The sequence below is a fragment of the Cupressus sempervirens genome, chromosome 9 (assembly GCF_028749045.1).
Source record: "Cupressus sempervirens isolate cs-2001-9-10 chromosome 9, ASM2874904v1, whole genome shotgun sequence".
Classification (NCBI taxonomy): Eukaryota; Viridiplantae; Streptophyta; class Pinopsida; order Cupressales; family Cupressaceae; genus Cupressus; species Cupressus sempervirens.
This window is the reverse complement of record NC_143126.1, coordinates 386,416,023-386,992,738: the sequence shown is the minus strand read 5'-3', so window position 1 is coordinate 386,992,738 and position 576,716 is coordinate 386,416,023. Positions and strand designations below refer to the sequence as shown.

The 576,716-nt window shown below is 35.0% G+C and overlaps 1 protein-coding gene across 4 annotated transcripts; it reads left to right on the top strand.

Annotated features, from left to right (window-relative positions):
* Positions 1 to 121,453: 121,453 nt before the first annotated feature.
* Positions 121,454 to 414,879, top strand: LOC149538885 (integrin-linked protein kinase 1-like). 4 transcript variants are annotated; one of them, XM_089800261.1, is made up of 12 exons: positions 121,454 to 121,916; positions 122,066 to 122,140; positions 122,259 to 122,354; positions 140,557 to 140,642; positions 233,056 to 233,176; positions 263,220 to 263,299; positions 291,534 to 291,596; positions 291,740 to 291,861; positions 307,777 to 307,862; positions 325,933 to 326,057; positions 414,062 to 414,193; positions 414,484 to 414,879. In XM_089800261.1, exons 1-12 carry the CDS (start codon positions 121,539 to 121,541, stop codon positions 414,497 to 414,499), a joined length of 1,380 nt encoding a protein of 459 aa, XP_089656387.1. In that variant the 5' UTR covers positions 121,454 to 121,538; the 3' UTR covers positions 414,500 to 414,879. The 4 variants fall into 4 exon arrangements, with proteins under 4 accessions (XP_089656387.1, XP_089656388.1, XP_089656389.1 ...); XM_089800262.1 differs by having other exon boundaries at positions 414,472 to 414,879; XM_089800263.1 differs by lacking the exon at positions 291,534 to 291,596.
* Positions 414,880 to 576,716: the final 161,837 nt, after the last annotated feature.

The window sequence follows — 576,716 nt, the reverse complement described above, 5'->3', positions numbered from 1 at the left end:
AAATTAAATAGTGTGCCTTGTATTGTAGTAGATGTTGGTTATAAGATTGTGAAAAAGGATCACACATATGATCTTGTCGAGCTACAACTATAGTAGTTGATTGAAAACCTAGGAGCAATAAGGAAGACAAAGAGTGCTCAATGCAAATTTGGTTCTATTTTGATATGTATCTTATTTTATGTTCAAAACACATTTCCTAAATTTGGCACTATGGCATGGAAGACAAACATATCAGTAGCAGTAAAAATAGGAGAGTTCATTGAATAGCTAGGTGAGAATTTTGAGCTAGTAATGACTAGTTACTTTAAGGACTTTAAGTAATCTATGAAGAAAAGATTGAGAATTCTAGTATCTTTAGTGAAAAAACATTCTAATGATGTTTTTTTTCTAGATGATGATTACAAATTTGTTCAAGTAGCAAGTCCAAGGGTAAGATGGCTAAGGCCATTAGGATATGAAATAAAGGTAGATGAGGCCTCTATAGCAATAACTGTATTACTTATAGAAGAGATAGAAAAAAATGTCAAAGCATTTGATAATTATGAGATGGACAAATCTAAGATTACTATGGAACTAAAGACTATCTCTGATATAAAGAAGGAGAAGTTGGTAAAGAAATTAAAAGATAAATTTGGTGAAGGTGCCAAGTAGGAGGAGGATGAAGAGGAAGAAGATACCCAGACCCAAACACCACTTGCATTAACACAAGGACTGGGAGAAGATCAACAAGAGGAAGAGATAAAAATTGCAGAAGGTGTCGTGGGAGAAGAAGTTGATGAAGCACCTACTCCCACTAATCAAAAGAAGAGAAAGGCTAAGGCTCAACCAGTGACAAGATCAAGGAATACTATCAAACCAAGCCATCCCAAATCAATTGCACTAATTACAAGGGCTAGTGCACATGTCACTACACAAAAGGCAAAGGAGAAAGCCAAACTAGTAGAGCAAGAAGGAGAAGCTTAGAAAAATCCAAGGAGGAAATATATTGCACAAGCTAAATCTAATGAGGAGAGAACATAATCAGATGAAAATAGCCAATTCCAAGAGGTAAGCCACAATCCATTGTCAGATCTAGACAACCTATGTGAAAATGTTTACAATACTATAGATTTATCAAGATTTTCTCATATTCATTTTGATAGTCTTCATAAAGTTGAAAAGAACCAAGTGGAGGAGGCAATATATGCCATGATGGAAAATTTTAAGAAAGTCCCACTAGAGTTTGCAAAATTTGTGCCTAAAAGTTTATATGAAAGAGTGGAGAAAAAATGGCATTATTATTTGAACTTGGAAAGACAAATTAGGGAAACATCACTTGCTCAAGTCATGCCTAAACTTAGTAAGGCATAAATTGCTAAGGCTATGAAAAAATATGCAGTTAGATTTGTTCCAAAATATAGAGCCTTTAGCATATTGCAAAACAATATTGAAGATGTTGTGAAGAAATCTACACAAATGTCGAAAGTCACATATGGATTAGCTACAATAAAAGTAGGTGAACAAGAGCTTATAGAGGTCAAAGATGATGAAGAAGATGACAAAAATGAAGACACGGTTGAGCGAGGTACAAAAATGAATATAGATGACAAGGCAATAGCTGAGGTAGAGTAGCAAGAAGAACAAAGTGTATGAGATATGAAATTTCCAAATGTTAGCCCTCAACATATAACAATTGTAAATATTGAAATAGTAATAGTGAAGGATGTTTTTGATCTCACTACTCAAAACATCAATCCCCTTATAGAGGAAGATCTGAAAAAGATACTAGATCAATCTCTACTATAGGGAAAATTATGTGATAATCTTGTATTAGTGAGTGTAGATGAAATATAGAAATTAGTGACTAACACTACAAGAGAAGAGGTGAAAACACAATAACCACCTACTATTACCCCTCAAGTCAATCATGAACAACCTTTAAATAAAATACCAAAAATTACATCAGAAAATGTTGATACAGTTGGAAAGGACACAACGGAAACTTGGTTAGAAAGGACACAGTGGAAACTCAAGGCACCACTAAAGCACAGAGTGAAACAAGGTAGACAAATTTATCTACACCTCCAACACAAGTACAAGGTGCATCCCAAGGCATTGTGGAAAATAAGGACAAGCCTGAAGAGACCAAGTTGACACTAAAGTTGAAGGAGCAAACAGCCATTCAAGCATTGGTAGCTTTACCAGAATTTGGCACTCCTTCCAATCACACTCTTTAGAAGTTGAGCACAAATGTAACACCATTGCAAATCTTAGTTCTAAGTGCAAACTCATCAAAGGCAGAAGAGGTAATTACATATGGAGATGTAAGCCTTCATGAAGAGATTGTTTTACCAAAGTATGATTATGAGACAATGATAATAGAGCAGATAGGCATACTACAAGAAGCCTTGGCTAGAAAGATGCATCAAGAACTGCTCATAAGGGAGCATAGGTAGAAGCAAGCATTGTTGGATATTAAAGACATCTTAGATGCATTCAGTCTGCCTACTCTAGATGAAACCAAGCCACTGATTGAATAATTGACAAATATAGTGGAAAAGTTAAGTGATGCAGACCTTGATACAAATGCCAAATTATTAGAATGGTCTGAAAATAAATTTTAAAGCAAAGTGAATGAAAAAATATTGGTGATATAGCATTTACACAAGTTCCATTGGCAACTAAGGTAGAAAGTGTGAAGAAGGTACTTGAGAACATTTTCTCATCATACACCAAACTGTGTTCTCTTCAAACAAAAAACAAGGAGTTACATTTTGATTTTGGAAGTCAAGTTAATTAATTAGGTGCAAAATTGCCTATGAATCTAGTTCAAAGTGAAAAACATTTCAAAGCTTTATTGCAAGTATAGAGTTAGTTAGCAGCATTATCTGTAGATGAAGCTAACATAAGGGCCAAACTAATTAGCATACAAACAAAATTGACTCCTCACATGGAGATTTTGCACAAGGATTCAAGCTACACAAAAACTCTTATGAAGAAAGATCCCAATCTTTCTACATTAGATGGCCTAGTCCACCTTGCTGCCAAGCTGGCTATCCAAATTAAGTCTTTGGATATATCGTGTGAAAATTGGGATGCAACTCTCAAAATTATTTTTTGAGGTCCATAAATCTTTCTTGAATAAACACACTATTAGTGTATAGCCCATTGAAATCAATGTCAAAAAGGAGGAGATAGAGAAAAAAGGGGGAGAATAAGAAAAGGGGGAGAATGAGAGATGAGCTTAGCTAAGGGGGAGCAAGCAAAGAATAACAAGCAAGTCAAAGAGTATCAATTGAGACACATTTACTTAGCAGGAGTACAAAATTTTGAGTATAGAAAAGATCAATCAACTCAGGTGGAGTTATCAAATTTTGAGGTATAAGTTACAAAATTTTAAAATTTTGAAGTTTTTTACATAAGTCGAATAAGAGATATGTTATGCTCATAAGAATAAGGATATAAATGCATGACCAAGTTTTTTTGACACTCATGTCAAAGGGGGAGATTTTTTTATCTTAGATTAGTTTTGACAAGTGAGTGTTTACACACTTAAGTCATTTACTTAGTTCATGCTGAACAAGTATTATATGTCAAGCACAACATGTATAAAATAGAGCATGCCACACAGTGAATGTCAAGTCACTCATGTACTGAGTCACTCAAGTGTTGAGTAGATAGTATATGCCAAGCATCAGAGACTTTAGATTTCAAGTAACACAGTTTTGTCATAGTTGTTTGTAATAGCACAAACTACTATGTAAACCATTTTTAAGCTGACTTAAAGATTGAATTATAATATTTTGGAGATAAGCATGAATCTTAAGTTGAAATCCATATGAATTACATGCAATCAATCAAGAAAAGGTAAGGTTTAAGTGGCAAAATGGATGAATCACAATTTTTGGTTCATAAGTAATCCTAAGTCACTTATGTCTTCTTAAGGAGGACAAACCCTAAACTTCAAATTTGTGTGGAAGAAGCAAAGAGAAGTTTCCATGCACAAATAGAGCATTCATGGTGGCTAAGGTATTGTGAAATGAGATTTTATTGTAGAGTCAGTTAAAGAAGAATAGAGGAAGGGAATAACATACGACAGAGAGACATCTGATCAAGAAGGATAAATAATACATCAGTTTAGAGGTGATCTATCATCAAGAAACCAAGTGCTAACTGCAAGAACAATGCCAAGCCATTCTAACAGGTGAATTAGTTAAATCTCTTAATAGACTAGTCCTAACATGTTGTATTGAAATCCTCTAATAAGGTGCTTACTTAATTGTGAGTTGAAGTCCTTTAACAAGGCACACATCTAACAAGGTGTTGAAATCCTTTAATAGGGTGAGACCTTCCAGTCTTTGTAAGCCTTTAAAAGGGCAGACGTTTCACAAGGTAGATCATGTTTCATGATCAAACATTGTAACCTTCATTGTTACACCTTATTACTATAGCAATGAAGATTTGTGGGTGTCATCCCCACCCCATTTTTACCTTCTCATTGGAGGGTTTATGGGTAATCATATCTAGTGTCATACATGTGTGAATTTTTACTTGTTTACATGATTTAGATGTACATGCCTTACATGGTATTTTCAATTTACTTAGTGAATGTATGAGATGTATGTGTGGTGAATGTTTTATGGGACAAATTTTAAACTATTGATTCACCGCCACCACCACCCCCCCCCCCCCCCCCCCCCCCTCCCACCCACCCCCATCCCCAGAAGTTTACCTTTCCTATTGTAATTCCAACATCAAGACTTGAAAAATCTTTTAGGGAATCCAAAAGGGTGTTTGAATCTAGAGTTTTTTAACCAGGTTGTTTGGAGAGTTTTTGCAAGAAAGAGGAATTAGTGGATTACAAGGGCTAATTGGAACTAGGCCTAATTAGGCTTCTTTGAGACAAAAACTTGAAATTGTTAAGGAAGAGGTCTAAAGATCTTTCCAAATGGACGTAAATGGAAGAAAATGGAGTGATCTCATATGATGGATGACCCTGTAATGAAGAATGAAGTTAGAGAGAAAGTTGCACTTAGATCCCTCTAAGTGTGTCTAGAGAAGATTACTAAACTAGTGTGTTAGTCTTCTAAGGGTAAGCACAAAGGATCAAACTCTTGGAGAGGAGTTTGGATTGGTGTTAGTTAATCACCTAAACCCATCAGGGACCTAGGTGGACTAGGTGCTTGGAGGAGACAAGCTAGGTCTCTTGAGGAGCAATGCAAGCAACCCTTGGAACACTCACACCAAGTTGACCAATTCGATGATTTGTAACCTCAGAATGTCTTTCTATGAGATTCTAGCTAACTTAAATTGAATGGTTGATCAATTCAATGATCTATAATGGAGTCGCAATAAATGGGTCTCATTGTAGATACCATAACTTTACATTCCACCATTGGATTTTCCTATGTTTTTGGGTATGTTGTTGGGGGCTCATTTTGGCTCATTATGAGATTGTGGTTAATTTTGATTGAATGGTTGACCAATTTGGGAGTTTTTAACCTCAAAATGGCTTGATATAAGATTGTAGTTGATTTTGCATGAAGGATTGACTTATTCGGTGATCTACAACCTTAGAATAACTTGTTATGAAATTATGGTTGGTTTTGATTGAATAGTTGATTAATTTAATTATTTAGAACTACAAAATGGTTGGTTATGAGATTATAGTTGATTTTGAGTGAAGGTTTGATTGATTCAGTGATCTATAACCTTAGAATGGGTTATTATAAGATTGTAGGTTATTTTGATTGAATGGTTGAATGATTAAATGATCAGTAGCCTCATAATGGTTTGTTCTAGGATTATAGTTAATTCTGAGTGAAGGATTGACTTATTCAATGATCTATAACCTTAAAATGGCTTGTTATGAAATTGCAAATGATTCTGAGTGAAGAATTGACTGACTCCATGATTCATAGTGTCAAAATGTCTTCTTATACGATTATTGCTAATTCTAAGTGAAAGACTAATTGATTTGATGATCTATAATCTCATAATGACTTGTTATGAGATTGTAGCTTATTCAAAGTCATGATATGACCAATTTGGCAACCTATAACATTAGCCTGTCTTGAAATAACACTTTAGTTGATTTAGAGTTAAGGGATGAATAATTTGATGATATGTAACCTCAGAATGGCTTGTAATAAGTCTATAATTGAGTCTAACTAAATGGTTGACTAATTTGATGATCTGTAACTTTAGAGTGACTTGTTATGAGATATGGATGACTCTAATTGTATGGTTGGTTGATTTAGCAATTTGTAACCTAAGAATACCTTATTATGAGATTATAGCTCATTCTAAGTGAAGGGTTTACCAATTCAGTGATCTACAATCTTAGAATGGCTAGTTGTGAGATTTTAGTTGATTCTAAGTGAAGGGTTGACTAATTCAACAATCTGCAGCCTCAAAATGGTTGGTTATGAGATTGTGGTTCATTTTGATTGAATGGTTGATTGATTTGGAAATTTTTAAGCTCAGAATAGCTTGAAATAAGATTGTAGCCAATTTTGCATGGAGGGTTGACTTATTCAGTGTCCTATACTCTTAGAATGGCTTGTTATGAAATTGTGGTTGGTTTTGATTGAATGGTTGACTAGATCTGTAATTTGGAACCTATGTTTGGTTTGTTATGAGGTTAGAACTAATTCTAAGTGAAGTTTTGATTGATTCTCTTATCTATAACCTTAGAATGGCTTGTTAAGAGATTATAGTTTATCCTTAGTGAAGGGTTGACTAATTTGGTGATTTGTAAACTCAGAATGGCTTGTTATAAAATTGTAGCTGAGTTTGAGTGAATAGTTGATAAATTTAATGATTTGTAACCTTAGAATGACTTGTTATAAGATTGTAGCTAATTTTGAGTGAATGGTTGATTTATTCAATGATATGTAACCTTAGAATGACTTGTTATGAGATATGGATGACTCTAATTAAATGGTTGATCAATTCAACTATCTACAACCAAAGAATACCTTATTATGAGATTATAGTTCATTCTAAGTGAAGGGTTGACCAATTTAGTGATCTATAACCCTAGAATGAATTTTTATAATATTTAAGCTAATTCTAAGTGAAAGGTTGATTGATTCAACAATCTGCACCCTCAAAATTGCTCGTTATGAGATTGTGGTTTATTTTGATTGAATGGTTGATCGATTTGGCAATATGTAAGCTCATAATTACTTGGTGTAAGATTGTAGTTGATTCCAAGTGAAGGTTTGACCAATTTGGTGATTTATAACCTTATAACAACTTGTTAAGAGATTCTAGCCAACTCTGATCAAATAGTTGATCAATTCAGTGAGCTAAAATGGAGTCATAGAAAATTGGGTCTCAATGTAGAGATAATAACTTTGGATTCCACCATTTGATTTTCTTAAGTTTTGGGTATTCTGTTGGGGGCCTAGTTGTGCTCAAAATGCTTAGATTTAAGAAAAATATTCTTGTTCAAAAAATTTTAGTCTTTTTGCATAGGTATATCTAGAATGACATAATTTTAGACTATGTTTTTTTTCTAAAATAGAAAGGCTTGTTATGAGAGTCTAGTTGGTTCTAAGTGTAGGGTTGACTAATTTATGTAGGTTGCTTGATTCAATGATTTGTAACTTCAAATTGACATTTTATGAGATGTGAGCTAATCATGAGTGAAAGAATTACTTATTCAGTGATCTATAACCTCATAATGGTTTGTGATAAGATTGTAGCTAATTTTGATTGAACAGTTGAGAAATTCAATGATTTATAATGTCAAAATTACCTTTTATGATATGGTAGGTGATTCAAAGTCAGGGTTTGACCAATTTGGAAACCTATAACCTTAGAATGGCTTGTAATAATATTTTAATTTATTCTTAGTGAAGAGTTGATCGACTCAATGATATGTAACCTCAGAATGGCTTATTATAAGATTGTAGTTGAGTCAGAGTGAATGGTTAACTAATTCAATGATCTATAACCATAGAATGACTTGTCATGAGATATTGATGACTATGATTGAACGATTGATCATTTTGGCAAGTTGCAACCTAAGAATGCCTTATTATGAGATTATAGCTTATTCTAAGTGAAGGGTTGACCAATTCATTGATCTTCAACCTCAAAATGGCTTCTTATGAGATTTTAGCTTATTTTGAGTAAAGGGTTGGCAATGTGCACCCTCAAGATAGCTTGTTATGAGATTGTGGTTGATTATGATAGGATGGTTGACCAATTTTGAGATTTGTAGCTAATTTTGTGTGAAGGGTTGACTTATTCCGTGATCTACAACTTCAAAATGGCTTGTTATGAATTGTGGCTGATTTTGTGTGAATGGTTGATTGATTCGATGATTTCTAACCTCAGAATGACAAGTTATGAGTTTATAGCTGATTTTGAGTGAAGGTTTGACTACTTATATGATCTATAACCTCATAGTGGGTTGTTGTAAGCTTGTAGATGATTCTAATTCAATGATTCAATGATTTGTAACCTTAAAATGGCTTGTTATGAAATTATAGTTGATTTTGAGTGAAGGGTTGACTTATTTAGCGATCTATAACCTAAAAATGACGTGTTATGAAACTATAGTTGATTTTGAGTGAAGGGTTGACCAATTCAGTGATTTGTAACCTCATAATGTAAATGGAATTGATAAATAAGAAATATAATGAACTAATCCAAGAGAGTTATAAATGAAAATAAAGTTACCACAAATTCTTGAAGCTTAGTAGATCTTCCTAAAGATCAACACAAATGGAGACAAAGAGATTTTGAAAGGGGAAAGCAAAGAAAATCCCTTGTGTAATATTATGAATGAGGGAAAGGCCTATGAAGAGAGAGAGAGAGAGGGAGAGTGAGTGAGTGAATTATCTCATTACAATAACATCAAAGTGATGTGCAGAAGAGTTGGAGAATGAGAGAGAGGCGTCTTTTTTATAGATATGAGAATGGAGTTGCATGTGGTTGCATGTGTAATTCTTATTTCTATGAATGCTTCCATTCATAATAAGTGTGTGCAAAGTGTCAAGATCTTCTTAAGGAGGATATACTAATTTCCTTAAAAAGGAATTACAAAAAATGAGTTGTCCTCACACATGGACAATAGGACAAGAAGTGACATATCCTCACATGTGTACTAGAGAGAAAAAAAACATAAGGGATACCTTAATTTATCCCATTTAATAAATAAATACAACAAAAGAAAGATTACTAATTCTAACACCCCCTTTAACCTTTACTTGGAGAGATTGCATTAAAGGGTATCAAACCCAAATTCTTACAATGAAATTCAAATTTCTCTTTGGAAAGAGGCTTTTTCAAAATATCAACAACTTGATCTTCACCCTGCAATAGATGAGGGACACTTTCTTTTCTTCAATGTGCTCTCTAATGAAATGATGTAAGAGAGAGATATGCTTTGAGGTAGACCCAAATCTTTAAGTATTCTTCTAATCCATAGAACTTCTTTAGATGCATTAGTACAACTTGTAATCACCTAAAAATGGTCATCTAGACTATTAACCCCCTTCTCAGCATTTTGGCTAAATTAATTTAATCATTTACCTAGACCAAATTGCTAATAATCAATTTATTTAATTATAACCTATAGTTTGACTATGTTATCCTAATTACATTATTTGACTAAAAGAACATGTCCCCTTTTAATTAAATAAAAGACCCCATTCTTCTAACCCACTTAAAGTGCACACATAAAGTCCTTTTTCTATTTTACAATTGAAAGAAAAGGCTTGTGAGACTTTTGTCTTATATGACAAGTCAACTTATATTCTATTGGTTGACTTGTGTGTGCACATGGATCACACCTATTTTCGAATTCCACTGTTGATCATCCACCATCTTCATCTTGATCTCCACCGTCCGTACGACTTTAAAAGGGAGAGAGATTTCCCCCTCAAATCATCCATCCTCATTTTGATTATTGTTATGCTGCAGGTTTCTTTGGAGCTTTGTGGAGAACTTCTATTTCTTGTCTACATTCTCTCATCCATGGCATCATGGCATTCTAGCTTAGCTTAGCTTTCATTTTTACATGTAGCTTAATCTCACATAGCTTAATAATGGTATTGTAACACTCTCATACATGTTTTAGCATAGCTCCACTTTGCATCTCATTCTAGCTTAATCTTCATTTGCATTGCATTCTTGAGGAACTCCTTGGGACATTTGCATTCTTGCATCTTGTCTTTGGAACCTCCCATTGCATGGTTTACTAGCAAGAAGAGTATCTCTAAGGCTCATTTGAGAGCTTTCTTATTCTTAAAATATACTCTCTTGCACTCCGTGGATAGGGAGCTCTAAGCCGGCATCTAAGCATTCCAAACTCATGGAATCGTTTGGATAGAAGGGTTTACAGTGGGACATTTTCAAGTGTACATTTTTGGCGCCCATTATGGGGCTTGAATCAAGTTTCTAGCTCCATTTGCTTTTATTTTTCATCTCTAGTTTTTTTACAGCAGCATATTAGATCTAATTAAGTGCTTTTGTAGGATTATCACTTTGATTTTAAGGCCAACCCATAAGTAGATTGGTTTGAAGGCCAAAAATCTAGTTGGTTTAAAGATTTGAACTTATCTTTTAAACCGCTTGAATTTTGATTTTGAAATTTTTTTCGTAGGTTGGGTATGTATCCAAAAAAATTTAGTCCAATTTTTAGAGTATTTTGACATGATTTGCGAAAGTTATGATATTTTCTTTTTTTTCATAAAATGTCATTTCTGGTCGCACATCAGCATCTTTTTCAGAAAAACTTACATTTCTAGAAAGGGTTTTCAATTCTAATGGGGGTTGTTTCTTTGTGTTTTGAATTTTGAGGTTGTATTAAGGATCAAAAACTCAATTTGATAAATTTGGCCTATTTTGACAAAATCGATCTCTAGAGCGCAAATGAAGAAATTTTTTAAATTTTTTTACATTTTTGGAAAGCTCTCTAATTTTTAATAGGGGTCTCTTCTTTTCATTTTTATTTTTGGATCCAAAATAATAGCAAACAAGTCCAATCTTGTTGAATAGGTCAAAATCAAAGAGTAAAAATGAGAGATTTGTGATTAGTTTGCACTTTCTTTGCATACACTTGATTGGAAGATAACTTGGATATTTGAGGCAACTAACCACTTTTTATTGCAGTATTTTATGTTATTTCACACTAACTTGTCGTGCTAACAAGTTGTGATTGCAGGTTGCCATCCTTGTGAAAAATAATGAAACATTGCATAAAAAGAACGCACGTCAAAGCTTCAAATGCACAAGGGCTACTAACAATTGTTTGTAGGGCTGCCCAATGCATAAAAACCCAATTTTGCTTGTTCTTTACTTTTACATGTGCGGCATATACTATTTTTTTATTTTTAGGCACATTAAAACTTACAATTGAGATCTTTTGGTGATAGGAGAGTATGCTCTTCACCCTTGTGGTGAATCAAAAATCTTGACTTACCATTTGGTTTCAAGAGTAAAAAGCAACTGAATCTTCTTGACATGTTTGAGAGAAAATGATTGGAATAGGAGAGTATGCTCTTCACCTTTGTGGTGAATCAGAAATCTTGACTTCTAAAAGTTGATCCACTCTTTGTGTAGTTAGAATCCTTTAGAGGGCCTGCTCTCGGACAACCTGAGAGGAACGACCCAAGTGGGGACAAGAAAATTACCCAGCTCTTCCAACCCACTATAAACTCAAGGCTATCAATGACACAAAACTTTGGTAGACGTAGTGTTTATCTTCGCCTAGTGTGATCGCTTATGAGATTTCGACCATAGGGAGATCACTAGGCAAGAATGCTTAAGGTACTCTTGTGATCGCGAGATCGGTTACTCATCGCAAGGTGAGGTGTCCCGTAATTGGGAGCAAGAGGAACACTATGAACGGAAGCCCTATCTAAACACCCTAAGTTAGTAACTACCCTTTTTTAGCCACTCAACTTCTTGGTGCAAGGATCGATCCTAGTGGAATACCCGGATCACCCCAAGATTTACACTCACCATATGTGTTCCCTTGGTTGTGCTTATGGCACTTCTATGATAGCCAATATCTCTTGTGGGTAACCACTTGGTGTGAGGCAAAGGAGCATCAAGTGTGGGCCAATTTGTTGAGTAATGAACCATGTCCTTAAGGTAGATATTTCTTAATGTGTTCTCAAATGTGATATACCTGTGAAAATCTTTTGAACATACACATGACGATAATTCTAGAGATTTCTTTTGAGACCTCAGATATGCTTGTATCATGCAAGGTTGCTTTGTCCCTTGCTTGATTGTTTGAAGACTACTCCATGTGTTACTATCTTGCTTGGAAAGAAATTGCTTTTGAACATCAAACTTGCTATGCTATCAACTATTGTCAAACTTTGTCAACCAAGTCTTAACATTTTTCTTGTGTTGCTTGCTAAGGGGAGTCTCATCATTTGACTTTGATTTGCTATGTCTCTAGTTTTTGAACATGCTTAAAGTGGCTCTTTGGTCTTAGTGCTCTTGGTCTTTCTATCTTCATGGTCTATGTCCACTTGCTAGTTATTTTTTTTCTACAATGGTTGCCTTGATTTCTTGACTACACTCTTGAGTTGGAGAGTTGTTCACTTTTTGCCCTACTTGCTCTATCTATTTGGCTATTTGGGCATCTTGCCTAGCTATTGACTTGAGTCATTCATGTCGTAAGTTTCTTGGACATATTGTTTGACAAGTCACTTTAATCTCTCTCTACTATCTTGGCAAGTAAACACTCTACCTCCTATAGTTTCAACATCAAGTTATCTTCTAGGCTCTTTCATGCTTGGCTTTGCATCTACCACTATGGAATTCAAATCTTGTGCTACCAAACCTCAACCAAATCTAGATGATCATGATATCCTCCATATCACTAAAGAGTTTCAAGATCTATATGTGCAATACAAAGAACTAGAAGAGACAAATGATCTTTCTTACCTTCATTTCTCTAAGCGCATGACAAAAATGAAGTCTAAACTTGAGAAAAGGTTAGAGGAGAAGATTGCATCATTACATGAATCTTCCGTAAGGTCTTTACATGCATTTAAGTCACCTTCTTTGAGGTCATCCTCTTCTTCTAGGTCTACATGCTCTACTTCAAGACATCAAATGTCTTCATCTTCTAGATCTAAATACCTCTTTAGAGAACAAGCAAGTCATACCTTCTTTGAGCCTATGCCAAAATTTCATGATGGACCTATCTTTGATGAAGATAATGATGAAGACATGAATGCATTCTATTCACTTGAGAAACAACTAAAGGACTCTATAAATACTTTTGAGAGAAATTTTACTCCCTTGGGGAATTCTTATGATGACATTTTGAGAACACTTCTTGGCACCAAGCACATCATGTTGCCTAAGTCTAGCTCCTATGGAAATCCATTCTTGGATACCTATTGTGCCTATCATCGATCTAATGACCATGCTACTTCAGATTGCATTGAGCTAAAACATAAAATACAAGATCTTATTGATAATGGAATTATTGATACCTCTAATGATTCATGCGATGAGGATACTTTTCTTGAGCAAGATTACATTAATGAATCTATGTCTAGTAGCAGCTCTATTACATCTTCCACTTCTTCCAACACTCGTGCATCTCCCAACACTTCAAAGCTTTCCAACATGCCTCTATCAAAAAAGGAACCTAATGCTTTCCACATTGACTATGTGTATCCTCAAGGGCTATCTCTAAAAGAAACTCAAGCTAACCTTCACTTGGCTGCAAACCTTTTCCATGCTACTAATCCTAAACATCCTCAACCTTCATGCACTACTATGCCTAATCCAAACACTACTCCATTCACTCTTCATTCTCCCTTTTCCTTAGAAGTGGCTCCATGTCAAGAGGACTCTCAAAAAGAAAAAGCTATAAATGTCAAGAAAGATCAAGATCAAGCACCCTTTCATCTCTTTCAAGATTTTTCCCCTCCATATCCTATATCTTGTCCACCTCCTAAGTATGATGAAGATAGCACTTCCATTATCTCCCTTGAGCTTACTGAAAATTATGAGAAAAGTTCTCTTCCTATGCTATCCAAAGCTACTTGTCAAGATCAAAGCATCCCCTCATGTTCTACTTCTCCATATCCACTTCAAAATTTTACTCAAGCTTCAAGTGCTCCTATTAAAAATGCTGCTCCTGTCAAAGCTACTCATGAGTCTATTGATGGCTTTGACCATGTTGCTCACTCTAAAGATGTTGATATCCCTTTTCACTATCCATTTGCATCTTCTAAATCTATCCTTGGTCCTTATCCATATAAGCTAAAGCCTTCAAACCTTCCATCTATATTGGGACCTTATGTTTCGTCATCTCCTACATTTTCCACTCCTAGCTCTCTCGTCATACCTCAAGATCAACAAAGATGCTCATCCTTGATGAATTATCACCCATCTATCCATGTAAACCATTCATATCAGCTTTATTCATCCACAAATCCCAATTCCTTTGGAAGTGAGAACAAACATAAGAATCCATTGAAAAATGAAGATCACTATGTCCCATCTAATCGACATGTGAATGCTAAGAAGGAAAATGCACAAAAGAGACCACAAAGGTCCACTATTAAAAAAGCTAAATCAAAGAAAATATGGGTTCCTAAACCCATTATAGAAGAAATGTGTTTTGAAGTATCCAAAGGAAAATCTAAAGCTATATGGATTCCCAAGTCTCTTTTAGAAGACTTGAATATTGAAAATACTTCAAAGTTGACATTCAAGCTTCCAAAGGCTTCCATTCCATCTTCTTCCAAAAATCTTCCTAAAATTATTCCAAAGCCTTCCACTCCACTTTTTTCCAAATCTCTTCTACCACCTCATACATCTAAACCTCAAGCTACTTCATCCATGATTCCTCCATCATTCCAATACCCTTCAAGGTGTGTGTCAATGTTGATCTTGTACAATATTTCAACTACCCTCAAGAAATCCTCTAAATCTTACACTAACTTTCTATACATGAACTATTATCCTCCATATACTCTTCCTACTACCATTTCTCTTTCATCACCCTATCAACATCTTTGAGCATACCTTTCTATGGTCTTGGCTTATCATGACTTATCTTTTCTATAGGAACATTATCTACATTCAAATAGCTTCAGCTCTTTCTAAAAATTCGAAAAAAAAAAAAAAAAAACAAAATAGAAAAAATGAAAAAAATGAAAATGTGCCTTAGTGAAAACCACATCTTGTGGCACCTTGGTAGAAAAAGTAAAGAGAAATAAATTTATCCTATGGTGAAAACTACTTCTTGTGGCACCTTAGATAAGTACCATGATGAAAACCTAGCAAACAGGCATCATGTGTAATTCTTCCATCATCCATCTATCCCTTTTTCTCTCTTTGATCTTGACAATGTTGAGCTATCTTTGCATATTGGCTATCTTATACACCAGATTTTCTATTGTGCTCTCCCATTCACTCATAGCTTCTATCTTGAGCTTTATTCTTATTACTCTATCCCATCGCTATCCTATCTAGTTGACCCCTTGGTCTTGATCATAATAAGTGAAACATGGTTCTCATAGGTCTCTTGACATGGCTACTCTTTTGGACTACACACTTCATGCTATCTCACTTGTTGGCTTCATTGCTTATCCTACATGCTATCTTTCTCATTACTTCAATTGCTTATCCAAAATATGCTTCATATGACTAATTCACCTCTTTCCCTAGCTTGGGTACTCTTGAGGAGTCAGTCCTTGAGGATCACTTTCACTTGCTTCATACTCTTTTTTCATCCATTTTTGCTTATCCACTGGCTCGTTGCTCCATCATATCCTATACCTTGCTAGACATTGGGAGAAAATGATGTGATCTTGCTTGAGAACTAGTGATATCTAAAACCATCTAAAAATTTCCAAAAAAAATCATATATGATGCTGAAAAATCCTAAAAATAAAAAAATGTCTTGAAAAAAGATCATCTTAGTGAAAACCTAGCAATAGGCGCTTTGATGTATCACCAAAAAAAATTGAAAAATTGAAAAATACAAAAAAATTGAAAAAAGTCCTGAAAAAATCTGTCAAGTGGTGAAAACCTAGAAACAAGCACTACTTGAGACCCTTGCACCTATGTCTATCTGTCTCAATCATCCACTTCACTACACATTTCCTGGCTTGGAATTGTTTCTTTTCCTCGCCTTGGGGGCATAGCTACTTAGCCTTTTGAGGTATTCTTGTGCATTAGGGTTTCTTTGACAACTCACAAAACAATGTTTCTGAACACTACCCCCACCCACTTTGACATCAAGTGTTTTTCAACACTTTTCAGATAGTTTACCTACGGTCTTTGATGTCATGATATTTCTCACTATCAGAATCAAGTCTTGAAGAAATGGCCAAGTGACTTACACACACGCACTTTAACACTTAAACAACTAAGCTATGCTTATCTTTATCTACTTTGTGTGCTGTCTATGATGATTTATTTACTATATGTTCCATCCCTAATCGTCTTTCAAGGATGTCATTGACTAGAAGACTGGGGGCATGGGGCATGTTTTCTTGATTTCTGCTTGTGGGTATACTTTGTTTGTCTATAGTGTTGTAAGCATTTGTGCTTGTCCTATTCAACACTTTGACTTATAAATGTATCATCCTTGACTGTTTCACAAGACCACACTCAAGGTTTATCCTGACACTTATGCCTTGATACAGGTGTAATCTTTCTAAATTAAACTTAGGGAATCTAATCGTGTAGTTATCTTGACTTAAATGTCTCTAATGCTTAGATTGGATTTCCACATACCTATCTAATATCGATCATATTCATATCCTCATAGTTATAATAGTGATGGTTGTATGACCTCATGATGTCCCTAATAAATGCTCAATGATGAAATTAAGAGTCTAAATGTTATGCACTTCTTGCTGGTAAACCACTTTGCATATTAGCTTGCATTTTAGGTTCATTTTCTAGCTTAGACTTGCATTCTTGCATATGGGGAGAGCTCTCTCTTCATCTTTTTTGTGGACATATAAGCTAACTCCTTTCATATATTTCTTTACTTTCTTCTTGTTCATGTCTTTTCACCTTCTTAATCTTTCACTTCATCTCTTTTCTATCTTATCATCACGTTATGTAAAGTTTTGACCTCTTAAATAATTTCGACATCCTGGATTCATTTTTGGGATCGAAATCCAAATTCGAGTTCATCTTGATGGTCAAAATTGTCTTTTAAAAATTCTACTTTCTTCTGGGCAGTTAGCTGACCTTTTGAGGTCTAATCTTTGAATCATCACTGCGGCATCTTCATTTCTTCATGTCTTCATCATTTTCATACTTCATATCTACTTCAATTCACTATTTCATGTCTAAAATCACCTTTCTACTCGTTGCGACCTAATTTTTATGATATATCCTTCAAGGTCAACTCTAGTCAAACTGGGGCATTTTATCAGTTTTTTTATAGTCATTCTTGGGTTCTAATCATCTATCTATCATCTTGAACATTTTTATATTCTGATTTTCTCATATCTAGCTTGTTTCTATGTCCCCTTACCTCATTTCGATTTCGATCCCAAGGGGGCAGAAATACTCTATCACTGATTGCTACAACTATCTATTTCTTAGGAGCATTTGTTTGATCTTCTCACTTGCTCTCGGTCTATTCTCTTTGCTAGGTGTTAGATTTCTTTTTGGATCCTAACATCATCTTCCTAGTGTTCAGTACTACCATTATCAGGCTGTGCATTCAGGACTTGCCATCTATTTCTGCATTTCATTCTTTGAAATCAGATATCTATATCTATCACCACCTACTTGACTTCGATTTTCTTTGACATAATGTGTTCCCAGATCGATCACACATTAGTCAAAGAGGGGAAAATGTAATCACCTAAAAATGGTCATCTAGACTATTAGCACCCTTCTCAGCATTTTGGCTAAATTAATTTAATCATTTACCTAGACCAAACTGCTAATAATCAATTTATTTGATTATAACCTATAGTTTGACTATGCTATCCTAATTTCATTATTTGTTTAAAATAACATGTCCCCTTTTAATTAAATAAAAGACCCCATTCTTCTAACCCACTTAAAGTGCACACATAAAGTCCTTTTTCTATTTTACAATTAAAAGAAAAGGCTTGTGAGACTTTTGTCTTATATGAAAAGTCAACTTATATTCTATCGGTTGACTTGTGTGTGCACATGGATCACACCTATTTTCAAATTCCACCGTTGATCATCCACCATCTTCATCTTGATCTCCACCATCCGTACGACTTTAAAAGGGAGAGAGCTTTCCCCCTCAAATCATCCATCCTCATTTTGAATATTGTTATGCTGCAGGTTTCTTTGGAGCTTTGTGGAGAACTTCTATTTCTTGTCTACATTCTCTCATCCATGGCATCATGGAATTCTAGCTTAGCTTAGCTTTCATTTTTACATGTAGCTTAATCTCACATAGCTTAATAATGGTATTGTAACACTCTCATACATGTTTTAGCATAGCTCCACTTTGCATCTCATTCTAGCTTAATCTTCGTTTGCATTGCATTCTTGAGGAACTCTTTGGGACATTTGCATTCTTGCATCTTGTCTTTGGAACCTCCCATTGCATGGTTTACTAGCAAGAAGAGTATCTCTAAGGCTCATCTGAGAGCCTTCTTATTCTTGAAATATACTCTCTTGCACTCTGTGGATAGGAAGCTCTAAGCCGGCATCCAAGCATTCCAAACTCATGGAATCGTTTGGATAGAAGGGTTTAGAGTGGGACACTTTCGAGTGTACACAACTTATATATTTGACTTCCATAGAGCATAGAGAAATAGAGATGTCTTTCTTATTTTTCAAGGATATAGTACCTGAACCAACAAGGAAATAATAACCACATGTATAATTCCCATCATTGGGATCTCCACCTAAATCAAAATCAGTAAATCCTTGTAAATTAAAATTAGAATTTGTATCATAAAATAAACCAAGGTTAACAGTTCTTTTGATGTATCTTCATATTCTTCTAGCTACTTTAAAATGTGTTTGTTGGGGTTTGGACATAAATCTTGAAATTGAACCAACACTATATGCAATATTGTGTCTAGTAAGAGTGAGATAATTCAAAATTCCTACAAATTGTCTACAAGAAGTAGCATTAACAAAAGAAGTGTGTGTATCAACCTTCAAATCAGTTCCTAAATCACATGGAATAGAAACATGGTTAGAATCATTCATTTGCAACTTTTCCAAAATATCTTGAGCATACTTGCTTTGAGAAATAAAAATACCCTTAGGTGTTTTCCATATTTGCATTCCTAAGAAAGAGTGTAAAATTCCTAAATCAGTCATTTAAATTTTTTGATAAAGTTGAAACTTAATATCATAAATTAAAGTGTTAGAACTTGAAGTAAGAATCAAATCATCAATATGTTTGATATCAATAACAATATCATCTTGAATATGTATGATGTATAAGTTAGGATCATTTTTACTTCTATCAAAACCTTTAGAAATAAAGTAAGTGTTAATTTTGGAATACCACTCTCTAGGAAATTGCTTTAAACCATAAATAGATTTATTTAGTTTACATGCTAAATTTTCATTACCTTCTTTGATAAAACCAAATGGTTGAGCCATATAAATTTCTTCATATAAATTGTCATTTAAAAACACACTTATATCATCCATTTGATGAATAGGCCAATTCATTTTTGAAGCTAAAGAAAGCACAATCTTTATAGTAGGAATCTTAGAAATTGGATCAAAAGTTTCATTGTAATCTAAACCTTCAAATTGATAAAATCCTCTTGCTACTAGCCTAGCTTTAAACTTACTAATTTCATTATTGACATTGAGTTTAGTTTTATATAACAATTTGCATGAAACTAAACTCTTACCATGATGAAAAGGAACTAAATCCCAAGTTTGATTAGAAATTAAAGTATCATGTTCCTCTTTCATAGCATTTTTCCTATGAGGTTGAATCTTAGCTTGTCCAAAATTTTGAGGATAATTAGAATTCATAAGAGAAGATGTCAAGCCATAATTGAAATAATTAATTCTCCTAGGTTTAATGCTACCAAATCTAGTAAGATAATCATCACTTTCATTAAGTAAACCTTGAACCCATTTAGGTTTTCTCTTAGTAGTAATATATTTATCACTAGAAGATGAGTCATGATATATAAATGTATTATTATCAACATTATCATCATTACTAGAATTAGAAAAAATAGGAGGAATAAAATAAGATACTTGAGAATAATGGTTTAGAGAAGGAGGTCGGTCCTCCACTACCACAGTTTTACTTCCACAAAATTCATCATCTTGAACCTTGGAACAATCATGTACTTCATTTTCTACAGTAAAAATATCTCTTGCAATTTTCACTTTGTTAGTAAGAGGATTATAAACTCTATAAGGTTCTTTAGTACTTTCATCATACCCAACAAATATAAATGGAGAAGACTTAGCATCTAATTTATGCCTTTTTTGTTTAGGTGTATGAACATAAGCAATAGATTCAGATATCCTTAAGTGTTGTAAATTGGGCTTTCTACCTAACCAAGCTTCTTTGAGAGTCATAGCTCTCAAAGCCTCAATAGGAGTTCTATCAAGAATATAAGTGACATAAGCCATAGCTTCAGCCCAAAACTTTTAATCCATATTTTTATCATGTAACATGTATCTAGCCATTTCCATAATATTTCTATGCTTTTCTTTTTGCCACACCAATTTTTTGTGGTGTATAAAGAACACTAAGTTGATGTTTAATACCAAAAGATCTTAAGTAAGAACATAAAGTATCATTAACATATTTAATACCATTATCAGTTTGAATAATCTTTATCTTAGAATCACAAACATATCAAATTTAGAAAGTGTATCAAGTACTTCATCTTTACTATCTTAAAAATAGATCCAAACACTACTACATTTGGACTTGAATTGTGATGGCAAGTCATTGCAATTGTGATGGCCACCTATCACCCAAGAAATAGAAGCATGAATTTGTTATAGCTGTTAGACAATCATCAAACTTTTGCTAATGCAAATTATGACAATAAGGGCATCCATCACAATTGTGATGCATAAAATTGTCGTAACTTGGAAGAAGGAAGGGACAAGATTTCATCTTAAGCATCCAGGTGGTCTTCGTAATTGAAATGCCCTTGTGACATCTTCATTGTAGAAGTGATGTTGAGCCATCAAGACTAGTTGTCATAATTGTGATGCCCTTGTTGTACAAGTCACAACTAGCCATTAGAGCATTCTATCACAATTGTGATAGCTAGTCAAATTTTAATTTTTTTTAATGTTGCTAGAGGATATTTTAATATATATTTATATGTTATCGTTATAGTCATTAATCATACAATCTAATAGGTTTGTACCCATTTTTTTATGCCTATAATCATTTTAAAATTGTGAAAATAAATGATGTGTATCTAGAAAAAAAAATTAATTTTCCATATCACATCAAATGATGAAATTATATATGAAAAAAGAAACCAAATAATACAAAATTGATAAGTTGGCTCTTTTAGAGCCTCCTTCTACATTTCTTGAAATCAAGAGATTCACACAGCTAGTTGTCATGTAATCATAGGTTAATGTTGATCTTCACTTGGTTTTGAGAATAGTTTACTATTCTCTACTAATCAGGGCCAACCATGTGAAGGTGGAAGCTCATTTGGCCCCACCAACCCCCCCAACTAACATCTAAATTCTCTGTTAACATATAAAATCTTTAAGAAAGTATCAATATTTAAAGTACCTAGAAGGTGGGGTACCCTCACAAGAAGTACATCTTCATTTCTCACGAGCAATTCATCACAATTCTTTAGTATTCCTGTACATCTAACATGGGTACATCTAAGAATGTTTGCATTGCCTCCTGCACAAAATGAATACAATATTACAAAATGCCCCCTAAGAAATAATAGTTCAAGTGAAACAAACACATGAAAAATGAGAGAGAAAAAGAGGAATCTACTTGCCAATAGGTGTTGTCATTGCAAGGGAATAAGCCTCATGATTATGGAATTTTGGGAAGAAATACCAAAATCTATTTTGATATGGAATATATTATAAGATTTTTATTTCCCTAGCATCCACAATTTCAAAAAATTGATGACCATTATCTATATAGATTAGAAAAGTACCAAATACTACATACCTCACTTCATATTTTGATGCAATCTTAGTAAACTTCTTTGCATTCTATCTGGCAAGCACAATCCATTTGTCACCATTAGCAAACACTAGAGTAGAAAAATCTTATGCTAGAAAACTTCCATAATTAAAAATTTTGACATAAGTTCTAGAATATTTATACACTTCACCATTTCTTTCTCAAGTCATCCTTAAATTGGTCTCCATGTCTCCATATTGCAAACACAAAATGCCATAGAGTGTCTACAAGGTTGTATCAATAATACCATCTCCCCCATAGAGGAATCATTTTTCAAGTTGTAGGTGCCCACCTTACTTGTTAGATTATGAATTGAGAATGTATGTACAATTGCATTCTATATGCATGGACAATAGGTAGAGCTGAAAAAATGCACCACATTTACATTTATTTAATAGGTCTATCAAGTTTTTAAAATTATAGACCATCATGAACATTAGAACTCTAGTTACTATGGACAAGCAAGTCAACACGTAGAAAGTCTTGATTTTCTTACATGCTAAGGACATTACCCTTGCTTATAAGAGTCAAAGTGGTGCAAGGGCACCTAGGTGGGCTCATGATAGACATAGTGCTCCTATGTTTGTTTTGGCTTGTAGTGGTGCTAGCCACACCACTGGGATAATAAAGGGACTAGTCTAGTCCTAAGTTGAGTATATTAAGTGTAGGAAGCCTTATTAGGCCTTAGCTACTCCTAGTTGCCTGATTAGGTCAAATAGGGAATTTTTGTGATTTGAAGGGTAGAATGGCTAAATAAGTGATTTAAGGTCCTTTAATATTACTTACTAATCAGGGCCAACCATGTGAAGCTAGAAACTCATTTGGCCCCACGACCCCCCCCCCCCCCAACATCTAAATTCTCTGTTAACATCTAAGAATGGATCAATCATTAAAGTACCTAGAAGGTGGGCCACTATCACGGGAAGTCCATATTCATTTCTCATGAGCAATTCATCACAATTATTTAGTGTTATCATACATCTAACATGGGTACATCTAGAAATGTCTACATCACCTCCTGCATAAATGAATCCAATATTACAAAATGCCTCCTAAGAAATAATTATTTAAGTGAAATAAACACATGAAAAATGAGAGAGAGAAAGAGGAATATACTTACCAATAGGCATTATCATTTCAAGGGAATGAGCCTTGCTATTATGGAATTTTGGAAAGAAATACCAAAATCTATTTTGATATGGAATGTATTATGAGATTCTCATTTCCTTAGAATCCATAATTTCAAAAAATTGATGACCATTGTCTATATAGATTAGAAAAGTACCGAATACTATATACCACACTTCATATTTTGATGTAATTCTAGTAAACTTGTTTACATTCTATCTGGCAAGCAAAATCCTTTTGTCACCATCAGCAAGCACTAGAGTAGAAAAATATAATGTTAGAAAACTTCCCTAATAAAAAAATGTGACATAAGTTCTAGAAAATTTATACACTTAACCATTTATTTTTCAGGTCATCCTTAAACTAGTCTCCACATCTCCATATTGCAAAGAAAAAAGGCCATAGAGTGTCTACAAGGTTCTCCCTATAATACCATCTCCCCCATAGAGGAATCATCTGTCAAGTTACAAGTGCCCACCCTACTTGTTAGATTCTGAATCAAAAATGCATGTGCAATTGCATTCTATATGCATGGACAATAGGCATAGCTAAAAAAACTCACCACATTTACATTTATTTAAAAGGTCTATTAAGTTTTTAAAATTATAGACCATCATGAACATTAGAACTCTAGTTTCTATGGACAAGCAAGCCAACACATAGCAAGTCTTGATTTGCTTGCATGCCGAGGATATTACCCTTGCCTATAAGAGTCAAAGTGGTGCAGGGGCACCTAGGTGGGCTCATGATAGACCTAGGGATCCTATGTTTGTTTTGGATTGTAGTCGTGCTAGCCACACACTAGGATAATAAAGGGACTAGTCTAGTCCTAAGTTGAGTATGTTAAGTGTAGGAAGCCTTATTAAGCCTTCGTTTCTCTTAGTTGCCTTATTAGGTCAAATAGGGCATTTTTGTGATTTGAAGGGTATAATGGCCAAATAAGTGATTTAAGGTCATTTTTAAATTTTTTTAAGTCCATTTAGGGATTTTGGTGAAGTTTGGTAGCCTTTGGACAAATTTTAAGGGCCAAACTCAAAAAGATGTAAAAATTGCTCAAAAGTTGTTATTGTTGTCATTTACAACATTGACAAGATTTTGTTGCATACGAGAAACTTTGTGGATGGGGCTTGGTAACTGTCTAAAAAAATTAGTATTGGACTTTGGATGATTATTTAAGGTCATTCTCAACCTAGTGAAGAGGTTGGAAGATTTAGTTGATTTGTGTGTACGGATTGGACAACAAAGATATAGTTACAATTCATGTTTTCTAAGTCTTTTGGCATTTTTATGGATTGAAATTGGATTTTAAGTGTTAGGAAGTGTTAGAGGGATTCATTTAAAGATTTTTCATAATATTATTTTGTGATTTTGTAGGTTATTAGTTGGTTTATAAAATTGTTTCAGTTCTTTTCTGTCTATTGTCCTAAACCAAGCAATTGGTAAAGATGGAGTCATAGAGCCTCTTCCCACCATAAGATTTGTACGAGATTTTGGATTAGGAAAATGAATCCATGTACATATCATACAATGAAGGAGGGGACTTGGAAATCAAGGATAGAATTTTTAAAGTGATTCCCTAGGTGAGCCCTAGTTGCATGGCTAGGGATCACAGTGGATTGCAGAGGTGTTAAGAGGGATTGAATGCACAAATAGCTTAAATCAAGCTTGGTAAGGTAGTGCATGAGAGTAGAAGCCTCAAATTCAATGGTAGGTATTGGTGAAAGATTTTAGGAGCTGAAAGTCAAGTTATTCCTAGATAGGCTTTAAAAGCCTTAAAACCTTATTTTTAAGCACATTTATAGGTCGTACTATATGGATAGATTGGCAGTCAAAGACCTTAGAAATATTTTAGGTATCTAAAAATGGTGTCTTGATCAAGACTTAATTCCCCTCCTTACTAAGGAATTTTTCAAGTTATTCAAGGTTTTCATCAATAGTAGGGCTAATTTTTTGTAGTCCTATTTGGCTCTTTGTGAAGCATTTTTTGTGTTTTTATGAACTCGTCCAACATCCAAAGTGGTTTTAGATCTTGGAAGGTGTTGGAGTTTGAAAATGTTACCCATTTCCAATTACCCTGATGAGAACAAAGCACATCTAGGGGTAGCTAACTCCCATTTTCAACATGCCCATTCAGACACTAGGCCAACTATAAGGCTATACTCCTTCTGCACTTCAGGCTCTGCAAAACCTAGGTGGGTAAACCTATAGATTCCTTATATGGTACCAGTTGTCAAAGAAAACACTGAATCTAATGTAAAGTAGATAAAAACCCCTAAATCTTCTATACTTACCCAGGAATCACAAGCATGAAATAGCTAAGAACATACTTCATGAAACTGGCAAGCTAAGTGTGAGTTAACATTGAATAGCTTTCAACATAAAAGGAAAAATTGATTTAATATGTTGATATCAGCAAGACCCAAATATGAGCAACAAAATCTAGTGATCCTATTTCTAATCAGTGCCTTATCTATTGGGCAATTAAATGAATTATAACCATACATCTTTTGGAAATCTGAGACACATTACTAAATCCAGATTCCCTGATCTATCCTTCACCTTGTGAACAGACATCTGCTTCAGATTTGAATCTCATACTCAAAATATCCCATCATGAAATCTACAAAACCTTGTGATAAATACCAAGAAATTACATGGGTCTTTGATCCATATGCAAGACATTTTAACCACATACATTCCAAAATGAGATGCAACCTAATCTATGATCCTTTATCACAGACTAGAAAGATTATAGATCCACAAACCGGAGACAAGCCTCAAATTGAATTTGGAAACCTTTGTTGTATTTTATTCATTCTCCTTGAAAATGAATACATGAAAGACGTACAGAAAATAACTCATAGATCACCTAACACAAAAGAACTGTCTGCAATAAACATACATGCTGCTCAATACAACAGAGAAATGCTGAAGAAAAATGGTGTCACAGTCATGGAAACATGTCAAAATACTGGAACCAATGGTCTCACAGTGCAAAAACTGGAATCCCTAATGGTATCACAGCAATGAACTTCTTCTTCCCAAAAACTGGAACCCTCTAAATGACAGAAAGAAAGAATGATATAGAAGAGAAAGAATTTCTAGATCTGATCTTTTCTTGACAAGTGTCCACTAGAAATTCAATCTTCTAGAAACTGAAAACTTCGTCCTTCCTTCTCCATCTTGATCTGATTTGATTTCATCATGGCCTTGTAACTGATTTGCAAAATATCCCCTCTTGAATGATGAAATCCCTTATTTTCTAAATATCTTATTTGCATCAAAATGCTAATAAAACTTGCTTTAACTGACTCAGAGATGCCCCAACTTAATTCTCCTTGTCTTTTATGCATTTTCAAGCTATTAACTTGCCAAAAAATCACAACTAAACTTCCTGGTCTGAAAACATTTGCAATTCAAGTACCTGATAGAAAACCTCGTGTAGCTCAACAAGACTAATACCTATGCAAAAACTGACTCTAGAATCAGAAAGTTTGTCTTCTCCCAATTTCGGCGATATATAACATCGCCTATCTGGCCTCTCGAAAACCTTCTAAAAGTCATTTTGAAAATGACTCCTTTGCTAGAAAGTTCAGGCTTGCACTCAAGACATTTTCAAAAATTTAAAAGTTTCTAAAGTTTAAACTTTAGAAAAGAGCCTCATTTGAGTTTTAAAAAGATGCACGTCAAACTATTCTTTTATAAAAATAATAATAAAATATTATTATTTTTTATTCTTTAATATTGTCCTCTCCTTCAATTCGGGTCAACCTTCAGTTGACCAGCCTTTCTGCCACGTGGCAGCCTCTGATTGGACGATCGATGCCACATCAGCACCACAGGGACCTAGTGCCACATGTCGCAATCCCGCTTTCTTGCAATATTTAACTTGGGCACAACTTATTTTTGCCGAAAAGCGGGCACCGCATGATCCCAACACGTGTCAACATATGGAACAATCTCTGTTTTCTAGAGCCATGTCATCGTAGGTGCACTTTCGATTAAAAATTTACCTTGTCTTTCCCTTCGGATGACATCACTAGACCCCACGCGAGCCTCTCCAGCCTCAAAAGGTGTTTTCTTTCATTCACAATGTAAAACGTGTGATTTTCTATTTAAAAAGCTAAATATAACTTCACCCACCCAATGTGGGATATATGACTTTGAATGTTTTTTCTTTGTGCTCACTGGTATGCGCCTTGGTTTCTATTATGTGATGCGTGTTCTTCTCTTTTTATGCGTTGGGCTTTACTTTAATACTCTGTTTTGATGCGCCTCCTCTTTATTTGTGCCTTGGATCTACTTAGACAGGGATTGCTTGGATGCATGGAGTCATTTTTATGTGTTGCCTCCTTCCATTTGGCAGCTTCTCTTCAATTTTAAGACTGCGGCCATTTTGCCTCCTTGATCACATGAGTTGCATCATGGCAGCTCCTCTTTTCAATGCTACTACTAGCGGATTGGCGGCTTCTTGCTACTCACGTGACCTCCTCTACAACATAATTTGGTGGCTTCCTTTTTGAAATGCCTATGTTCATTGCTTCTAAACAGCGGCTTCTTCTTTGTAGTGGTGCTAAGACTGCTGCTCCCTTTCGTTTGATTGTGTTGACTGATCTCTGCTATCTCCATACACAGATATATGGAGGGCCCCTCTTCCTGTAACAAATGCAGACTATATGGTTTCCCCATGCTGTTGGATATCCCTTCAATGTTGTGAGAGCTTTATTTTATTAATGCTCTAAATCTAACATGTGTGAACACTCCCTCTACAACAGACATGGGCAAATTTTTCTATAGGAGGGACAATCAGCTATTCCACATGGCTCACAGCGGCTGAATAAAATTGATCATGGAGTTGACCAGCTTGTCTGCTCACGAGGCTGCCAACTTAACATGGGCATTTTCTTTCTCTACAGGCAGCTTTGACTTCCACCCCTGCTTCAATATGTGGGGTCTTTTACTTTTGAAACTGCAAGATCTCCTTCATTGCGTGGGTGACTTCTTCATCAGTCACTTATTCTTGTTGGTGCTTGCTATTTAATAGCATGAGCTACTCCTTTTCACACGTGGGTGTTGTTCTTCCTACGTTGGGCCTCTGGTCCTTTTCTAGTCCTTTTCTTCTAACGCTTGTTGCTCTACTTGGCGTCTCTTTTCATCCTTAGACGCTTATCTTTTTTATTGTATTAATAAAGGTCAGAAAGCATCAACTGTAGCTACATTTTGGCTTGGCATCACTTCAATGACATTGCCAGTTTAATATCAAATGTCTAAACATCCCAAGTTAAACTCAATATGTCGCACACCTCTTTCATAGTCCTCACCAGTCAAACGCTTGTTTTCTATCATACGTGCAAAGCAGTGAGATGGGGAAACACTATTAGACTTTCTGATGGTCTTGTTAGCATTATTTGTTGTTTCAATCATTGCACAAGCTCTTAAGCACTCCATCAACTTATCTTGAGTCCCTGACTCCTTATTGCTAGATGATTTATAGAGCAACTCAACATCTACATGGCTGTGGTATGTAATATAAAATTTAGGATCCAAAGCAATTGTCTCAATATCTGAAATGACCATCCCTTCTACATCGTCCTCAGATGTGCCTCCATAGATCCATCTGGTCTAGTATTCACAATTCTGATGAATTTAGCCAGGTCCCATAGTGGGTCTGGCTAAAAAAAAAATTTGTTTCCGGACAACTGATATTCCAAAATGATATAATGAACCTCCGATACTGATTCGAAGAAAATTCAATCAACAATCTATCATTAAAACCCATTTAATCACTTTCTGTCAACTATCAAATTAGTGCCAAAAGGTCCATTGATTGGCCTTAAAAACTGACCAAATCACCTGATTGGGCTTTGAAAACTGGCACACTGACTCTTTGCTCTACATTCTTCCACCCCGTCGAATCTCCTCTCATGTCGAATTCGGAGTCAGAAGATATTCGCTGACAGAGTTGACCACTTAAAAACACCTGCAGATAAACATGTCAGAAAACACTAAGCTGGGTTCGAAATTGGCAATATAAAACTGGGTTATTCATCACTTGGGGTTCTGAAAACTAGGATATAAGTTCTTTGCCATGAAGAGAATATAATTTCATGTTTTGGGCTCATGACGAATCACAGGGCACATTTGGCGAATTTCCAAAAATAGGTACTTGGAAATTTTAACTGGGAAATGTGTCAAAAAGTAATTTTTGGCAAATGTACGGACATATGAAAATATGCAAATGGATTTGTCATGACTTGGGAACTGGCATACTTCAAGGATTTTTAAGAGACAACACAATGATATAATCTATTTAGGCTCACCAATCACTGGATCAAATTTATAACTTGCTGAACAGGGGTACGGATCAATCAGGATACCTTGGCCGTAACAAAATAATATAAACTGGGTTTTTGATCACGTTAGCAAACTAATCAAAATGGATTTTTCATGACCTCAAAATTGGAAAATATGAAGTGTTTGACCCCTAGAATATAATGCAAAAAGAATTTTTTCATTTGGGTCAACTGGGTCAAAGCTATGATTGGTTGAACAGGGCTTCCCAGAATTGTGAACAACTAGTCAAATGCACAAAACAGTAAATGACCAACTTTGAGGGGTTCGAAACCTAGTCAAACAAATTTGAAATGACTTGAAAACTGAAACATAGGTTCTTTTTTATGCATACTAAACATCCCCAAAGTGGCTAGTCATGACACATTTTTGGGTGGAAGATATTCAGAGGCAAACACAGCCTCCTGTCACTGTTTGACACTTAGGTAAAATTGCAGATTTGACACTAGCTCAAAACAGGACTTCGCCAAATGACTCAAAAACTCAATTTAACTTCACGAAATGCTTAGGCATGCTAAATGAAAGGTGCTAGAAGCATTAAACACCTTAGGGATCTCAGATGGATAGCCGAGTACATAGGCATTAGAAGCGTTCATAGGGCTCAATTTTTTCAATGGTGCTCAAAATTGACCATGCAATTTTTAGCGCCAACAGTGGCTCTATCTAGGGATAAATGTCCCTTGCAGGCATGGCAAGATTTCAGATCTCTGGAAGAAGCAGACCACTCATCTGAACAGCAAAACTTTCTCGAACAGCTTTATTGAAAGCAGGGAAACTACACTATTATGTACACACGATGACCTGAGCCACCGAAAAGTTTTAGAACTCCTTACCTCTGTCAAAAACTTGATTCTCATTTACATCCTTCTGAGGTAAACTGAAATTCTCATTATCATTTGTTTCACCCAACGTATCAACATTTGCAATTAGCTCAATAGGCAAAACAAAACTATCATCATCTTCATAGTGCGTATAAAAATCAGACATACTTTCTTCATCTTGCCCACTATGAAAAAATGGATCAGCATGACTATAACAACTGATATCAAACTGAAACTGATCACTACTGATTGAATCATGGATTCTTTCAACTACAAACACAAAGTGCTCATATTCAACTTTATTCAACAAGTTATATGGAGCAGATTGTAACTCACCTTATGCCTTCGTAAATGAAGAGTATGTGAAATCTGATCGTTGCCTACTTGCAACCATGTTACTCATTGAATCAGATTTATCCTTTGCTGAAACCTCTTCACATTCAAATAACTGATTAGTCACCAAAATTGAAAACTCATTCTGACAATATTGATCGAAACTATGTTGATCACTATCATCTTCTTCATCAAACTGAATGTCGAAATACACTTTGAACTCATCTTTACAAGACTTATTAGCACATGAAGAAAATCTATAATCTGATTGACAACCTTCATTGTTTTCCACTTCATCATATGAAACACAAAACAATGTTCAGCAAGATCAACATGAAAAGAATCTGAAATAGCATTAAACTTCCCTTCATCAACATTCTCTACATCCAACAAATTGTCATGTGCAAAAACATTTGAGGTTTTGTTATATACACCTCCAAAGTCTAACAAAGATTGTTCGGATTCTACCTCTTTTTCCACATCAAACTTTGGGAAATTGACTTGACTAAATGAGAAAGTATTATGAGAGAAAATATGAAGATCCTTAGAGATGCTTACGTGTTTTTTAAACTCATGAGCCAACAAAATAGAGATTTCATCAGAACTCAAGAAGATTGCCTCACAAATCTTCTCCCAGCTGTGGTTATCATCTGGACAACATGAAGAACTTACAACAACAAGATCCTTAGTGTAACAATATGGAAAATCAGTATTATCACAACATTCATTTTTATCATAGCAATCACTACCCTTACTGTTGTTATGACTTTCTTCAACTTCATATTCACTGTAACAAAGTTTATCTTCTCTTTTATATCCATCTTTTTCATGCTGATTGCTATTACCTAATTCATTAACATTTGAATCCACCTCTTCACATTCGGAAGAAAGATTATCTTGTTCTACAGATTCATTGTATTCATTACTACCTTGACTTTCAGCACACTCATTATCATTAGAAGACATAACATGAAATCTATAATCGACACTTTCCATCTCCTCAATGAATCTTTCAATTTGTAAAAACCTTTGTAACCTTATAGGTGCTGGCCAATTGACTCAATCGGGTACTAGAACATCAAGGAAAGCACCAGGTAGGGAATATTCCTCAGGTATACAATGAAAAGGCATCTTACTGATTACTTATTTAAGCCTTAAATAACATTGTTTGACACTTAAACCTTTAGTATTTCCTACCTCAATTCTTATAAGACTGACAGTCCTTTTGTAGACCAGTCTATTCAACATAGCAATGTTATTACTCATAGTTTCTAAACTCTTAGAATTTGGCAGACTAATCTCAGATCTGAGATCTGACTCCATGATAGAACAAAATTTTGACCTCTTCCTTCTAGTGCTGAAAATCACTTGATAGAGGCACTGATTCTAACATTTGATTTCCATTAAAAGAAAACATGAAAACCAAAATACCTCAAGTGCTGATGCTGAACTTAGATCTGCTGATTTGGCATAGGTGTAAGATTGAAATTCTTCACACCACTGGTCAAAACTTTGTAGAGTCGCCACCTCTTTGCAAGAGGAATAAAATAACCACTCCTGAAATTGATTTTTTTTTTACATTTCAATTTCTTTATAGCAGCAGATTTCAAACAGCACTTTAAAACTTATCAAGAATTTAAAACTTCTTTTCCAAGATCTATCAACAATTTCAGATCTGCCCATACAACTGAAAGTCCTTAAAATTTTAGCAATGAAATCAACCAAGAACAAATGGTACAGAGATTTGAGAGTCACCACTCACACTTGGTGAGAAATAAAACATAATTTGTCACCTATAAAATCTAAACCAGACCTTCAATGTAGGAGAAACTTGCAGATCACTGACATCCTGAAAAGAATTTACACTTTATAAATTGATTCTTGACTTTGAACTTTCTCAACAGTACTTGCAAACTGAACTGATTGAAGATAGACCTATGACAGTCATAGAACACAATTTTCATCCAATTTTATAACCTACTGCTGATCATGAATAAAGCTTAACTGGGGAACATGAAACTTTAGCAAGGAAAAGGAACACATCTTGCTCTAGATTTGCTATATCCAATCTGTTCATGGCAGAGATTTTGGTTCTTTCTATATGCAACTCCCCAGCAGAGTCGCCATTTTGTTGGAGTTTGAAAATGTTACCCATTTCCAATTACCCTGATGAGAACAAAGCACATCTAGGGGCAGCTAACTCCCATTTTCAACATGCCCATTCAGACACCAGGCCAACTATAAGGCTATACTCCTTCTACACTTCAGGCTCTGCAAAACCTAGGTGGGTGAACCTATAGATTCCTTATATGGTACCAGTTGTCAAAGCATACACTGAATCTAATGTAAAGCAGATAAAAACCCCTAAATCTTCTATACTTACCCAAGAATCACAAGCATGAAATAGCTAAGAACATACTTCATGAAACTAGCAAGCTAAGTGTAGGTTAACATTGAATAGCTTTCAACATAAAAGGGAAAATTGATTTAATATGTTGATATCAGTAAGACCCAAATATGAGCAACAAAATCTAGTGATCTTATTTCTAATCAGTGCCTTATCTATTGGGCAATTAAATGAATTATAATCATACATCTTTTGAAAATTTGAGACACATTACTACATCCAGATCCTTGATCTATCCTTCACCTTGTGAACAGACATCTGCTTCAGATTTGAATCTCATACTCAAAATATCCCATCATGAAATCTGCAAAACCTTGTGATAAATACCAAGCAATTACATGGGTCTTTGATCCATATGCAAGACATTTTAACCACATACATTCCAAAACGAGATGCAACCTAATCTATGATCCTTTATCACAGACTATAAAGATTACAGATCCACAAACCGAAGACAAGACTCAAATTAAATTTGGAAATCTTTGTTGTATTTTATTCATTCTCCTCGAAAATGAATACATGAAAGACGTACAAAAAATAACTCATAGATCACCTAACACAGAAGAACTGTCTGCAATAAACATAAATGTTGCTCAATACAACAGAGAAATGCTAAAGAAAAATGGTGTCACAGTCATGGAAACATGTCAAAATACTGGAACCAATGGTCTCACAGTGCAAAAACTAGAATCCCTAATGGTATCACAGCAATGAACTTCTTCTTCCCAGAAACTGGAACCCTCTAATTGACAGAAAGAAAGAATGATATAGAAGAGAAAGAATTTCCAGATCTGATCTTTTCTTGACAAGTGTCCACTTGAAATTCAATCTTCTGCCAACTGAAAACTTTGTCCCTCCTTCTCCATCTTGATCTGATTTGATTTCATCATGGCCTTGTAACTGATTTGCAAAATATCCCCTCCTAAATGATGAAATCCCTTATTTGCTAAATATCTTATTTGCATCAAAATGCTGATAAAACTTGCTTTAACTGACTCAGAGATGCCCCCAACTTAATTCTCCTTTTCTTTTACACATTTTCAAGCTATTAACTTGCCAAAAATCACAACTAAACTTCCTGGTCTGAAAATCGTTGCAATTCAGGTACCTGATAGAAAACCTCATGTAGCTCAAACAGACTAATACTTGTGCAAAAATTGACTCCTGAATCAGAAAATTTGTCTTCTCCCGATTCCGACGATATATAACATTACGTATCTAGCCTCTCGAAAACCTTCTGAAAGTCATTTTGAAAATGACTCCTCTACTAGAAAGTTCAGGCTTGCACTCAAGACATTTTCAAAAATTTAAAAGTTTCTAAAGTTTAAGCTTTAGAAAAGAGCCTCATTTGAGTTTTAAAAAGATGCACGTCAAACTATTCTTTTATAAAAATAATAATAATTTTTTATTCTTTAATATTGCCCTCTCCTTCAATCTGGGTCAACCTTCAGTTGACCAGCCTTTCTGCCATGTGGCAGCCTCTGATTGGCTAAACGGTGCCACATCAGCGCTGCAAGGACCCAGTGCCACATGTCGCAATCCCCCTTTCCTGTAATATTTAACTTGGGCCAACTTATTTTTGCGGGAAAGCGGGCACCGCATGATCCCAACACGTGTCAACATATGGAACAATCTTTGTTTTCTAGTGCCATGTCATCGTAGGTGCACTTTCGATTAAAACTTTACCTTGTCTTTCCCTCTGGATGACATCACTAGACCCCACGCAAGCCTCTCCAGCCTCAAAAGGTGTTTTCCTTCATTCACAATGTAAAACGTGTGATTTTCTATTTAAAAAGCTAAATATAACTTCACCCACCCAATGTGGGATATATGACTTTGAGTGTTTTTTCTTTGTGCTCACTGGTATGCACCTTGGTTTCTATTATGTGTTGCGTGTTCTTCTCTTTTTATGCGTTGGGCTTTACTTTAATACTCTGTTTTGATGTGCCTCCTCTTTATTTGTGCCTTGGATCTGCTTAGATAGGCGTTGCTTGGATGCATGGAGTCATTTTTATGTGTTGCCTTCTTCCATTTGGCAGCTTCTCTTCAATTTTAAGACTGCGGCCATTTTGCCTCCTTGATCACATGAGTTGCATCATGGCAGCTCCTCTTTTTAATGCTACTACTAGCAGATTGGCGGCTTCTTGCTACTCACGTGACCTCCTCTACAACATAATTTGGTGGCTTCCTTTTTGAAATGCCTCTATTCATTGCTTCTAAACAGCGGCTTCTTCTTTGTATTGGTGCTAAGACTGCTGCTTCCTTTCGTTTGATTGCGTTGACTGATCTTTGCTATCTCCATATGTGGATATATGGAGGGCCCCTCTTCCTGTAACAAATGCAGACTATATGGTTTCCCCATGCTGATGGATATCCCTTCAATGTTGTGAGAGCTTTATTTTATTAATGCTCTAACTTTAACATGTGTGAACACTCCCTCTACAATAGACATGTGAAAATTTTTCTATAGGAGGGACAATCAGCTATTCCACATGGCTCACGGCGGCTGAATAAAATTGATCATGGATTTGACCGGCTTGTCTGCTCACGAGGCTGCCAACTTAACATGGGCATTTTCTTTCTCTGCAGGTGGTTTTGACTTCCACCCCTGCTTCAATATGTGGGGTCTTTTAACTTTTGAAACTGCAGGATCTCCTTCATTGCGTGGGTGACTTCTTCATCAGTCACTTATTCTTGTCGTTGCTTTCCATTTAATAGCATGAGCTACTCCTTTTCACACGTGGGTGTTGTTCTTCCTACGTTGGGCCTTTGGTCCTTTTCTGGTCCTTTTCTTCTAACGCTTGCTGCTACATCCCAAGTTAAACTCAATGTGTCGCACACCTCTTTCATAGTCCTCACCAGTCAAACGCTTATTTTCTATCATACGTGCAAAGCACTGAGATGGGGAAACACTATTAGACTTTCTGATGGTCTTGTTAGCATTATTTGTTGTTTCAATCATTGCACAAGATCTTAAGCACTCCATCAACTTATCTTGAGTCCCTGACTCCTTATTGCTAGATGATTTATAGAGCAACTCAACATCTACATGGCTGTGGTATGTAATATAAAATTTAGGATCCAAAGCAATTGTCTCAATATCTGAAATGACCATCCCTTCTACATCATTCTGAGATGTGCCTCCATAGATCCATCTGGTCTAGTATTCACAATTCTGATGAATTTAGCCAGGTCCCATAGTGGGTCCAGCTAAAAAAAAATTTTGTTTTCAGACAACTGATATTCCAAAATGATATAATGAACCTCCGATACTGATTCGAAGAAAATTCAATCAACAATCTATCATTAAAACCCATTTTATCACTTTCTGTCAACTGTCAAATTAGTGCCAAAAGGTCTGTTGACTGGCCTTAAAAATTGACCAAATCACTTGATTGGACTTTGAAAACTAGCACATTGACTCTCTGCTCTACATTCTTCCACCCCGTTGAATCTCCTCTCATCTTGAATTCGGAGTCAGAAGATATTCGCTGACAGAGTTGACCACTTAAAAACACCTGCAGATAAACATGTCAGAAAACACTAAGCTGGGTTCGAAATTGGCATTAAAAAACTGGGTTATTGATCACTTGGGGTAGGAGCAAGACTAGTTGTTACATCAGAGTGGTATCAGAGCAAGTTAAAAACTTGGGAATCTAATGTATGTTTGTAGCTACTATAGAGTTGGTGGGTGAGTCAAGCATGGTGACAAATGCAAAGCTAGACAAAGAGGTTTATGAGAAAAAGGATAAGAATAGACTCATTAAAGAAGCCTTAGAAGAGGTAAAGATAAATTCGGATGCATTTGTTGATGCAACCAAGAAAAAGGAAGAAGAAAGAAATGATAAAGGTAGGAGATAGCAGAGGAAGATTCTATCCCTAAACTAAACTCTATCTTTAATGAAGAGCCTTTTTTGAAATCCATAAAATCCCTAGGAGGGAAGGCCTTGGAAGGTGTGCCACTATTTAGTGGGAAGATGGACATTGATGCAGTGATGGATTGGGTAGATGGAATGGAGAACCACTTTAAATGTGAAGGAGTGATAGAAGAAAAAAATTTCAAAGTATCCAAGTCAAGACTCAGAGGTTTAGCATTAACATGGTGGAATTATGTCAAAGATGAGAGGATTAGAATGGGTAAGAATCCCGTAGCCGATTAGAATGCAATCATGACCAAACTGAGGGAGAATTTCCTACCAGAGGACTATGAGATTCAACTTCACAAAAGGAGACAAGGACTAAAATAGAAAGACATGGATGTGGCCTCTTATATAGAGGAGTTTTATAGATTATTTCTTAGATCCAAGAAGCAAGAGGAGGAGCCAATAAAAGTGGTTAAGTACTTGGGTGGTTTAAAATGAAATATCTAAGAGGAGCCCAGTTTGTGGACACCTACTATTGTTCAGAGGTGTCATCAACTAGTCCTAAAGGTGGAAGAAAAGAATAGGAAGAAGGGGGATTCTAACTTCAAAGACTCTACAAAGGAAGAAATTAGAGGGGACAAAGAAGAGGTTATCAAGGTAGTGGTAATGAGCAGAGGAATCAAGGTGAGACCAAAATCACTGAGAAAACAATTGAAAGCACTCCTAGAGGAGGTTATAGTAGAGAAAGGGGTAACCAAGGAGGCTCTAATAGGGGAAAAGGATTGGGAAAAAGTAACTCTTACTTTTCTAATATGAAGTGTTATAATTGTGGTCAACTAGGCCATCCAGCATATAGGTGCCCTAAAAAACCTTCTTCTTCAAACCTTGATAAAAGAGTGGCATATTCTTAAGAGGATAACTTTGGTGTCAAGGAACCTAAAGTGAATCACATAAAATCAATGAAAGGTGAAAATCTCATGTTTAGGAGGGTACTAATCAAAAAACTAGCTCCAAATAAACCTAAGAGTAGGAGGGCTTTGTTTAGGATCATATGTAAGATTCTTGGGAAGGTTTACAAGGTAGTAGTAGACTCTAGATCTACTGACAGCATCATATCAAAAGAGGCAGTCAAAGAGTTTAAACTAACCAAGATACTCCATGTGAATCACTATAATGTAACTTTGCTCAACAAGGGTCAAAGTATATTGGTAAATGAATAGACTTGGGTGGAGTTCTCCATAGCAGGGTACAAGGATATGTTGTTGTGTGACATCTTGCCCATGGATTCTTGTCATCTACTTTTAGGTAGACCATAGCAGTTTGATAGAGAAGTAGTGTATGATGGAAAGGCCAATTCCATATCATCTAAGAAGGGAGGCAAAACTTTTAAAATCCAATCTTTGTTGGAAGAAGATGAACCACAGTCCAAGGTGCCTAGTGTGTTTCCATGTAGTGGAAAAGAGTTTGTCAAGGATCTCAAGGATGAAGAGACCCAAAGTTATGTAGTTGTGTCGAAGTCCAAAGGAGAGGAGAAGACAGTCAAAGAGCCAATGCCAGTAGATGTACAAGCATTTCTTGAGAAGTATAAAAGCATTGTAAGTGATGGAACTTCTACAACTCCACCTCCTAGAAGGGTGATAAGCCATCAAATAGATTTTGTTCCTTGTGCATCTTTTCCAAACAAGGAATCATATAAGCTCACTCCTAACCAAAACATGGAAGTAGCAAGACAAGTGAATGAACTCTTGGATCAAGGCTTAATCAAGAAAAGTATAAGCCCATGTGCAATCCCTATTGTACTAGCATCTAAGAAGGGATGAAAATGGAGACTATGCATAGACTAGAGGGTTATAAATAGGATCACAATCAGGTATAGGTTTCCCATACCTAGGATTGAGGATCTCATGGATTATCTTGGAGGGGCAATTTACTTCACAAAGTTGGACTTGAAGAATGGATATCACCAAATCAAGATTAAGGAGGGAGATAAATGGAAGACAACATTTAAAAAATAGATGGGTTGTATAAGTTGCTTGTGATGCCATTTGGCCTCTCAAATGCTCCTAGTACATTCATGAGGCTCACCAATGAAGTGCTTAAAGACTTTACTGGTAGGTTTTTGGTCATGTATCTAGATGATATACTAATATTTAGAAAAACCAAGGAGGAGCACATTAAACATGTGGAAGATTAACTATAGAGGTTGCATGAGGAGAAGCTTGCTATCAAACTTGAGAAATGTGGATTTTTCAAATAAGAGCTTGTGTGTTTGGGTATTTTAGTATCAAAGGGGTCCTTGAAGATGGATCAAGAGAAGGTTGTAGCTATTCTCAACTAACCATCAGCTACCACATCTACTGAGGTAAAAAAAAAATCATGGTCTAGCTCAATTTTATAGAAAATTCAATAGGAATTTTAGTGGGATGTGTGCACCTTTGCTAGATACCATTAAGGGTAGGGTGAACTCTAAGTTAAAATGGACTTTAGAAGTAGAGAAATCCTTTGAGTTGCTAAAGAAACAAGTAGCTACCCAACCTATCTTGTAATTGCCTAGTCTTGAAAATCTCTTCACCATAGAATGTGATTCAAGTGGCTTGATAGTAGGAGGAGTGCTAAGTCAGGACAGTAGGCTAGCAAGCTTCTTCAATTAAAAAATAAATGAAGCCAAAAAGAAGTATTCTTCTTATGACCTAGGTCTCTATGCCTTAGTTTAGTCTCTTAGGAAGTGGAGACATTACTTGTTGCCCAAGGAATTTGTTGTATATATAGATAATTGTGTCCTAAGCTATATCAACACCCAAGAAAAGTTGATTAATAGGCATTTGAAATGGATGGAGTACTTACAAGCATTCACTTTCACAATCAAGCATAAGAAAGGGCATATAAATAAGGTAGTAGATGTATTAAGTAGGAGATTGTTAACTATCCAAGAAGTTTGGTTACATAACATTGTGATAGCGAGCTTCAAGAGTCTCTATAAGGAGGATGAAGACTTTGTAGAGGCTTACAAGGTATATTCTGACTTTGAGAACCATCTCCATAGCAAGTTCTCTAAATTTACCTTGCAGAGTAGGTTGTTATTTAAGGGAAAATAGTTGTGTGTATCAAGGGGATCAATAAAGGAAAACCTAATTTAGAAAAATCACAATGGGAGCCTAAGTGGTCACTTTGGTGTGAAAAAACCCCTAGAATTAGTCCAAAGATTCTACTATTGGCCAAAACTGGTCAGAGATGTGACTAAGTATATTGAGCAATACATGGTGTGTATGAAATCCAAAGATCGAATGAGTAATGCAGGTTTATATCAGCCCTTACTAGTCCCAAATAGGCCATGGGAGTGTGTGAGCATGGACTTCATAGTAGGTCTTCCCAAGAAAAAATAGAGATATGACAACATTTATGAAGTGGTTCATAGGTTTAGCAAAATGGGGCATTTCATCCCATGCAAGGCTACTAATGATGCTAGCCACATTGCACACCTATTCTTTAAGGAGGTTGTTGTTGGAAATATAAGAGGAGTAACTGAGAGGGGAGGGGTGAAATAGTTACTACAAAAATATTTCCCAGGTCCCTTAGCTGTCAATATAAATCAAACTTCTATGAAAATTGAATTCAGAAAACACAGAGACAAAATGTGTAACTTAGTAAACACTAAAATAGCTTGGAAAATGCTTAACATGAAAATCCTAAGATATTATCTGTGGCTAATATTAATTTAACTTAGTTGTATACACATAAAAGAAATAGCATAAATACAATTGACACCAAGATTTAATGTGGAAACCCAATTTGGGAAAAACCACCAATTGCAACTAGTTACTGATTTTGACTCTTTTGAAGTGAGCCTTATTAGGAGCCAACCCTATTAAAGATTACAAAACACACTATTAGGTGTGACCCTTTTAGAGGATGTAATCACCCTATTAGGAGTGGCCTTGTTAGGTCTTTAGACAATTCAATAGAAATGCCACCTTGTTAGAGGATTTACAAATAGTTGTTAAGCCAACTCTGTTAAGAGATTTAGATCACTGCTACAATGGTTAGAGAGTAACAATGAGATGGCCTCATTTCTAATGCAACTAAATTGTTGATTACAAATCTCAATTCTAGCTTGTATACTTGATCATTCTTGATTTAATGTGTCTTTTCATCTCAATAAGGATATTCTTCTTATCCTTCTAATTCACTTCCTCTTAGCATCATTAAATATTCAATTATGTTCGACACATTGAATCCTCAATTTGACCTTATATTTATATCTTACATATTGTCAAGTCAGCTTGAATACAACTTAGAATAATTAATATACATCTTCTCAATTTTCCAGAACAAACAGACAATTCAATTGAACTCAATATGCCAAAGCAAGAAAAACATTAGCTGACCTTGCTCGATAGGTACTAACTCAAAGTGATTTTCCTGTGTTAGCCAAGTGAACTTGGTTAACACTACATATTCACAAAGTTCCTTTGGTAATTAAGTGATCTCAATTCACATTGGTTCCATCCAACATTTCCTTTATTGACCGAGTGAGCTCGGTTAACACTCAACTTCCAAAAATTTTCCTTTGTCACCTAAGTGAACTTGGTAGACATTGTCTTATGAACTAGGCAAACTCTGGAAAGCTCGACAGACACAAAAAAATATCTTCAATGCCTGAGTGAGCTTGACATACACTAACTAGCAATGATAAGACATTTTGTATAACATCAAAGATAATACACAATTAACTAATTCTTTCCAACATTTATAAGGATTCATGAACTTCCATTGAGCATTGTTTTAGATAGATATGGCCAAACAGAGGTGGTTAACAGAGTGTTAGGTAATCTCTTGAGATGCCTAACTAAGGAATATGGGCAAACATGAGATGTCATTATTTCCCAAGTAGAGTATACATATAATGATAGTAAGAATAGAACCAGAAGAAAATTCCCATTTGAAATTGTTTATGGGATGCATCTAAGGGGTGTATGTGAATTGAGAGATCTTGGAGGCATGGAATATAGGAGTGGACCTACTAAGGATTTCACCCAAACTATGAAGGAAATCCAAGAGCAAGTAAAGAAGACCATCCACGATAGCACACAAAAGTTGAAAGCCAAGGTGGATGAAACGAGAAGAGACATTTAGTTCTTTATTGGATATTATGTCATGGTGCACTTGAAAAAAACTAGGTTACAGGAGGGTGTGCCAACTAAACTATAGATGAAAAGAGTGGGGCCCTGTAAAATCATAGACAAATATGGAGCCAATGCATATAAGGATGATTTTCCATCAGATTTGGGCATCTCTCATGTTTTCAATGTGCAAGACTTGGTTCAATTGAAAGGTCCATTGCCTAAGGTTTCTCACAATAGTTAGGGAGTTGGTATTGATCAACCTATAGTAGTGCCTTCACCAAGCAAGATGGAAGTTAAACAAGTGTTGGATTCAAGAGTCAAGAAGGCCACCAAGTACAAAGTGCACGTGGAACACCTCATCAAGTGGAGACACAAGCTAGATTCAAAGGCAACTTGGGTTGCTGAAGTAAACTTCAACAAAGTAGGCATTCCCCAAGACCTATTCTCCACATGAGTGACATAGTATTCTTTTGTGGGGGAGTATGGTGTAGGGGCACCTAGGTGGGCTCATGATAGTCCTAGGACTCCTATGTTTATTTTTGGATTTTAGTGGTGCTAGACACACCACTAGTATCATAAAGGGACTATTCTAGTCCTAAGTTGAGTATGTTAAGTGTAGGAAGCCTTATTAGGCCTTAATTGCTCTTAGTTGCCTAATTAGGTCAAATAGGGCTTTTTTGTGATTTGGAAGGTAGAATGGAAAAATAAGCAATTTAAGGTCCTTTTTGAATTTTTTAAGTCCATTTAGTGATTTTGGTGAAGTTTGGTAGCCTTTGGACCAAGTTTGAAGGCCAAACTCAAAAAGATGTAAAAATTGCTCAAAACTTTTCAATGTTGTCAATGACAATATTGACATTTTTTTGTTGCATACAAGCAACTTTATGGATGGGGCTTGGTAACTATCTAAAATAGTTAGTGTTGGGCATGGGATGAGTATTTAAGTACATTCTTGACCTAATGAAAAGGTTGGAAGTTTTAGTTGATTTGTGTGTACGGACTGGACAACAAGGATATAGTTACAGTTCATGTTTTATGAGTATTTTGGCATTTTTATGGATTGAAATTGGATTAGTAGTGTTTGGAAGTGTTAGAGGAATTCATTCTAAAATTTTATATAGTATTAGTTTGTGATTTTGTAGGTTATTAGTTGGTTAATAAAAGTGTTTTGGTTCTTGTATGTCTATTGTCTTGAACCAGGAAACTGGTAAAGATGGAATCATAGAGCCTCTTCCCACCATAGGATCTATACGAGATTTTAGGATTAGGAAAATGATACCATATACATATTGAATAGTGAATGAGGGCTCCTAGAATGCAATTATGGAATTTTTAAGGTGATGCCTGGGTGAGCCATAGTTGCATGGCTATGGATCATAGTGGATTGCAGAGGTGTTAGGATGGATTGAATGCACAAATAACTTCAATCAATCTTGGATGAAGATAGTAGCATGAGAGTAGAAGCCCAAAATTCAATGGGAGGTACTGGTGAAATATTTTAGGAGGTGAAAGTCAAATTATTGTTAGACATGCTTTAAAAGCCTTAAAACTTTATTTTTAGGCACATTTATAGGTCATACTATATGGATAGCTTGGGAGCCAAAGACAGAAATATTTTAAGTCTATAAAAATTGTGTTAGGATCAATACTTAGTTACCTTCCTCATTAAGGACTTTTTCAAGTTATTCAAGGTTTTCATCAATAGTAGGGCTAGTTGCTTATAGCCCTGTTTGGCTCTTTAGGAAGCAATTTTTGTGTTTTCGTGAACTTGAATAGGGTTCTAACCTCCAAATTGGTTTTAGATCTTGTAAGGGATGCATATGAATTTATAAATTTTTATGCCTATTGGTGGAGTGACTATTGACCATATGGAGGTAGGATGTGGAATTGGTAAAGAGGAAGCATTGGGGCTAGTACAAGCTTAGGAAGAAATGAATGCAGTTGTAGTTCTTTTCAAATTTATGTTCACTAGTTGAAGGTGGTAAGATCTCATATTAAAGATCCTAAGGGGAATAGGTTAGTGAATAACCCTATTAGGTTAAGAGAAGGACCTAATTAGACCCTAAACGAAGTTGGGGTAGGAGCAAGACTAGTTTTTACATCACAAAGGTACAACATTTGTCATGGTCTATATCTTAAAATACCTAATTAAGGAACTCTAACAAAAATACAAACTTGTTGCATTTTTTTAGCTCCACCTAATGTCGTATGCATATGAATTGAGATTGAATATTGAACTATGGCCTCCTTTTGCATTGTCTGAAACCAAGAGATTCACATAGTTAGTTGTCATGCAATTATAGGTTAATATTGAGCTTCACTTGGTTTTGAGAATAGCTTAATAGTCTCAACTAATCAGGGAAAACCACATGAAGGTGGAAGCTCATTTGCCCCCCCCCCCCCCCCGCCACTCCAACATCTAAATTTCTAGTTAACATCTAAAATTTTAAAGAAATGATTGATCTTTAAAGTACCATGAAGTTGGGCTACTCTCAGGGGAAATCCATCTTCATTGATCACAAGCAATTCATCACAATTCTTTAGTATTCTCATACATCTAACACAAGGTACATCCAAGAATGTCCTCATCACCTCCTGCATAAAATGAATCTAATATTAAAAAATTCCCCCTAAGAAATAATAGTACAAGTGAAATAAACACATGAAACATGAAAAAGAAAAAGAGGAATTTACTTACCAATAGGCGTTGTCATTGCATTTATGGCCATGCTACATGTTGACTAAGTTTTATTGTTTTATTAGATGGATTTTGGAATATGTATGCATTATGTGACAACCAATCTTATTTCTCCCCAAGCTCTCCCTTGGGGCCTCCTTAGGTCATACACTTGACCAAGAAGGTCTTTACTCACCTATGCTCTTTAGGACTCTAACCACATAGATCCTAAACTTTTCAATTGGTACACATCAACCAACTAGAACAATCTTGCTTGCTAACTCTCCCTTAACACAAATAACCCCAAATGATCATTAGACTCCCAAAATGGGTGAGTAGTCATCTAAAACTATATTTTGACTCCCCATAAGTTCCTAAGTCATAATCAACTAAGAAACCCTAATCAAGTTCCAACTCTAAAGCTAATATGTATTCAAATGCTTGAAATAGGGCTACAAGCATTAGCCCTTCAAATGTAGAAAAACCTAATTATCTTTCAAAACTTATTAACAACAAGTCCAAAAAACCACCAATCCAAGTACCATTTTAAGAGACCTTAAGGATTTTGGGGGTCTAGGGTTCCCAAATTGTTCATACTGTATGGGCACAAATTTAGCCTTAAAATAAGGGTTTCAAGGGTTTGGCATGTTGTATGATGGAAAGAGAGTTTTTCCTTCCTTAGGGATTTTTCCAAGGCTTCCCATTTGGTTTTGGGTTACTCCATAAAACCTTCTAACATAATACAATCTCAGGTTGAAGCATCAACAATGTCCAACCACTCTCATTCCACTTGCTTTGCTCTGTGATCCCTAACCAAGTAACTAGGACTTACCTAGGGAATCACTTCAAATATACCTCCTCAGATTTCTAGGGTCCCATCTCCATTTTACACAATGTACATGGAGTCATGTTCTAAATCTCAAAAGATTGTATAGGTACCATGGTGGGAAGTGTCCCTATGACCCCATTTGTGCAAGCAACCTAACTCAGAACAACAAACTGATAGAAAACTAAAGAATTTAACTAAGCACACAAAACCTTATTAAATGACCAAATGAAACTATATATAACCTTAAATCAACCTACTCTAATACTTCCAATTCAAAAATTCCCAAATCTAATCTATATTTTTGCCAAAAGAACTGAAATGCATAAAACTGCTACTCAAAATTTGTTGCACAGTCTGTATAGTTCAGTCACAAACTTCTCAAACCCCTTGAATAGGTTGAGAATGACCCCATATAGGCTTTCCAATCATGCTCTTAACTACTTAAGATATTTATAACACCTTCTAGACAAATTTTCTTGAAAGGCAAGAAAAGTTTTCAATGTTATCATTGACAACATTGAGAACAATTTAGCAACTTTTACATCTTATCAAGTTAAGTCCCCAAAAATGCTCCAAAAGTCATGAAACCTTGTATAATGTATGAATAGGACTCAAAAAACCTAAATATGGCCTTAGAACCTCAATTTGACCATTCTACCCTTCTAGGCCTCAAAACACCTTGTTTGGCCTAGTGAGCAACTTTGACCTATTAAGGATTGTCAAACCTAACACCTTACCTTCTTAGGACTACATGAGTCCTTTATTCACCTAGTGGTGTGGCTAGCACCACTATAAGAAAAAATCCCAAAGAGAGCCCTAGGCCTTCCTTATCCCACCTAGGTGCCTCTGTATCATACTCCCCCATGGAGAAAAGCTATGTCACTCCTGTGGACAATAGGTCTTTACTAATGCCTAGCTTGTTGAAATCTTCCTCAATAATCCATGTGACTTCTAAGTCTTCTTTTCCTTTCCACTTGAGAAGGTTCTTGTAACGCTCCGCCAAGGGATCCAAAAGAATTAACCTAAAGTTTCACTAAGTTTGCTAAACATTTTTTTTTTTTTTAAAGTAAGAATGTATAACATACACATCAAACACATAGTAGCGGAAGCAATAACATGTAATCATCGATAACCATACTTAGCAAGTTACATTTCTTAAGGATCCCAAGACGTTGAGTCACGTTTAAATTTAATTAATTCTAAGTCTAACAACTATCACATACATATGAAAGAATAAACAGAAAGTCTCATGTCCATAATATACATTTGTTCCGAATGCCTCTTGAAAAATTAATTCGGAATGCTCAATCATCCACTGTACAAGTCACAGGGTATGAAAGGCTTAAAAGAATATACATATGTAAAGATAAAGATACAACATCCTCAAATCCATGATACAAAGTACAGTAAAAATATATGAAACTATTCACCATACATGATACATCCATACATCCATAATGATAAAACATCTATCATAAAATCTAACCATCTATCATAATAATCCAAGAACATAGTGAAGGTAAATGCCAACCAAGAAAACTCCAGCCACGGTGACCACGGAACGGATCTCAATGGTAAGAGTAAAAGCACTACCACCCGACCGCGTGGAACCTAAATGGTCCACTCCCACCGCACCGAGGAGATAGTCTCAAGTCCCAAATAGGATAACAAAACCTATAATCATAAATACTCTCTAAGTCTAGGAAATCCTATAAGTTTGCTAACTCAAGGGTTCTTAAAAAGATCGACATCTAAACCTAGAGGTACCACAAGACACGTAGGAAACCTAATATGCAAGCGAGAAAGTGTCATCGCAAAATTCATGTAGAAGTTACCAGAGCAATCCCTTAGGAATCTCGGGTCCCTACTGATCCCTGCGGCCACTAGTATCCTCTCATACTGACGAGGCATACTATGGAGTGCAAGGTCATAACCAAGCGTTCTCTCTACCCCATCCTAGTCTGTACTAGCACTCAAGGCATGGGAGAGAACATACAATTATCTTGTTAGGTTCATTTTCCCTCATTTAGTGTAAATGTTTTCACTTATTAAAACAACTTACAATGGGTTACTCCAGGCAGCCTCTTAGGGCCCTGATCCCCATTGCAAGCCACTTCCTGACTCTACACATAGATAACCTACCTTAGGCTCATGAAATCACAAATCAAGGATCATAATAAAATCACCTTAGTCCTATACAAGCAACTGAAAAACATCATAAAAGATAAGCCACAAAATTACATCAGTTCTTCATGAGCAACAGATAAGCATCAAATAAATATCATATGATCACGACAGTTCTCTATCAGCAACTGAAGGCATCAATGATAAATCAAAAAATTCAATGGTTCTCCAATGAGCAACCAGTAAGTATCCCAATAGTAAATTAAACTACTGATCAAAGACTCCAAAATGGTCAAGTCAAAACATGACATCATCAAGAATATAACAAACACTTCAGTCCTCTCAAGCGACTGAAAAGCAATCCAAGTATAACTGATCGAGACTCAAAAATGGTTATCAAATATAACTGATCGAGACTCAAAAATGGTTAAGTTAGGTATCTCAAATACATACACCTCAGCTTCACACAAGGAACTAGAAAGTAATAACAAACAGTAAATACAATCATGCCATAGAGCACTTCATCACATTACCATGGTCGGGTTAAGAAAGATCGAGACCAAATCATCATGACATCACATTCACAACCCTGAGCCTCTGGTAACAACCTAAACTGGTCAACGCTAAACCAACCCCATAACACTCAAAGCACAAAGAAAACATCAAAGTCTCAGAGATTGGATTTGAAAGTATATTATTGAGTTAAGGTAAGGTTTATGTTTCAGATTAATGTCGAATTCAAGTAACTAGGTTTTCATAACTACCCCTTACGATTAACCCATTTCTATAATAACTTCCATTAAGTCAATATTCCAAATCTACCATTTAATCAATTAATATTCATTATTAATTAACTTTAATTAAACTAATTTTAGTTAAATTAATCAATAATCATTTGTTCTAATTACTTATTTAATCTATTTATTAATTGTTAATTTATTAATATTTAACCCAAATTATTAATAAATTAATATTTACAAACTATGTTAAATGTATTATTATTTAATTATTAAATATTAATAAAAATTAAAATATTTATTAATTAATATATATTAAAAATTTATTAATTAAAAATTTTAAATAATAATAAAATTTGTTTTTATAAATAATAAAAATTATATAAAAAAAAAACCAAAAGAAAACATGTTTTAAATATACGTTTATAGCCCGTCGGCTAAATAGACCTCTGCGGTCTGCCGCAGGCCTGCCGTCACAGGGCCTGCAGCGGCAAGTACTCTATACCTGCCGTCGCAGTACCTGCGACGCAGGTACTGTCGACTGTCGGCAGTGGGGGTGGGTACGGGGTGATTCCCTCCCCCCCACTTAAAACATTAATTTTATATATATTTGTTTTAAAAAAAAACAACGATTTGTTTTTAAATCGATTTCTATAAATTTTTTTTATTTTTTTATTTTTAAATGAAATTTAATTTTTTTTAAATATAAATATATATATATATATATTTATAAATAAACTAACTCAATTCCTCCTTAATATATAATATATAATTATATTAAAGAATTGCCTCTTTCATTAAATTGGTATAGAAATATAGTCAATCCGAACTTCTAATTTAGAATTTCGGTATTAGATTCAACCCTTTCCCATTTAAATCTCATGTATACAGAAGTTTATAGACAAGCATCTGATAAATTCCAATATTGTAATGTTAAACATTCATCACAGAGAATTCAGATTTACAAACCCCAGACACGAAGAAGACAGGAAAGGATAATTGCGTAATAAATCGATAATCAAAAACACAAGACCCTACCTGATCCTGATGCTATTATGCAATCTCCAGGAACTGTAAGAGAATTTGCTTCCCTTAATAACCTTCCTCTGGAAAACTTTCTTGGTCTCAGCCTTCTGAAATTTGCTTCCAAAAGTAGTCTCCCAAAAATTCTCGTCCAAATACGTGTCCCAAATCCTCCCCCTTTCAGGAATGAACCCCCAAAGTTGTGATAAGCAATTTTCTTCTCAAATCGGGGCACTAATTGTGCGTTCACCCGGGAAGACTCTTTGCACAACTGAGTTAACTCCAAATTAACCTTTCTTATCTTTTCTTTTAATTTGCATTCATCTTTTATGCATATTAAGTTGATTTATTAAATAACTTTATTTAATATTCTACTTGACTTCTATTTTAAATTAATTTATTACTTTAATCTCATGTGCACTTTATGAAATTAAAATAACATTATTAATTTCTATTACTTAATCTTTTAATTTATTACTCAAATTTAAACTCATGCTTAGATCATGCGATCTAAAATCCTTTAATAATTTAATGTCTTTCAACTTTTTAAATTACTTTTAGAAACTTAATTGATAACATATTTAATTAATTTAATTAACAATAATATTTAGCATTTATTTAAAAATGAGCTCCAATATATTATTATTAAATTAAATAAATATTATCCTGTTCTAAATTTATCTTTGAACTTTAATTTCCAAATTTAATTCTTTTATTTAATTAATTTTTCAATTAATTAAATATTAAAGATATCATATTAATTCTCTATTAAATTAAATCATTAATTAATCTTTTTAATTAGACTTAATTAATAGAAAATATATCAAGGACTCATATAACAACATACGAAACCCATCATAGGAAAACACATACTAAATCAAACAAAAATGGTTATAATCTTGAAATTACATCATTTGATGCATTCGGAGGGTACTTAACTCAGATACTTGTCCTAATTATCAATTAGGACAATTGGCTAAAGGGTTTAGGAATTGGACTTAAGAGTTTATCTCCCCTCTCTTACCATTGAGACAATGCGATAGGGTACGCTCATCCTGGCAATTCAAGGAAGTCGATACCCGGTACCTGCAACTTGCATAAAATCCACGCATGTACAAACACAATATTCTAAGCTAAACAGACAATGGCAGGAAGTGGTGCATCGTGTAGATCCCGACTAGCAGGTGACTACGACTCCCTTCCTTAACCACATCAGAAACACCATACATAAATAAAAACAAACACGCACACCATACACATGTAGTATGGGGTAAGTATCCATAAGAAAGCACGTGTGATAATAAACCATCTAGCTAATCATCATCGATAACTGAAAACATTGAATAATCATCATACATGCATGAAATATAGAGTACCAAGTAATCTCATCATTTAATAAACTGAGTGTAAAACAACATCTGATAATCTCTAAAATAATAATACTAATCATCAAACATAAATTGGCCTAAAAGAGTTTGGCAAGGATGACAGAAATGCGACTTAGGGGCAGGCACTACAGTTCTCCATGTACAACTTTTTTTTAGTGGCTTTCTTCACTCTAGAGTCTAACACCTTTTCAGAATCCAACTTGTTGGTGGGAGAGACTACTGCAAGTTCCAAGTCATTTGGAAGTCCTTGACTGATGGTAGTATTAGGAGGCAATGTTCCTTTAAATTAAACCGAGTTTTTCACGTTAAAAATTGGAGATATGCCCAAATATGATGGTAAATCCACCTTGTATGCATTTTCCCCATATTGTTCAAGGATCTTGCAAGGTCCTACTCTCTTCATATGAAACTTAGTAGGTGCACCTTTTTGCAATCTTAGCCTATTTAAGTGCACCATGACATAATCTTCAATGGAGAACTGAATTTCTTTTCTCCTTTCATCTACCTTGTCTTTTAGCTTTTGGGTATTGCCTTAAATAGTCTTTTGGACTTGTTCTTGTATCTCTTTTATGGTTTGGGAAAAATCTTCAGCATGTCCACTCTTCTGCCCCATTCCTCCAAGATCCCTTAGCTCACACACACCTCTAGGATGCATGCCAAAGACAATTTCAAAGGGGCTTCTACCTATGGTTCTATTCCTACTATCATTTTAGGCATACTCTACTTGAGGAATGATGACATCCCAAGTTTTCTCATACTCCTTTGTTAGGTATCTTAATAGATTATCTAGCACCTTGTTAACCACCTCAGTTTGACCATCAATTTGAGGATGGTATGTTGATCTAAATGAAAAATTTGTGCCAAGTTTTCCCCATAAATTCTTTCAAAAGTGACTCATTAATTTCACATCTCTATCTGAAACTATGCTTAATGAAAGGCCATGAATCTGCACAACCTCTTTGAAGAATAGATGGGCAATGTGGCTTACATCATTAGTAGCCTTGCATGGAATAAGGTGTCCTATCTTGTTGAACTTATCAACAACTACATTGATACTATCATAGCCCTATTTTGTCTTTGGGAGCCTCATAATGAAATCTATGTTTACACATTCCCATGGCCTATTTGGGATTGGTAAGGGTTGATAGAGACTTGAATTTCTCATCCCTCCTTTAGCTTTCATGCATACCATGCACTGTTCAACATACTTAGTCACGTCTCTGACTAGTTTTGGCCGATAATAGAATCTTTGGACCAATTCTAAGGTTTTACTAACCCTAAAATATCCACTTAGACTCCCATTGTCTTACTCCTGTATTAGGTTTTCTTTTATTGATCCCTTTGGCATACACAACTGATTACCCTTAAAGACTAACCCATTTTGTAAGGTAAACTCTGAATATATTCTATGAAATTGGTTCTCAAAATCTGAACATACCTTGTAGACTTCTCCAAATTCTTCATCATCCTTGTCAAGACTCTTAAAAGCTCTCTATTCCAATGCTATCTAGTTGAACTTCTTGAACTATCAACACCCTAATGTTCAATGCATCTACCACTTTATTCATTAGTCATTTCTTATACTTGATTATGAACATGAATGCCTAAAAGTACTCCATCTACTTCAAGTTCCTATTGCTCAACTTGTCTTGAATTTTGATGTATCTTAGGGCCTGATTATTAGTAAATACAATAAATTATTTGGGTAATAGGTAGTGCCTCCACTTCCTAAGGGAGTGAACTAAGGCTTAAAGTTCAAGGTCATAGGAAGAATATTTATTTTTGACCTCATTAATTTTTTCACTAAAGAAGGCTACTAGCCTACCTTCTTGACTCAAGACTCCCCCTACTACTAGGCCACTTGCATCACATTCTAGGGTGACGCATTTATTAAAACTAGGTAGTTACAAAATAGGTTCGGTAGATACTTGCTTCTTGAGCATTTCAAATGACTTTTCAGCTTCTAAGGTCCACCTAAATTTGGACTTGACTCCACCCTTTATGGTCTCTAGCAAAGGTGCACATATGCCACTAAATTTTCTAATAAACTTCCTATAGAATTGAGAAAGACCATGAAAATTTCTTACCTTAGTTGAAGTAATAGGTGGTGTTCATTTAAGGATTGCAAAAACCTTCTCTTCGTCCATCTTCAAGGTCCCCTTAGACACCACAGATCCTAGGTACACCAGCACTTGCTTAAAGAAGTCACACTCCTCAAGATTGATGGCAAGCTTCTCTTCATGCAACCTTTGCAATAATACCTCGACATGCTTGATGTGCTCCTCCTTAGTCTTGTTGAATATGAGTATATCATCTAGATACACAACTACAAATCTATAGATGAAGTCTTTAAGCACTTCATTCATGAGTCTCATGAATGTGCTAGGAGCATTTGAGAGACCAAATGACATCACTAGCCATTTATAGAGCCCATATGTGGTCTTGAATGTAGTTTTCCATCCATCTCCCTCCTTAATCTTGATTTGGCAGTATCCACTCTTCAAATCCAAATTGGTGAAATACATAGTTCCCCCAAGACAATCCATTAGATCCTCAATCCTACATATGGGAAACCTATACCATATTGTGATCTTATTTATATCCCTTGACTCTGTACATAGTCTCCATTTCCCCCCTTTCTTGGATTCCAATACCATAGGGACTACACATGGGCTTATGCTCTTTTAAATAAGGCCTTGGTCCATTAATTCTTGCACCTATCTTGCTACTTCCAAGTTTTGATCTGGAGTGAGCTTGTATGCTACCTTGTTAGGTAGGGATACACCAGGAACAAAGTCAATTTGGTGACTAATGACCCTTCTAGGTGGTAGGGTAGCAAGAGCTCCATCATTTACTATATCCTTGTATTTCTCAAGTAGTACTTGTACCTCCTTTGGTAATGGTTCCTTGATTGTATTCTACTCTCCTTTGGACTTCAATACTACTACATAACTCTGGCCCTCCTCATCCTTGAGGTCCTTGACAATTTCCTTACCACTACACAAAAAAACATTAGGTACCTTGGTCTGTGGCTCTTCTCCCTCCAACAAAGATTGGATTTTGAATGTCTTTTCTCCCTTCTTAAATGAGATTGAATTTTTCCTCCCATTATACAATGCTTCCCTATCAAATTGCCAAGGTTTGCCTAACAGTAGATGGCAAGTATCTGTGGGTAGGATGTCACACAACAATCTATCCTTATACCCTATTATAGAAAAATCTACCCATGTTGGCTCATTCACCAATATGCTCTATCCTTTGTTGAGTCAAGTCACCTTGTAGGGATTTGCATGTAGTACCTTAGGTAGTTTAAGCTTTTCCACTACTTCCTTCAATATTATATTGTCAGTAGATCCAGAATCTACTACTATTTTGCACACCTTTCCTATGATCTTACATCTAATCCTAAATAGAGCTCTTCTATGCTTAGCCTCATTAGGAGAAATTTTTTTAATCAAAACCCTTCTAAACATAAGATTCTCTTCCTTGTTTGACTCTATATGGTCTACTCTAGAATCCTTGTTGCAGTTGTCCTCTTGAACATATGCTATCCTCTTGTTAGGGTGTCTATATGTTGGATGGCCTAGTTGCCCATAATTATAGAGCTTCATAGTGTCAAAATAAGAACTACTCTTGCATACCCTCTACCTTTGTTTGAGCCTCATTGGTTACCTCTACCTCTGCCATAACCCGCTCTAGGATTTCCTTCATTGGTTTTCTCAGTGAGCTTGTTGTCATCTTGATTCTTCTGTTAAATGCCTCTACCTTGGTAGCCTCCTCTTTGTCCTCTCTGATTTTTTCCCTTACCTCTGTCTTTGAAGTTGAAATCCCCTTTCTTCTTATTCTTTCATCCACCTTTAAGGCTAGCTGATGACACCTTTGAATAGTGGTAGGTTCCCACAAACTAAGTTCCTCTTTGATGTTCCATTTCAGACCTCATAAGTATCTAGCCATCTTTATTAGCTCCTCTTCTTTTCTTTTTAGATCTAAGATAGAATCTTTGAAACTCCTCTGTATAAGATGTTACATCTAGATCTTTTTGCTTTAGTCCTTGTCTTCTTTTATGGAGCTGGATTTCAAAGTCTTCTAGTAGGGAGTTCTCCTTCAACTTAGTAACCATGCCATTCTAGTTGGCTATAAGATTCTTGCCCATGCTGATTTTCTCATCTTGTACATACTTCCACCATGTCAAGGCTAAGCCTTGAAGTCTTGACTTAGCCACTTTGACCTTATGTGCCTCTAATACCCCTTCTCACTCAAAATGGTTTTGCATGCCATCCAACCAATCCATCACTACATCAATATCCATTTTTCCATTAAATAGTGGAACACCTTCCAAAGCTTTCCCTCCTGGGGTTTTAATAGCCTTCAAGAAGGTCTCTTCATTCAACACAGGATCAAGTTCATGTACAACATCCTCTTCTGCTACCTCCTTACCCTTATCATTACCTTCTTCTTCCTTCCTCTTTGTTGCATTAGCAACTTCCTCTAATTTTACCTTCACCTCTTCCAAGACTACTTCAAGGATCCTATTTTTCTCCTTTTTCTCATCAACTTCTTTGGCTAGTTTTGCATTAGTCACCATACTGTACTTACCTACTGATTCCCCAGTAATTGTAGACATACACCACTTTCCCAAGTCTTTAACATACTCTAATACCACATTGATGTGACAACCAATCTTTCTTCTCCTCAATCTCTCCCTTAGGGTCTCCTTAGGACATACACTTGACCAATTAGGTCTTTACTCACCCTATTCTCTTTAGGACTCTAACCACATAGATCGTACTTTTCAATTGGTACACATCAACCAAGTAGAACAATCTTTCTTGGTAACTCTCCCTTAACACAAATAATCCCAAATGATCATTAGACTCCCCAAATGGGTGAATAGTCATCTAGGAATGTATTTGGACTCCTCATAAGTTCCTTGATTAGAATCAACTAAGAAACCTTAATCGAGTTCCAACTCTGAAGCCAATATGCATTCACATGCTTGAAATATGGCTACAAGGATTAGCCCTCCAAATGCAAAAAAACCTAATTATCTTGTAAAAATTCTTAACAAGGGGTCCAACAAGTCACCTTTCCAAGTTCCCTTTTTATATTCCTTAAGGATTTTGGGGGTCTAGGGTTTCCAAATTTTTTGTACTATATGAGCACAATTTTAGCCTTAAAACAAGGGTTTCAAGGGTTTGGCATGTTTTCTAATGGAAAGAGTGGTTTCCTTCCTTAGGGCTCCCACCAAGGCTTCCCATTTTGTTTGGGGTTACTCCACAACACCTTCTAACATAATCCAATCTCAAGTTGAAGTATCATCAATGTTCAACCACTCTCATTCCACTTGCTCTACTCTGTGATCCCTAACCAAGTAATCAAGACTTGCCTAGGGAATCACTTCAAATATACCTCCTTAGATTTTCAAGGCCCCATATACACTATACATAATGAATTCATGTTCCAAATCCCAAAAGATTATATAGGTACTATGATGGGAAGTGGCGGTATAACCCCATTTGTGCAAGCAGCTTGACTCATAATAACAAACTGATAGAAAATAAAAGAATTTAACTAAGCACACAAAACCTTATAAAATGACCAACTCAAATTGTAAAAAACCTTGAATAAACTTACTCTAACACTTCCAATTCAAAAAATCCCAAATCTAATCCCATTTTTTTCCAAAAGAACTCAAATGCATAAAATTGCTACGCAAAACTTGTTGCACAGTCCGTACAGCTTAGTCACAAACTTCTCCAACCCCTTGAATAGGTTGAGAATGACCTCATATAGGCTTTCCACTACTACTCCTAACTTCTTTAGATAGTTATAACACCCTCTAGCCAAAGTTTCTTGAAAGGCAAGAAAAGTTGTCAATGTTATCATTGACAACATTGAGAACAATTTAGTAACTTTTACATCTTATGGAGTTAAGTCCTCCAAAATGCTCCAAAAGTCATGAAACCTTGTATAATGTTTGAATAAGACTTAAAACACCTAAATATTTCCTTAGAACCTCTATTTTACCATTCTACCCTTCTAGGCCTCAAAACACCTAGTTTGGCCTAGTGAGCAACTTTGACCTATTAAGGATTGTCAAACCTAACACCTTACCTTCTTAGGATTACATGATTACCTTTATTCACCTAGTGGTGTGGCTAGAACCAGTACAAGAAAAAATCCCAAAGGGATCCCTAGGTCTTCCTTAGCCCACTTAGGTAGCCCTGCACCAATGCAGTTGGATCAATAAGCACCTTTAAAAAGATCACTCTATATATATCTACATACATACATACATACACACACATATCTATGTGTATGTATATATATACACACACATATATATACATATACATATGTATATATACATACATACAGACATATACAGATATCACAAGGGCACGATAATGAAATACAGAGATCACAAGGGCACAACAATGAGATGCAGTGATCACAAGGAAATGACAATGAATCCTAGATCTCCATTGATCTCCACCAACATTCAGAGCTCTCCACCCTTGTTTGGATCTCTCCATCTCTTTCACATGCAACTCTGCACAATTGATCAAAACAAATGGTGAATGATTAATGTCATGTTTTTTTGTTTGTTTTATAATTCATAATCCATGATCCATAGGATCTCTCAATATATATACATACATACATACATAGATGTGTGTGTGTGTATATATATATATACACATATGTATATATACATACATACATACATTTATACATACATAAAACATATACACATACATATATATGAACATACATATGTATATATGTATATACATATATACATACATACATGCATATTCACCTAGATATATACATACATATATAAATTGGAGGATGTGCTTCATGCTTGGCATGCAAGTGATGCATCTGCATATGCAATTTTATCACCTTGGAAAACTATATTTGATCCTACTAGTTGGGAATAACTAATTGTTCATTTTATTGTACCTAATTTGATGATAGTTCTACAGGAATTTTTAATCAACCAAGCTAATTAGAAACTAGACCAATTTAACTGGGTTATGGATTGTTTCTTTCTAAAACTATCTTCTATGATATGCTTTTGTAATATTTCTTGTGAACTCTACCAATTTTCATGGTCTACATTATTTTTGTGTAGGATCTTGACAAATTTTGAAAACTTGAATTATAAAATGAAAGCTATCAAGGAAATGATTGAAACATATACACAAGTACATGTCATCCAATTTTTCCCTAAAGTGGGATGCACACATGATGGTCTTCATGTTTATGGCTTTGGAACTATCGGTATCTATCTAGATTTTGTAAAGAACAAGTTCTTGCACAATCTAGAGATAGATGGGTGATTGCATTATTGGAGTAGCTAGCTGAGATGCATCATAATCGAATGAAAGAGAGTTCATGGTAATTTACCAAAAGGAGAAGGAGCAACTTTAGAAAGAGACTGCATAATAGAAACAACAGCTAGACAACATAGAGGATATTATGGGAACAGTGGATAGAATATAGGAAAGCATTACGATAGGTACTATGACATTGGAATCACTTACAAGTATCTTTGAGAATTTATAGTCCAAATATTAGGACTACAAGTTGTGCAATTTGTCATGTATTGCATCTACATTTGCTTTACCATTGCTTATAAGAGTGTTTCAAGGTTGGGAACCACTTCAACATCCTTTGCATGGTTTAGAGGTAATGCCATTGTGGTAGAGGCTTTTTCAAGGGAATGAGACTTGTGATTATGGCATTTACACAAAAAGCAAAACTTGCTTCTTCAACTCCTTACACTCAATTCTTCACTAGATTTATTCTTACAGTAGTGAGAATAGTTGTTATAAATTCTTGGGAGCCAAGGGACCCTAAACCTATGCTACATTTTCTAGAGACATGGGAGAAGTTACTACTAGCTTTAGTACTTCATAACATTCTGGATCATATAGTGATACCCAAATTAACAAGAGCATTAGATACTTGGGATCCTCGCAAGGAGACTACACCATACATACATGGTTACATCCTTGGCTTCCATTGTTGGGCCATTTTATGGAGCCTTTATATCCAATCATTCATTATAAATTGGGGAATGTGCTTCATGCCTAGCATGCAAGTGATGCATCCACATATGCAATTTTATCACCTTGGAAAACTGTATTTGATCCTATTAGTTGGGAACAACTAATTATTCATTTTATTGTACCTAATCTGATGAACATTCTACATGAATTTGTAATCAACCTAGCTAATCAACAACTAGACTAATTTAAATGGATTATGGCTTGTTTCTTTCTTTAAATATCTTCTATGATATGTTTTTGTAAAATTTAATGTAAACTCTGCCCATTTTTCCTGGTCTACATTATTTTTGTGCAAGATCTTGAGGTAAGTCACTTAGCATGGGTTGAGTAACTTTTATTGTTTTATTATTTGGATTCTGGAATATATATGCAGCTGTGTCAATTTTTATGTTGTGTTAAGATGTAATAAGCACCTTAAAATAATATCTCTGTATATATAAAAAGAGATACATACATAGACACACATGTATGTGTGTGTATGTATGTATGTATACACACACAGACACAGATATATATATATACACACACACACATACATACATACATATATAGACACATACATACATACATATATATACATATACACAAACATACATACATATCTACTACATCAACACAACTCCCATTTCATATTGATTACTTATTTGGACTATCTTTCTCCTACTGATAAGTTTTGATAGTGGCAAAGAACTAAGTATCTTAGTTGTTGATGAGAACCAATAGACATTATTGTCTAGCATAGGGACATAAAGATAAGATATGGGTGCAATGAAGGAAATGTCATAATTTTAGTTTCATTTATGCCTCTTCATTTTGATTTTGTTCAAGCAAAGCCCGTCAGTGCTAATGGAAAACAACAATGCACTTTCTAAGAGTTTACAATTGTTTAACAAAATTAATGTTTTACAAGAAAATGCACATGAAGAACTATTAGCTCAGAAGCAAGAACATGGTGTTGAAACAGTACAAAAAGTGCTTGACATGAGAGGTCTACAAGTGAGGGTGTTGACTAATCTTGAAAACTTGAATGCTGAAATGAAAGCTATCAAGGATCAAACACCTATGCCAAAGTTACAAACCAATGTGAAGTTGATTTTAGATATGGTAGAGGTAGATATTCAAAATTTTGATAATCAAAATTTAAGGCATGAGAGAGAGTCTATGGCAATATACCAGAAGGAGAAGGAGCAGCTTTAGAAAAAGACTACACAATCTACAGAAACAACAACTAGAAAACATAGAGGATATTATGGGAGTCACTAGATAGAATCTAGGAAAGTGTTGTAGTAGGTACTATGACATTGGAATCACTTGCAAGTGTCTTTGAGAATTTATCATCCAAATATCGTGGATAATTGCAAAAAATAAACATGAAAATCATCACAAATTACACCACTATCACAAATTGTCATCGCAATTTGACCCCAAATGTTGTAGTGAAATTATTCTAGTAAAATCATCAATAACAATAACAACATACTTTGAACCTTGAATGGAGATGTTCTCCATAGGTCCTAAGAGATTACTATGAATAAGTTGTAACTTATGAGATGCCCTCCATGATGAACCATGGGGAAAGGGCTCCTTGTGTATTTTTCCCTCATGCACCTAGTGCATACAATCTTAGATGGAACAATATGAAGCAATCCTTCAACCATATTATATTTTTGCATCAATAATATATAATCAAAATTCAATTGACCAAGTCTTTCATGCCACACATTAAAATCAATATTTTCTTGTAAAGAGTACCTTGAAGAGGTAAACTCATAAAATTTAAACAAGTTATCATGATCTAACTTAGCATTAGCAATAACTTGATTAGTATTAGGATCAATGACAAAACACATGTCCTTATGAAATTCAACCTTATAATCTTGACATAGCTTAGCAACTAAAAGAAGATTGGATTTCAAATCAGGAACATAAAGAACATCATGTAACTTTCCATTTGTAACACTAACATCACCAAATCCTTCAACTTTTCAACTATGATTATCAGCTAATTGAATTAGAATAATTGAAGGATTGGGTTGCAAAGAATCAAAAACTTCTCGATGAGATGCAACATGTTGAGAAGCACCACTATCAGCAAACTATTCTAAACGTTTATAAACATTGTAACTAATAGTAAAAGCATGATGAGATTGAATACCATGAGATTTGTAATTATGTTGATTTTTGTTATAGATGGGTTGCTTATCATTTTTCTTTTTAAAATAATTATCAGTTACATGATGATCTTTCTCCCAATAATTACAATGGGGTTTTTTATTAGGACTATTATATTCATTAGGATGGTTATTATTATGATTTGTATTTTGATTATTGTTGTTATTAAAAGAAGGCCTAGAACTAAATCGATTACTGTTATTAGGATTATTATTAAAGTTATGATTGTTATGATTATTATTGAAATTTTGATTATTATGATGATTGGGAGAATTATTATGATTAGATGATCTAAAATTCTAGTTTTGATTTTTAGACACAAAAGAACATTCATTAGATCTAAGAGTACCGAATTGCAACAACTTAGCTTCCTCTTGACACATCAAATTTTAAAACATACTATATGTTAATTGATTCAACAAAGTAGGAATAACAAGTTGAGAATGAACATTAGTGATAAATTGTTGAAACTGCCTAGGAAGAAATTTCTTTAAAATAATGGTAAGTAATCTAATATCAGTTAGAGTAACACCTAATCCAATCAATTGACTTTTAATGGAATCAAATTTAGTAAAAATTCATCCATAGAGTTAAAATATGTTTACCTTAATTCTTCCAAATTGTCTTTCAATTGAATCTTACATGATTCAAATGGTCTATTATGCATTTTCTTCAAAATATCCCAAGCTTCATGGGTAGTAGTGCAATGAGCAATTAAAACATGTAAATCAAGGATAAGTGAGATATCGATGAGGCCAAAAGCTTCCTCATTTTTTGTATTTTAAGTATCTTTTTCATCTTACGTAGCTGAAGCAGTGGGAACTGAAGAAGAGTTCATAGCAACATCTAAAATATGCTTAAATCAAAAAATTAATGAAATATGAGTTTTCCGAGCATGATAATTTGAATTATTTAATCTGATCTCCGGAACCAACGTAGACATGATTACAAAATGAATGTAAAAAAATTCCTCGACTAAATGAATTAGAGAATTAAATTATTTAAAGAGAAAAAATAAACCTCCTTTATAAAAAATTAATTTGAAATTTGATAAAAGACGAAAAATAACAATTTTTTTGCAATAAAAGAAATCTTCTTCTTTTACTAAAAGTAAAATTGATTTCTTTTGAAAAAAAAATGACTTCTTATGAAAAAATAAATATAAAACTTCAATGATACAAAAAAAACTTGTTTAAGAAAAAAATTAATTAAATATATTCCATATTATTAAAAAAAATTATTACAACTTTTCTATTTTTAATTTTTTTTTTAATAACAAATATAAAATTAAAACGATTAAAAAGTTTCCCAAAAAAATCATAAGTATTAAATCAAGGTAAATATTACTAACAAGTTTTTAATAATATAAAGGGTTTCAAAAAACTTCAAGTACTTTTATTTTAAATTTTTTTATTTTTTTCTCTCTTAAAACTTTTCCTTAAGAGGATTAACGTGGCTGAGATTTCAAGGAAAGAGAAACTTTTGTAAAAGTTTATATGCTTATTTAAAAGACAATATGTGGAGGACGATTAATAAGAGAGAATATAAACGATTTAATGAAAGGATAAACTATTTTCAGATTTGAAAGATAGAATAAAAAAATGATCAAAAACTAACACGTAGAGGATTATACTTTGTTGAAAATGTAATTGAAATGATTGTTGCAACTTTTAAAATAGTTATGTCAGCGAGTTGAAACATATACAAATTAAATCATTCAATATTATAGTACATTACTTTTACCAATAGAAACAAGAGCTTTGTTTGAACTTGAGTCCCTGCCTTCTATGGAAAGTGTGAAGTAGAGTTCTTATATGTTTCATTGGCTAGATGTTTACCTATCTATGCCATATATATGTTTGTGTACATGGAAATCTTGTCCATGCTTTCATGTATATGGTGTTATGGTAGTTTGACACATATGTGGTCAGCAAATAGAATGAAGCAAAGATTAAATTAGCTATATAAAATCATGCTTTGATAGACAATGCAACTAGTTGAGAAATCCTATGGACCCCCATATTGTTGTGCAACAGCGAAACAATACAACAAATCAGCTTTTGATTCTTCTTTGAAGCCTTTTCAGCAAGCCCATTTTGTATATATCTTGCAACAACCCATGAAACCACATTTTTTTGAGAAATTTGTTCAAAAACCTCATTTGTCTTGATTCCATTCATGTACAGGCTAGGAAAACACTAACATGGGTTGTATAATTTGGCTCTGCACCTACATATCGCATTTGTTTTTAGCAAATCCATTTTGTACATATAATGCAATCATAACATTAGATTCTCAGGCATTTTTGCAAATACTTCCCATGATATCATATCTGTGAGGCATTTAATCAAACATGGAACTTAGTAAATAATATCATACTTTGACAAAGATCATAAATGTAAGGGAGAAGAATTGGGGCAAGAAAGTAACCTGGCCCAGTTCTTAGCTAAACTTAGAATTATCCAATGTATTACCATCAAATAATTGTGCATACGACCTTCTTTTTCCCTAGCAAGATATACACTCCTAACTTACCTTTTCCAATAGGTTTCTCAATATCAAAATCATTGAGAGTCAACATTCTGTAATCCTTGTTGTTGTTGTTACTAAAAATGACAATATTCATTAAATAGAAAATAAAAATTGATATACCTATAGTAAAGATTTATTTTGATTAACTCTAAATAAAGCTTATTGATGGAATTAGGTTTCATCTACCTTATGGTGTATAAGTTCACTATAGTTCTAATGTACAATTGTTTGATTTGATTTAAAATAAAACTATAAACTATGTCCATTATTCCCAACTCAACTAAGTGTGATATTGGAATATGATACTTCGATGCAATTGTGTCCATCAAGTTCCCTTGGAAAGCTCCCCCACTACTTTATCATGTCACATGTCCTTGCCTAATAAAGGCCACTCAAATAGAAAATAAAATATACTTTATAATCTCTTTAACATTCCCTCTCAACCATTCCACACCCTTCAATTTAAACCAATAGTAGTTTAAGGCAGTGAATCTGCTTGCAATGCTTCTAGAAAACCCTAGGCGAAACCCCCATTCAGAAAACCACCACAGGCTACAACTATTTAACAATGAACAAGACACTGCAAGATTAATTGACCTTAAATTTTTTAAGTTCTCTCTCCCTTGTAACATATGGTCCTCATTATAGCCCAATTTGGCATATGGCTAAGAGGGGTTAACTAACATAATTTATTTTCTTAGTTTTGTACACGTCTACATAAATTTGTGGCTTTATGTCTCTCTTCATTGCTTATAGATCCTCAAAATGACTGCAAATCTTATGTATCTCATCCATTACGTCCATCTATTATTTGATTGTGAAAAATCCAGTCTAACAACTGAGGAAATTGGGGTTTAGCAAAGCCATCAATGACAAGTGCCCTTGATACCGCAGACTGTATCCTACAAATGATGCATGCGAAGGTTGGACTCTTTATCATACCACCACATTCATGTGCTAGGGTTGGAGGACAAATCTAGGAGTGCCACTTAATGGAAAGAGGTATTCCAGCGGATAATGGGCCTTACTACTGATTGATGCTACATGCTTTCTTGTTGTCTTCTGAAGCAAGATGCTTCTTCTATGTCTTTATAGCTTCCTTTGCTATTACTAAAGAGTTTTGTCACTTTTACCTTTTAGCTCCTTAAAAATTTCCCAAATTTTCCATCCAAAAATATTGGTGCCACAAATTGTGTTGCTCATAAGTGACAAAGGTTACGGTGTTCTTAGGACATAATTGATGTTGTTTTTGCACATATTCATGTGTGATTACAAGCAATACACAATCTACTTCTACACATATTTTCTTTCAGACCTGGATAACCAGGGGTGATTGCTTGACATGAAGGAACAGAACAAGGCTCTGGAATTTAATTTCTTCAAATTTTATCATCAAAAAATCAATTTTACCCCTAGGAAAATGGGGGCCAACCAATCAAAATAAAGAAATTAATATGTAAAAATTAATTTAACAATAAATCATTTTTGAACTTTAAGGATAAGGTGATTTGAGGTATAAAAATTAATTGGTAGACCATTACTGAAAACATTAGTTCCCTCCCGTATAGATAAGGCAGGGACTAATAATTATTTAAAAAGTTAATGTGTTGTTCCAAAAAAAATGCACAAGGTCAACTAAGGTTGCTAAAGAAATTAGAAGGAAAAAAGAATCTAAAATAACTACTCAAGCTATATTGAAATAATATTTTTTTAAACTATTATCGAAAGAGTAGATCAATGTGGAGGTTCTCAAAACTAGTAACTAAAGAACTTTGAATGTTGATTGTAGAGTATGAGGACTAAACAAAAAAAAATTAGAGTGATTGAATATAAAATGTAGGATTGGAATGACACTGAGTGAACTATGAAGCAAGAAAGAAGGAATCCATCTTCTCATACCAAGCTCGAGGGGCATGTTTGAGACCATATAAAGACCTCTAAAGTCAACATACTGATGAAGATTCCTCCACAAAACCATGAGGCTACTCCACGTAGATTTTCTCACGAAGGTCTCCATGCAAAAGGGCACTCTTCACATCCATCTAAAAAACTATCCATCCCTGTGAAGCTGCAAGAGAGAGTACAAGGCATATAGAATTCATCTTGGCAATAGGGGAAAAGGTCTTGAAGTAATCAATAACCTCAATCTATGAAAGACCATTCACAACAAGACGTTTCTTATACCTATTAATAGAACCATCTACAACATACTTGGTATGGTACACCCACTCGCACTAAACCAATTTTATTCCTTTCAAAAGAGGACAAAGATCCCATGTGTGGTTCTTCATCAAAGAAGAGTACTCCTCGTCCATAGCCCTATCCCACTCTAAGTGTCCTATCGCCTATGAAAAACTTTGTGGATCATCTAAAATGACATGACTCAAGAGGCCACTACCTACAATCTATACACGAGTGCAATGAGCATTAGTAGGATCACCTGCCAAAGGTTTGGTTGCATCAATAGTATCATGAGCCCACTTGGGCACTCACAAAACATCTGATGGAGGTGGTGAAGGGGGGTCAATGTCTAGATCTTCCTCAAAGGATGCATAATCCTATAGAGGAGTAGAGGAAGTACTAGGTAATGAGGAAAAAGCTAGAGATGGAGGATCCATCTAAGGATAACACTCATCAAACTGAACATCTCGCTGAAATAAGACATCTATGGAATCAAGATCAAACAACCTATATGCCTTCACATCCTTAAAGTAGCCAAAAAAAATGAGTGGTTGACTCTTCTTCTCCATGTCTTTCTACTGAGCATCTAGAATAAATGCCCAAGCGTCACTACCAAAAATGTGAAAAGTAGAAACATTGGACTTGACATGAGTCCAAGCCTCCTCAAAAGTCAAGTGTCACAATACCTTGTGAGGCATCTGATTCTTAATATAGTTGGTACAATTGATAGCTTCATCCTAGAATGAAGAACTCATAGCTCAAGATTGAATCATACAATTGGCCATCTCTTGTAATGTCTTGTTCTTTCTCTTTGCAACCTCATTCTGTCGAGGAGTGTAGGGAACTAAGAACTGATGTTGTAAACCATGCTCAATGCAAAAATCTTTGAAAGATTGATTTACATATTCCTCCCTCCCCCATTGTTAGTGCATAAATGCCTGATAGAAAGACCAGATTACTTCTCCACAAATTTCTTAAAGATTTGAAAGGAATCAAAGCTTCAAAAAGTACACCCATGTGCGTCTAGAGAAGTCATCTATGAAGGTGAGCACATATTGAGCACCTAAAAAAGACAGAGTGAGAAATGACATAAGATCACTGTATATCAACTCCAATGGTGCCTTAGCACATGTGGATCTACCTGTTGGAAAAGGATCTCTGTGATGTTTTCCAATTGCACAACCTTGACACATGTCATCAATATAAGAGATCTAAGGTGATCCAATCACTAGTTGCTACTCATTTGTTGTAAATATTTGTAGTTGACATGGCCAAAATGCTCATGCCAAAGTTTTCTCACTGTGTTTGCGTGAGCAATGAGAGAAACATTTGTAGAATTAGAGCTCTCAAAGCTATCGACCTGATGTAAGTGAGATTGAAGATCAACAGCCCCTATAGCAATAACCAACTTAGGATCATGGACGTCTCAAGTAACCACATCATGTGGTGAAAACTCAATAGTCCTTCTAGAGCCTAAATGACAAATCTGAAAGATAAACAGGAGGTTCAAATATATGACTAGAACCAAGAGAACATTCTATAATAAACCACCTTCTAAAGAGATAGTTCCTGAACCTATGACTCAAAGATGAGAAGAATCACCAACTGTAATCTATGTAGTACACTCTGAGCAAGTGAGGTAACCAAATCTAGTGAGCATGTTATATGAAGTGAAGCTCCAAAATCAAAAATTCAAGAAGTTGTAGAAGATAATGCTCATGTAGAAAGAGCATGTCCTTTACCTATAGGAGGAAGTGGAGGCTTCAGAGAAGTAATTGTAAGGACCCTCCTCGTATGTAACTATTAAATATGATTTTTTCTTGTTAAAACTACTATAGAAGACTGAAATGGATAAGATGTAATGTTTTATGTTGTGAATGCCCTAATGAGATTTAGATCTGTTAATTCATCCATGTTTTTAAATGCTTAGTGATTCAAGAACTACTACATTATCTTGATTGATAAAACATAAAAATTTCACTAACAATGATACGAAGCATTTCACCTGATGATAGGGATGTTGATTTGATACCTCGATGATTATTCTAGTATTTTAATCTGAATTAATGAATATGTTGTTTTATATAGAATATATGATTTCTGATGATTAAATGTGAGTCAAAATGAATTAAATAAGTTAATTACATGAAAGATTCATATTTTGATTTACATAACAATCCAGATAGGTTTTGAATATATGCATGTGATTTCTTAAACCTACTGATGTGCACAATGAGTATGTAGGATATTTAGCCAAAAAATCTAATGGAAAGACAAAACTAAAACCCCTTGTTAAATTGTGCTATCTTTGTATTGTAATTCTTGAAGGTTGTTATTGGTCTTACTATTCTCCTAGCTTTTAATTGTTCCTATTATGTCTTTAAGGCTTAAAAACATCAAATTTAAGTGCCCTAGGGGTAAGGGTATGGGTGGGGAGTACTTTCCACCCCCTTAGCCTCTTAGTTTGACTTTTAGGGTCACTCAAAAGCCCTATTTTTGATGGATTGCGAAAATTGATTATCATCTACATGAGTTGGTGACCCAAACTTCATCTTGGGTTACTTGTAGTCTAGTTGAGTTAAGGGATGATACTTAGAGGCATTTTGGAGTAGTTTTGGGGTTGTTACCCAATCTCTAGATTTGGAGAAAGTTGGAAGATTGAAGGAAGAAAGGGAAAAGCTCTTCTCAAACCACCATTTTTGCCATCACTCTTTTGGTAAAGGTAGGAGTTCTTCACTCTTTTGGTTTTGTTCTTCATGTTTTCATGCTTGAATCTTGCATAAGGCATTGTGTTATTTTTTTGTATTGCTTGCTTGTGTGTTGGGGATTGATTGGGAGGGATTTTAACTTGTTTTTTCTTTTGATGTTATTCTTATGCTTGCTTTGATGTTTTGTGTTTTGAGAGGATTTCATGGGGATTGTTTTGGCATCACTCACCCTCGGATAGGGAAGAAGTGGCCATGTACGGGGGTAAGGCCTTAGTTGGACCTCAATGGTGTAGAGTCTCCTCTTATGGTGAGAGGATGGAAAGAGGGTAGGGTGTATGGGCCCCTACTTGTCATCACATGCCTTGTTTGATATTGTGCATTCTTGAATATGGAAAGGAATGAAAATCTTTGTGGTATTAGCCTCGAAAGGGCCTTGTAGAAGAAGGGAAGTTCTTGAAGTTTTAGCCTCAAAAGGGCTATGTTATGGCATGGTGATTGACGTCTCCCATTGGAAAAATCCACCTCCCCCCTAGTCAGGTTCTATGTTTGGACCTATTGTGTAAAACCGGGTTTGGGTGTATGCTTGAGTTGCTCTTGATGTTGTGATGTTTCACCCCGGATCAGCTCTTGTCTTCTCCTTGTTTTCCTTGAAGAATTGAAGATATTGGAAGAAAGCACTTGTGAAGGTTTTAGAAGAGATTTCATTGGAATTGTAATATTATGTAAAATGTATTTGAATTTTGATGTATTGGCAAAGAGATCAAGTTTTCTTATTGGTGCTCTCCCGATGGAGCCTTGAACCAAGTTGATTAATAGAGAAAAAAGATTGTGAAAACCTTGCTTGTAAAGGTCCTTCCATTGTGAATTTTGATATGATGATTCTACCACCTTAGTTGCTTGCTTGATGCTTGTGTTGAGTGCAAGACTTAAGAGGAACATGGAAGGAAAATTTCATTGTTGTTGTTGTTGTTGTTGTTGTCATTACTTGATTTGAATGTATTGGAGGAAAGCAATTTTGTATCATGTTATACATTAGATGTATAATTGGAGGTTATCTTTTGTTATTCTTATTTCCACAAGCTTCATATGGATAAGTCAGAGGCATTGGAGTTTAAACTTGGATCATATCAAGAGTAGTCTATGCTGAATTGACAATGAATTTGTGATCATGATGGTAATATCAACAATAATATTGGAGCATTGAGGTTTTTAGATTTACATGTAAGTTGTGTAGTGTTACATATAAGACATATGTAATTTAAGTTTGAGAGTAAATAAGATAGTTGTCATGCACTAAATAGATTTCAATATGGAATAAACCATGAACATTCATATTGCAAAGATCAATTTAAAAAAAGAGAAAATTTAGAAAGAAACAAGGCAAATAAGTTCAACTTGAAAATGGGAGCCTGTAGATGCATATCTATTCTCTGTAAAATGTATGAGTAACATCAATTAATTGCCTTTGTTATTACAGTCCAATAAAATAATGTGCACTAAATAAAATATTATTATTTTGACTATCTAGAAGTAGAACTATACAATCTGAACAACCACCCCTATTTAAATGTGTCAGCATAAGTTATAATGTCAGCAGTTTATTACATGACCTTGGACAAATAATAATAATAATAACAATAAGCCTAGGCACTCAAATTCTTAGCTAGGGGAGTACCTTTGTTGGAGACCTTTTTAAAATTATATTGAAGAGAGAATTGAAATAGTAAAACAAACAAATTTTTTTTTAAAAATACCAATATAAACAAGTCAGCGGCCATCCTATACTAATAGAAAAGTCCTATTAGCAGCATAAAGGGATTTTAATGGTGAGGACCCCACCTGGGCATCGATGACATGAGAAATTTTCCCACTAGGCACATCAAATCAATGGAGATTTAAACCTACTGCAAATCAAAACAAGTCTAGGTCGATTTAATCTCTTGGGAAGGGTGAAGCAAGCTCCCTTGCGTGAGATTGGATTATGGGGCAGATCACTGTTCTGACATAAGTCAGGAAGTTCCCCATTTGGTGCCCACCTTTCTTGGGAAAGAATGAAGTTAAAACAAATACATAAACCTTTTTGTAATACCATCACATCACACATTGGAAGGAGCATCATACGCCTAGTTAATAGCACCATAGAAAGGTGCCAATTTTGAGGGGACCACCTTGGGATAGGAGAAACTCACCTAGGAGGAAGGGAGACAGATTTTGGGATTGCATGAATTAATATTGCCTTGGTTAAGACAAGTTTATTTATGGAAGTAGTTAGTAATTGCGTATTTAGAATTGATTTTAATTAAAGTCATTGACAACTATTGTTATTTGACATTTAGTAGTCTACTAGTTGATTTAGGTTAGTTTAAAATTTAACTTAGACTAGATTTGTTTCTTTGTTAAGTTTAAAGATTTTAGATTAGCTTTAGTCTATTTTTAAGTTTATAAATTTAGATTAGTATTTAAATCAGATTGACTTAAAAGTTATTTTATATTAAATAATAGTTTAAAGTTAATGATTTTAAGAATATTAGCTTAGTGGTAGTTAGGTTAGTTAGTTTATTTGAAATAAGTTTTAAATGTAGTTTTGTTGGATAAGTAGTATGTGTTAAGTAATTTTAATTTAAGTATATTTTTTTTTTAAATACTAGTAATTAATATGTTGTAAGATGTAATTGGAAATGAGTAGTTTATCTACTTATTTGTTTTAGATGCTAAAAGTTAAAATAGTGGTTAGTGGTGATATTGTTATCGGGATTTAACTATGTAATTTTGAGTCAAACTCATTGCCCCATGTTTCATGAGTTGTGATTCAACATGAATCCATCTCTCATGGGAATAAATGGAACACTTAGCACTCATTGGATCTAGGTGATATTGGTTAGTTGTTAGTTTGCTTAGGATCTACTTAAGTAGTATTAAATTTAGTAGAATGTATTTAGGATTTTTTTTAAGTTAGAATGTGTTAGATGATGGAAAGTAATAAGTTTTATTCTTTTGTTTAACAGCTTGAGTGGTTGTAGTACATATCATTTAGTTTAGATAAAGTTTATGTTATTATTGTCTTATATTATTCTTTTTGAATTATCTACGTGAAAGTACAGGATACTAAATTTGGTTTAAAATTAATGTTAAAATTTTAGAATATGTTTTGATTAACTAGATTGATCACTTAATTATAGTTTGGATCGAAAGGATGTTTTATAATAATAATAATTTTTAAAAAAAAAAAAAAATTTGTTGGTGTGTTCTGCCCCGTATTTTTTTTTTGGGCATGACAGTAATACCTGTATGTTGTATGGCCTCCTCTAAAGCCTCAAGACATTTCCAACACTTGGAAACTGGATGTCCTTCCTTGCCACAAAAATTGCAAGGATCACCTATGTATTTCTTAGTCTTGGAGGAAGACTCACCAGACTTAGAAGAATTACCCTTCTAAGAGGGCTTTCGAGCATCTAATTTGGGAGTAGGCTTGGAGGAACTCTCACTGCCTGTTGAATCTGACTTGCTTCAATTTCTACTTCGACTTTCCTATAGATGTTTGAGCTACCAATTCCTTTGTCTTTGAACCATTCATAGAATCCAACTATGTAAGAGTCAACTTCTCTCTAGTCAAGCGATCACAAAAGACCTCAAAAGTAAGCATAGAAAATTTTTAACCCAAAGCATCTTTGTTAGAATAGAAGGTAGAAGAAAAAATTTGAAAGTTCCCTCGAAGCTTAAAGAGAATCATATAAATACATTTAGTGTCAATCTTAGTCTTTTCACAACCCTATAATAAGGATCTCTATTGATTAAACTTCATCAAGAAGTCATCAATGATTGCAAAGGAATCTGATACAAGAGAGGTAAGCTCTACCTTAATCTGAAGTGCTTTGAACTCATTCATAGTGTCAAATAATCCTTGAAGCCTGGTGCACATAACTAGAGGGGCATTGCACTTGTCAAGATGAAACTGTAGACTATCGTATACCTATAAAGCAATCAACTATATTGCCTCATCCATCTTGTTCCTATGTTGCATGACCTCATAAGGCCTCTGAAAAAATGGTTGCACAACATCTAAACAAGACCACAACAGTTTTGACCAAAGAAGTTGAGTCATCAAGGTCTTCCAAGCGTGATAGTTATGAGGGGTCAAAAGTTCTAGACAAGAAGAGGTCTTGGCCATTATTTTAGAAGGTGTTGAATTGTTTTTTAATGTAGTTCTAGTATACAAAAGTAAATAACAAAAACAATAGGACAAAACACCTCCCACAATGCAAAAAATTGAAACCCAACTGCTAGAAGGAATGTGTAAATGAGATAAGAGCAAAAAATCTTCAGATATGAATCACAAATACTTTGTAAGAAATACTAGTGAAATGATAGAGAACTTGGAAAGTGCTCAAGAAGAGGTTTTTAAAGTTTTTTTGGATTAGAAAATGGAGCTATAATGAAGAAGTTATGCTCCCCCTGAAAGATAGCATTCATCAACGAACTTCAAGCACAAATATAGGTACCAACTAGATAAAAATCTAAAAAATACCTACTCCATCATCTCTATCTTGAAACCATCTTTCTTGCGCTTCTTGCGAATAGAAAAAAGACCTCATAAGCTCAAGATATCGCAAAAAAAAGACAGGGCCCTCTAGAAGCAATAAAAAAGAATTTATTTAAAATAAAATAAAAACCCCAACATAGAGCGGTAGATGTGTTCAGGTGAGAGGAGGGTGGCAGAGCCATGGTGGTGGAGGAAAGTAGGTGGTGTCACTGGTGGTGATGGTCGGTTGAGTGACTGGCAGTCACCAAGAGCCACAATAGTCACCAGGACCACTAGTGATTACTGTGACCGCTAGTGGTTTCGATGACCACTAGCAAATTTAGCTAACCACGTTGACCTACTATTTATTTATTTATTTGCAATCTTTTTATGATTTGAGTGCCTCGAATTGCATGTAGAGGTCGTATAGCCTTGTTCTACAATTTTTTTTTGCCTCCCAAATCAACATTGTCCAAAATTGACAAATTTTATATGAAAATGGGGGTTTTGACACCTTTAGAAACCACCATGAATTATGTTTGGCCTCAAAGTCCTCTAAAAATTAGAGACCCCATGTTTTCACAAAAAAAACTTGAAAAAGACAAGATCTATTATGTCAACCCTCATTCTTCTTTTTCTCCAAATACCAAACAAGCTACAACAGGTTTGGTTCTCATACCATGAAGGATTTGAGCAATACAAATCCACAAAGCTCAAAGAATATATGCACATAAAAACTTGTCACAGAGAAGAAAAAGACAAGAAGAGATAAGGGTTTGCTCTAAAAATATGCGAATTGTATTCTCAAAAATGAAAAAGATAAGAAATAATTACAAAAGATTTATCCTTATAGAAGGAGATCAAAACCCAAAAAAGGGTAACCTAAAAGGTAAAAGCCATTTAATAATTACTAATTAATTATTAAATATGAATGCAAAAGTTCATAAAGGTGAACTATTCAGAAGGGAGTACAGGTAATGTAATAAATTAAATTAAATTAATGCTTTGCTCTAACAAGGTATTCATAGGTTGTAAATTGTTGACTCAACCAATTGTTTAATCAAAGTCATCCATATCTTATAACAAGTCATTTTAAGGTTACAGTTCACCGAATATTTCAACCATTCACTTAGACTTAACCACAATCTTATAACAAGCCATTTTGAGATTACATATCATCGAATTAGTCAACCCTAAACTAAGAATAAACTAAAATGTTATTATAAGCCATTCTGAGATTACAAGTTGCCAAATTGGTCAAACCTTGAATTTGAATCAACTACAATCTCATAACAATTCACATTGAGGTTATATAATTCATAGAATTGGTCAACCGTTCAATAAGAATTAACTACAATCTTATAAAAAACTATTTTGAGGTTATAGATCACTGAACAAGTCAACCTTGTAAGAATTTGCCTTAGGGAAAAATCATCCAAGACCAAGGAACTCAAGCACAAGGACAAGAATAGACCAAAAGAGTATGATCAAAATAACAATATCAACTAAATTGATGTAATTGTATGTACATACACACTAGGAGTGCCTAAATATAAAGGCCTCTAGAATGCTTCTAAAATGCCTAGGAGTCAACACACTCATAAGTCTTACAACCAAGCACATGTCCACCAGGAGTGGATTATGCTCCATTAAGCATAGGAGTTAGTGTGATGATGAGAGGATAAGCCTACAAAGGTGTAGCCCATAAAATTATGTTGTAGACACAATGTGCTAAAATAAGAGTGTGAATAATTGTGTTGTCAACATGACAACTCAGTTAATTATGCAAACTCTAGTGTTATAGACACCATGTGCTGAATTAGAGTTGCTTACTTGTGTGTTATCAACAAGACAACCCATAAGAGTATGCAAACTCCTAGGTGTCAAACTAATAAATAATAAAATAATGCATTGACCTAAGTAAACTTAAGTAAAGTGTAAATTGTGAATACTTATTTACACCAACACCCCCCCTTAAGTGCAACTTAGGGGAATGCACTTAAAGCTTACGAAAGCTAGGACAAAAATGCATGATGGGTCTTGGCTACTAGGCCATGTTAGGTACCCATGTACATAATGCAATGCAATCTCTCTCATAAAGCGAAGAAAGAGGGAAAACCTCATGGGAAAAACCCTACCCCAACAAGAGAGACAAAAAAACAAGATGCATGGATGGATGGAGTAATCAAGACCACCCATTATGACATACATCAATAGTATACAATAGAGAAGAAGGAAAAAACCTCATAAGAGGAAAAAGTCCCTCCCATAAAAGAGAAGAAGAAGAAAGGAGACAAGGTAGTCCCCCCCCCCCCCCCACCCCAATGCCAAGCAGTGATAGCTGCACCAATGTAGAAGTTGGTCCATGACTGTTGAATAATGTTCCTCCCCTTTGGAAGAAACAATGATAGAGGTACATGTGAGATGCTTCCCCTATGTGTAGAAAGAATTCCAATGATGAATGGTGTCTCTAGAACCTGCTCAATTGTCCTTGTGTCGATGTTGAGGGTTGCCCCTTCCAACACTGTTGAAAAGAACATGTTCAGATCTAGCAAGGATGGATGTAGAACATATCCCAAAGAACCAAGTGTCTCCTTGAATGATAAAGAGATGTCCTACAATTGTTGTACATAAGGATCCACAATCATATCAACCTAGTAAGACTAGTCATGTAATGAATAGGAGAGTCAGAGTGAGCCCTCATGATAATTGAAGAAGGATCTTGTGCATCAAAGAGAATATGTATATCATCAATGATGTCTCCCAAATCTGTGATGTGGGACTCCACAAATAAACCTTCAATGTCAGTCAAGAAGTCATCTATTGATGCTCGAACTGGAAGACAAGGTGTACCCTATTGTGCTAAAGTACATGAACCTATCACTATGGAAATGGATGAATAATTCACCTCAAAAAAGAGAAGGCAAATGTCATCAATGATGTCTCCTACATATTCAATGTGAGACTCTATGAACAGCCTTATAATGTCTAGAAGGAAGTCATCACATGAAGCTAAAGTATGAAGACATAGTGTTTCCTGCTATACTGAATCAAAGGCATCTGTGGCTGGAACTGGATGAGTATTAGCAATAGGAGCATTAGGAAGTGTGATCTCATCTAGAGGTGTAGGGACCATGACTGGAATGACTGGTGATAGAATGTACTCTAAAAATGGAGGGATGTGTGGATCTCCATCTACTTCCCAAAGAGCCATCCAAACGTCATGAGGAAAACTTGCCATACTAAGAGGAGCAAAACATTCCTTACTCATACTATTATATAGAAAGTGAAGAAGTTTAAAAAGATATGCCCAATTAGGATTAGGAGGCAATATCTTTGAATAGAGATAAGGAAACACTTCCTGATGTTACTTATCATCAAATCGGTCAACCCTTCATTCAAAATCATCTAAAATGTTACTACAAGCCATTATGAGGTTACATGTTGCCAAATTGGTCAATTCTTTAATCAAAGTCAGCCAAAGTCTCATAGCAAGTCATTCTTAGGTTATAGATCAATGAATTGGTCACCCCTTCATTTTGAGTCAACTACATTCTCATAACAAACCATTATGAGTTTACAGATCACCTGATCAATCAACCATTCACTTAGAATTAGCTACAATCTCATAACAAGACATTACAATGCTATAAAACATGAAATCGGTCAAGTCTTTACTTAGAATCAACTACAATTTTGTAACAATATATTTTTAAGTTATAGATTATTGAATAAGTCAACCCTAAACTTAGAATTAACAATAATCTCATGACACACAATTCTTAGATTACAAATCATTAAATCATTCAACTGTTTAATCAGAAGTAGCTACAATCTTATAATAAACCAGTCTAAGGTTAGAGCTGAAAAAGTCAATTCTACACTTAGAAATAGCTCAAATCTCATTAAAAGTCATTTTGAAGTTACAAATCAATGAATCAGTCAACCCTACACTTAGAATAAACTAGAATCTTATAACAAGCCATTATAAGGTTAGAAAGAAAACATACTCTTAAATTTTGCCATTCTAGATAGACATGTACATAGGGACTTTAAAAAATTTAACCAAAACTTGTTTCTTAAATCTAACCATTGATTTTGGGCACAATTTGGCAGTCGACAACACACCCAATACTTAAGAAAATCCAACTATGGAATCTAAAATTATGTTCTCTATATTGGGACCCATTTTTTTGTGACTCCATTGTAGATTGATGAATCGATCAATAGTTCAATTAGATTCAGTCAGAATCTTATCACAAGTCATTCTGAGATTATAGATCGTCGAGTTGGTCAACCATTCACTCAAAATCAACTACAATCTCATAAGAAGCCATTCTAACTTTATCAATCATTAAATTGGGCAACACTTCACTGGAAATTGGCTATCATCTCATAACAAGGCATTCTGATGCTATAATTATCGAATGAGGCAACTTTTCATGTAGAATCAGCTATAGTTTTATAACAAGTCATTTTGAGGTTATCGATCATCAAATAAGTCAACCCTTCACTCAAAATCAATTATAATCTTATAAAAATTCATTCTATGGTTAGAGATCATTGAATCATTCAACTATTCAATTGGAATCAACTATAATCTTATAGTATCCCATTCTAAGGTTATAGATCACCAAATCAATCAAACCTTCACTCAAAATCAACTATAATCTCATAACAAGCCATTTTTGATGTTCCAAATTACCGAATTGATCAACCATTCAATCAAAATTAGCTAAAATTTCATAACAAGTCATTATGAGGTTGTAGATCATCGAATAAGTCAACCCTTCACGTAAAATTAGCTACAATCTTATACCAAGCCATTATGAGCTTAAAAATTGCCAAATTGGTCAAGTATTCAATTGGAATAAACTAAATCTAATGATGAGTCATGTTGAGGGTGTAGATTGTCGAATAAGTCAACCCTTGACTTAGAATCAACTAAAATATTATAACAAGCCATTCTGAGGTTGTAGATCACCAAATTAGTCAATCCTTCACTCAAAATTAGCTATAATCTTATAATAAGGTATTCTTAGGTTGTAGATCACCAAAAATGATCAACCATTCAATTAGTGTCATCAATATATCATAACAAGTCATTTTTAAGTTATAAATCAATGAATCAATCAACCATTATCTCAGACTCAACAACAATCTTATAACAAGTCATTCTGAAGCTACATATCATCAAATCGGTCAACCTTTCACATAGAATAAGCTTAGAAAGAAAATATAGTCTTAAATTCTACCATTCTAGATAGACTTGTACATAGGGACTCAAAACTTTTAACCAGAACTTGTTTCTTAAATCTAACCATTGATTTTGGGTGCAATTCGGCCCCCCAAAAACATAGCCAAAATTTAGAAAAACCCAACAGTGGAATCCAAAGTTATGGTCTTTAAACTGCGATTCATTTTTATGACTCTATTGTAGATCGTTGAATTGATCAACAATTCAATCACAATTATCTAGAATCTCATAGTAAGTCATTCTAAGGTTATGGATCACCAAATTGGTCAACCATTCACTTAGAATGAGCTACAATATCATAACAAGCCATTGCAAGGTTACATATTGTCAAATTAGCCAAACTTTCACTCAAAATCAACTAAAATATTATTACAAGCCATTATGAGATTACAAGTTGCCAAATTTGTCAAACCTTGACTTTGAATTAGTTGCAATCTCATAGTAAGTCATTATGAGGCTATATATCATTGAATTAGTCAACTTTACAATCAAAATTAGCTATAGTCTTATAAAAAACCATTATGAGGTTACAAATAACCAAATAAGTCAACCCTTCACTTAGAATTACCTTAAAGTTCTAACAAGTCATTCTAAAGTTACAAATCAATGAATTAGTCAAACCTACACTTAAAACCAACTAAAATCTCATTATAAGCCATTCTAAGGTTAGAAAGAAAACATAGTCTTAAATTCTTCCATTCTAGGTATACATGTACCAAGAGACTTACAACTTTTGAACTAGAACTTGTTTCTTAAATCTATCCATTAATTTTGGGTGCAATTTTGTCCCCAATAGCATAGCCAATACTTATGAAAGTATAATGGTGGAATCCAAATTTATGGTCTCTATATTAAGACCCATTAATCTATGACTACATTTTAGATCACTGAATTGATCAACCCTTCACTCAGAATGAGCTACAATCTCATAATAAGTCATTTTGAGGTTATATATCATTGAATCAATCAACCCTTCACTGATGATCAACTAAAATGTTATTACAAGCCATTCTAAGGTTATAGGTTGTCAAATTGTTATAAGGTATTCTTGGGATGCAAATCACTGAATTGATCAACCATTTTAATTAGAGTCATCCATATCTCATAGAAAGTCATTTTAAGATTACATATCACTGAATAAATCAACCATTCATACATACTCAACTACAATCTTATAACAAGCCATTTTGTGGTTACATATCATCAAATCAATCAACTCTTCAATCAGATTAAGCTTAGAAATAAAATGTAGTCTTAAATTTTTTCTTTCTAGATACACTTCTACACATAGACACAAAAAATTCAAACTAGAACTTGTTTCCCAAATATAACCATTAATTTTAGGTCTAATTTGACCCCCAACAACATACTACAAACTTAGGAAAATCCAAGGGTGGAATCCAAAGTTATGGTATCTACATTGAGATCTATTTTTCTATGACTCCATTGTAGATCATAGAATTGTGAAATCATTGAATCAAAGTCAGCCAGAATCTCATAGCAAGTCAATCTAAGGTTACAGATCATCGAATTAGTCAACCCTTGACTCAAAATCAACTACAATCTCATAACAAGCCATTCTAAGTTTACAAATCATTCAATCGGTCAACCCTTCACTCATAATTAGCTACAATATCATAACAAGGCATTTTGTGGATATAAATCATCGAATCTATCAACTTTTCACTTAGAATCAACTACAGTTTCACAACAAGCCATTTTGTGGTTATAGATCATTGAATCTTTCAATTAGAATCAAGTACAATTTTATACAAGCCTATTTTGAGGTTACAAATCACTGAATTGGTCAACACTTCACTCAGAATGAGCTACAATCTCATAATAAACCATGGGGTTACATATCATCGAATTGGTCAACCCTTCAATCAAACTTAACTAAAATGCTATTGCAAGCCATTTTGAGGTTACAGACCTTGCCAGATTGGTCAAACATTGACTCGAATTGGTTACAATCTCATAACAAGTCATTTTGAGGTTACATATCATCGAATAGGTCAACCGTTCAATTAGAATTAGCTACAATATTTAAAAATATCATAATGACATTACATATTACCAAATAAGTCAACCCTTCACTTAGGTTTAGATAAAATATCATAAAAAGTCATTTTAAAGTTATAAATTGTTGAATTAATCATCTTTACACTCATAGCCAACTAGAATCTCATAACAAGCCATTCTAAGGTTAGAAAGAAAATGTAGTCTTAAATTTTTCCATTCTATAGACTTATACATAGAGACTCAAAACTTTTGAACCAAAACTTGTTTTTTAAGTCTAACTATTGATTTCCAACAACATAACCAAAACTTAAGAAACTCCAATAGTGAAATCTAAAGTTATGGTCTTTACCCTAAGACCTATTTTTCTATGACTCCATTGTAAATCACTTAATTGATCATTCAATCAAAGTCGGCAAGAATATCATATAAAGTCATTCTAAAGTTACAAATCATCAAATAAGTCAACCCTTCTCTGAGAATTAGCTCAAATCTCATAATAAGTCATTCTAAGGTTACAGTCATTGAATCGTTCAATCATAATCAACCACAATCTTATAAAATGCCATTCAAAGGTTACATATCACCAAATAAGTTGAACCTTCACCATAATCAGCTATAATCTCATAACAAGTCATTTTGAGGTTCCAAATCACCGAATAGATCAACTATTCAATAAAAATCAGCCACAATTTCATTATAAGCCATTCTAGGGTTGTTGAACACCAAATAAGTCAACCCTTCATGAAAAATAAACTAGAATCTTATGTCAAACCATTTTGAGCTTACAAATAAGATATAATATTATATCAAGCCATTCTAAGCTTACAAATAGGCCACTTTGAGGGTTCAAATTATCAAATTAGTCAACTCTTCATGTAAAATCAGCAAAAATCTTATAATAAGCCATTTTGAGGTTGTAGATCACTAAATTAATCAAACCTTGACTTAGAAGAAGCTATATAATCTCATAATAAGGTATTATTAGGTTGCAGATCGTTGAATTGTTCAACCATTCAATCAAAGTCATCCATATCCTATAAAAAATCATTCTAAGGTTACAGATAACCAAATTAGTCAACCATTGACTTAAACTCAGCCACAATCTTATAACAAGCCATTTGTAGGTTACATATCATTGAATTAGTCAACCCTTTACTCAAAATTAACTAAAATATTGTTATACACTATTTTAAGATTATAGGCTTCCAAATTGGTCAAACCTTGACTCTGAATAAACTCCAATCTCATAACAAGTCATTCTAAGATTATAGATCATCAAATAGGTAAAATGTTCAATCAGAATTAGATAAACTTATACAAAGAGACTCAAAACTTATTTCTTAAATCTAACCATTGATTTTGGGCATAATTTGGCCCCCAACAACATACCTAAAACTTAAGAAAATCCAAAGGTGGAATCCAAAGTTATGGTCTCTACAATGAGACCCATTTTTCTGTGACTCAATTGTAGATCATTGAATTGATCAATTATTTAATCAAAGTCATCCATAATCTTATACCAAGTCATTGTGAGGTTTGACATCAATGAATCAATCAACCCTTCACTCAGAATCAACTATATTCTCATAACAAGTCACTCTAATGTTATAGATCATTGAATCATTCAACCATTCAATATGAATCAACTACAATCTTATAGCAACTGATTTCAAGGTTATAGATCACCAAATCAGTCAACACTTCACTTAGAATTAGCCAAAATCTCATACAAGGCATTCTAAAGGTATAAATCACTAAATTGATCAACCATTCAATCAAAATCAGCGACAATTTCATAACAAGCCTTTGTGAGATTGTAGATCACCGAATAAGTCAACCCTTCATGCACAATCAATTACAATCCTATATAAAGCCATTATGAGAATACAAAACACCACATTCGTCAACCATTTAATTAAAATCAACCACAATCTCATAACAAAGTATTTTGAGGGTACAAATTGTCAAATCAATCAAACCTTCACTTAAAATCAACTAAAGTCTCATAACAAGTCATTCTAAGATTGTAGATCACCAAATTGGTCAACCCTTCACTCAAATTAAGCTACAATATCATAATAAGCTCTTCTTAGGTTGGAGATCACCGAATCGATCAACCATTTAATCAAATTCATCCATATCTCATGATAAATCATTCTAAGGTTAAAAATCACCAAATCAGTGAGTCGTTCACTCAGACCTAACTACAATTTTATAACCATTATATGATTACAAATCATCAAATCAATCAACCCTTCACTTTGAATCAACTAAAATGTTATTACAAGTCATTTGGAGCTTACAGGTTGCCAAATTGGCCAAATGTTGACTCTAAATAAGCTACAATCTCATAACAAGTCATTCTAAAATTTTAGATCATCGAATCGATCAACCATTCGATCAAAAGTAGTTATAATCTTATAAAAAACCATTCTGAGGTTATAGATCATTGAATAAGTCAACTCTTTACTCAAAATTAGCTCAAATATCATTAAAAATCATTGTGAACTTACAAATTGTTGAATTAGTCAACCCTATAGTCAGAGCCTACTAGAATCTCATAACAAGTCATTTTAATTTTAGAAATAAAATATAGTCCTAAATTGTGCTATCTTAGGTAGAGACCTGTACAAAGAGACTCAAAATTTTTGAACCTGATTTTTTCCTTAAATCTAACCATTGATTTTTGGTGCAATTTGGCCCCTAACAAGATACCCAAAACTTAGAATAATCCAATGGTGGAATCCAAAGTTATGGTCTCTACACTAAGACCCATTTTTTTATGACTCCATTGAAGAGGGTTAAAAACTAGTTTTCACTAAAATTATTGTAACTTTTACAAAACTTTTTTAAACAAGGTACCAAACTAATTGAATTAGAAAGACAATTCATCGCTCTTTCTAGAAATATAAGGACCTTAAAATATATATTAAATAAACATATATATAACTTCAATATGACTCTTTTACAAGCCATTTACCAAATTGGTCAATCAATCACTCAGCCTAAGCTACAATCTCATTATAAGTCATTTTGACGTTACAAATTGTCAAATGAGTTTACAATCTCTTAACAAACCATTTTGATGTTACAAATCATTGAATTAGTCAACCCTTCACTCAAAATTAGCTATAATTTTATAACATGTCATTATGATGATATAAATTGTTAAATTAGTCAACTCTTCTATCAAAAATAGCTACAATCTCACAACAAGTCATTATGAAGTTACATAACTCTGAATTGGTCAACCATTATCAAAAGGAGTCACAATTCCATATCAATTCATTCTAAGATTATATAGTCAACTAGCCAATCAAAGTTAGCCAGAATGACATAGCAAGTCATTATGTTAGAATTAGTAATCATTCCTTGGTTTTATTTATTTATTAAATGGGATAAATCAAGGTATCCCTTATTTTTTTTGTCCTCTAGTACACATGTGAGGACATGTCACTTCTTGTCCTATTGTCCATGTGCAAGGACAACTCATATTTTGTAATTACTTTTAGAAGGAAATTATTTAATCCTTCTTAAGAAGATCTTAACACTTTTCACACACTTATTATGAATGGTGGCATTCATAGAAATGGGAGTTACACATGCAACCACATGCAACTTCGTTATCATCTCTATAGAAGAGATGTCTCTCTCCCATTCTTCAACTATTCTACTCATCACTTTGATGTTATTGTAATGAGATAACTCTCTCTCTCTCTCTCTCTCTCTCTCTCTCTCTCTCTCTCTCTCCATCCATAGGATTTTTCCTTTTTCATAATATTATGCAAGAGACTTTCTTTGCTTTCCCCCTTTCAAAATCTCTTTGTCTCCATTTGTGTTGATCTTTGGGAAGATATCTTAAGCTTCAAGAGTTTATGGTAACTTTATTTTCATTTAAAACTCTCTTGGATTAGTTCATTATATTTCTTATTTATCAATTCCTTTCATAGTATCAGAGCCTCCTAATCCTTGTTTTGAGTTTTTGTGAAGGTTCATTGGAGACTATTTGTTGAGAGGAGAAGAGAAACATTAGCTTCATTACATTCTTTTATTGTTACAATTTTTTCTAACTTTTTTTTTAGTTCTAACCCTCTTTGGAAGGTTTATCACCAAAGAGTTCTTTATTTTATCATTTATTTATTTTTTCTCTTGTTTTGGAAGGCTTGCCACCAAAACAAAGACAAAACTTGTTCTATTGTCTTTGATCTAACAATATTCTTGCATGTTTTCAATAAAGAAATGTAATCTATTTTTGTAGATTTAAAAAACTACTTCATTGGAATATTAATCTCTATTTCTTACTTATTTCTTTGAAGAAAAAAATACTTCAATCTATCTGTGAGAAGTCTAATATTTTTTTAGTTTTTTTTGATATTTTTTTCTATTCTTTATTATTTTTGTTTTTCAATTTAATCTAATATATCTCTTATGCATTATTCTTTGATAGTTGGTTATAATCTTAGAAATATAATATTTACAAAAGTTTTCTAAATAAGTTCTATTGTGTAGCATATTTATATTATTATAAAAACCTCTTATTCAATAATCTACTATTCACTCTTCTCAATGCACTTTTTTTCCAAACTGTTTATTCTCTAGGTCATTTCTCATTGTTACCACTTCCTTGATCGCATTAGATTTAGCATCTTATTTCTTTTGTAAGTAGCAATAGCATAGAATCTTTGAATTTCTTCCATCTTTGAAGCCCAATGCATGCCTTCCCTTCCCTATGCTAGTAGGAAGTATTTTATTTATTTCATAGGGTTGACTTAATGATAATCATGCATTATGTAGATGACCTCATCATTACTAGTAGCTCAATTTCCATGATACAGAGTGTTCAACAAGCCTTGAGAGAGTAGTTTGAGATGACAAACCTTGGAATTTTGTACTATTTTTTGGGCGTACAAGTTGTTTAGTCTTCAGATGGTATAGCCATATTCCAACAGAAGTATGCTTCATAGATTCAACATGCTTGATTACAAGCCTTCTCCCACACCTTTTTAGTTAGGTTTTGTTTTATCTACCACTTGCTCTAATCCTACAATGGATTCCACTCTATACAAATAGCTTGTGGGTAGTTTGTTGTACCTGACACACACACGTTTTGATATTTCCTTTGTGGTTGGATTTGTTTCTTGATTCTCCCATGATCCACGTGAGAGTCATTGGAAATCTTCCACATGTATCTTGAGGTACATTAGGGGTACAACATGTTATGGCATTCACTACACATCAAGGGATCCTCACATTGTTGGTTTCACAGATTCAGATTGGGCTGGTGATATTGATGATCGCAAGTCTACTTCTAGTTTTGTCTTTTGTCTTGGTCCTAGTCCTATCACATGGTCTTCCAAGAAGCAACATTCTCATGCATTATCATCTATAGAGGAAGAATACAAGGCAACTATATTGGCTAGTAATGAGGTTTTTTGACCTTTATGTGGTGTGATAATCAGAGTGCTATACACATTTCTTGCAACCCAGTTGAGCATCAGCAAACCAAGCACATTGAGCTTCACACTTCATCAAGCATCTGATTCAGGATGGTGCTTTGAGCTTGGAGTACATTTCTACTACTCAACAGGTTGCAGACATCTTCACTAAACCTTTTGCATCCTCGCAATATCTTGAATTGTGTTCTATGCTTGGGGTGAAGAAAGCTTTCCTTGGGGGGGTCTCAATGATGAGTCATTTCTTCCTTCTTTTTCTTGCTATCTCTTTTTGGATTTGAGTTTTTCCCATTGGCTTTTCTCTATTTCTCTGTTCATAGATATTTGGTTGTGATTGGGTACCTCATCAGGCCTTGTTGCCAGGACCCAAGTTTTCTTTTTACATTACATTATAGTTTTCTTTCTCTTTCTGCATTGTTTGTAGCTACATTGTTGCTCATGTTAAGGGTATATTAGAGTAAAGCGTTAATTTAAATTAATTTATTAAATTACCTTTACTCTCTTCTTAAGATTTCACTTTATGCACTTTTGCATTCACATTTAATAATTAATTAGTAACTAGTAAATGGCTTTTAACTTTTAGGTTACCCTTTTTCAGGTTTCAATCTCCTTTTATAAGGATAGATCGTTTGTAACTATCTCTTATCTTTTTCATTTTTAAGAATATAATTCACATATTTTTCAAAGAAAACCCTTGCCTCATCTTGTCTTTTTCTTCTTTGTGATAGGTTTTTACATGCAAGTATTCTTCAAGCTTTGTGGATTTGTATTGCTCAAATCCTCCATACCTTATTATGAGATCATAGCTTATTTTGAGTGAAGGATTGACCAATTCGGTGATCTACAAATCTCAAAATGGCTTGTTATGAGATGTTAGTTGATTCTAAGTGAAGGGTTGACTTATCCAATAATCTACACCCTCAAAATGGACCTTTTTATGATATTGTGGTTAATTCTAATTGAATGGTTGACTGATTTGGTAATTTGTTATCTCAGAATGTCTTAATATAAGTTTGTAGCTAATTTTGTGAGACAGGTTGGCTAATTTGGTGATTTGTAACCTTTGAATGGTTTTTTTATAATATTGTAACTAACTCTAATTGAATAGTTGACCAATTAAAAAATCTATAACCTTGGAATGACTTGTTATGAGATTATAGTTGATTCAGAGTCAAGGTTTGACCAATTTGGCAACCTATAACCTCAGAATAGCTTATAATAATATTTTAGTTGATTTTGAGTGAAGGGTTGATCAATTTAATAATATGTAACCCCAGAATGGCTTGTTATAAGATTGTGGCTAAGTCTGAATGAATGGTTGACTTATTTGGTGATATGTAGCCTTAGAATGACTTATTATTAGTGTAAGAATTTGGTACAGCTTTGATACCATGTAAGAATTTTCCTAAAGCAATAATTCAAAACCAAGATTAAGAAGCTCAATAGATAGCACAAGAGAGACTAATGATGATCAAATGAGAATCTCAATAATGATCAAAATGATAATGGATATCTCATGATTGGATGAATACATCATAGAAGTGCATGCATGGCATATGAAGGCAACTAGAATGACTAGGAGTTAGAAAAGAGATAAGGATTACAACTCAGCACATGTCCACCAAAGGTTGATTATCCTCCATTGAGCACAGGAATTTGTGTGATGATGAGAGGATAAGTTTACATAGGTGTATCTCATAAAGAGATGTTGTAGACACCATGTGCTCAAATAAGTTGTTAACTCATATATTGTCAACAAGACAACTCATATGTCTATGCATATTCCTAAGTAAACTTAAGTACAGTGAAATAATAATTAATCATTTAAACTAACACCCCCCCTTAAGTGCAACTTAGGGAATGCACTTAAGCTTACAAAGCTAAATGCAAGATGCAATGTGGGTCCCAACTATTAGGCCATGTTAGGTACCCATGTACAAATGCAATGCTCTACATACAATCCAATGCAATGCAATGCAGTGCAATCTCTCTAAAAATGGAGAAAGAGGGAAAACCTCATGGGAAAAACTCCTCCAAAAAGAGAGGTGAAGAAATACAAGATGCATGCAAGGATGGAGTAATCAAGACCCCCCCTGGTATGAAATACATCATGCATGTACAAGCATATATCCCCCATAAGAAAAAATACATGATGGTATCCCCCCATATTGAATAATCTCCTACAAGTATGTCATGAAGACAAAAAAGTATCCAATGCCTACAAATGACTTTTCTCCCTTTAGGAAGAAGATACACCAAGTATAGGTGCAAGTATAATTCCCATTATGGATAGGAAGATGGATGAGGAATTCATATGTAGTATGCTATGGATGTTGCCTCTAAAGTTTTCTCATATGTTTACAAGTCCTTGATGAATGTAGATGCCACAAGCTAATATGGTGGATGCCCAAAAGAAGGTGCCAAACAAGGTAGCATGTCCATGTATGAAAGTGAATCAAACTCCAAAGACAAGGAATCATCCTTATAGGAAGATATGGGAAGAGAAGCAATGTAGCCTCCCCTTAATGATGAATGCATGCCCATGAAAGAAGCTCCTTGATCATTGAAGAAGTTGCACCATGAAAATTGAATGATGTTCTTCCTTGTAGGAAGAAGTGGTGCCATAGGTGTAGTAGAGAATGCTCCCCATTTAGTAGGAAGAATCCTCAAAAGATATGATGTCTGAGGAAACTGGAACACAATCTCCAAAGATTTATATGTCTCCTTTGAAGTAAAAGATTCCTCCTCTAACTGTTGAAAAAAAGTGTCTACAATCATGTCAGTGTCAAAAGAAAGATCAAGTGGTTGAGGGTCAGAGTGTTCCCTTGCAACAAGTGAAGAAGAATTCTCCTCAACAAAGAGAAGATGGATGTCATCAATAATGTCTCCCACATCTTCAATGTAAGACTCCACAAACAACACTATAATGTCTAGAAGGAAGTCATCCCATGAAGCTAAAATAGGAAGACATGGTGTTTTGTACTACACTAAATCAAGAGCATCTATGGCTAGAACTAGATTAGTAGAAGAAATAGGAGCATCAAGAGGTATGATCTCAACTGGAGTTGCAGGTACCACAACTAGAGTGACTGGAAGTAGAATATCCTCTAGTAATGGAGGGACACGTGGATCTCCATATGCTTCCCAAAGACACATCCAAACGTCATGAGGACTACTTGCCTTACTAAAAGGAGTAAAAGATTCATTACTCATACTGTTATACATAAAGTGAAGAAGAAGAGAAAGATGTTCCCAATTAGTATTAGGTGGAAATATCTTCGAATATAGATAAGGAAACACTTCCTTATGTTCTCTTAGATGACCACTCATCAAAGCACTCCATTTCTGATAGCTCATTTTTATCAATTTGAATCTTAAACCAAAGTGACACTTTTGACATGACTCCATGAGATCAAATAATGTATGCACCCCAAAAATGAAAAGAAATAAAATCAAAGAAATCCCCCCTAATGCATGATTTGGCACTTTATTATTAGTGTAATTACAATGGCCACTTGCTATTAGGGCATAAGTGGACTTCTAATTTTGCTGGTTACAACAAAAAATATGAAGTTATATCAGACTTAACAAGATAAGACACAAGATCTCTCAAGGATCTAATTAATTACAAGTGCGAATAGGCCAAAATGTGACCAAAATTTGAAAGTACTATGTCTACTCAAAATTACTCCAAATTGATACCAGATTTGGAAAGTAGACAAAAAAATCATGCACTTTCAAAAAAAATAGAACCTGATTATGTGTCCATATGAGCCCAAACGAAGCCTCTGAAGTTGTAAAAATCAAGATTGGCAATTTCCAAAAAATTTCAAGAATAGAGATCACAAACAACCTCTGTAATTATTTTTCTTGAATCATCATTATCGTACCTCCAAAAATCAAATGACTAGATTTTACCTCAAATGTCCGATTTTGATGAAACAAAAGTCAATTTGGGGGTTTTTTGACCTTCTAAATGTGATACCAATATCTAATTTGCACCAAGAAGCTCCAATCTTGACTTGCAAAAAAAACCTCTCCAATAGCTATGCAATGAAGCTCTTCTAGCTTTGGTACCATGTAAAAATTTGGTATAGCTTTGATACCATGTAAGAATTTGCCTAAGGCAATAATTCAACACCACAATCAAGAAGCTCAATAAATAGAACAAGAGAGACTAATGATGATCAAATGACAATCTCAATAATGATCAAAATAATAATGGATATCTCATGATTGGATGAATACATCATATAAGTGCCTTGTATATAAAGACAACTAAGATGACAAGGAGTCAGCAAAGAGACAAGGATTACAACTTAGCACATGTCCACCAAAGGTGGATTATCCTCCATTGAGCGCAGGAGTTTGTGCAATGATGAGAGGATAAGTTTACATAGGTGTATCTCATAAAGAGATGTTGTAGACACCATGTGCTCAAATAGGTTACTAACTCATATGTTGTCAACAAGACAACTCATATGTCTATGCATATTCCTAAGTAAACTTAAGTAAACTTAAATAATAATTAATTATTTACACTAACAATTAGATATGGATGACACTGATTGAATGGTTGATCACTTTGGCAATCTGTAACCTAAGAATACGTTATTATGAGGTTATAGCATATTTTGAGTGAAGCTTCACCAATTCAATGATCTACAACCTCAAAATGACTTGTTATGAGATTGTAACTCATTTTAAGTGAAGGGTTTGTAAGGAAACTCAGGTGTAGAAACAACTTCCTACACTAATCTCATAAGGAAAGTATGATGCAAATCCTATTAAAATCTTCTACACTTACAGATTCAATATCATGTAAACAACAATATTGCAGCCAACCATGCATACAAAAAATAGAAAGAGAAAGGAACACATAACACAAGAATTTGCCAGTGGGGAAAAACCTTTCGGTAAAACAACCCCACCCCTTCAGAACCTGCACAATGTATTATCTTCAACACGAGGTTACAATACACTTTCAATGCAAGTTCAACATCAACAACAGAAGACTCCAGTAGCTACTTGCAGTACCAACAATACACCTTTTTCTCATCACTTATCTTCGCAACCCTAAAAATGTGTATAACATGTGCTTCACTTTAGGGCTACTCCCAAAGGTAAACCCTATTAGGGTTTTACCATTCTCTAAGAAAATAGGAACCCCAAAAAATTTTCCCACTATTGGGGTAGAGTGTACAGTACTCAAATATCTTAGTTGCCACATGTCTTCACCTGTCATTGAATCTTCCTAACATAGCTCTTACGTGTCATAGGAATCCATCATAACCATTTTAGTCATGATCTCCTTACACACAATTCAAGATTTCGACACATCAACATTATTTGCAAGAAATACATTTTACAAAACAAATAATAAGAATAGGAATTATACAAGGTTGAGACACCTTATTCCTAACAGGGTTGACCAATTCGGTGATTTGTGATCTTAGAATGACTCGCTATGAGATTTTAGCTTACTATGATTGAATAGTTGATCAATTCAACAATCTACAACATATTCACAAAAAAATGGGCCTTAGTGTAGAGACCATAACTTTTGATTCCATTTTTGGGTTTTCCTAAATTTTTGGTATGTTGTAGGGGGCTCAATTACATCCAAAATCAATGGTTGACTTCTTATGGGATTTGAGTTAGTTTTGAGTGAAGGGTTGACTTGTTCAATGATTTGTGACTTCAGAATAGTTTTTTATAACATTGTAGCTAATTTTGATTGAACAATTGACTGTTTCAATTGTTTATGACCTTAAAATGACTTGTTATGAGATTGTAGTTGATTTAGAATCAAGGTTTGATCACTTTGGCAAACTGTAACCTCATAATGGCTTGTAATAACATTTTAGCTAATTTTGAGTGAAGGGTTGACCAATTTAGTGATCTACAACCTCATAATGGCTCATTATGAAATTTTAGTTGACTTTAAGTGAAGGGTTGACTAATTCAGCAATTTGCACCCTCAAAATGGCTCATTATAAGGTACCTAATTCTGATTGAATAGTTGAATGATTTAGCAATTTGTAAACTTAGAATAGCTTGACTTAAGATTTTAGCTAATTTTGCATTAAGGGTTGACTTATTCAATGATCTACAACCTTAGAATGGCTTGTTATGAAATTGAGGCTAATTTTGATTGAATGGTTGATCGATTTGGTGACTTGATACCTCATAATGGCTTATTATGATATTATAGTTGATTTTGATTGAACGTTTGATTGATTTGATGATCTGCAACCTAAGAATGAGTTGTTATAGATTGTAGTTGATTCTTATTGAACAATTGAATGATTCATTGATATATAATCTTAGAATGGTCTACTTATGAGATTATAGTTGATTATGAGTGAAGGGATCTCTACCCTCAAAATTGCTCATTATGAAACTACAACTAATACTGAGTGAAGAATTGACATATTCAATTATTTATAGAGTTAGAATGCCTTTTTATGAGATTGTAGCTAATTCTAAGTGAAGGGTGACCAATTTGATGAGCTGTAAACTCATAATAGTGTGTTATGAGATTATAGTTGATTTTGAGTGAAGGGTTGACCAACTCGATGATTTATAACCTCAGAATGACTTTCTATGAGATTTTGCCTAACTCTGATTGAACGATTGATCAATTTAGCGATCTACAATAGAGTCACAAAAAAATGGGTCTCTTATAGAGACCATATTTTGGATTCCATTATTTAATTTTCCTAAGTTTTGGGTATGTTGTTAGGGCCAAATTACACCCAAAATTAACAAGTTAAATTTAACAAAAAAGCGTTGGTTCAAAAGTTTTGACTCTTTGTGTACATGTATATCGAGAATGGTAAAATTTAAGACTATGTTTTCTTTCTAACCTTAGAATGACTTGTTATGAGATTCTAGTTGGTTCTAAGTGTAGGGTTGAATGATTCAGCGATTTGTAACTTCAGAATGACTTGTTATTATATTTGAGTTAATTATGAATGAAAGGTTGACTTATTTGATGATCTATAACCTCATATTGGTTCATTTTAAGATTGTAACTAATTCTGATTAAATGGTGGACCGATTTGATGATCTATAACCCCATAATGACTTGTTATGAGATTATAGTTGATTCAGAGTCAAAAGTTTGACAAATTTGGCAACATGTAACCTCACAATGGCTTGTAATAACATTAGATGATTTTGAATGAAGGGTTGGCCAATTCGATGGCATGTAACTTGAACATGGCTTGTTACAATATTGTAGCTAAGTCAGAGTGAATGGTTCACTGATTCGGTGATTTGTAACCTTAGAGTGACACATTATGAAATATGGATGACTCTGATCAAATGGTTTACTTATTTGATGATCTGTAACCTAAGAATACCTTATTATGAGACTATAGCTTATTCTGAGTGAAAGGTTGACAAATTCGATGATCTACAACCTTAGAGTGGCTTGTTATAGGTTTTAGCTGATTCTAAGTGAAGGGTTGATTGATTTGACAATTTGCACCCTCAAAAGGGCTCATTTTGAGATTGTAGTTGATTATGATCAAATGATTAACCAATTTGGCAATTTGTAAACTTGGAATAGCTTGATATAAAATTGTAGACAATTTTGCATGGAGGGTTGACTTATTCAGTGATCTACAACTTTAAAATGGATTGTTATGAAATTAAGGCTAATTTTGATTGAATGGTTGATCAATTTCGTTATTTGGAACCTCAAAATGGCTTGTTATGAGATTATAGCTTATTCTACGTGAAGATTTGACTACTTTGGTGATTTGAAACTTTAGAATGTGTTGTTGTAAGATTGTAGTTGATTATGAATGAACAATTTAATGATTTGTAACCTCAAAATGGCTTATTATGAGATTATTTTAAAAAATTGAGAGAAGGCTTGACTTATTTGGTGACCTATAATCTCAAAATAGCTTGTTATGAAATTATAGCTAATTTTAAGTGAAGAGTTCATTGATTTGATGATTTATAGCATCAAAATGTCTTGTTATGAGATTGTTGCTAATTTTAAGTGAAGGGTTAACCGATTTGGTGGTCTATAATCTCATAATGTCTTGTTATGAGGTTGCAATTGATCCTGAGTGAAGGGTTGACCAATTCAATGATCTATAACCTTAGAATGACTTGCTATGAGATTCTAACTAACTCTAACTAAATGGTTGACAAATTCAGTGATCTACAATGGAGTCATAGAAAAATCGCTCTTAGTAGCGACCATAACTTTGGCTCCACCATTGGATTTTCCTAAGTTTTGGGTATGTTGTTGGGGGGAAACTTGCATCCAAAATCAATTGTTAGATTTAAGAAAAAAAATTGGTTCAAACATATTGAGACTCTATGTAAAGGTCTATCTAGAATGAAAAAAATTTAAGACTGGGTTTTCTTTCTAACCTCAAAATGACTTGTTATGAGATTCTAGTTGGTTCTAAGAGTAGGGTTGACTCATTCAACAAGTTGTAACTTTAGAATGACTTTCTATGAGATTTGAGCTAATTTTGAGTGAAGGGTTTACTTCTTCAATGATTTGTAATCTCATAATGGTTTATTATATAAGATTGTAGCTAATCATGATTAAATGATTGAATGATTTGATGATTTGTAACCTTGGAATGACTTGTTATAAGATTGTAGCTAATTTAGGTCAAGGTTTGACCAATTTGACAACTTGTAACTTCTGTTGGAAATGATTGAAAAAGATCATGAGGGAGATTGTTGGAAATTACTGAAGAGATTATACATAAAAATTAATGGAACTGGTAAAGAATGTTCTCAATCATTGTTTTGTCATTGATATCAAACTTGCTACTTGCAGGAATGACAATTGCTTTAATGATCCAAATACTATCAATTGGTTGATTGACAAGGAGGAGGCAATCAATAAGATGTAACTAGAGTACCTAGAGAAAGGTTGAAGTTATGATGTTGTAACGAAATACAAGGATCAGCTAAGCCATTGATGAAAAAGTGTATTGATAACATACTCTAAGACACAAAGAATGGGCACACTAAAACATATCAAAGATGTAAAGTTTTAGCTAAGTCATTTGTAAAGTATAACTAAGTTCATTAGAGAGAGAGAGAGTCGAGCAAGCAAGTCAGTGCTGAATAGATTCTTAGTTGAAGCCAAGCAGAAAGCAAGTGCTGAGTAAATATCAACTACCAAACAGAAAACAAGTGCCAAGTAAATATCAAGTGCCAAGTAGAAAACAAGTGCCAAGTAAACATCAAGTGTCGAGCATGAAACAGGTGCCGAGTAAAGATATAGATGCTGAGCAGGATACAAGTGTCGAGTAACACAGATCAAGCCGAGTATCAGTAAACCAATAATGCCGAGTTGCTGCATTATTTTGAAATCGAAGATTCGCTAGATTTGAGCCGACAAGGTTGTTACCTAGAAGTTTGTAAACTAGATAGAAGATAAGAGTGATGATCTGGTGGCACAGAACACCATGTAAAAAGGTTTTTAGTGAATACAACTGGATGCTAGACAAGGTTTCTAGATGAAGAAGAAATATGGGGTAGATAAATTGTATCCTACCTAATCCATTGAAACCCTAAAATTGGAGAGGGAGAATTGAGAGGGAAAGATATTTTAGATTTCTATTTAAGAAGTCATAAGGTTACAAAGCAAAAGAGTGGTGGTGAGAAAGTATGAAATCATGAGCTAATGAAGAAAAGTGCTAAGGAGTAAGAAAAGAAAGAATACTCTGTTTCGCTGGATGGCCATAGATATGATTGCATTGGTTTGATGAGTAAAGAAGACTCAAGGAAACAAAGCTTGAGAGGAAGACAAGCTAACAGAACTGAAGTGATTAAAAGCCAAGCAAAGGATTGAACTGAAGTGTGATCTGTAATCTGCAAGTTATGTTGTAAGTTGAATCAGATCAAAGCCATTGTTGTTACTTTCTAGCAATTGTAACAGTTAAGATAAAACCTATGGACTTAGGTTGGTTTAATAGCCATGTTGTAAATCCTTTAACAGGGTGATATTCCAAGTGAATGTTCCAAAGTCCTTTAACCAGGCCCATTCCTAACAATTTGGTTAAATCCTCTAACAAGGTCACATTCAACAATGTGTTGTAGCCTTTAACAGGGCAGGCTTTTCACAGGGTAGACCATTAGAAGTGGTTAAAATCAATTGCGCAGTTATTTTGTGGGTATCATCCCCACCCCAATTTTACCTTCTTATTCTTGGAGGGTTTCTAGGTTATCAAATTCTTAGTGTTATGGTGTGATGCATGTTTACTTTTCTTAGTTGTTTCAATATTTAAATTGCATGCATGATAAGTTCAATTATGCACCATTAAGGATTTGTAGAGAAAACAGAAAAAGTTTTATTATGGCATTTGGACCTTGAATAACTGATTCACCCTCCAACGCCCCCCTCCCCCCCCTCTCAGTTATTCTAAATAATTATAACAACTTCATAATGACTTGTAATAATATTTTAACTAATTTAAAGTGAAGAGTTGATCAAGTTGATGATGTGTAACCTCAAATGGCTTGTTATGAGATTGTACCTCATTTTGAGTGAAGGGTTTGCCAATTCAGTGATCTGTAACCTTAGAATGAATTGCTATGAGATTTTGGCTAACTCTTATTGAAAGGTTGATCAATTCAATGATCTATAATGGAGTAGCATAAAATAGGTCTCAATGTAGAGACCATAACCTTGGATTCCACCATTGGATTTTGCTAAGTTTTGGGTATGTTGTTGGGGGCCAAATTATGCCTAAAATAAATAGCTAGATTTAAGAAACAAATTTTGGTTCAAAAGTTTTGAGTCTCTGTGTACAATTCTATCTAGAATGGAAGAATTTAAGACTATGTTTGTTATGAGATTCGAATTGGTTTTAAGTGTAGGGTTGACTGATTTGGCAATTTTCAAATTTAGTGTAACTTTTTATGAGATTTGAGCTAATCTTGAGTGAAGAGTTGACTTGTTCAGTGATATGTAACCTCATAATAGTTTATCATAAGATTTTAGCTAATTTTTATTGAACAGTTGACCGATTTGATGATCTATAACCTCAAAATGATGTGTTATGAGATTTTAGATAGTTTTGTGTCAAGTTTTAACCAATTTGGCAACCTATAATCTCATAATGGCTTGTAATAACATTCTAGTTGATCCCGAGTGAAGTGTTTCCCGATTCAATGATATGTATTCTCTAGAATGGCTTGTTATAAGATTATAGTGGAGTATGAGTGAATGGTTGACTAATTTAGTGATTTATAACCTTATAATGACTTGTTATGAGATATGAATGACTCTGATTGAATAGTTTATCGATTTGGCAATATGCAAACTAAAAATACCAATAATGAGATTATAGCTTATTCTCAATGAAGGGTTGACCAATTTTGTGATCAACAACCTCAGAATGGCTTGTTATGAGATTTTAGTTGATTCTAAGTGAAGGGTTGACTAATTTGGCAATCTACACCCTCAAAATGACTCGTTATGAGATTGTGGTTGATTTTGATTGAATGGTTGATCAATTTGGAAAAATTTTAAGCTCAAAATAGTTTGATATAAGATTGTACTTGATTTTGTGTGAAGGGTTGACTTATTCAATGAATCTACAACCTCAAAATGGTTTGTTATGAAATTTTGGTTGATTTTGATTGAGTGGTTAATTAATTCAGTGATTTGGAACCTCAAAATGGCTAATTATGAGGTTATAGTTGATTCTGAGTGAACGTTTAACTGATTCAATGATCTGTAACCTCAAAATGAGTTATTTTAAGGTTGTAGTTGATTCTAATTGAACAATTGGATGATTTAATGATTTGTAACCTCAGAATGGCTTCTTATGAGATTATAGTTGATTTTGAGTAAATGGTTGACTTATTCGATGATCTATAACCTCAAAATGGCTTGTTATGAAACTGTAGCTAATTATGAGTGAAGACTTGAATGATTCAATAATTAATAGCATTTGAATGCCTTGTTATGACAGTGTAGCTAATTATGAGTGAAGGGTTGACTGATGATGATTTATAAACTCAGAATAGATTAACATGGGATTGTAGATGATTCTAAGTGAAGAGTTGACCAATTTGATAATCCATAACCTTAGAATAAATTGCTATGAGATTTTGGCTGACTTTAATTGAATAGATGATCAATTCAACAATCTATAATGCATTCACAAAAAATGGGTCCGAGTGTAGAGACCATAACTTTGGATTCCACCATTGGATTTTCCAAAGTTTTAGGTATGTTGTTGGGGGCCAAATTGTACCCAAAATCATTCGTTAGATTTAAGGAAAAAAAAATAGTTCAAAAGTTTTGAGTCTCTGTGTACAGGTCTATCTCAAATGGCAAAATTTAAGATTGTTTTCTTTCTAATCTTAGAATGGCTTTTTATGAGATTCTAGTTGGTTTTGAGTGAAGGGTTGACTTATTCATTGATTTGTAACCTTAGAATGGTTTTTTATAAGATTGTAGCTAATTATGTTTGAACAATTGATCGATTCAATGATCTATAACCTTAAAATGACTTGTTATGAGATTGTAACTGATTTAGAGTCATGATTTGACCAATTTGGCAATTTGTAACCTCATAATGGATTGCAATAACATTTTAGTTGATTTTAAGTGAAGGGTTGACCAATCGATGATATGTAACCTCAAAATGGCTTGTTATAAGATTGTAGCTAAGTCTAAATGAATGGTTGACTAATTTGGTGATTTGTAACCTTAGAATGACTTGTTATGAGATATGGATCACTCTGATTAAAGGATTGATCGATTCAGGTTGAAACATAAGAATATGCTATTATTAGAACATAGCTTATTCTAAGCAAAGGGTTGACCAACTCAATGATCTACAACCTTAGAATGGCTTATTATGAGATATTAGCTAATTCTAAGTGAATGGTTGACTTATTTGACAATCTGCAACCTTAAAATACCTCTTTATGAGATTGTGGTTAATTTTGATTGAATGGTTGACTGATTTGGCAATTTGTAAGCTTAGAATAGCTTGATGTAAGATTGTAGCTGATTTTGTGTGAATAGTTGGATAATTTAGTGATCTACAACCTCAAAAAGGATTGTTATGAAATTATGACTTATTTTGATTGAATGGTTGATCGATTCATTAATTTGGAACCTTAGAATGGCTTGTTATGAGATTATAGCTAATACAAAGTGAAGGTTTGACTAATTCAGTGATCTATCACCTCAAAATGGGTTATTATAAGTTTGTAGTTGATTCTATTTGAATAGTTGAACATATCAATGATTTGTAACCTTAGAATGGCTTATAGTTGATCCTAAGTGAAAGGTTGACTTATTTGATGATCGATAACCTTTAAATAACTTGTTATGAAACTATAGTTGATTCTAAGTGAAGAGTCAACCAATTCAATGATTTATAGCATCTGAATTCCTTGTTATGAGATTGTAGCTAATTTTGAGTGAAGGGTTCATCGATTCAATGATCATTAAATTTAGTTATTTGTAACCTCAAAAATAAGTTTCTATGAGATTTTGACTAACTTTGATTGAACCATTGATTAATACAATGATTTGCAATAGAATCGCATAAAAATAGGTCTTAGTGTAGAGACCATAACATTGGAATCTACTATTGGATTTTCCAAAGTTTTGGTTATGTTGTTGCTAAATTGTGCCCAAAATAATTGGTTAGATTGAAGAAAAAAGTTGTGCTTCAAAATTTTTCAATCTATGTGTACAAGTCTATCTAGAATCACATTATGGTTTGTTATGAGATTCTAGTTGATTTTGAGTGTAGGGTTGACTGATTCAATGATTTGAGTTGATTCTGAGTGAAGTGTTAACTTGTTCAGTAATCTATAACCTCAAAATGCTTTGTTATAAGATTGTAGCTAATTATGATTGAACAGTTGATCGATTTGATAATCTATAACCTCATAATGACTTTTTATGAGATTATAGTTGATTTAGAGTCAAGGTTTGACCAATTTGGCTACTTATAACCTCAGAATGACTTGTAATAAAATTTCAATTGATTCTGAGTGATTGGATGATATGTAACCTCAAAATAGCTTGTTATGAGATTGTAGCTCATTATGCATGAAAGGTTGACCAATTTAGTGATCTATAACCTTAGAATGACTTTCTATGAGATTTGTTCTAACTATGATTGAATGGTTGATCAATTTAGTGATCTACAATGGAGTTACAGAAAAATGGTTATTAGTGTAGAGACCATAACTTTGAATTCCACTGTTGGATTTTCCTAAGTTTGGGTATGTTGTTGGGGGACAAATTGTGCTAAAAATCAATAGTTAGATTTAAGAAACAAGTTTTGGTTCAAACTTTTTGAGTCTCTATATACAATTCTATCTAGGATGGCATAATTTAAGACTATGTCTTCTTTTTAACCTTAGAATGGCTTATTATGAGATTCTAGTTGGTCCTAACTATTATGTTGGCTAATTCGATGATTTGTAAGTTCAAAATGACTTATTATGATATTTGAGCTAATTTTGAGTGAAGAATTGACTTGTTTGGTGATTTGTAAGCTCGGAATGGTCTGTTAAAAGATTGTAGCTAATTCTGATTGAATGGTTGACCAATTTAATGATCTATGTACTCAAAATGGCTTATAATAACATTTTAGTTGATTCTGAGTAAAGGATTGACTGATTCAATGATGTGTAACCTCAGAATGGCTTGTTATAAAATTATATATGAATCTAAGTGAATGGTTGACTGATTTGTTCATGTGTAACCTTAGAATGACTTGTTATGAGATATGGATGACTCTGATTGAACAATTCATCGATTCGACAATCTATAACATAAGAATACCCTATTATGACATTATAACCTATTTTTTAGTGAAGGGTTGAAAATTCAATTATATATAACCATGAATTGACTCATTATGAGATTTTAGCATATTCTAAGAAAAGGGTTGTCTGATTTGACAATTTGCTCCCTCAAAACGGCTCATTTTGAAATTGTGGTTGATTTTGATTAAATGGTTTACTTATTTGGTAATTTGTAAGGTCAACATAACTTGATATAAGATTATAGTTGAGTTTGCATAAAAATTTGACTTAGTCAATGAACCTACAATGTCATAATGGCTTATTATAAAATTATAGTTGATTTTGATTGAATTGTTGATTGATTTGGTGATTTGGAACTTCAGAATGGCTTATTATGAGATTATAGTTGATTCTAAGTGAAGGTTTGATTGATTCAGTGATCTCTAACATCAAAATGGGCTATTATAAAATTGTATTTAATTATGACTAAACAATTCAATGATCTGTAACCTCATAATGACTTGTTATCAGATTGTAGTTGATTCTGAGTGAAGGGTTGACATATTCGGTGATCAATAACCTAAAAATGTCTTGTTATAAAATTATAGATGATTCTAAGTGAAAATTTGATTGATTCAATGATTTATAGCATCATTTTTCCTTATTATGAGATTATAGCTAATTTTGAGTGAAGGGTTAACCGATTCAGTGATCTGTAAACACCAAATGGCTTGTTATGAGATTGTAGCTAATTTTGAGTGAAGGGTTGACCAATTTGGTTATTTGTAACCTTAGAATGACTCATTATGAAATGTTAGATGACTTTGATTGAACAATTAATCAATTCAATGATCTATAATGGAGTCACAAAAAAATGGGTCTGAGTGTAGAGACCATAACTTTGGATTCCATCATTGTATTTTCCTAAGTTTTGGGTATGTTGTTGGGGGCCAAGTTATGCCCAAAATTAATTGTTAGATTTATGAAACAATTTTTGGTTCAAAAGTTTTGAGTCTCTGTAGATCATTGAATCACTCAATGGTTCAATCATAATTAGGTACAATCTTATAAAAAACCATTATGAGGTTACAGATGACCAAATAAGTCAACTATTTACTCCTAATCATCTCAAATCTCATAACAAGTCATTCTAAAGTTACAAACCATTGAATCAGTCAACCCTACACTCAAAACCAACTAGAATCTCATAACAAGTCATTCTAAGGGTAGAAAGAAAATATAGTCTTAAATTCTACCATTCTAAATAGACTTGTACACAAAAACTCAAACCTTTTGAACCAGGTTACCGAATAAGTCAACCCTTCACTTAAAATTTTCTCAAATCTCATAACAAGTCATTTTGAAATTTTTTTTTTTTGTATCAGTAATCCTACACTCATATCCAACTAGAATCTCATAACAAGCCATTCTAAGGTTAGAAAGAAAACATAGTCTTAAATTCTATGATTCTAGATAGACATATACACAGAGCTCAAAATGATTTTTTATGAGATTATAGCTGATTTAGAGTCAAGGTTTGACCAATTTGGCAACCTGTATCCTCAAAATAGCTTGTAATAACATTTTAGCTAACTTTGAGTGAAGGGTTGGCTAATTTGATGATATGTAACTTGAGAATGGCTTATTATAAGATTGTAGCTGAGTCTAAGTGAATGGTTGACTAATTTAGTAATCTGTAACCTTAAAATGACTTTTTGTGAGATATGGATGACTCTGATTAAACGATTGATCAATCAGGTGATCTGCAACCTACGAATATCTTATTATGAGATTATAACTTATTTTGAGTGAAGAGTTGACTGATTCAAATCTGAGTGAAGGGTTGACCAATTTAGTGATCTACAACTTTAGAATGGATTGTTATGAGATCTTATCTAATTTTAAGTGAAGGGTTGACTAATTCAATAATTTACACCCTCAAAATAGCTTGTTATGAGATTGTGGTTGATTCTAATTGAATGATTGACCCATTTAGCAATTTGTATGCTCAAAATGGTGTGTTATACAATTATGGCTGATTTTTATTGAATGGTTGATCAATTCAATGATTTAGAACCTTAGAGTGGCTTGTTATGAGATTATAGTTGATTTTGTGTGAAGGTTTTGGTTGATTCGCTAATTTATAACCTCAAAATGGGCAGTTATAAGATTGTAGCTTATTTTGATTGAATGGTTGAACGATTCAATGATCTACAACCTCATAATGGCTTGTTATGTGATTATAGATGATTTTGAGTGAAGGGTTGACTTATTTGGCGATCTATTACCTCAAAATGGCTTGTTATGAGATTATGGCTAAATTTGAGTGAAGGTGGACTGTTTCAGTTATCTTTAACCTTAGAATGACTTGCTATGAGATTCTAGTTGAGTGTGATTGAATGGTTGATCAATTCAATAATCTACAATAGAGTCAAAGAAAAGTGGCTCTCAATATAGAGACCATAAGTTTGTATTCCACCATTGGATTTTCTTAAGCTTTGGGTATGTTGTTGGGAGACAAATAGCTCCAAAAATCAATGGTTAGATTTAAGAAATAATTTCTAGTTTAAATTTTTTGAGTCTCTATATACAGGTATATCTAGAAACTAAAAATTTAAGACTGTGTTTTCTTTCTAACCTTACAATAGCTTGTTATGAGATTCTAGTTGGTTCTGAGTGTAGGGTTAGTTGATACAATGATTTGCATTTTTAGAGACTTGTTATGAGATTTGAGCTAATTCTAAGTGAAGGGTTGATTTATTTGGTGATCTTGTTCAAAAGTTTTGAATCTCTATGTACAGGTCTATTTAGAATGGCAAAATTTAAAACTGTTTTCTTTCTACCCTTAGAATGGGTGTTATGAGACTCTAGTTGGTTTTGAGTGTTGATTTGACTAATTCAATGATTTGTAACTTCAAGATGACTTGTTATGAGATTTGAGCTAATTCTGAGTGAACAATAGACTTATTTGGTCATTTATAACCTTAGAATAGTTTGTTATAAGGTTATAGCTAATTATGATTGAACTATTGACCGATTTGATGATCTATAACCTCAAAATGACTTGTTATGATATTATAGATAATTTAGAGTCAAGGTTTGACCAATTTGGAAACCTATAACCTCAAAATGGCTTGTAATAAAATTTTAGCTGATTGTGAGTGAAGGGTTGACCAATTTGATGATATTTAACCTTAGAATGGATTTTTATAAGATTGTAGTAGAGTTTGATTAAAGGGTTGGCTGATTTGGTGATCTGTAACTTTAGAATGACTTATTGTGAGATATGGATGACTCTTAGTGAAGGTTAATCGATTTGGCGATTTCAACCTAAGAATAACTGATTATGAGATTATAGCTTATTTTGAGTGAAGGGTTGACTAATTCAGTGATATACAACTTCAAAATGACTTATCATGAGATTTTAGCTAATTTTAGATAAAGGGTTGACCGATTCAATGATATGTAACCTCATAATGGGTTATAATAATATTGTAGCTGAGTGTTAGTAAATGGTTAACTAATTCAATAATTTGTAATCTTAGAATGTTTTGTTATGATATATGGATGACTATGATTGAATGGTTGATCAATTTGGTGATCTACAACCTAAGAATACCTTATTATAAGATTATAACTTATTTTGAGTGAAGGGTTGACCAATTCAGTGATCTACAACCTTAAAATAGCTTGTTATGAGATTTTAGTTGATTTTAAGTGAACGATCGACCAATTCGATAATCTGTACCTTCAACATGGCTCATTATTAAAAATTGGTTGATTCTAATTGAATGGTTGACCAATTTTGTAATACGTAAGCTCATAATGTCTTGGTATAAGATTGTAATTGATTTTGCATGAAGGGTTGACTTATTCAGTGATCTACAATCTAAGAATGGCTCGTTATGAAATTGTGGCTAATTTTTATTGAATGGTTGATTGATTCGATGATTTGGAACCTTAGAATGGCTTGTTATGAGAGTATAGTTAATTCTGAGTGAAGGTTTGACTGATTCGGTGATCTGTAACCTTACAATGAGATACTATAAGATTATATCTTATTCCAATTGAATGATTTAATGATTCAATGATTTGTAACCTCAGAATGGCTTATTATGAGATTATAAACGATTCTAAGTGAGGGGTTGACTTATTCGGTGATCTATAACCTCAAAATTGCTTGTTATGAAACTATAGCTAATTCTGAGTAAATATTTGACTGATTGGATGATTTATAGCATGAGAATGCCTTGTTGTAAGATTATAGCTATTTCTGAGTGAAGGGTTGACCGATTTGGTGATGTGTAACCTCAGAATAACTTGTTATAAGATTGTAGCTGAGTTTGAGAGAATGGTTAACAAATTTGGTGATATGTAACCTTATAATGACTTGTTATGAGAATTTAGTTTAGTTTAAGTGAATGGTTGACTGATTCAGTGGTTTCTAACCTTAGAATGAATTTTTTTGAGGTATGAATGACTCTGATTGAATGGTTGATTGATTCAACAATCTACAACTTAAGAATACCTTATTATAATTTTATGACTTATTCTGAGTGACGGGTTGACCAATATGGTGATCTACAACTTTAGAATGGCTTGTTATGACATTTTAGCTAATTCTAAGTGAAGGGTTGAGTGATTCATTAATCTGCACACTCAAAATAGCTCATTATGAGATTGTGGTTGATTATGATTGAATGGTTGATCGATTTGACAATTTGTAAGCTCAAAATGGCTTGATATAAGATTGTAGTTGATTTTGCATGAAGGGTTTGTATGTACCCTAAAATGGTCACCTAGACTATGGGCCCCCATTATTCAATTTATCAAATTTCCTGAATCAATAGTTTGCAATATTTTATTAAATCAATTTTCTTGATCAAATTCATTTTTTTATTATTTTTAAAGTTGATCATTTTATCCTAAGTCTTATTTAATTAAAAGAAAATCTCCCTTTTAATTAAATAAAATAAGTCCCCATTTAATTAAAAGAAAACCTCTCTTTTAATTAAATAATTCATCCACATTTAATTAATTAAGAGGAAAATCCTCTTTTAATTTAATTAAATATTTCCTATTTAATTAAAAGAACTTGCTCCCTTTTAATTAAATAAAAATCCCACTTAAATATCTCTTTTTGAATTTAAAAAAAAACAAATAAAACAAATAAAAAATTAAATAAACCTTTTTTTAACTTTCTAAGTGGGATTCCATTTAATTTTCCTCCTCTTTTCTCCCACATGAAAAATGAAATAAAACAAATAAAAAATTAAATAAATCTATTTTTTGTTTTCTCTACACTTAATGTGGGAGTTATCTTTTCCTCTTTCCACTTTCTTCTTCATTTAATTCTTTTCCTATTTTCTCATTGGTGGATCATTATTTCACAAAGATCATTCTTTCTCCACCCTTGATTAAATCTTTTTTTCTCTTAATCTTGATTATCCAATCTTCTTTATAAGGGAGAGCCCTCTCCTCATTTTAGACATCCATTATTATGCTATTGTTATGCTGCAGGTTTGGAGAGCAATTTTTGAAGGAGTTTGAATACTAAAGCTTTTTGTGGAGAACTTCTATCTTCTTGTCTTATTCTCTCTTGCATGCATGGCTTCCATCATCATGATCCATCTTTTAATTTTCATATTAGCTTAGATCTTGTATTGATAGATTGGATCTTACTTTCATAGATTAGATCTTGTTTACATAGATTAGATCTTGCATTGTTTTGCATTGTTATCATATAGATTAGTTTTCATCTCCACTTGCATGCATATTGGATCTTTGAACCTCTCGTTTCGTGGTGTACTTGCATGGGCATAAACTAGGTCAAACTAAGGGTCTCCATTACAAACCCTTGCACTCCATGAATAGAGAGCTATGAGCTGCCATTCGAGACCTCATTTTTGAGCAATCTTGAATATAATGACTCATAGAAGTGTGCCCACATTTTAGGCATATAGGGTTAACTTATTCAGTGATCTACAATCTCATAATGACTTATTCTCAAATTGTGGTTGATTCTAAGTGAATGGTTGATCAATTCAGTGATTTGCAACCTCAAAATGACTTATTATGAGATTATAGTTGATTTTGAGTGAAGGTTTAACTAATTTAATGATTTGTAACCTCATAATGGCTTCTTATAATATTATAATTGATTCTAAGTGAAGGGTTGACTTATTTAGTGATATATAACCTCAAGATGGCTTGTTATAAAATCGTAACTGATTTTGAGTTAAAAATTGACTGATTCAATGAAGCTTGACAAGCTTAGCAGAGGCAACATAAAAGCAAAGCTAGTCACCTACCTTCAAAACTATTTATAGCATTAGAATTCCTTATTATGAGATTGTAGCTAATTTTGAGTGAAGGGTTGACCGATCTAGTTGAGATTATAGTTGATTTTGAGTGAAGGTTTAACTAATTTAATGATTTGTAACCTCATAATGGCTTCTTATAATATTATAATTAATTCTAAGTGAAGGGTTGACTTATTTAGTGATATATAACCTCAAGATGACTTGTTATAAAATTGTAGCTGATTCTGAGTTAAAAATTGATCGATTCAATAAAGCTTGACAACCTTAGTAGAGGAAACATAAAAGCAAAGCTAGTTACCTACCTTCAAAACTATTTATAGCATTCGAATTCCTTATTATGAGATTGTAGCTAATTTTGAGTGAAGGGTTGACCGATCTAGTGATTTATAAACTTATAATGGCTTTTTATGAGATTGTAGTTGACTTTGAGTGAAGGGTTGACCAATTCAGTGATTTGTAACCTTAGAATGACTTGCTATGAGATTATGGCTTACTCTGATTGAAAGATTGATCAATTTAGTGATCTACAATAGAGTCACTGAAAAATGGGTCTTGGTGCAGAGACCATAACTTTAAATTCCACTGTTGGATTTTTCTAAGTTCTAGGTATGTTATTAGGGGTCAAATTACTCCCAAAATTAATGGTTAGATTTAAGAAACAATTTCTAGTTTAAATTTTTTGAGTCTTTATGTACAGGTCTATCTAGAATGGAAGAATTGAAGATTGTATTTTCTTTCTAACCTTAGAATGACTTGTTACGAGATTCTAGTTTGTTCTAATTGTACTGTTAGCTGATTCAACAATTTGTAACTTTAGAATGACTTATTATGAGATTTGAGCTAATTTTGAGAAAAGGGTTGACTTATTCAATGTTATGTAACCTCAGAATGGCTTGTAATAACATTTTAGTCAATTTTGAGTGAAGGGTTGATCGATTTGATGATATGTAACCTTAGAATTACTTGTTATGAGATGTAGCTAAGTCCAAGTGAATAGTTGACTGATTTGGTGATTTATAACCTTAAAATGACTTATTATGAGATATGGATAACTTTGATTGAATGGTTGATTTATTAGGTGATCTACAACCTAAGAATACCCCATTATGAGATCATAACTTATTCTGAGTGAACGGTTGACAAATTTAGTGATCTATAACCTCATTATGGCTTCTTATGAGGTTTTAGTTGATTCTAAGTGAAGGGTTGATTGATTTGACAATCTGCACCCTCAAAACAACTTGTTATGAGATTGTGGTTGATTTTGATTAACTAGTTAACTGATTCAAAAATTTGTAAGCACATAATGGCTTGATATAAGATAGTAGTTAATTTGAAGAATTGACTTATTCAATGATCTACAATCTCATAATGGCTTGTTATGAGATTTTAGTTGATTTTAAGTGAATGATTAACTAATTCAATAATATGTAACCTTAGAATGGGTTGTTATAAGAGTATAGTTGAGTGTGAGTGAATGATTGACTGATTTAATGATTTATAACCTTAGAATGACTTGTTATAAGATATGGATGAGTTTGATTGAATGGTTGATTGGTTTGGCAATCTGCAACCCAAGAATACCTTATTATGAGACTATAGCTCATTTAAAGTGAAGGTTTCACCAATTATATGATCTACAATCTCAACAGGGCTTGATATGAGATTAAAGTTGATTCTAAGTGAGGGGTCAATTGATTCGACAATTTGCACCCTCAACATGACTTTTTATTAGATTGTGGTTGATTGTGATTGAATAGTTGACCAATTTGGAAATTTGTAATCTTAGAATGGATTGGTATAAGATTGTAGTAGATTTTGCATGAATGGTTGACTTATTTGATGATCTACAACCTTAGAATGACCTTTTATGAAATTATGGCTGATTTTGTTTGAATGGTTGATTGATTCAATGATTCAGAACCTCAGAATGATTTATTATGAGATTATAGCTGATTCTAAGTGAAAGTTTGACTGGTTGGTGATTTGTGACCTCAGAATGAGTTGTTATAAGATTGCAGCTTATTCTAATTGAACAATTTTAATGATTTAAAACTTCATAATGGCTTGTTATGAGATTATAGTTTATTTTGGGTTGACTTATTCGATGATCTATAACCTCAAAATGGCTTGTTATGAAATTGTAGTTGATTATGAGTAAATACTTGACTGATTTGATGATTTATAGCATCAAAATATCTTGTTGTGACATTGTAGCTAATTTTGAGAGATGAATTGACCAATTCAATGATATGTAACCTTAGAATGGCTTGTTATAAGATTGTAGTTGAGTTTGAGTGAACAGTTGACTAATTTAGTGATTTGTAACCTTAGAATGACTTGTTATGAGATTTTAGTTAATTCTATGTGAAGGGTTGATTTATTCAACAATTTGCATCCTCATAACGACCTGTTATAATAATTTTGTTACCTCTAATTGAATATTTGACCAATTTGAAAATTTGTAAGCTCAGAATGGTTTGATATAATATTGTAGTTGATTTTGCATGAATGGCTAACTTATTTGGTGATCTACAACCTTATAATGGCTTCTTATGAAATTGTGATTGATTTTGATTGAATGGTTGATCAATTTGATGTTTTAGAACCTAAAAATGGCTTGTTATGAGATTATAGCACATTTTGAGCAAAGGTTTGACTAATTCAATGATTTGTAACCTCAAAATGGGTTGATTTTGCATGAATGGCTAACTTATTTGGTGATCTACAACCTTATAATGGCTTCTTATGAAATTGTGATTGATTTTGATTGAATGGTTGATCAATTTGATGTTTTAGAACTAAAAATGGCTTGTTATGAGATTATAGCATATTCTAAGCAAAGGTTTGACTAATTCAATGATTTGTAACCTCAAAATGGGTTGTTATAAGATTATAGTTGATCCTAATTGAATAGTTAAATGATTCAATGATTTGTGACCTCAAAATGGCTTGTTATGATATTATATTTGATTTTGAGTGAAGGGTCGACTTATTCAATGATCTGTAACCTCAAAATGAATTGTTATGAAATTGTAGCTAATTTTGAGTGAAGAGTTAACCAATTTGATGATTTATAGCATCATCATGCCTTGTTATGAGATTGTAGCTAATTTTGAGTGAAGGGTTGATCGATTCGATGATTTGTAACCTCAAAATGATTTACTATAAGACTATAATTGATTGTCAATGAAGGGTTGACCAATTCAGAGATCTATAACCTCATAATGACTTTCTATGAGATTTTGACTGACTTTGATGGAACGATCAATCAATTCAAAGAAAAATGGGTCGTAGTGTAGAGACCATAGCTTTGGATTTTCCTAAGTTTTGGGTATGTCATTGGGGACCGAATTGTGCCCAAAATCAATGATTAGATTTAAGAAACTAATTCTAGTTCATTTTTTTTTGTCTTTGTCTACAAGTCTATCTAGAATGGAAGAATTTAAGATTGTGTTTTCTTTCTAACCTTAGAATGGCTTGTTATGAGATTCTAGTTGGTTCTGAGTGTAGAGTTAACTGATTCAACGATTTGTAAATTTAGAATGACTTGTTATGAGATTTGAGATATTTCTAAGTGAAGGGTTGACTTATTTAGTGATCTCTAATCTCATAATAGTTTATTATAAGATTGTAACTAACTCTGATTGAACAATTGACTAATTTGATGATTTATAACCTCATAATTACTTGTGATTAGATTGTAGTTGATTTAGAGTCAAGGTTTGACCAATTTAACAACCTATAACAAGCTATTCTAATGTTGTAGATCAACAAATAAGTCAATCCTTCACAAAAATAGCTACAATCTTATATCAAGTCATTCTGAGCTTACAAATTGCCAAATTGGTCAATCATTCAATCAGGATCAACCACAATCTCATAATGAGTTGGTTTGAGGGTGCAAATTATCAAATTAGTCAACCCTTCACTTAAAATCAACTAAAATCTCATAACAAGCCAATAAGAGGTTGTAGATAACTAAATTTGTCAACCCTTTATTCAAAATAAGCTATAATCTCATAAGAGGGTATTATGAGGTTGCAGATTACTGAATCAATCAACTGTTTAATTAGAGTCATCCATATCTCATAATAAGCCATTCTAAGGTTACAGATAATTGAACTAGTCAACCATTCACCTAGACTTAGCTACAATCTTATAACAAGTAATTCTGAGGTTAAATATCATCAAATTGATCAACCCTTCACTTAGAATCAACTAAAATATTATTACAAGTCATTCTAAGGTTACAAATCATTGAATAAGTCAACACTTCACTTTGAATTATCTCAAATCTCATAAAAAGTCATTTTGAAGTTACAAATCATTGAATCACTTAACCCTACACTTAGAACCAACTAGAATCTCATAACAAGCCATTCTAATGTTAGAATGAAAATATTGTCTTAAATTCTATCATTCAAGATATACCTACACATAGAGACTCATAGTGTTTGAACCAGAACTTGTTTCTTAAATCTAACCATTGATATTGGGTGCAATTTGGCCCCCAATAATATACCCAAAACTTAGGAAAATCCAATGGTCCTATCCAAAATTATGGTCTCTACACTAAGATGCAATTTTTTGTAACTCCATTGTAGATTGATGAATTGACTAACTATTCAATCATACTCAACCTACACCGTAATAATACCTTATTATGAGATTATAGCTTATTCTAAGTGAAGGGTTGACTAGTTTGGTGATCTACAATATTAGAATGGCTTGTTATAAGATTATAGCCGATTCTAAGTGAAGGGTTGACTAATTAAAAAATATTCATCCTCAAAATGGCTCGTTTTGAGATTGTGGCTGATTTTGTTTGAATGGTTGATCGATTTGGCAATTTTTAAGTTTAAATAGCTTAATATAATATTGTAGTTGATTTTGTGTGAAGGGTTGACTTATTTGATGATATACAACCTCAGATAGACTTCTTCATAGTAGGTGAAGGTTTGACTAATTTGGTGATTTGTAACCTCAGAATGGGTTGTTATAAGACTGTAGTTGATTCTAAATCAATGGTTGAACGATTCAATGATTCACAACCTTAGAATGACTTTTATGATATTATAGTTGGTTTAGACTGAAGGGTAGACTTATCTAGTGATCTATAACCTTAAAATGGCTTGTCATGTGAAACTATAATTAATTCTAAGTGAAGACTTGACTGATTTGATGATTTATAGCATTATAATGCCTTGTTATGAGATTGTAGCTAATTTTGAGTGAAGGGTTGACCGATTTAGTGATTTATATAGTCAAAATGGTTTGTTATGAGATTATAGCTAATTCTAAGTGAAGAGTTGACCAATTTGGTGGTATATAACCTCAGAGTGACTTGCTATGAGATTCTAGATAACTCTAATTGGACGATTGATCAATTCAACAATCTACAATGGAGTCACCAAAAAATGGGTCTAAGTTTCGGGTATTGCTTGGGACCAAATTGTGCCCAAAATCCATAGTTAGATTTAAGAAACACATTTTGGTTTAGAATCTTTGAGTCTCTATGTATAGGTCTATCTAGAATTGCAGAATTTAAGACTATATTTTCCTTCTAACCTTAGAATGGCTTATTATGAGATTCTAGTTGGTTCTAAGTGTACGATTTTGTGATTTGTAACTTCATAATAACTTGTTATGAGATTTGAGATAAATTTGAGTGAAGGGATGACTTATTCGGTGATCTATAAACTCAAAATGGTTTATTATAAGCTTGCACCTAATTCTGATTGAACAGTTGACTAATTCAATGATGTTTAACCCTAAAATGACTTGTGATGAGATTGTAGTTGATTTAGAGTCAAGGTTCAACCAATTTGGCAACCTATAACCTCAGAATGATTTGTAATAACATTTTAGTTGATTCTGAGTGAAGGGTTGACCAATTTAATGATATGTAACCTCATAATGACTTGTTATGAGATTGTAGCTCTTTTTGAGTGGAGGCTTGACCAATTTGGTGATATGTAACCTCATAATGACTTGTTATGAGATTTTGTGTGACTTTGTTTAAACAGTTGATCAGTTCAGCAATCTACAATAGAGTTACAAAAATATGGGTCTTAGTGTAGAAACTATAACTTTGGATTCCATTGTTAGATTTTCCTAGTGTTTGGGTATGTTTTTGGGGGCTAACTTTCTTCAAAAATCAACAATTAGATTTAAGAAACAAGTTTTGGTTCAAAAAATTTGAGTCTCTATGTATACATCTATTTAGAATCGTAGAATTTAACATTGTTTTCTTTCTAACCTTAAAATGGCTTGTTATAAGAGTCTAGTTTGTACTGAGTGTAGGGTTGACTAATTTAGTGGTTTGTAACTTTAGAATGGCTTGTAATAAATTTTTAGTTGATTTCGAGTGAAGGTTTGACTGATTCAATGATATGTCAAAATGGCTTGTTATAAGATTGTAGATGAGTCTGAGTGTAATTTTCACTGATTTGGTGATATATAACCTTAGAATGACTTGTCATTACATATGTATGACTCTAATTGAATATTTGATCAATTCAATGACCTATAGCCTAATAATACCTTATTGTAAGATTATAGCTTATTCTAAGTGAAGGGTTGACCAATTTGGTAATCTACAACATTAGAATGGCCTCTTATGAGATTTTAGTTGATACTAAGTGAAGGGTTGACTAATTTGGCAATCTGCACCCTCAAAACGACTTGTTATGAGATTATGGTTGATTTTGATTGAATGGTTCACCAATTTGAAAATTTGTAGGCTCATAAAAGCTTGATATAAGATTATAGTTGATTTTGCATGAAGGATTGACTTATTCGATAATCTACAACCTCAAAATGGTGTGTTACATAATTATGATCGATTTTAATTGAATTGTTGCTCGATTCAGTGATTTCAAACTTTAGAATGATTTGTTATGAGATTATAGAAAATTTTGAGTTAAGGTTTGACTGATTCAGTGATCTATAACCTCAAAATGGACTGTTATAAGATTATAGCTAATTTTGATTGAACGGTTGAACAATTCAATGATTTGTAACCTCAAAATGGCTTGTTATGATATTATAGTTGATTTAGAGTGAAGGGTTGGCTCATTCAATGATCTATAACCTCAAAAATGGCTTGTTATGAAATTGTAGCTAGTTTTGAGTGAAGACTTGATTGATTCGATGATTTATAGTGTCAAAATGCCTTGGTACAAAACTATAGCTAATTTTGAGTGAAGGGTTAACTGATTCGGTGATCTATATACTCAAAATGGCTTGTTATGAGATTGTAGTTGATTCTAAGTGAAGGGTTGATCAATTCAATGATCTATAACCTTAGAATGACTTGTTATGAAATTCTAGCTAACTCTGATTAAACGGTTGATCAATTTAGCTTATTGGTTCTAAGTGTAGGGTTGATTGATTCAACAATTTGTAACTTTATAATGACTTGTAATAACATGTTAGCTGATTGTGAGTGAAGGGTCGATTGATTCAATGATATGTAACCTCAGAATGACTTGTTATAAGATTGCAGCTAAGTCTAAGTGAATTGTTCCTTAATTAAGTGATTTGTAACCTTGGAATGACTTGTTATGAGGTATGGATGACTCTGATTGAACAATTGATTGATTCAATGATCTACAACTTAAGAATACCTTTTATTTTGGGATTATAGCTTTTCTTGAGTGAAGGGTTGACCAATTTGACAACATGTACTCTAAAAATGACTCATTATGAGATTATGGTTGATTTTGATTGAATGGTTGACTGATTTGGCATTTTGTAAGCTCATAATAGTTTGATATAAGATTGTAGCTAATTTTGCATCCTCTAGAGATAGTGAGTGAGTACATATATTTGGGAATCAATTTTTAAAACAAACTCAATTAGGTAACATGTTAAACATAAAGAATTCAAGGGGATTGGATGACGATGTATTCTCTATATAATAAGTACAAGAATACAAAACTATGGGATTAGAAGACCAAGAAAATGTTGCTTGGTATGCTTGTCACCCCGGTGGTCTTTTACAAGTGTGAAATTTGGGGCAACAGTATGTCAGATAAAAAATGGAGACATGTTGAAAGAATACATAAATACTTTATCATCAATGACCTTACAATCAAAACCATAGTGCCTTATGAGATCTTATTGGTGGAAGTTGGTTCCTTCCCCTTAAAGTCATTGTAATGTTTTGACTGATATGCTACTTAAAGAAAACTTAGGGTATGTAAAGCCATAGTTGGCCTAAGTTAGTCACTGGGGAAAGGCTAGATAGGAGAAAAGTCATCTAGATGAAGCAAAATGACAAGTGGAAACAAAAATGAGATTATAATATTCATAGGTGTCCATTTAGTAATGAAGAAATAAAAAAGCTCATTTGTGAAAAAATTTCGTAGTAATAATGTACAATGGGTGGAAAAATCTTATTCCATCGAGGAATATAATCCCACTACAACTCATGAGGGAAAAGCGTACATATGAGAAAATACTAAATGGAGAGGAAAAATGCTTATAGCCTAGTTTAGAACCAACTTTCATCAATTGAGATGTGAAACATGTAGATGACTTGCACCAAAATAGGAATTGGAAAACATGATATGCTTATTCTATGACTTGGGGGCTACTGAGAGGTAGCATCATTTTATCATGGAGTACCTGACTGACAATGACATTAGATTTGGGCATGCAAAGATTGTAGAGAACAACTTGAACTAAATATTTGAGGAAAAATAATCGAGCAAACTGCAAACCTGATTATCTACATCCACTGATGAAGAAACAAGTTAGTCAATACATTACAACTTGCTTAGGTTCTCGTCTTTTTATCTAGAGGTGTATGTTAGCTTACGGATCCCATAGATTGCTAAGCCTAATGAGCACTGTTAAAATCTTTAACTTATTCATTCATTCACTCTTTCCTAAAGTTGTAAGTGGAATTTTGTAATGACCCCTACTAAGGGGCTATCAATAATCAAAGGATTTCATCCATTCTAATGCACACAACTTAATTGATTTAAGGTAATGACATATATCTTATAATGTCTTTAGTGATTAACATGTATTTAACCTTGATTCATACCCATCCTAAGTAGAGCATGATATTTACTTATCATAGGGCGTCCGACACAAGTATATGCTCTAGTTTTACTCTGCCTCTCCCTACATAACACCATGTATCAACTCCCAAGAGTATAGTGAGTGAATAAGAGAATTGGCTAAAACATCCTAATCCCTTTTATATTAAAATAATAAACTTCATAAATACAAATCTCTTTATATAGTAAATTAGACTCAAAATTGTGTCTGATAATGATTTAAGAGACAAAGCTATAATACGAGAATTATTCCAATTCTTGATACTAATACTATTTATATATTTGAATGCAAATATATTCTTCTAATATTACAAATTATATTTCAAGATAATATTAGAAATTGTTACTCACTATATAACATCTCATTTGACATTTAAAAGTGTCAATTATATATATCATTATACTAAGAACAATTATTACTAATTCCATTCTCCACTCCTATGAACATTTATTAATACTTACCTTTACAGATGATGTCATATTATCGATAAGGATGTCTTATTGCATTATATGTAATGGATAATTTGTACACAAATTCAAGAAGACTTGTAATAGTTGTTAGTTCCATGTTTATCATTCACTATTAATTCAAGTAATATAAATTCCCTTACGTACTTGTCAACATCAAGGATTGTCAATCCCTTATATATATATATATATATATATATATATATATATATATATATATATATATATATATATATATATATATATATATTTCCCACAGTATGTTCAATTGTTTAGACAAACAATATTCTTTACAAGATTGCTTGAATTTATTATTAAAATAATGTTGTGTCCTTTGCATATACCTTTCCACGCATTTTTCTAGTAAATGGTTATGTCATTTCACCTTCGATGGTAACCGTACTCCTCTCCTACAATTTTTCTTATCTCCTCTTTTTGACCACATTTGCAAATCCATTTACATTTATACATCACTTTCCATCCTTATCTCTTTGTGTCTTCATTATTTTGCACAACCACCAATAATTATGTCATGTGTATGGGTCAAGTTAGTATGAAAAGTTGGATGACCTTAGTTTAGTAAATATTATGGTTTAAACTTTAGCAATGTGGTAGTTATTAAACACCTTTCAAACATATCTAATTTATATTTGGTGGCTAAATCTTAACACTAGTAATTAGCATTATAAATTAATATCATTGATACTAGATTAATATTTCATAATTATGAATTGATAATATATTATAAGTTTATATTGACTAAGAAGATATTTGATTGATTTAAAACATTATTTAATTTAATGAAAAATGTGTGTGAATAGTGTTGGGTGAATATTTTGCAACCAACAATTTTGGGTAAAAATCTAGTCACAAAATATGATGACCATCCACAACGTGTGAGATAGAGTCTCTCCTACCTTAAAGAGAAGGCTCTCCCTTTTCACCATTCCTTGGATCAACTCAAGGTAAGCCAAAAGTCAAGAGATTTTATAAAACGAGTGTTACCAATATCCTTTCTTCTTATCTTTCAAGAAAGAATCCACTTACTCATGGAGCGAGTAATGGGCAGGGTGAATCTCTAACTACACTTCTATCAAGAGCAAAAAACTGTGATACTTATAAAACTTTACTAACTCAAGGGCTAGCTGAAAATGTACCGGTTTGGCTCTAAGTCTAGTCGTACTTCTATATGAGAAAACTTTACAATTAGGGTGCAAAGACTCCTAAAAGTAAAAATAACTTAACTATTTTGCGAATTAAGAAAGAAGTATAAGCTACAGACAAAGCTTCTAGCTATATATTTCCACAACCACTCCCAGTCAAAGCTTCAACTCTGATTGCTTCTTAAATCACTACGCTCTATTATTTAACACACAATACTAACATGAATTAAAGACAATAGGCACAAATTATAGTCAAAGCTTCTAATTTCTTCTATCATAATTGCTTCCAATCATAGCTTCAAATCCAATTGCTTCTTTTATTCACTTTTCTCCCAAATTCATACTACACAATCAAAGTTATACTTGCACAAATGTGGCAAAAATTTCTTGCATACAACAACAGATGATTTTTATAGTGAGAGGGCACTCCTTTATATAGGCACATGAGTTCAGAAAAAGGTGGAGGAACAAGTGAGAGCAACTCAACCAACTTTGACCTAGTCTAACTAGAAGAGAAAATATAGGGTTACATGCAACTGCATGTGCAACTCTCATTATATGTAATTACATACACATGTAACTTGCATTACATGTAATTACACATCTTCATGTAATACATCCTCTTCAATTACAAACATCAAAGAAGAAGAAGAAGAAGAAAGATAGAAGATAATTGAAATAATCATAGGGATTATTCTGAAGGGCCTTGTACTTGATGATGTAATCTTGAATGATCACATGATCAAAAGTTCTTGTACTTTGTACCACTACATTCACCTTGATAACCATGGCGTTGCATCTTTTGATAATCTCTAACTTTGACGAATTGTCCGTTGTCATGTGGAAACTTGATGTGGTCTAGCTTTCTCGCTCAAGTTGTCGTGAATTCTCCTTTATAGATTGACACATTCTAGATTCTCTGACACTTTGAAAACTTTCTTGATGGTGTCCAAATGTAAACTCAGAACAACTTTCCATCAACACCTTTACACCCCCCCTTTTTTGAAGTAAAGTGCTTGGCACATGGGAATGCATGCCAATGGAGATTGCTGATTTTAAAAATGTGATTTGGCTTTCAAGATATCATTGCACGAAAATGGATTACATGTATATGCAACATGTAATGAGGAATGGAAAGTGAGATTGATGAAATGAAAGTGAAAAATGGGATTACATGCATGTGCAGATGGTGAATGAGATGGAAAACATGTAATCACATTTGTCGAATGAGATGCGAAGTGTTGTGACATGGAAAATGGAAGCAAAATGTGATGACGCTTTCGCATGAACTTGTAACTTCTCCAAAGTGGAGAAAATTGGCAAGCAAACACAAAGCACAAAAATAAGCACAAAACAAACACATGCCTCATGCGAAAAACTCAAATATGTCAACAAGAAAGCCACTTCAACATGCAAATTCGAATTTGAAATTTGGAAAAATTCTGAAAGTGTGAAAATGAGAGTTTTTCACATTTTTAAAGGCGAAACACACTTTTCATGACATATATATGGACAAATGTGCAATTTCAAGCCAAAATATGTATGGAAATAGCAATATAAGCATGAAGATGAGCAAGTTTGAAAATTTCCACTTACTTGGAGGTTAAAGAGCCAAATAGCAAGTTTTATAGATTTGAAGACCCATTCTTTCTCAAATCCGAATTTTCAAACAATTTTTTTGACTTTTTCCGTAATTGCATTTAATAAAAATTAATGAGCAAGGAAGGGTCAAATTTGACATAAAAGTGCCAAACATATGGTTTCCAAAGACAATATCATGCATCTAGAACTAATAAACAATCCCTCTTGATCAAAGGTATGGGCTGGAAATGTATTTTCTTGAGTTTTTTGAACAAAAACATGACTTTTTTAATGCAAAAATTTGGGTCATTTTTGCAAAGAGATGGCCAAAAACTACATGTTTTTGAGTCATTTTTGACTTGGGAATGCAAAAAAAACTTTCCCAAATGCATATATGTGGATCACAATGTAAAAAAGTGGCTTCAAAACGCATAAAAGTGGATTAAAACCCCAATTTTTTGAGCATTTTAAGCAAAAATGTGATTCATAAAAGGCATGAAACAAAAATGTTTTTCCTTTTAAACACCAAAATATGTATCAATATGTAATGCAATCCTAAAAAGAAGCCAAATCGATTTTCTTTGGAGTCAAAACATGGAGCAAAAATGGATTTATTTGAAGATTTTTCCAAAAATGTGCCCTAGATGGGAGCTTGGAAAAATATTTTTTAGCAAGATAAACCCATTTTTGATGTTAGAAAATCCATTGCCAAGGAAAAACGACCCTATTGGAGAAAATCTCATGCAAAACCATCAAGTAAATCTCTCACAATCTCCAAAATTGTGTTCTTGGAGGGCAAAGACATGTTCTTTTTCAAAATCAAACTTTTTGGAGGTCATTGCGCAAATTAAAACATGTTTTTTGTTAAATTCAGACCTTTTTGGGTCAATTGCGTGTTTTAAAATGTGTAAGTCATCAAAATCTGACCTTTTGGGTGCTATTACATATTTTAAGTTACATCTTACATTTTAGATGCAAAGACATAAAAACTTATCTTTTGATGCAATGACATCAAAAAGATCCACTTACATGATAACCTTTTGATGCAATGACATCAAAAAGGTCAACTTTTGATAACAAGTTAAACTTTATATGTAGTGACATGTAAAATGTCAGCTTTTAATGGATTTTACATGTAATTGCATATAAATATCCACTTTTGATGACTTAAATATGCAGAGACATGAAAAAGGTCCACCTTTGATGGATTAATACTTTTAAGTTGAAAATTATATGCAATGACATGTAAAAAATCTATTTTTGATGAATTTTACATGTAATGACACATAAAATGTCCACTTTTGATGACTTAAGTGATTTAATTAGCACATATCAATTTAAATTCATTAAAATATTACTTAAGTGCGACATAAATTATATTTACATATCATATTAACAATATAATATGTAAATATCATTTAAAAAGTAATATTTACTAGAGTATTTGATTTAAATGCTAAAAATTAAATTGAACTATATAGTTAACATAGTCACTTAAGTGAAAAATAAAAAAGTAATTCCACTCAAAAATATAACATAAAGTGCACTATAGTTACTTTAAGTGAAAATTGAAATGATAAAATAACTTAAAAACATAACATAAAGTGATTTTAAGTTATATTTTTCAAAAAGTGAATATCAAATTAGAAATATAACATAATATTTTTGATTCGTACTGTTGCATCAAAAAGGTCTACTATTTGGGCACTAAAATGACCATATCTCTTGATTGACAATTCTGATTGACCTTTAGGTTAGACCGAATCGAAGGGGAAAAAATGAAAGGCATGACATGAGCGAAACCAAAGAATTAAAAACAAACAAATGTAAACTCAAAAGCAAAGAAAAGGATGATGAAAGCCTAAAAAATCAAATATAGACTTGACAGACAGAAAAATAAAAAAGACTTGACGAAAGCCTTCACTAAAAAATCCATTATATCAATTGGTGTCATTTGATTGATCAACACAAATTAATTAAATAATAAAATAAGTTTAATAAAATACAAAACTAATTTGAAAAAATTTCGTACTCTTACCTACATTTTGTAGTGACAAAATGCAAGACAACAAATACTATTTAAATAAATAATGTAATTTTAAATTTGTTTGTATCAATGAGGGGTCATGACAATTTCACAACTGAAATGTTTCCCACAATGGCATGACTCTTTATTTTGTTCTTTCGGAAGGATAAGATCTACCTCCCTTCACGGGTTAGTTTTTCTTTAGCGCATCAAGTGTCCCACCTCCACCGAGTGATCGAAAACGTGAAATGCCGTACCAATTAGAAGGATAGTCAGAGCACACTAACAATGGAGGTGGTAAGGAAGGCTAGCAGGCAGTGGTCGCTGGGGAGCAGGCAGGCAACGCTCTCGGGGAAATGGAAGCTGAGCTTTGGAAGGCAGTCGTCGCTGGATCCCAACAAGCAGAAACCCACTGTGGTTGTGGATTTGTGCGTTCCGGAGCAATTGGACGCGACGATGCAGATGCTGTTCCTCACTTGCAGAGGCGATGCCGAGGGCGTCGAAGCCCTTCTCGATCACCACCGCCCGCCACTCGATGTTAACAGCGCTGATTTTGACGACAGGACTGCGCTGCATATCGCTGCTTGCCAAGGCCACGCTCATCTTGTCCATCTCTTGATCTCTCGCGGCGCCAATGTCAATGCCAGAGATCGCTGGGGCAGCACGGTATCACTCCATTGCTTTCTCTTTTTTCTAAGCCTGGATTAAATTGAACATTCTTTTGTAAATATAGAAGTTGTTAGCATCACTAGAAATTAACAGTGTTTTATTCTTCTAACCAAGTTTCTTTTGTCCCTGATGAACGTTTGAAACAGCCACTAGCTGATGCAAAGTATTATGGCAACACTGAAATATTCAATATATTAAAATCAAATGGAGCCAAATCACCTGTATGATGCTTTCCTATTTGCTTTAGCCATAAAATCTAATTTGCATTTGGTTTGATGTCATTATCTTATAATTCAGTTATTAGTGAGGAATGTGACATGGATATATCTCAATTGCCAGAAAACACCAATGACTGTAGCGAATCCCCAGCATGTTCCTGAATATGAAGTAAACCCAGTACAATTATCGTTTCCACGTAATGCAGACACATCAAAGGTTTGTTGAATTTCACTCTCTGCTTTTGTGAATGCCACCCACCTTTTCTCATTAAAGTAATTATGGTGATATAATTCATATGGCTGGGTTGATTACTTTGGGTTGAAAGCTCCAAATAGGTCTACACGCATCGTAGGCATTTGACGTCAAAAAACTGGATCGACTTCTTCCATCAAAAGCTTTTTAATAATATTGATTGTGTGATCGCAATGAGCCTTAGTTTGTCATTATGATTACAGTCTCAAATGAAAGCAGTAAAGGTGAAATTTCTACATTGTTGGATTACAGTGAACTGCAATCTATTGTACCTGCACTAAGTTCTTGAAATATGAGTTATACCCTAATCCTTTTCTGATATTATTTGACTGGGTTGCCAGTAGATTTAATTCTTTCCTGTTCATTTTATAATTCCATTGCCTCTTGCATTCTATGTGAGCCTGACAGATGGCTAGAAATCAAATTGCAATGTCTGCCTATTACAATTCATGACAATCCTTTTAAATTAGCACACAAAGACTGTAGAAATAGTTGTATTTTCTATCCAAAAATCAGCAAGAATGTGCTTAAACAAATTGGACTTAACATCAGTATCCCGAGAATCCCACCTAATGAGAGAGAGGAGTAAAGATACATCTATAAATAACTCAAAGAATGCCCCTACAAAAGGTGGTGAATTGTTAAAACTGAAAAGACAACATTACGGTGAACCTGCCAGATGGAATTTAACCATATTAATTGAATACAATATCAAAAACTTTTGATGGGAGGCAGACCAATGGGGTCACAATCCTTGAGTAAAGAAGATTCCTGAATAAAAGCATGCTTCCACATGGTCCACCAGCACCCTATATTACTACAAATTTTACTAACAATCCCAAAAAGGTTCTTGATAGTCTATGGAATTTCAACGTGGGTAATAATGTAATATCCCAATTGGAATATATTTTGTATTATTTCACTAAATTAGATTTAATATACAAAATTCAAATGTTGAGGGCTGTTCGCATAGGTAATATTACATCTGTTTTCTAGTATTAAGAAGTTATATTAAATATTAAACATTAATTAGTTACTCCCATAACTAAAGGTATTGCTCTTTACAGATATGTTGGAATGATTAACTAGATGCTGCGATTACCAGGTTAAATACTACTACTTTTATAACTTGCTGCAACCACAGATATGGTGCTGTGACCCAGTTTCGAATATGAGCCATGATAACTAAGCCTTGCCTTGATAAGTGATATCAATTACCACTTTAAAGTTTTGTGACTAATTTTCCAATGCATTATTTTGGGAATTATTATTATTTTAGTGGCCAAATTATTATTAAATCATTAAATGGCTAATTATAAAGTTACAATTTTGAATTTAACTTAATATTCACTTTTAAGTTGAGGGTTGAGCCATCATTGGAAGAGCCTATTTATTTAATTAATTCATGGTTTTCTATGCCAAGGTATCAATTAAAAGGTACATCTAGTAATTATATTTCAAAATTCAATTATGCAACCAAAAAGCAAGGTTTGTATTTAACTGGAAGTGTATGGAAGAAGCTATTAGCTGTTGGTGTGTTGAAGAAGATTTTGTTTTTAATTGTTATAAAAGCAAGCCTATAGCTTTGATTTATTCATTCTATTGCTTATGATATTGTGACTTTGAAGACTTTCAAGGGTTTGAGGAGTTGTTGCTGGAGGAATTGTGAATTCTTCTCTGATCTGTGCACTTTGAGTTGGATATTAACGCCAATAAATTGTGTTTTACTTGATGGTCATGTAGCTGCAATCTGTATTGGGGTTTATAGGAACGATTCATGCTGAAGATTAAGCTAATTTTCTGAAACTGGTTGATTGCTGGGATGTCCGAAATCTCTGATCATTAAGAGGCTAATTGGACAGAGGTAATGACAGCCACATGGGGTTATGATTTTCTCAGATAGGTAGCGTAGGAATTTCTAGCAGGGGTGCCTCTTATTCATACAGGCTTTGTGCACTTGTAGGCTCTCAAGCCTTGATTCTATACCAATGATTGGTTTGTTCAAGAAGCTTTTGGCTTTAATTGTAAAGTGTATGGAAGAAGCTATTAGCCGTTGGTGTGTTGAAGAAGATTTTGGCTTCAATTGTTATAAAAGCAAGTCTCTAGCTTTGATATTTATTCTATTGCTTATGATTTTGTGAGTTTGAAGACTTCCAAGGGTTTAAGGAGTTGTTGCTGGAGGAATTGTGAATACCTTTCTGATCTGTGCACTTTGAGTTGGAAATTAATGCCAATGAATTGTTTTTTCTTAATGGTTATGTAGTTACAATTTGTATTGGGGTTTATAGGAATGATTCATGTTGAATACTAAGTGAATTTTCTGATAGTGGTTGAGTGCTGGGACGTCCAGAATTTCTGATCACTAAGAGGCTAAGTGACTGAGATAATGACAACCACATAGGGTTATAATTGTCTCAGATAGGCAGTGTGGTAATTTCTAGCAGGGCTGCATCTCATTCATACAGGCTGTATGCACTTTTAGGGGCTCAAATCTGGTTCTATTTGGCCTGTGATTCATACCAGCAGTTCATTTCAATCATTGGTTCGTGTTTGGGGTTGCTGTAGATCAACCTGAAGACTTCAATGCCTTTTGCATCATTTGGGTTTTTATATATGTTTCTGAAAATAACTATATGTTGCATCAGATACTGACACTGTGATTATTGCATTCATTTAATGGAGTTATAAGCTTCATGCATCATGTTATTGTAATGCTAGAGAAAGTATATAGCTTGCATAGTAAGTTTTGTGAAAATGACAGTTGGCTGTACGTGCACATTCTACATGTAGAATCTCCCATATATATATTTGAAAAGACCAAAAGAAGTTGTATTTGCACTTAGTTTGTCACTAAGCCATTGTAGAGTTAATTTCCAAACATTATAACATCATTTAAAACCATTTTGTAGCAAGCAAATATAAGTTGAAATAAAGGACAGCCAGATAGTGGTTTCATGCAAAGTGTTTGACAAAATGTTAAACCACTAGAATTGAAGGTAGAACTGATTGAGGTTCATTACATTCCAATACTTCAAATGATGATAAAATGTCAACCAAAGCAAACAACAGAGAACTCTGACAACAGCAATACAATAATAAAATTGCCCTCTAAGTTGTTAGTTTCTCAACTAGAAGGCTCTCCAATTTTGATACAAAAAATGGATATATTTTAAAGCAGTGTACTAGGCACAGCAATCAAATCATGGGCATTGCAATCATGAATTTTATGCATAACATTAATTGTTTTCTTGCAAATTATTGCTGTTGAGATTTGCATCCCTTAATCACATTTACAGCTGCCACAGATCAGCACTAAACAATAGAAAAATATGCTTTGGCCATTTTCATTAAAACTTAACCAAGAAATAATAATGATACAATACTTCTCAAATAAGCAAATAACATTGGTATGGACTGGTTATTGAGAGTAACGATCAGAGTAATACTAAATATATTTGTAATCTAAGAGGAGAATATTTTAATTAGAGATTGACTATTGATCAAATTCGCACAATGTTAATTTCCCATGTGAAAGTATTATGAAGTAATTGGTAAATATTTGCTTATTATTAACAAAGATTGAGAGGTCAATAAATACAAAAGAATAAAACGATAAAGAATAGAAACATTCTATTCTAGCTAAAAGAAAGCTAAAGAAAGCTAACAAATAACTATAGACTAACTAATATTAGAAACATTTTAATATTTACAATAGATTAGAAATAGATAACCATTAACTAATAATAGAAGTTTATCTATTATCGTAATACCCTCCCTGAATGGTTAATCTATTGACAACACCAAGCTGTCCTGTAAATTTAACAAACTTATCAGGACCAAGAGGCTTGGTGAGAATATCTACAATCTGATCCGTGGTAGGAACATACTGCAAGTCTATTATCTCGTCTTTAATCAGCTGTCATACATAGTGACAGTGAATATCTACATGCTTGGTTCATTCATGGAAGATTGAATTTCATGCTAACTTGATAACTCCTTCATTATCAACAAACAAAGTGGCCGGTCTTGTTGATGACATCTACATATTCCCAAGCATTTGATGAAGCCAAACAACTTCACAACCTGCCTTGACCGTCCCTCTGTATTCAGCCTTTGTAGAGGCGAGAAACTGCCTGCTGCTTCTTTTTGGTCCATGTGATGACACTGGATCCTAAACTGAACATATATCCAAAAGTTGATTTTTTATTGTTAACAAAGTCCGCCCAATCTAAATTTGTGAACCCATTGAGTCTAGGATTAGAACTTCGAGAGTAAAGAAGTCCAAATTCTGTTGTGCCCTTCACATAATGAAGCACACACTTTGCTGCCATTCAATGATCAACCTTAGGAGCTATAATAAAGTGTGAGATGTAGTTGATTGTGAAGGTGATATCTGGCCTAGTAGCGGAGATGTAGATGACACTGCCTAGTAATGTTGCCTATATGTAGTATCATCAACGGGAGGAGAATCAGACTTGGCAGATAACTTGAGACCTTTCTCCATAGGTGTAGATGCAAGCTTGCAATCCTGCATTCAGAATTTGTCTAACAAAGCCCTGGCATATTTGGACTGAGAGATGAATATACCAGAAGACTGTTGCCAAACCTCAACACCGAGGCAATAAAGCATGAGCCCAAGGTCAGGCATATCAAAAGACTGGCGTAAATCCTGTTTGATTCCCTAAATCAAAGATACTGAAATGCTAGTGATGATTAAATCATCCACATAAATAACCAGAAGGATGATGTCATTGGCAGTAGTCTTGATGTACAAATTTGAGTCTGAAGAACTCCTTTAGAAGCCTTGATCACTGAGGTACTTATCAATAATCATGTACCATGCCCTAGGAGCCTGCTTCAAGCCATAGAGATCTTTCACCAATTTGTGAACTTGATGTTCTTTAATGACAACCTTGAAACTGTTCTTTAATGGCAACTTTGAAACCAAGAGGTTGCGTCATGTAGACCTCTTCGTGAAGATCACCATTCAGGAAAGCACTCTTGACATCCATTTGATGGACCTTCCAGCCAAACTGTGCTGCCATGGCTAGGACTAATCTGATTGTGCTCATCTTTGCAGTAGGGGCTTTATACTTATCCAAAGTACCATCAAATTTGTATTTGATTTTGTACACCCATTTGTAGCCAATGGGTTTCTTCCCTGGTGGAAGATTAGAAAGGACTCAAGTGTTATTCTTTAGCAGGCTCTAGTGTTTAGATGTCATGGCTTGTTCTCACTCTGGAATTCCTTTAGCCCCAGAATATGTTTGAGGTTCAAACACACTATGAATGTTGGCCATGAGAGCAAAGTTAACAGGCTTTGTAGGTTTTCTCTTTTTTCAAGCAGTTCTCCCATTAATGAGCTCATCATCACAAAGATTAGCGAGTGTTTTAGCCCACCACTTAGGCTGGAGAGGAGATTGATCAACATTAGTATCAGGAGATGCTCTATGATTAGGTTCCTCATTTAAAGAAATTGGATTGAATTCAGGTGAAGCATCTACAGATCTGGATGATCTTGTAGGAGAAGTTGGAGGTGTTTGTATAGGGATCACTAGTATAACTAGAGCTGTAAGAGCTACTGGAGCCCTCCCATCAGGTGGATCTAATGGAAGTCTAACTCCCAATCATGAGCCTTCATAGGCTAATCTGTTGGACCAAGTGTTAAAGTTGTAGCTTCAGTTGGATAAATTCAATTTGAGATACATTGTTATTATTGGTAAATCGTCATTTTCTATATATATGCATATTCAAGTAATAATAATATATATTATTATATATAGTATATAATATACATATTATAGTATATAATATATATAGATTATATTATATATATATATATATATATATATATATATATACATATATTTACATATGCATATCCATATATACATATATATTATACTAATTATTATTATGAAATATATGTATTAATTAAATGATGATTAAACCCTGGAGACAGAAGAGACATATCTCCTCCCCATATATTTATATGAGATCTAAATCTGCATTTGGAACATATCTATAACAATTGCAATATAATTACATTTGCAGAAACGATCCATGTTACTTAACATGGTATTAGAACAAGGCTGCAAATGAATAGAAAAGAAATGAAAAGGCTTTCATAGATAGGAAGAAATAGTCGTGGAATAAATCTAACTCAGCAACATAAGAAGTCAAATGCTAGGGAGGGAATAAGGAAGCAAGATCATAATGTTGTTCGCGTGATGGAAAAGAACTCTAAGCACTCACCGAATTGGAAATTGGAGAACATGCTCTATCAACATATTTATACACCATTAGTAGGATTATCGAACCATATCATAAGAACAACATTACATAAGAAACTCCACCTTTCAATAAAAGTAGGAGTTACAGAATTCAGAGAAAGAAATAACATTCGAGAAAACTATGGCATTTTTTTTTGATATAATTTATCCAATTTGACCTCCCTGAATTTTGATCTTGATGACATCATGGGGTAAGGCATTTCACCAAACAGATGTTGTCTTCCTCTTTGTATTCAACTCATGTGATTCATCGGGCTTGCCTTTAGATTTTTCCTTATGCTTTTTGTATATGTAAACTGAAGAGAAGATGTGAGTTATGATCTAAAATATCGAACATACCCTTTTGCTGACATGTTCTAACTCTCTCATCAATCTGAACAATGGGTGCGTAACCAACACGAAGTACTTAATTGGCTCATTCACATGGAAAGTGTTATACAAATTGTACCATCTAGCTTCTTCCTTTACATTAATTGGTCCAATCGAGAGTATTTAAAAAAACATTTTATTAGCACCTCTTCTGCACAGCTAAATTAATAGGAAAATGGGGAGCTATGACTCCTTTTTGTGCGTCCATATGCAGTGCTTTGTCTGCGAGCATTTGTTAAATAACTTGCCTACACTATTCCCGTGCTTACACATATGTGCCATAGTGTTCTCTAAAGCACTCCACAAGCTTTTCACCTTGGTCGAACACCCTTGGCATTTTGTCAAATTGTTTACATGCTTTCTTGATAGGAACCAATCACATGGAATTGTGGCTCTATTCGGGGATCTTCGTGAGTCCACGTCTTATTCATCAAATTTCCTCTAGGATGACTGGGCATCACTAGTGCTAGATCTTGATAGGGGCTTCACATTCCATACATCAATTTTGATATTGCAACTAAGGCCATTGAATTTATACAAGAAAGCATTGGGCATTTTGTCAATTGATTGGTGCTCGGTTTTGCTCTTCACTATTGAAAGTCTCCTTTGCAAATGAACATTTGTTAATCATTCCATGCCTATTACTATCACGAACATTATGTTGAACAGTTGGCATGCACTGTCTATGCCTTCATGCACGAAACACGACACAATTATACTTTACCAACTTTGACATATTTGTTTTCATGAACCTTGTGCAGACCCGATGACAAACGTAGCCTATGTGTTAATTCTTCACATAGCCAGAGCATAAATCTCAGAATTCATCACTGAGTCTATGTAGTATTAGATATCAATCACATTCTTTACAATAGATCAGTGCTGAACATCACATATATGATTTGAGATGTATGAAATTCTTGAGACATAAGGTTCGTATGTCACGTTGAATAATAGTGGACCCACTACAAATTGATGTGATGATAACGGTACACATAAAAGGGCATAGCATACATCATGAATAATATGAGGTAATATATATAGTTTTACATGTCGATCAGCCACTAAGTTGGTCAAGAAAGTGAGATTGATTGAGATTTAGAGGGAGTAAACAATGTTGAGATGGATTCTCTAATGTTGATAGCATAATTCAGTTGAACAACGCTTTGTCAATAGGGGGAATAATAATAATAAAGGTCTCCACTATCTAACTAACTCATCAAGGTCTTCAACTCATTTTGGATAGCAAGGGCAATACAAATCAGATTGGATAAGTGGATCAAGCATTGTCTAAAATCATATCGAATAGACGACCCGACAGTTGAAGAGTGTCTTGGTTGGGAAGAAATCATTGGGCCACACATATCATGAGAGCACGGATATGGGTTGATTTAGATCTGATATGTGGATCGATTCTTTACTTGTAGAAGGGATAGATCTTAGATTTGGGGCAATCAACATGAGAGATGATGTAAAAGGAATCCATATTTGATTTGATGAAAAATTGTTCAACAAAATAGAATGAGTGGGAATTTTATGTTGTGGGGGGAATAATAGTCAATGTTCCATTCCCACTTGAACCTTCTTTATAGGGGAGATATTCCATTCTCAAATAATCTAAGAGGACAATTTTTGAATCTTCATGTGCAGATAAGTATTCTTATCTTTTACATTTATCTCTCTCTTATTTGTAATTCTATACATACTGTAAGGTTTATTTCCCTTGATTCTTTTCTTTATGTTTGAAGATTTTCTTATAGGAAAAGAAAGTTGTACTTTACATGCAGACTCAATCTAATGATAGTAGCTCCAAAGACCCTAATGATCAAGATGGATAATGTGAGGCTCTTGAAACAAATATCTTTAATGATTGAGATTATGAGATCCTTCTACATTTAGAGGGAGTATGACACTTCTTCTAAAGCAATGCAGGAGTTTAGAAGATTGATACTTAAAGGGAGTCTAGAAATATGTGTGTAATTGCATGATTTTGATGGGCTTACTCTTGAGTGCATCATGAGGAAGTATTGACTTATCACTAGAAAATTGAAAGATTGATATCAGATTTAGAGTGAGCTTGACAGGCATCCTTGGGTAAAGAGAGCTTTTGAGGAAGCAACTAGAGGCCTTGATTGCCTAGGATCATTGTTCAGAGGGAGAATTATTGAGATGCAATCCTTTGTGGATGATATCTTCTCTAAGAGGAGAAGTTCTAAGTGATATTCTTTATAATGTGTTCTCCTCTATGAGAGAGAGGTCTGAGGTGAAAACCCTTGTTCCACCCTGTAGCAGTTATGGGGGGTCCATCCTCTGACTTGGTTCATGGTGGATACCATGTGAGTTACTATATGATGCTGTTGTGATTATGTCATGAAAGGTGACAATCTTTCATTGATGTATATATTTAGAGGGGAGCTATTGAAAGGTGACGATCTTATCAACAGCTGGACCTGTTATCATAACAAACTACATTAAGCTGTTGTCCCAGAGTGCCGGAATTAGTGATAACAAATAGAAGGTAACTATTGTAAGGTGATGATCTTATCAATAGTTGACCTATCTCCTAACACCAAAATGTGTTGGAGCAAGTGTTATTTTGGTTCTTCGGGCCGGATTTTGCCGGACACCTTGATAACCAATTTATCATGGTTCTTCGGGTTGGATTCTGCTAGACACCTTGATTATCAACTCATCATGGTTCTTCGGGCCGGATTTTGCCGGACACCATGAAAACAATTTGCTATGGTTCTTCGGGCCGGATCTTGCCGGACACCATAACTTAAGTCTATCATAGACCACACTTAAGGTGGTATTCAAATCTTGTATTATAATTGCTAAAATTCTCCCCTTGCTAAAGAGGGAGTGTTGAGAAATTTAGCTTCATTAGCCTCATAGTGAATTGAAGCAAATTCCATATGTAATATATGTTAATATATATTTGTGTTGATATCCTTATATATGTCATTCTAGGATAATCATATTGAGTCGATATCTCTTCATATACTTGAGAGCATAAGGTGTTCTACAAATCCTCCCTAGCTAAGAGGGAGTGTTAAAATTGTAGCTTCAGTCGGATAAATTCGATTTGAGATACATAGTTATTATTAGTAAATCGTCATTTTCTATATATGCGTATTCAAGTAATAATAATATATATTATTATATATAGTATATAATATATATAGATTATATTATATCTAATACATATATATATTTTACATATACATATATATATATATATACACACACACACATATGCATATCCATATATACATATATATTATACTAATTATTATTATGGAATATATGTATTACTTAAATGATGATTAAACCTTGGAGGAGACATGTCTCTTATATTTATATGAGATCCAAATCTGCATTTGGAACATATCTATAACAATGGCAATATAATTACATTTGCAAAAACAATCCATGTTACTTAACACTAGGAACAGGAGAATCATGCATGAATGGTCCCTATTGCTCATCGAAGACTACATCACAATTCTATAGGAGACGAGATGTTTCAGTGTCGATCAAGCGACAGGCTTTGTGAAGACTATTGTATCCAGTAAGAATGAGTTTTTGACTCTTAACATCCAACTTGGTGCATGACACATCAGGGATCCCAACAAAAGAAAGAGAGCTAAAAACTTTTAGGTGACTGATTTTGGGCGTGCGACTTGACCAGGCCTCTTCTGGAGTCTTACCTTTGACCGCCATTGTGGGTGACCAGTTCAAAAGTTAAACTGCAGTGTTAATTGCTTCTGCCCAGAACTTCTTTGGAACATGTTTGTGTTTGAGCATGGATTGAGCCATCTTTGTGATTGTTTTGTTCCAATGTTCAACTACACTATTATGTTGTGGTGTGTGGGGTGTGGTTAACTGACGCTTAATGTCATGAGTATCATAGAAGCTAGAGAAGTCATTAGAACAAAATTCCCCCCCCATTGTCTGACCTAAGAGCAATAATAGATTTCCCAGATTCCTTTTCAACTAAAGGTTTAAACTTCTAAAATACAATAAATGTATCTTATTTCTTTTTAAGAAAATATAGCCACATTTTTCTAATGAAATCATCAACAAACAATAGAAAATACCTAGACCCAAGAATAGGAGTGCCAGAGGGCCACAAATGTCAGCATGAACAAGTTGAAGTACCTGAGAAGCTCACCATGAATCACCATTGGTGAAAGGTGTGCCATGTTGCTTCCCAGCCTGGCATGCATCACAAACTTCAAGTTGCTGAGTCCGAATCTCTAGCAAACCGAGAACAAGCTCTTCTCAAGCAAGTTGAGAGAGATAGTGCACATTTAAGTGCTCATGCGGCTGATGCCAAAGTGTGCTAATAGAAAACGACCAAGCAACCATAGCTAAGTCCCGAGAATCACCAGAATCAGTAAGTCGGAAAAGATCATGATCCTTAAGACCCACTGCAACAAAAGACTGAGTCGCCTTATTAGTGAGGGTACACTAATGTGAACAAAAGGTGACATCCAATTGTGGAGAATGTCGCAACAACTGACTGACTAAGAGTAGATTTAGTTCCACTCTTGGAACGTTGTACACATCAAGGAAAATGAGATTCCTCCTTGCAAACTGAATCTGAATGTTGCTTTTGCTGACGACAGTGTACTCTTCTCTGCCACCAAAAATAACAGAATTTGAGTAAGGCTAGTAGTTAGTGAACTAGTCTCAACAGTGGGTGAAATGACGAGAGACACCTGAATCAATGTACTAGGTAGACAACTTCACATGATCTATTGGTCTTTTAGCTATGAAGGCGTAAAAGATAGATTTTGTTTGCTCAATGTGCTCTACATTGTTCGCTTTGGGCTGCAAACCTGATTGCTTTTCCGACATTCAACTTTCATCTGACCAAACTTGTGGCAATAGTTGCATTGAATGTTCTTTTTCCGGGAACCATATGAAGCTAGAGCAAAGGACTCCTATTGAGAAGACTGCTGAGACTTGCCTTTATCCTTCTGAAAGGATTTAGCAGCAAAGGCTTGCTTTGAGGAGGTGGAGGTGGAACTACAACCGAATTGTTGTTTCCACCGATCTTGCTAAAGGAGTGTGCAAAGATCTGTGAATTTCAGATTAACACCAGAAGAAGTGATGTTGAGAGTCTCGATAAAATGCTCATAGGACTTGGGTAAACTCTTAAGAGTGATGACCACAATGTCCTCTTCCGACATTTTGCGACCAATGACAAATAATTGATCACGGATTCCCTGAATTCTATTCAGATGAGCCTGGAGTGATGTTCGCTCATCCATGATAATAGAAAACAGAGTGGTCTTTAAGAAGAAAGCTCTACTTTTGTCAGAAATCCCATGAAGATTTTTGAGATGTGCCCATATCTCGGCAGTTGTCTTGCCAGATGGAATCCGAGAGAGCTGATCATGAGCCATAGATAACTTGAGAAGCATCATCGCCTCCCGATTATATAGATCCCATGTATCCTAATCAATACCAAGGGTAGTCGGACATTGTGTAACACCCATAACAATTGATTAGTAATCCAATATTCAAAAATTGCTATTATCTGTTGCTTCCGAGTGCCATAATTTTGACCATTGAATTTTGAATTGCTCTCGAGTAGAATATTAGTCAAAGACGTCATAACATGTTTTTCAATGAAAAAGAGTGAAAATCTATGAAGGTACGTACTTTGAGGCAAAAGAAGACCCAAGAAATTTGAAGGGGTACCCAAAAGAGAGCTCGAAAAACCCAAAAAATATGTTGTTGATTTCTAGATTTGCTAAAAAATAGAGGCACAAAAATCAAGGCACCCAAAAAAAATTTGACGACAACCTAGTTGAGCGCTCAAAAAACCCATCAAGAATCTATAAAAAAACCACAAAAAATAGCAGAAATGTGCAGAAATGCAAATGAGAGTTGTAGAAAAATAGCCGTAAGAAGCTAAATCACATAAAATAATTTTAAAAAATATTGCTCCAATAATGTCGAACAGGACATTAGAATATTTTTCGGAAAAAGTCAAATAATTGGCTCTGATACCATATTATGAAGTAACTGGTAAACATTTGCTTGTTATTAATAGAGACCGAGAGATCAATATATACAAAAGACTAAAACAATGTTTCCTTAGGAAACGATCGTAAAGAATAGTAACATTCTATTCTAGCTAAAAGAAAGCTAAACAGATAACTACAAATTAACTAATATTAGAATAATTCTAATATTTACATAGATTACAAATAGATAACCATTAACTAATAATAAAAGCTTATCTATTATCTATTATTAAAAAAAAAAAAAAAAATTGAAAAAAAAAACAAAAGCATAGAAAAAAATGAAAAAAATTGAAGAAGTTATAATCACCGTACGGCTTCCCTCAGGAAGGTGAAAGTCACCGTACAGTACTTGGATTGCCATTACCGTACGGCGTTAGGCGTTAGGCTACTGTACGGTGAGGAGCATAGTGAAACCCGTACGACCCTTTTAAGTACCCCACCATAACCGTACGGCTAACAGGAGGAGTTGACAAAGAATAATATCATACGGATTCCTAGTGTTATCCTGCATGTGCACTACAGATTCAAGAAAGGGATATGTAGGCACCGTACAGAAGGGCGCAGGGGTAATATACCAATCACCGTACGGATGGGAGAAGTTAAAATACACCATCGTATGAGCATAACATTTGCTAAATGATAGGACATCAGTTTGAAACACCACCGTACGGCCTTGAAGGGCAAATGCGTCTAGAAGCAAGTTGCGGTCAACGGAGGAGAAAGTGAGGGAGGCCGTATGGCCCTACAACAATTAGAAACGTCCATACACAACACAGTAAAAAGCTACAACATAGGTGAATGATGCAGAGGATGTAGCCATACAGCAGAAAGAAATATAAGGAGTAAAAAAAAAAGAAAGATGACAAATAAAAAATGTTCAGAATGAATAACGCATGATGCCCAAGGGAAGGGAAAAACGTAAACAGGCAGAAAACACAAGTGGTTGGCTGAAAAAGTATGGGATTGAAGAAAATCACAAAAATGGTGTGTTCCATGCAGTTTTGTGAGGCTTTGAGAGTGCTACCCCAAGGGCCTGTAGGGGTAGACCCCGTTGGGGGCGTTGCCTCCTAGACCCCCAGTCGGTTCAGTTATCAGTCGCGGGAAGTATGACCAGTTGATGAGACTTGGAGCTACTGTAGGCATGGAGTGTCTGTGTACTAGAGGTGGAGGGAACAACAGAGCAAGCCTTTCAAGAGGGGTGATACACTTTGAGGCACTTGGAGTAGGTGTTGGACGTGAAGCTGTCTTGGATGCATAGAGAGCTCGAGGGGAGCTGATCATCCAGTTGAAGGTAGTACAACGACACTTTCTTCAGTGTATCCAGGAGTTGGAAGTAGAGAAAGTGGCACGGGTGGATATTTTGTAATTGTCGTCTGGGGACAACTTTTCTTTTTGGGGGGGATGATGTTGTCGGTAAAGTTATAAAATAGTCGACGGGTAGATTAGCATGTTGTCAGTAAAGTTATAAAATAGCTGACGGGTAGATTAGTATCCGAATGGGCGCGACAATTGAGTCACCCCTTCGAAATGGTATATGTACACCGTCCGGAATGGACTTTGGATCATAGTTGTAATCATCATTGGAAGCACTATGTAATCTCTTCAGCGTATGTGCGAATAGTAACAGGAGTACTGCTGTGTTGCATGTTCTTGTCTATTGTCTGTATGCATTAAACTATTTACCCTATACGGTAAACAAAGTTGCCTAACTATAAGGAGTTTAGGTTCATGATAATTGCAGGCATGGTAAGATTTTTCCCATGTGAGTTGTTGATTTTCCTGGATCTCTGCAGATGTAATAGCACTGCCATAATGTTTGGTATCTATGTTCCAAATGGCAGGGTCAAATAAACCCAGACCAATTAAAGGAGAAAGAAATGCACACAACCGCATTTGATGCTCTAGCCAACACCCTATCCTACTTTGAGTACACCAAGAGAAGAGACATGTCCCTTCATGAGACTTGTCTATTCATCAATATAATTAATATAATGACAAACTTAATTATATATATATATATATTTCTTCTTGATCTCACAGGTTTATCCTACTATAGCTACCAAAACATCAACACTCCCTCTTAGCTAGGGAGGATAAACACAAGACACGCAATACACCATTAGTAGTATTAGGTTATGACAAATTTAAAAGATATCTTTGGTCAAAAGATATCCACCATTTTGATATCACATATGATATCAAGAGTATTGGCCTTCAAAATATCAACATATGATATTCACCAAAACTCTAAGTAATGGTCTCCAGAATATCAACACTTGATATTTATCATGTACTCAATAAGGCAAGGGCCTCCATAATATCAATATATGATATTCACCATTTTGATATCACATTTGAGTATTGGTCTCCAGAATAACAATATATGATATTCACCAAATACTCTGAGTAATGGTCTTCAAAATGTTGAGATGCAAGATATTCACCAAGTACTGTGAGTAATGGTCTCTTGAACATCAAGTTGCATGATATTCACCAAGTACTCAGTGTAATGGCCTCCAAAACATCAATTTGCATTACATTCACCATGTACTCAAAAAATATTTGAGGTATGTGCAAGTGCATTCTCATAATGCGTACCATATTTATACATCCACCATGGAAAGTATAATCTATCATGATTTGCATAGAGAATGTAAGATATCCATCATAATATAAAATCAAATTATTGTAAGATCGTCACCTTTCAATAACTTCTGCAAATACAAGTGATAATCATTTGGAAGTTGTCACTTCCTCATGATGTACATAGGGGTCACTTCCTCATGATGTACATAGGGGTTAAGCTCATTAAATCATGCAGTCACACACATGATACCAAAAGTTTACATGAAGTTAGAACTCCCTTTGATTTTGATATGATCAAGATTTTCAAAGATCAGTTGAAGCATAGCCTCTATCCGCTCCTTTAGACAGATGTATTAGACTCCCTTTGAATATCAATCTTCTAAGCTCTTTTACCAAAGTTGCCTTTGAAGAAGTGTTAGACTCCCTCTGAATCTGATATCATCCTCTTCCTAGAAGAACACACTCAAATGAAAAGATCAAGGTAATTAGCTCTTATACTACGTAGTAAAATAAAATAAGAAAGAAACTAGTATAGTGCTCAAAGAATACTTATCTCTCTAAATATCCTTTAGAGGTAGTGTCTCTAGAAATGGTTTCTGTTCATGAGATTTGGATCATTCATACTAATTTTCACAATGTCTTTGTGTCCACCTGACTATATATGTTGTCACTCGAACAAATGACTATTGTATCAATTTCATATCTTGAAGTTTTGTACAAGACAAACTCATCTCACATCTGATCTGTATACTGTAGTATGCTCGTTTCTTTCATTTCAGAATACTTTTCGAATGCATCTATCTAGTATTATCCATTTTTATATTCTTGTATTACATCAGATTATTTTCACTGAGAATAAATATCTGTCACATATGCACTTCCTTTTAGACATCAGTATAGATTATATACTTATCACTCATCTTGAATATCCGCTGTAAGTCTGTTAAACTGCACAATTACCAGTGTGCTCGTTTATAACTTCATTTATTTCCTACCTACACTATCTTCTTGAGCTCTTCTTATATCTGTCTTCTTTATTCACTTCAAACATTGCACATACATCTTTGCAAATGACAATATATATATATATATATAGATTAAAGAGTTATGTCTTTTGATAAATGGAGTATCTCTTACAAACTTCATGCCGTTTCAATTTAGTTAATCATAATCACATAATATTTGATTAGTTAATTAGTTAATTTAATTTTATTACTCTACGAATTTCAGTCGCATTAGTCTCCAATATTATCGCAGACATATTTGTTTGGGCATATACGACTGATTTCACCATTACTCTTCATCGAGACTTTAAAGCTGCCTTTATATTCGCTTTTTTCGTAACAAATGAGATGTAAATTTATTCCATTTGAATGCTGAAAGGATTGTTGCATTGGCTGAGTACAGTTTTACGATTCTTATCTCCCTTCCTCCTTTGAAAATGGACAATAAAAAGTTGGATATATAATTAGTATAGTTAGTGGGTCGGATTCATTAAAGTTGCCGACATTCAATTACATAAAAACTGAAACTGATAGCCATTTGGGAGTACACGGTGTGACCGACAACCGTAAGGAGGCGGGAGTGACAGGTAATTGGTATAACCAGCAATACGACAGAATCAGAACAAAAATTGGTAAACCAATAATTTAAGAGAGAGGGTTCAAGTTGTTTGTAGGACATCTTGCACTGCCGTCAATGGATGCCTTCTTTTGTCAATGTCTACTTCAACCTCCCTTGCTCTTAACTGCGGATGATATTACAACCAATGAGTATTCGCTCTGCAACACTTGGAAATTTAATAATATTAATCGCAAAAATTACCAGTCCATAGACTGCAAAATGCAATCTGTGAAAGGAATAAACTTATAATTTCTCTACTAACATTAGGAAATGACATTAATATATCGCCTTTAAAGTTTAATGCAGGCATTAAATATATTCCAAACACTGTTCTCTGATCAGTATATTTCCCAGATATAGATCGGGCTGCTATAAAATATATAACCGGATATCATTGCCAATTGATGTCGAGCAGTAATTTTACTTTTCTCAATATTCACTATATTATTGTTACTGTCCCAAGTTCTCGATATCTTCATATGGATTCTCATGTCGCCAACAGAATAGTCACCTCAAGTATGTTCATGCTGCATATGGCAAAGGTAAATATAAGATAATATGGACATTCACTAATATTTTTCCTAGACTCACATTTTGTGTATCCCATTGACTGTTCTTGTTCTTTGAGCATTATCTTTGTATGTCCTCTCTTAGCTTTGGTGTATATCAATGCCCTTGTCTTTTGTCCCCACAGCTGCTCACTGTTTATTCTCAATTGTTTTCCACCATCTCCATTCATTGTCTCCATTTGATAGTTAAGAAAGTCCTGATATATTAGGCAGGGATTTCTTAAATTTGCAACCTGGCTCTGATACCATGCTGATTTTCCCGGATCGGTGCAGATGTAATAGTACTACCATAACTTCTGGTATGTACATTCCAAATGGCAGCGTCCTCTTGTATATGTACGAAGAATAAACCAATAGAAGAGACATGTCCCTTCATGAGACATGTCTATTCATCAATATAATTAATTTAATGACAAACTTAATTATATATATATCTTTGATCTCACAGGTCTATCCTACTAAAGCTACCAAAACATCAACAAGTTGGATGTTCCTTTGACAGTTTGAGTGTGGTCTGATATACTTTTGCTCAAAGTATATTTTGATATAATTTTTTTCTGTTACAGTTTGTTGTATTTATTTGGCTAGGATATTCTCTATACCATTCATGATCAGTCTAATATGGGTTAAGATTTAAACTATCTTAAGGAGCGAAAAAATTGACTTATTTGCAATATGCAAGCAGGATAGCTATCAGTTAGCAAAGTGGAATGGAACAAAAGTTGCCGTAAAGATTCTTGATAAGCATTATTGTTCCGACGCTGAAAGCATGTGAGTGTTGTTGAAATTAGCTGATATTTCATTATCTCAAATCTAGTAATATCTCTCTTTTTTGACTGATTATATGTTGGAAGTCAATTGGACAATAATGGGTGTGGACACAGATGCATAGAAGACTGTCATTTCCTCCGCACATAATCTATCAATGCCTGATGCTGTTGGTCACTTGATTTGGGAGAAGATTTTCACTTACATTGACTGATATTTGAGAAGTTTTTAGTTTTTATTGGATTTGGCCAATACAGATTTTCAGTCATCTCAAGATGACCACTGTGATTAGTTGTTTCCTCAAGTGCCATTTTATTTCCTCATGTATGTTGGTAATTCTAAGGAAAGGGTTTCCCACTTAGCCTACATTCATTATCAGGCATTTGTAGTTAAGGGGAGGAATGGTCAACATGACATGGGGTTTTAGATTTTCACTTGTTAGCTTCTATTCCTCAGTTGTTCAGCTTTTAGAGTATGTACTTCCTTAAGAGACATCATATACGAAGAAATACAATTGTTATCAGAGGAAATGCCGGCTCATAGGGATCATTGTCAGATGCCTTAACATTGACATGGATCAAAGCTCCAGAAAATAAAATTTTGAAAGATAAGGTTTTTTCCAGTGTTGCATTCAAGGACCAATCATATAATATTTTGAAACAGGCTCCATTTTTTACATTTAACAAATGCAATCAAAACTCTCAAGAGACTTAATTTGGCCTCATATATCCTGTTTTAATCAGTAGGTTGTTCAATATGGGGGTATGCTCTGTATGGTGTTCAGTAATTTTTTTGAGATTCCAGTAGGTACTTACCAAAATGTATTACAATTGTTAATGGCTTAAAACAAATGAATCATCTACTGCTCCTGAGTGTTTCTGTAATTAATTTTAACTTAATGTAGAGTCATGCCTAATTGCTATAGTGTTGGGAATAGATAAAGGATATAGAAATTAACTAAAAATTTGAAAAGACAAGGGAAAATACAGCAAGAACATCACCAGTGTCAAAATTTGCCATAGAAAACCCATTGATGGAAAAAGAATAGAAAAAGATGGCCCATGCTTCCTCTTTTTGTTTCCAGTCGTAAATTACATACAATATGTCAACAAACACTACTTTATAATTTGTTTTACTCTCTACAATTATTTATACAATTTTAAATGTCAATTACATAAAAGAAAACATGCATAATTATACATGCAAATGTAAACAGACCATCAAAATTGTGGAAGATGAAAGACAAAAATCCTAGCTGCTGATATTTATACATTTTACTTTTTCTTTATAAACATTCTTTGGTTATTTACAATCATAGCTGTAAGACTATTTATACATTTTATGATGTTTGTTTATTGCTAGAAAGCTGTAAGTTATGTTTTATGTTGACTGTCTCTGGTATTGTTTTTTCATGTTATTTCTATGTTTTAGGCATTTTCTATAGTAATTGTATTCATTATCTAAGATTACATTTTATGGTTTTCATTTATCTCTAGATAGCTGTAAGTTATGTGTTATGTTGATTGTTTCTGGTATTGTTTTTACAGGTTGTCTCTATGTTCTAGTCATTTTCTTTAGTTATTGTATTCATTTGCTAAGCTAGATTAGACTTCCCTTTTACTTTCCTCTTTGATTGCAGCTTGGTAAACAACATTTCACTTATCAGCTGCATTTTTTATGGCAATTTCTGAAGTTACATTTTGAAGACTTTTGTTTGTAACAGCTCTCATTGCCATAACCTCCATTTGTACTGGATCTAATAGTCATAATGTCAATTAGTAATAGTTCTGGATTTAGCAACTGCAATCTTAGTCTTCTCTAATGAACAATTTATAATGATAATACAAATGTTCTGCAATGGCATTAAATGGCTCTTGTGTGTTCAGTTTTTGGCCTGTGCGACAAGACAATCAATTCATATTGCGAATTCAAAACAACTGATATCAAAATCAGAGATTACTAAACTACTTCAATAATTAGTCAAAGTTTGTGAATCCTTTTTAATCTTTTTGGCATACTAATTCACACCTTTTAGTTTGACAAAAAATGGAAACTCTTTGTAAAACAAAAACTAACCTACTATGAGTAATATGTTCTTTCTATTCACAATCTTTACAATGGCTTTTAGATTAGTCTGCATTCACATTTATTCAAATTAAAAGTGTCCTTTTGGATTCATATAAGGCCCCAACCTAAACCACACAGACCATTAGCTAGGAAAACACAATTGTTTTGTAAACGATAGTATACAACATTTACAACACATTAGTGCAAATGTGCGCATTAAGATTACAACACAAGCATAAGACTTTTACACAACAAGATACCCTAACCTTCGAGGAAGATGACACCATACTCAATAGCAATGAAGGGTTTCAATTTTTTTAGGACGCTACAAGACTAGGAAAATGGTGTACAGCAGAAGAAAATACAATACTTTGGGACTCAAACTATTATCTTGCACCCAAAAAACAGTCAATTTATTTAATTTTACACGTCCAGATCTGTCTTTTGGAGCTTGCAGACTTACTATATATATATATATATATATATCTCAGTATGATCATCTGTGATCAGTATTTCATCGCAGAAACTTTGAATATGCTCTTTGAACCATTCTGCATCGTGTTTGCAATACGTACCTGCACAACTGACATGAATCCCCATTTCTCGAACAAGTATCTTAGTGATTGAAGCAGCATGAGTTGTATCACCAAAAACAACTGTTTCCTTACCCGTCAAATTCTGACAATCAATAGATCTTGAAAACCAAGCAGCTTGGGAAACAAATCGAGTTTGTCGATCGATGTAAGGTTCATAATCCACTCTGCCATATCTACAGCTCCATATATATATATATATATATATATATATATATATATATATATGAATGAGAATACAAAACATCCTAATCTACAAAATCTGCAACAAATTGCTAATATTACATAGTTACTAATTATCTAAAATCTTATCAAACTCCAACTAAGATAAAAACAGTTCAGTGAAATTTTCTTCTAGAAGGCTAATCTTGGACAGTAGTTTTTTGCTTTTACATTAGATTCCCAAGAAACAAAAGACTTTTTCATGGACTCTTGACCATGAGGTCCTCAATATTGATTCCATACTTGAATAGATCAAAAATTGTCATTAATGTGGAATCTTTAGGTGGGTGCCCCTCCCATTTGACCAAGTATTCCAGATATTCCTTACCTCTGGTCTTCATGATGACTTTCGTGTCCAAGATTGACTCGGGTTGCTTTGGTGTGGCTTTTGAAAAGTGCTGCTCCCATTGGATGACCTGTATAGGAGAAATCCCAACGCGGTTTGGAAGCTCAATCTCATATACATTGCTTGAGAACTTCTGTATAACTCGACAGGGACCAATTTTCTTTGCTTTCAACTTATTATATTCTCCTCTCGGGAATCTTGCTTTCCTAAGATGAGCTAGGACTTGATCTGAAACATTAAAAATTGATTTCTTTCCTTTTCATATCAGCTCCCCTTTTGTACTTAATGGTACTTTCCTCAAGTCCTCTTTTCACCTGGTCCTGCATTTCTTGGATTACATTGGCAAAATCCTCACTATCAACACTCCTTGTCTCAATTTTACCTAGATTTCTTAGCTCATACACTCATACAGGATGCATACCATACAAGATTTGAAAAGGACTCATACATGTACTTCTGTTAGGAGAATCATTATATTTAAACTCGACTTGTGCAAGCACCAAGTCCCATTATTTTGGATGCATACTCGCTAAGCTTTGCAAGATGTTTCCATGGCTTCTATTGACTAATTTTGCTTGACCATCAGTTTGGGGATGGTAAGATGAGCTGAAACTCAAAGTAGTGCCCAGTTTCTTCTATATAGTTCTTCAAAAGTGTCCTAAAAATTTAGTGTCTCGATCAAAGACAATACTCCTAGGAAGCCCATGTAGCCTAACTATCTACTTGAAGAACAAATTTGCAATATTAGTAGCATCACTTGTTTTTGTACATGGAGTGAAATGAGCCATTTTTGAAAACCTATCAACTACTACAAATATTGAATCATGTCCTTTATGCGTTCTTGGTTTAATTTTGGCATGCATTTAATTGATGATGATGAGAATGTGGATTTTTTTGAGAATCCTTTTGACTTTGAATGATTGAATTTGATTAGCGAATCTTGAGTCTTGACTCTTGATTGATTAACATCGAATCATGAACTAAGTTTTGATTTTGTAATTCAAATTGCATTGGAATCTTGAGCTTGAGTAATTTTGAATATATTAATTAGTTATTTCAATTTGCAAATTTATCACTTTGTGTTAGTGAAGTTTGAAGTTGAACAATCAATGGGTGAAGCATTATGCTATGGAATGGTTTATTTTTGTATATTTATTGCATTTCTTTGCATATATATATATATATTATTATGCACCCAAACAAATCCAAAATCCCTCCTAAAAAAAATTCGTGCATTCACGCATCAACACCCCACACCCGCATCGGCATCAAAACCAACATCGGTAACTTAGATCCAAGGTGTTGGTGACTTGTTTTTTCACTAATCATCCAATCTTGTTGTTGTGATATATATATATATATATATATATATATATATATATATATTATTATGCACCCAAACGAATCCAAAATCCCCCCCAAAAAAAATTCGTGCATTCATGCATCAACAACCCACACCTGCATCGGCATCAAAACCAACATCGGTAACTTAGATCCAAGGTGTTGGTGACTTGTTTTTGCACTAATCATCCAATCTTCTTGTTGTGAGACCCCAAAGTTGCGAAATAGAATGGATGAACCGGAGTAGAGGCTAGTCGAAGAACTGAAAAGGAGGTTTTTGCAAGAAACAAAATAAAAGCTGCTTGTAGAAGAAGGTGATAGCATTGAGTGATAGCTAAGAAGGTTGTCAAAGGAAGAAAGGAAAAGATGTAAGTTGATGCAACAACAATTGTAGAACTCTAGGGTTTGAATGACAACAAATTATTAAATGGAATACTTGAGAGTACAGCAATAGCTTGAATTAAAGCCTAAAAAACCATGCTAGGAAAGAGGGTGAAAGAAGAGATGGAGGGATAGAAAGGAGGTTGGTGAACGTGATGCAACTAGTATTGAGGGTATTATTCGTAGGATCACAAGGGATGACCATGATGGAAGACATAAACCGTTTTTTATAAGTCTCTGGATTGATATGGAGCCTTAATGATGGGGGGTGTAGACGCCTCTTCATTGAATAGAGAGGATGTGTGGACATTTTCTATTGAGGCCATGAGCAAGTTGATAGTTGGGAATGAAATGACAAACTCACTAGAAGCACATATAAAAGACATGGCAAAAGTAGAGAATGAGGTAGTAGTGGTAGTGGTCATGTATACTCTAACTATTTTACCTAAAGGAGAGATGCATGCGCATGCGAATGTGGTAAAGACAAGGGGCATGTAGATGCTAGAAGCCCAAGTCGCATGATTAGTGGGGAATGAATCCCAAAAACCATAGAAAGGATCTTTAAAAACAAGAGATTATTGACTAACTTAGAAATGAAAGTTAGAACTTTTGGTGAATTTGAAATAGGGTGGGGAGGATATAAAGAGAACCGAGGAAAATGTAGAGAAAGAGGCCAAATTCATTGTTGGTTAAGGTTGAAGATTGTTCTAATATCCCAAATGGAATATTTGCCCTAAATTTCTAAAACTATTTCTCAGAAATGCAAACAAATAATTTAATGCAATATATTTCAGATTTACCAACAAAAACTTGAGAAACAATATAAAACACCCAGAAACAATTTAAAATACCCAACAGAAATATGAACTTTGAAATAATATCTTATAAAATACTCTAGCAGAAATGAATTGTCAAAATAATATTGCATTGAATTTCTTCAGCAAAACAATCACGGATAGCAATCATAGTTACATAGTTATAACAAGACTGGATATCAAAAATATAAACCTAAAGCACTATGTGAAACTCCCGCATGATGTCTCCCTTTGACAATGTGTTTTTGTCCATTGTCTCCAAGCTCGAGAGTTTCCTTTCTCTCAACTACTGAAAGCTGAAGCTTTCCAAAAATCTCCAAGAGAGAAAATGAAATCCAAAATCATAAACCGAGTATGGAGCAAATGAGCTCTATAATGAACCCCAACTGTTTCTACTTTCAATGCTAGAATATCCCTTATCAATCTGATCACAATCTGTCATTATGAAGCTCAAGGAATATTATCAAACATTTAGCATATGATGTTTGAAACCGTTGTTATGAAATTTGTGTAACATCCGGATTTTCCAGGGTCTAAATTGACATCAATCATACTCAGATTACAATTTTAACTTCGACTTCATAAGAAGGCAGTTACATCATTGAAATACTTTTTAATGAAATTACTTTAGAAATTGAAATCACATACCTCAGAAAAATTGAGACTGAAATTCATCTAAGTATGCTTCTGCAACCACCCGGGTTAGTCCACAAATATACTATAACAATTTCTCAAATCGACTGCTATCTCAAAAATCATATGATGAATATCACTAAATACCATTATAACTTAAATTAGGGCATCACATATCATCTTACCAATTAGGGCATCAATTACCATCAGTTTATTTAGGGCTTTTGGTACTGCTTTACCACTTAGGGCTTCTGTGACCACGGATTCAATTTAGGGCTTCCGCGACAACGGATTTATCTAGGCTTTCCGCGACGACGGATTCAATTTAGGGCTTCTGTAACCATGGATTCAACTAGGGTTTCCGATACCACGGATTCAGTTAGGGCTTCCAATACCACCATATCAATTAAGGTTCCAGCTGTCGCACAATCAATTAGGGCTTCAAATTTCTTTTCCTTCTGCTTGCTTATCTGTGACAATTTCTCAAAATTAGATAATTACTTATATTCAATATTCATTTATATAAAGTAAAATGATGATAACAATGAAATACTTCAATTAAATCTTACCTTCTCATAAACAAAAATGATAATACCTGTTTCTGATAAACAATTGAATGCATGGCTTATCTCTCTCTGACGCATATCCGACATCTTGAGAGAGGTGACACATTGTCAGGGGCTTTAACCACCCAATCTCGGACCACAACAAATCCCCACACGATCTCTAACGAGAAAGGCCCTCCCTACCCAGAATAGACAAGGGTCATCTTACCATTCTTTGAGCATCAAGATATATATATCACACCATACGACTTGGCAGCAGGAGATCACCATAATAGGAAAATGCATGAGCTTCGTATTAAATGTTAATATTTTTAAATGTCATAACTAGTACTGGATTATATTAATGATGATTCCCTTTTCACACCTTGTCACCTATCTTCTCGGCTACACATCTGGATGAGTCCTCAGGTATCCAGAATTCTTAGAACAAATGGTTCTATTTATTCAAGAAGATTACATTCAATCATTATTTCACATTCTGTGATTATATCCTTGACAACATTCTTCCTGAGTGAAACTTGCATAAGCTATAGAAATGTTTGATGTGGCATTATATGAATACTGATGTAAAGTTCTTCACCTCCTCAACCTATTCAGTCCTCCAAACCGGTGAATTCCAGGTGCAAACAGATTAAAGATCACAAAGATACTTACAACTTCTTCGCCACATACATTCCTTGGTGTGGATTCATTTATCATCTCATTAAGAGAGAAAAGAATGAATTAGGTTCTGATCAAAATTGTTATTCAAGTTTATTGTAGCTTATTCAAGGTTATTACTCTAAGTTAAAAACAAAGATTATCAAGAGATATTAAATAAGAATCTTCTCTAATCGTTTCAGATTGAAAGGAAGAAGGTGGGTTCAGAATTTGTCTTTGACTTAGTACTTTCACAACTTGGGATTTAGTTATAATTTGACTCCAACATATATTTGCCAAATTGTGCAGCATGGTTTTCATTACTAGGATCAGAATACAAATGTATAAATATCTAACTTCATCTCACATTCCCTTGCATCTCAATGAAACTGTATAATAACAATATCCTTATCTTCTACTACTGTTGTTATAGAAAAGAAAAGCAAAACTAATCCTTTTTGAAAACAAGAGAATCAATGTAAAGCTTCACAAGATTATCCAGAAGAACGACTTCAACAAAAAAAATGGTTATCACATAACAAATGCTAATAGTGCGTCTTTAAAGGATTAGACATCTACATCACATACACATCACCTTTTGCAATCAGATCATATTTATAAAACAATTCACATGATAAAAACACACCAGATGTTATAACACTGAACAATTTTACAGAAACCGTCTCTGACCTGCTACTTGAATGATCTCACAATGAACCTAAAGAAAAATGTATTGAACTCTTGTCACTGTAATCTTCAGAAGTATGTACTGATCATACAGGACAAGCAACACGCTTAGCAACAAAAATATAAATATCACATAGATTAGAGATTATAGGCACGCAAAATGATCAAAAACTGATCATACATAGGATGCCTGAAGCGGATAAAACAAAAAGAACAGATATTGTGATGCATGAAGCAGACACGATAATCTCCCCCCCTTTGCCATGATAATGGCACACACACTTTGAATAATCAATGCACACTTCAGTCTTTCCTCTCCACGCAACACTGATTGCAAGGACGTTTAAATTCGTAAGAGAAAGAACCCCCCCCCCTTGCCAGCAGTCGAAAAGGAACTATTAAATAATAATAAAAAGACTGACTTCACGTCTTCCTACAGTTACAAGAAGAATCGAGTTTCTTTGGTTTCTGCCAGTTACTCAAAAGATTAATAAACTATTTGAATCCAAGATGTCCAAAGAAATTAAATTGACTATGAAAAGAGAAGGAAATAAAAAAGAAATGTTTTTAATGTCTGGAACTAATACAGAAGTCTCGAAATAAGCCAAAAGTTTGACCCTACGGCTTCCAAAACATAAAAGATGTAACACCATTTGAATTCCTAAGAAGTCTAAATGAATTAAAAACATAAACACTATTAATCATGCCAACAATAATCGGTTAAAAACAAGAATAACGAAAGGAAGAGAATAGAATTATAAAATTTAAAATTCGAAGATTATAATAATATAATTGTTAAAATCCAAACATTATTATAAAATACAACTTTCAAATTTATTAAACAAATATACTATGACAAAAGATATTTCTAAATTTTTTTAAAGATATGTTTTATAAATAATTTAATTATTTTAATTAAGTTATTTATTAAATAACACAATTATTATAATTAAACTATTTATTAAAATAACTCATGCAATTCCACAGATGTCTTCTGTTGCAATTCTGCCTGCCCAGTGATGGTGACACCCTGTCTAATTCTTTTCTGACAATGCTTCACCCCTTCGGCATGCTCCCTGCAAGAAATTTCTCTGTAATTAAATTATAAATTATATGATCATAAATAATCATAACAGTTAACCTTTCATCCTAATTTCATGAATTTGCGATTAACGATCAACTAACATGTCATCTGCACTTGAAATCATAACGACCAACTAACTTACCATTTTGCTAGATAATATCAAATTAAACTCCCAACTGACTTCATGTGACCTAAACGTCTATATTTCAAGCTAAGTCAAAAATTGGGATGTAACAATTTGTGGTTGTCTTCTTTAAGTTCATAGGCTGCAATTGAAGTTATTGAATGCTTCTAGCAATGCGAGGTTGTTAGAAAAATAATATACTAGCTGTTTCGGCCTTTGACAAACATATATGTGATTGGAATTAACTAGAACAGCTAGTAGACATAAAGACAAACACTTGCCACACATCTCAGTGCGCACCTGCAACCACTAGGCATTTCTACAAACACTTGGCATGCATACTAATAATTCAATATAATTGAAACACATAACTACAGCTTGGCATTTCATCAAATAGCTATTGTGCAACCTTGCAACTCCATATTTGAATTCCAAACTATTTTCTGTGAACAACTAAAAATGGCTGCAACTTGAATTTCAATTGCAATATAAGCAGTTGCAATTAGTAATTACAATGACCAATTTCAAACAGAAGGAAATTCTGGGAACTTGGTTATGATACCATACGAGACACCACCTTCCGTTTTTGCTTAATATGAACCAAGTAATCTCCAACGTGGCTAGGACTTGGAAACACCACCTCAAACTAGTGAACACAACCTTTGTAGTGCTGCTACAACACACTATGCTTGCTAGTAATCCAAACACAGGCCTTAGAAGGAGATCACAACTCTTCCTAGCTGCCCGAATAGTCGTTAGCACCCCTTAATTTGATGAAACAAACACCTTATGCTGCTTGAGAAATTGCAGCTATTAACTGTAGGAGTAAATGTCCAAACTAGTGATGAATTTCTTCACTTTTTCTTCAGCTGCAGAAGTGACGATTTCTCATACATATGGAACCCTCTTAGATGCCAATTATCAGGTTAAATATATATCAAATTGTCATACAACAATGGCAATTGATAGTTGATCAGAATTTAGAGATGAACTTCAGAATCTCAGACACAATTCACTATGTATTTCAATGGCTCAAAGTGCACCAACAAATTGAATAATCAGTCTTCATAGAAACTTGATGTAGAAACCCTCAGCAAATTCACAAAATGAATAAAAACCAATGTCATGGAATGAATTGCTTTCTCACAAAGCATTCTTTTATCAATAAAACATGACTTCTTCAAATTTCCAAAAGCCAATAGCTTCTCTCACACACTCTTCACTAAAGAGCTTTCATCAATACACTTTTCAATTACAAGCTTTCATTTAATAATCTTGAATAAATAACTCCAAAGCTAAAAGCTTCATGAAGACACTTTTCACTTAAAATGATTTCTCAACACACCTTTCACTTAAAAGCGACTTAGGATTATATTACATATGAAATATTAATTAATACATCCACTAGGTGTCCCAAAGCAATTTATAGAACTTAAAAACTCAATACACACTCCTAAAAATTCCAAATTGCCAATATCATCACTAACTGAATATAGCGCCTAGGCTTGCTAGAAATATAAAACCCCCATCATTGACTTGCTACAAATAGTAAGTCGATCACCATGGACCCTCTAAACATTGTACTAGACCACGAGGATCACAATGATGGAATGATCTCACTAACTACCTGACAACAACAAAAAATAGGAGGCATTAGAGTCCTCCCTCTCGCCAAAACCAAAGGCACATATCAATCCACTCGGATCCGAGGGGAAGGTGTGTGTAATGTCCATGACATCATCTAGAAACTCCTGTGACACTAACTCTAGCCAGAGAGCTATCTAGAACATACTATCACCATGCCAACGATGGTGATTGAACCAAATCGTAGTGCTAAGCTTGTCTCCACTTGCATCCTAGTAGAGATGTAACTCAAGTCTATCCATGACCAAAAAGAATGGATATCCAACACCAAGTGATAGATAAAATCTCCCTATAAACCCTACAAATCTTTTCTAAGGATGAAGCCCATCTCTACAACAGGGACAAGATCTCCCAAAAACAATTGCACCAGAACTCAGATATCCATCTTCTGCAAAACCATCATGGACATGCTAACTTTGCAAGTGCTCCCTCGCAAACTTGCAGTAACTAATTCCATTAACTACTGATGGAGCAAACCCATCCAATAATAGATGGTAAGAAAGTGGAGCCAACCCACATTGATGCAAAACCAAGTCCTCTACTCGTGGATCAAAAGAGAAATGATGAGCACCCCTTACTGTGTAGTTGTGGTAAAATACTCCAATTTTTGTCGGAGGCTCATTAGTACCAAACTAGGAATCAAGAGATGCCTCCAATCTCTGACTTCGAATAACTGGTCGTGCGGGATCCTAAGTAATCCTCTCAGCAAACCGAACCACAAAATCCTTGTGGGAAAGCACTGTACCCAAAGTCTCTACAATCTTTCCCACCAAATGTTAAATACCACGAGAATCTAGGATAAGAGTATACTCAGATTCTTTGCATGGTCCGTCGTACAATTCCAAACTCTTAAGTAGATACTCCATAAATGACTTTGTGCAGTAGAGATTATATGAAGAAGCATCGACCTACTCCCGCACTATCCACAACTGATCTCTCTGAAACTGTGGCACTACTGTCTATCACTATAAGTTGTATGAGATGAAGTAAAAGGATTGTTTCCAGAGGGAAACATCCCAACGTGAGAATCAACCTCCCAACTAGATGATACTCGACATGTGTCTAGTAAAGATGAGGGAGTGGTGTCGTGAATTATCAGACAAGTCACAACTGAAATCACCTCTACATCACAATGGCTATCAAAAATCTGCCCTGCATCACTTGTCAGTGGACTAACCTTTGGAGAACTTGATAGAACAACAAGCTGTCTATAATCCTTCATCGATGCATTCATCTCATCTGTAGCTAGTGCACTCATATCAAGGATGGATGTAACTGCATCCTGATCACATCCACCATCCATATCCGTGGAAGTCAACTCACCACCAACCACCACTATGTGTAGTTGAACTGGATTTGGGGTTGGCGTAGACTGAACATTTTCCAACTCCACAACTACCTCTCTCAACAACAACTTTGACTCATGGAGAGCCAACTGGGTGCTCTTGAACACTGCAAAAGTCGTCTTAAGCTCATGGAGCTCAACCACCTCTTTTCCTAACACTGCCTTATAACAAGTACTACCCCACTCAAGAAGGTAATTCCTGTCAGCTTCCAATTGTAAATAGTTTTCTTTAAGATCCTAACAAACTCATGAAGTGAATGAATCTCTACTATGGAAACACAACTACCATTGCGCTGATTTGACATAGGAACACACCAACCAAATACAACTAACATGCTGAATAGCATTGTAATGAGCAAGAGCTGAAGAAATTCACCATCACTTACCTTCAACTATTTAGACACAGGATATCTCTGCATACCTTGGCTCCTAAGTGAGCTCTCTGACTTACTAATTGTACTGTGATAGGAAACTGTATCCTCACTGTTTACCTCATGATCACTCTCCTCATGAGTGCTAGCAACTTTGCACATGTCCATCAACAAGGTGCTGCCACTGGGTATCTCGATAAATACCTCCTCTGAAGAAGTGGAAGCCACTGCTGTATCAAACTGCTCGCATGTCTCTACCTCCTCATCTGTACGTCCTTGTAAATCACAATCATAGGACCTTTCATCATCCAATAACCACTCCAATTCATCACCCACCATTTGATATGATATACTAGACTCATTGCAGCATAAAAATCAACACTATGACAGTTGCCATAAAAATCAGAGCTATTAGTGCTTGTATCCTCCTACAGTCTTCAAAAACAACTCATCAAGAGAGTCTAAACTAGTGGTGATATCAATTGCTTGTTCTACACTCACTCTATCAGCAACACTAGCAACATGATCAAATAAGAGTCTGCTGTCCTGAGAATCAGACCCTGTGTTGCTGACATTTTCATAACTACTAATTGGAGTGCAGCTGCCATCAATAGGTGTGAACATGTCATCATTATTTTCGTTTTCACTAACTTTGGTCTTATATAGATGCTGAGACTCGGTGTGACTGCCCCCCATAGCAAAAGGTCATATCTACGTGTCCCTGCAAAGAGTCACCAACATCATGTATTCAAGATGGACTAGTGGCTGCCTCGCTAAGCACATGATCATCTTCACCATGATTAGCAGCTACTGAAAACTTATGGTTAAGATTTCAGATTTAACCAAGAAAAATCCTAGAAACAATATGAAATACCCAATTTAAATATAAACTTTGAAATAGTTTTTATTCAAATCTCTAGTAGAAATGAATTTTCAAAATGATATTGCATTGAATTTCTATAAGAAAACAATCACATATAGCAATCGTAGTTGCATAATTATAACAAGATTGGATATAAAAATATAAACTTAAAGCACTATGTGAAACTCCTACATGATGTCTCCAACTGACAATGTGTTTCTGTAATGACCCTTACTATAAAGGCCACTGAAACCCTCAAATTGGACTTAGGAATTTTGTCAAACAATTAGTAATATTGCAGCCTTATTCGGTTACATGCCAACTGTTTGACAAAATTCCTAAGTCCAGTTTGAGGGTTTCAGTGGCCTTTATAGTAAGGGTCATTACAGTGGTATCAGAGCTATAAGTCCTGTCATCCTGTGGAGGTCTTATAGGGAATTTGGAACAGCTGGATAGGAGGTAAAGTGTTTGACGAAATGTCAAAACACTAAAATTAGAACATTTATGAGCATGCGACAGAGGCTTTATAATTTCCGCAATACCAAAGCAAGACAAGATAGGATTTCAGACCTGCAGAGCGAACAGTCTAGCTCATCTGTACAGGTGGATATAGAATCCAGTCATACAGACACAGGGGAGGTATTCTTTGATCAAGACTACGACTACAATATGGATAGAGGCGGGAATGCCGGTCCAGATCAGCAAGAGGAAAGATTTTTACAGTTATTAGACACCTTGGCACAGGGACAGCGATTAGCCAAACAAAGAGCACAGGAACAGAATCAGAGAATGGAGCTTATGATGCAGATGATGGCTCGTCAAATGGGGTTGAACGCTAACATAGGTGGAGGAAATAATCAGAATGGTAACAATTAGAATGGGAATAATCAGGATGGGATACATAATGGAGGCGAATAAATTGGGAACAATTTCGGTCATGCACCCCAGCAAGCTAGGACAGTGAGTTCGAGACCTATGATTCCCACGTTCCTTCCTAGAGCTCTAGAGCAGCCAGTACCAGAACCCCAGATCACTGACATACAGGATCAGCTGAGGAGAGATTGGGAAGCAGGAGGTCCAGATTTTACAGCTGCAATCACCTTTAGAGAGTATATGGATGTGCGGATGAAGCATATGCCCCATGGACATGACAGGACTCAGAGCTATGAGTTACGAAAGAAAGTAGGGAAACTTCAGTTACCATATTATGATGGCTCGGGGAAGTCTACAGCAAGAGCTTGGGTTCAAAAACTTGACACATACTTTCAATTGAACCCTATGTCTGAGGAAGAAGCTATTAAGTATGCAGCAATTCACCTGGATGGGTTAGCACACGAGTGGTGGCATCATGGTATGATCACTATGGGTCATGCACACATTACCTCATATGTGGAGTTTACGGAGAGACTGATTGAACATTTTGATAAGAAGGATCCAGAACTCCATTTCAAGGAGTTAGCTCAGCTTAAACAATGGGGATCATTGGAAACATACATTTCAGAGTTTCAGAAACTTGCAGTGTTAGTAACAGATGTATCTGAACGGAGGCTATTGGTTTTATTTATGGATGGGCTAGTTGATCCGTTGAGAGGGTGGATTAAAGCTCTCAACCCTCCCACTTTGCAGGAAGCCATTAAGAAAGCTCGTGACATGGATTCCTCTTCAGCTTCTAAAAATAAATTCCAGGCAAAGAGTTTCCCTTCAGGAAAAGATAGGGACAGGAAACCCTTTCATAGAGAGACACAGCTACCTAAGGAGGAAAGTAAGAGGTTGGACAAGGAGACACTTAATGACTTGCGTAGGAAGAAGCTATGCTTCTATTGCAAAGGCCCGTATGAGTATGGCCATGACTGTCCTATGAGGCCAAAAGGGAAGACCAACCGAGCAATGTGGGCTTATTACGAAGGTTCAGATTCAGATAGTTCAGAACATCATGATGAGGATCCTAATGAAGCAGAGGGAGAGCAGGAGATAGACAGTGCAGGGCAACAGCAGGGAACAGAGCTACATTTACAGGAAGCATGACTGTCTAGTATCCAGAGAGAGGGATCTTTCAGACTTCGGGGAGTTTTGGCTGGGCAGAAGGTTATTACATTATTGGACACAGGTGCCACACATAATTTCATTGATGCACGATTCGTGGAGAAGCGTGGACTCATTACTGAGGAGTTCGTGGGACTAAGAGTCAAGGTAGCTGATGGATACACTCTTCGTTGTGACAGGATGGTACGAGACCTACCTTTGCGCCTGAACAACTATGAGTTTAAGGCGGACTATCATGTGGTCAACATGGGTGACATGGATATAGTACTTGGAATGCAGTGGCTACATTCATTGAAGGTGGTTACCCTGAGACTAGAGGATATGGAGATACAATTCGAAGTGAATGGTAGGACTCATGTGCTTAAGGCTATCCGTAATGGAGACATTAGGACTATCTCATTTAGGCGGTTGGAGAGATTAACTAGGCATAATGATATAGAGTGGGCAGCAGTTTGTACTTTGACACCTACACAGGAGGAGCAACATAAGACGGAATATCATCCTGATATTCAGAAATTGAGGATTAAGTACGAAAAGGTATTCAGTGAGATTCCACCAGGCAGGCCACCGGACAGAGGCATTGAGCATGTTATTGAGCTGGAGGAAGGTGCTAAGCCTATCATGATCACACCATATCGACACCCAAAGCGACTCAAGGATGAGATCGAAAGGACCATCGAGGAGTTGCTAGCTATGGGGCACATCCGACCAAGTAAGTCACCTTTTGCATCTTTTGTTGTTTTGGTAAAAAAGAAGGATGGAACTCTTCGGATGTGTGTTGATTACAGGGAATTAAATAAGAGAACCATTAAGAACAGGTATCCCATTCCTCGCATTGATGAGTTGATAGATGAATTGCATGGGGCTTGTTATTTCACGAAAATTGATTTGAGAACAGGATATCACCAGATCAGAGTCCGTGAACAGGATATTGAAAAAACTGCTTTCAGATGTCATTGTGGGCAGTTTGAATTTGTAGTCATGCCTTTCGGTCTGACCAATGCACCTGCCACTTTCCAGTCCACTATGAACAGAGTTTTCCACCATCAGTTGAGGAAATTCGTGTTGGTGTTTTTTGATGACATTTTGATCTATAGCCGATCATGGCAGGAGCATCTAGAGCATTTGGAGACAGTGTTGAGGATTTTACAGGAGTCCTTGTATGCAAAAGAGACCAAATGTGACTTAGGGATGATCGAGCTGTTATATTTGGGACACATTATTAGTGCAGATGGATCCTGAAAAGATTCGCGCTATTGTTGATTGGCCTCCACCAGAGAACCTTACATAGTTGAGGGGGTTCCTTGGTTTATGTGGTTTCTATCGCAGGTTTGTCAGTGGCTACTCACGACATGCAGCTCCCATGACAGATCTACTGAAAAAAGGGGAATTTGTGTGGACTCAGAAGGCACAGGACTGTTTTATGAGATTTAAGGAGATAATGACTACGTGCCCAGTTCTAGCATTACCTGATTTCACGAAGCCATTTGAGCTTCAATGTGATGCATCTGGAGAGGGAGTAGGTGCTGTACTTATGCAGAATAAGCACCCCATAGCTTATGAGAGCAGGAAGCTCAGAGGCCCCGAGCGTTCATTCAGTATATATGATAAGGAGATGTTGGCCATCATGCATGCTTTGGCCAAATTCAGACAATATCTTGTGGGTAGCAAGTTTTGTATTAAAACTGATCATAACAGTTTGAGGCATTTCTTGGGACAGCGGGACCTGAATGATCGCCAACAAAAGTGGGTAAGTAAGTTGCAGGCATATGATTTTGACATCTCATATGTCAAGGGAACTTAGAATGTTGTTGCAGATGCTCTTTCTCGAAGGCCACACCTCACTCTTATGGTTCAGATATCAGAGGATTGGCGACACTTGATTATAGCAGAGTATGCTAGGGATACATGGGCCTCCGATATAGTGGAGGGAACAGTGATTGATACCAGATACACACTTGTAGATGATTTAATCATTTACAAGAACAGGATTTACCTAGTCCCAGGATCGAAGGTTAAGCAACTGATTTTGAGAGCATTTCACGACTCACCGACATCAGGCCATCCCGGGTACTTCAAGACTTACAGGTCAGTTCGAGAGCGGTTCACTTGGAAGGGGCTGAAAGCTGATGTTTTGCAGTACGTTCGAGAGTGTCTTGTTTGCCAGCAAAACAAACAAGAACACACCTATCCGGCAGGGTTCCTACAGCCACTTCCGATCCCTGACAGGAAGTGGGAGTGCATCTCCATGGACTTTATCACAGGTTTGCCCAAGCTACAAGGACGGGATTGTATTTATGTGGTGGTAGATAGATTAACAAAATATGCTCATTTCTTTCCTATCACTACTACCCACTCAGCAGCTTAGGTGGCAGAGGTTTTCTTTCGGGAGGTTTTCAGATTGCACGGATTGCCTCGGAACATTGTGAGTGACAGGGATAGCCGTTTCATGAGTCATTTTTGGCAGGAGGTATTCTGGTTATGTGGCACGGAGCTTACACCCAGCACTAGCTATCACCCACAAACCGATGGTCAGACGGAGATTGTGAACAAATGGGTGGAAGGGTATTTAAGGAATTATGTGGTAGCTCAGCAGCGAGCTTGGGTCAGATGGATTTATCTCTGCGAGTATTGTTACAATACTACATATCACATCACTATACAGATGACCCCCTTCATGGCACTTTACGGTTATGAAGCACCTGGTTTCTTGGATTTGTTGTTGGGCGACAGCCAGGTACCCAGTGCAGGAGAATTATTACAGGAGAGTAAGGATATAGTTGCTACTCTCAAAGATAATATTGCGAGAGCTCAGAACTAGCAGAAGCAGTATGCCGACCAGAAGAGGACTGAGCGTAGTTTTGAGGTGGATGATATGGTTTACCTCATGTTGCAGCCATACAAGCAATCTACTCTTAAGAAGAGTGGTGCAGAGAAACTCAAGCCACGCTATTACGGACCATTCAGGGTCATCAGGCGAGTTGGTGAGGTGGCTTATGAGTTGGAGCTTCCGGCAGACAGCAGGGTGCACAATGTGTTTCATGTGTCCCGCCTCAAGAAGGCGTTGGGTCAGAATTTGGTACCTTCTGCAGTATTACCTCCTTTAGACGATGAGGGAAAATTGATTTTAGTGCCAGAATCCATCCTGGAGAGCAGAGAAAAGCAGCTTCGCAGAAGAGTGATCAGAGAATACTTGGTTAAGTGGAAAGATCTACCTGTTGAGGATGCTACTTGGGAGGGGGAAGCTATTTTGCAGCACTCGGCGTTGAGATTGCTTGAGGCCAAGCAATTTCAGGAGGGGCGGACTGTAATGTCCCCTCTTTAGTTCGACATGACATTGATCATGGATTTTGCCTATTCCAGACTCTCGTAGGCAAATGGTGTGGAGAGAGAGTCAATTCTGCGGATCAGATGGTCATATCTTGCTCTTGAAGAAGTGTTAAGAGGTTATATTTTATTATTATGTGTTATTGGGGCCTACATGTTATAATTTTAAGTTGAGTTGCACTTTTTATTTTATAAAATTACTTTATTATAAAAAGTGCATTATAATGAGATTTTATAAAGGATGTTTCTAGAAGTTCTAGAAAAAGTGCATTATAATGAGATTTTATAAAAGATGTTTCTAGAAGTTCTAGCAACTTCTTAGAAAAGTGAATAAATAGAGGGCTGGGCCTCTCATTTTGGACATGCTTGGATTTGAGATTTCTTCTACTTCTTCCATTGTGGAGCAAATTTGTAGTCTCTTGGGTCTGCAAATTATTTGATCTTTGGGAACGAATCACTCCCTTGGATTGGCGACTTTGAGGGTGTGAAATATCACCTGAATTGTTGCATTTGAGGAGTTGGTAATTCAGCCATCTCATTTGGACTTCATTGAGATTCAGTTATAAGGGTTTACTTTGGTTGGAATAAGGGTTTCAGTTGTGCCCTAGCATTTGTGGATTGATTAATAGGGTTTGTAGACACAGTTGTGCATTATTTTCAGACTGCCAGTCCAGGGTTTGGACCCACGTTTTTGCTCATAACTCCTAATTGGCTTGACGGATGACTTTCATATTTTAGGGGGTTATTCAGCAACCCTAGGCGCCCAGATTTATTGCTTTTGGAGTGACAAAAAACGCTGCAATATTTTTATCTAGCAGCCGTACCAGGCCGTACCTGTACGGCCCTGTCAGTTAGGCAGCAGCAGCAATTTTGTGAGTTGGTTTGGGGCAGATTGTGAGGTCTTCGTGTGGCATTAATTTAGCATTCATATCCGGCAAAATTGGAGCTATTCCAGGTGCACAAACTGAAGTTTTGATTGCCAAAATATTGCATGTTCTGGATTAGAACAGTCAGCACTGTCATTGCATAAATAGTTATTTCCAGTCATTAATAACTGTTGTAAAAGTTTCGTCATTTGCATTCCAAATCTGAACTGGGTTATTGTTCATGTCATAACATTGCATTGTCAAGAGCTTGATGTGTTAGAAGTGCATAGTTGTGACAGTCTCTCATTGTAATCAGTTCTATTTGCTGTCATAAAATCAGAATTGCATTGGACTTCATATTTGAGTTTCATATTGTCATCTATCTCTTAGATTGGTAGTGTTATAATCTGGAATTATTGTTCATACATTATTGGCATAATATATTGAGGTTTTGTTGTACAACAATTAGTAATATTGCAGCCTTATTCGGTTACATGCCAACTGTTTGACAAAATTCCTAAGTCCAGTTTGAGGGTTTCAGTGGCCTTTATAGTAAGGGTCATTACAGTTTCTGTCCACTTTCTCCAAGCTTGAGAGTTTTCTCACCTGCTGAAAGCTGAAATATAAACTTTGAAATAATTTTTTATTCAAATCTCTAGCAGAAATGAATTTTCAAAATGATATTGCATTGAATTTCTTTAAGGAAACAATCACAGATAGCAATCGTAGTTACATAATTATAACAAGATTGGATATAAAAATATAAACCTAAAGCACTATGTGAAACTCCTACACGATGTCTCCAACCGACAATGTGTTTTTGTCCACTGTTTGCAAGCTTGAGAGTTTCTGTCCTCTCACCTATTGAAAGCTGAAGCTTTCCAGAACTCTCCAAGAGAGAAAATGAAATCCAAAATCACAAACCAAGTATGTAAGGAACCCCAACTAGTTCTACTTTCAATCCTAGAATATCCCTTCAAAATCTGACCACAATCTGTGGTTATGAAGTTCAAGGAATATTATCAAACATTCAGCATACGATGTTCGAAACCGTTGTCATGAATTTTGTGGTTGTAATTCCTTGTTTCAATTCCAAACTATTTTCAATGAATAACTAAGCAGTTGCAATTACAATGACCAATTTATTTAAACAAAATGAAATTCTGAGAAATGACCTATATAACACCACCTTCAGTTTTTGCTGAAAATGACCCAAATAATCTCCAATGTATCTGGGCCTTGGAAATGTCACCTCAAACTTGTGAACACAGCCTGTGTAAAGCTGCTACAACATGCTATGTCTGCTAGGAATCTCATGTAGAAACTGTCAACAAATTCATGAAATGAATAAAAACAAATGTCATGGAATGAATTGCTTTCTCACAAAGCATTGCTTTTATAATAATAAAAGATGACTTCTTCATGACACCAAAAGCAAGTAGCTTCTCTCACACAATTTTCACTTAAGAACCTTCATTGATACACTTTTCAATTAGAAGCTTTTATTTTAAGTAACTTTGAATAAAAAACTCCCAAGTTAAAAGCTTCATGAAGACACTTATTAATTAATAGGCTTCTTCAACACACCTTTCATGTAAAAGCATTGTTTTTCAGGCAATATTATATTCCTTGTGAAATATTGATTAATACCTCCACTAGGCACCCAAAATAAATTTATAAAACTTAATATATACTCTTGAAACTGACAATATCATCACTGACTAAATATAGCACTTAGGCCTACCAAAAATGGAAACCACCATCATTGACTTACTAAAAATAGTAAGTTGATCACCCTGGACCTTCTAAATATCCTGCCAGACCACAAGGATCAAAAATAATGGATTGACCTCATTGGCTACCTGCCAACTGTTAAAAATAGGGGACATTACGAGCTCACTTTCTTAAGGCCAACTTGGTGACTTCACTTTCCTTTCTTTGTTTCTTTATTTCCCTTTAGAATACCCTTTTCCCACTCAAGGGAATAAATTGCTCTTATATTCATAAATTGATATTAATTATATGAACTTATTTGTAATTGTCACTTTTTAATAAACTCATTTTGATCCTTGAGAAATCCCGGTTAGGCCATAGGACCATGGCAAAATGTGCAAATGACATAACAAAAATTAATGGCTTAGAAAAGGAGACATTATAGGCCTACCTTCTGTTGGTTCCCAAAACCGCAGATTGGAAATCCAAGAGCCTGCCACTTCTCCGATAGGACTTCACAATCAGTTCTGGCCAACGAATGGAAATCGCTTAGATTCCCCTGCACTTCGGGCTCCGCTACACCCAGGCGGGTAAACCTTCACCTTGAACACTGACTACACAATTCAAGGGTTTTCTATAGCGAATTTAAACTTTGTGAGTTCCTCGGCTGGCAAGGTCCTTGAACTCGATCATAATGAAACTGAAATGTTGGATAATGATTAAATGTTTTGAATAATTGAATAATAATAAATTTGATGTTTGCAGGAGGAATATATAGATTTTCTGACTTCAATAAAAAGACCAGTACCTTTGCTCATCCGGGCGATAGAGTCAACTTCAGAGAATTTTTACATACAACTTCATAATGTTTAATGCACTTGTATTGCCAATAATTTTGATAATCTAGATGCGACAAACCAATTATGATGCAATCTTAAATTAGTCCAGATTGAATTTTAACTCCACTGAGACAAACTGGACACAGCTGGGGAAACAATTAAATATTTCACAACCCCTGTGATGATCAAATTTAAAATGCTTAATTGACCATGTCCACTTATCTGATAACAAAATCATATACATAATTTTAAAATATAATTATGAAGGACGATTCGCCTGTAGTTTTAAATCTCTACGCCATTAACAACAAACAAAGAACATTTTTATTTTATTATTAAAATAAAATAATTTTATAATAATAAAATAATGGAACTTTATTATAAAATCACACTGAACCCTTATCCCTCCTTACAATAAATATAAAATGCCTCTTCTCAATAAGAATGTGTGTATGTTCGGATATCTTTTTTTTTTTTCCACTTTTTTCGGAATGTGTCTTCTATCATTATTTATATCTTTCTCTTTTGGAGATGTGACTATTGAAAGAGAAAAGTCGTCTCTTTTAATTTGAAACGCACTTCTTCAACATTAAATCACATATTAATTTAATTTATTTTATTTTATTTTAAAATAAACCTTCTTAACTATCGGGAGGACTTGTATTATTTGCACTCTCTAACACTACTGTTCCATTGGCAGAAAACGACTTCCCAATTAATTTCTTTGTGCCCCGAGAAAGGATTTATCATATCCAACTGCTGGCATCATACAAGAATGGTTGTCGTTAATCTATGTATCTGGGAGTTGTGCATCGAACAAGGTCTTTTATTTGCAATTTTTCTTCGCTGCGTTAATTCTTCATTGGCATGATAATTGTCGAGTGTGGCTTCCATATTCCATTCCAGCCCTGTCGGCTCTGCTCATCTGTGCTTCGTTCCAAGGTTGAATATCGTTGGGCACTAGGCATAACAAAGCTTCTTACGGCACCATTTAAAGAGTACATGAATTCTCCATTGCGGTGACTGTAGAACGTAATTGACATATTACATTAGACTCCCCTTTGACTTTCATTGGCTTTTATTACGTTTGGAACTCTGAGTAGGTTCATTTTGATACTGGGTGCATATAATTGTCTTTCCGCTCTGAATGACCATAACCTTGTCCTACATTGGAAACATCCATTGGCGTCTCCCATTTCTTTTTGTCGCTCTCACTTTCACCACAATAACTTTGGCATATTGAAACAGGGACTTGCAACCTTCTTATCCGTGTATGCTTCTACGGTGTAATCATGTTGAAAGGTTGATGCTTGTTGAAGGGGCATTCTTCACGGGAGATGGCTTTTTGCATTTTACAAATGAATGGAGTCTCATAGTTGCTGTGCAACTGTAAACATTGATTGTCAGTCACCGTTGTATATACTTCCGTCTTATATTGTTTATGTTTGGCATCGATACAATATGCATCGAGTTTGGCTTCTACCACTGTCACTGTGCAATGGTTTAAATCTAAACTGCTTGATCGGGTCCTTCACCCTTAGACATCACCACTTCAAACTAAACCATCACTGCCTGTTCATCATCGTTTGTGCTGCAGCCATATATACTTTAATTGATTTTTATCACTTCTTTCTATTATTAGAATTGCTGCCATTAAAATAGTGCTGATCTGCCATACCACACTGAAGCAAATAGAAACAATATTTTGTTTTTGACTCTGCTACTTTCTTCCACCATCATGATTTATTATTTGTAATCATTGTTATTGTTTTATATCTTCATTTGCAAATTTTATGAACTGTGGAAGTCTGATGCGAAGGTCCTTTTCACACCTTTATAAACTCATGAATTGATTCTAAGCTAATGTTCAAATTTCAATCATTATAGACACCTGACAGTGGTTTTGATTGCTGCACATATGATTTACCTCTGTAGATCTGGGAGTACTCATATTGTTCTGTATGTTGGTGTGATGCTTCAAGGTCTCCCTTAATTCACACATTTTAATTGCTGTTTCAAGTTCTTCAAATTTGAAGCCTTCTTGAGATCTCCAACTGATATTTATATCTGTAGTTTATATCAAAGCTATTTCATAATTTTGCCTTCAGCAATTAAACATATATCAAAAATATACATATTGATGATAAAATTATTATATCAATGTATATTCAATGGTGTATGCATTTCTTGCTATATCTTTGACTTTGGCATGAATGATTATTCCCTTTGTTAGTCTCCAACATCATAAATGGGACTTAAATTTTGCAAAAATTTTAGAGTTTCATCAGTGGCTCTTGCCGGGGACATATGCTCCATGTGAGCATAATGAGATCTCAGCTATCTCTGGAAGAGCAGACCAAGCATCCATACATAATGCATAATGAAAATTGGGTGGCGCCAGGCCTCCAAAAAATGAACATAAGTTCTTCCCTCTATCAAACACTTTATTCTGATCAAGTACCACTTTCAACCTGCTGAGTATGATATGCTTTCCCTTCATCATTCGTTTAGGATCAGAATTCACCCTTCCTTCATCAACAAGAGTATTTAAACATAGATAAACTTCTGAATCTTTCAACCCCAACATCCGAACCCTTGTTGAAGCTGATGTATTGTTTTAATGGACAACACTTAATGGATTTGTTTGATCAATACTATCTTTGGTATCTGTCTTATGTTTAGGTTTTGAGAGATCATCTGACGTACTGCAGCTTCTGCTCAATGGAAAATCTTTATATACACAATATGCTTTGTACCCATATCCCGGACATTGCTTATCCTCACAATAAGACATTGGAAATGGTTTATATTCAGAAAATGCTGTCTCTCTCTCATCAAGAACTCCATTAGATATGACACTTAGAAATTTTTCAGAGCTACCCTCCAACATATCCTTCCCATTATGCGTGACTGATTCCACTTCATCTTCACATGTTTGATGTACCTCCTGCTGATGGGATGAGCTGAAAGGTATCTCATCTTCTATATGCATATCATGAGTTTCATCAATTGCAAAATTAGACCTGATATCTTCATTATGATGCTGATGAGCTTGATCGCCCAAGAGATCCTCTTCAAACAATGGATTTGAAAACGCGGTAAACTCAGGCATATCTCCTTCTACTTGCTCCTCAAACAAAGGATTTATGAACATAGAGCATTCAAGCATGGCCTCAAAAGAGCTTTCACCCAAATCATCAAGTGTTTCATCAAATAGTGTACTAGCTTCATCACTTTGAGAATCATAATTTGCTTGACCAGCAAGGGGGATATCTTCATCAGCAATATACTCTAAAACTTCTTCTTGTTCATACATTGTGTACAATTCTATTTCATCTCCATAATATGATTCTTCAGAATGATCACATCTTTCATCCAACACCTCCTTAAAATGCATTGATTCATCAACTTGCTCATCATGGTGATTTGAGAAAAAATTTGGACCATTTTTCTCAACGTACTTCTGATATTCTAAATCTAACAAGGCTGAAATTTCTTCCACACTCAAAGAATCCTCTTCTTCATTTTCACATTCACTATTATCTGTAAGCATATAAGTATCATCACGAGCTGATTCTCCTTCAACATGTTCAAAAATTTCATCTCTACTTGAATCTGAAACTTCACTTGACCCATTTGTTATTTCAGTCATGCATTCATTATCTTCAACCAACTCTTTATCCATAAGTTCAAGGAAATTAAGAAACTGACGATCATATAAGAGGCCTAATTCTCGCATCCTGTAGAGAAGATTAGATGATGGAGGTTTATATTCTGAAGGTATTTCTTGATAAGCATAAAACATTCTTAGGAAGAATTCTGTTGCAGATTCATCTTCTTGCTTTTTTACATTCAAATATGCATCCAAAGGAGATATATATCTTGGACTTTCATCAATTATTTGGAAGAGAAGCATCAAATTAGGATCTTTTGGTGATATTCCCAACTCACAAAACTTTTGTATCAATTCCTTGTGTGAAGGCATGATATCTGAAGGTACTTTCCGAAAAATATCCACCATCCTTATAAATAAGTGTACCGATGTCTCGCCTTCATATCTTTCCAAATTGAAAAATGCATCCAGAGGGTGTATGTATTCTTCCTCCATAGTGTAACATAAATCCTCATCCTGATCATAGTACATATTGTCCATGTTAGATAATCAAATCATCTCCTTCTAAGTCCTCTCCCTCAGCAGAGTTACCAACTATAACTTTATTGAATAGAGTCGCCACCTCTTTCGAGGAATGTATTGATCTTCTAGGTTCTCACTTCCAACAGAGTACACTTCAAAACAAACTGATACAGCTTCTGATACTAATCTACGAACTTAGAAATCTTGGGTAACTTCGCAATATGTATTGCGAGCAACTCTCCCCAGCAGAGTTGCCAATCTGTTGGTTCCCAAAATCGCAGATTGGAAATCCAAGAGCCTGCCACTTCTCCGATAGGACTTCACAATCAGTTCTGGCCAACGAACGGAAATCGCTTAGATTCCCCTGCACTTCGGGCTCCGCTACACCTAGGCGGGTAAACCTTCACCTTGAACACTGACTACACAATTCAAGGGTTTTCTATAGCGAATTTAAACTTTGCGAGTTCCTCGGCTGGCAAGGTCCTTGAACTCGATCATAATGAAACTGAAATGTTGGATAATGATTAAATGTTTTGAATAATTGAATAATAATAAATTTGATGTTTGCAGGAGGAATATATAGATTTTCTGACTTCAATAAAAAGACCAGTGCCTTTGCTCATCTGGGCGATAGAGTCAACTTCAGAGAATTTTTACATACAACTTCATAATGTTTAATGCACTTGTATTGCCAATAATTTTGATAATCTAGATGCGACAGACCAATTATGATGCAATCTTAAATTAGTCTAGATTGAATTTTAACTCCACTGAGACAAACTGGACACAGCTGGGGAAACAATTAAATATTTCACAACACCTGTGATGATCAAATTTAAAATGCTTAATTGACCATGTCCACTTATCTGATAACAAAATCATATACAGAATTTTAAAATATAATTATGAAGGACGATTCGCCTGTAGTTTTAAATCTCTACGCCATTAACAACAAACAAAGAACATTTTTATTTTATTATTAAAATAAAATAATTTTATAATAATAAAATAATGGAACTTTATTATAAAATCACACTGAACCCTTATCCCTCCTTACAATAAATATAAAATGCCTCTTCTCAATAAGAATGTGTGCATGTTCGGATATCTTTTTTTTTTTTCCACTTTTTTCGGAATGTGTCTTCTATCATTATTTATATCTTTCTCTTTTGGAGATGTGACTATTGAAAGAGAAAAGTCGTCTCTTTTAATTTGAAACGCACTCCTTCAACATTAAATCACATATTAATATAATTTATTTTATTTTATTTTAAAATAAACCTTCTTAACTATCGGGAGGACTTGTATTATTTGCACTCTCTAACACTACTGCTCCATTGGCAGCAAACGACTTCCCAATTAATTTCTTTGTGCCCCGAGAAAGGATATATCATATCCAACTGCTGGCATCATACAAGAATGGTTGTCGTTAATCTATGTATCTGGGAGTTGTGCATCGAACAAGGTCTTTTATTTGCAATTTTTCTTTGCTGCGTTAATTCTTTATTGGCATGATAATTGTCGAGTGTGGCTTCCATATTCCATTACAGCCCTGTCGGCTCTGCTCATCTGTGCTTCGTTCCAAGGTTGAATATCATTGGGCTCTAGGCATAACAAAGCTTCTCACGGCACCATTTAAAGAGTACATGAATTCTCCATTGCGGTGACTGTAGAACGTAATTGACATATTACATTAGACTCCCCTTTGACTTTCATTGGCTTTTATTACGTTTGGAACTCTGAGTAGGTTCATTTTGATACTGGGCGCATATAATTGTCTTTCCGCTCTGAATGACCATAACCTTGTCCTACATTGGAAACATCCATTGGCATCTCCCATTTCTTTTTGTCGCCCTCACTTTCACCACAATAACTTTGGCATATTGAAACAGGGACTTGCAACCTTCTTATCCGCGTATGCTTCTACGGTGTAATCATGTTGAAAGGTTGATGCTTGTTGAAAGGGCATTCTTTACGGGAGATGGCTTTTTGCATTTTACAAATGAATGGAGTCTCATAGTTGCTGTGCAACTGTAAACATTGATTGTCAGTCACCGTTGTATATACTTCCGTCTTATATTGTTTATGTTTGGCATCGATACAATATGCATCGAGTTTGGCTTCTACCACTGTCACTGTGCAATGGTTTAAATCTAAACTGCTTGATCGGGTCCTTCACCCTTAGACATCACCACTTCAAACTAAACCATCACTGCCTGTTCATCATCGTTTGTGCTGCAGCCATATATACTTTAATTGATTTTTATCACTTCTTTCTATTATTAGAATTGCTGCCATTAAAATAGTGCTGATCTGCCATACCACACTGAAGCAAATAGAAACAATATTTTGTTTTTGACTCTGCTACTTTCTTCCACCATCATGATTTATTATATGTAATCATTGTTATTGTTTTATATCTTCATTTGCAGATTTTATGAACTGTGGAAGTCTGATACGAAGGTCCTTTTCACACCTTTATAAACTCATGAATTGATTCTAAGCTAATGTTCAAATTTCAATCATTATAGACACCTGACAGTGGTTTTGATTGCTGCACATATGATTTACCTTTGTAGATCTGGGAGTACTCATATTGTTCTGTATGCTGGTGTGATGCTTCAAGGTCTTCCTTAATTCACACATTTTAATTGCTGTTTCAAGTTCTTCAAATCTGAAGCCTTCTTGAGATCTCCAACTGATATTTATATCTGTAGTTTATATCAAAGCTATTTCATAATTTTGCCTTCAGCAATTAAACATATATCAAATATATTCATATTGATGATAAAATTATTATATCAATGTATATTCAATGGTGTATGCATTTCTTGCTATATCTTTGACTTTGGCATGAATGATTATTCCCTTTGTTAGTCTCCAACATCATAAATGGGACTTAAATTTTGCAAAAATTTTAGAGTTTCATCACCTTCTTAGAGATTATTTGTCCTTAAGCAATCTGCATTGATTTTCTGAAACCAAATGCGTGGATCCCATATTTTCCTTAAGATTGCTGCTTTGCCGATGTACTATGCTACAATGGTATATACATTTCCAACGTTGGAGTTGTGAAGCAACCAAACATGAACCAATGTACGAATCAATTGAATGCTAGGATCTCAAATCATCTCATATGCAAATTTAGTTAGGACAACCGACCATGCGCTGCAATCATAAAATAGAATTTTCTTTATCCAACTGAGAACCTCACTCCAATTGTAACCATATACACCTCTAGTGTCGAGTGGTGGTGGGAGCTCAACATTATGTCAACCTTTGTCAAGAAAAGAACGAAACAAATCTCTTCACTTAGCTCCCTGATTTATCAATGTTAAACTAATTTTCCATGTCCAATTGTGTATTGGAATAGGGACAACATTGTGGTCAAAGAGAAAATCCATCACAACAAGAATCTATGTAATTTGTAGGGACCATGAAACCTGAACCAAAATAAGCATCAACACTCACATTAGATGTGGAGTCGTCATCATTGGATGATTGGTCGACTTCTCACATGGGAGATCAACATGCCCGTCAAGAGCGCTAGTGTAAGCAGCCTTGTAGGATTCCTCTACCTTCAAACTACCTATCAATAAACCTGTGCAATCGTTAACATTTTTCCCATGATCATGTGAAGACTACAAATCACTGGTAGTTGGTTGCTCTTCTTTTTTCAGAACACTTGTAACATGTGTAGTACATCTCTCCTCATTGCCTTTCATAGCTCGTTCACTTGTGGGTTGGTTATTGACTGCTGAAAACTCCTCATACAAATTTCTGCACCTATCTTGTGCAAGTAGATCCCTAGCCAACGCACGGTACTGCTTCTTAGCCACAACATTCTTGTGTTGTAGCTTGGATGAAAGTCCCATGTAATCAATTAACGATAAATCTTTCTGAATCCATGGATGAAGTTTGTTATACTTATCATACATGTTGAGTATTTCTGTCCTTTTATTGGGTTGTAAATTTTTGGCTAACTGCTGCTGTATCTTAACAAGACCTTTCCTGACTTTTTCCAGCCCATGTATCTTTCCCATAGCTAGATACTACTCATCCCTTCCCTAAACTTATTAGGATAGTTGCTCTTTCAAAATTTAGAAGTCTGATGTAATAGGACCTTCAATAACAATGCTCAAATTTGACTGCATCTTTTCCCAAAATCTAAAACCAAACTGTTAAAGCTTGTTATGATAAGTTTGTATTTAGAGAAATAAGTTGGGTTTCAAGGTTTACTTGCAGCTTTTTAAAGTGTGGCACGAATGTATGGTTTTAATTTGTTTCGCAGATTTAGTAAGGTGAATGAAGCTAAAATAGCTCAGCCAATGAAAAGGAGAACAAGCTATGTCATAAATTATGATCATCAAGGAAGTATCCTTTTTCTTTCACCATTACACATTCAGCAATCTCCAATAATGTTTATACAGAATTTATGACCAAAGTATCTACAAATGTGTAATGTCCCCTTTTTTGGGACATTAGAAGATTTAAAGACATATTCATATAATATTAAAATTGACTATGAGAGCATGAATTAAAATTAAAAAGGGTCACTTTAATATTATAAGGTGGGCTAAAGGTGACATGGAGGGATAAGACGAAAAGACAAGAAGGGAGTTGAAGTTACAGTTTTGGGGATTAAAAAGGAGAGAAGCTCATTCATTCAGGTATGCTTGGTTTATGATTCAGATTTCAATTTCTCTTGTGAGAGTTATGTAGAAAGCTTCAGCTTTCAGCCAGTGTGAGGACGTAGCCCCTGGTGCCAATAGACAGTGGACACAAACCCATTGTCCATGGAGACGTCACATCAGGTGTCTCGTGTGTGCTTACAGGTTCTTTCTTTAGTATTCCAATCTGATTGTAAAACTGTGTTTAAGATTGGATTTTGCATGCTAGTTATTGTATTGCTGAGGTATAATGTAGTAACACATTTTTATGAGATTTTATGATAATTTACTGGTGTATATTGTTGGTTCGTAATGCATCTATCTATGTTTATGTTCTGAAAATCGTCATGAGTAGAAATCGGGTCAATATCTATTTGGGATATTTCAGCGGTATCAGAGTTGGTCTCCTTGCTAGCTTGTGAGGGATATCTGAGAATTATTTTAGAATTTTCCTATATGAATTAAGAGTATAACGATTTGTGAATATCAAAGATTTTGAAGTTATTGAGAAATTGAGTAAGCTTCAACTACCGGATATTCTCGCAGAAAAAATATATTTTGTGTGGGGCTTGCTTATTTTTGAAAGAAGCTATTTCATCCAACTCTTATTTTTTGTGATTGCCGTATAAGCGGTTCCCTTGATCAATTATCAATCGAGAAGACTATTTAATTTTACCCATGTCCCTTGGTATGATTAGAATATTGAACATCATCTCTTTGCAATCATTTATGGAAAAAAAAAGAATATTAAAGCCGTATGAGATCATATCTGATATTGTCGTGGTTGGCTCGAAAGGAAATATTTGGAGATTTTCCCTAATGTCTTGAACCAAAGAATATATATCAAGCCTTGACTGCTAATCGGTCATCAAGTTCGTTGAGTGGAGAAGATTTAAAATTTATGGTTATCTTGTATGTTTTTCATGAAATACCATAGCATCAAGGAGATGATTTTACAGAAGTACTGTCGTGTGTTTCTTGTGCTTATAGCGCATGTTCGGGATGCATATACGCAAGAGTGCATGATCGAATCATATACACATAGTCGGTATATGATCATAACAATCAATAACGACAATTTAGAAGGAAGGTGCGATTTTATTTTCTTGGTCTCTGTACAATCTGTTGAAGGTTGAGATGTAAAGTCTTCTTTCACATTTTGGAGTGTTCATGAACAATGATTGATGTTTAATTTGTGTCTTGCGCGTATTATTCTATCTCATGCTTATCATGGATGGAACATACATGTATGTTCTTCATTGCCATAGCACTGTGGTTACTCCGTCATTGAGGTGGCTCGCATGTGCTTACAACATGAGGAAGGGAGTATCCAAATATATGAGTGCGGACATTGATTAAGTGGCCAAGATACTGTTGCGGTCTTCCCATATTGAGATTGCGTCATGGTTGATAAGGCTTGGAGCAAAGACGGCTTCACTGATTGAGACGACAAGGGGGAAGCATATCCACGTATTCTTGAAAATTTTGTAGGTGCGTGTGAATAACTAAGGGGATTGTTGGAGATCAAACTGGGCGGATTCAACCCATCATATTCAGATGAAGGTCATTCTTTTGAATGAGAAATTAATGTTTGAATGCATTATTGTAGGCTATATTCAGTTTCTACTGCCCAGATTATCGGTGGGATCATCATATCGGGTTTGATTGGTGAAGAGACATTACAGGGAGTGACTTGTCACCTTAGTATTATCGTGACTGTTGGATACTATTGTGGGAAGCGGTGACTATTAAGTTTGGGCGGTTATCATTATTTACCATGATAGACGTTTTAGTTACCCAAAAAAACAATACATCATCACAAGCATCAGTTGGGTGGACGGTACAAGGTAGAGCTAACAGATTGTTTGGAGTTATTCACTGCAAGCATTACAACACTCCAGTTTCCTAATGTCGATCTCTGTCAGAAGGGCGTTACATTAATTCATTACCTATACACTGTCATTACAGCAGTTGGATATTCTATGTATCCATTTGTTTACTTATTTTAACAGGTATCCTGATAAACTGAAACATTCCATTCAAATAAATGACCTGTCTATTAACCATAAAAAATTTAACATTACCAGGTACAAATTGCAGATTTTTATGTAGTATCAATCAATACCTACTTTAGAGGTTAAATCAGCTAAGGGCAGTGTTATCTGTTATTCTGTACATTAGTTGGAAAGATGTGAGGATCAGTATCCTTCTCGTGTGTGAAGAGGGAAGAGTGCATTACTAGTTACAGTAGACGATAACAATAGTTTGTGGAATTACTCCTTGTGGTAGTGAGTGGCAACTGTATAGAAGACGGTAGTATTAGATAGGCCAAGGATGCATCCAAGGGAAGTCGGGTCATCTAACTCGGAGCACAATTGGGCTGATATGTCACCGAGCGTAGTGCAGTAGACATAAGGAGGTAGTAACAACCATTGGGAGCCTTGCTGTCATTATTCGAAAGGAAGCAGACCCAACAAACACTACAAGTAATTGACCACCACGAGCAAATAAGAACCTGAATAAGGAGTTCTCTCAGCTTGGGTCACGTGAGCAGTTGATGTTTCACAGCAGTGTCAAGTCACATATTATACTACATTGTTTTTCCATGTTAAACCTTGTGGCTAGTGTTCAAACATTAATCTAGTTTTTTGGATGAATGTATTAGGAAGGTATGAAGTTTTATGCAAATCTTCATGAATATTCACATTGCTCCATGTCGCCACTGACATAACATGAAAAAGTGAAAGTGTTGGATTAGAACGATCATCACCATCTCCCTTATTATTCTGAATTAGTACTTGTTGCTACACCTCCGGTTTGGGTTCTTGCAATGTAACATTGCCTTTTGCATATAGTGAATGGCTTTGGGATAAGCCATCCAAATCTTTGTACTTGTTTGAATTGAACAGTGATATACTTGTAAAAGAAATCAAACTGTTTGGCAAATCACTCCAGTATTGGTGGTTTGCAAAATTGGGTTCAAATCAAAGTGTTTTTAAGTGCATGGGAATTGCTTACAAGATGCCTAATTATAATACCATTAAAGGAGTTATGGGAAAGACACATGGTCTGGAAAAAGTTAGAAAAGATCTAGTTAGATTACAACCACAATTAATCCAAAATTCACAATTTGAGGTAAGAACGAAGGTACTTGATATGTATGGCTCAACAACAAATTCCCTCCACAGATTTAGAAAGAATTACCCTTCATTGACTACATGGATTTCCATCCAAAGCTACAAAACAAGACTAATATGGTAAAAAAGTACTATGAATTGGTCTAGGATCTTCTTGCAAAGGATAGGTGCAAAAAATTGCATGAGGAAGTTTCAGCAGTCAAAATCTAGGTTAAAAGCAGTTTGGAAAAAGAACAACCAACTACCAATTATTTACAACCTTCACATGATCATGGGATAGATGTTAATAATGGCATACGTTTTTATGTTGGTGATTTGGAGGTTAGCTTTGACAAACATGTTGATGAGGTTGGTTGTACTCGAAGTAATAGTATGTTGGAGTTTTTGTATGATGGACCATATGAACAATCCAATATGACATTGCAAGATGATGAGCTGCTTCAATATGATAATATTGAGATGCATGCCTTAAAGAATCAGCTGAAGTTTAGTGAAGACATGGTTGTGGCATCTTTGGAACGTTATGACAACACTCACAGGATAGTCGAGGATCTCCTTAGGAAGGCTCAAGGGGGAATGAAAGGAGATTTTTTTGTTGCTGATTTGCAGGTAGTCAAAATAGCCCTCAAATCTATGAAATTAGATTATTTATGTTTGGTTTCCGACAGGGATTATATTCTTAAGGTTGCTGGAATATATGTTGATCAGTTGAATAATGAAAGGAATGAGATTATGGAGCTCAACAGGGAGCTTAAGTATGCTCATGAAAAATTGGATGATACTTAGATTTCTTTTTAGGAAGCAAAAAATCAGGTTAGGATCACAAATCATTTTCGGGAGCATGAGGGTAAAGAGAGGTAAGTGTTTTTCCAAGAAGTAATTAATGAACTTGATATCATTCAGCAGACTTATGACTTGGATAGTTGTCCCAAAAGACCAAGTGCCAAAATTTCAGATCACATTCAGCTTCTAGACAACCCCATGTTTGAAGTAGATGCTGATTGGACTACCAATAATCCCCTTGTTGAGATAAACGATGGAATTCTTTTTGATTGTCATGAGGAGGATGATCTTCACTTCAGAATATTGGATCCAGGTACAATTCCTAGTAGTGAATCTTGGTCATAGGATTGGTGTGGTTAATTGACTACGGTCGCTCATCTTTTGATCAGCCCAAATATGGTTCCTGATTTCAGCCCCTATAGGAGTTGGATGGATTTCATACATCAGCCATTGAATAGATCTTGGTGGAGTATTGATGAGAGTTATGTTTCAATCATAGGGGATGGTTTTTCAGCTTCATTCTTACTCAGACCACCTATGTACTTAGGGTTTCTCTAGATTGATGACAACAATATGGTATTTGATGTTCCCATGGTGTTGTTTTTCAGATTTTGAGCAGCTTGTTTCTTACATCAACTATTTAGGATGGGTCATCACCATCTATTGGTTTATACATAGCTCCTTGATACATTTTTACCTCATCATATCAGCTGGTCATGACAACAGTGTTTGGGATCCAGGTGTTGACCGTATGTATCTATGGCATTTTGAGGATCTTGTTGTAGTTTTACACACTTTGAGACTGAAGGAAATTATGATCAAAATTGTACAACCTATAGATGCAACAATAATTCATAGATTATCATATTGATTTGCTTCCTTCTACCGAAAGTGCATCTGTTTCTTCATTTCATACAGTTGGTACCATTAGATAGATGGTAGTGCCACATTTTCAGAGAGATCATCTGTGGGTCGCAAGGGAGCAGGTTGATGCTTCCACATATAATTTCTACTATATAGAGTCCTTCATGGAGTATCTATTGGAGAGTTCAGATGTGAGGGAGGATTCATACAGAGTGTCTCAGGGTACTCTCATCCAAGGCTCTCATGCTATTCAGAGGTTGGTGGGAAAGATTGTAGGGATTCTGTCTACTATGCTTCCTTACAGGGATTTTGAGGTTGAGTTTGCTGAGAGGGTTGCCCAGGATCCTACCTGACCAATAGTTCAGACTTAGAGATTGGAGCCATCTTCTGATTCCTAGTTTGATGATGATGAGCCCTTGACAGAGATTGGGAGTTTTTATCGGCATTACAATGTGAGGAGTGCTCATCATTTTTCTTTTGACCTAGAAGTAGAGGACTTGGTTACACGTCGGTGTGGGTTGGCTCTAGTTTCATACCATCCATTACGGGATGGATTAGCACCATCTTTTGCAGATGGGATTGGCAGCTGCTTGTAGTATCTACACACCCTAGACATTTTGGCCAAGGTTGGAGTTGGTGTTAGTGATTCAGGTACCTATGGTTGTTACCATCTCCATAGTGCAGTTGGGTGTGATCATTAGTTTAATGGGAACTCAGGTGTGGACAGAGTTGGTATTTTAGTTGCGTTGAGTTTCGATGAGTTGTTGCCTTCATTAGCGCCTTGAGTCAGTTTTCAGATGATTTTGATGTTGATGTCCATTATTTGGGTGTTGGTGCTATAAGCATTGTTTGTACACAACAGGGATAGTATATAGTTCTACCTTTGGGATCCAGGTGGATTGTGATGCCCATTTTGCACCAGCATTGCTTGGGGACAAGCAATCTTAGGGATGGAGGATTGCAATGTCCCCATTTTTAGTAGGTTCCTAGAGTTGGCCAGGTCAGTTCACCATTGCAACCCTCGTGAGCTAACAATAAGATTTGAAGGTCTTAGTTGTGTGGTTATAGGCTTTCCAGTAGCCTATGGTGTGTTTTGGCTCCATTTGAGGGGCTTTCTATTTATAGTAAGTCAATCTATTGGTTTTGATGAGTTGAGTTGAGTCAGAGGAGTTGGAGGATGCTCTCAGTTTTTATTTTGGGCTTCCGGTTTGGGCTCCAAGAATCTTGGAGGGAGTGTCTATTTATAGTAAGTCATCTCGTCAGGTTCATTCATCATCTTTCATCATCGGGATCAATTTGGTGTTGTTAGATTTTGATTTTGATGCTTCTTCAGTTGTTTTCGCAAGACGGGTGAATTATTATTATTATTCATCTAAATACACTAAGGTTGCTATATTTGTTAGTGTTGTTGGTTGGTCACCTCAGTATCATAGCTTGTTGGAATTGGGACAAAAAGTTTTAAATTATGGGAACAAGAAACAGTGGCCTAACATGTCAGAATTTGAAGTTATGGTGGAAAGGGTCATTTTTGGAGCCAAAAGCAATTGATAAATTAGTCTATAATAGCATTTTATCATGTTTTAATGTTGTGTGTGGGAAGCTTTTTAAGTGAAGTTCATTTGGGAAACTTTGTGCCATTTGGAGATTACAAATATGAGCCCATTTGATGAGAAAAACATCCGATTGATTATTTTCTTTTGGTGCTTGCGAAGAGTTTCTGAGTTTGCCGATTTCTTTGCCCTTGCTGAAGTATAAGGGTTTGGAATTAAGAAGTGCCTGGTAATTCACAGCTGAGGTATTGTGAATTAATTCTAAGAATTGCCTTAATTAAAGTACAATATTTCTCGATTGTTATGTACTATACCTGGGAATTTCATTGTGGCTAGAGAATTTGTGATTTGGAACTCTATTATTGTCTACTGTTTAGCATGGTTAAAGAGGAATATATTGTGGCTGTCATCCCTGTAGTTGGTGGCAATTTCAGACTTTGTGGAAGGCTGCAATCAATTTATTGGAGGGCAGCAGTTAGGTTTTAGAGCACCTACGATTATAAGCAAGGAGCATGTATTACTGAACCTGCGAGTAAATTGGATTATTTCCTGAGAGCTGCAATCCATGTTTCATCTGATAGAAGTCAATTTCCAGGTTCATTATGGCATTCTTGTAAATTCCAAAAGTCAGTTTTTAAATTGGATGTTAGTAATATTGCCATCAATTATAGAATTACTTCTGAATTGTTTAGTGGGGTTCATTTGTCCAAATTGATAAAGACTTAATCTATTAAAATTGTGAGCAGCTCGCTGTGAATTTAAAGCATTATTTATTGAGTGATAATAATTTGCTTGCCAAATGTTTGACAAAATATTAAACTGTTGATTAGCAAAAGCAAATTGATGTTTGTTAAGGATATAGCCTATTGAGGGTTTTTACAAACTTGGACTTCATGCCACAAATAATCCTTCAACAATCTTTAATCTTGAGTTTGACTCAAAAATCATGCAGTTAAATCCTGATAGCAGTATCACAATTTGACTTGCTATGGAAATTATCTCCTACTTATCAATCTTTAATCTGTTACTGGATGTTTCTACGATCTCCTAGTTTTCTTGCACCATTAGTTCAGTAGAACACTGTACTTGGTAATGACTCATTTGCTTGGTGGTGGCAGTGGAAACGTTCAGAAATATCACTTTGCAATAGAATTGTATGGTTCTCCACAAGGCAGGTTCAACTTCCAACCCATTCCAGCAAAGTTTAGCTACGAAATAGCTAGAAAACCTTCTAAAGGTAACTTCTGACAATGATTTGATTTCCACAGGACTCGAGCAATATAGCTCACAATAAATTGTAATTTTAGAAATTTTAATTTCTTTAGTTGCTTATGCCTATTACAATGTTCGTCCCTGTTGTATCCATCTCAAACATCAAACTTTGGAACAAACTATGGTTGCTTGTGATGACTTTGAACATAGTGCCATGGAAAAGAAACGATCACACCAATGTAAATATCAATATATTTCACTGTATAAGTGCCCAATTTTATTCTCGTTACAGTCCATTAAGTTGGGAAGCAATCATTCTCAGTTGTCGTTCATATACAACTTAGCCTGTGCGAGGAATGTCCCAACTTTGATGGTATTATTTGTGAGTAGTGTGTAGTAGTTCCCCTTCAAACGACTATTCCATATTACATCCTTGTGTCAATCACCATGCTGGTGCAATCTTTACATCTTTGGAGTTTGCAAGCCAAAACTGATTTCTTCCTCAAGACCTTCGAACTATAACATCTAGCTTATAAAAATTCCAAGATAATTATCTAGTGCATGAACTCTGTATCAATAATTTCTTTGTCTCTCTTACCTTCAATATTCTCTTTATGTCACCCATAATAGTTTCTCCACAACAATATTTATTAAGTCTATCTCAAAACATTACGACAAAGACTTTAGAAGCTTCATCAAATATTTGAATCACACAAGGTCATAGTTTGTTGATAATACACCCAGTATTGTTTGTAATGTCTCCATTGTGAAGATAAATTTTACAATAATTAAAATAATAAATAATAAGAAAATAAATAAAATAAATAAAATAAACAAATAAAATATATGATGTGATATATTATTAATATAATAACATGTTGCTAAGATAATATTATAGTACTAATTAATAGTATCAATTTATATAAAGTCACTCATACTAACTAAATTACTAATTGGTAAATAATAAAGGATAGAATATAATTCATTATTATTTAAATATATTATTATATAAACATGTTCTAAATAATAATAATATAATTATAAGTTGTGAGAAATGAATTGAGTGAAGTAAATATAACATAAATACTAAATGAACCCTTTAAGGTTACTAACCAAGGATGGTAGTCAATGAGAGTTTATGTATTCAAATGAAGACAAATGTAATGAATCTCAAATATGAATTGACAGGGCACTAATTCTATCGACTTAAGGAAAAGCGTAGGTTGTTCACATGTCAACGAGAAGCATTTGCATATGGAGATAAGCCAAGTTACCAGTTCAAGTTCGATTTGAAATATGGGTTTGAAGAACCGGTTGGTTGGTGTGACAAAATTTTGGTAAGGGTTTTGGGTTCGTTTGGGTTTGTTTGTACAAAACCATGTAAACATTTTAAAAATTGCATATATACATATTTATGAAGCCTAGAAGCATAGAGTATCATAAAATCATATGATTTAATCATTTAAACAACAAAACACCATAGGCATAAACTTTAAACATATAAGTAGTAATCATAGCATCATGAATCAAAGATCATACCATCATATATTTCAATTTTCAAGTTCAACATCAAAGATTCAAAACATTAAAATTAAATCATGATCCATGAATCATAACAATAAGTTCAAGTATCATTGTTTCAAGTTCAAGTTTCAACTAATCATCATATATTAAATTTTAATATTCATCATATTCATGTTCGTCACCATCTTCTTCTCCTACTCCTTTTTCATTAGTTGACTTGGCAATAAAGCTAAGGCCAATGAGATCAGCATCAACAACAATAGAATGGGCATCAAAATCTTCAAAGTCTTCAATTGTAAGCTGAGAAGTAGAAACATCCAAGTCCTCAAACTCTGCATCTACATGCCACCTCTGTCTCCCCTTCTTTGTATTCTTTAGTCGTGTGCGAGAGAAGATGCAAGTTGTAACACACAAATACCAAGTTCTCTGCTCTTTTTGATTGCAACCTATTGCGCTTCACTGAGTGGATGAAAGAATATGTGCTCCAATTTCTTTTTGAAGCAGATGAACTAGCAATCTACGAAGACTATCCTTGCATCAAAAAACTATATGAACTCATTTGTAATCAAATCTCCCATTTCATTATCAGGAAAGAGTCTTTTAAATGCTGCCTTGTATCTATCAGACGCTTCTATATCTCTATAGGGTGGTAGCCTTCTTGGTAGATCAATATATTTGGTGCTATAGTATTTGGGTGTCAATGCATAGGTAAGCAAATGTAGAGGAGTGGTCATTTTGTTCCATCTTTCTACAATAATTTCTTGCAATTGTTTGAAGAAGATTGCTCCTTTTCATTTACAATTGCTTGTTCTTCTCAAGCATTGAGTCTATGCCATCATAGATCTCTCCAAGGCAAGGCCTATCCATGTCTATGTACCTAAGCATGATCATAATGGGCTCGGTGATCTTTATGAGATATTCCACACGTTCCCACCATTGGTCATCCAATATCCTCTTCTTTATTTTGGTTGCCCGCTCACTGATGCTTTGCCTCCATACAACCCAATTGTTGCTGATTACCATTTTGGTAAGTGTTTCTTTCACTTGCATAAGAGCTCAAGATGATTACATTTGATGCAAAATGTGTCTCAAAAATTTGTAACATAAAATAGAGTAAAACCAATACAATTATTAGATACATACTTGATAAAAGAATACACGTTACATAATAAAAAAATCAGAAATTGTAAGATTCTATTTAAAAAATAAATTAAATAACTAACTTGACTTCAAGTTTACTTACCTTCAGCAACTCCAAATGTGAGATCATTCTGAATAACCGTTCAGTCGTGTGGTGGTTTGCGATGATCATCTGGATATCACTAGCTTCTGCATATACCTCCTTGATCCACTGAATACTCTTCCCAATCTTTGTAGCATAAGATTGATTGAATGAACTGCACAAGGTGTCCAAAAAATATGTCAGTATCTCTCTTCAACCAACAAACCAGCAACTCTACAATTCTTTGTGTTTTCTGTTATGACTTGGACAACGTTTCTTGCACCCACTTGTTCAATGGCCTCAATTAAGATATTAGCAATAAATGACCCATCTTTTACTGCCCCTCACAATCCATCAGTTTCATAAACATTGCTCCTTTAGGGGACACTGCCAAAACATTGATCAATGGACGATTTCTACCATCTTTCCACCCATCTAAAACAATTTTTACCCTTGTCTCAATACATGAATCCTTGATGGGCTTTGATTTCTCCTCAATCAACTTGACCTCGTCATCCAACAATGTGATTCAAACTCTCTCAAAACTGGGACCTGAATACCCTGTAGGTGCTGCATTAGCACTTCTCAACATCTTCTTGAAATATGGAGAGCGAACAAGATTAAAAGACAACGTATTTGCATACAAGCATCTTGCCGCATCAATGTAGGCAATTTCCCTACTCTGATTTGAAATGGAGTTTCAAGTGGTCCTTTTCTTTTGTGTTGAATAGATGCTTCATGTTGAGAATCAGGGGCAGCTGAGGTAGTATAGAATTGGTGATTTTCTATCACAACAATTGGGGTGGATTTCATTACTTTTTCTGTTTTCTTATTTTTATTGCCATCGATGGCATTTTGTCTAAGTTCATCTCTCTTTTTCTCGCTTATGCTCTTCAATATATTTTAATACTAATGAATTTGACATAGGTGCATTTTTTTTCCGAGGATATTTCGTCACTCCTCTACCAGGGTATCCACACAAATGGCCCACCATATGATAATATGAACTGTTTCTTTCTACATTACAACTTCGACATTTCCAACGGAAACCACCACCTCCTGGAAGAGGATGTATAATATCCACATTCTTCCATGAAGGAGAATCAGATGGGGGTTCTATTCTTTGTGGGGTATTGGCATTGCCTATTGAGGAAGATGTAGATCCCTTTGAAGTTCCTTTTCCTATGATAAGAAATTGTATACATATTGACATACTTTTATTGAGAATAAAATTTTAGGGAATATAATAGCTAGATCTTATTGGCAATGAAAGATAATTGAAAAAAATAAAAAGCCTAAACAAAACATTGAAACGAAAGCAAAATAGAACAAGAACTTACCTCCTTCTGACATTGTAAGCTTGCAAAGATGTAGCAATGAGGCACAAGCACTTCAATATAGCTCATAATCCAATCTTCCAACTGCTCCTTGCCCAAACTTACTTTTGCTCAATCACCTATTTGCATACCACAAATGATGTTAGAAGCCAAAATAACCTATTTATATTCACTTTTTAAGGGCTGTGGAACTCAAAAAAATATCAAATATGTTCTAAAAAAAACACTTCAAAGCCGTCCGTTGCCGGATATTCGCCCAACTTCGATGCAATTGGAAATTGGCTCATCAAATTCACTTGGGTTTGAATCGCATACCTGCAGGTTCGAACCATCCCCAACAAAATGGAACCCTGTCCGAATTTTGGTCGAACCAGACCAGTATTTTGGACTGGATTGAACCCAGACATGGTTTTGAGGGCAAACCAGCAAACCCAGGTAACTAAGGAGATAAGTAATTCCCAAACCAATTAAAGGGTACCATAATAAACATTAGATCCATACTAATACTACCATTACAAATGTTAATAGCTATGTCAGATATGCACATTAATTAGGTTAAATCAAACATGGAATTAGAAAGGCATTGAGATTACTTAAGAAAAAGTCACAATGCATAAGACTGTCTTTTCATTAATGAAAGGTTATATATAAGATTGTCCATCGATAAAAAAGAAAAGGGATATACACCCCTGATTAAAGGAAGTTGAATGATAACAGTGGAGAAGACATGACAAAGGAAATAGCATCTATGAGAAGTGCCATTGGAAGAAATCTACAGAACAGAACATAAATACCATCAGCGCCAGGATTGATTTGATGGGAAGAATAGAGGGATTGTCTGAGAGCCATTAGATAGACAAGAAATCAGGAATGAAGAAAGAGACTGGTTTAGATGTATGAGCCACAATAAGAATTGAGTTCGAGAATGGATCATAGAAAGACTACAGTCAGCTCATAAAGAATGGATTCATGGGGATGGAACAGGGAGGATAGAAGACTAATCTTGGACAAACAAATCAGAACTAAATGCAGAACACACGGTACAACAAAGGATAATTTTAGAAAAGCTTTATACGATTGGCGGAGAAATAGAGATGCGACACCCTATGTTATATCTGCAGCTCCGTACAGGGGTACAAATCAACCATTCATTGGATCATTGATCAAGCACATAATACTTATTTTTCTAGATTAGTGATTTTGTAAACTACAAATTCATATTATCTGTCATGTGCGATAAATCTGATTCTATCTCCTTAAATCTCCATTGTCAAACATAGCGAATGAACATTGTGGATGGAATGGAGATGAATGTTGTTAATAATTCCATTAATCTTACATGGATAACAATGATGGTGATCGAAGACAATAGTGAGTAATGTGCAACATGGAGTTGGAAAAGGACAATGTGAGGGAGCCATTATAAATCCTACACAATATACAGTCAGTCTTCAATGCCCAAGGTAACAGACAATGAATAGTTGGCTGATCAAAATCTGGTCAGCAGTGACTTAGCAATGAAGAGAGATTGCAACTTCTTGCAATGGGATATATATATATATGGAATGCATATTTAAAGTAAGGAAAAGGTTATTGTAGAGTAAGACAGGAGGGAGGTAAGAGGAATAGATTTGGGAATTAATACTAGCATAAATACATAAACAGTTAAAATACTAGCACCAAAAACATATAAATCAGCAATAATAAGGGAGAAGAAAGAATTTCAATGGATAACGAGAAAACCAAACCATGATATTTTATATATTGAATTGAACACAAGACATCACTCATTATGAATGTAGTAGACCACAAATTTGATATAGTTCAATAGAAATAAGAGATCAAGCTGACTGATAGAAAGAAGAAGATTATTAGTCATTTATAAATACCATCAGCACCTGGGAAAGATTTGACATGAAGAGTAGAGGTATTGTCTGAGAGCCATTAGTTAGACAGAAAATCAGAAATGAAGAAAGAGACCAGTTTAGATGTATGAGCCACGATAAGAGTTGAGTTTGAGAATGGATCATAGAAAGACTACAGTCAGCTCATAAGGAATGGATTCTTGGGGATCGAACAGGGAGAATAGAAGACTAATCTTGGACAAACAAATCAGAAATAAATGCAGAACACACAGTACAATGGAGGATAATTTTAGAAAAGCATTATATGACTGGAGGAGAAATAGAGATGCGACACCCTATATTATATCTGCAGCTCCCTACAGCGATACAAATCAACCATTCATTGGATCATTGATCAAGCACATACTACCTCTTTTTCTAGCTTAGTGATTCTCTAAACTACAATTTCATATTATCTGTCCTGTGTAATAAATTTGATTCTGTCACCTAAAATCTCTGTGGTCAAACATAGCAAACAGACATTGTGGATGGAATGGAAATGAATGTTAGTAATAAATCCATTAATCTTACATGGATAACGGTGTTGGTGACAGAAGGCAATAGCGAGTAATGTGCAATATGGAGTTGGAAAAGGACAACTTGAGGGAGCCATTATAAACCCTACACAACATACAGTCAGTCTTCTGTGCCCAAGGTGACAGACAATGAATAGTTTACTGATCAAAATTCAGTCAGCAGTGACTTGGTAATGAGGAGAGATTGCACCTTCTCGCACTGGGATAGATCAGTATATATGTATGTATGTATGTATGTGGAATACGTATTTAAAATAAGGAAAGGGTTATTGTAGAGTAAGTCAGAAGGGAGGACAAGAGCAATAGATTTCGGAATTAACACTAACACATACATACATACATACATACATACATACATACATATATATATATATATATATATATATATATATAAACAGTTAAAATGTTAGCACTAAACACATCTAAATCAACAATAATAAGGGAGAAGAAAGAATTACAATGGATAACGAGGAAACCAAACCATGATATTCTATATATTGAATTGAACTCAAGATATCACTCATTATGAATGTGGTAGACCACAAATTTGATATAGTTCAATAGAAATAAGTGATCAAGATGACTGATAGAAACAAGAAGATTATTAGTCATTTATAACAAAAGATTTATTTTGTTAAAAGGGTATTTCAATCTTATACGTCAAGCCATCTTATAACTCATATTAAATTAAATTAATGATTCAAAAGACCAAATTAGAGAAAACCAACAAGGGACATTACAGTGGTATCAGAGCTTAATCCCGTCATCCTACGGAAAATGAAAATGTGAACTCATTTATGAAATAATAATTTGGAAAGATGAACCAAATGGTTAATGACACAATGAAGGCTTTAAAGATGTATGATAGCTAAAGCATATATTGTAAATTCAAATATAAGGAAATATAGTGTTTGTTTCAAATAAGAAGCATAAAGAGGATAATAATACTCATATAAAGAATACCACTTGGAAGTTGTTGATGAGCCATATAAGAGAATATCATTGTCCATAAAGGGAAATACTAAAGGGAATAAATGGTAACACAATTTTATGACATGAAAGTGGAATGACACTTACAAGAGAATTGTACGGTACTGAGTAACTATGAGACTTTGGAAGAGATAAAGTCTCTCCTAAGAATTATAGAGATGGATAATTCCAAAAGGATATCCATAGAGGCCTTAGGATAAGATAAAGTCTCTCCTAATGATTACAAAGAGGGATAATCCTAAAGGGTTATCTATAGAGGCCTTAATCCGAGATAAAGTCTCTCCTAAGGATCAAATAGAGAGGGATAATACTAAAGGGGCATTTTTAGGGACTTGGGATGAGATTAAATTTCTCCTAAGGATCACAGATATGAGTACAACCTAAAGGGATACTCATAGAGGCCTTAGGGTGAGATAAAGTCTCTTGTAAGGATTGTAGAGATGGATAGTCCTAAAGGGATATCCATAGAGGCCTCGGATGAGATAAAGTCTGTCCTAAGGATTAAATAGAGATGGATACTCCTAAAGGGATATCAGTAAAGGGCTAGGAAGAGATAAAGTCTCTCCTAAGGATTACAAAGAGGGATAGTCCTAAAGGGATATCCAAAGAGGCCTAGACTGGAATAAAGCCTTCCCCAAGTTTTACAAATGCATACTAAAAAGGGTATCCATAAGATTTTGGAAGAGATAGAGTCTGTACCAGAGGTTATAAGGATTATTCATCACGACTCATCACAAGTCAAGTCAATGCACAACCGGGAGAACAAAAGTGCTACAGGAAATCAAGATAAGTTTTATCTTTCGAGTTATTTTTAGTATTTTAATTTGAATAGTAATCTGATTGTCATATTTTAATACATTGTTAATGGTTTTAATCTCAAGTTGATTTTTTTGTTCAATATTATTCAAACTTGCAAGAGAAATGATATCTGAGTTGCATAGAAAATACCAAAGTTTTGAATTGCTTGAGGACAAACAATTTTCAGAAGGGTGGACTGTAAATTCTCCATTATAAAGATAAAATTTTACAATAATTAAAATAATAAATAATAAGAGAATAAACAAATAAGCAAATAAAATATATGACGTGATATATTATTAATACAATAATTGTTACTAAGATACTATTATAATACTAATTAATAATATCAATTTATATAAGTCACTCATTCTAACTAAATTAATAATTGGTAAATAATAAAGGACAAATATTATTCCTTATTAATTAAATATATTATTATATAAACATGTTCTAAATACTATTAATATAATTATAAGATGTGAGAAATGAACTCAGTGATTTAAATATAATATAAGTACTAAATGAACCCCTTAAGGTTACTAACCAAGGACAGTAGTCACTAAGAGTTTATGTATTCAAATAAAGACAAAAGTAATGAATCACAAATATGAACTGATATGGCACTAAGTCTGTCAACTTAAGAAGAAGCATTAGTTTTTCACATGTCGCATATGGAGATAAGCAATTCCTAAATTGATTAAGGGGGTACCATGATAAACATTAGATCCATACTAATACTAAAACAAATATTATTAACTACGCCAGATATGCACATTAATAGTCAATCAAATCAAACATGGAATTAGATAGGCATTGAGATTAATTAAGAAAAAAAACACAATGCATTAGACATGCCTTTTCATTCATGAAAGTTTCTATATAAGATTATCTATTGATAATAAAGAAAAGGGAAATACACCCCTGATTAAAGGAAGTTGAATGATATTAGTGGAGAAGACACGACAAAGAAAATAACATCTATGAGAAGTGCCATTAGAAGAAGAACAGAACCTAAATATAATAATTGTCTGGGATTGATGTGACGGGAAGAATAGAGGGATTGTTTGAGAGCCATTAAATAGGCAAAAAATGAGGAATGAAGAGAGAGACTGGTTTAGATGTATGAGCCACGATTAAAGTTGAGTCAAGAATGGAATGTAGAAAGATTACAGTCAGCTAATAAAGAATGGATTCATGGGGATTGAACAGGGAGAATAAAAGACTAATTCTTGGACAAACAAATTAGAAAAAAATGCAGAACACACAGTACAATGGAGGATAATTTTAGAAAAGCTTTATACAATTGGCGGAGAAATAGAGATGCGACACCCTTTGTTATAAATGCAGCTCCCTACAGGGATACAAATCAACCATTAATTGGATCATTAGTCAAGCACATAATACTTCTTTTCTAGATTAGTGGTTCTCTAAACTATAAATTCATATTATCTGTCATGTGCGATAAATCTGATTCTGTGACCTTAAATCTCTGTGTTCAAACATAGCGAATGGACATTGTGGATGGAATGGAAATGAATGTTTGTAATGTCCCCGTCATAAAATAAATATACTCATTTAATCTTTGTAACGGGTCGATTGATTTATTTTATCTCGGACCCATTTAAAAAAGTTTTTATAGTTTGTGTCACCGTCGGCTAACTTTGTACACCTTCGGAAAGCTTTTCACGATGGGTATTTAAGCGTGGCTTGTAGAAGTTTGTAGGCATGCTTTTGGATTATATCTTTTGCTTTGCGGATTCCTGTTGAAGTTCGACATTGTTCGCCATTTCAGAAGTGAAAGACCTTCCCTATTTGGCTTGCATGATTTCAGTGGGATTCAACCCTCACCCTATTCCGTTGTGTTCGTCTCAGTTTGTATCCGGCAAATTGAAGGTTTAATTGTATCTCAGTACCTGTTGGTGAATATCTTGGCTCTACATCTACAATCTGTGTTTGATTTGGATCTATTGTGTTGTGTGGTATATTTTTGTTTGGTTCTGGATGCTAATCTATTATGCTCATTCATCTTTCCTATCACTGTACGGCTTACTGCCGTATGGATTCCATCTATTTTGTACATTCTTCCAATAATACCATACAACTGCTTCCACTTCCATACGGACGGCCTATCTCACTCAAAGTCATTGTTATGTCATCTGTAATACTTGCGCGATTTTTTTTGGAAGACTAAATAGAGTTACCGTACGGCTTAGCTAGTGACCCCGTACGACCTGTTATTACCACTGTACGACCTGTTGTTGCTATCATATGGCTTGATCATTGCCACCGTACGACCTCAATATTGAGGTACGACATTTCACATCCATTCACTGAAGGCATCGTACGACATCTCATATATCTTGAGGCTTGTTCCCATTGTACGGACTCTCCCATCTGTTGACACCATACGTCACCCCCTCCATAACTCACTGTACGGCTAGTATTCATCCCGTAGGAATACTCTCATCTCTCCCAAATTGCTAGTTCACCTACGAAATCCGAATTAGGGCGTCCAAATCTCTGCTATGAGGACAGGAACACTACAGTGGTATCAGAGCCTTCGGTCTTGCCAGCCTGTGGATAGTGAATGAGAGTTTATAGTCGGAAGAGAAGGACACATTCTGTTGATCGAATGGCTGACAAATGAGAACCGACCGACGCCAAACTTGTGGCACTTCTGAGGGAACTTGCCCGAAATTAGGCTTAGATCACGGATACGCAGCGACTCATGGAGGAAACCCTCAAGAAGTTGGCGGAGAACAAAATGGGCACAGTGCGAACTCAGTATCGGGTAAACCACACCCTCAGCCAGCACGCTCACAACCTTCCATGCCAACTTTCCCACCACGAATGGAAGCACACCACAGGGAGAGACTACCAACTTTCAAAGAGATAAGAGAGGACTGGAGAAATGCAAACCTTGAAGAGGATATTTCCTACAAAGATTATGTAGATCTGAGGATGAGATACTCGGGAGGCAGAAACAGAGGAGGATATTTTAACGATGATCTTAGGAGAAAATTGAGTAAGGTGGATCTATCTCCATTTGATGGATTGGGCTCCATTTTAGCACAGGCGTGGGTGATGAAAGTCGATACCTACTTCCAGTTGAATCCTATGCCTGAAGAAGCTATCAAATTTGCCACATTGCACTTGGAGGGTGTTGCACACGAATGGTGGCACCACGACACTATCACACTAGGGCATGATCAAATAAAGACCTATGCGGAGTTTACGAAGAGATTAATAGAACGGTTTGATGGAAAAGACCCCGAGCTCAATTTCAAAGATTTGGTGCAACTGAGGCAAACTGGATCGGTAGATCAGTTCATTGCAGAATTTCAGAGACTTTCTGTGTTGGTCACGAACATCTCTAAAAGGAGGCGTGTCGTGCTCTTTATGGATGGGTTGGTAGAACCACTGAAGGGTTGGGTGAAGTGATTCAATCCGTCAACCCTATCGGAAGCGATCAGTAAGGCCTGAAGCATGGCATCGTTGTTGGCATCATCTTGGAGATACATCCGAAATCATTGACGTTTCTGAGGGACAAACCTCCACCCAAGAAGCTGTCATTGGATGAAGCATCCCAACAAGAACTCCGAAGGAAGAAGTTGTGTTTCAATTGCAAGGGGCCTTGGGAGCCTTGGCACAGATGCCTCGGGAAGGAGAAGATCCATTACATCGAGGTAATGTCCAATGAAGAGGACGAATAGGAACAAGAGGAAATGCCAATGGAAGATATGCAACCTAGCGTTGACACCAACATGGCCAATTTAAACAGAACGGAGAGGATTGTCGCTTTGGTACAGCGTGGGGGATCCATTGCTTTGGCGGGTAGTCCGAGGTGCACAATTTTCCATGTATGGGGTACCCTTCAAGGACAAGGGTCACGATAATGCTGGACAATGGAGCTACCTTGAACTTCATAAACTCATCCTTGGTAAAGTGCAGAAGTCTCCCTATGGAAGCACATGCAGGCTTTCAGGTCAAGGTTGCCGGAGGGACTTTCCTACCCTGTACGCACGTTACGGAGGACTTTTCCGACATGGAAGTCATTCTTGGCATACAATGGATGGAGATGCTTGATGAGTACACTCAGAGTTTCAAGCGAATGGACTTCACTTTTGTGGTTGATGGAAAGAAGGTTGTTCTCCGAGGGATGGCAAATGAAGGTCCGAAGGAAGTTTTCGCACATCGGATGGAGGCAGTCTTGTGGCACAATGATGTTGAGTGGGCTGCGCATTGTTTTATCTCGATGGAACTTATGAAGGGGCACCGAACTCCTACACAGGATGATGAGCTTCAAGATATTTTAAGTAGGCATGAAAAAGTTTTCATGGATATTCCACCTGGCATACCACCGCATCGGGGGTTTGAACACACAATAGAGTTGGAATCAAGGGCAAAACCAGTCATAACCACTCCGTACTGCCACCCCAAGAAATTCAAGGATGAGATCGAATGGATGATTCAGGAGTTGCTTGAGAAGGGATGGATCCGTTCCAGTTCCAGCCCGTTCGCATCATCCGCAGTGTTGGTCAAGAAGAAGGACGAAACGTTGCGCATGTGTGTGGACTATCACGCTCTGAACAAAAGGACAATAAAGAATAGGTACCCCATCCCGAGGATAGATGAACTGCTAGATGAACTACATGGCATGGTCTATTTTTCAAAAATAGATCTCCGTTCCAGATACCATCAGATCCGAATGAGGGAAGATGTGGAGAAAACAGCCTTCCGCTACCACTACAGACACTATGAGTTCCTGGTCATGCTGTTCGGTCTAACCAACGCACCTGCCACATTTCAGTCGTGCATGAACCACATCTTCAATAGACAGCTGCGTAAGTATCTATTGGTATTCTTTGATGATCTTCTTATTTATAGTAGGACATGGGAGGAGCATCTGAAGCATCTGAATGAAGTCCTGAGTATCATGGAGGAACAGTCCCTGTTCGCCAAACAGTCCAAATGTGAGTTTGGTATGACAGAGATATTGTACTTGGGGCATGTCGTCAGTCAATACGGGGTTCAAGTGCATCGGGAGAAGATTCAGGCTATCCTCAACTGGCCTCCCCCAAAATCACTCACGGATCTACGAGGTTTCTTCGGATTATGCAGTTACTACAGAGATTTGTCAAAGGTCTCTTAGCTCAACGCACCTTTAACGAATCTGACGAAGAAAGGGACTTTCTTGTGGAACGAAGAAACACAACTCACATTTGATAAACTAAAAGAGGCCATGAGCACTTGTCCGGTTCTGGCACTGCCTGATTTCACCCGATCGTTCATTTTGGAATTCAATGCGTCCAGGGAGGGCATTGGAGCGGTTCTGATGCAAGACATACACCCCATCGCCTATGAGAGTAGGAAGCTTACACCAGTAGAATGGCTGTATTCTATTTATGATAAAGAAATGTTGGCCATTGTACATGCACTGACCAAGTTCCGACAGTATCTGGTTGGTGCCAAGTTTGTTGTCCACATGGATCACAACAGTCTGAGGTATTTCCTGGAGCAGGGAGACTTGAACAAATGGCAACAAAAATGGGTAAGCAAAGTTCAATCTTTTGATTTCGACATTGAATATGTAAAGGGGAAAAACAATGTTGTTGCAGATGCCTTGTCCTGAAAACGCACCATCTGCTTGCTAGAACAGATCCTAGCTAATTGGAAGGCACAATTGTTGGTAGAATATTCCAAGAATACGTTTGCCTATGAGATAATGGATGGTCACATCCACGATGATCGGTACAGGGTGGTGAATGATATCATCTATTATAAAGATCGGATCTACCTAGTGCCAGAATCCAAACTGAAGCAGAAGATCCTGAAGGAAGTGCACGACTCCCCTCTGGCTAGACATCCCGACTTCCTTAAAACTTACAGAAGTATTCGGGAGAGATTTTCATGGAAGGGATTGAAAGGGGACATGTTGCAGCATGTGAGAGAATGTACTGTTTGCCAACAGAACAAATCCGAACACACTCTTCCTGCTGGACTGTTACAGCCTTTGGCGATTCTTGAACATAAGTGGGAAAGTATATCAATGGACTTCATAATAGGTCTTCCCAGGTGAATGGAAAGGACTGCATCTTCGTGGTGGTTGACAGATTGACAAAGTATGCTCACTTCTTCACCATCCCCTCGAACCTTCAGGTTGCACAGGTCACCAAATTGTTTTTCAAAGAAGTCTTTCACCTACACGGGTTACTTCGAAATATCATCAGTGATTGAGATGGTTGATTCGTCGAGATGGTCGATTCGTTAGTATCTTCTGGATAGAGCTATTTTGGATGACAGGGACAGAATTATCACCGAGCACGAGTTACCACCTGCAGATAGATGGCCAAACTGAAATTCTGAACAAATGGCTCAAAGGCTACCTACGGAACTATGTCTCGGCTCAACAACGCACGTGGGTAAAATGGATCCATCTCGGGGAGTATTGCTACAACACCATGTATCACATGTCATTCGGGATGGCGCCGTTCAAAGCTCTGTACGGGCACAAACCACTCTCCTACATCGACATAGTTCTAGGCGACAGTTGCGCTCCTAGGGCGAAGGATTGGCTTCAAGAGGGACAAGACATTCCGAGGAGCCTGAAAGAAAACCTGTAGCAGATACAAAACCGACAGAAGGTGTACGTTGACAGACATCAAATAGAGAGGAGCTTTGAAGTGGGGGATCGGGTCAATCTCCGAATTCAACCATATCGATAGTCTTCATTAAAGGGTACAGGGAAGGAGAAACTGAAGCCATGTTTTTATGGTCCCTATTGCGTGGTTCGTCACATTGGTGAAGTAGCGTACGAATAGGAACTTTCAGAGGGTAGCCGCATTCACAATGTTTTCCATGTTTCCTATTTGAAGAACGCTATCGAGCAAAACATCACAGTCACTACCGACCTTTCGCCACTCAATGAGGGGAAACTCATTCTAGAACCTGCGGAGATTCTCAAAGTGCTTGAGGTGGTCCTGTGGAACTGCACCGTGAGGGAGTACTTGGTACGTTGGCGACACTTACCACTGGACGACGCAACATAGGAAGGTGAACGCATTCTCCAGCACTCGGCACTGCACTTCCTTGAGGACAAGCAAATTTTGGGACAGGAGAACTGTAATGTCCCTATCATAAAATAAATGTACTCATTTAATCTTTGTAACGGGCCGATTGATTTATTTTATCTCGGACCCATTTTTTTTAGTTTTCGTAGTTTGTGTCGCTGTTGGCTAACTTTGTACACCCTCGGAAAGCTTTTCTCGATGGGTATTTAAGCGCTGCTTGCAGAAGTTTGTAGGCATGCTTTTGGATTATATCTTTTGCTCTGCGGATTCCTATTGGAGTTCGGCATTGTTCACCATTTCGGAAGTGAAAGACCTTCCCTATTTGGCTTGCGCGGTTTCGGTGCGATTCAACCCTCACCCTATTCCGTTGGTGTTTGTCTTGATCTGTATCCGGAAAATTGAAGGTTTAATTGTATCTTAGTACCTATTGGTGAATATCTTGGCTCTACGTCTGCAATCTGTGTTTGATCTGGATCTATTGTGTTGTGTGGTATATTTCTATTTGGTTTCAGATACTAATCTATTCTACTCATTCATCTTTCCTGTCACTGTATGGCTTACTACCGTACAGATTCCATCTCTTCTGTACGGTCTTCCAATAATACCATACAACTGCTTCCACTTTCCTACGGACGACCTATCTCACTCAAAGTCATTGTTATGTCATCTGTATTACTTGCACGAATTTTTTTGGAAGACTAAATAGAGTTACCGTACGGCTTAGCTAGTGACCCCGTACGGCCTGTTATTACCACCGTACGACCTATTGTTGCAACCGTATGGCTTGATCATTGCCACCGTACGGCCTCAATATTGAGGTACGACATTTCACATCCATTCACTGAAGGCACCGTACGACATCTCATATATCCTGAGGCTTGTTCCCACCGTACGGACTCTCCCATCTGCTGACACCGTACATCACCCCCTCAAAAACTCACCGTATGACCAATATTCATCTCGTACAAATACTCTCATCTCTCCCAAATTTCTAGTTCACTTGTGAAATCCAAATAAGGGCATCCAAATCTCTGCTACGGGGACAAGAACACTACAATGTCCATTAATCTTACATGGATGATGGTGACTGAAGACAATAGTGAGTAACCCCCAATATGGGGTTGGGAAATGACGACGTGAGGGAGCCATTAAAAATCATACACAACATACAATCACTCTTCTATTCCCAAGGCGACAACAATGAATAGTGGGCTGATCAAAATCCAGCCAGCAATGAATTAGCAATGAGGAGATTGCAAGTTCTTAGAATGGGATATATGTATATGTATATGGAATACATATTTAAAATAAGGTAAAGGTTACTCTCGAGTAAGTCAGAAGGGAGGATAAGCGGAATAGATTTGGGTATTAACACTAACACAGACACAAACACATGCGCACACCCACACACACATATATAAACTGTTAACCAGGACTAAAAGTATCTAAATCAACAATAGTAAGGGAGAAGAAAGAATTACAATGAATAATGAGAAAACCAAACCATGATATTTTATATATTGAATTGAAGACAAGATATCACTCATTATGAATGTGGTAGACCACAAATTTGATATAGTTCAATAGAAATAAGAGATCAAGATGATATATATATATCAGGAAAAAGTTATTGTAGAGTAAGTCAAAAGGGAGGATGAGAGGAGAAGATTTGGGAATTAACATATATATATACGGTTAAAATGCCAGCACTAAAAATAACCAAATCAGCAATACTAAGGGAGAAGAAAGACTATAATGAATAACAAGAAAACTAAACCATGATATTTTATATATTGAATTGAAGACAAGATATCACTCATTATGAATGTGGTAGACCACAAATTTGATATAGTTCAAAAGAAATAAGAGATCAAGATGACTGATAGAAAGAAGAAGATTATTAGCCATTTATAACAGAAGATTTATTTTGTTAAAAGGGTATTTAAATGTTATATGTCGAGCCATCTTATAGCTCCTATTCAATCAAACATATGATTGAAAAGACAAAATTAGGGAAAACCTAACAAGGGACATTATAGTGGTATTAGAGCTTAATCTTGCCATCCTATGAAAAATGAACATGTGAACTCATTTATGAAATAATAATGTGGAAAGATGAACCAAACGGTTAATGACACGATGAAGGTTTTAAAGATGTATGATAGCTAAAGCATATGTTGTAATTTTAAAATCTAAGGAAAGATAGTGTTTGTTTCAAATAAGAAGCATGAAGCGGATAACAATACTCATATAAAGAATAGCCATATAAGAGAGCATCATAGTCCAAAAAGGGAAATACCAAAGGGCATAAATGGTAACTTAATTTTATGACATGAAAGTGGGACAAGACTTCAATCGAATCGTATGGTGTTGAGTAACTATGAGACTTGGGAAGAGATAAAGTCTCTCCCAAAAATTATAGAGATGGATAATCCCAAAGGAATATCCATAGAGGCCTTAGGATGATATCTAGAGGGATAATTCTAAAGGGATATTCCTAGTGACATGGGACTAGATAAAGTCTGTCCTAAGGATTGTAAAGATGGATAGTTCTAAAGGGATATCCTTAGAGGCTTGGGATGAGATCAAGTCTCTCCTAAGGATTAAATAGAGATTGATACTCCTAAAGGGATATCCATTAAGCTCTGTGATGGGATAAAGTCTCTCCTAAGGATTACAAAGAGGGATAGTCCTAAAGGGATATCCAAAGAGGCCTAGACTAGAGTAAAGCCTTCCCCAAGTTTTACAAATGCATACTAAAAAGGGTTTCCATAAGTTTTGGGAAGATATAAAGTGTGTACCAGAGATTATGTAATGTCCCCAATGTTTAAAAAAATAATATTTTAATTAGGTTAATTAATTAAATGGTCCGAAAAATTAAATAATATCACAAGGACTTATTTAATTAATTGATCTAATTATTAATGGGGCCCAAATTTTATTAATTATTTGTAGGTGTTTGCCGTGTCGGCATGCTTTGTAAACCCTCGATAGTTTTGTCCGAAGGGGTATTTATGTGTGGTATGTAGTAAGTTGTTAGTATGTGATTTGGATTATTTCTTTGCATTTGCAAATTCTTGTTGGCATTTTGGATTGTTCGCCAGTTTGAAAGTGGAAGATCTTCCATACTCTATAATGTTCCAAAGGCAATCTCTGTCTAGAGGTAACCTTTGTCCGAAGGTGTTTCTATCGGGAGGTGTTTTCTGTCCAGAGGTAATTTTTGTCTGGAGATGATTCTGTCGTGCCGTGTGGTGTTCGTGTGGTGTGTTGTTGCCAGGCATGTGGTGTGGGGTTCGTACGGTGTGGTGTTCGTGTGGTGCGTTGTCTTTTGGCTTACGACGTGCGGCGTGCGATGAGGGTGGAGTATGGAGGGAGCTAGTACGATGGATGGAGGGAGGTGTTGCACAGAGATTGGAAAAGAGAATACAAATTTAAATGCAAATAATATTAGAACATCAAATCTATCAAATAAATGCCAAACATGAATAGATATTGCATACAGATAATCTCCAATTAATACTCGCATACAAAGATGGTGCTTTGATTTGCTAGATCCGAGCAAATTATTACAAACGACGGAATAGGGTGAGGGTTGAATCCCACCGAAACTGGAAAGCCAATTAGGGAAGATCTTATACTTTTGAAATGGCGAACAATCCAGAACTCCAATAGGAATTCGTAGATGCAAAGAAATAATCCAAATCACATACTAACAACTTACTACATGCCGGACATAAATACCCCATCGAACAAAACTCCTGAGGGTTTACAAAGTATGCCCACATGACAAACATCTACAAATAATTAATAAAATTTGGGCCCCATTATTAATTAAATAAGTCCTTGTGATATTATTTAATTTTTAGGACCATTTACTTAATTTACCTAATTAAAATGTTTTTTTAATAGATTAAGGATTACTCATTATGACTCTTCACGGACCAAGTGAATGCACGGCTAGGAGAACAAAAATTCTACAAGAAATCAAGATAAGTTTTATCTTTTGAATTATTCTTAGTATTTTAATTTTAATTGTAATATGATCCCCATATTTAATACATCTGTAATGGCTCTAATCTCAAGTGAAATTTTTTTGTTTTAGTATATTTAAACTCACAAGAAAAATGATATCTGAGTTGCATAGAAAATACCAAAGTTATGAATTGCTTAAGGACAAGCAATTTTAGGAAGTGTGATGTCTCCATTTTGAAGATAGAATTTTACAATAATTAAAATAATAAATAATAAGAAAATAAAAAAACAAATAAAATGTATGTTGTGATATATTATTAATATAATAATATGTTGTTATAATGACTGCCTATAGAAGAACAATAGAAGGATGATTGCAAATGGATTGGGCACTGCGTCTTCACTTGGGTAGGGTAGGCATGCCCTAGCCTGTTTCCTCTAGTTTCTGCTACGAATTTTCTCTACGAAGTTGTATTGGGAGAAGTTCTAACCACTGGCCTATTAAGCTATTTGTCACTTCTTTCAAGGTTACCAAAAACCCTTCCTTTAAATTCCTGTTGATGTGGTTAAGAGATCACTCTTTACGGGATCTTGTGACAGATTGGTGGTATGAGGGAATGCTTGCGCATGGTACTGCTATGTTCACTTTTGAGAAGAGGCTCAACATGTGAAATTTAGGCTTAATAGGTGGAACAAACAATGCTTTGGGAATCTGTCTATTCAAAAGATGGTGGCTCAGTCTAGGTTGGATAGTGTCTCTACGCAAATTTGAGGCCAAGGGATGACCTCTAACATGAGCACTGTTGAGGCTTCAACACTTAAGGAGTTAGAGGAATGGGAGTTACAAGAAGATAGTTTTTGGAAACTTGGGTGGACTGGCTATAGGAAGGAGATAGGAACACTGCATCTTTCCATAACCCGTTTAACGCCAGTTTTTGGAAACTTGGGTGGACTGGCTACAGGAAGGAGATAGGAACATTGCATTTTTCCATAACCCGTTTAACGCCCGTAGGTTTGGGAAGTCCATTTTGTCACGGCTACTGACACCCAACTTTCTTCCTAGGAAGATATCTCTAAGGAGGCTATCAGTTACTTCTTTAATGTTTTTTCCAAGGAGATTGTAAAATTTGATTTGATGGAAGTGTTCCAGGAATCCCATAGAAACAAGTAAATGCCTAAGTCATTGAATTCTACCTTTTTGGCACTTATACCCAAGAATGATGAGGCCAATAGGTTGGATCAATTCAAGTCCATTGCTTTATGTAATGTTACTTACTAAATCATCGCTAAATTAATTGTTGAAAGACTCAAGCCTCCTCTGGGTACTCTGATCTTTGAGGAGCAAGAAGGCATTGTTGGTGGTAAACAAATCCTTGATGGTGTTATTGCAATGGAAGCTATTCGCTCTATGACCACATCCAAGGAAAACACTATGTTTATCAAGTTGGACATGGCTAAAGCATACGACAGGGTAAGTTCAGATTTCCTTAATAGAATTATGATGCAGAGTGGGTGACCTGGTTTCTCAGTTGTGTGACTTCTCCCTCTATTTTTATTAATGGGGAACATATAGAGTTGTTTTTTGCTTCTTGGGGGCATCGACATGGGGATCCTTTGTCTCCTTATTTGTTTATTATTATGGCAGAGGGCCTTGGTAGATTTATTAAAATTCAGGTTGGCCAGGGGCTAATTTAAGGTTGGAAATGGAATAATAATCTTCCACTCTACTCTCATCTTCAATTTGTGGATGACACTGGATTAATGGGTATGGCTAGAATTAGTGAGGTTGTGAATTTTAGAAGGGCCTTAGCCACCTATTTGAAAGCTTTAGGGAAGAAAATCAAGGAAAACAAATCTTCGATTTATTTCTTCAATATTCCTCTTATTCAGAACAAGATTGCCAAGATTTTAAGACATCAAATTGGTTCTCTTCCTTTGATGTATCTGGGAAACCTCTTGGCTTTGGGAGTCCAACACAAGGATTATTGGCCATCTTGTTTAGAATAAGGTTAGCCATTGGACTTACATGTGGCTTTCTTCTATAGTGAGTGATTCTTCTTAAGACTGTGATACACGCTCTTCCTATATATAGGTGTTTTGTGCAGGTTCCTCCAACCTCTTTTATGAAAAAATTTGATAGTCACACAACCTTCTATCTTCTAAGTGTAGTATAGTTAATTGGGAAACAATTTGCAAGCCAAAGTTTGCTGGTGGTCTTGGTCTCAGGTGAATGGCTTTTGTCGGCTAGGCCCTGGCAGCTAAGTTATATTGGAGGTGGTGCAATAATTAGGATCAATACTGGGCCAGGATCCTTGTTCAAAAGTATTTTCTTGGGGTTGATTGTCAGGAGATCCCAAGACCGGCTCTTGTTAGCAAAGGTTCTTGCATTTGGGAAACTCTAAAAAAGGGAGCTCAACTTATTAAGGATGGCCTTTTTTGGATCTGTAATAAAGGGTCATGTGCTTTGTTTTGGTAGGATTCATGGGATGGATGGGAAACTCCAAAAAAGGGAGCTCAATGTATTAAGGATGGCCTTTTTTGGATATGTAATGAAGGGTCATGTGCTTTGTTCTAGCAAGATTCATGGGATGGATATCCCCCCATTCTTTCCAGTCATCCCTAGCTCCAAACTCTTACCCATATTTTCACAGATGCTGGGTGGACTAAGGTGGAGCACTTTAAGATTGTTAAACGTGTGGACTGGTGGAAGGACCCATATGAGTGGCCTCTAAGTGGCTCCATGGAGAGTCGGGCAGAGCTAGCTAGCATCCTTGAGGGAAGGTTCTGCAGTTCTACTAGGGATAGGGACATCCTTGCCTAGGGCCCTAGTCCAAAAGGAAAATTTATTGTTGTTGAGGGATATGTTTGGTTAGATAGACAATAGCATGGAATTGTTGAGGTGCCCTGGTGGAAGAAGGTTTGGAATAACTTTTTTCGGCCTAAATGCAATTTTTTTTCATGGTTGGTTGCTCAGAAGAAATGCCTTACATGGGAGAATCTTCAAAAGAGAGGATTTCAAGGGCCATCTCTATGCTTCCTCTATATGAATAATGAAGAGTGTGCCTCCCATTTTTCTTCCTTGCTCTTTTCTAGGGAAATATGGCATAGGTGGTGGGAGGCGTGGCACCATGGATGCATCTATGCTACTTAGTTGAATTATGGGAAAGCTTGGGTAGGCCTCCCGCTAGATTTCAGGGGCCCTCTCTATGCTTCCTCTATATGAATAATGAAGTGAGTCTCCCATTTTTCTTCCTTGCCCTTTTTCTAGGGAAATATGGCATAGGTGGTGTGAGGCGTGCAACCATGGATGCATCCATTCTACCTCAGTTGAATAATGGAAAAACCTGGGTAGGCCTCTCGCTACAACTACTTTCCTTTAGGTGGCTTGGGCTATTGGCCTATTTCCATTATATGGAATCTTTGGCTAGAACAAAGTCGTAGGATTTTCTCTTACTTCAAATTTGAACATGCCCAACTGTGGTAGAAGATTATGAGTAGGCTTTAGGAGGCTATCTATTCTAAGTGTGATATGTTTGGTGGACAATAGCTCAGATAATAGTGGTTGCAAGAGGTCTCATCAGGTCAATAGAAGGGTTTGTAGGACCGAGAGGTGGATGCATCGCCTAATTGGTATTCTGAAGATTAATTCTGATGGTTCTACTCGAGGGAATCCTGGGCATGTTGGCATTGGTGGAATAGGTAGAGGTAAGGATGGAGAGGTTATCTTTCTCTTTTCTATATACAAAGGTCAGCATTCTAACGACCTGATGGAAGCCCTTTCTATTATCACTACTGTTGAGAGGGGTGGTTCTTTAGGCTGGAAGAGGATTATATGTGAGTTAGATTGTCAGATTATTGTGGATACGTTAAATAACCAGAGGGTGGATGATGTTTACCTGGTTATTAGCTTCTGTAGTTAGAGAGATTTTGTATTTTTGCAGGTAAGTGGATGCCATCTCTTTTTGCTATATTCCTAGGGAATGGAATAGTGTGGTAGATGTCTTGGCTAAATGGGCGTCGGAGAACGATGATGGTTAGGATATTGCAGGAAGGGATAGGCTTCCTGCTGATTATCTTGGGATCTTGGAGTGATTATTGGGCGAGGATGGAATTGAGAAGTTTTGGTGGTGTTTTTTTTTGAGTTGTTCTGTCTTGTTGGGCCTGAGGTCTTTTGTACTTTCATTGCTTTGATTGAATAAATTTTTACCCCCTTTTTCAAATAAATAAATAAATTTAAAAATATGTTACTAAGATAATATTATAATAATAATGAATAATATCAATTTATACAAGATCACTCATACTAACTAAATTAATAATTGGTAAATAGTAAAGGAAAGAATATTATATATTATTTAATTAAATGTATTATTATATAAACACATTCTAAATAATATTAATATAATTATAAGATGTGAGAAATGAGCTGAGTGAAGTAAATATAATATAAATACTAAATGAACCCTTTAAGGTTACTAATGAATGGTAGTTAATGAGTGTATGTATTCAAATGAAGACAAAAGTAATGAATCACAAATATGAACTGACAGGACAACAAGTTTGTTAATTTAAGAAGCATAGGTTATTCACATGCCAATGAGAAGCATTCGCATATGGAGATAAGTAATTCCTAAATTGATTAAGGGGTACTATAATAAACATTAGATCGATGCTAATACTACCAATACAAATGTTAATAACTACATCAGATATGCAAGCAATACTCAGTCAAATTAAACATGGAATTAGATAACCATTGATATTAATTAAGGAAAATCTCACAATGCATTAGACATGTCTTTTCATTCATGAAAGGTTATATATAAGATTGCCTATCAATAACGTTGGGTGGATATTTTGCGACGGACAATTTGGGCAAGATTTAGTCACAAAATAGGTAGACCAGACACAGCATGTGAGATAGAGTCTCTCCTACCTTAAAAGGAAGGGTTAACTCAAGGTAAGAAAGAAGTTGAGAGATTTGAAATGGTATTACCAATATTTTTAACTTTCAGAAAAGAATCCACTTACCTGCAGAGCGAGTAATGGGAAAGATGAAACCTCCAACTACACTAATATCTAAAGTTGTAAATAGTGATACTAATAAACCAACACTAACTCAAATTCTAGCTGAAAGCGTGCCAGTTTGGCTCTAAGTCCGGTCTTATGTAAGGAATTGTAATGTGTTTATGTGGAGGGGAAATGATCATAACTTCTCCTTTCTTCTCATTAGTTTCTTCTCCAGATTCCTCCTCATTAAGTTCTTGAGCTTGCACAGGTGCTTGTGAAGATTCTTTAGGTGACTTAGGCCCCTTTTTGCCTTTCAACCTAAACTTGAGGGATTTAGCCAAAACGGGGGAAGATGCACCATCTTTGCTTGAAATCTCCAGTTGGGATCTCCTTCCAAGTGGTTCAAAACTACCACAGTCTACCCTGTGCTTAGGATTCTCCCTCTTTAGGCCTTGGATCTTTAACTATTTATTAATATTTGCCAAGATAGACTGAAATCTATGAAAGATAGATATGCCTTCTTTTTGTTGCTAATGTATGGGAAAAGGGCACTGGTTGTCAAAACCAGCACGATGGTATTCTTGATCAAGAATATTACCATCATCTTCAATTTGGAGATTGGATAGGATTTCAAGCACCTTAAGATCAATGATCTGCTGCAAAGTGAGTCTGCAGTAATCCATCTTCATGATGTCCAACTCTGTGCGCAAGTTAATCCATATGTCCTCTATGTGATGAACATGGGTGAATGCTCTTTTGATCATTGAGTGCTTTCGTTGATAATCAAAATTATACCTAGCCTTGAACTTCTTCAATATGATGCCAATAGCGGCATGTTGTGATGGTTAAGTTGTTGCGTTGTTATCCTTGTCATCAAGGTTCGGATCTAATGGGAATGAGGTCCCCCGTTTGTGGCCTCACTGGTTCATAGCTCCAGGTCAAAGCGTTTAACCCTCTTTTAAAAAAAAAATAAATTTCTTCAATATGATAAGCCAAAGTTCTACCTCCATATTTTTAACCTTTTAGATTGAATTGATCAGATACTGACCAATCACTAAGGGCTTGGAAGAAGTGATACAAAAACCTGGCCTATGTTGAGTATTCTGATATGACAACACTTCCATGAGTTGTATGGCTAATTCCATCATTATGATTTTATCGGTAGCATATCTCGATAGAGTATATGGTTCTCCTTTGAAATAGCCAACTCTCAAATAAGTGAAAATTGGAAACTGCAAATACATAGCACCAAATTAATTTACCCTATTCCAAGCTTCATTTGATACTCTCTTGATTTCTAGCTGTTTATTAAACCAACACCTGAAATGCACAAAAAATGCATCTTGGACTCTCCCATTCGCTATGCGACAAGGTGATTCGATCATAATATTCCCAAATATGAACTTGAAGCCAATCCCCTTTGGTTGTGTTGGTTATCAAAATCGTTGATTAGAAACAAACGAGCCTTGCCTGCTCGATGCTAGGATATCTAATCAATTTTGGCCAACTTGACAGGATCAATCAAATTGATTTAAATACTCCACGCTTTTGGCTCTACTAAACCAAGGCCTGTACACCTGATCCAGGATAGCAAAACTTGGATCCAAGATGTTTTATAGCGAATAGATATAATGTAAAGGCAATCTCCTCAAATGGCAAGATTCTAAGGAAAAGCTTCTGGATTACGAATGATGAATAATCTTCGAATTTTATTTACTTTAGCAGAGTTATGAATTACTAAAAGGAAAATTTAAAATGAATTACTAAAACAAATAAGTGTCAAACTCTTAAAGGAAAAGGACTAGATTATTGGCAGCATATGGATTGAGAGTTATGAGTAAATTAATGATCAGTGCCGAAGTTTAGATTGGCAATAGAGTCAAAAATATATGTTCTCACATACAACTTTATGATATTGGATATATCATGCTTATAAACGATTCAGTTATTACGATGCCTCAAATTGTTTCACTTTTACACGTATTTAGACCAGTCTATGATGTTTTAACCGTTATGTGGACAAAATATACGGATAAAGGAAACAATAATATTTTATAATATTTGTATTTATTAGATCTAAATAGCAACAAACAATTCGATCCTCCTATCGTAATAATGAATTGTAAATAAATAAAGAATAAAATAACCACAAAGGATGAATTATATAAATTTGAACTCTAGAACAAATAAAGCTCTTATTGATTATATTGTGGAAGAATTTGTATTGAAGACACTCAGATGTTGATGCTCTATTCAACACAACTTGATCTCAGACAATATCAAAGTTTATGCCTAATAATCTCAATTTCCACTTGCTTGGTTCAAACTTCAGTCCCTCCCTATGAAGAAATTTAATAATATGTATGCTTCAAAATATGCAGAATTCTTTTTTCCAAGCAATATGAATGGTGACCATTTGATTTTCTATTACACATTTATAGAGGACCAAACAGTATTGGTTACCTCCCAAACGTTGCATCTCTTCAAAATTAATAACTGACCATTTTGAAGAATAAAAATATGTTTTAATTAACTCCAAACACAACCGGGAGTTTTATTACTGTTGCTTTTCCTTTTCTATCGACGAGTGCCTATATCCCTAGTGTCCACGGCTTTGATACACATTGTATACATTTGAATTTCCTCATCTGCCCAACTCGAACATGATTCATAGGAGAAAGCAGATGTTTGTACACCTACGCACATCCATTCCAACCGGGCACCAGGAGACTGCTCTTTCTATCATAGCCGCTAATACGAACGCTCAGTACTTGTCTGCTTCGATTTCAATCATGAGGAAGCTTGAAAAATAATACAAACGGCAATCTCCTCCCGATACAGGATCATCGTGGCCCATTTTGATATGCACAATTCAATTTTCAGGAAGCACGACGAAGACTCGTCCACTCACATTCTCAGACTTCATTCATCCCTTTGCATTCATCGCCGTAGGTGGCCAATCAATCCATTCATTCCCTGCATCAAACACATAGAGCACTATAAGAAAGAGTACGAGTAATAATTTTGTGAGGAAAACCTACCAAAGGATCCTATAGAAGTCGCTGTCGCAGAGAGACAAAACTTAATTCAACAGAATGCACACTGACTCCCACATGCCTTCTAACATGATAAAGACATTCTGAAGCATTATCACCGGATTTGCAAACTCTTGACACACTCAACATTATAAGAATATCTATTCCCGTAAACGCACAAGGTAGTAGAAGCAACATTAATAGGTTAGGCTTCTGTTCAAGATAATCTTCTCTCACAAATTTATGTGCACATCTCCGAATATCATTCATTGAATACTATCAACTCCATCACATTTACAACAATCCTCTATGAGTTTTGCCACGAACAAGACCTCTGCACAACTTATTGATGAATGTGCCCAGGCTGGGCAAATGGTACTTCTTTTACTAAGTCAAGGCTCACTGGATTAAGCCTATTCCATCTCTTGTTCGTTCTCTAGCATCATGAAAGTCCTTCCTCTTTTGTTTGAATGCCTTGTTTCCTTATTCCTGCCTAATTGCTCATCATGACACATCCTTTGTATATCTCATATTGTAAGAGACTTTACAACAGATAGAAAACTTCCCCCTCAAAAAGATACTGCATAGTATGCTAGCAACACCCATCATTCACACATGCGCAAACATTCAGGGAGTTAATGATTTTCCTTGCTTATCTCTAGGCATTATGGATCTTAGGTTGGTGGTATATTTTCTCCATAAGAATTCCGCAATCATTTCCTCCAAGCATTCTCTAATTCATTAAATGTTGAGCATTGTGAAGCCATCATCGGACCCAGATTAATATTCCTTCAAAGCCAATGATATTCATAAATACAAAACTTTTCTTGCTTTCACCTTCTGCGATTTGGGAGTCTATTATACCTTGAGAAATTTCCTTGCAGAATTCATCAAGATTAAGTGCCAAGCCAGAATGCATATTATTGTTATTGAAAAGTGCTCCATTCTTGATATTTTGACTGTTAATCTTTGATTCCTTAAACCACTTTAATCTGATCCTAATTATAAATGCAATGATGCTTGATATCAATATGGCCTCAGCCATTATACGATTCTCATTTCTCACATGATCATATAATCCTATAACATTAATCTGATGCCTTTAAATGATTATATCTAAATAGAGAAAAGCCATAAACGGTTAAGAATAGGGAGGAAATATATAAACTCATAATATTGACAACCTGATTAGGTAATTAAAAGAGAAAACATGATTGAAAAAGGACATTAGTTAGGTAGACAAAATTGGAAATGACAGAAGTTGAAGTCACAAAAACTTAATGCTGCTCCTATGCTGCACTCTTCAAATTAGAATGGAGACTCAGAAATTTTGGCTCCATCAATGGCTCTCATTGGGGATATATGGTCCTTGTAAGCATAGTGAACATCTCAGCTATCTTTGGAAGAGTAGACCTGCGAAGACATAAGGAGTAATCAGCTCATGAAATAATACATATAAAAACCTAAACATTGAAATAAAAATACAATAAAATAGAGGGAGGAAATAGAACTCCCTTTTTCATGCTCATTGAAATAATGACTTCAGGTACTGTCCATAGACTGGGAAATCCTGCATGTGACCATCTGTATCTTGCAAAAAATAAGATTGTTCACCAGGCTTTTCAAAAATGATAAATGGTCCTAACCATAAAGCCTCAAACTTACCATGTTTTCCTTTGTCTTGATCTTTTGCGTTCCATTTCAAGACCCCATCACCTACCTTAAAAGATCGGCTTAAAGTTTTCTTATCATGAAGAAATTTAACTTGTTGCTGGTTAATAATATTCTGTTATTGTGCCAGCCTTCTTACCTCATCAAGCTCGGTTAGTGCATTTAATCTATATTCTCCATGAAATTAATATCTTCTAATTGTTTCTTAGTAACAAATTTGTAAATAGGCAATAAATTGTTTAAAGGAAGCTTTGCTTCTTTCTCATAAACTAAATTGAAAGGAGAAAATCCGGTTGACTTTTTTTATCATGATTCTATCTGCCCATAATGCTAAATTCAACTTTGAATCCCAGACGTGTTTGTTATTATCCAACATCCTTCTGATAATCTTCAAGATGTTTTTGTTACTAGACTTAGCTTGTTCATTGCCTTGGGGATGATACGAAGATGAGTATGATACAGTTACTCCGTATTTCGTAGAAAATAGAAAACTCATTAGATCTGAAACACATATTGTTATCTACTATAATCTTTTGAGGAACTCTGAATCTATTTAAGATGTTCTTAGTAAGAAATTTAATTACTACTTTACTTGTAGATTTTCGAGTGAGTATAGCCTCCTACCCATTTGGTAAAGTCATCGGTAGCCACTAGAATCCAACTATGCCCGCCGCTCGATTTATCACTAATTTTCTCGATAAAATCAATTCCCCACATTTGAAAAGGTTCCTCTGCTTGTAATGTCCTTAAAGGAAGGGCACCATCGTATTTTAACTTACCTGAGAATTTCTGACAGGTTTCACATTTTCGCACATAAGAATGACAATCTTTAAAAAACTGAGACCGATAGTAACTTGCTCGTAATATTTTATGCGCTATGGTCTTGGTTGAAAAATGACCACCGCAAACTCCTCCATGCATCTCTTTAAGAATAACTACAGATTGAGCAATATCTAAATAGAAAAGAAAAATTCCATCTTGATTTTTCCAGTATAGATCTCCCTGAATTAGGACATACTTGGCAGCCTGTAATTTAATAGTTCTTTTTTGATTGTCACTCAAATCATTTCTACATTTTGTATGTTGTAAATAGTAAACTATATCAGTATACCAAAGGCATCTTTCAATACTAACCTTAGTATGATCGTCATTAAGTTGATTTACTCGTACAACCTCTCATATTTGATTCTACCATAAGTCTAGCCAACCTTTGCCCTCTAACTAATTTTGTGATTTGAATATCTATATTAAATTCATAGATTTGATTTATTCAACGGCATCATCTTTCGGTGGTTTCAGATTGTCTGAATATATCTTTAATCGCAGCATTAGACACATAGGCAATGACTTCAGCTCCAACTAAATAGGGTCAAAAAGATTTAACTACTTTAACAAGAGCATAAGCCTATTTTTCATTTATATCATAATTAAATTCAGCAGCTTGTAAACTTTTGCTAAAGAATGCAATCGGCTGCTCATGTCCCTCATCGTTCTTTTGTAACATAACAACGGCTATAGTATGATAAGACGCGAACGAGAATATTTGAAAAGGCTTCTTAAAGTCAGGAGATTTAAGAACTGGAGCTTCCTTTATAGCTTTCTTTATTTTAGCAAATGCTTCTACAGCTTCATTGTCCCAAGCCACTTTAGCTCCTTTTATAAGCATTTTAGCGATAAGTTTAATAATCTCAGCAAAATTAGAAACAAATCTTCTCACAAAGTTAATTTGCCCAAAAAATGATTGGATACCCTTAGTTGTTTTAGGCATCTGAATATTGTTTTAGGCATTTGAATATTGTCGATGGCTGCTACCCTTTCTAGATCTATTCCTACCCCTTCCTTAGAGACAATATGACCTAATAGTTTCCCTTCAATGACTCCAAAATGACATTTTTTAGGGTTTAAAGAGATTCCAAATTCAAGAGCTCTTATGAAAATTTTCTCCAAATGCTTACAATGATCTTTCGCTCTTTTCGAATAGGTAGTGAGGGCATCCTGATAGACTACCATAATTAAATCAATTAATCCATCAAAAGCAACATCTATTGCTCTTTGAAAAGTGGCTCCCACATTTGTTAGCCCAAAAGACATCCTAGCATACATGTAAGTACCCCAAGGAGTTGTAAAAGAAGTCTTATACTGTTCAGACTCTTTAACTTTAACTTGATTATAGCCCGAAAACTTGTCCATCATGGATAACAGTTCATTAGCAAACTACCTTTTGCAGTAAGATCTCCATATTAGGTAATGCATAATTATACTTTAGAGAAGATATGTTCAAATTTTTGAAATCTATACATAATTGTATATTGCCATTCTTCTTTCTCACTGGCACTAAATTTGAAACCCATGTAGAGTGCCTAATAGGTTTAAAACTTTAATGATTTCGGCATCTCTTAACTTAATGAGTTCATCTTTCATTTCTGGGGGTAGAGTTGGATTTATTGGGTGTTGTCTCTGCTTAAAAGTTTTAGCATCAGGTTTTTAAGGTATCTCATGTTGAAAGAAGTCTTCTCTATAAGCTTTAAGTTCATCATAATTCCAAGCAAAAACATGTCTGTACTTCCTTAACAAAGAAATCAAGTCAGCCCTAATCTTGGATGACAACTTCTTCCCTATATAAACTTTTTTGGGAGAATTTTCAGTTCCTAAGTTTATTTCCTCAATATCATTTTGGATTTTAGTGGATTTGCTAGGTTTTGCACTTTCTCTTTCATCAAAGATTCGTTCTAAGGCAACTAAACCCTTAGGTATTTTGTTTGTTTTTAATTGCACTATTTCTTTTCCAAATAACATTTCCTTGCCATCCTCTTCTTCCACACATCCGTTCCAATCAATGAACTGATTTTCATAATCCTCCTGATAAGTTAAAAACCTAATAATATCTTTGTCATCTTCAAAGACTTGCCAGTTTTGTACGTTATCTGGCATTGAAGGTCTGTTTTTCATTTCTACTTGAATGCCCTCATCAAATGGAAGATTGATTTGTCTAATAGCAAGGTTGGCCATTATATTAGCCAAGTAGTCAGCTGATCTATCAATCCATTTTATAGAAAAAAACATTAAATTTTTTTAACAAATCTTATACATAATTACAATATTGTTTTAACCTTGGCTTCCTAGTTGAAAACTTATGCCCAATTTGGGAAACAATCAAATCTGAGTCCCCTAAAACAATGAGTAATTTAATTCCATAAGCCTTAGCAATATCAAGGCCAATAATCAAAGCCTCATATTCAACAATATTGTTAGTACACTCAAAATTTAATAGGAAAAATAATTTAAACATTTTACCTGATGGTGAAATAAATATAACACCAGCTCCATTTCCTTCCTTACTACGAGCACCATCAAAGAACATTTGTCAAATGTTGTTACAATCTTCTTTTGCATGTATTGAAATTGGATTAATGATTTTAGAAGTAGGTTTAGTTATACTTACTTGGAAGTTATGCATGTCGGAATGGCAAAAGTTGACTTCAGGATTCGGAATATAATCCTCAACCAGGTAATACGATTGGGGTTCCCTCTCAATTTTGATTTCGTTGCCCCCTATTGGTATAGTAGCATATGACAAATCCAGCTGTACATGACCACCAACCAAATTCGACCACTGTCTAGATAACAACATGCCATAACTCGCTGATATCTCAACTACAGTGATGTCAGTCCTGTATGATATATGTGGAAATGATGGAAAAGGAAATTCAACATTTTTATTAATTCCAACTATTGGCACAGATCTATTATCCATAGCATAGCATTTACCAAAAGGCGTATCAACCCTGAGACCTATTTCTTTCATTACATCAGCAAACATGATATTAACTGCTACGCTAGAATCAATCATACAATTCTTTATCAATTTATTATTTATAAGCAATGTTAAATAAAATGGGTCTACTTGATTTGAATTTTTATTCAATGCTGTTCCTAGATACACAATAGGTGGTTCTTCATTATTTCTTGCATCATTTTTATTACTAATATCCTTTATGCTAGATAATATCTTCAAAGTTTCATCCCTGTAATCAAAAAATTTCATTATTTCCATTAGAGGAACAGTAATTTTCAACAGAGACAATGCATGATTCATAAAATTATGACAGTAAGATATTTGCTTACCATTACTGTGCGTGACCGGCTATTTGGTTAGCCTAGAAGATTGATTATTTTCTTTTTGCTTACCCTGAGCTTGATTACCAAATTTTCTGGATGTTCCAACCTGCTGCTGATTCTTTGCAAATATACTGGCAGGATTACCTTGATCAACAGTGTTGTCTTTATTCCTTCTTTGATACGTGTGTTTAGCATGTTCTACAGCTGCAATAGTATAAGCCTTCCTTTCTTCTGCTGTCAAATTTTGCATAAGATAGGTATATCTTCCTCATTTGAAAACGCTTGCTAGATAAAACATTGATGATTAAAACAGCTATAGTGACAATCAGAATTTTGGTCCTCTTTTGTAGAATCATCTTCATCTCTACGCCATAATGGTTCTGATGATATAGCGTTAACCATAGGTTTTTCTTCACCTTCTTGATTTTCTCCCTCGAAAACAAATTGTGCAACAATGCAATACTTAGGATCATGGGCCAGCCTACATATATCACACCATGGCCTGTCATCAACAATGCTGATTTTCTTTAAAGGATCAGGGGTGTCCTTAACATAATTTGGTCTTTCTGGTTTCCCATCCTTCCAATTTGTATTGTAAGGCATGTCCTAAAGTCTTACCTTGTCATTTCTGTGGAATGATGGTCTTTCATTTCTATTTTACTTAACCTTCATTTCTTTTAGCATATCCATTATCTCTTTTAATTCATCCTTCTTAGGGTTTTTGGGGTTATATAATTTTGGGTCATCCCTTTTATTGATTCTGCCTGCCGCCTTCTTATCATTTTCAATTCTCATAGCAACTTTGAAAGCTTGTCGCAGCAAAGAGGGTCTTTGAGATCTTATCTCATAATGAGTTTTACTACCAAATGCACTTAAGTAGAAATCAATCAAAAATGAATCCACTGGTCTAGTCTCCCTCGGGATCCTGTTGAGAACTTTGTTAAATCTTTTATTAAATCTTGATACTGATTCATTTGTATTCTTCTTAATATTTGTTAATTCATGTGATGCAAAAGATGTGTCATTATGATCACCAAATTGCTCAATAAACTGATTAGCAAAATTGCACCATCTAGAAATGGATCCATTTGGAAAACTTCTGTACCATTTTGCAGCATCCTTAGTTAATGATTGTACAAAAAGTTTCATGAATACATCTTCCTGATCCTCCTCAAAATCTTCAATTATATTTTTCAGATTAATCACATGTCACTCAACATATTCTGTTCCACTTCCTGAAAACTTCGGAATAGCATTCCTTAAATCCTTTGATATTTGATTTGGATATCCTCCAATCCCACTGAAATCAAGCTGTTTATATCTCTCGATTGTCATAGGCTGCCTGATTCCTAATGCCTTGATTTTGAACCATATAACCTTGTGTGTTTTGATTATTATTATTTTGATTCATACCATAGGGTTGTCTCATGTTTCCACTATTTTGCGGAACTCCTCTAGTATGTTGCCCAGTATTCCAAGCCCGTTGGTTATTGTTGAAATGCCTGTTAAAATTGTTATTTTGATTCCTATCCCTTTTGTTCTCATATATCGGATTAACATGGCTAGTGGCGAATTGTGATTCCAGATTCTTTGTATGAGGTGGATTGTACTTTGATGATGTATTTACTTCATTTTGCATTTGATTAGACCTTTCTTCTCTCCACCTATCTGACTTCTCTTCATTACAAGCTTTTCTAAGTGGGGAAGCAATAAGATCTTTTGATATCCCTATTTTTGCAAGGATATCATTTGGCTGCATTTCTAATGTTTTGGCTAATATTGCACTGTTACCATTTGTTGTTTCAGCCATTTTCTTTATAATCATATCTCATTGCATTATCTGTTCTTGCTCTTCGTCATCCTCAACACGAGTTATCTCGCAATTTGGCTCTTTGTCTACCCTAGGAATGTGAAAAAATGGATTATAGTTTTCTTCATCGTTTTCAGGACTAGTATGAATTGATTCACACATCTCAGTTTGTTTGTTGGTCCTTTCATGAAAATTTCTGTCTTGTGTAAAGCACTTTTGATTTTTGACTTTTTAACTTTTTTCTTTCTTGGTTTTTTCTTGAAAGTTAGCTGCTCAAGTCTTTTAGGTTTGGGATTCACAAACATTTTTCCCCACATACACCTCAATACCAAACAAATGCTCTTCAATAAAACACAATAGAGTCGCCACTTTCTTTTAAAGAGAAAAAAAAAATGTCTAGGTGTTTATCCAGCAGAGTGAATGCCAATAACTTGAGAATGATTTTCTGAAAATAACAATAGAACTTTACACTTAGTTGCTTTCAAGGTTCTATGTAAAATGAAGAAAACTTCAGAATAAGCGAGAATTATAGCTTCAAACACAATAAAAAATTTTAACCGTAGGAAGAAATTTATGCTTAAATGCAGATAAGAAAACTAATTTACAGAATCTGAAATTCATAAAACAACAAATGATAATACTGAAAGTAAACTTAATAATATATTCATGATTTGGTCAAATGCTTATATAAGACAATTTGAAAACTTACCACAAAATCGTGCTTAAATGAATCTCTACATTGGTTTGATGGATGAAAGATCGCTGATTTGCTATAATTTTATATTTTTAAATTTGTTTTCCCTATTTATTAAAATTTTCTTGCAGAGCTAGACAGAAGTTGCAGAAGGGTTTGATTGTTTTATATTTTTGATGATTTTTCAATAAGTGATAACAGAAGTACAATAACATAAACCAGTTCTGAGAATGTATTCCAAATACATTTAAAGCAAAGTCCCTTCAAGCAGATTTTTTTGAATATATGCCTAATATGTAACCAGATGAAGATTTATAATAATATGTAGATGATTACAACCAAGAATAAAGCCAACTTGAAGGTGTGAAGGTGAAATATGAGCCCAGAAGGAAGCTAAAACCAAAATTTAGCTGTCAAATGCTATACGTGGAATAGTAGATGGCTGCCAGGCATGGCCGTACAGCTGAAAAGTGCCCACACGTGGCTAAAATACCCAAACCCCAGCTAAAACTCTGACTCAGTACTGCGTTCCCCAAAAGAAACAATGTACAATTTTTGAGATGCTTTTGACTGCAAGAATCCAGACCATTGTTTTGGGGGCTACGTCCCAAACAGGCAAAGCAAGTGGGTTTGGCATCCTAAATGCTGAAAGCTCAATTAGAGCCCAAAACACAAATCCAAGATGTAATATGTTAATAATGCCTTCGAACTTTGTCTTTTACCTCCTTATAACCCACCAAACTTAGCTTGAACCCTAAAAGTGTCTCCGTGTGGCGTTGGGTTATAAAATAATATATTTCTCATTTTTAAAGTGGTCAAGTATCTAGAAAATGACCTTTTTCCCAATAGAAAGAAATCCGTTCACCGTATTGCTCTGAGTCAAAAGAGAAATATTAAGAAAAGTTTAAGACCTTTCCAACGAGCTATAACCAAGGGATATTCACCCAGAGGAGGCCAAAAAATCCCTTATTACTCCAAAATGACTATAACTTAGCCTTATTTAAATTATTAAGATGCTAACTTAGGAGAATATTTAAATATATTAAAATATGTCCCAAATAGTGAACTGATAGCCAAAACACCTCTACAAGGTGAAACTGAACTCGTCACCTCCTGTGACTAATGCCAGATAATCTGAAATAACTAACAGTCTCATCCCTCAAAATTAGGGATACTCCTAAAAAATAGGAACGTCTCCGAATCTCCTGAAACTAAATCCATAGAATGATCTCGTAGAGACTCAAGACTATAACCCATCTCCACCTCTTAAAATGTAGGAAACCCCTATAATTAAGGAATTGCTCTCACCTGTCCTCCTAGTGTTTGAAACTCTAGATCCGAACACTGTATACCTTGACTGAGTCTCTAAACATCACTGCCAGCCTACGGGACTTCCTGATAGGCTAACTCCCACGTCCTGCTAGATAGAGCTAAAAGAGGGGACATAACGTTCCTCCCCTCTTGGAGATGCTTGCCCACAAGCAATACAACACTAATACTCCACTATCCCAAGCAATCCAAATACAGAACACTGATTGACCCCAAACCTGATGTGACTCGTCAGGACAAACATACTCCCCATTGTAAGGTGTAGAAGTGAAGTAGATCACATCGTCACAGTAGAGTATCCACCCCTGAATACCCTCGCACCCAAAAATCCAAACAAATGGCCATCTTGTCCTCTTGTTAAAATTCAGACCAATAGCCGGTCCCAAAACAGTCCTGTTACCCAACCTGTCCCAAACCTCATACAATCTTTGTGGCAAATCTAAGGCACCCGCTCCTGTGTGTTGAGATACTGAGGGACATGGGGTTATGATCAAATCACTGTTACTATTTGAGTCCTGATCAGTAATCATACTCCTAGCTGATCCACCTTGAGACGGAAGTGGGCATGCCTTGAGCACGATCTTCCTTCTCCCAACCATAAATTCTAGTTGTCTCTTCCTGAAATCTTGGTTGTATCTCCCCAAGTATTGCAACCATTGTACACCCAAAACTACATCCGTGCCCCCTAGATCACACATGTAAAAGTCATCTATCAAGGTGTATCCCTTCATGCCTATGCTCAACTGTGGGATACCCTTGACGCATTGCAGAGTAAGGCCATTGGCCAGTCACATCGATTCCTAAAAAATTTTGTGCTTGCAAACCACATCGGTCTACCATTCTTGTATTTATAAAATTATGTGTAGACCCATTGTCCACCAAACAATACACAGTATGCCCATGGATCATACCCGAGATGTAGAAGAAGTGAATCATCGGTGCACTTGACAACGCAGCCATATCTCATGTGTTGCGACTGCTACCTCAACATCTTCGAGCTCAATTTGGACACCATTATCCTTTTCATCTATATCCCGAACCTCCTCATCATCTACATTTGACATGACCTCAATAAGATGTGCCTTTCCCTGCCCAAGGCACCTATGGCCTGGTACCCATGGCTTCTTACAAGAAAAACATAAATTCTTACTTAGTTCATTTCTAGAATCCAAGTCTACTTTGGTAGGTGGAGGTGACATGTCCTTAGCCTGTAAAGGAGGCCTCTGTGGTGCCTGTATATTCTCCAATGGTTTCCTATCAGTCTGATAAGAGGTAGGAGTGGTGTCCAATCTCAATGTCACATCAATAGCATCCTTAAGAGTGGCTGGCTGGAAAGCACGAACCAATCCCTTAAGCCTGTTCTACAATCCCTCAATGGATAGCATCACACTATGCTTCTGGGGCATATCACGTACCATAACTGCAATGCGCTGGAACTCATTAATATAAGTTTCTGCATGACCAATTTGTCTTAGATGATCCAATTCTCTATAGTAAAGTTCTGTAACCTTACGGTCAAACCATGTAATGAGTCGCTTAGTGAACTCAGTATAGGAATGTACTAAGGCGTAATCCTAGGTAACCAATCCATGGTGCCACTAATCATAGGCAATCCCCTCTAGATGCAACACAACAAATTGAATAGCCTTACGCTCAGGCATGGGCCGTAATGAAAGATATATATCCAATTTGTGAACCCAAGCTCGTGCACTCGTATCTCTTGAGCCATTATATTTAGCCAATGTGATCTTCCCAGTAACTCTATCGAGGTCATAGTTCTGCTGCTGCTGTGGTGGTCTATAACCATGATCTTCCCTGAACCTAGTTGTATCTCTACGCTGTGCACAATACTGGGGAAGAGGGAAGACGTCCCTAACCTCAGGGGGTAGAGCTCTCCACTCAGTTGTGGCTGTCAAAATTGACTCTTGGAATCCCACCTCTGGTAGTTCCACCTGCGCTGGCTGTTCACCTAGTATGAATTGAGGAAGCAATGGTCTATTCGTAGTAGGTGTATGATGGCGATGCCACCTAGAGGAATGAAGGGAGCTCTCAACTGAAGAATGGAACTGATGGCTACACTGAGTACCAGACACTGAAACTGATCTACTTCGCCTGCCTCTGTGTCCACCCAACAAACGCTCCAAGGTATCCTATAATTTGTCTAAAGCCTGATTGATCTTGGGCTAAGTAGTGAATAGGGTCCACAACATCTCTCTCTCTTCATCATCCTGATTCCCTGTGCCGCCCACTTGTTCTTCTGCCATAATAGGTTCCTGGTCTATTCCAAACCCTTGTTCAAGATGAGCTCTCTTGCATGTATAAAATCTGTGTATCTCAGCTCTTGGATTCATAGATTTGTAATCAAATCCACAAGTTGGCAAGATCAAGCTCTGATACCACTGAAAGATCCCTGATGGATCTCTTCCGTTGATCTGCCATAATTTTATATTTTAAAATTTGTTTTCCTTGTTTATTAAAATTTTCCTGCAGAGCTAGATAGAAGTTGCAGAAGGGTTTGATGATTTTTCAATAAGTAATAACAGAAGTACAATAACATGAACCAACTCTGAGAATGTATTCCAAATACATTTAAAGCAAAGTTGCTTCAAGCAAATTTTTTTGAATATATGCCTAATATGTAACCAGATGAAGATTTACAATAATATCCAGATGATTACAATCAAGAATAAAGCCAACCTGAAGGCGTGAAGGTGAAATATGATCCTAGAAGGAAGCTATGGCCAAAATCTAGCTCTCAAATGCTATACATGGAAAAGTAGATGGCTGCCAGGTGCGGCCCTACAGCTGCAAAGTGCCCACATGTGGGTAAAATACCCAAACCCTAGCTAAAACTTTGACTTAGTACTGCGTTCCCCAGAAGAAACAATGCACAATCTCCAAGATGCTTCTGATTGCAAGAATCTAGACCACTATTTTGGGGGCTATATCCCAAATAGGCAAAGCAAGTGGGTTTGGCGTCCTAAATGCTGAAAGCTCAATCAGAGCCCAAAACACAAATCCAAGATGTAATATGTCAATAATGCCTTCAAACTTTGTCTTTTACCTCCTTATAACCCACCAAATTTAGCTCAAACCCTAAAAGTGTCTCCTTGTGGCGTTGGGTTATAAAATAATATATTTCTCAGTTTTAAAGTGGTCAAGTATCCAGAAAATGACCTTTTTCCCAATAGAAAGAAATTTGTTCACCGAATTGCTTTAAGTTAAAAGAGAAATATTTAGAAAAGTTCAAGACCTTTCCAACGAGCTATTACATCAAGGGATATTCACCCAAATGAGGCCAAAAAACCCCCTATTACTCCAAAATGACTATAACTTAGCCTTATTTAAACTATTAAAATGCTAACTTAGGAGAATATTTAAATATATTAAAATATTTCCCAAATAGCGAACTGATAGGAAAAACACCTCTACAAGGTGAAACTGAACTCATCACCTCCTGTAACTGATGCCGGATAATCTGAAATAACTGACAGTCTCATCCCTCAAAATTAGGGATACTCCTAAAAAATAGGAACGTCATCGAATCTCCCAAAATAGAAACCATAGAATGATCTCGTAGAGACTCAAGACTATAACCCATCTCCACCTCCTAAAATGTAGGAAACTCCTACAATTAAGGAACTGCTCTCAACTGCCCTCCTACTGTCTGAAACTCCAGATCCGAACAATGTATACCCTGACTGAATCTCTAAACACCATTGCCAGCGTATGAGACTCCCTGATAGGCTAACTCCCATGTCTTGCTAGATAGAGCTAAAAGAGGGGACATGACAATGGAGTAAGTATGCAAAGCTTACTTGTGACTTTGTCCCCAACAGATTCGCCAATCTGTTGGTTATCAAAATCATTGATTAGAAACCTATGAGCCTTGCTTGCTCGATGCTGGGATATCTAATCAATTTTCGCCAACTTGATAGGATCAATCAAATTGATTTAAATCCTCCGCACTTTTGGCTTTGCTAAACCAAGGCCTGTGCACCTGATCCTGGATAGAAAAACTTGGATTGAAGATGTTTTATGGTGAATAGATATAATGCAAAGACAATCTTCTCAAATGGCAAGATTCTAAGGAAAAACTTTTGGATTACGAATGATGAATAATCTTCGAATTTTAATTACTTTAGTAGAGTTATGAATTGCTGAAAAGAAAATTTAAAATGAATTACTAAAACAAATAAGTATCAAACTCTTAAAGGGAAAGGACTAGATTATTGGCAGCATATGGATTGAGAGTTATGAGTAAATTAATATGATCAGTGCTGAAGTTTAGATGGGCAATAGAGTCAAAAATGTATGTTCTCACATACAACTTTATGATATTGGATATATTATGCTTATAAACGATTCAGTTATTACGATGCCTCAAAATTGTTTCGCTTTTACACATATTTAGACTAGTCTAACATTTTAACCCTTATGTAGACAAAATTGATACAAATAAAGAAAACAATAATATTTTACAATATCTGTATTTATTAGATCTAAATAGCAACAAACAATTCGATCCTCCTATCATAATAATGAATGGTAAATAAATAAAGAATAAAATAACTACAAAGGACGAATTATATAAATTTGAACTCTAGAACAAATAAAGCTCTTACTGATTATATAATGGAAGAATTTGTATTGAAGACACCTACATGCTGATGCTCTATTCAACACAACTTGACCTCAGACAATATCAAAATTTACGCCTAATAATCTCAATTTCCACCTGCCTAGTTCAAACTTCAGTCTCTCCCTATGAAGAAATTTAATAATATGTATGCTTCAAAATATGCAGAATTCTTTTTTCCGAGCAATATGAATGGTGACCATTTGATTTTCTATCACACATATTTATAGAGGACCAAACAGTATTGGTTACCTTCCAAATGTTGCATCTCTTCAAAATTAATAACTAACCATTTTAAAGAATTAATATATTTAATTAACTCCAAACACAACCGAGAGTTTTATTATTGTTGCTTTTCCTTTTCCATTGACGAGTGCCTATATCCCTGGCGTCCATGGCTTTGACACACATTGTATACATCTAATTCCTCTTTTGCCCGACTTGAACATGATTCATAGGAGAAAGCAGACATTTCTACACCTACGCACATACATTCCAACCGGGTACATCCATTCCAACCGGGCTCCAAGAGACTGCTCTTTCCATCATAGCCGCTAATACAAACGCTCAGTACTTGTATGCTCTGATTTCAATGATGAGGAAGCTTGAAATAATACAACTAGCAATCTTCTCATGGTATAGGATCATTGTGGCCCATTTTGATGTGCACAATTCAATTTTCAGGAAGCACAATGAAGACTCGTCCACTCACATCCTTAGACTTCATTCATCCCTTTGCATTCATCGTTGTAGGTGGCCAATCGATCTGTTCATTCTCTGCATCAAACACACAAGCACTATAAGAAAGAGTATGAGTAATAATTTTGTGAGAAAAACCTACCAAAGGATCCTACAGAAGCCGCTGTCATAGAGAGACAAAACTTGATTCAACAGAATGCATACAGACTGCCACATGCCATCTAACATGATAAAGACATTCTAAAGCATTATCACCGGATTTGCAGACTCCTGACACACTCAACATTATAGGAATATCTATTCCCGTGAACGCACAAGGTAGTAGAAGCAGTGTTAGTAGTTTAGGCTTCTGTTCGAGATAATCTTCTCTCACAAATTTATGTGCACATGTTCGAATATCATTCATTGAATACTATCAACTCCATCACATTTCCAAGAATCCTCTACGAGTTTTGCCACGAACAAGACCTCTGTACAACTGCTTGATGAATGTCCCCAGGTTGGGCTCTATATGTTATCTCTGTAAATGGTACTTCTGTTACTAAGTCGAGGCTCATTGGATTAAGCCTATTCCATCTCTTGTTCGTTCTTTGGCATCACAAATGTCTTTCCTTTTCCGTTTGGACGCCTGGTTTCCTTATTCCTTCCTTATTGCTTATGATGACACATCCTTTGTATGTCTCATTCTGTAAGAGACTTTACAGTAGATAGAAAACTTCCCGCTTAGAAAGATACCACATAGTATGCCGGCGACACCCATCATTCACGCATGCGCAAACATTCAGGGAGTTAATGATTTTCTTCGCTTATCTTTAGGCACTATGGATCTTAGGTTGGTGTTATATTTTCTCCATAAGAATTCCCCAACTATTTCCTCCAAGCGTTCTCTAATTCATTAAACGTTGAGCATTGTGAAGTCATCATCGGACCCAGATTAATATTCCTTCAAAGCCAATGATATTCAAAAATACAAAACTTTTCTTGCTTTCACCTTCTGCAATCTAGAAGTCTATTATGCCTCTAAGAAATTTCCTTGCAGAATTCATCAAGAACAAGTGCTAAACCAGAATGCATATTATTGTTATTGAAAAGTGCTCCATTCTTGATATTTTGATTGTTAATCTTTGTTTCTTGAACCACTTTAATCTAGTCTTAATTATAAACGCAATGATGTCTGATATCAATATGGCCTCAGTCGTGATAAAATTCTCGTTTCTCACATGATAATATAATCCTATAACATTAATCTGATGCCTTTCAGTGACTATATTTGAATGGAGAAAAGCCATACACGGTTAAGAACAGGGAGGAAATATATAAACTCATAATATTGGCAACCTAATTAGGTAATTAAAAGAGAAAACATGATTGAAAAAAGGCATTAGTTAGGTAGACAAAATTGGAAATGACAGAAGTTGAAGTCACAAAAACTTAATGCTGCTCGTATGCTGCACTCTTCAAATTAGAATGGAGACTCAGAAATTTTGGCTCCATCAGCTTGAAAGCAATGAGAAAGATCCCATGGATGTAGCAATGTAGACCAAGTAGGTGCTCATGTAAAATGGTGCTTAGGTTCCGACATTTATTAGTTGTTCACAATGTGCGGTACTGATAAGCTCTCCCTAGAAAATAGGTTCTTCATTATCAAAATTCAGGAAAATGAATTGGTACATCCATTGCTCGAAGTTGCTGTAATCTTTAAGACTGCATATCCTGCTAAGGAGAGTAATCAAGTCCTTGCATTCTAGATTGAAGTTAGATCTGTGAATGGTACTTGGCCATCTTGAAAAATTGTTTCTTTTGACCTATAACCAATATGCATTATATACTTCTGATAATTTGTGTTCTTCTCATTCCATAACTCCAAAGACGTCTCCTTCGACAAATCAACACAATTTGTATTTTGAGGAATTTTCAAGATCTGTTCAATAACTGTTGGATCAAGGCTAATGATGACCTTTCCATCTGCATCTTTAATTGTCTTGGTCTTTGGACTAAATGTCATGCACACACTAAGAGGAATTTTGGTTCCAAGGCAGGCATATGGAAAGTAGACACCAAATGAATATTACTTTTCTTGATGCGTCTCATTGTGTGAGTTGAAGGAGCTTTGACCCTTTGTATGAAATCAGCCATGTCAACATGCCCGATCTCTGTATTAGAAACATTATCTAGAGGTGATGAAACCTGAGATGCAATCACATGGGCTAACTCTTTGTCGTATTGGTAGTTCATCTTTCCTTTGGATTTTGTGGATGAGGGCATTTCTTGTGCTGCAACATGAAAATTCCAAAATGTAAACACATCATTAGAGGATATTGATTCGATAAAGATGTTGATTCTTGACTAGCGATAATGGATCTTGGAGCATGTATTCAAAGTATTATGCAATGGCCTTGAATGTAAATGGTAAGCCTATGCAAAGGGCTGAAACGAGATTCAGAAAGATGGAACGCATGTGAGTTAAGGATGAGACCCTATGTAAATGCTTTGAGAAATGAAGGATAGGCGCATGGGAATGCGTGCAAATGAGAATTTTGACTTCTAGAGAGTGATCTTTAGCCAAAATTGGGTTCTTTGGATGCAATTACATGTAAAGGGATTTACTTGTGATCACTATTTTATGCGAACATGCAATTAGGTTTGGAGGATAGAAGTGCATGAGAATGAAGAATGAGATTACATGGAAGTGCGGATGTGGGATGTGATTACATGTAAAAGGATGAGATGCAAAGTGCTATGGCATATAATGATGGAAAATGATGCCCTTGCATGAAAAGGTGAAAAATGGAATGAAGTGAAATGATCTTGTGTTCTTGAGAAAGAACTTGCAACTTCTTCGAAAACAAAACAAAAAGCAAAAAACCAACAAAGTAAACACAAAACAAAAACGTACCTTTGGTCTTTGACTCAAACATAACAAGGACAAAGTTGCTCTATTATGCAAATTCAAATTTAGAATTTAGGGATATTCTAAACACTCAAAAATGGAAGTTCTCCCCTTATTTGAAGAGAAATTGCATTGTTCATGACACATCTTGAGATAAATGTACATGGATGAATAAAAAGATGCAATGAAATAGCAAGAGATTGAAAATTTCAACTTGTCATTCAAAGAGCCAAAAGAGGAGGATTGATAGGTTTGAAGAAAAGTCCTCCAAATTCAAATCTACAAACAACTATATTGACTCCTACAACTTTACAAGTAATGGATATTCATGGGCATTGCATGGTCGTTTTGGCATGGATATGCCAAAAATGTGGTCAAAGATCTCTCATACACAAACCATTTCTTGCAAAAAACCAAGTTTGAAGCCGTTTTATCAAAAATTTAGTCTCTTGCTGCTATGTCACAAGTTGTTTTTGCTATTGAGTGGCAAAAACGTGTTCATTGGAAGCAAACACAAGGATCAAAATAGCCAAACAATTTTGTCAATGATCTCTCATACACAAACCATTTCTTGCAAAAAACCAAGTTTGAAGCTGTTTTATAAAAAAATTAGTCTCTTGCTGCTATGTCACAAGTTGTTTTTGCTATTGAGAGGCAAAAACGTGTTCATTGGAAGCAAACACAAGTATCAAAACAGCAAAACAATTTCCTTTTTAGCAAAAATGTGGTCAAAAAGCCCCAAATCTGGGCATTTTTCATCAAAATGTGCCTTCAAGAGTCATAAAACACATCATTTCTTGCATGGATTTGGATGCCAAATGTATGGAAATGCATTCAAATGTCAAAACGACCCTAGTTAGAGGAATTCCAAGCCTTGGAATGGGTAGATCTGGAAATTTCCTAACAAAAACATGTTTTTGTGGAGCAAATGCATGGACATTTTGCCCTTGGAAGCCAAAATCAGGTTCTTAACTTGCAAATGCATGTGAAGGAAATGCAAATTGCATGCTAGGAAGGAGATTGCATGCTTAAAAATGCATCAAACTTGGTCTCTTCTGCAGATCACACTCTTGGAGTGCATTTGCATATTTTAAAAAGCATGCATTTGATGTCTAGATCCGAATCACATTATAGGAAGGGCATTATGTGTTTTAAAAACTTGTATTTTGGCCTTTAAGTGAAAATCACACTCTTGGAAGAGCATTACATGTTTTCAAAACTTGTCCAAACAAGCCTATAGTGCAAAATCGTGGTCTTTGGAGGCTATTATATGTAAATAGATTGAAAAATATGTATATGCACAACTTAAATGGTCAAGTAAGCACATGTCTAATTGATTTTTGAAGAAATATCACTTAATTGGGTCAAAAATAATATTTACACTATAGAGTTTAATTAATATGGGCAAATATCATTTTAAAAAGTAATATTTAACTTAGATGTTTTAAATAAAACATAAAGAAACTCAAATATAAATCAAACTATATAGTTAATAAAGTCACTTAAGTGAAAAATTTAAAAGCAACTCAACATGAAAATATAACATAAAGTGCACTATAGTCACTTAAGTGATAAATTTAAGTGATAAAGTAACTTAAAAACATAACATAAAGTGAATTTGTGTTAAATTTTTCAAAAAGTGAATGCAAACATTAAAATATAACATGATTTTTTAAATCATGTAGTTGTGTCTGGAGAGTCCACTTTTTGGGTACTTATTTGGTCATATCTTTTTACTGCCAACTCTGATTAAGCCCTAAGATGGACTGAATTAAAGGAAAAATCTGAAAGTAGTGATTTGAGCAAAACTAGAAGACCAAAAGCAAATAACCACACTTAAAAATGTGAAAAAGGTTGTTGAAGGTTTCAAAAATCAAGCATAGGCTCAACAAACAGTAAAACTATTAGGACTTGACGAAAGCCTTCAGTAAAAAGAATCATTATATCAATTTTGGTTAATTGGTTGATCAATGTTCGCCAATTAAATAATGAATCAACCTAGAGAAAAAACGAAACTAAGTTTTGTACTGTTACCTACATTTTATGGTGACAAAATGCAAGACAACAAATAATAAAGAAAAGGGATATACGCCTTTGATTACAGGAAGTTGAATGATAACAGTGGAGAAGACACGACAAAAGAAATACCATCTATGAGAAGTGCCATTAGACGAAATCTACAGAACAGAACATAAATTGTAGAATTTAATGATGAACAGATTCACAGATCCCTGCATATCCTGCATGCAAATAACCTGTTACAAGGAAGAAAGAAAGATAGAGAGAGAGAAGGGTTTGCTCGATAAACAAGAAGATTGAATTTACTTGTGCAAAACAGAATAAATGAAATTACAACCAATCAATCCTTATGAAGGAGATCAAAAACCTAAAAGGGAAGTCCTAAGAGAAAAAAACCATTTAATAATTACTAATTAATTATTAAATGTGAATGCAAAAAAGCATAAAGGAGAAATTTTAAGAAGGGAGAAAAGGTATTTTAATAAATGAAATGAAATTAACATTTTTCTCTAACACCCCCCCTTAAGATGAGCAACAATGCAGCTACAAACAATGTGAGGATAGAGAGAGAAGGGTTTTCTTGATAAACAAGAAGATTGAATTTACTTGTGCAAAACAGAATAAATGAAATTACAACCAATCAATCCTTATGAAGGAGATCAAAAACCTAAAAGGGAAGTCCTAAGAGAAAAAAACCATTTAATAATTACTAATTAATTATTAAGTGTGAGTGCAAAAAAGCATAAAGGAGAAATCTTAAGAAGGGAGAAAAGGTATTTTAATAAATGAAATGAAATTAACTTTTTTCTCTAACACCCCTCCTTAAGATGAGCAACAATGCAGCTACAAACAATCTGAGGAAACTAGAATGTTGAAAGCAAACTTGGGTCCTAGCAAGAAGCCCTGATGAGGTATCCAATCACAACCAAATCTCTATGAAATAGAGAAATAGAGAAAACCCAGTGGGAAAAACTCTACTCCAAAAAGAGATAGAAAATGATGCACAAATGAAACATCTCAAGAGAATCTTTTAAGACCATAAGTACATTGAAATCCCCCATGATAGAAGCTTGAGACTCCATAGCCCCACCAGAATGGCAAAATTCCTGTGTCGATGAACATAGGTGGCTCCAATTTGAAGGAACCAAAGGCGATGGACAAGGATGATAAAACCTATGTATGTAAGGTGCAAATGGAATTCCTAGCTGATGCTCAAAGGAGAAAGCATGATAATCCTGAAATGAAATCTCCAATTGAGGTGGGATAATAGGTGTGTTGAATTTGTTATCTGAGAGGAGATGTGTTCTCTGATATATCCTCAACAACTATAGTAGGTGGCTTGATGAATGGAGCTGCAATTGTAGGCAATGTTGAAGAGTAATCTTGTGCAAGAGATGGAATATGAACAGGAGGTGGAGGTGTAAAAGTCACAACACTGGTCTCAGGAACAACACACAAGTTCAAGCGACTTGACTTCACCTTAGTAGACTCTCGTGAAAAAGGAGAGTGAGTCTTTGACAGTGGAGATGGTGGACCAAAATGTGAGAAGGAATATAGGCGGGAAGCATGATCAAGATTCCCTATAGCAATAATATTTTCTATTTCACTATCTCTGATGTGCACTGAATCCTGTGCAAACTGTCCCATTGTGTAATCTGATAAATAGAGAGAAGGTTCAAGGCGAAAGATGGAACACAAAGTACATCATGAAATGTACCATCATCAATGCCAATAGAACCTTTCCCACATACAGTCATAATAGTGTTGTTCCCCATCAAAATGTGTGGAGTCGGAGAAGCCTCAAAAGAAGACAACAAATCCTGAGAAGATGCCATATGGTGTGAAGCTCCTGAATCCAGTAACCATGTAGAAGAGGGCGGAGTGGCAGTTGTACATAGTGCACGACCCTTTCCTATATCTTTACCATTTGACTGAAATGATGATGATGAAGAAGATCTGTGAGAAGTAGAAGGAATATCAATGTTGCTCTTTTGAAGGAGAGCTGTCAAATCTGAAACCTGTTTGGCATAGCCATCTAACTTCTTGTCATAGCAATGTGACTCATCATGATTAGGCTTATTACAATAAGCACACTTCGGCCTTTCTGGCTTAGGTTTAGCCCCCTTAGGAGGAGGTGGCCCTGATGAATTGTGAGTGCTAGAATCATTCTGAGACTTTGTAGAATGAGATTTTTGTGTCTTCTCCTTCGTCCTTGAAGATGACCGAGCTACCAAAGCATAAGTCTATGAACTTGTGAGAGAATCCGATTAAGAGAGCTTAGCCTGCTCTTGAGTCAAACGATCACAAAAACCCTCAAAGGATGGCATGGTAAATCTGTTACCTAAAGCATCTTTGGTGGAATAGAAGGTAGAAGCAAAAATCTGAAAGTTTCCATGAAGCTTAGAAAGAATGAGGTAAATGCACTTAGTGTCTGTCTTGGTCTTCCCACAACCTTGTAATAAAGATCTCTGTTGATTGAACTTCATCAAGAAGTCCTCGATAGAAAGAAAAGAATCTGGTACAAGAGAGGTAAGCTTTGCCTCAATCTGAAATGACCTGAACTCATTCACTGTACCAAACAAGCCTTCAAGCTTGGTCCACATAGCTAGAGGGGTATTGCACCCATCAAGATGAAACTATAGATTGTCGGATACCTATAAAGAAATCAATCCTATTGCCTCATCCATCTTGTTCCTGTGTTGCATGACCTCAAAAGGCCTCAATAAAACTGGTTGCATTGCATCTAAACAAGACCACAACCCTTTTGACCAGAGAAGCCGTGTCATCAAGGTCTTCCATATGTAATAGTTACGAGGGGTTAGAAGTTCTAGACAAAAAGAGGTCTCGGCCATTGTTTTAGAAGGTGTTGGATTGTTTTTGAAAAAGTTCTGGTTTACTAATGTAGATAATAGAATCAATAATACAAAACACCCCCCACAATACAAAAAACCGAACTCCAGCTACTAGAAGGAATGCGTAAACAATAAGAGAGAAAAAAACTTCAGTTTAGAATCACATGTACCTTTGAGGAATACTGATGAAAAATATCAGAGAATCTGAATAGGGCTCAAAAAGAGTTTTCCGATGCTTTTTTCGGATCGAAAAATGGAGCTATAATGAACAAGTTACGCCCCCCAGAAGATGACAGACATCAATGAACTTTAAGCATAAAAACAGGTAGAAAACTAGCAAAAGAAAATCTAAAAAATACCTATACCATTGTCTCCGTCTTTGAATCATCTTTCCGATGCTTCTTTCGGATCGAAAAAAGACTCTCGTATGCTCAAGATATCTCAAAAAAACCAACAATAGGTCTTTAGGAAAAAACAAATCAAACAATGATGGGTGAATGACCATCAAATTTTGGCATGAAAAGTGCTGATGTCAGCACCTGCACATATGTCAGTGACTGTACGCTGATGTCAGTGACTGTACCACTGATATCAGTGCTTTTAAAGTGCTTTTTGATTTGTTTTTTGATTTGCTTTTTGCATTTCTAGTTTTTAAAACCTTTTGCAAGGGCAATTTTATTATTATTTTAATAAGTATTCCAACGCTTTATTAGAAAAACTCTTTTTAAAAAAAAAGCTTGTTTTTTTTTTAATAAAAAATAAATAGTTGCCTTTGGAAAGGTGTCCAATTTAGGAGCAAAATTTTGAGCCTCAAATTCCAACTCTGTCCAAATGGACAAATTTAATATGAAAATAGAGGTTTTTGGGCGCTCTGAGCTCAATGGTGATGTCTTTTTGGGCTCAAAGTGCACCGGAAAATGGTGAACCCTCAGAGTTAATACAAAAGAACTCTAAAAAATGTCAGATTTTTTTGTCAAACCCTCGTTCTTCTTTTTCTTTAGACAAGAACAGGCAGTTGCAGGCAAGGCTCTGATACCATGTAGAATTTGATGATGAACAAATTCATAGATCCCTAGATATCTTGCATGCAAATAACTTGTTACAAGGAAGAAAGAAAGACAGAGAGAGAGAAGGGTTTGCTCGATAAACAAGAAGATTGAATTTACTTGTGCAAAACAGAATAAATGAAATTACAACCGATGAATCCTTATGAAGGAGATCAAAAACCTAAAAGGGAAGTCCTAAGAGGAAAAAACCATTTAATAATTACTAATTAATTATTAAATGTGAATGCAAAAAAGCATAAAGGAGAAATCTTAAGAAAGGAGAAAAGGTAATTTAATAAGTGAAATTAAATTAACTTTTTTCTCTAGCATAAATACCATCAACGCGTGGGATTGATTTGACCGGAAGAATAGACAGATTGTCTTAGAGCCATTAGATAGACAAAAAATCAGGAATAAAGAAAGAGACTGGTTTTTTATATGAGCCACGATAAGAGTTGAGTTCAAGAATGAATCATAGAAAGACTACTGTCAGCTCATAAAGAATGGATTCATTGGAATCAAACAGGGAGAATAGAAGACTAATCTTGGACAAATAAATCAGAAAAAAAATGCAGAACACACAGTACAGCGAAGGATAATTTTAGAAAAGCTTTATACGATTTGCAGAGAAATAGAGATACGACCCCCTTTATTATATCTGCAGCTCCCTACCAGGATTCAAATCAACCATTAATTGGATCATTGATCAAGCACATAATACTTCTTTTCTAGATTAGTGATTTTCTAAACTACAAATTCTTATTATCTGTCATGTGTGATAAATCTGATTCTGTCTCCTTAAATCTCTGTGGTCAAACATAGCAAATGAACATTGTGGATGGAATGGAGATGAATGTTATTAATAAATCCATTAATCTTACATGGATAACAATGATGGTGATTGAAGACAATAGCTCAAGAATTCACTTTGGATGCTCAAGAGTTATCATGGAAAGTTACCAAGGAGAAAAAACAGCTTGGTAGCAGCAATTGCTTGACTACCTTGATGTTATTAATGCTGAATAATGAATATAACAAGTGGATACAACTCAATTTGCTCCTATATTCAATTAAATATATTAAGTAGCCTGTTCTTCCCTATACTTGGAGATTATGTTTGATATCACCATCTTTCTGTTTATCTTCATTTGTTGATGTTTTGAGCCCCTTTTAAGTGATATCAATTCAACTGTAGAATTCAGTAGAACATTAAATATTACTATTTAGTTTTCTTAAAATCAAATGAACTTTAGATAAGTATATGTTGCTCAAAACAGAGAAAAACAATTATGTAAATGAAAGAATTCACTTTGGATGCTCAAGAGTTATCATGGAAACTTACTGAGGAGAAATGACAGCTTGGTAGCAGTAATTGCTTGACTGCCTTGATGTTTTTAGTTCTGAATAATGAATATAACAAGTGGATACAACTCAAATTGCTCCTATCCTCACTTTTGAAGTCCCAAACTTACCATGAACAACTGAATTCTTCAATTTAATGTGGACAGCACTTACTCTTGCCTCTAATGATGCAATTACGCTCTCCATATATATTTATAGCATGCCTTTTGTGTATTAGAATGATCATCAAAACAGATTTACATGTGAAAAGGTTGGCCATTTGTTTTAAATTCTCTCCTTTCTGCCAGTTATGAAACAAGTTGTAATCATCGGATGACAGTTTTTTTCTGCAGCAGCAGTTATATAACCACCTACTATCTAACAATGGCAGTTTCACTTTCTTGACAAAACTACGAGTCTCCTGTTGTTGGTCAAATATTAAAATCAACATATTGATCCTGAATAGTTTTCACCAGACTTTTATGAATCAGATAGTGATTCAGGCCTATTTGCTTGAATATTGTGATCTTATAATTGCTTCTCTATAATGCTCTGTGTTTTTTCATGCATTTCACAATTAATTTTCACCATGTTGAGATGTACAGCATAGCCCTGACAACCTTACTTGTTCTAATACTCCACTTTTCCACACTTATCTAAATGACATTGATTGTTGGATAAGTTAGCCATACCTGAACATAGTCAGTAACTCTAGTAAGGAGCAGAAATCATAGTTCTGTCTAGGTGGCATAACTTATGAGGACCTCACTAATAAATCAAGAATTATTGCTTGTTTTCCCTATGGTTTTCCTGCACTATTGCAGAAGGCAATGCTACTGGGATATTAAAATAATAGGTAGCATAAATTTCTTTACAAGAACTAAGCTTTTAAGTTTTACCTTTATGCATGGATACTTCTAAGAACTATTAGACACAGTATACATATGGTACCAGATATTGCATACAAAATAAGACTGATGCACCCAAAAGTGACTAAAAGATATTGGATGGGTGATATCTAACTGTTCACTTATTCCGTGGAAGCAGGAAATCATTCCGCAACGAGTTGACACTGCTGCAAAAAATTCGACATCCTAATGTGGTTCAATTTATTGGTGCTGTTACTCAAAATGTTCCAATGATGATTGTTGCAGAGTATCTACCAAATGTAAGCAGAATCAGAACATTTTGATTTCTACTGTGCTTTAAATGATTAGATTGCAATTATTTTTCAAATATGAAATCTTTCTTAGTTGCCAATAGAACTGTTATAAACAGACTCTTTAGTTGATACATTTTCTTCATTCGGGTACTTTCATCAAAATGGTCTGTATAATTACTTTTTGCATGCAGTGTTGCAAAAAAAATCATGCTGATTTTGGTACATGGATGTTACAAATGACCTACATAACTCATGGCTTGTGAGAATATTGCTGGACATAATGCCCCCTTGTTGAATTAGGATATATTTATAAGTAATAATAATAAATTGAAACATAAATATACGAAACTAAAATTTAAAATAATCAAAATTTAATTAGGTTTAATGAATGGTCAAATTATGATATGAAAAGTTGAGACTCCCTCAAACATGAGATATAAAAGGGAGAGAAGAGAATTTGATTTGGAGGGAGAGATATAAAGGAAGAAATTGTGGAGTGAAAGAACTAAGGAAGCATCAAGGGAAGAAGAATGAAATAGGAAGAAGTTAAGAAAGCGAGTTTTTCAAAGGGGAAACAATGATGAATGGTTCTGACCCTTTTGAAGGTGGCAACTATGGAAGTTTGTGACCATTATGAAAAGGTGTGACTCTCCCTCACATTGGGGGATAAGTTGCCAATTTAGGTGCGGACGCACGAATATTTTTGGGGTTTTGAATGGGTTTATTTTAATATATGCACACACACATACATACATACATTCACACACACACACACACACACACACACACACACACACACACACACACACAGATGTACCTACTCACACACATGCAAAGAAATGTAAGAAATCTACAAAATTAATCATTTGATGGTATGATACTAAATTGTCGATTAAAATAAATATTAAATACCAATTTATGGTTCACAAATATTCAAATTGAAATAACTAATAAGCCATATCATATACATCTATGTTCACGATTCCAATGCAAATCAGAAAATCATATACATCTATGTTCACGATTGAGTGGCACATTCTTTCATCATAGATTATCATCAGGTTACCTTTGATGTCACTTTATATCTTTGTTGGCATTTCAAGTTTCTCTTCTAGTCAAGAATCCATCACATTTTCGACCTAAACTATTTTGTTGTTGGCCTGCAAATGCTCTCTAGAGGTGCAAGGATGCCTTTGAATGCATTAGGAAGGCTATCCAATGGTTGTGGATGCCCTGTCAATGTGTTGGAAGGCATCCATAGGGCATCCAAAACCCTTAGATGCACTTCCTAGATGTATCCAAAGAGCCTCCGTTTTTGCCTTTGTCTCCACCTCTTTTGTATCCAACTTTTCTTGGAGCGCATCAGCTATTAGATTGGAGGATATAAAGGGGAGAAGGTTTTATTTGAGGGATTAAAAAGGGAGATAAATTTGAGGGAATAGTATATCATTGTCAAAGGCAACAATGAATCCATCACATATTTTCAACTTGAACCATTTTTTTCTTATTGGCTTGAATATGGTCCAGGAAGCCCATCTAAGGGTTGTGGATGTCATGTGGGTTCGTTGGAAGGCATCCGCAAGGTATCCACAACGCTTGGATGCACTTCCTAGATGCATCCAGAGAGCATTTGCATTGGCATCCGCCTACATACGCTTCCGCATCTAGCCTTCTAAGGAGCGCATTCGCTACTTGGATTGGAGGATATAAATGGAGAAGGTTTCATTTGACGGATTAAAAGGTGATATAGATTTAAGGGAATAGTATATCATTGTCAAAAGCAACAATGAAAAGTGGCGACTCAATCCTAATGAAGGGTGGTGATCCTTACATCAATAAAGTATAAAGGAGGATTCATAACAAGAATTGAAGGGGACTCATCAATCATCATTCAGCTGTATCTCAAGGCATTAATAAAAGAAGATTGAACCATTGAGCAATAACACTCATGCAAGAGTAGTGATCAACATCCAAACAGAGAAAGTCAACTGACTTGATATTTTCAAGGTGCTTGAGCAAGATTTGGGGCAATTCTTAAAAGGAGACATTACAATGAGTGTCTAAAACCATGTTGCATGTACTCATATCTATTAATTGCATTTTAAGTACATCCTTCATGCATGGTAATTTATAAATTGAATCCCTAAAATCAATGTGTTGAAATAATGCTCGAGCTTGTTGCTGCTTTTGATGCTACTGTATCGATATTCTTGCATCTTGTTTTCCTTGTCTAAAATCCCTTGTTTAGTTAGATATGGAACATATTTATTTAGAAATAATTCATCCTGATAACATGGCTTTTTAACCTTTGTGGCTAGGTTTATGAGACTTGTTAAATCTTGAGTAATTGTCTCTTTAACTCTTGAGTTGGTATTCAACACTTTGTTTTGAGCATTCAACATTAATGCGCATGTGTAGACAATTGTCCTAGTGTTATACACAAACATTTTATAATGTGTCGAAAGTAATTTACCTGAATTCGCTTAAGAGTTTTTGGTAATTTGCAAAAGTAGGAGGTTAGTTTGGAATTCTTGTATGTATCTGCCCTATTGTCTCCATTGTCTTTGATGTGGTGGTTTAGGTTTCCTTAGTGACATCCGTTCACATTTCTTCTTTTATATTTAGCACATCAATATGTGATGTGCCCTTGATTATAGTGCACTTTATGTTATATTTTTAAATTGAGTTGCTTTTTAATTTTTCACTTAAGTGACTATATTAACTATATAGTTTGATCTAATTTTTGTATTCTAATTCAAAATTGTTGACATTTAGTCAAGTTTGTTATTAGTGACAACACTTATTTAGATTCTGTATGGCTATCAAACTCATTGAATAGTCTACAGTGTTTGCCATGTAATTCAGTAGCCATTGAGCACTACAGTTCCTTTCAGGCATTTCAGTGGTTACCAAGTGAATTCAATCAGCGTGAAGTCCAATAGTTCAATTCGAGCACTTTAGTGGTTACCAAGCTTTGCAGTTCCTATCGAGCTAGCAGTTCATGTAAAGCGAAGTTAGTGTTAACTGAGCTGTATGATGATTAGTGTTTACCGAGTGCAGTCATGGTAAACATGTAATTTAGTTTATACCGAGTTACACAGTATCTATTGAGTCACCACTGTAGACCGAGTTCGAGACTACTCTGAGGTGATTAGTATGGACCGAGCTTCTACTTCTACCAAGTGCATGACGATGCCGAGTAATGACAGTGGACGTCGAGTATTAGAACTTTACCAAGTTAGTCTTCAGAACCCGAGTATCTACATATGGGCCGACTTTGTAATATTGGTGTTAACTTGTATATTAGCCGACTTTGTAATTTTGTAAATTGGATTGGTATATATATGTATTGTATTGTATCATATCCAATGTAGCATGCAAGATAATGAATATGTAAGAATGCGAATGTGGTCAAGCAGCAAATAAAGTATATATTGAAGGCCATATCAGAAAAAGGAGAGCAGAGTCATATCTATCACATAAAGGTGATCAGTACTTCAAGGAATCTCTATTAGCAATTTAGTTGTAAGTCAGAGATCAATTGTTTCATTCTAACAAGTGAATCTGTCCAAATCCTTTCACAAGGTAGACTTAATAGTCTTTTCTCAAATCTCTTAACAGAGTGCATACTTCATTGTGTGTTTGTAAATCATTCAACAAGGTGGACCTAGCAGTCCTAATTGCTCCTAATAGGGAAAATCATCAGAAGTGATCATTGTAAGCCTTAACATGCCAACTTTATGCTGCAGTATTGAAGTTTTGTGGGTATCATCCCCACTCCAGTTTTACTTTCTATTTGAAAGGTTTCTAGGTCACCAAATTATTGTGTTCAAGTGTTATGAATGTTTTATGTTTTCAGTTTCTCATACATGCAATTAGATCAATAGATGATAATTGTTATATTGCTATAAAGTGCTAAATTTGGTAAAGTTTTAGAGGTTACTGATTCACCTCTCCCCTCTCAGTAATCTAGCATAGTCTTGAATATTTCCAACATCTTAGTAAATATTACTTTTTGAATAATATTTGCACATTATATATTTATATATATAGTGTAAATATTATGTATGACCCATTTAAGTAATATTTCCTCAAAAAATAAATTAACATGTGCTGAATTCATCACTAAGTTGTGCATAGCATGTCTATAAATCCATTTACATAAAAATGTGCAATGACCCCTAGAGACCACGATTTTGAGCTAAAAGGGCATTTTTAAACACATAAAACATGTCATTACATGTGTTTTAAAATGTGCAAAGATTCCCTAAGAGTGAGAGTTGCATATTCAAAGTGTTTCAAAATATCCAGTGCTCCCTAGAGAGTGCGATTTTGCACTAAAGGCCATTTTATAACATGTTTTTAAAATGTGTAATGCACTCCCTAGAGTGTGATTTGCACTTGGACTCCAATAACAAGTTTTTAAATGTGTAATGCACTCCCTAGAATGTGATTGGCACGAGAAGACTACATTACATGTTTTTAAAACATGCAATCTTTACTCAAGAGTGTGATTGGCCTTTAATACATGCATATGCCCTCATGGAACTGATTTTGAAGATTGAAGGGAAAACTTCATGCATTTTCTCCTCAGGAACACATTTTTGGTTGAAATTTCCAATTCCACCCATTCCAAATCAAGGAAACTTCTATCTAGGGTCATTTTTTTTTTGTATTTGAATGCATTCCCATGCATTTGGCGTCCAAATCCATGAAGAAATCGTTGCATTTTATGAAGATTTAAAGCCACGTTTCTACCTAAAAACATCCACTTGAGGTAATTTTTGATCATGTTTTGGACCCAATAAGAATCATTTGGGTCTTTTGATCCATGTTGTTGCATATTAAGATCACATTTTTGCCCTCAAATGACAAAAACAACTCATCTTCGTCTATTCTGAGAACACGTTTTTTTCTTAAAAATGTCTAAGAACACGTTTTGGGGCAAAAATGATTTGTTTTTTGATGGTTTTTGAGTATGTTTTTGGCATCCATATTCTTCATTGCTCATTTTGAATTCATCATTGCAAGGTTGAAGAAGTCAAAGTTTGTGTTGAGGATCTTTCAAAATTGGAGCTTCTTTCTCCTCCATTTTTGGCTTATTAATCTTCAAGTGAACATTTTCTATCTTATTCATTAATTTGTGCTCATCTTGCTATTCTATTGCATGTTTAAGCTTGATGTTGCACACTTGTCTATAGAGATGCTATGAATAGTGCATTTTTATGATGAAAATTCTCATTTTCATACTGTTGGATTTTTCCCAAATTCCAAATTCGAATTTGCACTTTAAAGTAACTTGCCTCTTGGCATGTTTGAGTCTAAGACCAAGATACGTGTTTCTTTTGTGTTTGTTTTTGTTATTTGTTTGCTTGCTTTCTCATTTTTCTTCTTTTGGAAGAAGTTGCAAGTTCTTTTGCAAGAATTTGAGCATGTTTCACTTTACTCTATTTTTCACCATCTAGTGCAAGTGCATCATTTTATTCCATATTTTCCATTACATGACAAGACACATTGTATCCATTCCTTTCATATGCAATTACACTTCAAGAGCAATTACATGTAATTCTACTTTCTATGTCATGACACATTGCATCTCATTCTCCACATATGATTACATGTAATCTCACCCTCCATCCGCATTTACATACAATCTCATCCTTCGTTCCCAATCGCATGTCACACATACGTGTAATTCACTTTTCGTGTAATGACATCTTGAGAACCCATTTTGACTAAAGGTCACTCTTTTAAAGTCAAAAATCATCATTTACATGCATTCCCATGTGTCGAACATTTACTCAAACCTTTACACATGTTTCCATCCTCCCAATTTGTATTTCAACCTTGCATATGTGTGCTATCTCTTTTCAAGATCATCACAGTAGATCTTTGAAGTATTCTATTGATACTCCAAACCTTTGTTGCTGGTCAAGAATCAACACTTTTATGGAATCAATACCTTCTGATGATGTGTTTGCATCTTGGGATTTTATGTTGCAGCACAAGAAATGCCCTCATCTACAAAGTCTAAAGGCAAGATGAAGTACCAATTCAACAAAGAGTTAGCTCATGTGACCATATCTCAGGTTTCGTCACCTCTTGATAATGTTTCTGACATAGAGATTGGGCATGTTGACATGGCTGATTTCTTGCAAAGGGTTGAATCTCCTTCAACACATGAAATGAGGCACATTAAGAAAAGTAATATTCATTTGGTATCTACTTTTCCTATGGCTTCCTTGGAACTAGAATTTGTTTTGGGTTGTGCTCGAAATTTTAGTCCAAAAACTAAGACAATAAAGAATGTAGATGGAAAGGTCATCATTAGCCTTGATCTAGAGATTATCCAACAAATATTTAGAGTTCCTCAAAATGTAGAGTGTGTGGATTTGTCTAAAGATATGTCTTTAGAGTTGTGGAATGAAAAGAGGGCAGATTATCGAAAGTATGTAAGTGCATATTGGTTAAAGGTTAGAGGAAGCAATTTTTCAATATGGCCTAAAAGCATTCATCGGTCAAATTTCAACTCAGATGCAAGGACTTGATAACTCTTCTCAGCAAGATATTTGGCCTCAAAGATTCCAGTAACTTTGGGCCTTGGATGTATAAATTCATTTTTCCAAATCTTTGATAATGAAGAACCTATCTTCTGGGGAGAACTTATTAGTATTGTAGTTGTTCAATGTAGGAACCTCAACACAATTCTATATGAATTCCTACCTAGTCTACATAGCTGCATCCCTAGAATCTTTCTCACGACTTTCCACCAAAGGGGACCGATTACAAGTTCCTATCTGGGACTATTATGATCAAATCACCTTATCACACAGAAAATATCATTTCAGGAGAGTCCAAGATGCCTTCTTTGGATATTTTCGATGTTTGTTTAATAAAGAGCTGGTAATCAAGCGAGTGTTAGATGAAGCTTGGAATAGAGTTAATCAATTTGGTGCTATCTTTCTACAGTTTCTAACTTTCACTTATTTGAGGGTTTGTTATTTCAAAGGAGAACCATATACTCTACCAAGATATGCTACAAATAAGATCATACTGATGGAATTGACTAGACAGCTCATGGAAGTACAGTCTTATCAAAATTCATAGCATAGGCCAAGTTTTGGTATCACTACAGCGAAACCCTTCGTAATTGGTCAATATATGATCAATTCAGTTTATAAGGCAAATAATATGAGGGCTAAACTTCAGCTTATCACATTAAAATGTTCAAGGTTAGGTTTCATTTTGATTATAGAGGGATGCAATCAATGATTAAGAGGGTGTTCACTTATGTTCATTGCATGGAGGTCACGTGCATTGACCTGCACACAGAATGAGATATTATGAGAATGGATTACTACAGGTTCACTCTACAACAAATTATTGATCTTAACATGCTTGAGATTCCATCTAATCTTCAAATAGAGGATGATGGGGATATTTTTGATCTAGAATACCATCATGCTGGATTCGATAAGCAATGTCCTTTTCCTATACAATGGCAGTAGAAAGAAGGTATATCCATTTTCGATAGGTTTCAATCTGTCCTAGTGAATACCAACAAATGGTTGAAGATTGAAGGTCTCAAGAGAGTGAATTCCAAACTCGGGTTAGATTGTGGAAGTTTTGGATTGCTAGGAAGGAAATCTCAGCTGGAAATCTCAAACAAAGATGGTGCATCTTCTTCATAGTTGAGTTTCCTGGATTATTCATTATGGTGATACATATATCTGAGAGGAGGTTGACAATGATATTTGTAGAGGGGCTGTCAGATACCTTGCACAATTGGGTTAGAGTGTTTGATCCACAAAGAAATCTTCCAAACATCTTCCAAATGATTAGTGTTAATGATTATAGCTTTGATCGGATAAAACATAAGGTGTCAATGAGATATAATAATTAGAGAACAATTCTTTATTATATATCCACAAATTATTAAAAATAAATAATTATCATTATAGAAATTAGAGATATCTATTTGAATAAATATATAATTAAATTTAAATTGCATGCTAATAATTATAGACTGACTTGACCGATTACATTAACTAAATGATATTTGACCAACTATAATAATCAAATGCTGTTTGACTGAATTGACTGGTTTACCGTTTGTTTGACTTAGTCTCTATTTCTTATTTTAAACAGGGGTGATGTGGGAGTCACACCCATGCTAGAGTCACTTCCATCAGGGTCACGAGTCCACATTGTCTTATATATATGTGGAGTCTCGATGCGGATAAGATACTAATGAACACATAAGTATATCCAGTCTTCAAGGGAACATCTGCTGCATCCAAATTTTTATTCAGTTTATTGTTGTGACTAACTATATAAGCTTGCTAATATAGTATTGTTCAAATACTACAGTCTTATTAAGGTAATATCTTTAATATCTTTATTAAGATATTATCTCCTTAGTTAAAGACTTTCTATAATGGTCAACTACTTGTCTGTAGACCGTCTTTCAGTCTAGATAGGAATGTTTCCTATCTTGTGTCTTTTGTCTTTAATCTAGATAGGAATGTTTCCTATCCCGTCTTTAATTTTGTTGCTAATTTTGTCTTCAGTCTACGTTGTTTCTTTTAGATACAACGTCCTTGTAATTCTTTATAAGGAACACATTTGTTCTTCTGTTAATCAATCAATCATTCAGAAATCTGTTAATCTGCCAATTCTTGAATCTTGTAACATGGTATCAGAGCCAATACTCCAATTTTTTTTTGGAAAATCTATATTTTCTTTCAAACTTATTTGCTCGAATTTTTCAAATTTATTTTCGAGCTTTTCTCTATAACCCGTCTAGGGTTTCCTTTTTTGTGAGAAATTCATAGCTAATCGCACTGCAAATTGTATTTCTCTATAATTGTTCTAGGGTTTTTTGATGAGAATGTTTGCACTGCAAATCGCGACTTCTAAAATTGCACTAGTTATTGCTCGTGTTTTCTGCTGGTATGGGGGCTTGGTTTAAGCTACACATTGCGAGTCTTTGGTGATCATGGCTCCTCTATTCATGACCAGACATCATCAAAAATCGCAAGTTTGTTTTAGTGACGTTTTTTGTTGAACCAAGCGCCATTTTTCTCCAAACGCGTGCCTATTACACCATTCTTTGGTATCAGTTCTGCCCTTTTCAGCAATGTCCATCCATGTATATCCATTCTTGAAGAAAGCCCGATATTTATTTACCAAAGAACGACTTTTTTCCCTTCAACTTTGACCTCCATGGCCACCGACTGGATTTTCTACTTGAAACCCTAATTTTTGGGGTCGAAATTTTTTTTAGATTACAGAGTGAGTGGGTTTTTTGAGACCTCATCTGGGTCTTCATCATAATTTTTTGGGTACCTCATTTTCTGTGCCTCGATTTTCATGCCGACGAATTTACATTGTGACTGCAGATTCCTTCTAGGTTTTCCATCTTCTCTTTTGGGTACTTGTCATCTTTTTTTGGGTCAGTCTCAACAATGCTGGGAACTTTGTGCAAATGGCATCTTTGACTAATCTGATGTTGGAAGGTAGTCTATGATTCAAATGCCACAATTATAACCACTGGAAGCAGCACATGTTAACCGTCTTTGAGTATTGTCATTTGGATGAGCTTGTTCTAGGCACAAAGACTCGTTCGACCTCCGACCAAGCAGAACAGGACAAGTTTAATGAGCGCAATCAAAGAGGCTGTTATGCTTCTCAAGCTCCCTGTTATCGATGATCAGCTACTGCAGATTCCTTCGGGCAAGTCAGTTGCAAAAATCTGGAAATATTTGAAGGAGTTGCATGAAACAATTGACAAGAGTAGGGCATTCTTTCTAATTCTGAAGAATCAGCCGTTCTCCATTATGATGGATGAACGTATGTCCTTGTAAGAGCATCTTACAATGATCAAGGACATCTGCAATCAGCTCGAAGCTATTGGTCGGAAAATGGAGGAAGAGGATATGGTAGTCATCACTCTGAAAAGTCTACCATCGTCCTATGAGCACTTCATAGAAATACTCAACATTACGTCAACTAATGTTGATTTGAAGTGTCCAAAATTATGCACCAAACTTCTGCAACAGGATTGTTGGAAGCAATAGTTTGGCAGCAGTGCCTCTACAACCCTCAGAGCAGGCATTTGCTGCAAAATCCTTTCAACAGAACATCGACAACCATCAGTCTTCTTAGCCTTTCCAGCATAGACCTTCTGCTCAATCCTTGGATGGCTCTACGAAGCAAAATGTACAGTGTAATTACTGTCACAAGTTTGGCCATATGAAGTTCGAGTGCTGGAAATGTTTGGCTGCCCAAGCAAGGCAAAATGCTTCCCAACCAACAGCACAAGTTGTCGAGTTTCCTGATCTAGGCGAAGCTGCATTTTTTGCCTTTTGAATATGTTTCTGTTTTTTTCTGGGTTTGTTGATTTTCTCCTTAAAAATCATTTCATGTTGTCTGTAATATGCAAGGTTGCGCGAGATTCTGGGTTTTACCATTTTTTCCACGAAAACGAAGTTTTGTAATTGCAATCTGTTTTGAGTCATAGCACTCTTCTGGCAAGGCTTCTTGGTTTCAGCATTTTGTAGATCCAGGGAGGGTCTCAGTTATCCCAGAATGTTCTGACATCCGTACGTTGACCATTAAGGGAGGGTATTAAGATAATACCTTTAATATCTTTATTAAGATATTTTCTCCTTAGTTAAATACTTTCTATAATGGTCAACTACTTGTCTGTAGTTCGTCTTTCAATCTAAATAGGAATGTTTCCTATCCTATCTCTTTTGTCTTCAGTCTAGATAGGAATGTTTCTTATCCTATCTTCAGTTTTGTTTCTAATTTTGTCTTCAATCTACGTTGTTTCTTTTAGAAACAACGTTCTTGTAATTCTTTATAAGGAACACATTTGTTCCTTTGTTAATCAATCAATCATCTAGAAATCCGTTAATCTGCCAATTCTTGAATCTTGTAACAAGTCTCAAATTAGATTTAAGATAGTTTGAAAATTAGTCTGCAAATAAGACTCAAGAATGTTTTTTTGGGATTGGCTAAAGAATAGCTTCTTGATATTGAAATACAAATATGTTAAATCTGATCATTAGCTTTAACATGGTATTAGAGCAAGTCTGAAGAGAATATCAGATCAGATTTTTTACAATTATTGTTGAAAAATCATTACACTATTTCAAGATGCTAAACGACATGAGACCCAAAGACAGACTTGAAGGTGCTTCAGATTTTGATGCTTGGAAATTACGAATGATACTAATTCTGAAAAAGCATGACCTAATAACTATAGTGAATTCCTCTAAACCTAAGGAAGACAACGGAAAGAGTCAACGAGAAAAGGCAACACCAGAGCAATGAAGTTATTGGTGGATGGAGTGAAGAATCATTTACTACCTATTATCCCAAAGTTAAGACTCTACATATGATATGTTCAAATCCCTAGAAGATATGCTTGAAATTAACAACACTAGTAGGCTTCTAAAAGAATCAAATCATTAATATAAAGATGAATAAATGAGAGACCATCACCTCATTCTTTAGGAGGATAACAAAATTAAGAATCCATCTCTTAACTATGGTATTATTATATGGACTGCCCATTTCATGGGAATACTTTAGACAAGGAATATGTGCTTGCTCCAAGCTCCCCAAATTTGATTGACTAAAAGCTGATTGCATTCAAGAAGAGTGTAATCTGATATCTAGAGGAATCGACATGGAATCCACAAATGAAGACATTCAGATTCTCACCACTAATTTGAAAAAGAAAAAGTGCAAAAATGGAAAACAACCATTCAAGAAACAAAGAGATTATTCTAAGATCCAATGTTTTAGTTGCGACAACTATGGTCACACTGCAACAAGATGTCCTAACAGACTCAAACATCTAGCTTCCTTCGCTAACGTCAGTAATTTAAACTTGGATTCTGAGAAACTTGCATTCTAAAGAACTTCGACATATTTCAAGATTTTGTGAAATTATGGATTATGAGGGAGGTAAACTTGGTATGTTGTAATCACCGAGAAGAATCTTAGAATATTTGATAATTGTACTAATGAATTACTTGTTAATAAATGTTATTTCATATGGGCCTTGTGTACATTAGGAGGAAGTGATGACTTCCAAATGATTATCACTTGTATTTGCAGGAGTCATTGAAAGGTGACGATCTTACATTAACTTAATTTCCTTTAATGATAGATATCTTATGATGTCCAAGCAGATCATAATAGATTGTAGCTTGCATGGTGGATTAAGTTTCTTAAATAGACCAGGAATGTTCATATGGTAAGCATTATTGAGAATGTGTGTGCACATACTTTATGAACATTTTGAGTGCTTGGTGAACTTTATGGAAATTGATGTTTAGAAGGCCATTACTGAAAGTACTTGGTGAATATCATGCAACTTGATGTTCAAGAGGCCATTACTCAGTACTTGTGAAATATTGCAACTTGATGTTCAAGAGGCCATTACTTGAAGAGTACTTGGTGAATGTCATGTGACTTTGACATTCAAGTGGCCAATAGTCTTGATACCATGAGATGATATCTAAATGGGGGATATCTTTTGAGTAAAAATATCCACAAAATTGCCATATGTAATATTACGTTGAGGTAAGGCAAGAGCCAACAACACAACAGTAACTTGTGAGCCTCTCATCTGGGAAGTCTTGGGTTTGAATCTACTCGGAGCTTAACACATAATAATAATTAATTACAACAAATAATAATAATAATTAACCTAGGCTTTGGCCCAGTACCAATAAAATAAAAATAGAAAATATTACATTGAGGTAATATCTACATACATATTTCTCCTCCCTAGCTAAGAGGGAGTGTTAATGATTATAGCTTTGTAATATCTTTTTATATATCCACATATTATTAAATAATTATTATTGTAGAAATTAGAGATCTCTATTTGAATAAATATATGATTATAAAAAAATTGCATGTTAATAATAATACTGACTTGACCGATTACATTAACTAAATGATATTTGACCAACTATAATAATCAAATGCTGTTTGACTGAATTGACCAGTTTACCGTCGGTTTAAATTAATCTTTGTTTCATTTATTAAACAGGGGTGACGTGGGAGTTGTGATCCAATGTGATGTGACTCCACGTTGGAGTCACTCCCAGCGGGATCATGACTTCATATATGTGTGTGTGTGTGTGTGTGTGGAGTCCCGATGCAGATATGATACCAACAAACACATAAGTATATCCAGTCTTCAAGGGAATGTCTGCTGCATCCAAATTTCTATTCACTCTATCACTGTGACTAACTATATAAGCCTGCTATTATAATATTGTTCAAATACCAGAGTCTGAAATTAGATTTAAGATGCATGGATAATTATTGTCTGCAAATCAGACTTAAGAATAAACATTTAGGATTGGCTAAAGAGTATCTGCCTGATATTGAAATACAAATATATTAAATCTGATCATTAGCTTTAACAATAAAACTCTTTATAGTACATCAGAGTAGCAAATGAAGTCATTTCAGGAGACTATTGATGAGTCCCAGAATGACTTGAGGCATAGAAATTTGTGCTTTAAATGCAAAGAACCATGGGAGCCTAAACACAAGTGCACTTGAAAGGGGATGGCAAAGAAAATGGAGCATATTTAATAAAATGATATGAATTATGAAAATTCTGATCAGCACACAGAGGCTTTTGATAGTCAGGGTTAGAATGCATATGAGGAGTCAGTTAAGGAGCAGGAGGATGAGAGGTCTATGGCCCAACACTCTAAGCATTTGATGAGAAGGTTCATTTGGGACATAGGGTGTTCTTAATTGGTAGAGAGTGATCACAGTTTTGGATACATGCGCTACTCATAATTTTATTGATGAAGGACTAGTAGGTAGACATGGCCTCCAAACACGGGATTTTGAGGGTTTTAGAGTTAAAGAGTGTCGGACGGTTTCATTTTGTCTTGTACTGGGATGATTCCTAATATGACATTGCAGCTGAGTGATTATGTGTTTAGGGCAGATTTTTTATGTGGTGAGCATGGATCAGATGGACATAGTGCTCTATATGAAGTGGCTCCATCAGATTGAGGAGTTCTACCTCAACTTGCACACCATGGAGATGAAGTTTGAGGTTGATGGCCAAAAGCATGTTTTATGTGGGATGTCAGGCGGTGTTCTTCATACAGTCTCATTGAGGATGGACAGTCTGATTAGACATGATCAGGTTGAGTGCGCTAGCACATGTTTATGTATGTATGTGGAAGGTTCTAATTGGAACACTTATTGTTAAGAAAGTTAGCATTTGAGTAGTGAAACATCTGCATTGAGACTATATCTATATATATATATATATATATATATATATATATATATATATATATACTGATAATAATGCAGTAGTTAATTTCTGTTTATATGCCTAAACATTAACAGGTGGGTGGTAGCATTACTAAGTCTATTTATTGTTCTACCGATTATGTTTATCGCTAGTTGTTCTGAAGCGCCATCTCAATTGTTATCGGGTGGCTTCAACCTCTATGCGATCATTGATATTGGGATGTCATAATCACTATGTTTATTAATGAGTGATCTTAACAGACCGTTTGGTGTTAGTTAATGGATCGGTATGTGTTGAGACATGTACGTGTAGAGTCATGACTCTATCACGTCATGTTTCAACATATATTTATATTTGTATTATTTCCATTCTTCAGATCATATTTATAACAATGTGCATACTGATCTGGAAGAAGGTTATTGCAGTTACAGAAAGTACATTAAAGTGGTCAACATATTTATCAGAATATATATTGGAATACATAATAAATACTTTGATAAGTCTACACCAATCACAATCTATTAAACTTTACTGTAATCACCTAAAAATGGTCATCTAGACTATTAGCCCCCTTCTCAGCATTTTGGCTAAATTAATTTAATCATTTACCTAGACCAAATTGCTAATAATCAATTTATTTGATTATAACCTATAGTTTGACTATGCTATCCTAAGTTCATTATTTGATTAAAAGAACATGTCCCCTTTTAATTAAATAAAAGACCCCATTCTTCTAACCCACTTAAAATGCACACATAAAGTCCTTTTTCTATTTTACAAATAAAAGAAAAGGCTTGTGAGACTTTTGTCTTATATGACAAGTCAACTTATATTCTATTGGTTGACTTGTGTGTGCACATGGATCACTCCTATTTTCGAATTCAACCGTTGATCATCCACTATCTTCATCTTGATCTCCACCGTCCGTACATCTTTAAAAGGGAGAGAGCTTTCCCCCTCAATCAATCCATTTTTTGAATATTGTTATGCTGCAGGTTTTCTAACAGGTTTCTTTGGAGCTTTGTGGAGAACTTCTATTTCTTGTCTACATTCTCTCATCCATGGCATCATGGCATTCTAGCTTAGCTTAGCTTTCATTTTTACATGGAGCTTAATCTCACATAGCTTAATAACGGTATTGTAACACTCTCATCCATGCTTAGAATAGCTGCACTTTTCATATTCATTCTAGTTTAATCTTTAGTTGCATTGCATTCTTGAGGAACTCCTTGAGATATTTGCACTCTTGCTCTTGTCTCAAAGAACCTCCTGTTGCATGGTTTACTAGCAAGAAGTACATTTCTAAGGCTTGGCTGAGAGCCTTCATGCTGAAATACTAACTCCTTGCACTCCGTGGATAGGGAGCTCTAAGCCGGCATCCAAGCATTCCAACTCATGGAATCGTTTGGATAGAATGGTTTAGAGTGTGACACATTTCTAGTGTACATTTACATGGTATCAGAGCTTACTTGGTAGAGAGACTATCAAAGGTACTGAAAATATGTCAAATAATGTGAGAGTAGAGGACAGACTCGAAGCTGCTGTAAATTTCTTTTCATGGAAAATCCGGATTACCACAATTCTTGAAGAACTAGAACTAGAATCATTTATTGAATCTGATAATCCAATTCCTGAAGATGAAACTGAAAAAATCACTTGGAGAAGGCGAAACAATAAAACTAAGAAAATCATAATAGACTCCGTAAAGGATCACATTCTTCCTTCCATTTCAAATCTAAAGAAAGCCTTTGAAGTATTCACTACAATAAAAAATGCTTTTGAAATAAACAACTCAAGCAGATTGATCACTTTGAAGAATAAATTGATGAATACTAAAATGAATAAGGGAGAATCAATCTCATCTTATTTTGGAAGGATCTCTAAAATTAAGAATCACTTATATTCCATTGGAAATAAAGTAGAAGATCAAGAACTCTCTATATTAGCACTTAGAAGATTACCACTATCATGGGAAACTTTCATTCAAGTTGTCAGTAGACCTTCAATCCCTTCATTTGATCAACTAAAAACTGATTATACATCAGAAGAGTCAAGATTAATCTCCAGAGGTATTGTATCAAATCAAGAGGGTGAAAATCAAGCTCTTTTCTCAGCTCCTAATCATCAAGGAAAGAAAAGGAAATTTAAAGGAAAGAAATATGACTATAAGAAAAAGTATAATAAGGTCAACAATACTAATCACTCTAAAGTTAAATGTTTTAAATGTGAGAAAATTAGACATATCTTCAGCAAATGTCTTGAAAGAGAAAGAATTTTAGCCTCATTAGCCGAAAGTAAGAAAGATGAAAGTTTGGTTTTCTACTCTGCTCTGTCAAGTGAGATAAATTCTAATAAAAGTGTGTGGATAACAGATAGTGGTGCTTCTCAACATATAACAAGATTCAGAGACAAATTTGAAACACTTGAAAATTACAAATCTGAAGGAGTTACTATTGGAGACAACTTCACTCATCCAGTCAGGGGCATTGGGACTTGTTCTATTCAATTAAGGACTGTAGTTACACTAAAGTTGAAAGATATTCTATTTGTACCCAGAATAAAAAGAAACCTAATCTTAATCTCTAGATTAACGGATGAAGGTTTTCAAGTTACTTTCAACGAAGACAAAGTTTTGTACTGGCCTAAAAACACAAGTCCTAAAAATGCTATCACTATCGGGACTAGAGATGGGACCTTATGTAAACTATGTAATATTCAAAACCAAGCTCTTAATCATGAAATAACAAATTTTAATGAAATATGGCATAGGAGACTTGGACATATTGGTTTCAGTTCACTACCTAAGATAGGCAAAATCACTTTTGGAATTCCTAACTTAAATTCTACCCATACAAGTATATGTAAAGGTTGTGCTTTAGGAAAGAACATTAAAAAACCTTTCCTAACTAGTGAACACAAGTCTAAATCAATTTTGGAACTAATTCACTCTGATTTATGTGGGCCCATGCCAACTCTCTCCCTAGGAGGTTACTCCTACTACATAATCTTCATAGATGATTACTCTTGGAAGACTTGGATTTTCTTTTTAAAAGTTAAGGAATCAAATGAAGTGTTATCAAAACTCAAAGAATTCAAAGAATTGGTAGAAAATCAAGTGTCAAAGAAAATTAAGACTTTAAGATCCGACAATGGGGGGGAGAATATACTTCTGAAAATTTCAAGGCTTTTTTTACATTTGTTGGGATTAAGAGGGAGTATACAGTACCTTATAATCCTCAACAGAATGGTGTAGCAGAAAGGAAAAATAGAACTATTGTTGAGGCAGCTAAAGCTATGCTTCATGATCAAAACCTACATTTTTCATTCTGGGCAGAAGCTACTAATACTGTTGTATACATTCAAAATAGATGTCCACACTCTATCCTAGAAAATATAACACCTGAAGAAATCTTTACAGGGAATAAACCTAACTTAAGTCATCTCAGGATCTTTGGTTTACCTGTATATATACATATACCTAAAGAAAGAAGAACTAAGTAAGAACCTTCAGGAAAGAAAGGAATTTTTGTTGGGTACAGTGAAAACTCAAGAGGATACAGAGTCTATGTTCCCAGACAAAGATCAGTAGAAGTAAGCAGAGATGTCATATATGAGGAAAACACTACTTTAAAACTATCCATAAGCACAAATGATGAGCTTTCAATAAACTTAGTTGAAAATCCACAATCTGAAATTCAGAGGGAGAATATATCAGAAGATACAAGTTCAATACTAGATATAGAAAATAGAAACATCTCTAATACCAAGAAGAGACCATTGTGGGCAAGGAAAATGATTGAAGAAAATAATATTGAACCAGATGAAATCACTAAGGAAGTCAAGAAGACCATAAACAAATCATGTTATACTGCACTAGTAACTGAGCTCACTAAATCTGAACCTACATTTGTTGAAAAAGCTCTAACTTGTCAAGCATGGAAAGATGCTATGGTTGGAGAATATCAATCAATACTTCAAAATGATGTTTGGGACATTGTACCTAGACCTAAAGCCAAATTTGTTGTTTCCTCTAAATGGTTATATAAAATCAAATACACAGCAAATGGAAGCATTGAGAAACATAAAGCAAGGTTTGTTGCTCGAGGGGTATTGATTATGAAGAAACTTTTGTCCCTGTTGCTCGTTTTACTTCAGTCAGGACAATTCTTGCCTTAGCAGCAGCAAAAGGATGGAAGGTACATCAAATGGATGTGAAAACTACATTTTTAAATGGAGTCATAAATGAAGAAGTTTATATTGAACAGCCTGAGGTTTCATAATAAAAAAATTAAAAATCTTTGTATGTAAACTAAAGAAAGCATTGTATGGCTTCAAACAAGCCCCTCGAGCTTGGTATGAAAGAATTGACAGTTATCTCATCAAATCAGGATACTCAAAAAATGAAGCTGATCCTAACATCTATTTCAAGATATCTAATGGAGACATGATTATATTGGTTCTTTATGTTGATGATCTCTTAATAATAGGTGAAGATCATCTGATTGCTAAATGCAAACAAGACCTTGCTGCTGAATTTGACATGAAAGACCTAAGTTTACTACATTATTTTTTGTGCCTAGAAGTATGTCAAAAGGAGGATTACATATTCTTAAATCAAGGAAAATATACTCAGGATATTTTGAATAGATTTGGGATGATGGACAATAAGCCACTTGTGATTCCAATGGAAACTAATCTACACAAGCTAAAAGAGGAAGCAACACATTTAAAATCTATTGATCCTACCCTCTATAGACAGATTATTGGATCTCTCATGTTTTTGGTTAACACCAAACCTGACATTTGCTACGCTACGAATGTTCTAAGTCACTTAATGTGTGAACCTAAGAAAATACATCTGATGGCGGCTAAACATGTTTTGAGATATCTACGTGGCACTATTGGTCTTAGACTAAAGTACGGAAATGTTGAAATCAAACTTGAAGGCTACATAGATTCTGATTGGGCTGGTTGTTCCTTAAATCAAAAGAGTACCACCGGATGTTGCTCCAGTCTTGGATCAACAATGGTTTCATGGTTCAATAGAAAACAACCTACAGTTGCCTTGAGCTCTATTGAAGCATAATATATGGCAGCCTCCATGGGAGCATGTGAAGCAGTTTGGTTAAGGAAGTTATTATTTGGATTATTTGGGAAGAAATTAGATTCCACTATGATCCATTGTGACAATCAGAGCTGCATCAAACTTTCAGCAAATCCAGTGTTCCACAATTGGTCAAAGCACATTGAGACCCCTTACCACTACAACAGAGATATGGTTGACAGGAATGTGATCAAGCTGATTTATGTTAACACAAATGATCAAAATGTTGACATTTTCACTAAACCTCTTGCAAGAGTGAAAATAGAGTATTTTAGATCTAAACTTGGTATGACAAATATGTAATTACTTTTTGTAAATTTTCTTCATGAATATTATATTAAATTTTGTTTGCAAACTTGTTAAATGAAAGGTGATGATCTTTCATATTCTTTACAGGTTTCTATTATAAGGTGATGATGTTATCAATAGATGACCAACCTTTAATACCAAAAGTATTGAAGGTTGTTGGTGTCATTGTTATATGCCGGATTCTACCGGCCACATTGATATCCATCATGATTATAGGCCGGATCTTTTTCGGATATCATGAAAATTATTGGTGTCATTGTTATATGCCAGATTCTGCTAGACACATTGATATCCATCATGATTATAGGCCAGATCTTGTCCAGACATCATGAAAATTATTGGGGTTATTGTTATATGCCGGATTCTGCTAGACACATTGATATCCATCATGGTTATAGGCCGGATTTTGTTCGAACATCATAAAAATACATTAGATATAATCAAGCCTACTCAGTTGTAGACAAAAGTTTCAATCCCTCATTGCTAAAGAGGGACTGTTAAGAAAGTTAGCATTTGAGTAGTGAAACATTTGCATTGAGACAATTAATATATATATACTGATAATAATGCAATAGTTAATTTCTATTTATATGCCTAAACATCAACAGACGGGTGGTAGCATTACTAGGTCTGTTTATTGTTCTACCGATTATGTTTATCGCTAGTTGTTTTGAAGCGCCATCTCAATTGTTATCGGGCGGCTTCAACCTCTATGCAATCATTGATATCGGGATGTCATAGTCACTATGTTTATTAATGAGTGATCTTAACACACTATTTGGTGTTAGTTAATGGATTGGTATGTGTTGAGACATGTACATGTAAGTGAACAACTAGCTGTCTTTGGACAAAACTCAAATCAGTGGGTTAGATTAGTGAGATATGGATTATTGAGGAATAACTTAATTATTCTAATTATTTTAAATTGCTGGTTCGAGTTCAATTCCAAGTTCGGAGTTTGAGAACCGGTTCGCAAGTTTGTCAAAATTTTGGAAAGGGGTTTGGGTTCATTTGAGTTCGTTAGTACAAAAACATGTAAAGATTATACACACACACACACACACACACATTTTTATGAAACATGAGTTAAAATTAGAATCTAGCATAGTAGCATAAACACATTTAAACAACAAAAACTTTAAAACACCATAAATAGCTAAACTTGTAATCATAGTGATCATACCATCATATAGTAACATAGTCTAATCAACCTCAACATCAAAGATTCAAATTTGACATTTAAAATATCAAGTATCATTGTTTTACGTTCATTGTTTAACTAATGGAATGAAAATCTATTAATATTCTAAGTTCTTCAATCTTCAATCTTCGTAATAAAATGACAATGAGAGGGCACCAACAATAATTCATAACAACTTTTAGGGTTGTGGATGCCAAAAAACATTTAATTTTTGCCTAAAAAAACACTTTCCAACCATCTACGGGGCCCAGTTCCCTATGGGTTCATACTGGGTTCGAACTTTTTGGCATTGATTTGCCTGAGTTCGATCCTAGTTTGAACTTGATCGAACTCGTAGGGCAAAAATAGTACCTTGATTGAACCAAGTCTAAACTGGACAAGAATTACGAACCGGTTCAAACTTTTCTTGGTGCGAAGGGGGGGGGAGGTACCTGTGCAACTTAGTAATTATTCACTATAAGTTAATAATATTAACTTATAACTTAACAATGGCCCTTTTTCAATGATGAATCACCCCATCATGTGGAGTGATCTCTATAGAGGGCGGTTTGGAAATAAAATAAATATATTATTTGTTTATTAAAACAAAAAAGGAGAAACCCTAAAAGGTTCAAACCTTTTACGAGGGAAAGTTTTTGATTAAAAAGAGGGAAGGAAATCATTTTTGTATTATTGAAGGAGACATTTTGCATAGTAGTAGACTTTTGGAGGTTTGTGAAGCCTACAAAAGAGATTTCATGGACTGAAAATAGAAGCTCTCAGTTCATTTGGTAGCCTACAAGTGTGAAACAATGCCTCAGGGCTCCTGCAGGTGATTTAGTGTCGAGTTTCAGTATAATTTGTAGAAATCACTGAAGATAAAGTAGAATAAGAGCTTACTAGAGACAACATGAGTAGTCATCTAAATACCATAGATCAGAGTGATTAGAGCCAACTTCCATCACTATCCAATCACATCTGGGCAATATAGCAATAGTAGAACACTGGGAAGCCTTTAGCTTAGGCGACGAATATAGTTTGGGTAGAAACTTCCATGAATTTACCATATTGTTGCAGATCAGGTGCCTACAGCGAATTCCCAGCAAGGAATCAAAAGTCTTATTACATCCCAAATTTTTAATCTTTTAAAAATCATGTCATAGCCGTTGTTATGGTTAGTTAGATACTCTTGGATATCATGATCTTGTGAAATGGAAGTTATGATTTACCAAATTGATTCATGTGAAATTGACTTGTTAGTTGATTTCTGTTATTTTTGACAAAAATGAATGCTTATATTTTACCATAAAGATTAGTGGTGGTTAGCCGTTGTGACAATTATCAGTTATTCTGTTTTATTGATATCTCAACTTAAATGGAGGAACATGTTATTATTATGGAAAATGCATTTTTGGTTGTAGGAGTAGATGAAAGGGGGAAGCATTGCTAAATGGGATTCGAGGAATGGGACACCAATTTAGTCCATTGTTAGACTATTAAGTATGGGCTCTAACTACCTTGATGAAGGATTTAACAACTAGGCAACGAAGTATACCTTGGATAGTCATGAGCTACTTGGTCAATTTTATAACATGAGAAATAATAAACCTTTAATATCATGAAAGAACTATTACCTCTCTTTCATTTTTGAGATTGTGGATGTGCTCAACATTATAGACTTTACACACACACACAGACACACACACACACACATATATGATGCCACCATGATACTCTAATAATGTCTATGAATTGCACTTACATGCATATATAAATATATGTCTGCGTATCTAGAGAGAATATAATGGTTAAAAGAAATTATATGTACTCTCAAAATTACACACACATATAGATATATGTATATGTAGGTACAATCATAGACATAATTCAATAGCATGATGCCATAATATTTATATGTATATATATACATACATACATATATAAACGTTATAATTGTTTAAAATTTTGGAAAAAATATTTACTTCTTTATGATTCCAAAACATGAACGTTGCCACCTTTTATTGGCATTGGTTTTTAAAATTTGAACTTAAAATATTCTTGTAACTGCAAATCGAGCTCCTTGTAACTCCAGTGGGAGACTATATTTCCATCCCTGTGGCTGAGAGAGCACTTTCTCTCTCTCTCTCTCTCTCTCATTGTTGCATACGATTCTCTATGAACCAAGTTCTTCTTATCTCTTGTTTGATATTAGAAGCATAATACCGTACTAGTAATGCAATATTGAGCCGCTTGGGTGAAGCCATTTCATACATAGTGGTTGCTACTGCACCAGTGACTGGCATTGTTTCTCTCTGCATCTAGGTCATGTATCTTTATCAAATTATTTGCATTATATGCAATGCTTTACAATTCAAGAAAGTTCCTTATATTTAAATGCAATATTTCTATGAGTTCGATTTACATCTAAGAAGCGTTGTTTTCTCCTTTTTTTTTCTCATGTTATGACAAGTTCCTATTCATAGGCATTGAGTGCATGCCCGTAAGGATGAACTGCTATAATTTTGGGGAAAGAAATGCCCAGCCAATGCAATCATATAGTATTTTCATGTTGTGTAAAATCTGCCTTGAAATATTGTCTATATTTCTCTGCTATTAGATATCTACCAGTTGTGATTGATTGTAAAATGGTTCTCCCAAACAATTCTGACTTAAAAGTATCTCATGATTATTAGCAATCTTCTAGGATGCACCCAAGGCCAGTAGAGCCGAGTGTAAAAGGGTGAAGAGGAGAGGAATCCTGCAAGAGAAAAGAAAAGAAAGTTATTATTTAGTGTCTTAAATATATGATCAATTCAAGAAATGCATAAGTCCAAGTCAGCTCATGATTGTCCAAGATGTAATTGGTTGTCAAGTTCAGCAGTAGTGATCGGGTTGTTTAATAGCCACCTAAATTCTAGGCCAAGGTAGTATAGAGGCATGCTTGCCATTAATGATCACTAGAGGTCGAGAGCACTAGTTGACAAAGGAAAGGTTGATGGAGGAATTCCTCAGCTTTGCTTGTTGCTTAGTCGATACTCTAACATTGGTATGCTCAGGATGGTAGGACTATGGTGTCCCCAGCCTAACTCGGGGTAGGGGGTTCCTTTCTCGTAAGAGATTGTGTGGGGATATGTTAAGGTTCACGGTTGGGAGGTTAAGCCTATGTCAATGCTAATCCTCTTTGCTAGATGTCGAGGCTTGCACAACACACCATCAGTTAATTCTGTTAACTCAATATGTATCCTAAATCTTTTACTTGTATGTACCTTTATATTACTTGAAATGTATCTTAAAAATTGGAATTGTAGAAGATAGTTAAGGAAGTTAATTTAGTTGTCTTTCATATGAAATGGATATAGTCGTTATTTAGTTTTGGATTTGTAGTTATGATATATTGTTTTCTCAACTACTTGATGTCATTCCGTTATGATGTTTGGTTATAATCCTAGAATATGTACTTTATTTCAGCTTAGTAAAAATGGTATGTTACATATGGTATAAATTATAGCTTTGATACCATATGTAACATACCATTTTTACTAAGCTGAAATAAAGTGCATATTCTAGGATTATATGCAATGCCTTACAGTTCAAGAAAGTTCCAAGGGAATTAATGGGTTGACTTCATTGTTCACTTCATTATCTACGATATTCCCGCTGCTATTTGTGTTTCCTATTTTAAATGCTCTTGAAATATAAATAAGTTTTCTTTAATCAATTTCTTCAATAAATAAGTTTTCTTGAAGGGAGTCTTCCGAATATACATCCTGCTACATTTAAATAAAGTAACTTAAGGATGAACTGCTATAATTTTGGGGAAAGGAATGCCTAGGCAATGCAATCATATTGTACTTTCATGTTGTGTAAAATCTGCCTTCAATTATCTTCTGTTTTTCTCTACTCTTTGATATCTACCAATTGTGATTGATTTCAAAATGGTTGTCACAAACAATTTTGACTTAAAAGAATCTTATGATTATAAGCAGTCTCCTAGGATGCACCCAAGGCCAATAGAGCCAAGTGTAAAAGGGTGAAGAGGAGAGGAATCGTGCAAGAGAAAAGAAAAGAAAGTTATTATTCAGTGTCTTAAATATATGATCAATTAAGAAAGAGATTGCATAAGTCCAAGTCAGCTCATGATTGTTCAGGATGTAATTGATTGTCAAGTCGAGCAATGGTGATTGGGTTGTTTAATACCCACCTAAATCCTTGGCCAAGGTAGTATAGAGGTATGCTTGTCATAAATGATCACTAGAGGTCGAGAGTGCTAGCTAACAAAGGAAAGGTTGATGGAGGAATTCCTCAACCTTGTTTGCTGCTTAGCCGACACTCAAACACTGGTATGCTCAGGATGACAGATTATGGTTTCCTTAGCCTAACCCAGGGTAGGGAGGGTCTTTTTCGTAAGATATTGTGTGGGGATATGTTAAGGTCCGTGGTTGGGAGGTTAAGCCTATGTCAATGCTTCTCCTTGTTGCTAGATGCTGAGGCTTGCACAACACACCATCAGTTAATTTAGTTAACTCAGTATGTATCCTAAATCTTTTACTTGTCTGTACTTTTATGTTACTTGAAATGTATAGTCGTAGATGTGGATGAAATATGAATTGATTTGTATCTTAAGAATTGGAATTGTAGAAGACAGTTAAGGAAGTTAGTTAAGTTGTCTTTCATATGAAATGGATATAGTTGTTATTTAGTTTTGGATTTATAGTTATGATGTATTGTTTCTCAACTACTTGATGTCATTCCATTTATGATGTTCAGTTATAATCCTAGAATATGTACTTTATTTCAGCTTAGTAAAAATGGTATGTTACAAGTCTGCCATATTCTAGAGCTCTTGCATAGGCTGTACTGTTTGAGGAAGATGGGAGCTGGGAGTTGCAGAGTTGCGTTCTAGACTTGGGCATGAACCGCCATGGTTGATACCAGATTATTGATTAACTATATTGTGACTGTTTTGATGCAGTCAGCCAGCAAGATTAGCCAGTATGCCTTGTATGAACTTGACATTTTCAGGTTTCAGAAATTAATTATCAAAATCCAGTATTTTGAATTAAATTGCATTGATCGTAAGAAATTGCACCTATTTCAGATTTGGTTTCATTGTAGTTAGAGTTGCAGAGTTGCGTTCCAGACTTGGGCATGAACCGCCATGGTTGATACCAGATTATTGATTAACTATATTGTGACTGTTTTGATGCAGTCAGCCAGCAAGATTAGCCAGTATGCCTTGTATGAACTTTACATTTTCAGGTTTCAGAAATTAATTATCAAAATCCAGTATTTTGAATTAAATTGCATTGGTTGTAAGAAATTGCACCTATTTCAGATTTGGTTTCGTTGTAGTTATTTTTCCTAGCATTTTAAATCATCATTGCAAAAACATGAAAATAATTTAATAAACTTTCTAAATCTCAAAAAAGCAAAAACAAAACTTCCCAAAAAAAATCCAATCGCCTGTCAAAGTCAGCTTAGTTCAAAAACCAAACCAGAGTGGTATCTTACAGGGCCTCTTACCTCTTGCCTTCATTGGAAACATTAAGGTGTGGATGTGGGACATTTCGGGATTCTACTTGAAGTTTGAAAAGTTTTGCAGAAGCCAAGTCATTATATCATTGAGGAGCATTTGTCATGGCTGAAAAAGGAACCTAAAGGTGTTTAATTAGAAGGAAATTTGGGCAGAGCAGCTGAGTTTTGTGGAATCATGCGGGGCACAAAATTTTTAGTGGTTGCTAATATATAAGCTGGGAAAATTTTCTATACCATTCACTGTCACAACAGACCTGTAGTATCTCTCTGGCTGTGTGCTTCCAACTTTTAGTATTAATTGACATCACAAGGATACACACACACACACACACATCCACACCCCCACCCACACGGAGATGTGTGTGTATGTACTAAGTATATATGTATGTATATACATGTATACACAAACATATACATACACACACACGCGCACACACACAGACACATATATGAGCCAATTATAAAGTTCAAGATGCCAACTATGTGAATCAATTCATTTCCTGTTGTAGCATATTTATACTGAAAGTTGAAACTAATTCCTTTAAACATCTTGTATTCTGTTACAGCTCTGTAATATATGTTGGAAGAAGATTTAGTTGTTAATTTCTTATGTCATACAACTTTGATTCAATATGTTGATTCCATTAATCATCCATATGTGCATGGAATGGAAAACAAGCACAAACCTGCAATAAACCCCCGAAACTCATTACATTAAAGAAAATGTTGTACATTGAATGGAGACAAAGGTGTAAATTCAAACGAAAACATTTGTAGGTAGACCAAGGGCATTCATTATGTACTCTTCTATTACCAATATCATTCTTTTGGGTGACATTAATACTTGTATGGGCATTCACCAAATTCCTCTTCGTGATCTTGTCCATGAAAAATTATGCCTCAATGAGATGGGCCCTTTGGAGTTTTTAGTTTTATTTACCAAGAATATCTTTTGACAATATTATGATAGTCACAAACTATGGGAGGCACCTTCTTTGGGTGGGGTAGTCTCAAATCTTCCATATTTCTCAAGGGGTTCCCTTGCTTCCCTAATTTAGTAGATTCACTTGTTTTTTGTATGGAGGTGGTGCAAAAGTCATGGATTATGCCGTCTTTAGTAGATCCTTCATTCCCCATATATGCAATTTTCTTATTTATCAACAACTCTTTCTTTTTGATCACGTTGCCTTGATGTTCAATTTCCTTGGTGATTTTAACCCCTTTTCACCTACTCCATCTCCCACATCCTAGACATGCCACAATCCCCTCTGATGACGATTTCTCCATTGACTGCAGTGCCTATCCCGCCCATATATATTTTGGTTCTTCTTTCTTTCTTAGACCACTAGTGATTACTTACATGAGTTATTATGTAAACGCCTTTGGGATCTTGCCACAACATAAATTTCTGCAGCTCATCGCGTCCCCATGGATTCTATGCTATGAACGATAGTTTAAAGATTCTGTGAGTACTCTGCAAGATTCACCAAAATACTGAGACTCTTAGCTGGCCAAGCCAAGTCAACCAAACAATTGTGCCAAATCTGGCTGGAGCTTAGTGAGTACTCAATTGAGTCATGCTCCAGGACTCTTGAGTGTTGGACTTGTCCTTGAATCCTGAGCTCAAACTCTCATGGCACCTCAAGATAACAAACACTTTGTCTTATATTTCAAATTTTGAGGGTTTAAGGATATATGACATGTGTAATGTTCGAATTATGACAAATTGATAGTCAAATTACACTTATATGTTCTCTAAGTGCATTGATTATTTGTTCGTGGAATTATGAGTTTCTTTTTTTTGCTGTGTCTATGTTAAGTGTTTTGCAGAGTCAGAGTCAAACTTTTGTGCTGTTGAGTTGAGTCTGTGTTTGAGTTTTTGAACTCTGATATGAACCCATGGGAGTTTTGTGCATCTCGACGACTTCCCTCCTTCTTGTTCACCATTCTCGCAAATCCTTTTAAATAGTCCTCTCTTAAAGCATCATTGTATGGTCATCAAACTTGAGGCACATGATCCTTGTGCTGGTCCTCTCTATGAAGTACTCAACCAACCTGACGCTAGTGTTCCCCTGCTATTGTTGTATCCTATTATTTACATGTGATATTAAGAGGGCCATTTTGATGTTGTCTACCAGAAAAGAAATAGACCACAAAGGCCTCAAAGTTGAGTTCCTTAAATATGGTTTGGAATCCCTTTCCTTCTTTTGGAGAAAAATTCTAACGAGGCGATTTGTTCAAGATTTCTTTAGTTGTAGTAACAACGCACCATTCATCATATTCATTAATTTGAAGGTATCTCCAACTACATGATTGTTATTAAAGGCATTTGTATGCCAAACTTATGCTATGGTGTTTAGGCATGCAACTATGAGAGCACTGGGAGATATGTAGTCTCAAAACTATCGACCACATTAGGAGGTACTACTGGACTATTGATCACATCTTTCACCCTGATCTTCCAAGGTCTTTTGATAATTTATAGACCTCAATCAAATCTTTTGGTTCAATTCTAAAACTGGGAAAAGCATTAGATAAGATGTTCTGCTAAATTATACTCATACCCTTTATCTTTATTTGATAGAATGCAAATGGCTAGATGATGAAAGGTGCTCCCCTTGATACCACAAACACATAACAGAAACATATAAACAACAACTATTTGCAAGAACAGAATATGAACTTATTATCGCCGCAAATGCATAATTACATAATTTTGAATTACAATTCGCAAGACAGAGTTGCGAACTATCACCCAAGGCTATCCTAGATAATCTAGTAATCTACAGGCATTCCTTATATAGGCAATTTTACACCACTTGAGAAGTTTCTAGACATCAACCCCTAACCCTCGAGGCCGACCAACCCCAAAATTATGTATAGAGTCGGCTCAAATCAATTATGACATTTATTTTGGAAATTTCGGTTGGCCCAACTTCAGAAGACCATAACTTGTGAACTGTTGATCCGATTAGCTATTATAACCCCATTCCAGATCCTCATCTTCTGATTGACAAGGCTTGGCTTGCTCAAGTTCCAGGTGGCCTCATTTTGGAGCCCATTCGGAGCCTCTAACGCCTTTCAAAACTGAGCCTGAAGTTTTTGTACCAAAATTGCACACCAAAAACCTGCAGTAACTTCACAAATACTCGTGATATGGCAGCGATCCTCAACTGACAGACTGATATATCCAGGATGAACCTCCACCTCTAAAATTAGGACATTTCGAGGATGAACCTCCACCTCTAAAGTTAGGACATTCCGAGCTTGTATGACTGACTTAGTAAGTAGCAAGCCTCCACAAACAACAACTCTGCACTAAGACAACCCTTATTCAAGAAACAAAAAGGAAATATTTTTGGGTGATGCAAGATTGCTCTTACACACAGGATGCTCCTACTTCCCTGGAAGAAGTTGTGCAATCAATTTGTGAGGGTCACTGTTTTGTTCGATGCAAACTGTTCTTTTTCATGGTGTGGTTATTTTGCTAGCTTTATTGATTATGTTTAAATGACAGAAAAAAATGGGCTTCTCTATTTTCTTATAGCTCTACATAAAGCTCTTCTTTGCATATAAATTATGCTCTGAATTTATAGATTGTTTACAGGGGGACTTGAGCAGTTACCTCAAAAAGAAAGGGCGTTTACAACCTGCAAAGGCAGTGAGATTTGCACTTGAGATTGCCAGGTCAGCTCTGTCTTTGTACACTCTTAAATTTAGCCTGGTATGTTATATGTCTTTGAGGATTAGTCAGCTCTGTCTTTGTACACTCTTAAATTTAGCCTGGTATGTTATATCTCTTTGACGATTATCATTGTACATTCAAATGGACTATCTCTCATGGACCTTTAACCTAATTAGGAAATCCTGAATAATGAGCCTTATGTTTCTTAAATAGCTAGCTGACAAACCTAGAAGGTTTCCTGAATCCTGATGCATATGTACAAGATGATGTATGTCAAATAAACATTAGTTAAAAATAGCGTTGGCAAAGGATTCATCAAATTCAGAAGCTTGCCCTTAAATTGCTTTTATAATTTTATGTCAGAGCCTTATAGACTTCCTCTAGTTGTCATAAAAAATAGATGATCATAAATTGACATTTTCTTGTTATCTGTCACTGTCACATTTGGTGGAATTTTGTGGTAGATTTTTGTTTTTTAACATTGTCCCTTGAATGGGCTGACGTTTATTCCTGCTTTGATATTCTGTTGCTAAACAAATAGTACATGAGATGTTGCTGGTAGAATTCATAAAACTATACCTGTTCAGATTCATCCAAGAATATGAAGAATTAATTATACACATGGTTTGATATGCTATTCACAACCATCATGTCTTGATGAACAGTGCAAGAGAATTTGAGGAAGCTGAACAAATGTTCTTTGTCATTATCTATGTTCTCAAGTTGAAAGCAGGGAAAATGCAACATTTATTAAACAAGAGTAAAACATTCTGCTTTGTTGTACTATAAAATCTGTTTATGCTGATTATAAGTTTCATGTCTAATGAATTTGAGACAAAGTTCCTTATGTAAACGCTCTGTTAACTTGACAAACGGACAATGCAAAGGTATATGGTTTAAACTTATGCTGTAACATTTGACCTAACATTTGAAAATGTCTTCAAGAGATGATTTGGCAATGGAAAAGTGTTATAAGCATAATGATGTTGTCTGTTTGAAACATGAGAATGAATGGAGAAACAGATCTTTTTTGATGTGTGATATGACTCCTGATAAAATTCTTTCTATGATAATTGTATAGTCACACATAACCTTCTAGACGTTGCCACTTTTCCTGAGCTGTTTGGACTTTCAATAGCTCCAACTGGATTGAAACTTCAGATCTAAAATTGCTTTGTGGCTGACCAAAGTCTGCGTGAAAATGAAAAGGATACTTTGATTTTGAATAGTGTAGAACAGAAAATTCCACTAAACAAGATATATCACCCTTAAAAGACCAAGGTTACTTGGGCACGCATTTGTGGTAAAATTTAACCCATCCCGGAAACTTGAAAACTTGGACCCTGGCTGCTCCATGAAATTAAGTTTTGAATTTTGATAATTTGTTTAACTTACATTCCCATGTGATCTCTCTTTTTAAATTATTTAGCGCAAACATTACATATTACAGTTCTATAATGTATATAAGCATGCTCTATCCATGTTAATATGAATCTTTAAAATCTCTTTATATATTGTAAAATTTCCCTATTTTTTATATAGCTGTCCCCACTGTTGTCCCCTACCCTAGGAAAAATAGACACACCCCGTTTCCCAGTTCCCCTGCCCTCCCCTTCTCGGAAACCCAAGGTAACATAGGAAAAGACTCTTGCATAAATGTGAATAATGTATCATACAACAATGGACAATTTTCCAAAAAACATGAGAAAAATAATTCTCCAAAATTATAATACCAAGATTACATAAAGGAATGAAATATATGAAAAATTCATGCATCAAGAATGACATTTACATGGAAGACCTAAGAATAGGAAAAGCTTTAGTGAAATGTAAGAACCCCTGCAGGTTCTCACCCACCTTCTGGTAATTGACAGGCATTTGCTGTTTTGCAATGTCTTGAACTCATACATAGGCTTTTAGTCAAACACTTGTAAGTTCAAATCAGATTTATGTCCTTTAACTTCACACATACATAGAACCAAGATTAAGATAAACACTTAACAGCTATATCATTTCGAAAATCCCCCACCTATTCACAGGCCATCATACAGTTTATGTAGAAACTGACTTCTGCAAATTATTCACAAAAATTCCTCCTATTTTAATTTTGGAAATTGAAATATTTACAATGATAAACAAAGCATTGACATATATGCAATTTAAAAAAACCTTGAAATTGTTGAGGCTATGACTTTATTGACCCAAATGAATCACAGGTGAAATCTGAATGCTATGGGTCCTTGGCTCCAATGAGAAATGAGCTGATGTAATATCAAATACCCCAAATCGTGCCTTTCTTAGCACTATCATTACCCTCTAGACACTCATGCGGTTGATAAAATCCCTTTGGCTGCCTTAATTGCTTTCAAACACTGCTACAATGAGCTGCAATCTGCTTCATTTAATTTCGTTCTAATCTCTGAAACCGATTGTAATTCAATGCTAGCAAACCCTTAAGTGGCTGCCAAACAATTGAAATTCTCTGAACAATTAGGCACAAATGATAAGTCTGCATGAGTCACCCAATTAGCAAATATTAGCATGTCTTTCAACACCTTAAAAGCTTGTGAAACTCTGAAGAATTCACAATTCTCCAAGCATGAAATTCTAAAATCCTTGTCACTACTTCTTTTCACAAAATTCATTGAACAAAAATGCATAGAATGGTTCAATCTCTTTCTTCATTGACTCTTATATTTCGTAATTAGAAATTGACCAAAAGTCTTCATCCATACAGTTGTCATAACTTAAACATGACTTAGCTTTTGAAACATTTTTCATTTGTTTTTAATTCATTAAATGCATTTCCTTCTTTCCAATTGCTCACATTGACTTTGGAAAACATATAAATAATTGGCCTCCATTAATAAATGTTATTTTAAAAAGCCATAACTTGAAGTCATTTGGCCCCTTCATTAAAATAACCTTATAAATAACCTTTATAACTGCTCTTGTTGTCAACCATAGGTTATAATGTGATAAAGGTGCAACTTTTAATTATATATAATGGTCCACACTTAAAAGTCACTTTAAAAAGTTAAATAATAACTTCATAATATAACCATGAATGCCCTTAATGCCATTGTAAACTTTAACATCTCTTAATAACTCATTGTCTTTTTGTCCTGTCTGAACCTGAAGGTCAACCATGGTTCTCACTACACATAACCCTACCTTACTAAAAATAGTAAGGGTCCCTCTCAAACAAGCACCAACTTAGTAAAAATAGTAAGTACCTCAAAACATAGCCAACGACCTTTGAGTAACCTAAAGAATGATCTTGAGATGTAAAGATTGGTAACTGCCATCTGGAAATCTTTGTGATGCCGAAACTGGACCTGCTAGACAACTCCATTAACCTACAAGGATTAGGAAATAGGCAAATGCTTTACAAGTTGATGCTCACAAAAATAGGGACATTATAGTCCATTGTCCTTGAAATTGGTTGTTCCCAAGCAATCTCGAAAACAAATAACACATTTGTCCACCCAAATCCCAAGGGTAGAACTATTTAATGTGCCTGCTTATACCAACTAGCTTCTTCAACATCATCACCAGTACAACTGACAAAACTTGTGAAACTAAATGGAATTCAGTTGTAGATGTCGCATGAGTGAACATTTAAGAGGGACGCAACTCAAAAGGTTGACAAAGCTTGCTTCCCAAAACTTTGCGAAGTGAAATGTTATATACACTGTCCAACACATACTGAATTAATATAATCAATATTATTAATACAATTATTATATATTAATAATAATGAATTACAAATTATGTAATAAATATTATCAATTTGATATAAGTAACAAAAGTTTTGATAATTCATTTATCTAATTAGTGTTTCTAATATTCACTAGATAAATGAATTATAAATTAGTTGTGATAAAATAATCAGATATTTCTTTTACCTTTAAAAAGTCAGCTAAGGATATTTTGTGGAGTTAAGACAAAGTTCAAAGGTTAGAGTGATGGGATTTGAAAGTCAAAAAGTTATTACATTTCAGAGACTTTTGTGACCCATTTTGAGATATTTGGCTGCATTGAAGATGAGCCTCTATGATGATATTTTAGGGTCATGACTTTTGAGCCACCTTTTACCTTTTTGAAATTGTTTGAGGGGCTAAAAACGGCCTGATTGACTGAAATAGACCAAGGAGATATTGCTCTCCTAAAGTGCAATTGGATGTAAACTAAACATAAGTCTGAGTTGAAGGCTCATTTGTAAGGGTTCCAGTTTTATGCAGGTGCAACTTTTGGAGTAATTTATGAGCTGAAGACTAGTTTGTAAGGGTTCTAGTTTTATGCAGGTGCAACTTTTGGAGTAATTTTTGAGTCTGTCATAGTTTTGCAGGCTGTCTTGTAATATAGTTTTAGGAGGGTGTTACTCTGTCACCATTGAAGCTTGAATAAAGAATAGTTTGCAAGGCATTTATGTGTTTACTTTGTTGCATGTAAGTTACTGATCCAATGTTTCTTTTGTGGTTCATTTTGAGTCCTTATGTGAATGTCTCAGTTTTAGCATCTACAAGTGAATATTTGATACTCAAATAGGTTATAAGTTGTGAGATTTACTTCCTTTCAGATTGTTAATTGTGAATATATCATTCCTGTACACATTTAGTGGAGGTTGATCCTTCTTATAAAGTGATTGTATGTGAGTTTTTGATATTACTATTATCCCAATATTGAATAGTTTTAGAAAGACTTCATTGTGTTAAGTCAGTATCCTCTTCATCTTAAAGTTTTGATACATCACCTTAAGTTTTAGTTAAGTTTACCTTTTCAATATTTAAAGTTCATGGAAGAAATCCTTCTTATCCCTTTTCCAACCAAGTATTTTACTTTTTTTGTATCTATCTTAGGTGAAGTATCATAGAGGAACTGACTTAGAAACCAAAGATTTACTCCATTTTTGAGAAACTCACTACCCAGGAGTGCTTACATGTTTCTCAGAGTGACCGAGTCTTACACTTAGTTAGGGTGCAACTTTTAGAGATAACAATAACCATAGGAATATATGATGCAACATGTGGTTCTCTGCTGCTCTCAATAGATGCACACATCCCATCTGTATCAATTGCACCTAAAATTGTGATATGGGTAGCCACATCCTCAACTTGCTCCTAAAAATCATGGCTTTTTGCGGTTTGTTTTGGAGCATTATGCTCATCTCCAAAGATTTGGAGCAGTATCCAAAGTACCATCAATAGTCTTCTTAGTAGGCATCCTTAGGTCCAGATTCAAAAGGCTCCTTGAAGAAGAACATTCAATGCAATTATTGCCACAAGTTTGGGCACATGCAAGTTGAATGTTGGAAGAGGTTGGCTGCCCTATCTAAGTAATCAGGTTCACAGCCCATAACGAATAGTGCGGAGCCCCTTGAGCAAACAAAAGCTACCTTTTATGCTTTTTGACATCTTTGTGCTCTGGATGGATTGACCATTAAGGGAGGGTATTACTATAATAGATAGTTTCTAACTTTCTATTATCTCTGTGTAGTATCTAATGGTTTTCTATTGTAATCTTTTGTAACTATTAGAATGTTTCTAATATTTAGTTTTTTTGTTTCTAGAATAGAATGTTTCTATTCTTTACGATTCTTTCTTAAGGAAACATCGCTCAGTTTGTTGTATAAATTGATCTATTGATCATTGTTAATAATAAGCAAATATTTTCCAATTACTTAGTAATATGATGACAGTATGCAAATCATATAGTAGGCAGGTCATATGGTCAATCAACCAATGCGCCTCGATGAAGGGAGCTTCGGTGGAGAGTATGTCCATGAAGGGGTCCTTGGCCGTGAGTAGCTCAGCGACAAGAGCCTCAGTGAAGATTACTTCAGTGAAGGGAACCTCGACAAAGAGTAACTCAGTGAAGGGAACCTTGATCATGAGTACACAATGGCGGTGATGAAGCAATGATGATGACGAACATAGACTTGACAATAGTGACGACAACAAACAGAATGATGGTGACAAACATTGATTTGACGACGGACATGGACTCGGCAAGGGAAATAACCATGGCAACATACACAACCACAACAATAGACAAGGCCTTGACGATGGATGTGGCCTTGGTGATAGATAGCCACAGTGATAGACACACAACCTTGGCAATGACATGAGTGCGACGATGGACATAGCTTCGGTGCCAAACATAGCTTTGGTGACAACCACGACCTCGGCGATGAAAACAACCAAAGGGACGAACAAAGCCTCGATGATAGATTGAGCCTTAGCAACAGGCACATCTTCTTCGATGGACATAGCCTCGGCAACTAACATAGCTTTGGCGACTGATAGTTCCTCAGTGTCAGGCATAACCTCGACAACGGGCACAACCTTGGTGACGGGAACATAGTTGGGCAAAACTTGATCCGTCCATGTTGTCTTCACAAGATCTATGCAAGCAACCTCCTCAATTTTTAGGTGTTCTCCCTATGTTGGTGTATTAGAAAGATTTAGCAAATCCTCTTGGAGCTTCCCTGTAATCATGCCTTCATTCTCCTCATGTAATGCATTACTCTTATCGTTGTCATCCATTTTCTCCTAATTGTGCAAATCAAATATTAGTTTTTCTTCACAAGCCTTGAAAACTTTAGTGACCAATCTACATGCTTCTATAGAAGGGACACATTCTAGATTACAAACAACCCATAACATAGATGTGATAGGTTAGGATATTCCATCGATCTCTTCAACACACGAAATCATAAGGCTCTCCTATTATCATGATCTTCCTAGATGGCGACCAAGAAGTGATGAAACATATTAGGACAACATTTTGCAACTTGAGATCTAAGAGGAGGTTACCCACTTTGACATTTGCACAATTCTCCAAGATTAGAGATTTCTTGCCAAAAGGATTACCATTGATGTCATCTAGGCTCTGAAAGTTGTCAATGATCAAACACAAGATCTCTATCTTGGTATTACCATCATACAATGCTTTAGGAGCCAAAATTCTCAAGACCTCTTCGAGACACGTTGCAACTACCAACCTTTATCCCTTGTTGTGGTGTCTCGAAAGCTTGGGTTGACTTAAGGCATCCTAAATTGGCGAAAGGATTCTTTGTACAAATCTTGAAAGTAATTAGTTCACCTTAGGCAAACATACTTCCAATATATCTAATGGAAGATCAATACCCACGCTGAGCTCTTTGCCAATATTTTGTAGTGCCTTCACCCACCACTCTCCATCATTGTTGGTTGCCATGGTGTGATCCAAATTTTGAAACTTCTCATTCATCCCAGCAGATTGGCAAGATCACTAGCTCCGATACCACTCTAATGTTCCAAAGGCAATTTCTGTATGGAGGTGATTTTTGTCTGGAGGTGTTTGCTGTGTAGAGGTGTGGTAGTTTGTATTGTCCATACGGTATCAATGCAAGGGTGTCGTATGGTGAATATGAAGTCCATATGGATTGCTAGAAGTGTGGTACGGTGGCAAACGAGGGTGTCTGTAGGAGCTGTTGGAGGGTCATACAATTGTTAATATGTGGAAGAGTATTACAGAGACAATCAATGGAAATAGCTTCGAAGTACTAACAATAGCCATGATTCAATGATAGAGAAGAACTTCGAAAAATGAACAATGTACTGAGTGCGCCAAGATCATCAATTGGTAACTAGATAAGATTATAGTTGCAAATAATGACGGCAATCCGATTTTCTAGATCCGAGCAAAGTATTATAGAACGAAATAGGGTGAGGGTTGAATTCCACTGAAACTGTGAGAGCAACCTATGGAAGATCTTTCACTTCCGAAATGACAAGATAAGCAAAAGGCCAATAGGAATTTGCAGTACAAGAAATAATCCCAATAGCATGCCACAAATATCATACCCACCAGTTTATAAATACCCATCAAAGGAAAACTCCGAAGGTGCACAACAAGTATTGACACAAAAGAAACACTTACGACCAAAATAAAAGATGAGCCCAAGATATACATAAATCAATTAGAACCACAAATACAACTTTTATTTTATTATTTTGGGCCTCACATTTATTAATTAAACTAATTAATTAAAGGTCCTCTTTTTTGTATAATTTAAATTTTGAGACGAATTACTCAATTAATTAAATTAAATTATTATAATAAAATTTGGGACCATCACATTGATGAGTTGCTTCTCTTGCTACTTTTCTCCTTCATGAATGTGAAAATGATTTCTTTTCTTCTTTTTGGTTGTTTTATGCTTAGATTAGGTTTACTTATTATTAAATGTGGTTTGGTGTCTTTGTGGACTAGGCAACCTTTTTTTTGCAAATTTAAAAATGCCTTTCTTTTTAACATTGGCTATCCAAAAATTGCTTAGGCCATAAGGGATGGCCAAAATCTCGAGGAAAAGTAGTGACTTCTTGGGAATTTATAGCTGTTCAAGGGACTTCTAGTTGTACCTCTGTATCTTGCTGCTCTCAAAGTGGCATTTTGGGGATGACACCTAATTTTGCCCATTTTGAAACAATAGTGGGGGATGGAAATATCTGTCGTTGAGTCCTCACTCTATACCGGGGATGGGAGCGGGTCTAAAAGTCAAGACAATGCATCCTTGCGGAGCGCAACAAATTAATGGTGGGTAGTGTACAAAGCCCACAATAATCACTAATATATTCAATTAACCAAATCTTTCAAAAGACAATAATAAATACACACAAATAGCTTGGTGAAATTTTTCCCTAGCAATGGTATAAAAACTATAGTTGTAACTTAAGGTGCCAATAATGGTTACATATATATGTGCATGCTCATGTAGTCAATTGTTTTCACATATTTTAAATGGGAATGCAATCTGTATGGAAACAAATACAAAAGTATATTAATCAAATCATATATCTTGTTGTCGTTCATTTTGTCATCACAAAATGGAGGCAACACTACGAAACGCTTCCAATTAAGTTTCATATTTCTCTAAGATAATTCAGTATACGATTGGCAAAAATTGATCAATTAATCTTCCCCTCTCCATATATCGATTAGTCTTCCCCTATCGTTCTCGTCAAGTCATTTTTGTTTCAATTTGATAACCTATACTTGATTTTTGAGGCCTTCCAAGTCCTTTTTTGGTATTTTGCATGTTTGTTTGGATTGCTTTCAACTTTTTGTTTCTTTCAATCTCTTGCTCTTTAGTCACACCCTCATTTCAAGCTATCTTGGGATTTTATCAGTTTTTTTAATCAAAAGTTATTAAGGTTTAAGTTCATTGGTAATCGGGTTTTAGAACCTTGATTGCATATTTTAAATATTAGACCTTATAATTTTGTGCTATGTTGCACTTTTTGAAATATATACCTTAAAATCACTTTATAATATGTTTTTAAAGTTATCTAGTTGCACTTTTTAATCTTTTAAGTTATAAATTAAGTCATTTAAGTTATAAAGTGCACTTTTTGATCGAATTTGCTGTTATGTTGCACATTATTGTTATAACTTAAATCACCTAAGTGAAAATCTCACTTTTTCGACCCATTTACAAATGACACAGAAAAGTGTTATGAGTAAATATGTAATGGACCCCAAAAAGTGAGATTCACTTAAATGAATTAATTAAACATGTGCTAAATAGAAGAAATAAGTAGTGTAAGTCAAATACACATGTAGTTGCACCCGAAAAGCCCAATTTTTCTTGCTTTCCTCATTCTAAGAGCCAAATCAGAATTTTTTGAGCCAATCGGATATTTCATATAACATATTTTTTAATATGCAATTGTATTTGCTTCTAGAAATTGCAATTTGGCTTGCAAAACTACTTGTTTCTCATTTAAACAACTTGGCTGGGTGGCTTTGCATGCATTTTAAGTATGTAAATGACCATGAAAGCCTCGATTTTCTTATTTACATGTAAAATGAAATATGTAATCCACCCAGAAAAGTGCGACCAACTCTTAGCTTGGGTTCTTATGCAATAAGGAACATGCAAATGGGTTGAAAAGTGTGATTTGCACTTAGAAGGATAAAATGCAACATGTAAATGATCTCCAAAAGTGCGATCTGCACTTTACATGCATTTCTAAATATGCATTCCAACTTGCATACCACGATCTACACTTTGCATGTGTTTTTAAAACATGAAGATGAGTCCAAATAGTGCGATTTGCAAGAAAAGACAAATATGCAATATTTATTGAGGATGGAAAAGCCCGATTTGCTTAAAACCATTCATTTCCAATGTGTAATGAGCTGGAAAAGCCCTTTTTTCACCAAGTGCATGCATTTCAACATGATTTCATTACTCCATTTGGGCATTTGAATTTATATGTGCTTTTCCATTGCATAAATGCCCTAATTTAAATATGCAATGTGGTTTGCAAACACCAATTTGCTTATGCATTTCAACTTCATGCTCTTATCATTGCATTTGACAAATGTAAATGCTCATCTAAAATCCGATTTTGGGTTTTTGGAGGAAAAACCTAATATGCATAAACGATGGAAAAGCCCAATTCATACTTAAACTCCCATTTTCAACATGCAAAGCACCATGAAAAGTGCGATTTTCTTGAGCATTTGAAGATAGAAGATTGTTGTGTTTGTATTTGCTTTATTTTTAGCATATGTATTGGCCTCCAAAAAATGCGATGTGCATTTGTTAAGGCATTTCCAATGTGTAAACAAGTTGGAAAAATGTGCTTGGCACATTAAATGAACATTTGCAACATTTCCCATTTGCATTTGCACATGAAAAATGCGATTTAGGGCTAGAATTGGAATTTTTCAAAAGCATTTGATCAACATACACAAACACATTGGGTCCAAGGCCCTTTCCCTACTTTCACTATCAAAAACATATGCAAACACATGGAAGAAGCCCAATTTTGGAGAGGAGATTTTCAGTCCAGCTTCTTTCTCCAAGTTTTTCTCTTTGCTCTCCATGTAAGTGTAAGATTTGAGTTTTGTTTGCATTTCTTGTTTGTTTGGCTTATTTGATGCATTCTTTTACTCTTTGATTTTCATTTGTTTAGTTGCAGCCTAGATTTTTGTTCTAAGTTGAATTCAAACTTTCATTTTTTGCAAATGCAAAAAGGTTCTTCCTCCAAAAAGAAAAATTGCTTGCAAAATTGAAGTATTTGGAAATAATCATTTGTGTCAAAGCTAGAGCTATGTTCTTTTGTTTTGTTTGTTTCGATTTGGTGTTTTTAAAGTTCAAGTTTTTGAAGAAAATGATGAAAGTTGTCTCAAAGAATACAAGTATCTGTTAACATTTCCAGCCTTCATGTTCATTTCATTTCCAAATTTGCCCAACTCCATATTTCCCAAATTTGTAATTGGACTTTTAAAACCCGATTACCTATTTACATAAGTTTAAAATAATGAGTTTTTATCACATGTAAATGCATTCTTAAATCTTGATTTTGTGTAAAACTTTCATTTTTAAACAGAAAACTCTTATTTACATGGTTCCAAGCCACATCTACTTACATTTATCCACTCAAGCCAAAAAGCCATATTTTGCCCGTATGCAATCCACCTGGGAAAACCTGATTTCGACCATTTTTGCCCAAAAAAGAAGCTGTCAATATTTTTTCCAGCCTATTTAAATGTTCAAAAAGTATCTAAATCATACCTAGAACACTTATCCTTCATGGATCTGCCATTATTGTCCAAATCTTGAAACCCTAATGGATTCAATCCCATTGAAAGATGTTTTCACTCTTTGAAATTCTCATGTTGCAAAGAACTCTTCAAGTCAAGATATGTCAGAATTTCTTTGAAGAATAGAGACATCTTGTCAACAAGATATGCTTTGAATAAAAGAAGCTATATTCATTTGGTCTCCACTTTCCCAATGGCTGCCCTGGAACTTGAGTTCATGTGGAAATGCGCCAAGCACTTATATATATATATATATATATATATCAGTTAAAAAATGTTGATAGGAATTTTTTTTGAGATGACATCCGGGCATCATTGTGAAGGTTTTCAAAGTGCCAAAAATTTGCAAATTTGACAAAGGAGAGTTCGCAACAATTCTGAGATGAGAAAAAGCTTGATTACATCCAGTTTTCAAATGACTACTAGTAATCCATCAAAGAGAATCGGGAAGCTATCAATAGATGCAATGACTCAGAATATAGGAACTCTAGACAACTTCATTATTTTCATTATTTTTTTTAGAAGACATGTATGTAGTTGATTTGCATGCAATCAAATTACATGTACCTTCAGTCATGTAATTGAATAAGTCTTCTCTCTTTCTTGTGAAGTTATCAAATGACTACTGACAATCCATCAAAGAGAATCGGGAGGCTATTAAAAGATGCAATGGCTCAGAATACATGAACTCTAGACAACTTCATTAGTTTGATCATTTTTCTTAGAGGACATGCATGTAGTCAAATTACATGTACCTTCAGTCATGTAATTGAAGAAGTCTTTTCTCTTTCTTGACTTGGTCAAGGTGGTTGAGTTTCTCCCACCTTTTTCTCCTCTTTTCTCAAGTTCCTTTGCCTATATTGTAACAAATGGATTTTCATAACAAAATAAAGAACTAATATCTAATTTTACATAGAAATGAAAGAGTTTCCTTCAACTAAGTTTCGAAACAAAACATCTTAAATCCTTTTCATGAGACATTAACTGATTTAACTATTAACGATTAATTGAGATAACCATTCAACTGAAATAACTCAAATAACAATTAACTAAAGTAACTGAAATAGCAATTAATTGAAGTAACTGAAATAATGATTAATTGAAGTACTGAAATAACGATTTCCTATCTTTCCTTGCATATAAGTAAAGCAAATACATGATCATATCAGGAATGGAAAGAAGAAACATACAAAAAGTAATTGGTGAGTCTTTAACTAGTTGTGCAAGCCTCGACTTTCGGTAAGAAGAGAAGCATTGACTTAGGCTTAACCTCCCAACCTCGGACCATATCCATTCCCACACAATCTTTTGAAAAGAAAGACCGTACCTCAAGATCGGGCTTGGGGTACTACTAGTCCAGCCACCTAAGCATTTTCGGTGTTCAGAATGATCACATAGTTATGAACAGACATGTTTGAATAACTGACACTACTGACATCAGGTGATCTTATGATGGAAAACATGCCTTTAACGACCTTGGCCAAGATTTTTGGATGGGTTTTATTACTCGATCACCACCGGTCGACTTGACAATAGGAGAACAATAAATATGAACATGCATGAGCTATTAAATGTTTTTCCTTTTAAAATAATATATAATTGTTATGTCATATCTGATTTTATTTCCATGTTATTGCAGATTTCTTTATCACCTCTTCACCCTCTTCCTTGGCCATACAGTCGGGTGAGTCCCAAGTGTTCAAATCTCAGAGTAAACCAGCTCATTCTATTGATCCTCAACGAGTGTATGAATATTACATGTTTCAGTATATTAAGACTTGCAAAAGTACAATTCGATTTTGACTTACAGCAGTAAAATAAAGATGTATAGACTTATCATGAACAATTGGTCTTGACTTAGCATGGGAAGATCTAACTCACTGAGAACTCATTCGAAGATACCACACAAAGATAAAGTACTGCATTTCATGGATGTATACCTTATTGCTGTAAACACAAACGTAGTAGTAATTTGATTATATATATATATATATATATATATATATATATATATATATATCTCAATCAAAATTGGGAAGCCGACCACATAACCTGGTTGTTTGAAGAAGGAACGAGCCTTGGTTGGACACTAACAACGAGTTCCTTTTCTGGAGTAATTCCAAAGACAAAATTCAGAGTGATTATCAATTACGACTTTCAACAAAGGCAAAATGAGAAGGAAATAACGTGACAAGAACTGCAGAGGTAAATCGTAAATTGTGTGGAAGGAGAAAATCAATTCATGTCCACTGGTTTCTCACGGCTTCCGAATACATAGGGTCATTCGGTATATCAAAGGCTTCCAATAAGCCGTAACTCTTAAAGAGTTAAAAGATTTGTCTTCTTGCAACATTGATGTCATATGCCAAGTGTACATTTCGGCCTTTTAAAAAGAAATGGATAAATATGGAAAAGAACTTGAAGGTTATAAATTAAAGGATAATTTATAACATATTTATCTACGTGCACGTAAATGTATTTCATTAAGATGACATCATATTATATATCTTATCCAAGGTCGTATCTTTTAAATGTATATCTAAATACATGCTTCATTTGGAAGATTATTTTATCTTCTTGTACACGTATTTAAATGTACGTATTAATTAGATAGAATCTTGTATAAAAATAATATTATGGTGTCACCTTATTTCTATATCTATGTGCACGTACATAAATATGTATTATAATGAGGGGATGGAAATATCAACCATAAGCTATTAAAGGTATGTACTTTAATTAAGTTAAAATCATTAATGTTTTTAATGTTTATCTAATAGCTCATGCGTGTCTAAATGGTTGTACCTTGCTATACAAGTCGCTAGGTCCTTAATATTGATATTTAACAAGAAATTTAGTTAATAACCATAATTTCGAGATCAAGCAACTGCTAACTACTATTATCCTCATATGACAAATAACGGATAATGACCATCCTCATTAAAAGTTAAACCATTTCATAGTATATAACAGTTATATTTAACTACCTTTTTCACATGAATAGAAAAGTAAACTATTCAACTCAATCGCTATATAATTTAAACTAGGTCAAAATTTGGGATGTAACATATATAAAGGAGTGCCCTTCATTGTAAACAATCATCTTTTTATGTGGAAGAAAACTCTGTAAAATTTGTGCAAGCATACTTGTGATTTGTAGTACAAGTTTGAAAGAAAATGAATAGAAGAAACAATTTGTTTTGAAGTTGTGTCTGGAAACAATTGTGGTAGTACAAGTTGGAAGTTGTGACTACAGTTTGTGTTGCTATATTCATTTCATGCTAATCTTGTTTGAACTTGGGGCAAAGTGACTAGAAGAAACTATTTGTTTTGAAGCTCTGTCTGGAAGCAACTGCGGTGATAGAAATTAGAAGTTGTGACTATAGTTTGTATTATTGTCTTTTATTCACGCATATTATTGAAGTTAAGTTACTTTAATGTTTGTGATCTGGAATAACTTATAATCTTAGAGTGTAGAAATCATCTACTTTTGGAAGTTTGTGTTGCCCAATAGTAGAGGTTTATCTTTCAAGAAAAGCATAGGAGTCTATGAGGTTCATAGCCATTCTTATAGTGTAGAAAAAATAGATAGATTTAAGCCGGTACACTTTCAATCAGCTTGTGAGTTGGTGTGAGTTTTTCGGCATCACTGTTTCCAAATTTAAGATAGAAGTGTACTAAAGAGATCCATCTTGGCCATTGCCCGCTCTGCGAGTAAGTGGATTCTTTCGTGAAACAAGAGGAAAGAATATTGGTTACACCCTTATAAGTATGTCTAAACGTCTTGCTTACCTTGAGTTGATCCAAGGAATTGTGAGAAGGGGGAGCCTTCCCTTTAACGTAAGAGAGACTTTGTTTCACATGCTGTGGTTGGTACTCCTATTTTGCAACAGAAGTTATACAAGCTGTCAATTGCAAAATATCCACCCAACATGTCTAAAATAGTTTGCTTGAAAAGAAAGCATCTTTGAATACCGGAATACTTAAAAAAAAAATTGTGTAAAGACGCTTGATAAAAAGTTGTAAAAATTCTAATAGTTGGATTTGCTATGATAGCAATAGCTAACAATAGCTATTTTGAAACATTGATCAACTTCTTTGTGGAAATAATGCTTACTATTATAAATTCAAGTGCCAATAATATTTACATATTTGTGCATGCTCATGCCATTAATTATTTCTCATATTTTCATGGGAATGCAATCTAAATGGGAACAAATACAAAAGTAAATTAACCAAATCATGTGTCTAAAATAGATTGCTTGAAAAGAAAGCATCTTTGAATACCATAATACTTAAAAAACAAATTGTGTAAAGACGCTTGATAAAAAGTTGTAAACACTGTAATAGTTGGATCAGCTATGATAGCCATAGGTAACAGTAGCTCTTTTGAAACATCGATTGAGTTCTCTAACAATCTTGGCTTTTCCGATTTGTAATGTCCCTTTTTTAGCTCACCATGGTTGGTGGTTTGGTTTTAGCCTATCATTGGCCCTAGTAGACTAAGTCAAATGGTTAGAGGGTCCCTGTTGGCAGAACAAGAGGCTCTTTCCCTTCTGAAGGTCAGAATTATTCGGGATTGCTATTCATTTGGATCAGCTTGGTACACTTACTATTTATAGTAAGTCATTTTATCAAACGTTTCTATAATTGGCAGAGAACTTGGACTGGCCTTTGTTGCAATGATGACCTTTGGCATCTTTGTTTTGCTTTGGTATTCAGGGATTTACTAAATATAGTAAATTAGGGTTGATAGAGATGAACCCTTAATACTTTTAGTATTGTACCCTACTTAGTAGTGAATGCAGTAGGTTACCTCCTAGCGAAGTCAGAATTTACAATGATTAATGATGGAGTTATAATATTATAATTATTGGTTTAAGTTATAGTTCAATTATAATTAACTATTAAGTTCATATCATTAATTGAATTATGAAGAGATTAATAAAGTTATAATATAAAGTCACAATAAATTATTTCAGCTTGTTTGGGAAGCTACTTCATTAGGAGGAATTCAAACTAAAGAATGCTTTATCCATTTCTAAAAGTACAAGCATTCACCAACTAAAAAGCTATATAAGAAAGGCAGCTATATAAGAAAGGCCATTTTTCATTTGGGTCATGTTATGAGATTATATTTTAATGTTATTTCTACATTGTTGCAGAAAAACAGTGACTGGTTTTTTTCAAGCACAAAAGCCCTCGGAATTAGTGAATGCTGGATGGAAACCCATGCTTTCTATGTGAGGTGAATTTGCATCTAAATTCACCATTTGGTCATCAAGTGCCAAAGTTTGAATTTACAAGAAGTTTGAACAGTTTGAGCTTTCATCTAGAATGGTATTGACATCTAATCAGTTTGGTACAAGTTTCAGATTTGTAATTAAGCTATCAATTGTGGAGAAATTAGTATTCAGCCAATGAGACATCCTGTAAAAACCCTAACTTGGTTATACTTAAACTACATCAATTTTCTTCATTAATCAGAGATTACTACTGTATATATTAATGCCTTTTGAATGCAAATAAATAAAATGTGCAACGCTAAGGTATTAAGTTCAAGAAATGATAATCTTTATTTGCTCAAAGCCAACTCTGATTTATTGTCATGTCCCCTCTCCCGCACTAGTTATATGGTGCCGGGTTAATCTATCTCCACATCCAGATAGATTAACAGCTTCATCAATCAGGATGCTTGCCAGTCACTAGGGAGATTAATCATAAGTTGTCACTTAATGTATTGAAAATATTTTAATAAGTTACTTTATGCTTTAAAAGTCATTTACTTTATAAGGTGACTTAAGTGACTACAGGACGAAATTGGAATTTAATCCCACATCTCTTATCCCAACACTTTTCCCTCACTTTGAGATTATAAATAAGAGACTCTGTCTTGGGATTTGGATACCACGAGTTTATGTTATTAAACAAATTCAAAAAGTTGCTTGATGTGACTTGGCTATTTTCTTGGGGACGAAAACCCTTGAGAAAAATCAAAGTGGAGTTGGACACAAACTTGACTTCACATTTTGTTACATAAGTTAGAGATTTGAAAGTGATAGATTTCAAAGATCTCAGCTCTAGGACGTTAACTGGCAGAATGGAAGTGGATGACAGGCAGAGTTAAAGTCTCCATCTACAGCAGAATACTAATGATCCTGTGAGTCTCTCTTTCAAAACTCATTTGGATTGAAGATAGCGTGGGACAATTTGGTAATTTCAAGATAAGAACGTGGTGGATATAATAGTAGTTATTTCTGGCATCATATTGAATGCCCATACATGAATAAGTGCACACAAAAAATATTAGGGACGAGAACAATAGTAGGTTATCTCATAGAGAACGTCATATATGTCAGGGATATTGTGACGCGGGGTGGTAATGTTGAATAACATACCGACACTTGGAATGACATCACTTGCAAGTCTTATCTCAATACTCCAGTCGCGGTGATAACAGAGGAAAAGAGACTGATCAATCAAGGCAAACGAGTTCAACATACTACAGGTTGCAGACTACATTTGAGGGCAGGACATGAACGTTGAGGGTGCTTGCTAGGCCGGAACAATACTCCAATTGATACGAACTCCAATATCATGGCTATGTGTTAATCATCTTCACTCTCAACCATGGTATGTTCTTTAAAAATTGTCATTAGAACATTGTTTACAGCTGCTTGAATGGTCCGCATGTCATACAAATCCCTTATTGCAGAACTGATGTATTGAATTCCATCTAGATATTTGATTTAATAGCTCATTTTTTGTCTGAGTTTAGTAATCTGCTATATACCATTTCTATTAGTAATTACCACAGTAACATATCGGTAACAACTTTGTAAAAGGACTTTGTTACATGATAATGTTTGACGAAATTACCTTTTAGTCCAAATTCAATATTCCTATTCCAATCTAGCAGAGATTATTACAGTGGTAATAGAGCCACAAGACCTTCCATCTTTTGGGAAATAATAGAATATTTGCAGACCAAATTTTATTAAAAAATGACAGCCGGGAATGTACAAAAGACATTATAAATTCAGTCATCTATAGCCATAACAAGCAGATTCTTCAGAAAATATTGAGATTGAAGATAGTTATTCGGTGGATGAGAAATTAATATTTGGAATAGGTGAACAGACTGAACTTTCTAAATAGGTTGATCATTTTGGACAGGCAATACAGGTAAACAACATTCAAATGACACTTAGTGAAACTAAATAGGACAGGGAAATACGGGAAACATTGCCGACCATTAGAGATGGGAAGAATAACATAGCTGATGCACTTCAACAATTTTCAATTAATATGCAACAATTAGCTCCTATTAATGGGAGAGCCCCGAGCCATCACGATGAAGGACACAGTGTAGCTGGATCACCCTGTGTTGTTAGAGCCCCCACATGTAACACTGACAAACCTTTAATGCCAATGTTTAATGTAGAAGAAGAGGCAACACACCCAGCCACACCAAATTTACTACCGGACAATGTTATGGGATTGTATGATGAATGGGATTTGTTTCCTGATCCTATTAAACAAAATGTGACCTTTGTCTAGTACCTAAATCAAAAAAGGGAGGCTGATAGACAGTAGCAAGATAGGAGACCTGGAGCACCAAACAGGGACCTAAAACATGCTATGAACAAGTTAACTCTCCCTACCTTTGATGGTAGCAGTAAGACATCCGCTAGAGCTTGGATCCACAAGCTTGATACCTATTTGACACTTAAACCCACGTTAGAAGTGGAAGCCATCAGATTTGCCACAACGTACCTTGACGGAGCAGCGTATGATTGGTGGTATCACAGTTTAGTCACCCAGGATCATGGCCTCATAACTTCATACGAGATTTTCCACTCCAAGCTGATTACTCATTTTGACAGGAAGGATATTGAAGTTTATTACAAGGATTTGGCTTAGTTACGACAGACTGGGTCCTTGGATAACTTCATTGATGATTTTCAGCGTATATTAGTGATGGAACCGGATATGACAGAGCAATGTAAGGTGATGTTGTTCACAGAAGGGTTACAGGATAGATTTAGGGGTTTGGTGAAGGTCCTTAAACCAAACACCTTGGATGATGTGATTAAGATCACCCATGATTTGGATTCACCTTCTTCACTACTATAGCCTCCGAAGAAACTGTATTAAGGGTCTACATTGTCCCAAGAGAACAAAAGTCAGCAAAAATCAAATCCTCCTAGATTGGATTTTGAGACACGTAATGAACTTGGGAGGAATAAATTGTGCTTCATTTGCAGGGAACCTTGGACTCCCGACCACAGATGCCTTGATAAAGGCAAGATTCACTATATTGAGGTTCTTTCAGAGGATGAAGGAGAGCAACCGGAAGGTAATGATATTGAGGACAGCAAGGAGGAAGAAGTTGAGGAGCAGGCCCTTAAAGATAAAAAGAAGAAAGCTACTACTGAACAACCTTCTGTTAAAGCCACCCTTTCTAGTGATCCAGCATTTCATCCTTTTAGGGTGAAGGGTGTTGTTAGGGGACAATGCATTGTTTGTCTTTTGGATACAGGACCATCCCATAATTTCATTAGCACACGGATGGTATTTAAGAGAGGATTGCAAACAGTTGGCATACCTCAGTTCGAAGTGACAGGTGGTGAGGTTTTGAGTTGCATAGAGAAGGTATCCAATCTTCAGATACAGTTTGATGATTATCTCTTAGAGACTAATTTTATGTGGTTGATTTGGATGGGTTGGATGCCATTCTAGGTAGACAGTGGTTATGGACTCTCCGCAGGTACATGTTTGATCACGAGACAATGTTGTTGAAATTCTTATTGGGTGATCGGTTGATAGTCCAAAAAGCCATACAAAATTGTGGAACCAAGTTGATAACAACGCATAGGATGGAAGCCATTTTGAGACATGATGATATCAAATGGGTGACACAGTGTTTCATCTCTTTTAAGGATACATACGATATAGGACAGTAATACCATTGTGACATCTAGACGGTGCTAGACAAGCACAGGAGGGTATTTGAGAATTTATCTCTAGGTATTCTACTGGATAGAGGGTTTGAGCATATCATTGAGCTAGAGGAGGGTGCCAAACCAGTCATTACCACTCCTTATCGTCACCCCAGTCATTACAAGGAAGAAATAGAGAAGAAGATTAAGGAACTTCTAGATATTGGAGATATCAGGCTAGTTCGAGCCCTTTTGCCTCTTTAGTGGTGTTGGTTAAGACGGATGTCACCCTTCGGATGTGTATTGATTACTGCACCCTTAATAAGAGAACCATTAAAAATAGGTATCCGATTCCCTGCATCGATGAGTTACTAGATGAGCTCCATGGAGCTATTTATTTCTTGAAGATAGATCTTCAATCAGGATACCATCAAATACGAGATTGAGAGGAGGATGTGCATAATACAACTTTCAGATGCCGCTACGGATACTATGAGTTTTTGGTGATGCCATTTGGGCTCACTAACGCACCAACCACTTTCTAGTCATGCATGAACCACATCTTCAAAAAGCAACTATGAAAGAGTGTGTTGGTTTTCTTTGATGACATATTGATCTTTAGCAGGACTTGGGAGGAACAGTTGCAACACCTAGATGAGATCCTTAGCCTCATGGAAGAACACCCTTTACTCGCAAAGGAGTCTAAGTGCAAATTTGGATTAACCGAGATTCTCTATCTAGGTTATGTGATTGGTGTAGAGGGAGTTAAGGTACATTAGGAAAAGATACAAGCAATCCTTGATTGGCCACCGCCGAGAGATGTATTTGAGTTGTGGGGCTTCCTTGGCCTTTGTTCTTATTACAAGCGATTCGCCAAAGGTTTTTTCCAAGTAGTAGCCCCCCTTACTGATTTGACACGGAAAGGGGCATTTAGATGGACAGAGGATTCAGAGGTAGTCTTTGATAGACTGAAATAGGTGATGAGAACGTGTCCAGTTCTGACACTTTCTGATTTTTCTAGACCTTTTGTTTTTGAGTGTGATGCTTCAAGGAGCAGTATCGGGGCAATTTTGATGCGGGACCGTCATCCCATAGCTTTTGAGAGCAGGAAACTTAGGGGCAGTGAGCTATTATATTCTGCATATGATAAAGAGATGCTAGCCATAATGCATGCCATAGCCAAGTTTAGACAATACTTGGTGGGAAGTAAATTTACAGTGAAGACTGATCATAACAGTTTACATTACTTCTTGGAACAGAAGTAGTTGAATGAAAGATAGTAGAAATAGGTCAGCAAGGTCCAAGCAAATGATTTTGACATTGAATATGTCAAAGGGAAAAATAATATAGTTGTTGATGCACTTTCCCGAAGACTCCTAGTGATAAGAGTGTCGTATCATTTCCGAGATTTCAACACATTGGAGATCCTAGCTATTAGTGGAGTATTCCAAAAATACCCACGCATGTTAGATTATGGATGGTATACTTCAAGATGATCAGCACAAGGTAATGGATGATATTATATATTATAAGAATAGAATCTACGCAGTACTCGAATCTAAACTTAAAAGGGATATTATGCACACTATACATGTTGCACTTTCAGCAGGGCACCCAGGTTTTTTTAAAAACCTACAGGCAGATTAGAAAGAGATTTTCATGGAAGGGGCTAAAGGATGATGTTTTGCAGCATGTTAAAGACTGCCAGACTTGTCGGCAGAACAAGTCAGAGTAGGGCTTTCCTGCAAGTTTACTTCAGCCTCTCCCTATTCCAGCCTAGAGGTGGGAGAGTATCTCCATGAATTTTATCCCGGGTTGCTGAGGGTACAGGGCAAAGATTGCATTTTTGTGGTGGTAGATAGATTGACTAAGTTCGTGCACTTCTTTGCTATTGCTGTGGACTGGTCAGCCTCTCAAGTGGCTGAGTTGTTCTTTCGAGAGGTTTTTCGTCTTCATGGATTACCCAGGACTATTGTGAGTGATAGGGACACTAGGTTTCTCAGCACCTTTTGGCAGGAGGTTTTCAGATTGATAGGTGTAGAGTTGACTCCCAGTACTAGCTATCACCCACAGACGAATGGTCAAACCGAAATAGTGAATAAATGGGTGAAAGGGTATTTGAGAAACTACATTGTAGGTTAGCAAAGAGCTTGGGTTAAGTAGTTGTATTTGGGGGAGTATTGCTATAACTCCACATATCATATGTCTATTCAGATGACTCTCTCTCGTGCTCTTTATGGCTACAAAATTCTCTCTTTCATTGATTTGGCTTTACATGACAGGAAATCTCCCTTAGCCAAAGATTGGGTTCAGGATCAACAGGATATTCTCAAATCTCTTAGAGATAATATTCAGCAGACGCAAAACCAACAAAAGTTATATGCTGATTGACATTGTTCAGAGTGGAGCTTCGAGATAGGAGACTGGGTTTAGCTTTGTCTACAACCATATAGACAGAGCTCCCTGAAGAAAAGTGGGTCAGAAAAGCTAAGCCCAGATTTTACGGACCCTAATGCATCACCAGGAGAGTTGATGAGGTTGCTTACGAGTTGGATTTACCTGGTGAAAGCCAAATCCACAACATATTTCATGTCTCATGCCTCAAGAAGGCAATTGACCAACAGATTGTTCCTTCAAAGGGTTTGCCTCCACTTGATGAGGAGGGTAAGCTTGTCTTGAAGCTGGTAGAGGTGATTGAGACCAAGGAAAGGAAGCTGCAAAATAGGTCCGTCAGAGAATATCTAATCCACTGGAAAGATTTTCCATACGAAGACGCCACCTGGCAAGGTGAATCTATTTTGCAGCATCTAGCATTGAGATTGCTTGAGGGCAAGCAATCCTAGGAAGGGAGGACTGTCATGTCCCCTCTCCTGCACTAGTTCTATGGCGCCGTGTTAATCTATCTCCACATCTGGATAGATTAACGGCTTCATCAGTCAGGATGCCTACCAGTCACTAGGGAGATTAATTTTAAGTTGTCACCAAATGTATTGAAAGTACTTTAATAACTTACTTTATGTTTTAAAAGTCATTTACTTTATAAGGTGACTTAAGTGATTACAGGACGAAATTGGAATTTAATCCCACATCTCTTATCCCAACACTTTTCACTCACTTCGAGGTTATAAATAAGAGACTCTATCTTAGGATTTGGATACCACGAGTTTATGTTATTAAACAAAACAAATTCAAAAAGTTTCTTGATGTGACTTGGCTATTTTCTTCGGCACGAAAACCCTTGAGAAAAATCAAAGTGGAGTTGGATGCAAACTTGAGTTCACATTTTGTTATAGAAGTTAAAGATTTGAAAGTGATAGATTTCAAAGATCTCAGCTCTGTGACATTAACTGGTAGAATGGAAGTGGACGACAGGCAGAGTTGAAGTCTCCATCTACAACAGAATACTAATGACCCTGTGAGTATCTTTTCAAAACTCAATCGGATTAGTTTGGTAATGTCAAGATGAGAACATGGTGGATATAATAGCAGTTATTTCTAGCATCATATTGAATGCCCATACGTGAGTAAGCGCACATAGAAAATATTGGGGACGGGAACAATAGCAAGTTATCTCATAGAGTACGTCGTAAATGTCAGGGATATTGTGATGCGGGGTGGTAATGCTGGATAACGTGCCAACACTTGGAACAACGTCACTTGCAAGTCTTACCTCAATACTCCAGCCACGTTCATAATAGAGGAAAATAGATTGATCAATCAAGGCAGACGGGTTCAACATACGATAGGTTATAGACTGCATTTGAGGGCAGGACGTGAATGATGAGGGTGTTTGCTAGGTCGGAACAGTACTCTAGTTGATACGCACTCCAATATCATGGCTATGTGGTAATCATCTTCACTCTCAATCACGGTATGTTCATTAAAGACTGTTATTAGAACATTGTTCACAGCTGCTTGAATGGTCCGCATGTCATACAAATCCCTTATTGCAGAATTGATGTATTGAATTCCATCTAGATATTTGATTTAATAGCTCGTTTTTTGTTTGAGTTTAGTAATCTGCTATATACCATTTCTATTAGTAATTACCACAGTAACAACTTTGTACAAGGACTTGGTTACATGATAAATGTTTGACGAAATTACCTTTTAGTCCAAATTCAGCATTCCTACTTCAATCTAGTAGAGATTATTACATTTATTTATACCAGTATTAACATTAATCAGAAAATACATTAACTAATGATAAACAATGTGGAACCTGGTTGTGTGTAAACAGTCTTTCAATACCCAAGGGCAATTTGGAAGTGAATGCAGGGTTCTGTAATGATTTGCAGATCTTAAACAATGTTACACCTCTCTCCCACATTAGTTGCACCTCTAGCACATAAATACTAGTTGCACAAATCAGTAGCAGACCCGTGATAATGAACTTCAACCCCAATAACATATGCAGATGACAATAAGAAAATTGCCTAGATTCACTTCTTTGAATTGTAACGCAACTTCCAGAATTTGATTATTACTTGTCCTTTGAATATCAGGTAATGATCTTCAGCAACAACTCTCTAGACTTGAACGTTGTTGTTCAATTTGCATGCAAATTTCCCTTAAACCAGTCAATAAGCTCAACTCTAATTTTCTCCTTAGTCACAGTAGGAAACATTAGGAGAAATGGCAAAGTCACAATTCAAGAAGCAATTACAATTTACTTTACTTCAGCAGCAAATTGGAAGACAAACTTAGAAGGAAACTCAGTATCTCCCAACCACAGTATATACAACAAGAGATATTAATTATAATTTCAGAACTTTAATCCACAATAACCTCAACTATGGATTAAAGGCATAACTTAGCTTCAAAACCCTTATACTTCAGCTAGGGCCATAGAATATTAAAACTCAGAAAAGCCACAAAGGCAATAAAAGCATATAAAATATTCAAGCTTGCTTTTCTCAACAAATGGGTTTGTTTTTATAACCTCCAAGTACTCTTTTGTTGCCAAAATGTAATTTCACTTAAGAAGCTTCACCACACAATATTAATTAGAAGCTTCCTTTAGATTCTCTCACTTGACTTGGCTTAACTAATTAATAAATGAAACTTTCCAATGATAACTCAACTCTCAACTTAAGTGAAATTATAAATTTATACTAAGCCATTTAATAATTAATAATAATTTATCCACTAAAAATATAATAACTCCCAAAATACTCATCATTTAAATATGTCGTCTGAAATAGGAGGCATACCTATTACTTCTCCATGTGACCAAATGCACTTTCCAAAAATAGAAAAGGTACATCTCGATCAACACCAACTTACCACAAATAGTAAGTTCACAAAACTAAGCCCGAACGATGTCCGATCTGAGCCAAACACAGACCAACTTGTAGTTTACTGAAATATGGAGAAGATAAGACCCTTCCAAGCCAAGCCACTGCCGCAGAAGACCCTCTATCTATAATAATTAACCTACAAGGATCACAATAATAGGCTAATCCTTGGAACTCCAATAATGTGAAAAATGGGGACATTAAACGTCCCAGAGAAATTAGTCTTTTATTGATTTGGCACCCTTGCTTGGAAATGTTGGCATTTGCACAAGGTTTGGGGCAGGCTATTCAAGGTATGGATCTGTAGCTAACAATCGCACACATATTAGTAAAAGTTTGCTATTTTTTAATGAAATCAGAACTGAAATGATTACAAATCTGGACTGAGATACATGCTGGTATAAATCTGAATCAGAATGATTTTTTATAATATTTAAAGTCTATTGATGTTGCGAACAGTGGATATATATTATTCAATAGAAATTGGTGCATCCTTGGGTTGAGTGCAAAGTGTTTGTTGTAATGAATGTATATGCAACTCTATGAGGATTAGCTTAAATTGCTGATAACTGTTTGATAAATTGCTTCTTCTGTGATGGGAGTTCTCAAACTATATTTATTTGAAGTGCTTGATTAAATGTTGTTGTAACGAGCCTGCTATTTGGTAAAGTTGAATCTCAAATACATACGTGTTATTGGTTCTTGGCCATTTTCTACAATACATCAGATTACTGTTTCTTTGCAATTATTTGATAGAATTCCTTTGCAAGTTGTTTGCATTGTAATGTGTTTTTGCACAAGGGTAATCAGAAATTTCAGATTAGTCTGCACATACCAACTGTTTGACGAAGTGCCTATGTTTCAATACCAACAAAATCAGTTCAGAATTAAGAGGGGATCTTATAGTGGTTTTAGAGCATTGCATGTATGCCAACAATTGAGTAAATGTGCTGAGTGAAAGTACATGTTGGAAGTTATAACCCACAGGGGTTATTACAAGATGGCTCTTTTGACTTTTGAAAAGTTGAGACATAAAAACTCCCAATTAGGATTAACTAATTTAGATTTCTGCCTTCTGAAGGCTTCCTATGAAATGAACTTTTCGTTTTCTTGAATTGATAAATTTAATGCAAAAATTTAGCTGTGATCCTTTGATTTCCATTGGTGATACGCTCTTTTTGTAGAATATTAGAAGGCTTAGTTTTATATTTGTGTTTTCAGAAAATCTACAATTTGGGTTGGGTTAAAAATGTGCATGGATGCTTTATTAAAAAATATCTAACAATGCCAACATATATTATTGTTTTAATTTATATAATTGATATCTTTAACACTTACAACATTGTCAACCCCACCGTTATGAGATTTTGATTTTGGCATTATGATATGGCATGTCTCTCATATTATCTCTATATACTTTTTCCTACACGTAGGTGACTCCTGGTGGAAGCTTGAAATCTAATGTTTTTCCCATTTTTATAGAATTTGTTAAGTAGCTCAAGGTAAAAGCCTGTTGGAATGTTTTAAATAAAGTATCTAAAAAATTCCTTTCATAGCTGAGCTCTCTAGATTGTGATTCGTATGTTTTTGAAGTAATTCTTTTAGCCATAGTAATCATTTTATAGACTGAAATTATAGTTTTGAGCACCCTTTGTCACTTAGTCTTTTTTAAAGACCAAAAATGTATAATTTTAACTTCCTTTGCCACTTTTTCATTTTTCATTTACAATGTTTTTATTTTTTTTAACAGAATTGCATTGATTAAAATTGCATTCTGATCTCCATCTTTTTGGCAATTTCACTTAGCACTTTTAACATTACACTTTATCAATTATTAGTCCAAATCATACTTTTGGCCTGTTTTGTCACTTTTGCCAATTTGCATATTTGGGGCAAAATCACGCGATTTGTGCAATTCTGGCACTCTACCACTTTTTTTAAGAGTAAAATTGCTTTTTTAGTGCCCGTGCCTTTTGTTTTCTTATAACTTTTGAATGCCTAATGGGCATGGGGTTTGAGGATTTTCACAATGATGGAACAAAGAGGGGAGGTAAACATCTTCATATGATAAACAACTATGGAAATTTTGTATTAGTGGAACATTGCTTCATTCTGTATTCTATATTGTACTCAATAAATTAGTGCACTTCTCATCAGGAATGAAGTTCAGTAGTTTAACTATTCCTTTTTGCTTCTGTTATAATGTTGAAGACACCAATTCTATAAAATATGAACCAAAATATAAGTAACCTTTTGTCGCAACAAGTTAACAAGATATTAGCTAACTAATCCTGTAAAATCATGTTTGAATACCATCATAAATTTCCAAAAGATGTGAAATTTGTTTCATAAATCTTGTAAGTAACAAAAGATTCAAGTCCTCGTTTCTATTGCAGAGGAATGAATTATCTTCATGAATGCAAGCCTGGGGCAATAATCCATTGTGATTTAAAACCAAAGTAAGCCCTGCTTTAATTTTACATCTTTTGCCTTTGTAGTTAATATTAGTCTCCTGTTGTAACTATCTGTTGATCATTTTCACTTTGCGTTATTCAGCATTATGATTTGATATTCACTGTTTGAGGTGTTGACAAGGTGCCAGAAATATATTGCGCGACAGTGGGGGGCATTTGAAAGTGACAGATTTTGGACTTGGTAAATTGTTGAAAGTGTCCTCTGATAAGGTTAAAGAATCACATATCAGACCTTTGAGTGATACATCGAGTAAGTTTATGCTTGCTTGCATACCCCTGCTCTCTTGTTTTGTGTTTGATACTCTGATTTGTGCTATCTCATTTAGAGGATATACACTGAAAATTTGTTGCATCAGATAGTTCCTAAGTTTTTTTCCATTTCTTTTCCATCTCCACATTACACCTTATGCAATCTTAAGGACAATATTTTTATCTATTCCAAAATGATAGATGTTTAGATGCAGGATATCTTAGAACTTTAATGTCTTCCGTAACAATATAATAATAATATTGATTGTCTTGGAATAAATTGTGATGACTTTTTTCTTTGTCTGGGTATTTGTAAAATGTATGGAAACTTGGGCCTTTTTGAAACATGAATGGTTAATTTTATAACCTCTTGTTTTGAAGCTGGACCAATTATCGAAAACTTATTTCTAGGGATGACACCCTTTTTGTGCAAGTCAACAATGTGTTCTACTTAAACACAAACATTGTTCAATCTCTACTTACGAACTAATCATGGTTTTGGATTTAAACATTTTTCAAGCATAAACATCTGGTATATAGTATATAGGATATATTCTAACATTCTTGAATAGAAAATCATCTTCTTTTCATCTATGTGGACTATCCTAAAGCACCTATCAAAATGTTTTTGCTAAAATTGTAGATTTAATATAAATTATCTTGTCTTCAGCAAAGTATGGACATTTATCATATACTCATTTTGACCTTCCATTTACTGATCTGTTCTAGCCATGTGCAATGAATCTGTATGCTTTTACGATCTATGAACCTGATACATATGATATTATATAATTGTAGACCCCACTTTGTACACAGGTATTTACAAGCTATCTTGAATGCTTAATGATGTAATATCACCAGACTAGTTGTTTGAAAGCCACATTGTAACTTTGCCCTGAAATAATAAATCATACACTCATTGAAGTGCACACCATCCACTTCTCTTAAACTTCCCATGTTCATTCCTTCTATTACGTACATTCCATATTGGAGTGCAGATATGCTAGGAAGGGTCAGCTGATTCAAATCAGGGACTGCCAAGGATAGGGTAAACCAATCTAACAAAGAAGAGGATTGAAGGGAGAAAGTAGAAAAAGCTAGTTGCTGACAAATCTGTTATTTGACAAGACAGATGGTTGTCCAAAACCAAAGAAAGAGCAAAGCATGCAACAGTTAGAACTTTTTACTGAATTTAATGGTATGGATGAATAATGAGTGGTGCATATGCACATTGAACGATAAGCATGAATAATATATGCTTAGAGTATGAATATTATGTACTTAGTGAGTTGTTGAGTGCTCATCTTTTATTGCTCTGCAAGTTTTGGCAATGTTTACATGTCGAGTTTTTATAGTATGAATCATAGATTACATACTCAATGAGTCATCGAGTACTTGTAATGAGCCCTGCTGGCTCAATCCAAACTATGCTGAAGAATTTTTGTTTTTTTTGTTTTCCAAATATATTAATGCTAAACTTGAATGTAAGAAATTGATAACAATTCACACCAACTTTAATTGCTATTGATCAATGACAAGTATGTACAAATGCTCACTCACATATGCATTAACTTAATATATTTTAAGAACCTGGTACGCTGAATGATGTTGGATTTCAATTTGCAACAGTAGGTGTGAAGTCCACGCCAAGCCCTATAACATATCACAACCTTTCTATAGAATTGCTGTGTAACAATCAGATTTCCCGGGTCTAAATTAACATCTAACATACTCAAGAATACATATATAAACTTCAATTTCATAGGAAGGTAGTTACATCATTCATGTTCATGTTCATGTGAAAGATTTACCGCTAAAATCAGTTGGACAAAATTTCTTAACTAAAAACTTGGATTACCAATAAATGAAATAACTAGAGAGATTAAAGTCTGCATACCTTGGGAACTGAGGTTGAAAACATAACTAAGGATGCTTCTGCAACCACCCGGGTTAGTCTACAATTACGCTACAACAATTTCACAAGTCGACTATCATCTAAAAACCACTATCTCAAAAATCATATGATGATTACAACTAAATACCACTATAAATTTAAAATAAGGCATCACAAATCATTGTACCAATTAGGGCATCAATTACCATGTGTTCATTTAGGGCTCTTGATACCGCTTTACCACTTAGGGCTTCTGCAACGATGTTTTCTTTTTAGGGCTTCCGCAACGACAGATTCAACTAGGGCTTCGATACCACGGATCCAATTAGGGCTTCCAATACCACTGTATCATTTAAGGTTCCAGCTGTCATATAATCAATTAGGGCTTCAGCTTTCTTTTCCTTCTGATTACTTATCTGTGATAGTAACTCAAGATTAGAAATATATTTATATTCGATATTTATATAAATAAAAAATAATAATTTATGAATCTATCCCTTACATAATGATAACAATGAAATAACTCAATTTAATCTTACCTCCTCATAAATAAATGTGATATTACCTATTTCTGATAAACAAATGAATGCATAGCTTATTTCTTTCTAATGCCTAAGGTGAAACATTGTCAAGGGCTTTACCACCCAACTGCGGACCACAACTTATCCCTACACGATCTCTGATGAGAAAGGCCCTCCCTACCCAGAATTGACAGGGGTCATCTTGCCATCCACTAGGCTTCCTGATAATTTAACTCACCACACGACTCGGTAGCAGGAGATCACAGTAACAGGAATGTGCATGAGCTATTGTTTAATTTTAAATGATAACTAATGAAGTATCTTTTCTGGTACGGATTTGATTATTGCAGAATCCCACTTAAGGATCTCAACAATTTTGACAACATTTTCATGAGTGAAACATACATGAGCTAATATTATTATTTATCATATTTTATCTTATTCTGATGACAATCTTGATTTTTACAACTCACCTTTCCTAGGCCATCAACCGGTGACTCCCTGATGCTGACATAATAATTTACTATGGTCTCATAAAGACTTGCCTCATTTTTCTTACTATGGTCAATTGGTATTCTTTTTGTACATTTGTTGAAAAACTCTGATTTATTAACTTATCTCTGCTTTAAACATGATTTCAAATTGCATGAAATATGCTATCCAAGAAGATGGTCTTTTAAGATAAAAGAAATTTAAGAGAAATTGTCTATTCAGGTATCATGTAGTTACTAATTTGAATAGAAAATATGACAAATGAATCAACTGATCTTCAACAGGATTTATATATATAATAAATTGAGAGGGATAACTGTGGACAGCTTCATCTGGGACTTAAATCATAACAAGCAATAAAGAAAAAAAGGATTTATGTTTGGCTCTTTGAACAATTCGATGATACAAAAACATTGGCTATATGGTTGGCTTACAAGGATGATTTCATATTATTATCATTGTGAAAAGGAAGAGAGAGTGTTTTTCATAAAATACAAAGGATATCTCATATGACCTAGCCCTGTGATAAAGGAACTCAAAATTCTGGAATGACTATAGTCAGCTTTATATATATTACATCCATTACAAAATAAATTAAAAGGCTGAAAGAAAAACGCATGGCTTCATACCTTCAATATCAATGAAAATCGTATGCCAAACCTGCATAGGTTTAAACGTGACTTAATGCAATATGAGATGGGCAGATACTTGGAGTGAAAAAGTCTTCTTTGCTATGGTTTCCATGTTTGAGAACCTAGGGAAATGGTTTGGGCGTGAGCTGTCAACAAGAAGGATTTAAAACCGAGTTTTGCTGATACAACACATAGTTCAAAAGAATTTCGAACTTGAGGAATATCAATTCAACTAGAATGTAAAAGAAGCCATAAAACAAAAGGTGAATTCCCTGAGATACGACAAGGTTTGCATATAAAATGTTGAGTCGGCCATACGGCTACCCAGCAGTTACAAAGATCACTCAAACTTTCAATCAATTCGGCTAAGGCAAGAAAGAAAAGAAGATACAAGGTTTTAAAAAGAGTTATTTTTAATTATAAAAAACTAATAAGCAACATTATTAAATAAATAATAAGAGCCCGACTCTATGGCTTCCATCAGTTACAAGAAAATCCCAACGAAAATCAAGATGACCATTCGGAAAATCCAAATATTAAATTGACTAAAAGAAAAGAATAAAAAGTTGGAAAGAATAAAATTCGAAGATTATAATAATACAATTATTATAATCCGAACATTATTATAAAGTATGGCTATTATATTAATGGTGCCAAATCAAGGTTATAGTTAGATGAACATTTATAAACAATTATAAAAAAAATACTACGACAAAAGATAATTTAAAATCCTTTAAGATACGATTTACAAATAATTAAATTATTTTAAATAAATAAATTATTAATAACTCAATTCTTTTGATTAAACTATTTATTAAAATAACTCATGCGATTCCACAGATGTATTCTGTTCCAAGTTGCTAGGTCCTCTACTTGTTTGCTCAGTGATGGTGACGCCCTGTCTAATTCTTTTCTAACAATGCTTCCACCTCTTCGGCATGCTCCCTGCAAGAATTTTCTTCGTAATTAAATTATAAATTATATAACCATAAATAATCATATCAGTTAATCTTTCATCCTAATTCCATGAATTCGTGATTAACGATCAACTAACATGTCATCTGCACTTGAAATCATAACGACCAATTAACTTACCATTTTGCTAGATTATATCAAATTAAACTGCCAACTGACTTCATGTGAACCTCAACGTCTATATTCCAAGCTAGGTCAAAAATTGGGATGTAACATGCTGCCAGTATTTAGAGTGAAACGCTGCTATAATATTATAACCACATCCTTTTGGAAAAGCCACGCCACCATATGTGATCTAATTTCAAATGTAAAGATTGTAAATGCTGCTACAGCAAGATGAATTGCAGTATCATATATTGCGTCCAAATGACATTAATTCTAGTGAAATCTTGCAGAGAATTAAGATGCCAAATAAGCCCTTCCTCTTGTCTTCAAACCGCAGTAGTAATGAGTAATTGATTCACAACAAAACCTTCAGTCTTCAGATAGAAACATAGATCAATAAGACACACACAATTCATTGGCAGTGTGGGCCAACTCAAAGTGCAAACCAGATTTGAGATCGTCAATTTCTCCAAACCCCACTTACAAACCCTTTAGCTCTCCAATTTCAATAAACATTAGCATATAATGAATGATCGATCCATCTCATGGAGTTCTTTTTATAATATTAAAAAGCCAAAACTTCACCATCACACCAAATACCGTATATATATAACTTCTTAAATACACCTTTTCTTTATACATAGAAACATTTGAATAATATATTTCATTAACTTCATTTGGCTCCAAAAACAACCTTTTGAAGAATGTTATGATATTTTGACACATGAGGTCAATGTTTCTCATGCCCTGGGTTAAAAAAATTTCAATCTGGTTCCAATGAGCTATGACACTAAGGTGGCCAATTTACAACACTAGTGAAAATAGAAACCTCAACGTATTTAATTAAATAATAATCATAATTCACCTATCTTGTGAAAATGACGAAAGAAGCGTCAGAATTGAAATTTGATGGCCCATGAGTGATCTTGATGAAGAAAGATGATGAATGAACCTAACTGGGTGACTTACTAAAAATAGATGTACCCTCCAAGATTCTTGAAGCTCAAATTAGAGCCAAAAAAATAAGAATTGGAAGCATCATTCAATGTTGATGTTTGGTAGCTTTAGTTGGATAAAACTATATATAATTATATATGCGATATAATATTGTTGGTACCCGATATGGACAAGGTTTTAAAATTTAAAATTTATGTTTTTGAACTTCTTTGAACTAAAGTTGGAGGTAGTTCGAAGTGGTTTGACAGTTCAAATGGGTATCTTGCAGGTTCAGTTCAAGCAAAGTTCAGTCTCATGGTTCGAAATGCAAATTTGTTGGTTAGAAAAGTTCAAAATCCTATCTCTATTCATAATTCAAGCTCCGACTCTGTCAGCTCAATGGTTTCAAAAAAGAAGAAGTGCAAATCAAGGTTGTGAAGATTCAATATACTTTTCAAATGGATCCATTTGTTTGGTGTGGCATGACAAGTCATCAAAAGCAATAAGGATAGACCTTTGAAGTCCATATGCATGTTGTTTGATGGATTGACTAAGGCTTTGGAGGTGGAAGTCATGCATTTGCAAATATTGTTGGAAGGAGCTGCTGTAATTTCTCTGACCACGAATTTGCAGGAAGCCAGAATATTAGTCTCAGTGCAGGGGGTATAAATCCCAATCTAACCGTTGGATCAATTCCATTTTCAGATATGTTTGAAGAAAACTAGTTATTTGAATCTCGTCCAAGTGGTTTGAAAATATTCTTGACGGATAGAAAGTTACACATGTTTTAATGCAGCACTGTCAAAATGATCCACGACACCCAGAAAATGTTACCACAAAAAATAGATCCTATTTTGGGGGTCATATCTAACAATCCAACCTTTGGATTGGGCTGAATTTCGGATATGTATGGTCAAACCTAGTTCTCTAAATCCTCTCCAAAGCGTTTTGCAGATAATTTATGGATCAAAAGTTATAGGTTTTTGAGTGCAACACTATCAGACCAGCAATGACAGTGACAAAATGCAGAGCACAGTAAAATAGTCATGTTGCGGAGGTTGTATCTCACAATCCAACCGTTGGATTGACCTGAATTTTGGATATGTGTTGTAAATGCTAGTTTTATAAATCCTCTCCAAATAGCGTTGTGAGATTCATTATGGATCAAAAGTTATGGGTTCCTGTTTGCACCTCTATCGGATCAGCAATAACAGCCACAAATATAGATGACAGAAAAATTGGTCTCGGTGCGGGGTCCATAACTCCCAACTTCACCGTTGGATCTTTGCGAAATTGAGATATGTTGGAGTAATCCTAAGTTTCTAACTTCTCACTAAAGCAATCTTTAAAATGTTTATGGGTTCATGAGATACATGTGTCTGTTTGCACCTCTATTGCATCAGCACTCTGTCACCAACAAATGCTACCTGTCGGCATGCATATATTTTAGGGGCCTCATATTAGCAAAAATACAAGACAATGTTTATAATGATATAAGCACATTAAGAAAGGGGAGATTAAAAATATTAAAAGAAAAAAAGGAAGACATTAAATTTTTCAAGATTCAGTTAAGGAAACTGAAAGGTTTTCACAGAAGTGAGAAGATAATAAATATGCCCATAGCAAAGGTTCAGGGGGGTTCCATTCTTTCTTTCTTCCGGATTGCAGACTGTGTGCTATAGGAGGGAGGGAAAATTTTCCAAATTATTCCATTTTCTTGAGAGATTGTGAGAGGCAGAGCATGGGCTGATTTTCTTTTTCTGATTGTGTGTTAGAGATAGGAATAATATTTTGATTGTTAATGTAATTTTGAAAAGAGTTTCAGTTTTTCTTTAGATAGTGGTTTTGGTTGTAAATGTGTAAAAGAGTCTTTGTGGTCTTTTACATTCAGGGAAGGGAGATTGGAGCTTAATCACATGAGAACTTTGATTATGATGTATTTTCCTTCCACTAATCACGATCTTTGTGTCATTTTTAGTTTTCTCTGAAATACATCCTAATGTCACTGTTTTCTTGTTACACTATCATTTCAAAATATCTTTTAATGCTCTGATTTTTAATTCTCTCAAGAGGACAGAAGATATATTTTCATTTTCATTATGTAATGAAGCATTTGGGCGAGTGAACTTTGTGTCATCTGCTGTCATTTGCTATTCTTTCCTTTTCAATTTCTTAAGTTTCCACATCTACTTTGTGTCTACAGGCAGATGTTTGTAATCCTTTTTTGCTTTCTGGTTAAAAGCATCTATAATTAATTCATTGTATATCTTACACGGGGAGCTGTACCCGATAAAATTCAGAGGAAGGTTATTAATCCAATAATAACCTATCCAACTGTTAGTGCTGATTAGTCTTGTCACTTGGGCATTCAGGGTTAATTTGTATGTATTTCTTCGGAGGACAATCTGTTCATTAACAAATATATATGTGTGTTTGTGTTCATCATATATGAGATATTAGTTTATTGTTATATGATAAATAAATAAATAATTGTGATTAAAGTTTTATTATATTATTTATCTAATTAATGAAGATACGTCTCTACATGGCTTATTCTCATTATATATATGTCGCTGCCATTTGGAAAACACATACCAAACATTATGGCAGTGCTTAGTACATTTACATTAAATCCTTAGAAAATCAACATGGTATCAGAGCCAAACTGCAGATGTAAATCGAATGACAGATTACATAGAAGGGAAATATCATTGGTAGAAGTGCTGATCATACAACGGCAAAACCGAAAGGTAGATTATTAGCAAGCGATGCCCAAAAGTCCTAAGCAGAGAAGCACATTTATATGGTTGAGTCCATCGAAATAAAGGTGCAAAAAAAACCACAGGAAATCGAGAGAAAACATTTCGCCTAAATCTCGCCACATAAACACAACAAAACATTATTAATGAACGTCAACTTATGGACATGTAAGATAGCAATTTTAATCACCACATAGAAGGATAGGCATCGGTGTTCAGAAGGCCTAGCGAGGAGAAAAGTAAAAGGTAAAAAAAGTTGTGATTGTGTTGGTGGATGCATGGAAATGGATATTGATAATCCCGATTGTTGTTAGAGTTAACTAATTGTATTCAGTAGTATTGAGTTGGTGATCGAGTGCACAGGGACATGGCAATTCTAAACATGGAGAAGGAAGACAAAGGTGTTTGAAGGTGCAGATCACATATAGATTCTGAGGAGGCCTATTGCTAATAGTGATAGGGATCACCAAAGTTAAGTGGTTGAAGAATGAGCTTGAGTCAAGTTTGAAGGTGTTTTTATTGAGGACATCACCGAATATAGTTGCAAAACTGTTAAGGTTGAAGAAGAAATGTGCAAGGGAAATTTCTTCCTTAACATGAGCATGGGCTGGTTCAAGTGATCAATGAAGATTTGGCAGAAGTCTTTGAAGTCCCAATGATGGTGGGAGATAATGTTCTAAAGAGTACATTATCACATAACTTGCTGCACATTGTTCTGAGCATTCTTCCTTGGTTCTATAATTGCATCAAGCCCATTATTGCATGGGGCTGAAATTTAATTTGGAAAACCACATACATAGGGGATGAAGTGTAATTCAAGAACAGCCCAAATTTCTAAGGTAGTGTTCAATACATTTCATATACACATTAACATGGTGATGTCAGTAGCTAGCTGTGTAAGACGAGACCGAAAGAGAGAGGTTAGGTGGCACCTTGGGCATATAAAGGAATAATCCTTTGTGAAGGATATTTTCATATATTAAACGAGACCAAAGATTAATCCATATCGACCATTCAATTAGGTGATCGAGCATGATAAGACAGAAGGTGGAATTTACATAAGTTCCAAGAATAGTAACCGTGGGCCCTCATATCCACTAAGGTTTGAGAACAGATCAAAACTGAATTGGAACTATCCATATAATACATTCTAAGGATAAGTATTTTTGTTCTGTCTTGTATTATTTCTATTTATTTTTGTGATCATATTTTTTTTTGATAAGTAGGAGATAATTTCCACAGCAAGTCAAATTGTGATGTGAATATTAGGATTTAACTGTGTGATTTTGAGTCAAACTCATTGACCCATGTTTCATGAGTAGTGATTCAACATGAATCCATCTCTCATGAGAATAAATGGAACACTTAGCACTCATTGGATCTAGGTGATGCTCACAAGGGTGAAGCACCGGGACTTCCCGGGAGGTCAGCCATCCCAGTACTACTCTAGCCTGAGTGCGCTTAACTACAGAGTTTCCTCCATAGTTAAACCCAAAGCTTGCAACCCCATTTGCAAAACCTTCACCAAGTGTTGTGCCTTATGAACCATTCATTAGAAAGCCCCTTAAGCTCATCAATTGATAAGTAGGAGATAATTTCCACAGCAAGTCAAATTGTGATGTGAATATCAGGATTTAACTGTGTGATTTTGAGTCAAACTCATTGACCCATGTTTCATGAGTAGTGATTCAACATGAATCCATCTCTCATGAGAATAAATGGAACACTTACCACTCATTGGATCTAGGTGATGCTCACAGGGGTAAAGCACCGGGACTTCCCGGGAGGTCACCCATCCCAGTACTACTCCAGCCTGAGCGCGCTTAACTACAAAGTTTCCTCCATAGTTAAACCCAAAGCTTGCAACCCCACTTGCAAAACCTTCACCAAGTGTTGTGCCTTATAAACCATTCATTAGAAAGCCCCTTAAGCTCATCAATTGATAAGTAGGAGATAATTTCCACAGTTAAATCTTGATATTCACATCACAATTTGACTTGCTGTGGAAATTATCTCCTACTTATCAATTGATGAGCTTAAGGGGCTTTCTAAAGAATGGTTCATAAGGCACAACACTTGGTGAAGGTTTTGCAAATGGGGTTGCAAGCTTTGGGTTTAACTATGGAGGAAACTCTGTAGTTAAGCGCGTTCAGGCTGGAGTAGTACTGGGATGGGTGACCTCCCGGGAAGTCCCGGTGCTTCACCCCTGTGAGCATGACCTAGATCCAATGAGTGGTAAGTGTTCCATTTATTCTCATGAGAGATGGATTCATGTTGAATCACTACTCATGAAACATGGGTCAATGAGTTTGACTCAAAATCACACAGTTAAATCCTGATATTAACATCACAATATTTTTTTTTGATAAGCAAGAGGCTGAGGTCATATATTAAATATAAAAAGAGTACAACCCAACTCGTGAGGCACTGAAAGGATGGAATTTTGTGATGGTCCCTTAGTTTAACCAAAATTTTAAAAATATATCCTTTGTTCCACATCCAATGGTTATAATTTTCCATCTTCTCCAAAGAGATCCACTCTTGTGTCTTAAATTACCTAAAACGTCACGTAAAGACAAACCAAAACAGACAAAACCATATTTCTTTATTAGAGGTTTGAAAACTTAAATAAAGATACTATCAAAAAGATAAAAACAAGAAACTGTAGAAAGCCATCAACCAGAGATTGAGGAGCAAAAACCCATAAAGTCTTAAAGGAGCATTTAAATAGAAAAGCAAGAGTTCGAATCAAATAAACATCAACACACCCAGAGCTGATTAATAACATCACAAAATACCTTTTTAATATACTTCTACATACCAATCAGATTGATACATCTCAAAACTCGATCAGACAGAGAGTAAGAAAGGCAAGAAGCTTGAAAGAGGGGAGGATTCTACCGATTACTGAAGGGGAGTAATTAAAGCTCCCCTTACGACCTCAAATTTCCAACTTCGCAAAGATTAAGAGCTTGCGAATGTAATCATGATTCAGTAAGGCCAAGAGCGCAAAAACTAATGATATCTTTTCCTACTTAAAAGACAAATTGTACTTACTAGCTTTTTCGAGCCTTGAAACTAATAATTAATAAGATGAGGCAATAATTAAGTATTCGATGTTAGAACGGCATTAATCCCCATATTAGCTAACTCATCCGCTTGCTTATTACCTTCCCCATAGATATGATTGAAAATAATTTTGTCAAGATATTTGCAAATTTCTAAAGCTACTGCTAATATTGCATCTATTCACCAGTTAGGAAGGGAACCTTTTCTAAGGGCATTCATTATGATGGCAGAATCCCCCTCAAATTCTAAAAATTTAACATTTAAGGATTTGCACAACCAAATACCCTCCACTAGAGCAAAAATCTCTGCCTAGTTGTTAGTAGCTTCACTTATGTATTTGGACAAGTTAGCTACTTCAATCCCTTGATCATTGTAAATGCAACACCCTATACCTTCTTGACCCAGATTTCCTCTAGAGGATCGAAATTGAGCTTGAACCAACCATCCAATGGAGCTTGCCAAACACATTCTAATCTCTTTAATTTACCTAGAGTCCCTCCGTTACCCATAAAGGGAGGAATTATCAGAGCAATTCATCTACCTCTCATCCTTTCATCCCAATGAGTCATCTTAGCATGTTTGGGGAGATAATAAAGGAATCTTTTGTTAGTTAATTCAATGATAGAGACTTCAATCATTTTCTTTACTTGATCAACAAACATCTTCTTATTTTGGACAACTCTACGGGTCCTCTTCTTCCATAGTTCCCATACAAGTATGGAAGGAGAAGTAATCCAAAGGCTATGATATATACTATCTCTTCTCAATAAAGGCCAAGAAGTCAACATACTCCTAATTGAATTTGGAAAAGCCAACATAACTCTCAGTTGCAACATACCCAATACCAACATGAGCTTGAGTAATGATAGTTAAGAAAGAGGTGGTCAGTAGATTCCTCATCAAATCCACATAGTGGGCATATGCTAGGCTTGTTAATACCAAACTTTTTAAGCCTTTCTACTGTAAGGGCCCTTTGATGAAGGACAACCCATGAGAAAAATCTTGCCTTGGGAAGGCAAAACTTATCCCAACACAAATGGAGAGGGAAAGGAGACAAAAAGAATCCTTAAGAGATTCAAGATAAAAATAGACCATTTTTGAGTTGTACTCTCCATTTTTGCTCCCATCCCATATTAGTTTATCATCCCTTTAAAGGAGATCATTTTGGATCTTAGAATTGATTGAAGAAGAAATTTCTCTTCTAAGGGGATGTCTTCAACATCAAGATTTCTCCACTTCCAATGCAATTTATCTTATGCAAAAATGACAATCCTTCAACTTTGTTCCCCATCTCTCTACCAAATAAGATTTGGCTTTCAGAAGGGAGGGATGACAAACAAGGGGCTTATAGCCACCCCAAGAGTCTTCCCAAAATAAAGCTTCCTTTCCATCCCCTAAATTCCATGAGAGTTTATTCTGAATAATATTTATGCATTTCAAGAGGAAATTTTAAAATCTTGAGCCTTTGGGAGGGTTGACCTCCATAAAGATCATTTTAGGTGAAATTAGTAAGGAAAGAGTATGTTGAAAATATAGAGTAAAATTTATTTATAGAAGATTGAATATATGTATATATGTATCAATATTTTATTGAATAATATTTATTGTTATGTAGAAGTATTCTTATTTCTTATTTCAATACATATTAGAAGAGTTCCATGCCTTGATCTTTTCCTTTGAGAATGTTATTGTAGTAAGAGGGAGATTGAGATTGAGATTCAGAGGGTTTTCTTTCAGAAATTCACTTTTATACTTATGTGATCTATGCAAAATTGTGTATGAGTGTTAAGCTTCTATTTATCTCAATTATTGTGTATTTAATGTTAATTGACTAAATGATGCATTTCAAAATCTTTGAATCCTTAAAAATCTTTGAATTTCATGGGTCTTTTAATTTTTCAAGTTCTTGCCGAGTCCTGGTTGAGTCCAAGTCCGAGCCCAATTTTGACTTCTGAGTCAGGGGTGAGTCCGAGTCCCATAACACTGGGGTGACCTCTTGGGAAGTCCCGACGCTTCACCTCTATGAGCATCACCTAAATCCAATGAGTGCTAAGTGTTCCATTTATTCTCATGAGAGATGGATTTGTTTGAATCACTTCTCATGAAACATGAGTCAATGAGTTTGACTCAAAAACTACACAGTTAAATCTTGATAGCAATATCACAATCACATTGTAATGTTTCCATATGAAAATGAATGATTGGATGCCACTTAATTACTTAGTGCAAACTCTAAATAATAGCATTCATTCTGTAGAAAACTCACCGAGATATCAGAAAAGGAAATCAACTATGTCAAAACACAACTGATGTTGAAGAATGATGATTGTTGCTGAAATGAGCACTGCCTACAACGAACAATGTTCTCCAAGGATTGATGAGAACAAACCTAGAAAAACTCAAAGACTAGTGTCAAAATGAGTGATTATTATAATTAGAAATGTTCTCTACGAGTAGAGAATAAACTTGGAAAAGTCTAGAAGAGTAGTGCCAAAATAGGTACTAACTGTAAATAGAAATGTTCTCCAAGGGTCGAGGAGGAAAAACCCAGATTAACCCAAAACACTTCAAAGACTGCTCTCACCATCTAGAGTATGATTTGAACTCTAGCTATCATCAAGTGCAAAGAAAATCCTCACAACTGAATCAACTTTGGTAGAACAAGAATGTGTTAAAATGGAGATATTACAAATGTATTATTGGAGGTTAAGGAACATAGTATCACATAATACTTGATTAAGTGGAAATACCTGTCACTAGATGATGCCACACGGGAGGGCTAAGTAATTATACAACATTTGAATCTTCAATTGCTGGAGGACAAGCAATTTCAAGACCCTTTTAGCTGATATCATTCTAGCTGATATCATTCTTTAGAATAATTTTGAGCTTTATTAGGGAATAATTGATTAACTAAATAAGGTTGTCCAATAATGTATATGTTCCAATGACTTTAATTTAGTTAATTTAATAAAGTGACTCAAGTGATGTAAGAGATAAATATTATACTATTACTTTATAAAAGTGTTTTAAATAGTATTTGAGCAGTAAATTGATAGTATCTTTAGGAGCATTTGCATAAGCTTGATATTTTTTTTCCCTTGTGGAATCTCGGCTCTTTCAATGAGAGCAAATCCAAGGATTAAAAACTTAAGGAAATTGGTTGTGGTTGCAAGACATCTATGCTAGCCAATATGCAGGTGTAATTATATAGGAACTGAATGATTGAAGACTATAATTTTTCAGAGGTTTGCAGGCAATCAAAAAGAACTATTTCTCCAAGTTTTGGGTAAAGGTTCATCTTTTTTATTGTGTTTCAAAAGTTACGCTTGGTAAAGGACATGGAAATTTTGGACACCATGGAATGATGACGTCATGCTAGATGTGAATAATAGATCTTTTTGGGTATGGCTAAGAGATTTTTCTGATTGCCAGATTTCTCAATTGCTCGGTGAGGGAAGATTTGGTGATTTTGAGTGATTGAAAAACCTATTTCTGGCCACCCTTTCCAAAGGTAAGTGGGGTGTGATATTCCTTTGTGGCTGGCTGTATACCTTTTATCTTGCTTGGCATTTAAAAACCTTGGCAGGCTTGAAGATGTGGATGGATTAAGGTAATTTGGAGTATCCTTGGTTGTTTGTTTCCTAGCTACACTTGCAAGGCATGGAGCTATCTTCACAAGAGAAATTCGAAGGCTTGAAATGAGATTTTGGCAGCTGATAACATGCCATTGAAGGTCCGAAGCTCATTCAGTTTTCTGGCACAGTTCTGGAACAGATTCTATATGAGATTAAAGGTGTGGTGTTGAAGTTGGAAAGCTCTTCACTTTTGAGGATGGGAGTTTGGAGTTCAGATGCACATATTCATTTATATTGCATGTTGTGAATGGTCAGAAAAGTCAATTTATTTCTGTACCTGCTAATTGAACAGAAAACTACAATCTTTAGTTCTCTCTCTAGTGCATAATGATTGTCTGGCAAACATATGTTGTAATGTTTCAACAGTTAATAAATATGACTCTTCATGGGCAATGACTTGTGTCGCAAAATCTTTGTTAAACCATTACAGCAGTAGGAAACATATATTGAACAAAAGTTCATTGCATTCAAACTGTTCAACAAATTATCTATCCATGGGCAAAATGCAAATTTCTGGCACATAAATTTGCACCAGTCCATTACACAAGAGTATAACCTCAATTGGATTATAACTGAGGGAATTTTGAAGTGAATTGAGGTTGATCAAGGAGATTACGTTTGACATTTGCTCATGTCCCTAAGTTTTTAATTGCCAAAATGCTTTTAAAGTGCAGTTTATTTCAAAGTTCTTGCTCAGAACATTGAGTTACTGGTGAGATGAATGAAGTACTCACATAACACTGATTTAGTTTTTTTCCTTAGGGTGCCAATCATTTCAAGGAAGCATTTTTAGTGAGCAGCAGAATGTTTAATGAATTGTTGTTATAGTACTATCTTCAATATTGTCTATATCAGAAATGTACTTATTTTTTGCTGCAATTTTTGTTTGTACCAGGATTATACATGGCACCGGAGGTTTACAAAAATGAAGACTTTGATAGAAGTGTGGATGTTTTCTCTTTTGGTCTGGTGCTTTATGAGGTATTTTAACCATTAACGAACAACTATTTCATGTTAAATGATTATTAAGTTGAGTAACTGAAGGTATCATTGTGTATCAAGTGTTTAAATTCTCCTGATTAGGATAGAGATAAGGCATTAAATGCCAAGCGATTCCACCCTTTCCATTATGTTCATTGAATGATTTTTTCCTACTGCTGAATCACCTTATGAAACTCAAATATGAGATAATACATGCATTTTAGGAAATGAGTGGAGACACATGAATGCCCTGTTGTTTTAAGATAATTGCATATATCACAGGCCATGCTTGTGGCAGAGTCCTAAGCTTCATACAAGAAGAAGCATTACATGCCATTAACTCATAGGGTAAAGCCTTCAATCTTTTTATATGTTGATTTTCCGCCCTATATACCTTTTAGGTTTAATATGACACTGTGTCACTAATGCTGCAATTTGATCATTGATGATGTTAATAATATGTTTAGTTGCAAATGTTGGGTTTTAAATGTAATGCATGTCCAAATCCTTATTAGGTTACATGTTTATAGAAGGGTGAATCAATAATGGCTGAACTATACAATGCAAATTTCCACATTGGAAAGTACCAAGATGAGGCAATGTATGGTGAAGTAACTATGGATGCCTACCAGGTTTTGCCAAGTAAACATAAGAAATATGACAAAAATAAAATCAGTGAATGATGGGAGAAATAACATGTACGTGTTCTCCAAGGATAAGGATGTTTGAGTTATTTTGCATGCAAGAAGTGGGAGAATGTAGTAAGTGGTTGTTTTCAGGAAAGAAATCTGAAGTGGAATTTGAAGTTGGAGGTTAATTGCAAGGAAGGGAAGTCTATAATGTAGAATAGACTCCATAATAGGAGGATTTTTTTAACGCACGATCTTCATCAAAAAATGAAGGTACTTAAGTGCAACACGTGAATTTGAGATATGAATTAGTATAAAGGGTGTTGGTAGCCCTATGGACCCATTTGAAATTTTGGTTTTCACTTGGTTTCCTTGATCCAATTAGTTCACATTATATTGAGTTTGGTTCAATAATGGGCCTTGAACTGCTTTGGGGAAGTTCAAAAGTGGTTCCACAGGTACAAAGGATTCACAGGTTCATCGAATTGATTGGTTCAAAGGTTCAAAATGCATGGTTCGAGTTTAAAGTTCACTAGTTCTGTGAAGAGGTTCAGTGAGTCAGAGTTTGGGTTCGAAGGCCAAGTTTTGTGGTTCAATGGGTACGATGCAGTTCATCTAGTTCAAAGAGATTCACAGGTTCATCTAGTTCAAATATGGCTAGGTTCAGATCACAAAGTTCAGAGGTTCAAATATATGGATGGTTTGCTGGTTCAATAAATTCAGCTAGTCCCTGACCCACACAAGAGTTCAAACAATCTTACCAATTCCAGAGTCAGGTATCCAAAGACATTTGATTAATCTTGAAGCCTACTTTAATCCAAGAACTTTGATCCTTTTGGCTCTTGATTTTAAGGAAATAATGCCAAAACCTGATGCTTTAATTGTGATTTTGCGAGGCATAAAGTATGAACTGGAAATAGGCAATAGGTTGCATATGATTGGATTACAATTGAAGTCCATGCAAATCCTAGATGTTCTCTTCAAGCTGGAAGAATTAGAAACATATTTGTCCAAAGTAAGCCACGAAGATTGTAGGCTTTTTAATTGGGCCTTATAACCGTCAATGGTTGCCTTGGTGCAGTATAGGTTTTTGAAGCATGTGAGACTAATAGTTGCATCTTGCCTTAGTGAAATCATCAAAATAACAGCTCTTGTTGCACCTTATATTGATAACATTCTGAAGAAGGTCATGCAGTTGATTATTAACAGCTTCGAAGGCCTACATGATGTTAAACATCCTACTTCAGGTAAGAGGGCAAAAATCATGGAACTTATGGCACAAACAAGATTTTATATCATCATGTTAGATCTTGGCTATGAAAACATGATTGTACAAATGATACAATGTTTCTTAAAGGAATACAGAAAACATCAACCAAACAATGTGAGAGCTTGTATTAAAACTATAATGTCATTAATCCTTGACGAAAACAATGACATTTGTAAGCAATGAAAATCAGAATTATTTGCTACGTGGAGAGAAGGGAGAACAGAATCTCACCTATGGTTTACGAGCTTGTGGAGTAGCTAATTGAACATAAGTTGGACGTATTCAAAAAGTTTATGACTGAACCTGAATTAATTTCGGCAGGCATACAGGTAGTGCAATTGAGCAAAAACCAAATGAGAAGAGAAAAGATTTGTTTCACATGCCAACAAACTTGGACATATAATCACATTTGTGAGGATTATAATGAAGTTAAGGCAAACAAAGAAATCCAGGTCAGCAATGAAGAAGATAAAAATCTCACAGCTTTACCCCTGCAAAATAACACAAGTATTCATTATACAACTCTCTATATAGGTGACATGGAGGTGGTTATAGATAGGCATTTTGAACAGGGTGATCTTTCTCAAAGAGAGAGCATGTTGGAGGCATTACATGATGTGAATTTGCTGGAAAATAATGACATGACAGCAACCTTGTCCTTTTATATAGATCAATCGAACAGGGAGTTTGAGGCCTACAATGACGTTGATGACCCTTTGGTGAGAAGCAATGAACCATGGAACTGATTTAGAGGACCAAACAAAGATGACATTCTAGGGTGATGGTTACTTGGATGCCCGATTGGAAAATGCATTTTCACATGACAATGATGAGAAGCATGTTTTGAAGAATCAACTGAGAGTTACTAAATATGACTGTTGCAGCCTTAGTGAACTATAATGACAAACACAGGATTGTTGAGGACCTTTATTGGAAGACACAAATAAAAAAGAGGCAAAAGGGAATGGAATGTGATTCTTATGTAACTGATTTAGAAAGGGTTATAGTAGCCTTGGAGACCTTGGAATCAGATTACTTATGTCTACTTTCGGGCAAAGATTCCATCATAAAAGTTGTGATTCCATGGTGAGGATGATCTTATGATGGAATCTTTGTCTGAAAGTAGACCTAAGTAATCCTTGTCTGAAAGTAGATTTAAAAGTGATGTAATCTTTGTCTAAGAGTAGATTTAAAAGTTGTCTACTTTCACTCATAAATGGAGAGTTGTCCAGTATCAATAGCTTCTTGAGAGATTTGGACCTACTCATATTTGATGGTCATAATGGTATGATAGTGTGGGATTCTGGTATTGGGATGATTGATACTTTAGTCCAATAGCATATTGATGGGCCTAGACTAGTTTTAACCACAATTTGGGCCTAGAGCAGTTTTAACCAAAATAGTGTAGTAGATGGGTGAAGTAGTAATTTTCAGATTGGGCTATAGGCCTACCTGCAGATTTAAATGGGATCCTGGTACTAATTGCTTGAGGACAACCAATCTCAAGGAGGGAGGATTTGTAATGTCCCAAAAAGGGGACATTAGGAATTTTGAAGCCAAATTCATAAAATATTAATTTTGTCTTATGGGAGCTTGAGGAAAGAAACCTTCAAGATTTTCTAGGTGAATTAGACGTAGCCTTTATTAATCATCTTTGGTGGATTCACAACAAAATTGACATCTAAGCCTACAAGTGCATTTTATTGTTTCTTTCCAATCTGACTGTGCAACTATATTTAAGATTTGATATTTGATATTTGGTTATTGTATTGCTGATGTAAAATGCAATAATGTATTTTGAGGTCTTTTAATGAGCATTTACTGGTTTATTGTTGGTTTATCTTATTGGGTTTATTTGCCAAAGATATATGTTATAATTTGAAAATCATGTGAGAGGAAAAATTAGAGAAATTATCCAATTGGAATATTATAGAAATTTTGTCGAACTCTAAGAATGAAAGGCAATGTTAATGATGGGGTGATCGTCTAACCCATCGCATAGAAGTGTGCTATCTTCTATAGATGTGGGAATAGTTTTCACATTGTCGATATTTATTCAAATATCCTATGAAAGAACAATCTAAATGAATATATCTAATAAAAGTTAAACACTTACAATTTAGGCCAAAACTAACTTTGCGTTGCTACTTACACTCAACAAGTACAAAAAGGGATGCAATCATTTTTGGCCAACGAATAAGAATCATCTTGATTCCCCTGCACTTCAAGCTCTGCTACACCTATGTAGGGAAGCCTTCACCTCGAACACTGACCATCTGGTTCAAGGCTTTTCTATAGCGAATTTAAACTTCTAGAGTTCTCTGGCTGGAAAGGTCTTTGAACTCGATTAAGATGAAAACTGTGTCATGTCCCCAATTTCTGCCCTTCCTTAGTGACAACATTTTTAGCAAGGTTGGTCTATTATCTAGTTCTCATAAGCCAGCAGAGCATAGAGGGAACCAACCCAGGGGCTTTGAGAGTCATGCATGAGCTTCCCAAGCAGTTTGGAGCAGTAGACAATAGTTTCCTACAATTTAGGAGGGATTCCTAATTTGTAGGGATTGACTAGGAGTGGTCTAGGAGGCATTTGGAGACCTCGGCGAACGTTTTGGAGACTTAGAGTGCATCTCCTATTTTTTAGGAGGAACTCCCAGTTCAGTGACAGTTCTCTTAGAGGTGCACACAGTAGGGGAGTCATTGGGACTCAATTTTGGTTGATTGGGGCTATCTCCTACTTTTTAGGAGCATCCCTAGATTTTAGGGATGGACTGCCAGTTGACCCATCTTGTTCGGCATCAGTCACAGACAGGTGACAAGGTCAGATTCATGTTTGATTGGTCATTTTGGGCCTTTTGAGACCATTTGGGAAATATTTTAATATATTTAAATATTTTCTAAGTTGGTGATTAAATAAATTAAAATAAGGTTAATAATATAACCATTTTGGCTTCAGTTGATCAGGTACACCTATGTGTTATAGCTCGTTGGAAAGGTCTCGAATTATTATACATGATTTTTACTATCTGTAGACTTTTTGGTGCCTTCAGCTATGGAATTTTAATAAAGTAATGTTTTTCCTATAGCATGGATGACTTTAATTGGGAAAATGTTATTTTATTATATTTTATTTAAAGGGCAAAGTGTAATTTCCCTTTAGGGTTCAATTTACAATTGGAAGGGGATATAAGGAGATGGAGACTTAATTTCTTATTATCTTTTGCATATTGAAAAACTTGTTTTTGTGAATTGGCGCTGAGAGAGCAATTCTTCATCTAGGATGCAAACCCCAGGTTCTGGATTGGCTGGGACGTAGCCCTCAGTAGTTATTGGCATTGGATTCTTCAGACAGTGTGCGTTGCTATCAGGGATAGAGTACACCATTCTTTATTGTGGATTCAGGTTGCAGATTTATGGTTTCAGCGTTACAGATTGATTCTTTCAGCTGGGACGTGATTCATTGCAGTCTTACGGCTGCCATTTGCAGCAGTTTGGCATCATTGTTAGATTCTCCTCTCATGTTTATTGTTCATTATTCATTACTATTGTGAAAACTATCAAAAAACACAAAACAAAAACAAAGCCTTCTGCAGCTTCTGTCTATTCTCAAAGACCATCAAAGAAATCACAGGAAAATATAGTTTATTAATTTAAAAACTACAACAGATCAGCAAGGGCATCTATCAGGAATCTTTCAGTGGTATCAGAGCCTACATCCTACCAGCCTGTAGGGTTTGTGAGAAATTGTCACAACAGATTTTGGCATCTGGGTATTGGATAAAAAGTTTTGATAATTCATTTCAGCATCTGGGTACTGGCTTAAAAGTTTTGATAATTCATTTTGGCATCTGGGTATTGGATAAAAGGTTTTGATAATTCATTTTAGCATTTGGGCATTGGATAAAAAATTTTAATAATTCATTTTGGCATTTGGGTACTGGATCAAAAGTTTTGATAATTCATATTAGCAGTACAGGGTCGATTTTTGCTCTGGCATGTTAGTTTCCGTTGGTTAGCGTGGTAGTTCATTATGGCAAAATTGTTAAGAGATATAACCCTTTGGAAAGAATGAGAACAGTCACAACAAAAATTCAAGTTTCAATTTCAGCAGTTCAATGATTTTATGTCAAGGAAATTTGGACATGCTAGTGGATCATCATCTTCTTCTAGAAAGGATCCATTGCCACTCGACAGGAAAACGGAAGTAATTAGCATATTTGAGGAGTATAATACTCTTCCTCAATATGTTAGGGAGAACTTTCATTTCAAAGATTACATTGACATGCATCCAAAAATTTGTCATAAGGTTAAGCTTGCAAAAAAGGAATACCATGCCATAGTTGATGATATGTTTTCATGTGAGAAAGAAGATTTGTGTCAATCTATCCATGTTCATGATAAAAACACCATAATGGATCAGTCACTTGCAGGGTATGTAGAAGAAAGGCATGAAGATGTGTTATCATTTGAGTTGCAGCCTATGAAAAACAAAAATCAGTCATCATGTGGGATTCCTAAAGAAGAAATAACTCTAGATCAGGAGGAGACACATAGCACACCATTGATTCATCAAGTTGATCACAAAATGGAAGAGATTACAATCATGGATCAGTCCATTAGGGATGCTGAAAGCATGTCTCCAAGGTCTGATCCCTATTCTAATTTTTGCAATAGTAGCTCTAGTCATGTGGTATCATCCATTTCACATGAAGGTAATGAGGTTGTTGAGTCTTCCTATGATGGTACTCAGGTTAAGTGTGTTGCACATGAGATTTATGTTGTGGATTCAAATCACAAAGGTTTTGATTGTGTTTACCCCACCTTAGAAGATGTGAAAAAGGCTCAAGAGACGTGCAATGGATGGTCACATAGAGCTAAGAAGGCCAAGATGCTTGCTGCCCAAGCAAGACAACACTTGCAAGAGGTCAAGGAAAGATGCAATCAGCTTGATAATGCAAGAAGACAAAGAGAGTCATACATTAGATCCTTATTTCTTCCGAGGGAAGAAAGTGAGGATGTTGAGCATACAAGGGAAGAGCTTCTTGAGGTAAGTCCACAAGAAGAGCATGTTGAGATGTGTGAAGAGGAAAAGAGTTATGATTTAGAAAAATCAGTTTGGTCTAGTTTGCATCATGAAGTTTATGACGTTCCTCTTTTAAAGAGCCCCTTAAAGGCTCCAAACAATGATGATATTAGTTTCACACTTGATGGACCAGCCACATGTGTTATTTTCATTTGTGTGGAATGGAACATTATTGATTCTGATTTGGTTAGTCATGCATCATCTACAATGGAAGGACTATTGTTAAGATCATATGAAGCATCTTGTCTTAAAGAGATGATTAGGGAGACTAAGAGGCTGCTTACTAAGAAGATATTGCATTTTGATAATGTTTGGTTTGTTTGGCATACTACACCTTGGAGTTTGTTAGTAATGGAAAACATATCAATTATGGAGATAGAGGTATGGATCAGATTTTGGGCAGCTAAGGCAGTTAATGGGACATGTTATATTCGTTTGAACACACCCCATGGACCAGCACCTTTAGAGGAGTCACCTACCTTGGAAGGAGAGGCAAGAGAAGACCACAAAAACATTGTGGAAATGTATGAACATACTTCTGATTTTCTGACTTTGAACAGCAATTATCTTTCATCTCATGAGTCAAACTTTGAACCTTGGGTTGGTTACATTCAAGTTGGGGTGTTCAAGTGTGAAGTTGATCCTTCCCTACCAAGAGTTGATGGCATATTAAGTTGCATACCTAGTGGACCAGCCACAAAGAGCCTGTCTTTGTTGAGAATTAGAAACATCTCTCAATCATCAATGGGTTTATCACCTCTTCCATATGATAGGGCAGCGATGTACCTTTTGATTCAAGATTCAGACTTTTTAAATATTACATTGGGCTTTCAAGATCAGAATATAAGGGACTTCGTTGGTTACATGGTTAAACAAAACATTTACTTAACAACCTTTAATGAAGACACACTAATTTGTGAAAATATAGGTAAAGTTGCAGCAGCTATTTGGAAGAGTTGGAAAAGTATTCAACAAACTTTCCTTGCCGATGATTGGCTCATTTGTGAATTCCTAACAATATTGGTTGTTGGTAGTAATTGTGGCTTCATTTGGAGTGAAGTTCTTAGTTGGTTGGATGAGGTACAGTTTCACAACAACAACATAATGAGTATCAACATGCCGGAGGGATGTGTTAGTGCAAAGATTTGGGATCTTGGTATCAACATGTGTCGGGCATTTCTTCAGTGGATTCATATTGAGCTGCTTCACTTTTGGTATATAGATGTTTACATCAGAGTAGCACAGTGGTTGGGTGGAGCAACATTTCTTAGATTGATATGGGATTCAGGAATTGATAATCCTACAATGTTGGGTACAAATGACACATGCTTTGGTTTCTCTCATGATGGCATACATACTTCATCTTCGAGTTTGTCATCTACATCCATTGATATGGCAGTGGTATCCTTGTTGATTGGTGATTGCATAGTCTTCGATTCTTTATGGACTAGTGGCTATCCAAGCCGGAATCATTTACTACTTGACTTGGCATTGACTACATCCATGATTCAGAATGAGGGCATTGAGGAGTGTTTCTTTGGGACATTTGTTGTTTGGAATTGGTATGATGACGTCTATGATATCATTCGAGTTGCTGGTTAGAATTATAGCAGCATTGTTAGGTGGTCATGTGGGTTGGAATACTGGTTTATGGGAGTTCACTTTCACACCTTGCTGGTCTGCTTCATTGTATGTATGTTTCATGGAGTGCAGTTGAGATACTTGTTCATCTCATTCAGTACATTTGGTATTTTGGTTTGGGATCCAGGCCCTGGTCTCATTGATACATTGATGCTTCAGGGTCCTAATGAATTGCTTTACAACTTGTGGTTCACTAATATTTATATCAGAGTGACGAAGCGTTAGCATGGTGGTTCCCTTTTGAGGCGGATTTGGAATTCTGGAATCACTTGGATTTGTAGTTCAATAGTTGAGGATGTGGAAGCCAATGTAGGCTTACTAGAGTTTCCGCCTTTAGTATTCCAGTTTGGTTCTTTCGGAGAGGAATTCATTGAGGAGTTGACAGAGTTGGTACAGTATTTGATTGCTCTTCCTTCAGGGGGTTTTCATGAGGCTACTTGTTTGGGTGTAGTGCAGGACAGTGTTTCTAGAAGATGGAACTACAAACCTTCCAGGATGGCTTGGGACCTTGGGATCATTCTTGGTTATGGTATGGACTTGTCTAATGTTTGTGGAGTTGGATTGACATTGCTTGAGGACAAGCAATCTTTGGGAAGGGAGGACTGTCATGTCCCCAATTTCTGCCCTTCCTTAGTGACAACATTTTTAGCAAGGTTGGTCTATTATCTGGTTCTCATAGGCTAGCAGAGCATAGAGGGAACCAACCCATGGGCTTTGAGAGTCATGCATGAGCTTCCCAATCAGTTTGGAGCAGTAGACAACAGTTTCTTACAATTTAGGAGGGATTCCTAATTTGTAGGGATTGACTAGGAGTGGTCTAGGAGGCATTTGGAGACCTCGGCGAACGTTTTGGAGACTTAGAGTGCATCTCCTATTTTTTAGGAGGAACTCCCAGTTCAGTGACAGTTCTCTCAGAGGTGCACACAGTAGGGGAGTCATTGGGACTCAATTTTGGTTGATTGGGGCTATCTCCTACTTTTTAGGAGCATCCCTAGATTTTAGGGATGGACTGCCAGTTGACCCATCTTGTTCGGCATTAGTCACAGACAGGTGACAAGGTCAGATTCATGTTTGATTGGTCATTTTGGGCCTTTTGGGACTATTTGGGAAATATTTTAATATATTTAAATATTTCCTAAGTTGGTGATTAAATAAACTAAAATAAGGTTAATAATATAACCATTTTGGAGTAATAAGGGGATTTTGGCTTCAGTTGATCAGGTACACCTATGTGTTATAGCTTGTTGGAAAGGTCTCGAATTATTATACATGATTTTTACTATCTGTAGACTTTTTGGTGCCTTCAGCTATGAAATTTTAATAAAGTAATGTTTTTCCTATAGCATGGATGACTTTAATTGGGAAAATGTTATTTTATTATATTTTATTTAAAGGGCAAATTGTAATTTTCCTTTAGGGTTCAATTTACAATTGGAAGGGGATATAAGGAGATGGAGACTTAATTTCTTATTATCTTTTGCATATTGAAAAACTTGTTTTTGTGAATTGGCTCTGAGAGAGCAATTTTTCATCTGGGACGCAAACCCCAGGTTCTGGATTGGTTGGGACGTAGCCCTTAGCAGTTATTGGCATTGGATTCTTCAGACAGTGTGCGTTGCTATCAGGGATAGAGTACACCATTCTTTATTGTGGATTTAGGTTGCAGATTTATGGTTTCAACGTTACAGATTGATTCTTTCAGCTGGGACGTGATTCATTGCAGTCTTACGGCTGCCATTTGCAGCAGTTTTGCACAATAGAGTTAACTTCAGTGAATTTTTACATACAACTTTATAATATTTTGCGCACTTGTATTGCTAACAATTAAATCATCAAGATGCGACAAATCAAATATTACACAATTTTAAATTAGTCGAGATTGAACTTTAACTCCTTTGATAGGGAGACAAATTGGAGACAAATACGGAAAAAACTGTATATTTCACAATATTTGTGATGATCGAATATAAATGCTAAATGACCATGTCCACTTATCCGACATTTAAATTGTATGCAAAATTCTAAAAAATAAAATTACAAAGGACAATTCATCTGTAGTTTAAATCTCCATGCCATTAGTAATAAACAAAAGACATTTTATTTTATTATAAAAATAAAATAATAGAATTTATATTACAAAGTCATAATGTTGCTCCTTATCCCTCCTTACAGTAATAAATATAAAATACTTTCTCTAGAATATGAATGTTTTTCGAATTTGTCTTGTCCCAAATAACTTGCCCCTTATTTATATCTTAGATATAAAGAGATGTGACTTTAAATTTAAAACTTATACCCTTTCACATATTAATCACACCTCTTGGTTATCCTTCTATCGATGATCAAAACTAATTAAAATATTTCTCTTTGTGGAGATTATTGGCGGCATACATACCCAACCCGATAAATTAAAAATCTAGGATGTCTATGTATTTTATTCAAGTACTTTCCTTTTCCAAAGTATATAGCACCTGATAGTTGTAATTTTAATTGTGTCAATGGTTTTGAAAACATTATTATCTTTTCCCAAAGTTATTGGGGTCTTTTACTTTAGAATTTCTTTGCCTCATGATAAATTTTTTGCCATCGAACTTTCAGACTCGACACCACAATTTGATAAACGAAACTCTTTCATCGTTTTCTGTTATTTTCCTTCTATCATAGGTGGCAATGATGAAGTCATATATACTTTTGTCATGGCATCTTCGTAGCGAAGCTTCTGTAACCTATACCATCTCATCTTAATGTCGTTGAATGGTTTTGGTGTTTGTGGGATTCCAATGGTGCTTCATTAGTATTTTTGTGCTAGAGATTCATCTATTTTCATTGGTCTTTATAGTTGTCGATTGTCTTTGAACACCTCAAAATGCCGCCAATTCATATACCTTTGCTATATTCAAATGCTCACTTCATTTACACAACACATGCTAATTTTACTCATGTTATGGTTGTGACATCATATATGTTAACCCTATAAGAAATGATATTGATGTAATTGGTTGAGACTCGTAGTTTTTGATCTTGAGAAATTTGTACATCCTCCTACACATTGTCAGCAATATTCATGGAAGAACCTTTGTCTTTTTAATAATCACCTTCTTCAACTGGTTCACGCTTGTCAATATCTTCTTCATTTGTGGGAGAGTTTCATTAATGAGAAAGGGTATTGAGAGCTTGCAGTGCCATCATTTTTTCTGTCTAATGGTCCCTATTGAAAATAGATTAAATTTCTATCTAAGAGTAACTTTTAATATATCAGATGATACTTTTGGTTGGCAAGATAACCTCTGCAATCTGTATTTGAAAATACCAGATGCAAACTTTCTTTTGTCCAATGGATGGCCCTCAACCTTGTACAAACCATTATATTTGTTTATCTATCAAGAAGTACACCGACTGTTATGATGTGTTTAAGGAAGCTTTTTTCTTTAGTGTTGAGTTTTGTTTTAGAATCAAATCATGTGTACAGACTTTCCAAACAACACAACTTTATCTTAGTCTATTCTACCAACTTGATCTAAACATATGATAATCTCAGATTGTGGTTATTCTAGCCTCTATGCACAATATCCTTTTCTACTTTGATTGCACACTTAGTTGCAGGTATGGTCATAGTGATCATAAAGCACAGGCAAGATGACACTCCGATTGAAAATGGTCGATAGATAGCAATTAGAGATATGAAATCAGACATGATTTTTTGGTGAGATAGATTGCTGACAACAATTTTTGTTATAGTATCAAAAGGATTACATGCAGGGGTGTCCCTAAGTGGGTAGTTTTTATCTGCAATACTAAATGGCAAGGACAATATTTTGTATGAATATGGAGAAGACTAATTATGATTGGCAATTTGTATAGGTCACTAAATTTTGCTTTAAAGTATGCAAAATATAACAACAATATATATCATAGGGTGAAAAGATTAAGTATGGTGCACAAATGGAGACCCTAAAAATTAGGGCTCCACCAGGATGGACACTAGCTCTACCATTCATCACCATTCAACAATATCTTCCATCCATCTACTTCTATCAAACATGAAATAAAATTTAATCTAAGAGAGGAAGTGAAGAAAACCATGCAACATTTCAAACGAACACATGTAATCCACCATGAAGACCAACAATGAATTAGCAATCACTTTGATATCATTATGGCAACAATTTTAACAAGTCTCTTCCTTAGCTAATCTAATCTAATCTAATTCTAATCTCATCTCTTGTGAGTTTCAAATCAAAAGGCATTGGCCTTTTATAGCTGTTCAATCACAATGAAGGGCCAAGAGCGATTCAAGATCAAGAGCCAAGATTGTGCCAACACTACCCTAATCCAATTAACAACTATAATCACTAAATGCTCATCCAGTTAGATGAGGTACCACCTTGTGGGCTAGTTGGAAAAGATAGAGATGCTAGATGTCTTCCACATATTTATACTTGGCATAATATAATTGAATCTGCTTGAACACATGTGAGTGGAGCTTTCGATTGGTTAAAAATAAGTGGGCGCCATGTAATGTCATCGTCATAAAATAAATAAATGATCAGAACTTTGTTTACGGGCTGATTGACTAAGTATATCTCAGACCGAGTTTTATTTTATTTGCATTCGTAGGTTTTGTTGTCAACTCTCTTTGTAAACCCACAGAAGTTCCTCCGAAGGGTATTAATGTGCGACATGTAGAAAGTTGTAAGTATGTGATTTGGATTATTTCTTTGTACTTCAAATTCTTGTTAGAGTTCTCTATTGCTCGCCATTTCGGAAGTTGATGATCTTCCCTACTTGCCTATTTCGATTTCAGTGGGATTCAACCCTCACCCTATTCTGTTTTGTATTACTTTGCTTTAGACCTGGCACATCTGGAGTGCCATCTTTGTTTTGCAAATATAATATTTTGAGTTTCGGTAATAAATTGTTGGATCTTTGTGTTGATGTATGCTTCTGTGGTGTATTTAGTGGATTATATCTTCCCCTTGGCATCTCCAACTTACTTCACCTTGGCATCGCCAGCTCACTTCCTTTGGCACATTCCTCAAACAGTATCGTGACATCAAAACTTTCCCTAAGGTTCTCTCCCTTGAGCACTTCCTCTCGAGTACTTTCCCTCGGTTGCTTCTTTGCAATATAACAATTTTTTAAAGACATAATGCCAAAAAGAACAATAGAAATGCTGAAACTTTCCCTCGGTTGCTTCTTTGCACTTCCCCTTGGGTACTTTCCTTTGGGTGCTTCCCTTGGGTACTTTCCCTTGGGTGCTTCCCTTGGGTACTTCCTATGTAAGAACCCTTCAACGGCTCTTTAGGCTACTCTATAATTTAACTGAACCTAGTGCATTTATGTTTGCTTCTTTGCAATCTAAATATTTTTTTAAAGACAAATAATGCCAAAAAGAACAATAGAAATGCTGAAACTTATTTAAATTCAATAGATAACTAGATAGCTTCATGTATTACAATAAATCATCGTAAAACTCTTACATTTATTCATATGAAATAAATTGAGAAAAATATAAGATAAAGAGTACCAAAATTATTAAAGAGCTTATTTCCTCTTTGCTGGCTACACACAACAGATTAATTGCAGCAGCCGTACAATTGCAAAAAATGGCTATAAACTAATCATTGAACCCACACCAAAAATCAGAAGTACAATCAACCGGCAATAATGAAAGGAATCTCTACTAATCTTGGCAAATTTGACTCCCATATGAAGCAAACTCTAAAGCAATATCAATTGGTATTTCACAGCCTCTGATTTTTGATAGACAGAAGTCTCTCATTCTCTTCTGCCGATACTCATAGTCTTCCTAAAGGCTGAAACCCTCATAAAATCCACAAGCCTAAGACAAATATTCTCCAGAAAATAAAATTCACATAACATGCTTGAGAATGAATCCATCAGTCCCTTTTATTCTTTCTTATGAGAGCTCAAACACTTTCCTGGCCAATGTGGGATAAAAGATATATTCCCACATTTTAATTTTTCACTTAAAAGTCTATAGTTGGTGCATAAATAATTCTTTTATTATTAGTTATTCACTTGGCCCCATCTATGATAACTTGGCCCTTCATTTAAGTAACTTAAGTTAAATTATAAAATTATATTATAACTTAGTAATATATGCTCAAAACTTAATATTTATTTTAGTCAAATAAATATTAATATCTCCATTATTACTCATCATCTTCACATGTAGTCTGAAGTGGGGGCTGACATGACCAAGCCGCATATGACCATACCTTATTTCTAAAAATAGTAGGGGTCCATCTTGATGATTCAACACTTACTAAAAATAGCAAGTAGAGCAAATGATGTCTGAATGAAGCCAAACAAAGACCAGACTGAAGCTCTGGTCCTGGATATGCCGCTGTGCCTCAAACAAGTTTCCTCTGTCAACTGACCCTCTAACCATTTCCACTAGCCTACGAGGGTCCACTTATAGGCTAATCCAAAGCTAGAGTGATGTCTCTAGCTAGGACTATCTTCCTTCGAGAAAACTCAGGTGTGTCATTGGTGAACATTATAGTGGTATCAGAGTGAGTGATCCTACCAGCTTGTAGATAGTGAATGAAAGTTTATAGCTGGAAATGAAGGAGATCCCACTCAATTGATAGAATGACAGATCAAGAACCCACTCCTACTGAAGTCATGGTACAGTTGAATGATCTTTTGCGGAATCAGGCACAAATCAATGACGTTTGACGTCTTATGGAAGAAACTCTTCAGAAACTATTGTGGAAAATAAGATATCTGGTGAACAAAATGGTCTCAATGTCGATTCAATCTCTAGAAAGGAAAGTCCTCATTCAGCATGCTCTTGACCCTCCATGCCAACTTTCCTTCCATGGATAGAGGTACTACATGGAGGAAGTCAACTAAACTTTGAGGAAGTTTAAGAACAATTGAAAGAAGACTAGAAGAATGCAAACTTGGAAGAAGATATATCCTACAAAGATTATGCAGAATTAAGAATGCGATATTCTGGAGGTGGAAACCGAGGATATTTTAATGACAACTTCAGAAGGAAGTTGAATAAAGTGAATCTATTACCATTTGATGGATCCGGATCCATATTTTCTTAGGCACGGGTAATGAAGGCTGATACTTCTAGCTCAATCCAATGCCAAAACAGGAAGCAATTAATTTGCAGCACTCCACTTGGAGGGAGTGGTGCATTAATGGTGGCATCATGGCACCATTACACTAGGACATGACGAAGTAAATACTAGTGCAAAATTTGCTGAAAGATTGATAGTGTTGGGTGAATATTTTATTATTTTGCAATTGATAGTTTGGGTAAAATTTAGTCACAAAATAGGTAGACCAACCACAGCGTGTGAGACAGTCTCTCCTACCTTAAAGGGAAGGCTTCCCCTTCTCACCATTCCTTGGATCAACTCCAAGTAATCAAGAAGTTGAGAGATTTTGAAAGGGTATTACCAATATTCTTTCGTGTTATTTTTCAGAAAGGTATCCACTAACCTGTAGAGCGAGTAATGTGCAAGATGAAATCTCGAACTACACTTTTATCTAATAGCTAGAAACGATGATACCGATAATCTTACACCAACTCAAAGGTTGATTGAAAGCATACCGAATTGGCTCTAAGTCCTGTTATAACCAATTCTATAAGAATAGCCTCTACCATTGGGGCACAAAGACTTCCAGAAGTAGAGAATTCTAACAATTTTTCATGAATTTGAGATGGTAATACTAGCTACAGTCAAAGCTTCTAGGCTATGTATCACCATAATTGCTTCCAGTCAAAGCTTCATAACTCACTATGCTCTATTATTTAACACACAATAATAACATGAATTAAAGACAATAGGCACAAATAACTGTTAAAGCTTCTAATTTTCTCTATCACAATTGCTTCTAGTCAAAACTTTGAATCTAATTGCTTCTTTCATTCACTTTTCTCCCAAATTCGTACTACACAATCAAAGTTATGCTGGCACAAGTTTGGTAGAGCTTTTTTGCATACAACAAAAGATGATTTTTACAATGAGAGGGCACTTTTTTATATAGGCAATAGAGTTGAGAAAAAAGTGGAGGAAAAAGTGGGAGCAACTCAACAAACTTTGACCTGGTAAAGCTAGGTGAGAAAAATTATTGGATCCCATGTCATGAGGATATGCAATCGAATTACATGCGATTACATGCATTTGAGTTACGTGCGATTGTATTACATACAATCCATCTTCTACATGTACAAAGCTGGAAAACACTTGAAGAGAACGTTGAAACCGTTGATTCTGAGGGAATCAATGATGTAGACTATCAGGAAAAGCCTTGCACTCCTTGATGATCGTGGGATTGGGAATTCTTGTATTTTGTGCCATTGCATTCTCTTTGATGAGTTTCTAGTTGTAATTTTGACAACTTGATGTTCATTTTATGTTTTTAACTTAGGTTTGAACTTCTAATTTTTTTTTTTTTAACGATTGTCAGTAATATTTATTTCAATTTATAATTTATAGTATATTGGGTATATAATTAAGTACAAATAGACTAAATCGATTATGCTGTTGGATATTTAAAGTTAATTTGAGTAATGAAAACACATGGCCAACCATCTTTGGTGACACTATCACTCATGCTTATATGAATTTATCCTATGAAATCGTCAAGCTGTTGCAATCCATTACTGTTACATGCTCATATTTTGTTCTTTAATTCCAGCTGTTATATACTATTGTAAATCTTCTGTTACCTAATCTGCATAGATCTTGCAGAAAACAGATGCCTGAGTGTATGTCGTCATTTAATATTGAAAACGATAATAATGCTGATGCCAAAATAAGTAGTGATGGTATACAAACATAAGTCAGCTAGAGAGATCTCATTCATATTACTTGTTTTCTGTAAACAAGTGGCAAAGTGCCTTAAGAGTCTTTAGACATTTTTGTGCAGTATATAGCTGCAATGTGATTCAGTATGAATTTAATAGGCAGAGGAGTTTTAGTGGTCAGATTTATCCCACAGTATATTACATAGAGTAATCAGTGATAAGATCCTTGTTGGATGCTAAATACAAAAGTCAGCTTTAAAGTACGTAATGCCAGCATTTTAGGCACCTTATTTGAGGACAAAGTACATTGTAGCCCCATAGGGTGAATTGGAAGAGGCTTCTTCTAGCTATCAAACTTTATAAGCTCTGGCCGTGAAGATGACACAAGAAGATTGTAATTAGACATTGAGTTTTAATGTACGTCCATTTGCATGCATATACCTATAATCTCAGATTTTATCTGCATACCTTTTTAAAGAAAATCTTTTATCTAGTGTTGATAATTTTTAATACAACAATATTAAAATATCTGGATGTCTTATGGCCTGTATTTACTATTAATTCTAGATACAAAGATTGGAGTAACCATTCTTATTGCAATAGTATGCTCTAATCTTGAACTAGTATCCTGGTTCATTGTCTAATGCTTTCAGATGATTGAAGGAACTGCTCCTTTTCATCCAAATTTACCAGAAGAAGTCTGTAGGATGATGGCTTTGGTGGACAAGAGACCACCCTTCAAACTCAAATCAAAGAGTTTTCCTGGTGAACTAAAAGAGTGAGTTAAACTTTCCTAAATTGCTCATAGTGAAGACCCTGAAGAACTATATTGTAGAGGCCAGGTTCCCTATTTCTAAATTTTGTTTTTCTTTGAGAAATAGCAAAAAATTTGAATTATGAAATATTTCTGATGTACACCATCTACTGAGTGTTGATTTGAAGAGTGTTTGAAGATTAACTTGAGAGAATGTGAAATGATAGAGCATTATAATTGGTTATAAGCAATTCATAAATTAGATGAAGAAATGTCAGTTGCACAGGCCCATGATATTACCCACTCAATGGAGCTGGATAATATCTGGTTCTCATATTCAATGTACAAATTCTTCTTTTCATATCTTCATTGCAATCTTAAAAAGAGTTATACTAGACATTTTTTTTATGCAATGTAATTTTGGATTAAAAAATGAAAATCTCTTGTTGGAGCATTTCCTTGAAAATGTAGTAACAAAATTGAATCCTGGTATGGCAGCTGTTGGAAAGATATTTCATGGACTAAGTCATGTAGTTTTTGTTGAGGAGGAATTGCGGCACTTATGTGTTTTCCAAGTGCAGATTTAAATGTATATATATAAGGGCATAAGAGACATGTCTCTATACTGATCAATAACGTAATTAATAAGTATTAGATGTAAATAACATTACCCTATATATGTGTGTGTGACTCATCTAATAATTATTAATTATTGGTAATAATGTTAAATTGGTAAACATAATTACTAAGAACAATTTAATCTCTTGATCAAAATCTGACTGAAGCTACAACATTAACACCCTCTCTTAGCTAGGGAGGTTTGTTTGTATGATGAACATACTGTAGTCTTGAATAATGAGAGAGAAATATCATCTCAATATGATATTTTGGATTAAAGGAAACAATTAGATGCTACCTTATGGTATCATCAAGTTTGATTGGACCAGGAATATCATCCATATGATATTAATCATACTTATATTTTCTTTGGTATGTACGCTAGCATCAAGCCTCATGATGTCGACCAAGGAAATTATTTGCACATAGTGTCTCCAATGTTACGTCTCATTGTATACAGCATGTCATATCTCAGTATGATAACTTCGAGAATTATCTATGAGATATGTACTATCATGATCTCTATAGACATTAACCAAATGTTATTCCTCATGACAATAGGTTAAACTATTTTTAAGATCGTCTCTTACAATAGTAACCACAATCAAAACATAAATGAAAGATCATCACCTCTCATGATGTCTCTACAAAATCTTGTAGTAACTCACATGATATCCACCATGAACCATATCAGAGGGTGAATCCACCATGGATATTTCCAAAGGGTAGAACAAGGGCTTTCACCTCAAACTTCTTGTTACTAAATTTTCACACCTGTCAAAATTTAGTTCTAAACAATGTACAAGTGAAGTAAAATACACATTTCTATTGCGTTCAGCTCATGTCTAACTGCCAAATCATATTTCATTCAGAGCAACGGAATAGCACGAAATGTCCTTTGTAGTATACATCATGATATACAACTGATATTTACAAACTGAAATGAAATGACATACTGAAAGTAAATAACTCTCACACAATTGGCCGTGAGAGTAGCCCCTATGTCTACTGATACATATTCCTACTCTATGAAAATGCATAAAATGAAGAAAATAGCATAGAGTAAAGGGGGGTCATAAGGAACCAGCCATTGCATGTAATTTTTGGTTATGTTATGCTGCTCTGGTCCCGCTTGTCTGTTGTCTTGGTTCATAGTTTGTCCAAGTACCCAAATCCTCCATATGCAAGAGAAAGTGTTAGATCCTTAGATCCAGTGGATCTAAGAAATGGTGGAGCACTTCACTTCATGTCTAAACATCCATAATACTGTCATGCTGTGCACTTCCATAAAACAGAAATATCTACCAACAAAAAGAGAGGCAAAACATGATCATGTCAAATGTTTTATCATTAACATATGTGTTTCCTGTGCAACATTCTCTCTTATAGGCACGTGGATATAACCGTAGGCTCCCACGAGGGTTATTGAAGTCGGCGTGTCTATAAAAGATAGGATCTAAGAAGCTGGTTAGAATGGTACAGTAGAAGTATTAAAGGGACATATTCATTTATGAAACCTTTTACTTTTACAGCAAAGATATTGTAATAACCCTCAGCTGGTTATAACTTGACAAATTCCAAATTTCTTTATTAATCAATAATTAGACAGTTTGTCAAACACTCGACGTGCAACTCTTATACCACTCTGATTTATATTGTGATCTTGTGGACTTTATAAATGGACTTTTAGATAAATGCAATGAATTATAAATGCCAAGAAATAACAAGAACACTTTTTTATTTATTATCTACTAATTGAATTGACAATATAAGATAATATTTGCAAGAAAAAACTAATATAATTCCATCCAACAAATAGGAACCTAGTATGAGAAATGTAAATGCCCTTGCAATGACGATTTGCTTGCATGTATGGCTGTCACCCAGCTTGATATCAATGTCATTGTTTGAAATTTGGGCCTTTGAAACTGATTTGCAAATCCCTTCCTCAAAACGCAGCCAATGGACACAATCTCCAACCTTGTTAGCAAATCACAGGACTATAGAATTGAGTTGCAGGTCTCTAGATGAAAAACGCAGACTCTACTGTAATATGCAGCCCCAAAAATATGAGTCGCAGGCCCTAAGGAAACATGTCCAGCCCCTAGTAATTGATGTCTCACCCTTAGGAAATATTGCAGGCACCTTAGTATAAAAAACACAGCCTTCCAAGTTAAAAACAACAACCTTAATTATCCAGATCGATCCTCTAAATTGCAGCCGCATGTAGGATTAATAATTCCAAAAAAAATCTCTTATTAGAACATAAACCTTCACCAACAAATTCTCCTTAGATACGGTTAGAATAGTAGGAGAAATTATCAAATAGTTTTACCTCGGCAACTATTTGCAACACAACCTAGAATAGAATCTCAGATTCAAATCTACAATACTTCAGCTGTAGATCCAATGAAACAACTCAGAATTCAGACCCCTATACTTCAGTAAGGGCACAAAAATCATAACTCGGAAAAAACTGCAAAGGCAACAAAAGCAAATAAATACGCAAGCATGCTTTTCTCAACAAATGGGCTTGTATTTACAACCTCTAGATGCCCTTTTTGTTGCCAAAATATAACTTCACTCAAGAAGTTTCACCACACAACATTAATTAAAAGCTTCCCTAAGATTCTTTCACTTGACTTGGCTCAACTAATTAATAAATGACTCTTTCCAATGATAACTCAGCCCTCAATTTAAGTGAAATTATAACTTTATAATAAGCCATTTAAAAATTTAATAGTAATTTGGCCACCAAAAATATAATAATTCCCAAAATACTCATCATTTAAATATGTTGTTTGGAATAGGAGTCATACCTATTATTTTTCCATGTGACCAAATGCCCTTTCCAAAAATAGAAGGGGTCTATCTCAATCAACATCCCACTTACCACAAATAGTAAGTACACAAAACTAAGCCCAAACGAAGTCCAATCTGAGCCAAACGAAGACCAACCTGTAGCTTACTAAATTGTGGAGAAGACAAGACCCTCCCAAGCCAAGCCACTGCCTTAGAAGACCCTCTATCCACAATAATTAGCGTATGCGGATCACAATAATAGGCTAATCCTTGAAACTCCGATGCTGAAAAAAATGGGGACATTACAGACATGTTGCAACAAGTTCAATATCAAGAAAAGGTGACATTAAAGGGATAGGTTATTATAACTTGAAACCTTTTGTTCCAGAATTTACCAAAAAATTAAGTGAATGATCTGGTTGAAAATGGAGTTGAGAAGAAACAATGAATGCTACAGCCAAGTGCATATCAGTAAAAATACAACAACAGGCAGGGTTCAGCAATGTAGAAGGGAAATGACTATTTGTGCAAGGGATAGAATGAGCTCAATGCAATGAATCAAAAGCATGATAACAATTTTCAGTAAAATGCATCAGATATGAACCATAGAGGGATGTAATAAAGTACAACCTACTAAACAAACAAGGTGGTGTTTTACAAGGTTATGTTTGAAAGCTACAGCAGTTTAACAAACATCTAAATGACGGTATTTAGAAATTCAAGTTTAACACATGCTACTAAGATCTCCAAGAATAGAGGCAAGGCTGGAAGACTATTTCAATAAACATCTTCAACAAGAAGTAAATGCAATACCATGGGAGTAATGACCAGATTCAATTTTGATAGTTCAAATAACAAGGATTATCAGCTATAGGTTTGTTATGTTGCAATTAACAGGAGCTTAATAGCTGCTCAAAGTCAGACGAGGCCATTCACACTCAAGGGAGATCATCTTGTTGTATAACCAAAGGAGATTGAGAATCACAATAGCACTTCAATGCCAAACCAGAAATGTAAACGGTTGTTCATTTATAATGCTATCAACGAATACATTGTGGAAAATTTGACAAATTGGGGTATTCAGATTTAAATGAAAGCATGATCTATACTTTTTTAAGTGATGGTTGACTGCATATAATTCATTACAACTTGCAAATTGCTCTTGCATAAGTGGTGCCAAAGTAATATTTGCAATTACATACCTTTATGTGTGTTGTATTTCAATACAAGTGCAAAACGATATGATATATGAGACAGGTATGAGGCTGAGTGAAGAAAGATAAAGCAAAGAGCTAAAGACAAAACGTATTCTGGAGCAAATATTATTTCAAATACAAAGAGATGAATTATTACTCACAATTCAACAAGCTACAAAAGTAAATAATGAGTGATAATCAATGAAGTTGAATTAAAGATGGTTGCCAACAATGAAGCAAAGGATTCGATGCAAATGTCCACTTCCAAAAAATCAGAATAAGAGGTAAAAGGGGCCATACTGTTATGATGCAAAAGTGTGATACCCACAAAGGTCTCTTGTGGAAATGAAGCAAAAGAATAGCAACCCAAAATGCTACAGGCTCCTGAAAACAAACAAATCCCTGCTCAAAGATGATTTCAGCTATGCAAAGGAAAGAAACCCACATGGTAGTTGGAAAAGTGATCTCCAATAAAAACGAGAAACAAACCCTTATCTAACTGTCTCAGTTTAGCAGAGGAAAATCAGAATGTAGCCATGTTCTCAATCTTAAGTACCAGCAGTAAGCAAATAAAGAAGCTACAAATTATATCAAAAGATTTTCATAAGTAGCAGCCAGATCCATGTAGTTTGAAGATCCTGAAGCAAAAATGAAATGAAATAAAGCATATATCTTCCTTTATCATGTTGAATCTACAAAAAAATCATTACTCATGACACAACAACATAGAAGCACATTTTACAGTCAAGAAACAACAAGAGTTTTAAAGAGGAATTCCAAGATAATTACTACGTACAGCAGTAACTGAGATTTGGCATTGTGCAAACCCAAAACCGAGCTATGCTATGTTTAAGAAACAAGATTCCAGAAATGGCATTCACCTAGAAAACACCCAGTAGTGGCTACAATAGCAAGATAAAATACTCCAGAAAGCCATCACATAAGAAGGAAAATACTGTAGACAAAGCACGAGATCTCTACCTTAAACAACAGAAGAAAAAAACAAAATGAGATAAGATAAGGTAATAATATTAATGTCCAACAAAAAACCACAAGGGTTTATGGGACTAAGCATACAAATTAAAGAGCCAACAAAAGGAGGAGCAACAAATGGTGGCTAAGAAGAAACAAAGTAAGAAACAATGCTAGAAACACTCCAAGGTAAGGACTAAGGATCCTTCCTTGGTACAAGGAAATCAGTCACAAAAGGATATAACCGTGGACAATTCAAAGTCATGGACCATTGCCGAGAACCACTTGAGGAGTGTCGCTGCCTGGACTGGGACAAACTGGTACAATGTTTGACCGATATGGAGGGAATGATGTTGGATGGCCTTTTCACATCTCGTGGTGGAGACAAGGGGGAGAAAAAGGCGGTGATGAGCTGGTCCGAGGTACGGCTCTGAGGTGTGACTGACTGTAAGGTATGCTCACAAAGCTGTGTGGCTTGTCGAAGCTAAAGTGCAAGACATTGTTGGTCAACATAGCTGAAGAACATTGAAAGAGAAAAACAATCTCTAAATAAACAATAAAATCTTCCTTTGATCTTGTAGTAGATGGGACAACGGAATATGAAGTGGGCCTCAGTCTCAATCTCCGCCAAAGTACATAATCTATAGATTCGATCCCCTCTAGCCATATGGTGATCAATCCGGACACGAAGACAATGAGAGCCAACTCTGAAGGAGCCTAAAGAGAATCGTAGGGCGTGACACCAACGCCGATAAAGATAAGCAGGACGGACAATAATACCCTTCTGAATCTTGAGAAAATGCTCTGCATAAAAGGCCATCTTAGGACATAATTCACTAGGAGGATTACTCCAAGTAGTGATAATGTACTCGCTATAGATATCTTGTTTGACATACTCGTTCAACTCCTGACGAGAGGGGAGGAGGTGAGCAGGAGCATCAAGCGAGAATTAGTAAGGATGTGAGAATGTGTTTTGTTTTGTTTTGACCTTCGCTTTTTACATCAAATTTCATGATGGTTTCTCATCTGCCATATAGTTGTGGAGAAATGAAATCTTTTATTGAACATACTAATATATAACTTACCTCATCTTAAGTATGTTTACCGCATAGGTTAATTAAGAATAGCACACAGATAATGAACACGAACACGAACAACATAACTCTTCTTATTATTATTCGCATATGCCAGAACATTACATTATGCTTGAATGATAAGATCTGATGATAAGATGAATACAATGCTTCCAGAAGGGGTTATAAATACTTTTCGAAGAACTTTCCCGAAAGAGTCCGTCGGCCACATACATGTCGTTACATAAAAACCTTTCCGAAGGGATCCGTCGGCTGATACACAATTTCTTTTCCGAAGGGACCCGTCGGCTGATAGACAATTTCCTTTTCGAAGGGACCCGTCGGCTGATACACAATTTCCTTTCTGAAGGGACCCGTCGGCTGATGCACAATTTCTACCGACGACATCATCCCCCCCAAAAAGAAAAGTCGTCTCCTGATGACTACAAAACAAAACTCAAACAACTAATACAACAATATTGATCTGCCATATCACTTTCACATTCATCCCGTTGCATCTATAGCCTTTGCTAACACAATACTGACTCCTCAAGCTGACCTTGATAGCCACCTGTGCTGCTTCCTCTGCTTCCAACTCCTCGGTACCTTGAGCCAAGTGTTGCTGCACTACCTCCAACTGGATGATCAGCTCCTTCCGAGCTCTCTATGCATCCACCAAGATAGCCTCACGGCCAACACCTACTCTCAGTGCCTCTGGTAGACAGACACTCCATGCCCGCAGCAGCTCCAAGTCTTCTCCACTGGTCAGACTCCCATGACTGATATCTGCAACGACTGGGGGTCCAGGGGCAACGCCCCCGACGGGGTTGAGGGGCAGCGCCCCTTGCCGCCAAGACCAAATTAGCACTCTGAAACCCACACAAAACTGCACGAAACACACCATTTCTGTCATTTTCTGTCGATTCTACACTTTCTGGCAATTGCTGATGCTGCCCCTTCCCTTTGGTATCCTCCGTTACTCATTCTAAGCATGCTTGATTTGTCGACGTTTTTTTTTTTTTTTTTTTTTCTTTTGTTTTTAGAAAACCTCCTGCCACCCTCTGCCATGTTATGCCAATTCCTTTTGCAATAACCTGGAATGCCATTCTGAATGCAATAACAGGTAGAAGCCGTACGCCAAATCCGTATGCCATATTTATCATTTATGCAAAACCCATACACCATATTATATTGAAAATCCGTACATTGGCTGCTTTAGAAAATCCGTACGGTGACCATGTTGGAAAATCTGTACGATGGCTGTTTAAAAAATCCGCACTGAGACTTGAATTCCATACAGCAAATAACATATATATGGGAAAATCCATACGGCAAGCTTTTTAACAAAACCGTACGGTAACTCAACCTCCAAAATTTGTACGGTGACTGGCTCCCGGAATCCGTATAATGACTGGCTCCCAAATCTGTGCACAGCCTTGCAAAGAAATTCCAAATCCGTACGGTGCCTATTTGACTGCATCTGGGAAATCCGTACAACTACACTGCATTTGAAAACTCCGTACGGTGATAGGGACTCAAAAGCCGTACGGTGACTGCATAAAACCCGTACATAGCCTGCCTACTAAGCACCGTACAATAGCCTTTTAAAATTCGTACATTGCATCTTCATTAGAAAATCCGTACAGCGAGCAATTACAAGCCGTACAATGATTTTAGAAAAGCCGTACGGTTACCTGAGACATCCGTATGGTGACTTCTCACTTTTTTTTTCTTTTTTTTTTTATTCCACTTTTCTTCTTTTTTTTTTTTAAATTTATTTATTTATTATTATTTTTAAAAAAATTTTTAACAGCAGAGTTAATTTTCCCTTCACCCGTCGGCATCATCGGTCTGCAACGACGAAAGGGTCGCCCGAAGGCCATTCTCTGATGCAGAAGTCTTCCGGCCATGGTATACCTTCAGCTTCGAGCCATTCACTGCCTAAAGCACTTCCTGTCCATCCAAAGTCCATAATTTTATTGCTCCATTGTCCTCTACTTCCTAGATCTGATATGGCCCGACCCACTTAACTTTGAACTTGCCTGGTTTGATCTCATTCCACTGTCCGAGTTGAAACCTGCTATGCCTGTTCTGTGTCATCTCCATATCGCCCAGTTTGTTCCCGAAGTTCACTACCATGGACTCCGTCAATTGCCCCTTCTGTCCGTCAATAACACATTCACTTTGTACTGCTACAACTTTTATTGAACCCTTCCTCTTTGTTGCTTGTGCAGACCGTATTGTGTGTCTTCCTTGCCGCCGGTACCTTTCTGCTATATTTGTGGTTCGACGTAATACTTTCTTCCTGCGCAGTCGTACAGTAGAATCTTTCCTTCTTTTGGGTTCGTACTGTATGTTCTGTCCTTCAGCTTCAGTCATGTCCGCGTTTTCTTCTTCGGCTTCTCTATGTTGCTTTGAACATTCATTTCTTCCTTCGGCTTCTCCATGTTCCTTCAGACATTCATTTCCTCCGTCGGCTTCTCTGTGTTCCTTCGGACATTCATTTCCTCCTTCGGCTTCTCTGTGTTCCTTCGGACATTCATTTCCTCCTTTGGCTTCTCTGTGTTCCTTCGAACATTCATTTCCTTCTTCTTTCTTACCTTCGTCGATCCTTAGCATATTACAACTTGGAAAGATCTCGTAATCCTCTATTTGCCAGTGGTAAAGACCATTTACTGAATCCAGATCATCATCTCCTTCCAATCGTAGGACTCCCTCCTGATCGGGTTCCATAGTCTGCCTCCTCTCATCATCTTCTCCTTCAGAATTCGATAATAGAGCTTCTTCTCCAACCATCAAAGTGTGTAGATCGATGACATACTTCCGACCTTTGCTTTCAAGTGATAAAGTATTTTTCTTCCAATCGTGTTTTTCCTTGGCTTGTATCAGCCGCCCCCAGCCCAGAATGACATCATATCCTCTCCGCTTCAGTGGGATCACGACAAAGTCCAACAGGAATGGTTGTGTTCCAATCGTCACTGGTTGTGCTGTGAGTACTCCCAATGGCTTGATTCCATGTTGATCAACTGTTAACAACTGAAAGGTAGGTGGCCACAACGTCAGCTGTCCCAACTTTTTTCAGGTGTCTTCAGGCAACACATTGACACCGGACCCTCCGTCCACAATCGTTTCCGTCAATACAGTCCCGAGAATTCCCATTTCGACGACTGTTGGATGGCGTCCGGATGAGAGGGCTAATAGCATCGGATCTTCTGCACTTGCGCCACATTCCTTCCCCTTTTTGTCCACTATACTTGCTCCACTCTCCTGCTCCCTTCCATGTTCTCTTGGTAGTTTAGCAGCGGGAACGATGTTTGTGAGTGCCAATCGGAGCTAAGGCATAGTGAGCAACAGATCACTTATCTTGACCGGTATCTCGGCTTGCAATATTTGTCGTACAATGTTCTGTTCTGCGCAGTTCCGTACGGAGGTACTCGCCGTGTCCTTCAGGTGTGCCGTTTTTGCCTGTGTTGCTTTTTGGATCTCTGCCCGTGCTTCCTCTAGTCTCTTCTTTTCTTCCGCCAGGTCGGGGTACACTTTCGCTTGCTGCCGTGTGATTACCAGAACTTCTTCCTCGTCCGTCTCGACGGTAATCAAGTTTACTCCGGACTTTGGACACCTAGCATCTTCATGATCACCAGGTCCACACCATCTGCATAACAACTTCGGTGTGTTCGCTGTTGTGCACTCTCAAGCGAAGTGACCCCACAGATTGCATGCGTGGCATTGAACAATTGGCCGACCATTTGCATCGTACTGAATTCGACTCCTTCTGCCATTATTGTTGTTGCTGCTATTGTTGTTATTGTCATTGTGGTTTTGACCGCGCCGGTTATTTCTATATCCACCTGATGTGGCACCTTCTGTACTGGTGTTCCCGTTCCCTCCTGACGGGGATGCCTCCTGCATGAGGAACACTTGCTGTGGTATTCTTGATTTCAAGTTGAAAGGACATTCCTTTACCGAGTGTCCTAGAATCTGGCAAATCTCACAAAATTGATCTTTTGGGCAAGATCCCTTCGTATGGCCTTCTTTCTTGCACTCCGTACACCATAGGTCATTGCCCTTAGTCTTCTTGCTCATGTTTTTGAACTCTTTCATCATCCGAATCATGTCCTTCTGGAGGGCACGGACCTTCTTGTTGCTTCCCTCGTCATCGTAGCTGCTATCTTCTCCTGAAGGCTCATCGTCATCTGAATCCGATGAGCTGGTCTTCTTCTTCTTTGTCTTCTGGTCACTTTCGAGGTTCATTGCCCGATTGTATGCTTCAGTATATGTCGATGGTGGCACGATCTTCATCTTTTTCCGCAGCTTCGGGTGAAGGCCTTCAATGAACCATCTTTTCTGGAGCCCATCTGCCAGCTTATTCTCCATTTTACTGATTAAGTCTTTCAACCTCCTGGCGAAGACCCGTATTGTTTCATTCTTCTTTTGTTTGGTATTGAATATCTCCACTACAATTTCATTATCGTCGTGCAGAAGTTGAAATTCTGTGATGAACTCCTTCTTAATGTTATCCCAACTGTTTAACTTTTGTGGATCAGTATCAGTAAACCAATCAATCGAAATGCCTCGTAGGGTAGCGGGAATGTCGGATCCATTCGTTTGTATCTGTTATGCCATTTGCTCTCCAGATTGTTTCACATGTTTTACAATGTCGAATGGGATCAGCTGCTTCATCACCATCAAATTTAGGCAACTTTTCCTTCGGACCTGCCATTATCACTGTATGTTGAGGGTTTTGTTGTGTACCTGCGTTGTTTTGCACTCCCGCACTGTTTTGAGCACCCGCGCTGTTCTGAGCTCCCGCGTTGTTTTGAACACCCGCGTTGTTCTGCACACCCGCGCTGTTCTGCACACCCACGCTGTTCCTCACACCCGCGCTGTTTTCGACTTCCGCACTGTTTTCAAGACCTGCACTGTTTTTGGCTTCCGCGCTGTTTTCAACACCCGTGTTGTTTTTGACTTCCGCGTTGTTTGGTGAAGAAGAGGGTTCGTCAACCGAAGCTGTTCATTCCGAAAGTATATCTCGGATGAAGAGGTCACTCTACGCTCATGCTCCTTCGGCACTTCGAGCAGTGCGAGTCGATCTCCTTCCGTCAAGATTCTCTTCCCGTGGCGTATGCAGGTTTAGAAACTCCTCCCTCGCTTCTTCCACCAAAACGAGCCGCTGTCGAGTCTCCTTGAACAATCCTTCCGCGCTCTTGTTTCCGTCGGCAATATTCTAAAATCTCCTTCGACGCTCTGTCTGTTGAGCCAAAATTAAATTTTCCTGCGCAACGCGTATGTCATATTTTTCCTTCAACTTACTCTTATCTTTGTTCAACTGATTCGGCATTTAATTCATATCCGCCTGCCTGCGTACCAGATCCATCGGGCAACGGCGCCAAATGTTTACCGCATAGCTTAATTAAGAATAGCACACAGATAATGAACACGAACACGAACAGCAGAACTCTTCTTATTATTATTCGCATATGCTAGAACATTACATTATGCTTGAATGATAAGATCTGATGATAAGATGAATACAATGCTTCCTGAAGGGGTTATAAATACTTTCCGAAGAACTTTCCCAAAGGAGTCCGTCGGCCACATACATGTCGTTACATAAAAACCTTTCTGAAGGGATCCGTCGGCTGATACACAATTTCTTTTCCGAAGGGACCCGTCGGCTGATACACAATTTCCTTTCCGAAGGGACTCGTCAGCTGATACACAATTTCTACCGACGACAAAGTAATATATTATTATGTTAAATGAAACATTATTATTATTTTGTTGTGAATATTTTTGAATGTAATTATTATTTTTATAATTGATGTTCTATAAATCAATTACTAAATAATAAATTTTTGGTACACGAAAATAATAAGAGGGAAAATTAATTTCAAATAATGATTGATGAGTCATTGGTTGACTAGAGGTCTTGAGAGATAAGTGGTAGTCTAATTGCCACGATTTGTGGGGTTGGAGTTAGTTTCAAGTTGTCTAGATGGAGACTCGTGTAATTTGATAGTGGTGGCAGTTTATTGTCACCATGTGTCATAGATGTTGTTTTAGACCCTGAGTCTTAACTGATGACTTTTTAGTCATTTTAGGAGAGATTCTTGGAGGGTTAAGGGTTCTATTTGAGTTGTCACCATGGAGACTTGGTAGGTGAAGAGTTTGAGATGATTGGGACGCCTTTTTGGAGTTCCAAGAGTCCTTTTTGGAGTTATTTTCTTTGATATTCGACCTACACTTCCTGATTTTGAGGGAAGTTGTTGAGTTTGGAGTTTGTTTTATACTTCTCATTTTGATTGAGAAAGGGTTCAGTTTTTTGGGAGAGCGGATTGATGCATTTGTGACAGATCTTGGTCCTTAGCATTTTTCTTCATTCTTTGGACTGTACATGTGGATCTACTATTCTTTTGGCCTTTGAGCATAATACGATTCCCGAACTTAGCTTTTGGAGATATATTTGATTCTATGCTTGGTGATTGATACTATTTGGTTGTGTTTCATTTTGAAGCCTTTTGGTAACATCTCATTTCTGCATCTATACTAGATTTTTTTTATTCATAGGACAAGAGCTGTGCATTTAAGTGATATGTTTGAATGTGACTAATTTCCTTTCAAAATGTTCATTTTGAACCTCCTTTCGAAAGACTTACATGTATTACAAGTTCTCCAAGGTGTCTGGTGTTTATATGTTAAAGTCGTTCATTGTGTCAAGATATAATAGTGATCTGCATTACTACTTTGGTATATCACCTTTCTTCTTTTGCATTTTATTTAAGTTTTTCCAATTTAAAGATTCCTTCTTCATCCCCTTTTCCATAAAAAATTTATAGTTCTCATTAACATAGGTGAAACATCAAGTCAATATCATATAGGAACCAGCCTAGAACCCCTAGGTTCAGTCAAGTTATAGGTAACCCATGCCTTTGATTGATCCCATGTTACTCCAAAATTGGTAAAGTTTCAGGACCTTGGCATTTGGGTGCAAATTTTGGAGTTAACAATTTTGGCACGCCCGGTGGTACACTTGCCTTAAGTTTTAGAAGGATATACTTTTGTTCTGATATGCAAACAACATGGTCTTACTATTATTTGCTCAACGTATTTTTACCTTGCATTTTTGGCAATTTTGTGCTTTATAAAGTTGCAGATGAGTGTTGTTCATGAAAAAAGTATAGACTAGAAGTTCTAATACTTTTGAATATCTATAGTTAGAGATGCCAAAAAGGCATGGGAGAAGTCTCAATAGAACAAAGAAAGCCAAGAGCACGCAATGGTTCGCACCTTATATTCGAGTTTATCAAAGAAGAAAACGTGTAAGTCATATCAGGCATTCAGCAAGTCCAACTTGCAGAATCAAGCCATTTGATCCCGAGGTTTCTACTGTTTTAACTAATAGAACAGCAAGTTCAAGTTCTACAACAAACTTGCTTTTAACCCCTTTGTGATTCCAATACAATAGCAGCAAGCTCACATTCAGCCACCACGAATGGCAGGAGTAAGGATCAAGGGAGTCCATTGAACCTTGGACAACATAATGATATTGCTTTGGCAGCTCTAAAAGGACTACCACAGTTCACTAGAGAAGGCCAAACTACAACTTTTGAGCATATCAGAGATGTGGCAAGTCTCTGCAATGTTCATCATGTCGCAAAAGAAAATGTAGCCATTAGACTATTGGCTGCATCATTCCAAGGAAAAGCATTGGAATTGTTTATAAGCTTGCATGAATTGGGTGATGCCTTCACCACATTTTTTAAAGACAAATCTGATCATTTGTCACTTATGAAGAAGCTAACAACAATGAAAAGGGCTCCACAAGAACAAATGACAGATTTCAATACATGTTGTCAAAAAACGTGGAATAGAATACCTATTGCTGCAAGGCCAAGTGAAGATCATGCCTTTTTATACTACCTAAAAAGTTTGAACAATGACATATCATTCATGATTCAGTCTATGGGAGGTACTTCATTACCGCAAGGTTTTCTATAGTAGTAAGGGCAGAAACTAGGGTCATACAGAGGGGGTAAAATTGCTCCTAGGCCTCCTATGCCTTTCTTTCCAAATACAACCCAATATGCCTTTGCAAATTCCACCTTTTAATGCTCTGCCGGCTAATTCCAGCCAATAAATAGTAGCTTTAGGACCTTCTCAGGAGCTGAAAGAGATAAAAGAACAACCCGCAAAAGATTGAAAGTTTGATGCAAACTTTCAAAAATGAATTGGTCAACTTCAATAAGCAGCAGTTCCAGATTAGATAGCCATATCAAGCTTAGAATAATGCTGTAAATTGAAGATATCAGCAGCAAAATCAAGGCCAATTCCAAAATAGGCAAAATTATCAAGGTTATAATGCTGCAAATAGACAGAATATAAATCAAAGGCCATATAGTTCTTACAATCCAGTGCCTCTGAATGTTGCCAATCCCATAAAGGATATTGTGTCTGATGGAACTCTAATTTTAGAGTCTCCATCTAGGAAGTATATTTGAGATTGATGAGGAATTGTCAAAGCATATCTTGGTATGCAAAAACCTATTGCATAGAAAAGATTTCATTCTGCTCTCCTTACAATCGAAGGTGCTTCTTTGTTAAGGTCTGCATATGATAAATATAAAAAAGAAATCTCAGTCATGTGAAACTGGAGTAACCTGTAAACAAACATGACACATCAGATATAGAATCTAGAGCAAGAAAGGATTCAGAGCATGTGCCATCAATGAGATAGAGAGCATCTAGGGATGATGAAACTGCTGACTATATCAATCTAAGTGTGTGAAAATATGATGTACACATAATTCATCCACAGATATTATAGCAAATAAATGGTGTCTTCAAAATATCTTAAGAAATTATAGATGTGACGTACTGGTATAATGGAACAGTGGAAGGATTAGAAGCCACAATGAACAAGATCATTGAAGAAAATGCGATATTCAATATAGAGATAAAAATCTTTGAATTAAAAGTGAGCTTGATGGAGACAGAATGGTATACTGAAATAGTCAAAGGACGACTTCAGAAATGAAGCAATATAAACTACTAAACATGAAGCCAAAAGTAGATATCATGCATAGTGTTGGAGACAGAAAGTCTCAAACAAGAGGAAGAAGTCCCTAAGGCAGAGATACTAAGAGGAGCCACTGAAGACGGTAATGGTCTATCCGTAGATTATTATACAGCAACTTAATCAAACATATATTTGACTACATCCATCAAATGGAGAGATGGACAAACAGTGTTATCAGCTGTCTTACTATCTGCGATGATGTTGTGGAAAGAGTTTGAATGGATGTGATACTCTCTAAAGTCTAGTTTAAGTCCATACTGATATACATATATAGGCAAATGGTGAGAGAACATTGATACAAATTTTCTCTATACAGTAGTTCTCGAACATCAATGCCATCATTTGGCCACGAACAAGAATAATAGAAAATTTACGTCTCTCTTAGAAAACAACCAAGAATGGCGGGTGTGAATAGATGGAGCCCAATAAAAGATATGTGGCGGGTATGTTTGGAAAACCACATGATATCGGAGATCAATTTAATACAAGTGAACCAAAATCTATGTGTCATGTCATCCAAACAACAATTTTTCCTATGCGATGCCGTTGAGAGTCTTCTATTTTTAAAGGCGTAAATAAAAGAAATGAAAATTAGCAATAACACAATGATATCGCTTTAAAGATGTTTAAGTGCATAGCACCGATTAGGGTCATCGTAGAAGCTACAATATTATTAGGAAAAATAAATCAAAAGGTGCGATTATAATAAGAGGTGTGATTTATTTTCAAAGAGACGTGATTTTCAAATGTAAAAGATCATGTCCTTCTACATTTAAGATATAAATATGACTTGTAAATAAAACAATTCAATATCCAAACAATTACATTTATATTCTCTTAGGAGAAAAGTATTTTTATTTTATTATTGTATGGAGGAATAAGGGGCCAATTATGATTCTGTAATATAAATTCCATTATTTTATATTTAATAATAAAATAAAATGTTTTTTGTTTATTATTAAAGGCATGGAGATTTAAACTGCAAGCGAATCGTCCTTCGTAATTATTTTTTGGAATTCTGTATACAATTTTGATATCAGATAAATGGACATGGTCAATTAGCATTTTAAATTTGATCATCATAGGTGTTGTGAAATATTAAATTGTTTCCATACCTCTGTCCAATTTGTCTCATTCTCAGCGGAGTTAAAATTCAATCTAGACTAATTTAAGATTGCATTATAATTGGTCTATCGCATCTAGATTATTAAAATTGTTGGCAGTATAAGTGCATTGAACATTATGAAGTTGTACGTGAAAGTTCACCGAAGTTGACTCTATCGCCCAGATTAACAAAGCACTGGTCTTTTATTATTAAAGTTAGAAAATCTATATATCCTTCTGCAAGCATCAAATTCATTATTAACAAAGTTTATACAAAACATTCAATTATCAAGTATTCAACATCCAATTTCATTTTGGTCGAGTTCGAGGACCTTACCAGCCAGAGAACTTCTGAAGTTTAAGTTCGCTATAGAAAAGCCTTGAACTAGACAGTTAGTGTTTGAGGTGAAGGTTTACCCGCCTGGGTGTAGTGGAGCTTGAAGTGCAGGGGAATCAAGAAGTATTTCAGTTCATTGGCCAGAATTGATTGAGAAGTACTATTGGAGAAGTGGCAGGCTCTTGGATTTCCAATTTGCGGTTTTGGAAACCAATAGATTGGCGACTCCACTGGGGAGAGTTGCTCGCAGTGCATATTGTGAAGTTACCTAGGATTTCTAAGTTCGTTGATCAGTATCAGAAGTTGTATTAGTTTGTTTGGAAGTGTACTCTGCTAGAAGTGAGAACTTGGAAGATCAATACATTCCTCGGAAGAGGTGGTGACTCTATTCAATAAAAGTTTTAGTTGGTAACTTTGCTGAGGGAGAGGACTTAGAAGGAGATGATTTGATTACCTAACATGGAGAAAGTATACTACGATCAGGAGGAGGATCTATGTTATGTCATGGAGGAAGAGAACATACACCCCCTGGATGCCTTTTTCAATCTGGAAAGATATGAAGGCGAGACATCGGCACATTTGTTTATAAGGATGGTGGATATTTTTTGGGAAGTACCTTCAGACATCATGCCTTCATGCAATGAATTGATAAGAAAGTTTTGTGAGTTGGGAATCTCGCCCAATGATGCTGATTTGATGCTTCTCTTCCAAATATTAGATGAAATTCCGAGTTATATATCTCCTTTGGATGCATGTTTGAATTTAGAAAAGCACGAAGATGAATCTGCAACATCATTCTTCATGAGAATGTTTAATGCTTATCAAGAAATACTTTTAGAATACAAACCTCCATCATCTGATCTTCTTTATAGGATGCGGGAATTAGGCCTCTTATATGATCATCAGTTTCTTAACTTTCTTGAACTTATGGATAATGAACTAGTTCCAAAGGATAATGAATGCAAGACTAAAATAACACGAGTCAAATGAAATTTCAGATTGAAATAGAGATGAAAATTTTAGGCATTATGAAGGAGAATCAGCCCATGATGATATTCATATGCTTACAGATGATAGTGAATGTGAAAATGATGAAGAGAATTCTCTTAGTGTGGAAGAGATTTCAGCCTTGTTAGATCTAGAATATTCGAAGCATGTTGAGAAAAATGGCTCAAATTTTTTCTCAATTCACTATGGTGAGCAAGGAGATGGATCAGCGCATTCTCAGGAGGTACTTGATGAAAGAGATGATAATTTTGAAGAATCATATAGTGAAGATGATATGGAATTGCATACGGCATATGAACATGAAGAAGTCTTAGGATATATTGTTGATGAAGATAATGATTCTTAGAAGGATGAAATTAGTACACTTTTTGATGAAACATTTGCTGATTCAGATGAAAGTTCTCATGATAGTGTGCATGAATTCTCTATATTCCTAAACCCATTGTTCGAAGAAGAAGTAACTGAAGACAACTATGAATTCACTATATTCTCAAATCCATTGTTTGAGGAAGATCTTCCATACAGCCAAATTCATCAGCATTGTGATGAGGATAGCAAGTCTGATTTTGAAATTGATGAAACTCATAAAGTGTATTCAAAAGATGAGACTTCTTTTAATTCATCCTATCAGTAGGAGTTGCAGCAAACATGTGAAGGTAAAGTGGAATCAGCCAAGCGTAATGAGGAGAGTATGTTGGAGAATAGTTCTGAAAATTTTCCAAGCCTTCCACTTGATCAAAGTGAAGCTATATCTCCTGAGTGTGAATTATCTTCAAATTCTTTTTGTGAAGATGGGTCATATTATGTACATAAAGGTCTTCCATTCAGCCAAAATCATAGGGCACCTAATGATTTAGTGAAGGCTAAACATGAGATGGATATCAAAGAATGCATTGGTGAAGTAAAAGCAATATGTATTGTTTATATGAATGATGGCATCCTGATCAGCAGGTTCAGAGTGTTACATGATGAGAACTTTGTGTTTGATAGAGGGAAGAATTTATGTTCATTTTTTGGGGGGCCTATGGCCACCTAAACTTTACCATGCATCATGTGAAGCGTGGATGCTCGGTCTGCTCCTCCAAAGATAACTGGGATCTCATTATGCTCATAGCGAAGCATATGTCCCCAATAAGAGCCACTGATGGAACTCTAATATTAGAGTCTTCATTTAGGAAGTATGTTTGAGATTGATGAGGAATTGTCAAAGCATATCTTGGTATGCAAAAACCTATTGCATAGAAAAGATTTTATTCTGCTCTCCTTACAATCAAAGGTGCTTCTCTATTAAGGTTTGCATATGATGAATATAAAAAAGAAATCTCAATCATGTGAAACTGGAGTAACCTGTAAACAAACATGACACATAAGATATAGAATTTGGAGCAAGAAAGGATTTTAGAGCATGTGCCATCAATGAGATAGAGAGCATCTAGGGATGATGAAACTGCCGCCTATATAAATCTAAGTGTGTGAAAATATGATGTACACATAATTCATCCACAGATATTATGGCAAATAAATGGTGTCTTCAGAATATCTTAAGAAGTTATAAATGTGACTTACTGGTATAATGGAACAGTGGAAGGATTGGAAGCCACGATGAACAAGATCATCAAAGAAAATGCAATATTCAATATAGAAATAAAAATCTTTAAATTAAAAGTGAGCTTGATAGAGACAAAATGGTATACTGAAATAGTTGAAGGACGACTTCAGAAAATGAAGCAATATAAACTACTAAACATGAAGCCAAAAGTAGATATCATGCACGGTGTTGGAGACAAACAGTCTCAAACAAGAGGAAGAAGTCCCTAAGGCAGAGATACTAAGAGGAGCCACTGAAGACGGTAATGGTCTATCCGCAGATTATTATACAACTTAATCAAACATATATTTGACTACAGCCATTGAATGGAGAGATGGACAAACGGTGTTATCAGTTGTCTTACTATCTGCGATGATGTTGTGGAAAGAGTTTGAATTGATGCGATACTCTCTGAAGTCCAGTTTAAGTCCATACTGATATACATATATAGGCAAATGGTGAGAGAACATTGATACAAATTTTCTCTATACAGTAGTTCTCGAATGTCAATGCCATCAGTTGGCCACGAACAAGAATAATAGAAAATTTACCTGGCTCTTAGAAAACAACCAAGAATGGCAGCTATGAATAGATGGAGCCCAATAAAAGATATGTGGTGGGTATGTTTGGAAAACCACATGATATCAGAGATCAATTTAATACAAGTGAACCAACATCTATGTGTCATGTCATCCAAACAGCAATCTTTCCTACACGATGCCGTTGAGAGTCTTCTAGTTTTGAAGGCATAAATAAAAGAAATAAAAATTAGCAATAACATAATGATATCGCTTTAAAGATGTTTAAGTGCATAGCACCGATTAGGGTCATCGTAGAAGCTACAATATTATTAGTAAAAATAAATCAAAAGATGCGATTATAATAGGAGGTGTGATTTATTTTCAAAGAGACGTGATTTTCAAATGTAAAAGATCACGTCCTTCTACATTTAAGATATAAATATGACTTGTAAATAAAACAATTCAATATCCAAACAATTACATTTATATTCTCTTAGGAGAAAAGTATTTTTATTTTATTATTGTATGGAGGAATAAGGGGTCTATTATGATTTTGTAATATAAATTCCATTATTTCATATTTAATAATAAAATAAAATGTTTTTTGTTTATTATTAAAGGCGCGGAGATTTAAACTGCAAGCGAATTGTCCTTTGTAATTATTTTTTGGAATTCTGTATACAATTTTGATATTAGATAAGTGGACATGGTCAATTAGCATTTTAAATTTGATCATCATAGGTGTTGTGAAATAGTAAATTGTTTCAGTACCTCTGTCCAGTTTGTCTCCTCAACGGAGTTAAAATTCAATCTGGACTAATTTAAGATTGCATCATAATTGGTCTGTCGCATCTGGATTATTAAAATTGTTGGCAGTATAAGTGCATTGAACATTATGAAGTTGTATGTGAAAGTTCACTGAAGTTGACTCTATCGCCCAGATTAACAAAGCACTAGTCTTTTGTTATTAAAGTCAGAAAATCTATATATTCCTTCTACAAGCATCAAATTCATTATTAACAAACTTTATACAAAACATTCAATTATCAAGTATTCAACATCCGATTTCAAGGACCTTGCCAGCCAGAGAACTCTTGAAGTTTAAATTCGCTGTAGAGAAGCTTTGAACCAGACAGTTAGCGTTTGAGGTGAAGGTTTACCCACCTGGGTGTAGCGGAGCCTGAAGTGCAGGAGAATCAAGAAGTATTCCTGTTCGTTGGCCAGAACTGATTGAGAAGTCCTATTGGAGAAGTGGCAGGCTCTTGGATTTTCAATTTGTGGTTTTGGGAACTAATAGTGCCCATGCAAACAATTTAGCTACAAACTATGAGTAGTGTTACTCATGTAACTAGCCCCACAATCAAGCTACTTGTTCTAATGGAGTTATAATTCAAGCTTTGATGGTTCAAAACCAAAGTAATGAGAATTGGAATTGGCAAGGCCGAATCGAATCGTGAATCGGCCATAAATTGCCCATGAATCAGCTATGGATCGGCAAATTTAAAGAAACCCTTTAAATTTAGAGATTTTAACAATTTAAAACTTATTTCATGTACCTTTTATTGCATATGACTTAAACACACTATAACATCATCAAATAGAAGTTAAAACTTAGCATACATAAACATGGAACATAAATGATAAATCCATCACATTCGTAACTATGTTACAATTAAAATGTAAATTGTAGGCTAGCTGAAGTAAATACAAATCATATGATCATAAATTCATGATGATTCAAATCATAGAATGTATGCAAGATGAAGATCCATAAGACATCAAATCATAAATGTATGTGTGAATCTACGATGAAGATCTATGAAACGTATGTCTATCAGTATCAATATCTGTAAACAAAATGAAAAAACAAGGCTCCTTCTCTAGCCTCATCATCATCCTCAAGCTCGGTCATAGCCTCAACCTCAGCCTCTGAGTATCCAGTCTGCCTTCTAGAAAGGCGTCTAAGGTAGGTCCTAGAGGACTGCCAAGCCATATCCCCTGCATGTAAGATGGACTCACGAACAACATCACTACGGCCTGTGTCTGTGCATGTGTGTGTGCGTCTACCAGTTCCTAAACGTGCTCTAGCTGCCTCCTCTGCCATGGCCACAGCCTCAGCCTCTATATCCACTTGGTCAACCCACTCATGGTCTTCCTCAGTGAAGACTTGATCCACAACCTCAGTGGGCCACTTTGATTTTGGATCAATCTCCTCTAGAATGATCAGAGAGGAGTCAGGACCCAAAATTTGTCTGATCCTAAGACAAAGGTTCTTGTGAACAAAGCCAAGATCATTCAACCTCTGCATGGTCAACCTATTTCTCCTCTTCGAGTGGATGTGCTCGAACATGGACCAACTGCGCTCACATCTAGAAGCGTTGCTTGGCTGACTTAGAATATGGATGGCAATTTTTTGAAGTTTTGCGGTTGTGGGCCCAAACATTTGCCACCATCTATCTGAAATAAGGGAAAAAAAAAACAATTAGTATCATTTACAACTTTAAAATTACATAATCAACAATTAAAATTTAAAATGCTCAACTTATGAGTCATAAACTTTAGATTCATGAATATATTATTTAATTTTTATGTGGCTGTATTGTTGTTTGAGCATCTATGGCCATCTTGCCAGAGAAAAGTGGCCCTTCTTTATTATTGAACTTGTCGACCTTAATGATTGCAGCTGCACTATCTTCATCACTGCTCAACCTCTGGATCACTGTATATAAACTGGTGAGAACCTCCTCATTCGCCTTGAAGTCAGGACAGAAACAAAATGCTGGATTCAAAAAGTAGTCTGCTGCATGGATGGGTTAGTGGAGTTGATTCTGCCATCACCTATCAATAATATCCCAAATAGAGAGGCATACTTCTCCTGCACTCCTGCATACTGAGCTCTAATAGTCTCTTTGGCCCTATCTATGCCCTCATATATGTAGCCCATAGAGGGCTTCTCTCCATTAGCATTTCGTAGGAGAGATACAAGGGGCTCAGTGACCTGCATATAAAGTAAAATGAAAATTGTAGTCAAAACTTAAATATAAAATAATATTAACTTAAAGTAAAACTAAATCATTAAACAATTAAACATACAAATATTAAATACTAAATAGTAAATTGTAAAATACTAAATGTTAAATTGCAATAAATTTACCTTAAGGATTTCTTTAGCAGGTTTCCGAAAACCATTATCATCAAATATGCAATTCACCACATCTACCCTTGCAGTGGTCGTAGCATAGGAAGATGAAATCCACTCCCGCCCAACAAACATGCTCCTCAAATCATCACTTGATGTGAACAAGGACTGCAGTGTGATGAAATTTGAGGCAAACCTTGTGATGCCTGGACGAGCTAACTCCTTGCTTCTTGTGTACTTCCTCATTGTGTTAAGGACAAATGAATGATTATAAATAAACTTGCATATATTTTTTGCCCTTTTGACACATGATTTGATCCACTCAAGCTTGCCAATTTCCTCCAACATGAGGTCAATGCAGTGTGCCACACAAGGGGACCAAAATATGGTGGGGTGCCTCTCCATCAAAAGTTTACCTACAACAATTTTAAGTTAATCAGAAATTCAAACATGTTAGAACTTAGGAAACTTAGAATTAGAAAAAGTCCAAAATTCAAATAAATTTATTATCAAAATTTGAAAAGTTAGAAGTTTACCTACAACACCATAACTTGCTGCATTATCTGTCACCACCTGCACCACATGTTGTTCCCCCACCTTTGCTATGACTTCCTCAATAACCTCATGTAAGTATGTGGCATTTTTTATATGAGCGGAAGCATCAATGAATATAAGAAACATGGTATATCCTACAAAACAATGAATTATAATGGATCATCAACAAATTAGCAATCAACAAATCAAAATTTGAAATATTCAATCACGATTCACAATTATGTATGTAGGAAAGTAGAATGATCAATCGCTTCGACAAGATATAAGAAAATTGAAGAGTGTTCTATTCCTCCTATTTGTCCAACCATCAATCATGATGGTGCAACCCTTTTCGGTCCACTCCTTTCGGTTCTCCTCAAGCTCAACCTTCATATGCTCTACCATATCATCCAAGAGGTATCCACTCAACTTAGCCTCATTCGGGGCTTTAAACCCCGGACCACAAATAGCAACTGCATCTATCATGTTTTGCCAACAAGGAGCCCTATCACAAATAGATTATGTTTAGAAGTTTAGATGTCAAATCATAATGTAAGCTTGTAAAACAAATCTATGATTAATCAATGAATCATAAAACAAGTATAAATAATTAAAGTTTTACTTATAAGTTTAACTTTAAAGAAAACAAAGAAGAAAGAATCAATTACTTGGCTACAACAAATGGAATGTTGCAAAAGTACCAAAATTTGCAAATCTTTTTATGGTAGCGTTATGAATCTCCTTGTTCAAACCCATGCCCTCAAGTATGGGTTGTGAGCTAGGAGTATTGCGGGGCACAAAGTACCTATCCATTTTGTTTTTCCACACTCTAAGCCGCAATAGGATGGAGTTGGACTCAATCTAATTATAAGACCAACTAGCACTAGCACTCACATAAGAACTAGAGCTAGGATGAAAAGGAGGCCTGGAAGAACCCTCTCCGACACAACCTATGGATGCAAAAACTGATGCAGATGTAGATATAGCTACGGGAGCATGGGAGCCAATAGCCCTTAACCCTTCAAGTTGCATTTTCTTATTCAATTTCTTTTGTTCATATTTTTCTAATGCCACTAAATAAGTGCATTTTGCCTCAGCAGTTTGTTGAGTGCAAATTGTAATATCATATCCAGGTATAACAGCAATGTGGTATTTGAATCTATAAATACATCTAGAATTTATTTCTTTACAAAACATACATTTAGTTTGAAATTTGTTTCTTTTAGGAAACTCTTCGGTATATTTCCAACATTCATCTTTTTTACCCATTCTTGAAAATGAAAGCAAAGGGCTGCTGCAATAAGAAAATTCAAGTAAAATATCAAAGTTTGAAACTAATAAACAAAAGCTACAAAACAACAAACCCTAGTTTGCAATTTAGTAAAACTAAAAAACATTCAAGATTTGCAAATGAAAACTAAAAAAATTTAACAAAAAATGCATAACACACTAACATGCAAAAAAATAAATTCAGCACTTACCTCTTGCAAATGAGTTGAGGAGTGTTGAAATTGACTCCTTAATGCTCCCAATGCAATTTATGGCCTCCCTAGATGGACTTTTGATCTCTTTGGTGCTCTTCCTTCTTGCTGGTTGGAAACGTGTGGTTTTTCTTTTCTCTTCTTCTCTCTCACTTTTTCTCTCTTCTACTCATGCTTAACAATTAGAAGGCCCTTTATGTTGATGTTTAGCATCGGGAGAAGTAAATCTGAATCTTCTATGATGTTATTATTTGTAATTACATTTCAGAGATATAAGCAATTTGTGTTCTGACTCTGATATCTATCTTACATTACAGAGATGTATCTATGCATCACTGTCTGATATACATTACAGAGGCATATATACGTACATGTATTCATACATATACGTATACATATACGTATACAGACATCTCTGTTATGTATATGGAATTTTGACAGTTAATATGCATTATGATTGACCAACTTAAGTGGTCGAGATTCATATTACTTATGACAGACTTTGCTGACGGGTTTCATAATACCCGCGGCAGATATCACTGTCGGGCTTCATATTACCCGTGACTGAGATTAATGTCGGGCTTCTTACTACTCTCGATAGATGCTATTGTCGGGGTTCTATATAACCTATGTCAAGTATTATTTCCTGTGTCGGGTCTCCAACCCGTATCTTGATGCTATTAATAATATTGTTATCATGCCTTGTGTTAGCGGGTAAATAGACATTGAACAGTTACATATTAATTGAACATGCCTCCAAAGAGGCATGTCCCTACGTGGCCTTTGGGCCACATAGAGACATGACTCTGAAGAGTCATGTCTGCTCATTGTTATATATATGTGTAATCTTTCAACTGCAATGAAAGTATAACAACAAGCATACAAGTACCTGCAGAATCAGATCAACATTATTATATCATTGCTATTATTATTCACATCATTTGTCTTACAGTGATGCAGTAAAGTAATCATTGCTGAAGAAGGAAGAATTTAAGAGCCTACTGCAAACACAGTGAAAGATAAGTAAATTTATTTTGCTTATTTGATTCAGAATTTATACACAAATATTTGTAATTGTTTATCTATCAGAGATCCTTTATTCTCAACATGGTATCAGAGCTGCATTGATAAGAAAACCATTTCAAAATATTAAATTTAGAGTCTAATTTAAAGGGAAAGAAAGGTTTTTTGAAAGGCATTAAGATGGTGAACCACGTAAGAATTGAAGATAGATTAGAGGGAGCTTCTAACTTTTCATCTTGGAAAACCAGGCTATTAATAATTCTAAGAGAGATGGAATTAGAAAATCACATTGAAACTAATTTACCTATGTCTGAAAATGAATCTGAGAAAGCAACATGGAAAAGGCACAATAATAAGGCAATGAAAATAATCATAGATTCAGTAAAAGATCATATACTCCCTTCTATAGCAAATCTTAAAACTACATTTGATATGTTCTCCACAATACAAAGTACATTTGAAATTAATAATACAAGTAGATTGCTAACTCTGAAATAAGATCTACTTTACATAAAAATGAAAAATGGAGAATCCATTACATCTTACTTACTTAGAATTACTGAATTAAAGGATCAACTTGGTAATATGCAAAGTCAAATGGATGATAAAAAATTAAGTATGATTGCCCTTAGAGGACTTCCACTATCATGGGAAACTTTCATAAGAGGTTTAAGCTCTCATCCTGAACTTCCAAAATTTGATCAACTAAAGAATGAATGCATTCAAGAGAAGTCCAGATTAGCATTCAGAGGTTTAATTTCAAATCAAGATGGTGACATCCAAGCTTTGTATTCCAAATCAAATAAGAAAAGAAAGTTCAAACTTAACAAGAAGGAAAACAATAAAAATCACAAATCTCACAAACATCGTGATTAGTCCAAAGTAAGATGCTTTAAATGTGATAAGCTTGGTCATTCCTACTATGTGTCTTGAAAAACAAAAAATTCAAGCAGCTTTGGTAGAAGTTAAAGAAGAGAATAATGAGAAAATAGACAAAGAAAATTATGCATTTATAGTAGCTCTCTCAAGTGAGTTAAGCTCTAATCACAACACCTGGTTCATAGATAATGGAGTTTCTCGTCATATCTCCGGATTTAAGGATAAGTTTGAAACCTTTTCAAATCATGAATCAGAAGAAGTAACTATTGGAGACAATTCTTCTCACCCAATTAAAGGAATTGGTATTTGTTTTATTCAACTAAATTCTGATATCACTCTTTAACTCAAGAATGTCCTTTATGTGCTAGGGATTAAAAGAAATCTTTTCTCCATCTCCGGACTTGCTGATCAAGGGTACAGAATTGCATTTCAAGAAGATAGAGTTCTATCTTGGACTAAGAACTCATCTATCAAGAAAGCCATATCCAGTGGGGTTAGGGATGGAAGTCTTTATAAGTTGTGTAATTATCAAAATCCAAAGTTAAACTTAACTCTTAGTAAAGATAAGACAAATTCTATTGAAATGTGGCATAGAGGTTTAGGTCACCTTAATTTTCGAGCCCTAGCATCCATAAGTAAAATTGTAAAAGGACTTCCAAATCTTAAATCAGATCATTCAAGTACCTGTAAAAGGTGTGCCTTAGAGAATGTTGGGTGGATATTTTGCAACGAATAGTTTTGGGTAAAAATTCAATCGCAAAATAGGATGACCAACCACAGTGTGTGAGACAAAGTCTCTCCTACCTTAAAGGGAAGGCTCCCCCTTCTCACTGTTCTTTGGATCAACTCAAGGTAAGCAAGAAGTTGAGAGATTTTATAAAATGGGTGTTACCAATATCCTTTTTTCTTAACTTTCAAAAAAGAATCCACTTACTCGTAAAGCAAGTAATGGGCAGGGTGAATCTCTAACTACACTTCTATCAAGAGCTAGAAACAGTGATACCAATAAACTTTTACTAACTCAAAGGCTAGCTAAAATGTACCAGTTTGACTCTAAGTCTGATTATACTTCTATATGGAAAAAACTTTACAATTAGGGCACAAAGACTCCTAAAAGTAAGAATAATCTAACTATTTTGCAATTTAAGATGAAAATACAAGCTATAAACAAAGCTTCTAGCTATGGATTTTCACAATTGTTCCTAGTCAAAGCTTCAATTGTTTCTTAACTCTTTTCTATGCTCTTTTATTGAACACACAATAATAACATGAATCAAGAAAATAGACACAAATTACAGTCAAAGCTTCTAATTTTCTCTATTACAATTGTTTCCAGTCAAAGCTTCGAATCCAATCGCTTCTTTTTATTCAATTTCCTCCCAAATTCGTACTACACAATCAAAGTTATGCTTGGACAAATGTAGCAGAGCTTTCTTGCACACAACAAAAGATGATTTTTACAATGAGGGGGCACTCCTTTATATAGGCACAGAAGTTGAGAAAAAGGTGGAGGAAAAAGTGGGAGCAACTCAACCAACTTTGACCAAATCTAACTATAGAAACTAAAGAGTTACATGCAACTACACGTGCAACTCACATTACATCTTTTTACATACATGTAACTCGCATTACATATAATTACACTTTTTCATGTAATGCATCGTCTCCAACTACAAACATGAAAGAAAAAGAAAGAAGACGGAAGAGAAGGAAACAATTCTGAAGGGCCTTGTTCTGAAAGGCCTTGTACTTGACAATGCTATCCCGGATGATCACAGGATTGGGAGTTCATGTATTTTGTATTGCTGCATTCACCTTGGTAACCTCTAACTTTGATGAATTATCTGTTGTCATTTGAAAACTTGATGTGATCCATCTTTTCTCACTCAAGTTGTGAATTCTCCTTTGTAGATTGGCACATTTTGGATTCTCTGACACTTTGAAAACCTTTGACGATGCCCAAATGTAAACTTGGAAAAACTTTCCATCAACATCTTTAACTTTTTTTTTTTTTTGCTATAAAGTGCTTGGCGCATGGGAATGTGTGCAAATGGAGATTGTTGATTTCCAAAATGTGACTTGGGCTTTCAAGATGTCATTGCACAAAAAATGGATTACATGTAAATGCAATATGTAACAAAAGGTGGAGGGTGAAATGAGATGCAAGTGCGAGTGAAAGATACACTTTACATGTATATGCGGATGGAGGCTAAGATGGAAAGCATGGAAAGATGTGGAAACATGTATTTGCTCATGGAGGTGTGAATGCATATGGAGAGGTGAAAATGACATCTTTTTGACTTTTCAAAAAGTGACTTTTAGTCAAAATCGGACCTTTTAAATGCAATTACACGTAAGACATTTCATGTAATCGTGTCGTGCGAATGGAAGTGAAAGGTGAGATGGGTGAAAACGGAAGTGAAAAATGGGATTACATGCATATGTGGATGACGAATGGGATGAAAAATATGTAATCGCACTTCATTGAGTGAGAGATGAAGTGTTGTGACATGAAATGGAAAATGGAGTGAAGTGAAATGTGCTCAAGTTCTTGGGAAAGAACTTGCAATTTCTTCCAAATGGAGAAAAAATCGAAATGCAAACAAGCAAAACACAAAAACAAGCACAAAATAAACACATGCCTTTGGCAAAAGACTCAGACATGTCAACAAGGAAGCCACTTCAACATGCAAATTCGAATTTGGAGCTTGAGGAAATTCCAAAAGTGTGAAAATGAGAGTTTTCATCCTTTTTAAAAGCAAAATGCACTTTTCAAGGCATATATATGGACAAATGGGCAATTTCAAGCTAAAATATGCATAGAAATAGCAAGATAAGCACAAATTAAATAGCAAGAAAGAAAGAGTCCACTTGCATGAAGATTAAGTGCCAAAAATGAAGGAGAAGAGCCAAAATAGCAAGTTTTATAGATTTAAGACCAATTCTCCCATAAATCCGAATTTTCAAATAACCTTTTGACTTTTTCTGCACTTGCATGTAATGGACATTCAATGGTCCAATTTGACATGAGAAGGCCAAAAATGTGGTCTCTAAAGACAATATCATACATTTAAAACTAAAAAACAATCCCTTTTGATCAAAGGTATGGGTTGGAAATGCATTTTTTTGAGTTTTTTGAACAAAAATATGACTTTTTAATGAAAAAATCTGGGCCGTTTTTGCAAAAACGTGGGCAAAAAATGCATATTTTTGAATCATTTTTTACTTGTGAATGCAAAAACGACTTCGCCAAATGCATATACATAGATCAAAATGTAAAAAAATGGCTTCAAAATGCATAAAAGTGGATTAAAACTCCAATTTTCCGGGCATTTTAAGCAAAAACGTGTTTTTCCAAGCAAAAACGATTTGGTGTTTTAACACCAAAATAATGATCACAATGTGATGGAATCAGCAAATAAGGCTAAAACGATTTGATTCCAGGCAAAAACATGTTCCAAATTTGAAGATTTATGGAGTTTTTTGCAAAATCGTGCCCTAGCTTGGGAGATTTAAACAAGTTTTTTGGCTCATTAAACTGATCTTTCATGAGGGCAAAATGATCACCACTCTAAAACATTTTGAATGCAAGTGATTTCATCCAAATCCATGGAGAAAATCAAAAGTTATGATCAAAATTGGAGGTTTTTGGAGCAAGAACATGTTTTCTTCACATAATAGGACATTTTTATGTTCATTACATATTTTAAAACATGTTGGAAGGCAAAATAGGACCTTTTAGAGTCCATTGCATGTTTTAAAATATGTCTTGAGACATAATCTCACTTTTTGAGACTCATTGCATATTTTAAAATGTGTAAGACTCTAAAATCTCACTTTTTGGAGTCACATGTTTTAAAATCATGTCACACTTTTTTGATGCAGAAGCACAAAAACTCAATTTTTCATGTCATTACATCAGAAAGGTCCACTTTTACAAGCTTTTGATGTAATGGCATGAAAAATGTCCTCAAAGTGAGTTTTTTATATGCAATAACATAGAAAGTTTTCATTTTTCATAGTTTTTTACATGCATTTGCACATAAAAAGTCCACTTTGAGACATTTAAGTTATGTTTTTCACTTAATTTTATAAAAATGTCATCAATATGGGTCAAAAATAACATTTATGCATCATATTAATCAATATAATAGATAAACATTAAATTAAAGTGACATTTATATAAGTATTTGATTTAAAAATAAAAAATTTAAAAAGTAACTCAACTTAAAATTATAACATAAAGTGCACTATAGTCACTTTAAGTTATAATTTAAAAGATAAAGTAACTTGAAAACATAACAAAAAGTGAGTAAAATGTTATATTTTTGAAAAAGTGAATCTCAAAATGAAAACATAACATCATTTTTTTAATTCGTGCTGTTGCACCTAAAATGTCCACTTTTGAGGCACTAAAATGACCATATCTCTTGACTGACAACTCCGATTGACCTCTAGGTTGGACCGAATCAAAGGGGAAAACAAAAGGCATGACATGAGCAAATCCAAAAGACTAAAAACAAACAAACGCAAACTCAAAAGCAACGAATGGACTGTGAAGGCTTCAAAAATCAAACAAAGGCTCAACAGAAAGCAAAACAAAAACTACCTGACAAATGCCTTCAGTAAAATGATTCATTATATCAATTGATACTGATTGGTTGATCAATACTAAGTTACTAACCAATTAAATAACAAACTAAACTCAAAGAAATGCGAAACTAAGCTTGGAAAAGTTTCGTACCTGTTACCTATATTTTGTGGTGACAAAATGCAGGACAACAGGGAAAAACACTAAACACTCATTTTCCAATAGTATTCATAAATCTAAAAACATACTTGAATTGATTCATACAGATCTTTGTGGTCTTATGTCAGTTCCCTCTCTTAATGGATGTCAATTCTATATAATTTTCATTGATGACTACTCTAAGAGAACATTGATTTATTTTCTGAAACAAAAGGAGTCATCTGAGGTCTTATCCAAGTTTAAAGAGTTTAAAGCCCTAGTTGAAAATCAATTAGGACAAAAGATCAAAATCCTTAGGTCTGACAATGGGGGTGAATTCACATCTGATATTTTTAAAAACTTCTATATTTCTGTTGGGATAAAGAGGGAGTGTTTTGTACCTTATAATCCTCAACAGAATGGAATAGCTGAAAGAAAAAATAGATATATTGTTGAGTTAGCTAGGGCTATGTTACATGATCAAAACCTTCATTACTCTTTTTGGGCTGAAGCTTCCAATACAGCTGTCTACATTCAAAATCATTGCCCTCACTCTATATTGGAAAACACCACTCTAGAAGAAGCATTTACTGGAGTTAAACCAAATTTAAGTCATCTAAGAATATTCGGATGTAAACCAAATTTAAGTCATCTAAGAATATTCGGATGTCCAGTTTACATTCACATCTCAAAAAAAAAGAGAACCAAATTAGAGCCTTCTGAGAAAAAGGCGATATTCATTGGTTATAGTGAAACTTCAAAAGGGTACATGATCTACATTCCTGGACAAAGAACAATTGAGATTAGCAGAGATGTCATATTTGAGAAAGACACTTCCTACAAAATTTCTAGTAATAGTGATGAATCCATCTCAGAAGAAGATCAAGCTACGAAAATTGAGAGGGAGGAAAATTCTAACATCTCTTCCATGTCAAATCATACTGAATTAAAAAACATCAACCATACCAATAAGAAGAGACCCCTTTGGGCCAGAAATATGTTAGCTGAAAATCAAGTTGAACCAGATGATGTAATTCAGGAAAGCAAAAGAACTAGAGATCAATCCTGTTATGTTGCTCTGTTATCTGAACTCATAAAATCTGAACCTACCAATGTTAAAGAAGCACTTTCACATTAATCTTGGAAGGAACCCATGATTGAGGAATATAACTCAATATTGAAAAATGATGTATGAGATATTGTATCAAGGCCTAAAAACAAATCTGTTGTTTCTTCCAAATGGTTGTTCAAGATTAAACATGCGGTAGATGGCAGTATTGAAAAATACAAGGCAAGATTTGTTGCCCGAAGTTTCTCACAAAAGGAAGGCATCGATTATGATGAGACTTTTGCCCCTATTGCCAGATATACTTCAGTCAGAATAATCCTAGCTATTGCTGCATCTAAAGGATGGAAAGTACATCAAATGGATGTCAAAACAACATTTCTGAATAGAAAGATTGAAGAAGTTTATGTTGAACAACCAGAAGGGTTCAGTATTTTTGATTGCCAGAGTCATGTTTGTAAATTGAAGAAGGCACTTTATGGTCTTAAACAAGCTCCTAGAGCCTGGTATGAAAGAATAGATAATTATTTACTGAAATTAGGATTTGCCAAGAATGAAGCCAACCCTAATATATACTTCAAAACTAAAAGTGATGATATGGTTATCTTTGTATTATATGTTGATGATTTACTAATTATAGGTGATGAACATCTTATAGAAAAATGTAAACAAGATCTCTCTACTGAATTTGAAATGAAGGATCTAGGGTTACTTCACTATTTTTTGGGATTAGAAATCTGGTAGCTGGACAACTGTATTATACTAAATCAAAGAAAATATACAGTTGACATATTAACCAAGTTTGGTATGATGGAATGCAAACTGGCTGCTACACCTATGGAGATAGACCTACACAAACTAAAAGATAATATGAATGAATTTGAAGATGTGGATCCTACTTATTACAGACAGATTATTGGATCCTTGATGTACCTAGTTAATACCCGCCCTGACATTTGTTATGCAACTCATACTTTGAGTCAGTTTATTTGTACACATAAGAAGATACATTTGCAAGCAGCTAAATACATAATGAGGTATTGTAGTGCCTGCCCCTGGTTCACATTTTATTACCGTTGCTGAACTCTTTTAGAACTAGTTTTATGTTGTTGGTTAGCAGCATTCTTTTGAGATTATCAGATATTGTGCTATGGATTCAGTTTATTATGTGATGAGATTACTTAAACTCTACATTTCATGTATGTATGATGATTATTTTTAGTGTTCACAATTATTGATGATGATTATTACATTGCTTTCAATTATTAATGATGATTAGTAAGATGATTTATTATCATATGTGCTTTCTTATGGATACTTACCCCATACTTGCATGTGTATGGTGTGCGTGTTTGCCTTGCGTGTTTGCTTTTGTATGGCGTGTCTGATGTGGTTAAGGAAGGGAGTCGTAGTCACCTGCTAGTCAAGATCTGCACGATGCACCACTTCCTACCATTGTCTGTTTAGTTTAGTATATATTGTGTTTGTACATGCATGGGTTTTATGTAGGTTGCAAGTACCGGGTATCGACTTCCCTGAATTGTCAGGATGAGCGTACCCTATCACATTATCTCAATGATAAGAGAGGGGAGATAAATTCTCAAGTCCAAATCCCAACCCTTTGAGCCATTTGTCCTAATTGGAAAATTAGGACAAGTATCTGAGTTGAATACTCACCGAATGTGTCGGATGACATATTTTGTGATTTTTAACTTTTTAGATTTATTTTGTATGATTTGTTCTATGATGTGTTTTCATATTTTATCTTGGAGGTCTATGGTGAATTTTCCATTAATTAAGTCTTAATAAATAGATTTAATTAATAAATTATTTATTTGAGAAAATTAATAAAATATCACGATCTTTGATATTTTGATTGTAATTAATTAAATGTGAATTATTGGAGAAAAAGAATTAAATAAAAGAAAACTAGAAATTAAAATTAATAATAAAGTAATAAATAAAATAATAATAATAAAAGTTATAAAAATTAAAATGAAAGTTATAAAATTTAAATAGAAATTATTTAAAAAGTAAATTGGAGTTATAAGCTTGCATGGGAATTAACATGTGTCAACAACACAGGGGTTAGTGCATGAATTAAGCACAAGGTGTTTACAATTCTATGACTCATCAAAAAAAGAATTGAAAAAGACTCATGCTTAGTTGGTGACACCTTTCAGCGGTTTCAAGAAGCATTCCAAAGGTTTCTTGAGAGCTCTTGATATTCAGGCATTTATAGAAGCTTAAATGAAAAGCTTAATGGAAGCTACAAATTTAATGGAAGTTACAAGCTTAATGGAAGCCACGAGCTACAAGCTAAAATAGAAGCTTCAAAGCTTACATGCATGGGAGAAAATTCATATGCTCATATATTTTCTACTTGCTTCTATGCTCCTTCTAGCACTTCTAATCACTTGGAGGATTCGATCGGCTTAGATTATTGGAAGAATTGCGAATGATGGAGAAGGAAGGGATTTTCTATGGACTTCTGAGGCATGACAAATTAGCATCAGTGTCCAAGTGCACTCGTGATATTCTCATATTCCCTTTGCACTCTTTCTCTTCCTGTCTTCATCATATCTGTTTTATGTATCTGAATACTCTCTGTATTTGAAATTGGAATCTAGATATTTTATTTGGATGAGAAGAAAACAATAGAAAAACCCTAGTTCCAAATGAGAAAGAAATTAGATTTTAATCGGGTTTGAGTTCGAATTTATATTAAATTAGAAAGACAAGATTTGAAATTAAAATAAAAATTCTAAGTTGAAAATTCGTAAGATTAGATGTAATCTTTCTATCAAATTATATTTTCAGATGCGTATGGACAAACCTATTAGATGGATGAATGGGTAAATTTAGAGAACAATTACATTTTAAGAGGAAATTCTTAATTCATCACAAAATTGACCTGTCACTGCCCCTTGGATAGACCCGAACTCAGTCATTCATAACTTTTTATTGGGATCGAATTTATTCGATCGCTCTAGTCAGAATTGGCGCAACTTGGCCCTCTCCAACATATTTAAATTTCAGCCCGATCCAACGGTTCATTAGGGAGATATGGCCGTTGTACTGAGACTATTTTATTCAAAGACAGATATTTTTCCATTTCCCATAACCAAGAGTTCTTTATGCTTAAACTTCAGAAAAATAATATATCAAAGCATGGAATGAATTCAAGATATTATTGAAATCTTCTCTTATTAGAATCTTATTAATATGCATTAGTTTTATATGGTTTATTATCTAATTTAATTAAACCATATTTAATTAAGATTAGTTAATAGTAGAAGAAGTGTAATTAATTATTAGTCAATCTAAGTAAATAGATTTTTAAATGAGAGAAAATTAAAAGAAAAGAGATACTAATGATTTAGTTGTTATTCATTGATTGGTTCGAATATCAATCATTATAATTGAATATTGAAATTATTAGTGAGTTATTATTTATTAATAATTGTTAAGTTTAACAAATTATTAATGAAAGATAGTATAGATAAGTTTATATAATTATTAATTGATTCAATTAAGTTCAATCTAATTGAGATTAGTTAATAATTGAAGTATAGTATTAAGAATTTAGTTGAGATCAAATTAAGAGGGGAAAAATACAATGGAAATGAATTCATGTTATCATAAATGAAATTGTGATTAATGAAGTTGGTGATCATTATACTTAGAATCATCAAAGATTATTTTGGACAAATGATTACCTATTGATTATTGGTAAATCTTATCTGGAGAACGATTCTTAAGGAAGTTATATTTAATTTACTAGTGACATCATTGTTAGCAAAAATAATAAAGAATCTGTTATCGTAGATTTATTTTAACTTGTTATTAGTTATTAAACTATTACTAATCCTAATGTTAATGAAATAGAATATAGTTGATTGATAATTAGTTGAATCAAATGAGGTTTAACTAAATGATTATCAATAATACAGGTTTGTCAAAGAAAAGTTAGTTTTCATTGATAGAATGGCGAAGGTGGTCATTATAGATTTATTAATAAGATTTCCAACATAGCTTGTTATTAACAAGTTATTGAACTATTAATATGAATATTTGGATTGTAGATGACTTTTTACGTACAAACTATTGTTAGTTATTAGTCAACTGAATTTGTAATTATTAATTAAATTAATTAGAGTTAATTAGATTTAATTAATAATCAAGTTATGTAATAGTGTTTTAATTGATATGCTAATATCGATTTCTCTAGCAAAGTTGTGAAGTATTTACATCGAAGTTGATAAGTCGTACTCTCATGACTTGAATAACGACCTTAGATGTTTTAATGGTGAGACTTAGTATTATTGAATTGGAAACTATTAGATGTTAATAGGTCATGGATGGTGTACCTATGTTAATTGTTTGATTTAATTGATCATTTTAATAAAGTTATAATTCTTATTAGTTTGATAATTGGTTCTTTTATAAATGAATAATGATCCTTGATTTATGAAGGAGAGTTGATCAATTAGTACTATGGATCTTAGCGAATAAAGCAAATGATTTAATGAGTAAATATTTATCATTAAGTTATTCTTAGAATAATGCTATCGGGGAACAAATAGGTTGACTTGTAGGTCAAATGATAACTTAAAACACTTGAAGTATAATTGCAAATAGAAAACTGGAAACCCCTACACATTATTCAACTATGTGAATTTAGTAAACCAAAACATGTGTTTGCATCATGTATTCTATATGCTTCTTGTTTTGGGTTTTGGGTTGACTAGTGTTGACCAGTCCTAGGTTGTTACCAGAGGCTCAGGAGTTATGAGATGTGATGGCATGTTGATTTTATTTGGTCTTGATCTTTATAAGCCCAACCATAGTAATGTGATCGTATGCTCTATGAAATGTTTGTATTTACTGATTGTTATTGTTCATCAGTCTTCATGTGTGAAGCTGAGAGGTATGTGTATGAGACACTTGAGCTAATCATTTTTGAGTCATTGATCAGTTATCCTTGGATTATTTTCTAGTCGCCATGATGGGACTAAAATATGGATTTATTTCTTGATGATGTCATGTTGTGACATGTTTGACTCAACCATTTTGGAGTCTTCGATCAGTATGATTTTGAGATATTCTTGGTTGCTTGTTGAGAACCATTTATCTTGAGATATATTTTGGTTATTGAGAACCAATTGATACTTATGATTATCAGTGATGCCTTCAGTTGTCAATAGAGAACTGTTGTGGTCATGATTTTCTATGGATTCTTTTTCAGATGCTCATGGAGATTTGATGATTCTTATCTTGGAGATTTGATGATTCTTATTATGGATATTTGATGCTTTTATGCATATTTGATAATTTTATTATGGATTATCTTTTATGATTTTGAGATTTATGATTCCATGAGCTTAGGGTAGGTAATCTACTTGTCGTGTCGGGAAGTGGCTTGCAATGGGGGTCGGGGCTCTAAGTGGCTGCCAGGGTAACTCATTGTAAGTTTGGTTAATAAGTGATAACATTTACACACTAAATGGGGATTAAATGAACCTAAAAAGATAATTGTTTTGATGTTCTCGCTCATGCCTTGAGCGCTTGTATAGGCTAGGATGGGAGTAGTGAGAACGCAGGGTTGCGACCTTGCATTCCGTAGTATGCCTCGTTAGTATGAGAGGATACTAGTGGCCGCATGAGATCAGTATGGACCCGTGGAGTTTAGCTAACTGCCAGGGTAACTTGTACGTGATAATTGCGATGACATTTTCCCGCTTGCAGAGTAGGTTTCCTACATGTCATTGTGTGCTTCTGGGAATTAGATGTCGATTTTGTGTGTGTTGGAACCTTTGAGTTAGTATGCTTTTAGGATTCCTGGACTTATAGAGATTTGTGCTTCATGAATTGATATCCTGTTTGGGACTTGAGATTATCTCCTCAGCACGGTGGGAGTGGACCACTTAGGTTCCACGCGATCGGGTGGTAGTGTATTTTCACTCTTATCATTTGAGATCCATCCGAGACACCGTGACTGGAGTATTCTTGGTTGGTATTTATCTTCATTATGATCTTGGAGCATTATGATAGATGATATACCTTATGATGGATGTATTTACTGGTATGTTTCTTATATTGATGATTTGTTTTACTTTGCATATGCTAGTTGATGATTTATTATGCTTTACTTTGCATGTTAGTAGGATGTTTTAGGAGTGACATTCCTACTATGTTAATATCGATGATCTCTTCGGTGCTTTAGAATGTTATGCACGGAGGGATGGCTAGGACCCACAATGGTCTAATGATGCTATTTACAGTTGGGAGGAACCGTGCACTTAGTTATTTATGTTTGTGATATATGGTTATCTTTTGTGATGGATGTTTATATCTTTTGTGATGATGTATCATGTATGATATGTGGTTTCATTTATGTTATTGCATCATGGATTAATATTAGATGATGATGATGTACTTTATTTACTTGGATGTTTATTCTTTTAAGCTTTTCATACCCTGTGATATGTACAGTGGATGATTGAGCTAAATTAAAATATAATTACAAAAGGACACTTGTATATTGTTTAAGTACATTGGATGTATCATTGTTATTTCATAAGGATGGGATGTTAGATGAATAGTTAATTTAGATGTGATACAACGTTAAGGGATTTTTAAAGAATGTAGCCTGTTATGTATATATGTTATGTTTATTTTCATTTGAATTGTTGCTATTGCTTCCGCAAATGTTATGAATGGTTTTATCTTTCATGTTTAAAAAAAAAATTGTTTAGCAAACTTAGTAAAATTCTTTGGATCCCTTGGCGGGGCATTACAGGTATCTAAAGGGTACTATTGGAATGGGAATCAAATATGACAAAGTTAATCTTGAGCTAACTGGATACTCAGATTCTGATTGGGTTGGAAGTTCTGTTGAGTGCAAGAGCACTTCAGGATACTGTTTCAGTCTTGGATCCGGTATGATCTCTTGGACTAGTCGGAAACAAACTTCTGTGGCCTTGAGTTCTACTGAAGCCAAGTACATTGCATCTTCCTTATGTGCTAGAGAAGCAGTATGGCTCCGAAAGTTGCTCTCAGATCTCTTCAAAAGACCATTGAAGCCCACCATGATTTATTATGATAATCAAAGTTGTATCAAGCTTTCTTCTAACCCTGTGTTTCACAATCGCTCTAAACACATTGAAATCTCATTTCATTACATCAGAGATATGGTTAATCGAGGAGTCATTCAATTGGAATATATATGTACAAATGATCAAACGGCTGATACCCTTACCAAACCAAACCTCTTGCTAAAGTGAAACTGAAATATTTCAGGGAAAGACTTGGTATGATTATTTGTAATGGAATTTTTTTGAAATAAAAGAGTTGATCATTTGTTTCCTCTAGTTATTTTTTATATGTAATGAAAGGTGACGATCTTTCATAGACATATTCAGTGATAGAGAATTATTTACAAGGTGACGATCTTTCATAGACTGTTGATTATTTTTGGGCTTCTCTAGACATTGCTTAAGTGTAAGTAGAGATTATTTTTGGGCTTCTCTAGACATTGCTTAAGTGCAAGTAGAGATTATTCTTAGGCTTCTCCAGACATTGCTTAAGTGCAAGTAGAGATTATTCTTCGCCTTCCTCTAAACATTGCTTAAGTGCAAGTAGAGGTTATGTGTGTCTTTTCTAGACATTGCTTAGGTGCAAGTAGAGATTAGTCTTGGCCTTCCTCTAGACATTGCTTAAGTGCAAGTAGAGATCATTTACTGTTCATGCAGTATTGCTTATTAGATGACTTTGACTAATGTTTTTCTTCTCCCTAGTTAAAGAGGAAGTGTTGATGTTTAGCGTCAGGAGAAGTAAATCTGAATCTTCTATGATGTTATTATTTGTAATTACATTTCAGAAATATAAGCAATTTGTGTTCTGACTCTGATATCTGTCTTACATTACAGAGATGTATCTATGCATCACTGTCTAATATACATTATAGAGACATATATATACGTACATGTATTCATACTGATGTATGCATACATATACGTATACATACATCTCTGTTACATATATGGAATTTTGACAGTCAATATGCATTATGATTGACCAACTTAAGTGGTCGAGATTCATATTACTTATGACAGACTTTGCTGACGGGTTTCATATTGCCCGCGGCAGATATCACTGTCGGGCTTCATATTACCCGTGACTGAGATTAATGTTGGGCTTCTTACTACTCTTGACAGATGCTATTGTCGGGGTTGTATATAACTCACGTCAAGTATTATTTCCTGTGTCGGGTCTCCAACCCATATCTTGACGCTATTAATAATATTGTTATCATGCCTTATGTTATCGGGTAAACAAACATTGAATAGTTACGTATTAATTGAACATGCCTCCGAAGAGGCATGTCCTAATGTGGCCTTTGGGCCACGTAGAGACATGACTCTTCGAAGTCATGTCTGCTCATTGTTATATATATGTGTAATCATTCAACTGCAGTGAAAGTATAACAACAAGCATACAAGTACCTGCAGAATCAGATCAACATTATTATATCAATGCTATTATTATTCACATCATTTGTCTTACAGTGATCTAGTAAAGTAATCATTGCTGAGGAAGGAAGAATTTAAGAACTTGCTACAAACACAATGAAAGATAAGTAAATTTATTCTGCTTATTTGATTCAGAATTTATACACAAATATTTGTAATTGTTTATCTATCAGAGATCCTTTATTCTCAATACTTTAGGGTTACAACCAGTGTAACGAGACTCGGACTCGGCTCGGACTCGACAAGGGTAACTTGACTTGTGACCCGGCTCTGACTCGTGACCCGGCTCGGTGGTGACTCGGGGGTGACTTGGCAAAGTGAAAAAATCTCGAAATTTTGAGATTTTTTAGGATTTAAAGAACATTGCATACACCCATTATTGAATAAAGCGTAAAGACACAATAACATCATTAAATAGAAGATAATTTGATCATAATGCACATGCCACATACTTAAACTTCAAAACTTAAAACTTAAAAGTCAAACATTGATTACATAAGTACAATACTACAACGTTACAAACTTACAAAAGTAAATACTATATTACTAGTAATTAAAGTCAAACTAAGATAAATCCATGCAAACCATCAAAATGTATATGTATTATCATTTATGCATTATGAAATCCAACACATCAAGATTCAATAGTCATCATCAAATTCAAATGTTCCAAATGCTGATCATATATTAAGTTATACTGTTAAACAAAAAGTTAAAACAAGACTATAAGTCTATAGTTATGGCTCCTAGTCAGAGTCCTCATCATCATCCTCATCCTCAGGCTCATCCTCATCATCATCCTCAGCCTCAACCTCAGGCTCAGGCTTAGTATAATCTATAAAATGCCTCTTAGTAAGGTGTCTAAGGTAGGTCCTGGATGTCTAAGTAGCCATAGCATCAGCTCGTGAGGTGCCTCTAGGATCAACTGTACTCTTTGCCTTTGGCTCTGCCAATGTCTGTGAGGTGCCACTAAGAACAACTGGAGCTCTCTGGTCCTCTGCTGCCATAGCCACAGCCTCAGCCTGGCCCTCTCTATCTGCCTGGTCAAGCCACTGTAGGTCCTCATCATCAAAGATAGGATCAGTAGCCTCAGTGATCCAATCAGACTCTGGATCAACCTCGTCTAGAGTAATCGGAGAGGTGTCACTATCCAAAATCTCCCTGATCCTAATGCGCAGGTTGTAGTGCACAAATACTAGAGTATTCATTTTCTGCATAGACAACCTGTTACACCTCTTCGAGTGGATGTGCTCGAACATGCTCTAGTTGCGCTCACATCCAGAAGCGCTACTTGGCTGGCTCAAAATGCGGATGGCGATTTGCTGAAGGTTTTTGGTTGAAGGCCCAAACATTTGCCACCATCTATCTAAATTTTGAAAAAAGGAAAACAAAAAAATATTAGTCTCATTTCAAAATTTGAACTTTAAGTTTAAAGCTAGAAATTTAGAAACTAGATTGTATAAGGTTTAAGCTGCAATCTTTACCTGGCTGCAATTTTGTACGACCTTCTTTGCAAATTTGACTTGAAAAAATGGGCCCTGAATCATTATTATAGGCATCTATCTCAAGCAATATATCTGTGGGATTAGGGGACATCTTCGATATCACTGTGTATAGGCCACTAAGAACCTTCTCATTTGTCTTGAAATCATCACAGGAACGGTATGCCGGATTGAGGTAATAGGCTGCTGCGTGGATGGGCTTATGAAGCTGATTTTGCCATCTCCTATCAATTATGTCCCAAATAGGGCCATAATTTTCCTCAGCTTCTACAGATTTGGCCTTAATAGTCTTCTTGACCCTATCCATGCCCTCATAAATGTAGCCCATAGAGGGCTTCTTGTAATCAGCAACTCGTAGGAGGGCTGCAAGGGGCTCGGTGATCTACAAAACAATTAAACAAAAAAACAATTTAGTGAATGATGAAACTTTGCAAAGTTGCACAATGAAAATAAAACAAAAATATGTATGAGACATTAATTTATAAAATTTTAAGACTTAAGCTTTTAAAATTTAAAATTACCGCCACAATCTTCGAACATGGCTCCCAAAAATCATCATCATCATAAATGCATTTTGTTGCATCTATCCTTGCAGGGCTGCTCACGAAGGAGGAGGCACTCCATTCTGGACCAACAAACATGCACCGCAACTCTAACCTTGAACTCAGCAAGGATTTTAGTGTGATAAAGTTAGAGGCAAATCTTGTAATACCAGGACGAGCCAACTCCTTTCTCTTCGTATATTTCCTCATAGTGCTAAGGACCAAGGCATGATTATCGATGAACTTACAAAGATTTTTGGCCTTGGTAACACATGATTTCACCCATACAAGCTTGCCAATATCCTCTAACATGAGGTCGATACAATGGGCCGCACATGGCGTCCAAAAGATTTTTGGGTGTCTCTCCATCAATAGTTTTCCTGCAAAAATTTTAAATTAGTTAGTAAACAATGAAAATTTTTGATGTATTAAAAAACTTTTAATTTTCAAAATTTAATGAAAAACTAAAACAAATTTTTTAAAAGTAGAACTTAGAAAGTTAGAAGTTAAAATTTTACCTGCAACAACATAATTAGCTTGCATTATCTATCACCACTTGGACAACATTGTCTTCCCCCACCTCCCTTATGACCTCCTCAATAGTCTCACATAAGAATTTTGCATTTTTCACACATAAGGAAGCATCTATGGACCTCAAAAACATGGTGGATCTTGAAAGTGAAAATTAAACAAAATAATTATCATTTAAGAATCAATACTCAATAAAACAAAATTTTCGTTATTCAATAATAGTATACATTAAATTTTAGACTTCAAGAAGTAGAGCATGATGAATTACCTCTGCTAGAAACAAAAAAAATTAGGAAGGTTCTGAACCTCCTATCTGTCCATCCATCTGTCATGATGGTACACCCCTTTTGGCTCCAAATCTTTTTGTGGTCCTCCAACTCAAGTTTCATCTCCTCAACCATATCTAGCAAGAGGGGGCCACTCAACTCATCTTCAGTGGGGGCTGTCAGCCAACTGGATGGTCCATGCGGTGTTTCTGTAGTCGACGGATTGATTGTCATTAGTGTTTTGTATTTTGTAGCCGACGGGTAAATAGTTTGTAGCGGACATAATGATTGTGGCCGACGAACTCCTTCGAGAAGGTTCGGCGGATAGTATTTATATCCCGTCTGGGATCATTGTAAATCATGAATCTTTTATTACTGATATTATGAAGCATAATGTATGTCTGGCATATGCGAATATAATTCTGCTATTTTGTTCCATTGTCTGTATGCATTGATTTCTTTACCAGTACGGTAAACATTTGGCGCCGTTGCCTTATGAACTTGGAAGGTGGGAGGAATGAAGATTAATGCCAAATCAGCTTAACAAGGATCGGAATAAGGTCAAAGGAAAAGATGGAACCCGTACTGCGCAAGAGAATTTAATTCTTGCATAGCAAGCCGAACGCCGATGGAGATTTTCGAAGATTGCCGACGGAAACCGGACCGCCGAAGAATTGTTGGAGGAGAGTCGGTAGCGGGTGGAATTGGTGGAAGAAGCACGGGAGAAGTTCTTGAGTTTGTGTTCGCCGGGGGAAGAAAATTCAAACGGAAGAGCATCAACTCGCACGGCTCGCAATGCCGAGGGTGCACGAGCGTGGAGTGACCTCTTCATCCGGGATACACTTCCACGGAAGACAACTTCAGAAGATCCTTCTTCTTCACCCAGGTTCGCAGCTGTTGAGACCTCCGATGTGGGAGTTCAGACCTCCGTGTGGGAGTTCAGATCACCGGTGTGGGAGTGCAGACCTCTGGTGTAGGAGTTCAGACTGCCAGTGTGGGAGTGCAGACCTCCGGTGTGGGAGTTCAGACCTCCGGTGTAGGAGTGCAGACCGTCGGTGCGGGAGTGCAGATCTCCGGTGTTGGAGTAAACAGCGCAGGACCCAGTAATGCCTCTACCAACTTCAGTTGTGATGGCGGGAACCAAAGAAAAGCTGCCGAAGTTTGAGGGCGACGGTACAGCCGACCCCATCCGGCATTGTAAGACATGTGAGATGATCTGGCGGGAAAATGGAATCACAGATGCCAACGAATGGGTCAAGCAATTTTCGGCAACCTTACGAGGTGTGGCGATTGATTTATTTGGTTGTAATTAGTCCGTTAATGTATTTTGTTTGTTACTTTGTTTCAGATATTTTGTAATTGTCGTCCGGAGACGACTTTTCTTTTTGGGGGGGATGGTGTCAGCCGACTGGATGGTCCCAGCGGTGTTTCTGTAGCCGACGGATTGATTGTCGTCGGTGTTTTGTATTTTGTAGCCGATGGGTAAATAGTTTGTAGCGGATATAATGATTGTGGCTGACGGACTCCTTCGGGAAGGTTCGGTGGATAGTATTTATATCCCCTCTGGGATCATTGTAAATCATGAATCTTTTATTACTGATATTATGAAGCATAATGTATGTCTGGCACATGCGAATATAATTCTGCTATTCTGTTCCATTGTTTGTATGCGTTGATTTCTTTACCAGTACGGTAAACAGGGGCTTTGAACCCCGCACCACAGATGGAAACTGCATCAATCATCCCCTGCCAATAAGGAGTTCTATTATATTTATAAAAACATTTTAATTAGCATATTTCAAATTTTCAACATCAAGTTAAAAGTATAAAATTGAATATAAATTTTAAAACTTAAAACGTAAAACAATCAAATATAAATGAAGTTGAAAACTTGAAGTACCTGGCTGCTATAAATGGAATGTCGCAGAAAAACCAAAACTTGCAAATTGCTCTTACTCTAGCTTCATGTATCTCCCTATTCCAGCCAATGCTCTCAAGTGAGGGTTGTGCACCAGGAGTGGTATGCGGTACAAAAAAGTTGTCCAACTTACTAGATTTTTTGACTCTAGGACGAAGAATAGCAGCACTACTAGAAGGGGCAGTAGCAATAGCATCACTAGAAGTGCAAGGAATTGATGTAGAAGAAGCACGAGCAACAGAAGCATTAGGACGATAGGGGGGACGGGAAGAACCTTCTCCAACATAGCTTACTGACTCAGAATCATTTGCAGATGAGCGTGGAAGGGAACTAGAACCAATCTGAGCTAACTCTTCTAATTTTTTTTTTAAATTCTTTTTCTTGTTCATATTTTTCCAAGGCTACATAACAAAAACGTTGAGCCTCAACAGTTGCAGCTCCACAAGGCTCAATATCATGACCACGTAAGCCAGCAATATGGTATTTTAATCTATTTATCCCCCCACTATTAATGGTTTTGCAAAATAAGCATTTTGTTTGAGTTCTCTTTCTACCCGAAAATTCTATGGTGAACTTCCAACATTCATCTTTTTTGTTCCCTTAAGAGAGCTTGGGTTTTTTACCTCCAGAAGCCATTATGACTTAATTAAGGAAAAATGTAAAGGTTGCTGCAATAAGACATTTTAGACCAAATATTACCATTTCAGCATTGCATTTTATGAAGATCTAAAGTAAAAAAAAAAACTTATAAACAAACAAAAAAAATTCATGCAAAAAACCCATAACCATAGACAAAAAAATCATCAAAATCTAAATAATCAAGTCTTACCTCTTTCAAATGCTTTGGGAAGTGTTGAGAAGAGCTCCAATAAACTCCTTGATGATCTAAATGCAAGCTCCAATGACACAAATGCAAGCTTTTCTCCTCCTCCTTTCAATTGGTTGCAAAACAAGAAAACTCTATTTCTCTTCTACCTCTCTCTCTCTTTCTTCTTTTCACTATAGACTGTTATGGGAGCCCTTTTAGGGTTATATGAGTGAGAAATAAAAAAAAAAAACATAAAAAAAACTTGTAAAAATTTATATTTTACTTGCTTGGTTTCAAGCCTGTCGCGGTCGAGGCAAGGGGGGTCGGGTCACGCGAGTCACTCGATGACTCGTGAGTCACGCGAGTCACTCCTCGTGACTCGCCGCTCGCAGGTCATGAGTCATTGTGACTCGGTGAGGTCAGCGCAGCTCGCTGACTCACGTGACTTGCATGAGTTGCCGCGAGTCACATTATCCTGGTTACAACAAAGAGGAAAGGCTAAAACGAAAACAAAAAAAATGTGTTTTATTAAAAAATTAAGTCAACTTTATGCCATGCCGCACGGTCGATTCATGGAGCCGATTCAGGCAATTTTTTCCATGACTCACATGAATTGGCGATTCATGGCTAAAAATACCTGAGCCGATTTACGACTCCAAAACAATTGCCCGGCCTGAACCGAATTGCCAAACCGACAATTTAGGCCATTTCAAGGTGATTCTGGGAACTATGTTCAAAAGACTTCAAGTAGTCAACAAATACTAGAGTCTGAATATGAACAGCAGCAAAATTCACCTCCTGTTGATGCTACTTTTCTAAATTGGCATGAAGAAGAGGTCTATGCAGTGAATGGAATTAATCCTCAAGTTGTTTTTTATACCGGATCTAAGAAAGAACACTTGACAATGAAAATGTGAATAAAGATAGTGATGCAGTAGTTGTAGGATCATCTGTGCCTAATGATCAACAAGCACTACAAAAGAATCATCCAGTTACCAACAAAGAGTAGTAGCAACAAGTACAACCTATTGTTGCAAAGTTTCAACGTAAGGTACATGCAACTGTTACATTCAATATTGTTGAAAACATGAAGAAGATGATTATTACAATGTCAATGTGGGATTCCTTGGCCATACTGGGTCAAACTGATCTGTTGAGGCTAATCCAAAGAAAGCTAATCACGATCCTCACAAGGTTGTGTTGATAAATCAGTCTGTTGTTCCTGCTAACAACAGTAAAAAAGTGTAATGTCCCCTTTTTAGCATTTACAGCATGATGTTGTTGTTAGCCTATTTCCCCACAGTCCCGTAGGCTAACTAGGACATTAAAGGGACTTAGAGGCCATTTGGCCTAGATAGTTTCAGCTGCAGGTCTTTCTATGGGGTTTTGAGGCAACTTTGGGCATACTTACTATTTATAGTAAGTCATCTTGGATATGGTCGAACATCCAGTGGCAGCGGTATGTCGATGGTAATTGTTTAAAATCGACAAGAAGACTTGTTTATCATTGATAAGATTTGTTATGCATTGATAAAGCTATTTTATAAAGTTAAATTTAAATATTTAACTTTATTAATGCATAGACTATAGTTTGTGGGAAATATTTAAATTAAAAGAGTCCCTTTTATTTTATAACACATTAGAGACATAAGTTACATAAAGGGAGTGATGTTTAATCCCACATTGAGAAAACGAAGGATTGAGTTCTTGTGAGAACGCTATAAAAGAAAGAGAAGAGCTTCTTTTTAGTATGCTTGGAAATATCAAAAAAATTGGGAAATTTTTTGGAGATTATGTCTCAATAGTTTGAAGGACAAAATCCCTTCAAGCTGGAAATCTTGACGCCATTGAAAGATATGGTCTTGAGATTTAACATGGTAGTAGTCCGAAAAAGCAGATACGAAAAAGCAGTCTGTAAAAGCAGTTCAAAAAACAGATCCGAAAAAGTAGTTCGAAAAAGCAAATCGGAAAAGCAAAGCAGAAGGGGCAGCATTGAAGAAAATTATTACAGCGATCTACAACCAGGTTCCCTTGTTAGTATTGTTTTTAGGATATTATAAGTTTCAACTGTAAGTGTGCATTATACCAGCATTATCATTTTGTAATCCATGTAAATGCCAAAAGTCTTGGCCATATTTCATGAGCATTGTATTTGAAATTTCATTGCAATTAAGAAGATAATAGTTGCTAGTGTCATTTAAACAATTCCATATCATTATTTATCAGCTAGTTAGTTTGCATACCAACTGTTTGTAAAAATGCCAGTTGGTTGTAGGTATTCATTTCTCATGCTTAGATCATATATATGCACTGAATATTGTCAAAATTAGTAGCACACTCATGTTAGGTCATTGTGTAGTCCATTTGGAGTCTTCTAGCACAATATTTTCATTGATGCCAATTGAAGAAAGAGTCATTTAAAGCCAACTAAAATACTATATCAGTCATACATCCCTTGCATGTGAATTGTCTGATGAAATTCTTGGAGCTTTCATCAGTATTTTTGAGAGCAGATTTGAGGACGGTCATTACAGTGGTATCAGAGCTTGCTTGCAAAGTGTTTGACGAAATGTCAAACCACTGAAGCATAAAGATTTTTGGTGTTTGAAGAAGTTATAACCTGTTGGGGTTATTACAATGGTATCAGATAGTACAGTTGATCAGAAAGTGAGCATTCATGACTTTGCTGAGAAAGAGTACCAGCACAGTTAAATGCTTCATCACATGAGGTTGAGGCTGGTAGAACTCCGCATGATTTGTCCAGCCAGCTGAAGGTGAGCAAAGACAGTATTGTGACTTCATTATCTCATCATAATAGGATGCGGGATATGATAGAGGATCACATTCGGATGATTCAGTTACAGGGTAGACATAAGGGAGTTCAGGCAAAGTCTTCTTGTGTTGACTTATAGGCGATTAGGGAAGGAATGAGAACGATGAAGTTGAGTTATTTACATCTTCTATCAAATCGTGACCATCTTCTTAGCCTTCTCGGAGACTATTCAGATGAAATGAGGAGAAAGGAGGAGGAAGTTGACAAGCTTTCTTGCGAGCTTGAGGACACTCGAGCTTCTTTGGTGAATACTCCATTGGCATTACAGGACTAGGAGAGACATAGGGATAAGCATGGCATGGAGTTGAGTTTAGTTTCATCTTGCACTCTAGATACTCAGCTTTCTGTGGCACGTAAATCATATGTGGTCGTTGATAATGTTGTGAGTTCATCTTGCATTCACATCCAGGATACAGGGGCAATGTCAAACAGGTATGTGGAGTTAGTTGGTATTGGTCATACTACTCAGGTGAGGAGTTTGCTTGAGTTACCAACTAATTCTAGTTTACGGATATGGACTCGAGATTGTGATATTGGCGTTTGGGATTTAGTTGACTGGAGATCTTTAACACTTTTTGGTAGCAGTGATTGTTTGGGTGCTATCATGGATTTGATTAGCAGATTGCACGGTGTTGTCTTTTCTTGTGCCAACAACTTGTCCGATGTTGGTATTAGTTTTTATACACCGGTGTTGGGCTTTGTTCATATATCCAATCGACCATTCTTGTTGGAATGTGTTGATGATCTTTCATATTTGGCAGTGTGTACAGATGAGTCCCAGGATAATATTGGCATTGATGACATCCAGGAGGATGCAGTGGGCAGTTTTGAAGACTTAGTTTCCTTGACAGTTTCTTTTGGTATAAAGGAGTTGGACAGCAGTGCTACAGACTTTGATACTCTGTATGTTGATATGAGCTTTGGAGTTGATTCGCAGGATATGGATGGTAATACTCTAGAGACCAGTAACTTTGAGGATACTCCTTTAGACAGTGCATCAGAGGAGGTTTGTAGGAGACAGTTTAGCCAGTACCATCATGTGTCTAGTCAGTTGAGAGTTAGTGAGCGAGACATTTCTATCGCTTGCCAGCATTTCGATGCTGCTCGTCAGTTGTTTGCAGTTTATGGATGGGGTTTTCCTACTAGGGATGAACAGGGAGGCAGTTATCTTTCCTTGACAGAGATCCACTCTTTATGGGAGGCTATTCGGATTCTGAGACAGATTATATGCAGTTGGTAGCCGACAGAGATTATCTTATGGAGTGGGGGAGTACAGCATAGGAAGCATTATTGACCAAGGAAGATGAGGTGAGTGAGCTTACTCAGCAGCTCGAGGTGACTTCTAAGATTCTTTAGAGTACACAGTTGGCTTTCGAGGAGTCATAGTTTCATTTGGCTATGGTGACCATGGAGTTAGAGCGACTACAGTCTTTACCAAATTCTGTACAGTCACAAGCTGTGGTGTCTGGTGATCCGCGAATGTCCATGGTCGAGGTTGATAGAGGTAGTGGAGATGAGGATATATCTGTCCACGATACTAGTATTGGCATATTTGGTCCATTTCCACTAGAAGCAGGTTCAACTGAGTTGGGCGCTACAGCTGAGCATTGTGATATGTTTGACTTGGAGGGCACAGAGACTAGTGCTGTTGTTGTTGATTCTGCACTCTTGGCTATATCATCCTTTGACTTAGTTGATGATCAGTCATAGTTGGTTGTATCACGTCTGCAGGATGAGTCTTTGACTGGGATTGGTTCTTTTTACCGGCATTATACTGTAGGATATGTTCATCGGTTTGCTTTTGATCCATGTGTTGAGGAGTTGATGGCAGACAGGTTTGGTCTGGGCTCTCATTTTTGCTATCTACCGTGTAATGACTATTCACCATCAGCAGTGCATGGGAGTTATGGTTATGAGACAGTGACCGGTGATCTGCAGAGTTGTGTAAATTGCAGTGGGTGTGCAGTGTGTGGATTCTCTGTATTTGGTGCAGTTTCATGCGGGAGTATTCATCGTTGTTGTAAAATTGTATTGTACATTCCACATAGGCTGGTGGGATGTGTTGAAGGTATTTACTATGTTGGCAGTTTGGGTTATCTACTCTACTTGGGTTCTGATATTTCGAGAGCTTGTTTCTTATGGGTTCCTGACTTTGGAGTTTGGGTGAGTTGTATTCGCCAATTTGATTATGGATTACTCTTGTTTAATTTTCAGAGGTTGTTGCAGGAGCCTATGTTGACTGATAGCAGTATAGTTCATGAAAACATTTGGGATCTAGGCGGATTGATTGGGTTGTTGTTCGACCATTGCTTGGGGACAAGCAATTTTGGGAAAGGCGGATTGTAATGTCCCCTTTTTAGCATTTACAGCATGATGTTGTTGTTAGCCTATTTCCCCATGGTCTCATAGGCTAACTAGGACATTAAAGGGACTTAGAGGCCATTTGGCCTAGATAGTTTCAGGTGCAGGTCTTTCTGTGGGGTTTTGAGGCAACTTTGGGCATACTTACTATTTATAGTAAGTCATCTTGGATAGGGTCGGACATCCAGTGGCAGCGGTATGTCGATGGTAATTGTTTAAAATCGACAAGAAGACTTGTTTATCATTGATAAGATTTGTTATGCATTGATAAAGCTATTTTATAAAGTTAAATTTAAATATTTAACTTTATTAATGCATAGACTATAGTTTGTGGGAAATATTTAAATTAAAAGAGTCCCCTTTATTTTATAACACATTGGAGACATAAGTTACATAAAGGGAGTGGTGTTTTATCCCACATTGAGAAAACGAAGGATTGAGCTCTTGTGAGAACACTATAAAAGAAAGGGAAGAGCTTCTTTTTAGTATGCTTGGAAATATCAAAGAAATTGGAAAATTTTCTGGAGATTATGTCTCAATAGTTTGAAGGACGAAATCCCTTCAAGTTGGAAATCTTGACGCCATTGAAAGATATGGTCTTGAGATTTAACATGGTAGCAGTTCGAAAAAGCAGATACGAAAAAGCAGTCCGAAAAAGTAGAACCGAAAAAGCAGGCTGAAAAAGCAGTCCGTAAAAGCAATTCAAAAAACAGATCCGAAAAAGTAGTTCGAAAAAGCAAATCGGAAAAGCAAAGCAGAAGGGGCAGCATTGAAGAAAATTATTACAGCCATCTACAACCAAGTTCCCTTGTTAGTATTGTTTTTAGGATATTATAAGTTTCAGTTGTAAGTGTGCACTATACCAGCATTATCATTTTGTAATCCATGTAAATGCCAAAAGTCTTGGCCATATTTCATGAGCATTGTATTTGAAATTTCATTGCAATTAAGAAGATAATAGTTGCTGGTGTCATTTAAGCAATTCTATATCATTATTTATCAGCTAGTTAGTTTGCATACCAACTGTTTGTAAAAATGCCAGTTGGCTGTAGGTATTCATTTCTCATGCTTAGATCATATATATGCACTGAATATTGTCAAAATTAGTAGCACACTCATGTTAGGTCATTGTGTAGTCCATTTGGAGTCTTCTAGCACAAGATTCTCATTGATGCCAATTGAAGAAAGAGTCATTTAAAGCCATCTAAAAAGTCATACGTCTCTTTCATGTGAATTGTCTGATGAAATTCCTTGAGCTTTTATCAGCATTTTTGAGAGCAGATTTGAGGAGGGTCATTACAAAAGTAGAGTGAAGTTCAAACTAAAATCAGTAAACCGCCTCCTTTTTATGTTTCATTGATCATAGGGGATAAGCTGGTTTATAATTGCATTGTAGATAGTGGGGCCACTAGTTCAGTTATGCCTAAAAAGATTGTTGATCAGCTAGGGTTAAAATATGAGCCTTTAGAGAAGGGGGTAGTGCAGTTAGATGGCGCATTAGTCAATACTGTAGGGTTTGTAAAAGATGTCAATTTGACTCTTCATGCTTGCCCTAATTTTTCCATAACACAAAGTATCTATGTCATAGATTTGCCACCATATTTTGCACTCTATTTGTCACGAGTTTTACAACAAAAATAGGTGGGTATTTATCTAGTGACTAGTCACACATGTTGTTCTGAACTAGACATGGGACTAAGGTAACCATTAGGTCTGATGTACTTGCCAAGGATCATATTGAACCTTATATTCCTAGCCCATTTAATGGAAATTGTGTCATTTCTTATCAAGAACATATTGATCATGTTGTTCAAGAAGACCCAGATTGAAGAGTTTCCAGACATCCTTTTGGATGAATGGGCTGTAGAGAACATTCATGATAGTCAATATAACAATATTCATGATGCTGGTTTTGGGACTTATATGATTTTTGAGCATTTGTAGGAGCTAAGGTTACTAATTGGGCTTTAAAGAATGACATTTATCTTAATACATCCTCTAATTATTATCTTTTAGGAAATGACTTAGCTGAAAGCACTAACAAGAATCTACTTAGGATAATTAAGAGGACATTGCAGGAGAATAAGAGGGATTGGCATTCAAAGCTGAAATCTGCCCTATGGTTGGATAGGATCACTCCTAAACAAATTATTGGTACATCCCCTTATGTTTTGGTATATGGAAAGGAGGTTAAGCTGCCTATTTCGACTGAGTTTCTATCCCTACAACTTGTAGATCAGTTGATCGTATTTGAGGAAAACGATCCCCTGAAGCTAAGGTACACTAAGTTACTGGAGTTAGAGGAAGAAAGGGTTAAAGCATTGCAAAAAAATGGAGTACTAGCAGTTGCAGCTGAAGAAAACAATTGATAAGAAAGCCACTGAAAGTTATTTCAAGGAAGGAGACCTGGTCTTAAAGTGGGATGTTTGGAAAACTACGTCGGGTCAACATGCAAAATTTTGACCATTTTTGGTCTGGTCCCTTTCTAATTGCTAAATGCAAGGAGCACAATGGATTTCAGCTTGCAACAATGGATTGAAAAGTTTTTCCTATTGCTGTGAATTCGATACACCTCACACTGTGCTTTGAGGTATGACCCATGAGTATCATCTTGTACATATTAGGAGAGGTGGCTTTGGTGTTTTGTTTCAGTTTAGAGTTTTGTTTTCCCTAAGTGTTGATGCATAGTTAGTTGCTAATGTGACATGTTGATAGACACATATTCATTTATCCTAGGGTCAGTTCATGTCAAGGTTCTACATCACATATACAAGAGAATGGGATAGTCTATCATGTACTCAATTGACCTGGATACCTAATTTTCAACCTTTACACATGCATTCACCCTAGCATACTCAAATAGATGGTTACCAATGTTTTCAGTTTCCCTAAGTGTTTTAAACACATTCTGAGGTCTTCAGATTGTTGGTCAAAGGTCAAAAGTCCAAATCTGAAATCTGGAAAAGTCATGAGCCAAGTTAAAGTCACAACTTTTTGTACCAACTATAAAAATACAAATCAGTCTAAATGTCAACACATCCAATGCGCTCATTCCTACGTCTTTGACTGGTCCAAATAATGGAAAACATAGATAAAGTACTCTCACACTTGCTGGTTGGATCACATACCTGCATATCAACAAGCCCAATGAGTGTCAAATGAATAAATCCCATTCAACCTGCTCATACACACATACCTGGTCTAACCAGCAAGTATCAAAATCCTCTTATTTTGTTTTCAGGTCCTAAGAATGCATGTTTTCAAGACTTTGTTGCCCAATGGATGATAAAGGCTACTAGTTTCATATCTAGTAGGGAGACAATCAACAAAGGTTGCCAAAATGTTACTAAGTTTTCACACATGTCAAAATTTAGTTCTAAACAATGTACAAGTGAAGTAAAATACACATTTCTATTGCATTCAACTCATGTCTAACTGCCAAATCATAATTCATTCAGAGCAAAGGAATAGCACAAAATGTCCTTTGTATTATACATCAAGATATACAACTGATATTTACAAATTGAAATGAAATGAAATGCTGAAAGTAAATAACTCTCCCATGATTGGCCATGAAAGTAGCCCTCAAGTCTGTTGATACATATTCCTACTCTATGAAAATGCATGACATGAAGAAAAGAGCATAAAGGAGGCTCATAAGGAACCAATCATTGCCTGTAACGACTAGTTATGCTGCGTTGCTTTGGTCCCACTTGTCTATTGTCCTGGTTCACAGTTTGTCAAGTGCCACAATCCTGTATATGTAAGAGAGTGTTAGAATCAATGGATCTAAGCAATGGCGGAGCACCTCACCTCATGCATAAACATCCATACTATTGTCATGTTGTGCACTTCCATAAAACAAAATTATCTATGAGCAAAAAGAGAGGCAAAACATGATCATGTCAAATGTTTTATTGTAGATAGTAGTTTTCCACAATCCATTAGAATTCTTGGCTGGGTTTTCTAGGTAGATTGTGGTACAATTTTTGCATCAATGTTTTAGATCACACTCTGTGATCCATCATTAGAATGAGAGAGCTGAAGGAAAAAAGAGTGATCCATCATTAGGACTTTTTTCCTTCAGCTCTCTCATCCTAATGATGGATCACAGAGTGTGATCTGAAAGTTGATGCAAATATTGTAACACAATCTACCCAGAAAACCCAACTAAGAAATGTTTTATTACTAACATGTTTGTTTCCTGCACGGCATCCTATCTCTTATAGGTACGTGGATATAATTGTAGGCTTTCCACGAGGGCTATTATTAGAAGACCCTCTATCTACAATAATTAGTCTATGAGGATCACGATACTAGGCTAATCCTTGAAACTTCGATGCTAACAAAAATGGGGACATTATAGACATGTTACAACAAGTTCAATATCAAGAAAATGAGACATTAAAGGGACAGGTTATTATAACTTGAAACCTTTTGTTCCAATATTTACCAAAAAGGGAAGTGAATGTTCCAGCTGAAAATGTTGAACAAAGTGCAAGTGTGCTTCAAAAGGAGCTGAGAAGAAACAATAAATGCTACAGCCAAGTGCATATCAGTAAAAGTTCAATAGCAGGCAGATTTCAGCATTCTAGAAGGGAAATGACTATTTGTGCAAGGGATAGAATGAGCTCAATGCAATGAATCAAGAGCATGATAATAGTTTTCTGTAAAATGCATCAGATATGAACCATAGAGAGATGTAATAAAGTACAACCTACTAAACAAACAAGAAGGTGTTTCACAGGGCTATGTTTGAAAGCTACAATAGTTAAACAAACATCTAAATTACGGTATTTAGAAATTGAAGCTCAGCACATGCTACTGAGATCTCCAAGAATAGAGCCAGGTTTGGAAGATTATTTCATTAAACATCTTCAATGACTAGTAAATGCAATACCACAGGAGTAATGACCAGATTCAGTTTTGGTAATTCAAACAACGAGGAGTATCAGCTACAGGTTTGTCATGTTGCAATTAACACGAGCTTCACAGCTGCTCAAAGTCAGATGAGGCCATTAAAACACAAGGGAGATCATCTTGCTATATAACTGAAGGACATTGAGAATCACAATAGCACTTCAATGCCAAACCAGAAATGTAAACAGTTACTCATTCATAATGCCCTCAACAAATACATTGTGGAATATTTGACTAAGGGGGGGAGTATTCAGATTTAAATGAAAGCATGAACTATACTTTTTAAAGTGATGGTTGACTGCATATAGTTCATTACAACTTGCAAATTGCTCCCGCATAAGTGGTGCCAATGCGCTGGTTGCAATTACATACTTTAATGTGTGTTGTATTTCAATACATGTGCAAAATAATATGATATATGAGACAGGTATGAGGCAAAGTGAAGAAAGATGAAGCAAAGAGCTAAAGAGAAAACATATTCTCGAGCAACATTATTTCAAATACAAACAGATCTTGGAATTATTACTTACAATGCAGGAAGCTACAGAAGTAAATAATGAGTGGTAATCAATGAAGCTGAATTAAAGATAGTTGCTAACAATGAAGCAAAGGATTCAATGCAAATACCCACTTCTAGAAAATCAGAATAAGTAAAAGGCACCATAGTTTTACGATGCAAAAGTCTGATACCCACAAAGGTCTCTTGTGGAAATGAAGCAAATAAAGAGCAACCCAAAATGCTACAGGCTGCTGAAAACAAACAGATCCTAGTTCGAAGATGATTACTACTTACAACAGTAATTGAGATGTGGTTTTGTGCAAACCTAGAACCGAGCTATGCTATGTTTAAGAAACAAGATTCCAGAAATGGCATTCACCCAACAAACACCCAGTAGCGGCTACAGTAGCAAGATAAAAAAAACTCCAGGAAGCCATCACATAAGAAGGAAAAAATTGCAGACAAAGCACCAGATCTCTACCCCAAACAGCAGAAGCGCTTTGAATATATGAACATAAATGCTAAAACCGACAGCAGAAAGCATAGAGGTAGTCTTCAAAATGGCAAGAAGATCACAAAAGAAACCTCCACACAGTCACAACATAAGGGGAAAGTAAACAAAATCGTAGCAAAACCCCAAATTTTCCCTACCATGGCAGCTAGGTTTTCCTCAAACCCTCAGTTCTCCTCTTCTCTCCATCCATCAACACAAAAAATGAAATGAGAATGTGTTTTGTTTTGTTTTGGCCCTTGCTTTTTACATCCAATTTCATGATGGTTTCGGTGCCGCTATATAGTTGTGGAGAAATGAAAGGCTTTATTTAACATACTAATATATAACTTACCTATTTTTGAATGTAATTATTATTTTTATAATTGATGTTCTATAAATCAATTATTAAATAATAAATTTTTGGTGCAAGAAAAGTATAAGAGGGAAATTTGAAATAATTTCAAATAATGATTGATGAGTCATTGGTTGACTAGAGGTCTTGAGAAATAAGTGGCATTCTAATTGCCAAGATTTGTGGGGTTGGAGTTAGTTTCAAGTTGTCCAGATGGAGACTCCTGTGATTTTATAGTAGTGCCAGTTTCTTGTCACCATGTATCGTAGATGTTGCTTTAGACCCTGAGTCTTAATTGATGACTTTTCAGTCATTTTAGGAGTGATTCTTGGAGGTTCAAGGGTTCTCTTTGAGTTGTCACCATGGAGACTTGGTAGGTGAAGAGTTTGAGATGATTGGGACACCTTTCTGAAGTTCCAAGAGTCCTTTTTGAAGTTGTTTTCTTTGATATTCGACCTACACTTTCTGATTTTGTCGGAAGTTGTTGAGTTTGGAGTTTGTTTAATACTTCTCATTTTGACTGAGAAAGGGTTTAGTTTTTTGGGAGAACAGATTGATGCATTTGTGATAGATTTTGCTCCTTAGCATTTTTCTTCATTCTTTGGACTGTACATGTGGATCTACTGTTCTTTTGGCCTTCGAGCATAATACAGTTTCCCGGACTCATCTTTTGGAGATATATTTGGTTGTATGCTTGGTGATTGATATTGTTTGATTGTGTTTCATTCTGAAGCCTTTTGGTAATGTCTCATTTCTGCATCTTCTATATTAGATATCTGTTATTCATAGGTCAAAAGTTGTGCATTTAAGTGATATGTTTTAATTTGGTTAATTTCCTTTCAAAATGTTCATTTTGAGCCTCCGTTTGAAATACTTATATGTATAACAAGTTCTCCAAGTGTGTCTTTGTTAAAGTCGTTCATTGTGTCAAGATATAACAAGGATTTGCATTACTAGTTTGGTTTATCATCTTTCCTTTTCTGCATTTTATTTAAATTTTTCTAGATTAAAGATTTCTTCTTCATCCCCTTTTCCATCAAAAAATTTAGAGTTTTCATTAAGATAATTGAAACATCAAGTTAATATTGTATAGGAGTCGGCGTAGAACCTAGAGGCTCATTCGAGTTATAGGTAACCCACGCCTTTGATTGATCCCATGTTACTCCAAAATTGCTAAAGTTTTACGACCTCGGCATTCGGGTGCAAATTTTGGAGTTAACACTTCTCTCTCACAAAGAAGTAAGCATTACAAGGAATCTCACCTCGAACTTCTTCCTCATGGAGAAGAACTTATTAAGCAAATATCAATCTATTGACCATTTCATCTAAGATTTCTTATGATAAACTTTTAGACTCCCTTTGAATCTGATATCAATCTTTTGACCTCTCGGCAACAAGTTGTGTCATGCTCCTTGGTTCAACAAGTATCCATTTGTGTAGGAATGTTATCGTCTAGATATTTGTATAAAGGCCTTCCATCCTACATACGTGGAACTTCATCTCATGAATTACAGTCCCATAACTACTACAATTTCTTGATCACTAGAGAATCAATCTCGATATGGGCTTCTCCCTCTGAACCAATATGACCAAGGTCTTTGGAAGTCAACTGAAAGTCTAAAACAGATCCTCTAACCGCTCCCTATGTCATTGAAATAGGTCCTCTAGTTTTCCATCCACTGCAAGGAAGTGCTAAGATGGTGCCTAATCAACTCATCAACGTGGTTTCATAGTCATCTTAGCATCCTTTGATCCTTCCATCACATCCTTAGTTTTCTTCAGATCCTTTCACTATGCACCAATGTAATGTCCCCATTTTTAGCAAGTAACATCAGTTGGCTTGGTCGGTTAACCATCACGACCCTCGTGAGCTAACAGTGGGATTTGAGGGTCTTCGTTGTGGGATTATATGATTTCTAGTAGCCTATGGTGTCAACTCCTGGTTCCGATGAGCTCAGTTATGTTAGAGGAGTTGAGTGATGCTCTCAGTTTTTATTTCAGGCTTCTAGGTTAGGCACCAAGAATCTTGGGGGAGCATTTATTTATAGTAAGTCACCCATCAAGTTCATTCATTGGCTTTCTTCATCAAGATCACTCTAGTGTTGTTAGTTTTTTTTTTTTTCTAATGCTTCTACAATTGTTTTCGCAAGATGGGTGAATTATTATTAATATTTATCTAAATATGTTGAGGTTGCTATTTTTGTTGGTGTTGTATGTTGGTCACCTCAGTATCATAACTTATTGGAATCAGGTCGAATGGTTTTAAAACATGGGCACATAAAACAGTGGCTTTGTGTGTCAGAATATTATGTTATGGTGGAAAAGGTCATTTTTTGGCGCTAAAAGCAATTAATATATTATATTATAATGACTTTATTATATTCTAATGTTGTGGAGTTTATTTGGGAAACTTGTGCCATTTGGAGATTATAAATATGAGTCCATTTGTTGGGGAAAACATTCGATTAAATATTATTTTTCTCTTGTTGTCTTTGTGTCACTGCTGAAGTTCTGATTTTTTGTGCCATTGCTGAAGTATAAGGATTTGGGATCTATGGTTGAAGTAATGTGGATTCAATTCTGAGAATTATTCCGAGTTTGCTCGGCAAATTGTACTGAGGTATACAATTTGTCATTTCTTCTATTGTATTAGTTCTTGCTAAGGAGAAGTAGAATTTTTTCTTGTTGCTGGAGATTGTTTTGGAAGTTGTGAAGAGATTCACTAGAATTGTTATATCAAATTGTGTGCTGGTTAATTTTGAGTTGGTTGAGTGCCCATTTATATCTGTTTTGGGGCATTATTTTCTATCTGCACTTTGGGAGTAGGGTTCTCCATATCTACAACTGCATTTGTTTGAAGAATCCTTTTGCTGTTGATAGTCTTCGTTTTAGAGGGTGTCAATGCATGTTTTTACCTGTAAGTCATGGATTATAACTTCTAATTTTTGAGGGTATTGTTGATGTAGATAATAAGAGATATTTTATCAACTGAGTGGTTGGTATTTTGTGAAATTACTTAATATCTAAGTTGATATGAAAATCTGGAATTTTCAGCTGTATACTCCCTATGTAATATCCAAATATTTGATTTGAAATTATTATTGCAATATCTTCTATTTTGCTGCTATGTTGTTGTATCAAAAATTGCAAAACCTCAAAAAAATAAAAAGGAAATTAACTTTTCAGCATAGATCATTTGAGAGCCAGTAGGGCTCATTACAACCAACAACTGGTCGATCTACTGCAGCAATATGCAAGAGATCAATGAGCTCCTCTTCATCGAAGAGATATACATCCAAGTTCAGTCTTGACCTCGTGACAAGACCTCATTCTCAACTTGGACTTTTGCAAAATCTCTTTCATCCAATACACCCTATATACAAATGCATGTCAAGATCTCACAGATATATAGATCAGCAGATTAATTTTGACTCTAAGCGTCTTGATTTAAGACTATTAAGAAAGCAATGATTTCTATAATCTCCTCCCCATTTCACTCTTTTTAAAATGAGTCACAGACATCACCAAGTTGTTTTTATTTAGATTTCATGGTACACAACCCCTAATACTATTTATTCAACTGTAGATACAACCACAATACTCATTGCATAGGATGCACATAAATATATGGAAGACAAAATCTTTTAGAACCAAAATTCATTTGTCTCCAAGAATGTTGATGTAACAACTACTAAGGCTGACCACTCAATAACATATATTCCTATCATAGAAATTCACTGGAATAGCTAGGACTTGCACAAGTGGATATTGCCGCATACTAACATTTTTGTAATTATTGGAATCAATAAATATCAAACCATCCCTTTATACTTACTTCCACACATCCTTCATAAGAAAAACTCCCCTAAAATGTACTATCTTCCACCTTAGTCAGTATGCTTGACATTTGGGAAGTCACAATAGCAGATTAATGAGGATATTTCAGTTTTCTATATCTTCAAATTCTTTTGTACAACCTCCCCTTATCAACTATAATTAATATATTGATTCATTACCACCAATTAGTCCCTTTTTCTTGTTAAACAGATCCATCACAATCTTTAGTGGTCTGTGTTTTTATAATACTGATGTTGTTTAGTTTAATTTATGCTATTTGCGGCCTATCATATACCAATCAATAATTATTATCACTGCTTAATATTATCGACCTCCACTGGTATTTTGATCTTTGTCATACGTTGTCGAAGTTACAAAAATCTTCAAAAAGATTTATACACTAATTCTCCTAATACCTAGCCTCTTAATAAAATGGTTGCTTCTTGTTCTGCATTTTGTCACTACAAAATGAAGGTAACTTTATAAAACTTTTTCAACTTAGTTTCACATTTCTCTGAGTTTAGTTCGTTATTTAATTGGTTAGTGTTGATCAACCAATCAATTCCAATTGATATAATGATTCCTTTTACTGAAGGCTTTTGTCAAGTCTTTTTAGTTTTTCTTTTTGTCAAGCTTAAACTTCACTTTTGAAGCCTTCAATGTCATTTTTTCTCATTTTTGAGTGTGTTTGTTGGCTTTTGGTCCTTTGGTTTTACTCAAATTATTGCTTTTGGTATTCCCTTCGATTTGATCTATCTTAAAGCTTAATCAGAGTTAACAATCAAAATATATGATCATTTTAGTGCCTGAAAAGTGGACCTTTTAGGTGCAACTGCACGAATTAAAAATATCATGTTATATTTTTAAGTCGATATTCACTTTTTAAAAAATATAACATAAATTCATTTTATGTTATGTTTTAAAGTTACTTTATTATTTCATTTTTTCACTTAAATTAACTGTAGTGCACTTTATGTTATATTTTTATGTTGAGCTGCTTATCAATTTTTCACTTAAGTGACTATATTAACTATATAGTTTAATTTAAGTTTTGAGTTTTAAATCAAAACATCTTAGTAAATATTACTTTTAAGATGATATTTGCATATATTATATTAACTATATAGTGTAAATCATTGTTTTCATACTTAGACTTAGAGAGTACTCAACAAGCCCAAAATTTTTAACCCGGCAAAAGCCTGGAAAAACTCGACAAAAATTCGGCAACTTAGAAAGAGCTAAATATTAAATTCTCCTAAAGAAACATTTTTTTTTTGTAAAATTCAATCACAAAATGTATTAATTTAAAAATTGACCTCTTGAAAGAGAAAATGCATGGTTTTGTAGCAAAAACAGTGCATGAAAAACACATTTTAACTATCATTTTACTTGCATTGACATTTTTACCTCTAGTTTTTTGCCTATAAAAACAGGAGTTAAACTTGAGAGTACTCACCCAACAAAAAAAATAGAGTACTCAGGGACTCGGGGAGTATTCAGAGAGTTTGCAAACTATGATGTAAATATTGTTTATGACCCATTTGAGTAATATTTATTCAAAAATAAAATTGATATGTGCTTAATTCATCACTTAAGTTGTGCATAACATTTCTACAAGAACATTTTCATCTAAATATGCAATTGCACCCAAAAGGTGCGATTTTGAATGAAAATGCCATTTGAGAACACTTAAAGCATGTCATTACATTCATTTTTTTTAAAAACATGCATATGCACCTAAAAGGTTTGTTTTTGCTTGTGGCTTCCATTGTTAACATGCAATAATAGCACCCAAAAGGTGCCTTTTTTCCTTTAGGGTCATTATTGAAGTTTTTAAAACATGCGTTTGAACCCAAAAGGTGCGTTCTTGATAAGGAAGCCATTTTTGAGTTTTTTAAAACATGTAATGACACTAAAAAGGTTCGATTTGTCTCCAAATGCATGCGTTTGTCTCCAAGAAACCCATTTTTGAAGATTAAAGAGAAATTTGCATCCACTTGCCCTCCGAGAACACGTTTTTGCTTGGAATCTCCAAATTGTTTCATTCCAAGTCAAGGAAATCTTCTACCTAGGGCCATTTTCGCATTTGAATGCATTTCCATGCATTAAACGCTGAATCTCCATGCAAAAAATGTCATTTTTCATTCCATTTTGGGGCAAGTTTTGACAGAAAATGCCCAGATTTGGCATTTTTGGATCATGTTTTTGCATATAGGAGAGACGTTTTGTGGTATTAATGCATTCCATAGCTATTGGAAGTCAAGTTTGACATTCAATGCTAAATTGACTCATGTAATGTCAGATTGAAAAATGTTTTTATCAAAAAATGTGCCATAAACTTGCAATTATTAAAAATGTTGGAGTTTTGAGGGATTTTAAGGCACGTTTTGGGCATTCTTATCCAAAAATGCCTCATTGGATGCTCATTTCGAATTCATCATTGCAAAGTTGAAGAGGTCCAAGTTTGTTTGAGAATTTGTCAAAGTTGGAACTTCTTTCCCTTCATACTTGACATATTAATCTTCAAGTAGACATTTTCAATTTTGCTAATTAATTCATGCTTATCTTGCTCATTTGATGCATATTTTAGCTTGATGTTACACATTTTTGATATAGATGCCATGAAAAGTGTCATTTCTCTTTAAAAATGATGAAAAGTCTTATTTTCATACTTTTGATTTTTTCCCAAATTCCAAATTCGAGTTTACATTTGGAGGTATCTTGCTTGTTGACATGTTTGAAGGTATGTGTTTCTTTTATGTTTGTTTTCGTTGTTTGCTTGCTTTTTTCTTGTTTTTCTTCTTTTGGAAGAAGTTTCAAGTTCTTTCACAAGAACTTGAGCACATTTCACTTCACTCCATCTTCCATCAACGCATGCAAGTGCATCTTTTCATTCCATTTTTGCCATCACATGCCAAGGCACATTGCATCCATTCCTTTCATATGCAATTACATTTCATGAACATTTACATGCAATTTCTCTTTTCATGTCATAACACATTGCATCTCATTCTCTATATGCAATTACATGTAAACTCACATTTCATCCGCATTTAAATGCAATCTCGCTTTTCGTTCCTAATCGCATGTCACATATACATGTAATTCACTTTTTGTGCAATGGTGTCTTGAAAACTTGTTCTTGACTTAAAGTTGCTTTTTAAAAGTCAAAATTTTTCATTTGCACAAATTCCCATGCATTCAACTTTCATGTCTTAAAGCATATCCATAAATGTTCACTTCCACCTCATGTTTTCATCCCCTCAAGCCATATTCCAGCCTTTACATATGCATGTTGTCTCTTTTCAAGATCATCACATGAGATCTTTGAAGTGTCTAATCCATACTCCGGAGCTTTGTTGTTGACCAAGAATCAACATTTTTTTGGAAGCAATATCCTCTAATGATGTGTTCACATTTTGGAATTTTCATGTTGCAGCACAAGCACAAGGAATGTCCTCATCTACAATATCGAAAGACAAAATGAAATATCAATATGATAGAGTTGGCTCATGCAATTCCATCCCAAGTCATGTGTGTTAGAAAAAGAGATCGGGCATGTGGATATGATTGATTTCTTGCGAAGGATAGAAGCTTCTACTAATAATGAAATAAAATGCATCAAAAGGAGTAATATCCATTTCGTGTCTTTTTTTCCTATGCCTGCCTTGGAACCGGAATTTGTTCTAAGATGTGCAAAGCATTTCAGTCTAGAGTAAAAAAAAATCAAGGATGTTGATGATAATGTTATTATTAACTTTGATCCTGAGGTTATTGAATAGACGAGGCTAGGGATAAGGTTAATCAATATGGTTGCATCTTTATTCAATCTCCAACTTTTACCTATTTAAGAGTTGGGTATTTCAAGGGAGAACCATATACCTTACCTAAGTACGCTATCAACAAGATCATTCTAATGGAATTGGCTAGACAACTCATAGGTTCAATCTAACCAACATGCTCTGCATAGACCAGGTTTCGTTCTTTCTTCTGCCGAACCCTTAGTGATCGGTCATTATATGATCAATTCTATACACAAAGCAAAGGCCATGGAAGCAGATATTCAGTTGATTACATCGAAGAAGTTCAAAGCTAGATATGGTTTTGATTGTAGAGAGATAAATTCAAAAGTCAAGAGAGCATTTATTCATGTCCATCGTATAGAAGATATTTGGATTGACATGCGGACAGAGTTAGATATAATGAAAAATGGACTATTGTACGTTGACTTTGTAGCAAATCATTGATCTTAATATGCTGGAGATCCCATCTGATTTCCAAATTCAAGGTGATAATATTCTTGATCCAAAATATCATCAAGCTGGTTTTGATAAACAGTGCCCTTTCCCTATTCAATGGTAACAAAAGGAAGGTACTTCTATCCTTGATCGATTTCAGTCTATTCTGACAAACACCAACAAGTGGTTGAAAATCAAAGGTCTTAAAAGGGTGAATCCAAAGTTGAGTTTGGATTATTGTAACATCCAGATTTCCCGGGTCTAATTTATCATTCAACTTACTCAAGGAATATAGTTACTTCTTCGTTTCATAGGAAGGTAGTTACATCATTCATGTTCATTTGAAGAAGATTTTACTGTTAAAAACAGTTAAGCAAAATTTCTTAACTAAATACTTGAAATACCATTAAATGAAATTACTTCTGAAATTGAAAATCACATACCTCGAAAAAACTGAGATTGAAAATCAGCAAAGGATGCTTCTGCAACCACCCGGATTAGTCCACAAATACACTATAACAATTTCACAAGTCGACTATCATCTAAAAACTGCTATCTCAAAAATCATTTGATGATTACAACTAAATACTACTATAATTTAAATTAGGGCATCACATATCATTTTACCAATTAAGGCATCAATTAACATCGGTTCATTTAGGGCTTCTAATACCACTTTACCACTTAGGACTTCTGCGTCCACGGATTCAATTTAGGGCTTCCGTGACGACGGATTTAATCTAGGGCTTCTACGACCACGGATTCAACTAGGGCTTTCGATACCACGGATTCAGTTAGGGCTTCCAATACCATTGTATCATTTAAGCTTCCAGCTGTCACATAATCAATTAGGGCTTTGGATTTCTTTTCCTTCTGATTACTTATCTGTGACAGTTTCTCAAGATTAGATAAATACTTATATTCAATATTCATTTATACGAAAGTAAATGATGATAACAATGAAATACTTCAATTTAATCTTACCTTCTCATAAAGAAAAATGATAATACCTATTTCCGATAAACAATTGAATGCATGGCTTGTCTTTGTTTGACGCATATCCAACATCTTGAGAGAGGTGAAACATTGTCAGGGGCTTAACCACCCAACCTCGGACCACAGCATATCCCCACACGATCTCTAACGAGAAAGACCCTCCCTACCTGGAATTGACAGGGATCATCTTACCATCCACTAGGCATCATGATATATAACACGCCATACGACTTGGTAGCAAGAGATTACCATAACAGGAATATGCATGAGCTATTAATTAATTCATATTAAATGATAAAAATGTCATAACTGATACTGGTTCATGTTATCGATGATTCCTTCCTCACACCTCACCCTATTCAGGCCTCTAAGCTAATGATTCCCAGGTGTTATCAAGTTAAAGATCACAATTATATTTTACAACTTCTTCACCACATTCAGGCATCTTACCTAGTGATTTCCTTCTGATTTCATTATCTCATTCTCAGTTAAATATATAACTCAGGATGGACCTGATTTTAAACTAGGTTGATTTACTTTCTTATCATGAATCCGGAGATAACTCAATAGCTCTACATATTCGGATATATATAAAGAAAGAATAAGAGAACAGACTTTATAATTTCAATGTCCTATCAAATTTGGATGCATTTGGATTTAAACGCATTTATCTAAGTTTTACAGCATGGTTCTCCAATGAACAAAATACAAAAGGTGTAAACACATTTATCCTTAGCTTATCTCAGTTATAAACATTATTTCAATTTGTATAATAAATTTGATCAAAGAAGAAAAAGCTTTCCAAGGAAAGATTTACTGAAAATTGCACATTCAGATGTTATAATGATGACAGTCTTAAGATTGGAACTCTACTATAGCAGCCGGCTTCAAACATTACTTTCATTATTAAGAAATTGAAGCAGAATGGAAATACTTATGGCTCCCTTCATAGTTCATTTTCTCTATGACATACCCTTAAACAGCAATGAATATGCATGCAGTTTCAGACTTTAAAAAGGAAATTAATGATATGGCAGCCGACTGATCTCAGAAGGTCATACTGATTAAAAAGAAGTCTTAGTTGACTTCACTCACTGTCATGCAATAAGGTTGATATAGAGGCAGAATAAAGAGGTAAAGAAAAACTTAAATCTCAATTCTTAGTTCCTACAGTAGTACTGGCACACATATATTAAAGGTGAAGAGCATGTACGACTGCTACAAAATTGATCACCATGCATTATCAAATAGTATGGAATGGAAAACGATTTCATTGAATACATATTTGCAACCTTACATGACTGAGATGTTCAAATGCTTGGGAAACTCCAAACCGTGGCAAGCTTATTCAACCGTATGCAAGATAAAAACCCATTGTTACTATTGTGACTGTATTGATTGCTAGTTGGAAAAACTCGGATGCAAATGACTTGAGAGCTGAAAGTAATAATGGACGCCAAAGCAAGAAAAATGAATGCCGAGTTATGTTGAAGATTGTCAATTAGCCAACAAAGATGGTTGCCGAGAATGTTTTAATGTAGCATAAATAATTTTGAGCCGACCTTACAGCTAGCCAACAGTTATAAAGAACCCATACGAATTCCCTCAAATCGATTAATTATGCCAAGTTATATCATTAAAGAATATTAAATTAGAAATAATAGAGTTGAAAGGTTGTAATTTGAAAATAACTCAAATATTATTATAATTCGAAAATTATTAAAATCTTATAAGTACTTTGAAACATCATTTTATTAAATTATTAAAATATATAGATGCCAAAATATTTTTATAGTCAAAAGCACATATATAAACTATTATTAAAAATAATACGATGAAAGATAATTTAAAATCCTTTAAGAATATGTTTATATTTAAACTTAATTAATTTAATTAAATTAATTATTAACAACTCATGCAGTTCCAAAGATATGTCTTGTTTTAAATCGCTAGGTCCACTACTTGTCTGTCCAATGATGGTGATGCCTTGCCTAATTCTTTTCTGACAATGCTTCCACCCCTTTGACATGCTCCCTGCAAGGAATTTCTCTGTAATTAAATTATAAATTATATAATCTTAAATAATCATAACGGTTAACCTTTCATCTTAATTGCATGAATTCGTGATTAATGATCAACTAACATGTCATCTGCACTTGAAATCATAACGACCAAATATCTTACCATCTCGCCAGATTATATCAAATTAAACTGCCAACTGACTTCATGTGAACCTCAACTTCTATATTTCAAGCTAGGTCAAAAATTCGGATGTAACAATTATGAAATTTTTGGTCCTCCTAGAAGTAAGTCACAATTAAAAATTGCAGGTAAAGATGGTGCAACTTCTTCTGATATAAAGAAATCCCTCAAATTCAAATTGAAAGGTGGAAATGGATTTTAAATTATCTTAGACACCTAAACAAGTTCAAGAGTCAGAAGGAGAATCTAATAAAGGACTTGATGAAGAAGATGAGGAGGAAGAAGGAGAAGTCATGATCATATCTCCTCCAAGGCCTACACAAACTCAAGGACCATCTATGCAGGAAACACCTTTTTCATGTACGATAGATGATGACGTGGATTCATTTTCCACTATTTTTGTTAATTTTGTAACTCTGGTATTCATGACTACTCTAAACTTTAGATCGTACAAATCTTGTAATGCATGAATATCCTTAATAGGATTTTCCTCTTTGATAAAGCTTAGATGATTAACCTTATCGGCAACTTCCCTAGGAGCATTTAATAATGTTCTTTTGCATAGTTGTTGTTAGTATAATTACTAACTAATTATGATTTCTAGGAGACGCCGATCTTGGAAAATAATCAATAGTTTATACATAAGGGCTGACCTAGAAAGAGTCATGTCCTTTGTAAGGACATGCCTCTTGGGTGCAATATAAGTATGAGGTAAGAATGAGGTTAGAGAACACACAATGCACAATTAAGTCTGCTCCTCTACATTACTGCCTTATGTGATTTATTGTAGGGATAAAGAACATCTCTAGAATAGTTATTATACTATAAGTAACACTTCATATACTGGTCTGTATATTCAAGAGCATCTTCAGCACCAAACAAAGGCATTTCATCAATCTGATTTATAGCAAAATTTGTAGAAACTTTACATGGTTTCAAAACTCTGGTAGTCGAACCTAGGCTCTGCAAATTAATAATCAGATTTAAATATTTAGCAAACTTCTACTTTCAATGGCTGGCACAATCAGACATTGAAGATAGGTTTGATGGAAAAGAACACTTTGTTGCTTGGAAATTCAAAATTATGATGGTTCTTAAAGACAATGATGTAATAAAGTTTGTTGATAAGGAATCCAAGCAACTTGATGCTGATCCTCATAAAACTATTTGGAGAGAATGAAATAGGAAAGCCATGCAAATCATATTAGATGGAGTTAAAAATGAAATAGTGGCTATGCTAATGAAACCTCAAACAACATTTTATATGATGAAAGCATTATTAAATGCATATGAGGTTGACAATGCAACTAGAAACCTTGCATTAAAAAGACAACTAAATCATATATAGATAAAGAAGGGAGAATCTATGAATTCTTATTTCCTAAAGTGGCTAGTCTAAGAGATGAACTTGCAAGTATAGGGACCATAATCAAAGACAAAGAGCTAACACTTGTGGCTATAGATGGGTTACTAGATTCATGGGAAACATTCTCACAAGGAGTAACTGCTAGAGACAATCTTCTAGACTTCAATAGACTTAAAGGAGATTGCCTTCAAGAAGAATCTAGGAAACTTGAGAAAGGAGGAAAATTGAAAGCTGAAAATGAAGAACTTCATGTTCTCAACACAAATTCCTATAAAGGTAAGAAAAAGCACTTCAAAAAGAAGAAGGGTGATCAAAGAAATGACAAACCTAAGAAAGATTTATCCAAAATAAAATGCTTCAAATGTGAAACATTTGGACACTATAGATCTAGTTGCCCTGAGAATACAAAGCAGCAAGTAAACTATACAAACATTACTAGGAGAGAAGAAAACTATGATCTTCAGAAACGTGTATTGTAATCTGCACTATCAAATTAAGCATAAAACAAGGCATGGGTAATTGATAGTGGATCATCTAGACACATTACAGGATACAAAGAAGTACTAGACTCAATATTAGAAGAAGTTAATGGCAAAGTTACCATAGGTGATAATTCCAATCATTCAGTCAAAGGAATTGGGAACAACACCTTGAAACTAAAGTCGTGTATTTCTCTCCATCTCAAAAGAGTACTCTACGTACCAGGAATGAAGAGGAATCTAATCTCTAGTACAACACTTGAAGATGATGGACATAATGTTGCATTCATGGACGGTAAAGTAATGACTTGGTCTTAGAACTCTTCATTTAAGAAAGCAAAGTTGATTGGTCAAAGAAAGGTATACTTTTATGAATTAAAACATAGAACCTATTCAAGCCTTAATTCATGAAGATGCTGATACAAACAAAATATGACATAGAAGTTTAGGACATTTAAACTTCAAAGCCTTATCAACTATGGAGAAGATGGCTACTGGTTTACCTAAGTTGAATAAAGATCATTCAAGCATATGCAAAGGATGCACTCTGGGTATGAACACCAAAAGTCCATTTCATGATAGCACTAGAAAAAGTAACAATATTTTGGAATTAGTCCACTCAGATTTATGTGGACCTATGTTTGTTCCTTCTCTTGGAGTATTTTGATACTATATACCTTTTAGAGATGATTTCTCTAGGAAAACATGGATTTACTTCTTAAAATGTAAAGAATCAAAAGAAATCCTTAAGAGATTTAAAGAATTCAAAACTTTAACTAAAAATTTATTAGGACACAAAATTAAAACTCTTAGGACTGATAAGGGAGGGTAACATACTTCAGATTAGTTTAAAGATTTTTAAAAAGAAGCAAGAACTAAGAGGGAGTATATTGTTCCTTATAATCTACAACAAAAATGGGGTAGGGGAAAGGAACAATAGAACAATTATAGAAGTAGCAAGAGCTATGATATTTGATCAAAATTTAGAATATTATCTTTGGGCAGAAGCCTTATGTACTGCTATCTATATTTAAAATAAAAGTCGTCACTCCCACCTTAGAGATAAAACTCTTGAAGCAGTCTTTTCTAACATTAAACCAAATATAAGCCATCTTAGGGTATTTGGGTGCCTAGTATACATACATGTTCCAATTAAAAGAACTAAGTTAGAACCCTTCGGGAGGAAAGGTATTTTTGTTAGGTATAGTGAAAGATCTAAAGCATATAGAGTTTTCATACCCAGTCAGAAAAACATTGAACTTAGTAGGGAAGTAATATTTGAAGAAGATTTAGCATTCAAAAGAGCCTTTAATTCTCAAGATCCTACTCATATATCTAGTTTTGATGAAAATCATGAATCTTAATTTTAGAGGGAGAATATTGAAGAAATTCAAGATGAAATTCAAAATCTCTCTTGAGGAAACTCAAAATCCTAAGAAAAGACTACTTTGGACTATTAAGAATGATGTTTCGGAAATTGTTCCAAGGCCTGAAGGAAAATCTATTGTTTCTTCTAAGTGAAAATTTAAAATCAAGTATGTTGCTGATGGTAGCATTGAAAAATATAAAGTCAGATTCGTAGAGGATTCTCTCAGAAGGAGGGAATTGATTATGAAGAAACCTTTCCTCCAGTTTCCAGATACACCTCTGTAAGAGTAGTCCTAGCTATTGCAGCATTGAAGGGATGGAAAGTACATCAAATGGATGTGAAAAAAACATTTTTGAATGGAAAGCTTACAGAAGAGGTATATCTGGAACAACCTGGAGGGTTTGAAACTCATAACCCTAAAGTCTTTGTTTCTAGGCTCAAGAAAGTTGTCTATGGGCTTAAATAGGCTCCAAGGACATGGTATGAAAGAATTGATAAGTATCTCTCCAGTTTAGGATTCTCCAAGAATGAAGCTAATCCAAATCTCTATTATATAAAGGATAAAGATGATATGATAATTTTGATACTATATGTTGATGATTTACTAATAACATGTGATGACCATCTTATAGATCAATGCAAGAAAGATCTAATTAGAGAATTTGAAATGAAAAATTTAGGACTCCTTCATTACTTCTTAAGACTGGAAGTATGGCAGAACTCTGACAACGTCATACTTAATCAAGGAAAGTATACATTAGACATCTTGAAAAGATTTGGAATGTGGAATTGCAAACCTATGTCTTCTCCTAAGGAGACTAATATGCTCAAACTTTAAAAAGCAGCAGCAGAATCACCCTCCATAGATTCTACTCTTTACAGACAGTTGATTAGGTCTCTTATGTAATTGGTAAATACAAGACTTGATATACCTAGTTTATGTGTGAGCCAAAGGAGATTCACCTAGTTGCAATCAAACACATCATGAGATACAAGGTACTCTTAACCTTGGGCTCAAGTATGAGAAAGTTGACTTGGACTTACATGGGTTCACAGACTCAGATCGGGCTGGAAGTGTTACTGTTAGGAAAAACACTTCTAGATGTTGTTTCAGTTTAGGCCTAGCGATGATATCATGGATATGCAGAAAGCAGGCATCAGTAGTACATAGTTCCACAAAAGCTGAACACATTGCAGCAGTAATGGCCTCTCGAGAAATAGTTTGGCTTAGAAAGTTACTTGTGGGATTATTTGGTCAACCCATGAATCCTACTATTATTCACTGTGATAATCAGAGTTCCATCAAGCTTTCTGTGAATCCAGTTTTTCATTGTAGGTCGAAGCATATTGAAATTCCATACCCTTATGTAAGAGATATGGTAAACACGAATACTGTAAACTTAGAATACATTTGCACTATAGATCAGATAGCAGATATTCTTGCCATACCTCTCTCTAGATTGAAAATCGATCACTTCAGGAAAAAGACTTGGTATGGTTGAATTATAATACATTTGTATTCTTTAATTATTAATAAAATAATTTTGAGTTAAAATTATTATTGTCAGGCTATTGACTGTTATGGGCTTCACCATTTGTATTCATTATCTAAGAGGTGGAGATCTCTAAGATAATGTACTAAACAATAGAGAACTACTATTAGATTTGGATGAGTTCAAGATCACATTGTGATGTAGACATTTCTATGTTTATGAGTCACAACTTGGATAAAGGAAGAATTGAATCATTCTCTGGATTTTATCCTATGTATTGATAGATCTTAGCTCAGGATCATATTGTGATATAGAGCTGCTAGTGCCTATGAGTCACAACTTGGATAAAGGAAGAATTTAATCATTCTCCAGATTTTATGTTTCATATTGCATTTCATGCAATACTGTTAGAACAAGTATACGTGATAAGTCATATCATAGGTATAGTAATATGACATAGTATCATGTGTTCAATGATACCACATGCTTAAAAGATTCAAATAGATATAGGGTACCAATCTATGCTTATTCAACTTAATTGATGATGCTAGATATGTTATCTCTCAGTATGATTATCAAGTTGAGAGGGAGTGTTAGTTTTATAACTCTGGTAATCATGACTGTTTTGAACTACAGATCGTACAGATCCCGTAATGCATGAATATTCTTAATAGGATTTGCCTCTTTGATAAACCTTAGATAATTAACCTTATCGGCGGCTTAGTTAGGAGCATTTAGTAATGTTCTATTGCATAGTTGTTGTTAGTCTAATTACTAACTAATTATGATTTCTAGGAGATTGCAATCTTGGAAAATAATCAATAGTTTATGCATAAGCACCAACCTAGAAAGAGTTTTGTCCTTTGTAAGGACATGCCTCTTGGGTGCAATATAAGTATGAGGTAAGAATGAGGTTAGAGAACACACAATACACAATTAAGTCTTCTCCTCTACATTATTGCCTTATGTGATTTATTGCAGGTATAAAAAACATTTCCAAAATAGTTATTATACTATAAGTAATACTTCATAGACTAGTCTGTTTATTCAAGACCATCTTCAACACCAAACAAAAGCATTTCATCAGTCTGATTTATAGCAAAATTTGCAGAAACTTTACAACTTTCACACCTTCCATCCCGACCTCAGAAGTAAATACATCAGTTCTTCCTATATCTTCAGCAGCTCCCATTTTAATAGCTGAATAGTGTGAACATTTAGGGAATGTGTTCAAGGATTTTTCCAATTCTCACAGAAGGTCAAGTTTCTCAACTTGATACATGCCTAACTAGTTTTGAGTTGTTCATGACTGAATCCTCTATCATGCACCTATGAATTCAGCTATGCAAACTAAATCATACTCGGTCACAATAGAGATACAATCAGGATCAATGCCAATGGTCTCCACTGTACCTGTTTCCATAGATGAAAATTTTAGTTTGTCTACATGGTTGAGCAAGATTACAATGAAGAGAAGAAAGGTTGTTGTACCTCCAAACGACCTTCCTATTAAGAAAACTAAGTCCAAATCTTTGAAACATAAGATTGTTTCAAGGATCTTAGTTGATTATGAAAAGACCAAGTTTGTAGAAATTGTTGAGCCATTGGTGAAAAAGCCAGTTGAAGAACTTGTTTTGATTACAAATTCACCAAGGTAGAAATTGGAAAGCAGTCACGACTGAGTTGCTTACAAGATGCTCAAGATGTACTTGCTAATGTGTCAAAGAACAATCATGAATTATGGGAAAAGAAAAACCAGCTCAAGTAGGAGGTTGCTTGCTTAAACGTGGTTATTGAACAACAATCCTCACAACATGCAGTTGTTGTATCTCAGACACTTGAAAAGAGAAGGATAGTATAAGCTGCAAAGTCTTGGATGAGAGAAGTCATTTCTGAAGGAGTACAAGCCATTACAGATACGATCAAAGTTCTTGGACGTATCAAAAATGTTAAAGAAATGATACATGATTTGACTGCATCTTTGGCTCAGGAGGCTAATACTTTGAAAGAAATTCTGAATGATTGGGATGAGATCGCTAAATCTGATCTAGATCCCATAGTTACGTGTGATGTTCTTCCATCTTATGAAATGTTCTATCAATGTCATGGACTCATGGGTTACAAGGAAGAGACACTAAGAAAGCTCGTAACAAAGTTGCAGGCCAATTTAGAAGATTGCCAAGCAATAGAAGTTGGGATGACATGTGACTTGGAACAAATGGGATGCCAAATTCTTGATGAACATGGTAATTTGGTTGCAATTGAAGGGATAATTTAAGAATATACAATCAAGATCAATGCTGATTTAGATTCTAAAGATTTTGGTTCTTATACAATGAACAAGTTTGCTTTGTATAAATCTTTAGCAAAGCACTTACAAGATTCTTTCTTGGCAAATTGCAAGATTGTTAAATCAGCATATGTCGATGCAGTAAGAATAGAAGCCATATCAAAGACAATGGAGATTTTTGATCTTCCTACAGTGCATGATGTCATCATCAAATTCAAGGCACTGAAGAAAATCTTTAAGATTGTTTTATATTTTTTAATGTTTGTAGATCAAAGAGGATGTATTGCATGAAATTGTGTAATTACATGTAATATGAGTTGCATGTGTTGTGGCATGTAATCCAATAAATTCTCTTTCAGTTAGACTAGGTCAAAGTTGGTTGAGTTGCTCCCACTTTGTCCTCCATCTTTTTCTCAACTCCTTTGCCTATACAAAGGAGTGTTCTCTTATTGTAAAATCATCTTTTATTATATGCAAGAGAGCTCTAGAGAAATTGTGCAAGCATAACTTTGATTGTGTAGCACCATTTTGAAAGAATAGTGAATACAAAGAATCAATCGAGACTTAACTTTGATTGAGTGAAATTTTTACTTGTGCAAGTTAGAAGCATTGACTGTGATTTGCATTTGTTATCTTTGATTCATGTGTTGTTTTGCATTCTTGATAATTGAGTGTAAACGGAATTAAGAAGCAATTGGAGATAAAACTTTGACTGGGAGCGGTTGTAGAGATACATAGACTAGAAGCTTTGATTGTAGCTTATATCTCTTTCTTAATTCACAAAATAGTTAGAATCTTTTACTTCTGAAAGTTTTTGTGCTCCAATAGTAAAGTTTATTCATATAGAATAGATTACGACCAGACTTAGAGCCAAATCGGTACACTTTCAGCTAGCCTTTGAGTTAGTGTTAGTTTATTGATATCATCGTTTTCAGCTACTAGATAGTAAGAATAGTTAAGAGATTTAATCTTGCCCATTACTCATTCCACGGGTTAGAGGATTCTTTCCTCAAAGCTAAGAGGAAAGAATATCAGTAACACTCTTTTACAAAATCTCTCAACTTCTTACTTACCTTGAGTTGATCCAAGGAACGGTAAGAAGGGGGAGCCTTCCCTTTAAGGTAGGAGAGACTCTGTCGCACACACTGTGGTTGGTCATCCTATTTTGTGACTAGATTTTACCCAAAACTGTCGGTTGCAAAATATCCACCCAACATTGTTGACAATAGTTACAGAGACTAAGACAGTGGCTCTCAAAACATATGCCAAACATAAGCTCCCCAAATCCATTGTTTGAGTGTTGTTCTTGGAACCACTTCCATGATAGATTTGATCCTGCTAGCATATATTGCCCATGATGATATTACAATATTTGATAAATATTATGATGTTTTCCCCATTCTTCAGAGGAAGTTTTTCCTTCTTAAATAAGATAATCTTTCCTTTGTAACTAGTCATTTTTTTTTTCTTAACACTGTAAATGATTGCTGAATGCCTTCTTGTGCACAGACAGCCAACCATGAATGGAAGTGGGCTGCCCACATATGTACATCACCTATATGTTACGTTTCAAACATGAAATGGGGAAATTGATGGACCAAACATGTCCCTTATTAATTTTCTCTAGAATTTTTGCACCAAACCCCTATAGTTCCACTACAAAGGCTCTCTCTATCTATTGTTCATACACAACTCTAAAATTTTATACAACGAGCATGTGGGATATAATTTACAAATGTGTATATTCCAATATCTTTATTTAATAAAATAGATAGTGAAAGATGTAGAAGACAATTGTCCATTATCTCAATTTTAAATAGAAATTATGTTGCCAAATAATCTTGATACATTTCTCAAGTTGGTACTAATATATTGGCTAGGATTCACCCCTTATATCCGTTTCTGTAATTGGTACAGATTTTTATATATTCATTTCTGCTTAGATATATATATATATATATATATATATATATATATATATATATATATATATATATATATATATATATATATATAATTCTCTTCTTGATACTTAATTTTATTTATTTATTTTTGGATTGCAAAACATTAATAGTTGAATCCTGATTGGTATTGTTACTATTGTCTATCTTGACCTTGCCTTGATTGTTAGAATACCTCCTTAGATTGAATCTTATTTTTCCCTTTGGGGTTGGATAAGTGAAATTGTGTTCAATGATATGATCACTTTTAATTCCTTGAGTCTTCCTCATTGAATGAGTTGTTGCCTGTCTGAAAACTTCCATTGCTGTACAGCAAATATGATCCAAGCGGTAGTATTCTTTTAGTCTCCCAAGAATCTTCTTTGTCTGCTCATACATGGAAAGAGTTCATTTGTTTGCTCTTAATTTATTCTGGATTCTTGTGTTTCTATGTTGATTATATTGACTCTCTCTTTTTTTATCCCTTTTAATAAGTCTTTCATCCATGGCTCTGATCTTAATCACTGGTCTTGGCACTAATTGCTCTGACTGAAATATGATCCATAGCTCATTCACCGGCAGATATTGTTGTCTCTGTTCTTCCATAATCAATCTGATAGTAACCAGTGCATGTTTATTAGCTGCTTTGTAGACTTAGATTGTCGCTGCTGCCCATATCTTTTCCTTGACTTCTGGATACTGTAGATTGTATGGGTCTGCGATCATAATTACGGTATTTAATCTCCTGCATATGCTGGTGTTTGGTCCTTTCTTGATGCCTTATCTCAAGGGCTGGATAAGTATATGAAAGCTGTCCATGTTATAATTGTACTTCCTTCTAATTATTAAATGTTCACATGTTTTCCATTTTTTTAAATCTATGAACCTCCCTTTTTTACCTTTTTAATGTTATCTCCCATGGTATAAATACTCAGATTTATCATCCATTGTGACTATTCCTTATAGTCACACGATTATTTTAAATATTATATTAATTAATGATTTTATGTTTATATTTTAATATTAAATTTATATTAAGATAGAAATTTAATATTATTATTCTTTTATATATATTAGTGTAATGATACTCTTTCATTAATAAACTATAATATAGTTTATTAATTTATTTAGTGAACATTTTATTTAGTAATAGTTATATATTATTATTAAATTCTCTTTTATTAAACATATAATGAATAATTATATCTAACTATTTATTATTAATTTGTTTAATCTTTTATTAAATCAATCTTTGAAATGGGGACATTACAGTCCACCCTTCCCAAAGATGCTTGCCCTCAAGCAATTCAATATTCTCTTCTTCTGATTTTATTGATAGTCTTGTAACAACAAAATCTCAATTTTGGATTAGGTAGTTGTAAATACAAATTTATAAATCACAAGATTAGATTTAATATGCTAAGAATGATTTTAAAGAAGGAACTTATCTTCATGTGTGTAGCACTTGGGGTAAATGTTTCTCGCCTCTAATGAATAAGTCTCTCAAATATAGAATCTCTAAAATGCTCTTTGCCAATAAGGGCGATTCTATTAGAATGTCATTTGCCCATAATGATGATATTTTATAAGAATGCCCTCTACCAAAAATGGCGATGCTCACTAACAATGCCCTCTGCCAATAGTGGTAGCGCTCACTGAGAACACCCTCTGCCAAGCATTGTGACCCTCACTTAAGACACCCTCTGCCCACAATGGCAGTGCTCACTAAGAACACCCTCTGCCAACCACAACGACATTCACTACGAGCACCCTCTACCACACATGGTGTTTACTAAGAACACCCTTTGTAGCGAACATTCGGCAAGAATGCCCTCTGTGGCCAACATTTAAGGATGCCCTCCATGGCCAACATTCATAAAGAATGCCCGCAACAGCATGATTGACAATTTTAGGTCAATCAAGTGGCTTTTTCATGAGCTGGAGGAGGTGAGAACGTGGGTCAAATGGAAGGAGCCAGGATTCTGAAGGGTCTTGAGAAAGGGACAGACCAGGATGATAGAATTAGCCTGGCAGAAAGGAGGATTCTCAACCTGGAAAATTACAACCACAATTTGTCGAGCCAGATGATCTCACTGCTCAACTCGATAAATGACAATATCTTGTCTTTAACTAGTTTTCTTAAAGATAGAGGAATGTTGGGGGATGAGGAAGGAAAGACAGGGGAAAAGCCAAATCTGATGATAAAACTACCACAGGTATCACTTACACTTGTCTAGACCAGGATGTTCACAGGACTCATCAACAGGAGGCTAAAGAGAACCAAATGGCCTACGAGGCTGCCCAAGTCATGCAAGAGCTGGAAAGAAAGAATGAGGATTAGCTCTTTCCTGTCCTTTTGTTTCTAGCTGTTCATTTTTTGTCTGGCTTTTTGTCTTGGCTTTTGTCTGTTTCATTTTTCAAAAAACAGCGTGGCCTTTCCTATGGCCTTTGTTGTTCAGGTGGGCCTAGTGCTTATTATCAACCTTTAGACTTACTTTTTTTTGGCTGGGCTTTTAACGCTTATTATCAGCCTTGTTTATGTTTTAACTCTTGGGTTTCAGGGTCCCTGTAAAATCTGTTTATCTAATAAAAAACATTCACAAAGAATGCCCTTTGTGGCCAACATTTAAGAATGACCTCTATGGTTGACATTCATAATGAATGTCTTCTATGACCGACATTAAAAAATGCCCTCTACAAAATATCTCTTGGGTCTCTAGATTCCCCTTAAGAATCAAGAATGCCCTCATTATCTGATTCACCCCTTATATCTGATTTGGGAAATTCTCATTATCTTTAGATATGATTTGTAGGCACCTCTTAGTAATTGCTACATATTTTGATATATATTTTTCTGCTTAGATATATATACTTCAGCTATATATATATATATATATATATATATATATATATATATATATATATTAATGCACAAATTTATATATATAATTCTCTGATCCATACTTAATTTTTTTAATTTTTTTTTGTATTGCAAAACACTAATAGTTGAATCCTGATTGGTATTGTTACTATTGTCTATCTTGACCTTGCCTTGATTGTTAGAATATCTCCTTAGATTGAATCTTATTTGCCCTTTGGGATTGGATAAATGAAATTGTGTTCAATGATCTGATCACTTTTAATTCCTTGAGTCTTCCTCATTGAATGAGTTGTTGCCAGTCTGAAAACTTCAATTGCTTTTCAACAAATATGACCCAAGCGGTAGTATTCTTTAATCTCCCAGGAAGCTTCTTTGCCTGCTTGTACATGGAAAGAGTTCGTTCGTTCGCTCTTAATTTATTCTGGATTCTCGTGTTTCTATGTTGATTATATTGACTCTCTGTTCTTTTGATCCCTCTTAATAAGTCTTTCATCCATGGCTCTGATCTTAATCGCTGGTCTTGGCACTAATTGCTCTGACTGAAATATGATCCATAACTCATTCCCCCGCAGTTATTGTTCTCTTTTCTTCCATAATCAATCTGATAGTAACCATTGCATGTTTAGTAGCTGCTTTGTAGACTTAGATTGTCGCTGCTGCCCATTTCTTTTCCTTGACTTCTGCATACTGTAGCTTGTTTGGGTCTGCAATCATAATTATGGTATTTAATCTCCTGCATATGATGGTGTTTGGTCCTTTCTTGATGCCTTATCTCAAGCACTGGATAAGTATATGAAAGCCGTCCATACTACAATTGTACTTCCTTCTAATTATTAAATGTTTTCATATTTTCCTTTTTTTTAAAGCTCTGAACCTCCCTTTTTTTTCCCTTTTTCCTATGTTATCTCCTGTGGTATAAATACTCAGATTTCTCAACTGTTGTGACTATTCGCTATAGTCACATGATTATTTTAATATGTTAGATGAATTAATGACTATATGTTTATATTTTAATATTAAATCTATATTAAGATATAAATTTAATATTATTATTCTTTTATATATATTAGTGTAATGATACTCTTTCATTAATAAACTATAATATAGTATTTTATTTTAATTAGTGAATATTTTATTTAATAATAATTATATATTATTATTAAATTTTCTTTTATTAAACATATAATAAATAATTATATCTTATTATTTATTATTAATTTGTTTAATCTTTTATTAAATCAATCCTAGAAATGGGGACATTACAAAATAGCAGCCCAATAATAATTTCACTGTTCTGACACCTAATCTCTAGAGCTGATGTCACTTCATTGACTCTGAAAGGTAAATCAGAAGCAATCTCTGTTCTATTCAGTCTCACTGTGCTTACAGATTTCAATTATTTTCTACTGTCGCAAGGTACAGAGTCATTCAATTCACACTGTCATGTCGTCATGTGACTTTTTATTCCAGAAGCTCACACACACTAGAAATGATCTGAATGGAGGGGTTTGGTTGTCTGCAACTCATTCACAAAACTGAGCCATCAGTAAACATTTCCATTGGCACAAGTATTGTCTCCATCATGAATGTAATGTCCAGCCACCTGTAATATGATAATGTGTATATATATACAAACCCAGCACTCTTAGACCGTAGAGAAACTCACTCCAAGAAGATAATGCATTCTATGTACCTTCCACAAGAATATGCAGCTCCACTAAAGTTGTTCAATAATCTATTGAAAGCCACAACAAGGAAATTTTGGCAGCCCCGAGTCAATTGAAACTCAAGAGGCATCATCACTGATACGACAATCTCAACGATAATACCCACATAAAATTGACTCAGATTAGACACCCCAATAATATCACCACTCGGTATCCTTGTTCTATAATGGTGTTTGTCAATATTCCCAGTCATATATGGAGTCTGAACTATGGTTTGCAACTAACACAGAATCACCAACATGTCTACACTGAAATATTTATTTGTTTATTGTAGCCTCCAGTTGCTCAGAACAATGAGTCACACTCTCTCCTACCCAAACTGGTTTCATCAAAGGAAGGTCTATTCTGGAAAACCTTATTACTAGCTGGGAAGCTATGCACTGGGCTAAACATGTTGGTCAGGATGCAGCAATAGTCTTGTTAGATTTTGAAAAAGCCTATGATAGAGTAGAGTGGCCTTTTGTGATGGGTATGTTGCAAGCTTTTGGATTCCCTCCTGGTTTTTGTAAATGGATTAGCATATTACTTAATGATTCTTCTACAATTGTAGATGTTAATGGTGAGTTGACTAAGAGGATTATTCTTCAAAGATCTATAGGGCAAGGATGTCCAATTGCTCCCTCGTTGTTTGTAATTGCTGCTGATGCATTATTTTATATTCTTAGAGCTTCTCAATTAGGACCTCCTATAAGGGGTATTACTTTGCCCAATCAAGAGATATTGCGTAATGCTCAATTTGTTGATGAGACTGCCCTTTTCATAGGATTGGATGAAGTGAATTTTGATAATATGTACCACAGATTGCAAATTTTTTGTTTCATATCTGGGGCCAAAGTGGCTCCTCACAAATCATCCATTAGTGGGTGGTCATTGTCACCTCCAGATTGGGTGGGGAGTAAGGGTTGGTAATGGTTGGGACCTAATGAGATTTTTAGGTATCTTGGGATCCCATTCTCCATTGAGACATCTACTAAAGATATGTGGATGTGGCTCTTTTCCAGAGTGGAGAAGAAATATTTGAAAAGGCAAAGTCATCTATTGTCTCTGGCAGGTAGAGTTCAAGTGGTACAAAAAATGCTATCTACTCATCACATATATTTCTTTTGAGCTTGGCTATTTACCAAATGTCAAAGCAGCAGTTTAGAAAGGATTATGAGGGATTTTCTGTGGTTTGATGGTTTAGGAAATAGAAAAAGACACTGTGTAAAATGGAAATAGTGTTGTTTACCAAAGAGAAGGGAGGATTGGGGATGATTGATTTAAAAGATCAAGGTATGGCATTGGCTTCTAAATGGATTATTCAAGCTCTCAGTGTGGATGAACCATGGCAGGTTTTAATTAGAAACAACATCTCTAGATTTGTTATAAAAAAGGGGAAAAGTTGGCATAATGTTCAGCTATGTGACAAAGTCTTTGGGAACTTTGAGTTATCAGTGTTCGGATCCAAAGTTTTTCAATCTTTGTGGAAGGCATGGTCTCAGGTTAGGAAACTTATTGCATTCAGGGTTGCAGTTGGTGGCCCCCCCAAATATTTTGTTTTGGATAGATCTATTTGGTGGGGTGTTGAAGCTAATGGTAAACCTCTTGCATTAATCCAAAGTTGTTCTGCAAAAAACTGGAAAAAATATGGCATTTCTATTATTGGTGATATTTTGGTTGACAATAGGTTAGGGTTATGGAATGAGATTGCTGACCGGTTCAACTTTCCTAATTCTCAAAAGAAGACTTATTCCATCATTGTTAAAGCTGTAGGAAATGTTTTTCTTGGACACATTATGAATTCTAATAAGTTTGTGCGGAGGATCAGATGGAAAGATGGCAATCACTTCAATAATGTTTTTCCTAGACATATTTACAAAATGCTTAAAGATGATTGTTCTTTTTTTGACAGGGTTAACCATGGCTAGGCGCTGGGGGCCTCGGCTGATAGATGACCTTTTATCTTTTTCTTTTTTTGGCATTCTCGGTGTGAGCCTATGAAATCTTGTTTTAGATGGTTGTTGCTTTTGAAAAAACTTGCTGCGAGTAATACTTTGCCTAATGGTCATGGTAGTCCTATTATGTCTGGTGGCTATTCTGTCCATGAGTCCTTTGAGCACCTTTTTTTTATTGTACCTTTGCTAGGGGTGTCTGGGCTATTTTTCTAGGGTCACCCATAGTCTAGAATAATAGGCCAAGTCTTTCCTAGAGTGAAGTGCTTGCTGGTTTTGTTAATGATTTTGATTTGAAAATGAATAATTTTTGGTCTGTCTTTACTTGTGATGTTCTTTGGTTTCTTTGGAAGGAGAGAAATGCAGTTATCTTTCAGAAGAGAAGGAGACAACTTTCTGAGTTTGGATGTAAACTCATACATTTTCAAATTATGTCGCAAGTTGCTACTACTTTGGAAATCTCCAGGGATAGATTTACGATGCTAATGTGGGAGGGCCAGATCCTGATCCTTAAAGATGATATTGTTTCATGTCAATATTTTGATATACACAAGGAAATTCTCAAACAGAGGGAGATGGACAATCTTAACCAGTTTATTAAAGATCTTAGCATTGGTGATAGAGTTAAATTTGGAAATTATATTTCTCATGATCATGCTACAAATGGACAGGGTGGTTAGCCCAATATATGGGTTATTGTTTTATGTTTGGAAGATAGGGCGGGCTGGTTATACAATTTTTTTTGGTATTAACTATCTTAAAAATCTCGGTTATGATTGTTGCTGCTGTAAACAATTAACAGGTACTACATGTAGTAAAGAACTTGTTTCATTTCTAGTATCTGTTTAGGTTGTATGCATATACCACCCACTGAGCATATTTTGAAAATATTTTGTAATATGCTCAGCGTGTTAAAAGAATTATGATGTGAAACAGATGATTGCACTATGTTAATACAAAACCAATGAATCACACTTGCCCACAGACAACACTGTGCTCACAGGAATGAATGGAACCTTTGTAAATTAAACTCATGGCATCATGTATTCAAATCTGGGAACCATTGTAACACAGCCACGTTTTTTGTTCTGGAAGAGTACATGTGACAATTGAAAACTGTGAGCACGAATCTGCAACCACTAATACCCATATGCCCAGAGATAAGAGAAAGCGGAAAGAATATCTTGTGTCTCGGCCCTCAAGCAAGAGCAATGCTCTATTGACTTAGAGGTCACTCTGATATACCTCTTTGAACTATCGAAACATTGCAAATATTAATAAATGTCATTCATTAAAAACAATGTGATGCCATCTTTCTAGTATATTCGCCTTATAGGAATCGTTGTCAAAGGCAAGCCCATCTTTATTCTTGTGGGAACTTTTGATGTATAGGAATTAGATGGTAGTGGAGGCATGATCAATGAATGGAAAACCACCCTCACCTATCTAGCAGAGGCTGCGCACAATCATGTGAAGGAAGCAATTGAATCTGCCATTAGTCCTAATTGTTCGGCAGCTGCCTCCAATAAGACACATTTCATTACTATGTCGAAAGATGTTCCATGCTATGCTTCCACATGTAGGAATACTTGTCATATGGAATTAAAAAATGTATACTCGCACAGGATTTCTTGTATGTTTTACTCACTTTTCAACAATCAAGACAAGACTTGAGAGACAATTTTCGATTGTTCTTGCAAAATTGTTTGCATTCCTTTCAATTTGGTCTATTCAGTGATTTTTCATGTAAGCTTCACCTTCTGCCACATGTTGACTTCCTATCAATGGAGAAATATATGTCTCCACTTTCTAATCGCAGCCTTCTTGAAATATATATCTGAAATCAATTTAATTTTGATTCTGATCTCCGTTTCCCATCATTTTATACTATTTCTGAGGTCGCGTAGGTTTGGTAGAGAACCTTCTTTGATAAAATGTTCATCCATAAACAAAAGCAAATATTTGGATTACCATTGGTTCAAACCCGCTCCGATACCATGTTGAGGAGGAATTGCTGCAAATTTAATAGCACTGCTGTAACTTATGTGTTTTTCAAGTGCAGATTTGAATGTATATGTATAAGGGTAGAAGAGACATGTCTCTATCTTGATCAATAACATTAATCAATAATCATTAGATGTAAATAACATTGCACAATATATATAACATAATTACTAAGAACAATTTAATCTCTTGATAAACTAACCAACTGAAGCTACAACATTAACAGTTTTTCCCATATTATATATTCTAAATCTAATGCTAATGCCTTCTTCTTTGAGTGAATTGGTCATAAGGCACAGGAACCAGCTGAGCAGTGTTGAGTTTATATATCCTTGAAAACAATAACATTAGTGTTTTGCCAATGCTTTTTCATCTCAGTTAGTTTTCATATAGTATAGGAACCATCTGGACATCTATCCGTTTTATGGAGCCAAGTCAAGCATTCCTTTTGAAATACACCATCTGCTTTATCTTATTTTGCTTAAAATTAGCATTCCTCATTTATAGAAAAGTCACGCTGATTAGTATTTACTTTTTCTGTATGTCTAAGAACTGCAGTGTGCTTTGCAGGTTGATTCAGGAATGCTGGGACAGGAATCCGTTGATGAGGCCTACTTTTTCTGAGATAATTGGAAGACTAGAGAAAATAAAGTCCTTATGTGTCAAACGTAAGTTTTGGAGTGGAGCATTCAAATTTCCAAGGTTTGAAACTTTTTCACAAATAACTTATCGCATTTGCCTCTTATTAGAAGCATCTTGATTTGTTCTTATTGTTTTTAACATGTGTTTGTCTTAGTAATCTGACACATCAGATGAACTTTAGTTTTTGACATGGGAGACAAATTCTCAGCATTTAGTGCTATATGTTTTACAATTTTAGAGAAATAAATTTGAATGCAAAGTAGTTGCAGTGCTTCTCTTTACTCACTGGGATGTACTGAATTCCATAATTTCTCATGTTTCTTGTTCTGTTTAAAAAGTATCTGATCCAGGAAATTTGAGAATTAAGCATGGGATTCACTCTTCCTAATTGGCACATCAAAGGATTGGTATTGTTAGTTCAAATGAAACGTATACTTCTGAAGTTGATGCCTGTTATACAAGAGAGTCAGAATGTCAAGAGTATACTTTCTCAGATCTTAGCTCTTTTGGAGTTTTGACTTCAATCACTATTGAAGCATTCCTGCTGCGAAAAATACTAAAATGTTATAATTCTATTAGAGGACTCCCAAGTAATATGATCTTGTGCTAGGGCCTTCATAAATTTTGTCCAGATGGACAAGATGTTTCTATGTGATCTGATCTAAGACTAAATTGAACAAAGATTGGGGAATAATGCCCTATTAACTCAACCTGTTCCAATAAATATATAGTTTAACATTCTTGAATGCTACTTCCAACAATGGACAAAGATTGAGCATTTGATTTGATGTGATTGCTCATTTATTTTCTATACTCATTATTTGATATGATTGACAATATTTGAAATCTCCCTCTTAGTCAACTCAAAAAAATTACAGAATGAACTAAAAGCTTATTACCATTGTTTTTTCAAAAACAATTATTGCTAGGGTGTTGTAAATTGCAAAGTGATTGACAAATGTCTTGTTGTTGCACCACATTCTTGGTCTCATAGGTCCTAAACTGAGTTCTAGTATTGTTATATTATCGAAGACAATACTATTATTGAATTGTTGCTAACAAGTAACCTGCTAATATTACAACTCCATAAAGGTTTTACATTTGGAGGGCAACTGATTATCACATGGCAAAACTCTATGTTAGTTTATGTTCTTGTTCCTCCACCATTTGTTATGCTATTACGTCTCTACATATGGTCAAATAAAGATTCAATTTGCAACAAGTGGCCACTTTATGGCTCTTCCTAGATTTCATCTTCATTCTTTTTGTTACTGTGTACTGAGGATGGCACATTCCCTAGAATTATTCTAAAGAGATAACATGCATGCTCACAATTGAGCTTCTTGCCTCACCTTTTTCATGCATGTTAACTTTTGACAAGGGGCTAATAGTTGAGGAATAAAGAATGCTTGGTATCATTGCTAGCTTGAATACTAAATGGGAAAGTTCTCATGTCCCTTAAAGTCACCAAGGATGAAACTCAATTAAGTCCCAAGCTAAAAAATGTATGCAACATTTAACAATGTTGCAACATACATGGATACACAGATCTAGTAATCATGTTTGATTACACTAACATTGAATGTGTAACACACAAGGAAGAGTCAAAATGTGCAAGAAATGATATAAAAGTTGTCAAGCAAAGGCTTTTCAGTTTTCAATCTGTTAAACTCATTTAGTGGAAGAAAAAGGCACACTGATAATGCACATGTAAAGAGTGATATCTTCAACATGCTCACTCGTCCAATGGATGACATGAGGAAAAAGGGAAGAATTGGGTCATGCCAAATGCCAAAGAAACATAATGAAAATTGTCAAGCATAAAGAAGAAAGTATTAACTAGTGCGTTACACAACATAGGTAAATTGTAAAACCATACATTGGTTGGAGTAGATTTTTAATTTTCCTTTTCGTTTGGTATTTCTTTTCTTCAACATTGTTTTTTGATTGGTCATTTGATAGTATTTTATCAATGGCATAATATGATTTATAAAATATGTCACTTTATATCAGTAGATTGGCCCATTGATCGGTGCTACAAACCTTTATGTGACATCTTGTGCATATTGCCTTACTAGGAGCCTCTTGGGCAGAAATAAAAGCTACTACTTTTTGCATCATGGAGCCATCAAGATTCAAATGCATTATACAACAGGAAACACAACTATAAACATTGTACTTCTTACATTAACAGGCACATATCCTTCTCAAAATTGGGGCATATCAAACTAAAATTGTCTAGTATCAAAACAAAATTGACAACGCATCATATAATTTACCCCATCCATTTTTTCATCTCCACCCTTGACTCTTTGAAAATGAAAATTCCTCTATAGGTGTCTACTTTACTCTTTCTACCCTTCCTTGTCAGTTTCTCTGCAACCTCCATGCTTTCCTCTTCCCTTGGTTTAGCACTCGATTCCTTGGGGTGGATTTCATTTTCCTTCTCTGTCTCAAGTCATTCCAATTCCTCCTCATTTTGCATGTACAAAAATAACTCCTACCAACCACTTTGAGCCACCTCCACTTGTATCTCCTTTGCCTTCATGGAACACACAAGAAAGGGTTGAGAATCCCATGACACACCATCCACAATTGGCCACAGGCCATCCCCTATCATAAGACCAAGACCAAGCTCATCTCTTCCCATGATGGGTAGCCTACCTCTTGCTAACTCTTGTTTTACACAAAGCCACATTTTCCTTAAAGACTCCTCCTAACTACCCAATTGCAGTGCCCAGGTGAGAAAGATGCACAAAATAGCTAAATTCATATGTGAGTGCAATTCTTCCCCCAACATCTACATCAAACATCCCCAAAAATACTCATCATCATATTTAAACACCCCTCACTCTTCTTACAATGATGTCTCCTCTAAAAGTTAGTAGCTGATGTGATGAAGTGAGTGAATAATTCACCTACATTTTCTCTACTCTATCCCTTCTCTGTCACCAAAGTCACAAGGGAATTCCCAAACTCAAAAGAAATAGGGAGAAATCAAACTAGAAGGCGTGAGATTACTCTTTTGCTTCCACCATTATCGTCAACTATGTGATGTTGTCATGATCACATCATTATGTCTTTGTCACCCATCCTCAACATGTTTATGTTGTTGGTCTTAATATGTTCACCTTTTTTTTTGTTTTGTTTTGAGTCTTAGTTATTTGTGACACCACAAACTACTTTGTATTAATACTTAGAAAAAGCTTTATCCTTTCTTGTTTAAGTAAATGTTCCACCCCAATCATTTTTTTTATCAATGGAAGGTCCAAGAATCAGCTTGAACATCCCTAAAGTCCTCTACAAATTATTCCTCTATTTTCTCTAATAATGATACACCCAATTTCAAAATCTAATTTGTAGTTTCATTTGCCTCCCTAAATACATGTGAAACTTTAAAATTCACTAATGCTACCATCAACATCTTGATCCTTCAAATGTGTTTATCTAGATGTCATGCTCCCACTTCCCCTTAAATTATTTCATTTACTATGATTTTTGAATCCTCTTCCAAATGCATTTTCCTAAACTCCATTTTCTTGGATGTTTGATGCCAAGTAGACCCACCAAAATTTTGGCTCCATTATTTGTTCCTATTGGAAGCCTTCTAGCTCCAATCATTAGGTTGTTACCAAGATCATTTCTCACTACATTACTGACCCTGGATTGTGTTTAAAAGCCCTTTCAAAATTAATTTTAATCCAACCTTTATCTTTAGGCTTCCAAGATTCCATCTTTATTTTGACACTAGAAGGTTGAACCCTTGGAGGCCCATGAAAAGCCTTATTTCAACATATATTATTAAAGCTTTTCAAGGCTTAATAAAAATGGCCAATATGTAGGCACATGATGAAATGCATTAGCTACGTGTTCTCTCCAACACATAGATAGGTGAACTACACACTTTTTTTTGTGTGTTGCACCACCTCTCATAGCCACTTTTTCCTTACCTAAGTGGGTTATGTGTTAGTTGGGTTTCACATTCTCTTTTGGCTTTATTTGCCAACTCACTTCATTTTTTTCTTCCCTTTAGTTATGCCACGTGTTTTAGGATTTACTAAGAAGGTAAAACCTCAAACATTTTATCTAAGAGTTAATGCATCTCTTGGATGCATGTGCCTTTATTTTGGTATATTAACAACATTATTCCCTCACCTTCACTAGTTTGGTGATAACTTAATGAGAGCATCAAGAGTACTCTTAGATTTCCTCTATTTTATCAGTTATTCCCTCGTTTCATATTTTCTCTCCATTCTACTATTTTTATCTTTAGTAAATTGTTGGGTGGAGTTGCATGTAATCTATGATCAATGTTAGATCATGGCATAGTTCTTGTTTCTCGTAGAATCTATCGTGGCAATAGAACCTCTTTGTCTAGCATAGTCATTTTACTATATTTTTCTTTATCTTTAGTACTCTTTCATTTCATATGTCTCTTCATTTTTCTTTGTTATCTTTGCTAAATTTATCATGTGGCATGTGATCTAGGATCGTCATTAGATCGTAATTAATCCCCGCCTCTTGTAGAATCTAACATGGTATCAAGATCTTGTTACTTGGTAATAGTCATTTAATTATCCAATTTTTCCAAAGCTTTGAGATTACTAGATAGCCAAAATTTTCCTCAAAATGTCCAATATATTATTCTCCTACTTCCTTATCTTACATATACAATTAGAATTGTTGTAAAGAAAAAATAACATTTGTTTAATCTAGTTTGCATATATGTGCTCCAATGAGATAAAGGTGATTGCAACATTTTGGTGATATTGGAGGCATTTTAGCATTTCCAAAATTTCCAAAAGGTATTAGAAATCAAGATTGACTTTTATTGATTTTTAGTTTTTAAGGATAAATGAACTCTATTCTACAATTTTGTGAAATTGTGATCTTGGTCTCTGCTTTGTCCCTCATCTTCGAAGAGGTGTTCCTCTTCCATCCCTTCATCTCCAACTTCTTGTGTCTCTAGTGTTGGGTGGATATTTTGCAACCAACAGTTTGTTAGAGTCTAGTCACAAAATAGGTAGACCAGCCACAATGTATGAGGCAAAGTCTCATACCTTTAAGGGAAGCCCCCCCCATCACCATTCCTTAATCAACTCAAGGTAAGACAAAAGGTGGGAGATTTGTAAGGGATGTTACCAATATTCTTTCCTCTTAGCCTTTAGGAAAGAATCCACTTACCCACGGAGCAAATAATGGGCAAAATGAAATATCTCACTACACTTCTATCTAATAGTTGTAAATGGTGATACTAATAAACCAACACAAACTCAAAGAATGATTGAAATCATAACGGTTTGGCTCTAAGTCTTGTTTTAATCAATTCTATAAGATTAACCTCTACCATTGGGGTACAAAGACTTCCAAAGTAGGGAACTCTTAACTATTTTTGTAAATTGAGAGGGCAATACAAGCTACAGTCAAAGCTTCTAATTTATGTATCACCACAATCACTCCTAGTCAAAGCTTCGGCTTTGATTGCTTCTTAACTCATTATGCTCAATTATTTAAGACACAATAACAAATGAATCAAAGATAACAAACACAAATTATAGTCAAAGCTTCCAATTTTAACTATCACAATTGCACTCAATCAAAGTTTCAGGTCCAATTGCTTCTTTGTATTCACTTTTCTTCAAAGTAGTTCTATACAATCAAAGTAATGCTTGCACAATTTCTTCAGAGCTTTCCTGCATACAATAATAGATGGTTTTTTACAATGAGAGAGGGGCTCTTTTTATAGGAAAAGAAGTGAGAAAAAAGAGGAAAAAGTGGGAGCAAGTAAACCAACTTTGACCCAGTAAAACTAGGTGAGAAGAATTAATTGATTGCATGTCATGAGAACATGCAATTGAATTATAGGTAATTGCAATTACATGTAATTCATCTTCTCCAACTACAAACATAAAAGAAGAAGAAAGTTGAATCAATCCCAAAGATTGTTCTAAAAAACCTTCTATTTGGCAATACAATCACAAACTATAGGAAGATTTGGGATCTCCATTGTCCTTGAGATAGCTTCAATTTTGAATACATTTGCATTACAATTTTGTAGATTTTTGCAAGAGCATCCCACAAGTGTTTTACTACAAATTTGTATGTAACAAAATTGTTCATTGTGTTGGATTCAAACTCTTCATAATCAAGATCAACATTGTCTCTATTGGTATATTCTAAGGTCATTTCTTCTTCTGTGAACAAGTTGTCATTTTCAGTAAGGACGTTACATCCCATTTGTTCTATAGATTGCACATGATCTCTATTTTGACTATTTGACAGCCTTCTAATGCTCCTTGCAACTTTGTCAAAAGTTTTCCAAGTACCTCCTCCTTACGAGCCATGAGTCCCTAATATCTATAGAACATGTTAGAAGATGGAATGATGCCACATGCAATCAAGGTATCTAGGTCAATGACTTCCTTTTGATCCCAAACACCCGAAATTTCTTTCAAGGTATTGGTTTCTTGATTTAAAAAAGAAATCATGTCATGTAACATTTCCTCAACACTTTCGATTCATTCAAGAACTTTGGCTGCCTCCTAGATGGATTAAACCCATTAAGAGATCACTTCTCTAAACCAAGCCTTTGCTACTTCGACTCTCCATTTCTCCTAAGTTGTTTGAGATTTGATGACTACAAGTTGTGAAGATTGTTGGCAGATGACCTCGTTAAGACGAGCAACATCTTGTTCAACTGATTCTTCTTCCCCCAAAGCTCATGATTGTTCTTTGACAAATTGGCGAGTGTGTCTTGGGCATCCTACAAACACCCGAGTCATGACTATTTGCCAAGTTCAATTTTCACGAGCTTGTAATTTGAGTAGTTGAGTTCCTTAGGTGGTTTGTCTACCAAAGGCTCTATAATCTCGACATATTTGGTCTTTTTGGAATCAACAATAATTCTTGAAATGACCTTGGCTTTTGAAGATTTAGACTTATTCTTCTTTTCAGGGAAATTGTCTGGGAGTATTATGACCTTTCTTCTTTTTATGGTGATCTTCCCCAATGAAGAAGGAAAATTAAAACCTTCATGTGATGAAACTTGGACACTGGCAATAATAAACATTGATCCTGATTGTATTTTTGTTGTCAATGTGCAAGCCTCACTTTGCATTGTCGAAACAATGGGTGTCCTTGGAGATGACTCGATTGTGAACATTTCAAACCAAGTTGGGAAACTTGACCTTTTGCAAGAGTTGGAAAATCATCAAATACATTTACCAAGTTCTCACATTGCTCCTCTATGAGAATAGGAGGTTCCATTGAAGAGATAGGGAGTGTCAACATGTTCACTTCTGAGATGGGAATGATAAGTGTGAAAACAATGGAGAATGAGTCCGCATTATTTTTCATGACATCCAAGAAGGGTCTTTCCTAAGTAGATGGGTCCTAGTCATGGGGGAGATATGATCATAATCTCTCCTTCCCCTTCATCTTCTTCATTAGATTCTTCCTCTGATTTGTGAGCTTGCGTAGGTTCCTGAGAAGATTCTAGAGGTGGTTTTGATCCTTTTTTCCCTTTAAGCTTGGCTTTGAGAGTTTTAATTGGCGTTAAAGAGGATGAACCATCCTCACTTGTGATCTCCAATTGAGATGTTCTTCCTACAGGCTTGAAGTTATTGCAATCTAACCTGAGATTTGGGTGCACTCTCCCGAAGCCTTGATTTTCCAAGCACTTGTTGGTATTCACTAAGATAGATTGGAATTGATCAAAGATAGACATGCCTTCTTTTTGTTGCCAAGGAATAGAAAAGGACAATTTTTGTCAAATTGTCAAAATCAACCTCATGATTTTATGGATTTAGGATGATCCCATCATCTTCAGTCTAAAAATTTGGTGGAATCTCAACCATTTTGAGGTCAATGATTTGCCGCAATGTGAGCTTGTAGTAGTCCATTTTCATGATGTCCAACTCTATGTACAAGTCAATCCATATATCTTCCATGCGATGAACATGACTGAATGCTCTTTAATCTTTGAATGTGTCCCTCGGTAATCAAAGTCAAACCTAGCTTTGAATTTCTTCAAGGTGATAAGCTAAAGTTCTACTTCCATTGCCTTTTCTTTGTATACTGACTTGAGCATATATTGACCAATTACAAGGGGTTTGGTAGTGGTAAGGCCAAATCCTAGCTTGTGATGATTATGTTGGTATGATTACACCTCCATGAGTTTTTTGGTCAACTCCATCAGAATGATCCTATCAATAGCATATCTTGGTAAGGTATATGGTTCTCCTTGAAAATAATCAACTCTCAAGTAGGTGAAAGTTAGAAATTGCAAGAAGATGCAGCCAAACTATTTTACCCTTTTCCAAGCTTCATCTAATACTCTCTCGATTACCAGCTCTTTATCAAACTAACACCTGAAATATCCAAAACAAAAATGCATCTTGGACACTTCTGCAATGGAATTTTCTCGATGTCAACGTAATTTGGTCATAGTGGTTCTAGATGGGAACAAGAGAGCATTCCCTTTAGTAGAGAGCTTGGAGAATCTACCCATGGCTGCAATGATGTATACCAAGTAGGAATTCATGTAGAATGGTGTTGAAGTACCCACATGAAACCAATGCTCACACAAAGATGTGCTTATAAGTTCTCCCCAATAGATGGGTTCCTTGTTTTCAAAGATCTGAAAGATAAACTTATACATCCATGGTTCAAACTCACAAGATTATTGTAAATCCTTAATTTATTCTTTGAAGTCAGATATGTGTATTGTTTTAGGTCGTCTAGAAATATTGGTTCTCTTATTATCCAACCAACATGTATTTGTATGCTTTTGAGAACCCACTTTGTTACGATTCCACGACTGTAGAGATATCTCTTTAGAAAAATCTACACATTATGAGTTTTGAGGAACTTTGAAAAATTGCTTGATGACATTTGGATCCAGGCTAATGATGACCTCACCATCTGCATTCTTGATTGTTTTTGTCTTAGGGCTAAATCTTTGGGCACAATAAAGACAATTTTTTGTTTTGTGGGTGGATGAGGGCTTACTTGGTCAAGCCCTGGATTGAGGAATCAACCTTGAATGAAAATAAATGTGCAAAAAACAAGATAAATATAAGTATTCAACTTGATTGTAAAAACCCTTGTTAGTAAGGATTTTTCATTCTTGTATTGTGTAGATGTTGAATTCGATATGTAGAATGTAGGATATCTCCACAAATTGAAATGGATCTACCAAAACTACATCATGGAGATGAAGAAGATGATGAATGCCTCAATATGTATCTCCTTAATTGATTGCCAACAATATGATAGATCTTCAAGAGGAAATACTCACAAAGGATCGTTGAATGCTTGATGAAAACTTCCTTGCTTGAAATACGTGAATGCTTGAGATGAGTTCTCCAATTTCCAATAGATATAAATTTCTTGTAATGTCTAGGTGTAGTTTACTATCATGAATTTATAATGTAAAAATGAAGATCTCAAGCCTCCTTGTATACTAGTTTTTTAGCGAGGAAACAATACAACATGAATGAGAAGTATGCAATTAATAATTGGAACCCTAATACATTTTGGGCCCCATACTCCACAACCACCAAGGAAGAGGTTGACTTGGTTGACCTCTTCTAGAATAGGTCAACCTCTTTAAGATTAGGTTGACTTGGTCAACCTATTCTTGGAGAAGAGGAGAGGAAGTACCTCTAGAAGTCTTCAAGGGAGTGTAGACAAATTTCTAGAAAGAAGAAAAGAGAAGAAAGGTGACATTGAGCATAAATGCACCATGGCCTAGGCATTTTCTATGGGATGCATTCTAAAAGGTCTTAAAAAATGGGTGCTTCCATTTTAGGATGATACATTTAGCACCCACTTTAGTGGCAATGTGAGTTGCCTCAAAATCTCAATAAAGTAGATCAAAAGAAAAGAGTTTATCTTATCATGACTTAGGAGACAAAGAAACCATCTAGCCCCTAAGAGACTTGAGTCTTCATCGTATCCAAAATCATAATAAGAGATATAATTATTCAAAAAAATATGTGTATTTACTTACCCAATAAGGTTTATGTACTTTTTTGTGAACCATACAAGAAAAAAAAAAAGGAAAAGGGAGTGCTTCTATAGGAAAGTGCATTGAATGGTCTAGCAAGTATGTGTGGCATGCTAGTCAATCCATCAAAATATCCATTTTCAAGAGAACTCTATCTCCCAAAAAGAAGAACAAAAAAATAATGACCTTAGCATAAGAATGTGTGTGTTCTTAATGGGTCAAAACTAGACACGGTATCCCAAAGTATTAATAGTCCAAAGAATTATCAAAATAAAGGATGGGGGGTCCCAAACTATTAGTAGTTTAAAGAGAGATCCAAAAAAATGAACCAGTAAAGACCAAGCCCTCATGAAGTATCAATAGTTCAAAGGATACCAAAGTGTGTAAAAAGTGATGAAGCAACAATACATAGATTTGAGGATAACCTAGAAAGCATACCAAGTCCTCAAGGCTGAAGTACTCTAAGCCATACTAAAATTCTATATTTGGTACTCCATGATTACAAGAAAAAGGTGACTAGACTATAAGCCCCTACGTTAAATAAATTGCAAACACTTTAATGAGAGTAATAGCTTTAATGGAAGTGTACACACATCCACTAAGAACATTTCCTCTATGAGATACCCCAAGAGAGAACAACATCAAGGTTAATAAATTATGACAAAGAAAGATAACATTAAGGGATCTACCAACGTTGATGCCAGCATGATCATATGACAATATGTAATATTATATCAAGGATGAAATATCATCATTCCCCAAGAAAGTAGAACTACAAAACAATAGAGTGAAAAACACATAAGAATATGTAGAAGAGTCTTTTTGAGCCAACAACATAGAGACAAAAAATGAATCAGTGCCACAATGTTATAAGAAACCATGAAGACTATACAAGGGCACAAGTACAAACAATAGTATGTGTACAACATAACATGTAACAACATATAGAAGAGAGATACAAATGGAGGAATGTGTATGACAAGTTCAATTACTTTATCCTCTTGCACCAACAAACAAACATAGATCATCTTGTTGGTGTAAATAGTTATTCACTATTTACACTTACTTAAGTTTACTTAGGTTAATGCATTATTTTAATATTTATTTATTAGTCACTTAGTAGTATGCACACTCTTGTGAGCTGTCATGTTGACAACATAGGAGTTTGCACCTCATTTATGCACATGGTGTCTACAACATAGGAGTTAGCACTTTCTTTGAGCACATGTTGTCTACAACATCTCCACAGGTGGGACATCTTGTCATGCTTATCCTCTCATTGTTGCATGTACATTCATGCACAATGGAGGACGTGTGCTTAGTTGTCATGCTTATCTCTCAGCACTTTCTAGAGACATTCTAGATGTATCTTAGAGGCCTTTATATACAAGCATTCCTAGTGTGTACACTCATCTAAACAAATAGTGATGTATCAGGACATGCTATGATATATTGATCATACTCTTTTTGGTCTACAGTTGTGCTTGCATTCGAGTTCTTTGATCTTGGGTGAATTTTTCCTAAGACAAATTCTTACATGGTATCAAAGCTCTTGGAGAATCTCTCTTAACATAGCCGTTTGAGACCATTGTTGTTTCAGCACCTTAGCCCAAATCTGGAGTATTGCTATCATTGGGAGCGTCTAGAGCCAGAACGAACCTCACCATTGCATCCAGAACGTTAATTCGGTGCAAATCGGCTATAAATTCGGCTACCCTAGGCCAAAGTCAATCATGAGGCAAATTTTTTTGCAAATTGGCACTCGAAGGCCTTGATTTGCAATTTGTGTATAGTCATTTTTTAGATCTATTTAATTGTTTTTGGATTTGATTTTTCTCTACATTAAGTACTTTTGGGCAAGCGGCTCTGTAAGGAAAATTGTTTTGTACAGGCACCAGGGAGTCATACCCTAGCCCTACACCCATGGAATATTTTCGTACTACAAGAATACTCCTACATTTGGCGGTCTGCAATTATACAACGGTTTACGTAGAAAGTCTAGCATTTATTCTGGCCAAACACCTCTATTGGCAACCGCATAGCCCGAATTTGGCGAGTACATCCAACACTTTCTTTGTACTCCCTATCGGTGATGTTTGTTTTTATTTTGTGCAAAGTTTGGTCTGCGGATCAATGTGGGACTGATCCCACAAGGCCCAACCACCGCCAAACTTTTGCAGTACCGGCGCGACGACTCCTTCCCTCATCGACGGTCGCAAAGACTTTTTTGGCACCTATAAAACCTTTGGTGCTAATTACTTCCCGGCACTGGCATTCATATCGGTGGTGTCTCGCTCAAACTTTCCGGCGCCTGCACACGGCACCCCATCCTCCACACATGGCCCACACTACTTTTTCCATGCAGCACCACCTCAACTGCCTTGCCAACACAGCATGACAACTAAGCCACGCCAGTAGCCTGCTGACACATACTTGCCCAGTCATCCTACACATTAGTAGTGACATGTGGAGACAATCCGTGCACATAGCCGCCACCATACGACAGACAATTCAACTTTGTACACTGAGTCAGCAGCCTTGCCATGTGGACTGTACCTTCACCACATGCACTCACCGTACAGTGACACGTGTCATCTGTACAATCGACTTAGCAATTCATACTGCCACATTAGCAAAGGAGTCTTTTTTTGCTGATGTCAACATTTCATGAGGTTAAAATTGATGGTCAGCTAACCATCATTCCCAGACATTTTCTAACTATAGCAATGGATGTTTAACCATCAAATTTAAGCTCGCATTTTTCTGCCCAAACCTCTCTCTAGATGCAATTTTAATTTGGCAGCCTAACTTTGAGAGGTCATAACTTGATCATCCGGACTCCAAATCAGGTGTAATTTTTTTTGATTTTGTGTAGAATTTTTTAATTTTTTTAGTGGTGGTGTTCTTTTATGGTTTTGGTGCGCGGATTTCTCAAAAATTGCATCTTTTGGCAACTATACCTGTTCAATCCTGCATTTTGCAACTTGAAACACTCTGTACGGGCTCATCTGGACTCCTTTTCAGGTTTTTTTTTTTTTTAAGTACATTATTCTTCGTCTACTTTCTAGTTCTGTAATTAGATTATAGGGTTGTGTGGACAAAAATATCACTTTCAACATTAGGGTCATTTTTGCATTATATTGCTTGATTACTTTTCAAAATTGTTGTATATCTAAGCTACAATGCTTAGTTCCAAATTTAGGCCTCAAAAGGAAGTTGTAATTAGCAAAATCAAAATTTCATCTTGTACATTTTGACCAGTAGGCTATTGCACACGTACCACCTATCAAGCACTGAATCTCACATTAGGGGGGGTTCTTTCATTTTTCTTGCATCTTTGGGGGTTACATTCATTAGTACATCTTGGAAGAGGAAGATTTAATCATTTTGACACTAGACAACTATCAGGAATGGAGTCAATTGGTTATCCCATATCTTAATCAGCACAATGCATTACCATATGCGAGAGGACTTACCTACAATGAGGACACAATTTCTCTCATTTGGCGTACTCTCTTTCTATTTATGGATATGGAGGTTATGGATTCACTTGAGGACATTAAGTCATCTGATCCATATGTTTATTGCATTCATCTTTGGGAGATGGAGATCCACATATTCCTCCATTCTCAAAAGATCTTTTACCTCCAGTTGCAGTTGCATCCTCCCCAAATGAGATCACACCTCTAGATGCTCATGTTGCTCCTACTGATCCTGTTCCAGCCACAGATGCTTCTTATTCAGTGTAGCAAGACCTTTCATGTCTTCCTACTTTACCTACATGCAATGAATTCCTTCTAGACATTGCACATCTGTTTGTGGAGTCTCACATTGAAGATGTGGGAGACATTCTTGATGATATTTGTCATCTCTTTGAGGCGAATTCTTCATCTATTGCCACAGTGATCGATTCATGTACTTCACCACAGGAGGGCACACTTTGTCTTCCAATTCCAGCCTCAAGTGATGACTTCTTGACTGACATTTCAAGTTTGTTCATGAAGTCACACATAGCTGATTTGGGAGACTTCTTTGATGATATACCGCTTCTCTTTGATGAGGACAATCCTTCTACAACTGTTGTAGGGTTCACTCTAACCCTCATGTCCATTCTCTACATGATCGATCTTCACAGGTTGACGTGATTGTGGATCCTTATGTACAGCAGTTGCAGGAGGTCTCTTTGTCATTTGAGGAGATTGTTGGTTTTTTGAAATAGGTTCTATAGAAATCCTTGCTAGATTTGCAATTCTTCTCAGGGTTTTTGGAAGGAGCCACCATCAGTATCGACACAGGGACACTTGTACAAGTTTTAGAGACGCCTTTCATCATCAAGATTCTTTCCACACCCAAGGGAAGCATCTCACCTATACCTCTACCATTGTTTCTTCCAATGGGGGAGGAACATTATTCAATAGTCATGGATCAACTTCTACATTGGAGCATTTCTCACTAATGCGGGGGGGGGGGTGACTACTTTGTCTCCTTTATGAGAAGGACTTTTTCCTCTTAAGGGGTTTTGTCCTTCCACTTCTCTTTTCTATATACTTGATGTATGTCGTAATAGGGGAGTCTTGATTACTCCATCCATCCATGCATCTTGTTTTCATCTCTCTTTTTGGGAGAGGGTTTTTCCCATGAGTTTTTCCCTCTTCCTCCACTTTATGAGAGATTGCATTGCATTTTATTATGTACATGTGTGCCTAACAAGGCCTAGTAACTAGGACCCATTATGCATTTCATCCTAGTTTTTGTGAACTTAAGTGCATTCTCTTAAGTTGCACTTAAGGGAGGGGTGTTGGTGTAAATAATTATTCATTATTTACACTTAGGTTTACTTAGGTTAATGTATTATTTTAATATTTATTTATTAGTCACCTAGGAGTATGCACACTCTTGTAAGTTGTCATGTTGACAACATAGGAGTTTGCACCTCATTTATGCACATGGTATCTACAACATAGGAGTTAGCACTTTATTTGAGCATATGGTGTCTACGACATCTCCACACGTGAGACACCTTGTCATCCTTATCCTCTCATTGTTGCATATACATTCATGCACAATGGAGGACGTGTGCTTAGTTGTCATGCTTATCTCTTAGCACCTTCTAGAGACATTCTAGATGCATCTTAGAGGCCTTTATATATAGGCACTCCTAGTGTGTACACTCATTTGAACACATAGTGATGTATCAGGATATGCTATGATATATTGATCATACTCTTAGGGAAAATTCACCCAAGATCGACGAACTCGAACACAAATACAAATGTAGACCAAAAGGAGTATGATCAATATATCATAGCATGTCCTGATACATCACTATGTGTTCAGATGAGTGTAGACACTAGGAGTGCCTGTACATAAAGGCCTCTAAGATGCATCTAGAATGTCTCTAGAAGGTGCTAGGAGATAAGCATGACAACTAAGCAAACATCCTCCATTGTGCATGAATATACGTGCAATAATGAGAGGAGCTAACTCCTATGTTGTAGACACCATGTGCATAAATGAGGTGTGGACTCTTGTGTTGTCAACATGACAACTCACAAGAGTGTGCATACTCCTAGGTGACTAATAAATAAATATTAAAATAATGCATTAACCTAAGTAAACTTAAGTAAGTGTAAATAGTGAATAATTATTTACACCAAAACATCTTATAAACAAAACATATAATAGAGAACACAAAATAAGGGGGCACAACATGGAAACACAAATACTACTATGCCAAAGAAGTCCAATTTAGGCATTTTGTGTGCCCTTCACCATCCCCCATGTTAGGGGAAAGAAGGTGACTTGTACTTGTCACTAGAAGTGATTATAAGCTATGTAGAGAGCATGTTAGTAAAATCATAATCGATATCAATATATTCATCATCACTACTAACATGTTCATCATCAAAAGTATCTTCCTTATCAAGATTAATAGAACAAAAATTTGAACTAAATCATCATATTTATCCATTTGTAGACTATTACCTTGATGAATATATTCCAGAGGCTCAAGGATTGGTTGATCAAAGAAGGGTAAAGGTTGAGATGAAGATGTGGTGCAAGAAGAAAGAGAACATCCCTTGGCCTTAGCTTGACGATTCTTGTGATGTTGATTAGCATGGTTACAAATGGTTTTGTGCGATAAAATTCAAGAATTAAGGTCAATTTTCATAAGTTTCAAGGAAAGAACAACCATGGGTTGAGGAATAGTAACTAAGGAAATAGATGAAGAAGATAAGATGGGTTTAGAAAGAGTGGGTTGATGAAGAGATAAGATAGGTAAGATAGGTGCAAGAGGATCACCCTTAGGAAAGATGAGCTTGAGAATCTTGTCTACCTTATATTGTTTAAGAGTGATAAAGATGATCAGAGTGAGTAGGTGGGTTTTCAGGGAGGTGTGTTGGAACTCTAAATTATTGAAAATTTAGAGGTTATATTCCATGACCAAGAGATAAATTTCCCTATAAAATCCAAATCAAGTATGCTCCAACTTTCAAAGGCTTGATGGTCAACATTCAAGCAAATATATTGCAAAATAAAAAATGTCTAAGGTACATACTCTTTAAATACTAGTTCCTTTATGCCTAGATTTCTTTTTAGATTATTTTAGGTTTAATAAGTTATGTCATATTCAATATTATTTCTTGGAGCCATTACATCAAAATCGTTCATGAAATCCTTATAATTAATGCACTACACTTTCCCCAGATAAGTATACACTTGCCTATCTTCAAATAAAAATTTAAAGCATGAGCATATTATTCCTTATGGGAGAAGTCATTTAATGATATATTTGAAAAATATTGTTCTTTGAATATTTTATATTTTCAAATAAATATAGGGTTATGACTTAAAATCAATGTTGTTCTGAAAAGGAATATAAATGTATCATTTGACTTTCCTTGCATTTTGGATACATTTTTAAGGATGCATTAAATTTTCTACATACTCTCCATGATTATATTATAATGTTTAATAGCAAATGAATTAGAAATAGTGCTTTCTCTCACAAATATCTAAATTTTTAAAAGAAAGATATATTTGTCACATAGCGATCTTGCTACTTCACAATGACCTAAGACAAGTTGATGTGAAGTAGTGAATTAGGCAATCTCTCTTTAAATAAAAAAAATTGAAACTCACATATGGTGCATGGATCCATCAACTTCAATGATGAGCAATGGAGAATATTAGATTACATGGACCACATTCACTCACTACTGTGATTTCACAACATCCCATTTCAAATAAAAAATGCATCATGTCCTCTGATTACTACCAAGCATATCGCATTTATTTGATAATTATTTGTGTTTGTGTCATTTGGAGCCAACACAAAAGTATGGTTAATATGGAAATCAGAGCCTATATACCAAGAATGGGCATCTACAACCTAGATCACCTTATCAAAGTGACAAATTCATTATATTTCCGATCGGTGCATCAAGACTGGAGGTGCACTCATTATAAGTTTTGATTCTTTTGTCAAGTGCAATTTCTACATCGTGTTCACAAGCATTCCCATTCCCACAGACAATCTTCATCATTGGAAGAATGAATCGAAAAGAGGTGTTGAGCACAAGTTTTGATCATAAGGTTATATCCGAGATCAAGCACTAGATCCATTGACCTAATCTTATCATCCAAATACAATCTTCAGCATAAAGAAACAACAATGCTATTGTGGGTGCTGAATGTTAAATTAATGGTGGATCAAAGCATTCTCTGATCAGAGATAATAGTATAAAGCATCTTTTTTTGCAAAGATTTCATAATGAAAAAAGGTGAACATAAGATAAGTAATGCATTGATTTTAATGTATCATTACGCTATATAATAATTAATATAATATTCAATATAAATGGGAATGATGTTTTTTATCTTCTTGAATATTTGAGAACTAGTATCATATAATATTCTAATATTTCTTATATTTTGAGAAGAATATTTTGTCATAATATTTAAATTATAAAGGTCTTTATAAGGAAATATATTTTATAAAATGTGTAAGTTATTTATATGTTTCCTTATTTTCTTCAAAACATGATTCAAGTATATTTTCTCAGTAATCAAAGCTCTTTGCAATAATATATTATATACTTACCTTTAATATTAAGGTGTGTTTATTAAAAGTGAATCATTTTGATCTAGATTTATGTGTAGGCAAAAGGCTTCAAATTATTTATGAGATGAAAGGTAAGGATTTAAATTTATTTATTCCTTATAAAGAGCCTTAATATATTGTGTATTATGCAAGAATTATTTTGGACATAATAGCATAATGGGTTTTAATTTTGAGATTTGTGGGCATTTTTGGGACTTTCTCGAGTTTTCTTGGCACTATAGTTGGTCGTGGACTTAGATTATCTATAGGGATATCTATCCAACCATGGATGTATTTTATTGCATTAGGATTCATGTCGAATTTGTACTCCCAGATTTAGGTTGATTGAGTGATTTGTTATACTTGTGTTTTATATGTTTCTCATCCAACCCTTATTGTTTATTATCATCGTGTAGTTGGTGTGCCCACAAACGAGCATGTGAGCATACAGTTATCAAGGTCTTGCGAGTCCCAAACTCCCAGTTGCTTGTCAGTTGAGTTATGTTCATTGGGGTTGGGTAGGGAAATTGCATTGCCCATGGGCACTCATCGTGTGATGAGTATGGGTATGTAGGGTAGACAGTGGAGGGGCTTCTCTCGTAACCCTCAGTCGTGTTCTTGGTGAGGTATACGTGAAGAAGTTTCTAATAAGTGATAACTAAATAAATTCATGGGTAATTAACTAAGATAAGAAAATACTATATACTTGTACGACTCATTTGAAGGTATGTGCTTGTTGGTTTATCTGAGGGCCTAATGTCTACGTGATTCATCTGACGACATAGCACTATGGCCTCCTGAGGGAGCGTTTCCATAGGATGTTTAGCTTGGGCACTGCAATGCCAAGCGATCTACTCTTCACTAGAGTCCCTACATAGTAGACCCATAAAGTGTCTGACCAGAACTTGTTGTATTGCATTGTCTCGTGATCTTGGTTTCAGTCCTTTGTATTATCTAGTGCAAGTGTAGCCATGGATGACTGCATTGTGTGTGAGAGGTCAGATCACTATCTCCATTAGCACGATGGGAGTGGGCTTACGGGTTCCACATAATTGGGAGGCATAGCTACCTTTAAGACTTATGGGGACCGACGTATAGAGTTGGCCTTCCTCCATGTTTAGTTCTGAAGCTAGATGCTTACATGGTTCTTTGTATCTTTCAAAGTATGTTTCCATGCGATTTATGTTATTTCAATTCATAGAGATTGTCTATTTATGCACATGTAAGTTCATTGTGATGTTACTTTTTGCATGATTACACTAGATGCTTGGATTAGATGTTATGGTTGAGACTTTAGTTTTATGCAATCTTTCTTATGCCTTTGAGTGTTTACTTCTAGATTATTGTGGATCCTATACTGCCTAGTGTGGAGGTTCTAACTATTTTCCCTTTCTGATTGTTTGTTGGGTTGTTTCTTTGCAATCTTGGGTGACTATTCAACATTGGGCAATATTAGAAAAGTATCACATGCCTTAGAAAGAAATATCATGCAATGCTAGAAAGTATCACATGTTAGTAGTAAGTTATATTGTGTGACACCAGTAAAGTATCATACGGTAGTATTAAGGTATATCGTGTGATGTTGGAAAGTATGACATGGTAGTTATAAGAAGTATTGCAAGATACTGGAAAAGTATTGCCTAGTAGTATTGTACAGTGTCGTACAATACTGAAAAATATCGCCTGAATTCTATGCAAAAACCTAGTCAGGCAAACAACAGGTATCTCTAAACTTGTTGATTGAGAGTCAAATGTTGTTTTGGGTACCCTCTTGGGTTGTGCCCCTTTCTAGGTCCTGACAAGTTAGAGATTATTGGTTTCTTGTTTGTGTAAACTTTCATGGTTGGTTTTGGACTCATTGGTAAGTAGTGACACTTGGATATTCTTGTTGGAAATATAAGAGGAGTAACTGAGAGGGGAGGGGTGAATCAATTACTACAAAAATAAATCTTAGATCCCTTAGATGTCAATACAAAATAATCTATAAAAACTAAACATTGTTGATGCTCGACAAACATACTATAAATGTTGTAACTTAGTAAACATTGTGCAAACACTTAATATGAAACCTTAAGGTGTTCTTTGTGGTTACTTATTACTTTAACTTAGTTGCAAACACATAAAAGAAATAGCATGAACACATGTGACACCAAGATTTAACGTGGAAATCCAATTTAGGAAAACCACCAATTGCAACTAGTTATTGATTTTCACTCTTCTGAAGTGAGCCCTGTTAGGAGCCAACCCTATTAAAGGTTACAAAACACACTGTGAGGTATGACCCTGTTAGAGGATTTAATTACCCTGTTAGAAGTGGCCTTGTTAGTGGTCTTTAAGACACTTCAAATTGAAATGCCACCTTGTTAGAGGATTTACAAATAACTGTTAAGTCAACTCTATTAAGAGATTTAGATCACTGCTACAATAGTTAGAGAGTAACAATGAGACCTAATTTGGATGCAACTAAATTGTTGATTATAGATCTCAATTCTGGCTTATACTTGATCCTTCATGATCAAATATATCTTTTCAACATCTCAAGGATATTCTACTTATCTTTCTAACTCACTTCCTCTTTGCATCTTTAAATCTTCATTCAACTTCCATACACACTTCTAATCCTCAACATGATCTTTTATTTATATCTTTCGTATTGTCAAGTCATCTCAAATACAACTTACAATAATTAATATTCATCTTCTTAGTCAGCTAGAACCAACAAATAAATCAATTGAACTCAATATGCCAAAACAAGAAAATCCTTCATTAGTCGACCCTGCTCAGTAGAAACTAACTCAGAAATGATTTTTTTGTGTTAACTAAGTGAACAAGGTTAACACTACATGCTCGCAAAGTTCCTTTGGTAACTAAGTGAGCTCGGTTAGCACTGTTTCCATCCAATATTTTCTTCATTAATCGAGTAAGCTCGGTTAACACTCATCTTTTGCAAACTTTCCTTTGGCACCCAAGTGAACTCGGTAGATACTGCCTTTTGAACTAGGCAAACTCAGGAACCCTTAGTAGCCACATAAAACTATCTTCAATGCTTGAGTGAGCTCGGCATGCATTGATTGGTAATGATATGACATCTTGTGTAATATCAAGGACCATACACAATTAATCAATTGTTCCAACAATTTCCCTTTTTGGCATTGATGGCAATACAATATGTCATAATGAAATTTTGGAGTAAGAATAAAATAAGGAACATATCCTTAGTTTTACTATGATTCTCATCCATGAAAAAATCCTCTATCAATGTGAACTCTTTCTACCTTCAGTTTCTCCCTCTGTTAGAAAAATTTTGTCTGCTAGAACTTCTGCCAAGTTCATTCTCCCTCTTTGACAATTCACTTTATGACAACAAACTTCTCCCTCTTTTCAACAAAATTTCTATCAGATATGATAGTGAACTTCTCCCTCTTTGACATCTCATGCCAAAGACAATATTCAATGAATATTAATGTACCTCAAGTATAGATTCATTTTCAATATGCCCTTGCTGATTTTGCATCAACTAATTAATCTTCAACATGCTCTAGTTGATGCATCACTAAAATTTATTTAGTGAGCTTCAGATAGGGGAATGAACCCTAGTTTACCTCTTAGATACATAAATGCATCCTTAGGTCATGGCTTGGTAAATATGTCTACAATTTGTTCTTTTGTATTTACATATTCCAATTTGACTTCTTTATCTTATACCAATTCTCTCAAGACATGATATTTTATAGCAATGTGCTTTGTTTTGGTATGCATCATTGGATTCTTTGATATATTGATTGCACTAGTTTTATCACAGTGTATGACTACTGGATCCTTGATATCTACCTTCATGCCTATCAATAGTTGTTTGAACCAAACAATATTAGAACAATTGACTATTGCTACCACATATTCTGCCTTTGTTGTGGACTAAGAGATACAATTCTATTTCTTGCTTGTCTAAGACACTAGTCTTTTACCAAGATAGAATGCTCCACCACTAGTGTTTTTTCTATCATCAATACTTCTGGCCTAATCAGCATTACTAAATACTTTTAAGTCCAAATTGCCTCCTATTTTGTACCATAAACCATATTCTTTAGTACCTTTCAAATATTTCACGATTCTTTTAATTTCTATCATGTGATTTTCTTTGAGATTTGTTGAGAATCTTGCCATTATATCGACTACTAATGCAATATCAGTCCTTGTATGCACTACATACTGCAATTTTTCAATCATTGATCTGTATATGGTCTAATCTACCTCTTTAGAATCATCATTCTTGCAAATTTTATGTCCAGTAGACATAGGGGCTCCAACTTGTCTTGAGTGAAGAATTCCAAACTTCTTTAGTATCTCCTTGATATATTTAGATTGAGTAATGTAGATACCATCTTTATTCGTTAAATCTGCAATCCAACAAAGAATTTCATCTCACCAAACATAGACATCTCAAATTCTTTACTCATTTTTTCTGAAAATGCCTTGCACAAGTCATCATTTTCTATGAATAAAGTGTTATGAACTAATATTTCTGCCAACACAATCTTCTTATCGAGTCCTTTTTTGATATACAAACTACTATTATCATTTGTTCTTTGAACACCAATCTATATCAAGTAGTTATGAAGTCTTTCATACCCAACTCTGGGAGCTTTCTTGAGTCCATATAATGTCTTGTGTAATTTGCGGACCATGTCTTTTTTGCTAGGATCTACAAAACCTTCTGGTTGTTCAATGTTGACTTCCTCATCAAGAATTTCATTCAAGAATGCAAATTTTATGTCTATTTGATCAACTCTAAATCCTCTGTGAGCTGCATATGTTAGTAAAGTTCACACCTTCTAATCTTGCAACAAGAGAAAAAGTTTCACCATAATCAATTCCTTATTCTTGATAATAGCGTTTACATACCAACCTTGCTTTGTTTCTGGATACTTTACCATCTTCATTTAACTTGTTTCTAAACACCCACTTTATGCCACTTAAATTTTTATACTTGAGTCTAGGAACAAGTGTCCAAGTTTTATTCTTTTGTATCTGTTCTATTTATTCATTTATTGCTTCAATCCAACTTTCATTATCCAAAGCATCTTTAACATTTCTAGGTTCAAATTCAGCAGATAAACATGTATCTTATAATTTGCTTCTTGTCATTGGTCTATCTAATTTGTCTCCAATGATTTGATCAGGTGCATGATGCCTTCTAACATATCTTGCTAACACAGGTTCTTTGGATTTACTAATTTCATTATGAACTTCAGTATCAAGCTTAGGTCTTATTGTCTATGACTTGGGCACATCAAACTCGGTTTGCTCTAGCTCGGTAGCCTTTGTCTATAACTCAGGTCCTTTAGACTATGACTTGGTTGCACTATCTACAACTCAGTAGCTATTGGAGATTTTGGGGACTCAGGAGGTGATGCTTCCTTTTTTTCAGATAGATTTGGCGAGTTATCAGGCTCTTTACCTGATTTCTTCTTCACTCTCTTTTGCAAACTCATCAATCTTCATGTGCACTTTCTATGATTTTATGAGTAGACAAATTTAAACATTTGTATGCTTTAGTTCTGCAAGAGTATCGTAGGAATATGTCTTTATCACCTTTGACATCAAATTTTCCTTTTCTAGATTCTTTCAAGATGTAACACTTGCTACCAAATAGTTTAAAGTAACTTATATTAGTTTGTAGCCATTCCATAGTTCATAAGGAGTTTGATTTGAGTCTTTCTTTAGTTGTACTCTGTTCAAGGTATGAATTGCAGTGCTGATAGCTTCCTTCTAGTATTTAATTGCAACATTCTTTTCTATCATCAATGTTCTTGCACAATCCATGATGGATTTGTTCCTTCTTTCAGCTATACCATTTTGTAGAGGTGTACTAGGAGTTGATACTTGTCTTTTAATTCCTTTTTCAATGTAGAATTCATTAGAGATGAATTCACCACCTTTGTCGGATCTCAAACATTTCAACTTCTTTCCAGTTTCTTTTTCTACTCTTGCCAAATACCACTTGATTTTTTAAAATCTTCTAATTTTTCTTTTAGATACATTACAATCATCATTCTAGAGTAATCATCAACAAAGAGAATGAAAAAATTTTCTCCACTGTAACTCTCTATTCCAATAGATCCACATAAGTCTATCTGCACAAGCTCTAAGATTTCTTTTGAATGATAGTTTTTGCTTTTGAAACTAGTCTTTCCCATTTTACCAATTTGGCAATTCTTGCATAGATCCATATCAGGTTTCCTCAAGCTAGGAATACCTCTTACTCTTTTATATTTTCTTATCTTAACCAGATTATCAAAGTTTACATGACATAATCTTTTGTGCCATAACCAACTTTCTTCTACTTGAGCAATAAAATATGAACTTTCAGTGAGATCAAGATAAAATAGATTACCTTTTGTTTGTTTGTCAAATCCAACTAGATTTTCTTTTCCATCCAACAATTTGGCCTTCGCATTCACAAATTCTACTTTGAATCCAATTTTATTCAACTATGCCACACTCAGTAGATTATGCTTTAGTCCTTCAAGTCAATAAGCATTATCACATACAAGTTGATTGATCAAATAAATACATCATTTTCCTTTTATGCAACAAGGTTCATTGTTTCCAAATCTTACACTACCACCATCATAGTATTCCATGTATTCAAACTTTGTTTTATCTCCAGTCATATGATGTGAGCAGCCACTGTCAATAATCCATGTATCAGTTTTGCTAATATGAGAGATGAGTGTTATCTTATCTCCTTCATCATTAGATTCATCTTTTACAACAATATATACCATTTCATCTTCACTATTATCAGAATCTTTAGCCATAAAACAAGATTTCTTACCTTTGTCCTTGTAGTTCTTGAATTCCTTCTTGCCTTTATACTTTTTACTTTTCTTTTCATCCTTGTTTTATCTATTGGACACGTAGCAACAATATAACCAACTTCTTCACAAGAAAAATAGATTAGAGGAATCTTGCCTTTGTACTTTCCTCTGCCTTTGGAATATTTCTTTGCAATTAGGGCTTCAACAATATCAAAATCACTATCAAAACTTTCTTCTGTCTCTTCTTCACTTCCAAATTGATTGGCCTTTGATTTCTTACTATTTTCTTTGAGTAAAAGTTTGGCTTCAAAAACAGACTCAATATTTTTGGAACTAGGATCATAGTCAGCATAGTTATCCAACTCAAAAGTTGTCAATCTACCAACTAAAGCATCCAAAGTTATTTTGCTATTTGGACCACATCTCATTTCTTGAATAGTTGACACTCTAATTGCGTAAATAGGAAGAAGAGTTCTGAGTACATTGCTTACAACTATTTTGTCATCAATTTCTCCTCTAGATGCTTTGGTTGCACTCACACCTGTTTTGATTCTTTCCACATGTTTTGCATTGTTTTCATCTTCTCTCATTTTCATCTGATGAAATTGTCCTTTGAGACTTTCTGTTTTGGCTCTTCTTACATTGTCATCTCCTCCATAGATGTCTTTTAGTTTGGTCCCCATTGCATGAGATGTTTTGCAGTCTTTTACTTCATCAAATTAACTAAGAGCAAATGCAATATCAATTATCATGATATGATTTTTCTTTTCAGCAATATCTTCAACTGATAATGTTTGTGGGAGTTTTGTATTCCACATCAAGATACTTACAACCTAAATCACTAATAGTTGCTAGATGTAACCTCATAAGTCCTTGCCATGCTACAAAATTGTCTCTATTCAACTTGAAAATCTCTCTTCTGTAAGACATCCTGATCTTTAGCTTAGGTCCTTGAAACCTTCTCTGCAAGCACCAAAAGCTCTGATACCAATTGTCAGAAATATAAGAGAAGTAACTAAGAGGGGAGGGGTGAATCAGTTACTACAAAAATAAATCTCAGATCCCTTAAATTTCAGTACAAAATAATCTCTAAAAACTGAACACTGATGATGTTCAACAAACACACTGTAAATATTGTAACTCAGTAAACATTGTAATTTCTTGGAAGACACTTAATATGAAATCTTAAGATGTTATCTGTGATTACTTATTACTTTAACTTAGTTGCAAACACATAAAAGAAATAGCACAAACACATTTGACACCAAGATTTAATGTAGAAACCCAATTTGGGAAAAACCATCAATTGCAACTAGTTAGTGATTTTCACTTTTTTAAAGTGAGCCCTGTTAGGAGCCAACTCTATTAAATGTTACAAAACACACTATTAGGTGGGACCCTGTTAGAGGATTTAATCACCCTGTTAGAAGTGGCCTTGTTAGAGGTCTTTAAGCCACTTCAAGTTGAAATGCTATCTTGTTAGAGGGTTTAAAAATAGTTAATAAGGCAACTTTATTAAGCGATTTAGATCACTATTACAATGGTTAGAGAATAAGAATGAGATGACATGATTTGGATGCAACTAAATTGCTGATTACAGAGCTCAATTTTGGCTTATACTTGATCCTTCCTGATCGGATATATCTTTTCAACATCTCAAAGATATTCTTCTTATCCTTCTAATTCACTTCCTCTTCACATCTTCAAATCTTCATTTGACTTCCATACACACTCTTCTAATCCTCAACTTGACATTTCATTTATATCTTTCATATTGTCAAGTCGGTTCAAATGCAACTTACAATAATTAATATTCATCTTCTTAGTCGGCTACTCAATATGCCAAAACAAGAACATCCTTCATTAGCTGACCCTGCTCAATAGACAACAACTTAGAAACAATTTTCCCATGTTAACCAAGTGAACTCGGTTAACACTGCATGCTCACAAAGTTCCTTTGGTAACTGAGTGAGCTTGGTTAGCACTGGTTTCATCCAACATTTCTTTCATTTATCGAGTGAGCTCAATTAACACTCATCTTTCACAGACTTTCCTTCGGCACCTGAGTGAACTCGGTAGATACTACCTTCTAAACTAGGCAAACTCAGGAATGCTCGGTAGCCATAAAAAATTGTCTCCAATGCCCAAGTGAGCTCAACATGCACTGGTTGGTAATGATATGACATTCTATGCAACATCAAGGACAATACACAATTAATCAATTGTTCCAACAATTCCTTGGATTCTAGATTTGCTTGGTTAAGTCTTCCATTGTGATCTTTTGATCAATTGCATACCAATGTTGTTTGAATCCATTCTTATTATTAAAAAAAAATTGACTTTTATTTATCCTTGTTCCAAGGATCTCCGGGCGGGGCATTACAATTGTGATTTATATCAAGTCTATTGATTAAGTCCCTAAGCTTTTCTATGTACACAACATTGAAAAGATAAAAACAAACAAAATTTGGATTATGTTTACATTTATGTTTTCTTTGATCAATGCCAACATAATACCAAGATAAAAATTTAGTTATCTTTATTTAGATTTACTTTCTTGGTGGTGTTTGCTCATTTTATTCCTAGTCTCTATAGTTTTAGCTAGCCAAATTGTTCACTATATGCTCGAATAGAGAATTAATGCATAAATTTCACTAAAGAAAACTCATTAAGCAACCAGCCATAGAGAGATTTTTCTCAACAAAACTTATTTAGTCAGTCAAAGATAAAACAAGAAGTAATTAACACAAGCAACCAGCCATAGAGAATTTTGAATAGTTTTTGTTGCCAACATTTTTTAATGGGGAAGAAGCCATTCAAATTTCCTAAATATTAAGATTGGCTTTCCAAAAGCATAATTGTACAAGTACCTATATAACTGGACTTTCTGACATCTTATAGGACTATGTTGACAAAGCCATAAAATACTAACCTTCTTATCCAGTTCAAACTATTTCTTTTCTATATTCTTCTCACAAAGCAAGGCCTCCTTAATTTATGCTTCCCAATGTTAAATCACCATAGAAATGCTCTACTTTCAAAGGTTTTTGCAAAAGAAAATTAGAAAAAAAAGTTCATCGGGCACACAAAGTCAAAGAGACAAGTATTAAATATGCACTTTGAAGAAAATGAATCATTTAAATAAATTTAAGCTTGTCAAGCTTTCCATTCAAGTCAATAAAATCTCCTGTTAGTCATTATCTAAGCCTTCAATTATATCACTTATCAAAACCCATCAAAAAGGAATTTTATGTCTGTGTAGTTGAGTTTCTTATGACATTGCATGATAATTAAATAGAGGAATATCTACAAAATAAATAATTTATTCTAAAATATTAAGTTTCCCTCATTAGAACTAGAAAACAATTTAATCTCTAAAAAATACATTTTAGAATGACAAGAGCTTGAACACAAGTTTAATAGTGGATGAAGTGTATGCTAGATATATTATATTCGCCTATAGCATAATGAAAGATATAGAAAACACAACATATTCAATTGACATAAATATTCACCAAGTGGAACAAAAAAAAAATGTTGGCTTGACTGGTTAAAACATACTTTGCTTTAATTACATAAAACTTTTATAGTAAACATACACAAACATTATAAAACAGCTTATATAAGAAAGTATAGAGTTCTATGAGGCTAATTGTTGGATTTATTCATATATTGAATAAATAGATATTTTGACAATTGTTTCTACGTCGCAACAAAAAAAAACAGTCTTGGCCACTTCAAAATGCAATATTTTGCATCCAACTATAACAGTTGATGTTGATTAAAATTGGATATAAAATTGACGTGGAAAATTAGATTCCAATTATGCTAATCAAGGACAATTTGAATGAACAAACTCTAAAATGAACTATTAGATTACATTATCATTCATTAAATCTCAGGGTGAATACCACACAATAATTATAACTCCCTATGAAATTCATTTAATATAGAGAAGTTTCATCAATAGAAAGCACATCACATTCTGAAATGCACTCAAAATTCAACAAAATCCAATAGAATCCAATACCAAATTAATGTTATAGAATTATGGTGACATGCTAATATATGTAACTATCAAGGCACGTGTTACAAAAAAATTTGGGACCAAATTCACGAGATGTGCCTGCATATATTTAAATGCAGCTAATATGAAATTTAAATTAATCTTATGTCACTAGTTCGCAATGTATGATAGCCTCAACTCTATAAAAATAACAAGAGCTTGTGAAAAATACCCTCAATATCACTTATTTTGTATTGGATTTCATCCATGTGCTGAGGACACATCTATACATGCTATGACCTTTCCCTATAGCAAACATTTCAGAGATGTGGTATTTCTCGAAATATTCCCAACCCATACATGATTTGGGAATTCAAAATTCTGTTAAGGGAAACTATGCATGTCCCCTATAGCTAGACAACTTAAAAAGTAACTCATTTCTAAATACAAAATTGGTATTAAAAATATATATATATATATATTAAAAAGAAAAAAAAGGGATGAGGAATGAGCTGGGAGAGCACAGGAGGATTAAAAAATTGTGAGAGCAATTTTCTGATTAGGCAATTACACCCAAAATTGACACATTTTACAAATTAACTATAGAAGCTCAATTTTATTGCAATTTGATATTTTCACACAAATAAATTGCGTGAACACAACAAACCCTTTAAATAATACACCTGCGATGAATATAGAATTCATTCTGGTAGCTTTACTTCCCACAAACCCTGCAAACCTCTAATCCCAAACCAACACTGCAAAACCCCCAAACTTTGATCTGACGGATTTCTAGCTACCTTGGGTGTGATTCTTCTCTCTAGCATCTGTAACAAATATTAGACATTGCTACATTGTAGCCAAGATGAATGACTAGGCCACACAATGGAAAAGAACTGTAAGAGCAGTTAATGTGCTTTTAATCATTTATAATAATGATCCACTTCTCATGGGAATTCAATTGATATTAATCTACAAGGTCAGCTTGGCAATTCAATAGAGATGTGTGATATATGACGCCTTCATTTTTATCTTGAAACTGAGATTTGGTCAATGATAAATCTTATGTTTGTCTCGGAGAGAAAGTATGAACATCATATGACAATATATATCTATTGCAACCTCCCTATATAGACCTTATAATAGATCTTATGTTTTGTCTCAGGGAAAAAGTATGAACATCATATGACAATATATATCTATTGCAACCTCCCTATACAAACCTTAAAAATCATGTTATCATTATGTCACTATCAGAAGGTGTTCGTCATGGCACCTTTACTCATTCCTCATTTCTTCCTCCATGTGTCCAAGATTTGGGGTGTCAACTGTTAAAACAACCGCTTTGAAGCCTAATACTTTGCATGTACTATTTTAGTTGAGATATTTTTGTCCTTATATATTTGTTAAAAAGAAAAACATAAGAGACATATTATTATGATTTCAAATTCAAGCTCCTTTATCAAAATTAAATGTGAACTACAATTTTTTTAATATCAAGATCTAGTGAACCCCACAAATTGTTTGATGTTCTCATACATAGAGTTGAAGAAAATGAACAACATCACTAGTGGTTGTAATTGGCTCAATATAGAAACTAGTGGAAAATTAAACAAAATGCAAAGTAATGATGTTAGTGTGTTGAAAACAAGAAAGATAGGGTATAACAACCACCCTAGATGATTAAGGAAATATTGGCACTCTAATCTATGTAGTATGTGTGCTATTTTGTTCAAAAATTGAACCTAGATGAAAAACTTTTCTGCAAATTACTGGACCATCATACATAAAATCAACAAAAGCAAGGACTCATAAATTGGCATGTTGATTTTACCATAATTGTATCAGCATCTTCTGCAACCCCTGTTGTTGCTAGCTCCCCTCTTAGAAACCAATTATGAACAAGAGCTCTTTGGGAGCTAGAGTCCCTACCTTTTGGAGTCATAGTGCGGGTTGTAGCTATCAATGTAGCTAATCATCAATTATGTTAATCGATACCACAGACAATTGATTGAGTTTTGCCAAAATTATTTAATATGGTACCAGATATGAAACTAAAGTTCAATTATATTAAATTTAATCAAAAAATTGGGTCAATAAATAATTAAATAAATTTATTTTGTTAAAGGCTTTAAGTTCCATTGTATACAAATTTTTAAGTTAAAAAACAGAAAGAAGATAACAAACTTAGAGACTTAAAATATCAATAGTACATAATTTTTAAAAGTAAGCAAATGAAAATAAAAAATAAAAAATAAAATTTTAAAATTGATTTCAATTGTCTACTATTAAAAAATGCAAGGACAAACAATCATGCTAGCAAATAAACTATTTTTCTTAAAGCTTAAAAATCTACATTTTACTTTTCTTTTAGGAAGAAATGGCGTGAATATAATTTACATGTATTCTTCAAGTATTAAAATAGTATAGTGGATAGATAGAAAAAATTGTGTATTAGTTGAAATTTATCAGCCCATATTAAATAGTAGAAAAAATATTTTTAAAGATTGATTCACTAACTAAAACACAAATAATTTTTTAAATTTATGTGTATTTTATTAGAAAAAAATAGACCAAAAAGGTCAAAAGCATGAAGAATGTTTTTTAGATTTTTTTATAGTGATGTAGCAAAAAGAAAGATAGCAATACTATACAGGCATGGACAATAGTTATTATGAATATCACACTAAAAAGGTTAGAAACGCCAACAATGTTTTTAAGAATTTCTACAATGATGTAATAATAAGAAAAGTAACAATACTATACAAGTAGCCCAAATGTAGGAAAAGAATAATGAGACATAAGCATAGAAGATTATTAGTTAAAGTATTTAAGATTTATTTTATGTAAACAATATTAGGAAGGTTGAAGGGTTTATGTTCGGGAAAATAAATTTTAGGATAGAATATAAGTTTTTGTTGTAAAATTATTTTTTAACATTTGGGAAAACAAATTTTAAGATAGAATATAATTTTTGTTTGAAAATTATTATCTTTTTAAAATAAAAAAAGTGAAAAGAAATTTGCAAGTACTTTTCTCAATAAACGATTTTTTTTTTCAAAAATTAAAACTTTTTTATACCTAAAATTTTAATTTAGAAAGAACCTTTCAAAACATTACTTAAAATTTAAAAAGCAACTGCTAGTAGCAAAGTATGGAGATCTTGGGGACATCTGTATTTTAGTAAATGATCTGAAAATTTTGATTTGGAAATTATAAGTTTGATTTCTGATTTACAAATAATATAAAAATGCAATGTTAACAATGGAATTAATTAGGTGGCACTGATAAGTCTTGATGTAATTGAGCCCAAGGGAAATACACCCAAAATGGAATTGAGCTACACCCTGAATATGGAGAGTCTAGAGGCTTTTTAGCTTGCAGACATAAGATAACATTTAGACTCCACACAATGTGGCAAAAATTGCCTCCCAAAATAAGAATTGATGAAATGATGATTATAATGATTTTTTTTTGTTTCAAACAATTTATTTTCTCCACTTTGTAGGCCAAGCTGGAACTCATATATTATTATACTTTGTGTCAAAACTACTAACAAAATCACAAAGAATTCAAATAGCTCCCACAAAATGGAAGAGTGGGCAGTTTGCTTCCACTTGTACACTGCAAACTGAGAGTTCTCAGTGGCCAAATTAATTACATCTATTTTTCATCAAATTGTCTTGTTTGCAATAAATACATCCACCACTCTTTATTATTTTGTTCTATTATTAATTTTTAGAAAAACAAATACACCCCAGCAAAAACTATTTTAGCCAATCAGAAAATTGATTCTAGCATGAAATAATTTTATTTTTTAATGTAACTTTTCAAACTTTGGAATGTGATGCTTGCTTCTAAAAATAAGAAATAAAAGAAGGCCAAACAAAAACATTAGTATATAAGACATGGACTAATAACAAGTTTTTTGGATTGAGTGTAATCAACAAAAAGTGAAAAAAAATCATTAAGAAATTGATTCATGTAAAGCTAATTTATGCAAAGCTGTTGGAGCAATGATTTTGCAATGGTTTCTCTGGTATGTAACAATACTGACTATAGCCCAAAACAATGTGTCTCGTCCATGGCCAATCTTCACAATCTCACCAATGCGACTCTCCGAGTGAGGCCAAGCCTGCGGAGGGCGAGAAAGGCTGAAGAAGAGTTTGTAGCATGGAGAGAATATTTTCCCTGAATCAATCCATGAATGAAAAGAGAAAAATTGACTAAACCAAAACTATTATCAATTTCTCCACACATCCACAAATTCTACAATGAAGCCATAATTAACATACAAACCATTACAGGAGCGCAACCTCAGATGACAAAGAGAGGAAACTGAACCCCTTTCTCAATTCCACAACCACAATATAATTTAACTATTGAAGGAACAAGCTTCTTCTTCTCTTTGACACAATATTTGGACTATTTGCATGTTGATGTAGGGCACCAAAATTGGAAAACTAAGCACAAATTTGAACTCAAAACATGTGTCCGTTGATTTTGTTAGTTGCTCATTTCAAACAGAGCAGAAGTTTAAATTCATAACATTCTTGGTTGGGCTCAAGCCTAGAATTTGATGGCCATATTGGTCATTTTTGCACTTTTTAACCATATATGACAGGCTGAAAAATAGTAAGACCATATGAATTGATAGGCTAAAATTTTATAGAACCGTCAATAAGACAAATAAATTTATTGGTAAACCGTCAATACTTGTAATAGGAAACTTAGTATTTTATTTAATAATATACATAAATGTGATTTTATAATATGTATAATATATATGCATGATAAATATGTATTATTAGTTCCTGCCTTGGCAGGAGACTAATGGAATCATGAAATTTCATATTAGTTACATAAATCTAAAAATTTGAAGATATACTAATGTTTGCAATAGCTATATTAATTTGCATTTTTTTTGAAATTGTAAAATATAATTTTTTAAAAATTGTATTGGCCCATGATAAAAAAAAGCAATGAAAAAATTCAATTTTCTCCAACAAAAATACAAATATTTTCTAACAACACTATTAATAAATGCATTAATTACAACTTTATCTTTTCCACATTTGTGACAAGTGGATTAACTTTTTAAAAAAAACAATCATTTTTATCTTCCACCTCACAAATCAATGTCTAATCAAATATTAATTATCACTATCTATTTTTGTTACCAAATTCAAATATAGATATTTTAATCAAATATAGAGTTATATTATGCTATTTGTATTGTAGAATTTTCAAATTTTAATAATAATGTAGTAAATAATTATAATTTTAAAGTTTAATGAAATGAATTAGATTATGTAAATATGATATGTGTATTTGGGTGATCCCACAATAATGGGTTCCACTTTTTGACCAATTTTGACACTAAAATCAATATTTCTGCAACAAGCGTCACGTTCAAGTGACTATATCTCCAAAACTATAAATAATTTCAAGATGACATAAACTAGTGATTTTGAATACTTTGTTCCTACTTTGTAACTATATTTTTTAATCTAAAAAAAAAAATATTTATGTCAATTTTTTTTATCTCCTCTGAAAAGTGGTACATAATAAAATTCAATATTTTAAAGAGTGACAGTCCGTTCTACACACAACTTTTTTTCTAGAAATGATAATGAAGTAATTCTTTCGGCGTTGGATTTGTAACATCAATATCCAGTGTCTGCATTTGGTTTGATTTATTTTTGTTTAATATTGTATAGTTTATGAAGTTTTGAAGTGACACGAATCGTAATTTAGACATACGTTCCGTTTGACACAGATAATTTGAAGTCAATTTATCATAAACCTAATTTTTTTTTTTTGAATAGTAAGGTATCTCAATAAGCTAGTGCCTACATATTTTTCAAAAAAAAATTGACCGAATTTACTAATTTTTCCGAAGTGTCGAAGTCGGTTGATGTTCAATCGGTAATGAACTGGTAATGAACCTATAATGAGTTAAACTCATATTTGAAAGTCTTAACGACTAAAATATGTATTAAAATTATAGTCGTTGGAAAGCTTGCTCCGAGCAGCACATTTTGACATTTTTTATTTTATAGTAGGAGATCGTTCTCCTGCGATTATGGGAGTCAAAAGAGCAAAAAATTAAAAAAATTATGAAAAATAAGTTCAATTTTTCCTAATTTTGAGCGTTCGCTCGAACACTGTGTTCGAGAAAACATATTATGCATGTTCGCACGAACAAATGTTCAAGAGAACATGTTCGTTGCACTTTCACGGCAGTCGGAAAAATATCTGGCTATGTTCGCACAAACATAGCTAAAAATTTCATGTTCGTGCGAACAATCGAAAAAGCCAAAAAATTATCAAAAATGGGCCCTACGCCTACATGCATGAAACATCATTCTATCCCCGAAACAAAAACCACCATGTCTCACGTTTCAATCATTGATTGCAAATTTTCATTATAGACATCATTTTGTGCCATCAATCTCCGTATTTAGTATCAACCTGATAGTGCATTGCAGGCCTGTCTTTGTCACGAATTTTGTCCACAGATAAATCAAAGGCAGGTGAGAGATTTCTCAATATTTGCAAATTAATATTCTTCCTATCTTCGTTCACGCTTTCATCAATATTTCTTATCTTCGTTCACATTTAATTGAATTTTTTAATTTATAACTTGAATTAATAAAAAATATTTAATTTTATTTTCAAATCAAATTCATTCGATAAAAATAAATGTGTCATAACTCTTTATGAATTCTCAATTTCTATAAAGAAATAATCTAAGGTTTTCATTTCCTTCTAGAACATAGATTAGATGATTTTGTGTTACTAATGGTCTCCTTGCAACATGTGGCAATTGTGGGATGAAGACATGATCATAACAAACTACTAATGTTTGCTTCGTAGGACGTTGTCGAAGACCATTGTGTGTTTGTCAAAACCATGTGTGTGGATTTATTAGATTAAATAACACTTCATTTGGTGCTTAAAATGAACTTTTTATTTTCTGCCTAGCGTATTTACATTGTTTAAATCCCTAAGAGTTGCATTGGACGTATTCTCTCCCCTCGCCATTCGTGGATCTTGGGTGTAAGAGAAATCCATGTAACTTCTATAGGAGGCTTGCCTTGGACCATGATACTCGATATTGGGTATGCCAAGGGACGACCTCAGAGCGGTAATGGGCCAAAAGCCAGGTCAACGTTCCAGCCGCTATATAAAACTCGATTACAGTGAAAGCCGTGTCGACGATATTGCTAAGTGATAGCTCTCCTCTAGTATCCTTGTGGTGTGTCAAACCCTGGTTCTCGGGGCTGGGAGACCTTCTGAGGAAGTTTATCATTCACTTGTTGAACGGAATGCCCTTACTAAAAACCATGTTTTAGTGGCCAAAATCCTTTCTATCCACTGGCTCAAGGGGTCACCCATGCCCATGAAGACATCCTACATTCTCGCGGTCCTTAGTAGAGACAACAGTCCCTTGGGAAGTCATGTCCCTTGGGAAGCGGATCTTGGTAGCCCCGAGAAGTGAGTGCGCTGTAAGGGGGAGCCTGTGGTGCCAAGGTCCTAAGTTGTCCGCTCTGGATAAGCGCGGCTGAACTTTGGTTCAAGTAGGAATTCAATGGATACAGTCCTAAAGCCTAGGTTGTGGTGTGACTGTTCACTTTTAACAACAGCTATTCTTGTCTTAATGTGTCTTGCGTGTGTGTAAAACATAATCAAGATAAAAGCCAACATTCAAATTTACACCTTGAAAATTTGCAAAACCTTGTCAAAATATCAAACATTGTCAAAACATTGTCAAAACATTACAAACTTTGGTTCAATACATTCAAACCTTGGAAAACATAGCAACTTGTGCTCCTAAACATGCTTGGCAATTTCACTCTTGCATAGCATCCACTTGCATTCTTCATAGTTTGAGCCTCATACTTGCATCATATAGACTTCATATAGCACCTTTTTAGTATCCCTCATATTCACATTGCAATCATTAGCATTTAAGCTTGCATCCTTTGCATTTCACCTCAAAAATTATCACTTTGCATCTTCCATCTTGCATCTTTGCATACCCAACCCTCATCTTGACTACTTTAACCATCATTTCGGATGTCCTACACATCATTTTGAGCATTCATTTCGAATTATCTCCTTCAATGTGTCTCTCCCTCACTGCTCTCTCCCTCTCCCACATACACACAAACACTATTTACTTGTGTCTCATTTTTATATTCATCCCTCCATCTCTGTCTACCGCTTTCACTTCTCTCATCACCTATCCATTTTTTTCTCCACATACACCTCTTCTCTATATCCATATTTCTTCTCCATCTCTCCCTTTATCCATCTCTATCCCTATATCTCCCTCTCTACCTTCTCTTAGTTATATATTTCATTCTCACTATCTTTGTTTATCTCTTCCTTTTATCTCCATATCCCTCTTCTTCTCAATCCCTTCACCAATTGGGCCTTTTCTCCATCTCTATAGAGGCACTAGTAAAGTTTGACCCAAGTTTTCAACAAAAAATCTGGAAAACATAGCTCTTAGAATTGCCTTAGTTTCAGCCCAGCTTTCCAACTACTACCTATGTCAAGGTAGATTTGGCTTTGTCATTTTGATCTTATCTTTTTTTGACATTTTTTTGATCAAGATCCAAAGTCTATTGTCATAACATTAAACTCTTTGGTTAATACCTTGTAAAGATTTCACCTAAGTTCAAAAAACCTTATGTATACCGAGCTATCATTAGCATAATCATATTTCTAAATGTCATTTTTGACTTACCCTAGTGGTATATCCCCCTCATATTACATTTTTCAAACCCTAACATCATTTTCACTATCAAACCCTATCAAATTGTCCATCAACCAACTTGTCTTCTTGATCACCTATCCTCATTTTGCATAGCCTAAACGTCATTATCAACCCTAGGAAACCATCCCTTGCATAGTCCACTTTGCGTACACCTACCTTTAACATCCTTACCAAGTCCAAAACATAACCTAACCTTCATTTTGCACATCATAATCTTCATCTTGCATACCTTCAAAACGACACCTTGCATTTGCACTTGCATAACATCCCTAGGACATTTGTACTTTGCATATCAAAACCCTAGGTCATTTAACATTTCCTCACATTGCATAACATCCCTAAACACTTAAAAATATAAAAAACACTCATATCTTGCATACCCACATCTTAATTATCAAGTTTTGACCTCTTTTATCAACTGCAACCCTGTTTTACCAACTGCACACTTCATGGGCGCAGTTGGTAGTTTCAGGGCGCACTTAGTAGTTTTAGGGTGCACTTGGTAATTAGGTGTTTCATTCTAGGTTCCAAAACCCTAATCTGCACTTCCACACCTTGCATTGCATCCCAAGACCTTAAGAAACACTCTAAATCACTCAAAACACTCAAAATTTGCATTTTAAGAAACTTTGGAGCTACATCATTTGCAGAAAAAAGAAGGACATGGGAGCTACAAATAAAAGAGGGGGTTTCTAACCTTGTGTTTACTTTTTTTGATTAGTTTGGCTTTCATGGTAGACTAGTGGGTGTTAATGTATGTTGATTGAGTTTTGTGATTTCTCATAGTATATTATGCATTTAACCCGTTTTTCTAGTCCTACAATAAGAACGAAAAAATTAAAGAGACAAAACAATTATATATTTTATAAGAAAGAAAAATTTATTTTTTAGGACAAACATTATAGTATTCATACCATGTTATTTGTTTGTGATTCAATGATGGCTTAAGAAGGATTTGGTGCTTTGCTACTTGTAAAGAATGCGACTCACAGATTTTAGTCATATAATGAAAAATATTTATGTCTTGTTGCAGACGACTGCATTCTATTGATTTCTGTCAAATAATTTAAAAGTACTGACAGCGACAGACAAATCCGTACAGTGATTTTTTTATCTGGTTACTGCACAAAATTTATCTTGAGGCAAGGGATAAATTTTTTTTTTTTGATTTTATAATGGGAAACAAGAGAGGAAGGCAAAAAAAATATGGAAGGAAAAGATTTGATGAAGCAGAACAAAGAAATATTCAGAAAACTGTGGCATGTTATCATCGAATTAAACAAGGTGAAGGAAATGTTGAAGAAGGCTCAACAGAAGTACAAGTAGTGCCTATGGGAGAGAGGTCAGGAACACTCCCTACGGAATCTCAAACAATGAATGTTGAAGAAGGTTCAAGATCAGTCCTTACAGAGGTTCAAATAATAGAAGTCGGAGAAGGGTCAGAATCTTTCCTTGTTGAATCTCAAATAATGGATGTTGGAGAAGGCTCAAGATCGGTCCCTGTAGAAATTCCAGTAACAGAAATCAGAGAAGGGTCGAGATCAGGTGCAGGAACTAGTATGGATGAACTCTTAAATATTGTCCAATATGTAAAGTATGGTATTTCTCATAAGAATTTAGATCATTTACTTAAAATGGATGTAGATAAATTGAGAAAACTTGCAGCTAGTGTTCAACCATTAAGTTTCTCTAAGAGAAGGTCAATGAAGAAGAAGATAAGAGAAATTATGACTCAATTTGATAATACTGAAACATTTGAACAAGCTCAGTTACTTTCACTTTTTCTTACACAAAAAAAGGTGCAAGAGGCATTGAAATTGTTAGGTGTAAACACAACATCAAAAAAGAGAAGATTTTCTAACATGCAAACTGATTTGATTGAAAATGTTAAACAAGGTTTGAGAAACATAGGAAAACAGTCTCGAACTAAAGATAAGTCTGCGGCAAGAAAAGTGATGTTGATGTCTATTGTAAGTAAGAATATGACCCAAAATAGACAAATATCTTCAATTTCGTCTGAAATGGGTTTTAGTAGGAAAACAATGAGAGAATATGTTAAGAGAAGATTAATTGTGGATGATAGTACTATGGAGGGCAATTGGGCAATCATGTGTAGAGCACCTCATTCTGATAGGATTGAAGAGTTATTAAAAAAATTAATCATATCATTTTGGATTGATAACACTTGTCCTTCATCAAATAGTAGAGATGTTATCAGGCATAGGATTGCACCTGGTCAATATGAACATCATACAAAACATTGGTTGGACACAACACAGCATGACTTATATGTGTCGTTTTGTAGTCAACATCGTAATGTAAAAGTTGGGTAAACATTGTTTGAAAAATTGAAGCCATACTTTGTGAGGTCAAACAAAGTGTTTGAAACGTGTTGTTTTCGTCATCATATTGAGTTTGATCTCCACTATCAGGTATTTCAAAAGTTTGTAGAAGACACATATGGTTTTCATGTTGCTCCTCCTAGTAGGAGAAGTGAGTTTATATCATCAATTTTGTGTGACAACATAGATGATCCAGCTGGTCAAATAAATTGCATCAAAGGATTATGTGAAACATGTGGTGAATTGGCTCTATTTCCTTTGAAAACTGAAAATACTGATGTAACAAAAATATTGAATTGCAAAAGTTACAAGTATGTCAAGAATGAAACAAAGTTGGGGAAAGAAACAAAAAGGTTGGAATATGTTGAAGAGGAGTTGCCTGTTCTAACATTTATGGACATATTTAAGAAATTGATTCAACCTTATATTTGTCATGCATTTTTTGCAAAGTGGCAAGCACAACAGTTTCAAACTCTGAGAGATAATTTTCCACTTGGAACAATTGTATCAGTTGTTCATCAGAAAGCAATTCAATCAGATTATTACTTTAATAAGCAGGTCACTATTATGGTACATGTTTTTTATAGACATGCACAGTTAGATTTAGATGGTGTTCAGAGTATAGTTCAAGCACGAGTAATTATAAAGGAATATCATTTTTATATAAGTGATGATAAAGAACATGACATTCACTATGTAGAACATTGCTTCAATACGTTCTTTTCTTATTTGAAAGAAAGAAACATAAATGTTGATAAACATTATGTTTGGTCTGATGGATGTGTCGTGCAGTTTAAATCATCTAGACCATTTTATGCATTGTGTAGATATCATCGCAATGAGAATATAAAACACATATGGAATTTCTTTGAGAGTGGTCATGGAAAAGGTGAACATGATGGTGCTGGAGCTTGCATCAAACGTGCTTTGCGAAAATATCAAATGAATTATCAAGGAGTTCGTGTAAATGATGCACATGATGTTGTTGAATGGTGTAAGACTCATTTTGCATTAGATGAGGTCAGGACATCATCAACAATGAGTCGACAGACACCATATAGAGTCTTCTGGGAGATTTAATTTTTTTATATTTTCAATTTAACGAACTTTCAGGTGTCAATAGAAAAAACATGCATGGTTGCAAGAGGATAGAAAAGACACGTTCTTTACATTCAGTCATGAGTACAGATAATTGCAATTGGACATTGAAGACAAAAGAATACTCAAGTTTTTGTGACAGTTGCATTGATGAAAACTATGAAGAATGCATCAATCAGACACATGGATATACAGGTGCATGGATTTCGGTACCACTTGATGTTACCGATAAATTTGATAAAGAAGATGAAAATTTTGATGATATTCCATTGATTTCTGATGATTATAATCATATCTCTGGATTGGTAAAAGTGGGTGAGTATCATAAAAATTTATCTCAAGTTTTTATTTAATTATCAATTTCAACTGTCTTATATATATTGTACACATGCATTCATGTATACTTGTTATGCAGGAGATGTCTTTGCAGTGATTGTTGAGCCTGGAAATCATGAATGTGTCAGTTATTATTTATTGCGATGTACTGCAGAGAGGAAAAAGTTATATGACCCTGAAGAAAGTGATGGAATGTTGTTCCCCATAGGTAAATTATACATATACATATGTACATGCACATATATATTTAAATAAATATATATATTTAGGTAACTTAATATCTGTCAAATTTTAAAACACTTAAATTTGTGGTACAGGTTCTATTGTGATAGAGGGGACATATTTGAAGCAAGAGAAAATAGTCCAATATGGAATACACTTTGTTGAATAGTCATGGGGGGAGAGGTTCTGCTTGAAATCGCCAATAGGTTTCCCAGGAACTCCAAAACCAATTAGTTCATTGGGACACAAATTAGGGATTGCATCACATAATTCAAACATTGCTTGCTTGTCTTGCATAGTACCCTCTATGTATTTTTTATACTTCAACACTTTCATTATCTATGTTACAATTTCGAACTTACACAATTTCATTATCTATGTTACAATTCTTAAATATCAACTTTTTTTCAAACTATTGAATTTCATCTTGAATTAAATATATTTTTAATTGTATGATCATAAGTTCTTAATTATTAAATTTAGTTTATTAAAAAATTATATAATTTAATAATTTAAATTAATTGTACCATGGATGAATTTAATAATTTAAATTCATTTATCAACTTGTACACATATAGACGTCTCAAGAATAAACATCTACAGATCTAATATATCTTTATGTATCTGAAATGCAAACTGTAAATCTTGAATAAATATACGTATGTAGCAAAATATAAAAAGTCATATATACGTACATGTAATGGTATCTAACACTGAAATACTCAATAATCAAATAAAAAGTGAAAGTACATGGATGTCATCAAGGAACTGAAATACACATGTGTACATGTAAATTGGACCTCCAATATATATGCATCAAAAAATATATAAATCTGATCTAGTACTAGAAGGACCCCTCAAGACGCATACGAACAGAACGACCCTCTGATCGAGTCTCCTGTACATCCTCTCGCCGAGGCACATCAACCAAGCCCTGCAAATATATATACATATATACATATATACATACATGTGTTAGAGTTCTATCTTTAAAACACATATATACATACGTGCATCATGTACATATACATTCAAATTAAATACAAATTTGCATATATATATATATATAGTTTTCAAAATATTTAAATAACTTTAAACAAACTATTTAAAACTCAAGTACCTGAGCACTACCAGGTGCCTCAATAGAATCATCTCTCTCATGTTTATGATGCCCTGAACCAACAGTATGTGTAACCATGCGCTCAGCAACCTGTGCCTACATGATTTATTACGAGTTAAAGATTAAATTAAATATCTGCATATATATCTGAACTAAATTTTTCAATAAATGAACATATTTTTTAATTTCATATATATTTAAAATTAAAAATAAATTATATATGTACCTGGGTCTCTGGAGGTGGAGGATGATCAGCAAACTCCATCATATCATCTACTGATGCACCTGAGCTTGAAACTCCATGTCCAATTGCTAGTAAATCTGAGTGAAGTGGACTGTGTAACTAGCTAAGTACATCTGGTGTATAATTAGTGCTACTAGGTCTGAATAACAGGTCCATGTATGATGAAAGAGCCAGGGTCGAACTAGTATCAATCTCAGATAGGCCTCACAACTGCTCACCAAAATCATCAAGGCCCTCAGCTGTGATATGGACATCTCCAACTCGTATGCTCTTGTCATCTATAGAGTGTTGTGAGTCTGGTGCCAAATGTTGTGAGCTACGCACAGGTGTATCATCTGTCGCTAGTGTGGCGGCCTGTGTCTGTGGAGCTGTGTTGGGGCTCTGATGCTATCTAACAACATCCATCATCGCGTGTACTGGAATCCTCTATGTATCAGAAATATAGCTAATAAAGTGCAACATATCCTCCAAAAAATACAATGACATATCCATATGTGTCTGCTGTCCTGAAAGACCACGAATATTGCCTGGCAGTGGTAGCTCAGCAGCTCTATATGCATCATCAGAGGAGGCACCTAAAGTGCTACTAGATGCCTGTGAAGATGGTCGACCAAGTGGATGAAGACGTCGACTATGAAGATAACGACCAATAGAATTTGATGTGATACTAGCTACCGCAGATGCAATGTGCCCAATAGTGTCAACTGCTTCCCTTTGGGAAGCAATGACAACTCTATCTACAATAGGTGCATGTGTAGGAATCACAAGAGGCATCCTCGGTCCAACAAACTGTCTAAGATCTGCAGGTGACAGACGATCTACACTGCGGTACTGGTCACGATCTACCACCCGACCACGCCTCTGTCCGTAATAATTAGGAATATCCAAGTAGTTGACATTGAGCCCTATATGGAACTCAGCGTACAACTGCTGTGCAAAATAAAGGGGTATTTGGTCGTTATTAGGATAATGACCATATGCAGCTAAAAATTATGGATAGATCATGCTAGCAATAATAGGGTCTCTACATCGTGTGACTCTGTAGCCTCTCACCCTACCCTGTGTCCCCTCATAAGCTAGAAATAACTCTCTTCGAATGACGTCTTTGGGGGCTACCCTCTTGACGTCATCAAATGATGCATCTCCTGAAACCTCATCCCTAAGCTCCCTAGATATGGAAGCTAATATGGCAGGAGTAAATGAATGGTGACCTCTAAACCTAGCTGTCAAATCCTGTAAACTCCTACATATCGTAGTACATATGTCTCTATAAACACCATCATCAGAGATCAATATAGAGTGTTGCAGTCTAGCAACCTCATGCTCTGAAAATGCAAATAATGCATCAATATCGATGCGTGGAGGTGGTGTAGCAGGAGCTGCAGGTGCAGCCTGACCTGGAACATGAGCCGCACTAGGAGCTGGAACATGAGCTGCATGACGAGCCCTACGTCGAGGTACACAAGGAGCCCCACCAGAAGCTGTAGCACGAACCCCACCACGAGCTGCACGAGGAGCCATATCGAGATCTGCATCAGGTGCTGCAACAGGAACCGCATCAACCTGTGTCGTAGTAGGAGCCGCAGTAGGAACTACATCAGGTGTCGCACCAGAAGCCGCATCAAGCATATCGTGTGAAGCCATATCTGTAAAAATGTATGAAGAGCTAAATTGTCTGTTGTACATACTTTTTTATTTTTAACATTAAAAATTATACACATGTAATTAAACATACATCACACATCATGGACCTAGATAATCTGTAACACATCCAAACCTAGATTAATTTGCATATAAGTATAAGATAACTTTAAAGTTGAGAGTTTGGTTATGGTTAGAGTTAATTTGTTATTCTAAGATTTTATTATATTTTGGAGGGTATTATTAGAGAATTCAATTAAAGGGTACCTAATAAATTATTTATATTACTCTTAAATGATAATGTTTTGAGCTTTGAAATTCTTGATTGATATTATTAGCAGAGTGAGTCACTGGACTCATAGGTGGCTCTCATCTAATGGGAGGGTTACCCTGCTCAAGACTGTGATTCAGGCACTTCCTATTTACAGGTGTTTAGTGCAAACACCTTCTGTGGGAGTTTTGAAAGATTTTGATGCTTTGTCACGACAATTCCTTTGGTCAGGTAATCTCCAATCCTCTAAATGGAGCTTAGTCAACTGGGACACGGTTTGTTTGCCTAAGTTTTCTGGGGGTCTAGGCCTTAAATGTATGGCTCTCGGTGTCAAAGCTCTTGCTGCAAAGTTATACTAGAGATGGTGCAAGAATCAAGATCGGGATTGGGCCAAGATTCTGACCCATAAGTATTTCTTAGGAGTGGAGGTCCAGGATATTCCTAGACTTGAGCTTAATGGTAAGGGGTCCTTTATTTGGGACACCCTTAAAAGGGGTGCTCCTCTTATCAAGGATGGCCTTTTCTGGATCTGTAATGAGGGGTCAAGTGTGTTATTCTAGCAAGACTCTTGGGATGGCCACCTTCCTATTCTCTCTAGTTTTCCCCACCTTTTGCCTCTATTTCAGGTTTTTTCTTTTGCAGGTTGGACCACGGTAGCTCACTTCAAGACTGTTCGGAGGTGTGGATTGATGGAGGTGGCTACTTGGAAGGATCCACAAATTTGGCCCACAGGGGGCTCCTCAGAGATTCGGGCTGAACTGGCGCATCTTCTCTCTACTAGGCTTTACAGCTCTTCTAAAGACAAAGACATCCTGGCTTGGGGTCCTTGCCCAAAAGGTAAGTTCAGTGTGGCCTAGGGATATACTCGATTGGATAGCCAATGTAATGTAGTTCAGGTGGTTCCCTAGTGGAGGAAGGTCTGGAATAAATTTTCTTGGCCGAAATGTAATTTTTTTCTATGGTTGGTTGCGCAAAATAAGTGTCTTACTTGGGATAATCTCCAACAAAGAGGGTTTCATGGACCTTCTTTCTATCCCCTATGTATGTTGGATGGGGAAGATGTTTCTCATGTTTTCTTCTTATGTCCTCTCTCTAGAAAGATTTGGCATAAGTGGTGGGAGGTGTGGTGCCATAGCCGTATTCATGCCGAATCTCTTATTAAATTTTGGGATAGCCTTGGCAGACCCCCTACGAAAACTTAATTCCTTCAGGTGGCCTGGGCTATTGGACCTTCTTTCATTCTATGGAATCTTTGGTTGGAGCATAACCGTCAGATATTCTATAATTCCAACTTGGGAGCCACTAAACTATGGCAGTTGATCCTAACCAGGCTTCAAGAGACTATCTCTGCTAAATGTGATATGCCAGAGCCAGTAGATCCTGGTGATTCTCATATTATTAGGAATTTAGGATTAGTGGATAAAGGATTTGGAACTAGTAGTAGTAAGAGATCTCAACCACGAAAGAGGAAGGTTTGTAGAGTGGGGAGATGGAGTCTTCCTCCTGATGCAGTCCTAAAGATTGACACTGATGGCTCCTCCCGTGAGAATCCTGGACTGGATGGAGTGGGGGGGATTGGGAGAGATGCAGATAAAAATGTTATTTTCATATTCTCTATTCAGAAAGGAGTTCAATCCAATAACGTGATGGAGGCTTTGGCCATTAAGGTGGCTATGGAGCGGGCTTGTTCTCTTGGTTGGAGGAGAATGGTGTGTGAGTCTAACTCTCAGATTGTTGTGATATGATAAATAATCGGAGAGTGGATGAATCTAGCTGGAAAATTGCCTCTATTGTTAGAGAGATTCTCCACTTGAGTAGCTTTGTGGATGAGATCTCTTTCTGTCATATTCCTAGGGAATGGAATGGAGTGGCTGATGTCTTGGCAAAATGGGCATTAGAGAAAGGTGTTGGTTGGGATATTTCTATTAGGGATGATCTTCCTGCTGATCTTGTTGGGACTTTCGAGCAATTAGTGGAAAAGGGCAGAATGTAATTGGTTTTGGGTTGGTGTTTTGGTTGGTTGGGTCTGAGGCCTTCTGTAATTTGGTTTTATTTGAATAAATTTTTACCCCTTTTTTTTTTTTTTTTTAAATAATGTTTCGAGGTTTAGGTTTCAAGTTGGGTTACATATATATCATTTAAAACAAGGGCCATACTTCATGTATGTGCATGTATCTCAAATGTAATTTTTAACAATTTAGGATTAGAGTCAACTTGTTTTAATTTTATGTAAGTTAGGCTTCAATTAGGTTTTCAAATAGGGTTTTAGTGTAATTAGGCTCAATTTTAGGGTAAGATTAAGACCTTATGACACTGTCAAGGTTTACACGAACTTACATAATTTCTAGCATTAAATTTAAGGGTTAATATTAAAGTCCATGGTTAAGAATTTAGGATAAGGGAACTTAGCATATGAAGTTTATGATTTGGTTCAAGATTATGATTTAGGGTATTTATTATCATTTATAATATTGGGTTTAGAAATTAAATTTTAAGATCAAGGTTAGGGTTTGGATAATGGTTAGGGTTAGGGTTTGGTTAGGTTAGGGTTAGGGTTTGGATGTACATGTATGTTATATTCATACAGGTAGAAATGCAAATTAATCTACATTCTTATATATGTATAATTTAGGATCTCCCCTTAAGACATGTCATTGAATTATATAGTTAATTATATACTTCTAATTATTAAGGCATTAAAAATAATAACATATGTACATTTAAACATGAATATTGAAAACATATGTATGTACATCTATATCTACCACATGAACATATTTACATGTACATTTATGAAATAAAATATACATTTTAATCTACATTCTTATGTATAATTTAGGATCTCCCCTTAAGACATGTGTTATTAAATATAGTTAATTACACTTAGTTATAAGATAAATTAAGATCAATAGTTAACATATACACAAATTATACATATAAAAATGTGAATTTATTAAAAATATGTACATACATTTACTTTTAACCATGAACAAATATACATGTACATCTATGTTCAAAATAAAAAATTATACATTTTAATCTATATTTTTACATGTACAATTCAGGATCTAGACCCTTAAGATATGTCATTTAATTAAACTTCTAAGATTAAGACATTAAAGTGAATTTGACATATTTACATTTAACATTAACATATTTTTTTAAAAAAATTTGACTTCTAAAATTTTGTAATGTTTTTCTAAATTTATTTTCAAAATATTTGAAAACTATAAATTTTCTAATATTTTTCTAATATTTTTTTTAATTTGTTTTCTAAAATTTATATTATTATAAATTTTCTAACATTTTTCTTATTTTTTTCTAAATTTTTTTTAAAAAATTTATATTAAATTATAAATTTTCTAATGTTTTTGTAATTTTTTTCTAAGTTTATTTTCTAAATTTTATATTAAATTCTAAATTTTCTAATGTTTTTGCAATTTTTTTAAAAAAAATTGCTTTCTAAATTTTATATTAAATTATAAATTTTCTAATATTTTTCCAATTTTTTTAAAATTTATTTTTTAATATTTTTAAAAATTTTTATATTAAATTATAAATTCTCTAATATTTTTGTAATTTTTTTTCTAAATTTTGTAATGTTTTTGCAATATTTTTTTCTAAATTTTCTAATTTTTTTAATGTTTTTTCTAAATTTTTAATTTTTTAAAAAAAAATTTAAATTTTTTTCTAATTTTTCACTATTTGTTTTCTAAATTTTATATTAAATTATAAATTTTCTAATTTTTTTGTAATATAAATTTTAAACTATTTTTTATAAATTTTTTGTAAATTTTATATTAAATTATAAATTCTCTAATGTTTTCGTAATTTTTTTAAAAATTTGTTTTCTAATGTTTTTCCTAAATTTTATATTACATATTTTTTACTATTTTTTCTAATGTTTTCTACATAATATTTTTCTGTTTTCTAAATTAATATAAATAAACAATAAAAATATTAAATTAACATTTAGATATGTTTTATAAACTATTAAAAACGTAAATAACATTCAAATATATTTTCAAAACTATTAAAAACTATATAACATTCAAATATGTTTTAAAAACACAAAAAGAATGCATTGAAAACATTAAAATCTATTTTGATAATATAAAAAAAATACTTAAAAAATGTTGAAAACATTAAATTAATATTATTTTGGCATACCCGATAATGAAAATGAGAACGAAAATGAGAAGATGATGTCGACGGAAGTTGCTCAAGTCACACGTTCGCCCGAACACTCAATGAATAGTGCTCGCCGTAAAAATGAATTTGGAAAAGTGAAGAAAACGTTTTAAGCTGCCGAAATTTTTGTCAATATATGTTCGCGCGAACATGTGTTGCGTACTTGTTCGCACGAACATGGCACGATATGTTCGCGCGAACACTCAGCGAAAACATGTTCGCGCGAACATGTCTAGGGTGTTCGCACGAACGTACGAGAAATGGAGATGCGAAAATTTGTCATTTTTTTTGAAGTTTCTTCCTCCCACAAAAGTGGTACCTAGTATTGTGGGTTCACCCATTTATATTGTAGATTATAGTATTGTGAGGGAGTATGTGTCTAAATAAATTGTTCTTTGGAAAAGTTATAATTGAATAAGGGATCTAATTTATTAAAGTCATGTAGAAATTATCAAGAAACAACATATTATCCTCCTTAATTATTCAATTTTACCATAGTAAAAAAAATTAATGAAATAAATTACAATATACAAAAAAATTAATTTTTATATTGGTAATTTTTTTAAAAATAAAAATTAATAGATAAAAAAGATAAGAATTTGAATATATTTGTTTGATTTTTATAATCATTATTGATATTTTAATAAAAATATATTTTAGAATGAATTGCATGTAAAATTCACATAAAAGATTTTTTTTTCTATTAATAAACAAAATTCTTTACAATTTTTGTTTATATCTATATGTATAATTTGTTATTGAACCTTCTAATAAATTTTAAAATATATAATTTTATAATCAAAATTGAGACCAATTTGAAACATTTAATTAGGTACTATCATTTTTTGAAAAAATATTTATATAATGAATCAAGTGCAAGACTATGTAGTGAACATTTCACATCAATTTCAAAAGTTTAGACACACACTTTATTCTTTAAACAAATTTAATGAGATTTGAAATTATTTTAATTCTTATACAATTGTGGTCTAACTTTATTTTAACACTTTATAGTTTTTTTTTAGTAATTAGTATATTAAGAATGAAAAAAACAAATATTGTTAAATTTATTTTATATGTTTTACAATTATTTGATAAAGAATTGTTTCTTTTATGATTTATTATTTAATTGTTATATTTCTTTTATTTAAGATAGTTTATGAAGAAGAAGTCACATGAATTTATAGAGTTAAATGTTTTATATTTCTTATTTTAAATATATTTGTTATTAGTTTTACATTGATGTTTATTTTTTTAATTTGTAAAATGTTATTTCTTTAAGTTTACACTATGTTTTACTAGCTATCTTACCAAGTTCAAATATAGAGTTAAATGTTTTATATTTCTTATTTTAAATATATTTATTAATAGTTTTACATTGATGTTTACTTTTATAGTTTGTAAAATGTTATTTCTTTAAGTTTGCACTATATTTTACTATCTTACCAAGTTCAAATATAGAATTAAATGGTTTTTATTCCTCATTTTATATATATTTCTTATTAGTTTTACATTGATGTTTATTTTTGACAATTGCAAAATGTCATTTTTTTTAAGTTTACACTATGTTTTACTAGTTGCTATTTTACAATTTTGCTCAATTTTGTAATACCATTAATACTACCCCTCAAACTTACTACATATTTTGGTACTTTGATTTAAGTAATCAATTATTTAAAAAAAATAAAAAAAAATATTTCAACTTATAATTGAATTGGTAGAAATGAGTAGTGCATTCATTTAATATAATTTTTATTGTTATTTATATATTTCTTAAAATGATAAAATTATTAATATTTTTAAAATTCTCTTCAACTCTCTCTATTATTCTACCTTTACTTGTCATTATAATAACATATCATTCTCTTTTTTAGCTCTCTCTTTGTATACTTCATTTCTATCTATAAATCTATATTTTCCTTCCTTTCTATCTATAAATCTACATTTTCCTTCTTTTCCAATTATATGTTTCTATTTCTTGTTTGTTTCTATTTAGATATGTTTCTATTTTGATGATTGTATATTTATATTAATTTAGAATCTTTGTTGAAATAAGAATATAATAAATTTTAAAAACTTATTTTTATGTATTTTTTTTATCACTTATTACATAATTATATTAATTTATAAATCTCTTGAAGTAACATACATCAAGTAATATACATCAAGATCTAACATGTAGTTTTAACAAAATTACGTATTGAAAACTAAGAGGAAGTATGGGAGCGCATGTTCAAAATTCAAATCTAGAGACGGACGGGAAGTCATAGGGAAGCGGATCTCGGACACCAAGCACGCAGGAGGGGATCCAGGTAGGCAGCAAAGAGGAGTCAAGGGATGGGGACCCACGTGAGGACATACCAGGGAATCTCCCAAAGAAATGGGCCTCACTCTTTGGTGTCAAGCCATCTGGTAAGTCCTCTTTTCCTCTGGTTAAGGTTGTGTCAGGTCTGGAAAAGGGTTCTTGCACGATTGCTATTCCAGACGAGATTGTTGACCACAGTATTGCCTCTATGGCCTCAACGCTTGTCGGAAAGTTTATTGGACCGAGACCAAACATTGATGTGGTTTAGGCCTACACTTTGAAAAAATGGAGCTTGAAAGGTCAGGTCAATGTCACTGCAATGGCTAAGGGTTTTCTCTCTTTTGAGTTCACCTGTCAAGAGAACATGGCTAACATTCTGTGTGAAGGCCCCTGGATCTTTGGGAGGGCAACCCTGGTGCTTCAAAAATGGTCGTCTAAACTGGACTTAAACAAATCCTTCTTACAGTAAGCTCCAGTATGGGTCAGACTCCCTGAGCTTCCATTAGAGTTTTGGAATGAGGATGTCTTTAAGGGAGTGGCCAACTCTTTCAGAGTCCATCAACCCTATTATAGCTTCTAAGAGTAGGCTGACTTACGTGAGGATCTACATAGGTGTAAGGGAAGGGAATGATATGCCCGAAGTGGTATGTTTTCAATCCAAACTTAGCACTCATATCTAGTAGTTGGACTTTGAGAGTGTCCCTTTTGGGTGTTTTCATTGTCTTAAAATGGGTCACAAGGCTTTTCAATGCCTAAAAGCTAAGACTGCTAAGAAGAAGAATCATCCTCCTCCTTCGCAAACGAGGGTGAAGAAAGTTTGGAAAAGGAAGACTAATAATCAGGGCCAGAAGGGCCTTTCTCTGGAGACCCAGAAAGCTGTAGATGCTCCTAAGATGACTAACCAAGAGTCTCAGGGTAGGGCAAGAATAGAAGGGGAGTTAGCCAAGTCAGGACCGAGTCCCTCTTTACCTTTAAATGCCTCTCAACATATTGAGGATGACCAGGTTAAGGATAGGACCCTCATGCCTAGACAAGCAGAAGGTAAGGCTGCCTCGCAGAAAGGTTTTCAGGAGTCTGGAATGGACCATTTCCCCAGTGAGGAAGAGCCTAAACAGGGTTCCACAAAGGAGGAAAAGGAAAGAGTAAATAAAGAAATTATTGTCTTTCAGGACCCAATGGAAAACTTGGTTTCCACTAGAGAAGCAGTGACCATAACAGGAAAAAAGGAGGACTTGGTGAAAGATCTGGACCAAAAGGTAGATCTTCTCAGCACCCCAAAGAATGGTAACAAGGCTTCTAGATCCTTGAAGTTTGAAAAGAAGGGAGAGACACCCAGAAAGAATCAAATCAAAGATCTGTCTAAGGCTTCTCCTACGGCGATTAGGAGGAGCTACAAACTAGATGTGGGCTCTACTACCAAAGTAGGCAGAAAATCAAAGAGGGAGTCCAGAGAGGAGGAGACCAAAAGTTGCTTGGCGAATGGGTGCCAAAGCAATCTGAAGGATTTTTCTAAGAATAAAAAATGAAGATCATATCATGGAACGTTAGGGGCCTAAATGGTGCCCATAAACAGGAAATTATTAGGAATTCGATAAGAGACCAAAGACCTGACATTTTGATGATCCAAGAAACAAAAATGAAAAAGGATTCATTGAGAAAAATTAAGTTCAACAACCTAATGAGCGGGGAGGCTTCGAACTCTGATGGAGCCTCTGGGGGTCTACTGACATTATACAAGACCAAACTTTTCAAGGTGGAATCAGTCTTCAATGTAGGTAATATTCTTTTTGTAAAGTGTTCCATATCCAGTCCAATGAATTTTGGTTTTTGCTCAATTTATATGCTCCCAATAACAAGAGAGATAGAAAGTCCTACTGGTCTAGAGGAGAAGGGCTGGTACAAAATAGCAACATGAAGAAAGGAATCATTATGGGAGAATTCAACACCCCTCTTCTGGACAAGGAGAAGAAGGGTGGTCTGCCTCAAGACTGGGAAAACAAGCATGACCTTTCTAACTTCATCAATCGATTGGCTTTTTTGGATCTGGAACTTATGGGAGGTGACTTCACTTGGTCCAATAAATGCATAGGCAAGGATTGTATTTAGGTTAGACTAGATAGAGCTCTCATTTCTCTTGATTGGTTGCAGTCTTCCTCTTGCAAGTTAGCTCTTTTGCCTAGAGTTGGGTTTGACCACTCCCCTATTTCCCTCTCGATTGTTCCTTCTAATTCCTTTAGACCTCCTCCCTTTCATTTTGAGAAAATGTGGACTTCCCACCCTGACCTTTTAGAAATAATTAAGGTTTGGTGGAGCATAGAAGTGGAAGGCACTGCAATGTTCAGGGTTGCTAGAAAACTCAGCAATGTTAAAAGGATGGTTAAAGCTTGGAATAAGTCAGATTTTGGTCACATATTCTCTCTCAAAGAGGATCTCTCTGCTAATCTCTCTTCTATCCAAGCCTCCATTCAGGAAAATGGGTATAATGCCTCGAATAGGGAAGAAGAGTTGTCCATCCTGTCTAATTTACATGACATTATTAGCAAAGAGGAAAAGTTCTAGAGGCAAAGATCTAGAATCAACTAGCTCAAGGAAGGAGACCAGAACACAAAGTTTTTCCATTTATCAACTCTTAAACATAGAGCAAACAATAGGATTTCTAGCTTGAAGAAAAACCAACATGTGTTGACTAAGGAAGAAGATATATCAAATGAAGCTATGTCTTTTTTCTCCTCCCTGCCATCTTGGGATCCTTTGCTCTCTAAAGTGGACCAGGATGATATTGTTTCTTGTATTCCTTAGATCCTCCTACCACACCATAATAATCTACTCCGAGCCATTCCTTCTGATTTTGAAGTAAGAGAAGCTCTTTTTTCTCTTCCAGTGGATAAATCGCCTGGCCCTGATGGCTTTCCCACCTTCTTTTTCCAAATTTACTAGCCTGTCATTATGAAAGATGTTGTGAAGGCGGTTCAAGAATTCTTTGGAGCCAGAAGTATTCTGAAGGAAATAAACTCTACATTCTTAGTTCTTATTCCCAAAGTGCCAGGAGATGACACTTTGGATAAGTCCAGACCCATTAGTTTATGCAACTCCTTTTATAAAATCATCTTGAAGGTGCTCACTTTGAGGTTGCTTAAGCTTCTCCCTCTGATTATTTCTCAGCAACAATTTGGTTTTGTTCTGGGTAGACAGATTCTAGATTCAATTATTATGGTGCACGAAGTGATTCACTCTATGGAAGCTGGAAAGAGAGAAGGGATGTTACTCAAACTAGACATGTCCAAAGCTTACGATCGAGTTGATTGGGCTTTTTTGGATTTGGTGTTGAAGGCTTTTGGCTTTGATGTCAAATCGTGTAAGCTAATCTCCCAACTAGTCACCACTCTCTCTCTAGCAATTTTAGTTAATGGATCCCCCTCTGATTTCTTCAAACCTACCAGAGGCCTACGTCAGGGGGATCCTCTATCACCTATTCTCTTTGTTATCCTGGCGAAATGCATAGGCAGACTCATGGAGAAGAAAAAGAAAGAAGGGAGGATCAAAGGTTTTAAACCCTCTTCCAAATGCACCCCCTTTACACATCAACAATTTGTTGATGACACTATTATGGGTGTAGAGGCCTCAATCAAGGAGGCAAAGGCTATGAAAGAAACTTTGGAAACCTACTCTAGAGGGTCGAGGCAGCTCATCAATTGGGACAAAAGTTCTATTTTCTTTATCAATACTCTAGAGGAAAGATAGAAGAGAATCTCCAGAATCCTGGGATGTTAGGTGGGGAAGCTTCCTTCTACCTACCTTGGTCTCCCCTTGGGAATGACCCCTTCAGATTCCTTCTGGGGTGGCATCATGGAAAGGTTCAGTAAGAAACTGGCAGGCTGGAAAGGAGCCATTCTTAGCCAAGCTGGAAAATGTCAACTAGTTAAATCCATCCTTTAAAACTTGCCGATATATGCTCTAAGCCTTTTTACCATTTCAATGAAATACGCTGAGAGGATGGAGAAAATCCAGAGGGATTTTTTGTGGATGGGAGTTGAAAGGAACAAAAGGTACCCCCTTGTTGCATGGGACAAAGTTTGCCTCCCCAAGAGGAATGGAGGTTTGGGAATCATGAAGCTCATTCACCTCAATAAGGCCCTCTTGGCAAAGCAAATCTGGCGCATCTTTAACAGCACGAAGGATTGGATAGACACTGTAGTTAATAAGTATATAAAGAGGCCCTCTATTTAGTTTACCCTGTTCAATGAGGACATCCCAAAAGGTTCTATTGTCTAGAATGGTTTCTTAAAAGCCAAGGACTTGGCTAACTCAAAAGTCTCCTAGAAGCTAGGTAATGGGGAGGACATTCTATTCTAGTCAGATAGTTGGCTTTCTCAGGGGCCCCTTATGAACAACCCTAGTTATGGGTTTTGGGCTAATGATTGCATCAACCTTTATGGCCACAAAGTTAGCAATTACAGGACCAAACAGGGTTGGAGGGACCTTTCTATTATCTCAGATGACCTCAAACCTATCATGATCATGCTTAATTCCTTATCTCTCAGAAATAAAAAGGATGAACTTGTTTAGAGGGATAATGCCAATGGGCTCTATTCAGTTGCCTCTGGGTACTCTGCTTTATGGAGCTTAAAAGAATCTCCCCCTTGGTCAAGGGATTGGATCTTTGGCCTTACGTCGAAAGTCAACATATTTTTTTTTGTTGGCTCTTCAGGACAAAACTCTAACCCAGGAAAATCTCATCAAAAGAGGTCACACCATGCCCAATAGATGTGTTTTGTGTAAAGAAGAGTCAAATATAGGCAATCATATGTTCATTCACTATTCTTTCTCTAGGACAGTTTGGGGCATCCTCACCCAAGACTTAGGCCACAGCTGGTGCTTTCCTTCTAACCTCCTAGACTTTTTCTGTCAATGGCATGGCTTATTCAATGGGTCTGTCTTGAAGGAAATTAGCTCCTGGATCCTGCCACATTTTTGGTGGAGCATATGGAAGGAGAGAAACAATAGGATTTTCAAAGATAGGGAGGAGCCAGCTTTAGTTGTTGGGAGAAAGATTTTCAGTAACATATAGGAAAACTTTTCTGTGAGGAAGGGGGGAGATTTGAGATAGGAGGCAGGATCAAGGAGAAGGTAAAAGACAGTTTGAGGAAAAGACAGGGAGCCAAGTGGTTCCTTCCCCCTGAAGGTTGGCACAAATCCAACTTCGACGGAGCCTCCAAGGGCAACCCTAGCTCCTCGGGTAGTGGAGGTGTGATAAGGAATGAAAATGGAGATAGTATTGTGACCTTTTCTCTCTCGTTGGGATTCCAAACCAATCATTTTACGAAAGTGAATGTTGCGTACAATGTTGTAAAACTGACTTTTGAAATTGGTGTCACCAATTTATGGCTCAAAGGGGATTCAAATAACATTATAAAGTGCATCATTGGCAACTCACATCCATCATGGATGATTACAAATCTAATTGATGAGACTCGTGAGACCCTCGCCAAATTTAATAGAATCCACGTCACTCATAATTTTTGAGAAGCAAACATGGTTGTCGATAGGTTTATGAACATTGGGGTTGGCGCAGACCAAAAAATGACTTGGCTTCTCAAAATTTGTTTGCCGGCGGACGTTAAAAGTTTGATCGACTTGGACAAGATCCAAGGAAGTACAGAGAAAATCAAGCTATAATTATGATTATGAAGGTTTTAAGTAATAAGGGTACTTTTCAAAATGGAAGTATGGGAAATCGTAACTGCAGTAATTCATTATTGATTAATCAACCCGCTTTGTGGGTTGTTTTTTGCATTCTCTTCTAGAACAATAGCAAGGCTAATTTTCTCTAGTTATTGCTCACTCTCGGTGGTTCCTTTCAGTCACAGAGTGAGGAGCACATGAGTAAAGAGGGTGTGCACTATGCAGAAATGGTAGGCAAAAGGTGCAGAAAGGAGCTGGTGGGAGATTTTGAGAAATGGAGAAGTAGGGAGAAAGTGTGGGAAAAGCTAGAAGAGGGTGGGGTTACCAATTATATCATGAAGCTGAATGGTTTCGATTAGGAGGTGACCAAAAGTATGGTGGGGTCCTAGAAGGATAGCAGGGTGAAGGTGAATGGGGTCTACTTCCATATAACGAAGGAGGTGATTGCAACTGTCATCGAAATCCCTATCGAGGGTTTTAAATTCTTCAGGGACAAGAAGCTCTTGGCCAATGTGGTTAGGTACTTTGTGGAGAGTGAGAAGGAACTGAAGGTGCTGAGAAATATTGACACCTACTATGTCCCCGACTCCATGAAGAAGCTATGGAGGTATGTTCTGAGAGTTGTTATTGAGTACATAACGTTGGACCCTAGGTTTGATAGAGCTCATACCCACCACTTTGTTATATTAAATCATTTTTGGCATAATGCAAATATTTCCTTTCCTTATTATCTATTAACCTCGATGAGCAAGGCAGTGGAAAACTTCAAAAAGAAGCCCACCGCAAACCCAGCTCTGCACGAGGGGTTGTTGCTACTTATCCACGAGTACTTCAAGGCTCAGACTATAAGCATCGCTCCCCCTTAGGCAAAAAAGTTGGAATCTGGTAGCTCTAGTTACTCCTCTAACTCGAATGAAATTTAGAGCCTCAACTCTGAGGAAGGAGGGATCTCTTCTTTGAGGAAATTAGGTAAAAAATTGCCCTTCCCCATAACCCCTAGAAGAAAAAGCCCTAGGGATCTTAGGCAGAAGCCTCCTGAGAAGGATGGGGAGGGTGTTAGCAGTGATGAGGAGGAGTCGGAGTCTGAGGAGGTGGTTAAGGAGACACAAGAGGAAATAAAGGATGTAAGTGGAAGGAAGAAACACAAGAGGGAGAATTTGGAAGAAGTGCGCTCTCAGTTTGAGGAGGCATTTGTGCTGCCCCTATCTCTAGTCCACCTCCAAGACCAACCTGAGGAATAGAAAGAGGAGAATGCAGGGTATGCAGAAGGGGAAGTGCAGGTCAATAATAGGAGGAAAGCTTGGATAAAATTTAATTTCAAGACTTCGAAGATGGGCATCTTCAAGGAGGCTATGAATCCCCAAATCCTCGTGGACAATCAAGAGGAACAGCAACTGGAAGAACTCATTGACTCGGCAATAGTGGCTATTTCGGATAGAGCCAGGGAGATAGGGATAAACCTCTTGAACAATGCTCGTAACAACATGATTGAAAATTTTAGATCAATCAAATGGCTTTTCCACGAGTTGGAGGAGGTCAAAGAATAGGTCAAACATATTGAGGCAACAAGGAATGGGATGGATGCTAATAGAAGGACGGATTCGGCTGACAAGCTCAGTTTGGCGAAAAGAAGGATACACAACCTAGAGAACTACAATCACAACCTTGCAAATTAGATGTTCACTTTATTAAGCTCCATTAACAACAACATCATCTCTCTTACGGGCTGGATCAAAGATAGAGAAATGCAAGATGATGAGGAAGGAAAAGACAGGGATGAAGCCAGAACGAAGGACGACTTTGCAAAGGACAACACCATTCTTGATCGAGACCAGGGGGACCAAAGGGTGCAACAGCTGGAAGTGGAGGAGAATCAACTGGCCTTCGAGGCTACTCAAGTTATGCAAGAGCTGGAGCAAAAGAGCGAGGAATAACTCTCACCTGTTCTCTTGTTTTTCTTTGTCTTTTGGCTTTTGGTCTAGCTTTAGGCCATTTTTTTACTTGTCTTTTTTCTTGGTCTTTTCTCAAAACTCTACTTTTTGGCTGGGCTTTATGCTTATTATCAGCCTTATATGTTTTAACTTTTGGGTTTCAGGATCCCTGTAAAACTTGTTTATCTAATCAAAAACATATATGAACTTAGAAACTTCATTTATTTGAGATTTTTGTTTCTATTACCAATTTATTAATTTTAAGTTATCCATTAAGAACTTTGTATATATTATTAATTAATATCTATTATTCTCATTTATAAAATATTTAAATTTAAAATGATATTTTAAATTATCTTAAAATTAAAAAAATTGACAATCAATTTTTTTCTTAAAATGTAAAATTAAAGGCATGAAAAATTTAGTCGTCATTGAAAAACCATATAATAGGTAGGGGTGACTGTCAAATTCCAGGCCTGGTTGGGCTTTTCTACGATCTACAAATTGCAATACCAAACAATTTTGTTTGTCATTTTCTTAAACTGAAGATATTGGATTTTGAAATCTTAAATATTCTTTCAGCTATGTTGATTTTTTTTTTTAAAGAGTGTAATGCAAATGATGATAGGGTTGTTTAAATTTTGTTAAATAATTTAAAATTTTAATAATAAGAATGTATAATTGATAGAGGTTTTGGGTTTGAGTCTATTCCATTTATTTTTATAATTAGAATTAAATAAGAAATTTAAAATTAGATATAGTATATAAATTAGAAAATTAGAATTAGTATGAGTGAGTTGTATTTATGCTATAGTTTTATGCTAATTAGAAATTATAATTTAAATAATAAATTTAATAATTTTACTAAAAAAATTATATCTTTAAGTAATGTGGAAAAAATATACATTCTATTATATTTATGAAGGATATATAAGAATTTTAATACATTATTTTTGTTAAAATAAAAATAAGAATTTACGGGTTGACTCTGCAGTGCAATGAAAAATTCTTGGACATTGCAAGCCTTGTTGATACAATGTCCCATGTTTGAATCCCTCCACTTGCAAAAAGGAGACCGTGCCATGGTGGTTTTATTCATGGCAGAGGCATGCGCCATTACAACTGAAGGGAGTTGTAAGGTTAACTAGAATGTCAACCACGCTAGTTTGTGGCTCCAATCAAAAGAGAAATGTTACCAATAAAAAAAAATTACAAATTTTAATTGAAATAAATTCTATATCATAAAAGGTATCTACATGCATTTAACTTTTTGCTTTGTTGGAGGGGGGTTGTGGAGGACCAGAATAAGAAATGGTTTCTTCAACATTTCTAGATATTTGATTAATGTTAAATCTAGACAATATGTTATGATTAGTAAATTGTCAAGGATCAACCATGAGGTGTTAGAATATCTTCTAATTTTGAGGTCTAACATTTAAAGATGAGTTTGAAGTGTTTTATATTATAGAGAAGCAGAATGGAACAACAAATAAATAAAACTAACTTGATATCGACATGGAAAGAAACTTCAATCAAACATACCTTTGAAAATATTGAGCACTATAACACTATATGTCATCCTAAAAACCAACAAGAAAACAAGAATGTTATTTACTGATATTTAAAAAAAAGCATTTACATGCAAAATAGTTTAAATGTTTTATTAGAATATATATAATTATAAATTAAAAATAAATTAAAAAGAATTTAGGAAATACATGTTTGTAGTTTTTGATATTTTTCTTAAATGTTAATTCAGTGAAGAGGCTTTTTTTTTTTTTTCTCTTGGACTGTTAAAAAATAATAATAATATAAATTCGTCTTATTCAATTGCAAATTGTGATTTTGAAATCTATGTAAAAGAAAATATTTTTCAATTATAGCAATAATCATGTCAAAATGTATATTAATGATCATGTCAAAAAAATTAAAACTTGATAACTAGCCTGGAAAATAAATGAACATGTAGGAAGCCTCTAAAAGGAAGATCCTATAACACCACATCAAAAACCAATTACCATTCACATCAATAGTATAGATAAATATATTAGAATAATAAATTAATATAATAACTTTACAAATACTTGATGAATCCAAAAAATAGTCCATTTTCATTGGTGGATTGATTTTAAGCTAATTCATTTGTTGTGCAAAATAAATGTTAATAATAATTAATCTTAATTTAGACCTATTACTAAAAAAAATATTGCATTATTAAAAAACTATTTTTGTTAAAGGGAATTGACTAATAGACTTAAAGTCTTATAAATATATCTATTGTAACTATTAATATATTATATATAAAGATTGCATGTTATATTAAAATATAAAGATAATATATGTCTAATTTATAAGTAAAATATGTTAATTAATATTTTATTTAATTGTTATTTAACATAAACATAAATATTCAATATGAAATCATTTTTTAAAATAAAATTTAATTTTGTTGAACTAAAATTTGTAATAGTTTTTCACTTTTATAAATAAAATATATATTTATATTATTTAATACCTATTAAATTATAAAAAATGTTAATTTTTTGTATGAAATTTTTATTTGTTCCTACCATGGCAAAGAACTATTATATAGGCCCTTATCCTTTATAGTGATTATTCCTGATTTCTAACATCCAACAAATTGTATATACACTTGCTTCTTTTTTAACATTACTATTTCAGAGAAAGATACAAGTTTTCTAAACTTAAAATTCATTAAAAATAACATTTTGTGATTTCATTGGATCGGTGGTAATAAAATGTCAGACAAGCTACAAGGCTCATGGGATGTTATGAGGCAAGAGAATGCACTAATATTGAAGTCTTGGGATATTGGTATATGCATTTTCACAAAGTGTAAGAGGCTCCTATGACTGTTAGGAGGCAACAGAGGATGCAGAGTCCTATACTATTTTCAATAGGTGGTTGTTACAATTTAAAATATGTTGGTAGACAATGAGTTTTCTATGTTATGTAGCATGTTCACAGTTGTCAACCAACTTGCAAAGTCATCTCCTTGTTAAAGCCATGTCTAAATTAAAGCCTCAACTACTATGTATTGCCAAATTTTCTTTTTCTTAGGCCAACCGATATTTGTTTATTGTTAGAGCCTATGAACAAATAGAGATAATGGTTGTAGGAAAACATGTCAAAGGGTTTCTTAGTGAGATATCTTCTTCCCATGTCATTGTAACTATAACTATTGTAAAAGTAAAGCCATTAAGCCCTCTCCAGTTTTAGAGAAGAGGAAAGGGTCTGGTAATGATCCTCATTCTAAGAGAATTAAGGTTAATAAAAAGGAGGGTACTAGTGAGACTTAAGAAGGTTGTTAGACGGGAGAGGAATAAGAAAAATGTGGAGGAAAACACAAAATCTAAAGATTTTGACGATGAAGACAAGAAGGAAATGGGGAAACTTAGTTCCAATTTGGATGGATATTTTGGGAGTAAAGGGGTGTCAACTGGTAAAGAAAATGTGGAGGGTAGCAAGGATAGAATTATTGATTCTAATTTTGGTTCAGAAGCCCTCGGGGAGGATGAAGAGAAACAGAGTACTCACCCTACCCACTTGAAGAGGAATGTTAGTGAGGAGAAAATGCAGGAGGTAACTGGTAAGGATATAGAGGATAAAGACCCTATTGTTAAGGACATCAACTTGAGTAAAGAGGAAAAGGAGGAGAGGATGGAGAAGCAGGATATCAATTATAATATCCAAATCAATACTGTTACTACTGCCATTTATTCTAAGATTAGGGTTGTCGTTGATGGTAGGGAAGATTCTCATGAGGCTAAATTATCTTTTCTTCACACTAGTAAGCTTAAAGTAGAGGTTTCCCTTCAGGGTAATTCCTGGCTCTATAATGAAATAATCATTCTTAATAAGAAAATGGGGGTTATGCAGAAAGAGTTGGACTACGAACATACCATGAGAGCCTAGATGGAAGTACGAATTGGTAACATCCTTAGTAAGCTCAAAGAATACAAGCAGGAGCTTTGTTACCTTATTAAGAAAAGTGGTCAAAGAATGGAATAGGTCACTTCTAGTCTCGGCTAGCCTGGGTAAGAAGAGTAATAAAGAGATAATGTCTACTAGTAATGTGGGGTTGGGGAGTCCAGCTGGTCCTAGTAAGAGAACAAGGCAGAGTACAAGGAAAAAGGCTCTTGAGGCTCCTATTTTAGCTTCAAAGGACATTATATAGAGTACTATATAAGCATGTAAAGAAATGGTGAACATCATCAAAGAGTTGTTGTAAGCGCTGGTCATGGTGTGGATATGTTAGGTGCTAGTTCGAGTGGTTATTCTGGTTTTTTCTTTTCGCTTTCTAGCTTTTTTAAAAATTTAGGTTTTAGGTCCTTGTAAAACTTGGTTATTTTTTATATGGTTTAAACTTTTGGTTTCAGGTCCCTGTAAAACCTAGTTTCATTGTTTAAAACTTTAGGTTACAGGTCCTTGTAAAACTTGATAGTTTTTTGTAAAGGGTTTCAAGTCCCTTCAAATTTTGATTTTATCGTAATCTAAAACTATAACTATTGGTAAGAATACTACTAATAATGACAAGGCTAATAAGAAGAAGCCCATCTCCCACTCATTTTGTGCAAGGTTCCTGAGTTTGTACTTTGTTTTCAATCCCTATCATGTTGCTAGTGGTTTTCTTTAGTACATCTACTCTGCGAATCATTTTTCTTTGGGTATTTCTAATCCACCCATTTGTAGGTTGTGGTTTGTGGATTTATTGGGGATGAGAATTTCATTATAGGGCTAATCCATCTTCATTAGGTTGGTGGCTTGTGAGTTGCAGGGTAAACTTTAGGCAACCACCCTCTAGAAAAAGATATAAAAATAAATTGGTGAATCTTACATTATTTTGAAAAAAAAAAAAAGGATTTATATTAGTGAATCTTACATTATTTAAATATATTTAGAACTCAATTTTATAAAGATGTGACAATTTTACATAATTTTTAAGAACTAAGTTATTAGCCAAAATTTTCTAAAATTAACCAATTGGCCAATAATAGCCACTAAAAAATACCTTGATGAGTTGCATTATTTGACATCAGAGTGAGGGATCAAAGCTTTTCATGCTTATAATTATTTTTTGTCACTATAGTTTTTTTTGTTATTTCAGCTTCTTCGTTAGTTATGTACAAGTTACCAATATGATTCAAAAAGTTTAGTTGTACAAAGACTTGTGGATCACAATAAAGATGCCATGCCCAAAATTCAAGGCAAAAATACACCACAAATTATTATTATTATTATAAACAAGGGAATAACTATGTTACACATACACTAACACTGAAAGGGTCGTAGTTAGATTTACGATAAATGAATGTTTATGAGTTTTCAAAGTTGCATGATTAGGTTACAATGAGTTTAGGTTAGAAGTTTCTGAAGAACATTAGCAATCTAGTTGAAGGTTTGATGATGAGGCTAATGTATATTAATGAGTTTCATTTTTTTGTTATTGATATGGAGCATAACATCGAATTCAAATTTAACATTTAACTATAATACACATGTTGTTATGAAGGCATTTCTTAAATAGTTTTGATAAGCCCTATATCTCATTGCTATATGAATGCTTGATAATCAGGTCAAAAGGTTTCATTATCATAGTATAGTTTAATTATTAAATTAAATAAGAAAAACATGGTTCCACATAATTCTCCCTTCCATGTAGTTGAAATAAAATATACCTATAAGATAATTTGCTAAAAGCATATAAGTAGTAAGTTAAACACAATAAAAACTCTATAAGACCATGTATTGAATGTATCTAAATAATATTTTAAGATGCCCATTACATAAGCATTTGATTTATATTATCTGCACTTTATAGACCATGAGAAAAAAATTCAATAATATCTAATACTTATTTATTAATTTTATTTTTTAAATAACGTATATATATATATATATACATATATATATCTATACACATATATATATATATATACACATATATATATATATATATACACATATATATATGTATATATATATATATATACATATATACATATATATACACACATATATATATACATATATATATATGTATATATATGAATATATATAGATATATACATATACATATATGTACATATACATATATACATATATATATATATATAGATATATATATATATATATGTATATGTATATATGTATATATATATATATATGTATATATATATACATATATGTACATATACATATATGTATATATATATGTATGTATGTATATATATACATAAATATATATATGTATGTATGTATATATATACATACATATATATATGTATGTATGTATATATTTACATATATATATATATATATATATATATATATATATATATATATATATACATACATATATACATACATACATATATATATATACATATACATATATACCAATATTATTTATAGTAAATAACATAATTTACATACATTATTTTATATGTATAATAAAACACAAAATGAAACTATATTAATTACAACCAATATTACTAACATAGCTCACTTATTAATCTACTAATATACCCATACTAACAAAATTAATTAAATCATTTATTAACTTCCTCAATATACTTACTAATTTAATTACATACATATGTAACTAAATTATTTTATTTACTACCTTAAATTAAAAGATTAAAATACTTACTAACAAAATTACCGTGCTTACTAACAAAATTAATTTACTTACTTCCAAAATGAAATTTCTTACTATCTAGTTAAATCTACATACTAACTAAATTAAAAATCATGTGAAAATAAAATCAAACTAAAAATAGTAATTTAGTACCAACAAATTTTAAATCTACGTACTAATTAAATTCATACATTAAGTAACTATTTAAATTTACTTTCTAAGTCTTACTTAGTAGCTACATTAATTAACCAACTTACTCTAAGTAACAACATATAAAATACAAATAATTTGTGTTGTGTTTTTGCCTTGAATTTTGGGTATGATATTCTAGTATCAGAATAGGGTACATAACATTTGGGCAACAATGGGTTCATGTTAAGTGTAGGAGTTTATAGGTTACCTTACAAAGTAGGGATTCTCATTGCAGAACTTGAAATAACCATTTTGTTCTTTCCTAAACTATGACAAAATAATTTCAAGCACAAGTTAGATAGTGGAGCATTTGGTTATGTCTTCAAAGGAACTCTACTAGAAAACATGAATATTGCAATTAAGAGATTATAGTGTTTTGGGTGATGTCTCTATGACAAATTGTTTCATATTCAATACCAATGCAAGTTGGAGAAAATAGAAAAATTTGGGTTGCATTCAATGTAAAATTTGTGTTGGAAGACTTCATGTGCACAAAATAAGTAGATATGCCACCATATAACTCTACAGTGTCAGATCATCAAGCTCAACATGTGAATGTTTCTCAGACCCCTAGAACGATGCCATGTCTAGCTAGGAGCCTAACGGGTGATAGAGGTTACTGATATAGGTTGCTCACAGGTGTTGATATCTACAATGCCAATGTCAACTCATTATTTACCAAATGTGTGAATGGGAGGGATTAGATCTATTGTAAATCACAAATGTTCTCCATTGGAGATAATACTAGATTGGGGTTCTAAAAATGTAGTAGAAATTAAAAATAACCCCAAAATGTCAATGTGTCAAGCTATATGTCATATGGATTTCTAATGTAAAATGTTCAAATTTTTGGTTGCTAGCTTGTGAAACCCAAGAATGTGGTTAGTTGCATCAGAGATCTGTGTGAGATTATAGAGATCTTCTAGTACCAATTAGGGGTTTGTGAGTGTGGACTATGTGCTGGAAATGAGATTTCAAATTGCTTTGAATCTACAATATGGAAGTTATAGATATTAGAGTCTGGTAAGTCAAGTCAAGAGCTTACTATTCAAGATGGGGTAGGCAAATCAGTTAATCTTCTACATGGTTGTATACTTGGAGAATGATGAGTAGATGGTGGAGCTTAAGAAATGCAACAAATACAATGATGGATGTCATTTTCCCAAACCGGGGCAACAAGTGACCGTTGTGTTGTTTAAAGATTGAAGTCATTGAGGGCTCAAGCTTCATGTTTCAGCACTACTCAAAGTGATCCAATTGGATCTGAAGAAAGAAGGTTCGACCACGAGATTCAATCATCCCATAGGTGTAAGACTTCAAAGTCATAAGTTTTTTAAATACAATGCACTCCCTCTTAAAATATAGTGATGTAGTATGTTGGATGTTAGGTAGATTGTGATGGTACTTGACAATCCATCTTTCAAATTATCTTTCAAAAAATCTTTTGATACATGGTATTAAAGGCAAAATGAGTGTTTCATTTGTTAGTTATTGGAGAGCATCATTTATCTTGCATTTTGGGAAATAAATTTGTTGCAAATGATTCCTTTCATAAAGATTATAAAGGTGAAGGAAAGAAGAAACAATGGATATGGTTCTCCTTTACAACATAATTATGAATCCAATCCCTCTTCAAGAGAGGAATCATCTAGAAGAAAGAGGTAGAAATTTGTTCTTTATAAAAAGATGGGGCATGATGAGCATAAATGTTTACATAGGAAGATTGACGAGCTCACTCATCTTCTTCAAAAGAACAATCTTCAGTTTCCCTCATTAGTGTACATTCCTACAAGTATGGAAGATTTCACATCTACATAATCATCAAAAGATATAGGTAAAGGACAAGCACTATAAAGAAAAAGGACAAGTACTCATATTTGATTCCTGATAGGAGAGTTTGAGTCCCTATGAGGATATTGTAACCCTATTAGGAGTTGTGCCAACCTTGTTAGGATTTTATAGGAAGTCAATTAAACCTCTGTGTACACAAAGTGTCACACTTCTATAAACCATTATTCTTGAGAATAACTTTGAATGAGAGCATCTCAAAAGGCAATTTATAGCTTCCTATCTATGACATTCAAGAGCTATGAGATGGTGGCTCTCAAGTGAACCTAGCTATGGAAACCCTTGCAAGGTGCACCATAGAATGGAAGATTCAAAGAGTAGAGGCAAGAGTGCCAATATCCAAGAATCTAGAATGAATGTAATGCAAATGAAAGCTAAATGAGAGAAAATAGAATGCAAGATAGACTAGAAAATATGTATTACAACCTCTATTTAGATGAAATGATTTAAGTTATAATCATGGAGAGAAACTAGAATGAATGAGAAGCATGAAGAATAAAGGATAGAAGATAGAAGAAGATGATCTCCATAAGTATGAGATCTTCAATCCTGCAACATAACATTAGTAAAAGAGTGGAGTTGTGAAGTGAGGAGAGAGCTCTCCCGTTTTAAGAGAAATGGATGATAGAGATCATGAGGCAAGATGCATGTGGTAAAGGGTGGAGTGTGAATGTGGGAGTGATCCATGTGCACAAGCATTTCCACCAATCATGATGAAGAGTTGACTTTTTTCCCCCATGTGGGACAAAATTGTCTTTTATTTTATTTTTAAATAAGGGAATTTTTTTTGTGTGTGTAACTTAGGATAAGAGATGAGTGGGGAATTTTATTTAATTAAAAGGGGGACATGTTCTTTCAAATAAATATGAACTTAGGATAAAGTGGTAAAAATATAGGATAAAATCAAATAAATGGATTTTTGGAGATCAAGAATAAGCATTAGATAAATTATGCAAAAATGATAGAAAGGGAGCTCATAGTCTAGATGACCTTTTTGGGTGATTACAAATTTAGGTTCCATAGATAACATAATCTTAGGGGAAGAAGTAAGGAAACTCAAGTTGGAGAAGATACCCCATACTAATCCATACAAGTTGACATGGTTGAATGAGGGGAAAAGTGTCCTTGCGAATGAGCAGACATGGGTGGAGTTCTCCATTGGAGGATATAAAGACAAGTTTATTTGTGATGTGTTTCCTATGGATATGTGCCATCTCCTATTGCATAGACCATGACAATATGATAGAGGAGCCATCTATGATGGGAAGGATAACACTATCTTTTTCAAGAAGGATGGAAGGACCTTCAAAATACTATCACTAATAGATCAAGAGGAAAAACAATCAAATACCCCTAGTGTTTTATTAAGAAGTGGCTACCCTTAAGTATAGTATTTTACATAGATGTTAAGTATATGAGTTATTTTTGGAAGACTCTATGGAGTAGATTGAGTACTAATTTGTCTTCTGGTTCAACTTATCATCCTCAATCAAATGATCAAACTTAGGTGATCAATAGTGTTAGGTAACCTTCTTAGATGCCTAACCAAGGAATATGGTCAAACATGGGACTTAATCATCCCACAAGATGAATATGCCTATAATGGCAGTATGAACATGACCATAAGGAGTCATTTTGAGATAATGTATGGAATACACCCAAGGGGTGTGTGTGAACTGAGAGATCTAGGAGGCATGTAGCATAGAAGTGGCCATGCAGAGGATGTCTCAGACCATGAAGGAGATACAAGTGTAGGTGAAGAAGACCATTACCAAGGCTACTCACAAGTTGAAAGCTAAAGTGGATATGTCAAGAAGAGATGTACAATTTTTAGTAGGAGATTATGTCATGGTCCATCTAAACAAGTCTAGGTTGTAGAAAGGAATGCCAACGAAGTTGTAGATAAAAGAGTGGGAGGTGTTAGAGAAATATGGAAAAAATGCATATAAGGTGGAGGTTCCTATAGATTTAAGTATTTCACCAGTGTTTAATGTGGCTAATTTGGCCAAATAAAAAAGACCATTGATAGATGTGAATCAGAACAACAAGGAGATATTGGAGGATGTGAGTACTAAAGTTTTTCCTTCCAAGGTTAAGCTACAATGAGAGAAAATATTGGAGTCCACGGTGAAGAAATCAACTAGAAACCTACGATAAAAATCAAAGAGAACACCCACAGATAGAAATCAAAGGAAAACATGCCCCATGCCCCCAATCCTCTAGTCAATGTCATCCTTGAGAGACTATTAGGGAGGAAACACTTAGAAAATAAATCTTCATAGAAAATGCACAAAGAGAAGTAAAACCAACAAGTTTCAGCCATTTATTAGTTTATGTGTGTGTGTGTGTGTGTGTGTGTGTGTGTGTGTGTGTGTGTGTGTGTGTGTGTGTGTGTGTGTGTGTGTGTGTGTAAGTCACATGGACATTTCTTCAAGACTTGAATCTAATAGGGAGAAATATCATAGCATCCTAGACTTTAGGTAGAGTATCTAAGAAGTGTTGAAAAAAATTGTTTTGCATGAGTTTCCAAAGAAACCCTAAGACACAAGAAGACCATGATAAGCTAAGCAGTCATGTCCCTAAGACAAGGACAAGAGATAAGTACAAGCTAAGAAATGTGGTGTGGAGTGAATGAGTGAGATTGATAGACATAGGTGCAAGGTCTCAAGTAGCACCCATTTCAAGGTTCTCACCACTTGGTAGATTTTTTCAAGACATTTTTTAGTTTTTTTGTATTTTTTGATGTTTTGTATTTTTTGGCGATAGATCAAAGAACCTATTGCTAGGTTTTCACTAAGATGGTCATTTTTTAGGACATTTAATATTTTTTAAAGAATTTTTTCAGCATCAAATATGATTTTTCATATTTTTTAGAATGATTTAGAGATTACTAGTTCTCAAGCAAGATCACATCATTTGTCCCAATGTCTAGTAAAGTGTAGGACATGATGGAGCAACAAGTTGATGGATAAGAAGAGGAGTATGAAGCAAGTGAAAGTGATCCTCAAGGACTAACTCCTCAAGAGTACCCAAGCTAGGGAAAGGATAAATATAAAGTATGTTCTGGATAAGAAATAAACACAATGAGAAAGATAACATGTAGGATAAATAGTGAAGCCAGCAAGCAAGACAACATATAGGATAAGTAGTGGAAGCCAATAAGAAAGGATAGCATAAAATCATGTAATCAAAAGAGCAGACATGTCAAGAGTCCTAAGAACCATGTTTTATTCTTTATTGTGACCAAGACCAAGGGGTAAACTAGATAGGATGGTGATGGGATAGAGCAATAAGAATGAAGCTAGATATGAAGGCCATGAATGAATGAGAAAGAACAATAGGGAAGATGATGGATAAAATAGCCAATACACAAGGATAGCTCAACATTGTCAAGATCAAATAGTTTATGGGATGGATGGATTATGGAAGAATTACACATGATGTCTATTTTCTACGTTCTCATCATTTAAATTTTTTTTTTTTTTCCCTATTTGGATTTTTAGAAATAAGTCAAGCTTTTTCAATTTGGATAGTGCTTCTATAGGAAAGATAAGTCATGATAAGCCAAGACCATAGATAAGTATGCTCAAAGATGTTGATGGGGTGAAGGAGAGAGATGGTAGTAGGATAAGTATATGGAGGATAAGAGTTCATTCCTTGAAAGGATTGTAGGAGTATGTATAGAAAGTAAGTGTAAAGTTTAGAGGATTTCATGAGGGTAGGTGAAATTGGGCAAGATCAACATTGACACACACCTTGAAGGGTCTTGGACTGATGAAGGAATCATGGATAAAATAGCTGAGGTTTAGATGTATGAGGTAGTAGAGCAATTTTGAAAGAATATGGAGTGGAAGACTTTGAAATCTTTTTATGAAGATGCTGGAAAGAAGGTGAAGTGGAAGCCTTCAGAATCTTGAATGTCAAATTTGATTTATTTTCAAGTTTCAAGTATTTCAAAAGAGACTTGAGAATCCATATAGATTTAGATTTTTCTTTTCCTTTGGAAGTTTTAGAGCATATTTCTTCTATAATGGATTGAGGAACCCATATTTTCTTTGATTTAGCTCTTTAGACAGTGGACCTTTGTGGTCTCTTGAATAATTGTTCTTTCTTTGTATCCATGTGTCGATTAGACAGGACATAGTGAGCTTCATTTGTAAATGGATTCTTTTTTCTATTCTTAAGCTGATCATCCAAATTTCTTCTAAAAGACTTGGGCTTTGTGGATGAATAAGGTCTATATGAATGGTTTATATGGATAGATGGATAGAAATTCATCAAGGATGAGTGTCTTTTTTGATCTTGATGTATGATAAGAGAGTTAGGGGATGAGCTAGTAGTGAAAGTAAGAGATGGAGGAACATATGGTCCAATATGGATGGAAGGTTGGAAGGCTTTAGCTTAGATGGATAAGGAACAAGGATAGATTTGGGAGATGCAAAGGGATACTGAATAGGGATATCAACATCTCTAGAGTGAGAAGCATGAACAAGGGCATCGATAAACTCATGAGTAGTTTTGATAGAAGCAACACCTTTGATAAGAGAATTTGAATCTTGAGAATATCTTTGAATTGGATATGGAGAAGTAGAACCTAAGGAGACACTTTGATCTTGACAAGTACCTTTAGATAGTATAGGCATAAAAAATTTCTCATGATTTTTAGTAAGCTCAATGGAAGCCACTTCATCATACTTAGGCGGTGGATAATACATAGGATATGGAAAGGTGACATTTTGAAGGAGATGAAAGGGTGCTTGATCTTGATCTTTCTTGACAGTTGTATCTTTAGATTTTTGAGAGTCCTCTTGGCATAGACCCACTTAGGGTATTCTTTAGTGTTGAATATTCATAATTTTGCAAATTTTAGAATTTTTTTGCTAGTAATTTGGCTAGTAATTTAAGATTTAATGCAACCTAAATCACTAGATTTTTATTAAATTTAGTTCTAAAATATTTAAGGTCACTCAATAATTTATTTTATTAAAAAAATTAAAGTCAAAGATTCACCACAATATTTGATATGTGATTATATTTTATTCACCTAAATATTATATATTATCAAAGAAATTAAAATTAATTCACCAATAATTATCATAATTATTAGTTACTTTAGGGATGTATTACCAATATTTAATTTTCACTATTGATTTAAAATATAATATAATTATCCTCATAATTTCCATGAGATAAAACATGTTCAATTTTCATTGTAATATTCCATGGCGATTAGCAGACTTCTTATTATTATTGAGATTCACCAATATTTTCTACTCAAACATTATGATTCCAAAATAATCGCCAATGTAAATAATATTTAAAATAAAAAATTGAGAGATTTGCCGATGAAAATAGTTTGATTTTTCAAAATAATAAAAGATTTTCCAATAATTTATATCTTTTTCTAGAGGAGGGTTTCTTAAATTTTACTTTGGTCAGCCACTTCTAAGGAAAAGGGAGAATGTAGGCTTTGCATGATAGGATCTTGAAGAGGTTATGAAGGACCAATTGAAGTAAGAATAGTAGGCATAACATTACATGGAGGTTGAGGATCTTTAGCCTTAGTAATATTGAAAAGGTTTATAGCCAAGTGAAGGTTAGCTTGAGTTTCTTTGAGAGGTAGTCCTTGAGGATATGGATAGTCAGTGTGGAAAGCATTAGGTTCTTTGTTTGATGGAGATATGTTAGAAAGCTTGGAATTTTTGTGAGATGTATGATTTTTAGAAGAAGTGGAGATGTTAAGGAAACCATCACTAGACATAGGTTCATTAATATGATCTTGCTCAAGAAAAGTATCCTCACCATATGAGCCATTAGGCATCAAAAATCCCTTCATCAATAAGATCGTGAATTTTTTGTTTCATCTAAATGCATTTTGAAGTACTATTCTCATTATGTTGATGATAAGCACAATAGATATCCAAGAATGGGTTTGCATATGAGTTAGACTTAAGCAATGTGATGAACTTAGTGCCAAGAAATGCTTGCAAAATGTCATCACAAGAATCTTCCAAGGGAGTAAAAGTTATCTCAAAAGTATGCCTAGGATCTTTGTGTTTCTTACCAAGAGCATAACTTGCATATGTTTCCTCATCATATTGGTCAAAGATAGGTTTATCATGAAATTTTGGCATTGGCTCAAAGGATATTTCATTTTCTCTCTCTAAAGAGGTCTTTAGATCTAGAAGATGAAGACATTTGATGTCTTAGAGTAGAATATGTATACCTTGAGGAAGATGACCCATGTGTATGTAAAGGTGTCAAGGGAGATTCATTTAAGAATGCAATCTTCTCCTCTAACCTTTTCTCTAGTTTAGACTTCATTTCCATCATGCGCTTAGAAAGATGAAGGTAAGAAAGATCACTTGTCTCTTCTAATTCTTTGTATTGATTGTATAGATCTTGAAACTCTTTAGTGACATGGAGAATATCATGATCATCTAGATTTGGTTGAGGTTTGGTAGCACATAGTTTGAATGTTATAATTGTAGATAGATAATAAAGCATAAATGAGACTAGAGGAAGCTAATAAGGTGACACAAGATAACTTGATGTCAAACTACATAGGTAGAGTGTTCACTTGTCAAATAGAAGTAGTAGTGAACAAGTGACTTATCAAGCAAAGTATTCAAGAAGAATATGACACTAATGACTCGAGTCAAGAGCTAGGCAAGAAGCCCAAATAGCCAAATAGATATATAAGCAAAAACAAGTGAACAAATCTTCCAATCAATGAGTGTAGTCAATAGATCAAGGTAACCTATAGAAAAAGAGGGTCCTAGAAAGAGGACATAGATGAAGAAGGTGGGAAAGACCAAAAGCCACTTTAAGCATGTTCAAGCACTAGAGATATAGCAAATCAAAGTCTAATGATGAAACTACCCTAGTAAACAACATAAGCAAAATGTATAGACTTGATGTTTTGACTTGGTTGACAAAGTTTGACAATAGTTGATAGCATAGAAATTTTTACAAGCAAGTTAGTGATACATGGAGTAGTCTTAAAACAATAAAACTAGGGAGAAAGAAACCTTTCATGATACAAGAATATGTGAGGTCTCAAAAGAAATCTCTAGAACTATCATCATGTGTATGCTCAAAATATTTCCACAGGTCTTTTTACATGTGAAGCCACATTCCAAGAAAAACTACCTAAGGTCATGGTTCATTATTCAACAAATTGGCCCATGATTTATGCCCCCTCTCCACACAAAAAGTAGTCTCCCACATTAGATATTAGATTTATCATGGAAATGCCAATGACACAACCATATGGATACATATGGCAAGTGTAAAATATTGAGGTGATCTAGGTAATCCACTAGGATCAATCCTTGCATCAAGATGTTGAGTGAAAAAAGAGGGTAGCTTCTAATCCTATGGTGTTTAGAAAGGGTTTCTATTCATAGAAATCCTCTTTCCCCTGATATGAGACACCTTATCATTTGATAAGTAATAGACTTCACAGCCACAAGAGTACCTTAAGCATTCTCACCTAATGATTTAATCACAGTCGCAATCTCATGAGTACTTCTACTAGATGAAGACAAGTACTATGTCTACCAATGTTTTGTGTCCTTGATAGCCTTAATTTTATAGTGGGTTGGAAGAGTTAAGTTCACTTTTTCTCACTGGGGTTGTTCCTCTTGATCACTTAAGAGTATGCCCTCTGAAGTATTCTAGACTACACAAAATGTATCCATGTTTGGAGGTCAATATTTTTAGTTCAACACAAGTGGTGCTGGGAGAACGAAATAACTAGGGCCAAATGCACACCCAGCTATCCAAACCAACCTACAAGAGTTAACATAGTGAAAAAAACAACATAAGAACAACACTAATGAGGGAGGGAGGGAGGGGGAGAGAGAGAGAGAGAGAGAGAGAGAGAGAGAGATGCTTATATATTCATCAGATAATCAACATACATGCTTAGCTGTAAGCTCTTCGGGTTATGGCCAATTACAAAAATACAACTTTTAGACTTGCTATCCAACTTCAAGTTTTCACTTTTGAACACATGTCCTTTTTTTTCCTTCTCTTTCTAAACTCAATCCTAGACCTCCTTAAATACTTATGCGGCCATAGGTTGGCCAATCACAAAATTAAATCTTACATTAAATGCATGCACATCCACAAGTCAACTTACATCAAATATTAACTACCTATAATTGAATTAAATATGAGCAAGGTCAACCCAAACTAGAACCAAACACAGATCACTTGGAAAATGAAGACTTCACAAAACATTGACACTCGAGAATTACATGAGCTCGGCATCCAAAGAGTCACTCGACATTAACTACAAACTCAAAATCCTCCAACACTCAGCAACCAAAGGAATTTCTCAACAATGAAAGGGATCACTTGGCAACAACTATGAACTTGGAAACAACTAAAAACTTGCTCTCAACAATAATTGGATCTTGACAACTGGCAGAATGAACAAAAGTGTAGGATTTTAAGGAAACCCAAGATGCTCCTACATTAGACAACCAGAGTTAGAAGAAATGATTCTCTTGAATCATGCAAGTGTCACAACCTAAGCTAAATCCAACTCAGATTGAGAAATTCATGTAGCATCTTCAATTGGTCTATTCTTCCACTTCACTAGAAACTCATAGTAATCTTTTCCTCTTGTGCTCTTACCAACTCTCTGATTCAATATTTGTTCAACTTCTTCAATCTACTTCTTAGGATAATCTTTGGACATAACAACTTGATCACTTACTCATGGTACTTATATAAATTAGCAACATTGAATATAGGAGATACATCCATGTCATTAGGTAACTCAACTTCATAAGCATTACCACTATCAAAATTCTTCAAGATTTTACAAGATCCAAACTTCTTCATCTTTAGCTTACTGTATGTTCCAACAAGAATTATTCCTTTCTTCAAATGACTCATCACCTCATCACCAACTTGAATATCATGATGTCTTCCAAACTTATTAGCATTCTCTTTATACTTCTGGTTACTTTGTTCTGACCTCAATTTTACTTCCTTATGCAAAGATCTGTAAAATCAAAAAATGCTTCCCCTACAACACTTCTCTTCTCTTTACTAGAAAAGTATCTTAAATTTGATACTTCTCTAGGCTACATTCTAGTAACAATCTCAAAAGGTGTCTTCCCTATACTCCTATTCACAATTATTATATGAAAATTCAACTTGTGCTAATACCATCTCCCAATTACTTGGCTTATTCCCAACTAAACATCTTAGTAAATTATCCAAGCTTCTATTTACAACCTCTATGTGTCCACCTGTCTATGGATGGAATGTAGAACTAAACCTTAATTTAGTACCCATCTTCTTCCATAAAGTCTTCCAAAAATAACCAACAAACTTATTGTCTCTATTAGAAATAATACTTCTTGGTAGTCCATGCAATCTCACAATCTCTTTAAAGAAAAGTTTAGAAACATGTTCAACATCTAATGTCTTCTTACATGGTATGAAAAGAGCAATTTTAGAAAATTTATCTGCAACAACAAATATAGAATCATACCCCTTTACTATTTTAGACAATCCAAGAAAAAAATCCATACTGATGTCACTCCAAGGTTTCTCAAGAACAACAATAGGTGTATACAAACCAGTATTTTGACTTACTCCTTTTGAAACTTGACAAACTCCATAAGTCTTCACAAATTTTTGAACATCCTTATACATTTGTGGACAATAATACTTCTCCTTTAGCAAACTCAATGTCTTATCAATTCCAAAATGTCCAGCCAATCCACTACTATGCTTTTCCTTAATCAAGTTAAACCTCATAGAACTTCTAGGAATACACAACTAAATACCTTTAAACAACATACCTTCTTGAATGAAATATTCATCATACTTACTCATGTAATCTATCAGATTTGGTGCTCTGCACTCTCTCCATGCCTTAGAAAAATTAGGTTCTGTTTCATACAACTCTTTCATTTCATCAAAACAAAAAACTTCAACCTTCATCTCAATCAATAGAGAACATCTTCTACTCAATGCATCAGCAACTCTATTCATAACTCTACTCTTATGCTTAATAACAAATGTGAAACTCTACAAGTGCTCAACCCACTTCATGTGTCTCTGATTCAATTTATGTTGACTTTCCAAGTACTATAAAAATTTATGATAAGTTTACAACACAAACTCCTTCGGAATCAAATAATGTCTCCACTTCTTCAAGGCTTGAACAATAACATAAAACTCTAGATCATACACAAAGTACTTCCTTTTAGCATCATTCAAATTCTCACTAAAGAAAGCAATAGACTTATCTTCTTGACTTAATACAACTCCTATTGCACTACCACTAGCATCACACTCAATTTGAAATACCTTATTAAAATTAGGCAAAGCCAAGATAGGCAATTTAGGAACCTTTTGTTTCAAAGTCTCAAAACTCTTATGAGCTCCATGTGGCCACTAGAATTCATTTTTATCTCATCTCATTGTCTCAGTCATAGCATTACAAACAAGACTGAAATTCTTTATAAACTTTCTGTAAAAACTAGCCAAACCATGAAATGATCTTACCTCACCCACATTCTCAAGTGTAGGTCATTTCAAAATTGCTTTAACCTTCTCTAGATCCATTCTCAAAGCATCAGCTGAAATCACAAATTGCAAATACACAATCTCCTCTTGCATAAAAGAACATTTTTTTCATATTAATCAACAAGTTTTCCTCTTTCAATCTTTGCAATACTTATCTATCATGCTCAAGATGTTCTTCCTTAGTCTTACTGAATATCTGAATATCATCCAAATAAACAATCATAAACTTACCCAAGAATTTCTTTAGAACTTCATTCATCAACCTCATGAAAGTACTAGGTGCATTAGTTAAACCAAAAGGCATAACCAACCATTCATTCAAACCATCTTTTGTCTTAAATGCAATTTCCATTCATCACCTTCTCTGATTTTGATCTGATGATAGTCACTCTTCAAATCAATCTTCATAAAATACTTTGTTCCACTCAAGCAATCCATTATGTCATCCATCCTTGGCATAGAAAACCTATATTCCATTGTGATCTTGTTAATAGCTCTAGAATTTGTACAAATCCTCCATTCTCCATTCTTTTTTGGTTCTAATACAATAGGTACAACACACAAACTCAAACTTTCTCCGATCAAAACTTTTTGCAATAATTCATGCACTTTCCTATTAAGTTCTTCATTCTTTATAGGTGTCAATCTATATGGTGCTTTATTCAACAAACTAGCTCCAAGAATCAGATCCATACAATGACTTATGCTTCTTACTGGTAGTCGACCATTAGGAATATCTTTAGCAACAATTTCCTTATATTTGAATATTCAACAAATTTTCAATTTTTGTTGGTACTCAGCTTCCACCAGTTTCTACTATCACTCGATCATTACTAGCAAAACTTGGTCCTCTAGGAATTATAGCAAAAAAAACTTGGTTCCTTTTCATTTCTTTTTCAAATTGTTTCCCATTAACTATGCAAATTTTTACAACAATACAATTCACCTCATCTAGACTTTCAACCAAAGGCAACAATATTTTATTTTTCTCATTCACCCAAAGAGTATATTGATTCAAGCTTTCATCATGTATAGCATATCTATCATATTGCCAAGGTCTACCCAAAAAAATATGACAATGATTCATAGGCATAACATCACACAAAACTTCATCAAAGTAATGTCCAATCTTGAACTTCACAATACATTGTTCACTTACCAATATCTTATGCTCATCTTTGATCCATGGAACATGATAGATCTTAGGATGCTTCAACCTCTGCAATTGCAACTTTGTAACCAACTCTTCTTATGCCAAATTTGTAGAACTTCCAATGTCAATGATTACCTTGCAACATTTTCTATCCATCTTACATCTGGTTTTGAAAAGACTTCTCCTTAAAATAGGTTCCTCATCACTTCCCTTATTACATAGGGTTCTCACCATTAAATTTTCACTATCCTTAGGTCAACTTGGTGAAATCTCATCATCTCCTTGAATCATAGCATTTCTATTACCTTGTCTACTTTCAAAAGATCTACATTCAAAAGATCTATGTCCCTCTTTATTGCATCTGAAACAATAACCATGAAAGCCACCTCTACAATAAGAATTACCTCTTCCTTAGTAAGAACCAGTAGCTCTTTGATAGGGATCACAACCTTTCCACTCACTCTTGCCTTTGTCATCATTCTTCCATTTATATTTGCCTTATCTTTACAGAATTGTTAGATTGGCTACCTTCTCCATAAGATCTACCTTTGCCTCTATGGAATCTACCACCTCTACCTCTTTGTCTATGTTCATGCTTCTTTGCCAAGATCTCCTTAGCTTTCAAGGCATATTGGTACGCTTCTTCCACACTTTCCAACTTCACAAAAATTATTTCATCTTGAATTCTAGATCTCAATCCATTTATGTACCTTACAATTTTCTCAACATCATCATCCACATGTCTAGATTTGATGTCCAACCTATAGAATTCCTCAGTATATTCCTTCACATTCATGTCTCTCTATCTCAAAATTTTCATCTTTCTCAAAAAGCTAACTTGGTAATCAATAGGAAAGAATTTGTTCTTCACTTCGTTTACCATCTTCATCCAAATTCTGATCTATTCCTTTCCTCTCCTTTGTTTGTCAGTTTGCAAATGCTTTCACCACAGTGAGGGATGATCTTTCAACTTTGTAATTGCAATCTTCACCTTCCTATTGTCAGGAGTGTTTTCATACTCAAAGAACTTTTCCATTTCAGAGATCCAATCCAATGCAATGGTAGTGTCCAATTTCCCATCATAAGGAACAACTTCTATAGCAGGCTTTGATTTGCCCTAGACAATACTCTCAACAACCTTGCTTCATCTTGATCTTCTTCAAGTTTTCGATTAGGATTTGGTGCTACCACTTCATCATCACTTAAATCATCAAGATGTGCTCCTCTCCTCTAAGTTATTTCCACATCTAATCTAGTTGCAATTTGTCTCAATATATCCAATATTGCTTTATCAACATTTCCTCTACCTCGAACCATCTTTACAAACTAGGTTCATGCAAGATCATAACCCTCTACAAGTTATAGATCAAATCCATTGATTTGCAACCCTACAACCAAATTTACTTAGGGTTCTACATGATCCACTCACTACAAGGATGAACCTCAAGCTCTAATACCATATGGCATAAAGAGAATGAAATAACTAGGGCCAAAGGCACACTCAACTATCCAAACCAACTTGCAAGAGTTAACATAGAGGAAAACACAACATAATAAAAACACCAAGTAGAGAGAGAACAAGATGCTTATATATTCATTAGATAATCAACATACATGCCCAACTATAAGGCATTCTGGGTTACAGCCAATTACAATATTACAACTTTTAGGTTCATGATCCAACTTCAAGTTTGTACTTCTAAACACATGTCTATTTTTCTTCTTCTCCTTCTATACTCAATCCTAGACCTCCTTAAATACTTGTGAGGCTATAGGTTAGCCTATCACAAAATTAGATCTTACATTAAATGCATGCATAACCACAAGTCAGATTACATCAAATATTAACTGCCTATAATTGAATTAAATATGAGCAAGGTTGGCCCAAATTGGAACTAGACACAAACCACTAGGTAAATGAAGACTTCATAAAACATTGACACTCAGCAATCACACGAGCTCAACATCCAAAGAGTCACTCAGCATTAACTATGAACTTGACATCCTCCAACACTCAGAAACTATTGAGGACTTAGAAACCAAACGGTCACTCAGCAACCAAAGGAATCACTTGGCAACCAAAGGGATCACTTGGCAACAACTATGGACTTGACAATAATTGAAAATTGGCACTTGGCAATAACTAGAACTTGACAGCAATTGGCAGAATGAATAAATTTTTAGGATTATAAAGAAACCTATGATGGTCCTGCATCAACAAGGGTATAGAGCATAGTCTCCTATTCCAATTTTTTCCCCCAAACACATGAAAAAGCTCAATTATCCCATTTATTTTCAAAATCTAAAGGTGGATTAATATTTCTGATTCACTACGAGGGTGAAGAGCATACTTTTCTACCACCAAAAAATATTAATTGCAAGTTTGGTGCTCCTATAAGAAATGAAAAACCAGTATACTGTTGCACATGAAATAAAGAAAATACAAGCACACTTGTTTATTTTTTTTTGGGCTTTTAGGCATCCCTACAAACAAGTATTAGTAGCCTCTTAGCATAGATTCTTTGACATGCATCCTTTTCTTTTATTTTGGCAAGAAAGTGTGAAAGCTGTACAAAACAACAAGGTTCAAGAATAAAAAATAAGTAAGACCTACAACACAAAGTGGTTAGTTCCCTCAGAAATTAAAGTTATCTTTCAATCAAGTGTATGCAAAAAAAAGTGCAAACCAATCACAAATGCTTTCTTTTTAACTTTTTGTTTTTGACGTAGTCAACAAGTTTTGATTTGTTTGCTATTATTTTGGCTCCAAAAAAATCAATTAGAAGAAGAGACCCCTACTAAAAATTAGAGAGATTTTCAAAAATGCAAGAAATTCAGCAATATCTTTGAATTTGTGCCCTAGGAACCCATTTTCCCAAAATAGACTAGCTTTTTAAAATTGAGTTATTGAGCCCTAATATGACCTCTAAATTTAGAACACAAAGAAAAAATCCCCTATATAACTTAGAGACCATTCCAAAAATGTAGAGTTTTCCAAAAGTTTGCTAATTTATGACTAAAAATGACTTTTTATAAAAAAGTAAAGAAAAAATCACAACTAATGCAAATCAACTCAAAAAAATTTGAAAATTGGACCAAGACATTTTGGACACATCACCAACTTGCAAAAATAAATTTAGATCTCAAATTTAAGTGGTTAAGGAGATATGATCAAATCTTTATAAATCTAGAGTTTTGGCCTCCAAACAAATCTACAGAAGGGTTAGCCTTAAAATCAAAGTGATAAACCTACAAAATCACTTGATTAAATCCAATATGCTGCTATAAAATATAAAAAATGAGAAATGAAATTAAAATGAAAGAAAATAGAGCTAGAAACTTGATCCAAGCCCCACGGTGGCCACAAAAAATGCGTGTACTGTAAAAAGTGTCACACTTCTACAAACCATTATTCTTGAGAATACCCATGAATTAGAGCATTACAAGAGATGGCTTATAGCTTCATATCTATGATGTGCAAGAGATATGAGATGGGGCTCTCAAGTGAACTTAGCTATGAAAACCCTTGCAAAGTGCACCATAGAATGGAAGATTGAAAGACTAGAGGCAGGAGTGCCAATATCCAAGAATCTAGAATGAACATAATACAAATAAAAACTAAACAAGACAAAGTAGAATGCATACTAAACTAGAAAATAAGAATTACAACCCCTATTTAGTGTTAGAGTAATTAGATATTTCCTAATTAACTCTAGTTGCTTAAGCTAAACTTTAAGCCTATAGTAATTAATTATTTTATTTATTATAAAAATGCAACCTAGGTTAGACCTTTTTAGGGTTTTAATCTCCTTTATAAGGATGATCTCTTATTGTAATTTGTAATTGAGAACTAAGATTGATTCATTGTTGATAATAGCAATCTCTTATTTTCTCATCAAGAATATCTCATCTATGGATCTAGAAATTTTTGCCTCCATAGCTTTTTGCTTCTCTCTTCTACAACAAGTGCTTGTGTGCAAGTGATTCTTGGGAGCTATGGAGTTTTTCTTTCATCAACTTCAACATGGTATCAGAGCTCTAGATTTTCATGCCCCTATTATGTTCTTGAGAGATTTGACATTAGTTTTTAGATTTGAGCTTTCCACATTTTTTTATTGGATTTGGGGGGCACTATTTTTTGGAGCACTATGAGCCCAAACAGACATCACTGTTGAGATTAGAATTCTTGAAAACCCCATTTCCATATAAAATACATCCAATTTGGACACTGTTGAAATCTCAAGCAAAAATTTTTTGCACCTAGGCTATATTGACCTAAGCACAAAAATTGAGGCACGATATTTTTTGATAGATTTTTATCAAAAAGGTTTTTTGGCCAAAAAAAATCTTATCGCTTGTGATGGAAATTTTTAGGACAAGGCCACTCATGGGTTGTACCCTCCTACCTCCTATCATGAGCCCTTTGCCTTTACCCTTTTCAAATTTAGTGGAAGGCTTTTTGGAAAAAGAGCACCACCAACAAACTCATCCTTTGTTTTGATTGGAGTGTTGGAAATTGTGAGTGATTGACTTTAATTTTTTTTTGGGGAGGTGGGGGTCAATCAACTTCCACATTCTTTTTGGTGACATTATTATTGGCACAAACTTTGGAGAAAGTGCTCCAACTAGCCATTTGGGGGAACATGTTTTTATGTGCATGAGTGCTTGTTTTGACAGGTAGATTCTTTCATTACCAATTTAGAGATGTTATTTGGTGATCTCCATGTATTTTTTATTACATGCCTTGATCCACACACATGCTCAAACACATGTTGATTTTGGTGGTCACTAGAGTCGTGGTGGATTCTTTGGTATTGATGCGCTCGCCATGAATTTTGCTCATCTTTTTTTGGGGCTAGATGGCAAATGTTTCGGTGATGATGACAAGAGGAGGGTGAAGTGAGGCTTGGTGTGGTGCATATCTTTATGCATGGGATGCATCAAACATTGCTCTTGACCTACTATGTGAGAGCCTTTCTTCTACCACATTCACCATGTTATGGCCATCGGATTGTGCTTTGAATAGAAGACTTCATTGGTTTGAGTGGAGTTGATGCTTGCAGTTGATTTGGATTTGAAAACAAGAAGATTTGCTACTGATTGTAGTGTCTTTGTAACTGGTGATGTGTTTTTGATTGGTGGAGCACCACATTTCCAAGTTCTATGGGCTCATCACCTCCATGTTGGACCTCACCTCTCATGCCTTAGTTTTTGGGCACTTAATGGACCCCTGCAGTGATTAAAGTGGCTAGTCTTTGGCACAAGTCTTAGCCTCTACCCCATTTTTTATTACCTGTGAATGGTGACGTCTTTTAAATTAGAAGGTAGTTTGTTGAAGATTAGAGCATCCATGACCCTTGCCTCCGTTGTGGCTCTTCTTTCACCACTACTACCCTCTACCCTTGGCTCTGACAATGTGGCCCACCTCCTCCACACTCTGATGCTCCTCTAGAATATTTGGCGGTACATGTAGTTTGGAAAGGTTTTCTTCAAACATGATGGCTCTACTGCTCTATTGATGACATTCTCTTGCTTTTCTTTGCCTTGTCTACATGTTCGATCAATCTTCAATGCATATTTTCTTTTAGAGGATGTGGCTTGGATATTGATGGTTTTGATATCTAATTTGGCAAAATTCTTGGTGGAATTTTGACTCCACTTTCCACCTTGAAATTCACAAGGCCCATTCTCATGCATGATTTATGTCTGCAACGGTTTGTGGTAAATTGTTTTTTGTAGGTTTGTGGAAAACTTGTGGTGGCATGTATAGAGGTTTTGCATTTGTTCTGGCATTCTCCTCAGTGTCTGCTCCTTTATTGGTATTTTTTGCTCCATATTTGTGGCTCCATCTGTGATTTATGATCTAGTGCACACACCTTTGATAAGCTATGTCAACATTTTTTTCACCTCAGTCCCATTTAATGCCTAGACTTTCTAATATGTGCAAGTATCTCTTTGTGTTTTTTACCATGTTTTTATGGGCATGGTCAGAATTCATATGCATGGTTTTTTAGTATAGAGCTTAATCTCTTTTCAAATAGCCAAGTTGACCTCTGCTTGGATTTTACTGGGGAAGGGAGTTTTTTTGTTTTAAAAATAAGTAATTATTTTTGTGGCCTACCTGCATTTTTTGATCGATGGTTTAAACATTATTGAGCAAGGAATTTTTTTATGCATTGGCATGAGTGATCTTCTTTAAAATATGGAGTTTGTTTTGGCCACTAGATTTTTCTTCTGGCACTGGTCCTTTTTCCAACATCTTATTTCTGATGGCTAGATTTTTTTTCTAGTAGGGGTCATTTCCAGGCTTTTTTTTTGCCCCAACGATTATTTAGCCATGAAATTTGGGCTTGTCACTTGCTAACATCAGTGCCACATCAACATTGCATCACCACATCCTATCACCTTCTAAGCCTCTGTTTTGACCAACCTTCACTTTTTTTCTCATATCTTGAGCATGCAAACTCTTTTGTTTGCAAATGAGATATCACCAAAAAGCTATTTTTGAGCCCATCATAATGGTATAGTTAGTTTTTAGTTTTGATGCTTTTTTGATAGCTTTTTCTATTGTCAAAGTTAGGGGTATAGTTTTGCACTGTGGGAGACATATCTTGAGCATCAGATCTCTGATTTGGGAATTATTAATATTGTTGGAAAGGTCTTTCCAACTATTTTTCAGTGATGATGGTTATTTTTTCAAATTCTACTCTAGACACATTAAATTTAGTCTTCTACATTTTTGCATTTTGGTGGATAACTTGGGTCTTTCATGTCCGAAGATCGATTTCTTTGCTTTAGATGATTCATCATGACTTGTACTATATATTATATTAGTCTTATGTCTCATCTAGTCTATTTAGACATCATTTGTATGCATTCTTGCAAACACACTGAGATAGAGTACCTATCTACATTTGTATTTTTATTTTAGTTGTTTGCCTTGTTTTTTTCCTTTTGATTTGAGCAGTGTTATCTGAGGACACTCGTACAGATTATTGTATTCTTGGGTATCGTATCTTGTGATTGTACATGCATTACTCTGATAAAGTGCCATGGGGGGTTGATGTTTTGCCTTTATTTGTCATCTTCATTTGTCCACTGAGTGTCCCTTTTGTGACATTAGCCTCATGACATTTTTGAGATTGATCACCTCAATACACACATATGTACTCTTTTGTGCATCTTGATTATGGTTCCTTGACATATAGTTCTTTTGGCCCACTTTTCTAGTTGCCAGTCACCTCACCATTTTTTGCATTAGGGGGGGGTTCTTCTATTATTTCTCATGCTTCCTTGGTTCAATCGATTAGCCCTTTAGGTTTTAGTGTTTCATGCCATCTGTATCTTCGAGTTCAATTGTTTTCCTTTGTGTGCCTCCTAATTCAATGTAGATTATAGTCTTTTCTACTTGGTCAAGTTCTATTTCATTGGAGGTTCTCCAGATCAGTGGTTACTTTTGACAGAGCTTTTTAGCTTCTACATGCTTCAGTGGTGTTCTTCATGATCATCTTTTGTCCCTATCTTTTGGGACAGTCCCTATTTTGGAGGCTTCTTTGGTCCTTCACTAGTTTTCTTTTAACATATTTTCCATCTATTTTTGGAGTAGGGTTTTTCCATGTGGTTTTCTCTATTTCTCCTCTTTTCAAAGATTTGGTTGTGCTTGGGTACCTCATTAGGCTTTCTTCTCGGGACCTAATTCTACTTTTAGTAGTAGTTTTTAAGTTTTTAGCTACTCCCTAATTTTATCTTTGGGGAGGGGGGGGTGGGGGTGGGGGGGGGGGCGGGGGGGAGTGTTAGAGTAATTAGATATTTCCTAATTAACTCTAGTTGCTTAAGCTAAACTTTAGGCATATAATAATTAATTCTTTTTTTAATTATTATTATGCAACCTAGGTTAGACCTTTTTAGGATTTTGATCTCCTTTATAAAGATGATCTCTCATTGTAATTTGTAATTAAGAACTGAGATTAATTCATTGTTGATAATAGAAATCTCTTATTTGCTAATCAAGAATGTCTTAATTAACTCTAGTTGCTTAAGCTAAACTTTAGGCATATAATAATTAATTCTTTTATTAATTATTATTATGCAACCTAGGTTAGACCTTTTTAGAATTTCAATCTCCTTTATAAGGATGATCTCTCATTGTAATTTGTAATTAAGAATTAAGATTAATTCATTGTTGATAATAGCAATCTCTTATTTGCTAATCAAGAATATCTCATCTATGGATCTGGCAATTTTTGCCTCTATAACTTTTTGCTTCTCTCTTCTATACTAGGTGTTTGTGTGTAGGTGATTCTTAGGAGCTATGGGATTGATCATTCATCAACTTCAACATCTAGACTACATGATTTAATCTATAAGAATAGAGAAAAACTAGAATGAATGAGAAGCATGAAGAATGAAGAATAGAAGATAGAAGAAAAGAAGCTCCACAAGTATGAGATATTCAATCCTGTAGCATAATGTTATTAAAAGAGAGGAGCTATGAAGTGAGGAGAGAGCTCTCCCTTTTAAAGAGAAATGGGTGATAGAGATCATGAGGCAAGATGCATGTGATCAAGGGTGGAGTTTTAAGTGGGAGTGATTCATGTGCACAAGAATTTCCACCAATTGTGACTTTTGTCCCCCATGTGGGGACAAACCTAGCTTTTCTTTTATTTTTAAATAAGGGAAATGCTTTTGTGTGTGCAACTTAGGATAAGAGATGAGTGGAGAATTTTATTTAATTAAAAGGGGGATATGTTATTTTAATTAAATATGAACTTAGGATAAAGTGGTCAAACTATAGGATAAAATCAAATAAATAGATTTTTGAGATTTTATTAAGGATAAGCATTAGATAAATTATGCAAAAAATGCTAAAAAGGGAGCTCATAGTTTAGATGACCAGTTTTGGGTGATTACAAAATCCATTATCCAATTTTTTTCAAGATTGTCTTCACTAAACAATCTTCGAGATAACATAACAAGGTACATGAATTCATGAGTTGACTAAAAAATAATTCCTTTGCGAATACAATTCCATTGAAGCTCATAGTACATCAACAAGATCAAACTCCACACTCTAACTTTTTGCAGTTCACATCCAAAGCTCGCACAACATAATATCAAATACATATGATTGCATATGATGAACTATCACACTACCCACCCAAGAAAAGCATCTTTCCTTTATACCAAGTTCTAAAAGTATGGAATTGATTAAAAATATCATGGATTACAATGGATTGATTAAAATATACATAATAGGCATCCTTATAAATGAATGACAATAAGAGATAATGATTAGGAGAAGATAACCTTGTCACCTACACAAGGTTGAATCACATATCCACCAAAGGTGGATCATTCTCTACAATGCAATGTCACTTATTTTGCACAATTCTTTCGGTGTTGCCTGATCTTCTTCACTTATTATCTCCTCCTATGCAATGATGGAGTACCTACATTCAATAGAATTTCCAAACCATGGAACTGACTAGTTCCACACCAATGTAGGGGGGACAACATCCTGAGCAATGACCCCAATAGTTTGGAAAGTATGTGTGATGATGAGGATAATAATGTGATATGTGCACTAAATTTCTAGAGAGATAATGACTATCACTACCTAGAGTGGAATTCTCCTACACCACATGCTTAATTGAGGTGCAAACTCCTAAATGTCTCAATGAAAAACTACTATGAAATGCATTATCCTAAGTAACCTTTGATTAAGTGTAATTAGTGGATATTTCACTATAGCAACACCTCATATTAAGTGCAACTTAGGGGATGCACTTAAACTCACAATTCAAGATGAGTCTTAGCTGCTAGGCCATTTTAGGTACCCATGTACAATATGCAATGCAATACATGAAATGAATTTTCTCATTAACAAAGAAAAGGAGAGAATTAGAGAAAAATGAAAAGGAAAAGTAGAGGCTTGATGATGAATAGAGAACAAAGGAAAATAGGAAACAAAGATAGATTGAGGTAATCCAAACTCCTACAAAATTAGTTGATAAAGACAAGGAAAGTTCTAATACTTCTATATTGATACTAGAAACTTTGTTAGTGAACTCTTCAGAAGATATTAATAAGTTGATGAAAGAAGACATGGACCAAAAGATTTATGTATAATTATCAACATTTTAATTTACAAAAGCAATGGAGAAGACAAGAAAGATGACTAAGAATACTCAAAAAGTATTGGACCATGCATTAGAAAGACTCCAAAAAACTTTTCCATTTCAAATTCAATTTGCAGAAGAAAAAAGTTATTGGAGAATTTAATGTACACTTCACACACTCGAGGAAATATCTAAGGTAAAGGTACAAATAGATCATGATATATAATTTTTTTTTTTTATCTATAATCAACCAAAGCCTAATAAATTATATTTTTAAAATAAAGAAAAATATCTCTATTCAAACAGGCATTGGTAGGAAAGAACAGAGAAGAAAACCTCTAGTCGAGCCTAGGACCAAAGTCCTATACATGAATGCATATATAAAAGGGGCATACCCCAGTTACCAAGCATTACAAAATAAACTCTATTTTATTCCAATTTTTTTCCTCTCATGCCTATTTTAACTTTTGGATTCATTTTTAGTTCTTTACATCTGGCCCCACTAATTGGGCTCTTTACATTATTTAATTTACAATGGGATTGGTTCTTCAATTTGCATATGTCTTGAAGGTTTCAGAATCTCAGGATTTACCCCTTGTTTTATAACATCATCTTTATACATCGAGTTGCAAGTATGACTATACAAAATTTGGATCTTTGTTCTCTTTTTGAACCTCTGCAACTTCAAAAAAAATAGTTCTCAAATAAAATTTAGTAATTAGGATCCAATACATAATCTTGGTTCTAACCTCTTTTGGACTAAGGATAAATATATATATATTTTTTTTCTAATATATGTTGATTCTTTGTTCTTATTCGAGAGTTTAGGTTTTAAATTTATATATATATATATATATATATATATATATATATATATATATATATATATATATATATATATATATATATATATATATATATATATATATATATATATATATATATATATATATATATATATATATATATATATATATATATATATATATATATATATATATATATATATATAAGGATTAGAAGTTTGTTTTTATTTAAAGAGGAGAAGATTAGAATTTGGAAAAAATTGTACATAATTTTAATCACAATTTGACCTATAGAGAGTAAATTCAAAGTTAAGTCATTAAATGACAACCCAATTCTACTTGAATCCTTAACTATCATAAAGCCCAATCTAATTACTAGTTTGATTTCTTCATATAAGAAATTGTTCAACTGATATCTTATCTAATACTTGCTAGCTGATGTTTTGAGTAGAATATAAAGTTAATGATTATTTTCAAATGATATTGTATGCTTTATGGACAATATGTGCTTTTAATTCATCCACCTTTTGGAAGTGTAGTTACTTATGGCCTTTTTCTTAAGTTCATTCTCAAATTGTATCAAGGAGATCATAATCTTCTTAATTGTTTGAATTCTTTGTTCGATACTACACTATCTTTCTAATTGCTTATTAATACTAAAATCTAAAAGTATATCAATACACCTAGCTGACCCTTTGTCTTCTAAATGTTTTGCACTTTACCTCATTAACTTGACTTTGAATGTCTTCTCTTTCAAGGGGATTTACCTTTTTGGTATATTAATTTTACTTAAACCTTTTTTAATTTATTCATATAAAGAACACACATTTCTATACAAATTTTGGGCAACTATCCTTTTTGAATAATTTATAAAAGTTTACCAATATAGCACCTTTTAGGTCATGAATAGCTAAATCCATTAAATATTAGTAACAAACATATCTTCCTAATTATTAATTTTAAAAAGAGTATTTAAAAAAAAATTATACTAGTTTTATTAAACTTTAGATATTAGCTAGATCCTTTTAGAATTTGAAAATTGCTTTGTGAATTCAATTAAAACAAACCCAAGAATCATATGCCTACTCTATTGAATTAGGGAAACATAATTTAATAAAAGCCTTACTCTTTTATTATTGTCTTGTCTGCATAGGTATATTACATACTGTACACTCGAATGTGTTTCACACTCTAAACCATTCTATCCAAATGATTCCATGAGTTGGAATGCTTGGATGCCGGCTTAGAGCTCCCTATCCACGGAGTGCAAGAAGTTAGTATTCAAGCATGAAGGCTCTTAGCCAAGCCTTAGAAATGTACTTCTTGCTACTAAACCATGCAACAAGAGGTTCTTTGAGACAAGAGAAAGAATGCAAATATCTTCAAGGAATCCCTCAAGAATGCAATGCAAGTAGGGAAACTAAGCTAAGATGATAATGCAAAATACAACTATGCTAAACATGTATGAGAGTGTTACAATACTTGTTATTTAAACTATGTGAGATAGATAATTACAATAAAATAACTAAACTAGCATGTAAGTATGAATCTAAACTAGTGTGAAATGGTAATGAGAGAATGAGACAAGAAATGAGAAGTTCTCCACAAAGCTCCAAAGAAACCTGTTAGAAAACTTGCAGCATAACAATATTCTAAAGATGGATGGATCCTTTGAGGGGGAAAGCTCTCTCCCTTTTAAAGTCATACGGATGGTAGAGATCAAGATGAAGATGATGGATGATCAACGGTGGAATTCGAAAAGAGGAGTGATCCATGTGCACACACAAGTCAACCAATAGAATATAAGTTGACTTTTCATATAAGACAAAAGTCTCACAAGCGTTTTCTTTTAATTGTAAAATAGAAAAAGGACTTTATGTGTGCACTTTAAGTGGGTTAGAAGAATGGGGTGTTTTATTTAATTAAAAGGGGACATGTTCTTTTAATCAAATAATGAACTTAGGATAGCATAGTCAAACTATAGGTTATAATCAAATAAATTGATTATTAGCAATTTGGTCTAGATAAATGATTAAATTAATTTAGCCAAAATATTGAGAAGGGGGCTAATAGTCTAGATGACCATTTTTAGGTGATTACATTTGCCCCTCTTTGACTAATGCATAATCGATCTAGGAACACATTATGTCAAAGAAAATCGAAGCCAAGTAGGTGATGATAGATATAGATATCTGATTTCAAAGAATGAAATGCAGAAATAGATAGCAAGTCCTGAATGCACAGCCTAATAGAGGTAGTACTAGACATTAGTAAGATGATGTTAGGATCCAAAAATAATTCTAACATCTAGCAAAGCGAATATATCGAGAGAGCAAGTGATTAGGTCAAACAAATGCTCCTAAGAAATAGATAGCTGTAACAATCAGCAATAGAGTATTTCTGCCCCCTCGGGATCAAAATTGAAATGAGGTAAGGGGAAGCAAAAACTAGCTAGACATGAGAAAATTGAGATATAGCAATGTCTAATATGACAGATAAATGAGTAGAACCCAAGAATGACTATAAGAAACTGATGAAATGCCCCAGTTTGACTAGAGTTGACCTTGAAGGATATAGCATAAAAATGAGGTCAAATCTAGTAGAAAGATGATTTAGATGTGAAAAGGTGAATAGAAGTAGATGTGAAGCATAGAAATGATGCATTCATGAAGAAATGAAGATGCCCTATTGATGATTCAAAGATTAGACCTCAAACGGTCAGCTAACTGCTCAAAAGAAGGTAAAATTTTAAAATGTGATTTTGACCATCAAGATGAACTCAAATTTTAATTTTGATCCCAAAAATGGATCCAAGATGTCGAAATTAGCTAGGGGTGCAATTTTTGCGCAAATTTGAGGAGTTTGAAAATCAGGTCAAAATGAGGTTGGAGGCTATAAAAGGGGTCCAAGTGTCATTTTCACTATTCATTTGTCTTTTTGTGATTTGAGAGATTTTGTGTGGTCCACATAGCATCATGGATCAGGCAAACATTCCTATTCATCGACACCATTTCGAGTGCAGCCGGTTGCACAACCGGCCAAAGCGATATGGGGCGCCGGTAAGTAACTACATTTTTGTTGCTTTTTTGAGCCTTTTGTGAGTTTTTTTGCACATTTTTAAGTGTTTTGAAAAAAAGTCGTGCGATACTTTTAAAGTACCGCACGGGCTCAAACAATCTGTCGCACGACACTTTTTCTCAAAAAAAGTGTCGCACCGTTCAGAAAAATATGTCGCTCCGACAATACGCAAATGTCACACGACCCAGTGCGAAATGTCGCACTCCTATGTAAAAAGTGTTGTGCAACACTATTTCAAAAAAAAATGTCGCACTCTTTATGTAAAAAATGTCGCACGGCTAGTTTTGTTATTTTTCTTAATGCTTTTTTTCATCATGTGACTATTACTGATGATTGCTTGTTTTACCTGGATAGGAGGTATTCCCCGCATTATAGATTAGAGCTCCCAGGGTGGTTGGTTTGCACATTGTGGAGCATTTGAGTGATGAGGAGTAGACTGTGCTAGTGGCTATGGGCTTGTGTTGGGTTGTACAGATGCCCCATATTCGAGCAAACCACGGTTTGCTGTCTACGCTGGTAGAGAGGTGGCATAGCGAGTATAACACCTTTCACTTATCAACCGACGAGGCATCGATTACCTTGGAGGACGTATATCGCATTCTGTGAGTACCATGCCATGGTGAGCTAGTAAGTTGCTTGGTTAGTAGTTTGTTGATTTAGCCATTTCAATGTTGGATACTAGGTGTACTGATGTTAAGTTTGGTGATGGCACAAGTGTACTATGATACGACCTTGACAGAGGGGTGAGCGCGAGTGCAGGAGATTTTCCAGGATGTGACCATTCTGGACTGTCACCTAAGTTGGGAGAGATTGATGACTGAGTACAAATATGATTATCCTTTTCCTAGCTTGTTATGCTCTTTGGTAGCCCATGCCCTAGTGACAGATCGAGGCCAGAAGGGCTTTCCACTAGGATGGGGTCAACTGGTGTATGATCTGATCTCGCAACCACGTAGGATGGCATGGAGGCCTGCTATACTGGCAGAGATGTACCATGAGCTTCATGAGATAGTATACCACAAGGGTGGGTCATGGGCATGCGAAGCAGTGTTAGCGTAGATCTGGGCATGGGAGCACATCGCTGTGATCTGACCATGGGTGCAGCCACGAGAGTGCAGCCAGCCGTACATTTTTTTCTATAGAGGTTTCATCCCACAGAGGCATAGTGGAGATGTAACCTATTACTGATGCTTGTTTGATGAGCTGACAACATTCACATGGAAACCATACCGAGAGTGTCGGCGATGGTCAGATTCATGGGAGTTAGACTACTTGCGGTATAGCAGACCACTGGTGGGTCAGAGCACAGACATTGTGGAGCAGTTTGTGACCAATCGTGTATGGCGGCAGTTTGCAGAGCAACAAGTGGTGTCAGTGGAGACCACTACTTATGCCCGGATGTGCATAGATGAGGGATTGGGATGGCTACCGATGTTGGACTATCAGATAGTAGTTCAGGATACCACAGCACTAGTGGCAACTCCTTGGGATTATCACCCAAATGTGACAGATGCAGGGGCTGATCCGGGGTATCTTTATGAGATGCAGAGACACCCATTCCCCCGATTCACACATCCAGATGCAGTACCTGCAAGAGTGGGAGTTGGAGGTGGCGGAGGGAGAGGGAGAGGGGTTAGGAAGATGGAGGGGGAGAGTTCTCGAGTATAGCAGAGGAGGATGCGAGCGTAGGCAATGCAGGAGGCAGAGGAGTCCTCAGAGTCTGATGGTGATGAGGGTGGAGAGGAGGGATTGCCCTTGAGGAGACGATGAGTAGTTAGGGTAGAGGCACCCGCAAAGCAGCTAGCAAGAGGAGAGGAGTAGGGTGCGAGGATCTGTGCCTTGGAGGCAGAGCTGCAGGTAGCTTGAATGACCATTGCAGTACAGGATCAGCAATTGATGGATGAGCGAGCATGAGCAGATGAGCTGCATCGAGAGTGGGATACTACGAGGTGAGAGGCAGCGCATCATGGTGCTCGAGTTGCATACTATTATGCCACCTATAGGAGTGTGGTACCACCAAGATATGGTCTTCCTGATTATTCACAGCGAGTGGGCAGATCAGAGGGTGCAGTGCAAGCACCGAATAGGAGACAGGCTCCTCCACCAGGGCTAGCACCAGCCGCAGAGGGTGGCAGTCAGACATGACATTGTGTTTTGATTTGTACCTCATGTATTTTTGAGACATATATCTAGATTTTGGATCTCACATTTGTATATGTACCATGACACATTTGATATATATATGAGATACTGGGTTTATCGATATTCTTGTGTACTTTTCTCAAAATGTATGTTTCAGCTTTCATGTGATGTTTCAGTTTTTGTTTTCAGCTCATGTATGTGTATATGCTTATGTGTATTGATTTTGATCTCTCATATGGATGGTATAGAATTAAATGTTTTTGTGAAAATGTGACACTTGGATAGATCGGATGTGATGATTTTTTTGGATTAACCCCTTGTGATGACAGGATAGCAAAGAAATGTAGCAAAAGATTAAGAAGGTGAAAAGATATGCAGAAGTGAAAGATAAAAGCAGCTAGCTGATATGTCCATGAAAAAGATGAAGAGAGAGAGCTCTTCCCACATGTAGGAATGTGCAACTAGAAAAAAATGACATGAACCTAAAATGCAAGCTACTATGCAAAGTGGTTTACCAGCAAGAAACTCATAACATTTAGACTCTTAATTTCATCATTGAGCATTTATTAGGGACATCATGAGATCATACAACCATCACTAGTATAACTATGAGGATATGAATATGATCGATATTAGATAGGTATGTGGAAATCCAATCTAAGCATTAGAGACATGTAAGTCAAGATAACTACACAATTAGATTCCCTAAGTTTAATTTAGCAAGATTACACCTGTATCAAGGCATAAGCGCCAGGATAAACCTTGAGTGTGGTTTTCCAAAATAGTCAAGGATGATATATTTGTAAGTCAATGTGTTGAATGGGACCAGCATAAATGCTTACAACACTATAGACAAACAAAAGTATACCCACAAGCAGAAATCAAGAAAATATGTCTCATGCCCCCAGTCTTCTAGTCAATGACATCCTCAAAAGACTATTAGGGAGGGAACATATGGCAAAGAAATCATCATAAATAGCACACAAAGTAGATAAAGATCAGCATAGCTCAGTTGTTTAAGTGTTAAAGTGCATGTGTGCAAGTCACTTGACCATTTCTTCAAGACTTGATTCTGATAGTGAGAAATATCGTGACATCGGAGACCATAGGTAAACTATCTGTAAAGTGTTGAAAAACACTTGATGTCAAAGTGGGTGGGGGTAGTGTTGAGAAACAATATTTTGTGAGTTGTCAAAGAAACCCTAATGCACAAGAATACCTCAATAGGCTAAGTAGCTATGCCCTCGAGACGAGGACAAGAAACAATTCCAAGCCAGGAAATGTGTACCGAAGTGGATGATTGAGACTGATAGACATAGGTGCGAGGATTTCAAGTAGCACCTGTTTCTAGGTTTTCACCACTTGACAAATTTTTTATTTATTTATTTTTTTTAAAATTTTTTTTTTAAATTTTTGGTGATACATCAAAGCACCTATTGCTAGGTTTTCACTAAGATGATTATTTTTTCATGACATTTTCTAATTTTAAGGATTTTTTCAGGAGCATAGATATATGCAAGATAGCTGAGCAGCAAGCCTCTAAGTATAGAACTTCTTCAAGTGTAGGATGTTGATAGGCTCTACAAGCTCTTCACCCTCTGAAGTAGACAACTGGTAAGCACCAAACCCAAATGCTACTGTGATAATGTAAGGACCCAACCAGTTAGGTTCAAATTTCTCTTTTTGCTCTCGATGTTGCTGATTTTTTGGATTCTCTCTAAGCACGAGTTCACCAACCTGGAACTCATGGGGGTGAACCTTCTTGTTATATTGTGTAGACATGCACTTCTGATAAGCTCTCACGTGATCAAAAGTAGCCTTGCGACATTCATCCAGAGCTTCCAGTTCCTATACTCGCATAGCTCTATGATCTTCATTGATTATTAACCCATGTAAGGAGACGCACAAGGAAGGTATCTCAACTTCTAATGGGAGAATAGCCTTAGAGCCATAGACTAGAGAAAAGGGTGTAGCCCCTGTAGGAGTATGAATAGAGGTTCTATAGGCCCAAAGTGCCAAATTTATTTGCAAGTGCTAATCTTTCCCAGACTTGTGAACTGTGCGGTGTAGGATTTTTAGCAGTGTTTTATTAGAGGCCTCAGCTTGGCCATTCCCTTGGGGATAGTAAATGGAGGACCAGTGTTGTTTAATTCAAAACTTTTTGCATAGCTGTTTTAAGTCCTTATTCTTGAACTGCCCTCCATTATCCGTAACAATAGAGGATGGGATACCATATCGACAAATGATGTGATTCAGTATAAACAGGGCAACATGTTTGCCTATAGTAGCAGATAATGGTACAACTTCAACCCATTTAGTGAAATACTCTGTTGCTGTGATGATGAATTTATGACCGCTGGATGAGCTTGGATGAATCTTTCCTACCAAGTCAAAGGCCCATTGTTGAAATGGTCAATATGTCATAGAAGGGATTAACTCTCACCCGGGAGCATGTATCAAGTTGCCATGGAGCTGACATTTCTGACAGGACTTTTCATAGCGCACAGCATCAGCTTGCATGGTGGGCCAGTAATAACCCATCCTAAGTAGTTTTTGGGCAAGTGCAAGGCCATTAGAATGTGCCCCACAAATGCCATCGTGGACTTTGGCAAGTGCCTTCTCGAACTCTTCTAGCTCTAAACACCTAAGCAACGTTCCGTCTAGACCCTTCCTATACAAGTCACCAGAGACCAAAGTGTAGTGTGAGGCATTATGAAGGAGTTGGCATTTTTGGTTGCACGTGAGGGCTTCAGGAATAACTTGATCACGTAGGTAAGAGAAAATAGCTGCATAGCGGGAGGAATCATGACCCACAATAGTGTAGATCACCTGGTTATCTGAGGAATCATAGGCTGGATGACACAATTCTTCCACCAGGAACTCAAATTGTGATTCATGTTCTTGTAATTGGAGGATAGATGCTAAGGTGGCCATAGCATCAGCAGCCTTGTTTTCTACTCTAGGAATCTGTTGGAATGTTACAAAGGTAAAATAATTCCTTAGAGCGTCTATCAACTTATAAGGGATCAACTTGTCATCCTTTGTTTGATATTCATTATTCACTTGGTTTACAACTAGTTGAGAATCTCCATAGATGTGTAGCTCAGTTATTCGCCATTCAAGGGCCATTTTGATCCTTTTTGTTAATGCTTCATACTCTACAATATTGTTTGTACATGAGAACAATAGTTTTTAGGACTTTGGAATTGTATAACCATGAGGGGAAACAAACAAAATCCCTGCTCTAGCTCCATTCTGTGTGTGGGATCCATCAAAAAACATCTTCCATGTTCTGTCAGTAATGTACATGATCGAGGTATCTAGAAACTCAATTTGCATTGCAGCTACATCTTCAAGTGGGAAGTCAGCCACTGGTCAGCTATGACCTGTCCTTTGATTGTCTTACGTTCAACATACTGAATGTCAAATTCGGAAAGAATCATCATCCATTTAGCAAGGCGACCAGTAAGTGCAGCTTTACTTAATAAATATTTCAAAGGGTCTATCTCGGCAATCAAGTGAACTGTATGGGTCAACATATAATGCTAGAGTTTTTGGGAGGCAAAAACTATAGCAAGGCATGCCTTCTCTATACTTGTATAGTTTAGTTCATAAGCCACCAAAGTTTGACTGATATAGTATATGGGTCTTTCTTTACCCATCTCATCACTTTGGGCTAAGAGTGCTCCCAAAGAAGAATCCATAGCTGAAATGTACAAGATCAAAGGTTTTCCCAGAATGGGTGGCATCAAAACTGGAGGTTTTGCCAAGTAGCCTTTGATTTGATCTAAACTTTGTTGACAGTCATTGTTCCAAATATGGGTAGATCCTTTATGCAGATTTTTATTGAAAGGTTGAGCCTTATCAGCTAATTGAGAGATAAATCTTCTTATGGATTAGAGCCATCCTTGCAAACCTCTAAGCTGACTGATAGTCTTTGGTGGAGGCATATCCATGATAGCTTGGACCTTTTCAGGGTCAACCTCAATACCTTTTGCTGAAATGATATAACCTAGCAATTTTCCAGAAGTGACACCAAAGGCACATTTTTTTGAATTCAGCCTAAGTTGGAATTGTTCCATATGGTCCAATATCAAACTAAGGTCTTTGAGATGTGTGTCTCATTTCTTTGATTTTGCTAATGTGTTGTCAACATAGTCTTCCATGTTTTTATGCATCATATCATGAAAGATGGTTGTCATTGCTCTTTGATATGTAGCGCTAGCATTTTTGAGCCCAAAAGGCATGACATTCCAGCAAAAGGTACCCCATGCACATGTAAAAGCTATCTTTTCTTGGTCTACTGCAGCTATCTTTATTTGGTTGTATCCAAAAAATCCATCCATGAGCGAATACATCTCATAACCCGCAATCATGTCCACTATCATATTGATGTTTGGTAGTGGAAAATCATCCTTGGGGCACGCTTTATTGAGATCTCTAAAATTAGTACAAACTCGTATGGATTTGTCATGCTTGGAGACAGGTACAATGTTGGAAATCCACTCGACATAATCAATGGCCCTAATGAATTTTGCATTCAATAGTTTTTCTAACTCTGTCTTGACCAGTACGGCCACATGTGGATGCATTTTTCTCAACTTCTTTTTGACAGGCTTGACATCTGGTGAGATTGATAAGTGATGCATGATGAGATCTGTATCAAGCCCTAACATGTCAGAGTATGTCCATGCGAAGTTGACCTTCTTGTCTTGAAAGAATTGAGCAAACTGTGTCTTTTCTTCGTCTGACAAAGATTGAACTACATGGATAATCTGAGGACATTCTTCTATTCCTAAGTTGATAGGTTGTGTAGGTTCAACGAGAACCGAAGATCTATCCTAGAAATAGCTTGGTAGACTACCAAGTACCTCATCCATAGGTGCCTCAAAGAGGTTTTCACCATTAGATACACCTTTATTTTTACTTTTTTGAGGATCAGACACCGCCACAATGTGGTTTTCGCCATCTAATCGTTTATTTTTCCTTTTAATTTTTTGACTGAGGTACTTGATATCTGATTCTATCATGTTAACCGTGGGTTCATTGGTGGAAGAACTGACAGGTTCAATTGCATTCAAATAATAAGTGATCTCATAGTCATTTTGGAAAGATCGTATTTCAGGTCTTTGATTTTGGATAGACCAATCTATGAGATCTGGGTGAATTAGCGAGAGTAAGGGAGAAGTTTCAATGTGATTGATATGGAAGGAGTCATCTCTGGTGACCTTTGAAGTTGAGCCTATAGAAAATGTCGCAAAGGAGTCCAGCTCAGGAATAGTCTTGGAGGAACTAGCATGATCCATTGAGACATGTTGTGAGTCAAACTCATCTGACCCCATACTAGACCGTTCGACTACATTGGGTTGGGTTGCATAGGCATGAATGACATTCACCCCTAGCTTGCGAGATGCATCTGAGAGGCTTTCCCACTCATACTCATGAGAATCTGTACTTTGACCCCTAGCTATGAGATGAGCAATATTCTGCCTAATTCATCCTCTATTTATGTCCTCAGAAGTAGACCCTTCTTGTTCTTGTTGTTGGGAGGTAGAATTTTCTTCATTATTAGCAGTCACTATTTCTTCTCCCCAAAGGAGGGAGGTGAGAGGAACAAATTCTTCATCTTGTGCAGTAGTAGAAATTATGGGAGAGTCATCATCCTCCGATTCACTAGATGTGAGCAATCTTCGATCACAGGTTGGTAAATTATTGTTTAGCCCAAAGCCTAGACTAGCGGTGTCTCAAGCATCATGACCTTGAGTGTGACTTAAAGGTTCAACTAGAGCATTCTTACAACTAGTTAAGGACCCATGGCCCTGGTAGCCCATTTTTGTCAAAAATTTATAGCCTTTTCCATATTTTTTGGGAGAAATAGGGGTAGTCATTGTAACCTCCTCATCTTCATCTTCTCTATAGATCCAGTCCCTAATGGCTTGTTCTTCCTTCTCTACTTCTAGTGGTACGGAAGATTGCACAAAAGCACCAAAAAGTGTCATAGCAGAAGCAAAAGACTTCTTTGCAATAGTTGGTTTCCCATAGGACTGAGGGGAAATTGGTAAGGTAGCAATAGAGTCCAAAGTGTACTCACCCATACCAAGGCTCATCATTTTCAATTTTTGTTCACATTCTATGAAAGATGGTGCTAGCTCATGAGAAGAGCGATTGTGCGGGACTAGTGTTTCAGCAGCAGATAATGTGTTGATAGACATGGAGTTTTCACTGGGGACAACTACTTCAGTACCATTAAAAGGGAACTTAATGCATTGATGGTATGTAGAGGGTACTGCTTGCATATCGTGAATCCATGGCCGTCCCAACAACAAGTTGTATGCAAGTGGTATGTCTAAGACTTGAAAAATGACATTCTTCTCAACTGGACCAACTTTGATTGGAAGTACAATTAGACCTTTAGAAGGCCTTTCGACCTCATCATAGGCCTTTATAGTGATCTTGTGCTTAGGATCGATGGAAAATTCAGACATGCCCAATTGTTGAATTGCATTGAACGAAATGATATTTAACCCTGCACCATTGTCTATCAGGACTTGGCGGACGTGGGTACGAAAGATTTGAACTTTGAAATGAAGAGCAAGATTATGGGGATGACTGAGAGCTTGGTCATCTTCTTCAAAAAAAGTGAGATAGTGAGGCGAGGAGATGTGGTTCATCATAGCTTGGAATCATTCCACATCAATATCTGTGGGAACATTGGCAGAATGTAAAGCTTTCTCAAGGATATCCCTGTGCAAAGGAGATAACTCTAGTAATTCAAAATTGGAGATTTGTGCTTGTGTGTGTTGCAGTTGGCTAACAAGATCATAGTTGGAGATCTTGGAAGTAATTGGTTGCTTAGATGATGAAGCATTTTTAGGGTCATTAGCAACTTTTAGGACAACCTTAGATTGCCCCCTAGTGACAGCGTTAAGTGGTTCACCCTGAGAAGATGAAGACTCAGCCACTCAGAGTACCACCTTGGGTCTAGTATCAGTATGATCTTGAGGAGTGGATCGTGTCTTTAAGACCACTCTTGGTCATTCATCTTCAGCATCATAATTTGGCCAATTGTCATTGTTGGAGCTTGCCATACATATGTATTCAATGGGATCAAGCATGCCTATAACATTATCAGTGTTAGCATAAGCATAACTAATTTTGGCGTCATGATTGTTTTTGGAAGCTACCCTTGAGGTTTCACCCTTTTCGTATTTAGGTAATGGTTTTTGGAAAGCCTTATGATCAGTATTCTTAACAAGGCCATCTGTAACAACTTTGCCAGCTTCGATGAGGTCTTGAATTACATCTTTGAGTTTGAAGCAATTCTCTGTGTTATGTCCTTTACTTCGGTGATAGCTACAAGTATGATCTTCTCTCCACCATGGAGGTCTAACGGGTGGATCGTAAGGATGTGAGTTGTCTAGCAAGGTAACCAATTTGTTTGCAATTAAGGTTTTTAAAACCACTTCATAAGGTTCGACCATAGGTGTGTAAACATGTCACTTTTTTGCAAATTTAGAGCCTTTGTCAAAGGGCTGTGGTTTTGAACCTTCTTGTTGCTTTGTTGCATAGATGGCATTGGAAAGGTTAAACACATGTTCCTTAGTCTTAGGAGTGTCCACTACTCTGTCATTGACAACATACTTGTTTTTGTTCCAAGGTTTGCCTTTGTCTTTACTGTTTCCATTGTTAACTCTATCCTTGTTTATGGCAATGTCACCTCTTTTGATAGCAACATCCTCAATGCGATATGCACTTTCTACCATGGCATTGAAGGATGTGAATAATTGTTTTCTTAGATCAAAGTATAATTTGGGTACAAGCATATTGACAAAAATGTCAATTTTTTCAGCCTCAGGCACTTGCCGAGGATACCGAGAGTATAAAGATCTCCATCGTTGAAGGTATATTGCAAAAGATTCTCCTAGTTTTTGTTTGATGTTGCATAAGTCTAGCACAGTCACAGGATGTTGAATGTTGTATGAATATTGTTGGATGAAGTGTTGTGCAAGTTCGTCAAATGTTTTAAGAGGAGGACTTAATTTTGTGAAGCATTCCATAGCTTGTCCTCTTAGACTTCTAGGAAACAAATGCATAAGAAAGGTGTCTTCATGCATAAAGTCCATGCTAATAGCATAGAAATGTCTCACATGGTTGTGAGGGTCACCATTTCCATCGTATTTGTCATACTTAGGAACCTCTATATCCTTAGGAAATGGCAGCATGTATAGACTCCTATCAAATGGAAGAGCACAAATTGATTCAACAAATGATGTCTTAGGTGGCTCTTTTGATGTTTGCAGTTGTGCAAATTGTTTCCTTAGTTCCTGTATTTCTTCCCTTAAGATTTCAGCCTCAGTGGGCTCTTGTCTTGGAATAATATGTTCAACATTAAAATCTTGAGGGAGTTTCCATCCCCTAGCTGCCATGTATCAGAAGTATTGGTCTCCATTTTCCTCTAAAGCTCTGAGCATTAGTTTTTGGGCGAAGCCATCTTGTTGAAATTTGATCATGTCTTCGCTAGTTACTTCTTCATCACTATCATGATGAGATGGTTTAGGTGAAGGACATGCGCCAGCGATAGCTCTAGGAGTCCTTGGAGGCATGTGATTACCATCATTATTCTCAAAAGGATTTCAAGGACAAGTTCCTTTATATCCTTCATAGCATGCCTGATTGTCAGTTTCAACTTGTTGATTTTCTCTCTCCCTAGCGTATATAGCCTCCAAAGTCTTTTGGGTTTCACATGCTTGTTCTTCTAAGCGACGTTTAATTTCATCAGGGTGCACCATAGTGTCTATACGTATCTTTGGGTGTCTCAAAGGGTGTACCAAAAGGATTTTCAAAACTATAAAGTGGGTTGTGCCGAACGTTGGTTGTTTGTGTTTGAGAAAATTTGAGATTCTTATCACAAGGTTGTTTGCAAGGACGTTTGGGTGGTGTTTCCAATTGCTTGAAAATGAAAGGCGTGTGGCTACCGTTACCAACTTGATATCTAGTTGTGACCAGCATGTAAAGAGTTGTCTTTTTTTAGTAGGACAAGAAAAGCGAGCCGAATTTGAAGCTTTTACAATTAGGACTAGTCACTTGTCAAAATGTGATAGATGGCTTGTCAAACAGTGCTCAAGATCTTACAGCACGGGTGACTCGAGCCGAGTGGACGAGCAAGAAGCTCAATAGCAGATAGCTAGAATAAAATAACAGCTAAATTTTGACAAGTGATTCATCAAGATGTTTCAAGACTTACATTCGATGGACTAATCCCATCTTTTCAACCTAGGATGAATTCTTCACATACTGATACATAGCCAGGATCAAGGGTGACCAGCGTGACGCTCCTTAGACCAAATAAATCCAACTGCAAACTCTGTTTTGACCCAAAATGACTCTAGGTGATAATTTCTCAAAAGGAGGGCGACATAAGTTCAAAAATAGTGTCGCGTGATAGAATTTCAACAAGGGTACAACACTTTTTGTCTAAGCGACAGATATTTGAATTGAGTGCGACAGAATCTTGCACATAGTGCGACACAATTTACTACTGACATGCGACAAAAATTTTGAAAAAAATTTCGTACGATATTTCTTGTGAAAGCATGCGACAGAGTACCAGTTTTGTGCAAAAAAAAGTCAATTTTTGGTTTGAAGTTTGTTTCAAATTGTCAATCAGATAGTCGTTTCAATCGGACAACATTTCATTTCACTTCGTATCAGTGAACAATAAGGTTTGACAACAGTAAGTGTTGTAACATGTCTCAAAACAATTGATCAAGGGTAAAAACAACCTTGTCAATACGCATTTGGGATATCAGGACGACCTTCCTAACAAATTTTTATCGGAATGTTTATGTTGCAAGAACATTAACAATGGTCAAAACATCAAAAACAATAGCCAAGCAATCTACCTTAGAGTCATGGTTCATTACTCAACAACTTGGCCCACGCTTGATGCTCCTTTGCCTCACACCAAGTGGTTTCCCACAAGAGATATTGGCTTTGTCATGGAAGTGCCATAAGCACAACCAAGGGAACACATATGGTGAGTGTAAATCTTGGGGTGATCTGGATAGTCCACTAGGATCGATCCTTGCACCAAGAAGTTGAGCAGCTAAAAAGGGTGGTTACTAACTTAGGGTTTTTAGATCAGGCTTCCGTTCATAGTGTTCCTCTTGCTCCCAATTACGGGACACCTCACCTTGTGATGAGTAATCGATCTCGCGATCACAAGAGTACCTTAAGCATTATTGCCTAGTGATCTCCCTATGGTCGAAATCCCATAAGCGATCACACTAGGCAAAGACAAACACTACGTCTACCAAAGTTTTGTGTCCTTGGTAGCCTTGAGTTTATAGTAGGTTGGAAGAGCCAGGTAATCAGCTTGTCCCCACTTGGGTCGTTCCTCTTAGGTTGTTCGAGAGCAGGCCCTCTAAAGGATTCTAAGTACACAAAGTGGATCAACTTTCAGAGGTCAAGATTTCTGGCTCACCACAAGGGTGAAGAGCATACTCTCCTATTCCAATCGTTTTCTCCCAAACACGCCAGGAAGATTCAATTACCCCTTGCTTTTGAAACCAAATGGCAAGTCAAGATTTTTGATTCACCACGAGGGTGAAGAGCATACTCTCCTATTACCAAAAGACCCCAATCACAAGTTTTATGTGCCTACAAAAATGAACAATTATTCAATGCCGCACATGAAAACAAAAAAGCAAGAAAGTTTGGGTTTTTATGCTTTGGGCAGCCCTGCAAACAATGTTAGTAGCCCTTGCGCATTTGAAGCTTTGAAATGCGTTCTTTTGTATGCAAGGTTTCAAATTTCTTTTTTCTCACCAAAGAGGGCAACCTGCAATCACAACTTGTTAGCCCACAAGTTAGCACGAAATAATCACAAAAATTGTGAATTAAACCTCTGTAAAACAGCTTAGAAATCTGCTTAAAAACAATAGTCAGCCAGCTAAAAAAAAAAAATTTGATCACAACCCTCAAGGAATGAGCAAAAAATTGTTAGGCGATATTTTTTGCTGAACAAATGTCACGCGATACTTCACAGTATAGCAGGGCGACAGTTTTTTTTCAAGCGATACTTTTTCTTCAGCCATGCGACATAGTTTTGGACTGAGGGTGATAGAATGCAACGTAAAGTGTGACACTATTTCCAAAAAAAGTGTCGCACGATAGTACTGTGAACTATTGCACGATACTGGAAAAATGTCGCCCAAGACTGCGACTGTAAAAAAAGAAAAAATGTAGAGCAATAAGAGAAATGCAAGTGAAAATAGGAAAATGCAGAGTGAAACGTATAGTCTGGCCCCACAGTGGGCACCAAAAATGTACACTCAAATGTGTGTCACACTCTAAACCATTCTATCCAAATGATTCCATGAGTTGGAATGCTTGGATGCCGACTTAGAGCTCCCTGTCCATGGAGTGCAAGAAGTTAGTATTCAAGCATGAAGGCTCTCAGCCAAGCCTTAGAAATGTACTTCTTGCTAGTAAACCATGCAACAAGAGGTTCTTTGAGACAAGAGCAAGGATGCAAATATCTTCAAGGAATCCCTCAAGAATGCAATGCAAGTATGGAAACTAAGCTAAGATGATAATGCAAAATGCAGCTATGCTAAACATGTATGAGAGTGTTACAATACTTGTTATTTAAACTATGTGAGATAGATCATTACAAGAAAATAACTAAACTAGCATGTGAGTATGAATCTAAACTAGTGTGAAATGGTAATGAGAGAATGAGACAAGAAATGAGAAGTTCTCCACAAAGCTCCCAAGAAACCTGTTAGAAAACCTGCAGCATAACAATATTCAAAAGATGGATGGATCCTTTGAGGGGGAAAGCTCTCTCCCTTTTAAAATCATACAGATGGTAGAGATCAAGATGAAGATGATGGATGATCAACGGTGGAATTCGAAAAGAGGAGTGATCCATGTGCACACACAAGTCAAGCAATAGAATATAAGTTGACTTGTCATATAAGACAAAAGTCTCACAAGCCTTTTCTTTTAATTGTAAAATAGAAAAATGACTTTATGTGTGCACTTTAAGTGGGTTAGAAGAATGGGGTGTTTTATTTAATTAAAAGGGGACATGTTCTTTTAATCAAATAATGAACTTAGGATAGCATAGTCAAACTATAGGTTATAATCAAATCAATTGATTATTAGCAATTTGGTCTAGATAAATAATTAAATTAATTTAGCCAAAATGCTGAGAAGGGGGCTAATAGTCTAGATGACCATTTTTAGGTGATTACACATACTTCTAATGGAAATATAGAAAACCTTTAAGTTTAGATAACTCCCTATTTATACTTGATATAGAAGAGGAAAAGTAATACTAGAGTCAAGCCCTACTTTGACTTGGCCATTCAAAACAAGAATAAATATAGGATGTTAAAAAAAAAAAGCTCCCTTTACAGAGAGATACAAGGCCAAACCTAGAGAAAACTTTAAAAAAAAGGGAAATCCCCAACCCAGATTGTAGGACAAAACAATAGAAAGCAATAGCCTAACAAACTATAAGCTAAAAGTATATGAACACATATCTGATACTAAAGATATATCCAACAAATGAGAAATGTATAAAATGAGATCCTTAGAAGTCCTCCTTCATGAATATCATAATATCATCTTCAGCCTTCTATTCATTGAACTCCCTCATCCCAAGGAAAAGTAAAAATCATATTTTCTATTTATTAGATTTTTTAAGATTCAGGAGAGATAATTCTAATAATCTACTCAAGTCTAAGAAGTCCACCTCTAGTTCAAAATAGAAACTAAATAGCCAGTCCTGGTTATGATCTTCCATGATATTTGTCAATCTCAGTAGGAAATGAATACAAACTTCAATTTTAGGCCAAGCTTGATTAAACCATTCCAAATCCCTAATCTGAAGAATGAGGCATCTTGGGATCTTATCTTGAAGTAGGCTCCCTAGTGGCTTAGACATATAATATTTTATATAGGGGATTTGTAAGTTCTTGTTTAGACTTAGAACCACTTGTTCAAAACCATCTAACCATGCCTTATCAAACAAGTTATTATAGAGGCAAATGATATCCCAAAGACCTACCTACACTCTAGCCATATAAGCTATAAGTGTGTCAGCGACCAAACTATTAGTGCACCAGGTGCACTTGTAACTAAAACCTTTTCACCTAAATCCCTAGTCATAACCACCCTAATCATATTATCTACTAGGTTAACAGTCTATTCCATCGATCGAGTTTCACATAGCCTCTAAAGGCCATGGTTCTATCCTCAAAGGCATGAAACAACATGATAGCAAAATTCATTCCCAACTAATGACTAGATTTAACATCAGGAAGACAAATAAGCAAGATAGAAAGCATAAGTGGTACCATTCAAGAAACCATGGATTAAAAAGTGATCACAACAAGGCCTAGAAGCTTCTACCCACTTTTGGAGTCTCCTACAAGGATCCAAGAGAAGTTTAACTCTATTTTTTTAAAAAAAGGGATAATAATACTTTATTAATCAAGCTTAAATCCTAGATGGACGAAGGCCTAAATTGAGTGGTGAAAGATAATTATTCAAATTGAGATATGTTAGAGAATATTAAAAGGGTTTGTCCAAATATTGAGATTATATGATCCTATCATGATTAAAACCCAAGTTACCCATCTTCGTAATATATTCTCATTGTAAATAGAGTTTCATGGATCTTAAGATTTAATAAGTTCCCTTCTTATCCGATGTCTACCTTAATACATACTTAAATGGGATAGATACTTCTAAGTTTTCATGGCTATTATAAACCATATTTTAAATTGTCCTACTTTAGGGTGAATGCACAAAGTTGGGTCGCAATTGCGTGGAAGTCAAATCCATGGAATGAGACCTCTTAGAAATGGGTACCCAATTTTTTAAAATGGGCACCCATTTTCAGCTCAAGTACCCAACCCTAAATTTAAAAAATGGGCATCTATTTTTTTGTAAAATTGGGTACCCATTTTTTATTTTCAAAAAATGGGTACCTATTTCTCAAAAGATTAAAATTTTGAATTTTTTAGAAACAGGTACCCATTTTTTAAAAGTAAAAAATGGTTACCTATTTTTTAAAAATCGGGTGCCCATTTTTTTAAAGTAAAAAATAGGTACCTATTCTAAAAAAAAATTATTTTTTTAAGTTTTGGGGGGATTTTGCATGCCGCTTTTAGTTTTTCAAAACAGGTACCCATTTTTTGAATTTCAAATAATAGGTGCCCATTTCTTACAACATAAGGTGGGATTTTTTTATCTTGCCTCAGATTTTGGTTTGGGATAGGCTTGGTGAGACCAAGCCTATCCCTTGGCCTCTCAAGATTTTACTAAGGCATTGAACTGACAAATTCTTGCCTTGCCATAATTTTGAGAGGGTCTTCCCGATCAAATTTTTTTATGAAACAAAAACTCATTAGAGCTCTCACTATCCTAATTTCAAAAATATAAATTTTATAGTTTTATGATTTTATTTACTATTTTTGTATTATTTTTTAATCAAAGGTGGTACCTAAATGTAAAATAGCAACCTTCACTAAAACTTTAACAACTTTTTTATTTTATGATTTTTCTCAAATTAATTTATATATCATCAATCTACATTCAATTCTTTTGAAGTTAAAAAAAAAATGAAAAAAGTGAAATTTTGATCAAACTATGGTATCCATACATGAGAGGTTTTAAAATTTACCTCTATAGCCAATTAAAAATTAATTTTAAAAATTAATTAAAAAATTCAAGAAAAATATTCCCATTAATCTTTGGTGTGCTAGATAACTCTATTTAAAAAGATTCATAAAAATTCATTTAGTTGTGTCAAATTATGGTGTCTGTGCACGAGTGTGATATGGTCCTAAAATAGGCATTTTGAAAAAGTGGTTTTTAAAGATCCATACCAAAAAAAATCTATCATATGGGTATACAAATAAATTACATATTCAAAAAGAAGATCCCAGACACTACAATTTTTATTTCTAAAGCTTTTTTACATTTAATCTCTAAATGGCTCAAATTTTGGCATCAATTGACAAAATATTTCAAAAATAGGAAAAAACTCATTTTTTTTGCCAAAAGTGAGACCCAACTTCTTGCACAAACCCTTCAAACTAGTGAAATATTTAACTCTTATAATACTTATACTTTATTGAATTCTAGAGGATAAAGAATCAAAATGTGATTAAAAGAATGAGAGGATAATGGAAAGTAGGAGAGGTGAGGGGGTAGAATATTAAATATGGAAAATTAAAAAAATTGTGAAAATGATTAACAAGATTGTATAGATGATTAGAGATTCATACAAAAAAATATCCTAACTATCCTTCAAGGCTAAATGTGAACTAAGTTTCTTTTGATAAGATATCATCACCATCCACTCCTTTATTTGTTAATTGACCAGCTTCCTTATTTCCCTCTCGATATACATGTTGAATTGTCATTTCCTCAAACTTGTTTATGAGAATTAGATTGATTTCATGCTTTGAGTTTATTTTTCAATTAGGGGTGATAAGTTTTATCAATGCATTTAAAATGACATAAGAATCCCCTTTAGTAACCAATTTCTTTATACCTAAATCTAAGCTTAGATTAAGCCCCTCCATTAGAGCTTCTAATTATGTTATATTATTCAAGGTAACACCTAATGGAATGACTTGCTTAATAATCCAATCTCTAGTTTTTGAGTAGATGATACAACCTATTCATGCCTTACTAGGATTTCTTCAAGATGTTCCATCAAAGTTTGGTTTAGTCCACCCTACTGGGGGCAGTTCCCATCTATATTCCTTTTGTGCTTGCTTGTTTTCCTTTGGGTATACCAATGGTGGATTTATGAGATTGATCCAATTTTTTTGCATGTGTGCATCCCAGTTTGAGAATGATCCTTCTTCTTTAACTATATTCCTTATATTGTTATTCATAACTTCTATAATACAAGCTTCTACTTTGTTGAGGAAGGAGGAAAATTTCATTTTGGAGTCATTGAATATTCTTCTACTTCTTTCCTTCCATATTTCCCACATGAGAATAGATGGGAAGATCTTCCATAGCTTACTATATATTTTAGAGTTTCCAAAGTTAGGCCAACTATATAGATGATTCCCAAGGTTTTCTAGAAACGATGATGCCCAATTTAATTTCTGACAAAGCCAATACCAACTTTTCCTTGTGAATGATCATTGATATAATAAATGTTTCATTTTCTCTAAATTTTTTTTACATAAAATACATCTTGAGGGACTGCAATGAATCTATCCACTATCAATATTCTCTTATGTATTGCAACCAATATAAATATACTAGCCTTAGGAAGACATGTTAGATCCCAATAGAGTTGAAGGGGGGTGTTTGTCTTTTCCCATCTTTGAGAATTAATTAAAATTTCATAACATTTATTTGCATTGTACTAACCATCCTTTGACATAACTTAGATTAGTTTTTTTTGTCTAATTTTATGGTTAGTATTCCTTTGACTATGAATTTTTTTTAAAAACTATTTTTATTCTATTGATAGACTAGTTCCTTCTATTGATTTCCATGACCAAATCTCTCTCCATCTTCCTTTCTAACTTTTTTTTAATCATATACCTACTTACCTCACAAGTTTACTAATGTATTTTAAATATTTTCTAGAAGATTGAAATTGTTTGCAGCTAGGAGTCCATCCCAAGAATCTTCCCAGAATAAGGCTTCCTCCTCTTTCCATATGTCCCAAGTAAGATAATCATTAATGATAGAGCGACATTGTAATATGAGGTTCCATGTTTTAGAACCTTTTGGAGGGTTCCTTGTTCTGAATAGAGAAGTCTGAATGCACCATTCAAGTACTTTTGATACAGAATTTTTTCCCATTTTCTATCTTTCCCCTGGTACATTCACTAGACTAATTTGGCTCCTAAAGCTTCATATTTCCAAATAAATTTTTTGATTCCTAATTTTCCTAGCTCTTTGGGTTTGCATATATTTTCCCATTTAATCAAGGCTAATTTCTTCTTTTCTTCTATCCCTTTCTAGAAATTTTTTTTGAGTTTTCTTTATAATTTCTTATTAAGTCCTTTAGTCAAGGGAGGCATGACATTTGATATATAGGTATGGGTGATAGCACATGTTTAATTTTTTTTATTTCTACTTGCCTTAATAAGCCATTTCTCTTTCCAATTTTCTGTGTTTATCAACTCATTCTAAGATAGGATCCCATGTTTTGGAGCATCTAGCTCTCTTTTTGAGATGGATTCCTAAATGCTTGCAAGGAAATGAGCCTTTCCTAAATCCTATAATATTGCATATATAATTTTCTATTTCTAGAGATGTACTTAGGAAAAAGATTTTTTCTTTTTCAATGCTAACCTTTTACCTTGATGCTTCCACATATGCTTATATAATTTGTTTAAAATTTTATTCCTCTTCTATTGTTCTTTCCACAAGAAAGATTTTTGATATCCTTCTTGTTGAGCTTTTTTTATTCCTCTCTGAAATGCATGATGATAAATAGATAGGGTGAAATTGGATCTCCTTGTCTGATTCCCCTAGATATGATGAACAATCCTTCAGGTGATCCATTAATGCGAATATATATTTTGGGTGTTTCTATACAAGTAAATATTATATTTATCCATTGATGCAAGGAACTAAATACTTCTAGGGTTTAACACAAGAATCTCCAAACCACCATATCATATGCCTTTTGGATATCTAACTTTATAAGTATGCATGCATCTTTGTTGTTTTGAGCTAAATGGATAGTAGCTTGTTGGATGATGATTTGATTCCATCTAAAATAGATCTCACAAGGACAAAACCAATCTTCTCTTCTCATATGAGTTTAGGGAGAACATTTTTAAGTCTAAATGCTAATGCTTTCAATAAAAGTTTATATATTGTGTTTCACAATGCTATTGGTTGAAAATCTCTAGGTTCATCATAATTTTTTTGTTTTGGGAATAAGTGTTAAAAAGACATTGTTAATCTCAATCAATAATGATCCTACATTTCTAGAGGCTTCTATTACCTTATGTAGATCCACCACTAGGATTTCCCAACACTTTTGAAAGAAGAAGTCTTGTAAACCATATGGACCCAGTAATTTTTTTGGATTAAGACTAAATAGAGATTTTTTGATTTCCTCTAAAGAGAGAGGTTTATTTAATATTTTATTATGCTCAACTATAATCAGTTTAGGGATTACATTTAACATTTTCTTTTGTGTGATCTGATTACAACTATCAAAATTATTTAAGATATTCTTGAAATAATCTACAAAGACCTCTACTACTTTAGTGGAATCTTCTTCTAGGCTTATTTCATTGTTTTTAATTTTAGTAACTCTATTGAAATTCCTATTGTTGATAGTAGTGTTATGAAACAACTTTGTATTTTGGTCCCCCTCAGCTAGCCATATCTCTCTTGATTTTTGTTTCCAAAACATTTCCTCTTTTACTAGTATATTTTCATATTTTTCTAACAACTCGTTTCTTTATTGTATTTTTCATCATCCATTCCTTTTTTTTATTTCTTCAGTAAGTTTCTTTAGTTCTTCTTCATTTTGTCTTTTTGGAAATATTATTACATTGGGATTTATTCCACTTTAGAATAGTGTCTTTAAGCACTTTTAGTTTGGAGACAAAGCAATACATCTTGGATCCATGAAAGGCATTCTCTTGCCACCATAGTCTGATGTTGTTCATAAAATTGTTGTCCAAAATCTATATTTTTTCACATTTGAATGGATTTCTTGATGGCTTTTAGGTTTCTTCAAATTCTATTATATCTAGATAGTGATTTGAACCAGCATTTGGCAAAAATAGTTGAATGAAATGCTAGATTTATAGTACTTAAACCTCCTTTAAATATAAATCTATATAATCTTTTTGCAATATGACAGAAGTATAGTCTTTTTTTATTCCATGTAAATACTCCATTGCTAGTTGGAATGTTCATTAAGTTGTTTCTTTCAAACCATTCTCTAAAATATTTTACTGGATTTTTTATTGTTTGGGATCTACCATACTTTTCTTCTAGATTAAGGATTTTCATAAACTCTCCATCCACGAGGAAATTATCTCTGTGATTAACTTCCATAAATGTGCTAATATCATTCCATATTTTTTTCTTATATGTAGTTTGTATGGGTTGATATACATTAATGAGTGTAAATTGGATGTTAAATCTAAACCTTTTAACTCTACCCTCCATCCAGTTATTATTTGAGACTATTTTGACCAAGTCTATTTTTCAAGGAATCCAAATGATACTAATGCCTCTTGATGCTCTATTAGATTCTACCAATTCTTTCTTCCATTTGTTCATTTTTTCCTAATTTGATTCCTTCTTCTTTGTTTAGTTGTCTCTTGAATTAATATCATCTTTGAATAAAAAAAGTGTTAAATTATGATTTAGTAGGCTCTTCTTGCTAAGGGCATTTAGTTCCCTTGCATTCCATGTTGTTATCCTCATTTTTATGTGGGAAGGGACTTCCCCTTCCCTGCATTCAATATTTTTCTAATATTTTTATTATAATATGCTTATGCTATGGCAGATCTCAATTCTATAAGTGTCTTTATTCCTCACTTCATCTTTTTCTTGCCACATCTTGGGGATTTTAGTCCATCTTGATTGATTGAAAGACCCTAATTGTCAATGTACCTATTAGCATTGTTGACACTAGTTGATGTCATGCCATCTTTTATTGCCAAATCTTCTTCTTCCAATTCTTGTATTATCTAATCCCCTATATCTATTCCTTCTGTCCTTGTTTCACTACCCTCTTCGTTATGATATTCCATGCTTTTGATCTTTTCATTTTCCCTACACTACTCTATATCATCTAATATCCCAAACTCTTCCCATGCTTGTCTATTCTCTAACTAAATTCTATTTATTTTTCCTTTTCTCTTACTAGTTCTTTTGTTATCTACACTTACTGCAATAATCCTATTCATAAAGATTTCTACTTCTGAAGAAGACCCTCACTCTTATTCCTATTTTCCTCATCCAAATTTTGAACACTATCACTTTCTTCAAATTGATCATTCTCCTTTACTGGATTTTGCCAAAATTTATGTGTTCTCTTTTTAGCTCTTTTTCTAATAGTGACATTCCCCCAATGCTTAGTTGATGTTGGGAGGATGTTAAAAATCCGAGTTTGGCTTTCTACTTGTGTTGTTTTTGTCCACTCTTTCCCAATATGCCCATATATTATTTATGGATATTCTAAGCCATTCTTTCCTGGATCTAAGCCTTGCTCTTCCCTAATCTATATCCCCTTATGGTCCTTTTGAATGATTTTTTTTGTCTTGGTTTCGAATACATGTTCATAATCCTTTTCTCCAGTTATTGCATTTCCTTGTTGAAATTCTTGTGATTCTCTACCCTCCTTTAATTATTGTTGTCCATTATTTTTTATTGTAGTATACTCCATGTAATTTCATGTGCTTTGGTTCTCTAATTTTTATTTCCTATTTAATGCTAAGGGACTCAAATGTGAGAAATTTTCATGTTGATGTGAGCGAGTTTCCACATTTTCTTCTTGATTAACTGATCTTTTTCCTAATCTTGGTGTGTTTTTATTAAGTTTCATGTGTTATCCCATTTGTTGATCTTATTTATTTTGATATGCTGCCCTCTTCTCTATTTTCTTGGTCATTTTGTTTTTCTATTTTTTGTGCCTGACTAAAGTTATTATGGTATTCCACGCGAGCATGTTCCCCTATGGTTATTTGATCATAAATATCATTCTAGTTTAATAAAAGGTCACGTGTTAATCTATTGTAATTCTTTATGCTGGAGTTTAAATCCTATAGGAGGCCATTCTTTTTTTGATATAGGATGTATTAATGAAATCTAGCTATTTTTTGTTGAATATCTTCATACACCCTATTGCCCTTTCCTTCCTCTCAAAAGTTCTCTATTCTCCCCTAGTCTTCCTCTCTATTCTTTTGTTGATGATTTCTTAGAAGTTTAATCTTGTCGTTTGATTCAAGTTCTCTAAATTCCCCTTCTTTTAGTGATTCTTCATTACCACCCAACTTCCTTTTGTTTTTTGTTTGAATATGTCAATTGGTGTAAATTCAATTGAGTGCCTCTTTAAGATTTGTGGTTTTATTGATCTAATCTAGAGTTTTGTTAGAATCTATTTTAATGATGCCATTGATTTTCCCTTCATACCAAGAAAAAGGCTAGGTTATAGATGGATATGTTTGTGATTATCTTTATAATTTTGAATTTCTTTTGAGCTACTTTTGTGTTAATAAGGAACTTGATATCATTAGATATATTGAAGTTTGTATAGATACCTATCAGATTGGCTCAATAGTTCCCTATTTTATCAAGGATTTGTATTTGATTCAATCTAGGTTGTAGATTTTGACATTTGATTTTTTTGTGCTAATTATGGGCCTCTAAATCCACACACACTTGAACATGATATTTATATGTTAGAAACACCACAAAATTAACATGGGATTTTCCATTCAGTATGACCCAACAAAGTGATTTGTTGCCTTCTAACTAGATAGGGTTTTGCTATTCACTCTCATAATTGAGAGATCAATAGCTAGAAAAAACTAGTACAAAGGATTTGAAGTCAATGCAAATATAGTCTAATCTATGTTTTTGATGTTTTCCAAATGCAAAGATATTAAATTAATCTAAATGAAATTGAAACTAATCTAAGGAGAACTAAAAATAGAATTAGATGAATACATTTTAAACTAGATAATGAGTATATAAAAGCAAGAGAAAATTCAAATGCAAGACAATTGAGTAATCAAATTGGAATTTATTCAATACTATTCATGTGCATCCTCCTAAATGAGAGGTTGAAGGTATCTTTTATAGAATCCCAAAATTTGATCAATAGTTGAGATCGCATAAATTAGAGAACTTTGAAAAATTAGGTGAAAACCCAAATAAGGGCCAAAAGGGTCATTCTCAAATCATTTGTGCATTTTACTTTTGTGAAGAAAAGAGCTTTGAGGGGAAAAAATGGTGGTTCCTATACATTCTCATTGTTTTGAGCATTTAAGGCAACATAGCCGACCGATAGACTATGGACCTCTAGTCAGTAATCGATTAACCTTCTTTAGATTAAAAATTTCACACATTTTGGTTGAACCTTGCATTTGTTTGTACATTTTTAGGTTTTCTATCATCGGGTTTTGTGTGAGAATCCATTTTCTTATGTGATCATATAAGAGTTCTTGTGTGAGGAATTACCAATATGACACTTTCTCGCATCTAGTGTTGGGTTTCCTCTTGTGTGAGGCACCAAATCTCGCACGAGAAACCCTAGTTTGGGTTGTTTCCATGCTATTTACCCATTTTAAGATTGTGTGAGCCTGCTTGCTCATGTAGCTTATGGAGTTTCCTTGTGTGAGGAAAATTGTCAGAGAATGTCATCCATTTTGCATCATCGCCAGTTTTTAGAGTACGCTTTCATGATGTTTGGATTGTAGGAATAGTAGCATGTTTGTATGGAGATTGAGTACTAATTGTGTTCATATTGTTTTCATGTTTGAAAGTTAGATTTCTAGATGTCTCACTTAGATCTCACTATTTTTCCACTAGGGCATTGATTCATCAGTTAGATGCCATAGAGGTGGCACATATTGATACTCTTGGTCTCTCACATCTTTGTGATATACTTGATCCATAGGTGAATCATGGGTTATTGACAACATTGGTAGAGCATTTCCACTCAGAGATGAACACCTTCCATTTGCCCCTTGGAGAGATGACTATCACCCTTAAGGACATATATAGGATTCTACAGATACCTTTCCATAGCCATAGGTTGAGTATGACATACAACTGGGATGAGGTACATTGGCATCAAGGGCCATTTTTTGGAAGGATCTCATTATGCGTAGAGCTATGCCATGGGAGGAGTTAGTGAAGACATATGGTCCTACCCATAGATTGGCAGTGATGCTTGGTATATTTCTCAGTTATTACCTAATGCTAGACAGAGGTCAACATGGGCTAGAGTGTGGATGGGGGCAGATGCTATAGAGGATGCTATAGCAGCCAACATGTTTTGGATGGAGCCACAGTATGCTAGCCCATATGTTCCATGAGATACATGAGATCTCCTATAAAGAGGCAAAGAGCATGGTGCAATAGTCTATGTTCTATAGGTATGGGCATGGGAGCACTTGCCCATTACAAGGCCGATTTGTGATGAGATGGGGCAAGATCATGAGCCTTATATTTGTAGATACTAAGGGAAGATGACCTAGATGACTTTGGGTAAGACTGAGCAGTGGTGAGGTCAGCTTGGTAATATAGTGGTAGTAGCATGGTGACCATGGAGAGAGACAGAGGCCTGGGATGACGTGCAAGTGGAGCTTGGATACATGTTTTCCTCTTAGTCACTGATTAGTCACTTGATCCAGGTGATTGAGAGATTTCCCTTGACACATGTGTGGGGGTAGTACGATCGACCATAGGACATATCATAGGAGTATTGCACCTATGCATGGTTCATCATGAAGGTGGAGAAGGGGTGGTCCATCAGATTGGAAACTCGAAGGTTGATGATTGATGTATGCTCCATCACCATGATGCACTAGGATTATATGGCCACAGTTGGAGATGGGGGGATGACTCTGACATATAAGGAGCATTTTGTGAGTCATCCCTTTCCTCAATTTACAAACCTAGTGGGGATGACATTAACTATATAGCCAATGTAGGTACCTCAACAACCATAGCAGTAGAGACCTAGACAATGTACATCATAGGTACAAATACCTCCATGTCAGATGAGAGTGGATCTGGGTACTAGTGGGAGTGGGATAGGGCAAAGATGAGCTCGAGATGAGATGGGTACCTTGGGTGCCATTAGCACTGATGCACAGAGGTAGTGGGTGGAGGACCGGCCTACTCAGTAGATAGAGCATAGAGTGGGTGATGAGGAGATGTAGGATCAACCTACTCCTAAGCCACAGGGTGGAGATATCCTAGCATAGATCCAAGATGCTTTGAGGAGAGCTAGGGAAAGATTGAGAGTAGCACAATAAAAATTGAGTGAGATGTAGATTTAGTTGAAAATTTGTGATATGCAGCTAGGTGACCAAGAGTAAGAGATCCATCAGTTGCATGAGTAGTTAGAGAAACAACAATATGAGGCTTGACTACAAGGTGACAGAGCAACCTACTACTATGTAGGATATATCATAACAGTTCCTAAGGTTGCAAAGTAGATGCCTAGATTTTCTAAGTATGTTAGAGCATCAAATGGAGTGTGTTAGCCAATGAGAGTAGATGCTCCTCCTCCTACTCTTCCATTTGAGGACAAGGGAGAAGGAAAAAATTAGCTTTCTCTCTTTTGTCTTACCTTCTGAAGATGTAGGTTGGATATCTCAACATCATTTTGAGATCGACAGTGCTCGAGTAGCACATATTTTTGTATTGATATACACTTGACTCCATTGAATATATACATATATATATATATGTATATATGTATATATATATATATACATATATATACATATCTATATATGTATATATATATACATATCTATATATATATGTATATATATATACATATATAGATATGTATATATATATATATACATACATATATATATATACATACATATATATATATACATATATAGATATATAGATATATATATGAGATCTTTTGATTTGAGTACCTTTGCATGTGTCATCTTTTCTATTATAGTTTGTCATACATGAGATGTTAATTGTATGGTTGTAATGAATGCAAATTGATATGATATATGAATGCAGTGTAGATGAGATGAATATGTATATGAAATGCAAAATGTGAATGAATTAACATCTCATGCAGATTCCAACTTTGTTGTTAATGACAGTTATCCTGTGAAAATCAAGAGGATGAACCAAGGAGCTTAACACTTTTGCAGTCATGAAGAAACATGATACTTTTGAAGTGGAGCATTTTTAAGTGGAGCATGAAATGCAACCCTATGCTAGATGTATCCCTAGGCCTAGTTACAAAACTCTTAAAATTATCATCACCTAGTGTTTAGTGAGATCTACAAATGTCATACAATTCACACTAACATTGCAATGATGAGAATATGAATATGACATGTGTCTTAGTTTTATCGAGATTAAATGTAAGCATTAAGGCACATCATGCCAGAATGACCAGAATAGTTGTCCCTTTTAATGTAACAAGCTAACATAAGTATCGAAGCATAAATGCTAGGATGACCAGAATGTTTCTTGCTTGAAAACACACCAAACACAAGAGAGATCCCTCTTATGCTAAGTATTCAGTAAAGATTCTATCTACAATGAACCTTGTATTCATAACCTGAGACATAACTATGTTAAGTATACTCGTAGTGACCCATACGTTCACTTAGTAGGACAAGTATTAGTATTTACTGTAGCATAGATAATTCACTCAAAAAGAAAGGAAAAGAACCAACCTCACTAAAGTATCCCTATAAAATGAGTTGAGGAACACATGACCATCCAATACGAGAGAGAGGCTCTTATAGTGGACACTCCTTTTATATGGATGCTTTAGATCATTGGAACTAAACCATCAAACAAAAAGAAAATAAAAAATCACGTCCACATTCCTCTCTTCTCTAGTCAAAAGTGACATCCTCGAGTTTCTCAAAGGGAATGATTAAGTGAAAGAAAAATAAACAAAGAAAAGCTCAACATAACACAAACTGTATTAATATTTCCATTTCAGTGTTAGTGTTATAGGATTGATATCAAGTGTCGATGTTATGAACAAATGTGGAAGAAATATCTTTAGTAGGAGGACGATAGTAGATAGACTTAGTTAGGACAATTGGTGACTAACATTAGAGAGAAATATTTTTTGAGAAGAACCTTTGTAGGAAACTAAGTGACAGTAGATAGACACAATTAGAATAACTAGTGGTTAAAGCTTAAGATATCTTCCTCGAGAGGAATCTCAATAGTGAAGCTAATGATAATAGATAGATGCAATTAGAATAACTAGAGACTGATGCGAAAGAGATCTCCCTTAAGATGAATCTCAATAGTGAAGAAAGTGATAGTAGACAGATGTAGTTAGAACAACTAGTGATTGAATCTTAAGAGAACTTCTTCAAGAGGAATCTCTATAGTAAAGCAAGCAACAATAAATGGATGTAGTTAGAACAACTGGTGACTAAAGATTAAGAGATCTTCTTTGAGAGGAATCTCTATAGTAAAGCAAGCAACAATAGAAAAACATAGTTAGAATAACTAGTGACCGACGTCAGAGAGAAATCTTTATTAAGAAGAACCTTAGTAGGAAACCAAGTGATAGTAGACAGACATAGTTAGAACAACTGGTGATTTAATCTTAAGAGATTTTCTTTGAGAGGAATATTTGTAGTAAAGAAAGCAATAGTAGATAGATGCAGTTAGAACAACTGGTGATAGATGTCAGAGATAAATCTTTGTTGAAAAGAACATTAGTAGGAAACTAAACAATAATAGACAAATGTAGTTAGAACAACTGGTGACTGAAGATTGAGAGATTTTTTATGCCACTATAGGGTGTTGCCCCTAAGACTACAACTAGATTTAATCCATGGATGCATGAGTGAAAGTAGCAAACTAAAGTAGGATAGAAATTGTTCAAGAGCTAGAAGATGCATTGCAAGATGTAGCATTTGAAACAACAGGTGTATATTTACTAGGTTTTCACTATCTTAGTAGAGATTCTATTTTTTCTACCATGATGCCTATTTGCTAGGTTTTCATTAGTGGCACTTTTTTTTGTTTTTTCAAATTTTTATTTTTTCAATTTTTCACTTTTTTTTTGTATTTTCAAATTTTCACTTTTTCTTTTGGTATTACCAAGGTGCCTCTTGCTAGGCTTTCACCAAGATAATAATTTTTTTAGGACATTTAATTATCTACAAAAGAGTGTTTGAAAGAATGTTAGTAGTAGAATCTCTTCGGATGAAGAATGTTGATCAGCTCTTTGAGTGTTTCTCCCTCAGTTGTTGAAATTTGAGAAGCACAAAATCCAAACATTGTAGATAACTATGTATGGACCAAGCTAGTTATGTTCAAACTTTAATTTTTGTATCCATTGTTTTTTATTCTTAGGGTTTTCTCTCAGAATGAGGTCACCCACTTAGAAGCATGTGGCTTGACTTTCTTGTTGTAGCTTTTAGACATACACTTTTTATAAGTTTAGAGATGATCACATGCCATGTGTTGATGTTCATCTAGTAATTCTAGCTCTCAAAACCAAGATATTTTGTAATCATCATCATTAATGAGGCCTTTCATAGAGATTCTCAAAGTACGAATCTTAAGCTCAATAGTAAAAATATCATCTACTCTATATACCAAAGAAAAGGGTGTTGTTCCCATTGGAGCTCTGATGATAGTTTTGTAAGCCCATAAAGCTGGGTTAATTTGAAGGTGCTAGTCCCTTCTAGATTTGTTGACTGTACAATGTAAGATCTTAAGGATATGCTTGTTGGATGCTTCCTCTTGGCCATTACCCTAGGGGTAATAAATAGAAGACCAATGCTACTTGATTCTAAACTTTGAGCACAACTCTTTAAGACCCTTGTTTTTAAACTATACCCCATTGTCAGTAATGATAGAGGATGGTACACCATATCTACATATGATGTAGTTAAGAATGAACTACACTATAGTTTTTCCATTTTCCTTAGAAAGTGGGACTACTTCCACCCATTTAGTGAAGTAGTATGTAGCTATGATAATGAACTTGACCCACTAGACCAAAGGCCCATTGTTGAAATGGCCAAAGTGTGAAAGATGGAATTAGCTCCCTAGCTAGAGAAGGAATTAGATTTCCATGGAGTTGGCTTTGTTTGTAGGACTTGGTTTATTTAATTTCCTCTTGCTCCATATTTGGCCAATAGTAACCAACTCTAATAATTTTACAAGCTAGTGTCAAACCATTAGAGTGAGATCCTCAAATGCCTTCATGTACATCAATTAATGCACATTTGGACTCATTGGATTCTAGACACCTAAGGAGTATTCCATCAAGACCTCTCCTAAACAAGTTGTCAGCAATAATATTGTGATGTACTACATATTAGGTGACATTTTTCATCCTAGGTTAGATTGTCCATAATTATTTGGTCATGTAGGTAAGAATAGATATGATGGTAGTAGAATGAATCGTGTCCTACAATATAATAGATCATCTAGGATTTAGGTGAATTATAAGTAGGGTAGAGTAACATCTTTACTAGGAATTCATGTTGAAAATCATTCTCAAGCATTTGTAGCATGGAAGCGAGAGTAGCCATTACATTAGTTGCCTTGTTGTTTTCCCAATGAATTTGTTGAAAAGTGACATGAGAAAAGTATTTTTTTAAATCATCCACCATTCATTTATAAGGTATCAACTTCTCATCCTTTCTTTGATAAACATCATTAACCTGATTGATTAGGAGCTATGAATTACCAAAGATGTTTAATTCATCTACTCTCCATTCAATTGTAATCTTCATTATGTTGATTAAGGGTTCATATTCTACAATATTATTTTTACAAGGAAATAGAATCTTATATGCCTTGGGCAATGAATACTTCTATCATGTTATGAATAAGAGCCCAACACTAGATCCTTGTTGTGTGAAGGAACCATCAAAGAACATCACTTAGGTTTGACATGTTAGCATTAAAATAAATTCATCAGGGAATTCAATATTCAGTGGTAGAAAACTTTGCATTAGTGCTTTTGTTAATTGATCAGTAATTGCCTATCCTTTGATAGCCTTTCTTTCAACATATGTAATATCAAACTCACTTATTATCATGACCCATTTAGCTAACCTTCCTATTAATGTTGCCTTGCTAAGTAAATACTTCAATGGATCTATTTTGGAAACCAATCTAGTAGTGTGAGAAAGCAAGTAGTGTATCAACTTTTGAGAAGCAAAGATGACTGCCAAGTGAGATTTTTTAGAAATTCTATAGTTCATTTCATAAGAAATCAATGTGTGACTAAGACAATAGATAGCTCGATCCTTGTTATCATTGTCCTCTTGAGCTAGACAGATACTGAGAGATTATTCTATTGCTAAGATATGCAAAATGAGAGGCTTTCCATAAATGGGAGGCATTAGGATTGGTGGATTAGCAAGATATTATTTTATCTGCATTAAAATCTATTCACAATATTTGTTCCAATCATATTTTACACCTTTATGTAGAGTCTTAGTAAAAGGCTATGACCTATCTGCCAATTGTGAAATGAATCGTCAAATGGATTAAAGTCTTCCTTGCAACCCCCTCATTTGACTAATATTATGGGGTGGAGGCATTTCTATGATTTCTTGAACTTTTTCTAGGTCCACCTCGATTCCTTTTGTAGAGACAATACAACAAAGTAACTTCCTGGAAGTTACACCAAATGCACATTTCTTGGGGTTTAATCTGAGACTAAACTTCTCCATACAATCTAGGATTGGTCCCGAATCATGAAGATGAGTGTTGCATTGTGTACTCTTGACCAAGGTGTCATTGACATAGTCCTCCATCGTCATATGCAACATATCATTGAATATTGTTGTGAGTACCCTTTGATGTGTGGCACCAACATTTTTCAAATCAAATGACATCACATTCCAATAAAAAGTACCCCATGCACAAGTGAAATCAATTTTCTCCCGATCTTTTGATGCGATTTTAATTTGATTATAACTAGAAATATTGTCCATGAGTGAGTGCATTTCATATCCTACTATTATATCCACTATCATATCAATATTGGGAAGTGGAAAATCATCCTTTGGACATGCTACTTTTAGATATCAAAAATTTGTACAAACTCAAATAGAATTATCATACTTAGAGACTCGAACAATGTTTGAGATCCATTTAGCATTATCGATAGCATAGATGAAACCAACTTGTATAAGTTTTTCTAGTTTAGCTTTAACAAGTAATGTCATATGAGAATGCATTTTCTTGAGCATTTTCCTGGTGCAATAGATAAATGATGCATTATGAGGTTAGGATCTAAGCCTATCATATCTGAGTAGGTCCATGCAAAATTAATCTTTTTTTTCTTGAAAGAAGGAAATAAATTCCTCTTTTCTTCTACTGATAAAGATTGTGCAATGTGTATCATATTAGGATGTTCTTGTTAGAGTAAATAATTAATTATTTTATTATTTATTCTATTTACTTAAGCTTACATAGGTAAATGCATTTCATTTATTAGTTGTAGTCGAGGAGTTTTTTATAAGTTGTTGACAATACAGGAGTTTGTTCTCTCCTAAGTCATACTTATCCTCTCCCCTTGTTCAAGGACTTCTCACCTCATGTGAATGTATGCTTAGTTGTTACACTTATCTCCTAGCATCTTCTAGCTTCTTCTAAGAGATTCCTTGAGCTCTTTATATTCGGGCTCCCTCTTTGTATTTTCACAAAAAGACATTTAGCATATTGTAAATACATATTTTCTTGTGTTGCAATATCTTCTTCTCTCTCATGTCCATTTAAGGTTTTTTCCTAGCTCCACGCTCTTCTCTCCTTGGTGTCCCTTTGATAGGTTTTTGCATACAGGTGATCTTGGGCATCTTCAAAGTTGGATTTTATCAACTCCAACATGGTATCAGAGCCCTCCTGCTGCTACTTCGTTGAAGTTTTTTTGAAGCCATGATTTGGAGTCACAAACCCTAGTTTGTTTATGCATTTTTCTTCAAATCAGGGGAACAGTGAATTTTTGGAGCACATTGGACCCAAACTAATACTGTCATTGGATCCAGAAGGTCATTTGCAGTTAGGATTCATATAAAACTTGTCAATTTTGGAGACAGAGCTCCGAAAGGCAAAAAAAATTTAGTTGCAAGAGGTTTTGTATGGATCGTATGAATTTTTGAGAGAAAAAATAAAATAAAAAATATTTTTTGGGTGCTTCACTAGCGTACCACCCAGCAGCCATCACCACGCCATTGCAACCCTACCTGTGTGTAGCCCACGAGCAACTACAACTAGCCATGTCGTCGCAGCAGAACCATGCCCCAGACACCACTCACCCACCACCTCTTTAGTGGCGACAAAGGCAATGCTTCCAGTTCCTGCCACTCCACCCAGGTCTTGCCACCTCCAGTTCTGCTCCGCTCTACCTGCCTAGTCACTACTTGCATGGCACAATTGCACAGTCAGTGCATTTAAGCATGTGACACATGGTAGGCATGCCATGTGGCCCCTGCCACGTGGCTTCTTTTTGCTGCGACAGCTGACTGGCTCTCAAATTTTTTCTTGTGAAATGTTGATGTTAGCATGATGTCAGCATTACATCATCATCCTCTTGCACATCTCCTGGGTCAATTTTCGATCTACTTGCAATTTTTTGGCCATAACTTGAGCATATAGAGGTATTTTTTCGATTCAAAAGAAGTGTTCAAAAGCTGGTTCTGAGATGGAGGTATTGGTGTAGGTATTTTTAGGTTTTGATGCATTTTTGTGGCCTATTTTTTAGTTAAAGTCCAAAGTTCTATTTTTAACTCCGACAAGCTTTTGTTTTATGTTCCATGTCAATTTTTTGAAAACATTATATTTTTGGAAAGTTGGTTCTGTCATCTTTTCAGAAATGTGGTCTTTTTCCTTAGATTTTGGCCCATGCTCTTTCTATCATATTTTTAGCATTTTTTCTATATGGTGGATATTTTGAGTGATTTAGGTCCAAAGATCATTTTCCTGGCATGGTTTCTTTTTTTCTGGGCTATACTATGTTTTGTTGCAGCTTGTTTTTAGTTTTGATCATTGTAGCTATCATTTTGAAGCACTTTTATGTATCACACTGAGATAAAATGCCACTCTTGCATTTTGGGGGTCATGAATGTTGTTTTGAGTTGGTTGTACTTGCACTATTTTTATAAAGCACCATGGGGGGGATAGTTGTTTCCTATTTTAGGCATTCTCCCTTTGTCAAGTGAGTCTCCTTTCCATGACATTAGCCCCATATAGTGTCAGTGTGACCGTGTCTTTATAAGTGTTTGTACCTCTTTCTCTCTTGTCATTCTTGGTTTGTCTACAAAAGACTTTGGCCGACCTTCTCATTTGTCTATCATCTCACCCTGTCTGCATTAATGGGGGGTTATGTTGTTGTTCTAATGCTTCTATGGTTCGATGGTTCATTAGTGTAAGCTTTGTATTCAGTGGTTGATCCTATATATAAGGCAATTGCAGTGGTTGGCTACCTATGCATTTCGGTGAGATGGATCATCTACCATATAGACATGCTCGGTTCGTGCCTTCTTCTTCCATGGACATTCTTCAGATCAACAATTTTTTTTCAGATGGCAGATTTTGCAACTTCTTCATGCTTCAGTGATGCTCTTTATGATCACTCATTGTTCCTATTTTTGGGGACATTTCCCTAGTTGGAGGCTTCTTCTATTCTTCACTAGGTTCTTACCTCTTTTTGGAGGAGGGTTTTTCCCACAAGTTTTCTCTCTTTCCCCATTTTTAGAAGTTTCATCTCTTTTGCATTGTACATGGGTACCTAACATGGCCTTGTTGTTGGGACCCATTCTGCATTTCATCTTAGTTTTGTGAGCTTAAGGCATTTCCCTAAGTTGCACTTAAAGGGGAGTGTTAGAGTAAATAATTAATTATTTTACTATTTATTCTATTTACTTAAGCTTACTTAGGTAAATGCATTTCATTTATTAGTTGTAGTCTAGGAGTTTTTTATAAGTTGTTGACAATATGAGAGTTTTTTCTCTCCTAAGTCATACTTATCATCTCACCTTGTTCGAGGACTTTCCACCTCATGCGGATGTATGCTTAGTTGTCGCACTTATCTCCTAGCATCTTCTAGCTTCTTCTAGGAGATTCCTTGATCTCTTTATATTCAAGATCCCTCTTTGTATTTTCACAACAAGACATTTAGCATATTGTAAATACATATTTTCTTGTGTTGCAATATCTTCTTCTCTCTCATGTCCATTTAGGGTTTTTCCCTAGCTCCACGCTCTTCTCTCCTTGGCTTCCCTTTGATAGGTTTTAGCATGCAGGTGATCATGGGCTTTTTCAAAGTTGGATTTCATCAACTCTAGAAGTTCTATTGTTCCCAAGTTGATTGGCTATGTTGCCTCTAAACAATGATGATCTCTCCTGAAAATGACTAGGAAGTGCATCAAATATCTCATCCTCAGGTGCCTCTAAGAAGATTTTACCTTTGGATACATCTTTTTTTTACTAATTTGGGTTTTGATATTGCCACAATGTGGTTTTCACCATCAGATCTATTTCTATTTCTTTTTATTGTATGATTGAGATATTTGATATCAACTTTAGTCATATTGATACTCTATTCACTGATGGAGGACATTACTAGTTCAACAATGTTTAAATAGAAGACAAGAGCATAATCATTCTAGAATATAGGGACTTCACTAGATGTATTGGAATTCTACTCTATGAGCTTTGGATAAGTGAGTCAAAGAGATGTGGTGGGTTTGATGGTGTTCATAGTATAGTCATTAAATGCTTGGACAAGTAATTCCAGACCTAAAGTGATTTTGTCCAAAGGGATATTTGAATGCCTTTGAGTTCTAACGATATTAATCAAAGACTCATTGACACTAGTAGGATGAGACTCATCTAACTGAACCCTAGATTATTCACCTATTTCAAGATAATTTTCATATATATGAGCTTGATCTACATCCTTGTCTGAAGTTTCTACTAAGAGAGAATCTTATTCGTACTCTTGAGAATCTGTACTACATGGAGTCAGACTATAGAATTCTGCAATAGTGATGGGAACCCATTCTCCACTTTCATTATCATCTTGACTTTTACAAAGTCATTCAACAAGTATAGTATGATTGGACTCTCCTTGTTCTTGTTGAATACGGTGAGTATCAATAGTGTTTTTAGAAGAATCACTATCAATATCCATAATACTAACATGTGGTACAAAATCATATGGTTATGCAAAGATCTTAGCAAGATCTAAAGGAATTGCATAAGGAAAAGTATCCTTAACATCATAGTTGTCCTCATGATTATCTAACTCAGTTTGTGACTCACATTTAGATGAACTTTCAGATTCTTGTATGAATTTATTAATCCCTAGATGAAAGTGAATCTTCTTGAAACCTAGGCTGGTTATATCCCAAGACTTCTATATATTTCTTTATTAGGATCAATCAAGCCATTGTTGTTACATCCAATTGGATCATTTCCTTTGTAACCAAAGTGTTTCATGAGCTTAAGACCTAGACCATGCTTTTCAAGGGCAATCTCATGAGACTATTTTGTGAGATCAGCTGGAATGTTCTCTTTGTTTAACCATGCAGTGATGGGTCTTTATTCATCTTCCTCTTCTAGAGGTATAGTAGCTTTGATAAAGACAATATTGAATTTAGTCTAAGGTGATAGCACAAAAGGTCTCTTCAGTTCAGATGGTCTCCCATAATGACAGTGAGACTTAGGAAGAGATGTCAATGATAAAACAAGTTGAATGTGATACTCACCCATTCTAGTTTATGTCAACTTGTGTGACTTCTCCATTTCTTTCGCTTATTGACATGATGATTTATAGATTCTCTATTAGCAAGTATAGAGCTTTCAACAAATTTTAGCATGTTGCAGGTGTAACTAGTATTAGCAAGTATAGTAACTTTTGAGCCTTGGAATGGAAACTTGATGCATTGATGGTATGTTGAAGGAAAAACTTGCATTTCATGTATCTATGGTCTCCCTAACAAGATATTGTATGCTAATGGAATGCCAAGGACTTGACAGGTAACATCTCTTTCTACTGGCCTAACTTGAAGTGGCAACACAACAAGACCTAGGATTTACACTCAACTTCATCATTATCTTTACATCCACATGTTGGTGAATAGATTTTTATTTTAAATTATAGAAAAAGAATAAAAAATTATATGCCCAAGTTCGTAAGACAAATACAACTTCCCAAAAATTGAGGAATTTTGACATTCACAATTCCTCTCTGAATTTTGGTAAGGTTCAACTCCCTTATTGGATTTTCAATCAAAACCACTTTTTTAAAAGAAGATTACTTTTAACTTGAAAGTAATAAGTCTTCCCATCTATTCTTTAATAGGGGTAACAATCTAAATAATAATCGTAAGATAAAGATAAACACACACAAGGAAGAGAACACACAGTTTCTCTATCAATCACATTCCAGAAAATATACAAACTTGAGAGAAAATCACCATGAGGGAATAAATATCCAGCACATGAGGAAACATTCAATAATTCAATACTAATTCAATACTAAGTCAATAATGAAATAATTCAAAGCATACATCTTTGAACATTCAAATATTTCCTTTGTAAAGAACAATATTGCTCAAATATAATGCTGGAAAAAACTTAGATAAGTTGCATAAAACATAAAGCTTCAAGAAAATTGGTCACAACATGATATCCATCAAAAACTACCAACCCCTAAAACTATTGAGTTTAAAGCTTAAATAATAAGTTGTCCAAGAATCTCCCTAAGAACCCAATTCTTGGAAAGTTAAAAGTAGTTATGAAAACCAACATTAGAATAGGGTATGCAGATCCAAAGTTTAACTAATAAGAACCATAACTAAAAAGCTTTTGAGAAAATTAATAGAAAACATAAAATAACCACTAATTGGTCAAGTGGTTTCCTCCTCCTCCTCATCTTCAACATCTTAAACATCTCTTTGCCCATGTTCCAACTTCCATGTCCTAAATGCACTCATGAACTTAGTCATGGCGGTCATGTTTGGATTATTGATGCTTTGAAGGTGATTTTTCTAGATGTCTCTATCTAGCTTCATTTTGTTCACCATGTCTAGGTAGCTTGGTAGTCACAAGCTATAGGTTCATGCCATCACTTCACTTTTTGCCACTATGGAGAAGTCAAATGATGTGAGGTCTATTTTCTTCTTAATAGATTTCATAGGTTCTTCATGCTACTTGACAATTGTCTCTACATCAAAACTTCCTTCTTTAAGGAGGCTAGGCAAAGTTGAACCAATAGACTAGAAATATCTATCTACCTACTCCAGTAATGCCTTGAAATCCCTTTCAAAAGATTGCATTCTTGAAATAGAAAAAGTGTAGTTGGACACTCTCTAGGAAATATTTTTCCTTAGAACCTGAATTAAACCTATGTCTACATGTTGTAGTGGGTTCTCTTGAAGGAACTTTTCCAACTCGAACTCTTCTACTTCCACTAGCTAAGACACAATGCCTAATATTTTTTCAACTTCTGCTTTCCATGTAATTGATTGAACATGGGATTCATTTAGAGCAACCCCTGCTAGGGAAACAATCTCATGCAAATTTAGAGAAACCCCTGCTAGGGAAACAATTTTGCAAATTTTGCATAAGTTTGGCAACTTGACTCATTACCAAGCTAATCCAACTAGACATTGTGAATATCATCATTTAAACCTTTTTTAGATATTCTAGTAGTTCTTGGTTTTGGGAGCATTGGAATCGAAGGTAGCTTGTGACTAATTACCAGGAATAGAGCTTTGTTGCTTTAAGGAGTTTATGTACTTAGCCATCACATTATTTTCAACTTTTAGCCTTTTCTTTTTTATTCCATCTTTTTGTGACTGCAACACGATTTTTTTAGTGGAGGTTTCTACCCAGTGATCCTTTGTTTCATGGTTCATTAATCCTAGGTCAGTGTGTGTAACCTCAAAATTGCTCAAATCCAATTTGTCATGGTAGCATCTTGTCATGATCTAGTAGCCCCTTCTAGAGTAGTTATAGCATGTACCCCTGGAGGAGATGAACCCATGGTCATCTAAACTCTCTGGCTATTGTCAATGAGTTCTCCACCTTGGTCTTTGCCTTGCTCACTGTCAACCTAAATAACTTGGTAAGGGCTTACTGGAGACAACATTTTAGCTTCCCTACTAGAATGGGTTTTCTATACAAGGGGAGGATTGTGAACCTTTTTCTCAAAAATTCTAGAAGACCTTCTACTACCTACAATGGGGAGACCAATATTAGAAATATAAGGTCTTTTCCTTGCTCACTGTCAACCTAAATAACTTGGTGAGGGCTTACTGGAGACAACATTTTAGCTTCCCTACTAGAATGGGTTTTCTATACAAGGGGAGGATTGTGAACCTTTTTCTTAGAAAGTCTAGAAGACCTTCTACTACCTACAATGGGGAGACCAATATTAGAAATATAATCAACCCTAACATAAGAATGAGTGTCCTTTTTCAATTTCAACCAAGATTTTTTCCTTTTAAACACATTAGCTATTATTTTAAGGACATCATCTTCTTCCTTAGAATCCCAATTTATGGCAAGATTTACAAGTTCAATTTCTTGAGAAGTTAGAATGTATGTTCCATCATCCTCTATATATATGATATCTATTCCTAACTTTAATTGAAAAAGGATAATTTGAGAAATGGTAAATTTGGATAAACCTTTCATTTTTACTTTTAGTTCATCTATATAATCTTCCTAGAAATCCTCCATAATAGGAACATATGTAATTTTAACCTAGCTATCACACAAGTTATGAATGATACCTTTGCTATCAAAGTTCGTTCTAGCTTGATACATACTAAAACAAAATTTGACTAGATTAGAGCTTACACATTTGGCATCTTACACGCTTCCACATGTTGGCTTGCCTAGTTTAAGTAGGAAACCAATATCATAGGCTTCTTAAGTTGAGAATTTATTTATCACAAAAATTAATTGCTGCACTACTTCTACTAAGATGAAACAATCAAAGGGGAACCTAGGAATATGCATAGGTTCTTTATCAAAACCTCCTATTCTCAAATATGTAAACCTTGGGAATTGAACATATAGGCTACCAAAAGATTGGACCAGTCTTTGGGACTCAGGTGAAACTCTATGTTGCAAAGATTTTTTCATTTCAAAACATAATTTTATAGAGAAAACATCATGAAACCTTTTAAAATCATTTAAAACTTTATCTTTATGAAACAAAGGGCAATAACTATATATGGTGATCTCCTTAGTTCAGGGTTCATGTGGCAATTGCTGTAAATCTTGAGTGGTAGCTAACATGTACATCAAGTAAAATGACATGAAAAAATCCTTCTTCAAATTTAGGTCACATTTCAATTGGCCTTTGAGGGAGCTAGCAATTAGTTCTACCCAATCTAGAAATTACAAACCTTATAACAAAATTTGAACATAAAAGTACATCCAATTCTTGAGAACATAAACATCAAGGGAACCACAAACTTTGTGCAAAAGAACCATTATGTCCTGAACCTCAATAGTCATTAGGCTTTTCTTCAAGGTTTTAGGTAACCACAAACCACCCTTATAGAAAGCTTCTATCCAACTTTTTGCTATGAGATTTCTATAATCACTAGCTTTCTTGACAAACCTAGCCACAGACAAGGCTGGGGTAAGATCAACAAATGGTTGCTCTTCTAGGTGAAATAAACCAGACACAATCTCTCTATTGATATCCAACAAGACACTTCCATCCTTTTTTACTATATGGCCTCTAGACACATTGTACATGTATATGCATTTCTAGATTAACTCTAGGCATGAGCAAGATGGATGCATAATAATTAATTGCATAGAGGATGGAAGTAATTTTTGGCATGCCGTGAAGGAAAGATGACAGGGTGGAAAGGATATTGGCATTAAATTAGGAGCCAAGTACTTTAAATGATTATCCCTCTTTACACATGCCAAATCTTTGCTTTCACACCCTTAAATCAAAACTTTAGTACAAATATTAATGACAATTTCACTCGTTCTTGTACTTACCTTTCAAATCATAACATCACCCACAACCATGCTAATTATGATGAGGTAACCAACTATTGTGTGTCTCATGCACCACATGGTCATACAACATGTCAAGTGGGTCCTCCAAGGAAGTTGTTCCAATGAAATGCAAGAAGTATTGAACCCATGAACTAGTTCCTCTAGTACAAGAGGTTTAATGTGGCTTAGTGCTCTTTGAACTTGGTACAAAGGATACAAAATGTTCAAGGAGTACAAGGAACTTGTCTATTATACCAAGAAACCTTCTAAACTACAACAAAATGATGCTTTGAAATAAAACACGTTTAGTTCAAGCTAGCTATAAGGGAGGACTTAGTCAAAAAATTAGCTTGAGGGGGGAACTTCTCCCAAATCAACCCCTAACAAGTCTGTATCAGCTATAATGGGGGACCTACATTGTAGACTATGAGTGTTCCCAAATATGTGTAATGTAGACTTCATGATTCTTAAGAGCTTTATATTTGAATGCAAAGCAAGGAAACAACCAAAAACATGATTTACCCCTTGGGGAAGAGGAAGAAATAACTAGAAGATGAAAGAATTACTTGGAAGATAATGACTATTTCAACTATGAAAGGAAGCTGGTTTTCTTCATTTCTCTCCTAGGACTACTTGTTTTGAGTAGAAAAAGAAACTTAATACCTTTCTTTTAAATGATAAAACTTTCCTTTAAATGCATTTTGAAAAGGACGTGATAATTAATTACGTAGAGGATGGAAGTAATTTTTGGCATGCTATGAAGGAAAGATGACAGGGTGGAAAGGATACTAGCATTAAATTAGGAGCTAAGTACTTTAAATGATTATCCCTCTTTACACATGCCAAATCTTTGCTTTCACACCCTCAAAGAAAAACTTCAGTACAAATATTAATGACAATTTCACTTGATCATTAATTTCTTGTACTTACCTTTCAAATCATAACATCACCCACAACCATGCTAATTATGATGAGGCAACCATCTATTGCATGTCTCATGCACCACATGGTCGTGCAACATGTCAAGTGGGTCCTCCAAGGAAATTATTCCAATGAAATGCAAAAAGTATTGAACCTGTGAACTAGTTCCTCTAGTACAACAAGTTTAATGTGGCTTAGTGCTCTTTGAACTTGGTAGAAATGATACAAAAGGTTCAAGGAGTACAAGGAACTTGTCTATTATACCAAGACACCTTCTAAACTACAACAAAATGATGCTTTGAAATAAAACATGTTTAGTTCAAGCTAGCTATAAGGGAGGACCTAGTCAAAAAATTATCTTGAGGGGGAAGATATGGTAAATGAAGTCAAATAAATATAAGAATGTAAACACAACCTCATTTTTGAGTTTGACATATTGACAAAACCAATGGTTCAAACTAAAATGATGAAGACAAGAATGAGTAAAAATGGTGACTCTGAAAAATATGAACTAACACCACACACACTTCAACATGATCCAGTAGCCCCTTCTAGAGTAGTTATAGCCTTACCCTTGGAGGAGATGAACCCATGGTCATCTGAACTCTCTAGCTATTGTTAATGAGTTGTCCACCTTGGTATTTTTCCTTGCTCACTGTCAACCTGAATAATTTGGTGAGGGCTTACTAGAGATGACATTTTACCTTTCCTAATGAAACGGGTTTTCTAATACAAGGGAGGACTGTGAACCTTTTTCTCAGAAATTCTGGAAGACCTTCTACTACCTACAATGGGGAGACCAATATTAGAAACATAATTAGCCTTGACATTAGCATGGGTTTCCTTTTTCAATTTAAACTAAGATTTTTTCCTTTTAAACGCATTAGCTGTTATTTCAAGGATATCATCTTCTTCCTTAGAATCCCAATTTTTATGGCAAGATTTACAAGTTCAATTTCTTGAGAAGTTAGAATGTATGTTCCATCATCCTCTATATCTATGATATCTATTCCCAACTTTAGTTGAAAAATGATAATTTGAGAAATGGTAAATCTAGATAAACCTCTCCTTTTTACTTGTAGTTCATCAATACAATCTTCGCAGAAATCTTCCACAGTAGGAACATATGTAATTTTAACCTGGCTATCAAATAGGCTATGGATGATGCCTTTTCTATCAAAGTTCATTCTAACTTGATACATACCAAAAGAAAATTGACTAGATTAGAGCTTACACATTTGGCATCTTCCATGCTTCCACATGTTAGCTTGCCAAGTTTAAGTGGGAAAACAATATCACAAGCTTCTTCAGCTAAGAATTTATTTATCACAAAAATTAATTACTGCACTACTTATGCTAAGATGAAACAATCAAAGGCAAACTTAGGAAGACACATAGGTTCTTCATCAAAACCTCCTATTCTCAAATATGTAAACCTTGGGAATTGAACATATAGGCTACCAAAAGATTGGACAAGTCTTTAGGACTCAGCTGAAACTCTATGTTGCAAAGATTTTTTCATTTCAAAACATAACTTTCTAGAGAAAACATCATGAAACCTTTTCAAATCATTTAAAACTTTATATTTATGCAAAAAAGGACAATAACTATATATGGTGATCTCCTTGGTCCAAGGTTCATGTGGCAATTGTTGTAAATCTTGAGTGGTAGCTAACATGTACATCAAGTAAGATTACATGAAGAAATCCTTCTTCAGATTTAGGTCACCTTTCAATTGGCCTCTAAGGGAGCTGGCAATTAGTTCCACCCAATCTAGAAATTGCGAACCTTCTAATGCAATTTGAACATAAAAGTACATCCAATTCTCGAGAACAAAAATATCAGGAGAATCACAAACTCTGTGCAAAAGAAACATTATGTCCTAAACCTCAATAGTCATTAGGATTTTCCTCAAGGTTTTAGGTAACCTCAAACCACCCTTACAGAAAGCTTTTGTCCAACTTTTTGCTATGACATTTCTATAATCACTTGCTTTCTCGAGAAACCTAGCCACAGACAAGGCTAGGGTAAGATCAACAAATGGTTGTTCTTCCATGTGAAATAAACTAGCATAGTCTCTCTATTGATATCCAACAAGACACTTCCATTCTTTTTTAGTATATGGCCTCTGGACATATTGTACATGTGTATGCATTCCTAGATTAACTCTGGGCATGGGCAAGATGGACAAAAGGTGGAAGCCATGAGAAAGTTTGTGTCTAACACTCTAGTGGGAAAAGGTTGGGCTAGACTTTCACACAATATTTTTGATCAAATCAACCCCTAACAAATCTATATCAGCTATAATGGGGGACCTACATTGTAGACTACAAGTGTTCCCAAATATGTGTAATGTAGACTTCATGATTCTTAAGAGCTCTATATTTGAATCAAAAGCAAGGAAACAACCACAAATATGATTTACCCCATGGGGGAGAGGAAGAAATAATGAGAAGATGATAGAATTACTTGGAAGATGAAGACCATTTCAACTATGAAAGAAGGCTGATTTTCTTAGTTTCTCTCCTATTATTACTTGTTTTGAGCAGACAAAGAAACTTAATTCCTTTATTTTAAATGAGAAAACTTTTCATTAAATGCATTTTGAAAAGGACATGATAATTAATTGTGTAGAGGATGGAAGTTATTTTTGGCATGCTGTGAAGGAAAGATGACAGGGTGGAAAGGGTACTAGCATTAAATTAGGAGCCAAGTACATTAAATGATTATCCCTCTTTATATGTGCCAAATCTTTGTTTTCACACCCTTAAATCAAAACTTCAATGCTACTATTAATGACAATTTTACTTGATCATTAATTTCCCATACCTTTCAAATCATAACATCACCCACAACCATGCTAATCATAACGAGGCAACCAGCTATTGTAGGTCTCATGCACCACTTGGTCATGCAACATGTCAAGTGGGTCCTCAATGGAAGCTATTTTGATGAAACACAAGAAGTATTGAACCCATGTGTGAGGCCTCACCCCGACCCATTGTAGCATAGTGATACATTATTATTTTGATACTCATGACTTGAGATGTCAAGACATTATCTGATACTTTGAACATATTATATTATTTCATATTGTGCGATGCTTACTTTCAGATATTTGAGTTCATCATTTAATGCTTTAAGAACATGTATATTGGTAAAGTAAGTAAATGCAGGATTAACACTTTGATTATGAAATTGTAATGATTAATAATATGAGTAGGAAGAGAGAAACCCTGATTGATTTATAGATGTATGTTTTAATTTATGTGATTCCATAATACATATATACATATGTGCATATGATTTTATGGGACTACTGATGTGTGCAATGAGTGTGCAGGATATTTTAGCCAAGAAACTCGATGGAAGAACAGAACTAATCCCTATGTGCTATTTGTGGAAACCTTGTTGTTCATAACTTAATTATATTGTGAGATGTATGAATGTATCTTTTCGTGATCAGTAAATGTTAATATTCGTAATTGTGTTCTTATAGTGTCACTTGACACTCATGAATTGTTTATGCTTTTCAGCATGCTAGCTAGGATTAACTGTGTAACCTTTGGACCTAAGTCAGACTAAGTTAGTGACTTTTTTTCTAATTTGTTCCTTAATCGAGTTTAGTTACCCCTAATCCAAATTAGTGCTTAGTTTGCATTTTGGAGTTATTAGATGGTCCTATTTATTTGTAGTATTTGTTGGTTCCCAAATCAATTCCTAAGGCCTTAAAACATCAAATCTTTATACCCAAGGGTATGGGTATGGGTTGGGGGCATTTTCCACCCCTTAAGCCCTTTTGTTGACTTTTGAGGTCACTCAAAAAGTCTATTTTTGCCTTTGTGCGAAAATTGAAAGTTGTTACCATGAGTTGAATAACCTCAACTCCACTTAGAGGTTAACCTTAAGTTTGGTTGAGTTAGAAACTTCTAAATTTTTAGGTGAGTGGGGGAAGTTATTGCCCTTTTTGGTGGTTGAGTTTGGATCTTATTTAGAGGCCCTTTTTGGACTAGTTTTGGTTGTTACCCAATCTCTACTTTAAGAGAGGAGTCTTGGAAGATTGAAGGCAAGGAAGGAAAAGCTCTTCTCAACTTGCTCATTTTACCATAACCTCTTTGTGAAGGTAGGAGTTCTTCATCTCCTTGTTCTTGTTGGTCATGTTGCTCATGATGTTTCATGCTTGGTTTATGCTTATGTATTATTTTATTCTTTTTGGTATGCTTGGGAAGGATTGAAACTATGTTTCTTGAATGCTTTTCTTTCATATTTTTGTTTGAATTTTGAAGATTTCTTGTATGGGTGTTTTGGCATTACTCACCCTTGGATAGGGTAGAAGTGGCCAATTTTGGAAAAGATATTTAGTTGGATTCCAATAGTGTATAGTCTCTTCTCAGGACAAGAAGACAGAGAGAGGGTAGGGTGCTATGGGCCCCTACCTGTCAGCAAAAACCACGTATGAGTTTTGGCATGTAAAAATGAAAGAACAGAAGTTCTTGAATTATAGCCCCGATTGGGCACCTAATTTGGTGTTGTGTCTAACATCTCCTATTGGAAAAATCCACCTTTCCCTAGTTTTGATTCAATGCTGAATCCTATTGTGAAAACCTAGTATGGATATGAATGTTTGATTTTGTCTCCTTGTTATGTTTTTTTGTCACCTGGTCAGATTTTGTTCCCTCCACGATTTTAGCAATGTATTATAGAAAATGATATGGATCCCTTGATAAGGGTCATGAAAGAAATTTAATTGATTGTTGTAATTTTGGGATTGGAATCCTATGAAAATTGTATTTAAAAACTTTGTTGTAATGGCAACGACGTCAGTTTTTCTTCCTGGTTCTTTCCCGGCAGAGCCTTTGAATCAAGTTGCCAATAAAATAGTGATTGAGTATTATTGCTTCTCATGAGTTTTTTTTGTATTTTTTGGTTATATGGGTTTATATCAAAAATAAGATGAAATGATGATGTTCAATTAGGAAAAATTCAAGTTTCATATATGTTGAAATGAAAATAATGTTATGAATGTAGGTTCAATTTTCATGATTATTGAAAACAAAACAATTCTTGCATTGTTGTTAAAATGGATCATTCAAATTCTTGGTATATTTAGATTGTAATAAGTCCTATAAGATTTATTTTGAAAATATATATATATATATATATATATATATATATATATATATATATATATATATATATATATATATATATATATATATATATATATATATATATATATATATATATATATAATCCCCTTGGTTAATAAATCAACTTGAAAATCTATACTTAGAAAAATAAAGACAAAAAAAAAATTGTCCCAAGAGAGCAAAAACTCTCTGGTTTTTGTATGGGAAACAAATTAATTCCCCTTTTGGTAACAGAGAATTTTAAAGATTCCCCTATTTATTCTTGTGGAATAACATAAATAAATTACCCAATGGATGAATAAACATAAAATAAATAATATCAATCAAACAAAATGTTTAGCATATTAAACTAACTAATATCTTATCTTACCAAATTTAGTTTTGCATTAACTCCTTACCTTGGCACCAGCTCATGATATGGGCTTGACAGAGTTTTAAAAAAAAAAAAATTCAATATAATTATACTCAGGGTGACATTACCCTAGTACCCCCTCCATAGGAATTCACAGCTTTATCTTATCCTGTAATTTATTTCATTGTGAATGACTATGATTAAGACTTCTTTTTTAAATCCTTCTTCCACCTTTTCATATTGGTCACCACATCATACTTGAGGTTGGTCAACACATGTTTTTTTTGGTCAGAGTGCCTTTGGGAAGCGCTTGGGAAGCGTTGAGGTCATGGGGAGTAAGGTAATGAATTTAGTGGTTGGGCACCACTTGAGGGGAGTAAGGGTAGAAGGCTTAGGTTTAATTTTAGTTTAGGGGGTTGAGGAAAGTTTGATGGGAGGGTGATGTGACATGGGTGTAGGGTGTAGGGGTAGGATAGATTTTAGGTTAGTTTTAAAATCATTTAGTTAGAATGTTAATTGCATTTTTATGTTAGTTGTTTCTTATTTATAAGTTTTTTGTTTAAAAAGTTAGTTATTAATTATGTTAGTTTTTATTTTTTATTTTTTTTAAAGAAAGATTGATCAGTGATAGTTTTAGGTAAGATAATTTTAGTGTATGTTAGGATAGTAGGTGTTTAAAAACTTAGTTTTGAGTTGTTAGAATTTTATTATGTATTTGTTTTTTTTATCATGAATTAATATTAATTAGTTTATGGTTTATTAACTTAATTAAAGTTTTAAATTTAATTAAGTTGTATCTTGATAGTGATCTTAATGTTATTATTTTTATACATTAGTATTATGATTAGATTTGTAAAGTGTAGTTGTGATATTTTCTTTTGGGAAATTGATAAATGCTACAATCTTAATTAACATTTAGGAAAAAATTGATTTAATGTAAATTTAGTTTAGTTGTTAAGAAAGTTAATCATTATGTTATAAACATAACAAGTTATGTTAGACTAATAGGATAATGTTATTTGTTTGCATAGTTAAATTTAAGATTAATTAAAATTGTTGCTTACATAATTTCTATATATCGTTGAAATCTTAAAGTAATAATGAACCAAATGTTAATACCAATTTAATAATGAGAATTTAATTTTATTGATGTACTTCTTGTCTTGATTATAAACTTAAGATGTATGTAGAGAACCTATACTTTCACTATGAAGGCAAACATATCAAACTTAGAGTATGTTAATTTTTAACTTTAAAAAAAAAAATTGTGTGTTTTGCCCTCGAAATTTAGGCATGACATTTTGGTATCAGAGTAGGGTTTTAACACTAGGAACCTTAAACCATTGTGCTTCTAAAACATATCTCAAACATTTAATTTTGTAGATGCCTCCTATTACTCAAAGCAACTGGCGAGACAGAGGTCGTAGGGAAAGTGGTGGTAGAGCGAGATAGGAGGATGGACCACCACCACCTCCACCACCATTGAACTTGAATCAGGACATTATAGATGCACTTCAAACATTGATTGGTGTAGTTCAGTAGAGGGTAGTACCTATAGTTTATCCAAGTCAGCAGATTCTTGTAGTGGAAGCAGAGGGACCCAGAGGAGGCAGACCCGGAGTCAGAGAGAGGACTAGGAGTCCCCCACCAAGACAGTTAGAGGGACAGGGTGAGCACGAGGGTGAGTCAATACACTAGAGAGTACCCCCACTTGATAGACCTAATAGGCATATAGGAGATGATATCAAGGAATTGATTCGACTCAGGCCACCATTATTTACTGATTCCACTAAGGGGATAGTAGCAGAGGCATGGTTACAGAGCCTACAGTGGTGCTTTGGATTACATCCTTATGGGAGTAATCTAAAGGCATGTCTAGTAGTCCATTAGCTAAGAGGAGATGCCTCCAATTGGTGGCATTAGGAGGAGACTATAGGAGGATTGAACATGGATACCCTCACATGGGAGTCATTCTTAGAGAGATTCCGAGAGAGGTACCTGTCAGAGCATTTCAGATAGAAGCATATAGAGGAGTTTCATTCTCTATATCAGAGGGCTCTTACAGTAGCTCAGTATGAGAGTAGATTTCTCAAGCTTCTTCCTTATGTTGAATACATGAAGGATGAGAAACTATGAGTGCATCAATTTATCATGGGGCTAATTTTCTCACTTCAGGGTCCAATTCATATGGCCTTCCTTACCACCTTCAGATAGGTAGTGGAGATAGCACTAGTTGTTGAGGATACTCGAGGTAGATAGGAGTCATGGGATCAGTCTCAGAACTAAAACTCTACCCAGCAGAAATCCACTTGGAAAGGCAATCAGAACTACACAGCAAGGTCCTCTAAGGGCCAACAGACTCAACAACAAAAACCATAGCAGCAGCAGCAGCAGAAGCCTTCTCAGGGTTATTAGGGCTCCAAACCCAAGTAGTGGCAGTCATAGGGTCCCAAATAGGAGTAGAAAGTATAGGCCCCATAGTTATAGTCAGTGAAGACTCATCAGTCTTCTAGGGGAGGATATAGTGGATCTAGCAGGTTAGGGGGCCCATAGTAGTCTGGATCACAAGGTGCATGATCTTATACTAGAGGACCATGCTACACTTTTGGTGGCATGGGTCATATAGCTAGAGAGTAACCGCAGGGACATTTATCTGGTGATCTGAGAGGGGCTTTTTTAGATTTGATAGTTGGTGACATGGGCAAATCCACACAGAGTTTTTGCAGTGGTTGACAACTACCAGGCTGAGCATCAGGCCACAGTTATTGAGGCTACAGGTATTATACAAGGTTGTATGGTTGCAATTTTATTTGATTCTAGAGCTACTAACTCTTTTATATCTCCATATGTGGTGAAGCATTGCGGGCTAGTGGCAGTTAGATAGGATGTCAGTTGGGAAGTAGAGTTAGCTTTAGGAGCCAGAGTGTCAATTAGTTCCATGGTGCAAAATTGTTAGATGCAGATTGGAGACATGTCCACAATGTCTAATCTATGCATTACCCCTCTAGGTTCTTATGATTTTGTTCTTGGCATGGATTGGCTTTATGCCCATAGCACCAAGATGGATTGTCAACAGAAGATGGTAGAATGTGTGGATGATGATGGTATCTCTAGGGAGATCTTCAGAGTGAAGAGACTTGTATCCCTTCATATGATTTCTGCTATGCAGCTTAGATGATACATGTGAAAGGGTTGTCAGTTTTTTGCTATCACCATTAGTGACAGAGAGGAAGATTTAGAGGGGAGCCGTCCCTCGATGATTTTCCAATCCTGCAAGAGTTTGCAAATGTGTTTCCTTCAGAGCTCCCTAGTATGCCTCCACCTAGAGCAGTGGATTTTCATATAGACCTTGTGCTAGGAGTTGAGCCAGTTTTGAGAGCACCATACAAGATGACTACTCATTAGATCAGTGAACTAAAGGCTTAGCTGGAGGAACTCTTAGAGAAGGGGTATATTTGACCTAGTGTGTTACCTTGGGGTGCACCAGTGATCTTCATGAAGAAGAAGGATGGATCACTTAAGTTGTGTATTGATTATCGGCAACTGAAAAAAGTGACCATCAAGAACCGATATCCTCTTCCTAGAATCGATGATCTATTTGACCAGTTGCAGGGTGCCTGAGTATTTTCAAAGATTGATCTGAAGTTGGGTTATCATTAGTTGAGGATTATGGATAATGATGTCCTCAAGACTGCTTTTCATACTAGGTATGGTCACTACAAGTTCACCGTGGTACCATTTGGCCTCACAAATGCTCGAGCTGTATTCATGAGCCTCAAGGATGGAGTATTTTGTACCTTTTTGGATAAGTTTGTGGTTCTTTTCCTTGATGACATTCTGATTTATTCTCATGATGAGAAAGAGCATGCAGAGCACCTGAGGTAGGTATTGTAGAAGCTGAGAGAGAATCAGTTGTTTGGCAGCTTGTCAAAGTGTGCATTCTATAGACCTAAGATACATTATTTGGGTCATGTCATATCAGGTGATGGTGTCTCAGTAGACCCATCAAAGATTAGGGCCATCATGGATTGGCCAGAACCCACTAGTGTCACTAAAGTGAGGATTTTTATGGGGCTAGCGGGTTATTACTGATATTTCATTTTAGTATTCTCTAGATTGGCACACCCAATCATATCTCTTTAGAAAAAGGGGAAGAAGTATGAGTGGATAGAGAAGTGTGATAGAGCTTTTCAAGAGCTCAAGAGAGCCCTCATGAGTGCACCAATTCTTGCAATACCAGATCCTTTTACAAATTTTGTGGTGTGCACCAATGCATCTTTAGATGGTATAGGGGCAGTCCTTATGTAGGATGGATGAACTATTCCTTTGAGTCTAGGAAGTTGAAGACTCATGAACTCAATTATCCTAGTCACAACCTGGAACTTGTGGTAGTGGTTCATGCTTTAGTAAGATGGTGACACTTCCTTCTATGTCATACATTCGAGCTTCATTCTAACCACCAGAGCTTGCAATACATATTTTCTCAGCCAAACCTTAATGCTAGGCAAAGAAGGTGGATGGAGTTTCTTTGTGAGTATGATTTTGATGTTCATTACATCAAGGGAAAGGAGAATGTGGTTGCAGATGCCTTAAGTAGAAGGCACAATGAGCTTTCACCTGTGACTACTTGCACTGACTTGAGAGAGCAAATCTTACAACACTTACCCACAGACAAGCTTTATGTAGAAGTGAGTCAGATAGTGCATTCTCAGAGACCCTTGGAAGGGAAGTATTTAGAGTATTCCTTAGAGTCTGATGGACTTTTGCATCATAGAGGATGTATGTATGTACCTTCCATTAGGGGTTTGCACAAGCTCATTGTATTTGAGGCTCATAGAGCACCTTATGTAGTGCACCCCGGTGTTAAGAAGTTGCATGCAAATTTGAGGTAGTTGTATCATTGGCCAAGTATGAGACTGTAAATTGCTAGCATAGTTGTGAGATGCCTTGAGTGTCAGAGGGTGAAGGCAGAGCACTGTCATCCTAGTGGGCTTCTTTAGTCGCATGAGATTGCAGAGTGGAAATGGGACGCTATATCTATAGATTTTATTATTGGTCTCCCCATGCCATCTCGCCACCATGATGCCATTTTGGTGATAGTTGACACATTGACCAAGGTTGCCTATTTATCACCTATGTGTACTACATACATAGCATGAAACATAGCCCAGGTGTTCTTGTGAGACATTGTCAGACTCCATGGTGTTCCCTGTAAGATCATCTTTGATAGAGACTCACTATTCACTTCTTCATTTTGGAGAGAGTTGCAGACAACTTTGGGCACTAGGCTCAATTTTAGTACAACCTACCATCCTTAGACCAATGGTCAGACTGAGTGAGTGAATCAAGTTTTGGAGGACATGCTACATATGTACATGATGGACCATCAGGTAAAATGGGAGGAATACCTTCATCTTGTCAAGTTTGCCTATAACAATGGGCACCATTCCTCCATAGGTATGCCGCCTTATGAGGCCTTATATGAAAGACTGTGTAGGATGCCCTTGAGTTGGGATAGGATCAAAGATTGAGTATCTATTGGTCCTCAGTTAATCAAGGAGATGGAGTAGTAGGTGACCCTGATTAGACAGTGCCTGAGAGAGGCACAGGATAGGCAGAAGAAGTATGTTGATGCGAAGAGGACAGATTGAGAGTATCAGGTCAGTGATAGATTTTTCTTGAGAGTGTGACCACACAAGAGTTCAATTTGATTCGAAAAGGGCTCTAAGTTGGCACCCCAATTTGTTGGACCATTCGAGATCCTAGAGAGGATGGGACCTATTGCATATCATTTAGCCTTGCCACCTAGCCTGTCATGCATCTACGATGTGTTTCACATTTCAATACTTAGAGGATACATTTATGATGAGTCTCATATTATAGATTGGGATGCTTTGCAGGTGGAGTCAAATGGACAACTAGCACTGGAGCCTATCTGTTTTATTGCCCGACAGAACCTAGCACTTCAAGGCCGAGAGTTAGACCAGGTTAGGGTCTAGTGGGATTGTTATGATGAGGTCACGACTTCATGGGAGGATGCAACACAGATGCTATCTCAGTACCCTTATCTTTTTGATGAACTCCAGGAGGAAGTTCATGCCTATTGGGGGAGGATCTGAGGCCTCGCCCTGACCCATCATAGCATAGTGATACATTATTATTTTGATACTCACGACTCGAGATGTCGAGACATTATCTGATGCTTTGAACATATTATATTATTTCATGTTGTGTGATGCTTACTTTCAAATATTTGAGTTTGTCATTTAATGCTTTATGAACATGTATGTTAACAAAGTAAGTAAATGTAGGATTAACACTTTGATTATGAAATTGTAATGATTAAGACTATGAGTAGGATGAGAGAAACCCTGATTGATTTATAGATGTATGTTTTAATTTATGTCATTCCCTGATACGTATATACATATGTGCATATGATTTTATGAGACTACTGATGTGTGCAACGAGTGTGCAAGATATTTAGGAATGGAACTAGTCCCTATGTGCTATTTGTGGAAACCTTGTTGTTCATAACTTAATTATATTGTGAGATGTATGAATGTATCTTTCCTTGATTAGTAAATGTTAATGTTCGTAACTGTGTTCTTATAGTGTCACTTGACACTCGTGAATTGTTTATGCTTTTCAACATGCTAGCTAGGATTTACTGTGTAACCTTTGGACCTAAGTCAGACTAAGTTAGTGACCTTTTTGCTAATTTGTTCCTTAATCAAGTTTAGTTACCCCTAATCCAAATTAGTGCTTAATCTACATTTTGGAGTTGTTAGATGGTCCTATTTATTTGTAGTATTTGTTGGTTCCCAAATCAATTTCTAAGGCCTTAAAACATCAAATCTTTATACCCAAGGGGTATGGGTATGGTTTGGGGGCATTTTTCACCCCCTAAGACCCTTTTGTTGACTTTTGAGGTCACTCAAAAAGTTTATTTTTTCTTTTGTGCGAAAATTGAAATTTTTTACTATGAGTTGAATAACCTCAACTCCACTTAGAGGTTAACCTTAGGTTTGGTTGAGTTAGAAACTTCTAAATTTTTAGGTGAGTGGGAGAATTTATTGCCCTTTTTGGTGGTTGAGTTTGGATCTTATTTAGAGGCCCTTTTTGGAGTAGTTTTGGTTGTTACCCAATCTCTACTTTTAGAGAGGAGTCTTGGAAGATTGAAGGCAAGGAAGGAAAAGCTCTTCTCAACTTGTTCATTTTACCATAACCTCTTTGTGAAGGTAGGAGTTCTTCATCTCCTTGTTCTTGTTGTTCAGGTTGCTCATGATGTTTCATGCTTGGTTTATGCTTATGTATTATGTTGTTCTTTTTGGTATGCTTGTATGTATGTTGGATATGCTTGGGAAGGATTGAAACCATGTTTCTTGAATGCTTTTCTTTCATGTTTTTGTTTGAATTTTGAAGATTTCTTGTATGGGTGTTTTGGCATTACTCACTCTTAGATAGGGAAGAAGTGGCCAATTTTGAGAAAGGTATTTAGTTGGACTCCAACAGTGTAGAGTCTCTTCTCAAGATGAGAAGAGGGAGAGAGGGTAGGGTGTTATGGGCCCCTACCTATAAGCACAAACTAAGTATGAGTTTTGGCATGTAAAAATGGAAGAACGAAAGTTCTTGAATTATAGCCCCAATTGGGCACCTAATTTTGTGTTGTGTCTGACATATCCTATTGGAAAAATTCACCTTTCCCTAGTTTTGATTCAATGTTGAATCCTGTTATGAAAACCTAGTATGGATATGAATGTTTGATTTTGTCTCCTTGTTATGTTTGTTTGTCACCTGGTCAGATTTCGTTCCCTCCACGATCTTAGCAATGTATTGCAAAAAATGATACGGATCCCTTGATAAGGGTCATGAAAGATATTTAATTGATTGTTGTAATTTTGGGATTGGAATCCTATGAAATTTGTATTTAAAAGCTTTGTTGTAATGGCAATGATGCCAAGTTTTCTTCCTGGTTCTTTCCCGGCAGAGCCTTTGAATCAAGTTGCCAATAAAATAGTGATTGAGTATTATTGCTTCTCATGAGTTTTTTTTGTATTTTTTGGTTATATGGGTGTATATCAAAAATAAGATGAAATGATGATGTTCAATTAGGAAAAAATCAAGTTTCATATATGTTGAAATGAAAATAATGTTATGAACGTAGGTTTAGTTTTTGTGATTATTGAAAACAAAATAATTCTTGCATTGTTGTTAAAATGGATCATTCAAATTCTTGATATATTTAGATTGTAACAAGTCCTATTAGATTTATTTTGAATATATATATATATAATCCCCTTGGCTAATAAATCAACTTGAAAATCTATACCTAGAAAAAAAAATTGTCCCAAGAGAGCAAAAACTCTATGGTTTTTGTATGGGAAACAAATTAATTTCCCTTTTGGTAATAGAGAATCTTAAAGATTCCCCTATTTATTCTTGTGGAATAACATAAATAGATTACCCAATGGATGAATAAACATAAAATAAATAATATCAATCAAACAAAATATTTAGCATATTAAACTAACTAATATCTTATCTTACCAAATTTACTTTTGCATTAACTCCTTACCTTGGCGCCAGCTCATGATATGGGCTTGAGAGAGTTTTTAAAAAAAACAAAGTCAATATAATTGTACTCAGGGTGACATCACTCTGGCACCCCCTCCATAGGAATTCACAGCTTTATCTTATCCTGTGATTTATTTCATTGTGAATGACTATGATTAAGACTTCTTTTTTAAATCTTTCTTCCACCTTTTCATATTGGTTGCCACATCATACTTGAGGTTGGTCAGTGCATGTTTGTTTTGGGCAGAGTGCCTTTGGGAAGCGCTGAGGTCATGGGGAGTAAGGTAATGAATTTGGTGGTTGGGTGCCACTCGAGGGGAGTAAGGGTAGAAGGCTCAGGTTTAATTTTAGTTTAGGGGGTTGAGGAAAGTTTGATGGGAGGGTGATGTGACGTGGGTGTAGGGTGTAGGGGTAGGATAGATTTTAGGTTAGTTTTAAAATCATTTAGTTAGAATGTTAATTGCATTGTTATGTTATTTGTTTGTTATTTATAAGTTTTTGTTTAAAAAGTTAGTTATTAATTATGTTAGTTTTTAAAAAAAAAAAAAAAAAAAAAGATTGATCAGTGATAGTTTTAGGTAAGATAATTTTAGTGTATGTTAGGATAGTAGGTGTTTAAAAACTTAGTTTTGAGTTGTTAGAATTTTATTATGTATTTGTTTTTTTATCATGAATTAATATTAATTAGGTTATGGTTTATTAACTTAATAAAAGGTTTAAATTTAATTATGTTTTATCTTGATAGTGATCTTAATGTTATTATTTTTATACATTAGTATTATGATTAGATTTGTAAAGTGTAGTTGTGATATTTTCTTTTGGAAAATCGATAAATGCTACACTCTTAATTAACGTTTAGGAAAAATTTAATTTAATGTAAATTTAGTTTAGTTGTTAAGAAAGTTAATCATTATGTTATAAACATATCAAGTTATGTTAGACTAATAGGATAATGTTATTTGTTTGCATAGTTAAATTTAGGATCAATTTAAATTGTTGCTTACATAATTTCTATATATTGTTGAAATCTTAAAGTAATAACGAAGCAAATGTTTATACCAATTTAATAACGAGAATTTAATTTTATTGATGTACTTCTTGTCTTGATTATAAACTTAAGATGTATGTAGAGAACCTATACTTTCACTATAAACGCAAACAAATCAAACTTAGAGTATGTTAATTTTTAACTTTCAAAAAAAAAATCTGTATTTTTCCCTCAAAATTTGGGCATGACATCGTGAACTAGTTCCTTTGGTACAAGAGGTTCGATGTGGCTTAGTGCTCTTTGAACTTGGTACAAAAGATAGAAAAGGTCCAAGGAGTACAAGGAACTTGTCTATTATACCAAGACACCTTCCAAACTAAAACAAAATGATGCTTTGAAATAAAGCACATTGAGTTCAAGCTGGCTATAAGGGAGGACCTGGTCAACAAATTAGTTTGAGGGGGGAAGATATGGTGTTAAAAAAAATGTCAAATAAATATAAGAATGTAAACACAACCTCAATTTTGAGTTTGACATATTGACAAAACCAATGGTTCAAACTAAAACGATGAAGATAAGAGTAAACCAAAAATAATGAGTAAAAATGGCAACTCTGAAAAATATGAACTAACACCACACACACTTCAACATTATCTTTACATGTTAGAAACATCCCAAAATGAACATGGGATTGTCCATTTGGTATGACCCAATAAAGCAATATGTTGCCTTCTAACTAGATGAGGTTTTTCTATTCACTCCTAGAATTGAGAGATCAATAGCTAGACCAAACTAGTACAAAGGATTTGAAATCAATGCAAATGCAATCTAATCTAATTTTTTGGTGTTTTCCAAATGAAAAGATATTAGATTAATCTAAATGAAATTGAAACTAATCTAAGAACAATTGAAAATAGAACTAGATGAATGCATTTTTATCTAAATAATGAGTATAAGAAAGAAAGAGAAAATTTGAATGCAAGATAATTGAGTAATCAAATTGGCATTAATTCGATACTATTCATTTGTGTCCTAAATGAGAGGTTGAAGGTTTCTTTTATAGACTCCTAGAATTTGATGAATGGTTGAGATTTGAAGAATATTTACTTAGAATGGAAAGTTTCCTTATGAAAAGGAAGTTGATTGATTGCTTTTGAGTGGAATAGAGAGTTAACTGATTTAATTCCTTTTTTGATTTCAATCCACTCAATTTTTCCAATTCTAAACTGAAGAAAGAATATTGGAGAAGAAATTTGGTTTAAGAAAATTAAATATGACCTCATAATTGAATAGCCTAATTAATTCAATAATTAAATTCAATAACTAGAATGAGAGTGTTTAATTAAATTAAATATATTTAATTCCTCATCTGTATTAGCTAAAGGGGTGAATTTAATTTAATGAAAGTACTAGGACTTGTAATTAAATTAATTTAGTTAATAGATTTAATTTAGTTTATTCAATTAATATTTAGGAATTAAGTAAAGTAAGTGATTAATACAGATTAATGATTTTCTGCATTTGACACTTAGGTTGAGTAGAGATTATCAAGATTAGAATTTCCTAGTACAATAGGAATTTAAGTAATATTAATAAACCAAAATTGGTTTAGCATACCAATGTGCCAATTTAGGGGTATTACATAATCCAAATAGGGCCTAGATTTTTCTCTAGCTTTTGTTCATTACAGTTTGGTTCCCAATTTAAGAATTCAAGAGAATAACCCTTTTAAAGACAATGAGAAAGTAAAAATAAATCATTTTTTAATATCTTTGTTTTGAAAATGTAAATAAATAAAACATTAAGATTAAGAAGATGTACTTAGCTTCTCCCTACAAAGATGCTTTAGCCATCTTACCAATTTTGAAATCTTAAATTTAGGGCCATTCCAATAAGTATACACTCCTAGCTCTTGGAATTTATGCCATCTTCTCTCACTTAACTCATCACTTATAATTTTTATGTCACTAGTGTCGAGGATTGGATGTCTAAAAGAATTGTGGGCTATAGTTGGACCTATTATCTAGTTTCTAAATCATTAACACTTCTTGTAAATATTGGAGGATTTGTGTGGAAAGAAGCTAAATCAGGATCACTAATTGGGTTATGTGGATGTAGATCTAGTCTATTGTGATTAGATCTTGTTACCACAAATTTCCAATGAGTAGACTATAAGCCCCTACACTTTTGGTTAGGGTTTGATATTGCTAGGCTCCTGGGTAGGATTGACAGGATTGTGGGAAGAGATAAAAGAGGATGACCTAGGTTTGATGAGAATATTGTTAGCATCATAAAGATTTTTTGGTAATAACTTTTGAAAACTAGAGTTCCTACTAGGTATAAGCAATTTACATTTGGATGGGATAGAGGCTTCTAAAATTCTTGGTTTGATTACATATTTAGTTCTAGAAAAATGAGCAACTTGTCTCCTCGTTTGAATTTCATCAAAATTTTCTAAAATATTGGATGTGCTTTCTTTGTTGTGTCTAGTTTGAGATTGATCTACAACTAGCACTTTCTTCTTATGGTTTTCTATCCTTCTTAGTCTTTTTCCTTGTTGTATGCCAACTAGAATCCATCTTCAAATCCTTTTGTTGTCGAGATTTCATTTGATTATTTTTGTGGAGGCTTTTCCTTGACATATACCTCCTTTTTTGAAGCTATGCCATTGAAATTTCTTTACCTCTAATTTTATGGTGTTTGGCCAAGGTTGCAAAGTGATTATTGTAGGGAATTGAAAATCCTATCTTCTAAATTATCTTTTGCCAATTCATTGGTGATGTTCTCCTTAGGTTTAGGATTCTTCTTGGATTTGAGATGACTAGGTTCCTTCTTTTTGATAGAGCATCTCCATTTGAATATTCCTTTGTTTTTTTTTTTCCTTTTTTCTTGAATATGGCAATTATTTTTACCTATATTAGTCATGTGATATCATGTTTTATCGAAATACTTGAGGTTAGTTTGCTTACATGTTTTAGAGCATAGTCATTCACCATTTTTATAATACTTTATAATTATTTCATCTTAACTAATTATTAAAAAATTATTTACATTATAATATTTTATATATCTAGTATTTGGTTATTTAAAAATTATTTATAAATGAAATTTATTATTTGTAATGGTGAGACTTATATACTCATATTTTTTCTCTTTATGGAGTCATACTACTTTTTCTTTATTATTTTAATTAAATCTCTCTCTCTCTCTCTCTCTCTCTCTCTCTCTCTCTATATATATATATATATATATATATATATATATATATATATATATATATATATATATATATATATATATATATATATATATATATATATATATATATATATATATATATATATCACTTATATCCATTCAACCAACATAATATAATTTATTGCCACTAAGGATCCCTCAAAACACATAAAAATGCATGGTCTAATATATCCTTTTTCTATTACAGAAGTATTACTTGCATAAACATAAGATACATTGTATAAGAGATCGAGATACATAAAAATGTTCTTCAAACAATCATACACAAACATAAGTCAAAAATACTTCCAAAGGTTTCTTAATAAAAATAAATCACTCCACATAAATGGTCGTACATGTTTCCCACAATGTCTCACTAGATCTCAAACAATGGTCGACAAAGTATATGAGGCACACCTAGACCATTGTCCATGATTAACCATTGAGGGGAGTAGGTCTGTCCACAAACCAAGTAGACAAGACTAGGTTCATTTCAAATACTAAATAGACTATTAGCCAAACTAGTTCATTGCATGACCAAGAAAAAAATGTAAATATATCATAATTCTCACTAGAAGAAAGGAAGATCATATCTGTTAGATATTTTCACCTAGAACTAAAGCAATACCTCTCTAGATTAAATGTGCAAAATTGATTGAACATATGCATATGAACAATGAATGTAGACACAAAAGTAGAGAGAAAATATAGATAAATAAAATAAATATTTGCAGGGAGGCATGCATATGCTCAAAAATCCTCATAAAAAAAAGAAATTTCAATATCTAACATTTACTCCAACTTACAACTTAATAATGAAGACCTCCATTTTAGGGAATAATGGATACATGAAATTGACGCCCAAATCACTTGATATTATTGCTAAAAAAATTGAAGTAATCTATTAATACAAGTATCATATACATTTCCCTCCATATTAATTGATTATACAAGTGTTTGTTCATTATTGTCTTGGTGTACATTTTCAATCTAGGAAGTGAGCATTCTTGACATTGCATCTCTCTTTCCTTTACATGCACACATGCTAAATCTCATCTATGGCCTATGCATACATTTTTTCCAAAGTCCCATATATGGGTAACACATAATTTCTAAACCTTACTATGGTGATAAAAAGAATTTTGATCTTTGGGTGGGTCCTCTAATGAGTTGACTAGCGAGTTACTACTTTGTTAGACTATTTCAATACCATCTTTTGCAGAATCTTTTTTTGGTTATTCACTGTAGGGTGGGGACTCTACTAGATGAGATAATAACTCCTTTTTCTTTTTAGTAATTAATCACTCTCTCTCTTTATAATTTGATAGTTACCAAAGTCTCAAACCCCTAGGGGCTTGATTATTTCTCTCCTAGATCTTAATGAGAGTGTCTTATGTCTTGTGCTCTATTTTATCAAGAGTTTTGATCAATTCCATCCTCTTGCTAAAGTGGGGGCTAAATATACCATCTTAAATTGGAATCCCTCTAATTAAATGAAGTTTTAGCATCTATTTAATGCAAGATCATCATGTTCTCTCTCTCTTCCATTTCCCCTTCTTTATCCTTTCTCCTAGTTAGAATTGGGGTAAAAATTAATAGATCCTCGTTAAAGTTCCTCTTTTCATGGTGTTAAGATTGAGGTAGGATTTATTTCCCCTAGGTCCTCCCTCTTCCTCCACATTTCCACTTGGAATCTTCTGTCAGCATTGAAATACGTGTTCCCCATAATTTGAGCATGATTTATGGATTTTTGAGACCTATTTTGGGGCCCCCAGATTGTCCCTGAGATTTGTGAACCTAGGCATAAGGGGTGAATTGTACCACTGATGTATCAAGGGCACACTATGCCCCCAAATAGGCCCTATTTATACTCTTTTTCTCTGGGTCCCATATTTCAAATTGCTATCCTACATTTCATCACCATAAAATGTAGGTAATAGTACAAACTTTTTTCAACTTGGTTTTATATTTCTCTAGGATAAGTTAATTATTTAATTGGATATCATTGATTAATCAATCAACCCCAATTTGTATAATGAATCATTTTAATAAAGGCTTTTGTTAAGTCTTTTTAGTTTTTCATTTTATTAATAATATGCTTGATTTATGAAGCCTTTGATGTCCTTTTTCTCATTTTTAAGTGTGTGTTTAATTGATTTTGGTATTTTGATTTTGTTCAAACCCTTTGTTTCAATTTTCCCTTCAATTCAATATATCTTAGGGCTTAATCATACTTGGCAATCAAAAGATGTGACTATTTAGGTGCCCAAAAGGTGGACTCTCTTGATGTAATTGCATATTAAAATATTATGTTATAATTTAATGTTGACATTCACTTTTGAAAAACATAACATAAATTGAATTTATGTTATAATTATCTATTTTCACTACATATGAAAAATATTCTAAAGTTTTCTTAATTTTATTTCCTATGTGAAAATAGCTTCAAATTGAATTCATACATCATTGTTGGTTAGGCATAACAAGTTATGGAACTGCATTGTTTCATGCTGATTTGAATTATTGAATGGATTTGAACATGCTTTCAAATTATTCTAGAAGGCTCAAAGTTTGCAAAAAAAAAGAAGGAATACATGTACAAAAGATATTTTTATTTCATTAAAGGAAAGCACATAGTGTTCATTACACACAAGCCATGGTAACTATCTAAAAACAAACAAGTTTTTTTAAAAACTTTAAAATTCATTGAATACATTCTCAATAAAGTTTGAATCTATATATGAGCAATGAACACTGATCATTTAACAAGAACATAAAACATTGAAAGAGATCAATAGTTCCATTATTTCCTTTTATGGAGGCAACCATGTATAAGTTGATGGAGTCCCTGGGTTCCAACATCCTTGTTGCCACTTGTAAAGAAGAGGAAAAAATGATGTCAATCGCATGAAATGACTAAGCTCAGGAAATAAAGGACATAATAATCAATGTTATCTATTCTCTTTAAAAAAAGTAGCATACATCAACCATATACATAAAGGAAAGAAGGAGATTTTTTTTTTTAATGTTAATATTGTTTGCTTCATGTGTAGATTCAGGTATGAAGAAAAGTAGGTTGTTGATGGGATACACATACATACAAGTGTAAAAATTTCTAACTAAAGTCACATAGAGGAAAAGATTGATTAAGGAGGTTGTATAGGGGACATACATATATTATAAGTATGGGACCTTCCAACTGAATTAATGGAGTTGTCGAAGACTAGTTGTTGAAGGAACATGACAATTTGTTATGAAACCTTTTGACTCAATTGAAATTGCTACACAAAGTTTGTATTTCTCTAGAAAGTTTATATTGCTATAGGAATAGTTCTACATAAATTTATCGTATTCATATATGCATTACAAATTTCTATACGAAGATATTGTCTTAGCATAACACTACAGGAGGATCCAAGGTTGAAAGTTTTTAATAACATGAAGAGGTACTACAATATTGCAATCATAAGTATTGTAAGAACACATAAATGCATATAAAACTGTAAATTTCATTGAAAGATACAATGAATATTTCAAATAGAACAAGGAAAGGTTATAGCTAAGATATACCAAAGTAGGTGAAAATAGTAGTAATGAGAAATTGAGATATGAAATCAATAGATGACCCATTACATTGGCATTTAATAGTGGGCAGCTATAGGACTATGTTTGTGGAAACACAAAGGTATATAAAAGATTCATTCCAAGTAGTGCAATCAATGACATTTACATCAAGAATGGTGCATTCATAAGAAACTAATTTGAATAATGAAGAAATGCAAGCATAGTGATCAAAACTTACATATTATAATAAAAGGAAGGAAAATTTGATAAATGAAGATTACTTTGAGCGGTATCATTTTCATTTTAAGAGGTTTGTGTTCATAGTTCATGATAGCCAAATGATATCAAAATGGTAAAACTAATAGAATATGCAATAACCATTTTTTAACAACAGGTTGAATGTCCTTTAATAAAGCTACATTGGTATAAAGATACAACCAATGATCTTTTTTTTAATAGACAAAAGCAGACAAGCCACCATATATATTATTAATAAACTGATTCAAAGGGCTCCCCTATGGAAGAACCAAAAAGAAACCCTTGGATTGTAGCCCTATACATACAATACTATAGAAAAGGTTTTTACATATCCAAAAGTCTTTGAAAGATTTTAGATAAAAACCTTGAAAACCCAAAGACCCAATAGTAAGATAAATACAATCATATTTTGAGTTCAAAGCTAAGTCATCTAAATCTCCCTTATAAAAGTTAGAAAGTTGGTGGGATACTTGACGCAAAATATCTGCATACCGATTCTAGACATTCGTAGATTGGATACACACTGAAGTAGGAAAGTTTAGATCCAGTGCCAGTATAGAGGTTACAACATGTGCTGCCTCTAGAGCATTGTGAGAACTTTTCTAAACCCTTGGAAGAGGATTAGGCATATCATGTGCTTTGAGTAGATCTAATAGGGCATTCATTAAGCTACAAAAGGAAGCTTCAAGCTTGTGACACCATTTGCAAAGTATTTTTTAAAAAAACTTGTAACTGTGACATTCAAGGGCTTTTTTGGTAGAATTGTATATGAGAATGTGCTCATGGTAAGCCATCAATAGATTACAAGGAAACAAGCCACCCAAAAAAGCTTCACCATTCCACAGATCATAGTTTTGAATGGCCCTCATGAGTTTATCTTCTCCTATAAATTATGGATGGATTGCCTTATTCACTAGTAATATTAAAAGATCCACTAATTGCATCACATCAAGAGAATTGGATAGGACTATTGAAGTCAAATGTGAGGGAAAGAGAATTTGTGCAAATTTTGGTGAAAGAACATTCTCACCAATAACTCTTCAAATAGCACTGTAGTAGGGAATGAGTGATGAAGACTACATCTAGAATGGTGTCATCAACATATGCAGGGAGAGACCACCCCATAATTGTTGGCTGAATGAACACTCTAAAATTCCTTAGAAGTAGCTTTTTGTGAAACAAATGGAAAGATGTGCATCTTGGGCATTTCACAATTGAAGAATCCATTGTGTAAAGAACAAGGCAGAGTGCAAAAATGAAAAAGATGAATTGATGCTTCATGAAAATAGGGAAGTTAATTAAGTATCAATTTCAATTCCTCTTACACATGTGATATCATATCAAGTTTCTCCAAGCTGAGGTGTTTGCACAAAATGGCATTAATCACATAACAAAACATGCTCTTTCCCATGGCCAAAATGTATGATGTGTAGACTGTTGTATGTTAAGATTGCCAAAATCACATGGCCATGATCAAAATATGAGTAGAATGTACTCAGTTATAGATACTACCATCAAAATCCAAATGCCAATTTGAGGGATATGTCAGTTATTACTCTTACCCTGTAATGATTGCTCTTAACAATTTTGATATACTACACATTTCACTCTTGATGATGAAAAAATTTAATATCTTTTGCAATAACTTTTTGAAGATCTCCATTGTTATTAATAACATGAATTAGCTCAAGTTCATTTACAATGCACCCATCATAGCCCATATTTTCTAGAAAATCAACAAGAGCATTCCCTTCTCGAAGGGTGCATGAGATGAGAACTTCATCAAAATAATCAAGGAGTTGTGATTTGTGTTAAGATATATGTCAGTCACCAATTGTGTGACACTCTCTTAATACATGCCAAAATAATAACCATTAAGTGACCTTCCACTTGAATAAAGTGATAACCTCCCTATTTTTCCAAAACTAGATCAATGAAGAGGGCATAAGCTTTTGCTAAATTATTTATTCTTGGGGGTAGGGGATCAACTTTAATTTCTAGTACCTTACCATAGTGATCATGTATACATGCTCTAGCTTCTAAACTACCTAGATTACCCCTAGATTGTTAGAGTAAATAATTAATTATTAATTATTTATTCTATTACTTAAGCTTACTTAGGTTAATGCATATTTAGTATTTAATGCATGTAGTGGTTGTTGTTGACAACTCGGGAGTTTTCTCCTTTTTTAGCATATTCCACTTTTTGAGGATATGTGCTGAGTTGTCATTTTTGTCCTCTACCTCCTTCCAGCTTGTTCTACAAGCTTCCATGAGGCCTTTTTAAATGGTCTCTCTCTCATTGTAAATGAATCCATTCACATAGCAATTTCATTTTCCTATTGTGAAATATTTTCTCTTGCATTGTTTGCTTCATGCTCTTGCTCTTTCGGTTTCTCTTCAGCAAGCTATTTGCATGTAGGTGATCTTGGCGACTGCGGAGTTGGATTTCATCAACTCCTACATGGTATCAGAGCCTCCCTGCTGCTTCTTGTTTGAAGGATTTGTGAAGCCGTGATTCGAAGTCACAAACCCTAGTTTGTTTGTGCTTTTTTTCTTCAAATCAGGGCTAGAGCGAATTTTTGGAGCACTTTCAGCCCAAACGGGCATCACCATTGGATCCGGAAGGCCGTTTGCAGTCAGGATTCATATAAAGCTTTTCGTTTTTGGAGACAGGGCAATTTTGGCAATTTTTTGAGGATCCCGGGTTCGCTGCCGTACGGATCGTACGGACGCAGCGCGGATTTTTTTTTTTTTTTTTTTTTTTTTTTTTTAAAATTTTCAGGCGCCACCCGCCGCGCCACCGCGGGGCCGTCGCCGCGCCGCCCGCAGCGGCCGCAGCAGGCAGCGCCTCCCGCGCTCTGCCGCGGCTCCTCCTGGCTCCGCCGCTGCCCGGCCTCCTCCTGTCCGCCGCCCGGGCGCAGCGCCTCCGCCACCGCAGACAGCGGCGCCGCCGGGTTTTCCTCCCGGGCGCCACCGCCGGCGGCGGATATTCCTCCGACGTCGTTTGCAACTTTTTCGACCGTGACGTCACTTTTCTGACGCTGACGTCTTTTCCAGACAGTGACGTCACTTTCCCGACAGTGACGTCTTTTTCCGGTAATCGGATTTTTTTTGCCGGCGACTGGTCTGTGACGGGCATACGGCCGTCAAATTTATGACAGTGTCTGTAATTTTCTAGCAAGTGCATTTTTGGAGCAGCAGTCGGTTTTTTGGCTATAACTTGAGCATACGGAGGTCTTTTTCCGATCTGAAAGAAGCGTCAGAAAGCTGACTCAAAGACGGACACATTGGTGCTAGTTTCGCATGATTTTGAGTTTGTTTGAGCTTCCATTTTTGGTGTCAAAGTAGAAGATTTTTCTGCACAACAAATCCAGGTTCCTTTCCAGTTTTTTTTGCTCTCCTTAGTTGTTTTTTTGTGGTATTTGGGAGATATTTTTGTACGTTTGTGGGGGGGTGTCTTTCTTTTCTGTAATTTACTTCAGTTAAGACCCTTCTACTTCCGTCTTCTTCTTTCTCTCAATTGCGGATCCATCTATATCCCGTCTCACACCACACAACTACCACACATGGAAGGCACAAATGACTAGACTTCTAATGTCAAGAGGTCTATGGTCTTGTCTGGATGAGCATCAACCTAATCTCCAACGACCTTATGAGATTCTACAGCACAGGAACAAGATGGATGAAGCCATGGGGCTTATTGCACTCAACATTTCAGACAGCTTGTTGTTTCACTTGGATGGTTTGACTACTCCACAGGCTTATTGGCTAAGATTTCAGACTTTTTTTGGACAAGTAAATGAGTTTCGGGCACTTCAGCTAGATGCAAAATTGACTTCTTTGACACCTGATCACTTTCCCACCATTGAGGACTTCTTGATGAAGTTCAAATCTCTACGTACACTTTTGCAGGGATGTGGGAAGAACAAAACAGATGATGAGTGTATCTTTTTGGTACTCTCAAAGTTAAAGGGACAGTATCAGATCTTCTCTTCCACTTTCTACTCCACTATGGATGCCTTGGGTGATAGACATAGGATGCCTTCATTTGAGATATTTTGTAATCGGTTAACTCGTGAACAATCAAAGATTACTCAAATGGATTCACTTTCAAGTTCTCAGTCACAGGTATTGCTTTCCAAGGTTACACAGGAACAGAAGTTGAAGCAGCTATCAGATCCCTCTTCTACTAGTTCATCATCTTCTAACAAGAAGGAGAAAAAGAAGACCGCAACTCCTACCTATTCCTATTGTGGGAAAAGATCTCATGATGAGGCACGTTGTTTTCAGAAGAGATGTGATGGCTATGAGAAACAGATTGCTGATTTGCACGCTCTCCTTCAGAAGAGCACTATTTCCTCTCCATCCTCTTCTACCTCACAAGGGTCTTCTTTTCAGGCTTCTTCCACCTCTTCAACATCTACATCAGATCTTGGAAAGGGTCATGCATTACAGGCTTCTATTGCATCTTCTTCACAGGTTCCTTGGATACTGGATTCAGGTGCTTCTCACCATATGAAATCTTCTCAAGGTGTCTTCTCCACTCTTGAGGCTTCTCCTATTCCTCACATTCTCATGGGGAATAACACTGCATTACCAGTCTGTGGGAAAGGTTCAGTTCACATCCAAGATGGTATATTCAATGATGTACTGTATGTTCCATCTTTGTCTGCCAACCTTCTCTCAATTTCTCAGATTACACGCAGTGGATCAGGGAAGATAGTTGAGTTCACTACTGATTCAGTCTTCATTCGAGATTGTGCTACAGGAGATCTTATTGCTATAGGGGCAGTTGATCCTTCCACTCATCTCTATACCTTCTCACGCTTTGGTCCACCATCTCCTTCGCAGGAGTATCGTGTGGTGCAGTCAGGACACTTGAACCTTTGTATTGTTCCTGAGATCCCTACTTTGACTACCACACCACAACCAGATGAGGGCTTTTCCTCTCTACAAGATTCTCCTTCCGCTCTACCTGATCTTTTAGCTTCCTTTATTGAGACTCCAGGTACACTTGTTGCAGATACTTCAGTGGACATTCATGACAATGTCATCGCACCTACCTTGGGGATTCCCTTTTCGGTTCCTCATACATTCTCTTCTGGACATCAGTTAGGCTTTCCAATTGCTCCTC

What these genes read in the sequence shown, in the direction of transcription:
- LOC149538885 (XM_089800261.1), top strand. Translation starts at nt 121,539, where the DNA reads ATGGAGGTGGTAAGGAAGGCTAGCAGGCAGTGGTCGCTGGGGAGCAGG. An exon ending in GAGATCGCTGGGGCAGCACG is followed by an intron (nt 121,917 to 122,065) that starts GTATCACTCCAT and finishes CGTTTGAAACAG; the next exon opens with CCACTAGCTGATGCAAAGTA. An exon ending in TTGGTCTGGTGCTTTATGAG is followed by an intron (nt 307,863 to 325,932) that starts GTATTTTAACCA and finishes TAATGCTTTCAG; the next exon opens with ATGATTGAAGGAACTGCTCC.